Here is a 576,716-nt window from a genome sequence, read left to right on the forward strand (position 1 = left end):
TTTTTATTAATTAAATTCAATAAAAGGGCTGATAAATATATCAACATGGGAAATGGTAATAAAATGGTAATAAAATAAAATTAAAATTGCAATTAAAATGCAGTAAAATCAAAAAATGTGTAACAAGAAACTTGGGTTATTAGTGTATTAATGTTTTCCAAACTTTATTGAGTCAATTAGACTTACATTTTATGTAATAAAAATTCAAGGAACTCAACCTAACAAAAAAAGTCAAAAACGGTCGCAAGATGCGGGTCTTTTGGTGATTCCAAGAGCCAAAAAGAAGTCCACGGGTTCAAGAGCGCTTTTGATTCAGGCTCCAGTATGGAGGACCAAAACTGCCAAAATTCAAATGAAATAAATGACTAAATATATAACTATCCATCCATCCATTTTCTTTACCGCTTATTCCTCACAAGGGTCGCGGGGGTGCTGGCGCCTATCTCAACTGGCTCTGGGCAGTATAAATAAATAACAATAAAAGTGAAAATAAAAAAGGATCTAAAAACCATATATAATATAAAAAAAATATATATATATAAATTGTTTATTTAGTCATGTATTTATTTTTAATTTTGGCAGTTTTGGTCCTCCATAGTCCAGTGCTCTGGAATGCTCTACCTCAGAGGTAGAAACGTTTAAATCGTGTCTTAAGACTCATTTTTACTCTTGCATTTGGTTGAATGATGAGGGCCTGGTGACTGCCACTGCTTTCTTTCCCTCCCTTGCCCACGGCTTGGAGAGAGAGGTATTAATGAACAATTTGGATGCTGCTTTACGGGTTCTGCGCTGCTGGTTGGCCGGGATGAGATCCAGGGTGGACAATCACCTTGAAGTTGCCGCCATGGAGATAGCTTCCCTGCCCCGACCTACCGGGCTGGATTTGGATGAGGACCCACTTCCCTGACAACTTGCAGTGCTTCAAATTCCTAAATGGATTTTGACACTATTTTAGTTACGAATGTTTAGTGTCACAAACTATGTTGTTGCCCATTCGGCATCCATTGCAGCCTGGTCATCCTGGAAGGGGGATTACCACATATGTGGTCCCTTCTCAAGGTCATTTTTTCCCAGATGGGTTTTTTCAAGTTTTTCCTAGCCCTTTTGGGTTCGAACAGGTGATGTCGTTGATTTTTGTCAACTGTGGGCATCTGAAGCCCTTTGAGACTCTTGTGTGATTAAGGTCTATACAAATAAACTTGACTTTGTACGAACACCTTAATACTAAAAATAAAAATAATGATGTTGTGTTAATTTTCTCACAGTATTGAAATCCAGGCCTGCACCTTGGTGGTGAATTGTTACTTTATAAATTTGGGTAAGGCTACTATTTGGTGTGAGGATTACATTTTGGTTGAAATGTGGATAAACAAAAATTGATGTCTGACTAATATGTTATCCAAAAGCTCCTTGTTTGAGATTGGGGTTAGATTTAGCTGAGGGATGGGTTGGAGTTCAGTTGGTGGGTTCAGTTAAAGGTTGACAGAGTTGCCAACCATTACGGATTGTCCGTATTTTGTTATGGAAATCACTGACCGCCTCCCCATTCCGGCCATAATAATGAATATTAGTGTTGTAGCGAAACCATTTTTTGGCTCCCGATACTGATTCCGTTACCCAGTTTTTCTGTATCGGCCGATGCCGATACTATACCGATACGAGGCCGGTTGAAAAAAAAAAAAAAGGTTTTAATTTTAAACTACATACTCCCTTGTATGTGAAATCATCATGGCTTGTTCAGGAACTGCTAAAAAAACAAAAAACCTTTGTGAAACAGACAAATAAAAATAATACAAAATGAATCCAGTAGAACTTTTTTGTTGCCTACTTGGCATGCCTAATAGTGGCATCAGCATGTTCCTTGTTAGTACTTGCCGATGCCAATACCACTGTTTTAATGCCGTATCGGAGCCTTTCCCAATACAGGTATCGGAACAATGCTAATGAATATTACAGATATTAAAAAAAATAATAATAATCCAGTAACATCATGCATCACTGCTCAAGCACAGCAGTAAAAGATAGCGAATCCAGCCACCATTTGCTGAAAACTTACGTTTTGAGGCTAACCCTGGTGAATGTATGCTATTCATATCTGTCACGACGAGGAGAGGTAGGACCCAGACGCAGGATAAAGGTAGGCCACAAAGGCAACAGGTTTATTGCCGGTCAGCAGCTGTCTCCTCTCACACTGAGAGGAGAAAGGGGAATCAAAAAGTGGAGAACTAAAAACGCTCCACTGGGGAGGAAAAAACAGGCAAAAGGTATAGGGGACAACAAAAGGCGCTCCGCTAGGGAGGAAAAAGGCTCAAGGCAAAAGGGGTAACTAAAGGCGCTCCACTGGGGAGGACAAGGCACAAAAACAAGGCAAGACAACAAGGCACCGGGAACAAGGACTCGAGGACTGTGGGACGCTTCCATGCACTGACTGTGTGTGACACTTCGGCAAACTGAGGGAGAAGGCTGATGGCTTTTATTGCAGGGTTGATTGGAAGCAGATGGTGGTGATCATGGGCGTGGACCGGTAATTAGTGAGCTGCAGGAAGAGCAAGTGACCTGGGGTGAGAGGAGAGTTAGAACTTTCAAAATAAAATGGGAAACATGACTATGAAAATAAAAGCATGGGCCGTCACGCCGATGGCGGCGTGACAGTACCCCCCCCCCCCTCAATGGCCGGCTCCTGACGGCCATCCGACTCAAAGAGTCCAAAAACAAGGGCGGGCGGAAGGGGGCACGGAGGTGGGAACACGGCCCACCCCTCCGTCCCAGACCAAAGGCAGTTCAGGAGGGCGTCCATGACGCCCGACGAGAGGTGAAGGCAGCCGCAGGGCTTGCGGCGCCGGGACTTTGGGCGGCGCCTGGCGAGGTTCCGGGACTTTGGGCGGCGCCTGGCGAGGTTCCGGGACTTTGGGCGGCGCCTGGCGAGGTTCCGGGACTTTGGGCGGCGCCCGGCGAGGCTCCGGGACTTTGGGCGGCGCCCGGCGAGGCTCCGGGACTTTGGGCGGCGCCCGGCGAGGCTCCGGGACTTTGGGCGGCGCCCGGCGAGGCTCCCGGACTTTGGGCGGCGCCCGGCGAGGCTCAGGGTCTTTGGGCGGCGCCTGGCGAGGTTCAGGGTCTTTGGGCGGCGCCTGGCGAGGCTCAGGGTCTTTGGGCGGCGCCTGGCGAGGCTCAGGGTCTTTGGGCGGCGCCTGGCGAGGTTCAGGGGCGAGAGGCTGCAGCAGGCGAGGTTCAGGGGCGAGAGGCTGCAGCAGGCGAGGTTCAGGGGCGAGAGGCTGCAGCAGGCGAGGTTCAGGGGTGAGAGGCTGCAGCAGGCAAGGTTCAGGGGCGAGAGGCCGCAGCAGGCGAGGTTCAAGGGCGAGAGGCCGCAGCAGGCGAGGTTCAAGGGCGAGAGGCCGCAGCAGGCGAGGTTCAGGGGCTTGAGGCTGCAGCAGACAAGGCTCAGGGGCGAGAGGCTGCAGCAGGCGAGGTTCAGGGGCGAGAGGCTGCAGCAGGCGAGGTTCAGGGGCGAGAGGCTGCAGCAGGCGAGGTTCAGGGGCGAGAGGCTGCAGCAGGCGAGGTTCAGGGGCGAGAGGCTGCAGCAGGCGAGGTTCAGGGGCGAGAGGCTGCAGCAGGCGAGGTTCAGGGGCGAGAGGCTGCGCCCGGCGAGGTTCAGGGTCTTGGAGCTGCGCCCGGCGAGGCTCGGGGGCTTGAGGCGGTGCCCGGCGAGGCTCGGGGGCGAGAGGCTGCAGCGGACGAGGTTCAGGGTCCTGAGGCCAGTCCGACCCATCACTCCAGACGCCACGGACCAAAGCCAGTACTTCCTTTAGCTCGGCAATGGCTCGGGCGCCGGCTTCAAGCCCCTTCCTCTGCCAGGGCTCCAATTCGGACATTCCTGCTGGGTCCATGCTGGCCGAAGTGTACTGTCACGACGAGGAGAGGTAGGACCCAGACGCAGGATAAAGGTAGGCCACAAAGGCAACAGGTTTATTGCCGGTCAGCAGCTGTCTCCTCTCACACTGAGAGGAGAAAGGGGAATCAAAAAGTGGAGAACTAAAAACGCTCCACTGGGGAGGAAAAAACAGGCAAAAGGTATAGGGGACAACAAAAGGCGCTCCGCTAGGGAGGAAAAAGGCTCAAGGCAAAAGGGGTAACTAAAGGCGCTCCGCTGGGGAGGACAAGGCACAAAAACAAGGCAAGACAACAAGGCACCGGGAACAAGGACTCGAGGACTGTGGGACGCTTCCATGCACTGAGATGTGTGTGACACTTCGGCAAGCTGAGGGAGAAGGCTGATGGCTTTTATTGCAGGGTTGATTGGAAGCAGGTGGTGGTGATCATGGGCGTGGACCGGTAATTAGTGAGCTGCAGGAAGAGCAAGTGACCTGGGGTGAGAGGAGAGTTAGAACTTTCAAAATAAAACGGGAAACATGACTATGAAAATAAAAGCATGGGCCGTCACGCCGATGGCGGCGTGACAATATCAGCGGCAATGAATAATGGCAGGGACACAAAGTTTTAGTGGAATATTGGACAGTAATGATTTAGTGTGATAGATAAAATATATATGTATACTGCAAAGATGTACTGTGGTAATGGGGTCCCATGATAATGTTCTTGACAAAAGCTTTAAAATATGGAAATTCAGATGAATTGTTCCGAATTGTTTCAAAAGGTTGACAGCTCTGGGTTGAGTTTGGTGGATTCTTTTACAATTTTTTTGTTAATTAGTTATACGAACAGACTGCTTTTTGTTTGTTTGTTTGTTTGTTTGTTTGATTTGTTTAAGACAAACAAAAACAGATACAGTAACTACAAAACAACTTTGCCTAATAATAAACCGTATCATACAACTGAATTTTGACATATGTGACTCAATGTTGTCCCAGTGCTGAGCGTTAGCGTTAGCATGAGGTCAAGTTGTTATGGATGAATAAACTCAAAACAAAAACATTCAAACCAAAAGAAAAAAAAAATGCCATCTTTTTTTTTTCTGTAGATGCTCTCTCTCTCTCTCTCTCTCTCTGTCTCTCTCTCTCTCTCTCTCTCTCTCTCTCTCTCTCTCTCTCTCTCTCTCTCTCTCTCTCTCTCTCTCTCTCTCTCTCTCTCTCTCTCTCTCTCTCTCACACACACACACACACACATGCACACACGCACGCACACACACTGCTCAGCATGTCAACCTCCAGTAAAGGTGTCACTGCAACGTGCCGGCCTGTTGTTGCGCTGCTGGCTATCTCTGTTGTGACATCATTGATTAATGATGCCAGACCCGCCCCGCTTGCCCATTTCTCGCTAAACGCACACAAACCCACAAAAACACACACTAATGCATGTGCTAATGCACCAGAGTCCATCTTTCTGCAGGCTTTTTGTCCCATTTTGCAGAATTCAGCCTCATTTGCCACTTATTGCTGTTGCACTGCTAAACGAACCACATCCCTGGAGGACAGAGAAAGCCTCCATTATTGTTTTTCTGTCTCTCCTCATCTCCAACAGCATCCTGTCTTTTTTTCAGCCAATTAATTCATCAACTGTCTTGTGGATTTGGCTTGTTGGACACAACAACAAATAACAGTAGTGTTGCTATTGCTACGGAACATTGATGTACAAGTCTGGAGAACAAAACCCCTCAAAAATGTTTTGTCTTGAGTTTCAAGTGATGGGTACTTAGAAGTTAGGGGAAACCCTTATTTGAACTAATAACCCAAGATGAAACCTTGCTTTGAAACCCTATCATGGCTTATTTTGAAACCTAAAACCTGACTTGAAAACCTGCCCCTGTAATATATTCTTATTCTTATATTTTACTACTGTATATTGTTGTTGCAGGCAGATTTGAATTGTGCAAGCTGACCTCTCTCCATGACTTCACCGCCCACGCAGGAAGTGTGTGACGCGTGCACACTCACAATATAACAATCGTGACGACAAAACAGGAAGCGGCAGGCGGCAATAAAGACACGTGTCGTTTGACAGTTGAACAAAGATTTCTTTTAAACTAAAAATAGCATAAAAAAAAAACAAAATACAACACAAGGTTTATCATTGCAGGCTGAGCACATGTACACATAAGTTTTGCTTTTAGTTTCTCAATGCGTTCACATACATGCCTTGCTAACGTTTGTCCTCTCAAAAGTGTGAAAATAACGTCTCTCCTCCAATATCAGTAGAAATCTCACCATCAACGTTGCTGAGTATTGCTGAAAATGCTTTTATTTTCTGATGATTGAGTTGTTTTTTACAAGAGACACACTTTTCACACACACAAAAATGTGACACAGATCCAAATCTGCTTTGTTTCTGCTTATTTAGATTTACTCCACAAGGGTAGTGTCATGTCTGGGGTCACGCCAGGGTTAAGTTTGAGTTTATGACCTGTTAAGTTGGGTTCAAGACCGTGAGGTCAAGTGTCTGTTATGTACTGATGTAATAAGTGTCTGTTTTGAACTGATGTAACTAGCATCCAGTTTCAACTGGTTTTAGGCTATGTGATGTTATGTGACGTCAAGGGGTATGAGATGTCAAGAATCTTTAATCAGTCAGATAATTCCATGTCAGCCCTGTTACCCACATGTCTAGCCTCAACCAATCAGATCAATTCCTTGTCTATATAAGCCTCTTGAGAAGTAGTGTGTGTCTTTGTCAGATTATTACTTCTGTTACCACTGTCTCTCTGTGCAACTCTCTTTGTTTTTCGTCTAGTCAAGTTTGTTCTACGCCTCTCGATGTGAATAAATAGTTAAAATCTTATTTGTGGCTGCGTTTTTGGGATCGAACCTGCAGCACATGACAGTTAGGATTTTAGATTACACAGATTCAGGGACTAAACAGAAAGTCAAACAACAACAGCTTGCTTTGATCACAATTTATGTTCTTTATTACTGGTTGGGAGCATTTCTTTCCCCAATCGTAGAAAGGACAAGAAATTAATTGGGAGAAGGCCTTTGTATCAACTCATTTTTAATCATACTAAACCATATAAAAAATAAATAAATAAATAAATAAATAAAAATGTCGGGTTGTTGTACTAATCTACTGGCAGGCTAGCAAAAGCAGGGTTAATTACTTAAACTTAGACGATTGGGTTGAACACTCTAAAAAGCAAATTGTTGAACCAATTTAAGATTACAAATTGAATTGTTGACCAACTTAATAAAATTTCTTCAATTGGTCACACACGCAATTAAATTAAGTTAATCCAAAGGGAATATATGAAGTTTAATTATGAGTTCATTAAATTTAATTTATAGTCACTTTGGATTAATTTAGTTAAAGTCAATTTGGATTCATTTAATTATATCATTATCATTTTATAAGCAAATATATTATGCTTAACGAACTCCTAATTAATTAAACTTAATATCTGCACATTGATTAACGTAATTCAATTGTGTGTTACCAATTGAGGCAATTTTATTAAGTCAACAATTCAATTTGTAATCTTAAATTGATTCAACAATTCTGTTTTTATAGTGAAATCTTCACTATAAATTTTGGATTTGGAGTGGCTGAATAGTCGAAGCTGGTCACCATTTTGATGTGTAATGGAGTTGAAGTAAATGTGGTAATATTCTTAAAAGACTTTGCTGGTAGCACTGCTGACTTTGGGCACGGGGGTTGGAGTTCAAGTCCTGGTAATATAATAATATTAAATATTTGTTTTTTTGGTGCTCAGTGAACTTCATAAAAGCTGAAGTAGCCCATTAAAGGAGCAGGATTGATAATTGGCCATCACTGTGTGTGGTGCAGTTTTCACGGTTTGAATGTTGCAATAAAAATGCAGACTTGGAGCCAAGCAGCACACTAGCGGCGGTCTTCATAAACAACAAGCTGAGAATGTCTTTGATGAGAAACATGGGACTTATTTTAGCGAGCATCAGCCAGAGCAGATGAATAACATAAGCCAATAAAGGGATTCTTTTTTTTTGGAATATCAAGCAGCCAGGTCATTAGACTGAGTTATTACTTGGTGCCTCGTCTACTCGGTTTTCATTAACTCGGACAGAATTCCAATATCATACGCAAGAGTATTTTTTAAGGCAACTCAACAGTGATGATATAAATACATGCACACTACAAAGGTATGTGACTCATGATAAATTACAGCGCCAGACACATACAGTTTATTATCACATGGATGCAGTTGCCTGACATTTGCATCTAATAAACAGTGATTGGCTGAGACTCAATGTCTTGAACGAGTAACACATGTGACTTCCGACATTTCACACGCCCAATTATGTCAATATTTTGTCAACATGACTTTGTCACGAACATGCAGCAAGACTTTTCAGAAAGTAAAACAAAAAGTATTTCCCTGTAATCTGGCTTTTCTCATTCTGGCTCACATTGTTGTGGTTGTGCTCTCAAGGTGGTATGTTTTTGTATTTTTCCACTCGCCTCTGATTGAAGTGTGAGGCGTGTCCTCCTGCGCCGCACCTGTTTCCCATCCTCAATCAACCCTTGCCGACACTCGTCGGAGTATTGACCTTGCTACGCCTTTGAGTTTTATTCTGACCTGAACTACTTTAATCTCTAGCCTCGTCTCTTGTTTCTAGTTTGTTTCGTGAGTCGTTTTGATTCATAGTTTTGTGTTGTTTCCTCAGCTTTTAGTTTGAGTGTTTGATATCCACGTGTTTTTCTACTTCGCCTTTAGTTATCCGCTTTTTACAGCGTGTTTTGTATTTTGGTTTTGTTTATTCGCGTTGTGCAACCGCACAACGTAGCCCTCGGGTATATTTTTGTTACCACCGCTGCTTGCAGCTTTTGCAAGCGTCTTTTGTTAACTGTTTTTCTCCTGGCTTCATTCAGCGCTTTTGGTTCTAGAACTTGTACAATACATTTGTTAAATTATCTCTTTGTGTATCTGCGTTTGTGGGATCCGTATTCGGTTTACCCGGAACCCATAAAACACATTTGGGAGAGTAAAGCAAATAAGCTCATTTGTTAGCCCCAAAACAAATATATTGCACCAGAACAGTGATTCTCAAAGTGCATTTAAAAGTCCCTTTAGTTTTACAGTATGTGATTTTTTTTTTTTTTTAACTGCCTACACATACAGTTCAGTTGTATTTAACTTTCATATTAAACTGTATATTTTTTAACAGTTGTGCAGTATGTTTTCATTGAATCATTTTGAGCGGTTTACAAAAAATACTAAATATACTTTTGGGGCATAAAACTGCTCCATATTTTTTCGTGAACACATAAAACGTTCTGCGACACTCTACTTGAATGTGCATCATGAGTTGAATAGCTCAGTATTTATTTAGGTTGTGCTCGGTGCAATAAGGTGGAGAACCACACTGCACTTACATAATGTTAGCTATCATTACAGTATATTTGATTGTGTTGAATTAGAATGTTAAATTAAACTGTGGTGGTTTTGTGAAAATAGTCGCAAAAGTTGCCAACTCCGTCTCCAGTCTGCATGGTTACTATTTTTATTTTTTTTTTTTTTTAATCTGTGTGTTTGTGTTGATCGTCTTGAGATTTCTTTTCACCCAGCACAGGTTCAAGACACCCTGTGTCGGGATGAGCAAAGCAGCCCCAGGACATAACTGAGCCTGCTGTTTGTTGAAAGTTGTCTCTTTATTTTTTCCACAGCTATAAAAAGAAACATGAACAAATATTTAAAGCAAATCCGCGATACTTTGTTTCAGTTCAGCAAAAGTAATTGTAGTGTGAAAAACATTTTAGTTTACTACTGACACGCTCAATTTGTCAAGGAAACAAAAGAGACGCCCATGCGGATCAATATGTTGCAGCTGAAAAGAAGCTAATCAATTCCAGTCTGTTTCATCTGCAATCCAGGCAACCCCTCAAGCGGAGCAGTGAAAATGATTTGTGCATTTTTTTAAAATGATACCATTTACAAACACCTGACATCACATTTTGAATTCATACATTTAATAAAGTTGTTTTGCCATATGTAAATGTTCAATTAATTCTGCTTGACTGGGAGTAATTTCTTGTGATTCTTGTTATTAACATAAGTAGCTTAGCCTTCCAAAGGTCAGCAATTGGAAGAGGATGGCGGCCCCCATTCTGAGCCTCAACAACGTTTGAGAAACTCCATAAACAGGAAGCTGATATCTGCGCCTCACTATTAAAAGCATGCATATTCATGGTGGCGTGTGGAGATGGCTTGTATTATTACTGCTGTGCTCCACGGTAGCAACTGAATTATTCAAAGAAGGACACATCAATAATAAAATAAGGTAAATGCATATGTTGGGATTTTAAAAATCTAAAGGTTAGGGGCTAAAAGCTGGACAGCTTTCAACTTTCTGGACAGTGCCCACATGGGCAATGACAGTGAGACCTGGAAGGGTGTGATTGGTATACTATGAACCGAGATGGAGATCAACAGGTGGATCAGTGCAGCGTCTGCTGTGATGTGTACTATATGAGTCCATTGTGGTAAAGAAGGAGCTCAGCCGAAGGCAAAGCTCTTGATTTACTGGTCGATCAAAATCTCGATCTGTGGGTTGTGACCGAAAGGACAACCAGGTAAGCGCGGTAGAAAATGAATGGATGGATGGATGTAACAGACTCGTATTAGTTAAACTAAAATTTAAATAATCACAATGTTTAAAATACTTGATTAAACAGACTTGTTGGTTGTTGACAAGCCTGCTCTTGACATTTCACAGCCACCACCACCATCTTGGCAAAGGTGTGAGCTCCCTGCAGCTGAGCAGCAAAAGACAGACTGCCAGTGACAACAATGCAGCGCCCCCCCCCCCCCCCCCCCCCCCCTCCAAAAAAAAAGAAAAGAAAATGTCACAAAGACCTTTATGTCACTACAACTTGACATTCAAATCCATCATTTGCCATTTCTCCCAATGAAACCTCCTGTTTGTTGTGTTGTTCGTTTGCATTCTGTCCCTGGAGCAGACACAAGGGGCCCTGTTTTCATGCCCAGCATAATTCTTGCACTGTCTAACTGTGCGCATGGGTGGAGTTTTCTTTTATTTGGTATTTTTTAGGCCGAAGGCGCCGCTTGCTTTGTTGTGTGCCGTTGTCGGAGAGAACAACACAACCAACTAGAAACCCTCCCATCATACTCTGTCTTGTGTATCTCCCACATATATTTATTTTATTGTGGACACCGTCGGAGTATTTCTGTAACATTGTATCAATAATGTGTGCATATCACGTGCTGTTTTAGTAAAGTCTGATAAAGTACAGCGGTGCTTAAGACAAGTCACTATCTAAATAGGTTATGGTACACTGGTCCTTCGTATGGGGTCATCAACAGCTGGGGTGGGGGAGATCAGAAGATTCTGTCAGGGCCACAACGTGTTGGAAGGCTCTGTATGAAAAGTATCTCATGTAAATTTTATTCGATCGGGAACGTATGCAAGGAGTCATATGATTTGTGCATTCCCCAGCCACTTGAAGTTAAAAGTGACATTTTTTTCTCATTTCCGCCTTTGATGGTGGATTCAGTTCAGTAAACACCCTCGTTTACTCTCCTCTGTCTCCTGCCTAATGTGATTAGTGTGCACTCACAGAACCAGTTCCACTAGGGAAGAATCATCGTTTCCAAACTGGAGTACTGGAAAAATAAATGTTCGTACTCTCACTAGACCATTAGAATTGCACATGAGCCTGACCCCACGTGATACCTGTTCAAAAAAATTACTCACAAAATGTAGGCAATTGCTACTGTCACGAGATATTTATGAGATTCGCCACCTTGTACTATACAAATAAAACAGACCAAGTAGAAATGATTCATCGAATCAAAATTAAAGTCACGATCACAATCAGTCAAGCTTGGCACATGCCATCCACAATTTACAAAAACAATTTGAAATGGGCCCTCATCAGACCACAGAACACTTTTGCACTTTGCATCAGTCCATCTTAGATCAGCTCGGGCCCAGAGAAGATGGCCACGTTTGTGGGTGTTGTTGATAAAAGTTTTACAGATGTAGCACTGAACTATATTTACTGACATTGGTTTTCTGAAGTGTTCCTGAGCCCATGTGGTGACATCTTTTCCACATTGATGTCGGTTTTTGACGCAGTACCACCTGATGGTCACAAGCATTCAGTGTTGGTTTTCGGCCTTGCCGCCGACATGCAGTGATTTCTCCAGATTGTCTCAACCTTTTGATCATATCATAGACCCAAGAGGAAATCCCTAAATTCCTTGCAATTGTACAAGGAACGTAGTCCTGAATGATTCAGGGCATCTCCTTTTATACCCAAAAATTAGCCTGTTCATCTGTGGGATGTTCCAAACAAGTGATGATGAGCATTTCTCAAATTTCTTTTTTGCCATCTGCCCCAGCTGTTTTGGTTGCAGCCATAAAAAAAAAAGAAAAAGTTAATGATTATTTTCCAAAAAAAGAAAGTTTATCAGTTTGAACATCAAATATGTTGTCTTTGTAGTGTATTTAATTAAATATAGATCGAACATTATTTGCGAATCGTATTGAGTTTTTATTTATGTTTAGCACAGAGTCCCAACTTCAGTGGAATTGGGTTTGTTTCGAGAAAACCATGGAAAACATGGCAAGATGTCAGTTCTTAAATGAAGCTTTTATGATTTGGTTTTGTTGTCATCATTATTCATATCTTTAGTTTCATCATGCGTTATAAATTAACTAAACACTGAAGAAACAAGGGTGGTCTGACAATTTTTGTTTCATATGATCAATGCAATTCCTGCTCTCACCAGTTATTCATGAAAACCACCACCAGAAACAGACACAACGTCAAGTTGTGTTTTCAAAAAAGAAACTTGTGTAGATCAGAAAATGTGAGCTTGTCGAGAGGTACGGTTCCCTGCGATGGAACTAATTGGCTTCCTGTTATTGCTTTTCCTCAACGGGCACCAGCGGAATCTGGCGAATTCTGTGCCTCTTCTTCCAGGGTCGCTGTGTCTCTGCAGTTTTTAATTAAAATTCTCCATTCGCGCCACCTTTCCTACCGCCCGCCTGCCCCCCTCCCCCCTTCCCTGCTGCCTCAAATCAAAACACCAGTCAGTGCATTACCGCATGCTGCCTCTTCACAAGCATTTAATTACCCCTCAAATGTCATTGTACGAAATAGTCTCGTAAAAACCTTGACGAAATGTCAACAGGAGCTGAAACAACATCAGTGTGAAATGTAAACCATTCCATCCATCCATCCATCCATTTCTTGACCGCTTATTCCTCACAAGGGTCGCGGGGGGTGCTGGCGCCTATCTCAGCTGGCTCTGGGCAGTAGGCGGGGGACACCCTGGACTGGTTGCCAGCCAATCGCAGGGCACACAGAGACGAACAACCATCCACGCACACAAGCACACCTAGGGACAATTCGGAGCGCCCAATCAACCTGCCATGCATGTCTTTGGAATGTGGGAGGAGACCGGAGTACCCGGAGAAGACCCCACGCGGGCACGGGGAGAACATGCAAACTCCACCCAGGAAGGCCGGAGCCTGGACTCGAACCGGAGTCCTCAGAACTGGGAGGCGGACGTGCTAACCACTAGATCACCGTGCCGCCCTTTTAAAACCATTCCATTTGGAAAATATATTTCCAAAAGAAAATAACGGGGGCTGGACTGTGAGTGATTAGCATGTTGTTTCTGGTAATTTAGTAACCATGTATACCACACAACGCATTGTATTTGGTCTGGTTATGACAATGAGTATATGTGAAAAGATTAACCTTGATCAACTGAATAGTGTGCCTGTGTGGAATTTGTATAAGGGAACAAAAATTCCAAGCTAAATTTTATGACCATATATGACAAAAATGCTAACTGTCATATCAGGCATCTCTCTCTTTCAGTCTTGACAACAAACCTCTGTGATATACTGTGGAGCACATTTCAGTTTTCCAAGAATAGCAAGATAGCCCATTACAGCAGGACGAATAAATATGTGTGGCGTTCAAGAGCAACGGTGGCAGCAAGGAAAACACAGCGCTTCATGCCAGATATGTCGCTTTTCCTCCCACTTGCAGAGAGCGCTATCAATAGAGCCTGCTTTGGGAATCTCGTTGCGTCAGTTGGCCACGCCCCCTTTTTCAAAGACAACACGTTTCCCAAAATAGCCTTGGAATGAATGAATCACTTTCTTCTTCTGTGGGGTGTATAATTTAAACAAGACTGCTCCCTGCACAGTATTAAAGATTATGCTGACAATTACTGTTCCGGTAAAATGACATAGGTGGTCACTTCAGAATTTTGTGGTAGCAGTTTGTGGTACTGGTAGTGGCGTATTAGTAACAGAGGTGTGGTATATTATTATTAATTTTCTTTTTCAGCTGTGCCAGGCCCAGTCAGGCACATAAATATTGGGACGTTGACACAATTCTCATTGTTTTGACTCTAAACACTGCAATGGATTTGAAATGAAACAAGATGTTCTTTAACTGCCAACTTTCAAGCAATTCATCCTCAAATTCATCTAGGTCAGGTGGCCATTGCATAACATTCCACTTTTTTTTTGTCTTAAAAAAGTTTGGTTGCTTTCATCGTAAGCTTCAGGTGATTGTCCATCTGCATTGTGAAGTGATGTCTAATTAGTTCTGAGGCATTTGGGTGAATATAAACAAATAATATTGCCCGAAACACTTCAGAAGTCACATCATCATTGGCAGTACCACCACCATGCATAAATGATGAGGTAGAACTGCAACTGATAATGTAATGGTCCTATTTGACTTTCATGTATGCATCGTAAGTTCGGTTCTTACTTGGTGTGAATAGTCTGTCTCGATATGTGCCCTTTGATTTACTGACAGCCATTTCCGGATGTATTCCTCTGGGAAAGGCTCCAGCTTCTTGTCATGCTTTAACAATAGAAGTATCAATAGCAGTAGTTGAATAGTCATAGTAGCATTTAAATCTGATGGAAACCTTGGACAAGTATATAAAATTTCACTAATTGCCAACAACAACAAAAAAACAGATAGGAATTTTCACGGGCACAAATAAATAAAGCATCCGACCTTGGTGTGCCAGTGGCAACCTTCACTTCCTGTCATGCTTTATTCATATATTGTGTTTTGCGTTGTTGTCCTAGTCATGTGACCCACACAAAGGTCATGCCTCATGCAAATACAACATTGTCAAGGACTCTGAATTCCAGAAAGGAAAAAAAATAGAAAAATAAATTAAAAAAAAAAAAAAGTGTGAAAGTAAAGCCGTTCTTGCTCCTGTCTTGTGAGCGAGCTGCAAACAAGGTCTCTTCATTAGAATGCAGCAGAGAGCTCCAGCAGAGGAGAGGAATGATGAAATCGCAGCTAAAAATAGCCACCTCCCAGGATCCCCCTCATACGCCACTGTAAACACTCGCATCCACCTTCATGCTTATGTGTGTGCGTGTTGGGGAGGTTTGAGTCTTTCTATTCCTTGGATATAAGTGCTTGCTTTAGCTAGCATGTGTGTGCAATGAAAGCCATCTGTGGTGCTGCTGGGGCAGATTAAAAGCCTCTCTTTAAGACAGTAAAAGACATCAACCAGTCAAATTTAGGCAGTTGAACAAAAACAGTATAGCGTTAACAAGGTCCTTGGAGCTGAAGTCACACCCCCCATACACACCCCCACCAGTGATACAATACAAATATTCATATCTGCCAAATGTTAGGGATTGTACATATTTTGTTACAGAAATTACTGAACGGAAACTCCTTACGTCCATAACATTGACGATTTTGGATATTTAAAACATCCAGGTCACTACGACATTGTGTCGGGCCGGCAAAATGCTTCAGATTCTACCCAGTACAAATTTTATTAATAATTTGATGAGCTGAGAAATGAACACTATATTGTAAAAAAAAATTAAATTAAAAAAATAATAAAATAATAATAATAATAATAATAATAATAATAATAATAATAATAATAATAATAATAATAATAATAATAATAATAATAATAATAATAATAATAAACGGTTAGTCCACTATATAAATAAAGATGACATAACATTGAACAGTTGCCCATTTTGCGACTTCCTGTCTACTGAAAATGACATCGCAGTTGCTCAAGGCTCAGGTAACGACCAATCACAGCTCAGCTTCAGAAAACATGTAAGCCCTGATTGGTCATTACCTGAGCCTGCCCCCTGAGCAACTATGGTGTCATTTTCAGTCGACAGCAGGTGGCAAAATGGCCTCCCGCTGAGATTGATTTAAAAAAAAAAAAAAAGTTGTAGTTGGAGGAGGATTACTTGTAAGCTGTACTAGTCTTATATTACTTTTGGTACTAATAGTCTTAGATTCTAATAGTTTTTGAAGGGGAAGTATTTCTATCTACATATTGCCAGTGGTGTAAGTATTAGTAGTAGTATACAGTAGGCAAGAGTTGGCGTAGTTAGTTAGTAATTGGAGTAGTCAATACTGGTACTAATCATGATAATAGCATTATTGATCAGGACTGTATTGTGATGTTAATCGATGGTGGGTGACATCATGGGGATATTAGCATAAAATTGTGACTAACTGTGTGATTGCTTGGGAGCTGTATAGAGAACGTTTGAAGTGTGCAAACGCACACTCGCTGGGACTAAATGATGCAGCGTGAAGTTGAGGCCGTCAGGCGTTTCTCTTCCATGCAAATGAGACGGGCGAGGAGACGTCAGCACAGCAAAGCACATTGAGTTCACGCCAGCTTTAACAAATCCACGTGAGTCGAACACAAGGAATGCTAGCTAGTGGAAACAGCGACCACGGAGGACGAGAGAACAATACATCAGACATAAACAACACCAGAATGAATGGAACCTTTCAACGCTTTGATAAAGTTAAGAAATAGTCTTTTTTTTTTTTTTTTTTTTTTTTTTTTTTTAGGTGGGCCGTGCATTCTTGCCAGGATGAATGATGGACTACAGATAAGTGGAGCACACGTTGGTTTCCATGGCAATGCTGTTTCCAGTTGCTTGACGTCACAAAATCCTCACTTTAAACTACAAGCCCTTTTTTTGAAGAATACTCAGCGGGTGTGCGATGTTTAAATACATAATAATGTCATAATCAAAGAAAAGGTGCCATTCCTTGCGTTTGATGTTAATCCATTCTTTAAGTATACTTGAAATAGTTGGACTTGGACATCAAAGTTGACGTCATTCGATTTTAGGGTTGGCTGGTTCAGCGCGATCATTGTAATCAGAGCTATAGATAGTTTGGCCAACTCAACAGCTACTACACTGTGATTTGGTCAACTGCTGGTCACATGACATATGGACACCATATTGCTTCCCCTGCTGCTGGGATTTCTCAGTGTTTTGCAATACATGTTTCCACTTTCATGTTCCAATCATGCCTTGTTGCTCAGCATGGCGTTGCTCACAATGACCAGGCAGCGGTATTATGATGCATCGGTTCACTGGAGACCCACAGAGGAGGAAATTGGGGCAAATGAAAGTCAAATGAGAAAACAAATAACACTTTATCGTGTTGTAAATAAAAGTTGCTGTACATGCACCAATTGAAAGACATTGATAAAAAAAATTAAAAAATGACATTTGGTTGTTAGTGACACTGAAATCACGTTTAAATGTAAATTTAGGACAATATATTCATTATGATAAATAAATTACAGAGGAACCTGTTCGAATACATTCATTGGTACCATGAAAAATTGGCTTTATTATCAAGTATCTTGCTTGTTATATATCACGAGCCAAAGAGAGAGATAAAGCAAATAATAAATGTAATCAGATCTCTTGCTTGAACATATTGTGTGTTATGAATGAACACACTGATACATTTCCAGCATTCACAACGTTGAAAATCATAATCCATGTACAGTAAAAATATACCATACACTAGTAATGGCCTGTATCATACATGTTGTGATTCCTTATATTATCCAACCATCCATTTCCTTATTCCTCACAAGGGTTGCGGAGGGTGCTGGAGCCTATCTCAGCAGGCTTTGGGCAGTAGGCGGGGGACACACTGGACTGGTTACCAGCCAATCGCAGTCCTTATATTATCAGCTTGTCAAATAAATCAAAGGTTAAAAAAAATAAAAAAATAAAAATAAAAAATAAAAAAAGGGGGGGGGGGGTATATAAAAGAAACTGAACACCTAGTTTGTGAAAGAAAGTTATTTTGCGTGAAAAAACGATAGGCATGCTGTGCGCTACACCTTAAGCGCACGCTCACCTGTCACCGAGTTGTTGGCCAGACTTTCTCGATATACGACTCTGATTGTAATGCAGCAGTGCTGCTATCTAGTGGATATCAGTAGAACTACAGAGTCTGCACATTTAAAAAGCTCTGTAAAAACATCCCATCAGTCCTTTATTTTTGGAGTACTTTTAGGTTTTCTCTGTCCTTTTTGGGCATCACTCGGTTTATTATTATTATTATTATTATTATTATTATTATTATTATTATTATTATTATTATTATTATTATTATTATTATTATTATTATTATTATTATTAGCTATGCCACATTTTTATTTTATTTTATTTTATATCTATGACTCTTGAATATTCTGTTACTTTTTGAGTTCCTCTTTCCTTTTTAGGCATCACACTGCTTTTAAGGTGTCCCTCTAATTTTTGGAGCATCCCCTCACCTCTATCCACTGCTTCAGTATCACCAGGGTTGGGGGAATTAATTTTAAAAAGTATTCCAAATTCCAATACAGTTACGTTTAGCCTGAAAAAAAAAAAAACAGTAGTTATAACGTGATCTGTATGTTTTCCTCCTTACTGTAACGGAATACATATTTTTTTTAATTTTTGCTTGTGTTGGTATGAAAATAAAATTCCTTGAATCCTTGTTGAAGCCTCCCATCAGCTCCAGGGAGGTGGCAACCTGGGAAGCATCCCTCCTTTGTGTTTGTGGTTGCTCTCAGTGTTGTTCCAGTGAGCTTAGCATCAGCACTAGCAGCAGCATACCCCAGACTAGAAAAACTCACCGAGTCATCAGCTCTTAACACCAGCTGGCATGTATGTCCACGCTCTGACTGACAAATCCCGCTGAGTAATCGCGTCTGTGCTGAGCGCTCCACACAACTCGGCCTCATGAGCAGCCATGTTATCAGAGCAAGAAAAGAAAGTTGAATGTTACAGGAATAAGGTTGTTTGCATCCTCCGCCTGCATGCCAACATGCATGTCCAGTAAATGTTCATGGTTGTCATATGCACCCAGTGATTGGCTGGTGACCAATCCTGGGTGTACCCCTCCTCTACAGTTAGGGTAAGTGGTACAGAGAATGGATGGATGGATAAAAAGCAAGGTTATTATAGTTTTGGAATTTTCATTTCAGTTAGTTTTTATTTCGTTTTGAGTTTTGGTTTTTAAATTGAGTTTTAATTAGTTGTCAGGGTGGTTCTGTTAGTTTTTTAATTAGTTTTAGTTACTTAATAAATGTTTACTTTTAATTTAGTTTTAGTTAGTTTCAGTATTAGTTTTAGTTTTAAGTGTATTGTGCACAATATTTAAAAAATACACCATGGTAGCGACATCATCTGAAGCTGGTTTTCTATTGGCTGCTGCTAGATGACGTCACTTATTTGTGACACTTTCTTTTCATTTCGGTTAATATCAAAATAAATGTTCTTATAATCATGTTTAAAATCATCCCCAAAGGCTCATTCATCAAATTAATTATCAAAGACTAAAACTAAGGACATTTTTGCTATAATTATTGTTAGTTTTAGTTAGTTTTGTACACTTAAAATGTAGTTTCCGTTAGTTTTCTTTTTTTTAAAAAAGCATTTTCGGTTTTATTTTATTTCGTTAACGAATTTGTTTTTTTGAATTTTAGTTTTATCATTAGTTTTAGTTAACTAAATAACTTTGATGACAAAACCTTTTAATAATAATAACAATAATAATAAAATAATAATAATGAAAAGTCCAATCTACTCATTTAAACATTAGTTAAAACATGTTTATGCCTTTATTTTTCAGGAGAAAAAGGGAAAATTACATCAGTTTAACGCTGATGTAATGGCACAACTTTACTCTTGTGAAATTAGTTTTTTTGTGGCATTATTATGACTTTATTCTTGTAAAATTGTTGCTTATACCCTATAATGCAGGGGTGTCAAAGTCACTTGAGTTTTGTTTTGTTTATTTTTACACAATTGACAAATTTTAACGACATCCCCTGATCTAACCACAAGAGGGCAAGGAAAAACAACAACAACAAGGCTGCAATGGATGCATGTGGTGCTAAACAACTTTAACTAGAATCGTGCGAGAGTCCATTTGATAAGCTGAAGCACAGCACGAAGATGCCGTCAGGGAAGTGGGTCCTCATCCAAACCAGGCCTGGTTGGTCAGTGCAGAAATCTCCATGGCAACAACTCCAAGTCTAGTTAGGCGTTCCAGCTGGCAACTCCAGTACTTTTTGGTGACAAAAAGTACTCGATTTTAGACTCGCAAAAAGTAGGTCTAAATGGTGGCGTAGATGGTGTAATGAGTGGTGAAGGTTGTAATGAGTGGGGGGATATCGACACAACTCATGGGTGCAAGATGGTTTCAAATTGCCCACATCACATCATCAGCAAGGGGAGATATTGACATTTACCTGTCGATGCCACGCACGGACCCCAGCAATTCTTTATCTGTTTCGGCAATGTCAAGTCAGGCGTACTCGGGTTGACTCCAAGCTCTCCTCCCTCTGCAAATGAGGCCACTACGATTTGCCATGAAAACGCTTTGTTCCATCCCACACAATGGAGTAAACGCCCATTCAACCCAGATCTACCGGTGCAAAGTTTACAAAAATACCACAAGAACGAAAACTCCACCCATGTGCAGTTAGATCACACTTTTGCGCTCAACTTGCGCTGGGCCCATAGTGTTAACATTAAACAACAACAACTCATATTTCCTGATTTGTTGCATCCTATTTGCATTTATTTCCCAAAATAAAGTTGCATCTAAATGTCGCGGACACGCCGGAGGGATCCCACGGTGGGCTTCATGGCGGCCCACTCGCCGAATCGGCGGTACTGGCCCCTCTCCAGCAAGTACTGCTGTCCGCTGTAGTCGGGAAGCTCGTAGAAGATCCAGGCACCGTCCTGCACTTGGGCAGAGTGAACGTCTCCCGGGGACCAAACGTCTGTTAACTGATTGACATCTTGCGTGCATTCCAGCATCTGACCGCTGAAGTCAGGCTTCTCGAAAATGCAGATTCGGAACGTGCCAGAAAACTGGAAATTAAGCAAGGAATCAAATGTTATTTTTACTTAACATGTACTAGCGACAACATTTATCATAATTGAACCACACAAACATAAACAACATATAAGCGGTGTCAGTAACATTCCAGAACTGTTGTCAATAAAGTTATATTTCAAATCCATTATTTAAAAAAACATTATCCTAGATTGTAATGCACTTGTCTAGTCGTCTCTGCCACGACTTCATGCGCTCTTGGAAGGATTCTTGCAGAATTATCGGCAGCTTTGCCACCATCTTGATGTCAGCCCTGTCATGGTTCGGTTCTCAGCCCTGTTGTGCTTTTGTTTTTTCAGTGCCTGTAACGAGGGGGGCGTTCCCCAGCGCCGCACCTGCAACTTGTTCGCAATCAAGACTTTAAAAGGACTCCGACCAGCAACAGCCAGCTGTCGGATTATTATTTGCTCACCATTGTGTCCAAGTGTTCTCCGCGTTCTCCTGTTGGTAAAGTTGTTGAATCTGCTGTCGTCCTTAGTTTAGTCTGTATTCACGTGTTTATATCCGCGTCGTCTTTTGTTGGTATTTCCGCGTTGATTGATTCCGTGTGCATTTCGAGTAGTCCTTGCCGGTTGCAAGTGTTTTGAGTTTTTCTAGTCCTTGCCTTTTGCAAGTGTTTTTCGTTACGTTAGTTATCCTTGCCGTTTGCAAGTGTTTTGGTTATGTTATTCCTCCTTGCTGTCGCAAGTGTTTTTTGTTCCGTTCGCGTTCCTTGCCGTTTGCAAGTGTTTTGTGTTCTCTATTTCGTCCTTGCCTTTTGCAAGTGTTTTGTGTTACCTCCGTGTTCCTTGCCTGTGTGCAAGAGCACTTCTGTTAACCTCGTTGTCTTGCCTGCAAGCAAGCTTTGTTCCATCGGTTCGTCAAAAGGAATAAAACGAGATTGTTTTCCTCCTCTGAGCCTGCGTTTCTGGGATCTATTCTTTATCGACTCAATCGAGTCATCACAAGCCCCATCTTCAAAAATTCGACCCCTTAGGTCGCTCCCTCAGCCTCATATGTCTTGTCCAGGTTTCTCTCGTTCATCGTCAGTTTGTTTGTATTTATTTTCCTGCTTCCGTTCATTGTCTTTGTCACTTTTTTTTTTTTTTAGTTAGTGCACCTGCCTCGTTTCCTTGCTTCCCTGCATTTGGGTCCACATCCATACAAACAATAACAGTCTTGACAAATTAGGATTATTTTCTTATATCCGTTCCCATGAAATTTCTCATCTCAAGATCGCAAGACTGCAATATACTGTAAAATATTGGATCATATGAGTATAAAATTACTTATGACAGCTTTTTTTGTCATAAATTTACAATTTTTTTCCTTTGAATAGTACCGCTTTAGCTTAAAATTTGACATTTCCTCACAATATTAATTTATTTTGAAAAAATTCTAACATTGCTTTTTTAATTTTTTTTTTAATAAATTAGGACTATTTTCTCTTAATATTAAAATCTTCTCAAAATTGAAAAATTTCCCCCTATAGCATTACAATTTATATTAAGAATGTAGAAAATTAGAAAATTTGGATTATTGCAATTTTATTCTCATATTTTAAGCTTAATATTGCAATTTAATTCTTATAAAATTGCAATGTATTCTTGAAACGTTACAACTTTTTCCTCATAAATTTTCAACTTTCTCTTGTAAATTGGTTTTCTTGTATACTACAACACAGCTTATTTCCTCGTAATAGTTACAGCGATTCTTTCCCTGTAATAATACGATCCAACTATCGCATGCAACTTAATTTGCACAGATTGTAAAAAAAAAAAAGAAAGATAAAAAATCCTCATGTTTATTATTATAAAAATAAGACTATTCAGAATATTAAAAATGATATATGTCTGAGACTGGGGATTTGCCAAGATTGTGAGCATGTCTGACAGACAAACAGCAGGAATGAAGCTGCCTTTGAGAATGTTCTCTACGAAACGTACGTTGGGGATGACGTGGCAGGAACGGACGCTGTCAGTGTTGCCTTTCCAGTGGTGGTAATCCGGGTACTCGCCCCTGGTGAGGACGTATTGGCCACCCAAGTAGTTCGGCCTCTCGAACAGAACCCAGGCCCCGCTCTTGACGCGCACCGAGCTGCAGCGACTCAAGTGGCTACTGAGCTCGGGACAGTCGCTGCTGCACTCATAATAGTCGCCCTGGAAGTTTTGCTCCTGGTAAAAGATGATCTGGGCACCAAAAAATGAGGATGTTGTTAAATGTACACAGATCCACCCACAATAAAGCAAAAGCAAAACACATTTTAAACACAAAGTTAATTACTGCATGTATGTACAGTAAGGGGAAAAAAGGACTGCACAGTAAAATATAAATAAAAACACAATAAAACATTTAATTAAACAAATACATTTAACCACCTTTTGACGAGTCCTTTATGAAACAAAGCCACGAAAAGAAAAAAAGACTACTTTGCGTCATAAAGTACTGGTTGAAAATGCAGAAGCACTCGCCGAAAGGCTTAGCTGCTGTGGCTAACGTCAGCTAATGCTAGCTTCGTATTGCTCCCGCTGCTTTTTGCTAAAGCTGGATATGTGTTTCCTGTTGCTATGACCGTTATGCACTTCCATAATCGCATGCCATTATTAATGGCCATGTTTTGGAATGGCAATTGTGCCCGTGAATATGGTATGTTGTGGGGGCAAGTAGTTTTAGTAGGAAAGCCCAGACGTCCCTTTCCTGAGCACTTCTACCAGCTCTTCTGGAGGGATCCCGTGGCATAGACATTTCATTTCATTTTTTTTTTATATATGTATTGTGGAGACAGGTCAAGTCGTATTTTACCATTTAAAAAATGTGCAGAATTTCACAAGTTACTTCATGTTAAAATTTAGATAGCTCTTAATGTGAATAGAAGAATGCACTGAGCCGTGACCGTCTTACAAATGCAATCTAGTGGCAGAAAAACAACCTCAACACAAATCAATATCACACTCGTTTTTTTACTGTACAGTACATCTTTTGACTTTTAATTCAATTTTATTAATTATTATGAAATTACTGTATCAATGACTAAAAGATGCAGCCATAATTCTATTCAACATTGTTCCACTTTTATGTTAAGAGTGTGAAAACATTTTATTGTGCATTTAGAACTGATATAAAATTTGCAATTAATTGTGAGTTAACTATTGAAGTCATGCAATTGATTATGATTGAAAATTTTCATCGCCTGACACCCCTATTATTTATATTCTGTTTTATAACACATTATTATCCATCCATCCATTTTCTGAACCACTTGCTCCTCACAAGGGTTGCGGGGGGTGCTGGAGCCTATCCCAGCTGGCTATGGGAGTCCTCAATACTGGAAGACGGACGTGCTAACCACTCTTCCAACGTGCCGCCCCACATTATTATTATTATTATTATTATTATTATTATTAGTAGTAGTAGTAGTAGTAGTAGTAGTAGTAGTATATAAATTGTTATAGTATAATACTGTACAGGGCTATTTTTCTCATTTAAAAAATATGTGGAGGTTTTTTTTTTCTTTTTTTTTGGGGGGGGGGGGGGGGGGGAGTGGTCTTGTAGGGCTTAATGCCATTTTCATTAATTTCATTGGGGAAAGTTGATTTGAGAGCGCCTAATTAATTAAACTGTAAAATTAAGGTATGATGACTGTATATGAACAGATAAGAGGAAAATAAGTCATTGAAGTAAATAAAAACAATCAAAACAATCAGACATGTCATGGTGACAAGTTCTGACAAAATCTTCCTACCTTTCCCACTTGCTCCATGTTTGGGCTTCACACAACTTTTACCCCCAGTTTGTTAATCAGAATGTTCTCCACAGGCCCGTTGTGGATTTATACAGCGACTGTGCAGCGCACAGCAATGTCATGACAATGGCTGCAGGATTTAGTGCTGATCTCCACACTGGATAATCCAACAATAGGGTCATCAGAAACAGTTGTACGTCTCAACTCAAAGAAAAGTCTAAAAATAGAAGAACGCTGTTAGAGCCTTAATTTCTCTTGTACATTCTGCTACTAACAGGTACAACTGTACACTTCAGTGCATTAGGCACAGTACTTGAAGGGCAGGATGATGTTTGATACTAGATGGAATGGATCAGTGTTCTAGCATCATACAATGTTAACACCACACAATATGACCACATATTGATTAAGCAATGTCCTGTGCTTGTCATTTTAACACCTAAGTTGCAGCCCAAACTCGCACAACACTACCACGTAGAAACTAGGGGTGTGCCAAAAAAATCGATTCATAAAAGAATCGAGATTCTCATTTATCAATCGAATCGAATCGATATTAATATCCAAAAATCTATTTTATTTAAATTAGAAATGAAAAAGAAGGGGAAAAGGCAGTTGTAGCCCACATGCTGTTTTTGTGGAAAAAGGCACTTACAATACAAAAATAATAAATGTTTAAACAAAAACAAAAAAACACAAAAAAAAAACAAACACTTTAATGTCTCGATTTGTCATTTTATCTTGCAAAGCAGACTGGAGTAGATCATGACAATGTTGTGCATATCTGTAAATTGAAGCAGAAATCATTTGTCAATCAAATAATATTTAATCAAAAATCGTTAGAATCGAGAATCGATTCTGAATCGAATTGTAGACCCAAAAATCGTAATCGAATCGAATCATGAGACAGTCAAAGATTCCCAGCCCTAGTAGAAACGTATAAGAAAGAATGTTTAATTATCTAAGCATCTCAGCGTTTTCGCCACTCAGGTTACCATTTTTGCTAATTGTTAGCATGCCAAGTGTTAGCATGTTAGCATTTGAACAACTCCTTTGACAGCACAAGGTAAAATCCTTATCGCTCGGCTTTACCTCACCGCTTTTTGTTCTCATGTCTGATACAGTATATGGAATTTTAACAACTGTTAGCGTAGCGTTAATTCTCATTTATAGATAGTATAAAAGCATAGAGAATAAGGTCAAATACTCTATCTCAGTGCTTTTATCCAACTCGGAGCGTCCCAGTTCCACCCTCAAAGCGTCTGAGGCAAATGTAAACAACGATGGCTGATTCCGAGCAAATCTTTGTTGTTTTGGTTAGCGCAGTTCTGTTGTTTTGCAAGAGTACCACATGCTTGAGTGTCCACCCGCCTGCTGCCAAATCGCAAGCCCTTTGTCCCACCTTTTTGTCCGCTGATTCCGGCTTGCTCACTGCACAGTGATGCTGGTATTTGGCTGGAGAGTAGCAAAATACCACGGTCACTTCAGAAACCTCCATAATCTTTTCTAGCGGACTCACATTCCTGACCAAGCGACATGACTTGATGTTTGCAGTGTCCCGTCCACTTGTGGCGATTTGGGTAGTCGCCCGAGTTGGGAGCTTGAAGAGCAACCAGGAGGAGCTCAGGTCTAGGGTATCAGTGTTCCACTCGTACGTGCTTGGTAGTTTGTATCCTTGAAGAACACAATCTGGATGATAGCTGGCTATGTTCAGTCCATGTGCGGCAAGTTCAGTATTTTGCCCAAAAATGTGAACATCCTCGTTTCCAACTGTCCCCATTTTTCCTGATATTGCAGGGTTGGCCCATGCCTGTTGCACCGCCACTCTGGTTTATATCGAAATGCAGAATGTGCAGACGGGGAAAGCTATTATCATCTAAATTTGCATAAAAGCAAAATGGAATCAGGCACCCGGAGCTGACCAAGGATGTTTAGTTTTTCTCTGTGTATAACATCTTGTGCTCTCTGAAGACACTAAATAACTGTATGGTGACTGCTGAAAATAAAACAAAGGATGAATAAACATGATACAAAGACAAATCATTAGCATATTTTTAAACACTAATCAATTGCTTCTGTCAATCCAATAGGTGGCAGTGTGTTATAAATTGCAAGCTTAGACAATTGTAGTTTAGGTTAGCTGCTAACGTAAATAAAGTGACAATAATAGCATGGTGTAACCTCAAAGCAGGACCTGCAGTCATTTCCTAGCTCCGCCCCCTTTTGTATGCACCTCTGTGGTGGATGTCCAACATTAGGCTGGAGAAACCAAGGGGTATATTCACTAAGAATGCGCTGCGTCCGGTAATAGCGCGAAATATTGCACCACGACTGCACCCGCAGTCTGTGCCCAGTTACTCACCTAATCACTAAGGATATTGCTCTAATCATATACCGACGCAAAAACGGCCACAAAACTGTCAGCTTGGAGCAAATGTGCACCTGATTTACCAAATATGGCAATGGATTTGCGCCAAGAACATGGTTGTTATAGTAACAGTTGCGAGAAAGATGACATTATCAGAAAGCGAGGTTGGAACGAGAGTAAGCGTTAAAAGCGGCATTGTACAGAGCAGAGAGGACGACAATGTCGTTCATTCATTCAAGTACAAATTATTGGTGCAAACGTTATTTGCGTCACACAAACTCCGTTTTGCGCTGGCATTAGTGAATTAGACATTGTATATCAATGAGTCTCATTTGCATTGGGGTGGGCATATTTTGCGTCAAATTTATGCAAATTACCTAATTTACATACACGCAAATAACACCAGCGCACCGTGACGCAATCTTTTTTGGCAGAACACTTAGTGACGGATTTCTCCATCTGCGCGTTTTTAGTGAATTAGGCGCTCCCGGATTGCTCCATTTTTACCGGTTAGCGCCGTGGAAAGGTGACGCAAACCTTTAGTGAATATGCCCCCAAATCATTATTCGGTGTTCTGTATTGATAGGCTGCTTGAGCAATTCACCAAACCCATTACACATTGGACGTCATGTGGACGTGCAGATCATGTCCATATTATGTCGGTTGGTCGAAGACCAGTTCTGGACTACTAAGTGATGTGCAAATTAAGTCCATTATTTGGACGTCTAATCATGACCGCATTTGGACCCTGGACTCTGTGACTTTTTTGGACGTCGCAGATAATATCAATATTATTGTTATCAATATTATTTAATCAATTTAGTATTAATTTTGATGTTCTGTGATAAAACTAATGTATTACTTTAAAAAAAACACACACACAAGATTTTGTTATCTGTTTAATTATCTAATGCAGGTATTTTTTTGGCTGGAACATGACGAAGAAGTTGTTAAATTGAGGGCGACATATTTAGGTGCCTCCGGGTGGTGGAGTGGTCCGTCACTTGGCTTTGGTGCAGGTGGTGTGAGTTCACTTCCCAGCCTGGGAGACCATGTTTGTGTCACACACATAACCAGGCAATAAATGAGACTTTAAGAACAGTCTAAAATTATTTTAAATTTCATTTCATTTATTTATTTGATCTAATTTGGACTTGCATAAGCCCTCATTTGGATGTCCAGAAGACATTGAAAAAAAAGACGTCATCTGGGGTCACAGTCTGCACCTTCAGCGGACCGAGATTGGACGTACAAGAATTACCTTAAAAAGACGTCGTTTCAACATGTCTTTGCACAGTGGGAAGGTTCTCTGATTGGACCAAAATGCTGCTGCTCAGGTGCTGACTACAAGTGCAAGTTAGCAGAGATGCTAGTTCTAATGTAATAAAAGAGTTGTTTTGGCTCATGGTCTAACATATAGACAGTATATGGCTGTCAATAATTCACTATGTAGTACATGTGCTGTAAATATTAAACACAGAAGCTGAGAAGTGAAGCCAATGAAAGTAGGCAGCACAAGTTTACTTGCAAAGCAACATTCACACAAAAGGCAAACCCATCCTGCTTTACAGAGGCAAAGAAATAATGATTATTGATTGAAAACAAGATCAAATGAAAATATGATCAAAATAAAAACCCAACATAAGAGCTGGATAAATGAAAAGATTAAATAAAATGGTAAAATTTCACAACACTGAGATTATTATGTTAAAATCACAAAATTAAAGGAAGTCAAAGCAAGAACATTATTTTTGATTTCTAATGAAGCGGCACTGAAAAAAAGTTTTCAGATATCTAAAATGTTGCCGCATTGTTTGTTAGAAATGGGAATCAAGTTAATTCTGGCAATATTGATATTAACACCAAACACCAGATTGACATTCATTTATTGGATCTGTGATTTTGTAGACAATTCAATAACCTAAATGTAGCCAAGTGTTAGCGAAGTAGCACTTCAGGGTTTGTATCAATGGCCAGACCGATGCACGACCCAACAATCAAACGTGATGTCATCGCGGCAGATGTCTCTTGTTCCGCTAATGCTACGTTTACACTATGTTCCTAGTGATTATAGCAGCCCCGTTTCCCTCAATCTTTTGGCCATTTGTTCCACTGTATATTCAAGTCTTGATGTGCTGAGTCTTGGAATATCAAGTTGCACTACAGTTCGATGCACAGTTGACGACCTGGCTTGTCAAATTGTAATCAAGGTCTGACACGTGTTTTACGGTCTGGTCTGAATTAAAACAAATCAATTTTATTCATTGACAGTAGTAGCTTTAGTAGGGTTTTGTGCGCATGCGTATGGAGTTCTGGTCGCCAATAAAGAAACGTGTTAGAAAGACGAGAGCCTCTTTTGCCGTCTTTTACAAATGTCATTAACTGTTTTTGTTGATGCTTGTAGATGTGTTTTTTTCTTGTGTAAAGCACATGGTTGTCTCGTGTATGAAATGTGCTATAGAACTAATATTGCCTTTCTTTGCCTTCACCACCTGCGATTGGTGAATTTCCGCTTTGTCGGGGTTGACTTAACGCGGACACACTATTTTTGTGCTTTTCAAAGTGACTCAGCTGGGTGAGGCGGCATGCCTAGCGCCCTCTATTGACAAGCCGCCACTGAGCACAACGCCCCCCCCCCCCCCCCCTTTTTTTTTTCTCACATTTCCAAAAAGGAGATCTACTATTTTAAAGAATTGAAGAAAGTCCACAGGTGCAAAAAATAAAAATAAAATAAATGAAATCAGAACCCACACCAGTGAATTGTTAGACAAAGATAGTTTTTCACCCTGCAGACAAAGATATTTTTTCACCCTGCAACAAAGTGCTGGAGCCCACAGAGCGAACACAAAGAGGCCCAGCTGACACATCCTCACCCCATAGGAGAGGTGGCCACAATTGGCAGTGGACCAGATGCATACAGTCAGGAATAATAACTATTTGCAGAGCGATTGAACAAACATTACAGGCCTGTATGCTGCGCTGCTGAGTAAGACGTTCCAAACAAAGGCTCCATAGATCATTTGGCTATCATGTCCAGCTATAAAAGGTTTTCAACGGCTGGGTATAGTCAGCAGTACAATCACGGACAGGATTGGACATCAGCATGGGGAGAGTATGCATTTTTTTTTTTTACATGTATTAATTTTTTTTATAACATAGCTGTGGCGATTCTGATTTTTTATTTTTTATTTTTTTTATCTGTTTTTCCAGATCATCTTCTACGAGGACAGGAACTTCCAGGGTCGCTCCTATGAGACCAGCAGCGACTGCGCCGAGTTGACCTCCTTCCTGAGCCGCTGCAACTCCTGCCGTGTGGAGAGCGGTTGTTTCATGGTCTACGAGCGCCCCAATTTTATCGGCCACCAGATGTTGGTCCGCAGAGGAGAGTACCCCGACAACCAGCGCCTGATGGGAATCAGTATGAGCGACTGCATCCGTTCCTGCCGTTTGATCCCCATGGTAAGAACGTCAAAGTTGGAGTCTTGCTACTTTTCGGAAAGCTCGCAACTGGGATGTAAAATGTTTGGCCCGACCTAATCTGTGTCCCTCACTTGGCAGCACCGAGGTCCGTTCAGGATGAAGATCTTTGAGAGAGAGAACTTTGGAGGTCAGATGAACGAGCTGCTGGACGACTGCGACAACATCCTGGACACCCTGCGTATGTCCGACTGCCTGTCCGCCCAGGTGCTGGAGGGCCACTGGCTGCTGTATGAGCAGCCTCACTTCAGGGGCAGAATGCTTTACCTGAGGCCCGGGGAGTACAGGAGCCTGAGAGACATGGGGGCGGGTTCGGTTGACATGAGGATCGGGTCTATCAGACGCATCATGGAAACTTGTTAAGAGGCTCCTATTTGAAAATGTAACAATTCATATCAATAAATGGTTCATAACTTATAACATGACGATATGATTATTGTTGATTCAGACTGCTCCTGTATGTATATGTAATACAAATGGCCTGTGGTGGTTGCTGGTCTTTCAATGAAGATGACATATGATCTATTAAGAAGATGCTTTATTTGAAATATTAGTTGCGAGAACTTCCTTTTGTAGCTATACCAGGCTACAAATAAATCATATTCAATAATCAAACAACCGTTGTTGCTCTAATGATATTTTTACACATCACACGCATTTTACACATGGGTAGTCTCTTGCCAGTAGGGCTTTCCTCCCCTCTTGGCTGGCAGAGGTTGGGACCTCCGTCCCCACAGTAATTCCGGGTTACCTGTGATGATTATTGTGAATGCATGATAGCATCATTTCACTTAATGCGCCTGTAGAAACACATTCACGGCATTCACAAGTTTGAATTGACCTTATCGTAAACCACGCCCGCATGACCTAGTACACCAATCAAGACGCAAGGCATCATGTCTGCGACGGCATGTGCGAGTTTGCTGCGGACAAAGAAAAGCAATCCAGCTCCCGGTGGTGCATTATGTGGTTGTCCAAAGCCAAGAAAAAAAATCAATAAAGATGGTTAAACGCTGTAGTCACGGCTTGTATAAGAGTGATAGCCGCTATCCCGATCGACTGACCGGCGTCCTATTGTAGTCACACCTTGTGTAAGAGAGACACGAGAGAGACACTGTCCGGTTTATTCCCTTCCCTAAACCCTCAAACAACTATGAAACGCTTGATCAAACTTTGGGTAAGACCACACACACGACCAGTCGAATCCCTCCAAAATGACCAGAAACTACTACGTCTGCACTAAGGTAATATTCTCCATTGTTGTTTTTAGCCAAAGGCTAACGATAGCTAATTGTCCACGCATTCATTGACTTACTATTTACTATAAATGCCAACAAAACATTAAAACTATGAGGTAATACAAATTCATTCTTACCCTGCTTGACAGGAATAAATACTTCGGTTTTGCTGACAATCGGTCGAAATAAGTGAGGGGACTGACTGTCTTTTCCTGACTTCTGTAGCAGCAGACAGCGATGTGTATTTCCGTTGTTTGGGCAAAATCGCATTGTGAGGGAGTGAAGATACCCTTCACTAAAAAAAAATTAAAGCCCCCCTCTACTTGCTTGGAAGAGAAATACCGACATCTTTAAAATAGCTGACTGAGGATCTATATAAAGTGGCCCGAGCTGCGAGGGCCCTTAATAATAGCTGCTTGCAGCTGTGGTTTTTATTATTTCTATATCCCAAATTGGTTTGATTGATTGACTGCATTTATGAATAGGAGGCCAAAAGAGTAAATGATCAGTATCGAGATGATGTGCTATTCTAAACACTTATTAAAAATGAAAATATATTTCAACAGGGTCATCAAATGTCCATACTAGAACCAAATTTACTCATTTTCAGCCTGTGGGAGTCAGGAGTCCAGTTAACCTCACAATGCCTAAGCTAGTAGGCTAAGGTTTTGTTTATGTAGCATTAGCTCTTTGCTAGCGTTGACCAACTCACTGCACTGCAGTCATAGGACAAAGAGGAAAGAGTTGTAGTGGGAATGGGAGAAGCTCAGCCAACTCTTAGATGGTGGTAGCTATACACACTTCTTGTCCTTTTTTTCATGCTCTTGGGACTTTGCTTTGCTTTGATCAGATGAAAAGAAAGAGTCCCAATTATGAATATATGTGTACCAGGCTTTATTCAAATGGTTCAAAACAAGACAAGGACATGGGACATTAGGGCAGTCAATGAGTGGATTGGTTACAAAAGAATGAAAATTCGCCGGTTGATGTCCTGTCCCGCTCGATGTGTTCTGTGCTAGTTTGCCATTTGACGGATGCCGACGTATGCATCGTCCGGCAAAAATAGAAAATAGGTCTATCCGTGCGGCAGGCTCCAGCACAACGCAGCTGGTCTGCATACGCAGCCAGTGCAATTTGAACAAGCTGATAGAAAGGAAATGAATCGGCTGCGCCGCCGGAGCGGAGCGAAGACGCAACTCACATGCATACGTTGTAATCCTGAGGCCAGGTGGTGCGAGAATAACTTTAATGCAAATTTACCTATGAAAACCATGTATAGACCCTTCCAGTGTGACGTCACGGTGAAGTGCGCCCCTAGCGGTGGGGGGCAGGGCGTCAATGCGAGTGAATTAGAAAACAATCAGTGTGAGCTAGAAAATCGGTCAAACAGTTGATAAATCAGCGACCAATGCTATGGTGAATTTGTGCGCGGCCGACAGATGCTCTAAGAGCTCAAACAGATGAGATCATTCTTTCGGCTGCCGGCAGCGATTCTAAACCAGAGGGAAGACAGTGAGGAGTGAAAGACGAGCACGACGCAACTCATTTGCACCCACAGAAAGATATGCTGAGATCATTTCTTATCAGGTAGTTTTTCTCTTTTTCATATACAGCTGGTCATAACATTAACCTCTGATTGTAAAATCGAGGCAGACGTGATGAATGTGCCATATTATCTTAAGTGAAACAATCATTCATATTTTTTTTCATAAGTATTCAAGTCATTTTGAACAAAAAGTTAACGATTTAACACGATTGTTACAATTAACACTTTAAAGGCCCAGTCTGCCGGTTTCACTCAGGAAGAGGCACTTTTTAAATACAGGATTTAAACAAACAAACTACTTCTCAATTTACAGATCTGGGCTTCTCTTCATGTCTGGTGGTGATTTTGTCCTAAAACCCCCCAGCCTGTATTTTGCCATTTTGTGTTTGTTTTGTAAAAAGCGGGACGTTTCTGTGGAAAGACAGTTTACACCCCCAGCTTACATGTGTGAATGAGTGAGTGAAAAAAAAAATCCGTACGTGCTGTCAAATTGCCGCGGGAGTGACGTCACGCAGTCGACAAATTCGCCCGGCCCCATTTGCAACATGCCACCCCCCGCTCTGCGATAGGCTGGAGGGGTGTAAACACTTTCTTTCTACAGAAACGTCCTGCTGTTTACAAAACAAACACAAAATGGCAAAATACAGGCTGGTTTAGGACAAAATCGAACAAAAACGCTCACCGAAAATCAAGCCCTCTACATTCATTTGTTATGGGATGTTTGCCCCCCGGGAGGCGCAGCGGGAGCTAAGCGGTGACGTCAGCTAGAAGTAGTAACAGGCAGAACAATCAAATGCTCTTCAACGAATTGACGGGAGGTACATAATCCAACAAAAAGTGGTGAACTTTTTGTGAATCAATTTGCTAAGTGTGGTTTTTCTGATGTGAAATAGGCGCCTTGGTTCAATAAAAGTTGTGACACTCTAGAACAGTGTTTCTCAACCCTGATCTAGAGTTTTCTGTGTCTCCCGATTCCAACGCAGGTGAGGATTGTTATCAGAGCTTGCTTATGAGCTGTCAATGGAATCACCCGTGTTGGAAATATGGAGACATGGAAAATAGGCTGGATAGTGTGCCCCGAGGACCAGGGTTGACAAACGCTGCTCTAGAAAATGTGAACCTCTTATGATTAGAGGTGGGCTTTGTCATTGACTGGAATTGCTGATCGATGGAAGTGCCCACTTTTTCAGCGAATGCTTGATAATGCGACACACGGATTGAGACGAACCGTGTATTCTTGCGATCGACAGAAGTAATCCTGCTTCACTCAGTGTTCAATCTGTGGATTTTTTTCAAGGCTTCGCATTATCAACCATTCGCTGAAAGTGCTGAAGGACATGCCAAAAAGTCCAGATGATGTCCACCTCTGCTTATGATCCTGCGTACATCCAATGCTTCACATTTCAGTTGTTTGCTTTGTATACTAACTAATCATTATTTTATTTGACATAAAATTGCTGAAAAAAATGAATGCACGTCTCCTGTCAAAGGAAAATTCTGCGTGGACTTTATGACCCTGCGGCTATATGTGCAAGCAACTCAACACTCTATAGGCTTTTAAAGTCAGGTGCTTGCTCAGGACTTTAGACAATAGGGGGCACGCAGTCTTTGTCTCTTTTCAGGTATAAATGATGCATGTTCAGACAGAGTGGTATCAGTTCAAGCGCAGTTCTCTGAGTGATCCAGTAGACCACTATCAACATGGGTAAGGTAAGTAAACCACCGCCACTGGTGATTCCACTTGATTATGCCAGCAAATTAAAAAACATGTTTTTATTTCCCCAAGATTATCTTGTTTGAGGAGAAGAACTTCCAGGGTCGCTCTTACGAATGCATGAGCGACTGTGCCGACATGTCCTCCTACTTGAGCAGGTGCCAATCCTGCCGGGTGGAGAGCGGATGCTTCATGGTCTACGAGCGCACCAACTTCATGGGCAACCAGCACTTCATGAGAAGAGGCGAGTACTCCGACTATATGAGTCTCATCGGCCTGAGCAGCGGCATTAAGTCCTGCCGCATGATCTCCATGGTAGGTCGAAAACACAACAAATGTTCCACAGATTTCCCTGCTGTTTTCTCAAACTCCTAATTTTGCTGTCATCCAAACAAAGCACAGAGGTCAGTTCAGGATCAAGATCTTTGAGAGGGAGAACCTGAGCGGTCAGATGAACGAACTGCTGGACGACTGCGAAGACATTATGGAGCGCTTCGGCATGAACGAATGCATGTCCTGCCAGGTGCTGGAGGGCAACTGGCTGCTGTTCGAGCAGCCCAACCTCCGCGGCAAGATGCTCTTAGTGAGGCCCGGTGAGCACCGGAGCTTCAGGGAGATGGGCTTGAGCAACACTCGCGTCATGAGCATGAGGCGCATCACCGATTCATGCTAATTGTACATTGTTGCCCAAATAAATGATATGACTTTCTAAATGCTGGTTTTGTTGTACTGTTGTACTCATTCACCTACTGAGTTGATGACGCAGCAGCAGGAGCAGCTGGGGGGTTCAGTATCTTGCTCAAGGTCACTTTGACATGGTCACAAGGGCCGGGGATTGAATCCACAACCTCTAGATTGGGCGACAAGATCGTCATGCTATAAATTACACAGGCAACAAAAGTCATTTAATATTCAGTTAAAAAAAAATAAAAAATACCTACTCAACTTAAACTCAAGCTTTACAGTAGATTCATCAACGTTTTCACAGACATTTGTGGCCAGACAGAGTTCTTAAGGCTGAACCACATACTTTTGCAGAAACCTGGCACGTTTCGGAACTTTTAAAAAAAAATAAAGTTCCTGGTAATTTTTTGGGTACGAACTAGGGATGGGAATCTTTGACTGTCGATTGTGATTTTTGGGTCTGTGATTCGATTCAGAATCGATTTTCGATTCAAAATGATTTGATTGACAATAATTCCTGCTTCAGTTTATAGATGTGCAAAGAATTGGCATGATCTAGCAGTCTGACTTGCTAATGCTAATTAGCGCGCTACTCGTGGCACTTTTATCACTCAAAATAGTGACTATTCATACAAAACACTTCAGGAATGTATACAGAGAAGCATCTGAACATTACTCACTGGCATATGCTCTTCCTATGCTGCAAAAAATCTACTTTTATTGGAATAACTTGATCGTATGTATGTATGTAAAATGTATTTAAAATGACCAAACAGACAAATTTGCAACTTATCCAATATAAGATACTTCATAGAACATATATTACACAATATATGATGAAAAAAATGGGACTCTCTGACTCCGACATTTGTCTCCAGTGCTCACAAAACACTGCCGATACTTATCTTCATGCTTTATGGTCTTGTACTCCAGTGCTGCATTTCTGGACTAAAATCTTGGAAAAGCTCGCTGATATATTAAACTGTAGGCTTCCTTTATCTCCAAGACTGTGTTTACTAGGTGACTTAACAATAACTGAGCTACCATGTAAACAATCTCAATCTATACTTATAGCCCTTACTATTGCTAAAAAAATAATCCTTGTCAATTGGAAAAATAAACAATCTCTAAATATCGACCACTGGTTAAACTTACTAATAAATTATATCTCAATGGAAAAAATCTCTGCCTTAAATAAAAATCAAGTATCAAGATTTAAACAAATATGGTCTATGTACATAGAATATTTTAATCTCAATTTGGCAACTTAATCCTGCCAAGATTCTGCCTGTTAACGAGAGCCACCACATCGTTACAACTTCTGTTTTCGCTGCTCCTGTATTTGGTATTTTGTATCTGATTGTTTTTATTTTTATATAGTCAGGAACCTAGTTGCTGCTAGTGGGCTCGAGCATACCACACTATACGACACTATACTCAATAACTCCTTAAGATCTATTTCTAGTGGGCACTAAGCATCAACACTTGGTGTTACTGCATGCTAATTAGTCAATTTTCTTGACGCCGTCCCCTGTGGTCGGGCGGGGGTGGTTCTGCCCACCCCCCCCCCCCCGTTGTCTGCTCGGTGGCGGTTGCGTCTTGGCCGCTCCCTGGGCCCCCTGTGGGGTGCGGTGTTGGGGTGCTTCCCCTGGTGCCCGGGGCGGTGCCGTCCCGGCGCGGTCCGCTGCTCCGTGCCCGGCGGCGCGGTTCGGGGTGGGTGGGCCTCCGGTGTGCCCCGTGGTTCCCTCTCCCCTCCCCCTTCCTCCCCCCCGTCGCCTCTCCCTCCTCGCCTCCTCCCGCCCATCCTCCTCTGCCTCCCGGTCCCTTTTCCCTTGTCGCCCTCCCTCCTCCTCTCCCCCCCCGCCTCCTGCCCTGCAGCCGCCCTTTCGCCTTCTTGTCGTCTTCTCCCCGCTTCCCCCGCCCCCCCCCCCCTTCCCTGTCTGCCCTGCGGCCCCTCCCCCTCCCTCTCCCTGGGCCTGGGGCTCCCTCCCCGGCCCGGGCGTCGGGCTCCGGGGGCCGGGCGAGGGTTTGGGGCCTGCCCCACTCCGGTATAACTCCTGGCGCCCCGGGCGGGCTCCGGTGGCCGGTGGGCTGTCCGGTAGCCCTGCTGCGCTGGCTGTCCGCCCATTGTGGTGCCGGGTGGATGAGGTGGGGGGCGGCAGGGGGTGGGGGTGCTGGGGGGCGGGCGTGCCACCTACACCCGCCGGGTTGGGTGAGGCCCCGCTGGTCGCTCCTCTTACTCACTTCACTAGCTTGCACTATACACTTTGTAAATATACACATAGGGCACACAACACATTTCTTGGTGGGGTGGGGAAGGGTGGAAACACCGTCTTCACCCTTCAACTCCCCTCCAATTTTAATGCACCTCACGTCCAAGGGGAGGGGTGAGTTGGGGCGGGGAGCCATCAGAGGGGATGGACTGCAGTGCCTGGCAGCGCTGTGGTCCCCCCCATTTGTGTCCCTGCCCCACCACTTTGTCCCTCCATTCCCTTTTTTAATGCACCACACATATACATATTCATTTTTTGGGGGGGGATACGGGTGTGTCGGAGTAGGGGAAATTTTTTCCCTCTGCTCCGACTCACCTGCTCCCAATTTTAATGCACCACACGCACACACTTGTATATACACTGGGTGGGGCCACATTCACGGTGTAAGGGTAGAGCTCGCCAGTCGGCGAGCTGGCGGACTCAGTAACAGGGTTAGGTGTCACTTGTACTCTGGCGTGACGACCGGGGCCTCTCCCCACCGGGCTCGGTGTTCTGGTGTTCCGCCTTCTCCCCTGGTGCTTCCTCCTCTGCTTCCCCCCTCCCGCCGCTGTGCAAATCTCGCGCGGCTGGAGGTGGGGTGGGCACATCTTCCCTCTCTGCGCTGCTGCCCGGTGCCGGTTTCCGGGGGGGGGTGGGGGGTTCTCGCGGGGGGCCGGGTTCGCGGGGGGGGGTGGCGGCCGTCGGGGGGGGGCGGCTTGTTTGGGGGGGGGGTGGAGGTATGGGTGGGTGGGGGGTTGGGTGCTGGGGGTCGGGGTGTGTTCGGGGGTTTGGGGGTCGGGGGTGGTGGGGCCTGGGTCGTGGTGGATGGCGGGTTTGGGTGGGGTGCGGGGGGGTCGTGGGGGGATGGGGGCTGGGGACCGGTGGGGCGCTGTGGGGGCCCGCTGGGCCTCGTTCTGCGGCCTTGGGCTCGGGGGTGTGGGCCGGGGCTGGGGCGGGGGTGTTCCGGGTGTCTGGGTCGGCTCGCCGACCGGTGTCCGCTCGGGTGGCTTGGGGGTGGCCTTGGTGCTGCCGCGGCCTGGGGGGGGGGGGGGGGTGCTCGCTTTGCTGGACCGCGGTTGACGGCTTCTTTCTTTGGTGGTGGTCCTTATGCATGCCAGATCCGTCGCACCAGCATCTACTGAAACTCAACAGAAGTACCCTCTCCCTCCCACAGCCCCTTGAATCAGTTGGTGCTGGTGTCTGTGGTTCTCACTTTGCTTTATCTATCCTTCCCTCCTTCCTCTCTTTAGTTTTTCCTCTGGTCACTTGAGATCTTAATTTATTAGAAGTATGAGGTTTCTGGGGTTGGCATAAGACTCCGGTTTTGTAACCACGCAGGAGGGGTCTTGTTGGTGCTGGACTTCACTTTGATGGATTGGATGTACTGGCTTCTATTGATCTCACTCTGCCTTATCGATCCTTCCCTCCTTCCTCTCTTTAGTTTTTCCTCTGGGCTCTTGAGATCTCGCTAAATTTGCTGGAATTTAGAGGCTTCCGGGGTTGGCGTAAGACTTTGATTTTGTAATCATGGGGAAGGCAGGAAGTGTTTGGTCGGTGCTGGATGTCACTTTGATTTACCTTTCTTTTCTCTTTATTTCTTTTTTTTTTTTCTGACCTTTTCTCTGGTCTCCTGACCATTTAAATCTCACGACTCTGGCAAGATTCTGAAGTACCTGGTTAAGGCGAAGGGTAACGGGATATTTATAAGGTTTTAGGTGAATGAATGAGTATAAATTTATACGTATTTGCACGCACGCACACGCACGCACGCAAACGCACGCAAACGCACACACGCAAACGCACGCACGCACGCAAACGCACGCACGCAAACGCACGCAAACGCACGCACACATACACACACAAAAAAAAAAAAAAAAAAAAAAAAAAAAGAAAAGAGCAATGATGACAAGACGTTGAATCGGTAAGACTACCGAATGAACAATTCTGAGCTCTTAAAAAAAAAATAAAAATAAAAATAAAATAAAATAAAAAAAAAAAGGAATAACTTGATCGTGACTTCACAGTGTATCATAACATGCCAGAGCCGTATTCGGGGCTTTTCCACCGCAGGAACTTTTGGAGAACTTTTCAGTTTACCTTGGTAAAATTCAGTTTGTGTGTTTTTCCACCAACAACAATTACCAGGGTAATTAAATTTCCCAGGTACTATCTCAGCCGCAGGGTCTTGCTGAGCCAGGCAGGAACTTTGAGGGGGCGGGATGCAATGACCACGGCTGATTGGTCAAATTTGGGGGCATTGTTTTTACATTAGCTGGGCTTATCAAACTCATTTGAATTAATTATTGAGAACTCTAAGACGCCATGAAAATACAATTCTAAATTCCTTGCTGAACTTTTACAACCAAGAACTCCCTTTACCCAGAACTCAAAGATCCTGGGCTTGTTGGTGGAAAATATAGAGAGAGTCTGGCCAACTGAAAACACGGACTCCATGTTGTTACCCTCAGCCACAGGGCGATGCATGCGCTCAAGCGTGTGGCGCATGAGAACCGCCTCTTGTTTCGTACGCAAAACTTTCACAAATTAGGTGTACAGTTTCTTTTATATTTTCCCCTTGTTTTATTCTTTTAAGCTTTGATGTATTTGACAAGCCAATAATATAAGTAATACACTGCATGTATGATGCAGGCTATTAGTGGTATTTGGTGTATTTATTACTGTATGCCTACATGGATTTTAATTTTAAACGATGAGAAAGGTGGAAATGTATCAGTGTGTTCATATATAATACATATGTTCAAATTGTTATGGTCTGGGTTTTGATTTGGGTTCTTGGTCATGTTTTCCTTGTGTCTCCTTTTCTGTCAATGTCTCGTCAAGTCTTATCATGTCCACCTGTGCTCGTTTTCCCGTTCCCTTGTGTTATCCAATCAGCTCCCCAAGCCACTTGCGTCTTGTCCAGGTGTCCCTCGTTACTATGTGTATTTAGTTAGTATTTAGTTATTTAGTTAGTTCCCTGCTTTCGTTCAGTCTTTGTCACACCTTGTCACCCTGCTTCCTATGAGTCCTGCCCATTTTAGTTTAAAGCTAGTACGTTTATTCCCTACTTTGGTTTTGGTCTTGTGTTGTACTTTGTTTGTTTTACGTTTGAATTAAAGTATGCTCTTAAGAGCACACCTGCCACGCCACGCCTCGCCTTGCGCCTCCCTCCACTTGGGTCCTCAATCCCCATCAAACCATAACACAAATAAGAGGTCTGAATACATGTATTTGCTTTATCTCCTTTCTTTGGTTCCTGATATAACATGCAAGATACTACTTGATAATAAATACAATTTTTCATGGTACCAGTGAATGTATTATAACAGGTTCCTGTGTAATTTGTCATATCCCAATGATCCTAGGAGCTATGTTGTCTGGGGCTTTATGCCCCTGGCAGGGTCACCCATGACAAACGGTTCCTAGAGGGACCATACAAGACATGGCTCAATGTGCTTGTATTGGGGGGAAACAAACACTCATTGACATGCTCTGGTATGCATTGCAACTTGGAAGTGTGCTGAAGGATCTCGGACCTGGACGCGTCATTTGAGTGGGGAGGGGCTTTTGCAAAAGGTTAATATCCTTTGTGCAGTAAACTTGTCTCATCTTGTGTCTGTTTAAGTACTCAAGTCAATATCTTTATCGGGCGATTTCTGTTTGAATAATGTTACAGTGATACTTCACTTATTTAGCCCATTATAGCAATAAAAAGTGAATATTTTGTCTATAATTAATTTGATACTTTCATTATTTTTCACATACTATAGGCATTTTTCCACTGCATGAACTTTTGGAGAACTTTTCAGTTTACCTTGGTAAAATCCAGTTTGCGCGTTTTTCCACCAACAACAATTACCAGGGTAATTAAATTCCCCAGGGGCCATCCAAGTACTATCTCAGCAGCAAGGTCTTTCTGAGCCAGGCAGGAACTTTGTGGGAGCGGGCTGCAATGGCCACAGCTGATTGGTTAAATTTGGGGGCGTTGTTTTTACATCGGCTGGGCTCAATCAAACTCATTTGAATTAATTACCGAGAACTCTAAGGCCGTTTCTCAATATCAAGAACACAGAGTACATTCTTGTGACGCAACGAGCAGGGTCTTGGTAAGCCCGGTCTCAAGAACGTACTTCCCAAGCACGCACATCTCGCTGGCGTATTTCCGTAATTCATCGCAGTTATATCATGTGACTTGCTTTCAATGGATTTGTACTACTATTTGGATGTTTCAAAATGTGTTTGTGCAACATACATCGGTTAAAAACTTTACTTACATCCTTGTGATTTCGCGAGACGTCATCAATGGCGGCCCAAGTACTGTTCCAATCGAAAGTATGCATAAGCCAAGACCACACAGAATTCCTGGATGTCGTTCTTTATTGCTAGCTTAAACCAAGGATGCATCGGTTGTTGCTTGGTGAAGGCTTGGCTGTGAATATATCCCAAGATGCATTTCGTACTTCAAGGAACGAATGGGAGCGGAGGAGCTTCACGTTTTTTTCTTCTTTCTTCCCACACACCTGTTTTGTGTTGTGTTTTGTGTTGATTAGGCTGCCTTTGGCAGCTGAGTACACCAGTTTGTCGGACTAATCCTCTTGCTGATCCACCGACGTTGCCCAACTAGTCTCGACCTCACCCGTCTCTCTTTCTGTGGTTTTGATTCTTGCCTTTTGCAAGCTCTTTCCTTTCATTTGCAAGTGTACTATTGTATTTTTGCAGCTGTGTTTTGGAATAAATTTCATCAAACTTGATTTCCTTCCAATGTTTTTGGGATCTGCACACTTGAACATAAGATGCATCATCACAATTTCAGAAGAATCAGAACAAAACCAGCAACTCTCTCCAACTCTCACTCTCATCTTTCCAGAACCTTCCCCCTCTCAATATTATCGTAAATTGGATAAATCACATGTATAATTTAATTTCAAATGATATTTTAAAATAGTACTCGTAATTATATAACATCTAGTCACGTGGTACAGTTACGGCAATGCGTCACAAGCAGGAAGCTCGCAGTAAGAACAACATCCGGGTATTCCGTCCATTCAATGCTATTGCTTTTTGTGTACTTGCAATTGGAACAGTACTTGGGCCGCGACTGATGACGTATCAAGACATCACGAGGATGACACAAGAATGCGTTTTGAGAAACGGCCTCACTGCTGTGAAGCTGTGGAAACATAATTTGAAATTCCCTGCTGAACTTTTACAACCAAGAACTCCCTTTACCCAGAACTCAAAGTTCCTGGGCTTGTTGGAGGAAAAATGCCTAATTACTACCTTTAAAAACACATTTTGCAACTTACTGTCAACTGAAAATGACATCACAAGGGTTCAGGTAACCAATCAAAGCTCACCTGTTTTCTAGGTTTGGTCATGTGACATTCACAAGCTGAGCTGTGATTGGTTACCTGTGCCCTTGTGATGTCATTTTCAGTCGACAGCAAGTTGCAAAGTGTGTTTTTAAAGGTAGTAATTGTTTATGAAAAATAATGAAAGTATCAAATTACTTTTAGACAAAATATTAATGTTCGACTGCAAAAAATGGCTAAATAAGTAAAGTATCCCTTTAACTCATTCACTGCCTTTGACAAGTATACTTGTCAATTGTATTTTTTAGAGCGGTGCTAAATGGGGGCGAATCTGAGCATGCTCCACTGTAAATATCAAACTTGGAAACAACTTTACTGATGCCCAACCACCGGTAGATGACATCATTGCCCCATTTTATAGGAAATAAACACAGTTTCAGAGTCCATGGGAGAAATGGCTGTATTTTGGCAAACCTACATTTTTCTGCTGTCAATTATAAAAGAACGGGACGGGACAAAAAGTAGGGAGTCTATTCTGTTATTTGGTAGATTCGGTTTATATATAATTATTGAATGGAATATCACGTGAGTATTGGAAATGTAAAAATTTTCTATAATGACTGGCAGTGAATGATAAAATTTTCCTGCCTGCAAAAAATGTCTGCTTTCCTGCACTGGGTTACCTTGTTTGCCAATACTGCCTCCATCATATTGGAAAAATAATTGTATTCAAACAGAAATGTTATCAAGTTAGATGAACTCATATCCCTGTCACCCTGAAGAGGATTCTGAAAAAAAATTGGATGGATGGATATTCAGTTTCCCATCCCTCATGTCCCTCCCTACCTGGCCACTAGCTTCCAATATGCCACAGATTAGAAAAATCTTTGTCAGTAATTCAGACCCGTAGCCTTTTACAAAATGGTACAATGCCCATGGAAATAGCTCGAAGTTCAATCAGAATCCACTGGAGAATGCAAATGTATTCATCATACTCACTAATGAAAACTCCACATAAGCATTTTTATTCTGAGGTCCAAAGAGATTTTGGAGTTACTATCCACACGAGTTTGATGACATCACAGGTGACTCGCGTCAAACCTGATTAACAGGACAGATTAAAAGTCACAATGCTCGCCCATTTGCTTTACATATATCCATGCATACATACCCGCATGCCTCCACAAACCACCAGAAAAAAACACTTTTGTTTGTCGACCGCTGCTTTCTATACAGACGTGTCAGACTATTGTTGTCCGCGAACAAAAGGATGCTCATGCCTATAAATTGTCGGCTTACGGATCAGAGCGTCACGTAGCGTGTTTTGAGTAAATCAGACGGTAATGTCCTACTCACTGTTGGAAGCCTTGAGAAAATGCTCATTGTTCTGTTTTCCGTGCGGGAAAATGTGTTTGTAAAGTCTTCCCTAGGATGCAGTCAACGTGGAAATGTAACGAATGCCCCTCAGCACTCCATAGGGCCTCCATACCATGTTGCTGTGTCAGCGTTTCACACACAATGGTGGCCGCAGAGTCTTTGGGTTTGGTCAGGTATAAAAGACACGATGGCGTCGTCACCAAAGCAGCATAACAAGTCTCTGAGGAACCACCGCAGCAAACGCAACCATGGGCAGGGTAAGCGCACAAATCCATACTTTGAATCATCTGTTTTGGAATCATTTTTCAACTCGAGAATCCATTTCCCAGATCACCTTCTTTGAGGAGAGGAACTTCCAGGGCCGCTCCTATGAGTGTATGAGTGACTGCTCCGATATGTCCTCCTACCTGAGCAGGTGTCAGTCCTGCCGGGTTGAGAACGGATGTTTCATGGTTTATGAGCGCCCCAACTTCATGGGTAACCAGTACCTCATGAGGAGGGGAGAGTACGCCGACTCCGTGAGCCTGATGGGCATGAGGGACTGCATCAGGTCCTGCCGTGCTGTCCCCATGGTAAGCGAGATAACGTTCACAAAACATTTCCTCAATAACATGTGACAATGGATTTTAGAATGTGCAAACTGTCCCGAAGCAGCACAGAGGCCAGTTCAGGATGAAGATCTTCGAGAGGGAGAACTTCAACGGCCAGTCGCACGAGCTGCAGGAAGACTGCGACAACATCATGGACCGTTTCCGCATGAGCGACTGCATGTCCTGCCAGGTGATGGAGGGTCACTGGCTGATGTTTGAGCTCCCCCAGTTCCGGGGCAAGATGATGTACGTGAGGCCCGGCGAGTACCGTAGCTTCAGGGAGATGGGCCTGAGCAGCATGAGGGTCATGAGCATGAAGCGCATCATGGACATATGAAAGTCGTTCTGTGGAATGTTTCGCTGAAAAGAATGGAAATAAAAGTTCTCTCAAAAGCATGCTGTCTACTTGAGGAAGCGTTAGTACACATTGGTAGCATCATTTTCATAATAAGACAACTGGGAAATCCTGATTTGGTCATCATCATTATATTGTATGATTTGTCTCATGTAATCATGTAATGTCTTCATCAATAATCTCTTTTAAAAAACAACAGTTTTTAACTTTTTTTTTTTTTTTTTTTTTTTCTGAATGAATTTTTTTGTGGTATTTGGTGCTATATTTACTAATAGCCCAAAATATACCCAGAGGCGCTAAATTGCGTGTTCACTTTAACTTATTGCAACAGTTGTAAATGCAGCACAGACAACCATATTCAAAAGAAGGCTTTGCACTTTAGGGGTAATTTCAGTTTATATTAAACCCCAAAAAAGTCGAAATTAAGGGTTATTCATTACAATAAAGCCCCAAATAAAGGCTATTAATTAATTAAAATTATGTCTCAATTTAAGGCTATTAAAGTGTATAATAAAAGCTAAGTTCCACTGAAAATAACGTGGAAAATGTTAATTTGATACAGCATCCCAATAATAGAATGACAAATATGATTAACATGACCTGTTTTGATTTGTTTGCTTTATAAGATATAAAACAAAATGTAGAATAAAATCTAATTTCCACTGAAAGTATTTACAATTTTTTTTAAACACCTATCTTAAAAAGATTAACAGGCAGATTTGATAGAACTTCCTAAAATAGAATGACAAATATGCCCACAATAACTTGTTTTGATTTGTATTGACTTTCATATCAGATATTTAAAAAAAAAAAAAAAAAAACTTCTTTGGGGGGGGACCGGGCCTACCAGTGCAGGTCTTTGAGGCCCCTCGGCCTAATAAATGTGGGCGGTTCTTGTAAATCACTGATCGATGACGTCAACAGAAGGATTTGTCGATCAAATGAAATCCCAAAAGAAATGCAGAAATGTCGGCGGCAAAAACTTCATGTTTGAAAAATAAAAGGCGATGCTCGATTTTGTCTTCCTTATCGTTTAATTTGCTGTGAGCAAATCCACGTGATGTTTCTTTTCATGTATTTATTTAAATGATCTACAACCGTTTTCATGTGTTATTCAATTGAAATGAAGTATGAATTATGATCTGGGCTTTCAAATGCACACGTCTCAAACATGAACATGAAAACATTGTTTATTGCATTTGACACTTGATTTGAGCTGATGTGAAATTATACATTTGTTTTTAATAAGTACAAAATAGTCCGTTTTTAATGAGTAATTACTTTTTAAATATAAATAGATGAGAAAAAAAAAACAAGCTACACAAGAGTAAAACAAACTTTTGTTGTCTAGAATGTAAAAAGTCGAATTTGGAATGAATGCACATTTGGATCTTTTTTTTTTCCAAAAGGAGAATTGAAATGTGTTAGAAAACAATCGTTGACATTTTCGTTTTGATCATTTTGGCGATTTTCAGCTTGGAAATTTTTGTTTCATTTTTGTTTCATTTTTGCAGGCTTATCTGTTTTGAATCTTTTGTAAAAAGCAAAAATAATCACCCCCTGCATTTATTTGTCTTTTTGACGAATCAAATAATAATGAGTAATTGTCTTTGTCTCATTTACGAATTGGGTTTTAATTATGTGGAATTGTGAAGACAGAAAAAAAAAACCCATAGCAATGACTTGTCATCGTTTGATTGTAAGATTTGGCGTCATTAATCGTAAAAGCGGGTCAAGAATTCGCTTTTCACGAGAAACATTTTTTTCTTTTGAAATCCAACGTGACGTCACAACCTGACTTTGTTCTTTTATTTTTACTTATTTCTTTTTTTTTCTTTAATTTGATTTTATTTTTTTTTAACTCTTATTTTTTTTTTTTTCTATTTTGAAGTTCAACCAATTGTTATCCGGGAAGGAGCTCGCGTCTTACCCGACGATAAGGCGGAAAGCGAACACCCTCGCATAATATATATATATATATTTCAAAGTGGTTTTTGCTCCGTTTATATATATATATATATATATATATATATATATATATATATATATATATATATATATATATATATATATATATATATATATATATATATATATATATATATATATATATATATATATATATATATATATATATATATATACTCCCAGTCCGCATTTCCCGTCCAATTTAGAGCTTCAGGCGCCTTCACACTTTCCTCGATAGCTGACGTTATAACTCTATAGCACTCCTGGTCATTTTATGTTTTAATAAAACATACAAAATAAACGTGGGTCGCTGTAGCCTTCCTTTTATTTGACCAGCTTCTGCATGCTCGCTCAACCGCAACAACGCTTACTCTACTCTTTCAACGTAATCTTAGTAAAGACTGCCCCCTAGTGGTGTAGCTGTACTTATCTAAATGATAATGATCTCTAATCGCTACAGTTAAATAAAGCGCCCCCCCCAAAAAAAAAACCAGAAAAAAAACATGAACAAAGCACGACGTTGAGTGACGTCCAACCAAAATACGACGTGATAAGGCTTTAATGCCAGACAACGCTGCCATAATATGTTGCGCTTTTTGGTTTCAGTTAGCCACGGGGAATCTGAACTCCATAAAATACCGCTTTTGAATTCATCTTGCTCGACTTTTAGGAGACTTTCTTATGGGGAACTACTTTGGAAAACTGACAAGTTGGTGGTCGAGCCTGTTCAAGACCCAAGGGCCGAAAAAGTTATCGATACAGACCGACCCTGCCGTCAGCATCCCGGATCGGAAGTTGCCACTTCGCAGGTAAGTCGAGTTTGTTTCAATATGAACGAGTAATATTCTTGTCTCAAAGAAGAAAAGCAATCGCGTTCCATGTTTATGCTAGCCTCGGCTAGCTTGCTTTATTTCTCTAAATTGGGTGCAAAAAGTAACACATAGGCGACTCGTAACATGAGGCATGTACTAGTAATGTTACGCTCGAAGCAGGCGCTCGAGACAAGTGTCGAGCTTGTGGGTTGAGAGGAGGGGGCTTTTGCTCGAGTGTGATTGAGAACGAGGAAGGGTGCACGGAATGAGTAATATTTACTTGGAGAAAAATAAACTAGGAAAGTGTTATCGTTCCAAAATTAAGTGTTCCTATTACATTTTAGCAGTTTTTGTTTGTTTGTTTTCAAATGAAAAAAAAAACAGTGGTTTTTGCTCCGTTTAGTCACCAGAAATACTTTATCCTATAGTGGTAAACAGCAAGACTAAATGTCTGACATGATAAGAGTGTCTATCTACCAAGCTGAATGTCTTGAGTTCGCTCCTACGCTTTAGAAACTTTTTTTTTTTTTTTTAATAAATAAACTGGTAAATTATACCCAAAACCCTCCTTGTAAAATTTATAATATACTTTTTTCAAGTAAATATCGCTTCCCTTTATTTATTTTACAATAGAGGAGAAGTTAGATTATTACGCAATAGATTAATTCGCAATTGCACATATTGTAGGCATTCATTCACACACTATATATACTGATTTATAATATAAATCAAATCCCCAAAAAGATCTTTTCCAAAGCCGGAGAGGTCATATATAACCGACTGAAACCAAATGCTGCAAAAATTGTGTTTTTAATGAAACACCAAAATCCCCGTCCCAAGCATTTTATTCAAATACCATCATCAGTTTTCTGTTGCACAAGTATTTCACTTTTTCTTTTAAAACTGACACAACAGTATCTTATTTTTTTAAATGACGCTTTGCCTTTTTGCTGAATGTAAATAAATATATTTTTGTCCAGTAGATGTCATGTCACCACACTGAATTGTGTCAAATGCCTCGAAGCACTGAACCATTTCAACACAATTGCTTCAGTGGTACAGAAAGCAGTGGTGACAGTGTCGTGACTCACCACACTGATTCGTGGCAAATGCTTCATGACACTGAACCATTTTAACACACTGCTTCATATTGATTCACTGCTTCAGAAAGGTTCGGTTTCTCCATCACTAGCATGTACCCGTACATAAAATTACGTAACTGCATATAAATAATAGCTTTGCGAGCTGACCGTGGCGATTTCGAACCGATTTCTGTTTGTTGTTTTGATGTATCCGGACAAATAACGTGAAATGAGTTGTCTCCCGTTTTTTGTTATATAAATAATAAAAAAAAAAGAAAAAAAAGAAAAGAAAATGAAAAACGGGCCTCGAAATAGACACTAGGGGGCAGCATGCCGCCACCGCAGCAGCAGTCGTGACATCGCTGCAAAAGATGAACGGCTTCCGGGTCAAGGAGAAACCAGCTTGCGGGTTTCTCAATGTTTTTGTTGTTGTTGTTGTTGTTGTTTTTTTACTTTATTGTATAATTTTAAACAAGTTATACAAAGAACTTGAGAACACTTCACACACACTTTATTAATACAAAAAAAAACAAAAAAACAAAAACAAATACGCCAGGGGAATACTTAAATAAAAACATTTTTAAAAAAAGAGCATAAAGCCACAGTTCTCATTGCTTTCTTGTTTGTCGAGCTCAATATTGTATTAATGTATTGTTTGGTTTCCAATTTAAAAACTAAAAACAAAGGTCTTGAATGACTAACTTTGGATTTGTGTATATGAAATTTAGCCAAAATTATGAGCAAGTTAATCATAAACATTTTTTTTTTGTTTTATTCACTATCATCATTACAAAACCCAAACAGTACATTTTTCCAGAAAAAAACAGAAATTAGAGTCAATATAATCAATAATAAATCGAGACACCTCTTTCCAGAATCTTTTAGTATAAGGGCAATGCCAAAATAGATGGACCAGTGTTTCAGGGGACAATTCACAGAATGAGCAATCAACACAAATGTCTTTGTTGAATATAAGAAGATAATTTTTAACAGGATAATATCTATGTATTATTTTAAAATAAATTTGCCTTACTTTTTTTGTTAAAAAATATTTGTATAGCAGAGACCACATTTATTTATTTTTTTATTTTTTTTTTTTTACCAGATTTGCCTATTGCGGTTTCTCACAGTTTACGGCCATATTTCATTTCCCGATTTGTGCTAAATCAACACATAATAGAACATCAGATAAAGGGCCGTGGGCAGCCTACCTGATATCGTTTTTGTATAAATGTGGGTGGGTTCGCTTGGCCATAGGAATTATTTTCCAAAGCTATTATTTCCTTGCAGACAACGCGGGTCTGCGCTCTCTTTTCCGGTGTCGGTACTATTTGAACAGTTTGTGGAAAATTTCAGGTTCAAGTGTTCCTCCTCGCTCATGTCATATTTAGTCTGTCCACGTCCAGTCCAGTCCTGTTGATCAGTCTGCTCACATTCAGTCCAGTTACCTCACTGATTCCTGACTTTCGATATGTTCTCTTCTTGTCTTTTTTTAGTATGGTGTACCGGCGGTACGATCTGCCTGACTCCAGCCGGAGCATCCTCTCGATTTGGAGGGAGACCCGCAAGCAAAGGCTCGACGATGCAGACACGAGCTTAACTGCTGAGCCAAGAAGCCAGAGAAGGTAAAACAATTTTGACGCTAAAGAGATTAGGACCAAAATAATCCTAAATAGTTTTTACAAAGAGGACTCGGGTTGGAGTCCAGGCTCCGGGTGGAGTTTGTATGTTTCATCTCTTGCGAGATCAAACTTCCACAACGTTTAAAGGGTTCAAATCTCGGACGATGACCTTGCCTGCTATTGGAATTGACTTTCCACTGATATTTGAACAAATCCTGAAAATTTCATCTTGATATCTTTTTCCTAAAGTACCGGATGCTATGGACATTTGAAAGATGCAAGGAGCAAAACTTGAAAGCCCTTTTTCTTAAAACTCGCGATTTCAACCTTCCAACATTAAAACCGCTGTAACCTTGTCCATTTTTCAGCTTCATCCATGTATGATATATAATTTTAAAGGGAATTAATTGCACAATTCAAATATATCAATCTCTCAATTTAGATTTTTTTGGCACGTCATTTTAAGCACCCTTAAAGTATTCATAAAGAGGTAACTATCAATAAAGATGTTATAAATCCCAAATTATTGCTGCGTTTTGTGGGGATATTGTTTTTGTATTTTATGTCAGGCACCTTGTAGAAATTTCTCTTAAATCAACGGCAATTTATTTTTTAAAAAGACTTTTATTTATTTCTGTCTAAAGGCAGGTAAGTCACTCTGTTACATAGAATTTAAATGACAAATACATTTTTTACAAACATTAGAAATAAAGTATTTTCAGTCGAGTGGACAATTGTTTTCCTTCCTTTTCAGGGGGCCGTCAGGCACAAAGGGACACGTGACCAGCACCCCACCGCCACACGACTCCCTTCAGCAGCCGAGCACTTCCTGGATGGGAGGAGTCCTGCCTCCCGCCAGGTGGCCCAACTGCGGAAAAAAGGAGGTCATCCGGACGTGTCCGAAACAAAAAAGTGTCACTGTCAAGATTGCACGGCCCGACCACAATAGCTCAAGGTTTGATTCCACCTTATTTTGTCATGTTTCAGTTTTGTTTGGGTTTTGTTTTATTTTGGTGAGTGTGTTGTGTTGTGTTTGGTGTTCTTGTGTGTTTCCCCGGTCTCGATATGTCTGAGTTGGTCCGCCTGTGTGTCATTTCCCTTCCCAGTGTGTGTTGACCTTATTAGTGGCTGCTGCCTGCTGTGTTTCCCAGGTGTGTCTCGTTAGTGTCTCGTTAATGTTGTATTGAGGGCGTGGTGTTTGTTCACACGTTGAGGGAGCATTGTCTTGTCCTGCTGTGGTGCTTTGTTGCTGTTGGGTCAAGTTTCGCTATGTTCCGGTCAAGTATTCTCTCGTCCACGTTTACTCAAGTCTCCACGTCTACTCCTGTCACGCCATGCCAAGTCTAGTGTTCCTCTCTCATGTTATGCCCAGTCTGTTCACGTCCCGTCTAGTCCTGTCAGTCGGTCTGCTCACATTCAGTCCAGCCATTTACTTAGTCACTGTAAATAAAGTCATCCTACCTTGGAGCAGAAGCTGTTGTCATCGGTGCGGTTACCGGCGAATTGTCATCCAAAACAAACTGAGATATTAAAAGAATTAAAAGTTGTGACATGCACCAGTGCCTTGTATGCATTGTAGAATAATGTAATAATGTATCCTAAATACTAATCTAATGGTATGATTGCTTATCGATGTTGTGTATTTCATACGACGCCGGACAGCCGCTTCTCTTCTTTGCATAAAAAAAACTGCCAAATATATATATATATATATATATATATATATATATATATATATATATATATATATATATATATATATTTATAAAATTTTATGCTCCATGGTTGCTGTGTATGTGCGACTGCTTAACCGCATCTTGTATGCTACAATTCGTCCGTGCTGTGTGTCTTAACTAATTCAAACCAAAGTTTGCCACTCACTTGTAAACGTAACGAGTGGACTCAGGATTGCCAGCGATGTCAACGGCGTCATCCTGGATGGAGGTTTGGCGGCTCGTATTAAAGTGGCACGACGTGCCCACTTGGGCCAGCACTATCTAAAAGCAATGGACGACGATCGTGTCCACCTGTCACCTCCAACTTCGACTTGAGTTGTTAGTTGTGAGAGCAGAAGGTGGACACGATCGTCGTCCATTGCTGGAGTTTCTCCATTGCAAGCGGGCAGGCGAGACTTCCTTGTTCGCCGAGCTGTTCACTCAACCAATGACAGGCAGTTTGCAACGGGGCGGAGTCCAACCCAAGACACGCTTTGGACCGCCCCCTCATTTGAATAACATTTCCACTTGGCAGTACGGCCCAAAACTGCTAAAATTCCAAAATTAATAAATAACTAAATAAATGACTAAATAAATAAACAAATAACTAACTAAATACATAAACAAATAAATGACAAAATAAATAAATGACTAAATAAATAAATGACTAAATAAACAAATAAATCCATCCATCCATTTTCTTGACCACTTATTCCTCACAAGGGTCGCGGGGGGTGCTGGCGCCTATCTCAGCTGACTCTGGGCAGTAGGCAGGGGACACCCTGGACTGGTTGCCAGCCAATCACAGGGCACACAGAGACGAACAACCATCCACACTCACAATCACACCTCGGGACAATCCGGAGCGCCCAATTAACCTGCCATGCATGTCTTTGGAATGTGGGAGGAGACCGGATTACCCGGAGAAGACCCACGCGGGCACAGGGAGAACATGCAAACTCCACCCAGGAAGGCCAGAGCCTGGACTCGAACCGGAGTCCTCAGAACTGGGAGGCGGACGTGCTAACCACTCGTCCATCGTGCCGCCGTAAACAAAAAAAATGACTAAATAAATAAAATACTAAATAAACAAATAAAAGCCTAAACAAATAAATGACTAACTAAATAAATGACTAAATAAACAAATGACTAAATAAATAAACAAATGACCAAATAAATAAATAAATGACTAAATAAGCAAATAAATGACTAAATAAATAAATTACTAAATAAATAAAATAAATGACTAAATAAATAAATGGCTAAAAGTGATAATTAAAATGATTTATTTCCATTTATATTTATTTGTCTAGATCTAATTTTTGAATTATATTTGTTTAAATTCATTTTTAGCCATTTATTTATTTATTTATTTATTTATTCAGTCATTGATTTATTTCGAATTTTGGAAGTTTTGGTCCTCCATAAACATTGACCTGTCCATAGTAAAGTGTTTATTAAAAAAAAAAAAAAGAAAAGAAAAGAAACGAACTTTCCAAAGGACACTTTTGCATTCAGGGCAAGGGTGTCATCACCATTAGGGGTCTAAATGTGCACGCCAGTGAGCAGAGCAGTCACTCCGTTACACACAATTTAAATGACAAATACATTTTTTACATATATTAGAAATAAAGTATTTTCAGTGGAGTGGACAATTGTTTTCCTTTGTTTCAGGGAGCCTTCAGGCACAGACAGACACTTCACCATTACCCCACAGCGGCACTACCCTCTTCAGCAGCTGGGCACTTCCTCGACGGGAGTCGTGCTTCCTGTCAGGTTGGGCGGGTTCAATAAAAAGCCCATCTTCACGCCTCGGAACATAAGAAATTGCATCAGGATCCCACGACCCGACCACATTTCGGCAAGGTTTGAAATTCGACCTTATTTACAATGATGGTGACTGAAGAGCAACTATGCAAAATGGAGTTACGTTGCTGATTCCTGATATTTGGATATGTTCTCCTCCTGTCTTGTCTTTAGAATGGTGTACCAGAAGTATGCCGCGATGCCCAAGGCCCTCGAGGACCACTGCTCCAGAAAGAGGGCGTTCAAGAAGAGCCGCAAGCAAGAGGTCGATGACGCGGATGCGAGTGTCACTGCTGAGCAAAGAAGCAAGAGAAGGTGAACTCTTTGACTGCCTCACGTTATCCAAAAAAAAAAACAACCCTAGTAGAGTGCCAGCCGATTTCGAACATTTTTGACTCATCTTTCAAGGTAAACAGACTGTTGTGTGCTATGACTACATAAACACGGTGGATACCATATGAAATATTTGATTCTATTCTCTCATTAGAACAAAAAAGTACGATTCCATCTTATTCCGTTCTTGAGTAATCACCATTTGAAAATAGGCAGTTTGCATGACACCAAGAAAAAATAAGGAGAAAACAAGCTTTTTATAGATATTTTGTGCACAACAGTGACTTTGACACAAATATTATTTTTTTGTTTAGTGCCGCTCTGTGAATTGTATTTAACTCATTCATTCCCAGCCATTTTCAATGAAGCAAGCCCTTTCGCTCCCGACTGTTTTACTGGATTTTGACTGATTTTGCTAGGCCTACAAAATATTGTGTTCTATTGCTATCAAAACATGGAACCTACCAAAAGCAAGATTAGTCTCTTCGATAACTATATTTCTATCTGTTTCCGTTTTGCAGAAATTAGCATGAGAATATAGCTAAGTTTCATCATTATTCACAATTCTGCTTAGAATTGTGGGGAAACAGCTTGTTTTCACCATAGCCGTGGTTGATCTATTATACTCTGCTGCCACCTGCTGTCCGTTTTTGTAATTACAATTTTTTTTCCCACCCGTTCTCTGTAGTTGAGAGGCTGCATCAAAGCCTTCTGAATGCCCTAGCATAAAAACCAAAACATAAATAACGTATAAATACGTCTTTGGGACACTTAATACGTTTAAAATAGAAAGTATTTATATGTTTTTGGGAGCAAATGAGTTAATGGGGAAAACACTTTGATCAATCACGTCATCCTTGAAAACGTTTGATTTCATCAGATTCCGTCATATTTCATTGTAGTTTCATACACCGGTAGCCCATTGAAAAGAGATACAATGATGCCATCTGCTGGCCATAACTAGTAGGTGTTTTATTTATTTATTTATTTATTATTATTATTATTATTATTATATTTATTTATTTATTTATTTTATTTTTATTTTTTTTATGTCTCCGGTTCGAGTCCAGGCTCGGACCTTCCTGGGTGGAGTTTGCATGTTCTCCCCGTGCCCGCGTGGGTCTTCTCCGGGTACTCCGGTCTCCTCCCACATTCCAAAGACATGCATGGCAGGTTAATTGGGCGCTCCGAAATGTCCCGAGGTGTGCGTGTGAGTGTGGATGGTTGTTCGTCTCTGTGTGCCCTGTGATTGGTTGGCAACCAGTCCAGGGTGTCCCCCGCCTACTGCCCAGAGCCAGCTGAGATAGGCGCCAGCACCCCCCGCGACCCTTGTGAGGAATAAGCGGTCAAGAAAATGGATGGATGGATATTATTTTTATTTCTGCTCACTCATGAAAAACCAGAACTGCCTAAGATATTGCGCTGCCCATTTGAGGGGGGAAAAAAAAAAGCTAGTTGACGTCAATTAACATTAATGGAAGTCCTCGTTGGGATTTCCGTTAACGTCAATTAACGTTAATGGCAGGGAAAGAGCCAAAGAGAGCGCTATCACTGCCTGACCCTAAGTGAGTCTGAAACATCTTACTTTTACTTTTTGTTTGTCGCTTGCTTGTACTATTGCACTTGTGCTATAAAGTTTTGAAACTGAAAAAAAAAAATGTGTTGAAACTAGTGTTTAACCGATACCGATACTGGTATTGGCAGTGGCGCCGATACTGCATTAAAACAGTGGTATCGATATTGGTGAGTACTCAAGTAACATGCCGATACTATTAATTCCAAGGCTAATAAAGGATTTTGAATGCAGCATCTTGTGTCTTCCTCGTGCACGACTTTCACCGATATGTGACATGTTCACTGCATGCCGATCTAAGTTATCCTATTGGGCCTTGGATGAATGCTCTGAACCAATGGCAGGACAGCTTTTTAATGCCGAGGAAAAAAAAACAACTTAAGTATCGGTATGGTATCGGTATCGGCCGATACTGCAAGGCTGGGTATCGGAATCGGTATCGGGGGCCAAAAAAAAACGGTATCGGAACAACACTAGAAACCCTAAAAAAAAATCTGACCTCACTCTGAAAAGAAGAAAAAACATGCAAGTGAAAAAAAATAAGACCTCAAATGTCAAAATATAAAATGGAAGCAAAAAAAAAAAAAAGAAAAGAAAATAAATAATTATTTTATTCAAAGGAAAGGACCAAAGTGAATCAAAATGAATTTTGACCTGGAAAAAAACGTTTGACACGCTTATTTTTAATTTGAATACCTTTTTATATTTTGAAAAATTCAAGATCAACACAACAATTTTCAGTTTCAAGTTGTATTTTTTCCAAGTACAAAACTTTTGACACTAATTTAACTCCATAGAGCTGTGTTCATATGCAAAGTATTCATAAATAGGTGACTATCTCCGATGTAATAACCTTATTTATTGATTGATTGAATTTTTACTTCTTATTCTATATTATTATTATTATTATTATTATTATTATTAATTCATTCGCCGGTGTAATAGCCTTATTTATTGATTGAATTACTTTTTATTTTTTATTTTATTACCTGTTCCTGCTGGAAATGTAAATTTGCCAGAGGGAGTCATCCCAAATGGATCAATAAAGTCAAGTCTAAGTCTAAGTCTAAAGATGTTCTAAATCTCAAATTATTGCTGCGTTTTGTGCAGATATTGTTTTTGTATTTTATGTCAGGCACCTTGTAGGACAGCTAAGTAGTACTTTTGATACATTATATTTCTATTCAATCAACGGCAATTTATTTGAAACGAAATCACATCCATTTATTTCACTCTTTGAAATGAAATAAAAGAAATGAAAGGGGACCGAAAGATGTCAAACTGGTTTTGTCTGCAACACACACACAAAAAAAGAATCAACACAAAATGAATGACAGCGAGCGGTCAAGACGCTTTTGGTGTTACAATACTACCAAATAATTCAAAAATAATTCAACTGCATGTCCTTTTGCTATATATATATATATATATATATATTTGCAGTAAATATACATTTAAATAAAAATACAAATAGATTGAGAAGATTCTGTTTTACAATCCAAATTGTTCCATAGACTGACACCTTGAGTTGAAATATATTGTTCTGTATTTAGGTTTAGAAAAAAAATGTATGTTCAAACAATCTTTAGGCTAAGAGATTATCACCAAAATAATCATAAATTATTTTTTAATCACTGAGTGACTGTGCATGTTTTGAATCTGTTCCCCAGGCCTATCGAAAGCGAGGAAAGCTCTCACTCGGCCAACAGCGCCCCCATCAGCTCGACCAGTGGAGCCCGCGTCAACAGAGGGACAAACGCCATCGCAAGCTCCTACAGCTCGTCACGTGGCCTCAAGCAGGTAGACGGAACGCCAAACGTGTGTCTGCGTTCCATTTCGGATTGCGACAGTCGAAGATTTTTCAGAATTGATTGTTTTAAATCTGGACTGAAGCCTTTGTTATTTATTATTAGGAGTCTCGGGCGATTGCAATGTTTAATCGTAATTAATCGTCAATAATCAATCCATCCATCCATTTTCTTGACCGCTTATTCCTCACAAGGGTCGCGGGGGGTGCTGGCACCTATCTCAGCTGGCTCTGGGCAGTAGGCGGGGGACACCCTGGACTGGTTGCCAGCCAATCGCAGTCGTCAATATCCATTCATCCAATTTCAACAATTATCAAGCAAAGAAAATGATTTTTTTTCTCATTTTATTGAACATTAAAAAGGCTCCAAACAATAAACAAGCAACAAAATTAAAACTTCAACCAACAACAATCAAAATAACAATCAAATAACAAAAATAGTGAGTAGTAATTTAACTGCAACAGCAACAGCGAACAAAACAAACATTAGCTACTCACCCGGTCCAGGATAAAAGTCCTGGCTTTATTTTAAATTTGCATTAAAAAAATAAAAATAAAAATAAAAACAACAACAACTAAATATATCAACTTGGACGGGCTTCATCTGACTTTAACCAATTAAAATGTCTTCAAATGTTACTGCGTTTTCGGCTCATCTTGCACAAACCGCGTTTGTGTCGCCCTTTCCTCTCCTGTTTTCTCCTCCTGTCTCTCTCTCTCTGCCGCTTGCAGTACCATGCCCCCCCCCCCTTCTCTTCCCGTCTCCATCTCTGAGCGCAGCAGCTGAGCCACTGCGCTTCAGACACGTGAAAAAGAGAGATCGACAGAGAGAGAGAGAGAGAGAGAGAGGGAAAATGACGGAGCCGGCTCTCGAGAGATGCTCTGATCGTTCACTTCAAAGAGCCGTTCGTGACCGACACATCACTACGAATGACCTCTGATTTGAAGCCATCTCTAAAGCTTATGGTCATCAAAATGAATGAGAGAGTGGGACCAAGTAAGACGACAAAAACATCACGTTCATACGGAACGCCAGGTGGACTTTTTTTCCCCACAATGTCATTTTCGAAATGCGTTTGAAAATGCGTTCAAAATGCGTCTCTAGTGGCTATTTTATTAGTGCAATAGTGCAATTTCATTTTCATTAGGGATGTTTTGGCCTTCTATGTTTAAAATCGATGCTAATTGTCAGATGAAGTGGAACCTAATTTGCTTGTGAAGCGATCAATGTGTGCTTGCATTAGCAAGCAAGAGCCTCACTGTTGTTATTAGAGATTGTAGGTGCAAAGAGCTGAACTGTTAACCATACGTTTGATTTGTATAAGTTTCAGCTATATACACCGACGAGATCACTGCCCAGCCCGGCCCCGTCTCGCTCTCAGACAGCAGAGAAAACCACTGAGATTACGGTGCCATTGGAAAGGCCCACATCGGACAAAGGACCTTCAACAACCTCAATAAACTTCACAAACTCCTCCAGTAACAGCGGAGTGCAGAAACGGAAGATCCAACTGGTGCCCCTCCGAAATGTGCCAATCTCTCTGGTAAGCAAGCGCATGACGGTGTCACGGTAGTCGAGTGGTTAGCACGTCCGCTTCCCAGTTCTGAGGTCTCCGGTTCGAGTCCAGGCTCGGACCTTCCTGGGTGGAGTTTGCATGTTCTCCCCGTGCCCGCGTGGGTCTTCTCCGGGTACTCCGGTCTCCTCCCACATTCCAAAGACATGCATGGCAGGTTAATTGGGCGCTCCGAATTGTCCCTAGGTGTGCGTGTGCGTGTGAGTGTGGATGGTTGTTCGTCTCTGTGTGCCCTGCGATTGGTTGGCAACCAGTCCAGGGTGTCCCCCGCCTACTGCCCAGAGCCAGCTGAGATAGGCGCCAGCAGCCCCCGCGACCCTTGTGAGGAATAAGCGGTCAAGAAAATGGATGGATGGATGGATGGATATATATACACACACACACACACACACACACTGTGTCGTTGCAGTAAAGCACCGTCAGGTTGCGAAAGTGAAAGTACTCGTTCGCTTCAGAGGGGCATCACGGCACATCCGGGAACTTAACAAAATAAAAGCGACCAACGTCGTGAAAAGGAATAACTATAACAGGGGTGTCAAACTCATGTTAGCCCAGGGGCCGCATGGAGGAAAATATATTACCAAGTGGGCCGCATCGGTAAAATAACGGTTTATAACTTAAAAACGATTGCCGTCAATTATACGAGATTTTCGCTATTCGTGTGCCAGCCCTAAATTACGTAGCTCAACTGTCATCATATTGTTCCAAAATAATAATAAAAATGCAAATGGAACGTGGCAACACTGATTCCTGGATGTGTTAAATCGACCTGTTTTGCATATATATTGTTCCCAGAATGCATTGCGTGGTTCAGTTAATGACGTTATCTGGACGCTAATCTAGGGCTGGGACTCTTTGACTGTCTCACGATTCGATTCGATTACGATTTTTGGGTCTACGATTCGATTCAGAATTGATTTTCGATTCAAAATTATTTGATTGACAAATGATTTCTGTTTCAATTTACAGATATGCACAACATTGTCATGGTCTCCTCCAGTCTGCTTTGCAAGACAAAATGACAAATAGAGACATTAAAATGTCTTTTTTTTTTTTAACTAAACAAAAAAAACATTGATTATTTTTGTATTGTAAGTGCCTTTTCCACAAAAGCAGCATGTGGGCTACAACTGCCTTTTCCCCTTCTTCTTCATTTCTAATTTAAATAAAATCGATTTTTGGATATTAATATCAATTTGATTCAATTAATAAATGAGAATCTCGATTCTTTTATGAATCGATTTTTTGGCACACCCCTGCGCTAATCCTTGTCATATCTATTTGTGTTACCAGTAATTGAATTTGTGTCGTATTTAAACATGTTTGTCGGTCTATAATAATAATAATAATAATAATAATAATAATAATAATAATAATAATAATAATAAAACAAACTGTAACTTTAAGTTGTGTGTAATAAATGTCATCCAGGACGATTCCCCCATACAAGTTGCATTGCTCATCTGAGGACTACTTGTGAAGTTACAAATTTTATATATTTTGATTGCAGCCGACTGATTAATTAGTCCGACATTAAATTTTTTTTTTTTTACTTTATAAAATCATCTCGTGGGCCGCATTAAACCCCTTTGTGGGCCTGATCCGGCCCGCGGGCCGTATGTTTGACACCACTGCACTATAGCACAATTTAGCAGTAATAAAATGAAAAAATTATACTGCATATGAACTGGCGTCAATTTGCATTATACAATTTCAAAATGTGCAGAAGATTGCAAGTTACTTGTTTAAAATTAGGGAGCTCTTAATATGAAAAGTACATATCGATCGCTTCTGGTTCGTATGCAGTAAATAAACGTTATTTTACAGTGCGTATCCTATTGAACTTAACAAAATAAAAGCATTCAGCGTTCCGCAAAGGAATACACTAACACAATTTCGCAGTAATAAATTAAATAACAATGCATATATTTCTGGCGACTAGGTTGCATTTTACAGTTTTAAAAATGTGCATAATTTCACAAGTTACTTCATGTTAAAAATTAGTTAGCTCTTAATATGAAAAGAAAAATGCACTGAGCTGTCACCATTGTCTTACAAATGCAATTATGCCATGTTGTAGAGAAAGAAAAATGATCAACACAAATCAGTCACACTTTTTTTTTTTACGTACAATACATATTTTAAATGGTATTTTTTTTGTATTCAATTGTTATGAAATTACTGTATCAATGACTAAAAAATAAACCATATTTAAATTAGGGAAAAAAATGTACATTTTATTGAAAATTTTGATATAAATTGAAGTATAAAACATGTGATTAATGTACAATTAATCATCAGTTAATTATTGAAGTCATGCTGGGTCAGTCCGCCCCTGGCGTGGATCCTGATTTTTTTATTTATTTTTTCCTCTCTCACCCACCTATGTCTGTGTGTACGTAGCCTCCGGTACTTGAGCTGGGGTATACCATCACAGCTAAGGATCTGGATGAAGAGAAGGCTGCACGCTTCAGGAAGATCCAGGAGTTGCTGGGGTTTAGACCTGGTGAGTTGATCATCTCGATCAGATTTTGGAGACTTTGATGACACGCCCTCTTCTGATTGTGTCGTCACTGTTTTATTGACTTGCAGGATTGCATAAACGTAGGATCCAGCTGGTCAGCGAAGCTTTGCCACGCAAACTGGTAAGCAAATGACTGTCACAGTTCATGTCTTAAGGCAAGGCAAGTTTATTTGTATAGCACATTTCATACACAAGGCAACTCAATGTGCTTTACACAAGGAAGACAACACATAAGCATCAAGAAACACAATAGTTAACATTCAGAGGAAGAAGAGAAAATAAAAGTAGGTTACAAAATTTACTTTAAAAAACATACATTGTCAATATTTAAAACATTGAAAAAAAAAAAAAAACATTACTCAACAAACTTTAAAAACATTTAACATAAGAAAGTTTAAAATAATAATAAAAATAATAATTAAAAAGGAGAATTTTTTTTTTTTTATTAAAGCTGTTTAAAAGTCCCTAATCAAAGTTATGAGAAAAAAGCAAAGTTTTTAACCTGGATTTAAAAGCATTTACACTCGGGGCTGACTTCACTTCTGTTGGCAGCCTATTCCATCTGTGTGCAGCATAATAGCTAAATGCAGCTTCACCATGTTTGCTTCGAACTCTGGGTTCCACTAGTTGACCCAAGTCTGTAGATCTCAGAGCCCTGCTGGGTTTGTACTCAATCAGCATTTCTTGGATATATTCAGGACCCAAATCATTTAGTGATTTATAGACGAGTAGCAGAACTTTCAAATCGATTCTACAGCTGACTGGGAGCCAGTGTAAATCCTTAAGTGCTGGAGTAATATGTTCTGATCTTTTTGTTTTGGTCAGAACTCCAGCTGCAGCGTTCTGAATGAGCTGCAATTGTCTCATGTTCTTTTGAGAGAGTCCAGTCAGAATACCGTTACAGTAATAAAAGCATGGATAAGCTTCTCTTGGTCTGCTTGAAGCATGCAGTCCTTCAGTCTGGATATGTTTTTCAGCTGGTAAAAGGCTGTTTTAGTGATGAATTTAATATGATTGCTGAAGGTCAGGTCTGAGTCTATTAGTACCCCAAGATTTCGAACTTGGTCTTTAGTTTCTAAAGACAGTGACTCAAGCTGTTTTTTAACAGCAATCCTCTTTTCTTTATTGCCGAAAACAATGAGCTCCGTTTTGTTTTCGTTCAGCTGAAGGAAATTTTGGTTCATGCAGTTGTTAATTTGCTCTAGAGAATGACACAATACGTTAATAGAACTGCTGTCATTTGGGGACATTGATAAATACAGTTGTGTCATCTGCATAACTATGATAGTCAACATTGGCGTTCTGAAGCATTTGACCCAAAGGTAACATATACAGACTGAACAACAGGGGTCGAAGGACTGACCCTTGAGGAACCCCACATCTCATGGCCTTTCGATCAGATTCAAAATTTCCAATAGTCACAAAGTAACTCCTTTCCTCCAAATAGGACCTGAACCATTTAAGGACTGTTCCATTTAATCCCACCCAAGTTTCCAGCCTGTCTAACAGTATATCATGATCGATCGTGTCAAATGCTGCACTGAGGTCCAACAAGACGAGCACTGATACCTTCCCTGCATCAGTGCTCAATCTTTTTCGTTCAGTACTTTAATCAGAGCTGTTTCTGTACTGTGATGAGGTCGGAAACTTGACTGGAATTTATCCAAAAGTCCGTTTAAGCTCAAGAAATTGCTGAGTTGATTAAAAAACACTTTTTCAACTACAAAGGTTACGAAGGGAAGGTTTGCGATTGGTCTATAATTTGCTAGCAGGGAGACATCCATTGTTCTCTTTTTTAGAATGGGCTTGACAGCGGCTACTTTCAGAGATTTAGGAAGCTCACCTGATTGAAGTGAGCAATTAATTATTTGCTGTAAATCGATCTGAACAGATTTCACAATGGTTTTGAAAAAGCCAGATGGAATTGTGTCAAGACAGCTCGTGGAAGGTTTCAATTGCTGAACCAAGTCTACTACAGTATTTTGATCCACTGAGTCAAATTCTGTCATGGTAATTAAATTATTCCTAGGTGATTTTAAGTGCTGCATCATTTTGTTATTTTGCTGGTTTGTAACAATGTTTGACCTGATGGCTTGTACCTTTTCACTAAAGTAGCAGGCAAATTCATTGCATTTATCTGTTGAGAGGAGTTCTGGTGCTGTTTGATTTGGGGGATTTGTGAGTTTGTCAACCACTGCAAATAGAGTGCGTGTATTGTTGAGGTTCCTACTAATAATTTCAGAAAAGTGTTGTTGTCTAGCTATTACTAACTCTTGGTTAAAATGACAAAGACATTGTCTGTACAGGTCAAAATGAACTTGGAGTTTAGTTTTTCTCCCTTTTCGCTCTGCTTTTCTGCATTTAGATTTCAAAGTCATTATGTTGGTAGCACACCTCCAAGGTGTTTTAGTTCGGGATGAAATGGTCTTAGTTTTAATAGGAGCAACAGCATCCAGAACATTTGAGATTTTTGAGGTGAATTCATCCAGAAGTTCATCAACAGTCTCTGTATTTACAATTGACCTTTCGCAAACTCCGCCCCCCAAACGAGCAGTGACCAATCACACATTTAGCAACCGTTGCTATGTAAGCATAGTCCGTCACGCTTTACTCAGCTCTCGATGACGTCCATAGTCTGATTGATTTTATTTGATGGCTTACGAGACCGCTAACCACCATAAAACTTTACGGAATAAGAGTGACAACCATTAACAAGCTCCGGACCTCCAAAATAATGAAGCGGTGTGCCTACGGAGTATGTAAATTGGACTGTGCTAAGGTAAGACTATGCTAACTCTATCGGGCTAACTAGCTAGCTGTAGTGTAGTTTGCTTTCGGGGCAATAACAAAACGATATCAAAGAAAAGAACGTGTGCTACAGCCGTCCCACTATAAATGCAGGTTTTAGATGTTTCCATCCACTAGCACGCTTGATTCATATAATCAGCTCATTAGCATGCCTGATAACGTTTCTGATCTTTAGTATCAGGTGTGTTGGTAGGCAGAAACATCTAAAAACTGCAGGACTCCCGGCCTCGAGGACAGGAATTGGTGAACCCGCCGAGTCTGTGCTAATTGTTTGTTTCGATATGCAGCAGGTCTTTCGGAATGTTTATTTGTGTCACTTATATTCGTCGATGTGTTTTTTTTCCAATTGTGCTGCCAATCTTACCCCTTCAGAGCAAAAGGAAAAAAAATATCTGAATTTCGTCACTTGGAACAATCATCGTTAATGACCATTTTTAACCTTAGCCTGTTGCATTGTCCCTGTGTAGATTGTAATAGAGCCATCCTGGTACTGGCACCTGTACAAGACAATGGATGAAGTTTAAGCGCCACTGGATAGGGGAAGCTTTAAGGTATGTTGTTTTTGCTTGAAACAATATGTTAATCACTACTTTCATGGTGTAAAGTGTCATTCATGAAATGGTTTGTGCCTGGATATACTCGTCTTGCTGGAAGTCTTCGAGGTATCTTAGCTTGCTAGCTGCTAACAAACAGAACGCACGTTTACAACTCATTCCTCAGCAGAGATCAAGCCCGAGTTCAAGTGTGAATTGTGATAGTCGTGTTAAATGCGAACTAACTTTTGTTCTAACTTTTTATTCTAACGTGCTAACTTTTTGTTCAAAATGACTTGAAAAATGATTGTTTCACCAAAGATAATACGGCACATTCATCCCGAATTTACAATCAGTGGTTAATGTTATGACCAACTGTATATGAGAAAGAGAAAAAGTACCTGATATAAAATGATCTGAGCATATCCTCGTACTTTTTGTGGGTGCAAAGCAGTTGCGTCGTCGTCTCGCTCTAGCCACCGTGCTCGTCTTTCACTCCTCACTGTCTTCTGCCTGCTTTCTAATCGAATATTCATTTAAAGAATATTTATCTCAAAATTGAAAATAAATATGTATAGATTTTTTTGAGACATCCACGGGAAGCTCTCAAAAAAGTTAGCCTTGTCTCCATGTGTTAGCATGTAGCATGCTACCCTGTCCTGACGACGTTTGTTTGTGCACGCAGGTGAAGAACCAAACACAAGCGTCAGAAGCTGCATGCTTAGAAGTAAGGGTTCCAAAAGGGTTCTTCGTGAAGGGCAGAGGTTCTATCCAGAACTACGGGCTTCTGGGGAACCTTTTTTTTTTTTTTAAATAAATAAATACATCTTCAAGGGTTCTTTTGAGAATAAGGGTTCCTGTAGGAACCGTTTCAATACAGAGAACCCTTTTTGGAAGACAGGTTTCTTCAAGGGCTGTTGGAAACATGGATATTCGAAAATTCTTACCATCAAATTTTCAAATGTTTAGCCATGTTTCAGTATTCACTCAGAAATTCTAAGGAAATTCTACAACGAGAGTACTGAGCAAATTTTACCAGTTCAAAAAAAAAAAAAAGTTACGCAAACATTGAGGACTGAATTCAAGACCTTCAGCTTGGGATACAACTACTGTACCACCTGAGCTATGCCAGTCTTGTTTGTTGTCCCTGTACTGCATTGCTGGTGTGTTCAAAATGAGGCCAACTTGGAGTTAGGATTCCACTTGACATCAGCAATATACTAACACACAGCAGGAGCAGCATTGCCCATTTGGTACACTGGCTGTCCCTGAACCTGAAGGTAGTGGCTTTGTACCTCACCCTTTGAGTAGCCTTTGTGTTTTGTTTTGTTTTTTAATAAACTGGTATAATGTACTCAAAGCCCTCATTGAAACTTAGTAAAGTTTTTTTTCCACTCAGAAATTCTAAGTCCCCCCCCCCCCCCCCCCAAAACACACACTTTTTTTTTTCTCTCTAAAATTTGTGATGTACACTTAACCTATGAATACAGTACAAAATACTATTTTTGTTTCTGTCATTGTAACCCACCTTGGTGGGGGAACTCCGCCATTTAATTTTGAATATTGGGAAGTTGACATATTTTGTCTTAGGTGTGGATTGTGGTTGTGGCCTATGAGGTAGAGCTATTTGTTTAGTAACCAGAAGGTCTGCTGTTCAATTCCAACACTCTTTGAGGGTCAGTGCACTATGCGACTGAGCCTGGGATTTAAGAGGCATTTGCCTGCAGAAAAACTTTTTTTGCGTGAAAATTTCCAATTTGTGATGTACAACACTTAACCGAAGAATATAGCACAGATATATAATGTAGCAACACAATATACTCTGTGAGTCTGTATTTTAATTTAGTTTCTGCTAACCCCGGGTTTTCACCGGATGCGGTTGCGGTGCGGTTGCGGTGCGGTGCGTCTTGACTGCGTGCTCCGGACGGGTCAATTTTTTTGTCAATCCACACCGGCTCCGCACAGCTGCGGTCCGGCAGCTCCGTCGCCGCCCACTTCCCAACGTGTCTCGCGGGACCGCGCGCGCGCGATCATGTGGCATTTCACAACGACAAACATACAGAAAGTCTGTGCTCAACAGAGAAGCAGAAAGAGAGGTGGACTTCTTTTGATTTAACCTTTTCTTCTTCTTCTGCTATGAGATTCCATGCAGCATCCTTTTTTTGGTTGTCCTTGTAAAGTATATTAATAACGAGAGTCGGGTCAGTGCGGGTCCACTCTTTATTTCTGTCTTCCGCGTCCGGCTGCCGCTCAGTACGGCAAGCGAGACGGGCACAACAAGCAATCGCGAACATCAAACTCACAATACATTACAGTCCTTATAAAAAGGATGTGCCGTGTCATATATTATTTTGTGGTTTTCCACCTCCAATATAAACCTCTCCTCGTCCATGTTCGCTGGTGTCTAAACCGTGAATGAGCACATGGCCCGGCGACGCCCACGTCACGTTTTGCTGAAAAACTTGCGAAATAGGAGCTGGCGAGTGTTTTATTCTGAAAGGTAACCGGAAATTTATTTTGAAACTGCCTCGGTCTTCCTGTCCCGCTCGATGTGTTTTGTGCTAGCTTGCCATTTGCCGGAGGCCTACCGCTGCGGCGTCCGGCAAAAATAGAAAATAGGTCTATCCTTGCGGAAGGCTTGCGGCACGCCGCAGGCCTTCCGCAGTCGACACGCAACGCACCCGCAAGCGGTGCAAACTGCACCATTCGAATGAATGGAATCTAATTGCTTGCGTCGCCGGACCGCACCGCAACCGCACCGCAACCGGTGTAAACCCGGGGTAACCCTTTATTCGCTTTTGCAAATTGGGGAGTTGACTTACTTCTGGTTGTGGGTGAATGGTGGCTGTGGATCAGGGGGTAGAGATGTTTGTGTAGTAACCAGAAGGTCAGATGTTCAAATCCCACTCTCTCCAATTTGTGTTGTTAAGTCCGTGGGCAAGACATTTTACACACATTGCCTCCAGTGCCACTCACACTGGTGTACGGATGGTGCGAATGTTTGGTGGTGGTTGTGTTGCTCAGGGAAAAGCTGGATTTTAGTTTGTGTGACCTGGGAGCTGGCTGCCATAATGGTTGCCCTGGGAGTGTAATGCTGATTTTGCTCCAGATTGCACGCTCCGGCTCTTCAAAACATGTGTGACATATCATTATTCACTCACGTGATCACCTGTGTATGAATTTGTAAGACAAGCTGGATTGAAGTGAAACATCAAGTGATCGGAAACCTCAAATAGTCAAGATAAGTTAAATCTTATTTCAGCAAGTGTGACTGTAGGGCCCTTATGGAGAACGGTAGACTTTTTTATATTAACATTTGGTTTCTCTTTTGTAGACATGAGAGCGTTTGGACCAAAAAAAAAAAAAAGAAAAGTGTGCCACTGCCTTCAACAAGTGGATTAAGGGTGACTATTGAATCTCCTTTTCCAGTAATTTATTTTTACTGAAAAGTATTTCAACGTTTTTAAAAGTAATTATATTGAAAACCTTGTCGGGTTCCTTCACTTTCACCTGATTTTGTGCCAGTGGAGGCTCTTATTATAGGAGCCACACTTATTCAGTTTTATGAGGGGTCGAGTTGAAACCTTGCAATATGAGAGTTCTCAGTGGAACGTTCTGTGAAGGTTCTAGATGAAACCCTTGAAATATAAAATGGTTATCAGTAGAACTCGCTGTGAAGGTTCTGGATGAAACTCTTGGAACATAACAGGGTTCTCAGCGGAACTCCCTGTGTGAGATCTAGATTAAACCCTTAAAGGGTTCTTTGTTGAACCTCTCATACAGGGTTCTGGGTGGAACCTTTCACCGAAGGTTCTGGGTATAACTCATTATGTTCTCGGTAGAACCCTTTGGTAGGGTTCCAGGTTGAACCTTCATAAATAGTTCTAACAGGACAAGCTGGGGAACCTAAAAAGGTTCTAACAAACACTTTTACTTCTAAGAGTGTGGGCAAGTGAAATTATATTAATATAATAATATAATAATAATAGTATAATATATAATACATATATATATATATATATATATATATATATATATATATATATATATATATGGCGGCACGGTGGTCGAGTGGTTAGCACGTCGGCCTCCCAGTTCTGAGGACTCGGGTACATATACACACACACACACACACACATATATATATATATATATATATATATATATATATATATAATGTGTGTGTGTGTGTGTGTGTGTGTGTGTGTGTGTGTGTACATATATGTATATATTTGTGTATAAAGACTAAACACTGACCGCCTCTTCTGGTCTCTTGTGCTTGCATTCCTCCTCCGCGTTGTTAGTGGAACGCCACTCCACATGCATCGACAGAACCAAAGCTTGTTGTCTATGTATGTCATAATGTCTTAACTATACCACCAGAAACATATATATATATATATATATATATATATATATATATATATATATATATGTATTTTTTTTTAATGCTCAGTTTTCAACACCCTTTAAGTAGATTAGGTACACTGATTTAGATATTTAGGTACTGTGCTACCAGGTACGAAATTATTACCCTTAAATATAGAAACATTTAAATATACTAAAACAATGACTCAATTAAAATATATTGCACATTAAAATGTTGATTAAAAAGTTTGTTAAAGATGCAAATGTATTCAATTATAAATTAAATACTACTAAACTGTACTTGAAAATTAAAAATGTATGCATTCCAAGTAAAAAAATGCAAGTTGGTTGTTTTTCCTCATGTGTGGTGGTTTCACGCAAATTGGAGGCACAAGATGGCGACAGAAATGGCAGATATCTGCCCCCACCCTCCCGCTTTATTTTTTTCCCCCACAGTTTTAACAACGCAATTTATTAATTTTTTTTATTACAATTTTTTTTGCGTTTTGTTTGACTACAAGAATTATTTGTGGTGAATGTGTGGTACCAGCCAAAAGCACCAACATCTGCGTTTCAAAATTTCTCTATCTAATCAGAGAGCCACATCCATCCATCCATCCATCCATTCTTGACCGCTTATTCCTCACAAGGGTCGCGGGGGCTGCTGGCGCCTATCTCTGGCTCTGGGCAGTAGGCGGGGGACACCCTGGACTGGTTGCCAGCCAATCGCAGGGCACACAGAGACGAACAACCATCCACACTCACAAGCACACTGAGAGCCACATGTAATGTGTATTTATCACATTTTTCTAATATACATACGTTTTTTTGTTGTTCTTCTATTTTGTGGGCCAAGAAGATTGTTGCTCCACACAATAAAAACTATCATAAAATCATTAACAGCAAAAAAAAAAAAAAAAGAAGAAAAAAGACATTTTTGTACTGTTCAATTATTTAAAGAGGAAGTCAACCTGAATCGTTTCTTGACAATAATATATGTGACCTCACTAGTCTAAACATGGCATTCAGATTAATATTACATTTGTGAAATGAAATATGAGTCATGGGGCAGCCATTTTTATCCATCTCAGGGAGTGGCCATTTTGCCACTTACTGTCAACTTAAGATGACATCACAGTAGCCCAGGGCTCATGAGATAATAACCAATCACAGTTGACCTGTTTTCTGAAGCTGAGCTGTCATTAGTTTTTACCTGAGCAACTGTGATGTCATCTTCACTCGTCAAATGGCAAAATGGCCGTCTTCTGACTGCGGTATTTTGCTGCTTAGCTCATGTTCCACTAACACGATATTAACCAGAATTATTATTATTAACTATTTAGACTAGTGGGACTACCATTACATAGAACATATTGTCAATTTTCAGGGGGGTTGACTTCCCCTTTAAGTACACACATTTCAGTATCTGCACTTGATCCAGGTGCATTTACATTTTCTTTTAGTTGTTGTTGAAAATAACACAAGAATACAGTAACATCGAAAACATGTCGAGCATGCTGCACCCACTTCAGCAATCTCGGAAGAGACGTTATTGAGGTCCAGAGCGTAAATAACATCCGTGGCTGCCACAATCGGCACTCCCAAATCCTCCCGAACGAGCATGGTGGTGTAGTTGAAGATCCCATCTGCGCTAAAGTTTTTAAGATCACCTGAACATGCAAATATGTGTTAAAATTTTGTAGGACTTCTCTTTTCATAAAGCATTTTCACAGGCATCTGCACGAGTAATTTAGTGATGAATACTTAAAACACTCAAATCATCCTTCTTAAATTAAATAAATAATGCCATTAATTATTTATCATAATGCATTTACTATTTTTGTTTAAATAACTAAATAGAATTTCAATTCAATTGACATTGTGCTGCTGTGCCTTGGCCACCTAGGGGCAGTATATTACAACCATACAGTACTTCCAAAACAAGTCGTTACTCCTGTACTTCAAAGGCAAAAGACAAGTTATTGCTCTATGAGTTGTATCATATATCAGTCACAAAGTATACATACCTGTATTAATTCATTGTTCTGTCTATATGTATTGCCCCACCACTTGTGTCCAAATAACTGTTGCGAAAAATGTTTTGGACACTGCAACAATGCTGTTAACTTATCTAAGGTGATTCCAATTGTTTGTTAGCATTAAACTAAATTAGGCTTTCAGAGGCAAAGCTACGTGGTTGTTTTCAAAGCACAAGACATTTTTTAAAGACATATTTGCACAAGTGCTGCTTGTCGTGAGGTTTATTGCCACTATACAACACTTTTAACATATATTTTTGCTTGCAAGTCATCTCAGTCCAGCCAGTCGTTAATAACCTTCCTCGGGCGCCATCTCATGTCAAATGGGAACACGTGGCTTTGATAGTGTGTCGAGAGCAAGTTTGTCAAAGATGAAAACTATTGTTTCATCATAGTTATCAAAACTAGTATTGTACAACAATATATAAATGTATAAAAAAAATACTTTTACCTTGTACTATTGTTCTTATTAACTGCCATTGACAAATATGATGCTGCTCCAGTTAATTTCAAACTTGGTAAAACGGTATACTCAGGAACCATTGATCATTTTATCAACAAATAGGAGAGCCTTAACCTGAGACACATTCCCTTTTGTGTCTTTAATTTCTTTGTTCTTATTTCTTAGTATGCCAGACAATCAAAAAGTTGGCTTTAATGATGTCATGCGTAACTTATTCACTGCCAGCCATTTTAGAAAATTTCAAAATTTTCAATACCCACGCGATATTACGTTCAATTATTATTAGGGCTGTCAAAATTAAAGCGTTAACTCTGGAGATGAATTTTAATTCATTAAAGCGTTATTATTATTATTATTTTTTAACTCAGTCAACTCAGTGTGCAGCCAGACTTGGAAGAGTCTGTGATGAGAAGATGAATAAACATGGACTATACGTAGTTTTACTTTCTGATTTACTTGCTTGGTGCTTGTTGGAGAACTCTAAAGTGATTTAGTCACAGGTGCTTCTACTGACAGGTAAACGAGCTCATAGAAGCACCTGTGGCTAAAGTCAAACTGTTTCAGGGTTTGCTCTCTAAGGACCTGCATTCCCCAAAACTGCCTATTAGTTATATGCCTTTGGCGCATCTTCTCAGAGAAAAATCCCCTGCTCAAGTTACCTCTACGGGGCCACACCAATGCTCATGAACAGAACAGAAACCTGTAAGCGAGAAGTTTTGAGAATTGGTTGAGTCCATTTTTACTTTACTGAAGTAAATATCTGTTACATGCTTTGAAGGAAAAAGTAGTAGCAGAAGTAAGAATTAATTAATGACAGAAAAATGTGCGATTAATTCGTTAAAATATTTTAATCGTTTGACAGCACTAATTATTATATATACACCGAATCTACCAAATGACTGAATAGAATCCCTACGTTTTACCTCGTCCCGTTCTTTTATAATTGACAGTTAGAAAAACGTAGGTTTGCCAAAATACAGCCGTTTCTCCCATGGACTCTGAAAATGTGTTTATTTCGTATAAAATGAGGCAATGATGTCATCTACCGGTGGTTGGGCATCATTAAAGTTGTTTCCAAATTTGACATTTACAGTGGAGCATAATCAGATTCTCCCCCATCTATCCCCGCTCTAAAAAATGTAATTTGACAAGTATACTTGTCAAAAGCAGTGAATGAGTTAAAAGTAAAGCTTTGAAATGCTTACACAATGTATGCCAATCAACATTGAGCATTTGTGCAGAGGTGGGGTTCTCAAAAGACAGCTGTCAGTATTAGGACTATCTTGTCTGAAATACAGTTGAAAGTTTAAATCAATATAAAAAGTCTCATACTGAATACTTTTTTCTGTCTGACATAAAATCAAGCTAAACCTTTCGTGTATTAAGTCAGAATTGCCAAAATTATTTGTTAAATGCCAAAATAATGACAGAATGATAAGATTATTCTGCCTTTAAACAATTTTGGGATACCAAGATGATGGTGTAAAGTCTTTGGAAAATTCCGATTTGAGTAAAAAGTCAAAAGAAATTAGCTGAGACAAAGAACTGTGGTTTTGCACAAGTTTGGCTCATCCTTTGGTGTAACTTCCAGAAGCCCGAGGGTGCCACATTAATTTGTTCAAACAAGTATAAACACCACTGGAATGTCCAGCTGTCATTCTGCTCAGGACAGACACTGGACAGACCAGCTAGCACTATTTGAGTGTACACTCCATCTATCCATCCATCCATCCATCCATCCATCCATCCATCCATCCATCCATCCTCTACCGCAGGGGTGTCAAACTCATATTAGCTCAGGGGCCACATGGAGGAAAATATATTATCAAGTGGGCCACATTGGTAAAATAATGGGATATAACTTAAAAACAATTGCCGCCATTTATATGCAGATTTTCGTGGACCAGCCCTAAATTACAGAGCTCAACTGTGATCATATTGTTCCAAAAAAATAACACGAATACAAATGGAACGCGGCAACACTTTTGCGGTATACGTTGCGGATGTGTTAAATCGACCTGTTTTGCATGTATATTGTTCCCAGAATGCATTGCGTGGCATAGTTAATGATGTTATAAGGACGTTAATCCTTGTCATATCTATTTGTGTTACCATTAATTGAATTTGTGTCGTATTTAACATGTTTATGTCGGTGTATGGTTACAAAAAAAAAACAATAATTAAACAATCCATAGTTTAACTTGTGTGTAAAATAATGACTGCTTGTGAAATTACAAATTTATGTTTTGATTGTAGTCCGACATTACATTACATTACATAGATTAATTATTTTTTTTTACTTTACAAAATCATCTTGCGGGCCGGAATAAGGCCATTTGCGGGCCTGATCCGGCCCGCAGGCCGTATGTTTGACACCCCTGCTCTACCGCCTATCCGAGGTCAGGTCGCGGGGGCAGCAGCTTCAGGAGGGAAACCCAGACCTCCCTCTCCCCAGCCACTTCAACCAGCTCCACCGGCAGGATCCCAAGGTGTTCGTTCCCAGGCCAGCCGAGAGACATAGTCTATCCAGCGTGTCCTGGGTCGTCCCCGGGACATCCTGCCGGGGCCCCAGGGACGACCCAGGGAGGCGTCCAGGAGGCATCCGAACCAGATGCCCGAGCCACCTCAGCTGGCTCCTCCCAACACGGAGGAGCAGCAGCTCGACTCTGAGCCCCTCCCGGATGACCAAGCTTCTCACCTTATCTCTAAGGGAAACCCGGACACCCTGCGTAGGAAACTCATTTCGGCCGCTTGTATCCGGGATCTCGTTCTTTCGGTCACGACCCACAGCTCGTGACCATAGGTGAGGGTTGGAACGTCGATCGACCGGTAAATCGAGAGTGGGTGTACGCTATTATTGTTCTATTATTATTTTGATTTTTAATCTTGTTGAACCTGCTTGTATCACACCCATTTCTTATCCATTTTATTATATACTTACATTAATCATTTATTGTATTCTTTACCCTAAAGCTAATTTTCAGGTCAAGTGATTCGAGCTGCTGAGATTGAAGAATGATCCTGTTGGGAATATTATGTTACATATACAAGTTTGGGTTTGTGCAAAAATTATAGGTACTTGTCTATAGTTTTCTTCCACATCTAAATGGTAAATGGACTGCACTTCTATAGCGCTTTATCTACACTCAATGGTGACCAAAGCGCTTTACAAAGCCTCACATTCACCCACACACACACGCATTAATACACAAGTTGGGGGTACGATACGTATCACGATACAGGGGGCACGATTCGATACGTATCCCGATATTTCACATTCATTTACTTGCATTTTATAATAACAGTCATATGTATACCTAAAGGATATGTTTATTATGCTGGATGACAAAAATGTTTTTGTTAGTAGCTCTTCTGGTTTACCACCATGCGGCATGCCTGGTCTAAATATGTACGCACTGCAGAGAAAGGAGCAGTTTTCACAGACACACCCGGAAAATTTATTAATAGGCATGAGCCGATATGAGTAAAAATATCAAAGTATTAAAATGACAGCTCTAAAATTTGCTTATTTTGAAATATTTGGGAAAATAAAAACAGCATTTTTTTCTTCATGTAACACATTCTATTACGTTTTTTAAACAAAATATACAAAAATTGGTACATTAAGACACATGTGCAATGTTAAATTTATAAGTAAATAAATGTTGATATTCTTCCTCTGCTTTAATTTTTCTTAGCAAGACACAGTGTCCAATCACTGGTGAGCTATTTTTGCATTAATTGAAGGCAATTAACTTCAAAGACTGATGGTTTTTTATTTTTTAGGTACAATGCAAGCTGCAAAGGCAAACGTGAGCTGCCTATTTAAAGTTAACGAGCAATATCGATTCTGACGCCTGCGTATCGATATACGTGTATTGTAATGAGGTTGTAATCTGTTTCATGTTTGAACAGCATTAAAATAAAATATTAAGGCTTAATGTTCCGTTCATATAACATTCTTCCATGCTCAAGGTGCGAATCCTAACCCGAAGTCAGACGTTTTGTTGAATATTTTTCCATTAAAAATGGAAGTTTAAAAATCGATTCACACACACAATAAAAAAAAAAAAAGGCAATGATGATAAGACGTTGAATCGGTAAGACTACCGAATGAACAATTCTGAGCTCTTTAAAAAAATAAAATAAAAAATCGATTCAGCCGCCTATTGAATCGATTCGAGAATCGCGCGATGTAGTATCGCGATATATTGCCGAATCGATTTTTTTAACACCCCTAATATATATATATATATATATATATATATATATATATATATATATATATATATATATATATATATATATATATATATATATATATATTAGGGGTGTGAATTGCCTAGTACCTGACGATTCGATTCGTATCACGATTCACAGGTCACGATTCGATTCGATACCGATTAATCCCGATACGAATGGTCACGATTCGATACCGATTAATCCCGATACGAATTTATAAGTCGATTGTTGCGATTTTTTTTCATTCATATTTAGAAAATACTAATCAGTAAGCTTGTAGAGTGTAAGATTTATATGAAAATGTATTATTTATTTATCTGAAATTTCAGTCTTATAGAGGTTGTAATCTGTTTCATGTTTGAACAGCATTAAAATAAAAATATTAAGGCTTAATGTGCCGTTCATATAACATTCTTCCATGCTCAAGGTGTGAATCCTAAAAAAAAAAAAAAAAAAAAAAATCGATTCTGCCGATTATTGAATCGATTCGAGAATCGCGCGATGTAGTATCGCGATATATCGCCGAATCGATTTTTTTAACACCCCTAATATATATATATATATATATATATATATATATATATATATATATATATATATATATATATATATATATATATATATTAGGGGTGTCAAAATGAGTGCATTAATTTTAAGTTAATTTAAAGTTCCTTTCAGGACAATTTTTTTTAACTTTTAATGATTAATGACCGCTTCTTACTTCTAAAGCCTGTAGTAGGCAACGCAGCAGAGACATCCACGTCAAAATTTAGCAGTAATGAATTGAATAATAATCCATGTATGTATCGAGATTGGGGTGAAGTTATATTTTACAATTTTTTAAATATGCAGAAAACTTACTTCATGTTAAAGATTAGATAGAAAAATTATAGATAGATTATAGATAGATTAAAATTAGATTGAATTATATATATATATATATATATATATATATATATCAAATGTATTTTATTAAATTAATTTTACATTAATATATATTAAAATTATAGATAGGAAAATTCACTGAGCTGTCACCATCTTACAAATGCCATTATGCCATCTAGTGGCAGGAAAATGACCAACACAAATCAATATCACACTCGTTTTTTATAGAACAGTACATCATTTTAATTTTAACTTAATTTTATGATTTATTATGAAATTACTGTAATAACGAGGATGCAGACATTTTTCTAATTATTTTTTTCCACTTTTATGTTAACAAGAGTATGAAAACTTAAATATTTGATTGTACATTTTATTAGACATTTAGAGCAGATGTAAAATTTGCCATTAATCGTGAGTTAACCATTAAAGTCATGCGATTAATTACGACTAAAAAAATGCAATCGCCTGACACCTTATTTGACCAATGATAGAGCAGGACGGTAAGTTCACAGACTGTCCATACTTTTGCTTTCTGTGGCATTAATCCAGTCACTTCAGGGTTAGCCCGCCACTCACCTATCTGAGGTAGGCTGCAACACACCTGTGACCATGAGAATGAGCTTATTATTGATGGAAAAGCTTCTAAAAATAAAACGCATATGTTACTTGACTATTCAACTCTTAATTTTCCAGATAAAAAGCTAAACCATCAAAATTGTTAGGTAGCAACCAACTATCAAGCTAACAAGCTAAATAAGTAGCTCAGTAGTGCACTAGTTAAAATGAATCCAAATAAAGAAGACAGAAATAACCGCAGTCAAGTGTCTAACTACGCCAAAGTTTTAATTTTAATGTCAAATTCTTCGAAAAAATTAACATGAATAAACAATGGCTTGGCTACCAAACAACCACAGTGAATTGCTGAACCATGAATATGTTGGGCTTTTGAACACTTGTTTTCATTGTTGTTGAGCTTTCATTTTCAGGTTGGATCCCGTTGCTGTAAAGGGTTTGATTAAATGCAGCTTTCAATGAGAACGTACAGCAGATACAGTACTGCCGATATTCCTTTTCTTTGTTTTCATCAGCTCTAACGCCGCATACAGCACAATGAAACCAGCTATTTTGTTCATTTTAATTACAAAAGGCTTTGTGTTACCTGGTCTTCAAGGGCCTATAGACACGAGAGCACCATGTTAGACATGTGACATGGGCCCCTGCCGCACTCCATAGCATGTTGCTGGCTCAGGGCTTTACACAATGGGGCGCCGCTGACGGCGTGGGCTGCGCTCAGGTATAAAAGCGAGGGTTAAATGGAAGGACAGCAGCAGTTCAGTGCTAGCACCAGCAGCTCACCTGAGAACCATGACCACCACTGACATGAGCACGGGCAAGGTAAGCATTCCATATGCAATGGCGGACTGATATAATCGTGTGGTTTTTTTTTCACAAAACATAATGTTAGTTGAAGTGTCTCGACTCTGAAATTTGTCTTTTGAATGATGGGAAGGAGGAATCCTTAAAATGTCTGAAATTTGATTTTGTGTAATTCAAATTGTGTTCAAAGGCCATGGACACAATCATATTTTCCTCATATTTAAAAATAGTGGTTTTGGAGTGAGGGTAACCAATACACCATGTTACAACATTGCAGAATTTAGTAATGCTAATGTTCATATTTAGTGAAGGAAAGGTTTTACCACAGTGGCATTAATTCTAACATCCTGACTCAAAAACTAATTTTATCCCATTTGAATTTCTGTTGTAGTATTAGTATTCTGTCAAGCGCAAAGTGTATAATCTAACTGCATGGGTGGGGTTTTCTGTTTTGGTCATTTGCTTGACTAGCGCTGATAGAACAGGGCGGTCTGAGCCGCTGTAGTGGGATGGAATGCAGCTGACACCCAGCCTAATAGAAGCGGCTCCCCTCATTCCCATTAAAATCAGGACGGTGGAAGCGCAAACACGCTTGACAATGCAAAAGCAGAAATTGACTCTGGAGCCCGAGAGTTGAGATTGGTGCGCGCAAAGTGCATTTATACAGTTAAACTGCCAGATCTCCCCTTGCGGATGATGTAGTCAGCTGCGCATGTGAAGTGGGCAATTAGAGACCACCTTGCACCCACAAGCTCAGCCCCATAGCACTGATGAAAATTATTGGCCACATTCATCATTTAGGAAGTTGCCCATTCCTGGTCTGAATTCTGATAAACAAGTCATGGAATGTTATTGAATTCTAGTTTGCCTTCCCAGATCATCTTCTACGAGGAGAAAAACTTGCAGGGTCGCTCCTATGAGTGCATGAGTGACTGCTCCGACGTGTCCTCCTACCTGAGCAGGTGCCAGTCCTGCCGGGTGGAGAGCGGCTGCTTCATGATCTACGAGCGTCCCAACTTCATGGGCAACCAACACTTCATGAAGAGGGGCGAGCACGCCGACTCCATGAGCGTGATGGGCATGACCAGCGGCATCAAGTCCTGCCGCATTATCCCCATGGTGGGTAGGAAAGGCCGTGGGTTTTGTTTGCGTGCTTTCGCATTTAGTGCACTGGTGGGGAAACTGTTTTTACATTATCTAAATTTCTTTGATATTTATTGCATTAGTTTAGCTGTTTTTCCCTAGATTTCTTTTTTCATTCATGTACATCATAAAAAGAAAAAGGTTAATTAGTGGTAAATAAAATAAAACATCAGAAAGAAATTTCTATGAATACAAGTGCATAAATAATCCTAAATACTCATTAAACCCATTACGCTCGTCTTTGTACAAGCATAGCAACGGTAAAGTCACGAATTCATACGAATCTAACATTACATCGGTCAATAATTTTAATAAATATCACACTAACGTGGGGACTGAGCAGTAGTATCAATGTGTAAAAAAAAAAGTTGACCAAATTTAGACACAGGAGATTTTGCCCGTACACCAGCGACATTAGCGTTTCACTCTAAATGCGCAACATTAGCGATAGCATCGGCAGCTAGCAGGATGAAGCGGGATGTTTTTGATAGGTGAAACATCTGTGTCTAAGTGAAACATCTTTGAGTTTGTAGGGACTGAGCAGGAGTATCAATGTGTTAAAAAAATGTTAAGTTGACCAAATTTAGTCACAGGAAGTTTTGCCCAAACACCAGCGATATTAGCGTGCCACTCTAAATGCGCAACAACATTAGCAAAAGCATCGACAGCTAGGAGGATGAAGCGGGATGTTTTTGATGTGTCTAAGACAGTGAAACATTTTTGAGTTTGTGTGTTTGCAATTAGCATATGGTGTTAGCATACATGCTTAATGTTTGATTCTTTGTTTTATTTCCATCAGTGTAGATGGATCAGTGTTTAATTAGGCATCAGATTACCTGAAATGTTCCTGACGATGCCATTTGACTACCCAATGTCCAGTATTTCCTATATTAAAAAAGAATCGACTACTGTATATCTCACAATTTGTAGGCCAATTACCACTGACTGAGGCTCATTTTCCAAAAACCGATAAATTAGTAAGATTTTGTTGTTGCGTTTTGAAAATGTATGCAGGCTTCTTCTGACAGAATCACGACCAAAGTAGCGTTTAAGCCAAATACATTTGTATTTAAGAAAAGTTTTAAATAAGCACTGCCCAAGTACAAGTTAATTTAGTTAATAACTCGTCAACGACTAATAGTAATAATTTTAACTGAATCTTTATTTAATGAGGAAAATTTGGGCTTGCTTTTCTGCTATGTTAATCATAATGAAATACTTGGAAAGCGTTTGTTGTTGTTGTTGTTTTTAAGGTGTAAACACGATGTCTGATATTTGTAGGATCGAGAAAAAACATACATTGATGTGGGCGATAGGAAGAGAACAACATGAAAGACACACCTTAAGAAATCTCTGGAATGTTTCTTTTTTGTTTTTGTTTACTCTCCCCAAAACAGCACAGAGGCCAGTTCAGGATTAGGATCTTTGAGCGAGAGAACATGAGCGGTCAGTCCCAAGAGCTGCAGGAGGACTGCGACAACATCATGGAGCGCCTCCGCATGAACGACTGCATGTCCTGCCAGGTGATGGAGGGCCACTGGCTGCTATTCGAGCAGCCCAACTTCCGCGGCAAGATGGTGTACGTGAGGCCCGGCGAGCACCGCAGCCTCCGGGAGATGGGCCTGAGCGGCATCAGGATCATCAGCTTGAGGCGCATCACTGACATGTGCTAGATAGAACTCTGTAACCAGCTTGAATAAATAAAAACAAGGTCTTCTTCATAAGTACCTTTGCTTGTTTGGTGTGATTCAATCACTAGAATTTTCCTACAGACGGACAAACCCACATTATTCCACCGGTATACATCTATTTGTTCTAGATTCTGTTGATTTGTGTTATTGTCAAGAGGCTATTGTCATAAAGACTGAAAACGACATCACACACGGCTCAAATAACGAGCAGTCATGGTTCACCTGTTTTCTGAGTTTGGTCATGAAGAAGCACAAGCTGAGCCGCTTGGGATGGACAAAAACGGGTGCGTTTTGCTACTTCATTCATATTTTACTTTTATTGCAAATAATATTTTTTGCTTGACCTAAGGATGCAGAGATTAGGTGCAAAAAATATAGATTTTGCCCAAAGTAACAATGCAAAATCACTTCTCAGGGGAAAAACTCGAGAGAACAAAGTAGCAACAAAAAAATCACCTTAGTCAGAGAGATACTCATGTAAAGTAAACAAAACAGGGTCACAAAATTCAAAACTGGTTCTCCTGCCACGTGTTCCAGGAAGCAACATGACACTGTGTGCTTCACCAAGGAAATCTTTTGGTGTAGAACAAAGGGAGAACCTGGCTAAAGCGGTAGCAAGCTAATCAGGCTGATGTATCTCAGTTGAGTAGATGAGGCTTTGCCCACGAGTTCGCCCCGCCTCCTGCCACCAGTGTTGGGAATGTTACTTTTAAAAAAAGTAATTAGTTATAATTATTTATTACTTGTTTTAAAAAGTAACTGAGTTAGCAGTTGATTTACTTCATCATAAAAGTAACTCGTGACCAGGCAAAGTAACTATTTTCACAACTTTTTTTGAAAATGTTTTCTAAAAAATAATTTGGATTTATTATTATTATTATTATTATTCTCATTATTATTATTATTATTATTATTTATACAAGGAATTTAAATTACGTCCATGCTATGGAGGGTGTTTTCATTTATTTTTGTGAATATTTACGTCACACAAATGCCTCACTCCATAATGACATATAACAATACTCATAATAATGATAATAATTCATATAATTTGGAGTGGTTATGTATGTTCTACCACTGCCAATTACTACAGTCTACAGCAATCAGGATAATAATAAAAATAAACTAAATAAATACTGGATTTATGGTGATTTGTAGCACATATGTCATCTACATTTAATTTGTAGATCGTCCGATTTTTATGATTGTTGCGGGTTAAAATAATAATATAAAGAAATTGTCAATGCTATGAAATATACAACACTATCATGGCCAAAATCATTGCCATAACTACTACTACATTTCCTCCTCAAAATCATGAGCTTCCCTTGATCTCTCTGAAAAATGTATTTTTCAATTAAGAGAGTTTGGTGATATATCTTCAGTTTATAATTCTACACATTTTTTTTTTTTTAATCACTCATTCACACACAAGCTCACTTCATGTAAGCCACATGGGTCTGCCGGGCGGAAGAGGGAACCCACGCCAACTGGCACCAAAGGCAAGTGAGGGTTCCACTCCTCCACCTGGAGCCCTAAAGCCCATTTAAAGACATGTTTAATGATTGATTTACGTCACAAAACTGCCCAACTCTAGACTTAATTGCATCATTTGCATACAAATGTTATATAACTGCGGCCCGTTTCTCACTTTAATTCGTTCGGTGCTCACAACAGACCTCGACTCCATCGCCTCCGTGAGTGTGATTTGTCGAGACTGGATATTTGAACATTTTTCACGTGTTTAGCACTCGTGAAATAAGAGAAATACAATTGTTGGCTCTATTAATTACACTAGGCGAGCATGTTGCTATGATTTACCGGTATCTTTTCTTTTTCGCTGTTATGGTGCTTGTGGAGTCACAATGTTAATGGTGGAACAGAATTGTCAACAAATCGCTCCTCATGAGGGCCGTTTTTCAGGAAATCTCTGTTATTTTGATTAATGTCACTCTTGTCCAAACACTCAAACCCGAATGAGTTCCAGGTGAGGGATGTGGACTCCGCTCCAGAAGGAAGACACGTCTGTCATGTTCTTCCTAAGAATGTGATTCTCTTTGTAAATTGAAACAGCTAGGTACTTGTTACCCCTGATTGTGCAGACATACCACCGGTGGCAAAAATTCAAAATGTTATCTTCAACAACAACAAAAAAAACTATGTCCCAAATGGTTCAAGAACAGCTTCAAATTTACTTTAGGTGGACCATTTTTAGTCGTTTTCAGCAAAATTGCAGTAATGATAAGGGGTTTAACTTACCCCACTGATTCTGACGTATTCCGCGATAGCAGCCTGAAATGTATCTTGGGCTATTTTCGTAGCTCAGCATTCACAAGCAACAACTGATGCATCCTTGGTTTAAGTTAGCTAACAAGAACAAACATCCGGGTATTTCATGCGTTCTTGCTTTTATATGCGTACTTGAACAGTAGTTGGGCCATGACTGATGAAGTTTCACAAGATCACAAGGATGCTGCATTCGAGGAAGGTCGAAAGTCGGATTTATCCCCTTAGGATTCTCCCAGTTCCGACCTGGAAATGTTCGAGGCGAAAGTAAACAACCAAAATGGCGGATAGTGATAAATTATTTTTTGTTTTCATCCTCAAAACGCATACTTATTGTCCCCCAGTTCGGAGCCAGTATGTTGGGGTTCGCCCCGTAGACGAGAGGGTAGCCTCCCTCCGCCTTCGGGTGGGGGGACGGGTCCTGACTGTTGTTTGTGCATATGCACCAAACAGCAGTTCAGAGTACCCACCCTTTTTGGAGTCCTTGGAGGGTGTGCGGGAGAGCGCTCCCCCTGGGGGTTCCCTCGTCGTGCTTGGGGGACTTCAACGCTCACGTGGGCAATGACAGTGAGACCTGGAGGGGCATGATTGGGAGGAACGCCCCTCAACTGATCACTACCTGGTGGTGTGTTGGCTCCAATGGTGAGGGAAGATGCCAGTCCGACCTGGCAGACCCAAATGTATTGTGAGGGTTTGCTGGGAACTTCTGGCAGAATCCTCTGTCAGAAAGAGTTTCAAAGCCCATCTCCGGCAGGACTGAGGCGGGGGACATTGAGTCCGAGTTGGCCATGTTCCGCGCCTCCATTGTTGAGGTGGCCGATCAGAGCTGTGGCTCTGAAAAAAAGTATATTCTGACCTTGTTTTTTGGCAACAAGTCGCCATGACGATGCTTTTTCACGTCAAACTGATTACAAGGCACCTTTACTCCGGCAACCCTCGAACCCGCTGGTGGACACCAGCGGTAAGGGATGCCGTCAAGCTGAAGAAGGAGTCCTATCGGGCCTTTTTGGCCTGTGGGACTCCGGAAGCAGCTGACAGGTACCGGCTGGCCAAGCGAAATGCAGCTTCGGTTGTTTCTGAGGCAAAAACTCGGACATGGGAGGAGTTCAGTGAAGCCATGGAAAACGACTTCCGGACGGCTTCGAGGAAATTCTGATCCGCCATCCGATGTCTCAGGAGAGGAAAGCAGTGCACCATTAACACTGTGTATAGTGGCGATGGGGTGCTGCTGACCTCAACTCAGGATGCCGTGAATCGGTGGGGGGATTTGCGGGGGATTTTACGAAGACCTCAATTCCATCGACACTTTGAGGAAGCAGAGTCTGGGGACTCAGAGGTGGGCTCTCCTATCTTTGGGGTCGAAGTCGCTGAGGTGGTTGGAAAGCTGCTCAGTGGCAGGGGGTGGATGAGATCCGACCTGAGTTCATAAAGACTCTGGATGTTGTGGGGCTGTCGTGGTTGACACACCTCCACAGCATCGCGTGGACATCTGGGACAGTGCCTCTGGATTGGCAGACCGGGGTGGTGGTCCCCCTTTTTAAGAAGGAGGATCGGAGGGTGTGTTCCAACTACAGTGGGATCACAATCCTCTGCCTCCCTGGTAAGGTCTATTCAGGGGGTTGCCCTTTGTCACCAATTCTGTTCATAACTTTTATGGACAGAATTTCTAGGCGCAGCCGAGGCGTTGAGGGGGTCCGGTTTGGTGGCCTCAGCATTGCGTTTCTGCTTTTTGCGGATGATGTGGTGCTGTTGGATTCATCAAGCCGGGATCTCCAACTCTCACTGGAACGGTTCGCAGCTGAGTGTGAAGTGGTTGGGATGAAGATCAGCACCTCCAAATCCAAGACCATGGTCCCCAGTCGGAAAGGCGTGGCATGTCCTCTCTGGGTCGGGGATGAGATCCTGCCCCAAGTGGAGGAGTTCAAGTATCTTAGGGCCTTGTTCACGAGTGAGGGCAGGATGGAGCGGGAGATCGACAGGTGGATTGGTGCAGCGTCTGCAGTGATGCGGACTCTATCGGTCCATTGTGGTGAAGAAAGAGCTGAGCCAGAAGGCGAAGCTCTCGATTTACCGGTCGGCCAAAATGAGTTTCCTCCGCAGGGTTTCCGGGCTCTCCCTTGGAGATAGGGTGAGAAGCTCGGTCATCCGGGAGGGACTCAGCGTGGAGCCGCTGCTCCTCCGCATTGAGAGGAACCAGCTGAGGTGGCTCGGGGATCTGGTCCAGATGCCCCCTGGACGCCTCCCTGGAGATGCCCCCGGGGATGACCCAGGACACGCTGGAGAGACTATGTCTCTCGGCTGGCCTGGGAACACCTTAGGATCCCGCCGGTGGAGCTGGTTGAAGTGGCTGGGGAGAGGGAAGTCTGCGTTTCCCTCTTAAAGCTGCTCCCCCCGCGACCTGACCTCGGATAAGCGGTAGAAGATGGATGGATGGATGGATGGATGGATGGATGGATCCTCAAAACACATTTTGACCTCCAGCAAACTTGCCTTCTGACAATTTTGCTTCATTTCCGTATCATTTCATGCAGCAAGATAGTGGTATACTGTCACGTACGTTGGGTTACATGAAGTTACCATATATTATATTTTAACAAATGCGTGACGGTAGGCCTATGTGCTGCTTTGGAGACCCCCTTTTTCTTTTATCGCTAAGTTAATAATCGTATGCCGAGAAACGTTTTTTGGGAGTGGTAATATGAAGGCCTCACGGCTTCAAAAGTCTTGTTCTATTGGCTATCCAGTAATACATACAGATCAGTAGAAACAGCGAATGTCTGTATGAGTGCCAAGACTAGTCTGTCATTTACGATGGCGTATTAGGGCCGCATTTTTTTTTTTTGAGGTGAGTAATATTCAGAGGAAAAAAATTCACAAATTTACGAGAAATAAACTCGCAAATCTGCGACTTCATAGTGGCAAATTTGCCAGGAAAAAAAAAATCTTAAATTTATAACAATTACATGCACAGATTTGCTAGAAGAAAAAAAACTCAGTCACATGTTATAAAACTTCAGAATTCCATTGTTCCATTCCATTACAGTAACTAATTACTATCAGATGAGTACAATACATTCTATAATATATAATACAGTTTGGGAGAAGGTTGTATAACACTGCTCATGTCTATTAAAATGAGTTTGTATGCAACAGTTCAATTATTTCTATATGGGATTTGTTTGTTTGTTTTATAGAATGTGTTCTTATAATAATGTATTGATGGAGTGATACTTAGGAAGGTTTTGTTTGTGGAACACCTATTTTCTGCCTTTGAACAGTGTAGACAATAAAACGATGGGGCCTCTTCGCTACAATTGCTACCACCGCAAATCACGATGCGTTTGAAGGTCTCTTTGAATTGCGGCTGTGCACGCGATGGGGCCTCCGCTGCATGTTGCCCTGTCAGGACTTTGGACAATGGGGTCATATATGCTTCAGGCACGAGGTCAGGTATAAAAGCAGCCCGGTGACATGGAGAAAACTAAGCAGTCTGTTTGAGCTCTCACACATACCACCGCCGCCATGACCATGGGCAAGGTAAATCTCCTTTGGGGGAGTTAGCTTTATTTGAAAATCAATCAATCTAATGGGTTACGACTGTTTTGGTTTCAGATAATCTTCTACGAGGACAGGAACTTCCAGGGTCGTTCCTATGAGACCAGCAGTGACTGCGCTGACATGTCCTCTTACCTGAGCAGGTGCCTCTCTTGCCGGGTGGAGAGTGGCTGCTTCATGGTCTATGACCGCACAAACTACATGGGCAACCAGTTCTTTGTCAGGAGGGGCGACTACTCAGACTACCAGCGCATGGGCATGAGCGACTGCATCAGGTCTTGCCGCATGATCCCCATGGTACTGTATCACAAGCATCCAATGTCTACCACTTAATCTGTTGTTTAGGGTCATTCGTGAATTGGGCATCTACACCACTCTGGATTGGTCGGAAGTTAATCACTGAACATATCTAGGCAACAATCATTCACTGTCAGGAAAGGTGTGGCTTGTCTTAGGTGGAAGAGTGGTCGTTCCCAACCCAATGGTTTTACATTTACGCCTCAGTTCTTTGAACAGTATCCTTGAAGAAGGTACCACCTTGCCACATTTACTTTAAGACCAAGATACCTAGCATTCATGTTTTTAAAATGTGGTATGAAACCCGATTACCCAAGAAAAAGCCCATACAACCACGGAGAACATGCTAATATTCAAACCCAGAAGATTTGACTAGCTACATAGCCCACTGTACCAAATTATAAATCAACTTTCCACTGAGCAATCCATTTGAAATTGTGTGTGTTGCTGACTTTTGTCTCTTTTGTTTCAACCCACAGCACAGAGGCCAGTTCAAGATCAAGATCTTTGAGCGGGAGAACATGAGTGGCCAGTCCAACGAGCTGCAAGAGGACTGCGAAAACATCATAGACCGCCTTCGCATGAGTGAATGCTTGTCCTGCAGCGTGCTGGAAGGCCACTGGCTGCTCTTTGAGCAGCCCAACTTCAGGGGCAAGATGATTTACCTGAGGCCTGGCGAGTACAGGAGCTTCAGGGACATGGGCATGAGTGGCACTCGCTTCATGAGCATGAAGCGCATCATGGATTCCTGTTCTTAGAAGCAACTGTGTAGAAAAACAAGATTTTAAATAAAAATCACTTTAAATGTACTTGCTCGTGTCTTGTTCAATGCAACTCTTTTTGTATAACGGAACAACATCCAGATGATGGCAGTGCGGAAGTGAGGAAAATTGTCACTTGCAATGTCATATTGTTGATATTTTTGCCAGCTTTAATATCACCATGTGATTATGGGTTAATCCATCTTCAAACAGTCACATTTTCTTAGTGTCTGTACATGAAGTAAAAGTCTTCCTTTTACTATCAAGCAAAGTGTAGTTAGTGACTACGTTTACCGGGCTGCAGTCAATATATTACCAATATTTGGGTTTTGAAAGGCCATGTAAACACATGCAAAACCCCAAACACTTGTTCATATAAATGCAAATTGGAATACCTCCATTGAATAAAGCCCAATTCACACTAGCTGCGGAACGGACGCGGTGCATTTTCCGTACCGCGGCCGTACGGATGCCGCAAGGATAGAACGCATTCAAGTTTATGTGTCAATTCACACCAGCTGCGGTGCGGTACGTCTGCGGTGCGGAACGACTGCGGCGATGCAGAAGGTAAGCGTTCTATTTCTTCCGGACGCCGCATGCGGAATTTCATGAAGCTGAAGAAATTACATGAGCCGGACAGGAAGCTGGGTGTCTCGCATCAAGGTAAATCCGGTATATTTCAAAATAAAACCGTTTTTGAAGTCGTCTTTTTGGGAGGGAAGCTAGCTAGCTACATAGCATGACATCAGTCGGAAATTTAAGACAAAAAATTAGCTCAGAATAAATTAAACATGACAAAATGACTCTAGACACAAAACATACTCACCAATGGCATAACAGCCATGGCAAAAGTCCCATAAATAATGTCCAAAAAGCATATCGATGTGACAACAGAGAAGCGTAGCTATTGTTTACAAATAGGACTCCATGTACATGGTTGCTATTGGGTGAACTCAACGCTCCAGCGTGAACCCCACGATCTTATGATCTGTCGGAAGCAGATTTCCGGACACGCAACGCACACGGTGTGAATTGCAGTCCTAGCGGAAGCCGTACGGAAAACACACCCTGTCCTTTCCGCAGCCAGTGTGAATTGGGCTTAAGGCATTGGTTTATGTTCTGAGCATTCTCCATCCACAAGGAATCCTAGTCTTTTGAGTAAAGAAAATACTTGCACACACTTGACCCACCGGAACTACACAAGCAGATCAACAAAAATAGTTTAACATAGCGCAACAATAAACTTTTGGATCGATTTGAATTTTTTAATAGTGTGGTGAGTGATGTCTAGAAAATAAGAAGTGAAATAACCTGAATAAAGATACGGACATCATGTGACTATTTCGCTGCACACAGCCGCGTTAATGAACTACAAAGACGAGGCGGTATAAAATGTTTATCCATCAACTTTCCGAGCATTGACACTCCCTTTGATGAAAATTACATGATATAATTGCGTGAGGTGGACAGGTTAGATGATATTACCATTGTCAATGAAGTGTCAGGAGTGCGCTTCTTTTATATTTTTTTATTTATTTTTTATTTTTTTCCCCAACTCGGCTACGCTGCTACGTGGAATTAATTAACCCCCCCCAAACCCCCGCCCCAAACACTGGTGAGTGAGTGTAAATCTGATCATACGAAGTCTTTACAAGTCTGTACAATCAGATTTATTTCCCCTTTACGTGTAGTCAAAATGGAATTGAAGTTAGCAGTTTCACATACATCTTGGCAGTGTTATTTAGGTATGTTATCAACTTAGCATCTGCTGAATTAGCAGATGCTAAGTTTAACAGCTGACGCCATTTATGCCATAAAAAGTCTTTATGGTTTTGGTCAGTTATTAAATTCAACTGTATAATATCTATTAGAATGAAATGGATTATTTCCCCTACATTTTACAGGTGGAAACTTGCCTAGAGGCTGGCATCTGCATGTTAGCATCTGCTGATTCAGTCACCATGTACAAAGTGCCCGATTATCTTTCACCTTCATTTAATAGCGACAACCTGATTCAGTAATTGACTCACCTGATAGGAAGTGATCTCTACATAAGGAATGAGGAGGATTCCAAATCCTCCGTCTTGTTGTTCACCCATGGCTGCTGTGATCCATTAGTTACGCATTCCTCCTTCTTTTGGTAGCCTGGTGAATGCCTGATCCTTTTTTTTTTTTTTGCCTCTTCGCGTTGTGGTAGCTGGTCCACAACAGCTGTCAATCATTGTTAAAGTGTGGCGTTTGCCGTTTACTCACATTGACAGACACATTTTCTATTTTTCTATGCTGCCGAAATGGCTGCGCTAATGTCCATTTTGGGACGTGTGACGTCAACTTCCGGATTTATATTTGCTCATTGCGCTGTCCATGCGCGTTGCTGTTTAGACGGGGGTCGATCACATTACCAAGCATAAGGGTTTACTCTGTCTACTCACGCATGTAAATGGGTTTTGCTTAATCTTTGAGAAGCCGGAATTTTGACCTTAACCTGGAGCCTTTTCTGTCTGATGCGGTAGAAGGTCTAAACCACTCCGAGATGATTCCTGTTTATATACTCTCTCGGCCACCCCACACGGAGGAGCGGGTCTACTCAAAGCTTTAGTCTTGATATCTGTGCTCTTGACAATAACATAAGTTGGTATTGAGAACAATGTGAGAATGTGGCTTTTTTCCGTCTCTAGGGAGATTCTACCGACTGAATCAACATCAAACAAGCAAAAGTACTTATGAAGAAGGTATTGTTTTTATTTATTCATGCTGAGTACAGAGTTTTAGCACATGTCAGTGATACGCCTCAAGCTGATGATCCTGATGCCGCTCTGGCCCAACTCCTTGATGCTGCGGTGCTCACCGGGCTTCAAGTAGATCATCCTGCCACGGAAGTTGGGCTGTTCAAACAGCAGCCAGTGACCCTCCATCACCTGGCAGGAAAGGATGTCGCTCATGCGGAGACGCTCCATGATGTTGTCGCAGTCGTCCTGCAGTTCTTGGGACTGACCGCTCAGGTTCTCTCGCTCAAAGATCTTAATTCTGAATTGGCCTCTGTGCTGTAATTCAAATTCCAAACGTCAATACCAAATGTCTGGCATGTTAACACCCGTGATATTCAGGTTTGTTGCTTACCAAGGGGATCATTCTACAGGATCTGATGGAGTCCAGGGTCACTCCCATAGTCGTCATGCGCTGCAGGTCGTTGTACTCTCCTCTCTTGAGGAACAACTGGTTACCCAGGAAGTTGGAGCGCTCATAGATCATGAAGCAGCCACTCTCCACCCGGCAGGACTGACAGCGGCTCAGAACAGAGGTCAGCTCAGAGCAGTCGTTCAGGCACTCGTAGGAGCGGCCCTGGAAGTTCTTCTCCTCAAAAAGGATGATCTGAAAAATGAAACAGAGGCATTTTTTGCTTTGTCCATTAAAGAAGTGCGACCATTTTTAAGAAAATTTACCTTGCCCATGGTGATGGTTTAGGTAGTTCCCAGTGGAGGGTTCAACTTGCTCTGCCAAACCCATGATTCCAAGGCCTTTTTATACAAAATCCCGGGGGCCATGACGCGTTGTTATTCAAATGCGCAAAGCTGATGAATCGGCAGACTGACTTTTTGCTGAACAGGGCCTATAAATGCGTAACAATGCTTCTCCATCCATACATTTCTGGCTGCGAATCGCCTGCATTATGTGCACACACGGGCTTTGTGCGTGCTCGCTCAGTCAGAAGCTTCTGCACATATGGTGTGATCACGGCCACTGGGGAGAGCGCAGCGTTCAGCGCCTCTCGGATGAACTCATAGAACCGGAATCGGGGGAGTGTGGGTGGGTTCACCATTTACTTGAATGTATAATCATATAAATATAACTAAATACGCTTTGTCTTAAAACTTTTAACGAAAACTTCATTGTTCTATGCACCCATTTCAAAAACCCCAGTAGGATGGGCACACACAATGAATAAAGGTCCATTTGAATCCTGTGGGTACACTACCTTTTCTTATATTGCTAATTTTTCTGTTTAAAATTGTTAATAATATCTTTTTATTTTGTATGCAAAAACAAATCACACATAGAGTGGGAAGAAGGGTTAATGTAACAGATCCCAAACAGATCTCATGTCATAGATCCCCGCGTGCCACAGCGTTGGAAAGCCCATGTATATTCTTTGACTTCTACATTGTCATCCCTGTGCCCATTGGAACCACAAAATAAATATAGCAGGATAGCGATTAGCAATAATAACTTTCTATTTACGCGAATTGATACTGGGACAAAACAAATATTGACAACGGATTACCCTCAGTGTCCAACTGTAATGTTATATGGAAAACACGTTGCCTTTTTTTAAACTGACTTCTGTGTGTCCATTTTTGGTGATAATATTACAGATTAGATTTGATACCATGTTGGTTTTATTGTGACACTATTTTATTAATTTTCATTATTAAATAAAGGTAAATAAAGGTACAGTAAACAAATGTCTTTCCTCCCCACCAATATTTCAGTATTAAAATGTAGAAAGATTTATTTCCTTTATTAATTTAGATGGGACAGAGAATATTTCTTAGGAATAGAAATATAGTTCAATTAGCACACTGCTAAGTAGTAAAAGATTGACGAGATTTTAAAAAATAATATATTGTTTCATTAAGTCAAACTAAGCCATTTTTTATTATTAAATGGACTAAGAATGTGTTATTTTATGGTTCAAGTTCATTGATGTGAAAAAGACAAAACAACTGTCTGCAAAAGCCTAGTTATTATGATCACTGAAGGAATTTTATTTTTGGATTGCTAAATGAGCTGTGCCCTGCGATTGGCTGGCAACCAGTCCAGGGTGTCCCCCGCCTACTGCCCAGAGCCAGCTGAGATAGGCGCCAGCAGCCCCCGCGACCCTTGTGAGGAATAAGCGGTCAAGAAAATGGATGGATGGATAAATGAGCTGTAAAAATCTTACAGTATTGTAGGACAGGATGTATGGCTCAATAAATAATCAATGATAGAGCAATTGTAAGGCTGTATATCCACTGACTGTTAAAAAACAAACAAAACAAAATATATGTCAAGGAGAAAGCAATTACAAGGCCAGTTAAAAATCCGACATCTTTAATAAACAAAGCGTTTGATATTTACAGCAAGGCTTTCATTTGATGGCTAAAATTCGGTGACCCTCCTGAAGGAGCCGACGATGGCGCAGGTTGCGCACCAGTCGCGGTACCGCCGGTACTCGCCGGGCCTCAGGAAGTACTGGCGCCCTCGAAAGTTGGGGTACTCGTAGAAGATCCAGTAGCCATTCATGACGTTACAGGAGTAGATATGGCGGTGGTGGAAACGGTCGGACACACAGGCGCAGTCGTCCATGAACTCCATCATGTGACCGCTGAAGTCAGGCTTCTCATAGATACGCAATCTGTACGAGCCTCGGTACTGCGGGATCACATCAGAAGGCACAGTTGGGGTTTGCGAGGGCATCAGAATGACTGGTGTAATTTTAAGTAATATTAATGAAGGGCAGGATCATGGACATATAGGAAGAATGGAGAGTATATGAACGACACTAGAAAGTATAGACACAGTGTAGACACTCGTAATGGAATCACAGACACTGTAATCATAAACCAGAGGCAGAGTTACAGAAGTCAAAACAAATGGGCCATCTTTAAAAATGGGAACCCAATACAGAAATGCAGACATTGAAACTACCTGCCTGGCTTTAAGTAGAGAAACCCAATCACAGTCAGAAATCTGAAAGCTTTGTCTAAAGAACCGGTAGCTTTTAGGAGTAGAAACCAGAGGCCTAATCATGAACAGTAAAATGATTAGTCTAAACTTTAGGTACATAAACCAAAGGTTCAGTCGTAGACATCAGAACGACAGGTCCAACTTTTCAGAACAGAAACCAGAGACTGAATTTCAGACATCAGAAAGGATGGTTGATCTTCTAAGAATCGAAAACAGATGCAGAATCATAAACATCGCAATGGCCCATTTAGCTTTTATATATGGAAAGCAGAGGCCAAATCACGGGCACTGGAATGATTACTCTGAATTACGGAGGCAGTACAACACACACCAAATTGACTAGTCTAGTTTTCCAGCAGAATCAAGAACATCAGAACAACTGGTCTAGCTTTAAAAACTACAAGCATTCCGACCCTTACTGCGGGAATCATCCTGCACGAGCGGATGCAGCTGCTGAAACCCATCCATCTCTGGTAGTCGGGATAGTCTCCCCTCCTCATGAAGTATTGGTGGCCCATGAAGTTGGCTCGCTCGTAGATCATGAAGCAACCGCTCTCCACCCGGATGGAGTTGCAGCGGTTAAAGAAGGAGTGAAGATCCGTGCAGTCGTTGCTACACTCATAGCTGCGACCCTGGAAGTTCTTGTCCTCGTAGAAGATGATCTGTCGGGAGATGGGAGGTTGCGCTGACGACAAACAAAGAGCTAACATGTGGTTTGATGCGTGCGGAGCAGAGCCTACCTTGCCCATGGTGTCTATTGGAGAGATTTCTCATGTTTCCAGGGCTTTTTATAGCACCTCCTCACAAACAAAGCATTGTTATTCAAATGCTCTGCTAGTTATAAATGAACGCTACTGGCACATGTTCACCTTTTTGTTGGACCACGACATGGGGTGAGAAATATAGATTTGTATTTGACACAAAAAGAGAATAAATAATTAACCAGGTTTGACGCTGATGGACAAAGGAAAGGACTAGTATGGTATCCACACATCCTGTGGACAATAGAGGCAGAACAATATGGAAAAGCGCTGTTCACGCCTCATGTGTTGCATAACAGCGCACGGAGCCACTCGCTGTTCACACTGTAGGAACTTCATGCTAATACACAGGACGTCAAGAATTCTAGTTAGGATTGTATGAAGTTTAAGCTATCAAAATATACTGTAGGTTACGCTATGTCTGTAGTATAAAATTGTAACATCGAAATCTGAGCTAAATATACCCCAAAATAATGTACTGTAAATATTGGTTAATATAAAAATACAAAGAATCTTAGGCACCTTTAATTCAAACTTTATTCTGTTCTTTATTTAGGTCCATGAGAAAACAAACATATATAAAATGGCGACACGGTGGAGAATGATTATCACTTCCACTTCACAAAATCTGGGCTCCACCATGGCTGTGCGGAGTTTGCCTGTTCTCCCTACACTTCTTCTCACGTTTCCAAATGTGCATTTTGAAAAATAATTGACAATATGTGGTGCTACAGGGACATGGTGTAAATTTTTTTATGTTAATTTTTGATGTTGAGGACCCAATAACACGAAAGGAGGTGAAACCCAGACAAGGGTGTAGTCAAAAAGTTATTTAACAAAAAGGCAACAAGGTACTTGGGTATACAAAAATACAAAATAAACAAGTCTAAAGCAATAAGGGTCAAAGTACATACAAATACTGGGAAATAGTGACGTTCAATAAGACTTTTTTTTTTTTTCCTCCCTGACCAATACCAGTACAAATACTCAAGTCTTGAGTAGTCACAGATACCACTGATACTTTTATACATATACCAATACATAACATTTCCCAGAAAAATAATCAGTACTCGCCCATCCCTACCAGGAAATTAACTTGACTTAGCTGGAGACAGGAACAACAACTGACAAAGACTGAATGAAAGCAGGGAACTAAATGCAGTAAGACGGAAAACACCTGGACAAGACACTTTGGTGATGATGCTAGTTGGATGACACAAGCGACAGGGTTGACAAGCACAGGTGGACTTGAAAAGACTTGAGAGAGACGATGACAACAGGGACACAATGAACACATAACTAAAATTTAGCTAAAACCAAAATAACAAAACACAGATGACATGTAGTTTAGAATACAAAATGTTGTTTGTTGTTCTCCAAGGTCCGAAGTTGTCATTTCAGTCATGACCGCATCCAAATTTTGGGAGCTGCCACTTGACACGCTAACGGCTCTGTGCACTCACACAATACTCACAATATGTTTAAATTAACATATCACATATTATAGGTATTCTGAGGGTATTTCTTTTTAAATGTATTGTTCAAACAATACCTTTTTATTTATATTTTTAAGAGGGGGAAAAAAAAAAAAAAAAAAAACATGTTCCACATACTTATATTTCCAGTAATGAGCTCTATTAGGTTTCAGTAGACAATGGATTGCTTTGGTGTATCCTATCAGGATATATTTTGATAGATGATCAATTGATTATCTGACATATTTCATTTGGAGTTTATCAGCCAAAAAAGATTGCACCTTATTCAATTTCGATTCATTTTTTATTTTATTTTACTTCAAGGGGTTAAGTTAAACTGGCATGAGAACATCCTGAAAATGTTGTGGGATACATTTACAACCATGAATCCCTCATTTCAATATACAACGAATCAGTACATATTTGTAAATTGTGCTATTTGCCAATATTTTTTTGGGCGGGGGACTTTGTTGTTTTGCTCATGTCATAGAAAAACATCACAAAATGGAACTATGCTGAAGTGTGGGGAGGGGCTTCAATTCGTCAGGCCTTGTCAAATAGAACAAAGTGCTTTGCTGCCATCATGTGGTATCTAGCAATTACAAACTTTTTGGCTGAACATCCATTACCTAAATAGCAGGTTGCCCTATTTCCAAATCTTAATCTCATAATGACCAACGGTCCACTTTCCTCCTGACTAATGTAATGCTGGTTTCCTGAGAAACAGTCCTTTGTCAAGGGTGCTGACAGATCTAACATATAGATATACAGATGTAACCATAAACATGGCCACATTTTTATGTAACTACATTAGCAGCGTCCTCCTGAGATGCGCCAACATAACAAGGCCCCACAGAATAAATATAGCCCATGAATGTGTCACCGAAACGCTAAATCAAGAGCCACGCTGTATATTGTGCAGCGCCAGCCTTGTGCGTGGGTGTCACCTGTTGCTGTAAATCTACTATTCCATAGAAATCCCCGTAGAGTTCGTCATAACATGGAGAATCAGGTCACTTTTCAAAATAAAATATTTTTCAGCGTCGGTTAATAAATAAATTGGAAATAGAATATTTTAAGTCTTATTATTCTTTCAACTGTATGGCCTGCCGTCGCCTGGTCCAAAGTGGCCTGCAGACTGGTAGTTGGGGATCACTGCCTTAAGTGACAGCGTGCCATCTAGTGGTTAACTAAATGAATGCAACGAGCTCAGTTTGAAGTGCATGCACACAGCATTCACTCTACCGTACCTCAGAGAGATTCGTGAAGCTCTTCTCCTTCGGGTATCCATAGCAGAAAGATGGCGCCGAAACATGTCAGTCTTCTGTAAGGTGCAGCACAATCTATGCCATATAAATATCGATTACTAGACTTGCGATTATATATATTAAAAAAATGTATGTTGATGTGATTAAACATTATCTTTTCACATTATTGGAATTAATAGTGGGTTTTTCAAAAGAATTAACATTGAAAATTTGAAAAATTCTACACACTGACCCTTTAATTAAGATCAACAGATCGTTGGTGATAAAATACCACCAGATGGTGCTAAATTAACACAACACAAAGCAGACTGTGGATGCTGAAAACCGTGAAAGTAATTTGGGTTCGGCAGGACCTGGAAAAGATGACCAAAAAGGACAGAAAAGTTTACATCTTATACCCAATATTATTATTATTATTTTTTATTTAGATGTATTGTAATCCATTTTCATTTATTTGGGTTATCGTATTTTCTTTTTTTTTCCTTTTTTTTTTTTTATCGTTATTGTATTTTCCAGACTATACAATAAATCACTCCGGAGTGCAACTATAAGTCACACTAGGCCACAAATGTATAACTAGGTAGAAAAAAAAACAACATACGAGTCGCATTGGAGTATAAATCGCATTTTTTTGCGTATAATTTATAATTTATTTTTATTTACTAATTACTTGACCAAAAACAGACATTACGTCATCTTGGAAGGCAAGTTTTTAATAAAAGAACAGAGAAATAATAGGTGTAAGATATGCTATGCTAACACAATGAAGGTTCACTACTTGCAGCTTGTGATCTGCAGAATATGATTTTCTTTTTGGGGGAATTTGTGTTCAGTCGTTCTCAGTTCTTTTGCAATGTGTAGTGTAATAGTAGTGAACATTATTTAGAGCAGGCTTCCCCAATCCAATCCTGTTCTGTAGAATCAGGTGTGTTGGAGGATGGAAACATATGAAGGAAACATTGTTGCACACAGCTATCGGGTAAAACTACTTACTGTTTACTTTTGCATGAATATGTACAAAAAATAGCGCTTTTATACAAAGATAAATCTGAAATTATTATAAAACTTCACTAATGACAACATTTAGTCACCTTCCAGGTTGAAAAAACAAGATCAACAGCACTGCTCGGATGCATTATTTATTTGTTGGTAAAGGCAAAATTGACTGGTCCATAGACCAACAAAACAAAATAGTCAATGTTGAATGAATTACACAACTAAAATTTATGTAGTTGAATGGCACCATCTGGTGGTGAATTGCATTACGCTTCCAACATTTACCAATTGTGCATGAACTAATAGTTATTAATAAAATATGAAAAAAATTGTGTTGCCATCTTGGACTGTTATTTATTTTGGTGATGATGATTGTAATTATTTACTTTTTAAGATGGCTAAAAAATATAACAAAATTAATTTAATAAGTGTTTAACAATACTGTACCATATGTCATATCATATGATGGGTCCAATTAAATGAATAAAAATATATTCTATTTGGAATGCATTTTTTACAGCTCAAAGGTAACAGAAACAAAACAGTTATGATAAAGGATTGAAAAAAAATGAAAATAGATGATTGGAAAAACAAACGCCTACCTTACTTACCCATGCCGCAGAGTGCTGTGCAGGCAGACAGTGTTGTCTTCACAAAGAACAGGATCAGAGTATGGTTTAGTTTTATAGTGGCGCTTAAGGTAATCCTTTTTTTTTTTTTTTTTTTTTTTTTAAACCAGGTCCAACTTCAGCTGATTGTTCAGGGAATGCTAACATAGCTGCCAACTATCTCAATCCAGTCAGAAACAAAGAGTTTAATCATCACTGCAAAGAACCTAGCATGCAAATTACTGACAAGCATTTAGCCTTTTATTGATATATGATCAGCATTTCATGCACTCGTTAATACGACCTAGACATACTGCTTTACTATGCATTATTGTCATTTTCAATGCTATTAAAATGCTACAGTCACACAATTTATTTACATTACAAAATTGTAACATTCTTTTGCACAAGACTAGGCTGGGCATATTAGCCAAAAAAAATTAATCTTTTTTTTTTTTTTTTTTTTCAGTCATTCAGGACAATTGCGATTTTAATCAACCCAACAAACATTTAAAAAGCTTTCACTTATTAAAAAATAATCCCTGTGCAAACTCTTCAGACAACAATAATGTATTTATATACCGATTCTAAATTAGTTAACATTCATCGTTTGTGCTTGAATGTCACGGTTAAGTAGTTGGTAGCTATTATGCACGTATTGTAAACCACCCAGCCAACATTCTGCCACTTGAGGGCTGCAGTCCTGCATGTTTTTGAGGTTTCCCTCCTTAAACACAGCTGAATCAAATAATCAGGATAGTTATTAGGTTTCTACAAAGTTTGATGAGTCGGGTGTGTTTGAGGAGAGACCGCGAAAATATGCAGGACTGCGGCCCTCGGGGACCAGAGTTTGACTCCTATGACTAAAATTATCGATAGTATCTTCCTATAGGATCAATATGTAAGAGATTTTGACCTATGGTTTCAATTATTCAATATCACTGACAAAAATTAGTGGTCCCCTCCATTTTTAAGTTGCCCACCCCTGATCTATGGTATCTATGTATATAATAACAAGCCGTTGTCAGTCATGCAGAAACACGAGGGACACCTCTGCTCTTCTTGTCACCTTCACTTTCCACCTGAGGTCAAACCAGAGCAGAGATGAGGAGTGCTGGTGGTTGAAATCCACCAGGTGGCAATAGTGAGATTTGACAAATATCAGACACCCCTATGGAGTTAAATTGGGGCCAAAAGTTTTGTACTTGAAAAAATAAAACTTGAAACTGAAAATTATTGTGTTGATCTTGAATTTCACAAAATATAAAAAGGTATTCAAAATAAAAATAAGCATGTGAAAAGTTTTTTCGTGTCAAAATTCATTTTGATTCACTTCGGTCCTGCCTTTGAATAAATTATTTATTTTCATTTTTTTTTTTTCATATTTTCCATATATATTTTGACATTTGAGGTCTTATTTTTTTTAGTTGCATGCTTTTTTCTTTTCAGATTCAGATCTTATTTTTTTTGTATTTTTTCAGTTTCAAAACTTTTTTTTTCACTTTCAAATCGTTTTTCACTTTCAGATCTTTTTTTTTCAGTTTCAAGTCTTTTTTTTCACTTTCAGACTTTTGGCAAGAATGTTACGTGGGGGCGTGGTGACAACTGAGCGGGGCGTGGAATCATGAGTGACAGCTGCACAAAAGCGCTTTGGAAACACCCCCCAGTGACAGTGCCTTCTTCAGGGAACGTAGGAATTAAGAGAACTCTTAACTTAACATATATACCCCATATTCGTGTGATTGGCAGCATATGAATTAATGCCAGTGACAAAATTCCACTTCAAAGTCTGCTTTAGACAGTTCTGAGCACCAATTACGGTCTAGCAGCAATAGGTTGTGCCAGGTTTGCCGTACAACAGCGACGTTTAAGCGTCTAATATGTCCGATGTCGGCATTGTGAACGCATCGTATTCTCCCGCTGGCGTCCGGCCGGTTGCCGTCAGGACAACCGAATGCACGGGTGAGACATGCTAAACAAGTGTTGCAAAATCATAACAAACAGTAAGGGCCTGTTTTTGTGACAACATTTTTTGGCGTGACGCATTATAAATGGGGGACTTTGTCAAAGCTGAGCTAACGTTAGCATGAAGTATCGGCCACAAGCAAGCACTGCGTTGTTAACTACTGAGGTAAAGCTAGCCAACTTTTCTTTTTACGCGGTCAACTCCGCCGCACTTCATTTTTTTTCTTTTCGCCCTTTTGTAGGATTTACGTTTGTGTGTTGGAAGAGACGCCACAATAATTTTCAGTTTCAAGTTTTATTTTTTCAAGTACAAAACTTTTGGCCCCAATTTAACTCCATACACCCCCCACCCCCCACCGCTTCTAACTTAGAGTGACTTGATTGAATAAAGACTTGATTCGATGAGGTCATCTAATCAAGTCTGATCAGCCTGATAAGGAAAAACTGCTACTCACGCTGAAGAATGAGTGGGAGGAAGAGGAGAGGGATGACGAGGTTGGGGATCGCGCTGGGACTGGTCTGCTGGGAACATTGGCTTTTGTCTTCTCAGATAGCCATTTTTTCAACTTTTGATCTGCAGAAGGGACAAATTGTTTTGACTTTAGATTGAAGATACAATGGAGTAAAAAAAAAAAAAACAAATAAAAAAAGATCAGCTGCATAGTCATCTGTAGAATACTGTATATTTGAAAATTATTCTTCTGGTTGATAAATCACTGAATGGGCTTAGGTCCTGAATACATTCAAGAAATGCTGATGGAAGATAAACCCAGTAGGGTTCTGAGGTAAGCAGACTCTGGTCAATTAATTCTTTTACTGCCACACGTCCAAAAAACAAAAAACAAAAAAACAAACAAAAAAACAAACAAAAAAACCCCCAAACAAACAAACAAAAAAAAACAACACAACAGTGCCAGCCGATTGTGAGCATTTTAACTCTTTCAAGGCAAACAGAATATTGTGTTCTTTTGCTACATGTACGCGGGTACCACATGGAAGATCACATTCCATTCTTTTATTAGAAAAAAAAAATGTTTCTATTATTCCATTCTTTAGTAAGCGCCATTTGAAAATAGGTAATTTGAGTGACATTGAGCGAAAATTGAAAAGATAAGGAGAAAACAAGCTTTTTGTGAAAAGATATTTTCAGTGCCTTTGACACTAAGATTTTTTGTTTAATGACGCTCCGTGAATTGGGTTTAATAGGACAAAGGCTTTGATCATTCACGTCATCCGCGAAAACATATTTCATCAGATTCTGTCATGTTTCCTTGTAATGTAATACACTGGCAGCCCATTGAAAAGATAAAATGCTGCCATCTGCTGGCTATAGATAGTGGGTGTTTTTGGTTTCACAACTCATTGGCCCAGCAGCGCTGTACTTAGACGCTGCAAACGTAGTTGACGTCATTTAACGTTTATAGTGGTATACATCGTGATTTTATGGAACGTTATTAAACGTCTTTGGCGGTCAAAGAGTTAATGGAGTGCAGAGTCTAAAGCAAACATGGTGCATCAGTATTTAGCTGTGATGTTGCATGCAAATGGAATACGCTGCCAACAGAACGGAAGCTATCATCAAATGTAAGTGCTTTTAAAACCAGGTTAAAAATCTCTTATCTTTCTTTGTTGTCATATTAGGTAAGGTCTGTTTATGTATCATTTAGTAAAATGAACATAGGAACTATAATATTGATGGGTTAGTGATTCGCAGCCACTATAGGGGCATAATTAAATGGCATTTGGGGGTTATACACTAGTCTATCTTTTGTTTCAGTTCAGACATAATAATCCGTGTACGGCTGTACGCACTGTGCTTCCTGCAGTGTTGCACAGCCTTGTAGGAGCTCAGCATGGCCAGCGGGTGGTAAGAGAGCGTGAACGGACACACAATGGATGCCTGGGGATCATTTAACAGATGCAGTGAACTTGTCATTGTGGAAATATGTGTTTAATGTGTTATTGGTACCTTGGAGCGTGTGTCAGGGTAGGATGCAACAGGTTTACACCTGTAAAGAGCCACGATCTCCTCCACTGGTAGGCTGCTCTGAAGAGGGGTCAGGTTGTCACACACAGTGCTAATGTTACTATAATGAAAAAGCTTCCACGATGTTTCTATAACAGGGGTCACCAATTCCGGTCCTAGAATGTTTGGGATGTTTTCCTCTTCCAACACAACAGATTCATATTACCATCTCATCAGCAAGCTCTGCAGGAGCCCGATAACGATCCTGATTGTCTCAGTTTTGAAACATCCAAAACATGCTGGATAGGTGCCCTCGGGGACCAGAGTTGCTGAACCCTGTTGTATAGTTTTAATGGTCAGTCACAATTTGGCAAATGTCATATTTATTTATTTTTTTTTAAATCTGTACTATTAGTCTGTCCATAGCCACGTGGGTGTCATTTTTACAAATTGACCAATCTAAAGTGTTGAAAATGGCCTGCTCCATTTTATGATGCCATAGTAATACTTATTCACAAGTATCTCCATAAAACTTATAGAACAAATAAGCAGTGATCTTTTTTTTTTTTTTTCCTCATCATATTCAGTCAATATCAAATTAAAGTCCGGTCTCGGACTCAAATGCTTTTCAATGAGCTGAGAGCTTCCGTTCACCGAGTTGACTGCCATTTTGAATTGTGAGTCATGATGTAGGCTCAGAATTGTCAATACGAATACAGTTTTGATTGATTGATTTGCAGTTAATTTACTGGGTCTGATTAGGCAGTACATGTGCACCTGCAGTTGTGTCTATGGAGTGTGCTTAATATGCTGCTTACCATGATGATGCCTGCGAAGGACGACAAGATCATGGCCTCACGTGCCAAGCGATTACCATATATTCGGCAGTTTCTTGGGATTTGACGCCACCCACTGTGGCGAATGGAGGAAAAGTGGTGGTTGACCATAGATGTATATACAGTAATCCAGTGACAGTAATGGACTCACAATGCCGCCTACTTGCCGTAACGAGAAGTGAAGCCACCTGTGGCCATCTTACGTTGCCACTTGCTAAGCGTGCCTAATTTGAATAGTACATCGATTTCCCCACGGCAAAAATTCCACAGTATGGCAGAGGGTTGTACCACTACATCTGAGAGATGCATGCGCATTTCATATGTAAGAACGTGATTATACAATTTCTCATAAGGTACATTTCCGAGTTCTTCTCAGATTCAGTTGTATCATGTTGACAGAAACATGTACAATGAAATAAAAGCAATGCTCATCAAATCAAACCTCTTTAAATCATGATCATGATACTGAGAATAGGTAACTGTATACTCTGAATGGTTCTTGCAAGGAGTGAAGTACATTCGTTAAGAGGATCTCATTACTCCATACAGGAATTTTAGCGTAAAACATGCACTGATAACCGTATTTTCGGCAAAAACAGAAGTTGTCAGACAGTAACGTAAGATGGCTACCCTCCGAATTCAGCCTCAAGGGGCCAGTTGTTAGTCAATGATATATATATACACAAGTCCGTGGCTCTGGAGGAAGTCTCAGCAAACACCATAAGGTTGCAAGATTCATTGCTATTAGAAAAAACATTTGCTAGAGCATTACAACAAAGCGCGAGGGTGGCAACACTGAATAGACTTTGTCACAGGGCCTATAGCTCTACCTTCGGTTGTCACTGTAAATCAAAGTTGCACTGGCCATATTTGACAGAACCAACCGTATAAAATGGCATGATTTTGAACCAGTGTGAGATGTGTGCTGTAACGCTCTATCCTTTGTGTAATTTGACTAAATATTTCCAGAAAACATTTTATATAATTTAACCTGTTAACGGTTTTAAATTGTGAGGAGGGAAAAAAAAAAAAAAAAAAAACCTGAACATTGCAACAGTGGTGGCTGAGCTGACCAGAATCGAGGCAATATTGATTGAAAGCAATGGGCACAATGCAAGCCGATCTACTCTGGATGCCACAACATGTGTGAAAGCTGATCCGAGGTCAGCAAAGACGCGACTGGTGAACGAGAAAAAATGCGCTTGCCTTGGCTGCTCCCCTGGCGGGGTGGGCCTGCTGGTGGCGTCTGGGGACCGATTCACCAGTTCCAAATGACTGGGACTAGCCGCAATCTACACACGGATATTCAAGATGAACTGAGCGAGCAGTGTATGGGATAGTCTGGGATATAATGATATTAATTCATGTCTATTCTAAACAATGTATATGACTGATGCGTTTTAGTAATGGATCGATGGGGACGGGTCTCGAATAAGCCATCGGCTTCTACCCGTCAGCCCTTCTTTCGGATGTCAATGTTGCAAATTATATGTGATCGATGTAACCTGTAATGTGTCCGAAAGGAAAAAATAAACAAACCAAACCAAACTTCTCCTTTAAAGTTTAAAATAATACGAAAGATTAGACCACAGACCACAAGATGTCAGATGCCCTACATGAGATCTTTGTCCTGTCGTTTGGATCCATTGTCCTCCTCCAGCCACCAAACAGCAACACTGCTGGCAAGATCATAGTGAGCCTAAAATGTCAGACACAAAAAGTCTGGAAGAATGTGCCTGTGTTTAGTGTTTTTTTTTTTTAATCATTAATTTCATTCAATAAAGTGATTGAAAGAGCACCAGTGGCTGTTTCCATCTTTCCGCTATCCAATCCACCTGTTATCGATTACAATTAATTACAACTAACAGCAGTAGGCCATGATCACTTAATTTGAGACATGCATTTAAGTAAATTAAGCCGCAATGGTCATACTGCACTTTCATTTCTTTTATTTAAGTGAACGTAAATTTAGGTCAGCAAGTTGTTAAAGCACCCATTCCTTCTGGCTCACACAACAACAAAGTGTGGTTATATGCAGTTCACAATTCATCCAAATTAGGATTGTTTGGCCTTAGTGGTGATCAATACATAGGTGTGATTATAGGTTGTTGTTTTTTTGTTTGTTTGTTTGTTTGTTTGTTTTTACCAGGTCATCAAGCACTGTGGAGGCTCCTTTTCCTGCAGGGTCAAAAGAATTCTCTCGGACTTTCTGCCCAACGTATTCACCCCTGGAATCAGGAAAACAAACACTAAAATCCCCTTTTTCAACCTTCATCCTTTAAATGCATGTACTCACAAGAGAATTTCAACATTTCTTTTTAGCTGCTTTGACTCCATTTTGGCAGGGAGTCTTTGGTAAACAGGAAGCAGCTGCAATGGCCAGCTAGATACAGACTTAAAAAAAAGGAAAGACAAAACAAAAAACAAAGCTGGAGCCCAATAAAACCATAATCAATTCACGTTTTTGGAACTAATGTTGATAAACACAAAGAAAGTCAGCTCAACTCATACTTTTACAACTGCTGTAATTTAATAGTGCTTTAGAACGCACGACATAAAACATTAACAATATAATCATAATAAACAGTACAGTAACTTATGCAAAACTCATTGGCGCATTGGTACTCACCAAACAGCTGTACACAGCAATTACTTTACATGTTTCACAGTTTGTGTCCAGCAAGACCGGACTGAATGTGGTGACCTCCACATAGGAAACAAAAGGCGACGTCTCAGGTGAACAAGCAGATCTGAATCATTTATGAACAGCCTCCAACCAACACGTGTGCATTGCAAACAATGGGCAAGACAACTTTATTAAACTTACTAAAGGTGCATTTAAAAACAAAAATGAAAGTAAAACTCAAGTAAAGTAGTAAATATCAGTCTTTGTAGGTGGACTGGTTTGGCTTCTTCTTCTGGCAGCCTTTAAAAACATGGAGTCATTTGTCCACACGGCGCATTTTTCTGCTCAAAAGAAAGAAAAACAAACAATTTAAAAAATGAGTATTTGTTTCATCATATCACACAAATGGATTTCATGGTAAAGAGGCACTTACCTATTTAGGGATGGCTCCTTGTAACTGACCTTGCCCCTGCATCTCCTGCTTCTCCCTTGGTTATCTTTATCTGGGTTAGTAAAGGTGTTGGTCACTGATGTTAAGACCCTACCTGCTGCAACACACGACACCATTTTCTCACACACTCACAGCCACTACATGACTGCTTTATATCACGTTAAAACACAAAGTTTGTCGTGTTCTGTTTTACCGTTTATGAAATGGCCTACAAGAACACATCAGTCGAAATAAGACGGGGACAACATGAGTAGCCCATTGGTCTGTCCTAAAAATAGATTACCAGTAATGGGACATTGACTAGCTAAGAAGAATTAAAACAAAATAAAAATGTAGCATTTATTTAAGGGGAAGTCAAGCCTAAAAAAAATAAATAAATAAAAATCTTTACAATAGTATGTTCTATGCAGCCCCACTAGTCTTAATACGGTATTCTGGTTAATATTGCCTTAGTGGAATTGAGGAATTAGTTAAGCAGCAAAATCCAGCAGTTTTTATCTCTATCAGGAGGCGGCCATTTTGCCACTTACTGTCGAGTGAAAATATCACAGTTGCTCAGGTCTCAGGTAACAACCAATCACAGTTCAACTTCAAGAAACAGGTGAGCTGTGATTAGTCATTGTCTGAGCCTTGAGCAACCATGACATTTTGCCGCCCCCTTATGAGATGGATAACAACGGATGGATTTTGCTGCATAACTCATATTCCACAAATGTAATATTAATCAGAATGTCGTGTTTAAACTAGTGAAGTCACATATTATTGTCAAAAAATGTTTCAGGTTGACTTCCACATTTCTTAATGCACCAAATATTCTATATTTTGTTTAAAAATAAAAATAAATCGTGTTCAATGGAAAATAATGCCGTTATTTACCTAAAAATTTCAAAAAGGCACATTATAGAGCTGTATTAAGGCCCATGCCTAGCCACAGCCAATCAAAAAAAAAGAAGAAAAAAAAGAATAAAAAAAGAAAAGAAAAAAAAAAGAAGACGTTTTTGTTAGGGATGCAACGATATCCGAACTTCACGATATGATATTAGCACGATATGAAGCGCATGATACAATAATTACCACGATATTGTGGGGAGGATGGCGATAGGTCACAATATTGTTTAAAAAAAAACAACTTTTTTAAAAGCACAATATTGTGCTTTTGTACATAACAGCAATGCACATAAAACATCTACAACCTCTAATAATATTGGGGCGCTTACATGTTAATGCACGCAAACATTGAGCTCCTCCACATATTGACTCGGTTCACAGGAATATTACGTTCCCCTTCATCTGACAATCAGCGTAGACTTTAAACATAGAAGGGCCAAAACATCCCTAATGAAAATTAAATTGCACTACAAAACTACAACACTACACTACAACCAGAGGGTGCGAGAACTGCACAAATGGAAATAAACCTGACTTTTTTTTTTTTTTTTTTTTTTTTAACAGATGTGTTCCGTTTAAATATCGTGATCATGACGCCGACGATATTGTGGCAGTTTTAATATCACAATACTGCCCTTATCGTTACATCCCTAGTTTTTGTTGCCTAAACTTAATTGCCAACTTACCTGGAGAAGACACAGGGATGATCAAGGCGGTCTCATCCATCACTTGTTGCCCCTTTGAGGTGTGTTGATTAGGACTACAAGTTACAGAGCTTGGCTCCGTGTCTGCAATAGAGATGTTCAGCCATGGTGGCATCTCATCATTGAGCAGGTCACCCAAATGTTGACGAGGTGCTTCACCTTCTCCGTCACCTGCATCGTCTGCAGCCATCTCTTTGGACAATATTGTCGTGTTGTTCATAGTAGGCATTTCCAGCTCGGAAACGATAAATGTCCGTCTCAGATTTCTCTTACTGTTGCCTGGTGGAGGCAGTTTGGATGTCTTTCGATACCATTTAGAATTCCTATCCGCCCTGGAATTTGACTTTAATATGTCATTATCTTCACCGTGTAGGTCAGGATCAGCCAAGAATGCTACGTCATTACATAAAGGGGAGTCAGTGGGCTCTGGAAGATAAGCAATGTCCTTCTCAGGACAAACTCCATTGCCATGACATTGTTTGTTCTTCTTCTTGTCCTTTGCATGATCACTGGAGTCATTACTTTGCTGTGATTTCTTCCTTCTGGATCTACTTAAGACCTCCTTCCTAGCTTTTTTGGGCTTCTGAAATTCATCCCTTGCGACCAAGAATTCCTCTAGTGGCTGCATGTCATCTTGGCTTCTTGGCTCCTGAGTGGACACCCAAGGACGCTTGCAGGAGCTTGGCATGGCCACAACAGACTCTCCATCTCTGGTCGCATAACTTTCCAAGGATTCTTTTACATCCCTGGTGGAGTCCTTATTGTTTGACAGCAGTCCTGGTTCTTCTCTGATGTGTGCAATGTGATCCCCAGATACAATAAATGTCTCTCTGCACCTTGACTTGGGATGTCCTTGAGACTTGGAGGACTCAGTGTTTACATGTGCTTCATATCCACCTGTGGGATGGCTTTGTTCTTCTAACTCTGCACTTTGAAAATTGTTGGTTCCCACATTGTGGTCCACTGTTGACCCTCCATTCTCTTGGTCAAGAGGTGGTGGCAACATTGAAGTCATGCTGGTGGTCGAGGAGCCCCTTTTATTTTTCTTCCTGGATTTCCTGTATGTGATGTTGGACCTTGTTTGTTCTGAAAAATCTTTCTCTGTGGCTAACTTTTCGTACTCGTTGGGTTTAAAGGAAACAATGTCGTGACCCATGACATTATCAGCCAAGGCAGGACAGACAAAATCACCAGAATCCATCGCTGACTGTGTGATTTTAATCTTTTGATGGCTGCCAACTTTGGAATTCACCATTTTGGGAATACGCGAAGTTAACTTACTTGGAGACTTGGCTTTGGGATGCTTGTTAGAACTTTCCGGTGCTTGCTTGTCTGTGTGAGAGGTGGTATCACTAGGTTCCGGCTGTCCCTCTCCAACAGACTCTACCCCATTCATACCTTGTGAACTGTTTGTTGGATTTGGCGCAACAACGTTACTTTTTTTCTTCTTCTTGCATTTCAGTTTCTGTAATGCTTTTTCCTCTGCTGAATGATAAATGGCAATTTCTGCAGCGTTACTTTGAGACATTTCCATTGTTGTATTGAGGACCACTTTTTTCTCTGGCACAACTACGATAAAATCACAAGGAGCGTTGACTTCAGCAGAAGGAGCTGGTGTTTCAGCATTACTAATAGCTGAAGATGTTTCGCTGCTCAGTCGACATGGCAAAGATTTCATGTTGGAACCGGACTGAGAGCACATGGCTGACAGTCTAGTCATGTCCTCCCTTAAGCTATTGGACAGGTGGGCTGACTCCATCTGGAGTGCTTGCTGGTTTGAACGCCTTTTCTCATCATCTGTTTTTTCTGTGGGGTTGTGGAAAGTAACACAAATCAAGACTTTCAGTGACATAACAGAGCACCAACAAACACATGCTTATGTATAGACAAAAGTATTGGGACATACTAACCTACCAGGTACAGAAAATAAACATGTCCATTTTATTTCCAGGAAGGTTTAGTTTATGATACTTGTAGTCCTGGAACCAGAATTTTCTAAGTGGATATGTTCAGTATCCGTTTTGCAGACACTGACACGAGCAGGGTCTTCTTTTAGCCACCGGTAAATTACTCTTGACAAAAGAGTTCCTAGTTCCAGGGTAAAGTCATCTTGGTGAAAAATAGCCATGTGTGAACCACTATACTACAATCGATGTAGTTAAATGACCTTATCGTAAACCACGCCCACATGACCTAGTAAACAAATCAAGACACAAAACGTCAAAACACACGTCAAAACGTCTTCGACGGCACATGCGTTTTGCTGCAAACTAAAATAATCCAGCTCCTGGCGGTGCATTTCGTGGTGGTTATCCAAATCCATGAATAAATAAATGAATAAATCAATAAATAAAGGTTCAAAGTTCTGCGATTGGCTGGCGACCAGTTCGGGGTGTACCCCGCCTGCTGCCCATTAGCAGCTGAGATAGGCTCCAGCACCCCCTGCGACCCTTGTGAGGAGTAAGCAGTTCAGAAAATGGATGGATGGATGGTTCAAAGTTTTAGTCAAGGCTTGTATAAGAGTGATAGCCGTTATCCTGATCGACTACGGCGTCCTGCTGTAGTCACGGCTTGTGTAAAAGAGACATAGCCGTTATCCCGACCGACTGGAAGAAGGTGTCCGGTTTATTCCCTTCCCTAAACCCTCAAAGAACTACGAAAAATGTCTGCGCTGGATCACACACACAACCAGTCGAGTCCCTCCAAAATGACCATAAACTACTACGTCTGCACTAAGGTAATGTTCTCCATTGTTGTTTTTAGCCAAAGGGTAACGATAGCTCCGGGTAGCTAACCGCCCACACGTTTGTGAACTTACTATTTACTATATATGCCAACAAAACATTGAATCTATGAGGTAATACAAATTCATTTTTACCTTGCTTGACAGGACTAATGTCCAAAAACTTTGGTTTTGCCGACAATCGGTCAAAGTGAGTGAAGCGACTGTCTTTTCCTGACTTCTGCATCAGCAGACAGTGATGCGCATTTCCTTTTGTTTTGGAGCAAAATTGCATGGTGGAAGATACCCTTCACTAAAAAAAATTAAAGCCCCCTTTGCTTGCTTCGAAGAGAAATATCTGTGTCCTGAAACTACCTGATCGAGAAACCACAAGGAAGATTTGACAACTTTTCCATTACTGTGAATGCACTTCAACTCAGTGGTGAAGTCCAACTTCTGATGGTTTGAATAATTGATTAAGTGGTGTCCCAACACTTTTGCCTATACAAGCGTAGTCATGTCCCAACCATTGCTCATAGTCAACTTTCTGCTCAGGACGGGTAAGACATCAGACATGTTGTTTTCAAGATTGCCAACTTGAATTTCTGGATTAAGTTCCGTTGAATCCTTTGAAACTTCCAGAGGATCTGGTGTTACACTTGGAAGGCTGTCAAGACGATCAGTTAGAGTGAGATTAGATATCAGACGGGGTGACAATTGTAATGTAATATAAGCCTCACATTTCAACTGTAGGTTTGTCGGGGGCAGTTGGGAGGTCGATGTGCTCCTCAGATGGTTCAAAGAGTCCCTGTGGGGGGGTTTAATAAAGTCATTAATTTTAAACCACAGAACATAAAGAGTATCAAATCATACATAGTATTCTGTATTAGGTCCCATTAGTTGAGGGATGTGAAACTCGTTATATCTGATGCTTTGAATAATTGTTTGATGGGTGACCTCGCGAGTATGTGGGGTGGGTGAAGCTTGGTGGGGGAAATGGGGGTGTGATGAGGTCTATCACATTTGCATGAGGGTGGGCCACCCACTCAAAAGTAGCTATATCAGTAAGACAAAATAAAATAAAACCATACCATAGCCATGTCAATACGACACCTATGAACTGCATGCACCAACTTTTAAGCTTTGTACTAAAATCGCACCACTTCTGGGTGAGCGACAACAAACAAATGACATGACTACTACTCAAAAACACATCCATACAGTATTTGTTTAAAACCCTGGCTCCTAAACATCACAAATATCATCGCCACTTAAAGCTTAGACCCCAAGGGCCTCCCTAGTGAATGCACAAATATTAGGCAAGACGTCAAAACCTGACAGACTTGTCCCACACAAACACACCACAAAATATCAATCAACATAGACTATTAATAAATTTTCTACTTACGCTGTCAGGGAATAATTCAGCTACCATGTTCAAGTGGTGTTGGGTGCTGTGATAAAGGTTTTTCAAGATGAGGATCTGTGAAAGAAAAAAAAGGTTTGTTGTGAGCTTGTGGGCAGGTTTGCAACTCAAATTGAATGTCATAATAGGTGGCAGTTGCGTTCGCATATATATATATTATATATATATATACACATATATATTTATATATATATATATATATATATATATATATATATATATATATATTTATATATATATATATATATATATATATATATATATATATATATATATATATATATATATGACATGACAAGACTTCAGCTCAGTTTGTCTTTTGTAAAGTCACCATTGAAGAATACCTACGATGGTAGATAGAAAAGTGTAAGGATGAACTAAAAAAGCAGAAAATGCAACTCTGTCCTGAGTCTGTGACAGAGCTTAAATTCATACATTTGAGTTCATTTGCCAGGGCCATTTTTTTTATTTTATTATTGTCCCCCCACCCCCCACCCCCCAATTTATTGAATTTTCCAAAATTTTTATACAAACACAAACATTCAAAAGTATCAACATACATTCCACCAATATTTATTTATTTATTTTTTTAATTGCGGATTTAGCTCAATTTGCCTTCCCGCCGAAATGCCGTTTCTCGTTTAAAATTGGACATTGAAAAACAGAAATCAAGTCTTTATCTGAACGTCCTTTATGTGTTTATTTTACACAAGTCACAAAAAAATACAAACCTTAGTTGACTTGGTTTCCCTTTAAAAATCGATTATTGAATCGATTCGAGAATTGCACGCTGTAATATCGCTGACCCCTAGGTTCAGAACACTTTTTAAAATGACTCTAAATCCAGACATCCATGGGTTAAAAGTAAACAATCTCACCAGTTTCCTGTACTTGTGCTTGTTGGTAGCCAAGTCAAAGCATATGGACTCCTCTGCCTTTCTCAGGTGGCTGTTCTCCATCTTCAGCAGCATGCACTTCTGCTTCTCAGCCTGTAAGGCAAGAGCCAGGGCCTTGTTGTTGTTTTTCAATGAGATCTTGAAAAAGGAGGAGGTGTCTGGCAACAAGAGAAATGAGAGAGTAGAAAAACATGAAAATTTAGCTATTTTAATCGTGTAACTGTTGTGACATTCAAGAAATCCAGGAGACTCACTGAGCACTTTATTTTTAATCTTGGATGCTGTGGCAAAATCCTTGGAAGCCTTGACAGGCCTCATTGTTTTAAATTGCATCATAACTGGAGACAAGTCAACTTGCTTTACCCTGACAAATCCAGCCACCTTAAAGACAACATAATAATGATAATTATGCAGTTTGGCAATTTTTTCGATGTAGGTTGTGACGATTCTGAAGACAGGAAACATAATATTATAACAGGCCAATAATATCTCGCTCCGGCGATTGACCAATCAGAGCCGTTCACGGCAAAATAACGCTAGCAGGAGAGTTTCTATGTCATTCTTATTTGGTACACCAGGATATATTGTTAGCTAGATTCATTTAAAACGTCAACTTTACTGTTCGTTCATTGTTTCCATAAAACAGTAAAAGTTAAGACGTTAGGTAGGTACAAATCAAAGGTATAGTGAGCGACAGTGACCGTTTTACATTATCCGACATTACCGTTAGCATTTGCCATCAACATTTTTTTTTTTTAGTTAAAGCGATTCTGAACTATGTTTGACTCACGCAGAAGACAGAAGTCAGGCGAACTGTCGAGTAGATTTTCCGAAATGTCAGACAAGAATCGAACACAAAAGCTCCAGTGAAAACGTCTCTAAAACACAACTCACTCAATTTTTGAACACAAACTGCGCCGCGCTTCCGCTTAGCGTCCGTGAGGAACCAATCAGAAATGACTACAGTTCAATTCACTACTTCCCCGGATTTGTCTGTTTAGGCAGTTCACACAGGTTTTTTTTTTTTTAAATATTATTATTATTTAGTTTTTAGTTCGCACAGACGTACAGTAGTTATGTTATTTAAACTAATTGACTTCTGCGGATTCATGGCTGTAGAAAATACTGCACAAATACTCTGTAGTGTACATATTTAACAAATTAGTATTTCTGGTAAGCAGTGATATGAAAGCTAGCAGACGTGGCTTATCCAATTTACATTGTGGGCTAATTCACATTATAATTATGCCCAAACACTTATATACCAAAGAAACAAAAAAAAACACTATTTTATTTGTTTGCCGTAAATTAAAAACAACCACAGCTAATCGACCTCTCAATTTTGCTGGCTCGGCTTGTAATGTCTGGCCATTAACTTAGCTCTCATAATAGTTAAGTGGGGCGAAGGGTGTCTTAAAGCCGCCTTTCTGTCTGTGGGAGTCGGTTTAAATGTTCAATGAAATGGATTTTTTGGATACCTGGCTCGTCTGAGGTCTTCATCCAACGATGTCTAATCCCTAAGTAAATGGGTAGGTCGAAGGCAGGTTCAGAACGTGGCAGAAAAATGAGGATGTTTGTGGGCAACCGGCTAGTTAGCATCGGAGGCTAACACTAGCTAGTATGCACAGTACAAGTGACAAGTTTCTAGTTAGCTAACGTGACTTTTGCGCTCCGGGGGAATACATGATTACAAATATGAGCATTTTTGTGGGGTGGCAACTGCGCTGTCTCGTAGCATTAGTTGCATGGATTGCATGGATGGAAGTTTTTCAGCCATAGCGTCAGTGTCGCTAACAAGACGTAGGGGATTATTTGGTTGTATGTTAAATACTTGGACGAGTCTCAATATGTCAAACACACACACACAGTACTCCGTAACGTCAGTCACGCTACCTCCTGTTATGGTCACATGACAGGGCGGGTAACGTGATGCACTTCTGTAATTTTCTCGAGATTTGATGATCACAAATGTCATGACGTACTACAATGTTCGGACAGTTCTTCAAAGAGTAAGTCAATCACTTGTTTTATGGGTTATGACACCATTGTGCATGTATGTATGGGTATGTCATTTCTTTGTTGAAATGTAAAGCTTGCAATGCCGACCTAATCGATCGTCCCCTGTGAGGATAATTTTCCATGACTTTGCATTATCATCTAGTGATTGTGTATTTGGAGTGGTATTTGCCAATAAACTCATTTTGCGATTTTGTTGACGCCCTTTTCAGATGTCATGGTGAACGTAGCGTTTGTCACGAACGTGTGGATTTTGTTGCAGAAGTGTGTGTTTGTAGTAGTCAGGTACCCCCGCTGTACATCGCTTGTTATATGTATCTAAACACTTCATGTAATAAATGTTTGTATAGATCTGTAATAAGCTATTACAACTGTTAAACCACTCAGTAATTTAATCGAATAGACGATTAATTCAGTTTCCTTCCTGGAAAATTTGTATCGTAAAATAAATACTTAAAAGAAAAACAACTTGTGATTGAATACATAATTTCTGCATTAAACGCATGGCACTATATACAAACGTTCACACAATAACACAGGACAATTTACAACTTCAATAAACCTAACATACATGTTTTTGGAATATGGGAGGAAGTCAAAGTACTTGAAGAAAACCCACACAAGCACAAGGTGAACCACCAAACTTAGTCCATAGAAAGGCTGAATTCAGACTGTCAACCAGTTGAGATGGATGCTCTAACGGTTACAACAAAACTACGGCCCGGGGGCCATTTTTCAGTGGCCCGCGACATATGCTAAAAATGGCATTTGACTCAGTTCAAATAAAATAAACAAAACAAAAATGTTTGGAGATGGTCAAAGTAAGAAGGGAGGATATCGAAAAACAGGTGCCATTAAAGGTTATTGCAGTTAACTAAAACTAATGGAAAAAAAATAAATAAAAAAACAATATTGTTACTGAAATAAAATAAAAATGAAAATGCTTTTAAAAAAAACGAAAACTAACAAACTACATTTTATGTTTACAAAACTAACTAAAACTAACTACAATTATAGCAAACATGTCCTTCATTTTAGTCTTTGGTAATTAATTTAATTCATGACCCTTTGGGGATGATTTTAAATGTGATTTTTAGTAGATTTATTTTGATATAAACCAGAATAATGCTGTTTTGAAAGTATGTCACACAGAAGTCATGTCATCTAGCAGCAGCCAATAGAAAAGCACCTTCAGATGATGTTGCTCCCATGGTGTTTTTTAAATATTGTGCACAAGTAATACACATTTAAAAAAAAACACAACCTTACTAATACTGAAACTAACAAACTAAGCTAAAACTAAGCATTTTTTAAATAAGTAAACTAATAAAAACTAACAGAACCACCCTGAAAACTAATAAAAACTAAAATGAAAAATTCAAAAAATTATAATAACCCTACTGCCATATTATAAATAAATTGGTTTATTTATTGTTACTGTAGCATTTTTGCAAAAGCACAAATAAATTATTTGTAAATTTTTTAAGACTAAAGACAATTTCTCTTCATAACATTATGTGGCCCTTGCGTCTCTCTGATTTTCTGTATATGCCCCTCAAATTGAAAAAGTTTGGACACCCCTCAGTGGTTAGAGTCTAACCACTCAATTACCAGGCGTTGTTATAATATTAATGAACAATCTGTTAATCCTTTAAAGCACTTTAGCAAAATGAGGATAACTCAACTCAAGTTTATTTATATAAGCAGTTCAGATAATGAATGGATGGATGGTATTCTAGCATTGCTCATAATTCAATTATTCGTGTTGAAGTATGATGGCTCACATTCTCACGTCATGTGCCCTCTTGACTAGGAGACTGCAGGAGATGGCCGCCGGGGAAAAGTCAGTGTCGTCGTCCACATCAGACTGGAGCGTCGAGCCACCAGTCATCTCGACCACTAGCCCTTCCCATTTGACCCACTTCAAGCCACTCACGCCGGAGCAGGATGAGCCGCCGCTGCGGTCGGCATACAGCTCGTTTGTCAACCTGTTTCGCTTCAACAACAAAGGTCAGTGACTAGAGAGCAAACATTTGAGAACACCTGAAAATCGGGGTGAAATTCATATTTTTTCTTTTTTTCTTTTTTTTTTTTATTAGACTCAGTGTGTTCCACATTACTTTAAACCTCAATGAGGCTCATGCGTCTGAGTGTTATTAGAAACCTTGTGGAGCAGCTATCAGAGTCTTGTGAGGTCATGTGAGGGTAAAATGGTCTCCTGGTTGAGTGGCAGCATCTGGCTAGTCATGTGACATAACACCCCACACCCACCATCCATGTGCTGTATTATTGTATGTCACTGGTTCTCATTTAAAACTGTTAAATAGATGCTGAGATATATTTACAGTAGTTACTTTGGCACTTGTCAACTTTTTTTTTTTTTTTCCCCCCCGGAGGCTTTTAGCTAGGGCTGAACGATTAATTACATTTGTTTGACATCACGCGATTATGTAATCGTGACAAGGTGTGATTTAAATGCTCATTGAAACGGAGCGGAAGGAGGAAAAAAGGGAGAGCAGGAATGAAATGGTGATTACTCGTCATTAGTCATCATCATTTAGCTCCCGCCGCTGCCGCCTCAGCCTCTTTTAATGTACATGTATTGTAGCGTTGGTGAAATAATGAAGCCAAGCGGCGAACAAACGCCAACTTTCATTTCATTTTATTTTATTTGAAAGGGACAATGCACATTAATGAACAACACAAGTTGTAAATATCCCAGATTCTAGCAGCAATTGCTAATTTGCACCTGTAGTCCCCTATAAATACATTAAAATACACATCACATAGCAATAGAAAATCAAGATAAAACAAATAAGAGCATTACCATAAAACAATAGAATATCATAATAAAATGACTCGATAAAAACAAATCAATGTAAAAAGAGTTAATGTTCACACTTCTGATTGTCTTTTAGCCAACATTTAAGATTTGCTTTAAAAGATGAATATGACGGACATTCCCTATTTGTGGAAGGCAGACTGTTCCAAAAATTCCCTCCCACAACAGACAGCCCATTCCTCCCAAACGTGGTGCGCCTGTGGGGAATCTCGCAGTCCCCTCTGTCACTAGCCCTGGTGCTCATGCCTCTCACAGGTTGCTCGTGGCTTTTTAAATCAAATTGGAAAATGTTAGGTCATATAAGCAGGTCTAATTTTCTTTACCTACACTTTAGCATGTGAGTGTACTGACTGGAGATCGCCAAGTTGTATTTTTTAAATATGTATATTGAATGTATTTATTGATAAATGCAGTGTATAAAAAGTGCAGTGTTTCCTTGTCATGTTTCATGCAACATGAAAAGTTGGATATGTTGAAGTGGTAAATTGTAACTGTAATTGTCATAGAAAAAATCATATTAAGGCTTTTGATACTGCCAATATATTTGATACTGTTTATTATAATTAACTTTTTGTTGGGTAAAAAAATCATTGAAAAGGACCATGAAAAAAAATAATCGCATATGATATCGCAATTGCAATTTTTTGGGGGGGGGGGTCGCAATTAGATTATTTTTCATAACCGTGCAGCCCTATTTTTAACATAGAACTCATCTACCACTTCATTAGGTACACCTGCACAATCTAATGAGATCCAATATAAGAGCTGCATCCAAAATTCTGCCTCGACAAGGATCATAATACTGACGTTGTCAGAGGTATTTGTTTGTACATGACAGCATGCACCAAATTAAATTTTCCTGCAAGATACCAGTAAGGGGTTGCAGATAACTGAAGGAAAATGTTATTATGTGAGCATGTATTTGAAATCCCCACATTTTGACATATATGCTGTATATGTTTCAAATGATATATATACAACCCCTAGCAAAAAAGTATGGAATCACCTGTCTTGGACGAGCACTAACTCAGACATTTCATTCTGTGGATCAAACTCAGATAAAAAGCATGAAACAGTCGTAAGGTCATTCCAAAGTGCAACATCTTGGCTTTCAGAAACACTAAAAGAAATGAAGAAAAAACACTGTGCTTCGCCATGTACTGAATTTTAAAGGGAATGAGCTGGGAGCCTCTTGGATTGGCCGGAAGTCGGCTGAGTTCCTTCTCACAACGGCGCAGTGTCACAAATGTCCACTTTCATCTGCTGTAGTCTAGCAAAATACCAACATGAAGAAAACTCGACCCATGTTAGACTGCGCTTTGCACTAGACATGCGCTGGACACGAAAATAGGGCCCCACAAGTGTTTTTGGATATCATTATACATTATTTATCGTCTCACCTCTATTTGTGGCATGTTGTTGTACGTGTGTGATCATAGAGGATGGCCGACCTGCCACCGCGGTCGCTGATAAACTGGACGAGCCGCCCCCTTCCCCTCAGTCAGAGAGCCGGAGCTGGTCGTCCAGCCCCTCCCACTCCAGCTATGGCTCAAGGACGCAGCGGAAATCACACTCCGAACATCTCAGACGCACCTCCACCTCCTCTGGTAAAAACACACAAGGAAACGGGTCATTTTTGGAAGTTTTATTTCACTTTTTAAAAATTCCTGGCTTTCAGATGGGCTCGCTTGGAACAATTGTGATATCGCTTCATAATGAATAATCATAACTTCTTAACTTGTTGCAAATGTATGTACATAGGTACACTTGCTTTCTAACATTTGATACTCATCAGTTGCAGATTGTATCATCCGCCATGTGAAGTTTTTGTTTTAATGCAAATCAACTGATAACACAAATTAATGATATCAGTTTGCTCCAAAAGCTGTCAAATTTACCATTTATGATCAAAATGGTTCTTTTGGTGTGATGGATTTGTGTCCAAAATGAGTTATGGTTGTCTGAAAGGCTGTAACATGGGCTCTCGTGTCTTTTCTGATTCCAGTGGATTGGCCAGGTGAGGGCTGTTGTGCGCTTTGTGTTTGATTCTAATCATTCTTACACACACAGGGGGCTTTATTTGTACATGCGAGTGTGTGTGATGTCTGCATTTGTAAAACAAAGAGTTTGGTTTGTTCACTAACCTTCTACTCATGTTCAGGGTTGCTTAAATTTCTTGAAAATGCTTAATTTTTCAAGGTTTGCAACATGCTTAAAATTGTCAATGCAGAAAAAAGGAAAAAAAAAAAACATACGGTATTTCCTCACGTAATGGACCTCCAATGTGAAACATAATACGGTCCACTGGTTGACTTCCAATTTTTTTCCAAAATCAAAACAATTTTGAACTGAATTGTGGCATGCTCAAACTGTCAACAATAATAACATTTTAGTAATCACTCGAGGCATTTTAACTTTTCTATATAAATAATAAAACTAAAATAAAGTAAAACTAGTGACCCTTTGACAACACCTGACAGTGATAGTTTAGCATGTACTTGGTGAAAAGAGCAGGCAGACCCCTGGGGCCTGGCTCAGTGGTATGGTGGTCTCCCAACCCAGAGGTTGTGGGTTAGATCCCATGCCATTGTGGCCACGTCAAAGTATCCTTGAGCAAGATACTGAACCCCCAGTTGCTCCTGATGTTGCGTCATCAGTAGGTGAATGAGTAGTCGAATGTAAAGCGCTTTGAGGGCCTTGTAAGGTGGAAAAGCGCTATATAAATGAAGTACCATTTTCTGTGTTGCAATAAGTTTCGTTTCCGTTTCTGTGATTTTCAACACATTTCCTAGTTTCCGTATCTTCTGTGGTGACATCACAAAAACAAGTTGTTGTTGTTGTTGTTTTTTTTATATGTTTCCTATAAATCTTTGTTGAAAACAGTCTCAAATTGTACAGCTTTTCTGTTGTTCAACTTGGCTGCTTTCACTGTACTCAACAACCATTTAATGGGGGGAGGCCATGATTTGTAGAAAGTGCACCCAATAGGAAAAATTCGCAGTTACCACCTCCCGAAAAGGGGTTGGTATTGTGTTTTGATGCCACAGGATGGCAGCAAATCACTCAAAATGGAGCTACATAAAAGACTGTTCCGAAATTAAATTAATCAACACCACTTTCACATGAGGCTCAAAGATAGTATTAGCTAGCGTATTAGCCTAAAGAACCAGTTAGCACAAATTGATTTGACGCCACACATAGGCAAACAAATAAGCGCTCTGGCACTTTACATAAACTGGATTAAGTTTATGTAACTCACCTTTTGGCATTTAACATGGCAATAAATGCTAGTAGGAAATAAAGCCAAATTGTAACAACAAAATCGACGACCCCAGATTTTGTAGCTGCATTGGGAGATTACAGAGAGATTTACTTTTACTTTCGTTTTTGACTTTGCATGAGGTGCATTCATTGACCACTAACAAGACTGAGCAGCTAAAACGTAGATGTAAAACCTACTAATCAATGAATTAAACCTAACAACACCACCAAGATTCCACCAGATTGTACCAAAGTCCAATATGTATGCTTGGGCCTGAGCACAAAAACTGCGAATAGATGAAGTTTTCAGGGAATAAAGAAATACAGATTAACCCCCAAAAATCTGCAATAACGCAAATTTGCAAATGGCGAATATGTGAGTGTTAAGTGTAATATGATTTTCACTAACAAATGTACTTTTGTGATCATAATAATAAAAAACAAATTTAAATCATAATAAATAAGTACAGAGGCCACCAATTGCGGCAATATTGTATTTATTTATTTATTTTTACTATAGATAACTATGACTAGTATGTTGCATCTTTAGGATGCTAACAAAGCTTAGCATAGGTGTTAAACTTTTGTCCTCGAGGGCCGCAGTCCTGCATGTTTTAGAGGTTTCCCTCCTCCAACACACCTGAATCAAAGGATCAGCTATTCAGGGAGCCCTGCAGAAATCTGGGTCCTCTTCGGAAAGTCAGATCTCCTAACCGTTATGCCACCTTTCCTTAACCCTTGTTGGATGACGTCATCGTGTCAAGGAGAAATGAAAAGTTGCTTCCTTCCGAACATAGGAAAGGACAGTGGACTTTTACACAAAATCGTCTCCACTTTTCCGAATTGACGTCATCGAGCGACGGCGGGAATTGGTGACGCAAGTCTCTTGCTTGCAGAATATTCTTAAATTGGGAAAAAAAATAAAATGCAGCTACTGGGATCTATGATGGTTTTTGTTCATTGATTTTGGAATTGCACGTTCTCAAATAAATAATGGAAAGGTGTTTTTTAGTTTTGTTGACTATGCAATTGTGACAAAAAAAGGTTTGATTACTATTTTTATTCAATGAGTGAGTGTTTTGGGGGGTTTTTTTACCATTATTTTTAAAGTCTTGACCATGCAACTGAAGCATTGTTTGCTGTCAATTACCTTTGTGCTCTATTGTGTTTAAATCTTGCTGCCGTAAACAATTAAAGGTGGCATACAGGCACCTTTCCTCAACATTTGTAGAATTCGAATGCTCCTTCGCAACACGTCCTTCCGGGTCATCTCGCTCAGATGGAATAGCAAGAGAAATTTCCGAGGCAAACACACGAACCCGAAGAGGCCCCTGATAATGATCATTTGATTTGGATGTGTTGGAAGAGGGAAACCTCTAAAACGTGCAGGACTAGTTTAAGACCTATGGCTTAAAGCTTAGGAACCCTGAATATAGGAATGAATTATTTCTTGAAAAGCTAACATTTTGATTTTTTGCTTCAACATGCTGTTTTTTTTGTTTGTTTGTTTTAACTGATCACATCTTTAATACGCATTGCAGTTTTTCGTCACATTCCTGTCTTGTTTATGCACTCGGAAAGATTACTTATTTGCGAGCAAGTTTTCATACATTTCAAACACATTTGCTGTAATTATTTCCGTGTATGTGGTGTGTGTGTGCGTGGTAAACCTTTCAGATAGCAGCAGGAAGTCCGATACACCGCTGAGCAATCATGACCCTCGCACTGCTGTGCAACTTCGCACTGCACTGAAACGACTCAAGGAAATTATGGATGGAAAGAGTCAGGTATTTTTCATCCCCCACAAAATCTCATTACTACATTAATCTTGTCTACTACTGGCTATTTATTGGTTATTTACATGTATTTTCAAGTGATTTATATCCATGTTGCTGGGGTCACAGAACACATGAAGCAACCGGCATACGCATAATGCATGTAAAAAGCTAAACAAGTACCAGCATTAGGAAGTTAAAATAAATAAATAAATAAAACACCAGGTAAACAACACTAATTACAAATATTAAATATATTTATATATAATATTAATATATTATTATTCAATTACAAGATAGTTGAATATAATATAAATACTTATAATAATAATAATATAGACCCGGACAGGTGGTTTTTGAAGCAATTATGCTGTTTGAGACTAGTGATAATGAGTTCAGACAATGTGATGTTATTCCTGTCTGTTCCAATTCCAGCCAAGATCGATGTTCCTCTTTATGATGTAGCCAGTTGATGAGGTATTGTAAATGGTCAGCTAAATAATAGCATCAAAAGCATGGAGCATCTAGCCCCCTTCTGTTTAGTTTTCTTTGAGTAGAACTGTGTTAGGGCACAGTCTAAGGTTTGGAACCAGTTTGATGTGGGTGTAAACAATAATAAATGATGATAAATAGTTGATTAAAGGTAAGGTTTTCATTTTTACTTGTAGCTATGATTTCCAGAAGTGAGATGAATAGGTTATTCCGGCGTTTTAAATCGACAAAAATATTTTCCAGAAGTGATCAGGTGTGTTTTTTTTTGTGTTTTTTTTAAATAAACTACTTAGCTCTGTTAGTTTTGATGAAATGATACCTAAATACTTTTAATCTGGGATATGGACAGCATTATTCCATGAATTCACTGTTATTGGATTGATAAGTGTTCTGATAATTGTGAAAATGTCTAAATAAGATTGGAGATCTCTAGAAATAGAGCAGGATAACATCTGCGTGTAGGTTGATTTTGTGTTCTTCATCGGAGAGCGAATACCTTTGATGATAGCACTCTGACGTATTACATTAGCACCAGCAAGTGGTTCGATGAATGTCACAATTAGCAGTGGTGAAAGTGGGCAGTCTTTTCTGGTTCCCCTTTGTAGAGGAAGACTTTGTGACGTAATCCCATTCATAGTAAATGCTGCTTTTTGTGAGTTGTGTAAGACTGTTATCCAATGTATTAAAGAGTCTCCAAAGCCTAATTTGCATACTGCTTCACTGGGATAATTCTTATTCTAGTACCACGAATACCCTGTTTAGACTATTTGGGGAACATAGAACATATTATTGCAAAGAAAGTTTTTGACTTGACTTCCACTTTCATCCTGAAGTAAAGTATTTCCACAGCCAGCATAGGGACCTTCCACTTCCTGAAATCAAAATTGTGTTGGTTGTTCTTTTTTTTTTGAGTCTAGTAAACCATTAACAACTTATTTTAAAGGGCAAGGCAAGTTTATTTGTATAGCACATTTCATACACAAGGCAACTCAATGTGCTTTACACAAGGAAAGACAACACATAAGCATCAAGAAACACAATAGTTAACATTCAGAGGAAGAAGAGAAAATAAAAGGTTACAAAATTTACTAAGAACATACATTGACAATGTTAAAACATTATTCAGAAAACTTTAAAAACATTTAGCGCAAGGAATTTTAAAATAATGATCAAAATAATAATTAGAAAAAAAGTGGGGGGTTGGGGGGCATCATTACCGGTAATTAAAGCTGTTTAAAAGTCCTTAATCAAAGGTATGAGAAAAAGCTAACTTTTTAACCTGGATTTAAAAGCATTTACACTCGAGGCTGACTTCTCTTCTGTTGGCAGCTTATTCCATTTGTGTGCAGCATAACAGCTAAATGCAGCTTCACAATGTTTGCTTCGAACTCTGGGTTCTATTAGTTGGTCCAAGTCTGTAGATCTCAGAGCCCTGCTCGGTTTATACTCAATCAGAATTTTTTGGAACAAACGATTACTAAAAATTGCTCCCTTGTCTGAAAATTTTAGACAAATGGTTTAGTTAAATCCAATAAATATCGAGGAATTAAATTAGTTTTCATGAGTTTCAGTTGGCCAAACTAGAGCCAAAACTTTGGGACAATTTGATGTCAATGTTATTATAGATGTATTTAAAGTGCTAAATCACAGGTCTCAAACTCCAGTCCTTGAGGGCCGCAGTCCTACATGTTTTAGAGGTTTCTCTCAAATCAAATCAAACTTTATTTATATAGCACCTTTCATACATTCAAATGCAACTCAAAGTGCTGAACAATTAAAACATCCATAATACAACAAAAAGAAAAAGCCATCCTTCGCCCTCATATCCCCATGATCGTACACATGCAAACCACAACATGGCAGGGCACAGAAGAACCCTGTGAGGAAAGGCACCCAGGAGGAGTACACCCACACTGAGAGGGAGGAACCACAGCCATCCCAGAGACCGCCGGCCCACAGTGACCGCGGCCCGCTCCAAACAGATTGAAGCGAGCCACAGCTCCCTGGGGCCAAGGGGCCCCCGGGACCACCGCCCGCCCGCAGGAGAAGAACAGCCACCCCTCCCAGTGTGGAAGCTCCCCCATGAGAAAACACTGGCGCAAAAAACTTAGTAACTACCAAATAAAAACACAAAACAAACACAGCTGAATCATATAATGAGGATCATTATTAGGTTCCTGCACAGCTTGCTAATGAATCAGGTGTGTTTGAGGAGAGAAACCTCTAAAACATGCAGGACTGCGGCCCTCGAGGACTGGAGTTTGAGACCTGTGCACTAAATTGTATTAAAAAAAAAAAGCATACCTTTGCATTAGCACTGCTGGATTATTATTTTTTTTTTTTAAGAAGAAATAAAATGAGGTTGACTCCAAGTACCCATAGGTTAAACGTCACATACTTATCCTGGATTTGTGTATCATAAATCCAGTTTTGACAGCGTGTGTCGCCACTGTTATCACCCTCCAGGACAGCGACCTGAAGCAGTACTGGATGCCCGACAGCCAATGTAAGGAGTGCTACGATTGTAACGAGAAGTTTACCACATTCCGTCGGCGCCACCACTGCAGGCTATGCGGCCAGATTTTTTGCAGCCGCTGCTGCAACCAGGAGATCCCCGGAAAGTTCATGGGCTACACAGGTAAGCGGCACGGCAGATGAAGGGAAAAACCCCAAATACTCAAGCATAACATGGATGTGTTACTGCACCATTTCTCAGGAGACTTGCGAGCCTGTACGTACTGTCGAAAAATAGCGCTCAACTACGCCTACTCGGCAGAGTCGGGCTCCATCGGCGAAGACCTGAACGTCTTGTCTGACTCTTCCTGCTCTGTGTGTGTGTTGGAACCCAGCGAGCCGCGGACGCCCGTGGGCGGACGCAAGGCAAGCAGGAACATCTTCCTGGAGGAAGACCTCACGTGGCAGAGGTAAAACCATTATGAAGTCTTTCCTGGCGGGTTTTTTCCCCACGTTTTGGCATTCTTTTTTTTGCTGATTTATAATGAAAGTCAATGAGATGTTTCATCTGAGTAGGTAATCTCTTTTTCCAGTTCATTCTGCACTTATGTTTAACATCTGTTGCCATCACTTGAAGAAATCCAACATTAAAAACTTGTCTATTTTAGGTTAGTGGTGTATAAAATTACACCTTTTTCTACTCGCCTGTTGTGCTGGTGCTTACCCCGGAAAGCCTGGTGGGCCACCGGGCTAATAAAACTCTGGGGAAAAGCCTGTCTTTTAATTCATCTCGTGAAAAATGGAAGAGATCACGAAAGTGTTCCATTTATATAATTGGGGGTGTCAAAATGAGTGCGTTAATTGTGAGTCATATAAAGTCATCCTTTCACATGACCAATTTTTTTTACCACTTCAATTAAAACTCTTTAACTGCCAAAACATTCTCCTAAAAATAAATAAATAAATAATAACCCCAGCAGTGCCAGCCAATTTCAAGCATTTGCATTCATCTTTCAAGGCAAGCAAAATATTATTGTTATTGTTATAGTGCAATGACTACATAAACATGTTGGATACCATATGAAAGATTGGATTTTATTCTTTCATTAGAAAATATGATTCAACCTTATTCCATTCGTTAGTAGTCACCATTTGAAAATAGGTAATTTGAGTGACGTCAAGCAAAAATAGAAAGGAAAAAAAAAAACAGAGAAAACTAGCTTTTTGTCAAAAAACACATTTTCTGCAAGACAGTGACTCTGACACTATTTTTTGTTTTTGTGATGCTCTGTGAATTAGATTTAATGTGACAAACGCTTTGATCATTCACGGCATCCTTGAAAACGTATTTCCTAAGAACTGCCATGTTTTCATGTAATTTCATACACAGGTGCCCATTGAAAAGAGATACAATGCTGCCATCTGCTGGCCAAAGTTTGTGGTTCTTGTTTTTTGTTGTTGTTTTTTTAGACCCCATTCATAAAGCAGTACAAGCTATTCAAGACGTTGCACTGCCCATTGACAAAAGAAAAAAAACATAGTTGACATGATTTGACATTACTGGCGGTACTCGTTGGGCGTGTCCTTAACGGCAATTGACGATTTTGGCAGGAAAAGAGTTAACGACTGCTCCTTGCTTGGAAAGCCTATACTGCGGGAATTCCAGTCACAACGCAGCAGACACGTAACGCAAAGGTCATTGTTGAGTTGGCCAAAGGGTTAGCAAACTGCCCTGTTATTATTGAAATTAGAAAAGCCAAATGGTAGAGCTGATCACACCTGTGTTTGGATGTAAATCCAAAACTAACTAAGACACCGGGACTCCTAGTGTTGCGTTAATTTTCATAACATGTTCATTGTCAACATAATTAACTGGTCTAATTAATGCATTAAACTGACAGCCGTAATTTGAACTCAGTTTTATGAATTGTTATGAAATTACTGTATCAATGGCTAAAAGATGCAGCCATATTTCTATTAGTTTAACATTTTTTCCCACTTTCATGTTGAGAACTTGAGAGTATGAAAACCTAGAAAAAATATTCTATTGTACACCTCTGCATGCATGGGAGGGGACAGGGAGACTGCCTTCCCCTGCCTACCCTGACCGCACTTCCTGCTGCTGACTGGCTGTAATTACATTTGTAAAAGGAGGAAGAAGAGACTTGATAACTTCAATACGTCATCTTTTTATTAAATTGTGCACTTAATAACATTGTTGATTTCCAGAATTAAAGGTTTCAGTAGCCATGTACTGAACAAGGAAGACCTTGTCCTAGTCCAACAATGCATTCATTTTCTGTCGCCACACTTGTCATGCTTTGTTAGTATTGAGTTGCCGTACCGTACTTGCGGGTGCTTTTTTTTTCTCCTTCTTTTTCAACCTTCCTCAAAAAAATGTTTCTCTATCCCTATCTCTCTTTCTCTCTCTCCATCTCTTTCTCTTCTGGCCTAGAAAAACTCCCATTGGGATGAGAAAAACGTGAGTGCCGCTGTTTGTTTTTTTTTCCCCTTTTCATTTCAGCCCAGTGCTCTCTTTAGAGGTGAAAATTGTTGTTCATGCTCACGCTAAATGGCCATTAGCCAGCAGACAAAATGAAATAATAATGAAGTGTGTGTATGTGTGTGTTCACTAGCATGATGCATCAAGAAACACAGAAGAGCGGTCTCCCTTCCAGACTAGCTACACTGCAAGAGGATGTGGGTAAATCTCCCACAAGGAAGAGGTGGGTCAAGGATCTGTCGGCCTATAATTGGACAATTATGGTTTAAAACGGGAGTTGAATGACGGGCTGCAGCTGTTGAATATTTTCATATAGTATCCCATTGAAAATTGAATTCTGTCAAATTCTAGTGGTGTAAAGAATAAGACAATTTGAGAGGAATCCTATTTCCTTCATTTGACTTAAACAATACACTACTTTGTTTGGGTACATGACCCATTTTAGTCGTAAGTCCTCACTGGCCACCCTGCCATGTTTTTTTCCCACATGACTGAAAACATAATCACTTACAGTACTACACTGGCCATATGGCACATAGTGTCTAGTGCACTGAGGAAAATTTCCAAGCAACCTGTCTGATGTAATTATCTCTGTGGACATGTCAGTACTTGTCACCATGGTAATACTGTAAGACACGAATTTGTTAACAGAGATCTATCCCTCCACAGGGCTAATGTTATGTTAGTAGCATTAAGATTAATCTCAATGATTTAGGCTACGTTTATTTTACCTTGTTTCGTGACATACACACTTTCAAACTGGGCATCTTCAGTGGAGAACAAGGTCAATATTATGAAAATTATGCTGTGCTCCATACATTTCAGTCTGAAATCTTCCCTTAGTTTTCTTTTATATTCATTGTCACCATAGTCCCACTCCGTCAACCAAATAGCTTTGCTTCCGCCTCCTACTCCTCCGTGTAGGTGACAAACGCCTTGTGCCACATACTGTAAATGCCCGTTTGCAGTTTTGCTTTTCAGTGGGAGGAGCTGCAAAATGCTAAGTTTGACTCGCAAATTACGATGAGAATCCACCTACTTTGAATTTTGTACCTTTAGTGTCATTCAGAACAATATGAACATTAACTTTTAATTCTGAACTGTATGTGGCAATTGTTTAATGATGTCATGTGGCCCTAAACTTTTGTGGTACATGAATAGCATCATAATGATTTGAAGGAAGCCAGCTGGCGTATAGTGAGGTTGTCTACAAAAATGAATTTGAGTTTTAGCTTTAGCTTTCTTTGCTGATATACTTGAAGAACTTCATTATTGTGAAACTTCCATTTTGGCTGTTTGTTGTCTTAGGCTATTCCGCTGGCAGGAGCACTATTTCTAGTATCCAGTGATGCTAGAAATTAAAACAACAGCTACTAACATGACCTTACTCTGTGGGGGTTTACGTAGTGCTGGATCCTGCAGTATTGTACTCTATAATCTTCACTTGCTTTTACTGCTGGAGCACTCCATTTTATTTCTGGCTTCACTCTTCTCCCACATAAAATGTGTCTGCTGACGGTGGCCCACAGCTAACCTGGCAATAGCCAACATGAGTCAGTTTTGTATACTGTAAAAATACCAATTTACCAAAAAAAATGCCCCATGCCATTTTATTCATTTGGTGTGATTTTTTATTTTTTTTTGTTGGACTGTTCTCTACCAGGTCTGCCAGCGTCTCTAACCTGTCTCTGGACCGCTCTGGATCCATGGTGCCGTCATACGACAGCTCGGTCAGCCCGCCCACCACTCGAGCTTTGTCGGGCGCCAAGAGTGTCACCAAGCTGGACCATAGCGAGGAGGAGAGGAAGAACATTCTGGTGGCTACTTTCTTCTGATTGTTAAATGGTTTTGGATGCAGACGTCGCTGATATCCCTTGGGCCTGCCTGTCTTGCAGGACTCATCGCAACTTAAGGACCTGTGGAAGAAAATCTGCCACAACAACACAGGCATGGAGTTCCAGGACCACAGGTACTGGCTGAGGACCTACCCCAACTGTATTGTGGGAAAGGAGCTGGTGAATTGGCTGCTGAGGACCGGCACCATTTCCAACAGGTATCAAATCAAAGAAAAGGTCAAGTTACACAACTTTTCATGAGGCTGTTTTTAAGTCACTTCCTTCCTTCAAATATAGGAAAGCTCGAGCTATGTCTCCAAAAATAAATGTTTAAACAATATTAACACACTTTCTCTTAGACAGTTATGCAATGTGTCATGTAGAATTACACACAAGTTGCATATATATTTGGGGGCATGAAATGCTCCAACCTTTTGAATTTCATGTGTGCCCTATGATATTTTTGTTGTACTCCAGAAGTTACCTGTCTAAAAATCTGAAAACTGAACTACTGGGTCCACATTATGCTTGTATCTTGAGCCAAAATCACTTTCCACATTAACATTTAAGTCGTGTATTAGTTTTTATTTCAAGGCATTTGAATATGAATTGAATATGAAACTTTAATAGAATTAAGAGATGGTCCATAACATAAACGTTATCCAACTATATTTTCTCAAAATTCGATAGCCCATATTAAACCTGTATAAATTGTGCATTCATGAAGGGTTCAGATTTAGAATTCCTAAAATTATGTAGGTCAATCAAAAAATTAAAGTGTAGATGAAGTACAGTCCCAAAACTATGGAGCCCCAGACATGACATTGAAGAAAAAAAACTAGTTCGTGCGCACGAACTACTACTTCGTACACACGAACTACTACTTCGCACGCACGAACACCTATTTTGTGGGCACGAACACCTACTTAGTGCCCACGAATTACTATTTCGTGCGCACAAACTACTTCTTTGTGCGCACCATTTGTTACAACATGCACACTAAGTAGGTTGTTCATGCGCACAAAATAGTTAGAATGTAGCTGTGGCTTTGTATCAGTCAGATAGATACACAAATCGAACGCACCTTCTTTAAAAGTTGAAAGGTCAAGGGAAAGCGACACAATGCACAAGGATAGAATGATCAAAATTTATTTTAGGCTGAGTGTGGACATATTGAAAAGCCTGGCATTGCAAGGAATCATTATCACAGAGAGACATTTAAACATTGTGTCGCTTTCCCTTGACCTTTCAACTTTAAAAAAAAAAAAAAAAAGGTGCGTTCGATTTCTCTATCTGACCGGTACAAAGCCACAGCTACTAAGTGCGCACACTTTAACTATTTCGCGCGCATAAACAACCTACTTAGTGCGCACGTTGTAACGAATTTGTGCACACATAGCAGTAGTTCGTGGGCACGAAGTAGTAATTCGTGGACACGAAGTAGTAGTTCGTGGGCACTAAGTAGGTGTTTGTGCCCACAAAATAGGTGTTCGTGTGTACGAAGTAGTAGTTCGTGCGCACAAACTATTTTTTTTTTCCTTCAATGTCATGTCTGGGGCTCCGTACAAAACAAATGTATGTGGTTGTTTGCTAGTATTGAGTTACTTATTTTCGCTTTGCTTCAAACGGTTTGTTGATTGGTTAGGATAGTGGCTCTTTTATACTGTACATGCACTGAGAAATTGTGAAAAATTATATGTATATTAAAGATGGCATTTTTACAAGTATGCAATTTTTTGTGTCCATATATTTAGATTTTTTTGCAAACATCTGGTTACGAAGTGTGTGGTCCTATGTGGCCCCCCAGTAGCGTTGATGAAAAATGATGGCCTCCTCTGGCATTTAAGTTGCAGAATTTGTTGACTCTTCTTCTTGTGTTATCATGTGGCCTTTTCCCCTTACTGATAAAGCTCTCCAATTACATTCCAATGTTCTGTGATTTTATTTTTTATTCCCCTCCAGGGCGCAGGCAATCGCCATTGGCCAGGCCTTGGTTGACGGCCGCTGGCTGGACTGCATCACGCACAACGACCAGCTGTTCAGAGACGAGTACGCCCTTTATCGCCCCCTGCAAGTGAGTAAATCGCCGTGGTGGTTTTTCTCAGCCGGTGTGTCATACTGATGGTGTCCATCTGGTCTGCAGAGCACAGAGTTCTCAGAAACACCGTCTCCAGACAGCGACAGCGTCAACTCAGTAGAGGGCCATTCTGAGCCGTCCTGGTTTAAGGACATCAAGTTTGATGACAGTGACACGGAGCAGCTTGCAGATGAGTCAGACTACAACATATCAAGTATGTGCCACCTGTTCTTTCAGGCAAGCGGTAAATTGTTTTGTTGGTTCACTTTCATCAGGTTTGTGACTGTGTCTTTCCGTCCAGGTTCTGCAAACCATAGCAAGAGGACGTCCGTCAGCAGCTCCCAGTCCGTGGTGGACAGTGACTCAGCTGCCTCCATCAGCCTCAACATGGAGCACAACAACGTCAACTTCCATATTAAGAAGCAGTCCAAATATCCACATGTGCCTCCCACTGCTGAACAGAAAGGTATGTTCAACTTTCCATGCATGAGGACGTTAAATACTACATTAACTAAAAGTTAAGCATGACTGGATGAGACAAACCTGCATGAATGTTGTTCCCACCACTTACAAGCTTCTCTGCTTCTCAGCGGAATTTCTAATGTCAGGGGACGGAGAACAGAACATCTTGATCAGCGATGCTTTCATCAAAGGTAGAACCCTTCAATGCATGTCCAACTTGATCCAAACCTCAAAACCAGCAAAGCCAACCATTTCCTGTGTGACTTGATTTTTCATGTAGAGTCCTTGTTCAACCGGCGTGTGGAGGAGAAAGCTAAAGAGATGTTGTTCACGCCTCTGGGTTGGCACCACAGCTCCCTAGACCAGCTCCGAGAGGAGAACGGAGAGAAGAAGGCCATGGAGAGGCTTCTGTGAGTGGAGATGCAACAACAAAATCTACCTGGACAATCAAAGGCGATATTATATTCTTCTCAGTTGTAGCTACTTTAAAACAACTTTTGTACCCCTCTTTCTCAGCTCTGCCAATCACAGTCACATGATGGCACTGCTGCAGCAGCTCCTGTACAGCGAGTCACTGTCGCTGTCCTGGCGGGACATCATCGTGCCTGTTGTCCGCCAGGTGGTACAGACGGTGCGGCCGGATGTCCGTAACTGCGACGACGACATGGACATCAGGCAGTTAGTCCACATTAAGAAGGTGAAAGAGCATGTGGGCGACATAAGGCCATTTTGTACTTTTGTGTCCAAAGGTTGAACCTAATCTCTATTTTTGTGTTTAGATTCCTGGAGGGAGAAAATTTGATTCGACTGTGGTAAATGGCTTTGTATGCACCAAGAACATCGCCCACAAAAAGGTATGTCAGGTTTGTTTTGATTTATAATCCCATTTTGGACGCACATCTAAGATAATACGGGGGGAGGGTATTGGGTTTCGATCTTAACCTGAGGTTGTACCAAAGATGGAATGTGTGGACTACTAACTACTACTAGCCAATACTTATACAGCACACAGTGGGGATCGAAAGATTATGCACCCTCGGTAAAAATGTGCATAAATAAGCCAAGCAAAGATGGAAAAATCTCCAAAAAGCATTAAATTACAGATGAGAAATTCTTCTAACATGTCAAAAAGGTTTGATTTTATTTCCATAATTTACACATTCAAAATAACAGAAAAATAATTAATGGCATCAGAAAAAGTTTGGGCACCCTGCAGAGTTTTTAACATACACCGCCTCCTTTGGAAAGCTGAGACCTGACAGTGTTATGGATTGTTCACAATCATTGCCGGGAGAGACCAGGTGATCTCAAAGATTCTTTTGGAGATTTTTCCATCTTTGCTTGGCTTGTTGGTGCACAATAATCTAAATATATTCAAGAAAATCAATCCCAAGCCATGAATACAAAAATAGTAAGTATTGCAGTTAGTGTTGTTCCGATACCTATACTGGTATCGGCAGAGGTGCCGATACTGCATTAAAACAGTGGTATCGGTATCGGTTACTACTCACAAGTAACATGCCGATACCATTAATTCCAACGCTAATATAGGATTTTGGATGCAGTATTTTGTATCTTGCTGGTGCACGACATTCACTGATATGTGACATGTTCACTACATGCCGATCTAAGATATCCTATTGGCCCTTGAATGCCCTGAACCAATAGCAGGACAGCTTTTTCATGTTGAGGGAAAAAAACATTTAAGTATCGCTATGGTATCGGTATCGGCCGATACTGCAAAGATGGGTATCGGTATCGGGGGCAAAAAATGGTTTCGGAACAACACTAATTGCAGTAACTGAGCGTTTCCTCTTGTGCTCAGAGAAGACATTCTTGCGCCATTATGCAAACTAGTTCATAACTGCACGCCATTTGCTACCTCAGCACTGTCATAGAGGAGCCTCTTGGCAGCACTGTTTTTGGTTGTACAACAATTTCCTTACAGTCTATACTTAACCTATGTCACCTGTTGTTGTGTGTTTTTTGTTTTGTTTTTTCCTAGATGAATTCCTACATCAAGAACCCCAAAATCCTGCTGCTGAAGTGCTCCATCGAATATCTTTACAGGGAAGAAACTAAGTTTACCTGCATCGAGCCCATTGTGCTGCAGGTCAGCATTTGTTTGCTGCAACTTTTTGCCATAATTTCCTAGATTCTCGAAATTTATTTCTGTGTTTCAGGAGCGAGAGTTTTTGAAGAATTATGTTCAGCGTATAGTGGACGTCCGTCCAAACCTGGTGCTCGTCGAGAAGACGGTGTCTCGTATCGCTCAGGACATGCTGCTCGAGCATGGAATCACATTGGTGATCAACGTCAAACCGGTCAGTTACGCATCAGTCAGGTCATCCCGTTACCCCTCCGATTATTTGGGGAGTCAATTTTACCAGTCTTCCAAAAGCTTTAGGGTCCTACCCCAGCATAAACATGGCTGTCATAGGGCAACAACTTCTGATAGTACGACCACTTCTTAAACCATTTCTCCTTTCATTTGGTTTTTGCTCTCTTCTCTCTCAAAATGTGAAAATGACTTCTAAGGAAATGATTTCTGTCAAAGGGACATCTCTCACACTATGAAGGTGACAGAGGAGAATATGTCTGAGACAGAAAAATCAGACATTGTGAATCAACAAAATTATTCTAACTAACCAACCCATGAAACAGGCCTGGCAAAAATAATGATATGTCCTCAAACATTGGATATATTTAGACCTTAGCCCTAAAAGCTGCATGCCTGTACAATCACTACACTGCTCTCACCCTCTCCGCGCAAAATAAATGGATCTGGTGCATTTGGTTGACTGAGCGGGAAGAAAAATGCATTCAAAAAATAGAAGGGGAGCGGCATGTAGTGTATCATAGAGTTTAGAGGTTTCACTGTACTTCTTTTTCAATGTAGCAAGTGTTGGACCGAGTGAGTCGAATGACCCAAGGGGACTTAGTTATGTCCATGGATCAGCTGCTGACCAAGCCTCGTCTGGGCACCTGCCACAAATTTTTCATGCAGCCCTTCACCCTGGCCAACGGTGAGTGTTTACTTTCCCTCTTTCCTTCAAATGTCCCTCGTTCAGCCAACGTGAGACATTGGTGTGCCTGCTCACAGATGATGTCAAGACGCTGATGTTCTTCGAAGGCTGCGCTACTCACCTGGGCTGCTCCATCAAGCTGCGTGGCGCCTCAGAGTACGAGCTGGCCCGTGTGAAGGAGATCATCATGATGATGGTGTGCGTGGCCTACCACTCGCAGCTGGAGATCTCTTTCCTCATGGACGAGTTTGCCATGCCGCCCAGCTTGGCCCAGAGCGCCTCCTTCCCCTGCCTCCTGGATGGCGTGCCCCCCAAGGGCGAGGCCAATGCCGACCAGACGGACGAGGAGAGCCACGACACAACTGTGAGAACGTCTGATGATGATTGCGCAACGCTTGGACATCCAGAGGATGACGTATTTCCCCCTGGAATGGAAATCAGCCAGGACCGTCCAAGGTCATCGGCTTCGTCTGTCCACAGTGAAGAAGCTGGAATCAAAGAGACTATAACTTCTTCACCGTTTTCCGGCCCTCCTGCTCCTCCTCTGTCAGTATCTCCGCCGTTTCTCATGGAGGAAGATCAGCAGCTGGCAACAAACACATTCAGCAGGTCCCCTGATGATAACACATCAGAGCAAGGAAACCAGGAAAGGGAAGAGTTGGAAAGCACCGAGTATAAGGGATCAGAAATGTCGACACCCAGGTTGTTCCGAGACCCCCTGCAGGACGACACGGGCTTGTTTGTGGCAGAGCAGGTGACGTCAACCGATGACCGCCTGAAGTCCATCTCTGCTGTCTTCAAGCAAGAACTGAAGGACATCATCTTGTGTATCTCGCCCTTCATTACGTTTCGAGAACCTTTTCTCCTCACAGCTGCAGGCATGCACTGCCCCAGCAGGGATTACTTCCCTGAAAAGGTATCTTGGTTTGACATTCATCACAGTAATATAATTCATAAAAACACACAAAAAAACCATGTTGATAGATTTAACACCAGAAATGTCTTGAATTCTTAAACAGTAGACAAATAGTAGTGTTAATTTTATCAGACATTTTTAAATTTAGTTTCAATTTTGTCCAGTTTCGATCACGCTTGTCAGTTTTTATCATAGTCAGCCTCATCTTGTTTTTATTTACGTAGTTTTAGTCGACTATAAATGTAGCTTTTTCGACTTTATTTTAGTCCAAGAAGTGTTTAGTTTTTAGTAGGGGTGCATCGATCACAATTTTCCAGCCGATCACCGATCCCCGATCTTTTAAAAAGTCTGACCTGCCGATCCCGATTTCTGCCGATACCGATTTTTTTTTTTCATGACAAGCAGCTTATATTTTCAATGTTCCAGTCTCGTTTTATTGGAAAACAATGAACAATATTGGCGAAATAATACAAATGGGTTGTTTTAACTGCACATGAAGTAGTTCTCTCAAATAAAAATGCAAATCCTTTTAGTCATCTCAGCAGAAGAGGCTTTTTCAGACCTCTGAGGAGGGAGATGAGATTGGTGGAAAAGATCGGTTTATTTTTAAGGGATCGGCCGATCACCGATCTTCCAAAATTAAGGAAATCCGGGCCGATAAATCGGCTGGCCGATCGATCGGCGCACCCCTAGTTTTTAGTCAACAAAAACTGTTTACATTTTAGTGTAGTTTTAGTCAGGACAATTATTTTACCTCTGTATATTTTTTTTCAGCAGATAATTTTGAACATTTCGGATCTAAAACTATTTGATATAAAATTTTCTCTCATCTTTTTGATGAAAAACAACTTCACACACACCCATCCATTCATCTTCTACCGCTTATCTGGGGTCGAGTCATGGGCGCAGCACCTTTAGTAGTAAAACCCAGACTTCCCTCCCCCCAGTCACATCATCTAGGTCCTCTGGCAGGATCCCAAACACAAAATTACAGTACATATATCAACAAGTAGCTACTATGGCTCCAGGCTGTGAGCTAGTAAATTAGCCAGCATTAGTTAGCGGTCGGATTAACATTATTGTTGGAACGTTATAGCTGTTGGATTAATGTTACGTTATAACTATAATTTACTTCTTTCTTTAACCTTTCACATATGAATCCACCTCCTGTCTGTCCCATGTATATGCGTGGCATTCGCAGGCTGCATATTTGAAAGGGGATGTGTTGTCATATGACACAGTGACAGATTAGCAAACAACATTTTACAAAATCATGCCATTTTCACCTCGTCTTTGTTCACTTCATGAGCTAAAATATCCATAAATTTTAGTCGTTTTTGTTAAGTAAAGTACATTTTTGTCTTGTCTGCATTAGTCGACAAAAATGCATACTGATTTAGTCCCAGTTATTGTTTATTAATGAGGGTTTTAGTATAGTCTAGTTTTCGTCTGGTGAAGAATGTGTGTTGATGAAAATATTTATTTTTGTTTAGTTGTCAACGAAATGAACACTAGACAAAACAATTTAACAATGTGACAGCGATAAAATGGTTCCTGTGGTCATGCTCACACGTGCCTTCCATACTGCAGGTCTACCTGTCCCCCCTCCTCAACAAGGACTTCAAAGAACTGGATGGGCGTCGGAAACGGCAGCTCCTCAAAGACTCGGCATCCTCCTCACTAGTCGGCAGTCAGACCAACGGTGTCGCTCCAGTGAAACCCGTCGACGTCCTCCCGTGCCACGGCCTCACCAGCACCCGTATGGTCGAGCAACTGAGCAGCAGCCATGACCTCGCCAATATGCTGGCAGAATACAGGGCAAAGGGAGGGCGAATTCGGCAGAGGGAAGCCAGTGACCCCTTCAGTGCCGCCAGTGGGGTCGGTCTGGTGAATGGCCACAACAGGACTGAGGAGACGCCGTCGCCACCTATCAAGGGTCCGGTGAAGGCTGATAGTGAAGATGATAAACCAAGCAAGCAGAGCGAGATGAGCTTAGCCCCTAAGGTAATGAAGGATCCATGGTTTGGGGATTCTTCTACTTTTGTGTTATCCTGCCTGTAAGTTCTGATCATTTTCTTCTCAGATGGACTGTCTCACACCTGTCAATCATCAGCGACTGTGCGTGCTCTTCAGCAGCTCCTCAGCTCAGTCCAGCAATGCCCCAAACCCCTGCGTCAGCCCCTGGTAAACTCTTATACTGCATCATAACCACTACATGTACTAAAAGTTGGGTTTAATGAGTTTAGTAGTCATAAAATTTGTCGACAACAGGATTGTCACCATGGAGTTCTACGGAAAGAATGACCTCTCACTTGGTGTTTTCTTGGAGAGATACTGTTTCAGGTAAAATGATTGTAATGTGTTTCATTCATTCAGTGCCATTGACGGCTATAGACGTAAAAAATCCATTTGAATTGGGCTGCCAGTGAATGTGTTAAGTGTATAAAAACTGTATGTAGACCAAATCACATTTTGTTTCCCCATTTCTGCAGACGTACTTTAGTGCTAACTTACTAAATTAAAGTATAACAGGGTTGGCTAAAATTGAACTCACTGTGTTTTGTTTTTGTTTTCTTTTTGCTCTACGACAAAGGTGTCAAACTCCGGGCCTCGAGAGCCGGAATCCTACATGTTTTGGCTGTTTCCCTGCCCCAACACACCTGATTCAAATGAACCCGATTCAAATGACAGGATCATGATCATCTTCATCGTTATCGTTATGCTCCAGCAGAGCTTGTTGATGAGCTGATCATCTGAATCAGGTGTGCTGGAAGAGGGCAACATCTAAAACATGCAGGACTCCGGTCCTCGAAGATTGGGGTCATCCAGTGAACTTTCATAGATAAAACCTTTTTTTGTGTTGCTGTAGGTATCAGAAAAAAAAGCCCAAGAAAAAGTAACACATGTGTTTCCAACACAATGTTGTGTTTGACTTGACTACAGATCATCTTACCAGTGTCCCAGCATATTCTGTGAGACTCCCATGGTGCACCACATCCGCCGCTTTGTGCACGGCAATGGCTGTGTGCAGATTGTGCTGAAGGAGCTCGACTCCCCAGTTCCCGGTTATCAGCACACTATTCTCAACTACTCGTGGTGCCGCGTCTGCAAACAGGTTACTAATAATGATTTTTTTGGTTAACCTCGTTTTGTGTGTTCTAATCTGGCCTCCCATTTTCAGGTGACCCCTGTGGTGCCGCTATCCAATGACTCATGGTCAATGTCTTTTGCCAAGTACTTGGAGCTGCACTTCTATGGCCATCAGTACACCAGGCGGGCCAATGCAGAGCCCTGTGGGCACTCCATCCACAAAGATTACCACCAGTACTTCTCCTACAACCAGATGGTGGCATCCTTCAGGTAAATCATAAGCCCTCGCTTGGTCCAACTTTAAGCCGTCCATCCACTGCTTAAACTCAAAATGTCCACTTGATCTCCCTTCCAGCTACACTTCTGTGAGGCTGTTGGAGATTAGTCTTCCCCGTCCCAAAATTTTCATCAGGAATCTGGGGCCTTCCAAAGCCATCCTACAGCAGGACCTGAAAGACTTTTCCCAAAAGTAAATCAACCCTCCAGCCTTAAACATATTGTGGATGTCGGTCACAAAAATAGACTGGCATCACCAGTAACTTGATTCAGTGGTATCTCTGAAGCCTATCAGTAGTCAAAACAATGGAGTAACTAAATGTGCATTTAATTATTAACAGTGGGAAATGTATTTTTACACTTGTAGACACTTATGGATGTTCACCATTTGTCTTCAATGGGCAACTTGTTTTCACACAGTTAAGGATCTTGAACATACATGTATTTGAACTGTACAGCAGTTACTCCTTAGATATTTTATCATATTTATTTTTCAATTATTTCCAATTGGAGACATTGTAGTAAAAATCCAATCTGGTATCTGGAAATAGGCCGTCAGAGATGCCAAGTATTCTGTTCTGGCTGTGTTTTGTTACGGCTAATTCCCATTTTGTGGAGGTTGAAATTGTTCCAAAGATGACGACCTCCACGGTGACAGTTTGGAGTTTGTAAGAGTCTGTAAGTACCGTGGCTTGTGATTGGTTGACCTACAATTTGGCCTCTACCAACCAATTGTGATAAATTGTTTGTTGCGGTCATTGCATCTTCCCCATGTACAAAACTATGGAAGACCAAAACTGCCAAAATTCAAAATAAATAAATGACTAAATAAATAGATAAATAAATGACTCAATATATAGATAATTAAATGACTAAATAAATAGATAAATGACTAAATAAATAGATAAATGTCTAAATAAATAAATACATGACTAAATAAATAAATAAATTACTAAAAGTGAAAATAAAAACATTTATTATATTAATATTTATTTTTTTGGGATATAATTTACGAATTGTATTTTTTTTATATTCATTTTTATTTTCACTTGTAATCATTTATTTATTTAGTCATTTATTTATTTTGAATTTTGGCAGTTTTGGTCCTCCATACAAAACTAGTTAGTTCGCGGCGTGGCTAGCTGGCTAGCATGCAGGATTTAAAAAAAAATAAAAAATGCAGCTGCTCCTCTAAAAGTCCATAATCATTGCATCCTTGATGACAAATAAGCAACACTTCTGACAAGTATTGCTAACACGAAAAGAGGGCAAGTAATAATGCGAAGGCTAAACCGGCTTCAAGCCAAGATTGAGTATTAGTCAAGAAACACTATTCGTTACAGTGGAGCGTAACCAACTATAAACAGCACATTAAGAAATATAGAGAGAGAAAATAACTGTACCTAATGAGTACTCAACTATACCAAACAATTTGGATGCATTATCCAATAGTCTCGTTTCTTTGATCTCAGAGTAACGCAGGTCTACTTGGCCATTGACGACCGCCTCACCTCTCTGAAAACTGAGACCTTCAGTAAGACACGAGAGGAGAAGATGGAGGACCTCTTTGCCCAGAAAGATGTAGGTCTTTCCTCTCCATTCCTGCTTCTATTTTTCCTCTTCCTAGTGTTTTTTAATGTTGTCAGTGGGATTTACGTGTACAGATGGAGGAGGCGGAGCTGCGCAGCTGGATAGAGAAGCTCCAAGCGCGACTTCAGGCCTGCGGCCTGGATTCGCCTCAGCAGCTCCAGGCAGTGCTCGAGTCCCTCGTGGTGAAGAAGCAGAGCCTCTGCGAGATGCTGCAGTCGTGGAACAGCAGGTCATATTTGCGGCCAACGTTACATTTCTGAAATGTCATATCGCTGACTTCCTCCCCCTCATCCCCCTCCTCAGGCTGCAAGACTTGTTCCAGCAGGAGAAAGGCCGCAAGCGTCTGTCGGTGCCCCCGAGCCCTGGCCGCCACCGGCAGGCCGCCGCCGATGACAGCAAGGTCAGTGTGGCGCATTCAAGTACCGACAAAATATTGTCACGACTTGACGCGTTGTTTTGTTTTCATCACAGAGCACTGTGGACTCCTCACCACGTAATCCCTCGCCAGTGGTGCAGAATGGCGACAAAGGTAGGCCGTCGATCTGGTGTGAAATTCTGCTCAGCAAAGTAAACCTGAGGAATGTTATTTTGGACAGAGGACCGTCACCTCAACACACTGCCATCAACATCCTCATCCTCCACCGCGTTGCTGTCGCCTGCGGAATCTGCAGCCGAGCCCAACACGCCCGGCCCCTCCTCCACAGAGCCGGACTCTGTCAGCATCCCAGAAGGTAGACATACACAGTAAAACTAATTCTCATTCTGTTTCTAAAATCACCTTATAAATATATATTCTGCATTTTCGGGGTCACCAGATGTGTTTGACGGACACTTGCTGGGTTCCACTGATAGTCAGGTGAAGGAGAAGTCCACCATGAAGGCTATTCTAGCAAATTTCCTGCCGGGTAACAGCTACAACTCTATTCCCTTCCCATTGTGAGTATTGCAGTCACCACTAATTGCCGCCGCAAAAAAAACCCACATTTTATTTTTTTTTTAATTACATTGTAGTTTTAAGTAAAAGTGATTTATTTAGAAAAAATTTTATATTAACTAGCACCTATATCATAGACATTTATACATTTAAATAAATTATTTCAGTTTTCATTTAATTATGATGTAATAGTAACTGTATGATAAAATCGTACAAATACATGAACACGTATTTTTTTTTGTTTCTGTATTGTGTACCACTAAATATACCAACTACCAACTAGGGGGGTGGGAATCTATCTCACGATTCGATTCAATTCCAATTCAGAGGCCTGTGATTCGATTCGATTCTTCTGATACATCACTAGATTGGTTTACATTTTATAATCTAAAACATTTTTAAAACAATGGCAGAACTCAAGGAAGTGCAAGGATTTATATTTCACAAGGAAACCTGGTTTAAAAAAGTGTCAACACAAATTTGAAAAAGTGCTAATGGCAGCAACAAATACATACATTTACAAAAATATATTGAAACTTATCTGATTTAGCGTAACCTGTATTTTAATACATAAAAGTGCAATATGCAGCAGACAATAGTGGCTTTTGGTTTTGTATTTAAACTTTAAAAAATGATTTTTCATACCTCTGTATCAATTCAGAATCTTTTTAATACAAGGATTGATGCATTAAAAAAACAATTATTGGTCCCACCCCAGTGCCAATTTATCACTTCATAATGCAACAAAATTATTAATTGTGCCTTCAAACATTTGTGCATTGGAATGCATAAGTCAAGGTAAGAAAATTGCGGTTGTAGCTGACCTTGCATTTGTGATGTTAAATAAAATGAATGATACTTTTGCAAAATGTTGATAAAGTACTAGAGCAGTCCTGCCAATTTGTTTAGTTTTACTTGTAGAAATGAAATGAAAGAGATTTTCAGCTTTTATTTTAAGGTGCATTATATATCTTGATGTCTACAACGAAAAATTAAGTTATAATACTTTAGATTATTACAATAATAACTGGCAGTTTATTCTCCTAAATATGTATTTTTGTTTTTGTCATAGGAAGTTTGCGCAGTCCAAAATAGTGCAATACATGAATACATTACAGCTGTCTACAAGCATGCATAATTAGTGCAGAATTCTGATATTAATAACAGAAGCAAATACTGAGATGTGACATCACTTTCCATGTCACAGTGACCCAGACAAGCATTACCTGATGTACGAACATGAACGGGTGCCCATTGCCGTGTGTGAGAAGGAGCCGAGCTCAATCATCGCCTTTGCACTCAGGTCAACACTCTTACTTTAAAAAAATAAAAAATAAAAAATTGTAACATATATTTAAGTTAAATGAGTGTTTGTGTCCACAGCTGCAAGGAGTACAAAACCGCGCTGGATGATTTGTCGAAGGCGTCCAACACAGGAGCGGACGAGGTGTCACAGGCCAACAGGTTTGTCCCATCCACTATTCAAATGTCCCATTTCGAAAAGGGAATGTCAATCAACTTAATAACTTGCGTCAAGTAGCGGCGAGGGGCGAGTCAAGGGCAGCCCGGCCCGGCTCGGCGACTCATCCGCGCAGAGCCGCAGCAGTACAGACGGCGACCCGCTCAGTGAGTGTTGATGTCCGTTACACGTTTATGATCTGCCACTTGCTGATGATGTCATCTTTGCTCAACCTGTCGTTCCTCCAGAAGACGCTGATGTGGCCGATAAACAAAAGAAGCAGTCTCAGAATCCACATATCGAGCTGCGTACGTTTGGTTTGTTTTCATATTCCCACTTCAATCCACTCATTTAAAGCTGAAGTCATTCCCTCTCCTCCTTGTTTAGAATTCTCAGACGCCAACGCCAAGTTCTACTGTCGCATCTACTACGCCGACGAGTTCCACAGGATGCGGGAAGAGATCTTGGAGAGTGCCGAGGAGGATTTTGTGCGCTCTCTGTCTCACTGCGTCAATTGGCAGGCACGTGGCGGAAAGTCTGGAGCTGTCTTCTATGCCACCGAAGGTCAGGACACTGACTCAAAGTCATATTTCCTTCCATAGAAAGAATTGAATAAGACAGTGTTTCTCAACTACTGTGCCACAGTTCACTAATATGCCGCCGTGGGAAATTGTCCAATTCCACATGGTAACAATGTCCGCAAATAGTATGTTGTTGTCGAGTAACTAAAAAAAAAAATCGCACTTAACATTGTCCAAACACCACAACAACTACATTTTTAAAATTTACATTTCACTTCAATTTTGGGTTATTTCGCTTGAAATGGCTCCGCGGACGGTAGACGAAAGCCGTCACTCGAAACTGAACTCACGAAGAACAAAGCTACACGTCATCCTGTTTTAGACGCTAGCAAACATTGATATCTGTCCTCGTGAATGTGTTGACATTGACTGCAGAGAAAATGTGAACCGTTAACCATCTAAAAACGGGGACCTCATGAGGAGAAACGGTTTGGAAAATGGATGAATGGAATCATGGCAAATTAAATGACCGTGCAAACCAATATTCGGACTTTCTGCACAAAAACTATAAGTCATCCTTTGACAAGCGTTTCACGAGTGCTAAACACGTAAAAAAAATGTTGAAAGAAATGTGCAGTCTCTGCAAATCACACGGAGGTGATGGAGTCGAGGTCTGTCGGGAGCACCGAATGAATTAAGGTGAGAAACGGTGAGCCGTGATATAACATGTGAATGATTCATGTTAAGCCTTGAGTTGGGCAGTTTTCTGACGTAAATCAATCATTAAACATGTCTTTAAATGTGTAGAATTCTAAACGGAAGATATCACCATACTCTCTTAATTGAACATGTACAAAAGTATGTTTTTCAGAGAGATCACGTGCCAGTGCTGGAAATTGATGATTTTGAGAAGGAAATAGAGTAGTTACAGCAATGTTGTTGGCCATGATAGTATTAACACTCATTCACTGCCTTTGACAAATATACTTGTCAATTGTATTTTTTTAGAGCGGGGATAATGGGGGAGAATCTGATTATGCTCCACTGTAAATATCAAACTTGGAAACAACTTTACTGATGCCCAACCACTGGTAGATGACATCATTGCCCCATTTTATACGAAATAAACACAGTTTCAGAGTCCATGGGAGAAATGGCTGTATTTTGGCAAACCTACATTTTTCTACTGTCAATTATAAAAGAATGGGACGGGGCAAAAAGTAGGGAGTCTATTGTGTCATTTGTTAGATTCGGTTTATATGTGGTTTTTGAACATAATATCGCGTGGGTATTGAAAAATTTGAAATTTTCTAAAATGGCTGGCAGTGAATGAGAGCACTGCATATTTCTTAATTTGGCAAGTTCTTTTATATACTTTGATTATAATGTGCATAATGCACCTGTAGGAATATTTGCACTTTTCATTAAGAAATTATTTGCGCTTTTCCGAGTTGCAAATTAAACGCCATAGCCATATTAGTTTAGTTAGGGGTTTGTTTGTTTGTTTGTTTGTTTGTTTGTTTTGTACATTTTCTAAAAAATAAAAAAATAAAAAAATACTAAAAAATAAATTTAAAAAAACTTGGATGTTTGCATCCTTGAATTTTGACAAAAGGTGGTCTTTGAATCCTTGAAATATCAACTTTATAATATAACTTCATAGGACAATGACCAAATAAAAACAATAAGAAAGTGAAATAAGAATAGATTAAATACAGTAATAACTGAAAAAACAGTAAGAACAAATACTGACTGTTCCTGAACATTTTGGCCTCTTGGGGGCAGTGTGATGCCTTGCAGCCACGATGTACACACTTAAAGTGAGTACAGAAGAAAGTTGCGATTCTATTAAAATAGGTAGTTTTTCACACATTGGGAAGAATTTGGGCCTTTGCGTCGTGTTATCTCATCTGTGGGTATGTGTTCCCACAACATTTGTGTGTGGATATTCATTATTTGAAGGAAAAACACCCCCGAAGTCGACACAAACTTCCTGTTAACATTTAGTAACTTCCTGTTAGCACGAGACTAGTGATGCTTTAAAAATGAAGCATGTTTCATTTTTAAATATACAGTGGATTTAATTCTTAACGTTGTGTATTTAGTTTTACAGTTAACTCCAACTGTGGTGTCTTGAAACAGGGATAACAGAATAACCAGATTAACATACGCTACACACTTGCTAGTTGTTAACACAAGCAAAATGGTGCATTCGGGGTACTTTCACAGCGTCAGAAACTTCGGTTTTCCCTCTGCTCCGACTCACCTGCTCCCAATTTTAATGCACCACACGCACACACTTGTATATACACTGGGTGGGGCCACATTCACGGTGTAAGGGTAGAGCTCGCCAGTCGGCGAGCTGGCGGACTCAGTAACAGGGTTAGGTGTCACTAGTACTCTGGCGTGACGACCGGGGCCTCTCCCCACCGGGCTCGGTGTTCTGGTGTTCCGCCTTCTCCCCTGGTGCTTCCTCCTCTGCTTCCCCCCTCCCGCCGCTGTGCAAATCTCGCGCGGCTGGAGGTGGGGTGGGCACATCTTCCCTCTCTGCGCTGCTGCCCGGTGCCGGTTTCCGGGGGGGAATCTCGCGGGGGGCCGGGTTCGCGGGGGGGGTGGCGGCCGTCGGGGGGGGGGGCGGCTTGTTTGGGGGGGGGGGGTGGAGGTATGGGTGGGTGGGGGGTTGGGTGCTGGCGGTCGGGGTGTGTTCGGGGGTTTGGGGGTCGGGGGTGGTGGGGCCTGGGTCGTGGTGGATGGCGGGTTTGGGTGGGGTGCGGGGGGGTCGTGGGGGGATGGGGGCTGGGGACCGGTGGGGAGCTGTGGGGGCCCGCTGGGCCTCGTTCTGCGGCCTTGGGCTCGGGGGTGTGGGCCGGGGCTGGGGCGGGGGTGTTCCGGGTGTCTGGGTCGGCTCGCCGACCGGTGTCCGCTCGGGTGGCTTGGGGGTGGCCTTGGTGCTGCCGCGGCCTGGGGATTCCGGGGGGGGGGAGTGCTCGCTTTGCTGGACCGCGGTTGACGGCTTCTTTCTTTGGTGGTGGTCCTTATGCATGCCAGATCCGTCGCACCAGCATCTACTGAAACTCAACAGAAGTACCCTCTCCCTCCCACAGCCCCTTGAATCAGTTGGTGCTGGTGTCTGTGGTTCTCACTTTGCTTTATCTATCCTTCCCTCCTTCCTCTCTTTAGTTTTTCCTCTGGTCACTTGAGATCTTAATTTATTAGAAGTATGAGGTTTCTGGGGTTGGCATAAGACTCTGGTTTTGTAACCACGCAGGAGGGGTCTTGTTGGTGCTGGACTTCACTTTGATGGATTGGATGTACTGGCTTCTATGGATCTCACTCTGCCTTATCGATCCTTCCCTCCTTCCTCTCTTTAGTTTTTCCTCTGGGCTCTTGAGATCTCACTAAATTTGCTGGAATTTAGAGGCTTCCGGGGTTGGCGTAAGACTTTGATTTTGTAATCATGGGGAAGGCAGGAAGTGTTTGGTCGGTGCTGGATTTCACTTTGATTTACCTTTCTTTTCTCTTTATTTCTTTTTTTTTCTGACCTTTTCTCTGGTCTCCTGACCATTTAAACCTCACGACTCTGGCAAGATTCTGAAGTACCTGGTTAAGGCGAAGGGTAATGGGATATTTATAAGGTTTTAGGTGAATGAATGAGTATAAATTTATACGTATTTGCACGCACGCACACGCACGCACGCGAACGCACGCAAACGCACACACGCAAACGCACGCACGCAAACGCACGCACGCACGCAAACGCACGCACGCAAACGCACGCACACATACACACAAAAAAAAAAAAAAAAAAAAGAGCAATGATGACAAGACGTTGAATCGGTAAGACTACCGAATGAACAATTCTGAGCTCTTTAAAAAAAAAAAGAAAAAAAAAGAAAAAAAAAAAAAAAAAACTTCGGTTTTCTTTGATTAGGTTTACAGGGGGGTAAAGTAATCGGCCATTTGGCCCAATTGGCCGATGTTTGAAGGTCAATAATCGGCCCATTATAATCAGCAGCCAATTAATCGGTTGGGCCCTACTAGAGATAGACTGGTGTGGGATTTTTTTCAGGGCAGATACAGATTATTAGTAGTCAAGGACCCCAATAACCAATATTTGAAGCTGATATTCATTTTCACTAAATGGGTGGTGTGCCTTGAGATTATTTTCAATGCAAAAAGCTCTAAAAAGGTTGATAAACACTAGAATAAGAGACAGTTGAAACGAGATTGGGATTTGTTCTCTCCTTGAGATTAGAACGTCTTTCTTCTTCTCGATTCCAGATGACCGCTTCATCCTGAAGCAGATGCCCAGACTGGAAGTCCAGTCCTTCCTGGACTTTGCTCCTCACTACTTCACCTACATCACCGGAGCGGTGCAGCAGAAAGTGTGCATCACAAACGAGCAAATAGAGGTGGAGTCTCTGGATTGACCAAAAGGTTTGTTTCACAGAGGCCGACTGCCCTGGCGAAGATCCTCGGCGTTTACCGCATCGGTTACAAGAACTCTCAGAACAACACTGAGAAGAAACTGGATCTTCTTGTAATGGAAAATCTTTTCTATGGACGCAAGATGGCTCAGGTAAGGCGCATCTTGGGTTTAAGTCCTGGAAATGATATTTTGTGGGGCTGCCTGATGTGAAAACATTTAATAAGCATGATGGGACTCCCCAGAGAGTTGAAATAGTTCAACCCTCCATCCATCCATTTTCTTGACCGCTTATTCCTCACAAGGGTCACGGGGGGTGCTGGCTCCTATCTTAGTTGAACCCGGTTGTCATTTATATTTTAAAACTGTCTGACCTAACACTAAAATATTTAAATCATCTTTTATTTAAAAAAAAAAAATCTTTCCTCTTTACTCCCATCTTATGCCACTAATTAATTTTGTAAATTATTTTAAACATTATCACGGCACGGCAAATCGATCCAATCAGAGACTGTAGAGTCAAGAGGGTGTGGCCGAGTTGTATTGTCAAGCAGTTGCTCATGTCTACCACTGCAGGACATACACAGAGTCTCACAAAACTAATATTTGATTCTTGGCTGGATTAATCAATGCTGCTTGGCAACAAAAGTTAAAAAGAAAAAGAAAAAAAAAGGAATCATACAGCTTTCTACTTCCAATCAAGGGTAAACATATAATGGTGGTGTCCAAAACATGGACAGCTGCATAAAGGTCAAGTTGTAGTTGTAATTTTTTTTGCATTCCAAAACGTACCGCAACAAACCGATAACATTTCATGTTTGCCAATACTATACCCCATCATGAATAAATCATGCTAGCAATGTAGCTGCCGTGTATGCACAGCAGGGTTATTATAGTTTTGGAATTTTTCATTTTAGTTAGTTTTGATGTCGTTTTGAGTATTTTATTTAGTTATTTATTTATTTATTTTTAGTTAGTTGTAATTAATTGTCATGGTGGTTCTGTTGTTTTTTATTAGTTTTAGTTATTTAATAAATGCTTCATTTTAATTTAGTTAGTTTCGGTATTAGTTTTTGGTTTTTTTAAATATGTATTACATGTGCGCAATATTTAAAAAACACCATGCGAGCAACGTCATCTGATGAAGGTGCTTTTCTATTGGCTGCTGCTAGATGACATCACTTCTGTGTGACACACTTTCAAAAACCGGCTTTTTCTCCAGTTAATATCAAAATAAATCTACTTAAAATCACATTTAAAATCATCCCCAAAGGCTCATGCATTCAATTAATTACCACAGACTAAAACAAAGGGCATTTTTGCTATACTTATAGTTTTGTAAACATAAAATGTTGTTTCAGTTAGTTTTGTTTTTTATTTAAAAAGCATTTTCGTTTATATTTTATTTCATTAACTTTTTTTTATTTTATTCTAATTTCTTATTAATCATAATCTTTGTCATTTTTTTACCAAAATTGGCCAGGCGAGTGCTGACAAGATAAATTGTACAAGGCAATGTAACTAACCAATGTCAAGCTGATTCTGAGGTTTTTGTTTAGGCATTTAAATGTAATTTAAGCATAATAAACAATACAATAAGTCCTTGAAGTCAATGTCAGGAAAGAAGTTGTTTTGGTGCAGTTTAACTGACGTCCTCATTGCCCCCCCTGCAAGGTGTTCGACCTGAAGGGGTCGCTGCGAAACCGCAACGTGAAGACGGACTCAGGTAAGGAGAGCTGCGAGGTGGTGCTGCTGGACGAGAACCTGCTCAAGCTCATCTACGACAACCCGCTGTACATCCGCTCGCACTGCAAGTCGGTGCTGCGCGCCGCCATCCACAGCGACGCCTACTTCCTGTCCAGCCACCTCATCATCGACTACTCGCTGCTGGTGGGACGCGACGACGCCACCGATCAGCTGGTGGTCGGGATCATCGGTAAAGGAGAAGTCAAAGCGCGCGACTGTTTTTTTAGTCTCATAAGATGTCTCATGTCACAGATTACATCAGGACTTTCACTTGGGATAAAAGGCTGGAGATGGTCGTCAAATCCACTGGAATTCTGGGAGGTCAAGGTAGTGCGTCAAATGGACAACAAAGATGGATGGATGGATGGATTGCAATTTTTTTCTCTTGTCTGTAATTAAGCACCATGTTGCGTTTGTGCAGGAAAGATGCCGACGGTGGTGTCGCCCGAGTTGTACCGCGCCCGCTTCTGCGAGGCAATGGACAAGTACTTCCTCATGGTGCCCGACCATTGGACGGGGTTGGGGGTCAACTGCTGAGCGGGACTCGCCCCTTGAGTGCTATAAAACGAGGTCCAATGTTTCATGCACGCTGGGAGCAATTTTTTATTTTTTTTTTTTTTAATTGTAATTACCGACACACGAGCATGTCACCATTCCATACAACACAAGCATATTTTTTAATGAGTGTACTGTTGTGGAGAACCAGTTATTATTTTTATCATGTGGACCTTTAATGACGTTGTCATTATAGTTTGCTACTGTAATTTAAAGTTTGAATATGTACAGAGATTATGTAACTATTAAAACATTAATGTTGATCTTTAAATATGTCTTCTTTTTTTCATTCATATTTATATTTTAGCTTAGCTGAGGCTTTGCAAACTAAAAGGGAAGTCAAGTAAACTGTTCTTTACTAAAGATAGACAATTGTTTGTTTGTTTGTTTGTTTTTTCAGGGTTGATATGAATTATTAGTCGTCAAGGACGCCAATAACTGATATTTGATGCCGATATTCATTTTCACTAAAAGGGAAAATATTGGCATCAGATTTTTGAAAAAATACAAACTTCAGCACTTAGCAATAAAAAAGATTTTTAAGCATATGTTTATTGAACAATTTTTAGGGTTCATATTGAACAATTTTTAGGGTTCATAAAATATTGGAGGGAAAAAAGTCTTAGTCAATAGACATCTTTGTTTTAAAAATCTTAAAAAGTTCAGGGATCTCACAGGGGCAGTAGCATGCCTTCAAAAGTTAAATAAAAACTTTCCACAGTAAATAAATGTTTCCAAAATATCTTAGGTATTACAGTTTTACGTATCTTAGTTTCAATTTCAAACAAAAACCAAAGGTGCAGGGACTTTGCCAGGGTGAGCAGCATCTTTGAAAAAATAATTAGTTCCCTGTAGTTAAATTTAATTTTTCTTTAATAGATCTATTATTGGCCATATGATTCTTCAAAATGGCCGATTATATTCGTCAAAATGATGAATATTGGCGCCGATAATCGGTCTATCCCTATTCTTACAATACAGTAATGCGGACCCGTCACCATGGGTGGGCCTTGGGGGTCCGTGCCCGCCCTGTCAGTCAGCCGTGCCCGCCCTAGCAAGATGACTCACCAACTCTTCGTCCTATCAGTCACGTAAACTTGCGCCTTCTGTTTTAAGTCAAGCATGGCGTGCCAGCCAACCACATACCTCCTTTCAAGTTTGGCTGTGATTGACAACTAAGCGAGCCAATGACAATCAGGATCACGAGGGATGGGGTGGGGTGGGGGCAGACGCGCGCTCTGCAGACGTGCCTTAGCCAAATCTACTTCCGGGTAGATAGTGCGCATTTGCCGGCTGGCGCTGGGACAAAGACTGAGCAGTGAGCACGTCGTGCCGCTTTAATGGAAGCCACCAAATGCCAAACCTCGATCCAGGATGACACAGTTGACATCAATGGGAATCCTGAGTCCACTGGTTACGTTTACAAGTGAGTGTCAAACTTTTATTTTAATTAGTCGAGCCACACAGCACGGATGAATTGTAGCAATAGACAGTATGCTGTTAACAGACCCAAGCAGTCACACATACACAAGGAGCATAAAATTATTTATCACTAAAGCAGTTGCAGTACAATGTGAGTTGAATTCTCTTTTTTTATTGCCAAGTTTGTTCATGCTGATGACTGTCACTAAGTTCTAATTAAAAAAAAACAGCACTTTACACATCCTTTTGGATTGATATTCTGCTTAGTTTTTCACTGAACCCATATGTTGTTTCTGTATATCATCGACATAACTCAACCTTATTTCTAAATCACTTTAAAACAGCCATTGCTGCATACAAAGTGCTGTGCATGGAATAGAAATTAGTCTTTTAGTAGACACAAGTGAAATAAAATAACACAAAATAAAATTAATTAGAGTAAATATAAGTAGATAAGTATACACGCAAATAAAATACTAAAAAACAAAAAATCTGAACAAGTATAGAAATAAAATAACACAAAATACAGAAGGCACCATAAAAAAAAGTAAAATGATGTGAAGTCTCATGCTGAGTCAAAGATCAAAGAATAGAGATGTCTGGCAAAAATGAAAGGAAATTTTGTCCATATCGTACAGCCCTAATCCAACACGCAAATGAAGGCAACTGCTAGCCAATTCCAGATAGAAGGGGCTGGATCACAGAGTCTTTCATTCGGACATAGTTGTTTACAGAAGTGAAGAGTGGATTTGTTTCAAATGAACTTTTGAGTTGAATAAATGCAAAATGAACTACACATTTTTTTTTCAGTTTGTCTTTTAGATTTCGGAACGAACTGCCGCTTTTAAGTGACAGAAAATATTTCTGAACACTTTTGCAGTTGTCACAATGCCGCTGTTCAACCTGATGAACATTAGATTTAGGTTGATAAAGTGTGCCCCCCCAAAAAAAGGGAATGCCCCCCCTACAATTTCTTTCTGGTGACAGGTCTGCAGTCATGTGTTTTATGTGCTCCCACTAGTCTAAACACGGGATTCTGATTAATGTTGTGATTGTAGAATATAAATTAAGATGCAAAATCTACCTTCAGTACAATATTTTTATCCATCTCATTTTGCCACATGCTGTTGACTGAAAATACATCAGTTGCCTTCAGGCTGATTTTTTTTTTTTACTTTTCTTTTGGTTTCTCTGAAGGCTTGACTTCCAATTTAATGGAGTTATAGTAAAAAACAAATAAATAAATACTTGTGTTTTATGTACCCCATAAGAGCTGCTACTTATTTTTGGTATACAACTCTGGTGTAAACAACTTAAGAGTCTAAAAGTTAAAGGGATACTTCACTTATTTAGCCCATTATAGCAATAAAAAGTTAACATTTTGTATACAATTAATTTGATACTTTCATTATTTTTCACATACAATTAGTACCTTTAAAAACCAACTTTCTGTCGACTGAAAATGACGTCGCAAGGGCTCAGGTAACCAATCACAGCTCACCTCACCTGTTTTCTAGGTTTGGTCATGTGACATTCACAAGCTGAGCTGTGATTGGTTGCCTGAGCCCTTGTGATGTCATTTTCAGTCGACAACAAGCTGCAAAATGTGTTTTTAAAGGTACTAATTGTACATGACAAATAATGAAAATATCAAATTTATTATAGGCAAAATATTGTTTGACTGCCAAAAATGGCTAAATAAGTAAAGTATCCCTTTAAAGTTGCATTGAGGTATGAGACGTTTCAAGTGAGAAAGTAAGACAAAAGCAAAACTGCAGCACATTTATTTTTTGAAGTGAACAATTGCCATATAAAAACACTGAAATGTGGTAGTACTGCATCAGGAACTGCTTTGAAAGTCATCTAGAGTGCCGATTGTCACGACTCATGAAGCTCATCTTTGTATTAAAAGTACGCATTCATTAAACTTAATTCGCTTCAAAGAGGTTGTGTTCGAATGGTGAAGTTATACAAAGCATTATAAATCAACATGATAGAAAAAAAGCAGTACCAATGTCGGCAATCTCGCCTTTAACTTGCCACGAACGTTACAACCAACAAATATTTGCATCAGGTCATAGCCCAGAAAAAATGTACCTTAAACGGAAATATTGCCACTGTCAACTGAAAGTCGAGTACATTTAGATTTTTAAAATTCACATGAATATGAATTGGGGGGGCAACATTTGGGAGCTACTTCTAAAGTCATGACTGGACATGTTGTTACTGTTCAAATCTCCAATGAAGGAACATTTGGTTTATTCTAGTAGTTAAAAAGCTCCTTGGAAGTGTCACATTGCCTGCCACATCAACAACGACAACGAAATGTGCTTTTGGGGGTTTAAGTGACCTGTGAACTTTTATGTACTGTGTATATTTTTCCTCAAAACAAAAAGACGTCAAGGCACTGCACACATTTGCTGGCACATTGCTGGTAGGTAGTCACATGGAGGTTTGACATTGAAGTGCTGGCAGTTTTGTGGACCATCGTGGAAATACAAGAGTTATCAGTCAGGAGAACTTGGGAATGTTTTTCGGCAAAACACACATTTGTATCCTTAAAAGAGGCGAACCTCGACTACCCTGATTCACAAAAGGTCGGCATGCAAGCAGCGCACAGGAGAAGGAAAGTGTGCACACATTTTTGGGAATCTTTTCTACACAATGTTTGTGCTTCAAGTAACAATAAATAAAAGAAATGTACACTCGTTACAATATTTTTGTAAAACTATTTTCCTTGCATTATGACTATTCTTTTCAAATATGACTTTTCACCATAAAGTTTTGAATTTTTCTTGTACTACAGGTACGTTGTTGTGAAATTATGATAACTGTTTCTTTCTAATATAACAGCCTTATGCTAGTGAAATTGCAACTTTTTTAAAAAAATCACATTTTATGCCCATATTGTAAAACTATGGAAAACTACTTCATTCTCACTAGTGTGTGTATGTGTATTTTTTTATTTTTTTTTAACTCTTGTGATTGACTTTCTCATGGAACTGCAACTTTTTTTTGGAATGTGGACAATTCTGAGCTTATGTCACAATTGTGTCACAAGTCAAAAATTTAAATGGTGGACTTAACTTGGTGAAAACAAGCTCTCATTTAAAAGCACTAGACTTTGGTTCATTGTAATTTAATTTGTGAGGATTATTTTGACGTGAAGAAATGTCTGCAGAGGCAAAAGTGTGATACAAACAGAAATTGGTCATAACTGATTTTAGCATTAGATTCACGTCCTTAAAAACAGCCAAGAGGCACAAAATCGCACATGTATACAATTTGGTTATTAGGTCATCCAAATATTGTCCCTTTTGCTAATAATGTAAACAGTTTCATCGAAAATGTGCAACACGTAAGCTAAAACGTCAAAGACTAGCATATAGCATGTTAGCTAGCATGGAGCTGTGGTGGTTTGAGCTCGGGTTGAGTTATCCTGGCCAGCCAGTCTACACTATTTTAATATTCTATACTAAGAGTAGAAAATTTTCATCAATAATTTTAACAAATTGGACTATTTGAGCGATGGTTCACCTTTTTCTCTTCAGTACACACTTGTTTGTCCTCCAGTTGCTAAGAAAAACTGGAAGGAGGGCTTAATTCCAAATACAGTATAACGTAATGACGCACAGCCACTTTTAAAACCTGATTTTATGAGAGCTTCGTATGATCATCGCAGGCAATCCGTCGTCAGGTTTCACCGAGTAAGGGGTGTTGCATTGCGTAAATATAATATAATATAATATAATATAATATAATAGAAATGCGGCCCATAAGTTCAGAATTGTCCAGAATGATTTCATGTACTTTTTTTTTTTAATTGCAATTTGATTGCTGAAATCACAAAATTCGCACTATAATTATGTAAAATAAAGATTTTTTTTTTGTAGTAATACAAATTGAGTGAATTTCTAAATCACAATATAGTTTTTGTAAAATTTCATCGTTGCAATTTCGTTTTTGTAAAACAACCTCCCTAAATATATAAATAATTTTTTTTCTCATAATTTCATTACCTTGCAAAGTTTTAGACCACTTGGACTTTATTCTCGCATGTTTTTTTGACTTTGCTGTAATTTTGTCATAATACAACTTATATTGCAAATATTCTTCTAAAATGATGACCTTTTCTTGTAATATTACAACTTTGTTCTAGTGAAATTACATCTTTTAATAGTACCATTTTAAAATGACTTCTCTCCTCACAATATGAAGACTTTTTCTTGTAAAATTTTGATTTGCAAAGGTTGTTTTTCAATGAAATTGCAACTTTTTTTTTTTTTAATATTACAAGATTTTTGTTCAGGTAACAAGTCAACTATCATAATTGTCCTTTCGTAATAAACCTTAATTAATGGGACCCAGTGTGTACGCCACATCTTTCCAGTGAATGTTAAGTATCAATATTATTATTCTTGTGTAAAAGCTGCTTATTTAGTACATAAACTAAAACATCAATAAAAACTAAAATGTCATTGACCTTTTGTTTTTGTACAAAAAAAAATGTTAAAAATGGCTTCTTTTTCTTGCTTGTAAAGTCTTGGAGGTGAGTCGCAGCGCCACCCAGAGGCCAAGTACCGAGGTCAATTTGGATTTCAGCACCCATGTGACAAAACAAGAAGCGTTTCCATGCATCAACTTCTTCTTGGGAAGATGGCATCAAGCGGTCCGGCGACCGCAAAGGGTCAGAAAGTTTCCGAATCCTCAGAATCGTTCTCTGTGGTGCCCTCACTGGAGGGTCCCGAGGGGTTCCTGGCGGCGCGCGGGCCCCGGGGAACGGCGGCGGCGGGGTCTTTGTGCGCTTTGGGGGGCAGCAACCTCAGCAGGGCGCCAGGGGAGGGGGCGCCAGAGCTGCAAGGGGAGCAGAAAGGCATCATGGTAGCCAGAATGAGCGCCAGGCAGTCGGCCACCTCGCGGCTGGGCGCACAAGCCAGAGCGGGGGTCAGACCTGCGTCACAGAGACAGAAAGGGGCGGGGACGAAATGGACAGGAAGCGGAAGTGGCGAAGCGGGAGACAGAAGAGGGACGGAGCGGCATTCGTGTTAGCGTTTCAGCAGTGCACAAACATACAAAAGGGGGAGGGGCTGCACAGTTTACACATGCAGTAGATGGACAAAAGTATTCGGACTCAACTCTTAATCCACCATTTATCCCAAAAAATCTTTTGTCCATACAGTACACAACACTACACGTGCCGTCAACTCAAAACACAAACAAGCAGCTTCAACTAGACTGACATTGAAGATTTCACCAACAGCTCGTGATTCATTTCACATTCATTCATTATTTCAAAAGTAACACGAAAAACACCCATCAAATATTAGGCATGGGCCGATTACCAAGTTTGATGGTTTGCTGTGGTTTTAAAAAGTCGAGCTTTCAATAAATAATATAAATAAAATAATAATAATAATAATAATAATAATGATAATAATAATAATACAATTCTAAATAAATAGATTATATATATATATATATATATATATATATATAAATAATAAATAATCAATAATCAATAATGGCTGTCACCAGTAATGAACTCTTCTTTTCTTTTTTGAGGGGATGTCTAAGCAGGGCACAATATGATTGGCTGTTTCCAGAGTTGAGTAAAGAAAACAGTGCCTGTGTGTACTAGTTAGCCCCAAGGACAGCATGAGTAGCCCATGGGTCTGTTCTCAAAATAGCTCATCAGTGATCGGGCCCTGACTTACTAAGAAGAACTCACTAATGTTAACATTTATTGATATATTTACTTACTTAACATAGCACACATTTGTTAATGTATCACATATACTTTATTTTGTTTACCCGTAGGCAGTATTGTGACCCATTTTGAGCTTTTTGATGGTTATGACCAAGTCATTTCAAAATAAGATATGGCCTATGGGTTAAAAATAAAATAAATTACGGACAATGGGAAAAAAAAGTTTTTATTTGTCCAAATATTTTTAAAAAAGATCATTTTAGAGTTGTAGTTTTAATACTGTGGTTATCATATTGTCAGAATTGAATATTGGCCCATGCCTAAGTTACATGTTCCAATACTTTTGCTCACTTGAAAAGTGGGTGGCTTCAAACAAATCTTTTGATTTAAAAGACAAAAATCTTCAGTACATCCATTCATTTTCTTGACCGCTTATTGCTCACAAGGGTCGCGATGGTGCTGGAGCCTATCCTAACTGGGTTCGGGCAGTAGGCGGGGTACAGCCTGAACTGGTTGCCAGCCAATCCAGGATCTTCAGTACACAACAAGGAATTGACGTTGTCGTTCCAATACTTTTGGAGGGGACTGTACTTGAACATGATTTATTTTCGACTCATAGAATTAAAAAAAAACTTTCTCAAGAGCTGAGTGGGAAACCCAGTTAAAAAAAATAAATGCATAAAAGCTCAAGTGAACACGGATAGGAAACTGTCATGCACACATAGAAGCAGATGCATCCTGTCGGGCCAGCCAGGTCCATCCTACCGTTCTCGTCCAGCGTCTGAATGTTGGCCCCTCGGGACAGCAGCTGCTGGACTGCCTGTTTGAGTCCGCTGCGAGCTGCCAGGTGGAGCGGTCTGACGAGACACAAAGTCAATGTCAATGCGTGAGCGGCTGTTTTTCGGCGGCGTGAGAAACTCACGTTTGTAACGCAGCGTTTGTGGCGTTTATTTGCGCAGAGTCGGACAACTTCTCCAGGATGAGCAGAACACAGTCTTCTTTTCCCTGGATGGGATCAAATACAGGAATGAATTATGAATTATTAAGCATGTAACATGATCTATATTAGCAGTAGGTCTGTTTGGTTAACCAATTAAAATCAAATTCTCCTCACAGATACAAATATCAGCATTTTTCTGCCACCTGATTGGTTCATCCAGTACAGAAGCATGGAACTGCAAATGTGGAGTAAACATGTAGGCTAAATGATAAAATCTTTGTATTTTTTTTTTTCCTAGAATGCCACGTTTTGTTTTGTTTTTTGTTTTGTTTTATCATTTACCAATACGTTCCAAAATTATGTACTGTAAGTAAACTGTAAATTTGTTTATTTGTAATTTTTATTATTATTTATTATGTCTGCACTGCACAATTTCTGTTTTTTTCCCATAATTCCATGCACAGGTATGCACATGTGCAAGTCAGTACTCCATGGTATTAAAGGGAAAAAATGCTAAGCTTTAGCATTTAGCCTACAAGTACGTTCGAATGTACTTGCTGATATGTTTAAATGTAATTGCAAGTACAGTTGAACACATTTGCTAGTCAAAAAAGTTTACTCCACATTGACAGTTTCATGTTTCCATATTCCAGGTCAAACTTGTTACATCTGAATTCGACTAGCAAAAGAAGTTTGTACTGACAAAATGCTAGCAGTTGCTACACTTTCCTTTAGCAAAATGGCAATATGAGTAACAAAAAACACCAAAACAAATTTATAAGGTCATCGTCTCCTGTACTTGAGTGATTTTCTTAGTAAAGTTGACAAAATGCTAAAAGATAGCATCTCCTTAGCATTCACATATTCACATAATACAACAAAAGTAAACGCATGGTGCTGCTGATTAACACTTTTTGGTTTTCACTTGCTCTACTTTCTATTTAGAATGGGTGTACGATAGACCAATTGTGGATACTTACATTTTTACACGCTAGATGCAGGGCAGTGTTGTTGTCTTTGTCGGTGTAATGGAGGCAGCTGGTGGCGCTGTTTAGCAGAACCTCTGGACAGGACACAAACGCATAATCAACAAAAACGTGCTTTCGTCCACACATCAAACACGACGGGAAGTCAAAAGCGCGTACCGAGGGCTCCGACACGGCCTTTCTCGGCCGCCATCATCAGCGCCGTGCGACCCGATTGGTCCGTGGCGTCAACTGGCGCGTCGTGGGAAAGGAGCAGTCGGACGCAGTCGACGTGACCTGAGAAGGCCGCCGCATGGAGGGGGGTCCTGAAGGAGAAAGAGGAAGAGCCCGTTGAGGTGAATTGAAGTGCCACTCATTTGTTAAAAAAATAAATAAAAAAAAAATAAAAAATTCTGGACTGACACACACCTGTCTTTCGCATCCTTACAGCCGGTGATGTCTGATCCCATCGCCTCCAACAGCAATGATGCGCAGGCCTCGTGGTCATTCACCCTGTTAAAAATGGAAAAGTATGTAACATTATGGAATAATCGAAACTTTTTATTACTCATATACAGTGAATCCAACAGTTTAGCATTTGAAAAGTCATAATTTGCTGCAAAATACGCCCGTCTCGTACTTGCTGTTTTGTTCTCAGATCAAAGCAAGACGTATCTTGGAGTCAAAGAACTATATTGAAGTGAGTTGAATAGTTTAATTTTGGAGAAAAAAAAAGTGTTTTGCCATCATCTTGTGACATCTATAGAAATCAGAAAACCTTCAATTACTAGCACGTTTGCTATAAATTTTCAACAAAGCTCGGCCCCTGTCACCCACAACAGCCTATATGACAATGGAGTGCTGTTTACTCATTCACTGCCAGCCATTTATACAAAAATAAATAAATAAATAAAATAAATAAATAAAAAAATTTAAAAAATCACAATTTTCAATACAGTAGAAAAATCTAGGTTTCACAAAATGCAACCATTAGTCCAATGGACTCTCAAACTTTGTTTATTTAATATAAAATTGGGCAATTATGTCATCTACTGGTGGTTGTAAGTTTGAAATTTACAGTGGAGTATCATCAGATTCTCCCCTATCAAAAAAATATAATTGACAAGTCTACTTGTCTAAGGCAGGGAATGAGTTAAAGGGTTATCATTATGCAAGTATAATGTTGTAGTAGTAGTAGTAGTAATAATGATAATAATAATAATAATTATTATTATTATTATTATTGATGTGTGCAATTTATGGAGAAATTACGTGTGAATGCTTGAAAGCTGAATGCTAATGCAGGTGGGATATTTGCGGAATGCTTTATAATAATAATAATAATAATAATAATAATAATAATAGGGCGGCACGGTAGTCGAGTGGTTAGCACGTCCGCTTCCCAGTTCTGAGGTCTCCGATTCGAGTCCAGGCTCGGACCTTCCTGGGTGGAGTTTGCATGTTCTCCCCGTGCCCGCGTGGGTCTTCTCCGGGTACTCCGGTCTCCTCCCACATTCCAAAGACATGCATGGCAGGTTAATTGGGCGCTCCGAATTGTCCCTAGGTGTGCTTGTGAGTGTGGATGGTTGTTCGTCTCTGTGTGCCCTGCGATTGGTTGGCAATCAGTCCAGGGTGTCCCCCGCCTACTGCCCAGAGCCAGCTGAGATAGGCGCCAGCAGCCCCCGCGACCCTTGTGAGGAATAAGCGGTCAAGAAAATTGATGGATGGAGGGATAATAATAATAATAAATGACATTAAATATAATTGATATTAATTACTTTGACAAGACCCTTGTGAGGAATAAGTGGATGGATAGATGATTATTATATGTAACAGAATTTGGGCTAAAATGTGCTCCAAGCGAAAATCGAACCCAGATCCCCCACATGCTCGTCATGTGCTTTAACCACTGCACTAATATGAACATGGCAGTATATGTAACATTGCATGTAATTGTATTGAATAATGCAGTATAATCCTGAATGTTAAATGTTTTTTAATAATATAGCAAAAAAAAAAATTATAATGTGAAATGACATTTAATACAATGGATGTTAAGTAATTAGACAAGAGACTATTTGTGAAATTGAGGTTGGAATGAAATGTGTCCCAACCGGAATTTGAAACCACATGCTGACATGCCTCCACGGAGCCATGCATGTGCTGTACCTCGAGGCTAATTGACTTGATGAAAGTCATAGCACACACGTGGTATAATACTGAAAGCTTTCATTGCAGCTGAATGGGGATACATGCGTTTAATCATAATGCATTTCCTCATATGATAAGTCTGTTGGTATACATGCGTAATGGCCATGGATATATTTGCAATGTACAGTCGGAGGTGGGATTCAAACCCACAACCTCCTGGTTACTGGACAATGCACTTGACCAATTTCAGTATCAAGCACCTGGGAATGATGATCAATTGTCAGGGAGTTGCTAGTTGGAAAAAGTTGAACGTCATTGAAAATGAATGGTGTAAATTTGATGTTAAACATTAAATTGTGCGAAAAAATAAGTAAAATAAAGAATTATTTCAGCATTCACACGATGATGAAGAGCATACTTGATTTTCAGCATTCACACAAAACAGTGCAGTTTTATCATAATAGTGCCTGAATTTTTGCACACTTACACAGCACAGTGCAGTGGCGTGAAAGGATTCCCATCAATGCAGCGGCAACCTTTCTGCTCCAACAGAACCTCCACACAGCCCTCATGACCTACTCACACACACACACACACACACGCACGCACGCATTAAAAACACGACTCTACTCGGCCCGCCAACAGTCGTCCGAAGCCCCGCCCACCGTGGTAACAGGCCCAGTGCAGCGGCGTGTAGCCGTGGTGGTCTCTGAGCGGAGGCAGCGAGTCGAGTTCGGGGCAGGTCATGCCGAGCAGCTCGCTCAGCCAGGAGGCGTGGCCTCTTGCCGCCGCCAGGTGTATGGCGGTGCGACCCTGAGCGTCGCCCAACAAGATGGACGCCTCTTGCTCCAGCAGACACTGGACGCACTCCTCCTGGCCACACAGCAGCTGCAAAGATTTGGTTCAAGGGGAGGTCAATCCAAAAAAATATCTTGGCAATAATGGTCTATGCAGCACCACTACTCTAAATACAGAATATTATGTTAGTGGAATATGAGTTAAGCACTAAAACCCATCAGTTTTTATCAATATTTGAAGGCGGCCATTTTGCCACTTCCAGTAAACTGAAGATGACATCACAATTGCTCAGGTCTCAGGTAACAACCAATCACAGCTCAGATTGGTCGTTGCCTGAACTAGGCAACTGTGATGTCATATTCAGTCGACGGCAGACCTGAGATGGATAAAAACGGCTCGATTTTGCTTCATAACTCATATTCCACAAATGTAATATTAATCAGAATGTCATGCTTAGACTAGTGATGTCAAATATATTATTATCAAGAAATGTTTTTGGTTAACTTGCCCTTTAAGAAACAGCTTGACTGCTGAAGTTACTATACATCATCCAGCACTTTTGACAAGATTAGATTAACATGACAACGCATAAGCAAGCTTCTGTGAGGCTCACTCACCCCAAGGTGCAGCGCGGTCATGCCGTGCTTGTCGGCCATGTTGACGTCCACCTCCCGCTCGAGCAGCAGCGACACGGCATCGACGTGACCCCCCGCCACAGCTAGCATCAGAGGTGTCCTGTACACACAGAAAGGACTTGTGTTGTGTGCATGCACGTGTGTGTGTTTGCTTGTGTACTGGCAAAACACTCACTGTCCCTGACAGTCGGCGGCGTCAGCAAGATCCGCACTGTCCGATTCGTCCAGCAGGAGGCGCAAACATGTCGTGTGACCGTTCATCACTGCAGAGTGGCATGTAAACAAAATGAAATGTTAGCATACAGTTAGCTTGTAGCTTAGCTTCCTTTTTAATGGGTGCCACTTAACACAAACTTTCCCTATTAAGATTCTCTGCTTTAAATGACAAGTCCCTAGTATGACCTTATCAAAACATTTCATGAAGAAATATACAAGGTTAACTGCAACTACGGTGTCATTAAACATCTTAAAGGACGCTTAGGGATTGCAGAATAACATACGTTACACACTTGCTAGTTGCTAATGCTACGCAAGCAAAATGGTGCATTCAGGGTACTTCCACAGCGTCGGAAACTTCGGTTTTCTTCGATAACGTTTCAAGTGGAAAATAATCGTCCATTTAGCCCAATTGGCGGATGTTTGTATCACAATTATCGGCCGATTATAATCGTTGGCCCACCTGCCAGGTGTACGGGTGTGCGCCTGTGCCGGGTGTCGCAAGTGCGCGGCGACGCCCCCTGGCCGAGGAGGATGTGAACGCAGTCGGCGTGACCGCGCAGCGCCGCCATGGCCAAGGGAGTGCGGCCGGCTTCGTCCACCCGGTCCACCTCCCTCTCCCCCTGCAGCAGCACCTCAAGGGCTTGCGCGTGGCCGTGGTACGCCTGCAGACAGCCAAAACAACCATTTTCCAATGACTGACTCACTACAATGCAGTTTTCCCAGATCTCATTACATATTAATAAATTACTATGTCAGTCAAGTGAATAAGTAGACAGGAAGGCACTCTATGTATTTAGACTCACAGCGAGGTGAAGGGGGCTCCTGGCGTTGGGGGATTCAAGATCGTCATGGTAACCGTCGTGTCTCTCCAGTAGCTGCAAGGTCGCACGCTGTCATTGCATCCAACCCTGTGTCAAACTGCACAACGCGTGTTTATACTGACCAGTTCTAGGCAGTGTTTGTGTCCGTAGGCTGCAGCATAGTGAACAGGACTGAATCCTTGTTTGTCTTTGAGCGAGGCCGTCGCTCCGCTCTGAAGGAGGAACTCCAGACATCTGCAAAAGAGGGTGAAGGAACAATCAAAAATCTGAAGAAAGGCATAAAAAAATATTTCAAATAAGGTCATTGGATGGGGGAAAAACGTTTTTCCATGTCACCGGTCCTTGTAAGACCCCAGGATCTCAATCAATCAAGATCTCAACCACTGTTGACTTTATCTCCCTCTATTTACTCCTTTTTTAGGTCATGTTGAAGAAAAGTCGACTCACAGTGCGGCCTCTTTCTCCCTCTCTGCCTGGACTCCTTCACTCTCAGGCTCCAGAGCAACACGCCGCCTGCAAGGCATTAATTACACATTTATTACACTTACACATTTATTGCAACTATTTTTATGATTATCGTTAATGAGAATAATTTCAGAATAATCAAATAAATAATAATGATTGATATTATTTACTAGGGATGTCACAATAAGGGCAATATCATGATATTGTGATATTAAAACTGCCACAATATTGTCGTTGTCATGTTCACAATATTTAACAGGAACACATCTGTTAAAAAAAAAGTCAGGTTGATTTCCATTTGTGCAGTTCTAGCACCCTCTAGTGGCTAGTTTATTAGTGCAATTTAATTTTCATTAGGGATGTTTTGGCCTTCTATGTTTAAAATCTATGTTAATTGTCAGATAAAGGGGAACATAATTTGCTTGTGAATATGAAGCGATCAATGTGTGTGTGCAAGTAGGTGCCTCAATATTGTTAGGTGGTTTATATGCATTGCTGTTATGCGCAAAAGCACAGTATTGTGTTTTTTTTTAGTATGAGCTCTCTTTTTTTTTTATATTATTGTGATCTTTTTTAAATATCACCAACGCCCCCACAATATTATTTACTATTATTTACTATTACTATTTACTATTTACTATTATTTGCTATTATTTACTGCATCTATTGCAACAGGCAAGAATATGTGTATTGTCGTGGTTGTACTTTTATCACCATTTGTTAGCGAACAAACCACAAAAATAATAATGTGACATATAGTTCTGTCACTATCAAATATTTTTAAAATCCATTAATATATCAATTATTCCAATTCCAATTAATCGACTAATCGCCAATTAAAAAACAAACAAACAAACAAACAAACAAAAAGTTCACAAATTTTGTTGTTGTTAATCCACTAAAGTTGGACAGAAATTGAATTGAATGGATATCAGTACTCATAATTTCTTATCTTCTATACATATGCATTATTAAACACCAACAAAATTAGCCTATGCTAATTGGTTAGCAATCACAGTTAGCATTAGCACGCTAGCAATGACCACTTCAGGTAAACAATCACTAACCACCATTTAGTTCCCACATACATCATTATATATATTGTCTCGAATAACAACCCACTATGTACTTAAAGACTTTACTTGACTTGAGTTAAGGTGAACGGTTTTTAAGCCGACAAATAACATCCGCCATTCGACCACTAGATGGTGCACTAACAGAAAGATATGTCGACAGCCACCATTGCGAAACTGCGTGGTTCAATCAAAGAGCAAAATGTGCACGTTTGGGGTTCAAGGTCTAGTACACATTTTGTCATGTGATGAACTTTGGAGATGGCACATGAGTGCACAATAAAGCGTCCAGTTTTATTACCGTCTGTCCAGGTCTGAAGCAGCAGCGTAATGCAGAGCGGAGCGCCCCCACTTGTCGGTGGCATTGATTGCTGTCCCGCAAACCACCAGCGTCTCCAGACACTGATAGTGGCGACTGGCGGCCGCATAGTGCAGGGAAGTCCTGAGGAAGACACGTATGTGGAAAACACCGACATACACGCACGTGTCAACAGCTGTCGCTGAGATGTCGTTAAGCAGAGCGCAACTGTCAAATTCAAATCACTAACAAACAGCTCCGAATGTGTACATGTGCAGTTTACGTACAAGCCAAGGTTTAGGATTCTTAAATCAGTTTTAGCTTCTTTTTTTTTTTGCAGTTTTCAGTTGATTGTCACTTTTTCAGTCTTCAGTAACGTCATGGCAACCACGATGTATCCCACCTGCCGCAGTTGTCTCTCCTGTTGTGGTCACCGCCGCTCGTCAGGAGCAGTTTGACACAATCCACATTGCTGCACTCAAAAAAGAGGCAACAAAACATTTTGTTTAATATTTTTATACTTCAAGGGAAACTCAGGTCTTCTTTTTTTTTTTTTTTTTTTTGCAATATGTTCCATGTACCCCCACTAGTCTAAACACAGTATCCAGATGAATGTTGTGTGTTTGGAATAAGAACAAAGAAGATTTATCCAGAACCGTCAAATAATCAATGTTGAATCAAATTTTCTATTCAAGTCTAATATCAATTTTTAAAAAAAACATGATTGATTATTTTTATATCTTTTGCCTATAAATTTATAAGAAAAGAGAATTTTAAAGGCCATGGTTGTTTTTTTTTGTATTTTATTTTCTTGACAGTTACTGTTCAGATGAATTAAAAAGTATTTTATCATATTTATTAAACACCTGGTTTATTGTACTTTAAGACAATTCTGAATGTTTTTAATTTACATTTAAAATTATGAAATTATAATTATTATCGGATTGAAGTGAAGTGAATTGAATGGGGAAAAAAAATCAAAATCGAATAGAACTGAACTGTTGTGAATCGAAATCGTATCTATTGAGGAAATAAAAATTGATACCCAGCCCTTTTTCAAACGTTAGCAGAGAGCGGACATTTTGGTAACATGTCACTCACCCTCCGGCGGCAGCGGCGTGCAGGCAGGTCCTTCCCTGACAGTCGGGGGTGTCGATCTGAAAGCCTGCACACAGGACCGAGTCGTTACACATTATGCTAAACCTCCGGCCTGAAAGGGGCGGCCCAGGGAGACAGGAGTGAGGGGGGGCGGGGGGGCATACAGCAGCAGCCGAAGTGGTAGGGAGAGGGACAGGAAGGGGCGGGGCAAAGAGAGACAGACAAAAGAGAGACGAGCGTTAGTGAGAAAGATGGTGAGGAAACGGGTTAGGAGAGTGCATGACGCAAGAACATGTAAAGAAGCACAAACACTTAACTCATTTGCTCCCAAAAACGTATAAATACGTTTTATTTTAAATGTTTTAAGTCTCGCAAAGACATATTTATACGTTTTTTATGCTAGAGCATACAGAAGGTTTTGATGCAGCCTCTCTACTGCAGTGAATGGGTGAAAAAGTGGTAGTTATGACAAAAACGGCCAGCAGGTGGCAGCAGAGGAAGAGATCAACCAGATCAACCAGTTGAAAACAAGCCATTTTCCCACAATTCTAAACAGATTTGTGAATAATGATGAAACTTAGCTATATTCTAATGCTAACTGCTGCAAAACGGACACTGATAGAAATATACTTTTTTTTCCTGATGAAAGAAGAAACTCTAATTTTTCTTTTGGTAGGTTCCATATTTTATATCCATAAAACACTTGCAAAATCAGTTAAAATCCAGTAAAACAGCCAGGAGCATAATACACAGAAATATTTAACTGCATGAAATGGCATCGCCATTTCAAAAAAAAATAATAATAATTTAAAGAACAAAATTCAGGACATGCGAGCTACAGTGGCACTTTGACCAAGCTCATAACAAAATTCACTTTCTCCAATGAAATAAAGTGAAATGCTAATAATCTGTTCCCAATTAAATGTTAAACAAAATAGCACTGTATTGTAAAATAGTAATATAAAAACATGAAAGTAAATGTAAAAAACAAAACAAAACACTGTAACTGTATAAATAAGCCAAAAGTAGTGCTGAACAATTTTTAAAAATAACCAAATTTTTCAATTAGGATATTCGCCCACTGTTTGGCCACTTAAAACACCTCGTTCTAAGGGATTTCTTAGAACTAGGTCAAATCTTTTCTTTTTTACAGATAAATGATTCGCTTTGTGACTGAACTACTTTTGGGTCAAGTTGCCGTAATTGCAAAAGAAGCATTGTAAATAGTCCTATATGGAAGAAGGCAAAGTATAATACTGTATATTGGGAAAATTATCAAGTGAAACAAATCTATACCTGGTAGCATTAAATAATTAAAATTGTACATTTTTGGGAAACCAGCAAGTTCACCATAGGGCTGGGCGATATGGCCAAAAAATAAAATTTCTTTTTCTTTCTTTTTTTTTTCAGTCATTCAGGACGATTACGATTTTAATTGATTTTAATTTTAATAAAGCCAACAAACAGTTATATAAAGGCCTCATTTATTCAAAATAATTCCTGTGCAAAATCTTCAGACAACAATAATGTATACTGATTCTAAATCAGTTTTAACATACAACTTAGCATTCATAGTTAGCAAAAATTACAACTCACAATAACATCTGGATGTAACAGAACATAAGAACAACAGCTTTTAATAATCCAGAAGAGAAAATTTTATTTTACGATTTAGCAAATTTGAACAATTTGATTTTCAAAGTGACGTTTAATTGAATTAACTTGTTTTATTGCCCAGCCCTACTTCACCATAGCCATGTTTTGTTTAACTTGAACTAGAGCTGTCAACACTAATCAATTAATCGACAAGTAATGATTGTCAAATTAATTGACAACTATTTTAATAATTTAGTAATCGTTTGGAGCCTTTTGTTAATTAAAAAATGTTCAAATCCCCTGATTTCAGCCTATCAACAGTAATTGTTCACTGATACCTACATTTCAGACGGGGAACTTAAAAATAAAAAATCAGCCATTGTATTTCGTCATATGCTTGTTAAATCACACCGTTCATGATAAATTAGCTTACAATATTAGCATGTACTCCACATTTGTTGCAATCAATCAATTGTGGTTGTTTTTGATCATGCGTTTAGTAAATCAGACTCTTTGAAATGAAAACAATATCAAAAACAACGCCAGGACCCAACTAAAGCCGATGTTGCATCACAAGACATCAGGCATACTACCTGAGGACAGCAGCTTGCGGCAGCAGTCCGAGTGAGCGTTCAAGGCGGCCATGTGCAGAGGGAACATGCCGTGGACGCCTCGCCTTGCAGGAAGCGGACGCACGTCAGTGAGGGACATTTCACCTCGCCGCATACGTTTTGTTTTTAATTTTGGTCAGCAGGGACGATGCAATACCTGGTACAGTCGGCTCCGCTGGTGATGAGCGTGTTGATGAGCAGTTCGTGGCCATAGCGAGCGGCGACGTGCAGCGGCGTGTTGCCATCCTTGTCTACGCTGTCGATCTCACCGCCTGGAACACAACGCTTGACGTTAACCAAGATCCAAGTACAAACGAGCATATATAACGATGTCAAATGTCTGCTGATATTGAAGACGGGAAAAACACTTGTGGTCCATGTTGAGAAGTCAAGTAGTGTTCACAAATAAACACGGCAAATTGGAACTCAGTCATACCCAAAATACAGTGTTCCTTTGTTTATCGCTGGTGTTACATTCCAAAAACTACCCGCGATAACGGAAATCCACGCTAATTTAAAAAAAAATAATAATAATAAATAAATAAATAAATAAATAAATCTGGTTGATTATATACATTTTTTCGTTTATTATGTTTTTTCGTTTTAGTATTATTTTTACTTTATTTTAAATGCTTTTTCATTCTTCATTTGTTTTTTTCCATTTACAGTCATTTTTTCCCATCAAAAGTATGTTTTTTTTTATTTACTTATTATACAGCACAGTATATATTTTTTTTCATTTATTATATATTTTTTTGTTTTAGTCTGATTTTTAGTTTATTATGAATGCTTTTTCATTCATCATTTATGTTTTTTTTTTTCATTTACAGTCATTTTTCTATTAAGAGTATGTTTTTTTAATTTACTTATACAGCAAAGTATTTTTTTTGTTTCATTTATTATACATGATTTTTTAGTTTTGGTCTGATTTTTAGTTCATTATGAACGATTTTTCATTCATCATTCAGTTTTTTTTTTTTCATTTACAGTCATTTTTCTATTAAATGTATGTTTTTTCCATTTACTTATACAGCACAGTATTTTTTATATATGTTTATGAGTTTTGGTCTGATTTTTAGTTTATTATGAATGATTTTTCATTCATCATTTATGGGGTTTTTTTTCATTTAGTCATTTTTCTATTAAAAGTATGTTTTTTATTCATTTACTTGTTATACAGCACAGTATTTAGTTTCTATCTCCAGAATGCAATGTCGTTCCAATGTCGTGGAGCGACGGGACAGACATCGTTGGAAAGTTCTCGTTGAGACGAATCCGCGGATACCCATATGTCCCCGATTGGGCGTAGGGTTCAAGAGATACGGCCGCGCAAAGATTAAAAAAATAAAATAAAATAAAAAGCACGTTGTAAAAAATCCGCAAAAGATGACCCCACGATAAACGAGGGAACACCGTACAGTGTTCTGTGCAGAAAAAAAAAAACATCAGGCGGACGACTCACCGTTCTGGATGAGAGTCTGAGAGCGAGTAAAGCGACCATGCACCGCCGTCATGTGGAGAGGACTTTTCCCATCTCGACTCTGCAGGGAGGAAAAATAATGCAGTCATGAAATATGTCGGTAGGCCAAAAATAATCATGGTTTAAGGAAATCAAATAAAAATTACATCTATTTTGGCATGCACCTCTAAGAAAGCAGTGATATGAGTTGTTTTTGTTCCTGTTATACTCCACATTTTTTAATGAAATCAACTGAGTGAAATCCACATATCGGCATTGTACAGATTTAAATAAAATTGTCCCGAAATTCCCCATGATCTATTGAAAGAATTCAATTCAAAAGTTATGTAATGAAACACAGAAATCTAAAGAAAAAAATATTCGAACACAAATTCGAGTGAAATCCATAATCATGAAATATATATAGATATTTTTTAAACTATATTCATTTTAATAAATTAAATAAAATGTTAATTTGACTGGACTTGCCTGCTCAACACCAACAAATTTTAGTTTCATGAACAAATGTCGTAATGGCAAAAAAGGCGGTGGACTTGCTGCCATTTTTAAATCTCTATTTCAGTGTAAAGAAATTTCATTGGGAGGCTTTAATTCATTTGAATATCTTAGTCTTTTGGTAAAAGGTGAACCAAACATCGTCATTGTCATAATTTATAGACCTCCAAAACAAAAAGGCAGATTCATGGAGGAATTTGAAGAAATGCTGTCAGTAATTTGTACCGACTATGAATATCTGGTCTTAACTGGAGACTTCAACATTCATGTTGACAACAACTTGGATAAAAATACCAAAGAATTTTGTAATATACTTGATACTTTTGGTCTCTCACAACATGTAAAAGGTCCAACACACAATCAAGGTCACATTCTTGATCTCGTCATCTCTAAAGGTGTTGACATTTTATCTGTTGAGGTGAAAGATCTGGCTATTTCAGATCATTCCTGTGTGTTTTTTGAATTACAAACAATCCCAGAAGTTCAAACAACTACTGTCTCGATTAAAAAAAGGTACATAAATGAGAATACAAGCAATATGTTTATGGAATTAATGGCTGCATCACCAACTGTAAATGCAGAGACCGTTGATGAACTTCTGGATGAATTCACCTCAAAAATCTCAAATGTTTTGGATGCTGTTGCTCCTACTAAAACTAAGACCATTTCATCCCGAACTAAAACACCTTGGAGGTGTACTACCAACATAATGACTTAATGAAATCTAAATGCAGAAAAGCAGAGCGAAAGTGGAGAAAAACTAAACTCCAAGTTCATTTTGACCTGTACAGACAATGTCTTTGTCATTTTAACCAAGAGTTAGTAATAGCTAGACAACAACACTTTTCTGAAATTATTAGTAGGAACCTCAACAATACACGCACTCTATTTGCCGTGGTTGACAAACTCACAAATCCCCCAAATCAAACAGCACCAGAACTCCTCTCAACAGATAAATGCAATGAATTTGCCTGCTACTTTAGTGAAAAAGTACAAGCCATCAGGTCAAACATTGTTACAAACCAGCAAAATAACAAAATGATGCAGCACTTAAAATCACCTAGGAATAATTTAATTACCATGACAGAATTTGACTCAGTGGATCAAAATACTGTAGTAGACTTGGTTCAGCAATTGAAACCTTCCACCAGCTGTCTTGACTCAATACCATCTGGCTTTTTCAAAACCATTGTGAAATCTGTTCAGATTGATTTACAACAAATAATTAATTGCTCACTTCAATCAGGTGAGCTTCCTAAATCTCTGAAAGTAGCCGCTGTCAAGCCCATTCTAAAAAAAAGAGAACACTGGATGTCTCCCTGCGAGCAAATTATAGACCAATCGCAAACCTTCCCTTCATAACCAAAATAGTTGAAAAAAGTGTTTTTTAAATCAACTCAGCAAATTCTTGAGCTTAAACTGACTTTTGGATAAATTCCAGTCAGGTTTCCGACATCACAGTACAGAAACAGCTCTGATTAAAGTACTGAACGATGTAAGATTGAGCACTGATGCAGGGAAGGTATTAGTGCTCGTCTTGTTGGACCTCAGTGCAGCATTTGACACGATCGATCATGATATACTGTTAGACAGGCTGCAAACTTGGGTGGGATTAAATGGAACAGTCCTTAAATGGTTCAGGTCCTATTTGGAGGAAAGGAGTTACTTTGTGACCATTGGAAATTTTGAATCTGATCGAAAGGCCATGACATGTGGGGTCCCTCAAGGGTCAGTCCTTGGACCCCTGTTGTTCAGTCTGTATATGTTACCTTTGGGTCAAATGCTTCAGAACGCCGATGTTGACTATCATAGTTATGCAGATGACACACAACTGTATTTATCAATGTCCCCAAATGACAGCAGTTCTATTAACGTATTGTGTCATTCTCTAGAGCAAATTAACAACTGGATGAACCAAAATTTCCTTCAGCTGAACGAAAACAAAACGGAGCTCATTGTTTTCGGCAATAAAGAAAAGAGGATTGCTGTTAAAAAACAGCTTGAGTCACTGTCTTTAGAAACTAAAGACCAAGTTCGAAATCTTGGGGTACTAATAGACTCAGACCTGACCTTCAGCAATCATATTAAATTCATCACTAAAACAGCCTTTTACCAGCTGAAAAACATATCCAGACTGAAGGACTGCATGCTTCAAGCAGACCAAGAGAAGCTTATCCATGCTTTTATTACTCTAACGGTCTTCTGACTGGACTCTCTCAAAAGAACATGAGACAATTGCAGCTCATTCAGAACGCTGCAGCTGGAGTTCTGACCAAAACAAAGAGATCAGAACATATTACTCCAGTACTTAAGGATTTACACTGGCTCCCAGTCAGCTGTAGAATCGATTTTAAAGGTCTGCTACTCGTCTATAAATCACTAAATGATTTGGGTCCTGAATATTTTAAGTGTTTTTTATTATTTTAAACTTCCTTATGTTAAATGTTTTAAAGTTTGTTGAATAATGTTTTAAGATTGTTATTGTATGTTCTTTTTAGTAAATTTTGTAACCTATTTTCATTTATTTTTCTTCCTCTGAATGTTAACTATTGTGTTTCTTGATGCTTATGTGTTGTCTTTCCTTGTGTAAAGCACATTGAGTTGCCTTGTGTATGAAATGTGCTATACAAATAAACTTGCCTTGCCTTGCCTCTATATTTCATAACATATTGTCTGTAAAAAATAGGGATGTAACGATATGCAAACAACACGATACGATATTATCACGATATGAAGGTCACGATATGATAATTATCACGATATTGTGGAGAGGATGGCGATACAAAAAAAGGTCATTATATTGTAAAAAAAAAAAAAAAAAAGAGCTCATACTGTGTACTGTGCGTTTGTACATCAATTAAAAATATAAAAATATGATAAATATTATATATAAAAATATATAAATATATATTGAGGCACTTACTTGCTAATGCAAGCACACATTGATACTGACTCTGTTCACAAGCATATTACGTTCTCCTTCTTCTGACCATTAGCGTGGTTTTTAAACATAAGGCCCAAAACATGCCTTGTAAAAAATAAACTGCACTAAAAAACTAGCCACCAGATGGTGCTAGAACTGCGCAAATGGAAATCTATGCTGCTTTTAATATTGTGACACGATGACAACGATATATTGTGGCAGTTTTAATATCGCGATAATCACGATATTGCCGTTATCGTTACATCCCTAGTAAAAAAAACAAAAACTTAGTTATGTGAAAAAAATAAATAAATCTGCTATAAAGAAATCGCTAAAACCGGCTAATTTCACAACCGTCTAAATTTTCAAAAAACGAAGAAAACAGAAAAGAAAAACGAAGTTGCTCATCCATCGTACCTGCACGTTGACGTCGGCGCCGTTGTTGACCAGGAATTCCAGACAGAGCGCCCCGTGCGTGGAAGCGGCGGCAAAGTGCAGCGGTGTGAAGCCTTTGTTGTTGGGCTGACTGACGTTGGCGCCGTAGTCGATGAGCTCATTGACGACGGCGTCCTGGCCGTTAAAACACGCCACATGCAGCGGCGTGTTGCCGAAGGCGTTGGACTCGTCGATCTGCGTGCAACAAAAAAAAAAAAACGAGCGAACCTGATTTCGGTTGACCCGCTGACGACAAACGGCGAAGGAGCAGTCGGTACCTCTACGGCTAGGTTGAGCAGATGCTTGACCACTGCCATCTGTCCACTAGATGCTGCCGTATGCAGTGGCGTGTACCCCCGCTTGTCCTTACAGCAGAGCTCCGCCCCCTGATTCACCAGTAGCGACACCACATCCAAATGACCTGCAGGGGAGAACAACAGAGGACTGAAAATAGCTTACCTTCATAAAATATTTTGGCCTTCTCTGTGCTTCTCCATGTTTGCTTTGAACTAATTGACCCAATTCTGCAGACCTCGGAGCCCTTCTGGGTTTATAAGCCATTAGCATTTCCTTAATGTATTCAGCTGATTTAAATTGTAGACCTGTAGCAGAACTTTAAAATAGATTCTACAGCTGACTGGGAGTGAGTCTAAAGCCGACCAATAGGAATTCACTTGTTGAATTTCTCTGAATTGTTCAATTTTTCATTTTTTTTTACTTAGCTAGGACATTACAATGGGACTGTGCGTGGGACATTGTAGCGACAGAATGACCGAATCAACTCGAATGGGTTACTCAATGTAATTTTGCTGAAAAACACATCATAGTCCATCCAACAAATAGAAACTCCAATATGATCAAAATGGTGAATGAGTGCCCTTGTTTGGCACTTTAACTTGATCATAGGTTTAGAAAGCCAGATTCACTTATCTCATTCAAATGTATCAAAGTGTAGCATACATCGACCAGCGTATCAACACATGGAAAGATTAGCCTTTTTTAGTTTAAAGTACCTTACTTTATACTCCAGGATCCCGGTCATACCCTGGTTAATGGCAGAACAACGGATGTATTTCTCTTTAGTCCCATTTTAAATCTATCTACGTTGCTACGAGTTTGAAAACTACCTTTAATTTGTTAAGTTAACTTTTTTTGCCACTTGTCATTTCCATATCAAGAAATATTTTCAAGGACCAAAATAAAAATGAATTTTAAAAAATATCTTTCACCAGTCATGGCAGTATTTCAACAAGTAGGCTATTATGACAGTAACGAGAAGAGCAGTGTGGCATTTGCTATCCTATGATGAATATGTTGTTGTCGTTAGCAAACATTTGTGGCCTGCACATTATTGGACATAAGAATCTGGCAATGAAGCTTCACTTTGTGTCACTGCCCTTGTTCCTTGGCACTGATATGAACCGCAGCCATTGGGATGAGATGTTCGGTTTCGGCTAACGGGCTCCTCTGCTAGCTAGCTTTGACGCATTACGTCATCGGAGCCACCAGCAGAAGAACTGCACGAGTCTATAGCACACTATCAAACACATCGCAATTGTTTACCAGGTATTTTTGCTCATTTTCAATCTATTTGAACAATGTGACTCTTCTTTTTTTAAAAGCTGAAAACATTCAATGTTCAGTTATAGATAACACAATAGGTGGCAGCTCTGGAACTGGAGTAATACGCTCTAATCTTTTTCACCTGGTCAGAACCTGAAAAATATTACAGTCTATTAGCAGTGGGGCTGCTTCTATAACAAGCCAGATTTCATATTCACCTCACAGCTGGCTCACAATAACATCAGCATTCTTACATCCCCGAATTGGTTGGTCACAGCAATCTCGACAAGAAAATATTTAGCGGTTTGATCACATTAGGGGGGGCTTTCACGCCACACTTGTTTTGAGCGGCATTCAGCACAGCCTGGGGATGATGGTGGCCCGGCTAAAGCTTGCTATATGACTTGCTGTTTGCTAAAAATCCAAACAGGATGTGCCCCGGTGCCATTTGCCCTTGTTTGAACGTGAGGTAGGTTGCATCCCAGTAATAAACATTGTGCTACAGTATACAGTAGAAGTAGCTGTATATAGATGGGTTACATTTACGAAAAGCCCTGACTTTATGCAAGGTACAATGTATATGTAAACAAATAAACCCATCTATAATGTAGGCTGAACAAACATGAGATTCCCCTCCTTGCTAGCTAGCTAGCAGCATATAACAATTGCGCCGGATAACCGCAGAAATGGTGAAAAAAAGTACAACACTATCCACAATTTAGTATGACTAGTCATATTTTTTATTTTTTTTAGCAATTATCTCCAATAAGTATACTGTAATGAGAAACAACCTCTACTGGATCTTGAATGTTTTGAGCAGTGTAATGTCTTACCCATGAATGCAGCCCAGTGCAGCGCCCGCCCATCCTTCTTGTCAAAAGCGTTGATGTTGGCTCCTTTGGCAAGGAGGAGGTTCACCATCTGAAACACACATTATGATTACAGTAAAATAAAGTTACAAACTTCATTGATTCTGTGATCCCATTTGTAACCCGAGGCAATGTTTTCAATTGAAATGTAATTATTCCATTCCACCCCCAAAAGTTATACATACCTTTACTTTTTTTTTTAACAGTCCGTGGTTAAACATAAATATAATGCAATAAAGAAATAACTGAAATAACACTATTATAAAGAAATAAAACACTTAAAAATAATGCTAGCTATTTATTGCTCATTCAGTTTAGCTGAGGAGGAGAAAAGGGGGAGCGAGAACTACAGCTCACCCATTCAAAAATAGTCTCTTTTCCTAAGTCTTATACTCCCAAAAAAACGTATAAAAACCTTCTATTTTAAATATTGCTGTGGTCCCAAAAAACGTATACTTTTTTTTTTTTTTTAATGCTAGAGCATATAGAAGGCTTTGATGCAGCCTCTGACCTGATGAGGTTGTTAAAGCAATGGGATTTACTACAAACAATGGCCATCAGGTGGCAGCAGAGTATAAGACATCAACCAGGGCCATGTCGCAACAAGCTCTTTTCCCCAGTGTTTTAAACAGATTTGTGAATCATAAAACTGAAACTTAGCTATATTCTAATGCTAATATTTGCAAAACGGAAGCAGATAGAAATATAGTTTTTTTTCCTGATGAAAGAAGAGACACTAATCTTTCTTTTGGTAGGTTCCATGCTTTTATATATTATATATATTATATATTATTATATACACAATATTCTGTGGGTCTTTCAAAATCTGTCAAAATCCAGTAAAACAGCCGGGGACGAATTGGGTTGCTTCAGTGAAAATTTTTGGGAGTGAATGAGTTAAGAACATGGAGAAATTCAGATTTATTTATTTTTTATTTTTTATTATTATTATTACTATGTATGTTTGTATGTATGTAAACCATTCATACACTGAACATAGTACATAAATAGAGGTCATTTTTTCTCTGAAAATGTGTCTAAATCGAACTGTTCTAAAACAGAAACGTTCACTTGATAGCACACCTGCTCCCCTTTTCAAAGCAATACAAAAAGATTTGAGCAACACAGTGGCAATGCTCATCAACTCTATTGACAAGCACGGCATCAACAGGAGTGAGTGGTGCATATGAATGCCTAGAAGAACAAAAACAGATCAGGTGTGTGCCGTACCTCCGTGTGTCCATTGAGGGCAGCGTGGTGCAAAGCGGTGCGCCCGCCGCGATCCGACACGTTCACGCTGCTCAACAGCGGGATGATGATCTCGGCGCAGGTCAGCGCGTTGTTGGCGGCGGCCACGTGGAGCGGAGTCTGCCAGTTCTTGTCGCGGGCGTTGACGTCGGCCGAGTGGCGGATCAGCACACGCACGGCCTCCTGTAGGGAAAACACGAGAATGATAGTGTTTTGTTTTGGGGGGGGTTTCAGTGGAGTTTGGTCTGAGATTGTGTACGTCATTTAACATGTTTAAATATCTCTATCAGAACTCATCACTCTTATTATGTTTTGTCATTCGCTCACATTTCAAGAATGTAAGTCGTGGTGGAGGCCTGCGCTGTCTTTCCCAAATAAAATAGTTCTGTGTAAGGTCATGTTGGAGTCACGTTCACCTTGCTAGCACAGATAGTGTCTCTCACATCAGATAAGGTAACATCAGAATGCTTAGGGAAAAAAAGATTGAATGCTTGGTGGAGGTTGTCATTTCAACAAAGGTTGCCATGAAGATGAAATTGGGTAACCACCATGGGTGTCCAAACTTGTTCCTGCGAGGACCACTTATAGAAAAATAGCAGGATGCAAGAGCCATTTGGAGTTGTTGGTTTTTTTTGGTTTGTTTTTTTTTACTAAAAATTAATTTATTAGTGATGTGTCGGTCACGAACGAATCGAGTCTTTTGAACGGCTCTTCAATGTGAACGATGGGAACCGAGTCTTTATCGAGAGCCGTTCATCCCCCCATTTTCAAAAAATGCTAAAAAAAAAATATATATATAAAAGAGCCAGTCTTTTGAACAGCTCTTTTAGGTGAACGGCTCCCAAATGAGCGGCTCCCCTGAAAGAGCCAAAAGTCCCATCACTATAATTTATAAAACACAGCAAAATCATTCAATCAAGAAATTCCAAATTGTTTACATATTCATTTTTTTTTTTTTTGTTTTCTTTGTTTTTTTTTAATAACTGCTACCAGAACAGTTTTCTATCAGTCAAATAGTATAGGATTTTACAAGATTTCGGGATTGTCGAGAACCTCTGTATTGCCCCAGAGAATATCAATCCCATCTTGACATTCAGAAGCAAAAGAAGATCTATTGTAACGTCAGTTTTTAAAGCAGACCAGACTCAATTGGAGGTACCGAGGGCTAAGCGGAGGCTTAGAGGAGATCGAGCCTTTGCTGTTGCCGGTCCCTCCCTTTGGAACGACCTACCACTAAATATTAGGCAGTCCCCCTCGTTATCCTCTTTTAAAAGACGTCTTAAAACACATCTGTAATCTTTGGCTTTTGACGCAACATGAGACTTGTTCTTGGTGTTTTGTGGTGTGTATGAGCTTGATGTTTAGTCTACTTACTTATGTATTTATTTATCTCTTTATTCACTACTTCTTATTTCTTCACTGATGTATAATGTATTTACTTGTCAAAAAAACAAAAAAAAAACAAAAAAAAAAACCCTGTATTCACACTTCAAAATGTTTGCTTTGTTCTTGTTTACTGCATAACTGATGTTTATATACAGCACTTTGTATACAGCAACGCCTGTTCTTAAAGCGCTTTATAAAAAAAGTTGAGTTGAGTTGAGTTGAGTTTTAACTCATTCGCTCCCAGGTCATTTTCACAGAAGCAATCCCATTCGCTCCTAGCTGTTTTACTGTATTTTGACTCATTTTTGACTATAAAAGCATGGAACCTATCAAAAGAAAGATTAAAGTCTCTTCTTTCATCAGGAAAAAAAAGTATATATCTATCTGTTTCTGTTTTGCAGCAATTAGGATTAGAATATAGCTAAGTTTCATCAATTTTCACAAATCTATTTAGAATTGTAAGTAATTGAGCCTTTTTTCGACATGGCCCTGGCTGATCTCCTTTTCTCTGCTGCCACCTGCTGGCTGTTTTTTGTAATAACTACCATTTCTGCAAGCGTTGTTTGCAGTTTGGAGGCTGCATTAAAGCCTTCTCTATGCTCTGTCTAGCATAAAAAAAAAAAAAATTGTAAATCTTTGGGACATTTAAAAGTAACACTGAAGAAAAAAAAAAGCGTAGTTATACATTTTTGGGAGCAAATGAGTTAATATATCCCGCGGGCCACTTAAAAATGGATGGCGAGCCACAAATGGCCCCCAGCCTATAGTCTGGACACCACTGGGTTAGACTGTCAACAACAATATTTGTCACATTCCTTTCTGTCCCCGAGTCACATTGAAAAAACGATGGAGACCTGGAAACCTGCAGTTTTTATCATGTCCACAAGGGGGCGACGTAAGCGATTGTAATTTGAAACTGATCCCATTGTGACTAAAGAGTTGACATGATCAATGTTTATTCACTGCATCTTACAAAGACAGCTGTTTAAGAAATTTTGGTTATGTACTTTCATATGAATTCAATTGAACTGAATTGAATTACATAGTGAACATATCTGAACAAATGATAAATACATGTACACACAAATGCAATGGAAAATTAGAGTGAATTTTAAAAGTGTCTGAAATACTTATATTAGTCATGAAGAGTAATCGAAAGAGGCACTTGCCAATTCCAAGACTCAAACAAGTTGATGACACAATCTGAGCCGATCACTCATATATTTGAATAGGAAATATGCAAATTCAGCAACTTGGACGATGAGATCATGGACATTAGTGAGCTCAAGTTTGTCATTATTCTGTCATTGATCCAGACTTCCTGTTTAGATTCATGCTTTCATCACATCGACACTACACCATCAACTCCACCGCCCCGACTGGTTGCACCTGTTCCTCGCTTCACAGGTGCACGGCGGCGCTTACCTCGCTGCGTGACGCCACGGCGCGATGGAGGGGGGTGAGCCACATGTTGTCCTTGGCGTTGACGCGGGCGCCTGCACATATGGCGGGGAAAGGGTGAAACAAGATGGAGGCGAGGAGTGAAAGGGATAATGTTATCCTACCGGAGAGGATGAGGAGTTCGGTGATTTCGGCATCGCGAAGGAAGGCCGCCGCGTGGAGCGGAGTGCGCTTCTCGGTATCCTGAGGCAGGAAAAAAACAGCAGTCGGTATAATCGAAAAGGCTAGACATGACGTATGCTAACCAGATACTGGGCCCGTTGGTCAGAAAGTCCAACAACAACTTACTTGTGGAAGCACTGATAACCTGGAGGGGATGACTGTTAAATGCTTAACTGAAGTCAAGAAGACAAAATTTTGCTGCATGTGTCATTATTGTCCAGGTTTGAAAGGACAGAGTGCAGTGTTTTGGACACGGCATCTTTTTTTGCTCCAGTCATTGCAGTAACTAAATGGATAGAAGTCAGGAGGGAAGCCATCAGGACCTGCAGTTTTGTGTACTTTCATATTGCTCCACATTTGTTAGGAATTGGTGATCAACTGTCAGCTCTTCCCTGGTTCTAGTTTGTGGTTGTCCTTCTCAACTAGCATAAAGGTAATTAAGCTTGTTGAGGAAGGCAATCCTGCCCCAAGTGGAGGAATTAAAGTATCTTGGGGTCTTGTTCACGAGTGAGGGCAGGATGGAGAGGGAGATCGACAGGCGGATCGGTGCAGCGTCCGCAGTGATGTGGACTCTGTATCGGTCCGTCGTGGTGAAGAAAGAGCTGAGCCAAAAGGCAAAGCTCTCGATTTACCTGTCGATCTACGTTCCAACCCTCACCTATGGTCACGAGCTGTGAGTCGTGACCGAAAGAACGAGATCCCGGATACAAGCGGCCGAAATGAGTTTCCTCCGCAGGGTGTCCGGGCTCTCCCTTAGAGATAGGGTGAGAAGCTCGGTCATCCGGGAGGGACTCAGAGTCGAGCCGCTGCTCGTCCGCGTTGAGAGGAGTCGGCTGAGGTGGCTCGGGCATCTGGTTCGGATGCCTCCTGGACGCCTCCCTGGGGAGGTGTTCCGGGCATGTCCCACCGGCGGGAGGCCCCGGGGACGACCCAGGACACTCTGAAGAGACTAAGTCTCTCGGCTGGCCTGGGATCCCGCCGGTGGAGCTGGTTGAAGTGGCTGGGGAGAGGGAAGTCTGGGTTTCCCTCCTGAAGCTGCTGCCCCCGCGACCCGACCCCGGATAAGCGGAAGAAGATGGATGGATGGATGGATGGATGGATGGATGGATGGATGGATGGATGGATGGATGGATGGATGGATGGATGGAGGAAGGCAATGTTGGAGGAATAGGATGAGGGGTGGTGCATTTGTCACTGATGATCGATACAAAAATGTCCCAAAATCGATTTTATTTATTTATTCTATACTGTATTGCCCTTGTTTATGAGCGAGCTTGTAAGCAAACCTAGCTTGTAGCAAACGTGTGTAAAATCATCCATGTTGCGGTTATGTCTCTGATAAACTGCTGAAAGGAGACTGAGTCTGTCCTCTTTCATCTAGAACTGCTTCCAAGCATCAATATGTAGTCGGAATGGAAAAATGTTGAATTGTGATTGTATTGTATTGCTGTTAATGTTTTATGGTATGTTTGTTTTGTTGTGTTTCTGTAAAACGCTTTGTGACAGCTAAGGCTGTTTGAAAGCACTATATATAAATAAAGATGACTTGTTTGTATGTGTCTATATTGGGAGCATTGTTCATGTTGTATGCGATTTAGCCACTTTGGGGCAGTGTAGTTCCACGCGTTCAGATATACTCTAGTAGCCAGTAGCCACATTAAAGACTAGAAGAAAAAAAGTTATCCTTAAGTTATGTCACTACAATTTTCTTTTTGTATGCCTGTGAGTTATGAGGTTGTGAGCTTCTCTGTATACATTCCTGCATCATTTCGTATGAAAAGCTGGTTCTTTTTAGGGACAAAAGCACAGCAAGTCGTGCGCTAATAGCGTTAGCGAGCCAATGGCACTTTCCATTTTGCATTAGCCTTGAACTAGCTACATTCGGGAAACAAGCAAACCAAAGTGTGTGTGCATTTAAGTGTGCACTGTGTGTAAATCTATTTGTTTTCGTGTCTTTAGTTTTAGAGCTACCCTCAACTGGAGTGGAATAAACGGATTGAAACCAGCAACACTGGATTCCTTTTGTGGTCACTATTTTTAACATGTATGTAAAATAAATAAATAAATTAACAAGTGGACGGTATGTGCTGCTTTGAAGACACCCTTTTTATTTTATCGCTCAGTTCCTTAGACCCCAATATTAGCTGTGGCAAAGGCATCTTTTGTTGAATTACAGTTCTTTAATAAAAAATTATATATATATATATATATATATATATATATATATATATATATATATATATATATATATATATATATATATATATATATATACACAAGTTTCCTCTTGTCAACATCATTAAGCATATAATTTATACATGTATTTAAGGCAAGTTGTAAAATGTCTGAAGTCATCTTGTTTATGTTTAACAAATTTAAAACATCATAAATCGTGCTGTTTTTACTAAGTACTACTGTCGCAAATGTTCTCCAATTTCGATACTGTAAATGTATAGGATCGTATGCCGAGAAACGTTTCTTGGTAGGAGCAATATGGTGGCCTCGGACCTCAAAAGTCTTGGTCTATCGGCTATCCAGTCATATATTCAGATCAGTGTGTGGTCCACGCACTGTTTTTGAGGAAAAAGGCACTTTCCTTCTAATTCAAAACTTCATTAATCTAAGAAGAAGAAAAATAGAATGAGAAAAGGCACTTTAATGCCATTTGTTATTCTGCCTTGCCAATCAGACTGGAGTACAATATGCCGATTATTTGTGTATCTATAGATTGAAGCAGAAATCATTGTCAATCAAAACATTTTGAATCGAATCACAGAGCCAAGAATCAGAATCGAACCACGAGACAGTCAGTGCTGAGACATCAGCCCACTAATGGCAAGCGTCAATAACAGTGATGTCAACAGCCGTGTCTATTGTTCTCTTCTTCTTCTCATATACTTGAGCTAATGTCAACAACTTCCATTAATTGCAAATTCATTTCATTACTTTTTGTTTGTTTGTTTTTTAAGAAATGGCGTAAAACAGTACGTTGACCTCCACTTGAACCCAAAATGAACATAAGTATTGGGACACATACAGGTAGTGTGGGAATTTTTGCCAACAATGTGAAGTTACTAATGTTGGTCATGGAAAATTATTATTATTATTATTATTATTTTATTTTTTAGTAAATTTCGGTATTTTGGTGGCAAAAAAAATAACATGGGAATATTTTCTCCAAGTTGGGTATCTGTGGGAATGTTAGTCTATTTTCCAGGTTGCAAAGTTTGATTTCCTTCCACAATAAAATCATCTAAGCATGCCTGATGCTCTTAGCATTTTGGAGTTGATTTGTGGGAATTTTGAGGTCACTGATGTTGGTATTATAAAACTGAGATAACATAATGAAGTGGTCTAGTCCAACCTCTGATTGATTTGTTAAAAGATAAATGTATAGTCCCAAAACTTGTGTCTATGTCACTCTAAGGAGATTCATAGAATTCTCACCAGAGCGTTGATGTCTTCAGACTTGTATATGAGCATTCGGATCTCCTCAGGATCTCCGCTGAAGATGGCCTGGATGAGAGGAGGCTGCAGAGACGACAAACAATGGAGGCATGGTGACACACGCGTTCATGTGATTGACATTGTGTGTGAGAAAACACAAGCCGTGTTGTGTGGCCTTCAGGACGTTGAAAATGTCCTTCGCCGCTACAACAGCTAGTTTGTCACGTAGGGAATATTTGCAACGAGACACATTTTTGTCAATCAAGATTGTGCGCGTGTATGTGTGTGCCTGAAGCCCCTATTTTGGTTCCTGGATGCCAACGTGGAGTAAATACAGGTTGTTAGCATTGTGCCATTATCAGCTTGTTTTATTTTCAATTTCTTTAATAAAAAATCTGCAAAAATTGGACGATTTTTGTGTTGATTTTCGCTGATTTTTTTATTTATTTATTTTAACACATTACACTGTTAATTATGTATGATTGTGGGCCATATATGTCATTGTTGTTTTGGAAAGTTAATAAAATATGTTTGAAAGAAAAAAAAACAACACTAAGACAAAAATGTATTACAATAATACCAGCCCCCCCCCCCCCCAAAAAAAAAAAAATTATCTGCAACAGATGGGCCGATTTTTAATGATTTTTCTCACTGTTGTGCTGTCAAACAAATACTAAATGCCAAAGTATTGCAAAACAAATGTTCTGCAACTGCATATCTTTATTGTAAGTGTTAAGGGACCGAAAAAGAAGTACGTAAATGTATTCTTGGAATTTTAGATCAGAATCGGCATCATCAATATCAGTTGAACACTAAGTATTTACAATGATTGCCATAAAAGTACAGTACAGTACTAATATACTTATTAATTAAGACATTTACTACAGTAATAAGATTAAGTACTAGCAAAGGTAGGTAGGCTGCTAATAAAAGTAATTATTGCAAAGACTGGCCAATAAAGGATTATAGTTTTTGCAAACTGTTTTTTAAAAGGCTCATCATATTTCTGAATTTCCTTTTAAATTATTTTTAAAATCTATTTTGAGGAGAAAAAAAAATCCATATTTCTACATTCTACATTTCATAAATACTGAACAATAAACCTTATCTAGGGCTGTGCAATTAATCAAAATTCAATTATTACACTCCACAATTACAAAATCAACATAATTGTAAAAAAAATTTACAATTTATTTTAAATTTATACATTTGCACCTTTTTAAATTTTAAAATAACCAATTTAATAAATTTTGTTTCATCCAAAAGGAACTTGCATAATTATAGTGTTTAAAAAAAATGTATTTGTCTTAATATTTTTTGTTTTTTATATTTAAAAATTTTTGTGTTTTGTACCAAAAAAATAAATGATTGTGATACTGCACCATGCATATTATTATAAAAATATATTATTATGAATTATGTTGGGTCCAAAAGGAAATTACATAATTAGTAGGGCTGGGAATCTTTGACTGTCTCACGATTCAATTCGATTATGTTTTTTGGGTCTACGATTCGATTCAGAATTGATTTTCGATTCTCGATTCAAATGATTTTCGAGTCAAAATTATTTGATTGACAAATGATTTCTGCTTCAATTTTAAGATATGCACAACATTGTCATGATCTACTCCAGTCTGCTTTGCAAGACAAAATGACAAATAGACATTCAAGTGTCTTTTTTTTTTGTTTAAACATTTATTCATTTTGTATTGTAAGTGCCTTTTTCCACAAAAACAGCATGCAATAAGTGAGAATCTCGATTCTTTTATGAATTGATTTTTTGGCACACCCCTAATAATTAGTGTTTCTTTTTTTTTTTTTTATTGGTCTTCATATTTTTAAATGTGTAAACATTTTCTCGTTTTGTGTTAAAAAAGAAATGATCATCTTCCTGCACAGTGCACAAGCTGCACTCCAACTTCAAGTTTTTGCCAACAGCAATAAATAAATATATATTATTATAAATATATATTATTATAAATTCTGTTTCGTACAAAACAAAATGACATAATTGTTGTGTTTCTATTTTTTTTTAATTGGTCTAAACATGTTCTTGTTTTGTACCAAAAAATAAATAATTGTTTGAATAATCGTGATTTCAATTCTTGCCAAAATAATTGTGATTATTATGTTTTCCCATAATCGAGCAGCCCTAACCTTAACCTTATCAAATCTGTCAAATCTTTTAGTACTGCTATACAAGTAGCTAGTTGAATCCCTGCACATCAACCTAAGTGTTGACCCGGAATGGAGGCAGCAAATATTTTCTTGCAGTCAAACTTGACTTCCTGCCTAACTTCCTGTTCGCTCGTCCTGGCCTTCTGAGAAGCGAAAGAGAGGAAGCGCGGCGGTGCGTTTCACTTCTGCTTTCAAACGCACCAACAAACCGCTTCCTCTTCTTCTCACCTCGTTCTCCACGCCGTCGACTCGTCATCATCATGTGACGTTGCTTACGTTCACAGTGCTGACTTCCAAAGGTCCTAAAAGTCTTAAATGTAAACAGATTGGATTGTTGTGCAGCTGTCACAGCTTAGCCCATTTTGCTCCATACAACAAAGCGCATTCCTTCAAAGGCCTGAGGGACGGTCTAGCTGTCTCATAAACCCCGCCCCCTCGGGGTCAACAACACACTTGTGTTGGCCCACGTCTCTCCACTGCTCCTGAGCCAATGACTTCCTGAGCTTCCTGCTATATTCCCAATTATGGGAGCATGCTGGGAACAAACACTGACCTTGACTTTTTTTTTTTCCAATGTGGATCATCATATTGCAGTCAAAGGAATATTTCTGTCTTGCCACCAATAAAAGCACAGAAAAATCTCTTCAGTTGAGGAATCCCGTTATCAGACTTTGCAATGCTGTCTGCAAATAACAGGAAGTCCCACAGTTTGGTTACATAAAAGAAAAAAAAATACAAGTTATTCCTGCCCTACTGCACAAGGATGACGCTGCACCACGTCAGGAATTTCTGCTAAAATAAGATGATGTCCCACGGCCACTTCATTAGGTACATCTGCACAACAAGAGTCGCCTATTTATTCATCCGTAGGTCTAATTACTTTAGTCATAGGTCATTATTTATTTTTCATCATTTATATATTATATATATATATATATATATATTTTTTTTTAGCAGTATTATTTTTTTATCTGCCAATTCAAATACTTCAGCTCATATTTCGAGGCCATTGTTTATTTTATATAACTTATTAAAAATGTGCTTGTCCAATTATTTTTGCTTAAATTTACAGGCCATTGCTTAGTTTTTATTTAACTTTATGTTATCATTATTATTTATTATTTTTTTGCTTATTCAAATACTTTCAATTATGTCTTAGAGACCATTCTTTATTTTTATTTTTACTTATTAAAGTCACTTGTCCAAATACTTTTATTTTGCTAAAAGTTAAAGATTTTTGTTTATTTTTAATTTATCCATATTTTTTTTATCTGTCTGTCCATTTTTTTTATTAATTGTTTTATTAATGTCTTTTTTTATTATATATATATATATATATATATATATATATATATATATATATATATATAGTGAGATATTTATATTAATTCATATTTTATAAATTAAGTAATATAATTAATATCTAATAATAAATTATTAAACTGACAAATATGCTTGTACAATTACTTTTGCTCATCCTAATCTTGCTAATTTAAATTTAGATCATTGCTAATCCTTTTACATTTTAATGCTGTCGATTAATCGCTTAATTGTATTTATAATTAGATTACAAAAATATGATTATTATTATAATATTTTGGCTACAATACTTTAGGGGTTTTCAAAATGGAGCACTTTTTGTCCACTATCATGCTGCAAGCTATTTTTTGACGATCATCATCATAATCAGAGAGGCAAAATATTCCAAGCAACACTTGAAGGATGCAGAAATACTGGCTGCAAGTATGATAACCATACTGTTGTTGCTCTAGGAAGGTGCAGGTGTTGCTAATTAAGTAGGCATTGGGAATATACTTATTTATTATATATAAGTGGGAAGGGAAGAGAAGGCTGTGTGTTGCATAAGCAACTCGCCGGTTGTGGGTTGCGCATTTTTTCTTTTATGCCAGCAGATATACTCACTCGGTTTCCGGGACAAAACGGTGTCAGCAGATATTTAACGTATGTATAGGAGACTTGAAGAAGCCAGTTTGACCAAGACCATTCTCGAACCTGTTCTGCAATGTTTTAAGTCTCCAGCTTCTGTTCTGGAGTGCAAAACCATGTTTGAAACGTTCTCTTTGGTGAGGTCTTAAGTGCTTAAGTGCTTATGAGCGCTAAAGAGAATCATGTGATGACGTGAAAATAAACCTCACACTTGTCTCTCTATGTTTATTGGGCATATAATTGATTTACACTTACGCTATTGTTCATTGAGAATTGTATTTCCATGTTTTTAACATGATTTTTTTGGAGGGGTACAAAAAAAATTGTGTGTTTCAGAGCAAAAGAATTATGGCTGAATAATTAATCAATTTCAAATCAAAATCTTAATTAGATTATTTTTTAATTCCTTCCGCCCTAGAATGCCTCACAACATTTTTGCAAACTAAATACGGCTTAATTAATAAATCTGATCATTACAACAAAATCATTGCAAAAAATAAATAAATTCAGTATGCAGTATTTGTGCCACATTCAAGTTGTGGCAGTAAATAAATAAATAAAAAAACAACGTGATTTCACCAAAATACAACCTTTTTTCAACTGAAGCTGTTGACAGACATGTTGCAAATGATTGCAACTGACGTTTACTAAAGTAATCGTTAGTTGCAGCCCACTGCAGGAAACCGTTTTAGATATGTGTTCAGGTGCATCGTCCAAAAAACTATATTATTTCAATTACTCTCGGCTATTTTATATAATACATGGGATTTTTTTATTTGATATTTGAAAGTATCTTTAGTCTAATATAGTATACATTTTTATGTAAATATGCATTTTAAAATAGAAGCCTAAAAAAAAATAAACACTGTACTATGTGGCTAGAACAATAAAGTTTAAGATATTTTAAGAATTATGGGTCAAGACAGATAATATTTCAGGTCTCTTTTTCTGAATATTCTGCGCCATAATTTTACATGTGATGAGAAAAGGTCATTATGGAAGGCGTTTGTTTGCTTAAATTTAATTTGGAAAGTCCATGAACACATCAGGACATGAACGCCTCCACCTACTTCATATCAACCTCTTGCAATTCGGCTGCAGCGTTCTGCTTAAAATGTGACATTAGTGCTTATTTCCACCAAATCATTAGAAGCCGAATTGTGAGAAATACAAATGTGGTTATAAATGCGTTGCGGTTGCGTGTGAAAGTGAAGCTCGGAGCTCGCTAGATGCGGGCATGCTAAAGCTAGCTGCGGCTAGCGGCTCTACCTGGTCGGCCAGTTTGAGGACTGCCATCTCTGCCTCGGCTCCGGCGGCTCATCCACGCCCGCCGACAGCGCTGCAACCTTGGGGCGATGCCGGCTGCGAGGCCCGCTCCTCCTCCTCTTCCTCCGCCTCCACCTCCTCCTCCTCTGAGCGACCGAAGCGTCTCCCGGGTTGACGGTGATGGGGAAAGGCCGAGCCCGGTGCAAGCCACAGCCGAGGCCGCGGCGCCGGCTGCTGCCGCCGAAACGCTCGCTGGCTCCACCAGGCAGGAACCGCGAACAATCCACATGGAGCGCGGAGGGCTCGGGAGTCTGTACCCGGAGAGGCTCGCTCCTCCCCGGCGTGCAGGAGGCGCAAGGCGGGCAGGCGAGTCGAGCCGAGCCGGAGAAAGGATAAAACAGGAAGTTGGAGGTTGTCTCTTGCTTCCTCTGCGCTAGATGCACAAGAGGCTTCCTCAGCATCAACAAACCCAGCGCACGCGCGCACGCACAAACCTACACGCACACTTCTCGCTGCTGCCATCAACCGGCGGAAAAGGGAATCAAATACTGTACAGTAAACAGTACTGTCTACTTTTATTAGGTACAGTTGACCCCGCATACTAGCGGTTCATCTGCCCCCCAATTTCCCCTCCAATATTTTCAGATTTTTTTTTGGGTGGGGGCAATTTATTTTAATTATATTTAGCTATAATATTGTTTATAATGTGTGTGTGTGTGTGTGGGGGGGGGGGGTGTATATATATATATATATATATATATATATATATATATATATATATATATATATATATATATATATATATATATATATAGTGTAAATTGTGCATATTGGACATTTCTCTATTTTATTTTGGGGGGTTTATTTATTTCCAAGGCAGGAAGGCAATATACACAGATTTTCGCAATTCGCGGCCTGGTGCCTATCCACTGTAGACCCAGTTTTGATTTGACTTATCAACCTAAACATTACAAAGAGCCCTGATTCAAATGAAAACCCACAATTTAAAAAAAAATCATAGAGCTAAATTAATATATATAGATTTTTATTTTTAGTAATAATGGAGAAACTGGTCTATAGGCTAAGACCCAGGACTTATCCAAATTATAGATTTTTTCCCCCTGTAAATATGTATTTTTATTTTAATACCAATATCATAACTACTATTAACATAAGACTGGAAATAAAACTATATTCATATCGTAAGAATTGGGGATGGATGAGTTACCAAGGTATCAGTACTATTAACTTTTTTTTTGTTTTGTTTTAACATCAGGATTCAGGAATTAGAAATTAAGAGTAGAAAAATAACCATTAATTTTATGCAAATTCAAGGAAAATGCTATGTATTCTTTTGGGGGCAAATGTTATGCATCAAAAGTACTAGTGGTATTAGTAAGTTACTAAGTTGAGTTTGGGGGAAAAAAAGAACAGTAGTATCAGTCATTAGTCAGATTTTTGATATCACATTTGTGCCATACTAGCAGATGCTCTATGTAACTTGAGTATATTTTCCTTTTAGGGATGTAGTAACTAATGAAAAATATTTACACTGTGTATTATGTTTGTATGTAGGAGTGCTTTGGAAAGAGGCCCAGTGAGTGTAAATATGACTTTCCACATCTCTTCATGCTTTGCATCCATAATTGATCATTTTTATGCTTTGGCAATTTAACACTCAAAAACGATGCAATGTAGATAACCTTACATATGAAATACTTTTTAAGATATCGTGAATGTATTGAGGGAGAGCTGTTCCTATAATTTTGGTTATCACATTCAGCTATAAGAGACGGTGTCAATCAAAACAGAGCATTGTTATCTTTATAAAGGCTGGCATGTCAATGGATTGTGCAGCTGTACCTAATATTGTGGCCTGTGTGTCCGCGAGCATGCTTCTACTTGCTACGAGATAAATGAGCCTCAAAGCAAATCAAATGTTTCAAGCGTGTGATAACATGAAGTTGATGTAAGTGCACCATCTTCGCATTTTGTGCAGGGGCAGCGTGGAAAACAAGCACTCCACACTTGAACAGAATCAGATGGCGTGTGTGCTGCGGTAGGAATGTGGGTCACAGTAGAAGTGGGTGGGCATGGGGGGGAGGGTCTCTTTTTTTCCCCTTATGTAGTTTGTTAGTGTGATTGTTCATGCATGCATTTGCCAGTTTACACAGTGATATGACTCCAAGACAAATGCAGAGACAAAGATGGCAGTTTTTTAAAAAAACAAACACAAAAAAAACGTTGAAATGAAATTTCCTAAAGTTTGGGGAGTAATGATGACTTGGTTAATAAGGCTTTTGAAACTGTGGCTGCTGTGAATGAAGACATCATCCCCAAAGGTCGCCCGCAGAGCCCCCATTGCTCATCTTCAGTCATCTGCTTGTTGTGTCTGAGCAACATGAACTTGATGGTGTAAAGATGTCCCGTTTGGGAAGGAAATATTTAAGTCTTGTGATGGTTTGACAGTGGACCACATACTATTTAGTTATTTTTCCTTCATGAAGGACTATTTTTGAGGCACAATTGCAAACAAGTGTACAGAAACCTTTTATTTGGTTAAATAAAAACAACAATCTAATCGTAAGAACAGAGATGTGAAATGAAACCAGGTACAGAGAGGGATCAGTCAATCCCAATGTATCAATACATACGAGATGTTCAAATATTTAAAACAATTCCAAGGAACAACTGCTTTCATCCATTTTGGACACTAAAGGGGAAAAATTAGGGGCGGGGTTTTATTGGAGGAGTACGTACAGACTCTAAATGTTCTTTGCCAGATTTTATCTACTTGAACGCTCAGTTTCCACTGTGAGTGTAAGCCTCAAAGACAACAGAGTGGCTGATAAAGTTGGGGCAGCAAAAACAAAAAAACAAAAACAAAAAATAGCAGGGGGACGAGGGGCTATTTACAAGACATATTCCAGCTCGTAGCGGATGTACATGTTCTTCTCATCGTTGTCCACTTGAGGGTAGTGTGCGATGAGAGCATCCTGGGAGCCGATGTAGATGGAGTTGTAAATCTTCCAGTAGACGTCGCGCACCTTCCGTGCTGGGTGGAACAGACCCTGACAACACACGATAGGCTTGATTTTTCTTGTTGGGCAGTATATAACAATTAGCTGCTCATTAATAATACGAGGAATCTGATGAACAGTTAGTGTGGTTTATTTAGTAGGAGTGGCGATAAAACAATGTATTAGCTGGGTGCACAATTCATTTTGACCGGATTAGTTAGCAGTAGAAAAAAACAGGTAAACTTTACACACAGACATCCCACTACAGGTTGATTAAGCATTCGCCAGCGTGTACCTTTCACAAAGTTTTAATTATCTTTACTGCATTACTGATTTCTGTTCCACGTACAGCACTTTGTATAAAGCAATGAATGTTTTAAAGTGCTTTATAAACAAAGTTGAGTTAAATTGAAATTATTAGCTTGATGATTTAATTCGCCAATAACAGCTATTTTAAAATAGGCCGATTTTGATGCATTTTTTTTGTAACAAATTGCAACATAAGACACTGGTGACATTTGACACACTTAACACCCCCCCCCCCCCCCCCCCCAAAAAAAGAGGAAAAAGTTACATATTTCAGTCAAATGTGCGCGTAAGTATTGAGACAAAAAAAAAAAGAAAAAGTTATTTCATTCATTATATTGTTAATTAATTAGCAAATTTTTGATTATTACAAGTTTATTTTTTGATATTTTATAATTATGATTATATGACTGCCATATACACTATATACGGAAGTCTGAATTTCAGGTTGTGTGCCTTCAGTGTAGTACCACCTAGTGCCACAACATGCCAGGCAAGTCAAGTCAAGTCAAGTCAAGTCATCTTTATTACATGATGTCTATTGAAAGAGCTGTAGTTTAATAGCAAGGAGAGGCAGAGAATATCCCCAATTAAGATTAATTCTTGTTGTTCCCACAAATTTAATAGAACACATGCCTGTGAATATTATTTTCTGTGTTGCTGCTCTCTGAGTATTTTAAGTATTTGACTGAAGGATTAGTTACTATAAATCTATGCTAATTTACCCCATCTATATCTTTTTGCATTATGTGTTAGTATTCAGATAGCAGATGTCCTAATCTAAACATTATAGTGTTTAAATACACAATGTTTAATTTTCTTTTTTTCTAATGTGTCAGTCGAACAGTAAACTCAAGCAAGCACATTTTGCGTGATTGAATACATTTAAAATGATGCATTTAACGCATGTGGTGGGGGCCAAACTCTTCTTTTTGTTTTGTTTAATATGGTCTCTATATAGCACAGATTTTGACGCATCACACTCAAGTCTGAACCATATCGCCGGCACTAAACGGGGGTTAACTGTAATGTCAAGCAGTTTTACCTGTAAGCAATACTGCAGCATGCGGCAGGGCCCGATGGCGACCCTCAAGCCTTCCAGGGCGCCCATGACGGCTTGGATGACGTGAGGCGACGTCTCAAACACGTTGGGCCACACGTAGTTGAGCAAGTGGTTGAGGGAGTCCTCGCAACCAAAACCGTAAACGCCCAGAGACATGTGCTGGACCACGGCGCTTGCAGTTTGTCTGTGGACCAGATCTCTGCAGGAACACAACACACAGGTTCATCCTTACTAACTGTTCATTTCCAGGTGACTTCGCAATTCTCCACATGAACTCAACTTACCTGTCCATAAGCGCGTCCTCCAGGAGCGGCGTGACGGCATAGATGTAGTCCTTGCCCATCTCGCCGATGTACTCGAAGAGGAAGGACAGCGACTTGAGCACGCCGTTCTGCACGTTGAGCTCGGGCACGCGGTACTCGTTCATGAGTGCCGGCAGGACGGTGAAGGGCGAGCACGTTTCCGCCACGATGGCGATGGCCACCGTGGTGCACACGCGGTTCTGACGCTCCTGCACTTTCAAGTTGTTGAGCAAAGTGGCCAAGACGTCGTGAGGGCTGCGGGGATGGCAACATAATTAGTCAATTCAATCATTTGTCATTCAGTATCAGTCAAGCCATAAGAATTAGGGACCGAACAATGAATGGGCGGATTTTGATGTTTAAAACATCGACCAAAAATAATCGGCCAAATGATGATGTTTGACGACTGTTTTTACCTCTGTGTATGCCAACCATTTACAGCAGTTTAACACAACACTGGTCTCATTATTTATTAGACATAAATCTACACCATAACAATGTATCGTTCATACAACTAGTAGTTACATAAAGGAGTTGAAGAAAATAGTTACATCAATTAAATCTTGTTTTTCATGACTACCGCTGAGATGCTTGTCTCTGTAACTCCCCGCAGTCTTTTTGTACGAGTATCCGCTGTTTTGCTGGTCAATGTTGTTTTCCATCGTGCATTAGCCTTGAGCTACCTACGCTGTAGAAATAATACCTAACTAAAATCTAATTTATATTTGAGCGTACGCAATGTGTAACTGTCTTCGTTTTTATGTTTAGTTTTAAAGTGTACTTCAACTGGAGTGTAACAAACGGCTTGAAACCATTGGACTCTTTTTAAGGGACTGTTCACTATTTACCATAATGCACTCAGGGAGGGCAGAAAAAGCAAATGTAAGTTGTGAGGAATTGTCAAAGTGTAAAAAAAAAAAAAAAAAAAAAAAAAAAAAAAAACCAACAAAAATTAATGCCATTTTTAAAAATACATTGTTCAACACAATGCATTCTGGTAAGCAAAAAACAGTTATTTTTTTTAAACAGTATATTTACAGTTGACCACCACAATTTGCGAGGCATTGCGAGCAGGTAAATAGCAAAGATCCGCTTATAATTGAGGGAAAAATGCTTCGTGTAATGTGCTATAATTTTTTAATTAAATCGGCTGATTAACTGGTAATGAGTATTTTTTTTCTGCCAAAAATTGGCATTGGCATAAAAAAAAATAATAATAATTTAAAAAATTCTAAATCTGTTGGGCCCTTATAAGAATAGACAAAATGGATGAGAAGGTTAACTGAATATATGTATGGGTTTAAATATTCAATGACAATTTTTGAGATTCTGTGTTCTTTTGCATGGTTTATTTTAACTGTTAAGCTAGCTAATTACAGAAAATACTTGAATATCACGCATGTGTATTGGCAGTAGTTACTGTGTCATAAAAACAGAATGCTGGCAAACTTAACACAGATTCCTGATTTATGAGCAGGCTGACAAGGTATATTTTAACTTGATATACATTTTTGAAAGGACTTTTTAAAATTATTTGTAACATGTAAATAGTTTTGTATTTGTTATTTTGTTGATTAGAACTTTATATTCAAGTGTCAGTCCTAATTCCACCAACAGTTCTGTATTATTCCACGTTTACGATTTGTGTCCAATCAAAATATCACAGTTCACCTACCAGCATGTTGCAACATCACAATTTTGTTTTTGGAATGCATCTACACTGTACTACAACTCACATTAACCATCAGAAATCTACGGTTTACAGCGTGCGTTTTTATGAGTTTTTAACAGCTTGTACAGTACTCACCCAATAGCCTTTGCAATGTAGCCAAATGTGTTGACGGTGGCTCGGCGGATGGCCTTTTTGTGAGCCTTGAGCAGCTCCAGCAACTCAAAACAAATCCTCATCCACTCTCTGGCTGACACATACTCAGCACCCCTGGAATAAATTCACACAAGTAACCAGATGAGATGTGCCATCATGTAAGGGGTGGGGGATTACTTTTAGGGTACAGAAATGCTAACCTGTCGGCTATCCTGCCCACCAGGTCGATGCAATTCTCTTGCACTTTCTCATGTCTGTTCTTCAAGATGGGAGTCAAACGAGGGAGCAGGTCCTTGATGGGGGGAGTCATCTTGTGCATACCTACAAAGAAGGTGAATACGGTTGAGACATTTCTGTACATGGATTTAACAATTTATTTTATTTTTTTAAATAAATGGGAGCAACTGTGCTTAACGTGACGACATACCAATAACATTAACAATGGCCTTCAGTGCACCCAAGATGCTGCCCAGCACTTCAGGGTATTCTTCTCCTAGGTATTCGTACAGCACCACACCCAAGTGACCCATCAGCTTCTCCTGCAGATGCAGATATAAAAAACAGCATTTAACTTTTGCGACATCAAGGGGAATGCAAACGCACCTATGAAGCTTTTCAACATACCTCCTGGCACGTCTTCATGACCACGGCGGTACGTGAGATGAGGTCAGCGGCCTGCTGACGCACTTTGGCCGACTTGTTGTTGAGACGCCACAGCACTGTACCGCAGATCTGAGGCAGGTACGGCTTGACGCGCTTGCCGAGGGCGTTCACCACCGTGCCGAAGCCGTTCAGCATCACGGAATCCTGCCAAGGAAATTGGATTCCGTGAGTAGGTTTGTGTGTACGTGTCAGTAAATGTTAACGTCGCCGTTGTGCTCACCTCTGTGGTCTGCTCCTGGAAAGCGTACAGGATGCCGTCAATCAACTGTTCCTCCAGCTTGTGGTCGATGTCAGCGGCGCCCAGGTTGCCCATAATCTTCTCGATGGTCTCCATCACCATTTTACGGTACTGCTCTGCCTCGTCTTTCAGGTCATCAACGATGCGGGAAATGATTTCTGCGGCTCCCACCTTATTGGCCAGCTCGACTGTGGTGTCCACTAACTGCATTCAGTGCAAAACTTAGATTAGCTTTAGCATTAGACAGCTAATTGAGAGATAGTTTAGCCAAAAGGAAGCCTGGGTGAAAGTCTACATTAGTTGTTTTTTTTGCTCAGTCTGTGTTCTTGTTTTACTCCATTAAGGCCTTCTCACATTGCATTTACCGTCAAACTCAATGTATATGTGACCAGGGCCCAACCGATCTGATCGGCTGTATCAGTATCAAACGATATTTTGTGTTTTATGCCAAATCGTTGACGTTTATGTTGTTTATCAGCGTTTTTTGTGGGGTTTATTTTTTTATTTATTTCAATTGCTGTCAATCATACGTGGGGTTTCGCTACTTGTGGGCTGGACCAGCACCTAACTTCCACAAACTGCTGCGTGTCAACCATAGTGTAATGATTATTTATTTTTTTTTAAATATATATGTATTCCTCCAATCTGTGATCGGTTAATGTTTTTTTCCAAACTTGATCGGTGATCGGCTGAAAAATCTTGATCGTGTGTAAGCCTAGTTTGGCAATATGTTCTACTTGTGAGCAGCATCAACGGAGTAATGTCAGAGGACAATTTTAGCAGATTTATACTGTAAATGGCACTGGGAAATGAAGAAAGTAATGATGAATATGGTGTCACATTGTGTGGGATGTACCCATTCTCTTATGTTTTTTGTGCTGCTGCTCATCTCCTCCTCCTCAATGTAAGCAAATGCCATAAGGACAACTACATATTGTCAAGGTGCTTTTCGCATATTCCTGTTACTTCCTTGTAGGCTGCTGCAACAGCAATTCAAAATAGGGGAAGTTTGCACCGCGGCGCTGTCGCCCCTCGCGTGCTGCACCGCACTAACACCAAATGCAGTGTGAAAAGGCCTTCTATCATAGTCATGCCTTGGTGCAAACGTGGCTTTAGTACTACTAGGTTGTTACGTTTATGTGAGTGCTAACCTGTCTATAGTTGCGTCTGTCCAAAGCCATCCTGTGCTGCCAGAAGTGCTTGAAGAAGGGGGGCAGGATCTCAGTCTTAATGTAGTTGGCTTCCACACCATCAGTGCCACAGCATTGCTTCACCACCTACAAGAAGACAAAGAGGTGCGGATTAGAAAATTTGGGTAAGTTCAGCTTGTCCCCAACGGGTTGCAGGGTGAGAACAGAGAGGACACGTGTCGGCTCTGCTGCTTCTCATGTTAGGAGTTCCTCTAGCGACCTACAAGCCCTAATTCAACCACGCACAGGTAGAACAGGCGAGAATGAGTCGCATGGTAATCAGAATATTAGTTTTACGACTCGTGCTTCTTACCTTCAGCACAATCTTTTTCATCTCCTCATCAGGGGACTGGAACTCTCTGATGAGGATTAACATCACCTCTCGGGTGTAGTAGTTGGCGTACTCGGCGTCCATCAACGGGATCAGGTAGCCAATAGCTTTGAGGAAGGCAGCCAAACCCTGGCATCAAAAGTAGAAGACAACCATAATTCATTCAAATTTAACTTACTCGCTTATACTAGTTATTCAGTGGCATGTTGTCTAGTGTTGCCAGTGTAGCATTGGTGGCCATTATTCTGTCCTTCACTAATAGCAACAGCCCCAAAAAGATGCTAGCAAGCAAAAATTCACACTGCCGCCTCATTCAGCCTTCGTACTGATCTTGTAATTGTATCAAAAATAAAAACAGAATATGTAATGTTCAGTGCCCATTTGCTCACCTTTCCTCTGTGCTGTCTGATACCCTTCCAGAGAGGCTTGAGCACCGAGTCAAAGGATTCGATACCATAAGGTGTAGCGGCTTCAGCCAACGCGGCAATGGCCAGGGCGCTGATGGTCCTCACCTTCTGCTGCTCATCCACCAGACCTGCACCACCACAAACAAAGCATTTGTCAGAGAATAAGAACATCACTAATTTTGCTTTGCAATATCACTGACCGTGCTCAATGATCTCAACCAAGCTGCGCAGGTGAGGCAGAATGGCGCAGCCCATGAGGATGGCGATCTGCTGCACGATCTTGATACCCGTGTGCCGGGCCTGCCATGACTTCTTGCTTTTACACACGGCTTTGAGGAAGGGAAGCAGGGAGGGGATGCCGAGGGCGGACGCCACCACTGCAAAGGCCCTGGCAGTGGTGTTTCTCACGTACTCGTCCATGTTGTCGATGTCAGGACGCATGGTGGAGATCATGGTTGCCAAGCCAGCCGCCTGGAAATACATAGGAGGTTATGCAATCAGGAGGGAATCAGGATCTCAATCAAAAAGCACAATTGCCACAGACCCTTAACCGTAGGTCCTTTTTAGGTAAAAGGCAAAGACTGATATAGGGGTCTTCTGTCACGGCTCCCATGCGCCTATTTGGGAGGACTAAGGCTCAGATCCATAAACTGCAAACCAAAAGTGCTTTTAAAATACCTCTGCCAAAGATTAACCTTCAGTATACGAAAACTGATTTAGGCCCGTCAACATGTTGCCATTAGCAGGTAAACATGCATGTGTAAACTAGAAAGCTTGATTGTATCCAGCGGGTGCAGGGTGAGAACAGATGAGACATGAAAGTCAAGTCTGCTAGCTCTCATGCTGGTGTCAATCTAGCGAACGACTAGCCCTGATCAGACCACCTAACAGGTCGAACAGGCGAGAATGGTTCGCAGGAGACGCAGAAACGTTCAAAAATGTCTTCCACGTTACCTTTGCCAAGTTAGAGATGATCTCTCTGCCTTCTACTCTGGCGTAGTAGTCCTCATCAATGAGCAAGGGCTCAATCACCACCAGGATCTTGGCACAAAATGGACAGTTAATTACATTTGCATATCAAATTTACTGCGAAAGGTACTTGAGAGGTGCTCAGGTCTACCTTGTGTACGTAGGGTCGAACAAGGTCGTCAAGTTTGTAGAGTATACGGTCGATGACTTTCACGAGCAAGTGACGTTCTTGATCCTCAAGTGTCGGGGACATGAGGAGTGGTAGGATCTGGTTGAACAAAGGTCCTGCTCCGAACTCACGAGCTTTGTCTGTGATCTGACGCAGGGCCGCCTGGAAGAGAGGGAGATGGAACCAAATGACTATTTGTGTCAGGAGATGACAGCATGCTTTCTTTACAGATGACAAGATTATTATCTGCTGCTTCCAGCAGAACATGATAGTCCGCACACTGGGACTTCCACTGAAAGCAGCAGATTGATTTAGCAAAAACCCTTCACAAGGTCTTGCAATCATTTCCTTTACACTTTTACTTTTAGCAACATGCCCCTGATATTCAAGAGGTCAAAGTGAAAGGAAACAAGAGGACCAGGCAGCATTTGTAATAAGCAATCATTTGGAGTTCAAAAGGGGTCAACTGTTTGTGCGTTTTCCTGTGGAACATAATCTCAGCAATTTGGTGAAAAACTCACACATTAGTATTTTTGTACCTTTCTGCAATGCCCTAAGATACCCCAAGATGGTGCCAAACCCCTAGCTAACAGGAAAGTAGCAATTTTGTGAATGAAGCATGTTGAAGTGATACATCTTGACTGTTATAAAATATTTTTATGTTGGGAAAAAACTTGGAATGTTAGTGGAAGATGCTAGAGGGGTTATGGCAGCATGTGTGTGCTTTGCTCTTCTGGTTGGCTGTCAATAAAATCAAATCACCGATACGTAAAATTAGTTTTAAGGCTAATGTCAGACGGAAGTTTGGGATGATTGTTTTTGGCAGATTTATGGTTGAAACCATTTATACAGTGTGTTACTTTGACAGTTTCTCATTTTGAACTTGCAAGTCAACTGGAATCACAGAATGGTTCGTGATCATCTTTGTAGGTGACTATACAATAGAAGCAATTTTGAAATTGTACATTTCTATAGTTTGGGAGGGATGAAAGGGACCGGTACTCACCTTCCTCATGGGTGGAGTTCCGTTTTTAATCTTCAACAGCAGCTTCATTATTTTTCTTTCTTTCTGTTCTTCTGGGCTTAATGTGGACTCATCCACCTCAACCTAAAAGACACATTCACAAATGTTGAATTAAAATGCAGCCCAAATGCATGGATTATATTTTATTTGCATGTGATGCATTTCTCACCAGCAGTTTGTCAAAATATTGGATGTCATCAGGTTTGAGGAAGGGCAGGTTTCCAGAGGGTTGGTCATTCATCTGTTTGGTGGTGCGATCCTCCACTTGCATGTGGAAGCCTGTCATGCCACCAATGGGAGTAGGCGTTGCTGCGAGCTTGCGGGCCGGTGTGCGGATGGGCACATAGCCAGCTGGCGGCGGCAACACCTTCATGGAAGGACAAACGGTCAGCAATATGAATGTGTTTTGGGCCCCGGTTAAACTGACCCTGGTGCTAAATTATTAGAGACTGGAGTATCCATACGGTAAAGCACTAAGTTTGTGTTCAACTGAAATATGTAATCATGTTGTACACGGACCTTGTATCCTTCAGGAAACATGGCGTCAAGCTCGTCATCTGTGAGAGGCCGGTTTCTCTCGTCGATCTCTCGCTCCCACCTCCACGCCTGCAGTTGCTCTGGAGTCATGCTCATCAGGTGACCTGCAATGCCATGACAAGGTTGTGGAGTTTAAGACTCAATTCTCCTGCCCAATTGCGATGAATGCAATATTTTACATTTAACGCAAGACACTGACATCACCAAATCATCTCATTATGGAATACCATGGCACGGTCCAAAAGAATACACTAACACTGACTATGCTCTCGGTTTTGTATATAATGTGTAAAATTTTGTGGAAATATGTTACACCCAAAAAACTAGTGGAAGACAATAATAGACAATTAGAATTAAATGCTTTTTTTTTTTTTTTTTTTTTTTTTTTTTACCAGGTGTTGGAGTAGCCATGTTCATGGCAGGGGTTCCAATTGGGGTCTTTCCAGGGGTCAACAGTGGCGTTGAAGAGCCCATCTGACTCGCGGGTGTTTCATCCCAACGAGATTTCCTCTTGCTGGCTCCTGGAGTGGGCGTCTCCCCCACGGACTCATCCCCCCTGTCTGTTCGCGGGGTTTCAGCCCAGCCGCTCCCGTGTCCGGGGGTCTCCCTCTCCGTCTTTGGCGTTTCATCCCAGCGGTTCTTGCGGACGCTGCCCGTGGCTCCGCCGTGGCCGGGTGTAGCGTGACCTGGTGTGTCCCTGCCTGGCGTGGCCGCGCCAGCAGGCGTGTGGCTAGGTGTTGGGTCCCACATGCGTGAACTGGGCGTGGCCCCGGGGGTCTCGCTGCCCTTGGGCCGACCGGGGGTTTCGTCCCATCGGCTGTTTGAAGGTGTGTGTGCCGGCGTGTGTCCCGGAGTCTTTAAAGAAGATAAGACATTGATAACGTGACTTCCCATTGATCAATGTTTGTGTGGCAAAACGCACCTCAGCATTGGCGTCAGCCTGGTCCCAGCTGGACATCTTTTTGGGTGTAGAATTTGTAGGAGTTTGGTCAGCTGTCTGGTCCCAGCGGCGCTTGCGTTTAGCAGCAGCGGCAGCGGCGGCAGCAGCAGCAGCAGCTTGGCTGGTGGCGGACCCATTGACAGCTTTGAGGTCACCTGACTTGGCCTTCTCTACGAGCTGCAGACGAATCTCTCTCTGCACACGCAAAGACAAATCTTAGCAAAGACAACAATCGTGTCGGCAAACTGTGAATGTCTTTCCCATACCTCTTCCTTGGAAAGGTTCTGCTCTCTCATGACGTCCACGTAAGACCTGACCTGGAGCTTGGGGTCTGGCGTTTTGCCTCCTGCGCGAAAGAGCACCAACAAGAACAAAGGACACACATTAGAGCACGCTCTCGGGACCCATTTATGTTTCACACCAAGCACAAACACAGCCAGCTAACCCTGACTCTCGTTACAGATTATGCTCTTTTTAAAAACAGTTAAATCACACATAGCCTACTGATTTACACTGAAATATACATGTTTACCCTCTCTTACATAGACATAGCGTCATAAGAAAAAACAAGCAGATAACATGGCGAGCAGAGCTTAAGTTTGTGGTGCTTTCATTTAAGTGGATATAGCCATCACTGATGCAGAGGGGGTCCTGGGCTGTGCTCTTCAGAATACGTACACTTTCAGTGCCAAGGGTCCTTCTGCAGTCAGACTTCAACCAGCAGAAAAGCAGCCTAGAAAATTTCTCTTTACCATTAGTAACACTTTGGAAAAGGGTTTGAACTCACACACAACAGTATACCACCTGTTTTGCATTGATTTGTGACACTCAAAAGAAGAAGAAGAAAAAAAAAAGAAAATCAAAGTATCTTCTTGGGGGACAACAACAAAAAATTCTGAACTTAATAAAAATGTAGACTTGATTTTGAAGCTCATCTTAAATTTGCATTAAAAATTAGGTCAGCTGTCAGAGCCACGTTTGCTTGCTTGACATTTTTATACAACTAAAATTTTATCTTGACTTCCTTTTTGGTAAAAAGGTAGCAAGTGAAATCATGAATATCAAGACAAATAGTTTACTCAGTAGGCAGTAAAAAAAAATGTAAAGGGTCTTTAATAGAATCAAAAGAAGCTCCAGCTGGGTTCAAAGACCAGTTGCAAGTTGACCCTGACGAAAACTGACAAATGCACAGTTCTCTCTGTGTCCCCCATAACCTACACAGGATGAGTTGCTGCGCCCTTAACAGAGTGCAGTACAGGACTGGCAAAGCAGTACTGCTGTAGGAGAGAAATTAAGGACAGTTAGTATGGGCCTGTGGTATGGCGGCACACATTTTGCTTTGAGAACATATTTCTATTTTACAGAGAGCTTTGTAAAATAAAAATATATTTTTACAACAACAGTGTTTGTACACAGAGCTCTCTTTGCTCTCTCTACATGCAGGCTTCATAAGCCTCTCTTGGTAATGTTAACGCTATTAAATCAGTTCAACTCGTTTTGCCAATCATGTAACCGTCCGTGGTTGAAAAGCATTTGATTTTTGCTTGTATGTTGGTACTAGGGATGGGCTTAACCGAATACAATAATAAATGTATTTTTATGTATTGTGATTGTGTGCATTTGAGTCACAAAGGAGTGCATTGCATTGATGAAAACACAGCAGATTTAATTGAACTAGTCAGTTGTCAAATAACAGCTATCCCTCAAATTGTGACAGATCCACTTAAGACCAATATACAACTCCTGTAAATAAACACCTTTTCATCCTCAGGGGAAAAAAATGCATATTAAACTGTTAAGCCCAATTTGATTGTTGCACACCGAAACAGCAGCACCAGCCAAGGCATGTAAACGGTTCCAAATTAATTTAATATTTATTATAATAATATAATTGTCATGTGTAACAGCTGGCCACTCCACAAAGCTTTACCTACGCTTATGATCCTGGGAGCTATGTAGCAGTCCACCCTGCCACAATTATTAACATTTATGTATTTTGACATCTGACATAACCATTTTTGCATTTGCTAAAGACACTCACAGACACTATGGGTCGAAATGTGATAGTGTGCTGAAAAAGTCTTCCCTTAGTACTTGAGAAATTTTGGTTATCAAAAATTACCAATGTTAATAATAAAATATTGAAAATATTCTTTAATTTCCCTTTAGTTGATCAAGGAAAACTTGTCTAATGCCCACCCCTAGTAGCTACATACAGTGGAAGTGTCAATTCTGTTTCATAAACGTTAAGAATAACAACAATAACTATGTTCCCTATAACCTAGAATGCCATCAATGACAGTACAAACTATCCAAATTCAAGTCCGGTTGTGGCGCAAAAACAACCACGCCTATTTTCTATACAGACTGTTAAAACCTACAAAGTCTGTTCCCTCTTCATGAACAGGAGCCTCTCAGTTACTGTGCCCTGCATGGCTGAGCACTCGTCAGGCGTATTATGCTCTTGACTAAACTTCACGTCACTGCACTTTACGTAACGTACAATTTAGCCTGGCAGTCGGACAGGATTGTTAACCCTTCGACTCACACACACAACCCTTCTGCTACCCACGTTTGTTAGGCGAATAATCAGATTTTGGCATTCTAGCACCTAACCACCTCTCCCACTCAAAAGCATGGTAATCCTATTAGTTGTTTAGGATTTTTGCGACCCATCCTAACCTCTCCGCACCCAAAAAACAAACAATTGAGATAAGATGTCCAAAATGATTGCATTTTAGAAAAACAAAAGACAAACAACAAGGATTGACCACAGGGAAGGCATAGAGTCTGGGAGGCAAGCAACTGCATTGTGGTCGAAGGGTTGAACAGCTACCACACTTGGTGATAAACAGAAAAAACATAAAAAGGCGGGGGGATAATAAAAAGGACTGTGTCATCATAACGGGGATGGTAAAAAGCCAAAATTTACCATCTGCAAATGGGTCGAGACGCTCCGGCGAGATAATCATCTGCATGCGCCGAGCTTTGTACTCATCCTCCCGCTCCGCGATCTTCTGTGGACGATGCTCCGCGAACGGATCATACTGCAAAAATAAAATGCAGGAGGCATGACTATGTTTCATATTTGATAAACTAAAACAATTATATGTATTTGCTGATATGATCAGAAACGCTATAACAAGAGAATTACTTGAAGTATATTCATTTACTAGCAGTCAATATATATTTGCACAGAAAACACTTCTAGTTCTTCCAGTTTAAATATAAAACATTAAAATTAAGAACAGTAAGTACGACAGAGTACCTATTCATACACCGTTTTACAAAGTACATCCTCATTAGTTACCACATACTTGTTCATCTGACTGAGGAATGGCATTAAGAATGGCCACTGGAGCATGGTACCCTTGCTTTTTCTGACCCAACAAACTCGTCGCCGTTTCCTCTTCATCATCCTGGAGAAGGGGAAAAAAAGAAAAACACAAACAGCATCAGCATTAACAGAGTACCAAGACCACTAGCTTCAGCTTTCGAATCAACCATGCATCGAGCAAGTAAATAGAAACAAATTTGTGGATACGTATAATGAGAAGGTGGGGGTGTCTTACGTCTTCCTGTTCGTTGGCAGCGATCGAAGTGACATAGCCGGCAAAACGGCTGTCACTTCCTCCGTAGATTTCCTGGTCATAAAATCCAGTTGAAACAAGGCCGACTCCCTGCTCATCTCCTTCCTCCACTAGATTGGCCTTCATCCCCTGGATCTCCAGGATCTGGGCCTCGATATCTATACAAAATAAAGAAAATGCCGGATTTAAAAGTTATGCAGTAAACTATGTAACAAAATAGCAACTAAATTACATGCGCGGTATATGGATTCCAAACAACGTGTTGAGATAACTGCTCCGTTAGCCTCGATGCTAAAGTTAGCTTTGACCGCTTGAAACTCTTAATGATGTTTTGTTTTAAACTACTCGGACTGAGCGCAAGGTTTTGCTTCCCGAATGTCGACGGATCCACACCGTGAACAACAAACGCTAAATGACGTGGACGGTATGGATGCTAACAGGAGAGCAACCAGCGCCATTATCTAAATCTGACCGCGTTGCGTCGTATCCCGGCCCGTCGCTTTTCTCGTTTGAAACCAGGAAAACACGTATATTTAACTGCTACAATTGCATGTTTATTCGATACAGAACATTTGTCGCAATATAATGTCGTTGTTTATCGGAAACTACTGCGAACAGATTATTTTTAAAAAAATAATTTTTTACCGTCGTGTGTTTTGGCGACCTTCGCCATTTTGTTGGTGGTGGTTGTTCACGACTGAAACAGGAAATCAGTCAAAGTACCAGGAGAGAACCTTGACACTTCCGTTTATTGCTTATCGCCAAAATAAAACAATACAATACTTATCGTTCACTTCGATCAGTGGTTCTCAACATTTTGTCAATGATGTACCCAATGTAATGAGAAATATTTTTTCCAGCCAAGTGCTCCCTAGCTTGCGCAAAGCGTTTTTTCTTTCCCTTTAAAAAACAACAACAACAACAACAAAAAACACCAGTGCTGTGCCAACTGCCATCACCATAGGTATTTGATTTATTTAACTTTTCGGGCAGTAAGGGCATTAGAACTATTTGTAGGGAAATTATATTACTTTGAAAGAAAGAAAGAAAGAAAGAAAGAAAGAAAGAAAGAAAGAAAGCGAAAGAAAATGATTTAATTAATTACTTACAAATAAAGATTTGACCACATGAAAATAAGTAGCTCCTCTTTTGGGAACTATTCTCAAAAAACAATCAACTTAAAACAGAGGTTAACCCAAAAATTTCTTTACAATATGTTCTATGTTGCTCCACTAGTCTAAACATGGCGTTTGTGGAAAATGAGTTAGGCAACGAAATTCACCCGTTTTTATCCATCTCAGGTGAGCAGTCATTTTGCCACTTAATGTCGACTGAAAATGACATCACAGTTGCTCAGGTCTCAGGTAACCACCAATTACAGCTCAGCTTCAGAAAACAGGTGAGCCGTGATTGGTCGTTATCTGGGTCCTGAGCAACTGTGATGTCATTTTCAGCTGACATCAAGTAGCAAGAAGTCCCCCTTCTTCTTCTTCTTCTTTCGGCTTTTCCCCTCAGGGGTTGCCACAGCGAATCAGTTGCCTCCATCTAGCCCTGTCCTCTGCATCCTCTGTTCTCATACCAACTACCTTCATGTCCTCTTTAACTACAGCAAGAAGTCCCTCTGAGATGGATAAAAGAGAGTGGATTTTTCTGCTTTATTTATATTCTGCAAACACAATATTAATCAGAATTCTGTGTTTGCTGTTCGATTAGAGAAGTTTTAAGGAATTTTTGGGGCACCAATACCAACTGTCAACACTCCACTGAACTGAGTGTTTTTGCGTTGAGTGAGATATTTGCTTCACTGAGGATCTCTGCCATTCACGGTGGCAGGGGCGCAACTGCTGTGATCAAGCTGTTTTTTGCATTAATGCTACTTTTCAAATATATTTTGAAATCTCATGTACTGTTGTGCCTTTGCATATCTGCCATGCCATCCCCTCATTTGAGAACCGCTGACCTAGCTAGATCATAGGTCTCAAACTCAGGTCTTCAAGGGCCATAGTCCTGCATATTTTCCATGTATCAAACACCTGATTTAATGATCCAATTAAGATCTGCAAAAAAAAAAAAAAAAAATGATAATGCTGATCATTTGATTCAGGTGTGTCGGAGTTGGGAAACCTCTTTAACAGGGGTGTCAAACTCATATTAGCTCAGGGGCCGCATGGAGGAAAATAATAATGGTATATAACAAACGCAATTGCCGTCAATTATACGCAGATTTTCGCTGGGGCTCTAACTTACAGAGCTCAACTGTCATCATATTGTACCAAAAAATAACAAATTCAAATGGAACGCGGCAACACTGTATGAGTTCTGGACATGTTAAAAAAAAATGTTTTGGCTTTGCATATATATTGTTTCCAGAATGCATTGTGTGGCACAGTTATTGAAGTTATAAGTTAAGTCAAGTCATCTTTATTTATATAGCGCTTTCAAACATTGACATTAATCCTTGTCATATGTATTTGTGTTACCAGTTATTTAATTTGTGTCGTATTTAACACGTTTATGTTGGTCTATGATTAAAAATAAATAAATTCATTAAACAAACCGTAGCTTTAGGTTGTGTGTATATGAAATAATGACATCCAGGACGATTCTGTGTACAAGTTACATTGCTTATTTGAGGACTACTTATGAAATTACAAATGTATATGTTTTGATTGTGACTGGCTGATTAATTGGTCCAACATTCATTTTTTATTTTATTTTTTACTTTACAAAATTGTCTCGCGGGCCAGATTAAACCCCTTTGTGGGCCTAATCCAGCCCACAGGCCGTATGTTTGACACCACTGCTCTATAACATGCAGGAATGTGGCCTTTAAGGACCTGAGTTTGAGAGGTTTTCCTCCTACAACATACCTGAATAAAAAAATCAAGATCATTCTCAGGTTTCTGCAGAGCTTGCTGATGAGCTGATCCTTTGAATCAGGTGTGTTGCAGAAGGGATACAAACATGTTGGACTGTCTCTGTGTTCCTCTCAAGACCTTTTATCTAGATATTAAAAATTATATATACTATCATTTTATGAAATGTGAAAATATATTGGACACACATTTGTATAGTACTGTACTACAATTATAAGCATGCACAGGCCAATACATTTTTATTAAACAACGGATATCAGAATCAAAATGTTTAGTTCACTTAACTCAAGCATCACAACACTGCCAGTAAGATGTGGTATTGAAAAAAAAAAAAAAAAAATCTGTCTGGAGCCATAAAACATTTGACCATTGTGATGAAGGAAACTGTGCTCGTGAAAAATATGCAACATCCAGTAATTTAAAATTCATTTTCTTACCTTTATTATTATTATTATTATTATCCATCCATCCATTTTCTTGACCACTTATTCCTCACAAGGGTCGCGGGGGCTGCTGGCGCCTATCTCAGCTGGCTCTGGGCAGTAGGCGGGGGACACCCTGGACTGGTTGCCAACCAATCGCAGGGCACACAGAGACGAACAACCATCCACACTCACACGCACACCTGGGGACAATTCGGAACACCCAATTAACCTGCCATGCGTGTCTTTGGAATGTGGGAGGAGACCGGAGTACCCGGAGAAGATCCACGCGGGCACGGGGAGAACATGCAAACTCCACCCAGGAAGGTCCGAGCCTGGACTCGAACCGGAGACCTCAGAACTGGGAAGTGGACATGCTAACCACTCGTCTACCGTGCCGCCTATTGTTATTATTATTATTATTATTATTATTATTGTTATTATTTTTTATTTTTTATTTAATTTTTTTTTTTGATTTTCTGCCTTCCTGTCAAGTTTCTGATATTTTTGACAACTTTATGGACAATTTTCAAGGTTTCTTCTTTTGTTTTTAGACATTTTACAGATTTTTTTAAATGTTTTCATTTCTGCCTTTTTTTTTTTAATTCTCATGGACATTTTATGGTCACATTTTGGACATTTGTATATAATTTTTTTAAAACCTTTTCTTCTACTTTCGTCTCTTTTTCTAACAACTTAAAAATTTGGGCTCGTTGAACTTTTTGAACATTTAATTATTAATATTTTTTTAAAATCTAAATCATTAATACATTTTAAGAATATTTTATCTAATATATATATATATATATATATATATATATATATATATATATGTATATATATATATATATATATATATATATATATATATATATATATATATACATATATATATTTATTTATTATTTATTATTTTTTTATTACAGGGACTCACAAGAGAGGGACGTTAAAGAGCCACAAATGGCTCCAGAGATGCAGGTTGTAGTCCTCTGGTCTAGCTTCTCTTGCTCTAAATTAATTTGTAACAAAAGTTGCATTAATCCAAAAGTCTACTGTAACGAAACTATGCATCTTCATCGACGATGTGTCACAAATATGTCAAATATGACATATGTATCGAGTTATGTCATCGATGACATCAATGAAAAGGCTAAAAAGGTTAAAAGTGCAGTTCACTTGTGACTCATGTTCCAAGCTACAACACGAGCCAACATCTCGTGACAGTGCCGTGTATTAGTTTGTCTTCGATGACGTGCAACACAAGCAACCAATGATAATCTCTCAACCTGACTCAATTGACCAATAGGGAGTCGGAATTAGAGGACGGAGGCGCGGCCTGTTGTGAGTCTCTCCGCTTCGTGGCTCTCAGCTGGAGAAGAAGAAGCCTGCTTCGTGGGGAAGATGGCGAGAGGAGCTCGAAGTTTGCGAAAAATCGCCGCTTGTGTGAAACCGTTTCCGTCCGTGTCCAGTCGGGACGTTCGCTCCAGGAGCAATGTCAGGTAAACGTGTTCTTGGTAGTCGCGCAAACATAACTGGTTTAAACTGGCTGCAAGCGTATTTGAACGCGAGCAAAACTCAGACATTTGCCTTGTTTTTACCGTTTTTGACACTTGTAAAACAGCTTACTTCAACTTCGTTGAGGCTTTGTGCTCTTCCGCCCAACTCTTCGCATTATTTTGAGTGTTAACTTGATGAGATTACTAAGAGTTAAGTAATTACATAATGTGTGGACCGAGTCCAGAATTCACCGGATTTACATTTTGCCAACTGTAACTGTCTTTACGCCATTTCCAGAAAAGAGTCCAACTTCTTATCGGTTCAGTGATATTGGACAGTTTAATCAAAGTGGAGATCTTGCACAGAAAACAGGTTGTCATGATCTCAGAAAATCGTATAATTTATTGTAGCATGGGGTGGGCATATTTGCACAGTATCTTGTGGTTGCTGTACATGGTGATGTATTTTAATAGCATTCCAATTGCCAATTATAGTTACTTTAGCGTCATTTCATGTGCTTTATAATTTAATATAGTGCAACTGCAAGAGTATTTACTTAGTCCACGCAAGGATCATCTACAGGTGTCCCCAAACCCTGGGCTGCGGCCCGATGCTGGACTGAAGGCCATTTGGTCCCAGGCCATATAGAGAGAATAAACAAACATTATTTTCTTCTTCTTCTTCTTTTGTTTTTAAATTGGCTCTTGAGAAACTTAGATGGCCTTCTGCACAACCAAGTGGTTGAGTGCAGAGGGGCCGCCGACGAGGCAGTGGGCAATGTGGAAGGACAACTGGGTCAGATGGGACGTTTCAGTCTCACTGTGCCGAACCCGCAAGCAACACAGGCTGGATCCCTCCAATGGCAGACCATGCGTCTCTTGCAACAGAAGCTATTTTATTAGTCATTAGAGTGTGTTTACGTCTGTCAAAACACTCAACTTAAATTAGTATAAATGCATAAAAAAAAGCTAGGCTAGCAGTTAATAAATATAATGTATCAATCTTTTTTTTTTGCTTTGTTACATCTGTTTTTTTTGTTGTTGTTAAGGAGTCAAAACATGATAACTTTCCTGGCTTTTCCTATGTACAGTAGTATTCCTACTGTAAAAAGAGCCCCACAATAATTTATAGACCCTATGTCCAACAAATATGATTGTTGACACCATTACGTAACAGTCCTTGGAATGACTATCAGATGGAATTAACAGCTCTTATAAAGCCAATAAATACAATTGCTCTAATCTGCATGATATAAAGTAGAATCCAGATGGAATCAATCAATGCCTATTGAAAGCTAGTTTTCTTTTGTCAGCTGATCAGACAGTGGCGCGAATCACGCTACACCTAATGCAATGTCATGGTTAAATCTAGATGGCTTTGCGACATTTTATGATTTGTTTGCTGTACTTAAACCTACAAAATGGATACGTTTTGTTATGGTGTCTACAAGGACACCAACTAACTTCCTGTGACAAATTGTGAGTTTTAACGAGGGGGTCAACAACAAATCAACATCACATTGTGGTAGAGTGCAATTCTCAAATTGGGGTGAGCCTAAATTAACTTATATTTGCACATATCATTGCTTATATAGTGCTTATATATTTTATATAAGCGTTAAAAGAGCTTATTGATAGTGTTTAGACTGTTTTATTGTTATAATGGAACAGTGGTTGATTTGTTTCTACACTCTGGTGGGCTGTTAAAATGTTAGTAATGACATTAGAGCTACAGATGATTTTATGATAATATATTACTTCCATTGTTGTTAATATAAAAATTAGTTTTAAATTCCAAACAAATTGCAAGTTGTTGAAATGTAGTCACAAGGATATATGCAAATGTTAGTTTGCCATTGATTTCAAATGAATTCAGACTCGTAGGAAGAGTTTTCGTCTCGCCGGCTCACTGCGAGACAAGGCCAGGATGGAATGTGAAATAGCCTCGAGTGACGTATAATGAAAGGTGAGAAATTGTTTGGATTTATTACTCCAAATGTCAGTGAATGTATAGAGCCCCAAACAATTTCACACAGCGAAGGTGCACACACTGCCATGACGTTGATGCTATTACGTGTTAATTTCACGTTGGTGCGTGCAACGTGCTTTTTGTCCTACATTGATGGCCTTCTTCTATTCTGAGGTGTTGCACTTATATTGACCGTCAGAGTTGGTCACACGGCGACTGTATCAGATTTCAAGCAGTCAGGATCGGGCAGGAATGGGCCAGCGCCTCAATCCGACTGGCACAGAGCAGATTTGATGTTTGGCCTCAATGACAACAATGTTAACCTTAACATTGATGACATGTCCAGCCAGGTTTTATGACTTGTGGAAGGACATCTTTTTATTGTCACTTTAGTCAATTTAAAAACTACATACAGCATATACACCCCAGTACTGTATAGACCTGCACAGTGTAACAAGATCCATTATGTACCAGTGCAAGCAGCTCAAGGAGACGGCGATTTTGATTCAAGTCAAATAAGAGTATTTTTTTACTCAAGAATGATCATGAATGTTTTTTTTTGTTTTTTTTCAACAAGTGCCTTATACACTGAACTACAGAGTAATAATAGCCACAATGACATCGTTTTTAAACTTTGTACCTGTTTTTATTTAAAAACATTTCTGTGTAAAGTACAAACGCCCTCCATAAGAAAGACTGGACGGTTTGTTCTGGGACCGATTGTAATAGTCAAAATATCTTACATCACTATTGGAGAGTGAGTGTAAATAAGGTTCCCCAAGCCCATCAATATGTCTGCATTCCTTCAAAATATGCACGTGGCGAGCAATTTGCTGTGCTGTTGGATTGATATTTGTCACTGTAACACGCTCACGTGTTGTATTTCTCAACAATAATATCAATAGGCTACACATTGTTTCTTTGCCTTGATTTGTATATTTGACTCAAGGTTTAATTCTGATCTCCAGTTTTTGTTGCCTTTTGGCATTATTCTTTTCCGCCACAGTGATAATCCTTTCTTAGTCACATTTAAACAGAATAGCAACACAGGAAAAGCAATGTGAACAGGGTTTCTGAAGGTCATCAATAAACATTAAAAGTGGTTAAAAATGGATTTTGCTCAAATGAAGGCCTCAAATGGCATTCAAAAGCTTTAAATAAAGTTGAGTTGAGTTAAATATGATGTCCAGAGGCATTAAACTTTAAAGTCAATTGATGTGAAAACATTGTTGTTAATGCATTATTTTACACACAACCTTGTGTAAAGGAGTCACTGTAATGCAATTTACCAAAAAGAAATGTAATTAAAAAATATGTATTTGTAGTCACTGGTGACTACCGTAGTTATAATTTGCAATGAACAAATTGGCCTGGAGTCCACTAGTTGCATCATATTCCAAATACAAATTGCTCTGAATTTGAAAAGATAAATGTGCTGTTTCTTTCACCAACGTCCAACATGAAGCACTAATGCCACCTAGTAGTATACAATTACCTTGACACAAATCTATAAATCAATGTTTCATACTCCTTTTAACTGTTTAGTCTACCTTTTTAACGTCAAATAACTTGAATGAATGAATTACTATAAAATTAATGTATCAACAACCATGTACAACCACTTTTGTATTTGGTAACAATAAATGTCCACTTTTATGTTACTTAACGAGTATGAAAAACTGCATTGTACTGAAATGAAAAGTATTGTACAGTCTTCCCTTGCTATAACGCGGTTCACTTTTCGCGGTCTCGCTGTATCGCAGATTTTTTTTAAGTGCAATTTTGCATAATTTTTTTACAGTAATATACCCATTTTATAAAATTTATGATGGTGTGAACTAGGGGTGTTAAAAAAAATCGATTCGGCGATATATCGCGATACTACATCGCGCGATTCTCGAATCGATTCAATAATAGGCAAAATCGATTTTTTTTTTTTTTTTTTTTTTTTTTTTTTTTTTTTTTTAGGATTCACACCTTGAGCATGGAAGAATGTTATATGAACGGCACATTAAGCCTTAATATTTTTATTTTAATGCTGTTCAAACATGAAACAGATTACAACCTCTATAAGACTGAAATTTCAGATAAATAAATAATACATTTTCATATAAATCTTACACTCTACAAGCTTACTGATTAGTATTTTCTAAATATGAATGAAAAAAAATCGCAACAATCGACTTATAAATTCGTATCGGGATTAATCGGTATCGAATCGTGACCATTCGTATCGGGATTAATCGGTATCGAATCGAATCGTGACCTGTGAATCGTGATACGAATCGAATCGTCAGGTACTAGGCAATTCACACCCCTAGTGTGAACATTGTCAAAGTTTGAACAAGAGAGAAATGTGAGAACATGTAAATGCCTCAATGAGAAAAGTGTATAAATTGTGCGGTCGGGGATTTTAGAGCCTTAAAACATTTATAAGAATTGTAAAACATAAAGCTAACTACTTCGCGGATTTCATTTATTGCGGGTATTTTTTGGAACCTAACCCCAGCGGAAAACGAGGGAACACTGTACATTTAAAACAGACACAGCGTGCAATTTAATCACGAGTTAACTATTGACATAATGCGATTTAATTATGATTAAAAATTGGAATCGGCCGATAGCACTAAAATATAAACAGCATATGCAGATATGTATGTATGAGTGCGTGTGTATATAATATGCAGTACAACGTGGGCATTAAATTAGTTTTAAGTTGTATTAAAAACCACATTCAAAAGCATTACATTAGGTTTGCTGATACCTGCAGAAAGAAATCCTGTGTAAAATAGTATTTGTGCTTTCTAAAATGAACATTGAATCGTGACCATTAGTTTTTTTTTTTCATTCATTAACTCATTCAGAAGCAACCCCCTTCGCTCCCGGCTGTTTTACTGTTTTTTGACTGATTTTGCAAGGCCCACAGAATATTGTGTTCTATTGCTATAAAAACATGGACCCTACCAAAAGAAAGATTAGAGTCTCTTCTTCCATCAGGGAAAAACAAGTATATTTCTGTTTCCATTTTGTAGCAATTAGCATTAGAATATAGCTAAGTTTCATCATTATTCACAAATCTATTTAAAACTGGGGAAAACAGCTTGTTGCAACATGGCCCTGTTTGATCTCTTATACTCTGCTGTCACCTGCTGGACGTTTTTGTAATAACAAACCATTGCTTCAACCGTTCTCTTCAGTTGAGAGGCTGCATCAAAGCGTTCTGTATGCTCTAGCATAAAACCACGTATAAATACGTCTCTGGTACACTGGGAATATTTAAAATAGAACGTATTTATACGTTTTTTGGAGTAAATAAGTTAAGAAATTCCTCTACACGGGCATCCGTACAGGCATGTTAAGACTCCAAGGTGACTGTTTGCTGGTGTTATGTCAGCGCTTCAAGGTGACGGTCACACTTGCATATAAAAATGTCATTGTCTGTGTTGTGTGTCCCGCAGATGTCTACCATCATACGGCATCATGATGACGCGTCTGCCTCCCTTGCTGGGCGCCACCATGCCTGGCCGTAGTGTCGTCTTTCCCGTCCGCGGCTTCTTCAACATTGCCAATACTTTCTCCAAGAGAAGGGAATACGCTGAAAGACGCATCATCGGGTACAGGCTTATTTATTCATTCATTCATTTATTTGACACCTCCATCCTACTTTTTTTTTGTATGTATTATGTGTGTGTATAAATATTTGCGACACTACTTGATTGCTTGAATTTGTGTGCTTACAAAAAGTCTTTTGTGTCCTTTATCAAAAGCGTCCTGCTCTGCGTAACACTTGCCGTTATGTAACAATGACAAATATATATCTGAAGGGGGCGAGGTTGTGTCGCAGTCTTGCCTTTCCCAACCTGCAGTTCGAAGCTTGTGCGTGTCAGTGTGACTCTTACATAACTTGAGTGGAGGAAACACAAGGCAGTGCTGTGGCCAGCATTGTAGCAGAACACTCAAATTAGCGTTTCCATGAAACTTCAATTCCATTTGGAACTAGACTAAGTGCAATTTCTGGAGAAATTGCGTGAGAATGCTGAAAGCTGAATGCCAATAGCTGAATGCTTCTGAAGTAAATTGAAAGATAAATTATATGAAAATTACAAAGTTTTAATTGAAGTTCAAACGTAAATGAATAAAAAGAACTGAGCAGTATCACAGAGCTGGTCATGATGATCAGTTGTATGTATGGAAGTGGGCGTGGAAAGTGCGACTTCAATGTCAGTCCCATCGAAAATGAATGGGGTAAAAGTTGATATTTCACGTCAAATTATGCGAGTACTGTAAGTAACTTGGAGTCAGACAATATATACCCCGGAATACGTCAATTTATGAAGCAAGTTGAAATTTGAACGGTGTAAATCGGAAGTATTATGTGAGAGTTGTTTTTCAGCAAAAAAGTGAAGAGAATAAAAATCCGAAAATGTGGGATGCTTTCAGCATTCCCACAACTAGACTAAGTGCAATTTCTGGAGAAATTGCGTGGGAATGCTGAAAGCTGAATGCCAATAGCCCAAGTTGTCATAAAAAAAAAATTACTGTACACGTGAAGTCACGTTTAACAGGTGTTAATATGTGAAAAATGATAAAACATTGAAATGGTCTTACACTTTTACTCATTTGCCACTGCAGGTTTTTACGAGTGCTGTCAAACGATTAAAAGTTTTAATCTGATTAATCACACTTTTAAATTTTGATTAATCACGATTAATCAGCTAAGTTACTCGCATATTTGCGTAATATAAAGTAAATACAAAATACCGTAATATTTTGACATTAACAAATTTTATTATCTAAATGTCATTTGCAAACATTGATTAAATGCATGTACGCAATTGCATGCATGCGTGTGTTGCTCAAAACGTAACAGCATCATAACAATTGGGTGCAATTCAGCAATTATTAATTCAACGCAAATTACTTTTGTTTTATCTAAAGTCCCGTCGAGGTGTTTTTTAAAGCAAAATTTACCACCGAGCACACCAACTGGAACAACAGGCGTAGGAAATGCCGTGAATTGACCTCATCACTGACCTGCGCAGCCTTCAATGGAACCATCCGCGGTTACGTTCAAGGCTCAAGTGCGGTCCAAAAAAAATAGTGCGATTAATCTGCGTTAATATGTGATTAATGTGACAATTTTCTGTGATTAATTAATCTATTAACGCTTTAACTTTGACAGCCCTAGTTTTTACATTCGTCAATTGGAATGTAAACATTCACTACTAATTTTTCAAGGATGTTTTTACAACGGGTTGGCTTGGAAATGAGTTTTATATCTTATGAATATAAAGATTTGGGTGTCTTGTCGAATATGAGGGAGAAAAAAGCCAAGACAGGTTTATGTACCTGACGCCCACACAGAGTATGTATGATATAAACAGGGTGTGTGTCGTGGTAAGTGAAGTATTGTGATCGTGCCGTGCGGTGAGTCAGTGTCGCTGAGTCATGTGGTGTTTCTTAGTTATCTAGAAACAAATAAATTCTCTGCCTTGTATTTGTTGTTTTTACAAAATAAAAAACAAAAAAAAACATTAGCTTCAAACCCTCTGTGCTGCTTGACATGTTTCTTTTGATGACTGAGAAGAGGGGTCAGAAATGGCACACATCTTGTGTAAATACATTTCAATTTCCAAATTAATGTCATACTTTTAATATTAAGGAAGCATTTGTATATATATTTTTTTGTTGCGCAGGTATTCCATGCAACAGATGTACGAAGTGGTGGCCGGCGTGGAGGACTACCGCCACTTTGTTCCCTGGTGCAAGAAGTCCGACGTCATCTTTAAGCGGACGGGATACTGCAAGGCCAAACTCACTGTGGGCTTCCCACCAGTGACGGAAAACTACACCTCCCTTGTCACCACAGTGCGCCCCCACCTGGTCAAGGTAACCTTTAACAACTGTTTGTTTTTAAACTTTTGGGGAAGCGCCATTTCATTTGAACTTTTATGGACAACACGTTTTAATTCGATTATCATTTTAAGTGGAGGTTTATATATTTATTTGCATAAATATAACACTTAATTGAATATCAAAAATTACAAACCGATATTTTCAGACCACAACTTTTGAATCCAATGGCCTGGACACTCAGATCCAACGTCGACTCCCCCATTTTCAGAGGCCCTGAGCACGCTAGGCGCCTATGAGCTTTTGTTCACCAAGAATGGACGTCAAAATGGTTGTTTCAACAACTACCGTCAAACAATGTACTTTTAGCGCCGCCCTGGGTTTAGTGATTGGTATTTTCTATGCGGCATTAAAGTTGAATTCTCGCTGTATTTGTGAGTTCACAAACTGGAGAATATATCTTGTACTGCTCACCCTGATACGTTGGCTGCCAACCTTTTTTAGGTCGGACCAATCAGGCGTTGTTTAGGGCGGGACGAAACCAATAAGCGCCGATGGCGGTGGGAAACAAACTTAACAGACGGATGGACGTTGCAATTAATTTTATTATCGCAGAATTACTCACCGTTTCCTTATTGAATGTTGAACAGCGAGAGGCGCTTTGTGCATTTTGATCTGGTGAAGAAGTTCGTGTTCAAAGATGAGACAGAAGACGACATTTTCATCCGTTGCCTTGATTGGTCAAAACAAACGTGCAAAGATGCCGCATCGTCCAATCAGCTCGAAGTATTGTACAGCAAGTCCCTCCTTTCCCAGACGAATGAAGTCCCAGATTGATAATGTGAAGAACTCCCTTAAGTGTATCACGATTATCAATCTGGTTTGTGAGATTACCATTAAAGTGTTAAAATAAATAAATAGATGAATGTGACGCCATAAGACAGTGCTTCATTAAATCAGTTTCTTTTGTTGTTGTTGTTGTTGTTTTTTTTAATCAAACCATTTTATTTGTTTCAAAAAGGTGCTGAAAATCTGTGTGGGCGGAGTCAAATGTCTAGGTCCACCCCACAGTGAGCCACACCTCGATTTAAAACTAATATACAATGGATTTTTTTACAGCATGCTTTTTTTTATGTGCTTTTTGGTTTATTTTTTTTAGTCACATTGTATTCCGGAGATAGAAAATATTTACTGTGCTGTATAACAAATAAAAAAACAACATACTTTTAATGGGAAAAAAATGACTAATGAAAAAAAAAACATGAGTGACAAAGCATTCATAATAAACTAAAAATCTTAACAAAACGAAAAACATAATAATTAAGAGTTTTTTTATTTTTTATTTTTGTTTTTTTTTAATTGATGTGGATTTCCATTATCGTGGATAGTTTTTGGAATCTGCGATAAACGAGGGAACGCTGTACAGTACAAATAAATAGCGGCCACCATCTTCCTGTGACACAATTGTCGCCCGCCAGGCATCCTGCTCGGACGGTAAACTGTTCAACCACCTGGAGACGATTTGGCGCTTCAGTCCCGGCCTCCCTGGCTACCCTCGGACCTGCACCGTGGACTTCGACGTAAGTACATTTTGAAATGAACGTCATTAAGATGCATTTTTAAAATGTTTGTTTTTTCACCCTTGATTGCGTCTCCCGTTAAAAGATATCTTGTCCGTGTTCCTCAGATCTCCTTCGAGTTCCGCTCGCTCATCCACTCGCAGCTGGCGCACGTGTTCTTCGACGAGGTGGTGAAGCAGATGGTGTCGGCGTTCGAGCGCCGTGCCTCCGCCGTCCACGGCCCCGAGACGCCCATCCCGCGCGAGCTCATGTTCCACGAGGTGCACCACACGTAGCGGCGCTACAGCAGCGGAGTGGAAACAAAAAAAGAAAACGAAAGCAGCGAATTATGTTCTACCTGACAACGCCAGTGCCTTTAACTTTTTATTTATTTATTTTTTTATAATGTTATCAATGAAGTTGCCATAGATTTCAGTGCAGACTCCTCCCACTACAGGTCACATGTTAGTGCAACAATTGCTTTTGTTGGAAACAGGAAACCACCTGGATTATTTTTTTTAGTTTCATTTGTTTAGAACGACAACATGCAACAGGGGTGGGCAACCCTTTTCCTATCGGGGCCAGTATAATAAGATTATTATTATTTTTTTTTTTTTTTTAATAATAATTATTATGGTATAGTATGAGAATGTGTGGGTTAAATGTTCCGGTGATTTTGGTGACTGTTCTGAAGGTTTGTTTAGGGAGAAAACACTGAATTGTTTTTTTTTTTTTTTTTTTGGTCATAACAGTTTTTACGATTAAACTTGATCCAAACTGACCACATTTTGCATTCTGCAAACCCCAAAAGCTTTAGAAAATCCGCCAAAGCTAGTCACTCACTGACATGCAATTTAGTAATAGCAGTTCGGTATTGATTTTTATTTTTTTTCTCTCTTCTTCTTCAAAGCTATAATCTGGTTTTGGTAAATTAGGGATCTTACATTGAGGGAAAAAAAAAGGAGTGTTTTGCCGCCTTCTAGCAGCAACTCTGTGCTATGGAACTATGTTGAAGTGAGTTGAGGAGCCAAATTTAGACATTTTGCTTATGGAGGAATACCTCAGACCCTTAAAGAGATTTGTGCAAGCAGAAATGTAAACATAAAGTGCCTCCTCCAGATTCTCTTTAGGCTTTCAAGTTAGCTCCGTATACTGTACTTGCATGGAGTTCTCCATCTGGCACATCAGTCCACATTTCATTTGTTTGTATGAATTGCCTAGTGGGCGGGATCAAATGCTCTAATGGGCTGCAGGTTGCCCACCCACTATGTTGCAACAGCCATGTTTCGGATAGGCAGGAAATGTGGGAAGGGTGCTCAAGCGTTGCTGTTCTATCGCTGTTTTCGTTTGTTCACGCTGTTACGAGTAAAGCTAATTCCATGCTAGACTCAAGAGGTGCGTCATTGTACAGTATAGAGTATTTTATGTGCAATATCAAGAAGCCTTTATTTTATTTAATTGTATTTTTTTTAAGTAACATAGCCAAGTAAGCCAGTACGTATGCCCACTCGCATATTTATCATTCTTTTTGAAACCTGCTCATGTATTTATTGAAGTGTAAATATCACATCAGGTTGTTCTTAAAGAGGAAAATGTGTGTGTGTGTCGTTTGTTTGAATAAGGGAGTGATTTTGTTTCAAAAATATTTACAACTAAAATGTACCAATTGCATGATGTATAAAGATTTTTTTCTAAAAACGTTACTGTATGTTTTATTTTTTCCCCCCAATCATTGGTGTGGTAGGACCAAAATAGCCTCATCATGTGAGCGGTGAGAATAGACCCGCTTCTGTGGTATGAAGTTACGCTAGCTTCATGATGGACGCTAGATGTCCTCAAAGGAGACTTGAACCCTTTTTCACACGTCACTGAATTCCACACATTCTACATAAACTATGTACAGCTGTCTTACAGCACACGCCTTTATAGGCCAACAAATTGGTGATGGCAAAGAGGTAAAACGTGATAACCATAGGAGAGTAATTCATTGCAACAGAAGCATCAGGCTGGCAAGAATAATTTCAGCAAAATGTTATTAAAGTGTGGCTCTTACATTAGTAGATTGACCACAGAGGGGGAATCTGACTATCACCATTATCTATGATTCTACATGGTACAGAATTAAAAGTAATCAACTGTTAGTATGCTATTTTATTACATATAAAATGTATGAAGGTATTTTTTCATCATTTCTCAACAAATGTTCTTGTATCCTGTTACTCAATATTCACATATAACAAACGTAAACTCGCCTCGTGTTGTTGTAGGCACTCTGTATCTGGCAATAACAACGAAAACTAAATTTGAAAAATTGGTTTAATTAAATCAAATAAGCCTTCACCTGCTTCATCAGCCGGGCAAAAACCATGACATACATATGTAAAAAACAAAAAATTAAGTCATGATGAATACAAATGACAGCAACACATTCCTGGCTTCACATCACACTCTGCTTCATTTTTTTTTTTCTAACAGTGTAACTTTTTTTTTTTTTTTTTTTTTAATATATGAACTCTACAGGAAGTTGAGATTTCCACTGCAGGAAGTCAATGCAGAACCAAACAGTAGTGAACATTACTGATAGTTATCATTACCAAATGCTTACATCAAACTGAATGGTGATGTGGTCAACATTAAAGCGACCCATAGAGGGCGCCGCTCCTGTAAACTTGGCTGCACTAGCCGCTGCCTGTGCATAGTCGAGCATATTTTACAGCATGTTGTGGATTAAATGTGGAAAACAGGCCGATCTGCTCCTGGAAGCTGCCGCCACCAGGTACGTAAATGGCTAACCACCTGCAGTGCCAACTTCCTGTCGGTCGGGTTCCGGGAGTTCTGACTGCAGAGTCTCAGCGCCGCCATTTTGTTTAGTCTATACAGTTTATGGAAGGTCAAAGGAGGGATGAGGCAAGGCGGAGGTTGCCTTTTAGAAACCCATGCCGCCACCCATGCCGCCCATTCCACCCATGCCGCCCATTCCACCGGCCGGCATGTCCTTCTCCTCCTTGGGGATCTCCGTGACGACCGCCTCGGCGGTGGAGAGCAGAGAAGCTACGCCTGCCGCGTCCAGCAGCGCCGTCCGCACCACCTGCGGAAGGGAGAGGCCGCTTGGAGCTCTAAACTACAATGTCCTGTGGACTTTTTTTTTTTTTTTTTAAATACCTTGGTGGGGTCGATGATGCCCTTCTCCACCATGTTGACGTACTCGCCTAGCATGGCGTCGTAGCCCACCTCGGCGGGCCCCTGTAGGATCTTCTCCACTACCAACGATCCCTCCACGCCGGCGTTCTTGGCGATGGTCATAGCGGGGATGCGCAGCGCCCGCCTGATGATGTCCACACCTGACAGAGATGAACATAAAACACTTTGTTTCAGTTTTATTCCACGGTTTTTTTTATATTATTTGAAATCATCTACGAGTGAGCTGTTGATTAACTAATAGGATTAAATGCCAACGGCAATATCGCAATATTAACATTTCCACTGGATCATAACTAAATCATCTCAGTCCATTCATATTTATAAAAAAAACAAAAAAAACAAAAAAAAAACATAAAAACTCAATTAGTGGGAAAAAAAAAATATATAGCACAAGGCAATGCTCTTGCATCATTTTGTTTGTTACCAGAACAGCAACTTGACTGATTAATGTAATTTATTTTGTGTTATTAACTCATTCACTCCCAACCATTTTCACTTAAGTGTTTTCCTGGATTTTGACTGATTTTTCAAGGCCCGCGAAATATGTTCTATTGCTTTAAAAATGTGGAACATACCAAAAGAGAGATTAAAGTCTCTTCTTTTTTCAGGGAAAAAAAGAAAAAAAAAAAAGAAAAAAAAAAGTATATTCTTATCCGTTTCCGCTGTACAACAATTAGCAATATAACATGGCTAAGTTTCATCGTTTTTCACAATTCTGCTTAGAACTGTGGGGAAATCAACTTGTTTTAACATGGCCTGGTTGATCTCTTATACTCTGCTGCCACTTAACCATTTTCTGCAGTAGAGAGACTGCATCAAAGCCTTCTCTATGCTCTGGCATTAAGAACAACAACAACAAAAAACATAAGTACGTCTTTGGGACACTTAAAACATTTAAAATATGACGTATTTAGACGTTTTTGGGATCTAATGAGTTAATTTTTTATTTTATTTTACTTTATTTTCCTGATCAGGGGCAGATACCATAGGGTTGACTTCTTTTTGTCCCCTTTCATTTCTTTCTTTTTTTTTTAAAGAATGAAATAAAATTCTTGAATTGAATTTCCATATCTGCAGTTCTAGCACCCTTTGGTGGTTAGTTGTTTTTTTGTTTTTTTTAAAGTGCAGTGTAATTTTCACAAGGCAGGTTTTGGGCGTTTTTATGTTTAAAATCCACACTAATGGTCAATGAAGGGGAACATAATATGCTTTTCAACCAGTCAATATGTGGAGGAACTCAATATGTGCTTGTTTTAGCCTCAATATTAAGTGTTAGAGACTTTAATAATAATAATAATAATAATAATAATAATGCATCAGGTGTTTATATGCCTTGCTGTAATGTAGGGGTGGGACAAAAAACCGATTCGACCGAACCATCGGTCGTCAAGGGGAGCTAAACGACCGTATCGGTAGCAGACTTGTCAACCGATACAAAATCCGCCGGGAATCCTTAGATACATTGCTTGTAAAGCTGTGGACCGGATATCGCGTGGCTGTGAATCGGTTTCGAGTGAGGCTTTATGGTTTTCATAACAATAGCAAGAGTTCTGCGCCGTGCTCTTCTAGTTTTGTTTACATTTCAGTAGCATCACTATTCAAGCTACTTCCCTGTTTACAGAGAGCTAGCAAAGTAGCGCTCAGAGACGCTTCATTCCCCGGATGTTGTAAACATAATGCAAAGATGTTACGCACCTTGGGGAGGAGCCTACAGTCAACGCCGTGCTCGCGACACGGCGCGCGCGTGCACAACGAGTGACAACATGCAACAGTTAGCAGAAGCTAACCCATTGCTATCGAGTCCTCTCGGTGCACTTGTATGTCCCGGGCCGGCGTTGGTACTGCGCGCGAGCCAAAAAGAATAACTCCCGTGACGATCCAATGCATGGATTCAAACAAAACAGGTATGTCCCACAGCCAACACACCAGCTATGCTAAAAGCACACTGCAAGTATCTCATTTCTCAGTTTGTGGCTCCCTGTCAATGTATACAACTAGCATGAGCAATAGTTAGGCGAACTGAGACGTGCCCGTGATTATGTCATCAAACGCAAAATGAACGACAGCCCAAAAAAACAAAACATAAACAGTAGTGATTCTGTGGTCATCATCTTGTCTCAGATTAAAAAAAACAAAAAAACAAAAAGATGTCATACATTAACCAAAAATGAATATGATGGCAAAAGAAAAACAAATATTGTTAAAAACAAAAATTGTTGATAAAAAGGGAAGGGCACTTTTGGAAATATTTTTGGATATATTAAGTGGTTAAAATGTGTTTGATAGATTTATTGTTCCATAAGGTGGCTTCATATTTCTTTTGGCTGGACGGTAGGTTTATTTCATGTCTTAAATTTATGTTTCTGAAATACTTCACAATGTGCACATATTCTGTTTAATTGTGTTGGTGTCTTTTTAAAGGTTAAATATTTATATTTCAAATTGAATTATCAGCCTTTTTTTCCTGATCCTTATTTTGAATTTTTAAAAAAATAAAAAAATAAAAAACAATTATAACTCTCAATAACGACTAATAAATATTTAACCTGATACATTTTTCAGTCATATCGCCCAGCCCTTTGTTGCAGTCCATTTAAATAATTGATTCAATATATAAAAATATAGAAGACATTTTTGTTTTTTTTGTTTTTTAAAACACATTTGTAGATACTGTAAAAATTTGTGGTGTTTTAAGATTAATGTTTACAAGCAACAAATGTTACTATAAGTTTTGAATATTGAAATGAATCGTATCGAATTGAAAATCGTATCGTTCCCAAACTTAATCGAACCGTTCTGTTCTGAAAGATAATCTTTTTTCAATCGAATCGCAACCTGTGCATCGAGATACATATCGAATCGGCCTCATGTCAGAGATTCCCACCCCTACTGTAATGTACAAAGCACAATGGTTTTTTTTAGGATGAGCTCAGTTTTTTACAATATTGTGACTTTTTTTTTTTTTTTTTTTTTTTAAATATCGACAACCTCCCCCCAATAATTATTGTATCGTGACCTTCATATCGTATAATAATGCTTGGAACTCGTTACATCTCTACTAACCAATCTTCTGGTCAGCGTTGGCAGGTTTGATGGCATCCAGGGATGGAATGCAGCGCAGCAGCGCACAGCCGCCGCCGAGCACGATGCCTTCCTCCACAGCGGCCCGCGTGGCGTTCAAGGCGTCCGTCACGCGGTCCTTCTTCTCGTTCACCTCTACGTCACTGGTCCCTCCGATCTGCGCGACACACACTCTTGTGACCACGCCCTTCGTAATCATAAACATGCAGCCGATTGACACGCCCACCTTAAGCACGGCCACACCGTCCGAGAGCTTGGCCAGGCGCTCGTTGAGCTTCTCTTTCTCGTAGTCGCTGGTGGTGTTTTCCAGCTGCTCCACGATCTCAGCCGCCCGCTTCTCCACGTCGGCGGGTGCACCGGCGCCCTTCAGGAGCAGCGTGTCGTCTTTGGTGATCTGCACCTCGCCCACCTTGCCGAAGTCGTGCGCCTGGATGTCCTCCAGAGCCACGCCCACCGCGTCGTCACCGAACACCTGAGGAAGGCAACCATGTCAGAGTCAAGGCGCGAGACACCAGCAGATCATAGGAGAATTCAGACAGTGATTCAAAAGGTGTAAACACACAAGTGTTTGTTTTATTTTTAATTAGAACATATATGGTTGCATATCTACCTAACAGGCAGCTTACATTTTTTGCCCTCATTTGCAATATGGGACGGCATGATCACCTGATTTAGCATAATTCTCTAGGGCAGTATTCCCCAATCTTTTGCACCACAAACAATGGCGACATGAAGATATTTTGACAGGCTGTTGACAAGACCAAGATACTGTGAAGCTGTGTCTACTAGTAGGGGGCCCCTCTGCGTTTGGCCATCTCTGCTGCCCTGTGAGTATTTACGGGGGTCAAGCCAGCCGCCACAATTGTTCATATTATGGAATGACAGTTATCACGCTCCAAGGGCTACCTTCAAAATAAATGCCGAACAAATAACACCATGCATGGACATCAACGCCTTGTTTATGCTTTTATTTGGAATTTTCAACTAGAGGCTGGCCTGACCGCAATCAAGCTGACTCAGCTGCAATACGCTTGGTTCGCAAATGTGTAGAGACAAAAATCGAATGCGGTGCGCAAATTAATATTTTCACTACTTAGGTACACCACTGTTGAAAACATTTCCTGTTGGTCATAATTCAGTGTATTTTTTAGTTTTTTATATTGGAAAGTAACGCCCTTTGTAATATTTTGCGCTTGAAAGTTAAGATGCTTGAAAGTTAAGATTCCCCTTAAAATGTTTTTATGAGTGAAGAGTAGTTTCTCCAATGATTTGTTTTTCCTCTTTAGAATTGACTGCTGAATGGAGAAAACTGGACCTACAGTGCCCCCGGTGGCGATGGCCATATCCTTCAGCTGGTTCTTCCTGTTGTCTCCAAAGCCTGGAGCTTTGACTGCTACCACCTGAAGGCCAACCTTCAACCTGCACAGTGACAAACACATTAGTCTAAGTATATTTAAGAGCATATCCAATGAGTTTTTTGTAAACTGACCTGTTAAGGACCAGGGTGCTAAGGGCCTCTCCATCCACATCCTCAGCCACGATAACCAGAGGCTTGCGGTGCTGGTTGGCGATCTCCAGGGCGGGAACAATGCTCTGCACGCTGGAGATTTTCTTCTCACTGAGCAGCAGGTAAGCATCCTGGAACTCACATTTCTGACCTGCACAGTTGGAAAAGACCCTCAATATCATGTGTCCTTTTGGGCATTACATACACAGTAGGGTGTTTTGTCGTTAAGACGTTCAAAAAGCAGGCCTCTTACCTTTGGCTGTGTTGATGAAGTATGGGGAGATGTAACCACGGTCAAACTTCATACCCTCAATGACCTCTAGCTCATCATGAAGAGTTTTTCCATCCTGGAAGAACACAATGGAAACCATTTATATAAAGATGTCAAAATTAATCAACAAGTAATGGATTCGACAAACTATTTTAATAGTCGAGTAAACGTTTGGAGCCATTTTTTTTTTTATTCAAAATTGTCCAAATCCTCTGATTTCAGCATATCAAGAGTCATTGTTCACTGATTTCTGCAGTCCATCATGAAAGAAGACTGATTATCTTCTATGTTTAATTAAAATATGACATTTGTAAACATCTGGTTTTACTTTTACCTGTCTTTTCTTTTCTTTTTTTTAAATCACTATATGAATATAAAGTACGAAATAAACACCAATCACGGGTTAATAAACTGTAATTGGGGGGAAAAATGCTCTTGTAATACATTTTAATGCAAAATTAGAATGAATCTGATTAATCGACGGAATAATCGATAGATTAATCGATTCTAAAATGACAGTGACAGCACACCATTCATACAATACAAAATCTTCAATATCAAATCAATATCTGAAAAAAAATTGAAGCAGCAATTCTTGTCACATCCTCAAAATGATTATCAGACATTGACGCAAAATATATGGCTTCGGAAAAAAAAGCTTCACACATTAACAAAGCGATAACTATGGTAACTAAACTAAGGGCCAATGACTGAACTAGAACTTGCTAAAATTGACTTTATTGCTCACATATTCAGACAAAACATCTATATGATATATATATATATATATATATATATATATATATATATATATATATATATATATATATAAACTAGTGCTGTCAAACGATTACAATTTTTAATCTGATTAATCACACTTTTTAATTTTGATTAATCACGATTAATCAGCTAAATCACTTGCGTAATATAAAATACAAAATACCGTAATATTTTGACATTAATGCATTTTATTATCTGAATGTCATTTGCAAACATTGATTAAATGCATGTACGCAATTGCATGCATGCGTGTACTGCTCAAAAGATAACAGCATCATATCAAATGGGTGCAATTCAGCAATTATATTGCAAAGAACGTGCTAAATACTGATGAAAACTTGGTAACAGCATCATATCAACTGGGTGCAATTCAGCAATTATTAATTAAATGCAAATTACTTTGTTTTATCTAAAGTCCCGTCGGGGTGTTTTTTAAAGCGACGTTTACCATCGAGCAAATCAACTGGAGTCACCCCACTCATCTTGGAACAACAGGCGTAGGAAATGACGTGCATTGACCTAATCACGGACCTGCGCAGCCTTCAATGTAACCATCCGCGGTTACGTTCAAGGCTCAAGTGCGCTTGAAAAAAATAGTGCAATTAATCTGCGTTAATACGTGATTAATGCGACATTTTTCTGTGATTAATTAATCTATTAACGCTTTAACTTTGACAACCCTAATATAACCACAAAAAAGCCATAACATCTGATATAGTTATCTTTGGTACTCCGGGCATAAAACAAACAAACATTTTAAGTTTTTCACAAGTCGTAATTGTGTCTATTAAACTTGTGAAATTTTAGACACTTTCTGCCTAAATTGCTTTACAGGATATTGGATATAAATTGCATCCTACCTTCATACAGAAGGTCTTTGTTACTGCCTCACATACTCTTATACCCTTTGCTTGAGGATACTTCATGTTTTCAAAAGTTGCTGACCTTCACAGTGATGACACCTTTACGACCAACTTTCTTCATGGCATTGGAGATGACCTTCCCGATCTCTGTGTCTCCGTTGGCTGAGATTGTGGCGACCTAAAAAATACCACCAAAAAAATCACTTATTTAGTCAAGAGATGTCAAGAAACAGTTTGAGAATGATCTCACTCATTAATGTTCACCTGTGCAATCTCCTCAGGTGTGGTGACTGGCTTGGAGAGCCGCTTGAGCTCATTGATGACGGTCTCGACGGCCATCATGACGCCGCGGCGGATCTCCACGGGATTGGCGCCCTTGCTGATGGTGTCGAAGCCCTCCTTGGCGATGGCGCGTGCCAGCACGGTGGCGGTGGTGGTGCCGTCGCCGGCCTCCTCGTTGGTGTTGTTGGCAACGTCCTGCACCAGCTTGGCGCCGATGTTCTTGTACTTGTCCTTCAAGTCGATGCTCTTGGCCACCGTCACCCCGTCCTTGGTCACCTTCGGGCTGCCCCAGCTCTGCTCGATGATGACTGTGCGGCCCTACCACAGATACGATGATTATTTTTTGTGAATTATTACTATTTGTATACATTTATCTTTTACAAAAACTGAACTAATTGACCAAACAAACTGTATTTGACATTTGCTGTAATCTCATTGTACCTTCGGGCCCATGGTGACGGCGACGGTATCGGCCAACAGGTCAACACCTTGCAGCATGAGGGCGCGGGCATCTGCGCCAAATTTGACATCTTTGGCGTAGGCGCGTGTGAGGTGAGGCGCTAGCGTCCTGCACACTGGCCTCACCTGTTTCATGATTGTGGGGAGACGAAACATGTCTGTGGAAACAGAAGTTGCACGTTCACAACCGCCATCATAGGATAGAGATAGGCCAAAAGAAAATTTTAAAATGAGGTGATTGCTGAGTCATGATGAGAAGCAAAGTACAAATAAACAATCATTGTCCAAGTCCACTTGTCCACTCTACAACATGAACAAAAGAGCCCCTTGTGGCCATTGCTGGTACAGGAATCGAATGAATGAACTTACACTTGAAGATTTTGCAACTACAAAAAATAGATTGGTTTGTTAGTATTTTTTCCTCATCTTCCCATCTTTGAATTCAGATCCAATAAAATTGAATTCGCACCATTGTGCCAAAGTCATTGCAAATACTTACCCCGGGTTTTCACCGGATGCGGTTGCGGTGCGGTCCGGCGACGCAAGCAATTAGATTCCATTCATTCGAATGGTGCAGTTTACACCGCTTGCGGGTGCGTTGCGTGTCGACTGCGTCTCAGCTGCGGCGTGCCGCAGGCCTTCCGCAAGGATAGCCTATTTTCTATTTTTGCCGGACGCCGCAGCGGTAGGCCTACGGCAAATGGCAAGCTAGCACAAAACACATCGAGCGGGACAGGAAGACCGACGCAGTTTCAAAATAAATTTCCCGTTACCTTTCAGAATAAAACACTCGCCAGCTCCCATTTCGCAAGCTTTTCAGCAAAACGTGACGTGGGCGTCGCCGGGCCATGTGCTCATTCACGGTTTAGACACCAGCGAACATGGACGAGGAGAGGTTTATATTGGAGGTGGAAAACCACAAAATAATATATGACACGGCACATCCTTTTTAAAAGGACAACCAAAAAAAGGATGCTGCATGGAATCTCATAGCAGAAGAAGAAGAAAAGGTTAAAACAAAAGAAGTCCACCTTTCTTTCTGCTTCTCTGTTGAGCACAGACTTTATGTTTGTCGTTGTGAAATGCCACATGATCGCGCGCGCGCGGTCCCGCGAGACACGTTGGGAAGTGGGCGGCGACGGAGCTGCCGGACCGCAGCTGTGCGGATTGACAAAAAAATTGACCCGTCCGGAGCACGCAGTCAAGACGCACCGCACCGCAACCGCATCCGGTGAAAACCCGGGGTTAAGCTTCTTATTCATGGCTTACATTAACCCACTCATCCAAACCCAGCGCCTACTGTGTATATGATACAGTGGCTGAACCGGCTGATGAATGGGAGGCTAAACGTGACGTTGCTAACTCCCCAAACCACGTGTCTTCGTGCAGGGTCGTCCGTCACAAGGTCAAATAGTAAGAACGCATGCGCAATAAGTGCCTCTCCATCTCTCCCCGCCTGATGAACAACCACTAAAATACAACTACATTTTCTTCTGGAAAGCAATAATCAGTCACCAAATTAAAGTCGCGCTTCCTGCACATGATAACCACCACGTTAGGGACAAATTACATTATAGTTATTCGAGAACCCTCGGATGTGACATTATCTACGTTTAACAATATTTATTTAAGCATGAAACATGTTTAATTAAGTGTGTCCTTGCAGACAAGTGGTAAAATCTGTTAGCAAGTGAAGCTAGCTAGCTAGCTAGTCACATTTTTATCTTGTCGTCTATGCAAACTTATTGTTTCGTTACGAGCCAGTGTAGCTGCCTGCTAGCTGTAGGTGTTGGCATAAAGTCAATAAAATAATTTTAACACTTACTTGCGTGGTGTATGTTGTTAGAGCGGCAACGGAGGAGGCACGTCTGCCAGACGAGGTGATATAACGATTGGAGGTGAGGACTGACTGGATGGAAGTGCACATGGCCTATCATACATCCGGGTACTTCGCCGGCGAGCCCCGGACTCTGAATAACATCACCTGGCATACAAAGTCATTTTTAATCATCGTCTTTATGTAAATTAAGATAGAATTTAATCGTAATTATTACTTCATATTATTATCATTAACAACCTTAACACCATATAGCCCCATTACGTTAGGAAAGTGCAGTTTGAATAAGTCCATGCTCGTTGCAGGGCTGACTTTCCAGAAATTTCTCCTGCGTTTATTGGAGGAAAAAAACAGAGGTCAAAGTTGATATTGTGCAATATTGCTCAATGCGGAAATTGTTTAAAAAGCAAAAACAGTGGTCTATAATTGTATTCATCCTCAGAATTATTGTAATAATGGTCTATATTCGGTTGTAAAAGATTAAACTGTTTGTATTTAGCACGAAGCATTGTGGAATTCCCTTACTTTTGCAGCAAACGTTAAGGTCGCACGCAGGGCGCATGCGCATAAACCTTCTGGACTTTTCCTCACGTGGAGTGATTCCCCTTGATCAGGTTGTTACATCCACGCTCACGAGCACAACCACAAGTGGCATCCACACGTCGTCGATCTACAGACGTCACAAATTAAGTCATGGTAAGACTGCACACGACTGTTTATATTTAGAGATTACAAAAATATCACTGCTATAGTTCGTAAACCTCCTAGCTACCTTGCTAACAGTTTTACCGGCTAGCATCTTAGCAGCATGTAATGTTAGCCTTCCATAACCAGACATTGACAAGGTCATACAACTGAGGAAACAATTAACTCATAATATTTGTTAAACGTCGTAATAAACATGATAATCTGAAAATTATGAGACATAATGTGTAGGTACTGTATCCTGCGGATTAATGAATGAACACCATGTGTTAATTGGGGTGTGTTTAACTGTCATAAATAAGCTGCAAGCAACCACATGTTAAGGCTGTTATTTGTTTCCATAGTAAGTCATTGTAAACTACACATAAAATTATTGTGTGGGCTAGTTTTGTCTTTTCGTCGGCTGATTTTTGTGGGATTTTTTTTCTCCCCTCCATGATGGTGAAGATGGATGATAACCATAGACAGGAATTATTTGTGACATAAGAAACCATCTGGCTGCTCATTATAATATCAATGTGTCAGGTAGGTGTTTTCAACATGTGAGCAGTTTTACTGTATTCTTGTTTTGTTATACATAATATGGTAGGTTAATGTAATTGGGAATGTACATATGCACATAGGGAGAAATTACACCTGAAATGCAAACCATATGCCTAAAAATGGCCATGGAATATCTGCTGTGAAACAAATTCCTAACTTTCTTGTTTGAAGTTCAAATTAAGTTAGCCCTATAGCCTTCAACCAACTCCGCTACCCCACCAACAAACGACCTTGAGTCAATGTCACGTGAACATCTGCCGAGCCTAGCTGACCACTTGTACTGTTAGCTGATGTTCCTTCATTCAAACTGGCAACTAAATCCAAAATGAAGACAAGCTGACTTTAATTGGGCTTCACTAACTTTTGTCATGTGCCTCCCCTTCCACCCACTTCCACCCAACCGTCCCATCATGTTAATGATTCCTCGTGGCCCACTTTTACATTTTAACCACGCTGAGCTTGTGCAAATATGCCTACAACTTGGTCATTTAAATGTCATTAATTTGGCACAAAGTTCATGTTGCAGGTTGACAATAAAAGTTGAAGAAAAAGTGTCGTGTTTTGTTCTGCAGGCCTTCAGAAAATTCCTGCCACTGTTCGACCGTGTCCTGGTGGAGCGTTTCACGGCGGAGACGGTGACCAAGGGTGGCATCATGCTGCCTGAGAAGTCTCAAGGCAAAGTGCTGCAGGCCACAGTGTTGGCAGTCGGGCCCGGATCTATCAACCAGGTCAGAACATTTTAGGTCTGAGCCTAGTTTTGCTGTTGAGTGAAATAACAAACTCAATTGTTGATGTTTTTCGTGGCAGAAAGGACATTTACAGCCAGTCAGTGTGAAGGTCGGGGAGAAGGTCCTTCTACCAGAGTATGGTGGAACTAAAGTCACTTTAGACGATAAGGTATGTTGCCTCTTTTTTTTTTTTCTCAATCTTTTTATAGTTATTTTGCATTTAATACTTCATGGTCTTACTTTGCTATGTAGGAGTACTTCCTGTTCCGTGATGGAGATATCCTAGGAAAATATGTGGATTAAGCCAAGATGTGCTACGAAGAGAGAGAAGAAGAAATCATGTCTGTTTTTTTTTTATGTTATGCCAACTGTAAATAATTCTAATCACACTTTGTTACAATAATAAAAAAAATCAGCCATTGGCTTTTGTCCTCATGTACACTGTGTTTCATGATTACTTTTTGGTGTTATCTTCCCACACATTTAGGTAGTAACAAAACTACGTTGTAAAATAGTGTTGCACTGTTTTGTAATATGGGGCTGACATGGGGGGGAAATGGCTTAAAGAATGAAGAAATGTTTTATTATGAGCATTTTGGACTTTTTTTATTTTATTTTTTTTATTTTTCAAGTCGCATGTAATGGCAGCTTGTCAATAGAGGACTATGGTGCCAATCTACAGCCCAACTGAGTTGCAGAAGGGCCAAAAATTCAATTATGACAATTTTAAAAGGAAATGCAACAAAAATGCTTTAAGATATGTATATCTGTTTTTAGATGAGCGTGATAAAATCAGTTATTAGTCAAATTGATTCCTTTAGTTCTGCTGTCTCAAACGATGATGTACTTTTTAGGTTTGGGCTCACAGAACATGTTAAAACATCATTAAAATATATGCTCATTAGGTCATCGTGCTTGGGCACTGTAGGGCGCTGAATGATATCCAGCCAATAACGTTACTTAACTCATCTAGCAATTTTCAACAGAAGTTACCGGTAATTTGATAATTTCAATATTTTCACGTACAATTAATGATAATTTCATTATTTTTAATGTACAATTAATACCTTTTTTTAAAAAAAACAAACAAACTTAAAAACACATTTCGCCACTTGCTGTCGACTGAACATGACATCACGTGAGCTTGGGGCTTAGGTAACAACCAATCATGGCTCAGTTTGTAAACGTCACATGCCCAAACCCAGAAAAAAAGGAGAACTGTGATGTCATTTTCAGTCGACAGCATGTGACAAAATATGCCTTTAATGGTATTATTTAATTGTACATGAAGAATAATAATCAAATACTGTGGCTGTAAAGTGGTCGTTACCTATCGTGGCGGTAACCTGTTGGTGGACACCACACACCAGCAGTGAGGGGTGCGCCAAGCTGAAGTTAGGAGTCCCCATCGGGCCTTTTTGACATTGACGGACAGTCCTCGCCTTCAACGACGGCGTGAGGACTTACATACATTACCATCGCCGCTGTTGGATTGCAACTCAAATTCGTCGTAAACTGGGTACTCTTGGGTGTAACACACGTACAAGTACAAGTACGTAAATAAGTACATTATTACACTATTAGTACACTATTGCAATCATTATAAAAACTATTTCGACGTTGGTGTCGGTCATGTTGTCAAGTTGTGCTTCTGTCCGCTACTACAACCCAGCGGCTGGCCCACATCCGGGTATTCTGTCGAGATGGTCATGGCGGAGGGTACTGCAGTTCTCAGGAGGAATCGGCCTGGAACCAAGGCAAAGGTGCGTTCTCGCCCACCCGGAAGGGGCTAATTTCGCTTAAAATCAAACACCGACACGACGAGACCGGGCCCTCCCCGATTGGTGTGGTTTTACTGCCCGACTTGAATCGAAAATGTCGAAGGCTGACTTCAGTCGGAAGGGCTCGAGCTGGTGCTAGGCAGCTAGCTGACGTTAGCATTTTTTTTCCCCGTCTAGCTTCTGGATGAGTCCACATCATTCTCTCCCTACTTAACTCGATAGGTTTGACTGTGCAAACATTCTTATGTGCACAGTCAAAAAATGAATAAACAGCAGTGTCTCTCTTGTCAACATAAAACTTCTCCGAACGTCCAGCTTTGCAGGAAGCAGTCATAGCCCGCTTGACGTTTAGCTCGCCCCAAGCTAACTTTGTCGTCATGAGTCATAAGTGGACGTAAACACATTTATCAATGGACGTGTTTGTGTATTTATCGCGGCTTTTTGTAGCAACTGTATCTCGTGTCCGTATTGGTTTTATTTTTGAAACATTTGTTTTTGTCACCTAAACACGTCAACCCTCTTCCTTAGGATTTCTACAATTGGCCGGATGAGTCATTTGAGGAGATGGACAGCACGCTGGCTGTTCAACAGGTGTGTGAGCAGCTATCTATACATCCGTGTTTGTGCCATTCAGTAAGCATTCAATTCCCTTCCCCAAGACAAGTAAAACATGCCAAAAGTGTCTTTTTTTAATGGAACAAAATGACAGCAAAGCGTCCACTTCCAGAGAGAAACCATCATAACTATATTATTATGTATTGTAAGACCTTGGGAAGCATCAGTATGACATCCTAATTCATGACTTAAATTCCAACTAAAAAGAAAAAAAAAAAACAGTCATACTCATGATGCTGTTTCCTTAGCAACACTGGACAGTGTTTTTCTGCATCTCTGTGTTACAGTACATTCAGCAGAACATCCGCTCGGATTGCTCCAATATCGACAAAATCCTGGAGCCTCCCGAGGGTCAGGATGAGGGTGTGTGGAAATATGAGCATCTCAGGTATGAATATAATTGCTTTGATTACAGGAGCGTCATCGGTGTAAGAGGTATTCAACGTAGGAAGTTTCGAGGTTATGAATGATGTGTAATGAACTTGTTGGTGCAGTGATGTAAAAGAATATGTTGTCATGTGGCATAAGCACTAATTGTACTGTATGTCATTTTAATTACGTGACTGCTGCGGAGCAAGGCAGTAGCGGGCGCAACCGCTTGTGAAGCAAACCAGGCACATATTACTATCCTATAAAATGGCGTTTATTATTTTTCTTTATTTACCAGAATTTTTCAAACAAAATGTGGCCCGAACCGTTGAACGTACCGGCACAAATGAGGTATCAAAAGATGCGCGGTCGATCTGACTCGGCGGGGAATAATTTTTTTTTCCGGAATTCCAAGTTACCATGGCGATGCATTCCCCCCCCCCCAAAAAAAAAAAAAAAAAAAAAACGCCCAAAAGTCTCATAGGAATGAATGGAGAAGGGGGGGGGGTCCACAAATCAAGCACCTAGGGATTGACCTGATTTCAACAGGAAGTGACCTGGAAGTGGCCTAGAATCAACAGAAAGTTACCTGATTTCAACAGGAAGTGACCCAGAACTTCCCTGATTTAAACAGAAAGTGCCCTGATTTCAATAAGAAGTGACCAGGAAGTGGCTTAAAATCAACAGGAAATGACCTGATTTCAACCGGAAGTGACCAGGAAGTGATCTGATTTCAACAGGAAATGACTCGATTTCAACAGGAAGTGACCTGATTTCAACAGGAAGTGACCCAGAAGTGACCTGATTTCAACAGGAAGTGGCCCAGAACTGCCCTGGTTTCAACAGGAAGTGACCTGATTTCAACAGGAAGTGACCCAGAAGTGACCTGATTTCAACAGGAAGTGGCCCAGAACTGCCCTGGTTTCAACAGGAAGTGCCCTGGTTTCAACAGGAAGTGACCTGATTTCAACAGGATTTGGCCCAACTGTTCAGGGCATGCGGCGTTCCACCTTGCAAGAGTCATCACTCACATCCAAAATTTCCGCGGAAATTGTTCTAGTTGTTTCATCAGGATTCCCGCGAAACCATGAATTTAAAATACGACCTTAATTATATCAAGCTTTTGAAATTCTTAAAGTAAATATGTGAGAAGTGGGATTCCAAGGTTGTAAATATGAGGGTGCGACCAATGAATCGGCTGGCTGTTATAAACAGTTACTACCAATTTTTTACAATATTTTTTTAAATTTCATAAAAGGGAAGTCACATAACAGTTGTTCAGTGTCAGGGCCCAGGTTACAACCAATCATGGCTCACCTGTTTTCTGAAGTTGGTTGTGACATTCACAAGCTGACCTGTGATTGGTCGATACCTGGGCCCTGAGCAACTCTGATGTCATTTTCAGTCGACAAGTGGCAAAATGGCCACCCCCTGAGATGGATTTAAAAAAAAAAGAAAAAAAAAAGGTGGTTCTTAATTCATATTCCCCAAACGCAATACTAATCAACATACTGTGTTTAGTCAAGTGGAGTTGCATAGAAGCTATTGCAAATAATTTTTTCGACTTGACTTCCTCTTTAATACACATTTAACACATTATAACAGAAGTTAAAGGTAAAGACTTTCAAACATTTGTTGCCCCACCACCAATAAATTGGCCAATATTTGTGTAAGTATTTTAAATCAATCAAAGGGTCTTAAATTCAATTTCAAATGGAATATGAAAGTCTTGAAAGGTATTCAATGTAACTTGACGCAAGCTGTTGGAAACCTGTTTGTATTTGTTTGAACAAATATTTACTGTAGTTATGGTAAATCCTGCTGCATTAGTGATCCATGATGGTGTGCACTGTGCAGCATGTGGTTCCTTTGCAAGTAAAAGTCTTTGTGTGTGTTAACTGTAGGCAGTTCTGCTTGGAGCTCAACGGACTAGCAGTTAAACTGCAGGTAGGTGCCATTAATATTTATTTAGATGGGAGAAACAGCATTTACAGGTTCCACTATCATGTTTCATGACCAAAAGTGGAGCCATTTGTAGTTGCATGCGCTGTGGTGATGTCGCTGTTGGTTTTCAGAGCGAGTGCCATCCAGACACGTGCACGCAGATGACGGCCACCGAGCAGTGGATCTTTTTATGCGCTGCCCACAAGACCCCCAAAGAGGCGAGTGCCCACCCCCCTCCAAGTCCCCGTCCTCACTCACCATCTTGTTTTAACTGTTGCGTGTGTGTTTTAACACGTGTGCAGTGCCCCGCCATCGACTACACTAGGCACACGCTGGACGGAGCTGCCTGTCTTCTCAATAGCAACAAATACTTCCCCAGCAGGTGGCTTGCTTGTGCATATCCTATTTTCTTTGTTTTGTTTTGTTTTGTTTTGTTTGCAGAGCTGATCGGTGTGATTTGCATTTCCAGGGTGAGCATCAAGGAGTCGTCAGTGGCCAAGTTGGGTTCGGTGTGTCGCCGCATCTATAGGATATTCTCTCACGCCTACTTCCACCACCGCCAGATATTTGACAAATATGAGGTGCGTTTGCTTGGGAAATGACACTGCAGGCCTGTAGACATCCGTCAGATAGGAAAAAACAACTATACACTGGAGTTCAACGAGGAAATTTTATTTTCCACAATGATACAAGTGCATCTCAGTAAATGAGAACATTCATTTTGGAAGGTAAATTTCTACCTATTTCCTATAGTAAGTCATTTTACATGTTTTTTCTACGCTTGTTCTTGATGGTAAATTTGGGGATTTGGTTGGCAGGTTATTTAAAAAAAAAAAAAAAGAGAAGTCTGCAACAGTTGGTAGCGCTGCATTTCTCAATGCATGTTTTAAAGATCCACTATCTTAACAACAAAAAAGGGTTGGAAGTATTATTGTGCCTTTTTATACCACAAAAATCAACTCCCTCAAAAGTTTATTATTAAGGTAGTTTTTTTTGCTTATTCTAAAGCTGCAAAAAAATTAGTAGGTCTACTGTGTAGTAAAGGGTCGTAAAGACCTGCCGTATGTGAAAGTAGGCCATTTCTGCCATCTAGTGGTGAATGATGGTATTACAATTCAAAACTACAGTTGACCCTTGACATACTCGTGGTTTGTTGCCCCCCCCCCACATTATCAATTTTTTGGGGGTGTGTTTTTAATCAATATATTTGGGTGATTTTTATTTATTTATTTTTTTTATTTTTTAAATCCTCCTGTGATTGAACTCGTCACATGCAAACACCTGCCTTCTTTTAAAGTGCTTCCGATTCACCCAAAATAAAGTTCAGATGCTCTAGTAGGCTTCTCTTGAATGTTTTGCCTTCGACTGCGATTTTGAATTATTCCTAATGCCCTCCACTGGAGTTCCCCCGATTCAATCGTGATGGGAAATCAGGGCTGTAAAAATAATCTTCGACTGACCAAGATCAACTGAAAAATGTTTAGGTTGTTTTTTTTTTCTTAACTTTTGAAATGTCAAAGTGAAAAATAATACAAGAGTACGAAGAAATTGTCAAATGGAGCAAAATTAACTGGTAGTTTTATTTCGCATCCATGCATCACGACCAGGTTTTTGTTTTTTGTGCACCGACAGAACGAAACGTTCCTGTGTCACCGCTTCACGCGCTTCGTGATGAAGTACAACCTGATGTCCAAGGACAACCTGATTGTGCCCATCCTGGAGGAGGAGGTGCAGAACACCTCGTCGGCCGGCGAGAGCGAGGCCTGAGGGAGACGCGTGTGAACATGCGCTCACACATCCATCACACACTACTGTACAGCGTACTCAGACCTCCCGCTCGGCGCCTTGATGCTTGTTGTATCGTCACCTGCGTCAAGCGCAAAGGAAGCCTGCGGGACATTTTAGTTTTATTTTCTTGTTTGTCAAAAAGCACCACACTTCTCCTTTAGGGAACATTTTATCTTTTGAGCAACTGGATTTGCAAGAGAAAACAAAAAAAAACCCAACATATAATCACAGTGGTCTATCTGTATTGTTGACAAAGGCACACTATGACAGCCACCCCCAATGTAAATACTAGCCTGTTTGATCATGTTTCCCAACGGTGCTTCACTTATTTTTCTACGTCCGCTTCATTTTTTGCCCTTTGCTTTGTGTCGCTCGCCATTTTGTGCAGTAGAAAAAGGGGTGGAGGGTCAATCAGTAATTTAGCTTGAAGCCTTGAGGCTCTCAAAATAAAAGCTCAACTGTAGGCGTGACTTGTGCGTTAGTGAACAACAACGAACTTGTAGCTGTCCAAGTGTGTTCCCGATATTCTTGATGTTCCGAACGTGGCTGAAAAGTCAACATAATAGGCGTAAAGTCGGCCATGTTTACACACCGCCAAGCGCAACCTTCCTTTCTGTCACCCTCATTAAGTTATTTTGCTTAATCTAATCCACTTTTGTTTGTTTTTTAAATGAACTAAGGAGAAAAAAAAACTTTGTTACTGTTTGTGACATTTTCATGATGTCTATTAATAAAAGACTTATTATTCTGGAACTTGTGTGGAAATGGGAATAATCAAAAATGGAAAGTGATGTTTATTTGTTTCAATAAAACACTATCCGTACAAGGAAGCAAATGTACAACTCAAAAGCAAAATTGGAATCAATACTTTAGTATCCTTACATCAATTTTAAATGGCATTTTCATTATAATAGTAACATAAAAAGCAACATAATGGAAATTGGCTGGTTGAGATTCACAAATATGTCATAATACTGCTGTAGTCCTTTTAAACACAATTTATGATTTTAATACATATAAACTCTAAATTCAGTAGAGTACCATACATACTATTAATACTGTTAGAGATAAAAATGTCTAAAATGGCATCTTGCCAGACTGAGCCAACATGGCTGCCATCCAGAAGCATAGCACACTGTGGACATGTTAGTCGTTTTTCCACCGCTGGAACTTTTGGAGAACTTTTCAGTTTACCTTGGTAAAATTCAGTTCTCACGTTTTTCCACCAACAGCAATTACCAGGGTAATTAAATTACCCACGGAGCATCCAAGTACTATCTCAGCAGCTGCAATGGCCACGGCTGATTGGTCAAAGTTGGGGGCGTTGTTTTTACATCGGCCGGACTCAATTTAACTCATTTGAATTAATTACAGAGAACTGCAAGACGCAGTGGAAACACAAATTATAAATTCCCTGCTGAACTTTTACCACCAAGAACTCCCTTTGCCCAGAACTCAAAGTTCCTGGGCTTGTTGGTGGAAAAACGCCTAATATTGGGACACAGTCCACTTAGGGGAAAACAAAAGTGAAGAAAATGGATATCTGAGGAAACTCCACTCTACTGAAATCAAAATGGTAACAATACTGTTTCTTTTTGTCCATCCAGTGCAAATGTGTTCCATGAATGTGTCCTATCGTAAATCTCACAAGGAAAAAAATGAACACCGGAATGACTGACATTTTTGTGCATAAATCGTCTCAAACCAATAAATAAAAACCTGCGGCACAGCTACTTGCTCTCCTGATATATATATATATATATATATATATATATATATATATATATATATATATATATATATATATATATATATATAACAATTTACCTGCCTGCATGCAGTGGACCTCTGACCTAAAATTCTGCTCCATATTTTCTATGTAATATTTCTTTGGATTGCATATATCGTTTTAAAAATGTATCAGTGATAAGCGAAAAAGAAAAAATGAAGAAAAAAACAACAACTTGGTGGCAGAATTAGTACTTATCAGGTTCACTACACATTTATACAAAATGTATTTGAAACTGTAGCAAAATTGACTCTCTGCTAGACAACACCTGGAAAATGCAGACTGGCCAATCACAGTACAGCACAGATCAGACAGATGGTAAACGGTAATTATGGCAAAAAAAAAATTTTCTGTTTCCAACCCCAAGTGACCCATATAAAATGAGTCTCTGGGGTATTAAAGTCCACCAAAAGATGTTTTAGCATTAAATATCCAGCTTTAAGTCCGTGTAACTAGTAGGCTGTTTGTCCTACTTGTAGCTAGTCATTAGTAACATGTCGTTGACCTACTATAAAATTTGTCTTACTAGTGAGAATAAAGAATGTACTCTTGAATAAATGCTTTAACAGCTTTCCATATGTCTTCAATATGGCTTGGGTTCAAGACAAAAAAAAAGTGCAGAGTTAGTTTTCGGCGCGTGGCCACGGAAGAAGTGGATTTCCTCCCATCGGGGAATCTCCTGACGTCAGTCCGCTCACATGCAGGTCACCTCCGCCTTGCCCTCCTCCTGGTCGAAGCCGCCCTCCTCCAGGTGCGACAGGGAGCTGGGGAATCCTGCCCCGAACACCGGGAAGCCGCCGATGCCGCCGGCCGCTGGGGAGGGGTCCTGCCGAAGCGCGGCGCCGCTGACGGAGCGACTCACCGATCGGCCGGACGCATCGCTGTGCACCGACAGAACCTGCGCATGTCGCCACATAGTTTCAATTTCGATTATCAGGTGACCTCAAGACATTCAGTCATTTTCAATAGCGTTTACATTGTACCCATTAGGGTCTCTTTAGCGCAATAGTGCTCATTTTACCCATTTATATGTATTATTATGGTTATTCCAAATATTTTATTACTTTGCTTAGTTAAATAAGAGGTTAGAAGTACAGTAGTCAAAACAGCTCTCATAATGACATACACTTAGTGATCCAATTCGACCACCAGGGGGCAGTGTGGACAGATGTACATTTCTCACCTGGTTCCTGTGTTGTGCTGCCGCCTGACTCCTGACAGGCCGCTGAAGAAAAACGACTTGCTTGGTGGCCAGATTTCCATCGCTGACATGCACAAACAGAGGAAAAGAAGTACTGCGTATTGTATTTATATCTCACCAGCAAGGTTATTTTAATTCATGAAAACAAATGATAAAACTAAAATTCAAAAAACAATTTTGTTAACAAAACAAAATAAAAACAAAAAAATTTTTTTTAAAAACAAAAACTAACTGGAAATATATTTTATGTTTACAAAGCTAACTAAAAGTAATTTGTTTTAGTCTTTGGCAATAAATTTAAAACATGAGCCTTTGAGGATGATTTTAAATGTGATTTTAAGTATATTTATTTCACTGGAATAAGGATGTTTGAAAGGGTGTCACACTGAAGTGACATTATCTAACAGCAGCTATTAGAAGGTGTTTATTAAATATTGCGCACAAGTAATACACATTTAAAATAAAAAACTAAAACTAAACTAACATTAATCACTTTTTGAAAAATCCTACAACAGAACCACCCTGAAAACCAATTGAAGCAAAATAAATGTAAAAAACAAAACTCAAACTGAAATCAAAACTAACTAAAATTAAAATTCCAAAACTAACATGTTTTGCCTTTACCAAGATAATAATGCTCAGTATTGACATTCATTGAACCTTGGGTCATTGTGGAGGATACTCTGGATTACAAACCTTATAAAATAAACTTTTTTTTTTTTTTTTTAAACCATAACTGTTTTTATTCTTTTCATTTTCCCCCAAAAATACAAAAAATACAAATACAAGCCAGAATACCACCCAATGTTTACACAATAAACACAAAAAAACAAAACAAAAACAAAGTACACATAACAATAACTAGTGCCCATCTGTCAAGTGCTTTTCTGCCATCTTGTGGTACGAGTACAACATCCCTCCCACATGTATCATTATGGATTGAACACTGTATTCATGTGCACATTGTTACCTGTCATGTCGTATGATGGGAGTGGGCAGCACGCACGTCAGCAGCCACCCAAATTCCGCCAGAGTGTGAAGTAGCGGTCCGTAGTCTGTTTTCACACTGGATCCCTGTATAGACACAAAACGCAAGGAGTGCATACACTCACATAAAAAAAAGGATTATAAGCTTGATTGTATGTGTTCTCATCATGAGAAACTAATTTGCCAACCTCAATGACGGTCCACTGCTCCACCACAATAGTGTCGTTGGCGGGAGGGGCAGTGCTTTTCTCTTCGTAAACAAAAAGACCCTCCAGTGAGCGTGGCACGGGCTCGCCTGAAACCCAAACAATCATTTTCTCGTCATTTTGAATCCACAACAATTCTAGACTATTGTTGTTTTGTTTTTTAAATAATCCTTGTGTGAGAGGGATAGGAAGTGAGGTTGTTACGGCGACAGAGACGGTACTAAAAATAGACACGGCGGACAACAGGAGGCCGGGCCGGAGTCACAACAGGAAGTGGCGAATTTTATGCGTGAATCCCTCTTTTATGACTCTTGAACAAACAGCACAGTGGCTTCATGTGGCGATTGGAGGAGGGGGGCCCCACCTTTCGGGGTGTCCCAGTAGACGAAGGAGTCCACCAGTGACCAGCCTCTGCGGTAGTAGGCCGCCGTCAGCTCCAACCAGTCGGCCTCCAGGGCGCTCACCACCTGGCCCTTCCTGGAGACGCGCATGGACAGCGCCCCCTGGTGGTACTGGCACGACAATGAATCCAGAGGGGCGCAGCCCGAAGCCCAGGAGTGGAAGAAGACCAGAAGTCGCATGTCTAAGAAGAATTGACGACGATTAGTGCGAATCCTGGAGAACAATAATGAGAAGGAGCCCCCAGAGATGTCTCACCAGGACTGTACGTGTTCTCCTCCAGCTCCCGGTCTCCTGGGGGGGTGCGAGGGGGAGAGTGTGGGGGGGAGCGGCAGGCCCTCTTCGGACTGTGCAGTCGGCTGCCGTTGCTCAGGACGCTCACCTGCTGAAGGACCGAGCCGACGAAACGGACCCCCCCGCGGGCGCTGCTGTTCACCTTTAGGAGAAACAGCCAAACTGTATTGAGCCAGGTTAAAAACATTAAAAACCATCATCATCATCATCATCGTTGATCAAGGAAATTGAATGAATGAAAGTTGTTCTCGTCACCCTGTCAATGAGCGCTCGAACAATGTCGCCCGTCAGTGAGTCGCCGGGTAGTGGCCACTCCTCCACCCTCAGGACGGGTACGCTGTGACACATGGATGCCGTCTGTTGACTTAAAAAAAACACAAAAAAAACACAACTTAAGCAAGTTTCAATATACTTCTAAGTTATTTATCCATGAAGTCGTCCAGGTTCTGATGATCCACTAAATTACAATAGCCTATTTTCTACTGGACTAAAAGTCTTACATATAGATACAAAGGTGGCATTTTATTGATAGGTCATTCAGTACAATAACAATTTAAGTCCACTATATAAAATAAAATAAAATATTAAAGCATCTGTGAATTTAAAAATTTACACAATGAACACAAGTTGTACTCATCAACTAAACTAAACTTAATGGAACAATCTTGAATGAAATGAAAAGGCAGGATGAGGATTTCTAAACTTGACTTGTTACAACCGGCAAGCTACAGCAACACTTCCTGACTCCCTATCAGCTGACTAACACTAACCAATCAGAAGCTAGCAGACTAAGTAAATGCAAGTGAATGACTGAGAACAGCAGATTCAACACATCAATTGCGGATGCTTAAAGAGATTACACCACGATATTTTAACCCTTCCAAAAGTTAACTTTAGGCATATGATGATTAAATCTTACCTTTGACACCATGGCGATGTAATTTTTTTAAAATAAAATATTAGGTTTTGCTGGTTAGATATGTAATGCGGAAGTAAAACCCCCGCTTTAGTAAAACCCCGCCTCTCCCCGTGTGATTGACGCGCCGACTGCAGTCTGCTGTTGTAGCTCTGCCTTTGAGCAGTCCTCTGAGTACGCCACGCAACTTGACGCAAGCCAATTATTCAATAAAGATTTGAAACATAAAGGCTCCTTGCCGCAAGAAATCGTGGAGGAGAGAAAAGACCAGAGAGGAAAGGAGGAGGATAAAAAAACATGGCTGGTTTCGAACCAATGACTTGCTGCTTACAGAGCAAGCACATTAACCAATATACTATTTGTTCAGTTAGGCTCAAAACTGCTTAAGTTTTACTTGTAGTTTACACCAGTGTCAGCCAGAACCTTTGTGGGATTTTAAGATTTGTCATTGCACATGTGAAGGATAATTGATTGCTTTGAATTCATTTGGATAGAATGTTTACTGATAAAGGCTACTTTTGTCACTATCCCATGGAGGTCTCAGAGAAAGTGGGCGTGTGTTTAGTCCGCAGAGGCGATGCGGGGGTGGGTCCGCACTTTATGATGTCATAAAGTGAGCACTCACTTGTTTTCTCAGGTTGGGAGGGGCTGGTGCTTAGAGAGCAGAATGACCTAGAATTTCTCAGAGAGGGGCGAATAGAGGAAACACCACTTCCGTCATGTTTTTGGTGAGGAATTAGCATTTTAACATGGCTAAAAGCTCAGGAAAAAAAGACTTTTCATGTTGTTGTCCCTTTAATATAATATGGTTAACCTCTGCTAAAGCAATTACTATCTCCTTAATTGAAAACGTGACAAAAAAGTACTGGCACAAATATACAAGTACGGCAAGTCTATTTCTCGCTTGTTTCCGAGTTTTTTTTTCCTCGCAAATTTTCGAGTTTATTTCTCAGATTTTCGTGAGTTTTTTCTCTCGCAAATTTGCCACTCCATAATGTCACAAATCTGTGTTTATTTCTCGTAAACGTGTCATTTTTTTTCTTGCAAATTTGCCACTTTGTAATGTCGCAGATATACAAGTTTTAGTAAATGTGTTAGTTTTTCTTGGAATATTAACCCCTAATAAAAAATATAGATTTATATGTGCCAATTTTTAAAAATTAAAGATCTACACCGATTTAAAGCTGAATGAATATTCCCGTTGTTAATATATGCAGACCTGTGAAACCTCCTCTCACTATTGGCTGGTGGATGTTGTCAAGTGTCTTTCAGGCCAATAGAAATCACTGTTTCAGTCTGGGAAACCGGGACAAACATGAGACAAGCTCTTCTGGCTCGCCGGCGTGACCTTCTGGCGTAGCTTTGCATGAAATATGCAGCTGGCCCTATCAATCATTCATGGATTTACTCGACAGTTTGCTGCTGAGTGAGGCAGCACGCACGTGATTTTCATTTTAGAGTTGTTTTTTTTGTTGTTGTTGTTGTTGTTTTTTAAAGTAGAGTTTATAGCGTCGGCTTACCTCAGTCGAGGCCGGGCCAGGACGGCGCGATACAGTAGGCTGAAGGGCAGCGAGCGCGTGCGGCCCACGGATAGGATGATGGGGTGCAGGGCAGCCAGGACGTAACCCTGCGTGTAGTACGGCTGCAGGGCCTGAGGCAGCTCGACCAGCGACGACACATACTGCACGGTGGGACGGCTACCTGCACCAAGGAGGACAGGACCAGTTGGTTAACTCGTGTTATTAGAAACGATAAGAAACGTCAAAACATGAAGTCATTCGAGATTACGTTGAGAATACTGAGAGTATCTGCAGGTTTAAAGCCTGGTACAGTGCAGCCTCTGCTATATTGAGGTTATGATGAGTGCTCTTGCTATATTGTGGAATTTTGGGTGAAAGTTAGTGTAGGAATAATTGTAAATATAAGTTATCATGCATTTGCTTGCACTGAAGAATGCTTTTCTCTGCTCCACACTCACATTCACATAGCCTAGCTAGCTATATGTTATCTTAACAGAAGATGACTCAAGAAGCTCAAGAACCAGAACATCTAACACAGCAGAATGGTTAGAGCCAGTCTGCATTTGCATTATTATGGGTGGAACACCTATGTAACTAGGGGCGTGGAAACCAAATAAAAAGAGGGTGAGGAGGGGATTTTTTTTTCAGAGTGCAGTAGGGAATTGTATCAGTTAGTTCCTGGCCTCTCTCCTCGCGAGCCTTGAACTGAGTGTCTTCTCTCCTTTTTGTTGTGTTTAATAAATGTCAAACAGGTAAACCTTACAGTTAGCTGAAATGCAGTATTTATCGAGACATCTCCAAATTGATGTCAGTGGCAGCGACGACTCGACGAGGCACATAAAAAGTGGTCCTGGCCCCTTTGAGAGAATGCCCCTAAACTATTGAGGAGCCCACTACACAGCTGCGAGACCTCCAGAAACCCGCAGAAGTACACGGCTCTAGTTTACTGACATTCCTGCGGGACCAAACATCCATTCCAATCTCGATTACGGTGGCTACAAAACAACATTCCTTAGCTGCTACTTTTACGACTCGACTTCCATTTAAGTTAAACGTGGATCACTAAAGTCTTAAAGAGTCACTCTGGAAAAACAGGCAACAACGCTGTATTTAACACGTCCCTGGAGGATGAAATACATACACACACACACACACACACACACACACACACACACACACACATACTGTGTTTTCATTGGCAACAGCCCCTCCCATCCCACTGCCACTCGCCCTGTCACCAACACACTGAGGCCTCTGTTCACAGCAACAAAAAGTGAAAAGACAAAATAAAGGCTGGGCAGAATGGCAAAGAGGGTGAAAAGCTAAAAAGATAGGAGGTGGGGAAGTGGAGGGTGAAGAAGGGGGGGTTACTTAAGGGGTCTGACAAGAAGTGTCTTGTGAGGGGACTGGGGGGAAGGGGGTTATTTTGCAGAAAACAGTAGTTACAAGATGGAGTTTATGAGTCCATCAGGGAAGGCGTGAAGAGGAGAAATCTACCTGACAACAAGCAGCTCGGGAAACCAAAGTGACATATAGTGGACACTGGACAGAGGTAACGACGTTGAGCTCCACGCTAACACGCATATGTTTTATCCTCGATTCGACTCGAGTCCATTTTTTATGAGTTTGTTTCAACCTGCTAGGCCAAAACTTATGAAACACTCAACTTTGATTTGGCACTCATGAAACTCAACTTGAACTTGATTAAATTTCGAGTAATTGCCCGGCCATGGTCATTGAAAAAATACTTACGCATAGGGTTATGTGGCTTACACCTCTTTTAAAAACACAACGCTAATATTTCTCAACATTTCCAAGTTGTATACACTCTACTAGTAAAAGAATTATTATGGCTGTTTCAATCACTTGTTTTGTTTTGGGGGGTTTTCAGCTAGCTTCAGCCCCGCCCTTTGTCATTAGCCTGCTAGCACTAGCTTTAAAAAACAAGTTGATGAAATATTAACAATGTTGGCAAATTAGAAGTGGATCAGGAAACTTGCAAACAATTATTTCCATTTCTAATATGTCAAGATATATACAAGACAAACAGCTTTTCAGGATGACACATTAAATGTTCACCATGATGCTAGGAGATTGATCAATATAAAATAATTTGCTACATTATTTAAGTCTTATCAGAAGAATATCTCAATCCTTCGAGTTGTGAAGTGAATGTGACATAAAATAAACCCCTAAAGGCCTCAAAATAATGGGGGAGAAAAAACAAAACAGACTCAATGGACGCTAATGCTAATATGATCATTGAAGGCACTAAGCCCCACTAATGTTCCCATTTATATGATGACATGACATTATCTCCATATCAGACATTCAGCCAAGATGGAGAGCGGCTCCAAGAATGTCGATTAATGATGGCGGACATCTACACGCGCCCGCCGGCCTTCGAATCACCTCCAGATTATTAATCAAAATCCTGACTTTAATCGGATATAATCCGGCGAGGCCCGTTAGATGAGCAGATTAGACAGAGATTATAGAAAACCCGCACTCATCCCTAGAAACGATGACTGACACATAAATGTCCTTTTTCATAAATAGGACAGGGAACAATCTGCAGTATGCTCTCTATGGTGTATAGACGATGTTCATTTTAACATGTTATTAACATGCAAGTTGGTGGTCTTAAAAAAAAGGTGGATTTATTCTTCCCAATTTATATCACATCGCAGGTGAAATACGAATAAAGGTCGACAGAGTTGATTCCAACCTCTCGTAGTCATGTGCTAGGTCTTTGGAGAACTTTCTGTTTACTTTCCAAGACCGATATATATTTTTCCCTCTGTAAATCCATGTTTAGTCACCCCAATGGTCAAACTTGGATGTGTGCACTTCTCCCCCATTTATAGATGTTAGAATTGTGAAGCTGGCTAGATTAGGCCATGTGATTCTAACAGTTCATTTTGCAGATTACCGAATATGTCAGTCAGTCACATAGTCATTTGTTTCATTTTATGAACTGACACAATTTTTTCTTTAACATTGCAAAAGTAAATATATAAATAAATAAATAAATAAATAAATAAATAAATAAATAAATAAATAAATACAATTACTTAAATATTAAACCCAATTAAATCAATATTAATGAAATTGTGTGCTTCAAAAAGATGAAACATAAAATATGTATAAAAATTTATAAATTGAAGATCTAATATACATTTTTCATCAAAATGTATGCAACACGGAGTGTCACTTGCTGGACAGATAAACAAATAAAAGTAAACTCATGAGTCTTCTTCGCCTGAAGCCTTCCGTACATTCCCCCTAGCGGCCCGCCAAGTAATTGCTGAATAAGTAATGAACAACGTAGCCGTCCGTTATAGCGGCTGTATATTAATTTCAAAAGTCGGTAATTGCCATCGGCATATCGATAATCTAGCGAGAGACAAGGTATCACGATTTATGTATTATGTCTGTCTGTATAATACTTATTTGTCCTTAAAGTCAAATTAGATTTATTATGACCCAACAATTACAACAAAGAACACCAACTAATTAATTTTTAAAAAAAATCCACATTTAATGTCTTTCTAGTGATGAGCACTTGACCCACATGTGGACTCCATTTCCTCACTACTACCAAGCCTTTTTAGGACACACGTGATCCCAACTGTCAAACGCTTAACTCTCAACTTGAATGCGGAAAAGCAGCAATTAGCTCATCCTCACGTTCAGCCCATCCTCCCATAGCACCCAGTCAACTTGGCCCCATTATACACCCACCAACAGGAAACAGGGGCACATCAAACCAAATGCACCTCACAGCGAAAGTGTTTCCTTGTGTTCTTGTATTGGGACAAAACAAAACAAAACAAAAAAAACACTCCAGGAAAATGTGCATTTGTGAGGCATCTGTTAGCCAGGTGCACCTCAGCCATGATCACATCCAAAGTGGACATACTGGCATAATTTTTGGTTCTGTAGCAACCAAGCTTCCCTCAAAATAGACAAACCATTGCCAACATCCCTTTACTGTGAAGTTACTTCAGTCCGCCGAGCTTTCTATAGCATCAAAACAGCCTTTTCATTGTGGTTCCAAACTGGAATGGACTACTGCAGATACCGTGGCTTTAATCTAGCAGGCACATTTGGAGGCACAGATGGTGCGTTTGATGTAAGTTCTATTGGTTTTATATCGTTGTGACACGACGAGATAGCATAGAATTTGGACCTGGTCCACAGCATTCGTCCAAGTTTTTGCGAACTGCTCGTCAATGAAGTTGGAATACCCAAACGATGCTCTTTAACTTTTCAGAATAACTGTAAATACCTTACACATGTCGTGAAATTCATTGTTAATCCTAACCAACTACTACCATGCTGCACTAAGTGTTACTATGGTCAATGGAAATAGATTAAAACTACAACAAGAATAATGTTGGAGTATTAGACACAAAGCACTACTTTGATGGACTGGATGGACAGTCTACTCAACTTCTGCTTTCCTAAAATTCTAATAGTTGTTCAGGACAACAAACAGTCACCAGTTTTGAAGCTCTTGTCTGCTCATATTGTGTCTGCCTGCTTGTTGACATGATGGTCTCCCATTCTCTACTTAAACGCTGTTTCCTTCCAAATGGGTCACCAGAAAACCACATGAAGGGATTAGCCTCTGGGGAAAAAAAGCAACTAGATGAGCTTCCCGGATTATCACACATAACCAATATTAGATTCCATAATCAATGTAGGTGTCTTTTTACATTGTAATGCATAACCACCACAAGTGTGTGCGTGATTGCATATGCGAGTGTGTGTGCATGTGCGTGCAATACAAGTACTAGCCTCGGCAGGAAAAACCTTCCCTGACCTATTTCTACATCAGCTGAAAGAAGGAGCCTGTTGCTGGGAAGAAAACTGACAAGATGACATCTGAGCATACTTTTAAACAAGCTCTTGTCACCTTCTCGGTCTGCCATGGGCTAGGCGATTATTGGAAACCCCCCCAATAACTATTACTTTTATAAACAATGAAATCACGTTTAATAAGAACGATTACTTTGATTTCAAAACCTAGTATCTACTCAATTACCAAAACTCAACCACTCAAAACTACCACCATAGCTTCATGCCCATTCATCCCAGCACGTTGAACACTTTCTTCTTACACACTCTATTCTTTTTGTCAAGAACAATATGACCTTGTAAATATGTGAAATTCAAGCCTCTTGCATTTCATTCAGCTACAGCCACACCTTTGCTGCACTTCATCTTTAGATACATTCTTACTGTAATTAAGCATCTCCTTTATCTCGTGATATTTTATCGTATTTTTTCATTCAATTTTGATTTTCACAAGTCTTGAGATTTACGAGGGTAACTTGGGACCTCGGGTGTCCTATTTCGTGCCCCGTCATGTAAAAATGTGTGTTGGTGTGACAATAATAAGTTCCTTGAATCTTTGAGAACTCAACTTTAAATACAACTTTGAAGAACAACCAGGAAATACATTAGTGACAAAATATAGTAAGAATATACTAGAACGATAGCAAAAAAAACAAAACAAAAAACCCCCACAATGAATAAAAATAATTACACACTCTTCTTATTGTGCACACAGTGGCCCGAGAGGCAGTGGAGTGGCGTTCATGCAGAGTACTGTACTTACAATGAGATATGAAGGAGGTTTAATTGAGTATATTAAATAATATTAGGGCCCGAATGATGTGCATTTTTTTAGGCTGATGCCGATACCAATTTTTGGCAGGAAAAAAAAAGATTACCGATTAATCTGCCGATTATTTAGAAAAATATATATACACCGGTATATAATTTATGCAATTATTTTTCCCGTCATTCCTTTTCAATGGGTGTCACGTGCAAACTTCCGCTATTAAGATTTACTCTGCTTTGTCAAATCAAGTCTATAGTAAGGTACTACCAATACGAGAAATCGTATCTGTGCCGATTCCAGTGTCAATTTTAAGGTATCGGTACTCGCGGCATCGGCCACCACCCTGCGGCCGTTTTACGACCAAGAATTATAATTTAGAAATGATAGGAATACAAAAGTTGCCATTAATTTCTGTCTGCAGTGGAGAAACACCCCAGATCCCCATTTGCGTTATCATGCTAGTTTACATTACTTCACGGACCTTCTGAAGTGCATCAAAAGACACCGTTATGGAGAGAACCTTAACCATTATTTTAAAACAAATATAAAAGTGAATTTAACTTTTTAAATAAAAAATAAAAAAATTAATTAATTAATAAAATCACTACATGTTCAGCGTCTACCTTCCAAGCTGAAGTCGAGGAGGACATAATCGTAGACTGTCTGCGTCTTGGTCTCAACTTGAGGTCTCTTCAGCGTCGAGTAGATCTTCCCGGGGCTGCTGTCCTCGGGGTCCTCCAGCTTCCTCAAACCGCAGCCCATGGCCTCAGAGGCGGGTGGAGAGCAGCGGAGGAGCCGCTCAAAGTCTTCCCAAAGTCCGGCTGACCACTGCCTCTCTTTGGATGACTTTTGCAAATTGCACCCACACTAACTAACTAACTAACGGGCCGCAGTCATCCTCCGAGCTGTACGCGGTGGTGGTCTTCCGCGGGGGTTTCGTTGCAGCCGAAGCCGAACAAAGAGAGTCGAAGCCGGAGTTGAGGAGCAAACTGAATCCGGTACCTTGTCCCGCTGTCGAGTGGGTTGTGAAGCGTGGCGTGGGGAGACGGAGTGGAGTGGACTCTTCTCCCGAGAAAAACTTTCCCACGCAGTCAAGAGCGCGAAAATGAATCAATTTCCTCTTCGACTTTTCAAAATAATATCGTCTTCCTTCTTCTAATTTAATCGTCTAATTGTTAATAATAATAATAATAATAATAATAATAATAATAATAATAATCAACCTGTGCCTATGTTATTGTTCAGCCACTTCTTTGATGACAGGAAACGTTCTATAGTTTACACTTTTCATAGGTCGCTTGCACATGTCGTCACTTCCGCCTCGGATTTCTCGTCGTCGCCATGCTGGGTGGCCTCCATTTACGTAGCGATTCGGTCTAACACGTATCTATCACGTTTGTTTTCTGCGTTTAAAATGGTACATTGTTGCTGCATCGTTGGCTGTTCGAACAAAGCCAAGGGGGAAAATGGTCGGTCTTTTTTCCGAATTCCGAAAATAATTAGGAACCAGGGCCTGGAGACAGAGGAGTGCGGACTCCGGAGGGAAGTCGTTACTTTGGGCTCGTGTGTGCAGCGATCACTTTGTGAGCGGTAAGGATGTTTACCTTTATTTAATGCATGAGGATTAATAACGTTTCGACCGCCCATATATGGGCAAGTTGCTTATGTTTTGGATTCATGAGCAAGCAAGTTCGGTAGTACAAGCTGGCTAGCGGACGTTAGCCGAAAGCTAACATCGAACATTTTCACCCAAGTAGTGCCAGTGCAAAGTGTTTACTGCTGAAATTGGATTGATTAGTCTCGGGCTTTTAATGCCGATAACATGTTTTTTGGTGGCAAAATGTAAACTTGGAAAAAAAAGAGACAGAAGGGGCTGATGCAAGAAAACAGACCCCCGGGGGTGATGCAAGAAAACAGACCCCCGGTAGCCTACACATCATGCTAAAGAACTTATTCACGGCCACCCTACTGCGGTAAAATAACCAGTCTTTCCATATTTTATTTGTTTATATATTTGTTTATTTTAACAGGTCGCCCTGCGCCCGTTTTTCTGTCCAATCATCCCGACTGGGCTCCAACATTAAAGTTGGGTCCCAAGTTACAACATCTATGTCTCAGCCCAGTCGGTGCCAAGATATGAACGTGCACAGGAGAGACAAGCAAAGAAAAGACGACTCGAAGTGGCAGAGATTGTTGCAGTTATGCAGCCAGATGGCTCCAGTAACCTGTACCCTCAAGTACTGCTGACATCATTGACTCTGGTATGCCACTCAGAATTCATTACATGATATATTGTATGCATGAGTGAATGTATGTGTTTGTTTGTGTGTGTACACGCACCTTATATTTTAGAGACATTTGGAAGTGTTTATAGAAATAAGTATTTGCCTGTAGCAATGTTCATACATTAAAAAACGCAACAAAATGTGTACATTTCTTTTACACTGACAAAAAAACTATACTACTTTAATATATTAAACCTATTACTGGTACCGTATTTTTTTGTGATTTTTTTCTTTATTTTTTTCTTTAGGGATCTCATGCCACACCGACTTGATTGCCAATGACATGATGGAAACGAAGGCGAGCATCAAAGCATTGGAGGAGGACAACATGCGACTGTTTGTTTGGCGCTAATAAAGGCAGCGTTTATACAAATTCTATTGTTGGGTTTGTTTACAAAGCTATACATAATACAAATGACAGGATTTGACTCAATGTGCAATATGGTCCCTCTTAAAGTAATGGCATAAATCTCTATTATTTCTAAAAGCACAAAAAATGAAGTGAATAATGATTCGATGTAGTAATTTCAGGGATAAAATTGAACTGTTAATTAATGTAGTTTATTTTAGCACAGGTGCCTACCATCCTGAGATGACGGTATGATGTAATGTTGATGGGGTACGCAATGACTTTCATTATGCTATGTACAGAGGAAAAAGTTGCTCTCTTTTAAATTTGTTTAATGTAAGACAAGTACCAGTACTGTGTTACAGTTTTCCCAATAATCCTTGTTTCACACTTGTCACAAAACCACTGTCCTTTTGGCAGTCTAGATTGGCACACTTCAAGTGATATCATTTGATTTTACAATCTGCTGCAGCACAAAAAACTACTTTATTCCGCATCTTTGAAGTACATGAGCAAGTGGTAGGTGACAGCGGCTGAGCAGGAACACTGGAAGTCCACTGCTGATCTAGTAAATGCTCTCCCGAGCAGTTCAGGTAAGGAGGGGATTTTGAAAAAAAAAAAAACTCTGGCTTTTCCAACTGGCCAAAACGAGCGATCTGGGTGGACTCGCTCAATCACACTTTGTCCACACCACAAAGTCGCAGAAGTCCGTCCAGTTAAACTCATCTGTGCCTGAATCTGAAAATATTACAAACATTGTAATGAAAATATGAAACATAGAATTAAATAAGAAACTACAAAAAGTAAAGCCATACATACCTGGTAATACTATTGGTGTTGTCGTGACAAGTGATGGGAATTGTTGCCATCTGGCACCAGACAGAAATTGGGTGTTGTGACAGCCTCCTTAACCGTGAGATCATAAGAAAAGCTGTCAGTATGCTCAGTAGTTACCATGAACACGTTTTATTGTACTGGAAACTGAAACTAAAAATACGTCCTCTGAGAGTGGTTAACCTTAACCATTTAGAATAAGTTGATTAAGTAACATGTAACTAGTGAAAGGGTAGCATTAAATTTAATTAAGCCACGGGGAGGCTGTGCATAGTTACTTTTTATTCTTATACGCTCTGCCATATTTGCCTGTTATAAAATTGTTAGAAAAACCACATCAGGTAAACCTAGCTGTGCATGTAAACACAATGATAACAGGAAGCCTGAGAACAAATCAACATTTTTTTGTGCAGAATTACCAACACCATGTGGTTTACTTACGTGCAACAGCAACCGTTTCTTCTGATGCGATGTTAAAGTTTACACTCTGTATCCACCCGCTTACAAAATAATTGTAAGCCTCCAGGGATTTGTTGGCGTGTTATGGAGCATGTTGTCAACCCGAGGTAGGGAAAGATGTCCAGAGATGTCACATTTGGCCAGCAAGCTTTCTCCGTCAAAAAAAAAAATCACCCTTGGTCAGGACGTAATTAGGATCAATCCCGCCACACAGAGACACCTTCTGCCTGTATCGTTGTTTTTGATCTTCCGGTAAATCGTGAAAATACTGCGAAAATTACATCAGGTTGATAAGCTCTACCGTGTAACTCGCGAGTGTACCTTGTGAACCGGCGGACACCCAATATGGCGCCCGAAGGAAAAATTCCCATGATGCATTACGATGTGCAAGCGACCTATAGAGTGACCAAGGAATCTGGCGTACAAACTACAGTAATGCAAACAGCGATGGAACAAGTCAAAATCCACAACTTCTGTTCATTCAATTTGTGGTTTAGCACAAGGCAGTAGATTCCTTCGCGTTTACGTTTTACTGACATTTTTTTTTTTTACCCTTAACATATTATGTAAAAAAACAAAAAACAAACAAACAAAAATACATTATTATATATCTATGATGATTGAAGACCACATGTAAGTAAGTAAGTAAGTAAGTAAGTAACCATTTGTATAGCGCCTTTCACAGACAGGTCACAAATATAAGTATGAGTGTGCGTCAATGGTTGTTTACATATATGTGCCCCTGCAATTGGCTGGCAAGAAGTGTGCACACCGCTTTTGACCCAAGGTCAGCTGGAATAGGCTCCAGCTTTACCCAAAAGACAAGAGCTACAGAATGCATGACTGGAGCATAAATCACTTATATGCAAGAATTTTATCCAGATTTGACAAACAGCTGCTCTTCCTCTGCAAATGGCTAATCTCCACATATTTTTTTTTTCTTTTTTAAAACCTGGATCCCAGATCCTCCTTTGGGAAGAAGCAGCATCCTCTTCCCATATTGATATTTCCATGGTAATGATGGCTCAGCAGGTCCTGTCCCTGCTTGACACATCTGGACAGGAGGCCTCGTGACCATATTTGTATTTGTTATCAGCCTATTTTTAACTGGTCATCCTGTTTTTCCACGCACAAACACAATATTTCATGGAATATTTGTCAATTCTGAACGGACATCTACTTCCTGTTTGACTTCATGCAGGATGAGGGATCCTCCTCCTGCTTTGTCTGATTTGTTCTCAATATAAAAGTCACAATCCTGAAGGTATAGAGAACAAAAAATATAGTTAATTGCATACAGAAGGAAGATTTTTTTGATAAGATTTTTGTGCGTTGCACGAATGTGACTCACGTTTCTCAATGAAAAACAGTGAACTATTTGACTGATTCATTTGAATACTTTGCTGTCCGAAGAAGTACAACATGGCATCAGCTATGGAGAATTGAGCAACATCCATGCAAGGGAAAAACTCCTCTGGGCAACAGTTGTTTTGGAAATAGTGCAGACCATCCAGTAATTTCTAATTTTCCTCATAGTTGAGTGAGGAATTTGAGTCAGTCACCCTTTGCTTGTAGCAAAATCATTAACCAGGACTTTATAGAGTGACAAAAAACTTACAAAAACATTTTATTGAATTTATTTAAATTTCCAGAAAACTAATGAATATATTGACAATCAATCTTTTTTATGACATTCCGTCAGCACTTTCATATTCATATCATAAGGTAGCCTTGAGGAAACTTATTGATCAAGCAGCATTAAAGTGGTGTAGTAGAGCAGCTCATTGAAGTTAAGTGGTCCAGTCAGATGGGTCCATCGCACTCCATCCCCCTCACCTTCACTATTGCAGACCATCTGCCTCATTCTTATGAGCAGTAATTCAATCAGTGGCAGACGGTGAGGGTTGATCTTTGACTGACTGTGAACTAATCAGTCGCTTGCGACGGGGTGTGCAGTGGCCTCACAGCTTGACGCAACACCTCTAAGGCAGACGAGATTACAATCAGAGGGATACTGCAAAAATAATGAGTCAGAATGAAGTTAACCGAGTCTACATTATATTTAAAAACGTACACCCCAAATGCTTTTGTTTATCTTTTCTTATAGGTTCATAAAGGATGTTGTAAGATGACACTGTGACTCGGAATTGAACTAACACTTAACATAAGAGAAAATTCCTCTGACAAAAAAAGTAAATGGTATTTATTTAAGAAACTAACGAAGAAACAAAATAACTAATTAACACAAAAGCAAGTGAGCTAAAATGGTAATGAACCAGCTAAATAACTAACAAGCTAGCAAACAGAACAAGCGATGGAATAGCTATCAAACCGACCAACTCATCTACTAACCAACTGTAAACTAGCAAGCAAACCAACAAACGAATGACCTAACTAGCTACACAATCTACTAACTAACTAACTAACTAACTAACTAACTAACTAATAGGGATTGACTGATTATCGGCACAGATGTTCAGCATTTTGACAAATATCCGTATCAGCCTTTTTAAAGAATCTTATGGCCAATTTTATATTAATTTTAAACTGTGTTAACTCCAGTGAACTATTAATTTAAATTTTCAGTGAACTTTATAAAAGATGGTACTGATCCTGGTAACTCTCTGTACATTCTGCTTTTGTATGAACTTAAAACTAAGTTCAGTAAAAATTTAACATTTTAGATATTTTGAAATTTTTCTAAACCTTATTTACTGTAGAAAACAATAGGGAGCTATTTTTTTTAAGTGTTTATTGAACTTTTTAAGACATACTATTGACCCAGGAAGGTCGCTGAACCTTTTGTTAGAATTTTAAAATGAAGCGGTCTTAAAAAAAAAAAAAAAAAAAAAAAAAAAAACCCTCTTCAAATTATATCAGAATTTTCAAATCTTAAAAGTTGGTCAAAACGTATGCTAAAAAATGTCAACAGTTTTAAGATGGAGTTGGTATTGATTTATCCATCCATCCATCCATCCATCCATCCATCCATCCATCCATCCATCCATCCATCCTCTGAACTTTATTTTAAATTTTGTCCAAATATTGGTTATCGGTTACCTTGACTACTAATAAGCGGTATCTGAAAAAGCTGCAACAGCTCTGAAAACAACAAAAGCAAAGTATTAAATGACAAACTAAGGAACCAAATGAAATAACTTGCCAATGAAGCAATTGTTTAATGAAGTATATAATAATTGTCCTGGATGCTCATTTGGCACGGGGGGCGGCTCGGCACCATGTGTGGGTCCTACCACAGTCAATCTGGGCCAGGGGTCTCTGGGATGGCACCCCTCATTGTGGCCATGGATTCTCATCCCTCTCAGTGTTTCCTTACATGGTTTCTCTGTGCCCTGCCATGCATAGTTTTACATAGTTCTCAGGTTGTGTGTGTGTGTGTGTGGGGGGGGGGGGGGGGTATATGTGTGTGTGTGTGCGCACGCGCATGCTCATGGGGATGATGGGGGCAGGGGTGGGTTTTCTTTTTGATTTGATGCAATCGTTTTTGAGCAAGCTGACAACATCGATAGATTTAATTACAGTACACACAAAAGCCTCATTATGACAGTTGGGTGCTCACAAAAGGCCAACAACACTAACTGCATTTATTACGCACATGAAGTCATTGTGTCTGCAGTGTTCAGTTTTTTTGTGTGTGTGTGTGATTATTTGCAGAAATAAAATGGATGAAAGGAAGAAGGAAGCAGACTGGATGAGAGGTATTTAATAAGGTAGACTATAGGGACGATGGTAGGAGGAAACACTTAAAAAAATATTCACTGTGTGCATGTGTTTACTGTATATTTATATCTTAATGTGGCAGATGGTGTCTGTATTAAGCCAGCTGGCGGCCATTAACACCCACATTAACGATTAAAACATCAACAATAAAACACTAAAGACAATACCATGCATTTGAACTGACTACAGTTCACTGACGAATCAAATGCACTTTTTACTATCACTTACTGACAGGCTGGCGACTAATCCAGGACATTACCCGCCACCCCATCGAACCCCCCACACGCTCGTCCAGTCCGATGGTCCGATGGGAAAGGCTCAAAACCTCAACATCACTCGGGTCGGGACCTTATCACAATGGATAGGTGATTACGTAAAAGAATGGACGATAGCGAGCTGGAGTTGAAGGTTGTCTCCATGGTTGAATTTGTTTGTTTTTGGCTCCATCTGGTGTTGTAAAATCATAGCGCAATCCCAATTCCTAATGTAATAAAAATCACAAGTGTGTTAATTCATTCACTACTTAACAGGCAAAAAATATTTATTTGTGTTGCATCGGGTTAATGTCATAACTAGTGAAGGAAGGCCACAATCTATTTCTTCACAGCATGGAGCGTTGAAACAAAACCTGAGGAGATGCTGTCCAGTGTTTACCTGTTAATCCACCTTTTAATACCATTAATGATATATTGCAATCACAGAAACCTGCACGTTTATGTGCCAAATACTTCATCAGGAGCAGGTCAGTAGCAATATTTGTTTAATAACAAAAATAAAAATAAAAAATCTAATAAAAAACACCATACTAATAAAGTGCATTAATGGGTGCAGGTCGTGTTTTGCTAAATGAAGTTACAGCAAAATGTAACTGGCGGCACTTTTTACTCTGAGCAACCAATGAAGTACAGAAATAAACTTTAATAGTTGAATTTGCTAATAATGGTCTTTAAATATGTTCTAGGGCGTTCACTCACTGTCCTTACTCTAATGCAGTACAAGTGTTGTTTCTAAATTGTCCCAAAAGTACACCATCCATCCATCCATCCATCCATCCATCCATCCATCCATCCATCCATCCATCTATCCATCCATCCATCCATCCATCCATCCATCCATCCATCCATCCATCCATCCATTTATTTTCGTATCAAGTCTCCTAATCTTTCCTTAACCTTTATGGTCAGTACATATCAATGGGTCAAGGTGTGATGTAAATGTGCTTTCTTTTGACATAGGAACAGACAGCACTGTTTAAAATGAATTGTGATTCCAATTTCCCTAATCAGTTTACAGCATGACAGCAACTATTGCTGACCTGAGTCTCTCGCATGAAATTCCGATGATCCTGGTGATGACCTACAATCCTACTTGAAAGTGTGACGCTTGAAGACGTCAGTTCATTCAAGTACTTCGGCTCCTCACTCAGGGAGATCAGAAAAGGCGCCACAGAGATCGACCAGCGGGTCAATCTTGGTGCGATCTACCTTCGACTGATTTGAAAAATACCTTTTCTTCCTCTTAGATGAAAATTGATTCAAGGTCCTGAAGGGACCCCCAAGAGGAATGCACACAGAACACCATGCACACAGGCACACATACAAACACACCTCCAAAAGTAATTTAACTTTTTCACACCAAGGTGGCAGCATAGCACCAAGGCACGATTTTCAACAGTGGGCCACTTGACCATTGACCACTTTTTAACACTTGACAGGTCAGTCAGCATAGAAATCCTTCTATACTAATAGCGATTACAGTATTAGTAGCACAATACTGTAGTTTAACTCCAGTCATATAGCATTAACATATTTATAGTATTCAAAATGTGGAGATACAAAACAAAACATGCATTAGACAAATTTACAGGTTTTTACAGGAGTAAGTAAATTGTACCTTCATTTTGAATTGAATTGTTTTAAGTAATAAAATGATATTTGATGACATCATTCAATTGAATAAGGTATAACTGGTGACTAGCCCAGCTTGTACTCCACATCATAAGTCCAAAGTAAGCTGGGATAGGCTCCAGTTACTTGCAATGTACAAAAAAGTACTTAACCAATCTTATTTCTACTGAATGACCTTAAGTAGCGAACTAACAAAATAACAAACTAGGACGAAGCCAGCAATAAAAAATGCTGTAGCTAATGAACCAACCAATGAACTAACAAGGTAACAAACCAGCTAACAAATTAACTAACAAGCTAATGAATCCAGTGACACCAACTACCTATGACCTGCCTACAAACGACCCCAAAAACAGATGCATGAAGGAACAGACTAACAAACCATCAGCTTCACTAGCTAACAAATAAATTATATAACTATAATGTACCAACTAACAATTAACTACCTAATGAACAAACTAACAGACTAAGGCATCTAGTTAACCAACTAACATAAATGAAGCAACAAAATAACAATTGAAACAACAAACAGAGGCCTACTAAAGAAATAACATACTAGTACTCTCCTAGCTAAATAATCAACCAACTCACAAACCTTGATCAAAATAGCTAATAATAACAAACTGGATAATACCTAATGAACCATCTAATCAACAAGCTAATTTGCTAACGAACAAATATTGAGTTGTATTAGCCAATAGCCAACAATACAACTAGCAAACTAATGAACCAAGCAATAAAAAAACAACCCATGAGCAAGTGAACCAACTAAGATGTTTTTTTAGTTAATGGTCAAACAACAAGGCTATTGAAAATAAAATTCCTCTGTAGAGCAACTTTAACTCAAGTATCTTTGTGCGCTTTCTGTTGAAAAACATTAAAGAGTAGGTTTAACACTTTTTCTCATGTTAGTAGTAGTTAGCTAAAGTGCGGCGTTTGCTGGGATCTCAGCTGCGCGTAACGCAGGAGTGCGAGAGCTGAGCTTGGTACACTAATGGGCCTCACTGGCTGACCACATTCCACAGCTGTGTGGCTCAAGGACTGACACATATCTCCTCTGACTTGCAAGTATTCCAGAGGACCCCACCTTCCAAATGTTTTTTAAAATTTCGTTTTAAAGAACAGCAACAAAAACGAAAGGTTTTGTTGCTAGCTGAATGAACTATAAAAAGAAGAAGAAGCTCTGTTAAAAGCTCCCATTTTTGGGTTTCACCCAAAAAAGTCTCTGGTTGCCTCTTCTTTGATATATCCCACTTTTTTATGTCTTTGGTCTCTCCAGAGGATGAATCCTAAAAATGGACATCTTTGGACTGTTCACAGGCATTCAGGGGATCCTTTAACATGGAGGCTAGTAAATGGTCCCTCGAGGACAGGAATCCATGGGAACGATACTGTGACATTTTAGATGTGTAGATTGGAAATCATGGCTGTCAAATGAAAAGCACACATTTTGTATATTGACAATTTTTAATTATTATTAATGAGAAATTATTAAATTATTATATTGTTGTTGCATGATAAATATTTGTAGATATATATGTTTTAATACCAGAAGGGAATTTGTTACATATACATTTTTATTACTTATAATTAGTAATTAAAAAAATATAAGTTTCAGTTTGCAGTTTTCAAACTGCTAACAAATTTGAATATAGCCTAACTTAACTTCACCCTCGTGTCTCTGACCAAAGCCACACTTTTAATGCCAGGTTCAGACAAAACACAAAATATACACATGAAATATAAAACATTATTCAAACGGGTATGAGAAAAAAAATGGAGCACAATACTGCTATGATGTGAGCGCATACGACTACCTCTTGTAATGTTGCAAATGTAAGGACGGATTAAGTTGTGCATGTAGATGTGAAACTGTACCGCTCAAAAAGGTAACTAACTGTGCGGAAATGCCAGATTTACGCGGTCTGATAACATTGTCACAACTAATATTTAGTTCCCTGCGCAATATTGCGTCACCTTCATCAACAGGTTCATTGTCAAAATGACATGCCATGTTCGTGACAAAAGAGGACGTTACGTTATAGACTACAGGCGTATTTACGCGACAAACCGCCGCAGCGGACTGAATGAATAAGGAAATGAATTGTCGTGTGTGGCTGAAAGGAGGCGGGGACAGGGAAAAACTTGAGGTTCAGAGTGACAAACGTGCTACCGACCAGGTTAGGTTCATGGACCATGCTATGACGGTAACTGACCGAGTGCTTAAATGACCTCTTTTTGTGAAACAAGCAAGACTTCCCTCTTATCCTCTTGTTCCAGTTACTTCCCTTTTCTGAAACGGAAAACGCAGTTTCCCACTTTTTAGGGTTTCTTTACCCAGATTTCTCACTAAACCTGCTTTGTGAAATACACCCCTGGCTTCAAAAATATTTAATTTTTGTTTTTCCTCAATGGCGAGTTTATGTACTGCAACGCGTTGCTATCAGCTTATTGGAAGATCACAGCACTTCCAAAGCCTGTCATTCTCACCCCCCCCATTTTATGTATGTATGTATGTATGCATTGATAGATTGATTGAAGTTTATTTCAAACATGCAGTCACAAAAATTAGGACCGATCCACCCCAAACACAAAAAAACAACAATAACAAAAAAATAGAATAGAAATATCTCAATTGGAAACAAGACACTTGATATAATAAAACTAAATTAAATGGAATGTCTGTCAGAAATATTTTTCACAAAATTTGATATAGACTTCCAGCCAAAATGGTAATAATACTGAACAATAACAAACTATCTGAAAATGATTTGCCTTAGTACATCCAAATTGTCTCCAATGGCTAAAGAATCTGGCTTATCCAATAGAACTCTCTTCAGGTTCATTTAATTATTTTTAACGAAACAGGCCTACTCAAATGCATCTAATGTGATTATTTTCAATCAGTTTTGTGTAATATACATACAGATTTTCAATCTCGAGGCAAAAAATGCCGTGAGGCACTCACATAGTTGAGAAGAAAGCGCTATATAAATAAACTTGAGTTGAGTTGAGAAGCGGTTGACTTATACAACACTTCTCAAACTGTTGAATTGTACAAGAAAGTTAATAGCTTTGCTATCAGCTACGTTTAGATATTAAATTGACCATATTTGGAAATACAAGTTTTTTTTCCCCCTACAGAGTCAATATGTTAATATGAAGCATGTAAAAATATCATTCAAATCACCAGTAGTGGATTTTCACCTTTTCCACTTTAGATGCGGCACAGACTCAGTCAAGCAGAAGCAGCCTGCGCGTTATCACCGTCAACAAGTGTACAGGAATCCTCCCTGATCGGGATTGCGACCTTGGCATTTAATCCCTCCTTGCATGCTCAAGACAATGAAAGGTCTGTTGTACGGAATACACTCAGCATTAGAACCCAAACATACATCTGCTAAGTTTGACATCGTTATGCAAACATTTCTTTTTCTTTTACGAATTGATTTCAACGCTGGAAGTTTGGTTCAAAGGTCCAGGAAGGACCCACGAGTCAAAATGTACTGGGATTGTTTAAAGATGTGGAAGCAAGGATATTATCAGGTGTGGATGTAACGCAACAAATGCTGAGGTCAAAGGTGAGATGATTGGACACACGAAGCTCAAATGATGGTGCTCAAACTTGCAGGAGTATTTTTATTTATTTTTTACCACTGCCAAGAATTTTATGATATTTCAAACTGTTTGCAAGTCAGTTACTGTAGCGGAATCCTGTGAATCCAAGATTTATTTGTTCATTAATGTTTGCATTTTCCTTAACTATTGAAAAGCATGATTTAGACATCGTGAGGACGTGTATATTATGAAGCTGTATTGTTTTCAATTCAGGATTGTTTGACCTTGATGTCGGTCTACGCCCCACTGAATTTGAATCTAAATCAAAGGTCATGTTTATACACCTGCTCAACAAGTTACAATTTTAAATGGTTTGTTTTAAAATGTTAATTAGCAATAAAATAGTACAAAGCAATTTTTGATAGTGTATTGAATTGTGCAGATGTTCATAATTTGGAATTGTTTTTTTTTTCTTTTGAAGTGTACATTTCGAGGTATTGATGGGGAAACGGAACATTATTGTACACTTTGTTAAATAGCTGGTGTCATTTTTTTGTGTCTATTTGTGTATTTTCCAAATATTTTGGCTCATTAATTTTAATACTCATCGCCTTGTTTGGGGCGAATGTGACGTCACAACATTGACATGCCATCACTCTCACCTATTAGTTACCATTGAGTGAGACGACAGATCGCGACTGACTGGCGACCAGTCTAAGGTGTGCCCCGCCTCTTGCTCAAAAGCAAACTGGGTCAGTCTCCAGCTAATCCACGAACCAATGAGGACAACCAGTATAGAAAATATATTTTTGGATTATTAACACAAATTTGACCCCTCCTCACACGATTAGTCCATCAAGAAGACTAGCTTTCTACGTTATGCTGTCATCTGTGGAGCTTGAAAAAAAGTAAGTATAACCTCTTTTGACAAATTAACGAGTAGAAATGACAAATGTTTGAAATACAGGACTTAAAAACTGTTAGAAAAAGAAAAAAATCCAGTAAAGTACAAACACATGAAACATCTACTTTTTCAGCACATTCATTACTTGTCACCATTAGCCTACAGTAACGTGCAATTTTCTCATAGCACACCTGAGGCTCTCTCGCGGAACAGTGAATGGGAATCAGTGCTTTTAACCAATGAAGTAAGCAAGTTATTTGTGACTTTTTGGATCAATGATCCTTGTTTCTTCAGGACTCGCTCGATTTGGCTTACGCCCATTGGTCAAAACGCACGTCAATCACGATTGAGGTCACCGTCAGGGCGGGTCTTGAAGGAAGGAGGAGGCAGGCGCGTGTCAATTGTTATTCGGTTTCGCCGTCAAAAGTCGCTCGCTGGTGCCGTGAACAGTGCAGCCCAGTCGGTACCAGCAGCACCTTTTTGTTGTGGTGGGTGCGGTGGAATCTCGGCCATGCGCACAGAAGAGGTCGAATCGCTGCTTTTTCTACTTCTTTTAACTTGGCTTCCTTCGTGCACTTTGACATCGGAGAAGACGCGACCGAGCCAAGCGCCGGGTTCGGGACCTATTTGGATTGGGTCCACTTGCAAGTGCACCGTGACCGACGTGGGCGGGTTTTGACGCACGCTCGCGGACCCCCTCCTCCCCACGCCGAAGGGCTGGGAGGACTTGTTGCGCTCCACCAGGGGGGAGCGCACCAGTCTGGTTTGCTCCAAAAGAACCAAACACAGACACGGCCGGGTGCGTTCAAGGACCCAAACAGTGAAGGCAGCTCGTGGATGGATGCGGTCGTGATTCAAGACCACGCGCGCGCGCACTCCCACGTTTGATCGTTCTTCTTTATTTGAACATTTAAATGGCATTCAAGCACACCCGAGGCAAACTTTCCACAGGTTGATTCATTTCCTCTTGCAAATCACCGACTCGAGCCGCCTCAATATGTCCGAGCGCGAAGGACTGTGCAGCGACGGAGCGGCGGACTTTATCCCGGCCAGAGTGTCCCGCGGCCGGCGCAGCGGTGTGGTCCTGGCCGGCGGGGGCGGTCAGGACCCGGAGACCATGCTGCTGGAGTCCGTGAAGGCAGCACCACGCCGTAGCAGCATCATAAAGGTCAGAAAGATATACTGTACTTTTTTTTGGTGTCAATGTAAAGCGGCAAGGCTTTGTTTAAGTTTCAATTATAAATCAGATGTAGTCAAAGTCAAAAGTACTCATTATTATTATTAGGAATATCTCTGACTTATTTTAATGTAGTAGCAAAAAAAACGTACAATTTGTGTTTTTACACAAAAACGAAAAAAAAAAAATCAAACAAAATTTTGGAAATACAAATTTGCAAACAAATCTGGAGATACACTATATGCTTCTAGATTGACAGGCACTAAGACAACACACATTGTTGCTCTCTAATAAAAAGCACATTCAAGTTTTTAGTTATTAAACAAAAATAAAATCTGATTTTGTTTCAATTGAAATGGGCAAAAAATAAATGCATTTAATCAGACAATGACAGGCACAAAGCTAATATGTTGTGGTCTGATTAAAACCATATGTTCCTCCATATTTTGTGTTAGTTGATAGCATTTAATAATAATAAAAAGAAAAAATAATAATTTGTGTTTTGCTTATACTTTTTATTTCATAGTGATAACATAGTCACAGGTAGAGTGATTAAGATTCACACAAGTCCGTTGGCCACCTTAAAACCAATCTAAGCCCAAAAACACCGAAAATGTGGCGATACATGCTTTTTATTGAACAGTGACAGGCACTGACAGAGAGCGCACATGTGTATATACATGTATCTTCACTTTTATCAGAGATACCATTTTAAATGTTTGGGAAACAAAATAAAGTGACTTTCCAAAATAGGTGCAACAAATTTGGAGCATTCCTTTGATTAGGTTCTTTTGAATTTAAAATGATACTATGGGACTTAAAGATTGATGGCTGTACCTTATACGGGTCCCTAAGGTTTGACCTGGGGACCAATGTGCACCCTGGTAACAGATGAAAAACGTTGCAGAAAGGTCTCATTTTACCAACCCTTATCTTTGCTTGGTGTGCCATTGATGCTTTTTTGTTTTAAGGCTGTTAACGGTGGAACTGATCAAATGCTATTACTGGCTGCATTTGGCCCACGGGGGTGATAGGTTGCCCATCTTTGGTTCTGGTTATGTTCTGATGGTCCAGCTCCAGAGCTCTCACCTCTGTACAGTTGACCTCATGCTTTTCCATGTTCACCTGTGCTCAGGTTGCAGGTGAGTAAGAAGTAGGGTGAAGAAGTGAGGAGGAGGATCATGTTTGGCCATCATTACACTTCATGTCTCATTTGTCATCAAGTGTGTGCTTGGCTCATGTAGCTAAACTCAAACATGTGGCGCCATATTAAGGGCTCGTCGTTTGAAGAAACTTGCTTATTGTTTGTCAGCCATCCATTTTCATTATCTCTTATTTTCACTGGGATTGCGGTTAAGCTCTAGCATAAAAACTTAAATAATATATGAGAGTTGGATCTGAATCCAAAATCTGCCTTAGCGATTCGTTGACCATTTAACCAGCGAGTACCAAGTCTCAAATTCACATTTTGAATAACATATCGGAGTGCACACGATAGGTGAACACATCCACGTCAATCTATGGAAGTTTTTCTATATATACACCGGTATATATATATATATTTTTAATTAAAATAGTTTAACCCCGGGCGGCACGGTGGTTAAGTGGTTAGCACGTCCACCTCCCAGTTCTGAGGACTCTGGTTCAAGTCCAGGCTCCGGCCTTCCTGGGTGGAGTTTGCATGTTCTCCCCGTGCCTGCGTGGGTCTTCTCCGGGTACTCCGGTCTCCTCCCACATTCCAAAGACATGCATGGCAGGTTAATTGGGCGCTCCAAATTGTCCCGAGGTGTGCTTGTGAGTGTGGATGGTTGTTCGTCTCTGTGTGCCCTGCGATTGGCTGGCAACCAGTCCAGGGTGTCCCCTGCCTACTGCCCAGAGCCAGCTGAGATAGGCGCCAGCACCCCCGTGACCCTTGTGAGGTTAAGCGGTCAAGAAAATGGATGGATGGATGGTTTAACCCCCAGGATCCATCACTTTACACTGGCCAGCAGTAGAATCCACAGTGTTCTTTTGGACAAATTTTAAATCAATCCACTTGTGTCATACCAGCTGCTAGCTAGCACTAAGGTAACCTGGGTATTTTCTCTCATCCGGTGTCCATGTTAGCAAACTCTTGCTTGGACAGAGTGAGAGAACAACAGTGAGTAGGCTAAACAAATACATTTGTTACACTGCTTAGTTGTTGTTGTTGTTGTTGTTGTTTTTTTAATTTACTGCTGAACAGTTGAATTTAATATTCATTTGAATGCAGTGAGCTTTCATACATAGCGTGTGCTCTCCACATATAGTGTAGCAACCTTCACGAGAGAGGATGTTGGAGGGCGGGAAGAAAGGATAAATGACACTGCAAGTTACACACTGGTTAGCGTATTTGTTTTTTCTTTTTAATTTTTATCTATCTATCTATCTATCTATCTATCTATCTATCTATCTATCTATCTATCTATCTATCTATCTATCTATCTATCTATCTATTTCTTCTTCTGTTCTAATGTTAATACTATGAGTCCTGTATTATGTGCTGCCTCTCACAGGTCAGTCTTGGGACTACGGCTTGCTGAATGGCTCTGAAGTTGGGAATTTACCACATATACTTGATCTATTCTGTTACAGTCCCATTTATGCACAAAAGCCTTAGACAGAAAATTCTGGCTTTAACAGGCAGTGTAAAAGCCACTGCAGTACAAACTTACTGGGTCTGAATTAATTGTGCCCTCTGCTGGTTGCTGCCAAGGAGAGCACTCACTCCATTCTGCCTCCATAGCTTCAACATGTTTTGATTACAATTCCGCATGATTGGTAAAAATGTTGAAATCGATAAAGAAATCCATTTATGATGCCCGCACTTTTACTCCAGGTGTTCAAGACCGGCTCATTTCACTACGCAAAGCAAACATCCGTCTTTATATCTCCCATCAACGGTCCGTGACAGCAACCTGTCCATCTGCAAAAAGCCAGATGAACAGATCGCCCTGTCTCAGCACCGCTGACAGGAAGTGGCAGATGAGAAGCGCCATGTCAGTGATGGGCTCAGTCATCTGTGACAACGTTGCCCCGTCGGCACCCACTGAGAGGTGACACCGCATCATATCACTGTCAGTGGGAGAACTTGACCAGGTCACATTCCCAGCTTTCAGTAATTGGTATTTTTTGTATTGAATAAAAAAAAAAAGAGGTGATCAATCACTTGCGATATTAAATAAATAAATAATGCATCTATCTGATAAATCAGATTTATCTTTACTGTTTGTAACTGCAAAAAATTACTAACATTGCTAAAATAATTAAAAAATAATAATAATGACATTTAAGGTGGAAACCATATGTTTGGAAATGTATGGGAATTAACAAAAAAAATGTGACTTTACATGAATAAAATTGACTTATATGAATTTAAATTGTACTGTATGAGGAAACAAAACTTGCACAACAGTATTTATTTTAGTCATTTTAATTTTTTTAATTTTTTTTTATTATTTAGTATATACAGTAATCAATATGGGTCGACACAGTTATGTCAGAGGTTGGGTCAGTTTGACCAAACATTGGATTAAAACTGCCATCTGTTTGGTTAAGAGATGCCCCGCCCATAACAAGGCAATAATTTCATAACCCTCTATTGGCATAGTAGTCTTGGGTTTGAGTCTGATAAGCAAAATTGGGTTACATGTACAGGTACACCACTATTAGTTGGAAAAGAGTCACCTTCACAATTTCCTCATTTTTGTTTCTGATTCCAGCTGTTTCATTCACCTGGGATTGTGACCTGGTAACTGCCTGCTTTTTTTCCACAATGATGAGGTGGAGCAGTAATGCTGCATTCAATGGTGGTCGGAAGTCTGACTTTTCTGAATTCAGTGTGTACGGCAATGCCCCCTTGAACTCGGAAATGCCACTTGCAAAGTCTGGAAAAAAAAAAGTACCCTGACTTCATTGACGGACTACAATGTGACATCATTCTACAATGGCGACCCCTTTGGAAACACAGACCGTAAATGCACTTCCACTTTGGCTTTTATTTTGAAGCTAACTAACTAAAACTGTGCTACCTTCCGGTGACAGACTGACACTAGCTCGACCACTGCTACACGGAAAATGGTTGACTAATACACAGACTTGTGTTTGTTCATCTTTTAATACACAAACAGGAAATTAAAGGGCATCTTGTTTAGTTGCATGGATGTAGTGATTGAGCAAAAGAATGTGTAGGCAAGTCACATTCCTGATAATCGTCACTATGATCATCATCATGAACTTTAACAGCTTGTTCTGGTTATGTATAACCTGCAGCTGAGTCTTGTTTTGTTGTAATTCATGCTACTTAAATGCCTCAGCAAGTTGCTTTGAATGAAGTTTGTCTGAAGTAGTCACGACATCATCACTTCCCTGGCCAGCACTAGGAACCCCAATATCGCACGTCATTGCCGGCAAGGAAAACAAGAACGGAATATTAAGAAATCTCATAATTTTCGACAATCTTTGCAATCGTTTTTATTGGACATCAGTGCTCTAAACTTCTAAACTCTGACTCAGACTCTCCTGAATGTTTGAACACTATTATGAGTTTATGTAACTCAGATGAATTATGAACACCTTCTAGTATACAAGTTCATGCTGTTCCCATCTGTGTCACATGACCATCGCCACTAGAAACCGCTCAACATTTCCATCAAATGGTCCAATTCAATTCTCCATGATACAGGATGGCTGGGTGAGTTCTGATGCGGCTTGACGCAGTGCTAGCTGTGTACACAAATAGCATGACATCATGGTGTGGGAAAAGAACACAAATTCATTCACTACTTTTTTATAATGAAAAAAAAAAAAAACGGCTAAAATGTTATAGGAACAGACTAAATGTGTCTAAAGTCACTAGAAGACTTTAAATTTTCTTTGAGTTTATGAAAAATCAGGTTTGGCTCACTGATGACTGCAAATTGTATTTAATGTTTACAAAAATGTGTGTTATCTTCAGTGTTTGTGTATACAGCATATTGAAGACTAAACTGTTTTTGATTTTTCTCAAATGCTCTTTGGACTTGATTGTTTACTAAACCATATGTTTTTTGTTATGTTTCTTTAAGAATTACAATTTTCTTTGCTGTTTAGCAAACTACATATAAATACATGATCGTTAGCTTCAATGCAAACTGTTCATTTGATATTTAAAAGACTTAACTGTTTGATGATTTCAAAAACATCGGAGACATATTATACAGGGTTGAGGAATTCAAATCCAGAAAGTCAAAAGGTGCTTCTACTCACCTGGCAGGTAAACAAGCTCGTCGCCACCTGTTGAGCACCTGCTAAAGCCAACAGTTTCAGGGTTTTTAGTTTCTAGACCTGGAATCCCAACTCTTGTCAATATTTAATTTTTAGGGGTATAAAAATTAGTGTGTTAATTTTTAGTTAATATAATGTTCCTTTAATGCCACTAATTTTTTAAATGCGCGATTAATGTCAGCCCCATACTTGGAAAGCCTGTACTGGGGAAATTCTAGTTGCAACGCAGCAGACATGTCAAAATTTGGCAGTAATAAATTTAATAATAATGCATATATTTGTGGAAATATTAAAGATTAGATAGCTCTTTGCTCCCAAAAACGTATAAACACGTTTTAAATTTTTTTTGTCCCAAGTGTCCCAAAGAGGTATAAATACGTTTTTTTAAATGGTTTACGTGTCCCAAAGACGTATTTATACGTTTCTTTGTTTTTTTGCAGCCTCTCAACTGCAAAGATCAGTTGCAGAAATGGTAGTTATTACACAAACAGAAATGGTAGTTATTACACAAACAGAAATGGTAGTTATTACACAAACAGCCAGCAGGTGTGAGCAGAGCAAAGGAGATCAACCAGGACCATGTTGAAAAACAGCTCAATTACTCACAATTCTAAATAGATTTGTGAAAATTGATTAAACTTAGCTATATTCTAATGCTAATTGGTGCATAATGGAAACATAGAAATATACTATTTTTTTCCTGATGATTGAAGAGGCTTCAATCTTTCTTTTGATATAAGTTCCATTTCTTTTTATAGCAATTGAACACAATATTTTGCGGGCCTTGCAAAATCAGTCAAAATCCAGTAAAACAGGAACGGGATTGCTTCTGTGAAAATGGCTGGGAGCGAATGAGTTAATATAAAAAGAAAAATGCACTGAAATGTCACTAACCTCTTACAAATGCAATTATGCCATCTATTGGCAAAAAATGAACGACAAATGACAAATTAATATCACTCATTTTTTACAGTACAATACATCTTTTTAATTTTAACTCAATTTTATGATTGCTTCTGTGAAAATGGCTGGGAGCGAATGAGTTAATATAAAAAGAAAAATGCACTGAAATGTCACTAACCTCTTACAAATGCAATTATGCCATCTAGTGGCAGAAAAATGAACGACCAATGACAAATTAATATCACTCATTTTTTACAGTACAATACATCTTTTTAATTTTAACTCAATTTTATGATTGCTTCTGTGAAAATGGCTGGGAGCGAATGAGTTAATATAAAAAGAAAAATGCACTGAAATGTCACTAACCTCTTACAAATGCAATTATGCCATCTATTGGCAAAAAATGAACGACAAATGACAAATTAATATCACTCATTTTTTACAGTACAATACATCTTTTTAATTTTAACTCAATTTTATGATTGCTTCTGTGAAAATGGCTGGGAGCGAATGAGTTAATATAAAAAGAAAAATGCACTGAAATGTCACTAACCTCTTACAAATGCAATTATGCCATCTAGTGGCAGAAAAATGAACGACCAATGACAAATTAATATCACTCATTTTTTACAGTACAATACATCTTTTTAATTTTAACTCAATTTTATGAATTACTATGAATTACTGTATCAATGACTAAAAGATGCAGCCATAGACTTAGACTTAGACTTGACTTTATTGATCCCTTTGGGATGGCTCCCTCTGGGAAATTTACATGTTCAGCAGCAATGAGAACAGATAATAAAATAGAAAATAATTCAATCAATCAATAAATAAGGTTATTACACCATATTTTAGTTTAACATTATTTCCATGTTAAAAACTTAGAAAACATTATTGTGCATTTTATTGTACATTAAGAACAGTTATAAAATTTGCGATGAATCGTGAGTTAACTATTAAAGTCATGCGATTGATTCCGAATAAAAAAATGTAATAGCCTGACACCCTTAAATACATAAATAAATAAATAAATAATTTAAAATAAATACTTACGGCTTCCTCCCAGGGCGGCACGGTAGTCGAGTGGTTAGCACGTCCGCTTCCCAGTTCTGAGGTCTCCGGTTCGAGTCCAGGCTCGGACCTTCCTGGGTGGAGTTTGCATGTTCTCCCCGTGCCCGCGTGGGTCTTCTCCGGGTACTCCGGTCTCCTCCCACATTCCAAAGACATGCATGGCAGGTTAATTGGGCGCTCCAATTGTCCCTAGGTGTGCGTGTGAGTGTGGATGGTTGTTTGTCTCTGTGTGCCCTGCGATTGGTTGGCAACCAGTCCAGGGTGTCCCCCGCCTACTGCCCAGAGCCAGCTGAGATAGGCGCCAGCAGCCCCCGCGACCCTTGTGAGGAATAAGCGGTCAAGAAAATGGATGGATGGATGGGCTTCCTCCCACATGCCCAAAACATTTACATTAGTGACGTAGCATGGGGACGCTGTGAAGTCCCCTCCAAAAGTATTGGAACGGCCTTTGTTTTTTTGTTGCTCAGTATGCTGAAGACATTAGAGTTTCAGATCAAAAGATGAATGTAAGACAAATGTCCAGAATTCCAAATTTTATTTCATGGCATTTTTGTTTATCGGTGTTATTTTCAGGAAAGAGCATCTTTTGTTTGAAGTCACCCACTTTTTAAGTGAGCAGAAATAGTTGAACAGACATTATTAAATTAACTTAAAGTGAATAACAGTCAATATTTGGTGTCATAACCTGACTTGCAATATTTACATCAAGCCTGCGACGCATTGATTAAAAAAAAAAAAAAAAAAAAAAAAAAAAAAAAGCACGAACATCTTTACCAGATAAAAATGCACGAAGCGCCTCTTGCTTTTCAACATTCAACATGGAGAAGGTGATTAATTCTGCGAGAACAGAACTAATTGCAGCGTCCACTCATCTGTTAGGTTTGTTTGTTTCCCCTGGCGTCGGCGCTTCCTGGTTTCGTCACAGCTGCATGCCCCGCCCTAAACAACGCCTGATTGGTCCGACCTCAAAAAGGTAGATTGGGAACGTATCAGCAGGAGCAGTACAAGATGGATTCTCGTAGTATTTGTTCACAAATACCGCGAGAATTCAGCTTGCTGGCAAGTTTAGAGGAACTGACTTTGCCATTCCAATACTTTTGAACGTGACTTTATCTCGCATTGTGATACGATGTCTTACATACTGAACTGATTAATTAAAAAATAAGCATTGAAACTGACTCAATTGACTCTGACAACTGACACAATTGACTCTGTAATTTGTGCACAGCTGTGCCATGATGGAAATTCCGCCACATAGCCTCGTATAAATCACAGCATACTGTTAATTTCGATCAGGTTAAACACCTCAGATCAGCCTCAGGCTGTGAGATCAATGTGAGCCAGCATCATTCAATTAGCTCGCCATGTTAGCGTGTAAACTGCCAGCAGGCAATTGTGGTGATGGTTACTGATAGTGTGGGATTAACAAGGATTAGGTTAGCGCACAATACTGTGCGAGAGATATTCACGTATTATGCTGTCTGTCTATTACAGTAGTTGGAGAATGGTGTGTAGATATAGGAAAAATCTTATAAAAATAAACTCCAGACTGAACTAATAGCACTAGTGGTAATCCAATCAGTTTTTCACTGAGTCACTCGCAGATTCCTAGCAACTAAGTGTGTCTTGAAATCTGTGTGTGTTCAAATGTCACCGAATCATGCAAATAGGTGGGCAGTGTGATGTTAATGACATCATGCTGATGGGGGTGGGGGTATTGGGGGGTGTTATGGTCATCGAAACGTCGTTCATCGTGAAGCCATCTGGCGAGATGTGGCGTGGGCATATGACTTGCAGGCGGGTGACAATTATGGAAAAAAAAAATGAAACGAGCTGGAGGAACATTTGAAATGTCTCAGATATCAATCAAGTGGAGTATGATACAACACAGCATAGCATCAACAAGACATTTTTTCTTCACATTAATGAGAAGTTTTACAAAAATACATATGCTGTTTCATACAGTATATGGCGATGGGTAGAATCTCCCAAACTACCACTTTTCATGAAACAAAAAAAAAGAAGTGTGAGCAAAACATACAAAACTATGTGACTGGTTTAGGGCTGTAAAGGAAAAAGGAGATGATGTTATAGAAAATTGACTTAAAAACAAAACAAAAGTATGTATTGATGGGTCTCTGTATTGCCGAGCTCCAGATTCCATTTCTTTGCCAGTGCCATAGTTGTATTGCAGATCAAACAAACAAGCTTTGAGTGAGAGGCAACAAAAAAACATTTATCTTAATTGCTCTAATTGCTAGCTGCAAGTGACTCCTGACCGCTAACAAATTTTTGCAATGAAGGTCACACGCCACCGTAGGTTAAAAATTACGTGCTTTTTCCTTTTTCATTTTTTTTAAATACTTTTTCGTGGACTTGAGAGTGATAGACTGTAGTGCACACTAAGGTTACACAAAGTATTTAATAATCACACGTACCACTCAAAAAATGAAAAAAATCCCAAGGCCCCCCCCCAGTCGACTTGTAACCAGTATGCACCAAAATGTTCAACCAAATTCTAGTTTCATCTAACAAAAGTCTGCTAGGTTAAAGGGATCGTTCGGATTTTTTGACATGAATCTCTATTTCATCCTCAACTCCAGTGTGTGCGATCAGCACTGACTTACCCCTGAAAGCGTTCTGTGACACGAGTTCTGGTCCGGTGTTGGACGAGAGGAAAATAGTCCAGCAAGTTGTCTGGGGTCACCTAAATAAAGCGTTTTTCTTCAAAAAACAATTTGTGTTCAAAAGAGTGATACATTTGCATACAAAACTCCTTTCTGAAAAAAGTCAGACGCCATTACCGCCGGGCACTAGTTTTCTGTTCGTTCGTATCACTGTGCGGCGCCCCGCATGCAGCTGATAGACGGCAATAATGACTTTTTTCAGAAAGGAGTTAAGTGTGCAAATGTATCACTCGTTTGAACACAAATTGTTTTTAGAAGAAAAACGCTTCATTTCAGTGACCCTAGCCAGCTTACTGGACTATTTTCCTCTCGTCCAACACCGGACCAGAACTCGTGTCACAGAACGCTGTCACAGGGGTAACCCCGGGTTTTCACTGGATGCGGTTGCGGTGCGATTGCGGTGCGATTGCGGTGCGGTGCGTCTTGACTGCGTGCTCCGGACGGGTCAATTTTTTTGTCAATCCACACCGGCTCCGCACAGCTGCGGTCCGGCAGCTCCGTCGCCGCACACTTCCCAACGTGTCTCGCGGGACCGCGCGCGCGCGATCATGTGGCATTTCACAACGAGAGGTGGACTTCTTTTTATTTAACATTTTCTTCTTCTTCTGCTATGAGATTCCATGCAGCATCCTTTTTTTGGTTGTCCTTGTAAAGTATATTAATAACGAGAGTCGGGTCAGTGCGGGTCCACTCTTTATTTCTGTCTTCCGCGTCCGGCTGCCGCTCAGTACGGCAAGCGAGACGGGCACAACAAGCAATCGCGAACATCAAACTCACAATACATTACAGTCCTTATAAAAAGGATGTGCCGTGTCATATATTATTTTGTGGTTTTCCACCTCCAATATAAACCTCTCCTCGTCCATGTTCGCTGGTGTCTAAACCGTGAATGAGCACATGGCCCGGCGACGCCCACGTCACGTTTTGCTGAAAGCTTGCGAAATAGGAGCTGGCGAGTGTTTTATTCTGAAAGGTAACCGGAAATTTATTTTGAAACTGCCTCGGTCTTCCTGTCCCGCTCGATGTGTTTTGTGCTAGCTTGCCATTTGCCGGAGGCCTACCGCTGCGGCGTCCGGCAAAAATAGAAAATAGGTCTATCCTTGCGGAAGGCTTGCGGCACGCCGCAGGCCTTCCGCAGTCGACACGCAACGCACCCGCAAGCGGTGTAAACTGCACCATTCGAATGAATGGAATCTAATTGCTTGCGTCGCCGGACCGCACCGCAACCGCACCGCAACCGCAACCGGTGAAAACCCGGGGTTAGTCAGTCATGATATCACAATATTGCCCTTATCGTTACATCCCTATTGTATAACACTTCTTTTTTTGTCCTATTAATAATGCTTTTCTCTTCTTTTCGTAAACCTCTGTATTGCTAGTCAGCATGATGCAGCACAACGGTGTAGAGTGGAACCTTGATTTACAAACTTAATTGGTTCTTATATGAGGTTTGTAAATTGAAACGTTTGTGACTGGCAAAAATACAATTGGCTCCAGCTTGACAAAAATCACTATTTTAGTAAAGGTTTTGCTATTATCAGCTAGCTGTTAGCTTTTCAACTTGGTCCAGACTCCAGAACTTTCTCTAGGTTCTTTTGAAAATATTTCACTCTCTTGTTTTATGTTGGCAGCTGGAAAAATGTCTATTTCCCCCCACAATATTGGCGATTGTGCCATACTTGTGATCAAGTTCTGGAACATGCAGCGCCATTGATGGACTCCTCACAAATATATTTTTTTCTAAATTCTACAGTGAGTCCCAACGTAGCGTGTCGTGACAGACCACAACTAAGCACAATGAGTTGGCAGAGAGCAATCAGTCTCCCAAAAATGGCTGCGCTGCGGGGCTCCAGAGCCAATTTAATGACATGTTCACACACTGCAATAAGGTTCGATTTTAGTTTGGTCTGTCATTTCTAAATTGAATAGTTCTAACATTGAAGTGTTTGTAAACTGGGGTACGTTCCACGGTACTACGTGAAGGCACACATCTCTTAATTCTCACTTAATTGTCTGTATACTGCACAATCTCATGACAAAAGAATCGCTTAAAAGATCTGCATTGGCGTTGAGTAAAATTTGTTTTGGTTTGGGGTGGAGTGAGAGAAGTGGACCCAAATATGAGGAGACTGATGAGACCAAGACTTCGACTTGACTTGACTTGGCTTGGCTTGGCTTGGCTTGGCTTGGCTTGGCTTGGCTTGGCTTGGCTTGACTTGACTTGACTTGACTTGACTTGACAAAGCTGAACAGCCAAGACACCCAGCATGACCCACATAACACCAGCAATGCACCCACACCAACTGGACAAACACAACAGACTAAATACACCAACACTAATGACCTATGGAGACACACCTGGGGGTAAAAACAAGTGGCTGAGGGCACTGATTGGTCACACACTGAGAAGGGAAGACACATTCAGGTGGACGTGGTTAGACATAACGAGACAAGGAAATAAACAATGAATACATGACAAAAACACCAACCACAGACAAACACCCAAAAAACACCAAAAGAAAACAAAATCCCAACCCCACAGAACCAAAATTTGACAAAATTATGTTTGTAAGCTGTTAAGAAACAGTGGGGCTAATAAACGCTGACTTTGTAGCAAGACTGGTTTACGTACTTCAATGCGGTGGCTGCAGCCGTCCCATGTCAATGTTCAAATGTAAGACGTGCTACAGTGTTAGCATCTACTAGTTTTAGCTGTCAGTGATACAAACATTCGCTTCTAATACGATTGTTATAATAATGTTAATAAGGTTGCCAATGTGTTTGACAAGTCACGTGCGATCTCGCTAAGCTAATTGAGAAGTGTGTTTTGTTTTTCTATTTTTCCAGGGTGGCGTTGCAAATGAGAATCTGTTCTCAATTGCCTTTCCTGGATGAATAAAAGTTAAGTTCAAGAAATATTTTCATAGCCTGTTGATGATTCAATCGAATCTCTATATGGGCGCTTGTTTTAAATGTGTGTGGCTAAATTAGCCAGTGATGACTTTGCACATGCCACATGGTAAATAGCTCTATTGTACATTTAGTTTTCTGGGATTTACAGATTAAAGTTATAACAGCGTTCACCTCTGAAATGCGGCACCCTCTTGATGCCTGGGTGAAGTTGTTGGGCGGTCGGGTGTTTTGTGTTTGGTGACATCCATTCGCCAGTGACACTGATGTAGTAGCTGTTTAGGAGAATATGTATGTTCAATAAATGGAACGTCTAAATTTGGGTTCAATGTTTACCACAGCACATAGTATATTCGGTGGATTGCAGACTTTAAATTATCGCTAAAAGTCTTTTACTGCTCATTCTTAAACGAAACCTCTGATGTAGTCTCTTCAATGTTTACAAAAACTTGTTCCTTAAGTACTTTGAAGGCTGTTTTATCTTTGACGTTTCCAAAAATGTGTATCTGACTCTAAACATAAGTCCAAAGTGTTGCAGAATCTTTAGCTTTTATTACAGCACTCATTCTTTTGGGATAGGAGTCAATCGGTCTGGCACATCTTGATGTGGAAATGTTTGCCTATAGTGTTTGCATAAAAACGTTCAGATTACGAGGACATCTTTAGATCACTACGCAATTGTTCGATCAGATTAAGGTCTGGACTTTGATGATGACATTCCACTTTACCTTCATCTTGCTATCAGAAGCCTTCAGTGAAACACTGACTGGTATTTGGAACCGGTACGCTTCATAATTCCCTCCACCTTGACTCACGCCGCAGTTCCAGCTGAAGAAAAGCAGCCCCAAAGTATGATGCTTGCCGAACCGTAACACATTTTCCAACATACGTTTTTGTAAAATGTAGCCAAGCTTGAATATTTTTACTTCCCTCTTGCCACACTAGCCCATAGCTCAGATATATGAAGATGTTGGGGGGATTGTTTTCACATGTAATAAACAGCCAGTACTGGCAGAATTTCCTGCAGCTGCTCTGATGTGGCTGTCAGCCTCTTGGCAGCCTCCCTGACCAGTTTTCTTCTCGTGTTTTCATCAATTTTGGAGGGACATCCAGTTCTTGGTACTGTTGTGCCGTATTTTCTCCACTTGACCATGATGATGACTGCATTTCATAGTGTAGATGTAATGCCTTGGAAATGGTCTTGTACCCTTCTCCTGCCTTTGAACACAAGCCCCTCGGATTTTTTGGAAACTCTGTGGACCATGGACTGTGCTGTAAAATGTGATTATAAGGTAGTAGAACAACTTACTTTTAACAGGTGGCAGGTGTGTCTTGTTGCCCATTTAACGTGGGTTTGAATGTGATTGGTTAATGCTGAATAGAGCCACACCCCCAATTTCTTCACTAAAGACTAAATTGTGGAATTTATGGAAATACATCCACAGTATTTTCATTTTTCTGATGCCTTCAAATTGTCTTGTTTTTTTTTTTCTTCCTTTGTACATTTTAGATGATCCCATTTAATCCCAAATTTTCCCAGACATCTAAAAATCAAAATCAGTCATTGATAGCCCTTTAAATAATCAATTAAAAAATGGACACATAAGGTGAAAATGTACGTTTTATGTATGTTGGGACGAGTTGAGGAAGCCATCGTCTTCTCGAGGTGTAACCAGGAAGTAAACAGCTTTGGTCAGGTGATAATTTATTCCAAACATGTGCAAATGCATACATTTCATCCAAGCAATGTATTCTGACAATATATAGTGAAAATATTTTGAAAGATTACCCAGTAACATTTTTAGAGCCTGTGGGTTAAATCCATCATGGAGACTCTCTTTGATTTTTAGACTAATGTTAAATTTATTGTCGGGACATTTACACTAGTTTCAATTGTAGTCTAAATTTGAGTACTTTTTTTTTTGCCCAATTTTGCACACAATCATAAAAACATAACCTAACAACAAGCAATCAGAGTTGGAATTGCATGTAAAGTACACATGGGGAGTTTGGTTGAGTTGCTGAATTTTATTTTTGTCCATGTCTCACAGCGTGCGTGCTTCTGATCACTCCATCTAAAACTTGGCTTGTGTGTTTTATTTTGCTTTATTTCTTTTTTTGTTCCTGTTCATTTAAATGTTTACATTGCCTTATTTCCTTGTTCTCATTTTGTTGCATTCTGTCAGACTCTCATATCCTTTCCCGCAGTGCCAAGCCGAGAACAATCATTTGTTTACTCGTGGACACTGGTCAACAGTAATGACAGTGTGTGTGCGCGTGCATGCAAAGCGATGGCGGCCACTGAGGGCCCACTGTGAGGTGGTGTCATGCTGCTGCTGGTGCAGTCACATCAGCTCATCACAGCTGCTGACTATTGGGGACAAAGCGTCTTCTGTGCTGGATGAGGACATCACTTTACATAATCACAGGACGTAACATTAAGTACACCTGCATGCACTCGCTTCACATCGCGTACTGGTTAGCATGCAAATGTAACATGACAGTCCTACAACCCAACCAGCTCAATAATAAACATACTTTTGTTTTAATGATTATTAATGGGCTGCGATTGGTTGGCAACCAGTCCAGAGTGTCCCCTGCCTACTGCCCAGAGCCAGCTGAGATAGGCGCCAGCAGCCCCCGCCACCCTTGTGAGGAATAAGCGGTCAAGAAAATGGATGGATGGATGGATTATTAATGGGTTAAAGTTCTCACTTCCGAGCACATGTTCCAAAAGGTGAGTGATTATCCCTACCAAATGATTTTCTATAATTTTTAAAGCTTTGATTCGGCCATTTTTAAATTCTAATATATATATTTTTTGTCCTAATCTATTAAGTTCGTTACTTTAGTATAAGTAAAAATTCTCAGTTTTCATTTTAAAATGAGCTGTTACAGTGAATGGCCTTTTATTGCTGGGAAGGTGTGAATCTGTGATGTAGAAAGAACATATACCAAATCACGTTTTAAAAATGGTGTTACTGTTAGTATTTTTTAAAATAGTGTCATTCCTCCCGCATGCGTTAAAGGGATACTTCACTTATTTAGCCCATTATAGCAGTAAAAAGTTCATATTTTGTCTATAATTAATTTGATACTTTCATTATTTTTCACGTACAATCAGTACCTTTAAAAACACATTTTGCAACTTGCTGTCGACTGAAAATTACATCACAAGGGCTCAGGTAACCAATCACAGCTCAGCTTGTGAATGTCACATGACCAAACCGAGAAAACAGGTGAGCTGTGATTGGTTACCTGAGCCGTTGTGAATTTCAGTCATTTTCAGTCGACCGCAAGTTGCAAAATGTGTCTTTAATTTAAAGGTACTATTTGTACATGAAAAATAATGATAGTATCTAATTAATTATAGACAAAATATGAACTTTTTATTGCTATAATGGGTTAAATAAGTGAAGTACCCCTTTAAACACCAAATATCAACACACTTAGAAAAAAAAATCTTATAGGTCTACCTGTCATGCTCACATAGTTCTCCCGATAGCATGTTTGCTTTAAGATGTTTCTCACCTAGCTGATGCATATAATAATAATAATAATCATCATCATCATCATTATTATTATTATCATTATTATTATTATATCCATCCATCCATCCATCCATCCATCCATCCATTTTCATTATCGCTTGTCCTCACAAGGGTCGCGGGGGGTGCTGGAGCCTATCCCAACCGGCTTCGGGCTGTAGGCGGTGTACACCCTGAACTGGTTGCCAGCCAATTGCAGGGCAATTATTATCCATCCATTTTCTTGACCGCTTATTCCTCACAAGGGTCGCGGGGGGTGCTGGAGCCTATCTCAGCTGGCTTTGGGTAGTAGGCGGGGTACACCCCGAACTGGTTGCCAGCCAATCGCAGGGCACACAGAGACGAACAACCATCCACACTCACACGCACACCTAGGGACAATTCGGAGCGCCCAATTAACCTGCCATGCATGTCTTTGGAATGTGGGAGGAGACCGGAGTACCCGGAGAAGACCCACGCAGGCACGGGGAGAACATGCAAACTCCACCCAGGAAGGCCGGAGCCTGGACTCGAACCGGAGTCCTCAGAACTGGGAGGTGGGCGTGCTAACCACTTGGGCACCGTGCCGCCGCAATTATTATTATTATTATTATTATTATTATTATTATTATTATTATTATTATTATTATTATTATTATTATTATTATTATTATTATTATTTATCTATCTACATCTACATCATCTATTATTATTATTATTAATATTTAGTAATTGAAGTAGAGCTTTCAAACAATTACATTTTTAAAATCAGATTAATTGCATCTTAGAATTTCGATTAATCACTTAGTCAAAAAAGCTTTTTATCAACATTTTTTTGTTTACCAAAGATGAAGAACACCTGTTATATGTTAATTATTTCAATATTTAATGTTATGAGGACGTCTTCAACATTTTTTGATCCACTTCACACACTCCCCTTTTTCTAATCATAATTTAAAATGGAAAAAAAAGGACCCCAGTAGTTTGACATGAACAATAGTCTGAATGTCATCCGCAAACATTTATTAATGCATGTAGTTATGTTTACTGCTCAAACACAAGCTACCTTTAACATAACCATCCGCTATCAAACTAAGGATCATCTGCGGTCAAAATGAATAGTGTGATTAATCGGCATTAATACATGATTAATGCGATGATTTTTGTGATTAATCATTGAGGGAACATTTGAATGTTGACAGCAGTAATCAATCAATCAATCAATCAATCAATCAATCAATCAAGTCTGCTATCTTAATGCAGACAACTAATGTCAATTGGAACAGATGTATTGGATACATTGAATTTTTACAAAATAAAATCATTTGGCTCCAGATTCTTATTATTATATATATTTTTTAAGCAAACAATACCGCCATCTACATAAAGCACGTATCCAGATGATTTTATTGTGTGCAACCACTTGATGAAATAAAATTGAGTACATTCAACATTACCATTTTCTTTTCAGTGTAGTTGCAACGGTTTCTTGTTATTTTTCAACCTTCAAACATTTGCTACTTTAACCCAGAGAGCAGCAACACAAGCAAAAACCAAACAAGCAAACATCCATGGGAACTCTTACTGGACCTTTGTTGGGGACCTTCTCTGCCTCTTCCTCTTGCTTTTAATTAGATTTTTCTCTTTGATTTGCTTAACTTGCTTAATTGAGCATACGCTGAATCTCTTCAGGTAGACTTAAGGGCTGCTTGTAGGCTGTTTGCATTTTGGATACTGGCCATGCTGCTCATACCTGATTGTACTACTGTATTTTTGACGTTTTAATCTAATTACATTTCTGATACTGTGAGTTGCAGTAATGTGTAAATGGACAGTATCGAGTAGTATGGATGGGAAGAGTTGATAGGAGGTTATTTGTGTATTTTTGTTGTTGTTTATTTACATTGTGCAAATAAATAAGAACTTCTGCGATATACTGTGGAACTGTCGATTTTATTAGAAACGGAAATGTTATTGATGTTTATGAAAATGTAGTCATTCGATATATGATGTTTACAAACACAAGTATGTTAACTTGAATTAGGATTCAAATCTGTTTGATAGTTACAAAACCCGTTGATGGTATAGCTTCATTGAGGACGTTTCAAAAAATGTGTTGGACACTAAATTGTCCTTGATGTTGTGCAAAAACATGGCTGTGATTGTGACTCACGAACTTCATTTAATTACATTTAAGTCTATCTGCAGTGTGACAAACCCGTTTTAGCTGTTACTGATAGAAAAAAATGAAACATGAGGAATAAGCGGTTCAGAAACTAGATGGATGGATGCTGTGTTTGGCGTGTGGGCAGATAATATTTAATCATTTTTGCAGGAAAATGAGGTTGGGAATGAAAGAGTGTTTCTGTCTTCTATTAGGACGTTAATGCGAATTATGTCGGATTTATAAAGTTGACCTTCACTCCTCCCTCGCTCGCGACATGGAATTAAAACACCAAAGCATAAAAGAGGATTTGAAAATTGAAAAAGATTGACTGTCCCATCGCGAGATGCTGTGACTATCGCGTGACCGGTAGCGAGACTGGGAAAATCTAACATGGCGGCGCTCTGCTGCTAAAATAGAATTAGCTTTATATTTCTAATTAAACCCGAATTTAATGATTAGATAAATTCGATTTTTTTCTTTTCTAAGAAAGATCGGAAATATTATCCAGTGTGGACGACCTCGAACGTTTTATTGACGATCATTTTTATAGCTGCGCGATGGATGAGCCGGCGGCCAGTCGGGATAATCCTTCGAAAAAAAAAAGGAAAAATGACTCGTCAACAGACACGGACGATTTAGCAACCGCCGACGTATCGGTGAGTATGCTGGATTCCATAAATAAAAAACTTGACGTCCTCTGTCTTATCCGCGAGGACGTCAAAGAATTAAAGGCAAGTTTGGAATTCGTTAGCCAACAGGTAAGCGATCTCCAATGCGATAACTCCGAGCTACGCTCCTCTCTCGTCGCTGTCACAGCCGAGTTGGAGACGATTAAAAAGGAAAATAAAATGCTAAAGGAAACGGTCTTAGATGTTCAATCCCGTAGTATGCGGGAAAATCTAATATTCTCAGGTATATCCGAAAATTCTCCAGATAATCCAGAGGGTGAGATAAAAAAATTCATGACATCATCGCTAAAGATCCCACAGGAGACGGTAAATAATATCTCTTTTCACCGTGTACACCGGCTCGGAGCTCGTAAGGGCAATAAGCCCCGTCCTATTATTGCTAAGTTCGAACATTTTAAACATAAAGAATTGGTAAAAAGTAAAGGACGGGAGCTCAAAGGGACATCTTTCGGGATGAATGATCAATTCCCAAGAGAGATAAACGAGCGGCGAAAAGTACTGTTTCCTATCATGAAACAAAATAGACAGGAGGGTAAACGGACTTCGATGGTCGTTGATAAATTATATATCGACGGCCAGCTATTCCGAAACCCAACCTCGACCCCTTGGCTGTTCTAACTGACAATTGGTAGAGCCGAGCATTGTGTGATTATTTGACGTAGGTATATGTATATGTATGTGTATGTATATGTGTATATATGTATATATATGTATATGTATATGTATGTATATGTATGGATAATGGGTTACGAAATAGAATATGAATTTATATTATGCATAGGCTATATAGTAATAATAATAATAATAATAATAATATAGAAATATATTCTTAAAAAAATAAATTAATAATAATAATAATAATCTCGCTTAGGTCACCATTTACTGGTGTATTGTTATGTTGAATCCCCCACAGATTTCCTTCACACTCACTTCCCCCCACGTTTCTTCACTATTATACTTATCTACTTGCTATCTCTCTCTTTATATAAATTATATAAATTGCCTAATTACTCTTTTGCTATCCTACAATATGTTAATATTAATAAGCAGCTTATATAGATGTATACATAAGACTGAGTCTATATTGCTTGTATGCAGAAATTAGTTCTGGTCTCCTGGAATGTGTGTGGCGCTCGCTCCCAGGCAAAAAGAATAAAAATTTTAGACCATCTCTCAAAATTTAAGGCAGATATTTGTCTCCTACAAGAAACCCACTTACAAAAATCAGAAGAAAAATTATTTATAGATAAAAATTTTAGTCAAGTTTACTCTGCCTCCTATAATAGTAGACAAAGAGGTGTCTCTATACTTATACATAAGAATTTATTCTTTACTCTAAATAATATAGTAACAGATTTAGAGGGCCGATATATTATTATCCAGGTAACTATATTTAATAAAGTATATACAATTGGTAATTTATATGCCCCAAATAATGATGACCCTGATTTTTTCCATGAATTTTTCTCTCGGTTACTCGATTTAGCAACAAATTCTACTATTATTATTGGAGGTGATTTTAACACGGTCTTGAACCCGTTAATAGATCGTTCTAATAATACGATATATACAAGGCGATTACGATCCGCTAAAGTAATAGATGAATATATGGAGGATTTTGGCCTCAGCGATGGCTGGAGACTTCAAAACCCAACTAAGAAGGAATTTACTTTCTTCTCTGCTGTGCACCGATCATTCTCAAGAATTGATTTTTTCCTTACAAATAATTCTATTGTTGATAAAACTGCTATAAAAATACATTCTATAATTATAAGTGATCATGCACCAGTCTCCCTCACTCTACAAATTGACTCTACCTTTAAACCTCCCCCGATATGGCGTTTTAACATCTCATTACTGAAAGACGTAGAGTTTGATAAAATTATTAGAAGGGAGTGGGCAGATTTTTTGGAAATAAATGACTCTCCAAATATATCTCCATCTCTTCTCTGGGAAGCAGGGAAAGCGGTAATTAGAGGGAAAATTATATCATATTCAACTTATAAAAAGAAACAGGATCAAAAATTAGAAAAATACCTGGAAGATAAAATTAAACAACTAACGGATGAATATGTATTAAACCCAAATAATCAAATATGGATAGAACTACAGAATATAAAAATACAGTTAGATAACATGTTATCTAAAAAGACAGAGTTTATAATACAACAGTTGAGATATAATAATTTTGAACATAATAATAAATCAGGTAAATTCCTGGCAAATCAACTTCAACGGAATCGGGAAAAATCTCTTATAACGGCTATTAAAGATATAAATGGTGAATGCACACAATCACCAGAAGAAATTAACCATATTTTTTATAACTATTATCGAAATCTATACACAGAAATTAATAGACCTAACCCTGAATATATTGAGGAATTCCTAAACAGCTTAAATATACCTCAGTTATCTATTGAACATAAAGATATTCTCGATACCCCGCTTACTATAGATGAGTTGTATCGTGCTTTAGACAGTATGCCTAATGGCAGAGCACCTGGTCCAGACGGCTTTCCGGCTATATTTTTTAAACATTTCTGGTTAATGTTTGCTCCATTATTTCTAAGAGTAGTAACTGAAATTAAAAGTAAAGGTGATATACGTCAAGATATGAATATAGCAGCAATTAAACTTTTATTAAAGCCAGAAAAAGACCCTACCCTCCCGTCAAGTTACCGACCGATATCACTAATTAATACCGATATTAAAATTATCGCTAAGGCCTTGGCATCTCGATTAGAGACGGTAATCTCGACAATTATTCATAGTGATCAAACAGGTTTTATTAAAGGTCGTCATTCTACTAATAATATTAGGAGACTCTTTAACTTGATTAGTATGTCACAGCGGTATGATAAAAAGGCAGTTGTTATTTCGCTGGATGCAGAAAAAGCATTCGATAAAGTTAACTGGTCCTTCCTCTTTGCTGTCTTAAATAAATTCGGCTTCGGGGAGTCATTCATTCAATGGGTCTCAATATTATATGATTCTCCTAAAGCTACAGTTACTACTAATGGGATTACATCACAGAGTTTTACTTTACAAAGGGGAACAAGACAAGGGTGCCCAATTTCTCCTTTATTATTTGCTATATTTATTGAGCCGCTTGCATTAGCTATACGTCAGGATAGACGGATCCAAGGAATCCACTCCGGGACAATAGAACATAAAATTAATCTATATGCCGATGATATATTACTCTATTTAGAAGAACCTGCTATCTCGCTAGGGGAAGCATTTAAATTAATAACTAAATTCTCTCACTTATCAGATTACTCTATTAACTGGACAAAATCAACATTATTACCTATTACAGAAAATTCATGGAATCCTACAAGTCAGGATCCACACTACTCCTTTCCTACAGGTAATTTAAAATACTTAGGTGTTAAAATTTCACCTAAGTTAACTGAATTAACTTCTTTAAATTTTTCACCATTATTGGATAGTATCCGTAGTGACCTGGAACGCTGGAATAATCTTCCGATCTCTTTAATAGGACGGATAGCTACTATAAAAATGAAAGTTTTACCAAAGATTAATTATTTATTTTCAATGATTCCATTTAAACCTACGTCTAACTGGTTCCAATCGCTGGACTCTGCTATCATAAAATTCTATTGGAATAAAAAAAAAGCCAAAATTAGTCTATCTACTCTTCAGGAAAGTAAATCTAAAGGAGGTTTAGAGGCACCAAACTTTATGTACTATTATCTAGCTAATCAACTACAATATCTTGTGCTATGGACACAACCCAACAGAGATACTAACTGTTGGTTGGAATTGGAGCAGAAGGATTGTAATAATCTTAGACTGTCAGATTTACTCTTTATTACAAAATCAATAAGACGACATAATTGTTTTAAAAACCCAATGATAGCCGCCACCCTGACTGCCTGGTGGAAGGCATTAGAAATTACAAACTCCCAATTGGCGCCCTGTGGGCTCTCTCCCATTTGGCATAACCCCGACTTTCAACTTAATAATCAGTCGTTCCATTTAAGCCTATGGGAGCAGAAAGGAATTACACACCTTCATCATCTTTTCTCAGATAATAAGTTTATATCGTATACAAACTTGGTCCAGAAATATGAAATAAAAAAGGGAAATTTCTTACATTATCTGCAAGTTAAAAATATGGTTAAGAAACAAATCCCAACACTTCAAGATACGCTCCAACTGCCTGTCTTAGCTAAAGATATTATAAAGCTTTCTCCAACAACAATAAAGAAAATATCAAAAATATATAAGTTATTTTTATACACAAATAAAACGTATTTACCGACTTTAAAATGGGAAAAAGACTTGTCTATAGTTCCGGAACCAGACTTTTGGACCCAAATCTGTGAAAATGTATTTAAAATGACCAAACAGACAAATTTGCAACTTATCCAATATAAGATACTTCATAGAACATATATTACACAATATATGATGAAAAAAATGGGACTCTCTGACTCCGACATTTGTCTCCAGTGCTCACAAAACACTGCCGATACTTATCTTCATGCTTTATGGTCATGTACTCCAGTGCTGCATTTCTGGACTAAAATCTTGGAAAAGCTCGCTGATATATTAAACTGTAGGCTTCCTTTATCTCCAAGACTGTGTTTACTAGGTGACTTAACAATAACTGAGCGACCATGTAAACAATCTCAATCTATATTTATAGCCCTTACTATTGCTAAAAAAATAATCCTTGTCAATTGGAAAAATAAACAATCTCTAAATATCGACCACTGGTTAAACTTACTAATAAATTATATCTCAATGGAAAAAATCTCTGCCTTAAATAAAAATCAAGTATCAAGATTTAAACAAATATGGTCTATGTACATAGAATATTTTAATCTCAATTTGGCAACTTAATCCTGCCAAGATTCTGCCTGTTAACGAGAGCCACCACATCGTTACAACTTCTGTTTTCGCTGCTCCTGTATTTGGTATTTTGTATCTGATTGTTTTTATTTTTATATAGTCAGGAACCTAGTTGCTGCTAGTGGGCTCGAGCATACCACACTATACGACACTATACTCAATAACTCCTTAAGATCTATTTCTAGTGGGCACTAAGCATCAACACTTGGTGTTACTGCATGCTAATTAGTCAATTTTCTTGACGCCGTCCCCTGTGGTCGGGCGGGGGTGGTTCTGCCCCCCCCCCCCCCCCCCCCCGTTGTCTGCTCGGTGGCGGTTGCGTCTTGGCCGCTCCCTGGGCCCCCTGTGGGGTGCGGTGTTGGGGTGCTTCCCCTGGTGCCCGGGGCGGTGCCGTCCCGGCGCGGTCCGCTGCTCCGTGCCCGGCGGCGCGGTTCGGGGTGGGTGGGCCTCCGGTGTGCCCCGTGGTTCCCTCTCCCCTCCCCCTTCCTCCCCCCCGTCGCCTCTCCCTCCTCGCCTCCTCCCGCCCATCCTCCTCTGCCTCCCGGTCCCTTTTCCCTTGTCGCCCTCCCTCCTCCTCTCCCCCCCCGCCTCCTGCCCTGCAGCCGCCCTTTCGCCTTCTTGTCGTCTTCTCCCCGCTTCCCCCGCCCCCCCCCCCCCCTTCCCTGTCTGCCCTGCGGCCCCTCCCCCTCCCTCTCCCTGGGCCTGGGGCTCCCTCCCCGGCCCGGGCGTCGGGCTCCGGGGGCCGGGCGAGGGTTTGGGGCCTGCCCCGCTCCGGTATAACTCCTGGTGCCCCGGGCGGGCCCCGGTGGCTGGTGGGCTGTCCGGTAGCCCTGCTGCGCTGGCTGTCCGCCCATTGTGGTGCCGGGTGGATGAGGTGGGGGGCGGCAGGGGGTGGGGGTGCTGGGGGGCGGGCGTGCCACCTACACCCGCCGGGTTGGGTGAGGCCCCGCTGGTCGCTCCTCTTACTCACTTCACTAGCTTGCACTATACACTTTGTAAATATACACATAGGGCACACAACACATTTCTTGGTGGGGTGGGGAAGGGTGGAAACACCGTCTTCACCCTTCAACTCCCCTCCAATTTTAATGCACCTCACGTCCAAGGGGAGAGGTGAGTTGGGGCGGGGAGCCATCAGAGGGGATGGACTGCAGTGCCTGGCAGCGCTGTGGTCCCCCCCATTTGTGTCCCTGCCCCACCACTTTGTCCCTCCATTCCCTTTTTTAATGCACCACACATATACATATTCATTTTTTGGGGGGGGATACGGGTGTGTCGGAGTAGGGGAAATTTTTTCCCTCTGCTCCGACTCACCTGCTCCCAATTTTAATGCACCACACGCACACACTTGTATATACACTGGGTGGGGCCACATTCACGGTGTAAGGGTAGAGCTCGCCAGTCGGCGAGCTGGCGGACTCAGTAACAGGGTTAGGTGTCACTTGTACTCTGGCGTGACGACCGGGGCCTCTCCCCACCGGGCTCGGTGTTCTGGTGTCCCGCCTTCTCCCCTGGTGCTTCCTCCTCTGCTTCCCCCCTCCCGCCGCGGTGCAAATCTCGCGCGGCTGGAGGTGGGGTGGGCACATCTTCCCTCTCTGCGCTGCTGCCCGGTGCCGGTTTCCGGGGGGGGGGGGGGGTTCTCGCGGGGGGCCGGGTTCGCGGGGGGGGGGGGGTGGCGGCCGTCGGGGGGGGGGCGGCTTGTTTGGGGGGGGGGGTGGAGGTATGGGTGGGTGGGGGGTTGGGTGCTGGGGGTCGGGGTGTGTTCGGGGGTTTGGGGGTCGGGGGTGGTGGGGCCTGGGTCGTGGTGGATGGCGGGTTTGGGTGGGGTGCGGGGGGGTCGTGGGGGGGTGGGGGCTGGGGACCGGTGGGGCGCTGTGGGGGCCCGCTGGGCCTCGTTCTGCGGCCTTGGGCTCGGGGGTGTGGGCCGGGGCTGGGGCGGGGGTGTTCCGGGTGTCTGGGTCGGCTCGCTGACCGGTGTCCGCTCGGGTGGCTTGGGGGTGGCCTTGGTGCTGCCGCGGCCTGGGGATTCCGGGGGGGGGGGGGGGGGGGGGGGTGCTCGCTTTGCTGGACCGCGGTTGACGGCTTCTCTCTTTGGTGGTGGTCCTTATGCATGCCAGATCCGTCGCACCAGCATCTACTGAAACTCAACAGAAGTACCCTCTCCCTCCCACAGCCCCTTGAATCAGTTGGTGCTGGTGTCTGTGGTTCTCACTTTTCTTTATCTATCCTTCCCTCCTTCCTCTCTTTAGTTTTTCCTCTGGTTACTTGAGATCTTAATTTATTAGAAGTATGAGGTTTCTGGGGTTGGCATAAGACTCCGGTTTTGTAACCACGCAGGAGGGGTCTTGTTGGTGCTGGACTTCACTTTGATGGATTGGATGTACTGGCTTCTATTGATCTCACTCTGCCTTATCGATCCTTCCCTCCTTCCTCTCTTTAGTTTTTCCTCTGGGCTCTTGAGATCTCGCTAAATTTGCTGGAATTTAGAGGCTTCCGGGGTTGGCGTAAGACTTTGATTTTGTAATCATGGGGAAGGCAGGAAGTGTTTGGTCGGTGCTGGATGTCACTTTGATTTACCTTTCTTTTCTCTTTATTTCTTTTTTTTCTGACCTTTTCTCTGGTCTCCTGACCATTTAAATCTCACGACTCTGGCAAGATTCTGAAGTACCTGGTTAAGGCGAAGGGTAATGGGATATTTATAAGGTTTTAGGTGAATGAATGAGTATAAATTTATACGTATTTGCACGCACGCACACGCACGCACGCAAACGCACGCAAACGCACACACGCAAACGCACGCACGCACGCACGCAAACGCACGCACGCAAACGCACGCACACATACACACACACAAAAAAAAAAAAAAAAAAAAAAAAAAAAAAAAAAAAAAAAGGAAAAGAGCAATGATGACAAGACGTTGAATCGGTAAGACTACCGAATGAACAATTCTGAGCTCTTCAAAAAAAAAAAAAAAAAAAAAAAAAAAAAAAAAAAAAAAAAAAAAAAAAGGAAAATGAGGTTGGGAATGAAAGAGTGTTTCTGTCTTCTATTAGGACGTTAATGCGAATTATGTCGGATTTATAAAGTTGACCTTCACTCCTCCCTCGCTCGCGACATGGAATTAAAACACCAAAGCATAAAAGAGGATTTGAAAAAAAAAAAAGTTGAGGTTGGAGTGCGGCAAGGACAAGTGAGAGACGACAAGCTGTTTATCTACAAATCACTTCCTGTCCCGCCTACTTTGTGTGTGTAAACACATTTCACTGTGTCCTTGCTACCACCACCACCATCTCGCACACACTCTCCCTCGCTGTCCGTGTGAATCTGAAGGAGGAGAGAGGATGACAACCTGGCAGATGTGTGTGCGCGTGTGCGCGTGTGCGTGTTGCCCTCCAGGCTGGAGCTGGAAACGACAAAACAAGCCGACATGCAGTCTCTAGAGTTTCCCCCGATCTCTCCACCCCGAGGTTAATGCTACGCACAGCTGACGCACGTGCACGTGCAATCGCCCATGCACCCACACGAGATGATGTAACAGACTCTCGCGGTATAGTGGGTCAGACTGCTGCTCTGTCTCACCTGAAAAATTTCAGTAATTACAAAATTTGTTTGCAGATGGAACAGTTTTATCTAGAGATAGACCGATATGGTTTTTTCAGGGCTTATACCGATGCCGATTATTAGTAGTCAATGACGCCGATAACCGATATTTGGAGCCGATATTAATTTTCACTAAAAAGGGAAAATATTGGCATCAAAATTTGGAAAAAATACAAACTTCAGTTCTTTTTTTTTTATTTTAAAGTATATACTTATTGAGCAACTTTTAGGGTTAGTAAAATATTTGATTTTTTATTTATTTTTTTAAATCTTAGTCAATAGACATCTTTGTTTTTAAAATCTAACAAGTCCCAGGATCTCCCAGGTGCAGTGGCATGTTTTCAAAAGTTAAATAAAAACAAACAATTGTTTTTTACACTAAACAAAGTATTTCAATATATTTGAAGTATTTTATTTATTTTTTAAATTATCTTAGTTTTAATTTCAAACAAAAACAGATGGTGCTGAGAGTTCCCAGGGTCAGCAGCGTCTCTGAAAACTTAAATTGAAAAAAACAACAACAAACATTTAAATTAGTTCCTTGAAGTTAAGTTTTTTTTGTTTTTTTTGTTTTAAATGGATCTATTATCGGCCATATGATTCTTCAAAATGGCCGATGCCGATATTCGTCAAAATGCTTAATATCGGTGCCGATAATCGTCCCAGCCGATTATCGGTCTATCCCTAGTTTTATCCATAGGGCATGTAGGAAATAGTACGAATAATCCATTCTACTGTGTCACTATCGAATATTTTTAGAATCAATTAATCTATCAATTAGTCAATTGATTAATTGACTCATTCTATTCATTTAAATTTTGCATTAAAATTTATTCTATTATTTTATTACAGTATACAGAGGTACCTCTACTTACGAACATCTCTTCATATGAAATTTTCAAGTTACAAAACGCCTCAACGGGAAAATATTGCCTCTTGTTACGAAAGAAATTTCAAGATAGGAAAGGTAAAAATACAGTACCAAACGCAACTTACTTTCAGCTATGGCTATTACCTAGCATCTTTCATTGTCTAACCCCGAGTTTTCACCGGATGCGGTTGTGGTGCGGTTGTGGTGCGGTCCGGCGACGCAAGCAATTAGATTCCATTCATTCGAATGGTGCAGTTTACACCGCTTGCGGGTGCGTTGCGTGTCGACTGCGTCTCAGCTGCGGCGTGCCGCAGGCCTTCCGCAAGGATAGACCTATTTTCTATTTTTGCAGGACGCCGCAGCGGTAGGCAAAATGGCAAGCTAGCACAAAACACATCGAGCGGGACAGGAAGACCGACGCAGTTTCAAAATAAATTTCCGGTTACCTTTCAGAATAAAACACTCGCCAGCTCCTATTTCGCAAGCTTTTCAGCAAAACGTGACGTGGGCGTCGCCGGGCCATGTGCTCATTCACGGTTTAGACACCAGCGAACATGGACGAGGAGAGGTTTATATTGGAGGTGGAAAACCACAAAATAATATATGACACGGCACATCCTTTTTATAAGGACAACCAAAAAAAGGATGCTGCATGGAATCTCATAGCAGAAGAAGAAGAAAAGGTAAAATCAAAAGAAGTCCACCTCTCTTTCTGCTTCTCTGTTGAGCACAGACTTTCTGTATGTTTGTCGTTGTGAAATGCCACATGATCGCGTGTGCGCGGTCCCGCGAGACACGTTGGGAAGTGGGCGGCGACGGAGCTGCCGGACCGCAGCTGTGCGGAGCCGGTGTGGATTGACAAAAAAATTGACCCGTCCGGAGCACGCAGTCAAGACGCACCGCACCGCAACCGCACCGCAACCGCATCCGGTGAAAACCCGGGGTTAGAGGAACCTCTACCATAGGTATCTATGAGACTAGATAATAAATCGGTGTCTATACAGCGTCCTCATCATTCATCCCTCGGGCCATGAGGCGTTCCGGTTTTTCCAATTCCGTTTTTCGTAAATGTATTAATTAACGGCCGACGAATTTGTGCAAAAATTCGAACAATTGGTGATTGATGAAGGCACAGTAAGTTTTTAATTGCGACGAGACGGGCCTTTTTTGGAAAAAGATGCCTCGGCATACCTGAAGTTTCGGAATTTGTTTAAAAGAATCACCCAGAAAAAGTGTTCACCAGTCGGGCGATTGCTCACTAAAGCCTGGTTCACACGGCAAGATTTTAAAATTGTCGGCCGATTTCCAATCTTTGACAGACCCCACACGTGAAGAGAAAAAATCACGGGAGTTCCAGTTTTGAACGTACCGTGCGTGGTGTGCGGCCACACTGCACAATCAACACACTCCACACGAGCCGAGTTCATTCAAGAATGTGACGGGAAGTCTCGCAAAACCTCTCGAGATTAAACGTGGCTTCCGAGTCGTCAACATGAGTCCATCCTGGTTTTCAGCCGAAAAAGCAGCATAAAAAGAAAAGGTGTTGTTTAAAGGAGTGTAAATGGGCACTGGCGAGACATCGCTTGCCCTCGGCTCGGTGCTGGCGGCGGGTTGGCGTCCCACGCGGAGACCACATTTTATTTGTGGAGAACGTGTGTGCGTGTATAAAAAATAATAATAAAAAATAAATAATAATTAAAAAACTAAAAAAAGTGTAATAGCGCGAGCACGGACATTCTGCTGCGTCATGACTGTTTTGATTTTGGATTCCCCACCCGCTTCCTCGCTGGCTCGCTTTCTGATTGGCTGCAGGTCACTATCAATCTGCTGCGCGGAGCGAAATCGGGCCAAAAAATCCAACATGTTGGATATGCCCGATTTCAAGTCAGGCGTCCTTCCGAGCGCCGACATCGGGAGGCGCCGTGTGTGATGACAACACACATGGCAGGATTATCTGTGAAGATTATCGCTTGCATCTTGGCGCGTCCTTACGATTGTCACTTATGATAGAGAACATGAACCAAAGAGGGCAAAAAACGATGAGGACAGCAGTTGAAAAGGTAAAAATGACCATCGTTTTTATTCTTTACTCTATTCTTTGTCTTTTTACATTACACACAACTAGGGGTGTGAATTGCCTAGTACCTGACGATTCGATTCGTATCACGATTCACAGGTCACGATTCGATTCGATACCGATTAATCCCGATACGAATGGTCACGATTCGATACCGATTAATCCCGATACGAATTTATAAGTCGATTGTTGCGATTGTTTTCCATTCAAATTTAGAAAATACTATCAGTAAATTTGTACATGTACACTGTAAGATTTGTATGAATATATTTATCTAAAACTTGAGGCTTATAACCGTGAGCCACTGTACACAAACAGTTTGCAATCTGTTTCACATTTGAACAGCATTAAAATAAAAATATTAAGGCTTAATGTGCCGTTCATATAACATTCTTCCATGCTCAAGGTGTGAATCCTAAAAAAAAAAAAAAAAAAAAAAAAAAAAAAAAAAAAAAAAAAAAAAAATCTGAAAAAAATCGATTCTGCCGATTATTGAATCGATTCGAGAATCGCGCGATGTAGTATCGCGATATATCGCCGAATCGATTTTTTTTTTTTAACACCCCTACACACAACTCTCATTTTTTGTGCAATAATCTAATTGGAACATATATTTGTTACATGTTTTGATGCATTTTTATGCTTTATAAAACATTTATGTCTGAATTTTGGGAGGTTTAGAACGGATTAGGGCATTTACATGGAAAATGCGTCCCGACTTACAAAATTTTCTACTTAAGAACTTTCTTCCAGAACCAATTAATTTCGTAAGCAGAGGTACCACTGTAATATGTCACATTTATTGACAATATATGTTTATACACATACAAGTATTAAAAGATGTTAGCGTTGTGAATAATGAGGTATACGGTGACTCCCCTCTTCCCTCCACCCCTATTATAACAGCAAAAATCGCAAGTAATTAATGCCCCACGCCCCCTCCTAATCGATGTCATAAGATGGTTACAAAATTGCAAATCTACGTATAGGCTAATTTGTGAATGTTTAACCGCAAATATATGGGATTGACTGTTGCACATTATATGCTAGCATTAAAGGGAAGTCAACCCCCCATTTTTTTGATAATCAGCCCCACTAGTCTAAATACGTTATTTTGTTTAATATTGCATTAGTGGAATATGAGTTAAGCAGCAAAATCCAACCGTTTTTATCCATCTCAGGGGTGTCCATTTTGCCACTTGCTGTCGACTGAAGATGACATCATGGTTGCTCAGGTTTCAGGTCACAACCAATCACAGCACAGCTTCAAAAAACAAGTGAGCCAGTGATTCCGTTGTACTCATTCAGCAGCGGCGCGATGCAGCTCCTAAATCTGACCCGCCGCACTTTCGAGCCAGCAAAAAAAAAAAGAAAAATTGAAAGCGCCTTTTCCGTTGCTGAGTTCTGAAGACGTTATCCTTTCAACCAAGCACGGGGCAAATTATGCTTTGCCAATGCACATTTCTGATTGGTGGGCGGGTTTCATACTCGTTCCTGGTTGGCTGCTTCCTCGAGCCACTGTGAATGGTATGATGTGTGAGAGAGATAAAGAGAGATAAAATAAAACACCAGACTGCAGTGTGACCTCCTGTCTCCTGCAGTTCATTTTGTCTAACCCCGTAAACAGGGCATTCAAATTGAAGTTCTGAGCAGCGTTTATGTGCTGGATGAGAGATGGCGAACACACGTTCCCCAAACTGGGAGGCAATGTCGGGCGAGTACGCCATCGTATGTGAATAGATTGTGGACACCTGGGCTCGCGAAAGCCGGCATCATTGCTAAACAGCCGCACGGCAACGGGACTGACTCCGATAATGACGAGCGGGAACCTGACATGTTTGAAGGAGAAATTGCTCAGCTGTTCAATTCGGATACTGAAGATGAGGACTTTGATGGATTTGTGGATGACGATAATGCGAGTACATTGTTCAATTTTGGAATAAAGTAGAACCGAACCGAAAACCGAACGGTATTACGGGCTATGTGAACCAATTACTTCGTTTCAGAGCAGCAAGACACGCACATCTTCACTCATTATCAACGTAAACGTAACTTCCTGTGCACAGGTTGTACTTGTTTTGCGAGAAATTCTGTCATTAATCATTCAGCAACCAATAAACCAGCCCTAATGTCAGCAAATATTTGTATGTCACATCTGGGCCATGAATATAAAACAAATAAGCACAGCCTTAATTGAGTGTGTCGTTTGTTACAAAATATCTCCGCATGATTGGTGAAGTTCGGCATGGCCAAAATTTCCACGTGCTGTTTTTTTGTTTTTGTTTGTTTAGCTGGAGGTCATGTGAACATTAATGTTCTGACAGATCAGATTGGACGTTTCCTTCCCTGATGAACTAATGAAATTCCTGCATTCCTGCAATTCACCCCCCCCCCTCTGTATACACAAACAGCAACTGCTCCTTAGCAACCGTTTAGATTCAGTGGGAGAGGAAGAGCAGATATTTGCTCTGCCCTTTTCATTCACAATGAATGAAGCAGCACACTTCTATATGATGTACATCATATTTGGTACCATCTTGGTGCCAAGGGACTACAGCAGAGGTTGCCAAACTACGGCCCGGGGGCCATTTGCGGCCCGCCGTCCATTTTTCAGTGGCCCGCGACATATGCTAAAAATGGCATTTGACTCAGTTCAAATAAAACAAAACAAAACAAAAATGTTTGGAGATGGTCAAAGTAAGAAAGGGAGTGTATTGAAAAACAGGTGCCATTAAAGGTTATTTTAGTTAACTAAAACTAATGAAAAAACTAAAATACAAAAAAAAAAAATATATATATTGTTACCGAAATAAAATAAAAATGAAAATGTTTTTAAAAAAACAAAAATTAACTGAAAGTACATTTTATGTTTACAAAACTAACTAAAACTTAACTATAATTATAGCAAACATGTCCGTCGGTTTTGTCTTTGGTAATTAATTGAATGCATGAGCCTTTGGGGATGATTTGAAATGTGATTTTTAGTAGATTTAGTTGGATATAAACTGGTATAATGACGTTTGAAAGTATGTCACACAGAAGTGACGTCATCTAGCAGCAGCCAATAGAAAAGCACCGAAAGATGACTTTGCTCCCATGGATGTTTTTTTAAATATTGCACACAAAGTAATACACAAAATTCCAAAACTATAAATAATACTACTGCCATATTACAAATAAATTGGTTTATATACTGTAGCATTTTTCTAAATATGCAAAAGTACAAATACATTATTTGTACAATTTTTAGGACGAAACACAATTTCTCTTCATAACATTATGTGGTTCTGTTAGTTTTAATTAGTTTTGTTCTTTAAAACAATGCTTAGTTTTAGTTCAGTTTGTTAGTTTCAGTATTAGTATTAGTTAAAAACAAAACAAAACGTGTATTACTTTGTGTGCAATATTTAAAAAACATCCGTGGGAGCAAAGTCATCTTTCGGTGCTTTTCTATTGGCTGCTGCTAGATGACGTCACTTCTGTGACATACTTTCAAACGTCATTACTCCGCTTTATATCAAAATATGTGGCCCTTGCGTCCTTCTGAGTTCCTGTATGTGGCCCTCAAATCAAAAAGTTTGGACACCCCTGGACTACAGTATGTTGAAGTGAGCTGAAGAGTTTCATTTAGACAGAAGTGTTGCTTTGTCTCCATCTTGTGGCACTTATAAGGGGGGGTCATTAATTACCCTCATATATTTGCAGTTTGAGGCAGTGCAATGAAGTTTAACTGATGTTTTAATCACGGATGTGCATTCAGGGTAGGCAGGAAAGGCACAGCCTCCCTTGTCCCCTCCACTGCATGTAAACATAACAACCAACAACCAAAAAAAAAAATAAATTAATGATGAATACACTAAATTATTGTCAATTTTAGTTGTCTGGTCCATGCTTTAAGTGATTTTTTTTTTCAATCCAATAATGTCAATTATTTCATCATTAAAATAGCTGAATTTGTTCAATTCAAATGGGCGAGAATGGAACAGATGCTCTGCACTTACCTCCTGGGGCAATTGTTTAATTTTAGTGTACGCTATGTAAATGCATGAGTGGTTGTGTGCACTAACGAGCTGACTTGTCTGAAGAGGGCGGGGAAACTTCGGTTTGTGCGTATGTAAAAATTGCTCAATGACGTGGAATCAAGGATTGCGGGACACATGGGATGTGAACTGTAAAGGCACACATGCGCACACATATAAACAAACACGAGTGATGGGATTCTATTCATGTTTAATCAAGGCATAATTAAAATAATTTCCATGATTAGACCCCGCCCAGACAAACATCATTAGGACACTGAAATAGTTCTACCCATGAATCTTCTCTGGACTACTTTTCATGTCAACCATAACCAAAGATGGGAAATCCAGGTCCATAAAGTAAAAAGTTAAACCCTGCCACAGTTTGGCTTTAGTTACAGGTGCTTGTACTCAACCAGCAGGTAAACGAGGTCATTACGAGAAGCACCTGTGGTTAAAGCCAAACTGTGGCAGGGTTTTTACTTTTTTGACCTGGTTTTCCTGGCGTTCCTAAGCAACTTGGCACCCTAGGCAGGATTTATGGTAGTACCCCACGAGAGTGTGCACAACTTATTAAACCAACCACAAACATGACCCCGCACAACTTCTTAGTAGACCAACCACAAAATATTCATCATACTAGTAAACTCACACAGGGAACACGGTATCGTCATGTCGCTGGAATTTTAAAACCACAGTTGCAGTGCAAAATTAATAATGTAGTAATGTACTACAATAAATCCCTGTATGGGATCATGAGAACCTAACAAAGAACAAACCTAATTGTTTGCACCAACCATTCAGAGTATTATCTCAGTATCGTGAATCGGGACTTGCAGAAGTTAGGTTTACATTTCACAAGAATTGTTTTTCCTTGTGTGCTTTGCTTTGTGCATTGTTGATGGTTCTAATAATTGGTTCTGATGATGCAGACCAATATGAGTAGCACAAGGTACCTTATGAGATAACATTTATGTTCACACTCTTACTGATGAAATCTGCATTTAGAGCATCTCCCACACTTATTTTATACTTATTGGTACAACCGTACGTCACACAGTGGTATTTTTGCTATAGAGGAAGAAAATAACGTGGAAAGTATGCTACGGAAAAGTCAACTTACTGTCAGTGTGGCAGCGCAAGATGGCCGCTGCCGGCTTCACTTTTCGCCGCAGCATGAACAGCCCAGTTTATTTATTACGTCCGTGCTGTATGAACCTGCGCATCCACCTGAGAGTCTGACCGTGATCTTTTTTGAAGCTTTGAGCCAGGACAGCATAGTTGTCTTTTCATTTCAATAGCTATGGATGTAGAGGCGTGTGAGTCGGCTAGCATCGGGCTAGGTAGCATCACGTTTATAGCCGACGACTTGAATGACGTATGTGCGCTTCTCTCGCAAAGCACAGATTTATATGAATGACTGGATTATGCGTGGGCATGGTGATGTGACGAGCACAGGTCTTCCATACAATATGTAAATCCGTGAATCCGTGAATCCGGCAGGCTAGAACTCTGCTACCATCGATTCATGCGACAAATCTACGCTCCCTGCCCAACAAAATGGATGAGCTCCTCCTCATGAAGTCCAACAAAGACTTTCTTCTGCTCTCTGAAAATGATTTGGAAGATCAAAAAGGCTTCAGGGCCGGATGGAATGTCTCCACCCAGTGTCGCAGCTACCCCTTTAACTGCCCTAACCTTAAAAGTGTGATGTGCCCCCGAATTCTTTCTTTCTTTCTTTTTCTTTCTTTCTTTTTCTTTCTTTCTTTCTTTCTTTCTTTCTTTCTTTCTTTCTTTCTTTCTTTCTTTCTTTCTTTCTTTCTTTCTTTCTTTCTTTCTTTGCAGGGTGGGGTTCAATGATAATGATTTGTATTATATTCTATTTTGCTTTGGTCTGGTGGCTACTTAGTAGCGGCTAAACTGCTAATGGTACATCGGCAGTCTATGCAAACCCCTCTCGCATTGGCATTCTTTCCACATGTTGCTCCACTAGCTTGTTCTAATGATAGAACAGGATTGTGCTGGTTTTTATTTATTTTTTTTATCTGTATTTTTTTTTTTGAGTACTTACCTTGCACATTTACCCCGGGTTTTCACCGGATGCGGTTGCGGTGCGGTGCGTCTTGACTGCGTGCTCCGGACGGGTCAATTTTTTTGTCAATCCACACCGGCTCCGCACAGCTGCGGTCCGGCAGCTCCGTCGCCGCCCACTTCCCAACGTGTCTCGCGGGACCGCGCGCGCGCGATCATGTGGCATTTCACAACGAGAGGTGGACTTCTTTTGATTTAACCTTTTCTTCTTCTTCTGCTATGAGATTCCATGCAGCATCCTTTTTTTGGTTATCCTTGTAAAGTATATTAATAACGAGAGTCGGGTCAGTGCGGGTCCACTCTTTATTTCTGTCTTCCCCGTCCGGCTGCCGCTCAGTACGGCAAGCGAGACGGGCACAACAAGCAATCGCGAACATCAAACTCACAATACATTACAGTCCTTATAAAAAGGATGTGCCGTGTCATATATTATTTTGTGGTTTTCCACCTCCAATATAAACCTCTCCTCGTCCATGTTCGCTGGTGTCTAAACCGTGAATGAGCACATGGCCCGGCGACGCCCACGTCACGTTTTGCTGAAAAACTTGAGAAATAGGAGCTGGCGAGTGTTTTATTCTGAAAGGTAAACGGAAATTTATTTTGAAACTGCCTCGGTCTTCCTGTCCCGCTCGATGTGTTTTGTGCTAGCTTGCCATTTGCCGGAGGCCTACCGCTGCGGCGTCCGGCAAAAATAGAAAATAGGTCTATCCTTGCGGAAGGCTTGCGGCACGCCGCAGGCCTTCCGCAGTCGACACGCAACGCACCCGCAAGCGGTGTAAACTGCACCATTCGAATGAATGGAATCTAATTGCTTGCGTCGCCGGACCGCACCGCAACCGCACCGCAACCGCACCGCAACCGCAACCGGTGAAAACCCGGGGTTACTCCATGAGATACCGCCCCAAAAGCAACAAGGAAGAACGATCTTGTCGAAACTGTTTCATCTTCATCAGGTCTGCAGAGAATATTGATGGTTTTAAGAGGAGGCTTAAGACTTACTTTTTTAGTTTGGCAATTGATTGATCTTTTTTTTATTTTTTTCATTTTTAATTTTTTAATTTTTTATTTATATTTGTAGTTTTTTTTTATCCCCTTTTATTTATTTAACTATTTTAATCTATATTGTTTTGTAGCTTTGTTTTTATTTATTTATTTTTTCTATCATGTTTAACTGTTTTCTTTTAGTGTTTAAATGTTTTCATTTGGTAGTTATTAAATTTTTAGCTCCAGTGTTTTCTCATGGGGGATCCTCCACAGTGAGAGGGATGGCTGGTCTTCATCCATCTCACTGTGGATGAACTCCTCCTGGGTGCCTTTCCTTACAGGGTACTTCTGTGCCCCGCCATGTTGTGGTTTTCACATGTTTGTTGGGTTTTGGGTGTGTTTGTGGGTACGATCATGGGGATGTAGGGGGGTGGGGGGGCTTTTTCTTTTTTTTTATTGTATTATGGATGTCCAGCACTTTGAGTTGCATGTTGAATGTATGAAAGGTGCTATATAAATAAAGTTGATTGATTGATTGATTGATCTTGGGAAGATGATGGCTTGTTGAGCTGCGCGTTCGGTCATTGTTTGCATCTTGTTTCTTTTACTTTCTGTTTACGTCTTCAACTTGCAAACCACAGAAGAGAAGGAAAACCTGCACTCTGATTGGCTGGTGTCGCGCACATTTCCATCGCGTCTTATCACTCGCTTTATGAGAAATTTAGGTTGCCATGTGGCTGATTTTGGTGCGTCTATGACAGAGTTTTTGATCTGGGAAATAAATTGTAAAATGTTTCCACGTACGCCCTGCAATGTGCTCACGTGGTATTTATTTCTGTTTGACATATTGAATGATTTGTTTCTTTGTATATTTGAAATGTCCGACTGTGTGAGTGGTCATTGAATGCAGCATGAGTTTATTCCCAAACGCACATGACATACTTGATTTTCTTTTGCTTCTCTCCACGCCTTTCTTTATCGCACATTGTTTTGCAAAACCTTAAAACTGGGTTCTTCATGTATTTCAATGAAAGCCTAAAACGTAGTAATGTCGGTTTATGTCACAGTGTCGCACCCAATGCATGTGCGCTCCTGCTCCTGATGTCAAAACGCTTATTCGGTATTGGTGCAGCGTTAGAGCAGGTTTGGCGAACGGTGGCCCTCTCGCAACGGGCTAAGTTGTGCCTTACTTACCAAATGATGATTATTTTTGACCGGCTGCGTTTTTGTGAAAATATATACCTAGTAAAAAAATAGATACTACATCTCCTCAAACACAAATACAAAAAAAATGAAAATACTCACAAAGAGCATTGTAGTCCTTAACTTATGCCTTACTGATGTCACTCATTAGGCCACGCCCCTTAGAGGTAAACATACAACACACAAATACTATGAAAATTTAGATACAGTACTTACACTTTATACACCAGTTTTTCCTTTACATTTTATGGTTTTATATTTTTATTTTACACCACAACTGCTGTTCTTTATTAGAAACATAAAACCAAACATTTTTTTTTTTGTTGGGGGCTGTAACGTATTACTGACTGTTCGTATAGGGAAATTAATTTTATATACCAGTACATGAAAATTGAGTTACGAGCTTAGTCTCAGAATGACTACATACACACTCATAGGTCAAGTTAACACTGCAGCTTACTAAACTTTCCTGTGTCATTCAAATGATGCTGATACTCAAACTACAAAAATTGCAATCAGGAAAGGCTTGCTAACACCAATAAATAAATAAATAAATAAATGGACACCGGTAAATTCCTGTGGATAATTTTTCCTTATAGTCAGACCCATATGATATGGTGATACCATGCATGATGGTTCAATGTGTAGAAATCGTACACATTAAATGGTATATACTGTATTTCACTTAAGGTCATTGAACTTTTTATGACATCATTTATGTGAGAGCCTGTTTGGTGATGACAGAGAGCTTCGTCTGGATTTAATTACAGTCCTGTCGGTACAGTTAAGAAAAGAACACAACTAGTTTTGAACCACGCCTTCAAGTCATGTTGTGGTTATTTTTTTTCACTTTGGTGCCAACATATAGGGAAAAAAACAAAAAAAAAACAAAAAAAAAAACAAGAGTATTCTATAAACAGTATTTCCTAATTAGCCTGCCAGCATGCATTAAGTACAGACCCAGGTCAGGTACTGACTGTGTTTCCTGTCAGCAACCATTCTTGTAATAAACAGGATTATGAATGATCATTTCCTTGAATAGTGAGAGTCCCTCTCATAGCTGCCCAATTAGTTCTTGGGTGCGGCATCTAATGAGAAAAGAACACTTTTGAGCAATGGAGTCCTATCAGCAGTAAAGATGTAGTATGTGCAATTATATCAGTTCATATATGATCTTCTTTTATGTACTATGGCCACTGTGTTGTAGAGAAGACGAAGAGAAGTGTAATTGGTTTTGTCATGAATCCTTCTTGTAGACTTTCTTGCTAAGTTGGTCTCACTCAGACTAAAGCAAGAGTTCACCTCTTGCACTTTGACACTGGAGAGTCTTAAGCACTTTATTGATGACCTGTCATCGTATCGGCCAGATTATCAGACGACTCCTGACTGGATTATTGGTGACACAGTCGTATTTCCAAACTATGTGTTCATGTTTGCAGTTTTGTAAATGCTCATCTAAGGCTAATGCTTGTTATGTATGATGGAGGCCTTCCATGCAAAGTGTCCTGCGGTGCTCATGGGAACATTGGAGGTTAATTAGCATGAAGTCAAATGGTGGCCACATGCAAGGTTAGGAAGGTCACTGTACAGTACATAGACTCAAAGCAAGTCGCCCGTGTGTACAAATGCTCAGCCGCTTGCCTGCTTACGATGAATCATCGTCATCGTTGTCTTTCAGGAACATCTTACATCTTGCTTTTGATGAGATAACTCACTCTGAATTGCAAAAATGTAATGAAACCTCAGCCCAAGTTTCTCAATATACAGTCTACCTCAATAAAATGTCATGTTCTTATTTTTATTTAAATGTGAAAACATAAAAACAACAAAACACTACCGGCAGTCGTGACAAATTATGTAGGTGGAATGTGAAAGATAATTTTTGTTGTGAATCACCTTTTGCAGTCTTGTCGTTTCTTTGTCACATAAGTGAAAGAATGTAAAATATGAAAACAAGTCTTCCCTTCGTTTGGTAACAAGTCGGCGGAGCAATTCTATTGAAGCTAATCACTGAATCTATTAGGAGAAAGCATTGCTAGTGGCCAAAGAATCGCCTTAAATTCAATAAACAAACACTAACATTAGTATCAATAAAATGATGTATACATTATTGGTTTTATAGATGTTTGTTTGCTGCCCCTGCAGAAGCTTTTGTGTACGTAGAACACAGGTCAAAGTTTTAATTACAACATGGTTGTCTGTTTGTCTATGAGCTGGGATTTCAAGTTTTTTTTTTTTTTTTTGTGGTGAACTGTCCTATCTGTCTGCAGGATGTTATGTTCTTAAAAAAAGGAGGCAACGTATGGCAGCAATCTTGATTTGCATTTTGCGTGACAGTGCTTGAAATGTCAGCATGGGCTACTGTAGTCATATCCGCTTGACTATCAGGAAAAAAAAAATATTGTCCAATCATGTTTATTTTGATATTCCCCAATCTTTGTGAAGTAACTGGAACACTGTAAAAGAAATTTTTGAAAATAAAAGTAGTTTTTATTTTTAATCTATGATGTGTCCACTACAGAGGACATTTTTTAAAACTTAAATGCTAGGCTTAAATACAGTTAAAGTAATTCAAACAACACTTTAATGTGTTCTTAAGAGTCTTATAGAAAATATGCTAACAACATTTAAAGCCTAAATCTGTTAAATAAAAAGTGTTATACACTTCCTTTTCCTCTTCCCTAAAAAGTGCTTGCACTGAGGGAAGCCATTTTCTTTTATGATGAAATCAAAGGTAGGAAAGACCCACCCCTACACATTTGGTATCATTGGGAAGCTCTGAATTTCCTATATAGAGCACAAAAGGAGTTAATTCAATCTTATGCACTGGGTGGGAGATATTCAGGTTTGAAAAGGTCCACTACAGAGGACAAATTTGAATTGCTGGTCGCCAGGAGGATACGGTTTTTGTTTTTACCAAATTAGTTCACACAATTTTCCACCAAGCAGAGTGACTACCGGTAGGTTGAAATTATTTCCCATCCACTTCATCAGATAGCTTAGTGGATGTCTGTATTGTACTTTCCACTGAACAAAACCAATAATTTTCTTTTTTACTATAGTCCACCAACTTCACCTCTGTTCTCAAAATTATGTTGTCATCCATCTCTGCTCTTGCAAGAATGTTGTGACAAAAACTATTCAGAAGTGACAAACAGATTATTACAGGAGCTTCTATCTTCTGTTTTCACTTGTTTCACATGTTTTAAAGTCAACTCAGGTGTGGAATCTCCGACTTTCCGAGTAGGAAATCTGACATTGGTGGGTGTTCCAGTTGAAAAAGATGACAATAGGAACTCAGAAATTCCGACTTCTGAGTACAAAAGCAATGCATTTATATGTACATAACTGTCATGGTTTGGGTTGAGTTTAATTTGATTTTGTCGTAAAGTCTCTTTAGTTTGTCACGAACTGTGTTATGTTCTGTTTTCCTTGTGTGTCTCCCTTGTCTCGTCAAGCATTGTCCTGCCCACCTGTGTTTGCCTGCCCCTCCTCATTTGTCTACCAATCAGTGCCCTAAGCCACATGTGTCTCGCCCAGGTGTGTCTCGTTATGTCATTCGCATGTGCGTGTATTATAGTCTCTTGTCTCCCCTCTGTCTGCATCGATTCATTGTTGTTTCCCCCCGTCACGCTGCCTCTGTTTTGCCCTGTCGTTCCCCTTACGTCTCACTTCGCTTGCCTTCTTGGAGTTTGCTGTTGTTTTTGTTTCCAGCTAGAACCTCATTTGGCACCTTTTTTTGTTTGATTAAAATCCCTTTTTGACGTCACCTCTGCCTCCTCACCCTGCTTTCTCGCATTTGGGTCCTCAATCACACCTCAGACGTAACACATAATAATAATAATAATAATAATAATAATAATAATAATAATAATTTGGGATGGGCGAGTACCGATACCAGGTATCGGTATCGGGCCGATACCAGCCTTTTTTTCAAGTACTCGAGTACTCGTGACGCAGACGAGTACAAGCGACCGATGGCAGAAGGGGAAGATGTGAAGTGAGTCCTGCTTGCCTGTAACTTGCGCTAGCTTGCAGCAGTTTTTCACCAAAACTTCACCGGTTTGGAAATACTTCAAAATTGTGAATCTTAAACTAAAAGAGCATTTTTGTGTTTTATTTTGAGCGTTAAGACTATTGAAGAGTGACTGTGCTGTTTTTTTTGTCAAAATTAAAGGAAATATATTTGTTTAAAAATATATTTTAGTAATTTTTTTTATTTGTCAAAATATACTACTGGTATCGGCAGTTGGCCTCGGTATCGGTGAGTACTGAGGGTTTTGAGTATCGAAACGGTATCGGTCTGAAAAAAAGTGGTATCGAACATCCCTAATAATAATAATATTAATAATAATAATTATTATTATTATTACAAATAATAATAATAATAATAATAATAATAATAATGCAGTAATAAAAGTGAATATTTGCCCCACAATGCACTTTGCTTTGTTTACCCGAGCTCTTAGCATGTTCTGTGATCCTGTGACGGACAGTGGGGCTTTCCCCTCAACCCCTTTGCTCATCATGCCAACCTATTGTAAACATTTCACTCACAGTTCTTTGCATCCCCACTTGATTTATTGAGTGCCGCTGCCACATAAAGCTCTGCTCTCCATCTCTGACTCGGCCTGTCACCCCTGCGTCAAAAAGCCTACGTTTCCCATCCATCCTTGTTTGTTACCACGGCACCGCTACTCCTTGCTTAACTTCAAAGTCCTCTGAGGGCCATACTAAAATAATGGTGGAAATGTGATGCAATCATTATTTTATGTTTTACGAGAATTTGTGGTTTCAATATTGTTGAGCTTCCACTGAAATTTTATATTGAGAAGTTATTCTACTAAATTTAATAACTTATTTAAAAAAAATGACAACAGTTCTACAGTATTTTTGTCATTGTAATATTTTTGTATTAATCAGCTTCTAAAGGCTCACTTCATTTCTTTGTTTGGCATTATTATTTCATATAAATTGATCGCATGGTCAGTGTTTTGTCCATTGATTGATTAATATTTGCCTTCCTGCCTCATCCACCCTCCCCATGTTTCTAGCTTCAGGATGTCTTCGTCTAGACTTCTTATTAAAGTCGATAACATGGGGAGCCTGCGCGACCAGAGACGGCCCAAGGTGACATATCCTCCTCGTTAGCATGCTGCGTCTCCATGGTGGACGTGTTAATATTCGTTTATGAGCCAATATGTTAATATGGTATTAATCTTCAGCTGATGAGGGAGGTCCAGTCATATCCGAACACCTCATTTAAATGGCCACACAGGTACACGTGCACACACACTTATTGTGATAAATTGGCGTTGTTCCATGGCAACAATTTAGAGCCATCAAATTAGATTTTTTTTTTTTTAGGAGAAAGAAAAAACATCTCACTGCTTAGTATTTCATAAAACAAACCAAGATTTAGCATCAGAAGCGAAATATGTACCAAATGAACTTGAACACATAATTTTCTGAAGAATGATGTGTACATGTACACGTGTATGTTCTCCCCGTGCAAGAAGCTCAATGGCAGAATTCACAACAGGTTTTTAATCCAAATTTACTGGTTGAATTAGAATTGGGATTTTAAGAAATTCATCTTCACCATGATGTTTACATTATGATATTTTGACATGATGAGGCCAAGATGACACTTGATCAACGTTAACTTGCCATTATCAGGCTTCAAACAGGATGTTCTGAAAAGGAAGTGGCTACTGAGCTTGATTGAGGGTTTGATTGTGAATCCACTGACATTTTGGTGTAATGGCTCAAAACATAATTTCTATATTCCAAAGTTGCCTGCACTTAACACAAAGTAATGTCGAAGATAGACGAATAGGTGTCATGTTTTGGTTCCATGTGGTTAGGTTTTGTGTGGTTTTAGGTGTTTGTAGTGTTTTGTCCTGAGTTGTCCCCGTGTCTCGTTATCGTTAACCTTGTCCAACTGCATGCGTGTTCCCTTCCCAGTATGTGTGACCTATCAGTGCCCTCAGCCTATTGTGTTTCCCAGGTGTGTCTTGTTAGTGTCTCGTTAGTGTTGTATTTAGTCAGTCGTGTATGTTCACGAGTTGTGGTAAGTTTCTCCATGTTTGGTCAAGTTTCTCTCTCTCTCACATCCAAGCCTGTCTCCCCCCACGTTGCCAAGCCAAGTCCCCCCCCGTTGCCAAGCCAAGTCTTCCCCACATCTTCCAAGCCAAGTGCGTCTGTCCACGTCCTGCCAAGTCTGTCCACGTTCTGCCCTGCCATGTCTGTCCAAGTCTGACCTGCCAAGTCTGTCCACGTCCTGCCAAGTCTGTCCTGCCAAGTCTGTCCATGTCCTGCCAAGTCTGTCCACACCATGCAAAGTTTTTCCACATTCTGCCAAGTCTGTCCACGTCCTGCCAAGTTTGTCCAGGTCATGCCAAGTTTGTCCAGGTCATGCCAAGTTTGTCCACGTCATGCCAAGTTTGTCCACGTTCTGCCAAGTGTGTCCTGCCAAGTCTGTCCACGTCCTGCCAAGTCTGTCCTGCCAAGTCTGTCCACGTCCTGCCAAGTCTGTCCACACCATGCAAAGTTTTTCCACATTCTGCCAAGTCTGTCCACGTCCTGCCAAGTCTGTCCACGTCCTGCCAAGTTTGTCCAGGTCATGCCAAGTTTGTCCACATTCTGCCAAATCTGTCCTGCCAAGTCTGTCCACGTCCTGCCAAGTCTGTCCTGCCAAGTCTGTCCACGTCCTGCCAAGTCTGTCCTGTCAAGTCTGTCCACGTCCTGGCAAGTCTGTCCTGCCAAGTCTGTTCACGTCCTGCCAAGTCTGTCCTGCCAAGTCTGTTCACGTCCTGCCAAGTCTGTCCTGACAATTCTGTCCACGTCCTGACAAGTCTGTCCACGCCATGCAAAGTTTGTCCACATTCTGCCAAGTCTGTCCACGTCCTGCCTAGTCTGTCCACGTCATGCCAGGTTTGTCCACATTCTGCTAAGTCTGTCCTGCCAAGTCTGTCCACGTCCTGCCAAGTCTGTCCTGCCAAGTCTGTCCACGTCCTGCCAAGTCTGTCCTGCCAAGTCTGTCCACGTCCTGCCAAGTCTGTCCACGCCATGCAAAGTTTGTCTACGTTCTGCCAAGTCTGTCCACGTCCTGCCAAGTCTGTCCACGTCATGCCAAGTTTGTCCACGTTCTGCCAAGTCTGTCCATGTCATGCCAAGTCTGTCCACGTCATTCCAAGTCTTTCCACGTCATACGCAGTCTGTCCACGTTCAGTCCAGTCCAATAAAGTTCCTCACGTTGCAATTCCTGCTTTGTTTCTCCGTCTTTGCGCCCATCGCCCCTCATCCACTCGCTTCACACTTCATGACTATAGGACCCATTATGGAGTGTGTTCAGCGTTTTGGGCATGACATTTATCTTTGCCTCTTGATGGCCGTGGGGTGCTTTTTGTTTTATTTTTGTGCCTTAATGGGGAGCATTTTTGACATCTCAATTTCTATGTCAATTTCAAAGTCTATGATGAGGAGAGAGGAGCGTCAATGTGGAGTGTGAAGAGGAATTAGAGTTGGTGCATGGAAGTGAAGCAGATGGAAATGGGGCTGATGAATTGAACCATTCTGAATGTTACTCGCCAATGGATGCTACAGTTGCTTGTTAACTTTCAAATTTAACCTGTAGCAAACCTGATGTCATGCACGCTGCGATCTCTGATCCACTGTTGAATAGAGACTTCAAAGCGTTCTGCCTTCTATAACCTGTTACAGTATAATTGTGTTCTTGTTTCCAGTCATGCTTTTCAGCCCTTGAGAATGAAATTTCAATTGCGGATTCCCAATATAATTATATCAAAAGCATACAGGGTCTTCATCAGACGGCGATGACTTTCTTTTTTGTGTTTCCTGTTCACAAAACATCACTCATAGCAGTGTTATTGTACTAAACCATTCAAAGTAGTTTTATATTTTTCTATCTTGATCCCAGGGGTCATCTGACTTTACACTCACGCAAACATGCCCAGGCGCTGCTGAAAGCGCCGCCCGCAAGTTTTTCAAGGTCTCAGCTTCAAGGCTAAACGTTTTCAGTTCATTTTGCACCACTATTGAAAAAACCTCATTTCATTTACATTCCTCATCCATGGCTTGAAGGCATATTCTGGACATATTGAGAAGCTTTTCAAAGAGATGGCATAGTAATGGAATACAAAATTGTTGCCGCTCAAGTTAGTGTGAACTTTCTTGGTGGAGGTGAAGCATAAAGGGGAAGTCAATCTTAAGCATTTCTTGACAATAATATCGCATATGTGACCTCACTAGTCTCAAGATGACATTTTGATTAATATTACATTTGTGGAATAACAATCTAGCCGTTTTGATTCATCTCAGGGAGCGGCCATTTTGCCACTTGCTGTCAACTGAAGATGACATCACAGTTGCTCAGGTCTCTGGCAACGGCCAATCACAGCTCACCTGTTTTCTGAAGCTGAGCTGTGATTGTTACCCGCGACCTGAGCAACTGTTGTCATTTTCACTTGACAAGAAGTGGCAAAATGGCGGCCTTCTGATATTGATAAAAACTGCTGGATTTTGCTTTTTAACTCATATTCCACTAACACAGTATTATCCAGAATACCGTATATAGACTAGTGGCAACGGCATAGAACATATTATTGTCTAGAATTTCTTGGGGGGTTGACTTTTCCTTTAATGTTAAGCTTGTTTGTAGCTGACTTACAAAATACAGCAGAATTGTGGTTGGCATCTTTTGATATTTGATATCATTTGATGTTTTTATGTCTCAACTGGGCAATTATCGTGTTTGCTGTTTAATAATATTAGCAAACATTTCTGATGCTTGATAACTACTTTTCTCATTCACACTTCTTAATCCTCTTTTCTTTTCTTTTTTAAAGTTTGCCTCATTTTGTTGTACACTATGAATATTTTCAACAAGCCTGCTAGTGTGGCACCCAATTAGGGAGCGCTCCAAATCCTAATGTGCCATTGGAGTGTCTGTTTACAGTTGTGTTATTGATATGGAACAATGTCTGCCATGTCTCGGGGCCCACCTGCCACCGACAGTTAGTAGGGGCCCAACAGCAACATGTTGTTTGGGGGAAAAAATAAATAAAAATCTGATGTCGACCATCATCATGGAAATGTTGCTGTTTGACCTTAGACTTGTTGATGTTTTGACTTTCGGGTTGCCCAATCAGAGGTCACAGATTCCACTACAATTTCAAATGTGAAATACATTTTGATCCGAGACTGTATGATAATCTGTCAGCTGGTTGCACATTATTGCATCTTTCAGGTCACCGCTTTGGGATAGAGTGGTGATGGCATCAAAAATGGAAGTGCATTCTGTGTGCGAGGCGTTGAGAGTGCCACATCTGTGCATGGCGACGCTGTGGTGGCAGTCATTTCCATGGTTACAGTGATCCACCATGGCCTGTGAATGCATGCCTCCTGCAGACAATGCCGTGCACTCTCATTACTGCCCGCCATGCGCCCTACATCCAGCTGGGAATGCCGCGCAGCAGGAGGAGAGCGAAGCCGACAATGTGAATAATGGAGGGAGGCATGGAATGAAAAGAAAGCTTGAAAAGTGGAGCGTGGCATGAAATGTAGACGATAGTAGGTTGATGCTGAGATGTGGTGGAATCAAATAAAAGCAATAGGGGAGAGATTAGTTGGGTTGTAATAGACACTGTCTATACTGTACATTGACTTATTTTATTGCCTTTTCCTTTACTCAGGCGAAAGAAATATACAACAACTATACAATTTAGCACCATTTGGTGTCAAGAAGGAACTATGTTGAAGTGAGTTGAGGATTTTTTAAAAATGTCATTTTGTATCATCTATCTGCAGATTATTGGCGGATTTTTGCAATTCATGGAAGGGCTCTGTCCCTATCAACATACAATGGTTAACTCACGACAATTGTTATGCATCTACAAATGGCTAATTCATTTTTACTTTATTTATTATTTATTTTTAATTGAGTCTGATTATAAAATGTTTTGTTAATTTTAACTTTTGTATGATTTTGTATGACATGATGACACCCTTCACTAATGATAAAGCAAAGTGCTTATTAAGGAGTACTTTATTGCTGAACAAGTGTATGTGTGGGTCACATTTTCGTACACGGCACGTATGGGACTTCCTGTGGGAAATGATTGTCTATATATAGCCCATGTGTGTTTGTGTGTCTAATGGTGTGTGTGTGTGAGAAATAGCAGATGTCATGTGTGCATTGAAGAGATAGAAGAAGCGTACAAAAAAAGAGCAAATGAGTTCGCCGCTGATAAGGAGGTCGTAGCGATGACAAATAACGGCGCTTATGTAGGACACAGTCCTATAAGAATCTTCAATTATAGTTACAAAACACAGCCATCTTTCCCAACAAGCCCAACAAAACAACATTACATTTATATTAAATGCATTTTTATTTCAGTAAGACAAAAACAAAAATCATGCGAACTTAACAGCAGATTTTTGCCGTTGACAGCTAAAGCATGTCTAGTTGTGTTAGGTTTTAGTGTTTTAAAGAAAAATATATCAATAAAGGTATCAGTTATTAAATGGAGAGTGCAATTTTATTTATTTTATTGGAAAAACAAATCAAAGAAATTGTTAGCAGCCATGACAGCTAGCTTGTGTTGTGTCAGCCCACAGACCTGAATATATGACTGGATGGCTGATAACCCATTCACGCCTATGCAGGCCATTGAGGTCATCTTGTGACCCCGACCTCGCGAGCAGACTGTATTCTATAGGCACCGCATGTACAGATTAGATAAAGACGGCTCATCGGCTCTTAGTATTGGGACCCGGGGGGGTTGGTGGGTAGTGTGTGGGTGGGTGGATGGGGGTGGGCGGCACTAGGGGTGTGGTTATTATGTAGGGCAGTTTAATTAATCGAAACTCCATTGTTACACTTCACAATTACAAAATCAGCATAATTGAAAAAAGATAAATGAATAAAAGATTAACAAAAACAAGTTTTTGAGTCTAAATTGATAAAGTTAAACTTTTTTTATTTTTTTTATTTTTTTTTATTTTTGAAAGAACTAGTTTAGGGATAGAGGTCCACAAACTATTTTACATGATCAAAAACATAGTCCAATGCATGTATAGATGTCAATACGATGATAATTTCAAAATTCACAACAGATAAAAAGATTATCTTAATGTGGTATCGTCATTATGGTAAATACCACAGGTCGAGTAGAAAACTGCACATGAACGCCCCCTAATGTCGTATTTTGTACTGGACAATTGGGAATTTATTTTGATACAGAGTTTCTGAGTTGAGAGAACTTTTCAAGTTTCAACATGGTGAAGAGCGCCGAAGGATTTGTGAATGACAAGAAATGTTAACACAAAACTTAAGGGCGTTATTGTCCGCTAGCAGGTTGTTTTAGAATCTACACAATTACTTAGCATTTCCACAATTCAATGTCCTGTCCTTTACAACTCATTATTTGCCGTAATTGTTTGGTTTAACAAGCAAAGAGTACATCAGCTGCTCTGTGTAGTTTTTAGCTACAACAACAAAAGCACTTGAACAGAACTAATTTGGAGTTTCCGACAGTCTTGGTATAACCACAATCAACAATGTTGGAACAAATAATGTTTATTTCACCTCTTGACTTCATTTATCGATTTATTCTCACTTAATTCTAACTAGAGTCACAAAGCAGGCAATAATGTACTTGTCAAGAACTTTAGGAAGCTAGCAATCATTCGTCCAACACAAAATGCAATATGTGGGCAGATACAATGGCAAAAAAATATATGTATATATTACAATATAAATCTACTCTTTCCATTTCAATCATACTTACCGGTGAAATGTTTGTCCACAGCCATCGTACTGGTGATTTCCGCAGTGTACCGCTACACACGTCGGCATTTCCGTGGCATTTCCATACACAGCGGTTAGTTCCGAGAAAGGTTTCCTCGGAGCAGCAAGATGGCGGCCAAGTGACCTTGGCCTGTCGGGCATTCATATATAATTCAGGTCAGTGTGTCAAACTATTAGCTTAAAATTAAACCAATATCAAATCATACTGATTATTGGTTTGCAGTATCTCATCCTATTTGTTGTATGTTTTGTAGTTGTTAGATCATAAAACTAAACAGACAAAGCTCCCTATCTAGGTTGTTAACCGGAGTGATGACTGTTAGCGTGTTCATGTTAGCTTGATACTCAGACGCGGAGTGATGACAGTTAGCTTGTTCATGTTAGCTTAATACTCAGACGCGGACTGATGACTTTTAGCTTGTACATGTTAGCTTGATACTCAGAGGCGAGTGCAGCAGTGGACTGTGTTGACAGTATGATCCTGTGGGAGGTAGATACAACTTTCAAAAACCTTGTTTTGCAATGATCTCAGGCAGCTTGTTGCTGCTTGTGGCTAAACAGGCAGTGGCATGCTAACCACTGTTTGTCACTGCAGCTCACTCTCCATTTCATTGCATGCCTTAAGTTTATGCTCTTAAAATATTTCTGTTTTGTGCTCTTAAAATACTTCTATTTTGTCACGCAATGTTTGCGCGCAGGGGATTTAAGCGATTGCGATGTACAAAGTGCACACATCTGGTCATATGATTTTTCTTTGCTTTTTTTTTTACACTTGAGCTGCAAATTTTCAAAAGTTTATTCATACCGCTGCTTGTGTTTGTCTGTTCATCTGCATTACATGACCTTGTTTCCTGCATTTGTCTCCTGTGTGTGTGCATATGTATTGTTCTTACATAAGCAGATTATATTATGTAATATTTAGTTGTATTTTTGTCAACGAGGTCATCATTTGCTTGCATGTTTATGCATGTTCTGTGTACGTGTATGCGCGTGTGCGTGCACGTGTATGTGTATTACCCGAGTAGCACCCGCAGCAGCCGGGCGCCACCCGTGGGTATTTTTGGCCTCTGTGCACTCACACCTGCACTGGGAGCTCTCGTTATCTATCTATCTATCTATCTATCTATCTATCTATCTATCTATCTATCTATCTATCTATCTATCTATCTATCTATCTATCTATCTATCTATCTATCTATCTATCTATCTATCTATCTATCTATCTGTTTCTCATCCATCCATACATCTCCATCCATCCATCCATCCATCCATCCATACATCTCCATCCATCCATCTATCTATCTATCTATCTATCTATCTATCTATCTATCTATCTATCTATCTATCTATCTATCTATCTATCTATCTATCTATCTATCTATCTATCTATCTATCTATCTATCTATCTATCTATCTATCCATATGCACAATTCCCACAGTGCCAACATGCTTTTATTCAAGTGTCAATCCGCATTTAATTTCCTAAAGTTTCTCCTCAGAGAGCAAGAGCATGGAAAGGATAGGTCGAGTGTCTTTTGCTTTTTCTTGAGCTATTTTTTTTTTTTTTAAATCTCATCTCATACCAGTTAAGCTATCTGAAACACGACATTGCCACTGACATTTTCTAACCCATCTGACCTTCAATTTATATGCAGTGTATTAATCCAAAGGAAGCTCAGTACTGTGAATGCTACGTCACCTCTTGTTGAAGTCTTGTTCGTAGAAGCGTATGAAAACAACTAATACATCACAACTGTCTTTAGCAATCTGTAGCATGTAGACATTTTCGCTGTGTCTTCCCGTCTCGCTGTCACTAATTTTATTCAGGTAGTCCCAGAATGGCATTTATCATCATCTATTTCATGCCTGCTGCACGGCCGCCTCCTACTCTCGTCTCGCTTTGGCCACCCATCAAGTTCGTGGCCCACCTTCTTTTCTCATCATTTTAACACGCTTATCCCATCACTGTTGCATTCATCACGCCATATGTGCGTCATTTGAGTGGCCCGCTTATTAACAGAGAAGATGATTAACTCAAATCTGCTTGATTAGCTTTGCCTCTCCTTGATGACATTTTGGCGAGCACAAATAACACAGTTGCTCACACGCAACAGGGAAAGACCCACATAACAAAGAGTCAATTAAAACTTCCATTCATCCATTTTGTAAATCCTGGAATGTATCCCAGCTGATTTAGTGTGAATGGCTGCAGACTACAGTACACTCTGGACTGGTTGCCAATCAACCACAGAGCTCCGGTGAATGATACATAAGGCTGGAATTGATCCCACGCAAAGTCAGACGTGGTCGATGATTCTTCCCAGCTGACTGGTCGGCAGCCAATTCCAGGTTGTGAATGGGGCTTAGAGTGGGAAATAATACCTTGCCAATACCACTAAACTACCAATGGCTTTTTTAGCCTTTCTGCCTTACTGCAAAATGCTGATTACGCCATGGAGCGGTTGCCATTCACGGGCAGGCTACTCCAAATGTTGGTATGCAGGCACACGCGGCTTGGCCCGGTTAGAAACATGCGATTTGTGCAGTTGTGGGCGTGAGCGCTGCCGAGACTTGGTTCACAGCCAATCCAAGCGGCTCCTGTCATATCCATTCAAACTGGCGCACGAGAGGTACACGGTCCTTGATATGGTGGAAGCAGAAACTATTTTTCTAGAGTCCATGCGGGAGATGGAAGTGCGGTTATAAGAAAGTTAAGGAATTAGGAATGGGCTGATTCTAGATTCTGATGGTATTATATCTGTGAACAAAAAAATCGTTGTATCACGATATTAAAATAAAATAAATGACTGGCTCTAAAATGAACCATTTGAGTAAATATTATTTTTTTTTTGCAATCAACACAATCTATTTTATTTTTAAACAAAATATTGAATATTTAATACAAAAGAAACATCTATCATGTTAAGTTTAAATAAATTAATGTTTACTTTCTTAGTAAGTCATGGTGTCCCAATACGTTGCCTACTACAGTTCTTCATTTGTTTCTCAGGGCCCTGGTAATGTCTCCGTCTGTTAATGTTAGCTGCAGTGGCTTCAATACATCATTTGTCCATCTGTCGCACTTGGTTTTATTTTGCTTGTCATTTTAACGCCACAGGCCTCAGTTTTAATTCATGTCATTATGTAAAGGACAGAGAACAGCAGCAACGATCGCTCTTCTTCTTCTTCATGGGAAATGAGGTCAGAGTGCGGTGCTTTGTCTGATGGTTATCCTGCAGACCATTTTTACTTTGAGACGTTTGCTTCACAGTCTGCACAAAGGGCTTCGGGTTCAGTCTTTGCCTTGTTTTTCTTTTGCGCTCATTTCACGGAACAATCCAGTATTATATCATGTTTTCAGCATTGCCATTAGTGCTCAATGGAGGCTTGCCCTTCGAAAAAAAAAGGACAGGAAAACATTTGCCTTATGCAAGTGCCCCCCCAAACACCCTTAATTAATTTCACACTTGACTGACAGCAGCCTTCTAGCACTAGTTGTAAAAACAACAAATATAGATTTATGGAGATTGTTTTTTATGGGTTTTTACAGTATACATACAAGTCCGTAGTTAGATTTGCTCTACTGTACTGTAGAAAAAGCAGACAAGGTTTCCTCTGCTCATTTCTATTAGTCCGTCTATAGTTTCAAAAGTGTGTTTTTTAAAAAGTTTTTTAAAATGGTCTCTGTGTTTCTTAGCTATGGGAAATGGGAACCAAATTTCATAACAATGGCAGAAATCCATCCATCCATCCATCCATCCATCCATCCATCCATCCATCCACTTAACCAACAATGGTAGAAATCCATAGATGTATTATTCAAGAAACAACATTTGAAACAACTGAGATGTCCAAATAAATTTCAGTACTTGGTTGCAACCAGCTGAGGCACCGTTGCATCTGTTTCAACTCTAAAGAAGGTCAGCGAGACGGCAGCTATGGAAAGCTGAGTGACGTCTCAGCCGAGTATTATTTAATTAGTGTCCTTCACCTAAGTTTGCTAGGTAGCAGTTGCGATTCGTCGTGTGCAGAAGTGTAGTACAGTGTGGTGTGTGTGGGTGACTGTGACATGGCTCGGAAGAGTACTTTTTTTTTTTTTTTTTTTAGATGATTGCATAACTGCTGTCTGGGCTATTAATGGCGTCGTCTGACAGACTGGCTGTTTCATTATGCTGCGTAACACGGACATGGGCATGCGGCGGTGACATAGATGATTTTTTTTATTTGTATTATTACTTGTTGTTGCATCACTTCTGACAGTTGTGCTTGAATTGAATACATTGTTAGCAATTTTTTTTGTCTGACTGATAGTCTAGTCAGTATACCATGGCAAACATCACTGCAAGATGTAACTTCTAACATGAAGGCTGAAGGCTGAAGCGTAGCATGCTTTCTTCAAGGTGCTTATTATTCACTCCCAGTTGAAGTTTGCTGCAAAATTGACACAAAACGTAGGAGAATTTAATACTGTATATTTAAACGCCAAAGTGTACAACCAATTAACTTACTTTAATGATAAAATGCTAGCTTAATGCTAACCGATAATGTGAAATACTATATATGGGGCTTAGATGCACACAGCTGCTATTAACACATACGGAGCAGCAACACAAACAAAGTTACGAACAATATGAAAAATGAAAATGCATCTCTTCAAGTAGACATCAGCGCTCCTGTGGCAAATTGTAGTGCTACACTCTAAATTCAGTCTTCCCTGTGCTGTAAAATCCCATTAAAACAATCGCTTAAAACTTACTTTAATGATAAAATGCTAGCTTAATGCTAACCGATAATGTGAAATACTATATATGGGGCTTAGATGCACACAGCTGCTATTAACACATACGGAGCAGCAACACAAACAAAGTTACGAACAATATGAAAAATGAAAATGCATCTCTTCAAGTAGACATCAGCGCTCCTGTGGCAAATTGTAGTGCTACACTCTAAATTCAGTCTTCCCTGTGCTGTAAAATCCCATTAAAACAATCGCTTAAAACTCAGGGATATAGCTGACATGCTAACGGTAAACCTTGATATAGTTTGGCTTTTGAGAAGCATGCCTACCACATGTCACATTGATAATGAACAGAATAATAGCTAGGACGAATAAAAGCAGTTTCAAGAGGGGTTAATGATCGCAGGTAGAAAAGAGAATTGACTATGGGGAGGAAAATGGAATGGCTAATGATGAAAATATTAGCGTTTGTTTTTTTGGATTGTGGAAACTCAAGGAGAACCTTGATAATTCTGTGTGGTGATGTTTATGAACATCCAACCTTTATCTTGTCTGGAAAGTCTTATCCCTCAGTAAGAACCTTTCAAATTTTGTGAAAATGTCATCATCACAGTGCACACACTCAGTTTCAACACCTGCCATCTAATTACCTTACAGTCAATTATTTATCTTCCTCATCCTGCTTTTCGTTCTTCATCTTTTTTCTTTCTGCCTTCATCTGTGCCTCGTCTTGTGTGAAAGATTCATCAGGCCATTTAGCAAACATCTCCTTTTCTGAAACATACATGGCGCACATCCAACTCATCTCGCTGCGCTCTCCTTCCCACACACCCACACACGAACACACAGCGCTCCGATAGCAGTCTAAACTGTTGTTTTATTTTAGTTTTTCAAACTGATTAACTGTCCCTTATTTGACTCCATTGATGAAGCGATTGCCCTACAAGGCCTTCAAGCTCAGGAAGCTCTATAAGGGCTTCTCGACTCGGTAGGGCTGAAAAGTGGTTAGTTCAGGAAGCGTGGAAATCAGGAGTGTTAGCTGGAAAATACACGCTTATATATTGTCTTAGCCTCAATAGTTTATGAAATACTCACAGGTGTATGTTCTCTTTGCTCAGTGGGAGCAACCACTGGAGTTTAGTTGGGGTTCTTCTCTCTATATTTTTGGATGAATTCTGTCTTACATTTGACACAGGACGATGTAAAAGTTGAATTTGCAATATACATTTATCATTTGTCATTTTTCTCCATCAATCTGCTTCCTTTTTCCTTTTCATCACAATCCCATCTTTGATCTTCTCCCTCCATGCACCTTTTAGTTGCTGCACTCATTCTCGGCAACCACTCTTCTGACATCAATTTCCACGGAACTCTGAGAAGTAGTACCCTCATCACTGGCAAGGCTGAACATATCTGCACCTCTATCAGGATCCGCAGCAACATTTGGCCTGCATGCCACCCACATTTCAAGTCAGCAAAATGATTGGGACAGACATTACTCAATTCATTCTGGTGAATAACATTAAATATTTAACCTTTACTTGCAATAACTGCATCGAGCCTGCGACCGATTGACGGCATTTTTTCCATTCGAAACGCTTTTCGAGGCCTTTACTGCAACCTCTTTTAGTTCTAATTTGTTTCTGGGGATTTCTCCATTCAATCTCCTCTTCAGGAGGTGAAATGCATGCTCTATTGGGTTAAGGTCCTGTCATTGACCTGCTGTCTAAGACCTTCCACTTTCCACCCCAAATGAGTTGTGTTAGCATATGTTTTTGGTCCTTGTCTTGTTGCATGATGAAGCTTATCCTGATTAGTTTGGATGCATATTTCTGTAAATTGCCAGACAAAATGCTTCTGTAGACTTTAGAATTCATTCTGCTGATGCCATCATAGGTTGCATCATCAATAAAGACTAGTGACCCCGTTCCAGAAGCCATGACTTACCTCCATCATGCTTCACAGATGAGCTTGTGTGTTTTGGATCACAGCCAGATCGTTTCTTTCTCCATACCTTGCCTTTTTTTTCGTGAGACCACGATTCATTCGTTTTTTTTTCTCATTTCATTCTTTTGTTTCATTCATTTGTAAAAGAAAAAAAAAAGACAATATAAAACAATATTCTTCATTGTTGAATGTAAAAGAGCAGAGAAAGGACAATTAAGTCTTAGTAGAAATAAGATTTTTTTTAAAATTTTATTTTATTTTAGACTGATTATAGTGTTCCCTCACTTTTTGCGGGTGTTACATTTCACGATAGGTAAAGATCAGTGAAATAGTCCGTGAAAACAAAACCAAAAAAATGTGTTTTTTGTTTGTTTCTGGGGGCGAAATTGTGCAAGGCTGACACTTGCACCATTTTTGTGGCACAAATTGGCACGACTCGAGTCGTGCCAGTGCACGAACTAGTCGTGAAGTGGCGTGAAGTATGCGTAAACCCGTCGTGACTGCTTGCCAATTTTTGTTTCGACAAAATTTCGCGACCGGGTCATGAACTATGCGCAAACTGTTCGTGAACTCGTCGAGACGATGCGGGAAGGATACGCGCGAGTGCGTGGTAGTGCGCGCTGTGCTCATGCCACGATTGTCACGAAGTGCCACGAATAGTTCACCAACAGCTCACGTCGAGATATATCCCAGTTCATGCCCCAAATGGCATGACTTGCCACGACAAAATCGTGGCCAAAAGTCGTGCATGTGTCAGCCTTGCATTCCACTTCTACTGAGCCATAATGAAGCCGCCACACAGTTCCCACCCTTCTAAACACTTGTTAACTATGTAAATGAAATAGCAGCATAAATAAAGAATACAGTAAACCTTGGAGGGGTGGGGCGTGGTGCGGGGGGTGGGGGGTTGAAAAATCACTGAAAAATTTACAATATAGTGAAGTAAAACCCAAGATAAACCCCATAATATAGGAATTTCGGTCCCAAACACAAATCCGCGCGATAGTGAATCCGCGATAACTGAACTGCAAAGTAACGAGGGACCACTGTATTCCCTAATGGTCAATTTCTGAACACATTGTGTGAACACACTTGTAATTGCACCTTTAACTCCAAAATTGTGTCACAATCCTGCACTTTAGAACTGCTAGTTTATCATCTTGTTCTGCTCTTCTGTCACTCTCCCGCAATCTTGCCCCGCTTCCTCCCTCCTTTTCATCACCATTCATTCCAGCTTTAATCTTCTCCCTCCTAACGGCCCTCTGCCGCTCCACTCGTGTGTACACTTAGTAGAAATCAGTGGAGTCAGACGAGCTTGACGCTGTTACGTAACAAACGTCCTCTTGACTTGGAAGTGTGTCATCTCTTGGGATTTAGGCTCCCTCGGTGGCCACAATCCAAAAAAAGACCCTCCCCCAACCCCATCCCCCTTTTAGGGCCTCCCTGGAGAATGTTAATGCTTGGATGGTGTGATGGAGGAAGTAAAGGGCAAGGGAAGGAAAAGGATGAGACAATAACAAAGAGTTGATCTACAAGGACAGAGGGGAGGAGGGAGGCGGTTGTCGGGGGCGACCACCGTTCTTGAGCCGTAACGAGGAGAGAGGGAGGTAGATGAAGATAAATATTGTAGACATGAGGAAGAGCTGATGTCTCGTTCTTTGTGTGCCTTTACAAAGATAAATAATGCAAAATGTTATTGACACTGATAGAAATGTATTCATCTAACGTAAACAATCTTTTTATAATACTCCATGCTAAAGGGTAGAGCTCGCCAGTCGGCGAGCTGGCGGACTCAGTAACAGGGTTAGGTGTCACTAGTACTCTGGCGTGACGACCGGGGCCTCTCCCCACCGGGCTCGGTGTTCTGGTGTTCCGCCTTCTCCCCTGGTGCTTCCTCCTCTGCTTCCCCCCTCCCGCCGCTGTGCAAATCTCGCGCGGCTGGAGGTGGGGTGGGCACATCTTCCCTCTCTGCGCTGCTGCCCGGTGCCGGTTTCCGGGGGGGTTCTCGCGGGGGGCCGGGTTCGCGGGGGGGGGGGTGGCGGCCGTCGGGGGGGGGGGGGGCGGCTTGTTTGGGGGGGGGGTGGAGGTATGGGTGGGTGGGGGGTTGGGTGCTGGGGGTCGGGGTGTGTTCGGGGGTTTGGGGGTCGGGGGTGGTGGGGCCTGGGTCGTGGTGGATGGCGGGTTTGGGTGGGGTGCGGGGGGGTCGTGGGGGGATGGGGGCTGGGGACCGGTGGGGCGCTGTGGGGGCCCGCTGGGCCTCGTTCTGCGGCCTTGGGCTCGGGGGTGTGGGCCGGGGCTGGGGCGGGGGTGTTCCGGGTGTCTGGGTCGGCTCGCCGACCGGTGTCCGCTCGGGTGGCTTGGGGGTGGCCTTGGTGCTGCCGCGGCCTGGGGATTCCGGGGGGGGGGGGTGCTCGCTTTGCTGGACCGCGGTTGACGGCTTCTTTCTTTGGTGGTGGTCCTTATGCATGCCAGATCCGTCGCACCAGCATCTACTGAAACTCAACAGAAGTACCCTCTCCCTCCCACAGCCCCTTGAATCAGTTGGTGCTGGTGTCTGTGGTTCTCACTTTGCTTTATCTATCCTTCCCTCCTTCCTCTCTTTAGTTTTTCCTCTGGTCACTTGAGATCTTAATTTATTAGAAGTATGAGGTTTCTGGGGTTGGCATAAGACTCTGGGTTTGTAACCACGCAGGAGGGGTCTTGTTGGTGCTGGACTTCACTTTGATGGATTGGATGTACTGGCTTCTATTGATCTCACTCTGCCTTATCGATCCTTCCCTCCTTCCTCTCTTTAGTTTTTCCTCTGGGCTCTTGAGATCTCGCTAAATTTGCTGGAATTTAGAGGCTTCCGGGGTTGGCGTAAGACTTTGATTTTGTAACCATGGGGAAGGCAGGAAGTGTTTGGTCGGTGCTGGATTTCACTTTGATTTACCTTTCTTTTCTCTTTATTTCTTTTTTTTTTTCTGACCTTTTCTCTGGTCTCCTGACCATTTAAATCTCACGACTCTGGCAAGATTCTGAAGTACCTGGTTAAGGCGAAGGGTAATGGGATATTTATAAGGTTTTAGGTGAATGAATGAGTATAAATTTATACGTATTTGCACGCACGCACACGCACGCACGCAAACGCACGCAAACGCACACACGCAAACGCACGCACGCACGCAAACGCACGCACGCAAACGCACGCAAACGCACGCACACATACACACACAAAAAAAAAAAAAAAAAAAAAAAAAAAGAGCAATGATGACAAGACGTTGAATCGGTAAGACTACCGAATGAACAATTCTGAGCTCTTAGAAAAAAAAAATAAAAAAAAATAAAAAATACTCCATGCTGAGATCTGTTCCTAATATTTTGACCCAACAATGTAAGCAAATAACCAGCTGTCAATCAAAGCAGAATGTTATTTTTTCACACGCCTCACTGTGCTGCGCCGGTGGCATACAACGGTTGCACTGGATTAGCGTCCGCCTGTAGCGGTAATCTATTGAGTTAATCTGCCGCCAGTGTGACTGAGGATCATTAGCCGGATTTTTGGCATCAGATCATGAGATCCGATTGGGAGCAGAATTACGCAACGGCCAGGTGTTGGCAGGGGGCGTGTCTGTCATGTGTGTGATTTATGCACAAGGTTAACTAGTGGCTCAGTGAATGGAAATTGTGCCACAGCTGTAAATGGATTTTCACATGAATGTTCCATTGGCTCCCTCAGTTCATTTCAGTTGAGAGATTGTTGAAGGTTATCGCGACTCAGCACAAGGCCCGCTGTGTTGTTATTTTTTGTGTTTTTCCATTACATTTACCAAACGTTTATTTTCAAGTCAAAAATCCAAACAAACAGTTCAATGCAAAATATTTTTACAATCTGCTGACTTTTCTAGCAGCACGTTGACCTGTGTGGGTTTTTGCTGGGTACTTCCTCTCACATTCCAAAAACATGCATTAGTTGAAGACCGTCAATTAGATTAGATGTGACTGTGACTGGTTGTTTGTCTTTGGTGGAGATCACTCCAGGTCGTAAACCCTGAGGATGACTAAAATTCCAGAAAATTTATATATATATATATATATATATATATATTTTGTGCGGGACATTGATTCACTGAGTCACCACATTGCTTTAGGCTGGTGGCCAGTGCAGGATGTTAGCCAAAGTCAGCTGGGATAATGAGGAATTTGTGTTTAAGTGAGGGGGTAGCTTAACATGTGACCTGTCCGAGGCTCCTTCCAACTGGGCATACCACAGATGGCCTGGTGACAGACTCTCCCACTTCTGTCGCCAATTTGAAATGCCTTTTGTATGCACTTAGAGCTGCATTAATGAGTTTGAAACTTTTTTACACATGACCGCCACCTCTGGACCGACCCCAACTATCGAAACCTTCAGTGCATGTGCGAGAAATAATTCCTCTCCATAGCATCGGCAGCGGAAGTCATTGTTCTTAACACATTCACTGCCAGCCCAGCAAAAATGCATTATTTGACGTCTTTTTCCGTCAGTGGCAGTCAATGAGTTAAGATGAGATGTAACCAAAATTGACGGATTTTTAAGCAAAATTTGCCTTAAAAAAGGAAAAAAGGATGCTGCAATATAATCACAAAATATATTGGCACATTGTGTTTAACACATTCACTGCCAGCCCAGCAAAAATGCATTATTTGACGTCTTTTTCCGTCAATGGCAGTCAATGAGTTAAGATGAGATGTAACCAAAATTGACGGATTTTTAAGCAAAATTTGCCCTAAAAAAGGAAAAAAGGATGCTGCAATATAATCACAAAATATATCGGCACATTGTGTTTAACACATTCACTGCCAGTGCCACATGGCAGTCAATGAGTTAAAGGCAACCAGAAACCTCTTTACAGGTGTGGGATATAAAATAGTAAACAATGCATACCAGTTACTTTTTCTCTCATGTCCTCTCACGTGAATGAAACCTGTTATGTGTGGCGCGAGGATGTAGTGGATGGACCAAATGATGGAGAAATATGACAGGAAGAGGACTGAGCCTTATGTGGCCCACATGGTGGATGCCGGATGTGGGCCACCAAAGGACCGTAATTCATCACGGTATGTGGGCCAAGTGCAAGTGTGGGCCACACCAAATTTACTGACTGGGTAGCTATGAGTCCCTTATCCCTTGCAAGACGTGCGATGCGTACACTAAAAACTCGGACACCAGAATGCAGACAACAGAATGTGCAACACAGGAACACCCAACACGACTTCATTTTCATTACAATACTTATGTATCAGCCATAGGATAATGTCATCTAGATCACATTTACAACGCTCATAAGCAATACTAACTTTTGACCTTCATTTGTCGTCATTATTATTTATATCGTACTTTTACATACATATATTTGCGTTCTTATCTTACCTTGTCAATAGAAAGGAAGCCAACTGTGTGTCTTTGGTTATACCCAGAAATGTTCTCAGTATGTTCTACTGCTCAAAAGCTGCATCGATGTTTACACGTTTACTCTGTCTATGCCTATCAGACTCTATTTTTGGCTCGTTTTGTCGCACTTGTCTTCTTTTTTGGGAGGTCTGTGCCGGAGTTCCAGCTGTGCTCGAACACGTCCTTTTCTTACTCCCGACTTACTCAACAATGTAAAAGTTTGCAATCGTGTTGTTTATCCCAGGTTCTCAGCATGAGTGCTATGAAGTGGAAACTTTTATTTTTATTTTATTTCGCTCAATTAGATTATTTTTCAAAATCGTTCAACTCTAGTATGTACTCTTGCAAGGGTTCCTAATGAAGCATAATAACATTTAGCATTTAATGTGTTTTCCCCACTAGCCACTTGTAAAGTAATTTCCTCAAATAACGAGACACGTCTGTTTGAGTGCGTGCATGTCATGTGAACTCATTCATCCTGAGTGAAGAGCCAGCTGCTGTCCAGACTTGCTCCATGTACACAACAATGACCCATTCTCCTTTCTCTCTTTATTTTGACACCACCTCTTGCTTGTCTTCTGCCATCCTTGCATCTTTCATCTCCCTCATTCACTCTTCCTTAGGAGGACGCATTGTAAAATGTGGCGGTGCAATTGTTCATTCTTCATCATAATAATTGCACATGCAGTCTAATTAGGTCCAATTTATAATCTTTCTCGGCACCACGGTGGGTTAGTGGTTAGAACGTCTCCCTTAGAGGTCTGAGGTTCGAGGTTTCAATTTCCGGGAGTTTGTTCTTCCTTTAACATTCAAGTGTTTTTTCTCCAGGTTTTCTGGTTTCACGTTCCAAAAACATGTTAAATTTACGGAAGGCTGTAAACTACAAAGATGTGAATGTGATTATGAATATTGTTTGTGCATGCATAACTGGGTTAGTCTAAATTAGAACTAGAACGAATGGATGCACATATAACTGATCACCCACTTTCTGACACTATGTTTCCTTTTATTCCAAACCCGACTTTGAGTCTAGGTCTATTAGAATGTGTTTTACACTTAACATGCACACCACAGAGTCAAGTTCTTCGGCGCGGCAGTGAGATTTATGGAAGCGGCCGGTCACCTACCCAAGGGTCTTTCAAACAAGGCATGCCACAGATAGCTTCATGACAGACAACAAGTTTCAAAATTAATAGTGTGATTAATCTGTGGTAATACAATGATTAATGCGTTAATATTTTGTGATTAATTAATTGGTTAACGCTTTAACTTTGACAGCAGTAGTTATTTTATTTAAATTTTATACAACTAACTAATTGGAATTGAGGTTTGTAGAAGTTTAGTTTAGCTAGTCAACAAACCTTGCATACATTTAAGCATAATTAAACACGAATTGCATGAATTTAAACAAAATAACCCAGAATTGGTTACGATTCTCCAGTCGGCACAGAGTTGGGCCATGGTTCAGTTTTATACCTTCAACTCCATGCATTTGATCAAAAGACAAGCATGTGTATACTACATAGATGGGCCACGCGCAATTGCAAAGCATTTTTGTCTACGCCATCTAATGTGAGTGGAACATGGTCGCTAAATTTAATGATTGTTTTACGGATTCTGCATGAAAACGTGGTTTTGAGGGCCCATTAGTCGCTGCTTTAGCTTAATTTCACTAGTGTCTGCATCATCAAATTTTTTCCTCCCAGCCCCTACTTGTACCTACAACAAAATGTCTGCGCTTACTCTGCTTGTATGTAGGTGATATGTCGAGAAGCGCTTCACACAACAAGCTCAGGCAATTTGGGCTTTGGTCAGGCTCATGCTTTCTAACCTGCATGCCGATGACAATGAAACCGTGTTACCCCGTTCATCGTACCTACGACTGCTAGCTTTGGGTATGTTCAAACGATTGTTTTCTATGGGTTTTTAATATTACATAGACGTCCCAAATTAGAGTTGCAAATTTAAGTCTACTGAAAGAGATGCAACCTAATAGACGAAAACAAAAAGCAAGAAGCTTCTCAATTAAACTCCAAGGCTTAGTCGTCATGGTGTGTTGCGTCTGTTTGGTAAAATGACCGTTATTAGAAACTTAATGAGTTCTGTAAACTCTATGGAAATTCTCATTAACTCATCTATTGTATTTGGCATTTTATGTTAGTATTAAGATCAACTTACCCCGGGTTTTCACCGGATGCGGTTGCGGTGCGGTTGCGGTGCGGTTGCGGTGCGGTCCGGCGACGCAAGCAATTAGATTCCATTCATTCGAATGGTGCAGTTTACACCGCTTGCGGGTGCGTTGCGTGTCGACTGCGTCTCAGCTGCGGCGTGCCGCAGGCCTTCCGCAAGGATAGACCTATTTTCTATTTTTGCCGGACGCCGCAGCGGTAGGCCTCCGGCAAATGGCAAGCTAGCACAAAACACATCGAGCGGGACAGGAAGACCGAGGCAGTTTCAAAATAAATTTCCGGTTACCTTTCAGAATAAAACACTCGCCAGCTCCTATTTCGCAAGTTTTTCAGCAAAACGTGACGTGGGCGTCGCCGGGCCATGTGCTCATTCACGGTTTAGACACCAGCGAACATGGACGAGGAGAGGTTTATATTGGAGGTGGAAAACCATAGAGATAGACCGATATGCTTTTTTCAGGGCCGATACCGATTCCGATTATCGGTAGTCAAGGAGGCAGATAACCGATATTTGAAGCAGATATTCATTTGCAGTAAAAGTTAAAATGTTGGCACCAAATTTTGGAATAATGCAAACCCTAACCGTTCTTTACAATGGATTCTCACACTGCACTTTTCATTTTACATCCTTCTATCTGTAATAAGACGTTGGTGGCGGGGGGAGTTAAATGTGGGGGCCAATGTGACATTACCTTTTATAGCATTTGGGATACTTGTAGTTTTATTCTATAAATGTTGTATTTTTATATTTTGAAGTAATAGGAGGAACCCTGTCATTCAAAATGTGCATCAGCTGTGGCATTACTTATTACTACAGCAAAAAAAAAAAAAAAAAAAAAAATCCATGAGAAAAACTATTCATCCCTGAACACCATACAGTTCTTGTAGACCTTATTATAATTATTGTTATTGTTACCATATAGACAGTTTTGATAAGCTGAGGATCTTAAATCGAGAACAGCAATATCATGCTACTCCTCTCTACAAGAGAACAGTCAAAAGACACTTCATCATGTAGTTTACTGCCACTTAGGATGCCCCAATCAACGCAGAAAAAGGTAGAGTAAAATAACTTGGTTATAATAATAGTAAGAATAACTTGGTTAAACAGACATTGTTGCGGTGGACCGCTGCCACTTTCTGCTGTTTAATGTGTTTTACACTTATAGACACGTGTGTATATGGGCCCACTATTCTCTCACTACTGTACTGTACTGTATCACTTAATGGCACAGATGTACTTGTCTAAATAATAACTGGGCTGCAACATTGCTAATTCACATTAACAAGCACTGTCTTAGCTGTCCACATGAATAGTTACTAACACACGAGAAAGTTATACAACACACCAAACATGAGCTCATTATTCAAAGTATGATGCACGTAACGAAATTACATCACTGAACATTAATTGCAGCCGTGTACGGCCGTAGATGTTACATATTAGTGGCATCCATTGAGAGGATAATGTCCCAACTGACGGCAGACATGACGTGAAAAGAGAGACAAAACGAGCAAATAAGCACACTATACTTTAGTGCACTTCTCTACTAATGCCAAACATACGGAAGAGAACACGTTCGTGTAGTTAAACAGTGTTTGAGACACTTAATTTGTTACGGAGCGGACTTTAACGAGGTGCACAACGAGCTGTCAATCAAATCGACGTTGAAGCTTAAGGCACACAATGGCAAACCAGTGCGACAAATAAACACAATATAAAGTAACTAAACGCTATTTAGTGTCACTGTGGCATCTGACTGCATAATAACCGCTATGCAACAAGTAGTGGACGTGACCCAGAATGCAATGTGTGCGTCACGAGAGGTAAATATAATGACATTACTCTACTCTTAACATGGAACTAGACAATATAATAATGACAACTGTTAATATTTGGAACCTTTCTAACAAACATTATTTACTTAATTAAGTGAAAATGTGTGTGATTCCCTCCCCGAGTAGCGAATTAGCTACTGGGTGTTAGCCTACATGCTAAGCTAAACACACCACTGTTAGCTAGCGGGGATTCAATGCAAGGCAATGCAGCTCCATTCATATAGTGCATTTAATACACAACATAATTCAATGTGTTTAGCTTATCATGGTGAAAAGTTCGGCGGAGTCTCTTTTAACTTACCTTCGAAGCATGTGTCTCGCGTTGTGTCCGTGGGTGTGTGTGTGACCGGCAACTGTGATACACGGCATACACTACTGATTGGTTCTGGCTCTTGCACGGCTAACCAATCAAATGCTGCTATGGGTGTTACGTTGCTGGAGTTGGACTCCATAAAAGACAGAGACGCTCTGGGCTGCATTCCAAGCGAAAAGACGGAGTTTTAAATGGATCGCTCATATCGGCCGTCAGATGAATAAAACAGACCGATACCGATATGTACCAATATGTCAAATATCGGCCCCGATTATCGGCCCGGCCGATTATCGGTCTATCTCTACAAAATAATATATGACACGGCACATCCTTTTTATAAGGACTGTAATGTATTGTGAGTTTGATGTTCGCGATTGCTTGTTGTGCCCGTCTCGCTTGCCGTACTTAGCGGCAGCCGGACGGGGAAGACAGAAATAAAGAGTGGACCCGCACTGACCCGACTCTCGTTATTAATATACTTTACAAGGACAACCAAAAAAAGGATGCTGCATGGAATCTCATAGCAGAAGAAGAAGAAAAGGTTAAATCAAAAGAAGTCCACCTCTCTTTCTGCTTCTCTGTTGAGCCCAGACTTTCTGTATGTTTGTCGTTGTGAAATGCCACATGATCGCGCGCGCGCGGTCCCACGAGACACGTTGGGAAGTGGGCGGCGACGGAGCTGCCGGACCGCAGCTGTGCGGAGCCGGTGTGGATTGACAAAAAAATTGACCCGTCCGGAGCACGCAGTCAAGACGCACCGCACCGCAACCGCACCACAACCGCATCCGGTGAAAACCCGGGGTTACCCTTTGTTTGATTAAGTTATATTGTTTGGTTAACATTTTGGTGTTTAAAAAAAGCAGTATCTAATTCTGTTCTAATTTATTTGAAAGTTTTTCAGTAAACTTCAACAGGAATGACAAACAGTTCAAAGCAAGCATGCTTTGTCGCTTTGGAAATAGAGCTGTCAAATTAATTGACAACTATTTGGATAATCGCAAAATCATTTGGAGCCATTTTCTAATTTAAAATTGTCCAAATACTATGATTTCAGCATACCCAACAGTAAATGTTCACGGCTATCTGTAGTCCTTCAAGAAAGACGCCTGATTATCTTCTGTGTTTAATCAAGATAAGACATTTGCAAACATCTGTTTTTACTTTGGAAAACAATGACCAAACCGGTAGCATGATACCACATCAATCCCCACCCCCCTTTTTTAAATTACTGTACGAATAGGAAGTACAAAATAAACACTAATCACTGGTTAATAAACAGTAATCAGGGCAAAAATGCTTTTATAATACACTTTAAATGCAAGATGAAAATGAATCAGATTAGTCAATTAATTTATTGAGTTTAGGTTAATCGATTCTAAAAATATTCGATAGTGACAGCACTATTTGGAAAACTGCAAGCGACAGAGTGAGAAGGTCAGAAGAAATACTTTAATAAAATGTGTTTAAAGAGTGTTGTAGAGGTAAAACAAAAAAATAGCTCCCTGTATTGTGGATTTTTGCCTATTGCTGGCAGGTCTGGAACATGTCTGCCATGAGAAACGGAGCTTCACTGTATATCTGTCTCAATATCAGATGCTGGAGTATCATTATTGTTCCATGAGGGACAACATTACTTTCGTCCTCAAGCAACATGTCATTGCTTAGCATTCACTGTGCTCGCCTAAAGAATTCCTGAGCGTCTGTTATTGATCAGTGGCCTTGCAGAAAAAAGCAGCAAAGAAGCAACAACTTGCGGAACGGAAACAAAAATCTGACAATTATCGAGCGGGAAAGTTTCGTCGAGACCTTCACGCAGGCACGAATGATCGCAGCTTCACTTGTGAGGTAAACATCGTCATCAACTCCGATGCCGGTGACGCATATGTATGGATTTCCAATCCCGACGTTCCCTCGTCAATGAGCGCTGTTTGCCTTTGTTCACGTAAGCGTGCCAGAAAACATCTTTTCATTAAGTTGACCAGACGGGTCCGGACAGACGTGCTTAGCGAAAAGCAGGTCAGCGAGTATTTAGGTGCTCCGGGCATGAGCTGCGCTGGTGATGCTGAGGGCCTCGGACGTTTGGGTACATCGATGTTGTGGCTGATAATCCAGCGTGCATGTATGTGTGTCGAATATTTTTACATTGACATTCCCGTGCATGACAACAACGCCATCCAGGAAACTGTGTGAGCACGGTCTGGTAGTCTCTCTCTCATACAGCACTCGGCTCTTGTCCCAAGAGGACATCTATGGGTCGTAATCCACTGGCTGCCATTAAAGGAAGGCACCTTTAATTTTACATGTATGGCTCGATTGGCAGTAAATAGTTAGTTTAGCTACGAAACATGCATAAGAGCTGAAGAATACACCCCAATATTGATTTATTTAACTTTTTTCAACATAGAAGTACTTCCGTGTTGGAACGCCCTCAAGTGGTGACGTAACAAGTGTGTATACTCGCTTGGCGAACAGTAGTTCACGCAGACAGAACGGCGAGGAAGACACAAACGTCACTTATGCCTTACTGTATTGCAAAATTTTGCAAGGTGTCGTCAAGGAAAAACCCGCGAGGAGCACACTGGTATGTTATCCCCCCAAAAAAAAGACTATTTGCGTAGAAAATGGCTTGCTAAGTGCTGTCGACCTCCCGGCAAGGACAAGCAGGCGCGGACGTTATGTTTTATTAGCTCGTAAGTTGTTTATAGTTCACAAATTGACCATGTTCATAATCTTATTTTAACAAAAAATTTATTGAATGTGGATTAGTGTCATTATCATCGGCATGTGCGACGTACTACATTTGTGTTCTGTCCCGCTGTTCTCCCTGTGGTCCATTCCAGTTTCATTTGCATTTCTATTAATTTCGTTCGGATCCAAACTATTGATAACCAGCCTAGGTAACGGCGTCTCGCATTTCCTTACTTCATTTTGTCTATAAATAAACACGGTTAATACACAACCTTCTTGCAAGCTTTCGTTTACATCATCGGGACGCTACGCAAAAAAAGAAAAGAAAAAAAAACAGCTAGGGGAGGTTGGGCGCTGTAACGACGATACATATAATTTTACTATTTTTTTCTTTTTCCTGAAATAGTTTGTCAGTTCCACACGTTTTGCATTGCTCGTGCTGTGTGTCACTTTACCTGTTGGATATTGGCTCCTCCAAGACTTTTCTTCTTCACATCTTTCATCGCAACCAAAGCTATCCTGAGAATGTCTATTTAGTATTGCCATGTTGAATGTCTGATGTTCCAGGATGCAGTTGAGATTGTCCGCAAGGAACCGATCCTCGATTTCTTTTATTTCCAGACAGCACACATTCATTAGCGGATTGTCCATTCCTGCAGCTCCCGCACGAGCACCACTCACCCACCGCCTGATTCACTCGTTCATTAAAGTTTATTTTGTGCCCGAAAAGACCATCTGGCGCCACAACTTTCACATCCAAGGCAGACTTTCCTTCGGTAGGGTTATTTTGTCGTGTTGGCTCGAAGCGATAAGGTTTAATCCTTCCGGGTTTGACGCTAGATGCACGGCTGCGTTGCATAGCGCTTCGATCGTGTAGCGTTTACACACTAGTGACGTAAACATCCGGGTTATTTAGTCACGTGTAACAAACATGCCGGCGTTCGATTCATTTTAACATCGGTTTAAAAGTTATTAAATGTACATAAAAAAATAATCACGTCACCAAATTAATTATTGAAAAAGTAGCAACTTTTTGCTGCTAAAAATGGATCAATAAGTAAAGTGTCCCTTTAAGGTCCGCCCTCTACTCTCGCTCTCGCTCACTCTTTGGATTGTTCATCTACGATGTGATCGTTGGCTTAGTTGCTGCCCGGAGGAAAAGTCAAAGAGCAGATGGGAAGTGGAGCAAAGGCTGATGGCGGGCGACGGAATCAGGAAAATACAAATAAGAGGATGAAAAAATACACTTGGGATATTACATTAAGTACGCCTGTTCAATCTTATGCACATTTTTGTGCAATTCCAGATTAAATTGCAGATACAACTTAGTGGAATTAATATGTTCAAATAGTATTAGGAAACAATTCTGGAGCAGAAATTGAACTAAAGTAAATTGTGATGGCTCCTTGAATAAAGGGTGTAATTTGTTTAGTGACCACGTAAATAAATTTCAGGACATTCCAAATTGTTGCAATATTTGGCTTTGATTGATTTCCCCTCTTCTCTCAGCTTACATGGTTTGCTTTTCTCCCATAGACAGCTCTCTGGTCTGCATGTTTTCTTAACAGCAAATGCCGTTTTCTCAGGTGAAACTCAAAGCCAATAACAAGCACGATCTACTATTCAAGCAATCAGTCTAAAAGGCAACTCCTGAGCAACTATAAATAGCCATCAGTCACATGTTCCAATACTTTTGCTCACTTGAAAAGAGGGCGGGTACAAACAAAAGGTCTCTGCCCTGAGTTGTTTCGCACAGTGGTGCCCAACCTTTTGCAGTGATGTACCACCTGTGATTTTTTTTTCAGGCAATTAACCCCCAAAAAGTGCAAAGCATTTTTGGTTGGAAAAATAAACAAAACAAAAAATTCAACAACAAAACAGAGTACTGCGCCATCGATTGATCTATTACACTTGGGAACTTCATTTGTACAAAACATCCATCCATCCATCCATCCATCCATCCATCCATCCATCCATCCATTCATCCATTCATCCATCCATCCATCCATCCATCCACTTTCCTAACTGCTTGATCCTCACAAGGGTCTCGGGGGTGCTGGAGCCTATCCCAGCCGGCTTCGGCAGTAGGCGGGGTACATCCTGAACTGGTTGCCAACCAATTGCAGTGTACAAAATATATAACTTAAGCTTTCAAATGATGCCAAAGTGTAGGGGTGGGGCTTTGCGACCATTGATTGCATCGTAAAAGAAAATGGCTTCCCTCAGTTGAAGCACTTTTTAGGGAAGAGGAAAAGTAAGTGTATAACACTTTTTATTGAACAAATTTAGGCTTTAAATGTTGTTAGCATGTTTTCTAGAAGACTCTTAAGAACACATTAAAGTATTGTTTGAATTATTTTAACTGTATTTGAGCCTAGCATTTAAGTTAAAAAAAAATGTCCTCTGTAGTGGACAGTATTCCATTTAGTTTACAAAGATTGGGGAATATAAAAATAAACATGATTTGACAATATTTTTTTTCCTGGTAGTCAGGAGGGTATTTCCACCCGTTTTGTGGAATAACTTAAATGTCTTTGTTTATTATTTGTTTTTGGCACAATTGTTAAATTATGCTGTTTTTTTTATTGTCATTTTAAATGTTTGAAATAAAGTTGAAAAAAAAAAGGCATTTCTATTCATTTCAATGGGAATTTGATACACAGTCCCCTCCAAAAATACATTTGGCTTTCAGATCAAAAGATGAATGAGACAAAAATTCAGAATTCCAGCTTTTATTTCATGGTTATATTATGTATATTTCATTTAGTAATGCTAAATCAGTGGTTCTCAAATGGAGGTATGTTTGCACCTGGGGGTATGTGAAGGCACTCCCGGGAGTATGTGAGATTTAAAAATAAATTTAAAAAGTAGCATCCATGTAAAAATAATTTAAAAATAATTATTAAATTATGTAAATATCCATCCATCCATCCATTTTCTGAACCGCTTGTTCCTCACAAGGGTCGTGGGGAGTGCCGGAGCCTATCCCAGCTGGCTATGGGCACCAGGCGAGGTACACCCTGAACTGGTTGCCAGCCAATCACAGATTCTGACAATATTTCAGGAAAATATAAGTTCAAATGAATTCAGTAGGCTATTCAGTTTCATTGCCCTAAAAATAATCTTATGCCACCTAGCATCACCTGTCAATCATTTGATTTTTTTTTTTCAATTAAATTAATGATTTCTTATTGAGAACAGATCTTTACTATGATCCCTAAGGAGGAATTTATTTGGAATTACTTTAATTCTTTCGTTGTTTTTTTTGTGTTTTTTCTTTTAATGTCCTCTATAGAGCACAAAAGGAGTTAATTCAATCTTATGCACTGGGTGGGAGATATTCAGGTTTAAAAAGGTCCACTACAGAGGACAAATTTGAATTGCTAGTAGTTAGGAGGATATAACTGTTTTCAAGATGGAGGTTCGGCGTTTGGAAAAGAAGCAGTTTAGTTTTAAGTTTAAGATGGGACTAGAAAAATTGGACCTTTCATCTATAACTATGTTCAAACATCAAAACATCTGTAGTAGGAATGAAAAAAATGTTGGTTAAAGTTTTGTTATGCTCCTGTAAAGCGCATTGTGACAGTTAAGGCTGTTTGAATGCACAATATAAATGAAGATGACTTGACTTGACTTGGCAAGCCAACAACAGAGATGCACCAAAGCAGATTTTTCAGAGCTCAGGTTGCCCTCATTGGCTTCCCTTGCATTCCCTTACATTACATTATTAATGATGAGGATAATGTCAGGTTACCTTGGTATGTAGGTCTGTTTGTGACACGCCTCTTCACACACTCTGAAGATACAATCTAACGATTACACACAAATGCATAATTGATTCATTTTCAAGATAGGCCTGCACAGTTGCTTATATTGTGAAATAAGACAAATTAAGATAAGCTCTCAGTATGTTGCAGCTGAGTTGTATACCACTCCAAACTACCACCATAATATTACATCTTGCTCAATTGATTCCTCTCTGACAGCGTCAGGTATTGCATCATAGGCTTTGCTGACAATACAAGCCCAGACCTGCTTCGGCAGGAGCGCCACCGCTCATTATGCTATGTGAGCAGTTATTAGCGGGTCCCCTGGCTGACACCTCCTCACCGCATCGCTGATGAAGGTTGTCAAAGCACTGACGTTTGGCCGCCATGCTGCGATGGAGCTGTCAATCAACGTCTCGGTGGAGGGTGATCATAAGTGCAGGGAGCTGACATGTGAGCAGGATATGTTTAGAAATCTATTTTTAAATTCATGACCTAGTGCCATGGTCTTTCCTGACATTTCACACAGGCACAAACACGCGCAGCATTGCAAATACTAGAGCAACAAACGTTTTTCATTGGCGCCATCTTGTAGCATCTTGACGTCAAGGAACTTTGATCAAGTGAGTCGAGAAGTTTAATTTGTACGATAGCCTTGTCATGAAATAAAGGATCATTGTAAACAGTATTTCTTAAATTGGGAGTCAACATTAAGCATGTCTTTATAATAATATGTTATATGTGACCTCATCGGTCCAAACATGACATTATCATTAAGATTACATTTGTGGAAATGAGTTAGGAAGCAAAATACAGCCATTTTTTTTAGCCATCTCAGGGGGCAGCCATTTTGCCACTTGTTGATTGTTTTTTTTTTTTTTTCTTTTTTTAAAAGAGCTCAGAATTGTTCATTCGGTAGTCACTTGTTGATTGGTTGTTACCTGAGACCTGAGCAACATTGATGTCATCTTCAGTCGGAAGCAAGTGGCAAAATGGCCGCTCCCTGAGGTGGCTAAAAACGGCTGGATTTTGCTGCTTAACTCATATTCCACTAACACAATATCAACCAGAATACCATATTTAGACAAGTGGGGCTGCATAGAACATATTGTCCAAAAAAAATGGGGTTGACATCCCCTTTATAACCAAAAACGTATAAATACGTTCTATTTTAAATGTTTTAAGTGCCCCAAAGACGTATTTATATACGTTTTTGTTTTATGCTCGAGCATACAGAAGGCTTTAATGCAGCCTCTCAACTACAAAGAACGGTTGAAGAAATAGTAGTTATTACACAAACGGCCAGGAGGTGGCAGCAGAGCAAAGGAGGTCAACCAGGGCCATGTTGAAAAAAAGTTCAATTACTGTACTCACAATTGTAAATAGATTTGTAAATAATGATCACACTTAGCTATATTCTAATGCTAATTGCTGCAAAACGGAAACAGATAGAAATATACTTTTTTTTTTCCTAATGAAAGAAGAGACTTTAATCTTTCTTTTGGTAGGTATGTTATTATAGGAATAGAACACAATATTCTGTGGGTCTTGCAAAATCAGTCAAAATCCAGTAAAACAGCCGGGAGTAAAGGGGATTAATGAATTTTTTTGCCTGGCCAATCGCGAGTTATGCTAATTTTATTCTTCTCAGTTCTTTCACGTGCCTCCTTAAGAATTCCAATGAATTCCATCATTCATCATTTCATTCTAAACTGTTTCCTGAATGTCAGAACCATACTAATAATTAGCTTTTGCATTGAAAATGACTTTCCTATGTCATCTTCATTAACAATTAACCAATTATGTATGTAATTATTGCTTTCAACGGAGGTGAATAAAATATCCCGTCGTCAAATCTATTATTAGTTTGAGAAAAGCATCCAATCAGTGACTAAATAAGGATGTGCATGTGTAAAGAAGATGGAGGGAAAACAAACAAGTGAAAGCCAACACTAACACATACTTTATCAATCTTCATCACTTGGCAGTTGGCACATGTCTACTGTATGAATAGATGAAAAGAAAATTGTACATCCTGCCTGGTCAAAACAAAGCTCCGCCCAATCTTTGTGCATGTTCCACATAATGACTGTTATTTCTGATGTGAGACCTGTCTGTTTGTCATTATTGTGTGGCGCACGCTGAGCAGGACAGGGGATCAAGTGCTGTCTTGATGAAATAATGGAAATGTAAATAATCTGTCCCAGGGTGCAATCATAAAACCGGTTTTAACTGTACAGGTAAATCTAATTTTAGTGTCTTAACAATCATGATTTTTTGTTCTCTCTCATTTTTCTCTCCTCACCTTAAGGTACATCTTCCAAGCAAAAAAGAATCCGGCAATGTCCAAGTAATTTTTCTCAGGTTTTGTTAAAAGTAACAAACGTTAAATGTTTTGATGTTTCCTACTAGTAGTTCCCTAAAATACCCCCAAAAAAGGCAGAAAAAAAGTAAAGTAAAAGTAAAACTTCTGTTTTGGGATGGGCGTTTTCACCTAAGGGTGTACTCACTTTTGTTGCCAGCTATCAATGACTATTTGAAGTTATTTTGAGGAAACAATATATTTACACTGCTGTGTACTGCTAAACTGTACACAGACTACTTTTCATTATGTTCATGTATAGTTTCTTCAGTGTTGTTCCATGAAAAAACACAATTAAATATGTGCAGAAATGTGAGGGGCTGCACTCACTTTTGTGAGATCATGTAGACGATTGACTGTTAATGTTTATGTAGTTACCGGTCTTGTTGGTATGTTTCTCCTTCCTGCTTCTGTCCCTATTTCCCTTCTTGATTGGACTCTCGGCTCGAGCGGCTATTGTCCAGCTTTTTGTCAACAAATGATTTTGAATGTTCTGTGTTTGGCATTGTGCATTTTAGTCTCCAAATCTTGTTCTTGACAGTCTTAGTTATAAAAAGTTAACCATATAAACATTATTGTGATGCAATTAGCATATTGAACCAAACTGAAACTGTTCAGTGTAAAATGGGTGTTTATCTTGAAGGTGTTGTCATTCTTACACACATTTTGACCATCACACTTTTTGTTTTCCCAGGATCCTTCGGTGCAGAAGGTGGGCGGAGGCCGAAAGAAAACTGTGTCATTCAGCAGCATGCCCTCAGAGAAGAAGGTACATGTTTTACCATCTTTCATCACAACAAGCAGAGATCATGCGACATATTTATTAGGTGGAATATTTTAATTTCATGAAAACCTTGATGTTGAACAAGAATGTGGAATTTAAAACCAAGTTCAGCTTTTCATTCAGCTTCTTTGAGAATAACATCTACAACCACTGAAACTCTGCCATCCCCCAGAACACAGTCGCTTTTGACATATCCATCAAGACATAATGAAGTGCTTTACTATATTTGGGGTGGGGGTGTTGTCAACAGAGCCTTTTATACAGTAATTATATTTTAACATTACAAACAGAATTGGGTTTAAAGCACTTCTACAAACTGGAGTACTGTATATTAGCTATTACAGAAACCTAAACATATCTAGGCAATTACTCAATTACTACTGCTGTTGATTTGATTTAGGGCAGCTGTGGCATAAGCATTACCTTGAGTGCTGTACTTACCCTGCCTTCACGGGCTATGGGAAACATGGACGTTACCACCGGGAAACTCCTAATTACGACTGTTCATGTGATTTTGTTATAGCAAAATTGTGTATGCTACGTAATCTTGTAGATTCTAAAACAGCCTGCTGTGCTAGCGGACGTTAACGCCCTTTCAAGTGTTACTATTTCTTGCCATTCACAGATTGTTCTGCACTCTCTGCCATGTTGAAACTTGACATTTTTTTGGTAAAATCCTCTTTGATACCTTTAAAGCAAACCAGATTTCATGCAAGGAATTAGTAAAAATGCTTGAGAAGCTTGAGAGATTTTTATTTATTTATTTATTTTTTATTTTTTAGTGTGTATTTAACTCATTCACTCCCAGCCATTTTCACAGAAGCAGTCCCGTTTGCTCCCGGCTGTTTTACTGGATTTTGACTGATTTTGCAAGGCCCACAGAATATTGTGTTCTATTGCTATAAAAGCATGGAACCGATCAAAAGAAAGATTAAAGTCTCTTCTTTCATCAGGAAAAAAAAAAAGTATGCTTCTATCTGTTTCAGTTTTGAAGCAATTAGCATTAGAAGAGAGCTAAGTTTCATCAGTTTTCACAAATTTATTTAAAATTGTAAGTAATTGAGCTTTTTTTTTTTACATGGCCCTGGTTGATCTCCTTTGCTCTGCTGCCACCTGCTGGCCGTTTGTGTAATAACTTCCATTTCTGCAACCGTTCTTTGCAGTTGAGAGGCTGCATCGAAGCCTTCTGTATGCTCTAGCATAAAAAAACAAACAAAAAAAAACAACGTATAAATACGTCTTTGGGACACTTAGAACATAAAAAACCCCCCATATTTATATACTATTGGGAGTAAATGAGTTAAAGAGACATTTTTGGAGGGAGAGCAGTTCTGTTCATTTATGGAACACTGTGAATGGGACTTAATATTTTTCAATGAGGGAGGGTTTGCGTTTCTTTTTTGTTCTTGAATTGTTGGGTTAGCGCACATGTGTCAAGATCTGGTCCTCGATGGCCAGAGTCCTACATGTTGTTGAGGTTTCTCTACTCCAACACACCTGATTCAATGATCAGGATAATTATCAGGCTCCTGCAGAGCTTGCTGCTGAGCTTAAATATGATTCAGCTATGTTAAAAGTGGGAAACCTCTAAAACGTGCAGGACTGTGGCTCTCGAGGGCTTCAGTTTGACACCTATGGGTTAGGGCAGGGGTGGGCAAACTCGGTCCTCGAGGGCCGGAGTCCTTCAGGTTTTGGAGGTCTCCCCTTTTCCAACACAAACTGATTCTAATCAACAGGATCGTTATCAGTCTTATGCAGAGCTTGCTGATGAGCTGATCATATATCAGCTGTGTTGGAGAAGGGAGACCTACAAAAACTGCAGGACTCTGGCCCTCGAGGACCGAGTTTGCCCACCCCTGGGTTAGGGATGAGTCGTAAAACAACGGTCTTGTTTTTGTTTTTCAATGAAATAAGTGTTGAGCAAATGTTTATATTTATGCGTGAGCGTGGTAGTTTTCCAATAATTTAGCCTCAATACCCAGCTCAATCCCATGAATTACTTTATTATTATATAGCAGTTTGGAATAGTTACAAAATTTCCCATCTTCATTTCCCATTTAAATTTATCAGAAACTTTCCAGAAATTTGCTGGAAGTTTTCCAACCTTTTTCAACGAACTAAAAAATTTGGTAAGGAATGGGGGCATTTCCCATCTGTGAGGTTGTGGGTTCAATCCTCACCCCTGGTGACCATGTCGAAGTGTCCTTGATCAAGACACTGAACCATGATTTCCAGTGGACCTGGCAGCATTTCAACACCATATGTTGTAGTTAAAATAAATACATTTACGTAATGATGTGTTAAAACTAGTGCTGTCAAAGTTAAAGCGTTAACTAATTAATTAATCACAAAAAATTATCGCATTAATCATTGTATTACCACAGATTAATCACACTATTAATTTTGACCGCAGATGATCCTTTTTGGCCGACAGAGGATGGTAACGTTAAAGGTAGCTGTTCGAGTTTGAGCAATAAACATAACTACATGCATTAAAGTAAAGCATTTAATAAATGTTTACATATGCCATAGGTAATTTTTTTCCCATTTTAAATGCAAATAATTGATTAGAAAAAGCAGGATGAGCGTGGGCAGCGGATATAAATTTTTGAAGACGTCCTCATAACTAGGGTTGTGCTCAAAAAATCGATACGGCAATATATCGTTACGGGCCTCATGACAATACACGTATCGATACGCAGGCGTCAGAATCGATATTGCTCGTTAACTTTAAATAGACAGTTAACGTTTGCCTTTGCAGCTTGCATTGTACCTAAAAAATAAAAAGCAGTAGCGTCTTTGAAGTTAATTGCCTTAAATTAATGCAAAAATAGCTCACCGGTGATTGGACACTGTGTCTTGGCGAAGAAAAATGAAAGCAGAGGAAGAATACCAACATTTATTTACTTATAAAGTTAACATGGCACGTGTCTTAATGTACCAATTTTCCTATATTTTGTTTAAAAAACGAAATAGAATGTGTTACATGAAAAAAAAATGCTCTTTTTATTTCCCCAAATATTTCAAATAAGCACATTTTAGAGTAATTTTAATACTTTGGTATTTTTGCTCATATGGGCTCATGCCTATTAGTAAATTTTCCCGGTGTGTTTGTGAAAACTGATCCTTGCTCTGCAGTGCATGCACATTTAGACCAGGCATGCCGCTTGCTGGTAAACCAGAAGAGATACGAACAAAAAGATTTTTGTCATCCAGCATAATAAACATGTCCTTTAGGTATACATATGACTTTTATTATAAAATGCAAGTAAATTAATGTAAAATATCAGGATACGTATCGCCTTTAAGATCAGGTATTGGGATACATTTGTATCACGATACGTATCGTATCGTGACCCCTGTATCGTGATATGTGTCGTATCGTGAGGTTGGCGGCAATACCCAGCCCTACTCATAACATTAAATGTTGAAAAAATTAACACATAACAGGTGCGCTTCAAATTTAGCAGGCAAAATATGTTGGGGAAAAAAAGCTTTTTTAAGTCAGTGATTAATCATGATTAATCAAAATTCTAAGATGTGATTAATCTGATTAAAAAATGTAATCGTTTGACAGCTCTAGTTAAAACATTATTTAACACATTGTTTTTCCTCAACAGGTAAACAGCGCGGCCGACTGCCTGGCCTTCATGCAGGGCGGATGTGAGCTGAAGAAGGTGCGCCCCAACTCCAGAGTCTACTGTCGCTTCTACACACTGGAGGCCGACCTGAGCTGCTTGCGCTGGGAGCCGTCCAAGAAGGACGGGGATCGGGCCCGCCTGGACGTCTCCAGCATCCGAGAGGTGCGAACCGGAAAGAGCACCGAGACCTTCCTGCATAACGGGCCCATCTCTGAACAATTGGCTGAGGAAGCTGCGTTCTCCATCATTCATGGGGAGGACTACCAGGTAAGACAAATTATTTTAAATATATTGGATGTTATGGGGATAGTACAGTGAGAAATGTGTTCAAACTTCAAGTTACATTGTATTTCATTGATCGTTAAACGTTTTTTTTTAACCTAAACAATTTCCTCCCTACAGTCTCTCGATTTGGTGGCACTCTCAGCAGACGTCGCCAATATCTGGGTGACGGGCCTCCGCTACCTGTTGGCGCACCCCTCGGTTGTTGGGGGGGGACTCGGAGGAGGTGGCAGTCTGGGCAGCAAGATGAGGAGCGAGTGGCTGGCGAGCGAGTTTGCACGAGTGGACGAAGATGGTTACGGCATCGTGTCCGAGGACGTGGCGGTCACAACTATTGTGAAACTTTGTCCTGGTATCAAGGAGGCCAAGGTGTGACTACTACATTTGCTATCACATAACACCAGGGAAGCTATTTAATTGTCTTTTAAATTAATTGACTCCTATAATATTGGTTAATACGTCACAACAAATCATCACAATCACGATATACAATCAACACATTTTCATCATGGGGGATACGTTCCAGACCCACCTTTAGTAGGTAAAATTTCATGATATATGGAACATAAAAAAAAAAAAATCTGAAAAGTAAAACTGTGTTATGACTTATGGAATGAGGATGTGGTGGATGGGCCCAATGGCAGAGAAACACGGCGGGTAGACATAGGAAGGGAAATGTAAGAAACTTTATTTACAGTGACTAAGTAAATGACTGGACTGAATGTGAGTAGACTGATCGAGAGGACTGGATGGGACGTGGACAGACTTGGCATAATGTGAGAGAGGAACACTTGACTTGGCATAATGTGAGAGAGGAACACTTGACTTGGCATAATATGAGAGAGGAACACTTGACTTGGCATAATGTGAGAGAGGAACACTTGACTTGGCATGATGTGAGAGAGTAACACTTGACTTGGCATGGGGCGAGAGAGGAACACTTGACTTGGCATGACGTGAGAGAGGAACACTTGGCATGGCGTGAGACAGGAACACTTGACTTGGCATGGTGTGAGAGAAGAACACTTGACTTGGCATGGTGTGAGAGAAGAACACTTGACTTTGCATGGCGTTAGAGAGGAACACTTGACTTGGCATGGTGTGAGAGAAGAACACTTGACTTTGCATGGCGTTAGAGAGGAACACTTGACTTGGCATGATGTGAGAGAGGAACACTTGACTTGGCATGTCGTTAGAGGGGAACACTTGACTTGGCATAATGTGAGAGAAGAACACTTGACTTGGCATGATGTGAGAGAGGAACACTTGACTTGGCATGGTGTGAGAGAAGAAGACTTGACTTGGCATGGTGTGAGATAGGAACACTTGACTTGGCATGGTTTGAGAGAGGAACACTTGACTTTGCATGGTTTGAGAGAGGAGTAAACGGGGAGACTCGAGTAAACGTGGACGAGAGAATACTTGAGAGAACACTTGGTGTGGACAAGAGAACACTTGACCAGAACGCAGAGGAACTTGACCCAACAGCACCAAAGGACCAGGACCAGCACTAGAGGACCAGGACCAGGACCAGGACCAGGACCAGGACCAGGACCAGGACCAGGACCAGGACCAGGACCAGGACCAGGACCAGGACCAGGACCAGGACCAGGACCAGGACCAGGACCAGGACCAGGACCAGGACCAGGACCACACAAGACAATGCTCCCACAACACATGAACAAACACCACTCCCTAAATACAACACTAACGAGCCACTAACAATACACAGCTGGGAAACACAGCAGGCAGAGGGCACCAATTAGCAACACACAGGGGGAGGGGAGAGCACACGGAGGTGGACGAGGTTAACCATGACGAGACCAGCGGAGACAAAACCGGACAAAAGAAGACATAAACACCCCAAACTAACCCTAAACCCCAAAACCGAAACATGACAATTTGCTGTCAAACTGACACGTAAAACAAACGACACTGGATATAAATGTTCATAAAACAATTTAATTATGTCTAATGGAAGTACACTCGTATAACGCTAGCATATGAAGCAAAACACATATGCAGGCTAAAGGAAAGTAGCATTTTATTTACGGTAATTGTAAAATGGATCAGCATCATGCCCAAAGAGAACATATAGAACAATACGGGCAAATATTTTCTGTCTCTTTCTTGTTCTTAATTCCGCTGTATTTCTCCCAACGGACCACAGCGCTGGCAGCATGTAGAGGCAAAGTGAGGTACTACACTGAAAATTTGCAACTCTATATTTGGACATTCTTGTATACTGGAGAAACCTAACATGTCTATTAAAAGACAAACAGACAAAAAGATTGCTTTAATTCTGTGATTTCACTCAAGGTAAGTACTTTGATCTTCCACAGATGCCATGTACTTGTTTCTCCGTCGATGCGCTTAATGAGCTCACCATTGATCTTTTAGCACAGTGTATTTTTTTGTACGGATTCTCAAATGAGCTGCACTTTTTGTTTTTTTTTGGTCGAGTTTTTATTTTTCAGATATTATCAAATATTGATATCAATGGCGCAGTGTTGTATTATTGTAGATAAAATAAAATGGTTATGTGAAACAGTTATGCAATCTCCTGCTTCATGAGATTATATATAAATGGCAGAGGTTACCTTTTTTTTATGTGTCAACTTTGCAGGATCGCTATGTGAAAGAGGCTATTTTACATTTAAGTATTGAATGTCACACCAGACACTGACACTGATGTTTAACTATCTGATCGTGTTATGCCGTGACAATGTACCATTTTTGCTGTGTCACGACTGTAATGAAGAGAATTTGCAGGATCACAAACAGCCTATCGTCACTGTCCTACAATCATTATTTATGAAGTGTATCAAAAAAGTCCCGGCATAGAAAGAAGATAGATTTCAAATCCAAACTGCCAAGTTTCAAAGTAATCCCCCAATAGTCTGGCACACTTTCCCAACAACCACAAGTTGTCCTACCATGGTTTTCACCCGCTGGTTGATTACTTAAAATCACATTTTCCTAGTTTCTGTGTAAAATGTGCAAGTAATTGTATTGTGTAATGGATCTTTCAAAGCTCAGATGTGTCACTTTTGTGACTCTGTGTGAAATAAGTTGGACCATTCCCTTCTATGAAATCAAACAAGGTCAATGAACCTGCTTTGTTTGCAAATATTAGGTCATTTCCTCAGAGATGCTAATCCGACTCTGCCACAAATTTGCCTTGTGAAAAAAAAAAAAAAAGGTTTTCCATTGGTCTTTGCTTCAATTTATTGGTTTTCATTATTGGCAGTGACTCTCTGGCTGCTTCATCCATTTGTGTCCTCTCCTGTCAGAAAGGCAGACATGATTCCCCCCCCCCCCCCCCCCCCCACGAGGAGCACATAACGAGAAAGAATGTTAAAAAGAAAAACGAGATTAAAGAGTGAGCGCGAGTAGGACAAAGGATGAGTAATAGGGATGACATTATTACGCCGCCGCCACCATGTATCTGGGTCATTTCCATTTCCTCGGCGAAACAAAATAACCAACGTTTAATCAGATCGACCAACTTCATGGAGCGAATGAGGCAAGAGTTTAGGAAAGTTTGTTAACATTCATCTCACTGATGGGACTCTTGTCATCTTTCGATTTATCCTCACAGGTCCGTCTGCGTTTCAAGGAGATCCAGCGCAGCAAGGAGAAGCTGACCTCCCACGTGACACGCGAGGAGTTCCAGGAGGCCTACTGCGAGCTGTGCACCCGGCCGGACGTCTACTTCCTGATGGTACAGCTGGCCAAGGACCGCGAATGTCTGGACCCTCAGGACCTGCGCCTCTTCCTGGAGACGGAGCAGGGTTTGTCTTTGGCCACCGCCGAGGGCTGCCTGGAGCTCCTGAGACGCTACGAGCCCTCGGCACAGGGCAAGGAGAGGGGGCTGCTGGGGCTAGACGGCTTCGCTCGCTATCTGCAGTCTCATGAGTGCCAGCTGCTGGACCCCGAGCACGAGGGGGTGTGCCAGGACATGAACATGCCCCTGTCACACTACTATATTAGGTACTCGCTCCGTCAAAGATCTTAAGTAACATTTGAATATTTATAATTCATTTGCTTGCAAAAACGTATAAATAGGCTCTATTTTAAATTTTTTGAGCGTCTCAAAGACACATTTATACGTTTTTTTTTTTTTAAATGTTTTTTTTTTTTTATGCTAGAGCATACAAAAGGCTTTGATGCAGCCTCTAAACTGCAGATAAGTTGAAGCAATCGTAGTTTTTACAAAAACGGCCAGCGGGTGGCAGCAGAGTATAAGAGATCAACCAGGGCCATGTTGCAAACAAGCTGATTTAACCACAATTTTAAACAGATTTGTGAATAATGTTGACAGCTATATTCTAATGCTAATTGCAGCAAAACGGAAACACTGTGAAACATAAAACCAACATCAAACCTCACTGTACTTGCAATGTATATGTAGCAATTTAACATGAATAATGTTCATTCAAGTGTCAAAATATGTGAACTATTGGTAATATTAAAATGTAAGAAGAAAATATCCTGACCTTTAGGGATGAAGGCCCAATGGGAAATATATATATATAAAACCTAATCAACAAAATATCCTAGGTGGATTTGCAAATGCCATTCCATCAACACAGTATACCGGATTTCACTTGACACACTCCACGTCTATCCAAAAAGCCCAGAAAACAAACAAAAATAACCCTAAATCCATTGCTATCCGGTTAACTTGTTTGGTGGTAAACTTAGTTCTAGCATGAAATGCTGTTATTGCAGAAAAGCAATTGCAGGGAGACAGACAGGAAGGGCAATGTGAGGAACTTTATTTACACAAAACAAGTAACAGACTGGATGGGACGTGATAGGACTGGTCGCCAAGACCAGACTGGGCAATAGGAAGCTGGTTGACATAATGTGACGGAACGAGAGAGGACTGGTCGCCAAGACCAAACCGGGCAAGGGGAAGCTGGCTGACATGACAGGAGGGAACATGAGATGACTGGTTGCCACGACCAGATGGGACATGGGGAAGCAGGTCGCCGTGATGGGGCGGGTCGAGAAAGGACTGGTCGCCATGACTGGACTGAACGTGGGGCGACTTGGCAAGACGAGGGTCAACTTGGCAAGATGAGGGGCAACTTGGCAAGACGAGGGGCAACTTGATAGGACGTGGGCAACTCATAGCAGCTAGAGGGAGACGTGGACGACTGGACGTGAAGAAGACGAGGAGACTGGAGGGTGACGTGGACGACTGGACGTGAAGAAGACGACAAGCCTTGAGGGAAACGTGAACGACTGGACGTGACGAAGACGAGGGGGGACCTGATGGAGGCAAGCAAGACTTGGTGACATGGATGACTGACAAAAGGGGACTTGACAGAAACCAAGAACGCAGTTCTTCCAACACTTGACAATCGCAACGACGAGACAGGACAACACGACAATGCTCCCACACCGCGTGAACAAACACCACTGACTACATACACCAACACTAACGAGACATACCTGGGAAACACAATAGGCTGAGGGCACTGATTGGTTACACATACTGGGAAGGGAAGACGCATGCAGGTGGAGAAACAATAACGAGAAACGGGGAGAATTCAGGACAAAACACCCCAACAAACACCTAAAACTAAACCACCCGGAACCAAAACATGACACTACTACTTTCTACTTCAATTGTACTGTAATAATGTGGAAAGTGATTGACTAATTCTGCCAATTGTTTCCTCAGCACCTCGTACCGGTCCTACCTCCTGGACGATCAGGTCCACGGCAGAGCAGACCTCGGTGGACTCATCAAAGCTCTTCAGTCTGGCTGCCGGTGCCTGGAGCTGGGAGTAACCGATGGCCCAGAGGGGGAGCCTCTACTCGGGGTTGACCATGGTCCTGACATCCCTTGCCACCATCATCAGCATTACCCCCACCACGCCCCCGTCACCATCCGCTCCGCTTTGGAGGTGGTTAACAAGTACGCCTTCCTGACCTCCCGGTATCCGCTCTTGGTGTACTTGTGCCAACGCTGCTCGCCTGCCCAGCAGCGTACGATGGCACAGCACCTGAAGAAAGTACTCGGCTCCCGGCTTTACACTCCGGAGTCCCTACCAGTCAGCCTTGGGGGTCGAGCCACCACTTTACCCTCCCCTGAGCAGCTGATGGGGCGTGTCCTAATAGTGGGCAAGAAGCTCCCTCCAGATCATGAAGGATCTGATGGGGAAGTGTCTGAGGAGGAAGAAGAGATTGGAGGAGGGGGTCCTCTGGCTGGGCGGCGGATGACCATCCCGGGTGAGGAGGATCTGGGTGTGGTCTTGGTGGTGCCTCCGCCCTCTCAACCGAGAAAGCTCCGCCTACACAAAGAACTCTCGGACCTGGTGGCCATCGCTCGGACGGACAGCCGCCACTTTTACGCCCAACGAGCCGTTCACAAGCAACACTCTCCGCCCAACAGTCCCGGATCTCCCGGCACTCCCTTGGTGAACGAGACCCCCTATTGGACGCTGTGCTCCCTGGGCGAGGGGGAGGCCGGGCGGTTGACCACAGAGAGCCCGGAAGACCTTGTCATGTTCACCAAGCGCACTTTAACCAGGGTGCGGCCCAGCTCGGTGCGTCTGGACTCCAGTAACCCCAACCCGCAGGGATACTGGAAAGGGGGCGTGCAGCTCGTGGCCTTAAACCAGCAGACCCCCGGAGCCATGCTGGACCTTCACAAGGGTCGCTTCTCACAAAATGGAGGGTGTGGCTACGTCTTGCGACCGGCCGTCATGAGGGACGAAGTGTCGTATTTCAGCGCCCACACGCATGGCTGCGTGCCTGGTGTACCACCGCAAACTCTTCGCATTAAGGTTTCTTTCCATTTTATATTTGTGAAAACTTGATTTTCAGATTTACTCATTTAGTGGCAGATAACTATGGAGGATCAAAAATGCCAACATAAAAAAAAAAAAAAAAAAAAAAAAAAAAGTAAATAAATAAATGACAAAAAAAAAAAAAAGATTACTTAATAAAAAAAAAAAAAGTCAAGTCTGTTCTAAAAATAGTTCACCAGTGATTGGACACTGTGTCTTGCTAAGAAAAATTAAAACAGATGAAGACTATCAACATTTATTTAATTAAACTTAACATAGTACATGTTTCTTAATGTACCAATTTTCCTGTATTTTGTTTAAAAACTAAATAGAATGTGTGAAATGAAAAAAATGCTGTGTTTATTTCCCCAAATATTTCTAATAAGCACATTTTCGAGCTGTAATTTTAGTACTTTGATATTTTTACATATTGTCCCACGCCTAATTGTAAGTTTCCCGGTGTGTCTGTGAAAGTGGCACCTTGCTCTGCAATGCACACGCATTTAGACCAAGAATGCCACTTGGTGGTAAACCAGAAGAGTTGCTAACAAAAACATTTTGCCATCCAGCATAATACATAACACATCATATAGATATACATATGGCCATTATAATAAGAATGAAACTAGTGTAAAACTTATGTAAAATATCGGGATACGTATCGCGTTGAAGACCATGTATTGGATACATATGTATCATGATACATATCGTATCGTGACCCCTGTATCGTGATATACATCGTATCACGAGGTTGTTGGCAATACCCAAATAAATAAAGTAAAAAAATAAAAAAATAAAAAACGAGATTCATAAATAAATAAATATGGAAATAAATACAAAAGTAAATATATAAATAGAATTAAATATCAATCAATAAAAACATTCTGCTCTCATATTTATTTATTTCATGCTGCAGACGTTTATTTATATTTATTTATGTATATATTGTTTTATTTCCATTTATATTTATTTTTTGTATTTGATTTTTTAATTATATTTTTATATCTGTTTTTATTTTCACATTTATTTATTTTTAACGCCATTTTCACAGAAACAATCCTGTTCGCTCCCGGCTGTTTTACTGGATTTTGACTGATTTTGCAAGGCCCACAGAATATTGTGTTCAATTGCTACAAAAGCATGGAACCTACCAAAAGAAAGATTAAAGTCTCTTCTTTCACCAGGAAAAAAAAAAAGTATGTTTCTATCTGTTTCCGTTTTGTAGCAATTAGCATTAGAAGAGAGCTAAGTTTCATCAGTTTTCACAAATCTATTTAAAATTGTAAGTAATTGAGCATTTTTTCAAGATGGCCCTGGTTGATCTCCTTTGCTCTGCTGCCACTTGCTGGCCGTTTGTGTAATATCTTTCATTTCTGCAACTGTTCTTTGCAGTTGAGGCTGTATCAAAGCCTTCTGTATGTTCTAACATAAAAAAACAAAAAACAAAAAAAACGTATAGATGCGTCTTTGGGACACTTAAAACATAAAAAACAAAACAAAAACGTATTTACACATTATTGGGAGCAAATGAGTTAATTTTGGCATTTTTGGTCCTACATAGGTAACGTTCCTTTATTTACTCAACTTGGGATGGCTGGATTGTTCTTGTGAAATAAAGAGGGAGGCATCTATTTGTTGGCATTTGTTTAATGTCTTAAGTGTCAAATTGTGGCAATTTGTTCTCCCTGATGTCATGTTCTGCCACACAGGTTATCAGTGCACACAACCTACCTAAACCTCAGGGATCAGGCGCCAAGGGAGAGGTCATTGACCCCTACGTGGTCCTGGAACTACACGGGGTACCTGCTGACTGTGCAGAACAGCGCACACGCACTGCGCTGCAGAACCAGGATGACCCCCTCTTTGACGAGACCTTTGAATTCCAAGTATGACTTTGTCATAATTGCTATAGAATGTGCTGTTCTGCATCTGAATACATTTTACAAATATAATAAAAAGCAGGAAATGGGCTTGATAAAAGCTGACAGAGCAGGGATATTCAGTGATTAAAGTTAGAGTGTTGCCAGTATAACTTCAGCTCTCTGGCTGTGAGGTTATAACTCCTAGTTATGCTGTTAATAACGCAGGACATACATTACTGTATAACTTTTAGTTTGACAAAAGATGCAAGCCCCATATTCCATTTGTAGAGAGATGTGAAGAGGGTTTGGAATATTTCGTTATGTTACTCTTCATGTCTTGTACGTCAGAGAAAATGACCAGCAATCACATTTTGCTATAATTTGAAGTGTTTCCATAGTTACCGCTTGATATTTTTTCAAGACGACAACCTCAAATGGCTTTCCTGAATGTTTCCCAATCATTCCAACTTAAACAGGCATTTCTGCTTGTACTTACTTTTTGAAACACGGAGATGAAAGCACAATTATTCATAAACAACCTGCGCAGTCAATAGCTCATCCGTCTTTCCATCCATCCATTTCCTAAACTGCTTATCCTCATTAGGGTTGCAGGTGTGCTGGAGCCGCACACCGCAACCAGATGTACAATGTTCCCTCGTTTATCGCGGGTTCATCTTCCGCGGCCTCGCTGTTTCACTGATTTTTTTACAGCGTGCTTTTTGGTTTGTTTATTTTTTTTTGTCTTTGCGCAGCCATATCTCTCAAGCATTATGTCCGACCGGGGACATACAGGCATCGGCGGATTCGTCTCGACGAGACCTTTCTAACGATGTCTGTCCCATCACTCCACGACATTGTATTCTGCTTTCTGGAGATTCTGGAGATAGAAAATGTATATACTGTGCTGTATTATTAAAACAAAACAAAACATACTTTTAATGACTGAAAAAATGACTGCAAATGCAAAATTGCAAAATGCAAAAAAAAAAACTCATAAATGAATGAAAAAGCATTCATAATAATCTAAAAATAATACCAAAACGAAAAAACATAATAAATGAAAATATATATATATATTGTGCTGTATACAGTAATAAGTACATAAAAAAACAACAATTAAAAAACATACTGTTAATGGAAAAATGAATGTAAATGAAAAAATAACATGATGAATGAAAAAGCATTTGTAATAAAGTAAAAATCATACCAAAATGAAAAGAAAAACATATATAATAAACATTGATAGGATTTCTTTTTTTTTAATTAACCCGGATTTCCATGATCGCGGGTAGTTTTGGAACCTAACACCCGCGATAAGCGAGGGAACACTGTATTGCAAAAATGACATTTTAAATAAAGACAAAATGTCACTTTTTTATTGAACCCTGGTACATAAGAGTATCTTACTATATTTTAATTCTCAAATTCATATCAAAATATTGTGTGACATCTTGACCCTGATTGGCTGTCGCAATGTGGCCAGTTTAATTTTTTACCAACTTAAGCAAATGTGCTTGCCCTTGCACTCACAACCCATCAAACTCCTCAATCGTGCCACCTGGCACAGATTTGCATCTATTTGCGCGAAGTGCATTCACTTTATATGTAATCATGTCTCAAGAATAGCTCAAGTGGCATTTGGTCTGATGGCAGCATTAATTATTGGCTATCGCTTGCTCGAATAAAGATTGTCCTCAAGCGGGATGAATTGCCACTGACCATTTCCTGTGCGACTCAACATTGCCACATCATTGAATTAAATGTCACAGAGCTATTCTATTCAGCCATCGGCTCCACAACTGAAAACACGCACGCATACATGCACACACCATCACGCATGCGTACACACACCCACACACACACACACTAAAATAGACTTTAGAAATCATTAGTGAATGAAAAATGTTACAGCACATCAAACATGTTTGATGCGTATGGTCAGTAAACTGAGCCATGATTGGTCGTCACCTACTTCCTCAGCACAGGTGACGTCATCAGTCGACAGCAACTAGAAAAATTACTTTTTAGAGGTATCAATTGTACATGAAAAATAATGAAGTTATCAAATTCATTCTGGACAAAATGTGAACTTTTCACTGCTGAAAATTGTTCAATGAGTCAAGTATCTCTTTAATTAAGCATAGAAAAAGAAATGGAAAAGTTATTGCAGCCGAGGAAGTTGTCTGGGTTTTCATTACAACATGAGTAACATATTGATTAATTCAAAACTTAATTCAATCAGATGCTAAGGTAACCAGTGTTGTTCAAGTTACTTTTCTCAACTCAACTCAAGTTTATTTATATACAGCCTGAGCTGTCACAAAGTGCTTTACAGAAACACAAAAAACAAACATAACATAAACATTAACACCAATGCAATACAATCACAAAATTCAATTACTTGAAAAGTAAAGGGTTTTAGTTATAGTTAGTTTTCTGACAAAAAGTAACTAATTTTTTTACTAGTTATTCAATAATGAAAGTAAAAACTTTAAATTACTTTACTTAAAAAAAACTAATATGAAAACGATTTAAAAAGAGTAATGAAACTATAAAACATGCAGAGATTTTGACAGGCATCTTTATTTTTATCAGCTTGCCTTTGAAACAAAAATTGATGTGCAATCCCAGATAGCAAAATGTGGTTGAATCAACGTTGAAATATAGTTCGGCTTAAGTGTTGAATCTACGTTGAGATCTAACGTTTAAATTATACAGAAAGCGCAAGGTTGATAAAATGTTGAGTCAACGTTTGCTTTCCAACCATATATCACTCAATATCAATGTCGTTTCAACCATAATCTAAATGAGAATCTACATGTATCTTTGGTTGATTTTACATTGAATTCTAACATTTAAATTATACAGAAAGTGCAAGGTTGATAAAATGTTGAGTCAACGTTTGCTTTTCAACCATAAATCACACAATATCAATGTCGTTTCAACCATAATCTAAATGAGAATCTACATGCATCTTTGGTTGATTTTACATTGAATTCTAACGTTTAAATTAAACAGAAAGCGCAGGGTTGATAAAATGTTGAGTCAACGTTTGCTTTTCAACCATAAATCACACAATATCAATGTCGTTTCAACCATCATCTAAATCAGAATCTCCATGTATCTTTGGTTGATTTTACATTGAATTCTAACATTTAAATTATACAGAAAGTGCAAGGTTGATAAAATGTTGAGTCAACGTTTGCTTTGTAACCATATATCACACAATATCAATGTCGTTTCAACTATCATCTAAATCAGAACCTACATGCATTTTTAGAGTGAATTAATGTGAGGAATAAATGTTTTAAGTTAATCATCATTTACATTGGAATTTACATCTAAATGTACATTATTATTATTACTATTATGCACATTAATATAGAACTACTTTTTTAAACTAACAAAAAATATTGGGTTAGTCCACTAGAAAAAAAAAAGTTACCGTATGTTTTTCACCTAGTGTTTCTGCAGATGTCTTACAACTTACTTGGATGTATTATTAGCTTGTTGATTTCCTTAACCATACTTCCCCATATGTATGAAAATCTTAGGACAGAAAATATGTTTAATATTCAAACATTTATTAGAAATCAAAACAGTACTTTGTAACTGAATTCTGGGGAGAATGGAGGCAAAGAAAATAACACCCGTTTGGTTTCTGCCTCAAATAATGTTTGTTTTTATTGTATTATTCTTTTTCTTGACAAAGGAATGAAATCAACATGAAATGACCTGTAGGAACATCAGTGTATAAAGCGGTAACCATTTCACTTTGACTGTACGTCAGTCCATAAAAAGACACACTAAATTTGACTTGCGTTCGCAGTTGCGTCCAAGGCACTAGCATTGCTTGGGATGCCACCGTTACGCTCATGAGCAAAACGCAGCCAATGCTTGACAGTAACACCAAAGTCCTGCTGAGTCAGTGTACGGTCAAGCTGTCGAGCAGCAACTGAAAGACAAGATTACAAAAGAGAAGAGAGTTAGTATCCAATACAATTTATTGTTTTAGAAAAAAAGCTGTTCTGTTGTTACAGTAACTATCAGTAAGTATTAAGTACCACTTTTTTGTTGAATTTGACAATGTTGGTAAATACATGCGATGTCAATATAAAAACCACTGTAGATTTATTTTAGTTAATTAGGACAATTACAGAATGTTGAATGTGCAATGTAACTAGCTACTAGCATGAAAGTGTGTCGTGTATAGTTAGGTACATTGTTTATTTTATTTTCTATTTTTACGACGACTTAAAGAGGCTAATGGTCAGAGGCCATTGTTCAAATTAATAGCACAAAAGGAAAATGAAGTCTGGTTATTTGGAACGTCGTTAACTCGCTGTCTAGCTGGTGAAATTTAGAAGCTTCGGAGCGAGGACAGCATAAAGATGAAAAGGTAAGGGGAGTAGCGGTGAAGAAAAAAAAAATACTGATTTTTACTGAGCTAAAGAAAATAATGTTGACATAATTTATTAGAAATTATTGACTTGTTTTGATAGCCACTGCTGTTGCAGGCAAACCTTGTGTTCCAATAAAATATTTTGCAAATATATCGAGTTGCGTATGCCTAAGCCAGGTCATGCTGCACCTCCACAAATAATGGTGCGACTAAATCCTGTGCTGTGCGAGCAACCAAAAATGTTACTCGCACCAGTGCTAGTAGTGGAAAAGTTAGTGTAGAGCCCTGGCCTGATGGAGTCCATCTTGACTGCAATATATTAATGAAAAGACAAAGATACATATACTAATTGCTGTTTTTGTGAAGTATCAATGATGTTTTGTTTTTGTTTTTTTCCATTGATTTCGAAATTGACCATTCTCTAATTAATAGATAAATAATGTCTATGTGGAGCCGCACTTTTAAAATGTGTCTTTTCTTAGTGTTTTTTTTTTTAAAGCTTTTTCTGGGAATTTTCAGTCATTCAAAAATATTTTTGGACAATTCAAAACAATTTTTCAGTTATACAAAAATGTTTTCGGAGAGTCAAACCCTTATTACGAGGTTTCGGGTATTGGAAGGATTCTGACTCCATACCCCAGGTGGAGTGATTTTACACAACAAAAGAAAGCAGCTCAGAACATTCTGCTCAAAAACAACTCTGTGTTGTAATAAGTAGTTTACATAGGCGATAACTCACCAAACATACAGTCTTGCATCACTGTCTCCTTGAATGCCTTCTTGCCAATGCAACACTTGTCTTGCTTCCCTGCCCAGTTGTATTCATTTAACAGCCCAGGGCATTTGTCATCACAGTTGCCATCATCCGTCTGATTAGGTTGTCCGAATTGGTGCCTTCAACGACAGCCAGGTGATTAATCTATGAGAGACGACATTATTATTATTATTAATTTAATTTTTGCACTCAACTTTTGTTGATAGAATTCTCCCGATGCCTGAAGATTTTACTTTTAAGTAAATTACATAACCTTTACTAAATTTTGCAATATTCATATACATCACCCCCTCTCCACCCCCCAGATGACTAACTAAATAACTAAATGACTAAAACTGAAAATCAAAATAATACATTTGTATTTCATTTTTGAATTGTATATTTTTCATCCGTTTTTACTTTCACTTTTAGTAATTTACTTATTTATTTAGTCATTTATTTATTTAGGCATTTATTTATTTTGAATTTTGGCAGTTTTGGTCCTCCATAATTATGCCTTACAAATTGGTAAAAAAATAAAAATAAAATAAAAAAAAGTGTGCTAAGATTTATGATGATTTGGTTCTACAACAGTGGCCTTTGAAAAACTTACCAACCACGAATACATACAGTATTTCCCTTTCTTCCGGTTGGTCCCCAAGCACCGCAAAAAGGGTTGCCTGAAACAAACAGAAGACCCTGTTCAACATTTTTTTTCACAATGTGATTGTGTTCTTTCATAATCATAGTAGTTATTATTACTCACAAGTTAAATTAACAATGGGTCTAGGTACCTGTTGTAGAGCTGTAATTGTGTTTGTAGTCTTGAAAAAGTGAGTTGTGCACCTAAACAATATCAACAACACAGCATGTAAGTTTCAAACTTACTGTACAAGTCAGCAATGTGTTACCGCAATAATATCATCACAATCATGTAGTACAGTGCGCAGAATCATTTACCTGTCTTGTGCTACTCCTCAGAATGGATTTTGTGGACAGAACATTTTGAAGAAACACTCAGAGCCTGAAACCTGAGCACAACCGATATTCTATTAATTATTATGTTATCTTATATTATGAATTCTGAAAACATACCAACATTACCTTAAAAAAATTTGCACTTTGCCCTCTTCCTCCTTATAGGTAAGACAGACCTCTGCATGTTCTCCTTCCCCATTAAACATGTGCCAAGTTATATTCTCTGTCACTAATTTCAACATTTGGATGTGGTGAAAGGTAGTTCACCTAAGCTTTCTTCAGATTCTTAGAAATGAATATTTTGAGTGTTTGTTCACTTGTTTACTTACCTAAGAGGTTCACCAAGCTCTGGCCAAGGTACAACATGCCGTCTTAGTTTGAATAAGTAGTAAATTACTAATTAGCCATCTGGGTTCGAAGACGCTGGCACCACCTGTACGCCATGTGACTCGTCAAAACAGCACAAGTTACCTGTACATCAACAGACAACAAATGATATTAAAAGCAACAAAGTACAACATTTACACCTTTGTTTTATTACAGTGTGAAAAAAATTTGTTCATTATAGGCTCAATAATTAGTAATTACTAAAAAATACTTTTACTTCCCTCAACAAATAAATATCCTGAAGCATAATTTCGACTAGATTTCGTGATGAATTAAGTTATATACAGAAGTTAAACAAATTACAGATAAACCTTACATTACTATACAAGTGGACTTAATTTACTTTAAAAACTAAACCTAAAAGAAAACGCTATTCAATGTTCTATCTTCAACTGTTAAACCAGCCTGTTAAAAACGACTGAAAAAAAGATACATTCTTCATGTAAACGCTCCTGTAGCGCTTCAGTGCAGTTCGTTAGCTTACTAGCATATCAGCAACATAGCACACAGATAGGCTTGTAGTAACTCTCATTGTTAAGAGGCCGTCGGAATTAGCAACTTAGCTTCAACGTTTAGGATCATTCGAAACAATTTCTTCACTAAAACCACCTCTAAAGACCAATATGCTTAGCGACCCAACTGACAATGGACATGGTGATACATATTTGTTTTATTTAATGTAACTTTTACCGACCTGAAACACAGAACGTCGACGTTTGGATTCCCGCTCTTAGCACGGCTGTCGGCAATTTGAAATTCTTCTTCTTCTACGCTGTGTATGACTGTGTGTGTCAGTCTGGTTAGTAGCATGTCCCGCCATCTAGTGGCGTACTGTGGAACAGCGATCCAATAACGTTAGAAAGTACAGTAGATATTTAAATCAACTCGATGAAATTAAAATTGTATGAGATATATAATAGATTTTTAAAACATAACCTGGGAAATGTGTGTAACGTATAAGTCATTCCTCTTTTGTATTTTTTTTAATATAATATTATGCACACAATGTACATATCACACAGCACTATAAAAAATACATAATTCAAGCTCTGCATATTTTACAATACAAGCTGAATATTATCCCAGAACAATGTAATATTTGGTGCTAGTGATAATTTGGTACCTTTTTATATGATTATACTCGCAGTGTTGCGTCTCAATAAAATAGCTTCATTACAATATTGCCCCCTAAAAGCTTTACCTCTGAATCAGATTTCCACTAAATGTAAATAATTATCTCTTTCATATGAATATTCATAGTTGTTTTTATTTTAGAATTGTTAGACTTAAAGTTTATGCGTTGCAGGTTGAAACAAAACTGGTCAGATAAAATGAGATTTTCTCTGATCAGCCAGTGAGTGCACCTAACTAAATATTATGGCATTGAAACTATTAACGGGAAAATTTAGATAACCACACACGCACGCACGCACACACCAATGTCTGTGAAGTCAATTCAGTAGTTGTGTCAATATGAAGCCATAAAATATCAAATGTAAAACATAGGAAAATTAAATACTTACCCTTGAATCGCTACAAAGAAATGGTGAACGCACGTTCGAAGAACTTCTCTCTGGAAGCTTCATGAAAGTTCGTTCACAGAATTCACACACAAACTTTGATTGTTTGACCAGAAACATATTGAAATGTCTGTGTGATGATGTATTAAAATTCTTCTTAACATCTGTTATGCAAATAAGTATGTGTAAAAAATGTGTGTAGAAAAAAATAATAATCTGAAACTGCATTTAAGAGTGGGAAAAGACTGGCTATACATATGTGGCCCAGAGTTGTAAATTGATAGCTGGGCCAGATGCGTCACACAGCAACTGGCCCACATCCTGTTTGCCAGAGTCAAGCCAGTGCCACCTTTGCTGCTCCTGGGCCATGTTCGGCCCACATGCCTTATGCCAGTGTCGACTGAATGCCACCTGTGCCGGACTTATGCCGGATGTGGGCACATATTTTTGATGACTGGGCTGAAATGCACAAACTAGAAACTCTAACATGTACAGTTTATTTGGTGGAAATGCCAGGTGTTTCGAGTACATTCAAATAATTTACAAGTTTTGCAAATACAGTGTTCCCTCGTTTTCCGCTGGGGTTAGGTACCAAAAAATACCCGCAATAAATGAAATCCGCAAAGTAGTTAGCTTTATGTTTTATATTTATTATAAATGTTTAAAGACTCTAACACCCCCCACCCACCAACCTGTCCCCAAAATACTTCCCCTCCCCCTCTCCTAGTCAATTTCTCAGCTGAAGGGAAAAAAAAAAACGAGAAGGGCAAACATAGATTCAACGTTAATTAAACATTGACCTTTCAAACGTTTTAATTCAACCAAAATACAACGTTGATTCAATGTTATCTTTTAAACACAAACTTCAATGTTAACATAATGCTGTTGAATCAATGTTGATTGACCAATCAATCTTCAACCGTAACCAAAAATCATCCATTTTAACCCTAATTCAACGTTGAATAAACATCTTTTGCTATCTGGGATATGAAATCAATAAAAAACAGACATGCTAGCTGACAACACACATCCTACTTTTACTGCAGTACTCCAAATGTATTTATTATTTTACTTTTGGTTTTACAGCGATTAACTACTTTTCACATTTGATGACATTTAAGAATGTTAAAAAAATGCCTTTACATTGGAGGGCAGGGGTGGCCAAGTCCGGTCTTCAAGAGCCCCTATCCAGCCTGTTTTCCATGTCTCCGTCCTTCAGCGCAGCTGAATCTAATGATCAGCTAATCAGCAAGCTTTGCAGAAGCCTGATAACGATCCTGATAATGAATCAGGTGTGTTAGTGGAGAGAAACATGGAAAACAAGCTGGATATGGGCTCTCGAGGACCGAACTTGGCCACCCCTGTTGTAGGGGATACAATGCAGACCCACTTGCAAGTAAGTAAAACATATACAAATATTGTATTTCTTAGCAATCTGTGACTTCCAAGAAATACAAGACAATTGTGTAACATCATTTTGAGGAATCGAAAAAGACTTTCTTACCGGCACTGTTTTCAAGTAAGAGCACGTCGTGCTTGCTTCAAGCCGTTTATTTGTAATGCTTTATTGTAAAACTCACACATAAAACAAAAGCGAATTAAGCATTGTATTAAAAACAAAAAACAAAAAAAAACAACACCAAAATGTTGACCCAATCCAGACAGTTTAATTGAACGGAAGTCTGCTTTATGCTAATGTATAATATTAGCACTAGCACTACTAGAATTCTTAAACAACTAGATCTCCCACAGCAGTCATTTTGACGGCTTGCACTCCCGCCTAATAATAATAATAGTAATCGCCGAATATGTTCATTATTTACTGTTTTGAGTAGCTAATAAAGCCCCTCTCTTGCTTTTCTGTGGAAAATGGGTGTATTAATTTTGATTATCAGGCTTGTATTGCCAAAAACGTCATGACTCCATCACAGCTAGGAGCGCATTTTTTCCTATAAGCTTTTACTCTACCTTGAGCTGCGTCACCAATTCCAGTGAAGCGATACAGTACATGGCTCCTTTTAGAGTGGGTGGGCTGTTTTTGTTTGGACTTGCTGTCTGAAACTGCTGAGCGATCCAGAAGCCACTCATTGTGATTCGTCAGACCCTTTGTCAGCTTCTCAGAATGTACTGGTGTAGTCTCCTCGAGTATAGTTTTATTTATTTTTTATTTTTTTCTTTCTTTTTCCAAACATGGTAAACTAGCTTATATCCAAAGCCAAATGACTCCGTGTTGAATGGTAGTTGCTACGGAATCCCAGCGGCGCCAGTTTTGGAAGCCCAACGCAAAAGATGTACATTGAAATGAATAGAGCAGTCAAATTGACGGGTGTGGAGGTAAAGTAGTATATACTTCTAAATATTTTTCTATTTTTAATACAATAAAATGGCAGTGCAGTAATGATATATATGAAGAAAGAGGAAAAGTCAAAAGACCCGGACCATTGTTGATCTATATAAACAGAGTAACAACAAAACCAATTTTGAGAACAAGTCAAAATGACGGCTCTGGGAGATCTATTAAATGCTATAGACAGGCTAACGGAAATTCACATCTATTTTAAGTAGGGTGGCCACTTCCACAAGGTCAAAAAGAAGGACATATTTTAAAAAAATAATAAGTGTTCCCTCACTATAACACAATTCATTTTTCATGGCCTTGCTGTTTCGCGGATTTTTTTTTTTGTGCAATTTTGTATGCATCTTTTTTTTTTTTTTAGTAATATATCGATTTTCTAAAATTTATGGAGGTTTGGACATTGAGAATGTTTAAACAAGAGACAAATGTAAGAAAATGTAAATGCCTCGATGAGAAAAGCGTATAAAATGTGAAGTGAGGGGTTTTACAGCCTTAAAACATTTATAATAAATGTAAAACATAAAGCTTACTACTTCACGCATTTCATTTATTGCGGGTATTTTTTGCAACCGGAAAACGAGGGAACATTGTACATCAGACTTGCGGTGTATTTTCCATCAAAAATAAAGTTTTACATGGTTTATAGATCATGTTTGTGTAACTAAATGGTAAAAATATCAGTAAAAAAAAATCGTAACTTTTTTTTTGACAATTTATTTAATTTACGGTACCATGTTTTTAAACCTCTGTGTGCCCTGCGATTGGCTGGCAACCAGTCCAGGGTGTCCCCCGCATACTGCCCAAAGCCAGCTGAGATAGGCGCCAGCACCCCCCGCGACCCTTGTGAGGAATAAGCGGTCAAGAAAATGGATGGATGTTTTTAAACCACTAAGCAGTGACATGCTTTTGTAACTGTCACAAAACATACATTATTTTGAAAAGCAAATAACAAGGAAAAAGGGATGACGCACCGGCTACTCGCCTCTTGCTTTTATGCTTGTCTGTCCCCGCATGACATTCTATGGCTGCTATGCCCTGACCACGTCCACATCACACCGGCAAACCATGCAGACACCGTGGAACAAGTCTTGACTGCTTTTGGCCAGGAAATTGTGCTCTTTCGTCCATTCAATATTAAAAGATGTCCGGCGTTTTGGCATTTTTGCTAGCGCTGCCTTTATGCTGCCTTTTGGCTGCTGTCAAAGAAGACGGCGAGGATATGACAGTCAGATATCCACACATGGAGCTTTGTTTACATTTATTGAACCGATGATATACGAGATTTTTATTCTGAAGCCACTCTTGGCCAATAACAGACCAGTTGTGACAAACGTGGGGTGGGGCTGATGTTAGGTCACATAAACTCAACCGCGGCTCATTCTTTAAAAACGAGGACAAACCAGCTTCCAGTAGAGCCTCAGTGCTGCCCAGCATGTTACGGCACAATATGGTACTACACTACACTGCAAGTGTACAGCTCTAGATTTGGATTTCCCTGTTTACTGTAAAATCCATAAAAAATGTTTGAGTAAAAAATCCTTAATATAGCTGGGGCTAACCACAATCTGCGATATAGCAGAAGTTCCCTATGTCTACTTTGGGAAAAATTGTTTTGAAACTAGAACAACTTTGAATTCAACTAAAATCATGGAAATTCATACATTATATAGCATTACAGTATGTATAGTTAGTACATACACAACTCTAGGTTGCTTTAAAATGAATGACTTGTGTTTGGGCCATTAAACCTAATTGACAGACGAGCATTGCTTACTCTTCTTCATCCACACAAAGCAATAATGGAGTCACGCTGCCGGCATGCTCGCTCTTCTGCGACTTTTCCGCCGCTTCTCCCGCCGCCTTATTAGCGCGAAGGCTTCTTTGGAAATGTGTGAAATTTAATATTGCAAGCCCCTGTGCGGCGCGTTGGGCCGTGCCTTTTATTGTAGCGTGTAATTAAAGTGGATGCTGCGCCTCGATGGCTCGGCAAGTGACACCTCATAACAGGGAACTCTGTTTGAGCCTCTGCACAGTTTTGTGACGACAGGAACGCACTGTCAACACGCAATGAAGCTTTTCTTTCTTTTTCATGTTCTTCTCACTCTCAAAGCTAAACGCAGAGATGCAAAATAGACAACCGTATTGTGACACACCACATACGCAGTTTTAAAACTGTCAACACTCAGTACTTGGGAAAGGCACTTTTTTCTGTTCCCTGTGCACAATGCAAGGCACTCAAAGGCATGCTTGGATGACTTTGATGTGGAAGAACAAGTCAGGGTTATTATAGTTTTGGAAATTTCATTCTACTTAGTTTTTATTTGGTTTGAGTAATGTTTTTAAATTTAGTTTTAATTAGCTTTTTGTCTCTGTTAGTTTTTATTAGTTTTAGTTATTTAAAAAAAGCTTAATTTTAGTTAGCTTTAGTATTAGTTTTTGTTTTAAAAATATGTATTACTTGTGTGCAATAATAAATGCCATGGTAAAATGAAAAAAATAACGCACTTCTTACCTAGCATTGCGGTTTAACGGGATTAAATGAAAAAGCAGGTAGGGCGAGCCATTGGAGCCAAAAATCAAACGTGCAAATTGTTAGCTAGGAGCGACATCATCTGAAGGTGTTTTTTTATTGGCTGCTGCTATATGACATCACTTCCATGCGACAAACGTCCTTATTCCTGTTAATATCGGAATAAATCACATTTTATCAACCCCAAAGGCTCATGTATTAAATTAATTTCCAAAGATGAAAACTAAGCTTCACTTTGTTTTAGTTTTTTAAAAAGCATATTTTATTTTTATTTTTCACGAAAATGTTTTTTGAATTATAGTTTAAGTTATTTTGTTAGTTTTAGTTCACTAAAATAACCTTGGAACAAGTGCATGACAATTCCCACTGACATCCTGCATCTTCTAGGAAGGCTTCCAAAAATCTTAAATCTGTTAAAAATATGATTTTCTGTAGGTGTCCCAATATGTACCTCAAATAAGAGAAGATGCAATAACGTAAGAAAACATAAGATAATCTTTCTCTAATCCCCAGAGGGGAATTTTGCATGATGACAAATCAACTTTTATCCAAAGTAATGATCAATCAGATGCAATTTTGAGTGGAATTCCTCAGGGAAATCTTCCAGGTCCATTTGTTTTCTATAAAGGTTGAACCTTTTCAAGTAAAAATATACATTACGAATAATCTTCCTGGAAGTGTGGTAGCTGTCACAGGTCTTAAGTGCTGATTGTGTCCTAGCACGGTCCATATAGTTCCTCAGGGACATGATTTAGGTCCATTCATTTTTCGTCATGTTTTCTCACTTTTCACTTCCTGTAGGTGGATGTGTCTCAATATTTTGGTCCATATGTGACTTTGCAATGCCATACCTTTTCTTCTCCATAATTGTATCTAATATATGTCATGTTTAAGATTTTGCACAACACTCATCCAAAGTAATGATGAGCCAGACACAATTTTGAGCGGCGATCCTTGGAGGAATGTTAGCAGCCCATTCATTAATCAAATGAATTAAAGCACAAAGCAAATCTGTGTTCTATTAACCTCCAATCTGTTCCAATTCTTTTGTGTATATAAAAAAATTCCTGGCATTCATTTGTTTATTGGTCACAATTTGCAGTTGCAGTATGCATATATGATCACATAAAAACATCTTTCGTCACTTTTTCCTCAATCTCCAGGTGAACATGCCCGAGCTAGCCCTTCTCCGCTTCGTTGTGCTGGACGACGACTACATCGGAGACGATTTCATCGGCCAGTTCAGCGTGGCGTTCGAGTGCCTTCAGTCCGGCTACCGCAACGTGCCCCTGCTGGGCCTGATGGGGGAGCCCTTACCCCACGCCAGCCTCTTTCTCCACGTGGCCGTCACCAACCGGCGAGGGGGCGGCAAGGCCCACCGCAGGGGTCTGTCGGTGAGGCGGGTGGGCCGACGCGGGCGCGAGTATGTTACGTTGAGGAACACGGGTATCAAGGCAGTGGATGAGACCTTCAAACTGGCCAGCGCACCCCTGAAAGAAGTGATGGACCTGCGGGAAGAAGCTCAGGTAAAGTTACTGTCATTGTTATGCTTCAATGGGTGCAAGTGCACCCGAAGAAGGCCCAATGCTGGTACATAAACTCTATTAATGTTTCTGCCTTGAACCCACAACCTCTGAATTGTGAGGCACATGTGCTAACGAGTCACCCACTGTCCTGCCAAGTTGAATACAACTGATCTGCTTAACAAATTTCCTGGTTTAAAAACTAAGTTTAATGCTATTAACATTTATTTCAGTTATTGACTTATTTAGCACCATGCAGAGGAATTTAACTACCCTTTGTATTGACTTTTCTTTCTTAACTCAATCACTGCCCAGCGAAAATGGAACGTTGACGTCTATAACCGTCAATGGCAGTGAATGTGTTAAAGAGACATTGTGTAGAATTTATTGCCATCTCGTGGTGAACTAATAGAATGCAATGACATTTTGAAGCACGCACAGAGCGGTGCCTCAGAGAGCCCTTATTTTACAAGCGTATCACAAATTACTACGTTTAATGCTATTAACATTAACAAGTTTAATGCTATTAACATTTATTTCAGTTATTGACTTATTTAGCACCATGCAGAGGAATTTAACTACCCTTTGTATTGACTTTTCTTTCTTAACTCATTCACTGCCCAGCGAAAATGGAACGTTGACGTCTATAACCGTCAATGGCAGTGAATGTGTTAAAGAGACATTGTGTAGAATTTATTGCCATCTCGTGGTGAACTAATAGAATGCAATGACATTTTGAAGCACGCACACAGCGGTGCCTCAGAGAGCCCTTATTTTACAAGCGTATCACAAATTACTACGTTTAATGCTATTAACATTAACAAGTTTAATGCTATTAACATTTATTTCAGTTATTGACTTATTTAGCACCATGCAGAGGAATTTAACTACCCTTTGTATTGACTTTTCTTTCTTAACTCATTCACTGCCCAGCGAAAATGGAACGTTGACGTCTATAACCGTCAATGGCAGTGAATGTGTTAAAGAGACATTGTGTAGAATTTATTGCCATCTCGTGGTGAACTAATAGAATGCAATGACATTTTGAAGCACGCACACAGCGGTGCCTCAGAGAGCCCTTATTTTACAAGCGTATCACAAATTACTACGTTTGAAAAGTTCTCCTTCTTCGAGGCGCGACTCGTGAAACACTGAGAGATGACTAGACCTACAATTATATTTAAAAAAAAAGCATGTTGTTGATGTGGTAGCACATTATTTTTTTGCATATTCTAAAAAATAATAGTAGGTGTTTAAAATGAATTATTAGGTCACCACTAGATGGCGATGCACTCTACACACTGTCACTTTAAAGTACTCCTCTCATCTTGCAAAAAACCCCCCAAACACTTAATTGATTAATAACTTTTTGGTTGGGCAGAGGTAAAAAATGAACACAATCCATTTTGATGCAGATCAATAATTATTATTTTTTTTTTATATTTATTTATTTATTTATTACTTTTTTTTGTTTAGTTTGGGGATATTGCTATTTTTCAACATTTACACTTTAATTTCTTTATGACAAAAATCACAAATTTTATTGGCAAAATCAATTTGCTATCATTATTGCTACCGCTATCATTATCCTTATTCTTATCCTATCTTTTTTGTTATATTATTAAGGAAAACATACAATAAGGGTATTGTTTTATTTTTATTTTCTACTAATTTTTACTTTATTTTCACTCTGGCTCATACTAGGTAACTTTATTTGACAGAAACAAGATGCCACATAAAAGGTGTTCTATATCACTTAAAATTGGTAACAGGTTGGCTTGAACAAAGTAATTTGGGATCATCAACTATTTCTAGTATTCATATTTGTTTTATTGATTTATGTTTGTTGTTCTTTACCAGGTTTAGAGGAAAGGAAAAGTTGAAATATGTTCTTGAAATGAAAGTTGTCTGGGAAAAATAGCATAAAAAAACTAAAGATTACATAATGACGCAAAATGTCAGCAGTGAAAAACATTCTTAAGAAAAATGAGTGATGGAGGATTATTAAACATTTATTAATAGAAGCAACATTAGAAACTTCCACCTTTCTGCCATTCACCCACTTGTTATAACACGCGTGCACACGCACTGTGGGCTCATCTGCTCGTCCATCATTCATCACGCCTCCGTTGCTGCAAATCACACACATGCTCACACTCGCACACAGGTGGCATTCGTCTAGCCCGTCTAGCCTGCTCGGTCTAGCCGCAACTATTTATTTATTTATTTATTTATTTTTTTGTTACTTATAATTTGCTGTTGTTTTCAGGGCACCATCGCCAGTTTCAAGGAGCAGTGTGGGCTCCCCACGGTGGCCAAACTCAAGCAGTGCATCCAGAGCCTGGCCACCAGGCTGCAGAGCCCAGAGGGCACCATGGGGGCCAGCATGGTGCTCAAGGAGGGCTACCCGTGTCTGGAGGCCCTCGTCGGTGTGTCCGAGCCCACTCGCAAGCTGCTCTCAGCATATGACACGGTCAGTCCAAAAGTCTTCTCCTCATGTGTTTGAATTTGCTTGAATTTCTTTTCTTGAAAAACATGATCTTATCTTACCTTGCGTGTGCATTGGCCTTTAAAGTGTGAGAAAAAAGAATACTTTTCTCTCGCAAGCTTTTACTAGCTTCTCCCGCTAACCGCTCTTGTTAGTCACTCCAGCTTATGGCTACGGGTAACTCCCGCTTGCCACTTTTGTTAGTTGCTCCGGCTAACTCGCTCGGTTTTTCATTGTCGCTCGCCGGTGTTCACGGCAGCCTGCCAAGTCGCCGTCGCTCGCCAAGATGCTCGCTGTCTCACACCAAATAAAAATTGGTGGCAGGTTTGTAAAGTTTGGTCTCTCTGAGTCACCGTAGGGTGCGTGCTTCAAAATCCACATGTTATATAGCGACATCCAATGGGGAATTTTTACACACTGTACCTTTACAGTAATGGTGCAACTTTTTTCTCACACAAAAGCATCTGTGAGCTAATTTTTTTTATAGGAATGAGTTTATATTGATAAGAACAACTTATTACTACTAGAAATTATGTAAAGCTCTCCAAGGATACTGAAGATTTTTTTCCCCAATGCAATCACACAAAAGCATCTGTGAGCTAATTTTTTTTATAGGAATGAGTTTATATTGATAAGAACAACTTATTACTACTAGAAATTATGTAAAGCTCTCCAAGGATACTGAAGATTTTTTTCCCCAATGCAATCATTAAAATTTTTCATGTTTTTGCTGCTAGGCTCTACGATTCTTCTTCTTCTTCTTTTTTTTTTTTTTTTTTTTTTTTTTTTTTAAGTTTTATTGCCTTTTAAGCCAGTGTGGTAAAACAATGACCAGTGCTAAACATGCATTTGTGAAGCTGTAGTTTGTAACACATGATCATGATGGTGTCTGTTAAATGAACATGCTAAACAGTCACAGATTTGGTCTAGATCCTAATAAAATGTTGCTACAAAACAGTGACACAACTGCCTCTGATACTATAAATGAGACCTGACAGGTGTCCTGGCTGGTTCACTGATATTATTTACCCTTTAAAATTGGTGATCCGTGGTTACCATGGCAATAGCAGAAAGAACACTCATAAAACAAGCCAGTGTAACAGCAACATGAGGTTGAAGTTATTTTATTACTTTGAGGAAAAACTCTAATGTTAGCATGCTACGACTCTTGGAATATGAATTTCGAGCCTGTTTGCTGTGTTGCTGTTCTGTATAAAAGGCATTGACACACAATGCTGGGATGAAGTAGAACATTTTTGACCTTCAAAGGTAGTATCAGAGCCATAACAGAGGCCTGTTTTTGTGAGGAAAATTTTTCAGCTGCTATCCATGGTGGGAACAAACCTGTGAGTTGCCCCTCTCAAACAGTAATAATTACCGATAGATGCCACAAGATGGCAATTAACAGTGGTGTAGTCCAGCATATACGTGGATATACCCACTTCTTTTTCAGTCAGTTTTGCGTCTACCTATTTCTAAATCCTTAATTTTGCGTCTACCCACTTCTGAATCCTTCTTGATGCGTACCATTCTGGCATGACCCACCCTGGTCTGCCTCTAACTGGCTGGCCTGCACTCGCTGCCTTATTGGTTAATTAAAGGCATGAGGGCTGATGTGCCAGTCAGAGAATGAAGAGTATGGTGCAAACTGCTAACAATGCCACTCCAGTTGGTTAACAGGTCACTCTGTCGTCTGAGCAATGATCGTAAATGTGAGCAAGGCGAAAATAAATAAACGTCTTTCCAGTGAGTGACGGCATGTATCCAAAGAACATACTGTACATTCGATGAAAACATTCACAGGTAAGTTTTAAATTGGTTTCCAAATTATTTTAAACCACTGGCAGCAATATGACTGAGTGTACAGAGGAGGATTTTGTCGCTAATACATATAGTTAAACTGTGCATTTTGGCTAGGCTAACGTTAGCAACTTAGCCCTAAACTAGTTAGATTGGGATCATTTAGCAAACCAGCGTAATTGTTTCAGTAAATTAACCCATTTTGTTAAGACTTTTATGCCAGACTGTAATGTTAGATGAGTGAAACTGTAATAAATACCCAGACCAGAGATTATCTCAGTGTCTATGAAGCGTTTTTTTTCCTTATTTTTAGGTCTAAATAACATTAGCCAAATTATTGTGTACTTAAAAGTATTATAATACTTAGCCCTCACTAACTTACGTGATGTAATTTTGTAATTTTATTGTTGTCTGCTTCATAATAAATAGGCTACATTTTACATTACAAACTGCTCCCAATTCATTCATGATAATTTTATTATCATGTTTATTTACAAATGACGGCCTTTTCCTTACATGTTACCGTTTCTAAACAGGGTGTTTTTCTACAAAAAAAAAGTACAATTGAGAGTATACCCACTTCTCCAGGGACCACTACACCACTGGCAGTAAAGTACTACTTTTGCCTATATTACTTTTATACACAAAGGCAGCAAAAAGCGAGATTTTCAGTGAATTGCAGAGGTTAAAATAAACTAACATGAAAATGTGATTTTGTGACTGTTGAACTGCGGATACTCCACGACCCTTGTGTGGACTAAGTGGTCATGAAAATGGATGAACTGCGGATATACGGGGGCTCACTGACTTCCAGGATGCGATGCGAACACGGCAGCATTTTATGCAGTACATCATCTCATTATCTGATTGCAAGATGAGGTATTATTCTATGAGCACACAGCTGCCGCAATATCTCCTTGAGTGAACGAGGGTTCACTTTTTGTCAATTCAAGGACGCATCTGTTGAGGAAGGACGCATCTGTACTTGCTCCTGCACTCGCTCGTGAATCTAACTACTTGTTGATTTTTGCATTGGGATTTTTAACTACATTGTTGCAGAATGCCTGGCGGAAAAAGAGCTGACGAGAATGAGGAGATAAAATCTACTCTTAAAAACTCAGTGGAATGGTTGCCGAATTACTTGAAATGAAGAAGAGTATTGAGCCACTTCTTCAGGAAATACAGCAATTGAAGAAAGAGACACAGGAAAAAGATCGACGCATTGTTGCCTTGGAACAAAAAGTGGATGATTTGGAACAAAATCTTCATATCAACGATGTGATAGTCACAGGTATCAAGATCAAGCCGCGCCGTGGCCCTTTGAGAGCTGCGGCTAGCACGAGCACGGAAGATTCTGACCAATATTCAGGGAACGAGACTGTGGAACAGCAAGTGACACTTCAACTCAGAGATTTGGGATTAACTGTTGATCCTGCGCACATTCAGATGTGCTTTTCGCTTCCAACTGGAGGGACACGACCACCGGCAGTTCTGATCAGGTTTGTTGACAGAAAGAAAAAGATTGCTCTTCTGAGAGACCGTCACAAGCTTCGTGGGAAACATGTCTACATCAACGAAAACCTCACCAAACGAAATGCTGACATCGCCAAAAAGGCTCGACAAATGAGAAAGAATGGACTTATCGAAAGCACGTGGACAAAAGACTGCCAAATTTTTATTCAAACTAAAGAAAACTCTGGTCAACTAAAAACACGAATCGTGAAAGGAGCTGAGGAATTAGCAGCACTTGAGAGACAACAGTAATTCACAATATCACAACAACAACATCACTAATTACCCAAAGCTGGAGTTGTATATGATTACTTGCTGACTTTGCCAAGGCTAACTCTTGTTTATACACCTGCATTGATAACATGTATTGCTGTTCCCGTTTGAATGTAAATATTGTCTGGCTCGAATTCCGTTTGGACATTTGTTGTAACAGTCAAGGCTACATGATAAGGCTGTATTGTGGCTACAATGAAACTGCTGTCAATACGCAAAATGGGGTTGGTGGTCTGGTTCCTGGAATGCGGCTGGCGTGGGCCGCTCTGCTGGGTGAGCTAGGCTGGGCAGCGCACAGGAGTCATCAGATCGACAACGTGCTAGCAACCAGTGGTGCTACCTGACCAGAATCGAGGGAAAATTGCTTGAATCGCAATGGGCAGAATGCAAGCCGATCTACTCTTCTGGAAAGCACAACATGTGTGAAAGCTGATCCGAGGTCAGCGAAGACCCTACTGGTGAAAGAGAAGAATTGCGCTTGCCTTGGCTGCTCGCCTGGCGGGGTGGGCCTGCTGGTGGCGTCTGGGGACCGACTCACCAGTTCCAAATGACTGGGACTAGCCACAATCTACACACGGACATTCAAGATGAACTGAGCGAGCAGTGTCTGGGATAGTATGGGATGGATAACGATAAAAATGATTGACTATTCTAAATAATGTATATGATTGATGCGTTATAGTAATGGGTCGATGGGGACGGGTCTCTAATAAGCTTCGGCTTCTACCCGTCAGCCCTTCTTTCGGATGTCAATGTTGCAATGTTGTGATGTGATTGATGTAAGCTGTAATGTGTCCGAAAGGAAAAAATGAATAAACTAAACTAAACTAAACTTTTTGAAACCATGATGAAAATTTCATCTCATTAGTTCACACATTTGCTAATTAATACAAAACACAATTCCACTTCAGTACAATGTGTGATTAAAATCCATCCAGCATTATTGAAGCAAAAAAAAAAAAAGTGCAACACTACAACACCTCCCCCAGGATGACACTCTATAATGGTACAACGTCAAATTTCAGTGCCTACAAGCGCACGCACACACGCACTGGTGTGGCATTGAGTATGCAGAGAGACACTTGATGACACGCGTGAAGCAGTCACCCACGCCTCGTCAAGCTCACACATCCCAGGCGTCCAGCTGCTTCATCTCCATCTCGGGATGCCTCCCTCCCACCTGTGTCACCGCTCGGCTGTCACACCTACACGCATTGTCATACGTGGCGGATTAATATTTCTCCTTACCATAGCTAATTATACTTAGATAGAAAAGTCACCATTAGTAATTCTTCATCAAAACAAGTTGCAAGTACAGTTCAGTTCAAATCAAACTGCCCTCATGCTCGCATTGCGAACGTCACCGCTCATTTCACCCTCCTTGGTTTAGTCGTCTGTATTGAGATGTAAATTCTCAAAACCATTCTCGTCTTTGTTGCAAGAACATCAAGTTAAACTGTTGGGAATGATTACTTCACTTTGTGAAGGTGAAACAGCCAACTGTCCCAATACTTTAGTCTTTTTGTGGTTTCAGATGATTGCGGCCCAGAAACAGCTGATTGAGAATGCCGATAGCGTCCAGGAGAGGATTGCACAGGTGCAGAAAGAAGGTAAACGATAAAATATCCTTACTTTAGATCAGGGATGTCCAAACTTTTCCATTTGAGGGCCACATACAGAAAATCAGAAGGACACAAGGGCCACATAATGTTATGAAGAGAAATTGTGTTTAGTTCTAAAAATTGTACAAATAATTTAATTGTTCTTTTGCATATTTAGAAAAATGCTACAGTATACAAACCAATTTATTTGTAATATGGCAGTAGGGTTATTAGTTTGGGAATTTTTCATTTTAGTTAGTTTTTATTAGTTTTCTGGGTGGTTATGTTAGCTTTTATTAGTTTACTTCTTTAAAAAATGCTTAGTTTTAGTTTAGTTTTTTAGTTTCAGTATTAGTATTAGGGTGTTATTATTATTATTATTTTTAAGTGTATTACTTGTGCGCAATATTTAAAAAACACCATGGGAGCAACGTCATCTTTTGGTGCTTTTCTATTGGCTGCTGCTAGATGACGTCACTTCTGTGTGACATACTTTCAAACGTCATTATTCCGGTTGATATCAAAATAAATCTACTAAAAATCACATTTCAAATCATCCCCAAAGGCTCATGCATTCAATTAATTACCAAAGACTAAAATGAAGGACGTTTGCTATAATTATAGTTTTGAAAACATAAAATTTGTAGTTTCAGTTAGTTTTAGTTTTTTAAAAAGCATTTTCGTTTTTATTTTATGTCGTTAACAATATTGTTTGTGGAATTTTTGTTTTTTTCATTAGTTTTAGTTAACTAAAATAACCTTTTGATGGCACCTGTTTTTCGATACCCTCCCTTTCTTACTTTGACCATCTCCAAACATTTTTTGTTTTGTTTATTGTATTTGAACTGAGTCAAATGCCATTTTTAGCATATGTCGCGGGCCACTGAAAAATGGACGGTGGGCTGCAAATGGCCCCCGGGCCGTAGTTTGGACACCAGCTTGGCTTTAGATGAACACTGAGAAGTTTTCATTTCACAATATGTTTATTGTTGCATTTGTAGTTTGACGCCTACAACTGCAGTGTACTAATACCTCATTTCAACTTGCTGAAGTCACTGAACAGAAAACCAAAATGTGTTTTCATTTTGTAGGCATGGAATTCCACGAAGATCTGTCTCGGTTGGCGGAGAAGGAAGGAATGAAAGGATGTAAACTGAGCAAAGCTGTTGAAAGTTTCACTTGGAACGTCACTGTGCTCAAGGTACAGCAAATATACAGAAAATACATATAGTACTTTTTTGGTTCTGATTTGACATTATAACATTTGTTTTTATAATAATAAGCATGTTTCAACTCAGATCCTATATTTGGCTTAGAAGTCCTCTTTCCCTCTTAATTAAAACAATGTATCTAATGTGAAGGCATGAGAGTTGGTCTTTTACCATATCCACTCACCAGTCGCTTTATTAGGTACATCTTGTCAGTTTCATTCGATGCCTTTACAAGTAATGCTAATTTTGCACCGTCACAGCAGCATTTTTGTGTTTTCGGTGCATCAAAGAATATTTTTGTTGTAAGCTGCATGAGAGGCTCAAGTCAAGTCAGCTCTATTTTTATAGTCAAAATATTAGAAACGACTGTATATACACTATAACAGAATAATCAAATACACTATATATTTTTTTGCAAATCTATAATAAACACAAGATTACACTTAGATGACATTTTTTTCCTCTCAGTTCAGCTAATCAAGAGTATTTAGATTTAACTGCTGCTTTTTTTGTTTTTCCAGAATCAGAATACTTTTTGATCCTTGAGGGAAATATGAAGCTTTATTATTACAATTAAGTAAAATATTATTAATTTAGCTTGTGTCACAGTTCTGACTGAGTTTGGGGGTTTGAATCCAGAAATTTTTAACTTTAGAGAGGGCAGAGTTGCAGAGCCTTGCGGAAAATATTAGCTTAGTGCAGCCAAATAACTCCAGAAGTTTTCTGATGATTTCTGAATGATCCAATGTTGACGAGGGATGTAATGATACCGGCAATATCGTGATATCGCAATATTAAAACTGCCACAATATATCGTCATTGTCTTCTCACGATATTAAAAGCAGCACATATGTTAAAAAAAAGTCATTCCATTTGTGCACTTCTAGCATCTTCTCGTGGCTATTTTTTTTTAGTGCAGTTTAATTTTCACAAGGCATGTTTTGGCCCTTCTATGTTTAAAATCGACGCTAATGGTCATATAAAGGGGAACGTAATTTGCTTGTGAACCAAGTCAATGTGTGTGGGAACTCAGTGTGTATGCATTAGCAAGTAAGTGCCTCAATATATTATATTTTAATATTTTTTATTGCAGTAATTCACAAAAGCACAATATTGCGTGTTTTTTTTTTTTTTTTTTCAGTATTAGCTTTTACAATATTGTGACCTTTTTTGTATCGCCAACCTCCCTACAATATCGTGATAATTATCGTATCGTGATCTTCATATCATGATAATATCGTGATGTTTGGATCTTGTTACATCCCTAATGTTGACATAAATGACTGATGGTGATAAATGGAGTTCAGTCCTTTGTGTAATCTAGTCTCAGTAATGATCTCTGTTAAAAAAAAAAAAAATGCAGCAAAAAAAAATAAAATAGCATCATGAAGGCCAAGGAACCCACCAGGAGAAAACGGTAAAAAGGAAAAAAAAAAAAAAGTGTTTTTGCTAACCATGTAGAAGTCATTGATCTCCCGTTCTGCTGCTGCAGGGTCAGAGCGACCTGCTCCGCGGCGCCAAGATGGATTCCCTGGATGCCCTGAGGCAGGTGGCGCTGGCCTGCGAAGCCTCCGGACTCACCTCGCCTTCCTCCAACTCCTCCTCCGCCACTTTCTCCACCGCCGAGCTGCACTATAGCTCTCATAACTTTAGCGGGCGCCGAAGCAGCACGCACAGCAACGGGCGCGTCTGACGCGGTTTCTTGCTGAGCGGGGCATGTCGCTTCATCCGGTGCACTAAGAGTCTTAACGAGAGGCCTTTCCTGAATGGCGCAAAATTCTTGCTTTATTTCCTGACACAACATTCAGGCTCAGTCTAACTCAAGCCCAATTTTACACATTACGCTGAATTAAGGAGGCAGCATTTGAAGTTGACGTTTGAATTAGTTTTAGAACGGTAGTCAGTTTAACTTACAGAAAAAAAAACTTGGTTACATGTGTGCTGCTTTATAAACTGAGGAACCATATTTGGTTCCATAACTATGGGGTTCAAGAGAAATAATATTTTTTCCTGCCAGCTGGCAAAAAAAACAACATTTTTTTTTACAATTAAATTTTTATTAAATACTTATATTTAATATAAAGGTTTTAATTAAATTAATACATTAATTTAAAGAGCATTGAAATTGATTTTAATTAATTAATTTATTAAATTATAGGTGGTCCTGAAAAAGTGTTTCTCGACCCCAAAATGAATCTTGTCTTGCTGTTTTTACATTTGGAACCCATGTAAATTATGACAACAAAAAGAACCCAAGTATTTTCTGTGATTGATTTGAAAAATTTAATTTATGGTTTCTATGTTCGTATGCAGCTTAGTCTAATTGGATTTTTTTGTTTCCGTACGCCGGATATTCCCAGATTTTAATTTCATGGTAAATTGAAGTTGTTTTCAATTACATCGTGTCAGAACCGCTGTCATTTCACAGATGATCATGTTACGTAAACAAAACGTACACACAGTATTCATAAGCAGCCCAATCAGGTTGCAGGTTGTTCGGTGGCCTTTGGTTCTCGTCATGTTAACTGTGAGAGGTTGAAATGTGAGGATGGGTAATTGGAGAGGTCATTTGCCGGAAGACGTACGTGTGTGGATCACATGACCCCATTTCCTGCGACATGATGTAAATCAGTACAACACTGTATGTGATGGATGTAGCAATAACAACAATAGAGACGTGGGTAAAAAAACAAAACAAAAAAAATGACAGATTATTGTGTTGTGTCTTTCTAATGAAACACGTTGACTCTTTGAATGTGTGAAAACATCAACTGCTTGTTGATGATGGTTGTTAGCTTTGGCCTTTTGAGTGTAAATGTGTGTTTTTTTTGTATTACGTCAGCTTTTAACCCAAACTTCTTGAGTCTTGTTATGTGTATTTTTTCATCCTACAGTTTGTTTATTGTTAGAATATGCTAAATCCACAAAGGACGTCCCAGATTTGAACGTAGAACTTTAGAAATGTGAGGCACATGTGCAAAACTCTTGGCCGTCATATTATTTGTTGTAAATTGGGGTGTCAAAATTAGTGCGTTAATTTAAAGTTCCGTTAATGCCACTAATTTTTTCATGCACAATTAATGACCGCCCCTTACTGAGAAAGCCTGTAGGGGAATTCCAGTTGCAACACAGCAGATACATCAACGTCAAAATTTAGCAGGAATGAATTGAATAATTATGCATATATTTGTGGAAACTGGGGTCAAGTTTTAAAATGTGGAGAATTTCACAAGTTACTTTGTTAAAGGGATATTTGACTCATTGAGTCATTTTCAGCAGTAAAAAGTAAATATTTTGTCCAGAATTAATTTGATAACTTGATTATTTTTCATGTGTGATTAATACCTTTAAAAACATTTTTTTCCCACTTGCTGTCAACTGAAGATGACATCACCTGTGCTGAGGAGGTAGGTAACGACCAATCATGGCTCAGTTTGCTGACCAAACTCGGAAAACAGGTGAGCCTTGATTGGTCGTTAGCTACTTCCTCAACACAGGTGAGGTCATCTTCAGTTGACAGTAATTAGTAAAAATGTGTTTTAAAGGTATTAATTGTACATGAAAATAATGAAGGTATCAAATTAATTCTGGACAAAATATTAACTTTTGACTGCTGAAAATGTGTCCATGAGTCAAGTATCCCTTTAACCTATTCACTGCCAGCCATTTTAGAAAATTTCAACATTTTCAATACCCACGCGATATTACGTTCAATAATTATATATAAACCGAATCTACCAAATGACAGCATAGACGCCCTACTTTTTGCCCCGTCCCGTTCTTTTATAATTGACAGTAGAAAAATGTTTGCCAAAATACAGCCATTTCTCCCATGGACTCTGAAACTGTGTTTATTTCGTATAAAATGGGCCAATGATGTCATCTACCGGTGGTTGGGCATCAGTCAAGTTGTTTCCAAGTTTGACATTTACAGTGGAGCATAATCAGATTCTCCCCCATCTATCCCCGCTCTAAAAAATACAATTGACAAGTATACTTGTCAAAGGCAGTGATTAGATCGCTATTAATATGAAAAGAAAGATGCACTGAGCTGTCACCAACATCTTACAAATGCAATTATGCCATCTAGTGGCAGAAAAAATACCTCAACACAAATCAATATCACACTCGGTTTTTTTTTTATAGTACAGTACATCTTTTGAATTTTAACTCAATTTTATGAATTATGAAATTACTGTCGCAATGGCTAAACGATGAAGCCATATTTCTATTGAACATTTTTTTCTACTTTTATGTTAGTAAGAGTATGAAAACTTGGAAAAACATTTTTTATTGTACATTTAGAAGCGATTAATCACGAGTTAACTATTGAAGTCATGCAAATTCCCTTTTAAAAATTTAATAGCCTGACACCCCTAGTAGTAAATAAATACTTTTCTGACTCAGAAATGAAATAATTTTCCACGACACAGTTTGAGACTCCCTGAATTTTTCGACTGAAAACACAAGGGGCCCCCTGTCACTTCGTTGTGATGTCAAGCTATTTACGTCATGCTTAAACTCATTCACTGCCTTTGACAAGTATAATTGTCAATTGTATTTTTTAGAGCGGTGCTAAATGGGGGCGAATCTGATTATGCTCCACTGTAAATGTCAAACTTGGAAACAACTTTACTGATGCCCAACCACCGGTAGATGACATCATTGTCCCATTTTATACGAAATAAACACAGTTTCAGAGTCCATGGGAGAAATGGCTGTATTTTGGCAAACCTACATTTTTCTACTGTCAATTATAAAAGAACGGGACGGGGCAAAAAGTAGGGAGTCTATTCTGTTATTTGGTAGATTCGGTTTATATATAATTATTGAATGTAATATCACGTGAGTATTGAAAATTTTAAACTTTTCTAAAATGAATGGCAGTGAATGAGTTAAACAGGTTTGCGTTGATATCTTGTTATGTTGCTGCAGGGTCAGAGCAACTTGCTCCGTGGAGCCATGATGGATTCCTTGGATGCTAGACAGGCTGCCAAATAGCGAGAATGTAGTGTGACACCATTTGCTACTTGGCAACAACCACCAGAATTCAAAATAGTTCAAACCCAACTAACCTGCAACTTAGACAGCCTGCCATAGAAATCCAAACAAAGTAAATGGCAAGACTATGTTGTGAAACTAGCAACAGTTTAGCTGCGGTTTCAAAAAGCTAACATCCTAAAAAGTTGTTTGCATCTCATTCTGGTGATCTTCTTACCTTGCGGATCAACCTTGACATGAATGATGCATTCGCTCCCGTAAAACAAACCGCAGTATTAGCTTTCCCGGTCCGCTTCACTAATGCCGCTGACATATGGACAGGCTCATACAGGCTATATGCTATATCATGCGAGGACATGGCAAAATGAGCCTTTTTGACAGGTTGCGGCGACATTAGGTTTAAAATAAGGTCATCAGAATGGTAGCGAATGGAGAGTGTAAATCAAATTTAAATATATGATGATAGTCTTATTTGCATTTTTTTGAGATCTCAAAAGCAGCATTGAGCATTTGATGTCCCTGCTCTGATGATCACATGCCATTAGGCTTAGTGGGCACATTTGCAAGGTGTCTGTCAATTAGAAAATTGGGGACAAATGAATTTATTTCAGTAGTTCAATTTAAAAAGTGGCATACCCTGAGTGAAATATTTAATTATTTAAAAACAATTTGGATATTATAGCTTACAGCTGACAAACCACAAATTCATCAATTCAAGAAATTTTATACGAAAAAATCAAAGCAAATATTTAATATAGAAATTAGGTACTCTTTGGTATTTTACTGTTCTATTAAAGGCACCGTCTTCCGTTTTCACTCAGGAGAGCAGGGGATGGCGGGGGGCGCGTCGCAGGCGGGGCCGTGACGTCACTCCCGCGGCAACTTGACAGCACGCAGGTATTTTTTTTCACTCACTCACTCACTCACTCACTCACTCACTTACACAAGCTTACATGTGTGAGTGAGTCAAAAAAAAAAATAATCTGTGCTTGCTGTCATGTTGCCGCGGGAGTGACGTCATGCAGCCGACAAATTCACCCAGCCCCGTCTGCGACGCCCCCCCGCCACCCCCCGCATTGTGATTGGCTGGAGGGGTAAACAACTGTCTGCCCACAAAAATGTCCCGCTGTTGACAAAACAAACACAAAATGGCAAAATACAGGCCGGGGGGGGGTTAGGAAAAAAAATCACCACCACACATTAACAGGAGCCAAGAGGTGTAGACTGAGAAGGAGTTCATGTGTGTACATCCTGTATTTATATCGTGCATTTTCCTGAGTGAAAACGGAAGACCGTGCCTTTAAATCTATAGAAGGTGTTTCCCTGCTCTTCGCAAGGGATAGGAACAAAAAATCTGAAGGTAAATTGACATCTTTCCCAAAAAGGCTTGACTTTAGTCTAAATGGAACTCCTGATCTCACTTCAACATGCTAGAAGATAGTAGCAAAGTACGACTCACATCTAAATGAAGCTCCTGAATTGACTTCAACATTTCAACATTAGTTCATTGGCACCAAGTTGCCACAAGATGGCAGCAAAGTAATACTTTTTTTTTTTTTTTTTGCTTTGACTTGATCACAAAACAGAAAACAGGTGAGTTTTTCAGCAATGAAGACATGAGTGTTTTTTTTTTTAAAGTCCAATCCACATATATGTGAATTTGTGAATGCATAAATATGAATGTGCAGGGTTCACTTTTTGAGTTTATGAATATCTTCTCTGCAGTCGTGAGATTTATCGAGTTGCTCCGCTATGTATAATGTAGAGTTGCCCATTTTAAGTGTGTTTACAGAATAAATTTACATTGGCTTATACAAGCAACTCTAATGCCTTATATTAAGATGTGTCAACAGTTATGTCAGGTCTCTGCTGGTTAATACAAACCCCAATTCAAATGACATTGGAATGTTGTGTAAAAAGTAAATAAAAACAGAATACAATGATTTGCAACTCCTTTTCGACCTTCAATTGAATACACTTTCAATTACTAACTTTTTTGAGCAAGTAATGAGTAACTAGAACTAATTATTTTCATAAAGTGATGTTCCCAACATGCTTTTGTAACACGTGGCTTGCTGAAATAAGCAGGGACGTCATGTTGTTCCAGAACCTGAATGTACCTTTCAGCATCAATGGTGCCACACATGTGCAAGTGAAGTTACCCATGCCATCACAGATGGTTGCTTTTGAGCTGTGTGCTGATAATAATCCAAATGATCATTTTCCTTTTTGAAAGCCATCATTTCCAAAAATCAATTTAAAATGTGGACTCGTCAGACCACAAGAAACAATAGCTTTGACACAATGATGCTTGGTTTTTAATGGTGCCTGGGGTTTGAAAGGTCACCGGTAACCAATGCTGGTTTTCGTCCTTGCCGCTTACGTGCAGAGATTTCCCCTTAAATTCTTTGCAATTGTACATTGAGAAACATTTTCTTAAACTGCTGGACTCATTGCTCACAAAATGTTCACGAAATGGTGAACCTCATCCCATCCTTACTTTCGTGACACTCACGTGTTTCTAATGAACTTGTTCATGTGTGGAACTTTTATTTTGTATTTTATTTTATTTTTTCAACCAATCTTTGGTGACTCCTGTCCCAGATTTTTTTGCAGTGTTGCAGGCATCAATCATTCATCAATTTGAACATTAAATATTTTGTCTTTGAGTTTAAGTTGGAAAGGATTTTCAAATCATTGTATTATGTTTTATACAATGTCCCAACTTCATTGGAATTGTATGACGGCGTATTAGGGCCACGTAGAAATATATATATATATATTTTTAGAGGGCGGGGTTTCTCGTCATATTGCCCCGCCCTCTACAAAAAAAATAATAATAATTCTACGTGGCCCTAATACGCCGTCATAGAATTGCGATTTGTAGATTTAAAAAAAAAAAAAAGTAGTCTTGTGAATGTTTGAATGTTTAAATTCCGTGTTTAGGGCGTTTCTTAGCTTCTTCTAAGTTTCTGTGCTTGAACAGGCTCCTGATTAAGTTTCCAGTATTTAAAACCAGCGTGTTGACTTCTGCTAAGAGCACTTAAGCAGATGAATAGTCACTGCGCCGCCTCGATACCCTGCACAACCTCAGCAGAGAACCGCTAAAGCTTTGACTCTAACTGTTAATTAATTTTGAGTTGTCCGCATTTCCCGTGTGTCTTAAACCTTTCGAACGTCTCTGTGTGCGATGCTACCTATCTGCAGGCGTGTGCTCCAATAGCGCTTTGCGTCTTTACATTTGTGTTTTTGCGCGTGCGTAAATATACGTAAAGTTTACTTGTACCCGTCATTGTGATATTACAATACCACATATGTGACATCTACAATTGACTCTGATGGCTCTGACATTTGACCCAATATTGGTCCTGCAAATGTTCGAACATTCACTGAATGGTGTTTTTTGATTTTGTAAGATAGATTGAAGACTAAAAGAGATGAAATATTTATTGATGTGTATTTTAAAAGCTATAAATAAATATCATTAATACCTAAATGGACATTGCTTTTATTTTGAAAAGCTACTTTGTTTTCTATCTGACAGGAATTCTAATGTAACAGACATGTGTTCCAGGCTTAATAAAGTGATCTTTTCATGATGAAAGATTTTGATTGAATATGCCTTCCTTCCTTCCTTCCTTCCTTCCTTCCTTCCTTCCTTCCTCAGTCTCGCTTTTTAGTCACATCCTTGGTTGAAACCTACTTTTTATCCTTCTTCCATTTCTCTCTGCCATTTCATCACAACTGTCCATTATTAATCTATCTTTAAACATCAGCCTTTCTGTACTACAGTACTTACTTATTATACCTCCCTGTCCACTTCCCTTTACTTCAGATTTCAGACTGGATTTTTGTCTTCTTATACCGACTGCCTTCCTTTCTTTCGTACCTTAGAAAAATACTGCTTAATCATCTACTTTCTTTGTTCTTGACTTTATGAACGGTACTCATCTCCTAAGCAATACATTTAATAATTTGAGCGGTATTTGGCAGGTCGAATAGTATTGCAGGTTTGGAATTCTGACATGGGGGAAGTTGTGAGCCATCCAGCAACTGATGTCAGAGGCAATCTTTGAGAGCAGCTAGGGTCAATAATTAATATAATAATAATTTGGCCAAGCAGCAGAATATAAACGGAAAAATAAAATTGGTCCTAAAACCAAACCATTCGGTATAAGAGAAGAAGTTGCTGAGCAGTATAGTTGCCTATGGTGAACACAGATGTTCACTCTAAAAAGATATGAGTAACTTATCTCTGATTCCCACTCAGTGTTGAAGCCGATCAATTCAAATAGTGTGGTCAATTGTATTGAAGGCAGCATTGAGATCCAACAAAATGTGTACCCTGCCCTCCCCTTTATCAGCTGTCATTTGTTACCCTAATGGAGGGCAATTTCTCAAATGGGTTTTTAAGACATACAATTCAAAAGCTGTTCAGAAACCACCTTTTCTAAAACTTTGTGTAAAAATAGAAATTTTTATATTGGTTCATAATTATTAAAATCAGAAGGATCACGGTTAGGTTTCTTTAAAAGCAGGTGGATTACAGTGTGTTCAAAAGCAGAGTTGAATTCCATGCACTCTGAATTAGTGAGCTGTTACTAATAGATAAAATGGTGGCACCCAGAGTATTGAAAACCTCTGACAAATTTCGGGGGGTTAGATTGTAGGCAACATGAAGTTCATATATGAAGCAACGACTGATGAAAAACACATAAGGGGGACACTGACTCAAAACTGCCAAAATGACTCTGGATATCCCTGCCCGTTTGTTGTAATAATAATAATAATAATAAACACTAAATGAAAAGAACAACAACAAAACCAATAATAATAACAATAGTAATAATAATAATAATAACAATAATAATAATAATAATAATAATAATAATAATAGTTATTATTATTATTACGTTTTTTTATTTTATTTTGTTGTAGGCCTATTTTTTTCCACTTTTTTTTTTGTTTAAGAAGGATGAGTGTACGCAATGTACGTTAGCTGTCTAACTTTCTAGTTTGAAGAAGTTAGAAACTTCCTAAAACGTTTTTGTTTTCATTTTATAATTAAGTTGACAGGAAAACAAACGAAACAAGCAAACAGATAGTTAAGAACACGGACTGGGACATATCCGGACATAAACCACTTTTGGTTTGAACAGCCGTCGAATGCAACACGGACATAGTAAGTAAGCTAGTTTGGGTGCCATTAGTGGCTCAATGTTACATTGTATTTCAGTGATAAACGTAAACCTTTTTTTCTTGATATATAACAAACCTTTCTTCAACACCATTAGCAATGAATTCATATAAACTGCCGACTCATTTAGAAATCGAGTTTGCAACTTCATGAATAACTTGCACTTGATTGTATGCTGTAGTTCACACAATAGCGATATCTTAACCGAAAGTATCTAAAGTATTTAAACGGAAAGCGTTCCAATACATGTAATCCACACATACTCGGAACGTATCTCTTGATTTGGATCTGATTTTTTCCTCCTTCAATTTTTGAGTGGCTCTCAGAGGTCTTTCCTCAGTCAATCCAGCAGGGGGAGCCAAACATCAACAAGTGAGTTTCAGAGAGGCGGTCAAATACCCGTACATCCAATCTATGGGCAGGTAACTTTGGACCTTGACTCTAATTTATCACATAATTTTAGTTTCCATATTATTTAATGTCAATAGAATTTTTGTGAAGAGTTTTTAAACAGTTGGCAAGTATGCCTCACAGTTTTGAGGATGAGTTTTTGAATTTGGAGCACTTATCATCCTCCAGGTAATACATGCTTATTGGTTAATTTAAAAAAAATAAAAAAAAATAAAAAAGAAGTTTAAATTACCTTCAGGTGTGAATGATTATTTTTTCTGTATTATGTGCCCTGCGATTGCCTGCCGTCTAGTACCCAGTCCGGGGTATATCCCATCTCTTACCCAAAGTCACCTGGCAGCGGTTCCAACTGACCTTTGGCACGTAAGCACCAAGTAATATAGAAAACACTGTATGCATATCTGCAATGGAGATTAATGTGCACTTTAAACAAATTAGTTGCTTTATCCTCTGGATGTTGACTTTTTGCTTTAATGTGCAAAGTACTTGTATAGCGTCTGTGTTGCATTATAGAACACATGTAGGGAACATCTGTCAATAATGTATGTGAACACTTAACTTATATGGTGCAGTGGTCATACCATTAAATGAGAGCTTTCCCAGCACACATGTGTTAATGTGCTGAAGTATTGTCTCTTATGCGGTTGACGGGCGGTCAGATCCCCCCAGGAGGTGTTGGGCAGCAGATGGGACGTGATGGAACTGTGTGGTTAGCGTAGGTGGCGACATGACAGCCTGTCGGGTCCTAATGCAGGCGAACATCTGGAGGTTGCCGGGCCACGTTGCTTCTTGGCCCTGCGGCAGGGTCCTCAAGCCCCGGGCCAGACGCCACCACGAGTGAAGTACATCCACAGTTGAACTCGGCCCCTCGAGAAAAGATGCGGTAGCTGATTACTTCGGTGAAAGTTAAAGTCAAAACTTGTGTTGCTATATGACATGGGATAGCAAAGAAGTCATTAAGTCATTCGAGCCAATAAAAAGCAGCATGAACACTTTCGCTAATATCATAAGTAGCTAAAGCCTGCAAAATGTTGACATTTTATGTAAAAAGGGGTGTGGCCACCTTCCTTTGAACCATTAAATGCTGGGTTAATATTTATAAAACAGGTATTTTCGGTAAGGGAATTCAACAAGGATTCCAAATATGCAATCATTTAGAAGATTGGTGCATATTTTAATAACCTTTTGACCTTTTTTTTTTAGTTGACCATGAAATTTATCTTGTGGATCACGTGACTGTAAATTTTTTTTTTTCATGGCATTTAATCGCTCACATTTTCTGTATAACATATAAAAAATGAAATGTCCAAACTTCAGCTGTCCTATCATTAAAGACTGAAAGCCAAACATACATACGTAAATAAATAAATACATACATAAATAAATACATAAATAAAAAATGGTTTAGCAGCAGCATGGTGGTCGAATGGTTATCACGTCCGCCTCCCAGTTCTGAGGACTCCGGTTCTAATCCAGGCTCCGGCCTTCCTGGGTGGAGTTTGCATGTTCTCCCCATGTCTGCGTGGGTCTTCTGCGGGTACTCCGGTCTCCTCCCACATTCCAAAGACATGCACGGCAGGTTAATTGTGAATTGTCCCTAGGTTTGAGTGTGAGTGTGGATGGTTGTTCATCACTGTGTGCAGTGCGATTGGCTGGCAACCAGTCGATGGTGTACCCCGCCTACTGCCCAAAGCCAGCTGAGATAGGCTCCAGCAGCCCCCACGACCCTTGTGAGGAATAAGCGGTCAAGAAAATGGATGGATATTGCGCAGCAATCAGGACTTAGAGTATCCATACCCTCAAATATGTATTAAATATTAATTGCAAGTTGAATATTTTTTCATGACTAGTCATTGAAATTATAATTTTATCTGAATATCCCATCATTCAGGCGGCACGGTAGTCGAGTGGTTAGCACGTCCGCTTCCCAGTTCTGAGGTCTCCGGTTCGAGTCCAGGCTCGGACCTTCCTGGGTGGAGTTTGCATGTTCTCCCCGTGCCCGCGTGGGTCTTCTCCGGGTACTCCGGTCTCCTCCCACATTCCAAAGACATGCATGGCAGGTTAATTGGGCGCTCCGAATTGTCCCTAGTTGTGCGTGTGAGTGTGGATGGTTGTTCGTCTCTGTGTGCCCTGCGATTGGTTGGCAACCAGTCCAGGGTGTCCCCCGCCTACTGCCCAGAGCCAGCTGAGATAGGCGCCAGCAGCCCCCGCGACCCTTGTGAGGAATAAGCGGTCAAGAAAATGGATGGATGGATGGATCCCATCATTCATCACCAATATTGATGGAATGCCCATCTCTGCTCATTTGTATTTTTTTTTTCTCACAAAAATCAACTCATTCAAAATTTTAACGTTATTCAGGTAATATTTTTGTATTGCATGACATTGCAATCCCGCCCCTGCCCCACATCAGAAATAAAAAAAACAAAAAAACAAAATAAAACATTGCATCTGGGCCACTCCCAATTGCTCCCCGCTCTAAACTGTCTGTAGGTGTGAATGTTTGTCTATTTGTGTCCTGTGATTGGCTGGCAGTCAGTTCAAGGGTCTACCCCGCTTCTTGCCCAGTCAGTTGGGATCTGCGTCGGCCCACCTGCAACCGTGGTGAGGATAAGCGGGACAGAGAATAGATGAATAGCTGTACAGGCAGCAACAGTCATGAGTTTAAAAAAAATAAGCATTTCAGACAGTCTTGGTAACATAAAAACAAGAAAAAAAACCCTCACATCTCAGTCTTAACTTTGCTGATGAACGCGTAATGTGAAGATTAGTTGTGTCGCGTAACGGGTTCATTTTCATACAATACTTTCAAAAAGAAAGTTAACTACTGCTAAACAAGGGAACAGTGAAGTTGAATAAATGATGATGTGTTAAGTCTGATTGCTTACTGCCAAGGATTTTGACCCGCCCAATATCTTATTATTGATATTTTTTCATTTTTATTTTCTTTTTTCTGATCAGGGGCAGATACCACGAGTTTTACTTCTTTCTGTCCCCTTTCATTTTTTTGTTTTAAGAATGAAGTAAAATTATTGAAGTGAATTTCCATTTGTGCAGTCCTAGTAACCTCTGGTGGCCAGTTTTTTTTTTTTTTTTAAAGTGCAGTTTAATTTTCACAAGGCGTATTTTGGCCCTTTTTATGTTTAAAATCCACGCTAATGGTCAGCTCAAGTGGAACACAATATGTTTGTCAACTGAGTCAATATGTAGAGGAACTTAATATGTGATTGTATTAGCCTCAATATTAAGTGGTATTAGAGATTTTAATAATAATAATAATAATAATAATAATAATAATAATAATCATGATGCTGCTGATGATGATAACAATAACAAATCAGATTAGGTGTTTATATGCATTGCTGTAATGTACAACGCACAATATTTTATTTTTTTATTTTATTATTTTATTTTTTTAATTTATTTTTATTTTTTTACAATATCATGACCTTAGTTTTGTATCGCCAACCTCCCCACAATATTGTGATAATTATTGTATTGCGACCTTCATATCGTGACAATATCGTATCGTGATGTTTGGATATCGTTGCATCCATAGTAGTGAGGTGGTGAAGTTTTTGTCACTTTAGAAGCTCATTTTTCCCGTAAATGTTTGTTCAATTGTATGATGTCAGAGGCATTTGACTTTAGTTAGCTTGCACTGTATATGGATTAGATGCCATTTTTGTTAAATTCCCATTTTAGTAGTAATGAAGTATGGGCCTTCTGGTTTGTTTCAATCTACTTGCTTGGGGAAAAAAAATGGTCGCCACGCATGCACACGCACGCTCGCAAATATATGGCAGCTCTATCGGGGCTCTTCACATTGTCCAGACGGCCCAGTGTCAGGCAGCTAAATGAATGGCTGTTTATATTAGCAGGCCGCTTTAATGAATTAGAGCCACAGCTCGGCTGTGTCACAACAGGCAGGCTCATACACACCAGACCTGCTCCACTCCTCACCCTCCATTCAAGGTAAGAGGTGCGGCGGGGACGGGGGCTCGGGGGTCCTGATTGCGTCCGTCGGGACCAGGTGAGCCAGGCGGCCCGACGGCGCCCCTCCAAGGGCTCTCTGCTTATTTACAAAGGGCATCTGGCGAAAAGGGCGCACATAATTTCGCCGCTCGTGTTGCCATCTCGGCGGTTTCGACGGGCGACGGCCTACTACCTGTTTGTATACACGTGCGGCAGGGCGGGCAGCATTACGGAAGCAACGCACACACAATTGAACAAATATGTATACAAGCTGAGGTTTGCCACCCAGCTGCACGCACACAAAGGCGACAGGCCTCCGGTGAGATCGCCTCTGGTTCTGCTCACTCTGGGCCGCATATGTCAAACTCAAGGCCCCGGGCCAAATCCGAAAATTCTTTTAAAATACACATTTATGTGGCTGTAAAGAAAACAAAGGCCGTAAACTAGAAGTCCCGCAACGCATCTAGATTTGATATCCAACTCACAATCACTTGCACATTTTACACTTTCCATGAAAGCTACCATTTTCTCGGTTCGCTGGTTTGTGTGTGAGGTACCGATGTGAATTGTGGGGGTTGAAGCTAACCCAGTCAATTTAAGAGAGTCCGACTTGATATCGGAATAAGCCACATCAACTTATTACCCTTGGAGCAATTGTCGATGTGTACTGTGAAGCCCTGAATATTCACGGTTTGGCATTTCATTGACATATTAGCCAAATTTTAGAAGGAATCTTTCCTCTATGTGTTGAAAAAGGCATTTGCTCACTGTTTTTGCCCAGTCTGCTATTCTAAAGTCCCGAGTTTTCCTTCCACAGTATCTATGTGCGGCTAAATACAACTAAACCAAACACTGTACATAGTTCCGGTCTGCCCACTATCCTAGAGTATGTTTGAAACAAAAATCTATCTTTTTATTTTAAAGATGAAGTCAACCCCCCATAAATTAAAAAATAATATGTTATAGGCCCCTATGTGACTCACTAGTCTAAACATGACATTCTGATTAATATTACATTTGTTAAGCAGCAAAATCCAGCCATTTTTACCCATCTCAGGGGACGGCCATTTTGCCACTTAGCGTCGACTGACGATGACATCAATGTTGCTCAGTCTCAGGTAACAACCAATCACAGCTCAGCTTCAGAAAACATTTGACAGTAAGTGGCTAAATGGCTGCCCGCTGAGATGGATAAAAACGGCTGGAATTTTGTATTTTCATATTCCACAAATTTAATATTAATCCAAATGTCATTTTTAGACTAGTGGGGTCACATATAACATATTATTGTCAAGAAATGTTTATGGTTGACTTCCACTTTAAAGTGCGCACATCACAACACTATGTTGATTCATGGTGCAGAGTTTTTCAGTGAACCACACAGTAGAGATATACGGTATATGTATACAGTACAACAAAGACGCACTAAAGAAAGTAGAATAGTATGGTCAAAGGCAACCACAATGTATCGGACCTGGATTTAACATCTTCCAATTGTTTATGGGCTTCTTGGTGTAAACATTAATTGACTCCTAAAGATTGGATATGATCATCTTTGGTAGCTCTTAAAGACATAACAAATGACATTGTAAATGTTTATTCATCCAGGTGTTTCGACCCGGTCTTCTGCTGCAATGCTCTGCCAGTAACCTAAACCGGAAGCACCAGTAAGCCCTGATTTTTTTTCACCTTTATATTATTATTATTATTATTATTATTATTATTATTATTATTATTATTATTATTATTATTAATTTATTACTATTTTGTTTAGCAATTAATTAATCAATCAATTAATTAATTAATTGCTAAACTAAATAATACTACTACTACTACTACTACTACTACTACTACTAATAATAATAATACATAAATAAATTATTTAATTGCTAAACTAAATAATTAATAATGGAATTAATTGTCCTATAAATGGCACAGATATGAAATGGGTGGACCAAGTCATTGCACCAATATTCTGTCAACTTAGTATCAGACTGTGCAAATGTTTAATTCCAAAATTGAAGACCTATCGTAACATTAACCACCCTGTTGAGTTGAAAGCAAAGCTGGATCTGGTGGTGCACTTGCCTCATTTGCCTCCAAATACATGATCACCGCCTGCCACATATTTGTTTATTTGATAGCATGTAAATGTGTTTACGTCAGTCTATAACCATTTTTAAATAATTAATTGTGTATCAGTTGGACACTTCTGTGTCTGCTGCACATAATTTACCCTTACTTTCAATGTAGAATATTCATCTAGTAGTGTATTAATGTGTAGCTCATGTCACTAATATTTCCTATATACTGCATTAGCTATATTTATCTATCATTGAGTAAATAATGGGATTCTATTTTCATTGATAGCTGCATGTGCGCTGGGTGTAAAAACTGGTGCATCTCCATTTTGGTGCTGGATCAACTCTAGTTGACCATGTTTGGAAATGTGGCTGGCTGCCACGCTGGGTGTTCTGGCGGACCGAGGGTATTTTCTTTTACATGCCCCCGGGCACCTGACAATTTGGTGACAGTAAGTAGGTGCTTAGCTAAAAGCAGGTCTAATTTGTGGCGCAGGTGGGATAATGTAGTTTTAGTGGATTTGATCAATGTGACATCATCTGCAAGTGGAGCTCTGCTTGCAGTTCCTTGTAAACATACTTTGCATGCTTTGATCCTCTGCGTGGACTCCAGTAGGTGTTTCTGCTTCTACAACATCCAAAAGGTGCGTTTCCATTACCCCCAGTTTTGTGCTAAAGCAAGCTGGTAATGGAAACACATGATTTTCGAAAAAACTCAAGTATCGCAAAAAAAGTTATTACGCTATCATGTGGTGGTTTTTGGGACGTGTCGAAATAGAAGTATTTCGCAAAAGTGTAATGGAAACACTTTTGCTCCATATCGTCGCATGAGAAATAGCAGTTCGGCAACGAGCTATCGAGCAACATACGCCGCACGTCACTGGTTGAAATCCGTTCTGCACCATAACACGAGTTATAAGCACGCACACACAGCACCAACACCAAATGCCCGATCCCGCCTGATGAGGTGAGAGAAATGTTTTTAAAGCGCCTATCTTCCGTAAACATTATGAGCACCTCCTACAGAACTATGAGATCTCGTGAGACGGGACATTACGAGAATTGTGCATCTGAAGCGAAACGCTCTTCGATGGAAACACCTCCAAGTCGAAATTGTACTTTATCGAAATAGTACAAAATCGCTTTCATTTTTGCAAAAACTGTCATGGAAACACAGCTAAAGACCATATGTGTGCCCCTCCAATGCTGAATATAAAGCAGGGGTGTCCAAACTTTTCCATTTGAGGGCCACATACAGAAACTCAGAAGGATGCAAGGGCCACATCATGTTATGAAGAGAAATTGTGTTTAGTCCTAAAAATTGTACAAATAATTTATTTGTGCTTTTGCATATTTATAAAAACGCTACAGTATCCATCCATCCATCCATTTTCTTGACCGCTTATTCCTCACAAGGGTCGCGGGGGGTGCTGGCGCCCATCTCAGCTGGCTTTGGGCAGTAGGCGGGGGACACCCTTAACTGGTTGCCAGCCAATCGGGCACACAGAGACAAACAACCATCCACGCACACAAGCACACCGAAGAACAATTCGGAGCGCCCAATTAATCTGCCATGCATGTCTTTGGATGTGGGAGGAAACCGGAGTACCCGGAAAAGACCCATTCAGGCACGGGGAGAACATGCAAACATGCTACAGTATATAAAGCAATTTATTTGTAATATGGCAGTAGGGTTATTATAGTTTTGGAATTTTTCATTTTAGTTAGTTTTTATTAGTTTTCAGGGTGGTTCTGTTTTTATTAGTTTAGTTTTTATTAGTTTAGTTCTTTAAAAAAAAAAAGCTTAGTTTTAGGTTAGTTTGTTAGTTTCAGTATTATTATTATTATTATTATTATTATTATTATTATTATTATTATTATTATTATTATTATTATTATTATTATTATTGTTATTATTATTATTATTTTCATGTGTATTACTTGTGTGCAATATTTAAAAAACACCATGGGAGCAACGTCATCTTTTGGTGCTTTTCTATTGGCTGCTGCTAGATGACGTCACTTCTGTGTGACATACTTTCAAATGTCATTTCAAATGTCCAGTTTATATCAAAATAAATCGACTAAAAAATCATATTTAAAATCATCCCCAAAGGCTCATGCATTAAATTAATTACCAAAGACTAAAACAAAGGACATGTTTGCTATAATTATAGTTAGTTTTAGTTAGTTTTGAAAACATAATATGTAGTTTCAGTTAGTGTTCGTTTTTTAAAAAGCATTTTCGTTTTTATTTTATTTATTTACAGAGAAGTTGCGAGTTTTAAAGCCTCTCTTGCATATATTTGAGTAAACGTGGCCATGACTCCTCTTCTCCTTCTTCACTTTATAGGTCGGCAATTATTTCCTGTGCTCATCTCCCCTCATTTTCCGTCGTCGCCTCCCTCTCTTTTGAAATTAGCCAGCATCCTGCAGCATGCGGTAGCTCCTCAAATTGCTTTTGTCCTTTTAGTGCTGCGTGGATGGTGAGGATGCACGTGGCGCGTATTCGCAGCGGCTAACAGCAGGGTGGAGGGTTAAGATTGCTGTAATCATAGAGGGGTACCTGTTCATTAAAAGGCCTGGCGGGGGATGGGGAGTGCTATTTACAGCATTTAAGAACCAATTAAAGTGGCACAAGCTATTAACATGTACAACATTAGCTTGGAGATAGAAAACTGCGAGACAAAACAATCCACGGTTGAGCTTTTTTATTTATTTATTTGTGAGCAGTCGCTTCTCTACTGAAAGTGACTAAAGTTTTGACTTGGTGCAGACTAACTGTTGGATAGAAAGACTGAAAAAGATCATTTGAACTTGTGAATGGCTGTAATTATCGTATAATGTGTCTGAAGATGGCGTGTGATTGCTCATGTAGGGGGTCAGGACGCGAAGAGTTTGGCGAGGTGAAGCAGACACTCTCGTTAGTGTAATTGCCAGGACACGCCACTATTCACAATAGGCTGTGATTTCATGCACATAAGTTGAACAAGATTGCTTCTTAAAAGAAAAAGAAAATGATGAGATTGTGATGCGATTTGTTTTTAGTTTTTTTTTTTTTTTTCAACATGTTTGAATGGACATTCACATTTTGTCATCCCTGTAAATAACATTACTGGACAAAAACAAAACTTTTATCAGCTGACAACTTCCACTCTTAACTTTCCAAATGATTTTTGCATGGCTAGCACTGGGCCCAGGGCTGTTTCTAGCTTCATGGGGGCCCTAGGCAAGATTCTGTACGGGGGCCCCTAGTTTTCCAAACTACAATGAAGCGATTCCTATCCCTTTAGATGGTCTTCTAAGATACCACAATCTATTACACTTTAACTCTTTGACTGTCAGGCGTTATAAAAACAAAACAAAAAAATCCACAGTGCCAGCCGCTTTTGAGCATTTTAACTCATCTTTCAAGGCAAAAAGAATATTGTTTGCCTTTACAACATATACAATGTGGCTACGAAATGAAAGATCGCATTCCATTCATTGGAATTTTACTAATCATCATGAAACGTCTTTGGCAGTCAAAGAGATAATTATGAGCAAAATGAACATCTTAAGTTGACAGTCCTCTTTATAAATAAATACAATAAAATAAAATGTAGTTTCACCTCCAACTATCCATCACCAACAAGTCCCTTACCTTTCTCCTTTGACCGTTTTTCATCTTCAGTTGTCTTTGTCTTCCGTTTTCCCGCGCCGCTTTTTGATGACATTCATGACATTACGGTGTCTGTTTTATTTAGTAGTACTCTCGCTAACGGGAAAGGTAGATGGGTAGCTGTCAATCATTTTCACACAGTGGGTCACAAACTGATACAAAAACACCATCATTTATGTCCTCTTTAATCAAAATGGGATATAATAAACAAATATTAGACAGCATAAAGACAAGGACAAGGACATTTTAATCATTATCAGGTAAGACTACACATAGCTTGGGGCCCCCCTGGTGGCTTGGGGGCCCTAGGCAGCCGCCTTCTTCGCCGATAGCCACAAACAGCTTTGACTGGGCCTAAAATCCTTCCCTGAGGACTTTTTTTTTCCTGATTATTTTTTTCTTTGGATGGACATTAGAAAGCTGTCATGCAAAAGTAAGGCATGTGATATGTACAAAGAGATGAAGTGGTTTATCTGTAAACTGTAATACAATTTTGGCTTCTCCCTAGCAGTGCTTACTACAACAGCAAACAGAGAAAGACGACAGTGTTGTAGACACAGAGGAGCAGACTGTAAGTCTAAGATGGGTGACTAGGTGACGGCGATATTTTTTCACTATTAAGACAATTAGAGCAGAAGTGTGCATGTACAAAGTGGAGCTGGTAAATTAATTCAGGATAATCACACTATTTTAGGGCTGGGTCTAAAAATATCGATATCGAATCAATATTCCTTTTCATAGCCCAATATCGATTCATAAAACCATGAATCGATACTTTTAATACGGCTTTTGTTTTTGATCAGGTCATGTTCAATAAAACATACATGATACAGGATTGGTGTAACAGTATTGTATTCAATTATAAATGTCAATATTCATATTTTTACTAATGCACCAAGTAAGAGAAAGGATTTTCTACTATTTTGCAGCATTGGTACTTCTGGGAATGTCTTCCATATAAAAGTAAAATTGATACTGCATGAAATCCTTAACTGACTCGAAAACCAATGTGAATCGTGAATCGAATCGAGCACTTTTGAATCTAATCGATTTTGGAACTCTGAATGGATACCCAGTCCTACTGTTTTTTTTCCCCCACAGTGATTAATTCCACAGTGATTCTCAACCAGTGTGCCGTGCCAATCCCTCTGAATCATTGTAGAATTCAATACATTGAACGGGTTATTTATTATCATCATCTTAAAAATATTTTTAATAACACCCCTTTGATTGTGTGGCGTAAATATGAGTGGTGGGCCTTGTCAAACACAGACATGATGGGAGGCGGAAGGCATCACTAAGTGGCCCTCCACTGAATTTAAAGGGAACGAGGGGAGCCGCTTTGACTGGCCAGGAGTCGGCTACGTTCCCTCTAACAATGGCGCTAAACGCCCACTTCTGTGTGATTCGGTGTGCTCATAGTGAGTCCTTCAATTGTAAACGTTAACATGCTGTTGTGTTCTGCAGTTGGATCCCAAAAACGCAGACACAAATAAGATTTTAACCCTTTATTTACATATCATTGAATGGCATTGAACAAACTTTATAGACGAGAAACAATGAGAATGTATTGAGAATTACGAGACGCTAAGCTAACTTGAGGTGTGGAGGTGCACAGAGGAAGAGAGGTAATAATCTGTTTGTTTTGTTTGTAGTTTTTCGTTGCCCTTCTGTGGCTTGATCAGGGGACGTCGCTATTTGTCACCTGTGGGCATGTGAAGCCCTTTGAGACTTTTGTGTGATTAAGGGCTATATAAATAAGCTTGACTTGACTTGACAAAAACACACACTTCACAGACAGGCTTATATAGACAGCGAATCGATCTGATTGGTTGTGGCTAGACATGTGGGTAACAGGTCTGACATGGAATTACCGTATTTTCCGCACTATAAGGCGCACCTAAAAGCCTTCAATTTTTTCAAAAGCTGACCATGCGCCTTATAATCCAGTGCGCCTTACATATGGATCAATATTGTGCCACAATAGGTCTCGCTATCGGTGACCCTGCACGATTGGTGACGCGCATGCGCAGAAGATCCCGCCATCTTGGATCGCTAGCTAATACTAATACTTTACCTGAGAGAAAATAGTAAAACAGCTGTTTATTCATTTTGGGAGTGAATGGAGTTGTCAGAAAGCTGGTTTGTAATCTATTAATAAAGTTTGACTGACCTATCTGACTGTTTTGTTGACATTCCCTTTAGCGCAGCGCCATCTAATGGATGCATAACGTAACCCCAGCCTCTACTGTAGTGCCATATATATGAAAAAAGTTTTAAAATATGTCATTCATTGAAGGTGCGCCTTATAATGCGGTGCGCCTTATAGTGCGGAAAATACGGTATCTGATTGGCTGTTGACCAGAGAAAGAGTTTAAAGATTCCTGACATCACATAGCTTCTGACATCACATAGTGTCTTACCAGTTGAAACTAGATGCTGGTTACAACAGTTCAAATCAGACACTTGACCTCACGGTCATGACCCAAACATAACACTTACATGTCCCAAGCATAACCCTTGCATGACCCTAGTCATGACAGTAAACATAACCCTTACATGACCCTACTCGTCACGACACATGCAAGTAACTCCAAGAGTGTGAGTTGGAAGTCATCCCTGTATAAGGTCCTCTATGGATCCGGTTGTCATTAAAGGCTATTTGCACAAAAAGACCAATTTTCATCAAACAGGTAAATTGCTAGATTAAAAAAAAAAAAAAAAAAAAAAAAAGATCCTGCCATCAGCTGGATGCCTCATTTAATACACATCTAAGAGAAGAGCAGATGATTCATCCAGCATAGAAAACATGTGGCGCCATTGTGCCACAATCTTTTGTTAGTTATTTAAAAGGGTGATAAGGAAGATGGAATTCAGACTCTTTTAAAAAGGCGTCTGTAATGGCGGTGAAATTACTTCTGGGCGAGGGCTGTCATTAAAACAGGACAGGCGCTGGCTTCTTGGACGCTGAAAGGCTAATAGCACAGAGACGCCACACCGACAACGGTTTGAACCAACCCCGCTGAGCGACCTTGTCCAACTGTGGACTGACTGTCAGTGTCTAATTAGACTTGGACAAAGTTGGAACTTTGTTAAATACGCTGAGGAAGACTTTGTTCTGTCTCTCTTGGCTTTTTGTTGGTCTTATTTTGTGACACTTATTCCAAAAGAAGGAGCATCATGAATTTAAAGGGAACGTAGTAAGTAGTTAGGGTAGTTTTATTACCTTTACGTTATACAGTGAAGGTTTTTTTTTCTTTTTTTTTTTTTCTTTTTTTCCACACGTATGAATGAGGTTTTATGCTGATGGCAGTTCTGCTCTTGAGCTGATTATTTCTATCGCCATTATCCCCCTTCCCAAAAAAACCTTTGTTTTGTTGACCCAGTATCCCAGAACGGCTTGTATTGGACCTTGGATTGTTGTGAGACAGCAATGTTTAGACAAGAAGGAAAAAAAAAAGGCATTGGAACTGCCACACTTTTGATTTGTTGCTGTCTTGCATAAACTGATATGACTGCATATATGTGTATATTTTTAAAAATCAGCAGCCATGGGCCGACTCATAAAAATACTACAAGTGGAAGCTTGTTTCCAAGTTTGCCATTTTTTGCTCACAACAGTCTCACCGCAGAGCAGACCGAGATCAAAACAGAGCTAGACTGTTATTGTGTATTGGGGAAAGCAAAATGAAGACTGATGGCAGACACAAAAGCACTGTCTGCAAGTTCAGATTTAATACTTAATTTCACCATAGTAGACAGACGAGCGATGGAGTAAAATAGCACTACATTCAAAATTTGACTTGTTGACAAACAGTGAAGATAGCATCGCATTGCAGATAGATGTTAAAACTATCCTTTTGTGTACATAAAAACAAAGTGCCAAGAATAAAGAGTTATTTTTCATCACGGTTCCATCCACACAAAAAAAAAAAGCATGCATACAAATCCGAATCGGTGAAGACCCCCTCCAGTGCAAACACTCAGCTCCATTTCTTCCTTTGTGCTTTTACCTCTAAACTGTCTCCCTTTGTTAAAAGACAACCCAACACTTAAAAGAATCACCTTATGCAGTCACTTGACTTGACGAGAAACAATGAGAATGCATCGAAAATCACGAAACGCCAATTCCCCTTTGTCTGTGGAGATGCACAGAGGAACAGATGTAATAATCCAACAAAACACACATTTCTCAGACAGCTTCTATAAACAGTGAATCGATCTGATTGGTGGTGGCTAGACATGTGGGTAACAGGGCTGACATGGAATCATCTGATTGGCTGTTGACCAAGTAAAAGGATTAAAGATTCTTGCCATCACATAGCTCCTGACAACACATAGCTTAAAACCAGTTAAAACTAGATGCCGATTACATCAGTTCAAAACAGACACTTGACCTCATGGTCATGACCCAAACTTAACCCTGGCGTGACCCAGTCATGGCAGAGAGAGAGAGAGAGAGAGTTTCTATAATTTGCCATGTTTAGATGCTTAACATAAATTATAATGCACGTTGTATATAATTACATTATTTATGTACACAAACCACTCATATATTAGTGTGCTTTTAAAAACGTAATTATTATTGAATTATTTTTCCTGCTTAATGCCATCCAGAAAACATAGAACTTTGACTTGTGTATTATTCAGTCCCCAACTTATATAGTGTCTTGCTTAACACTTAAGTAAACATTTAACATGTGTAATTTGTCATTTCAATTTGTTTTCAACAAAGACTGAAACTTCAAGTTTTCATGTTACTACAAATGTTACTTAATTCTGTTGAGTGTGATATGCTTGATATGGAGTAGTAGATTTACTTAATTGGAGTGAGTGCAAATACTTGCAAGATTTTATTTTTTTTTTAAAGTAAGACTTACGAGTTGTTGTTTTTTTGTTTTTTTTTAGTGTGTGTAATACCAAATTGTGGAAGAACAGTATTTTTTTCTGATTTTTTTTTTTTTTTTTTTTTTGCTGTGGCTTTGCCATCTCTTTAGCATGAGTTGCCACTCCCCCACCTAATGGGGATAGGCTGAAAAGTTCAAAGGCTGATTAAGAAGGGGATTTTTATGCTACATTAATGAAACATGGTATTCATGAAGTTCAACATGCTAAATGCATATTTTCCTTCTGGATAAACCCACATCGAGGATACAGAAATAAGGTCTTGGAAATGTGTTATAAAATACATTTTGTGAAAACTAATCAAATTAAGCACTGTGCTGTTATCAGAATGAGTTAATTCCATTTGCAAGTTGAAGTTGATATTGTTCAAACTGTACAGTACAACCCAAGCTGGGCATTTCCAACATTCATCTACGATGAGAAGAAGAATACGGTACTCAGTCAGTCTGGGTCCTGAGTACATAAAACAAAAATGCTGATAGGGCGTGAAGATCTAGAGTTCCAAGTAAACATGGTGAAGCTGTATTATTTAGCTGTTATGCTGCACATGAATGGAATAATCCGCCAACAGTAGTGAAGTCAACTCTGAGTCTAAAAGCTTTTAAAACCAGGTTAAAAAAAACAAAAAACTTTTTTCCTATACCTTTGATTAAATTTTAAAATAATTTTTTCTTTTAACTATTTTAGAAAACGACTCTTATTCCTTTACTTTACTCTTTAAAGGGATACTTGACTCATTTAGCTATTTTCAGATACAGGATGACATCGTGCGTGCTAACAGGTAACGATCAATCATGGGAGAGTCACATGACCAAATCCAGAAAACAGGTGAGCCGTGATTGGTCGTTACCTGTTTCCTGAGCACGCGCGATGTCATTTTCATTTGACAGCAAGTGGCAAAATGTGTTTTGAATGGAATTCTTTCATCTAAATAACAAAAATGACGAGAAGTCGTGGGCAACTGACCAGCAGGTTGATGCACCCACTGACTCTCAATGTGGAATGTTGGCTTTCATTGGATTGCAACTGCACAACCATGCGGGCACGCACGCACACGCACGCACACACAGAGCAAGGAATCTGTGACCACTAATTGTGTCTGGCCTGTCCCGTCGCTCGCAGGCCGGGTCATGGGAGTGCTGCGGTGCAGGACAGGGTAGCCATTGTGGTAGCCTCAAACATAGCTTAGGCTCAAGCCTGTTATTACCCTGAGAAACTATCATCGCTTCTTTCTTTCTTTTCTTTTCTTTTTTTTTTTTTTTTTAAATATTACTCCACCCTCATCCTACACAGTGTATTTAATAAAGCTGCGAAAAATGTATGCTCATTGCCTTAACCTGATGGGAGAACTGCAGCAGTTTTCTCATGATTTTATTTTTGTTAGTATCCTACAACAAAGTAGCTTAACCACATTTTCACGAAACCTTTTCTATTCACGTTTCCCTTTAAGGACAATGGTAAGGTCCACTCATAATCTTTATTCATAGGGTTCCGATGTCATTAAAATGTAGCAGATGTAGCTTGCTAACTTTAACGAAAAAGAATCATTTTTATTGTCATTCGTTCACGCAGATATTGTACATATATACAGGTCATTTTTTTTTTTTTTTTTACTAAAAAACTCATTTCATGTTTTGTTTTTTTTGTTTTGGTTTTTTTTTTTACAGGAAAATGAAGCTGGAATTCATATCAATGGGTTTTGGGGCAATCTGTAAGTAATTAATTGCCCCAGGATCTTTCATCAGCAAAATTGATACACCATCTTCACAAAAATGTATATGGACATCTATATTTATGCCCCTGCGATTGGCTGGCAACTAGTTCAGGGTGTACTCCGCCTGCTGCCCATAGCCAGCTGAGATAGGCTCCAGCACCCCCCGCTACTTCTTGTGAGGAACAAGCGGTTCAGAAAATGGATGGATATATTTATGCCCACTTCAAACTCTGAAAATATGATATGATAACATTCTCCGTAGGCACACATTATAAAATAACGAAGAAACAATACGTGCCTCATTTTAAGTTACGGGTGTCATGGAGCCTATCCCAGCTGCCATTGGGAAAGAAGCGGTTTACACCCTGAAATGGTCGACAGCCAATTGCAGGGCTAATTTAAATTCACGCTTCTAATTTAAGAAAAAAAAAAAAAAATCTTTTTTTTTTTTTTTTTTTGCCGTAATGGAGTGTTTCACGCTAACCAATGCAACCATGGTATATTTGAGTTTATTTATTTATTTATTTAAATTAATTATATGGCTAGGTTTATTGACCACTTAGCATAGCAGCTAAGATAGCTAGCATGTTTGAGTAGAAACTCTCACATGATCTTTACTAAAATAAAATTAGTATTCAATTAAAATGTAACTTTCTTTTGTCACAATTTGAATTTGTCTTGATTGAGTTTTAGTTTTATTATGTTTTCCCTGTGTCCATTCTCATGTCTCATTAGCCTCATTAGGTTTTTCTGTCTACCTGTTCACATTAGCCCGGTCCCTCGTGTCGACCAATCAGTTCCCTCAGCCACTTGTGTCTTTTCCAGTTTAGTTTCGTTCCCTGCTTTCTTTTAGTCTTTGTTGGATCATTGTCACTTGTCCAGTCATTTTTCTTGTATTTTTTTTTTTATTTTTATTTTTTTTTAATTTGAAGCAGATGCCGAATGACAGTCGCCGAATCCTGATGTACTGTAGTGTATACCCATTTTTTTTCTCCATTAGCTAACATCTGGTACAAATACTTTTTACTTCTACTCGTCAAGTAGGGGAGACCAGGGCCAGTTGTATCACTTTATACTTTGATATATATTTTGGAATCAATGCATCATATATAAACAAAACGTGTACCAGATGAAAGACCAAAGTCTTGGGTATATTTTTCCTATTCATGTAATTTTCGTACTTTGTATCGGTGCAGAGTTATAAGCCATCAAATAGAGGGAGTGAACATGTGACATGTTGCCCCACCAATGGGTAGGTGGTGACACTATACGGGGTAAGATGTCACGTTGGATTTTGCAACTAATAAAAAAAAAAGGACACATTTATCCTTATTCTCCTGTTTTGTTTTGTTTGTTTGGTTTTACAGCCAGAGAAATTGTTTAATCATTGATCTTGACAATTTACTATAGTCATTGAGCAAACTTTAACAATAACATATTATGAAATACATTAAAGTCCTTAGAAACTGCCGGCATGGAGGTCATAGCGCTCAGCCTCAAATGTATGTTTTGCTTCCCTTAAACTGGAAATTTGAGATTAAATACAATTTAAAAAATTAAAGAATTTCAGTTAATACGTAAACAGAGTTGCCAGAGGTGCATTTTTCATTGGCCCATTCTTTGCAAATGTGACAACAAACCCCAAAATGACTAAGAGAAGTGGCTCCAAATGATCATGTTGGCTAAAACTTGCTTTAGTTCAAAGTGATCTTAAAACAGAGCAGTGACTGAGGCATGACAAGATGCTTGAATCTCTCCTCTAACGAGTCCGTGTGATTTGCTGCTAGAATTTGTCTATGTACGACGTCTTTTTACGTCTTTTTTAAATTTATGAAGGTGAAAAATTTTACTTTGGGTTGTGCAAAACAGATAACTGGCACTCATCTCCGCTCACAATGTGCTATTCTCTTCTCAGACAGTACACAACCCTTGACCATTTATATGAAGAAAACTAGTATTCCACTTTTTCGTTGCACCCTCTGGTGGAGAAGAAAATTGCAATGTGACAACTTACCCGTGATGCAACTAGCCCCATACATTTCAGAGACTGTAGGCTACTTTTTATTTTTATTTATTTTTTTTACTTTTGCTTGAGTAATTATTTGAGTGAGTACTTTTATTTTTACCATTTTTTTTCCTAACACAAATGATTGTACTTTTACTCAAGAAGAGAAATGTAATTACTTTTCCCATCTCTGGTTATATATTAGACCACTAGATTCCCTTGTCCGGTTGTCCTGTTGGACTCAATTTCCTGTCTGTCTTTCAGGTATATGGTACCAGTTGTTTCGAAAATGTCGACAGGCTAGCTTTTAACTTCCCTTTTCAAGGACTCTCCCTCAACTGTTGACTTGAATTAGCCTCTCTCTGCCTTTATTAGCAGCAGCGGTGGAATCAGAGAAGGCCGTCTACGTGGAGGAAGGAAGGGGATGGTGGGGGGTAGCGCGGGGATGTTTGGGGGGGGGGGGGGGGGGTCTCGACCGCTAAGTGCTTGACTTGTGATCTCCGATGGCGGTCACGGGGTCGCCGCTCAGCCTCAGCCTGATGACTTGTGACACGGCGTGAGCAACCGAAACCACTTGTGAGAGTGCGCTCGCTCTTCACATTCAGCCACATCCTCCACGTTATTAAGTAGAACGCTCGTGCACATGCGCCGCACAAACATCTACAAGACGCGACCCTTGTGTCCTTTCTTCGTCTTCTGATGCTCCCATGGTCAGCTTGGTGCCAGAATATGAAGTGATAAGCTATTTTGGAAGCAGCATGCAATTAATGGGTCAGAATCAGACCTCGGGTTTGTGTTTACGGGACGCCCGCTCTCTAATCATATCACCAAATTAGATGTAATTTGAGGTTTTAAAGGGGACTGTTCTCCTTTTACCCACCAGTTTCGTCTAAATGTACCGGCGTCAGACATGTTGTAATTAAAAATGAAATGTAATCATGTACAACACATACTTGAACCATGACGGCAGACTTTGGGAAACGTGTGAGGCTCGCTGGGAAAATGTATGGCAAAAGCGCCAGCTGCAGTGGGCCAGTGCCAAGATAGAGCATAGACTGCTCATCGCTGTGAAGAAGTTGAACTCTGTTTTCGAGCCTGCCCGGTCATAAAGTGTAGCACTGCCTGCAGATAATTCATTATAGTTTATTGTTTTTATTTTTGAAAATTTTCAACGTTAGGTTGGATTTCCCCACCCACAAAAAAGTCTGATAAAAACAAAAAATCTGAAAAAAACAAAATATTTTGTGCCCTCTAGTACACCTCTGATGAGGAGCTAATACTTCTTGGACACTGACAATGAAAGTGCCACTGCCACCTACTGTAATGGATGTGCAATTTCATCTTTTCAATTCAATTAAAAACATTTATTTCATTATTTAAAAGAAAAAAGAAATGAAAGGGGACAGAAGGAAGTAAAACTTGTGATATCTGCCCTTCAAAAGATCAACACAAAATAAATAACAGCAAACAGTCAAGATACTTTCAAAGTAACAATTAAACAAAATAAATACATATATTTTCCCAGTAATTGTGCTTTTATACCATTTTTTTAAAAATACAAATAGAGTGAGATGATTTGGTTTGACAATCCAGATTGTTCCATAACTGACACCTTGAGATGAAATACATTGTTCTTTTTGTTTTGTTCTGTATTCAGGTTGGTAAAAATATATCTGTTCCTCTTAATTTGTACTCACTTTCCCTTTTTTTAAAATTTGATTTGCATGTTAATTGGCTGCAATTGGCTGGCAACTGGCGGCACGGTGGATGACTGGTTAGCACGTCGCCTCCCAGTTCTGAGGACTCCGGTTCGATTCCGGGCTTCGGCCATTCCTGGGTGGAGTTTGCATGTTCTCCCCGTGCCTGCGTGGGTCTTCTCCGGGTGCTCCGGTCTCCTCCCACATTCCAAAGACATGCATGGCAGGTTAATTGGGCGCTCCGAATTGTCCCGAGGTGTGCTTGTGAGTGTGGATGGTTGTTTGTCTCTGTGTGCCCTGCGATTGGTTGGCAACCAGTCCAGGGTGTCCCCCGCCTACTGCCCAGAGCCAGCTGAGATAGGCGCCAACACCCCCTGCGACCCTTGTGAGGAGTAAGCGGTCAAGAAAATGGATGGATGGCTGGCAACTAGTTCCAAAGCCAGCTGGGATAGGCTCCAGCACCCCCGCTACCCTTGTGAGGAATAAGCAGTTAAGAAAATGGATGGATGGATGGTAATTGGTAAAATTTCATGATGGGCTTTATACATTATTTTAAGGCGGTAAACTCCATCAATTCATTAAATTTTAAAGTTTTTAGTTGTATACATTTAATTCTTGCAAGGCGAAAAAGGCTCAGCTTGTGAATGTCATATGACCAAACTCGGAACACAGGTGAACCGTGTTTGGTCATTCAGCAAGTGTGATGTCATTTCCAGTCGGAAATAAGTGGAAAAAAAGGCTACACCACAGAAAAGGATAAAAGCAGGCGGATTTTGCTGCTTAATTCATATTCCACTAACAGAATATTAATCAGAATACTGTTTTTAGACTAGTGGGGGCACATACAATGTCAGGAACATTTTTGGGTTAACTCTCCCCTTGATTCAACTTTTTGCTTAATTGACAGCATATTGGAAGACGTTTGAAATCAATTATTTAAAAAACCTACGAAATCAATATGACATTTTGTATCTTGTGCTGTTGTTTCAATTGCTAATATTTCAATTGCTAATATTATGACATGACAACACAAGGATTACGAAGGTGTGTTTTGCATACATTTAGCAGCAAGGATTAAAATAGTCTAATGGGAATAAGTGGCCAATTATGTTCAACTCTTTTAATCCACTTTAAGCATTCCCGTCTCACTTCATCGTGGAACAAAGCACAGATCAAATCTTTTTCCTCTCTCTTCCCACCTTTCACAAGCCCGCTCCTTCCCTCCCCCTCCTCCTCCATCTCCATCCTCATGCGCCCAGACTGTCTCCTGTGTGTTTATCTTCTCATCAGGCCTCTTTATTGGTAAATAAGGCTCGCCTGGCCCCCCTTCCTTCTCTCTTTTTTCACTCCTTACGCTCATATCCAACCCAGTCTCAGCGCTACTTTGTGTGTAACTAGAGGGCAGTGTTTAGGCTATTAGAGCCGTCTATTTACAATCTGGAGTTTCCTATTGATTATGTCTGCCTTCTCTGTGTGTTTACATGGGAAAATAAATAACATATGTGGCTCACTCTGACTCAACATGGTCTTTCCATTTTTTTTCTTGTTCTTAGATTAGAATACGCTCATGCCGTTGTCTCAAAACTATAGTTAGTGGCGAGAAACTCAAATACATACTTCAGTGCGTAGAGACACAAAGAAGCATACACACACACACACACACACACACACACACACACACACATATATATATAAATAATATGAAATTTAGGAAAATTGTCTTTTTGTGTTTTGTGGAAAATCAAAAAGTCTGATTCATTTGTTTCTACATGTTATTAATATCTGACTGGGAGTATGTGGTTTAGTAAAAATGGGTAGTGTTTAAAAAAAAAAAATGATACCCTACAAAGCACAATTGTGCCTGAGAACTTGTGTACTTGGGCTTTTTTTTTTTTTTTTTTTTTTTTTTGTGCTGTCTGTCTTGTGCACTTCACCATCACCACAGTCTGAAAGAGGAGGAGATGAATGCAAAGTCAGCGGCATGTTTGCTTGAAAGTTGTGGCGGGGAGCAACCGAGTTAGATGGCGTTTAATTTGGAATCCTACACTGAAAAAAACAAAAAAAAAGAACAAAAACAAAAAAAAACAAAAAAAACCTTCCAGACTGTAGGAATATAGCTGCGAGAGGAGATGTTTTCTTTGTGACCATCAGAGGGCAGTATAGTTCTGATAAAACCAATGGGCCTTTCTCACATCTAGACTTGGTACCTATTGCTCATTTGGTCTGCCCAAGGAGGCGCCAATCAGGAAGAGTCAATTGTCATGAACGTCCTTCAGTTTTGTGTGATTTTTCAGCTTTTTGCTCTTTGCTGTTGTTTTGCTGCATCGCTCTGTGGCCTTGCGGCAGCTGCAGACATGCCTCCAGATGACAGTCTAATCAGAATGCATGTCCATGTGAAACGCCACCAGTCATTACTTTACTAAGTATAGGACGGCCGCTGCCCTCTGCCAAATGTTTTATGATAGCCACGCTGTGTTCAAATATGTGAGAACTTCTCTGCAGAGAGTTGAGCGCAAGGAGATGTCATGATGGCTTGGCACGCAGGCCTTTTTAAGAGAAGAAAATCGCCATCATTCCAACATCATACTATACTGTAGGGTGGCACTCTGCTCAACTTCTCCAAGGCTGAAAAATAATGGCTAATACATGGTAGATAGATTCCTCCCTCCTAGCTTTAGCGGCTAACGAGAGGAGACGATGGCCAAGGGGAAAAAACAAAATCAACCAAGAGACTTGTAAAACTTGTAAGTTGAGGTTATACCACTGTATGACAATACAACAAAGGCTCCGTAGGTGCCACTAATCATTATTATAAGATGTTTGACAACTACAAAATAAGTGGAAAAGACAATCCCACTGTAGTCATATGAAATATCGCTATTTGAAAATGATGACAACTAATGAGGATCCAAATCAAATAAACAATTTGGATATTTCACATCATCAGACAGTCCTCTCACAAGTGAACATTGTTAGATATCAACAGTGTTGCTGTCTTACCACAATGCAAATGACCAGGAAACTGACAGAGAGCTAGCTGGCAAGTTTTGAGGTGTAGTATCTTCTATATTGATTTTCGTGAACTTGTATACACATTATTTGCAGTATAGCATCTGTAAAACTAACCATTGGCATTTATTTATATAGTCGGACAGGTTTGAGCTAGTCCTGCTTTTAACTGCCTGCAGCAGTGGTGTTGAAACTTTTTCATCTGAGATCCGCATACAGAAGATTGCAAGGGCCACTTTGAAATTGTTTAATTTATTAAACACACTACAATCAAGCAAGCAAACAATTATGTACAGTTTATATTTTCTCATTATTTTCTAAAACTGCTACATAACTGCATTCTGTTTAAGGTGCTGAGGTAAATAGTTTTTTGGGGTGGCCGATGGCCTGAATATACCCACTAGACTAGATCCACGCCTGCATTGAATCTCCACATTAACAACCAAAACGAGCATTTTTTAAATTTTTTTTGTATTGTTATTTTTTTTATTTTTTTTATTTTTTATTTTTTAACTTAACTTCAGTGAGGATCATTAATGTTCATAAATTGGACCTGGTCACAGAGTACAAAGTGGATATTTTATTTTATTTTTTAATATTGAATTATCTTTTTATTCCCCACAGTGTTTTAAAGAAAAATTATTTTATTCATATATAGTTTATTTGTATCTCTGCATATTTGAAAATTGTTTCGAACGTGCAGTCATAAAAACTGACAAAAAAAAAAAAAAAAACAGAAACAAAACAAAAATCCATATAAATATTCCAAGTGAAAACACAAACTGCTAGTCGAACTGCTAGGAGTAGGAAGAAGTCATGCTTACCAGCTCAACCTGAGGAGGTGAGACCATCTTAGCAAGGGCTACTGTGTAGAACCCAATTTAAATTACAAGTAGTGGCATATTTGTTTTCAACACACTCCCTTCTCACTCTGACCACCTCCACCTTTGCTTTTTGTTGTTGTTTGTTTTAAACAAGCCTTGTTGTTCATGTCAAGTGTCATTTTTAGTGTGTACTGTGGGTAACTGAAAAATGGATCGTAGTTTGGACACCTCTGCTCAACAGTATTCGCTCATATTCATTTTGGTGCATCACAATTGTGGTTTAGTTAACTCATTCAAACCCAAAAATGTATAAATATGTTTTTAATACTTTGTCTTGCACTCCCCATTTTTTTTTATGTTTTTTTTTTTTTTTTTTAAATGCTAGTGCATACAGAAGGCTTCGATGCAGTTTCTGATATGAAGAGGTCGCTTAAAGCAATGGTAGTTATTATAAAAAAAAAAAAAAAAAAAAAACGGTCAGCAAGTGACAGCAGAGTATAAGAGATCACCAGGACCATGTTACAACAGGCTCTTTTCCCCAGTGTTTTCAACAGGTTTGTGAATAATGATGAAACATTGCTACGTTCTAATGCTAATTGCTGCAAAACGGGAAGAGATACAAATATACTTTTTTTTTCTTGACGAAAGGAGAGACTCTAATCTTTCTTTTGGTAGGTTCTATGTTTTTATAGGAGTAGAACAGAATATCCTGTAGACCTTGCAAAATCAGTCAAAATCCAGTTAAACAGCCGGGAGCGAAGGGGGTTACGTCAGTGAAAATGGCTGGGAGTGAATGAGTTAACTTTTTTTGAAGCTTTATTGTTCCACATTGTTTTCACTCAATCAAAATTGATCCCACTCCAGTCATGACTTGTGTCAATCCAGCAGGTTTTTATGACACAAGGTCGCACCATGTCCTGCGGCGAAGGCCATGCTGGCCTGGGTACAGCTTTGAGGCTTTTGGTCAGGAACCCGAGCTGACCCACAGAGGCGCCTTCACTCGAGCCAACAGAGGACTTTTTCTTTGGTGTTGACTAAATGCTAAATGCTGCTGGGATTCTGCTCAAAGCTCAGACACACATAGAGGGATAGAAACAAAATCATGCTGTGACTGGCAAGAAAAAAAAAAGAATAAAAAACATTTGTAAAAATTCAACCATTAACTATCTGGCAAAGAATCATCATGCCTTTGTATTTATACTTTTTACAGTTTTTTTTTAACTTCCTTTACATAAAATTAAATAAACACAATAAAATTCAATTATCATTTGACAAATTTTTAAACTGTGCGTCCATTTCTTAAAGGTTGTATCAGGTCACCACTAGCGTGAGAATCAGCCCCCATATATGTCCACCCACCCGATTTTTTTTTTTTTTTTTTTTTTTTTTATAATGCGGATCCCTCATAAAATGTCTATAAAATATCTCATGTCTATCATTACCCATTGCCTGAAAACAATAACGCTTGTAAAACACTTTTTATTTTTAGTGTAGTTGTAAAAAACTACCTGCTCAACATCTATTTCATTTTAATGGAAACGTTGCTTTTATGGCGGCCGGTCATATGAGCGCCATCAATAAGGACGAGGCGAGAGTTCACTTAATGCATGTGCAAATAGACTCCACGGCTCAACAGGTCCGCTTTGCCTTGTGTGGCTACTTAACCTGCAGCAATTAGCATACAGGAAAGGGTCTGCTCACTGGAAATGCAATCAGGGAATTAGCCGCGCGCTAACCTGGCACACGTCTATTAAGTCCACGTTATGGACGTAGCATTTGTTCACATCAGAGCCCAAGATGGCAGATAATTGGGCGACGCTAATCTGGTAATGCTTACAAATGGTCAATTTACAACCAGCAGCGCTGATTAAGGCGCCAGGTCGGACATTACGGCGATCCACGTGGCTCGTACATGCTAACACAAGTTAGCGCCTGCGTGCCTGTAGGTTGGGTCGCTCGTAAAAAACAGCGCTGCCATTAAGTACGGCGTCGTTAACTAGCACATCACACACAGCTGCCATAAAAAAAATATGCCACAGCTGCTTATTATGCACTTTACACCTTGACCCTCCTATAAACTATGAAATTACTAAACGATGATTCTGCAAATAGTTTATGAGGAATTTTTCGTGCAATGTTCACTAATAAAATTGACAAGCTGTCCTCCTGTGTGAACCTACTTCAAATATGACAATCATATTGTCTTTATTGTTGCATATACATCCTTTGTATGACTGCACACACGTGGATTTGATAATATGAAAAGGCTTCATCAAAATGTTCTCTGCAGCACAGCAATCTAATCAAACATACCGTTTAATTTACGAGCAACTATGAAATGTTGCATGCACATGACCTCATGGCTACCTATTTAACCTAATAGAACCAATATGAGCCCCATATATCACTTATTACTGATATGCAATCGATATGAATTCAATTAGCTAATGATACCGAATGCGACTTCCTGGATTCATTCAGACAACAAAGCTTTTATTGGGGGAAGCACCTTTGTTTTAATAAATTAGATTTGTTTGCCTTTATTTTAGTCTTCCCTTACATGGTTGACTCTCTTGGCTCTTCATGAACACTTTACCTGAAAGGAGGACGTCATTGCGATTAGAGTCCATCTCATTATTCCTCAACCGAAAAAAAATAAAAAATAAAAGGATATTTCTGGCAGGGAATTAGGAAAGTTAAAACGGCCATCCTCCACTCCTTTTGGGTGGCCTGTAAATCAGTGTTAGTTGCACATGACACGAAACAAGAACAAATCTTGCTTGGAAATCCTCCCAACCCACTCAGCACACTTAGTGCACCAGAAACAAAAAACAAACTACAACAGGACTTGATTGGCTTTTGTGAGGCATGCTCAGCAGTGCAAGGGCATTTGCCACAAAAGATCAAGGACCTTCGTGATTTTTGCCCTGCCTGCTTAGCAGCTTTAGTGCATCTTCTACAAAATAGACTAAGCTCTTTTCACACTATTGATTACCTTAATTTGGGGGGATCTGTGATAGGCCAATCCCTTAAAACAAACCGATCTTTTCTACCAATCTCTTCCTTCTCAGAGGCCTGAAAATGTCATCCACTGTCCTCTTCTCCATTTCATTTTTATTTCAAAGAACTACAATTGAACAAAAACAATATTCTTCAATGCAGGGCTGGACTGGCCATCTGGCATACAGGGCAGATGCCCGGTGGGCCGACCTCTTTTGGGTCTGATCCAGTGATTTTCAATGTTTATTTTCCTATATTTTACCCTAAGAGACTTGCCCACAATTTAGAGGGACCAGTCCATTAATCCATTTTGAACATAGATAGCAAACTGTAACGTCATCAATAAACATCAGTGGTAGGCAAGTCGAGTTGGGCCGGCGAGCCTGTCAAAATGCCAGGGATGATTTTTTTGTGCCAGTCCAGTCCTGCTTCAATGTTTAAAACAATATTGGAACATTGAAGGTGTATGCTGCTCGTTATGAAAAAAATCTGAATCATCAGGTTAGATTTTTTAAAACAGGGATCGGTGATTGGCCGGAAAATTGTTCTATTTGATAGTGGCGTTGGTGTTACATCAGTCAACACCTCAAATTGGAGAGGAGCTGGAAGAATGACTTAGTGTTATTTTGATGGACTTACAAGTAACGGCATTATTAAACTATCCAAGTTCCTGCCGAGCCATTAGTTTTCATCTTACTCGTGTCCTCCTCCTCTCTCTTAAAGTCACGTTTTCACTCAGGAAAATGCACTATATAAATACAGGATTTATACCCATGAACTTCTCGTCAATCGACACCTCTGGGCTTCTGTTAAAGTGTGATGGTGATTTTTTTCCAAAACCCCCACCCCCTCAGCCTGTATTTTTGCATTTTGTGTTTGTTTTGTCAACAGCGGGATGTTTCTGTGGACAGACAGTTGTCAGTTGTTTACCCCTCCAGCCAATCGCAGAGCAGGGGGTGGCGAGGGGCGTGTCGCAGACGGGGCCGGGTGAATTTGATGGCTGCATGACGTCACTCCCGCGGCAACATGACAGTATGCACGGATTTTTATTTTTTTTTTTCACTTACTCACTCACTCACTCACTCACTCACTCACTCACTCACTCATGTAACCTTGTGTGAGTGAGTGAGCGACATGCCCCCTTGCCACCCCGATTTGCTGGAGGGGTTAACAACAGTCTGTCCACAGAAGCGTCCCGGTGTTGGAAAAAAAAATAAATAATAAAAAAAATAAAAAAATAAAAATTTAAAAAAATAAATAAATAAACACAAAATGGCAAAATACAAGCTCACCACCACATTTTAAAAGAAGCTCAGAGGTGTAGATTGAGAAGGAGTTCATGGGTATACATCGTGTATTTATATAGTGCATTTTCCCGAGTGAAAACGGAAGACCGTGCGTTTAAAATGAGAAACGTCAAGGTTTTTTTTTTTTTTTTTTTTTCGACAATATACATCTTGTCAAGGTGAGGTCTAACCAGTGCATAATGGCCATTCTTACTTCCTGGTAGGCTGTTACAGCTGCACTTCCAAATATGGGCACGTTGGAAACAGGTAATAGTGCGTTGCCACACGACTTCTTCACACTGAGCGAGTGCAGTGTGAAAAGAGATTTACTTGGATGTCCGTACTGCCTTCTCAGCAGCATTAGTGCACAAACCACAGAACAGGAACAGTGTTTCATTTTGGTGACCGTTACATTATTGAGGCGGTTTAGCACACGCAGCTCGATCGCAAGAGGTCCACTTGGCCTTTTGCACTGTTCAGACATGAGCCTTAAAGGCGGCAGCTGGAAGGTTTTCATTTGATTTTGGCCAAAAGTCTGGAAATCATCAGGTGGCCTACATGTTCTGTAAACAGAGTGAGCATTCAATACATTAGTGGATGCATTGATTTCAACCTTTCCTCCCGTAAACCATGTTGCTACTTCTGCTGTTCTCATTTTTTTCTCTCTCTCTTCTTTTTTACTCCCAATGTCAATCATTTCTTCTCTTTTCAGTCCTCCATTTATGTTCTTTATAAATTATGTTGTATTTTTATTACCACTTATGTGCTAAACATATCGGTACTTTGAAAGACTGCCTTCCACGAAATTCTGTGAAGACTTTTTACAAGGGCTTGAAATGTGTCTGTGGGAACTTTTGTGCGTTCATCCAGAAGAATATTTTTCAGGTCACTGACACTGATGCTGGACTCGTTCGTTTAGTTGCTATGAGGAGAAGGAGGCTTTAACCTTAAACAAAATGGACTGCAAACATTTTGCTTGAGGAATTCCACTCATGGTCAAGCCTGTTATTTCAGATGGATGTTGGTGAGTCTTATTGTGCAACATATGTGACATACTGTACATAAATTCTCTGTTCAAGGTCACCTTGAAGTTACTCCTCAAGGAAATGGTATAGAAAATATGTGACTCCCTCGTCTTTTTTGCTGTTGCTGTTCAATAGTCTAGTTACCAGAAAATAATTTTCCAAATTTAAGACCTTATGTAACAAATGGCATGCAATACAATACTTAAATCTGCCGTTTAAATATTTAAAAATGCTACGTAATTGTCCAATTGTGTCAAAGAGAAATCAATATGTTCATTCATGTTTATTTTTATTGAGACCAATGTGTAACAATGATTGACCTCGTCCCAGCCACTTTAAAAAAATTTTTTTTTATTCTACCATTGGGATGTCTATCCCTTTCCTTTTGAGTTGATTTAACCTCCTGCTAGCCGAGACAATTGGATTCTGAGTTCTTTTGATCCCAAAGAACTCCAAACCCCATGAGTATTACACCTCAACATATGGCAGAACACTATCTCAACATCATGCTGATTTCAAAACTCCCAAAAGCAGACCAACCGGAGTTTGTAATTTCTTATCAGTAGCCCAGACCAGCCTTATCCATCCAGAATATCACCACAAATGTTAATTTTATGCTGTTTTAAGTGGGATGAAATTACAATCAAATGAGCTATAAAATATAACATTTGAAGATGGAAAAAGGAACGCGATGGTCGTACCAAAGCGACCTGCCCTAAAATGCACGCAGAGCATATCTGGAGTAACTTGTGCTCCTTTGTATTACAATGAGGGGGGGAAAAACAGTAAAAAAATAAAATAAAATAACTATAAAAAAAAAAGTCATTTTCTTTATGTGACAACAACATCCATAGACTTGTCACAGACCACACCAAACAGCAGAATAATCTTTTCAATTGACACCCATCCATCCATCCATCCATTTTCTTGACCGCTTATTCCTCACAAGGGTCGCGGGGGGTGCTGGCGCCTATCTCAGCTGGCTCTGGGCAGTAGGCAGGGGACACCCTGGACTGGTTGCCAGCCAATCACAGGGCACACAGAGACAAACAACCATCCACGCTCACAAACACACCTAGGGACAATTTGGAGCGCCCAATTAACCTGCCATGCGTGTCTTTGGAATGTGGGAGGAGACCGGAGTACCCGGAGAAGACCCACGCAGGCACGGGGAGAACATGCAAACTCCATCCAGGAATGGCCGAAGCCCGGACTCGAACCGGAGTCTTCAGAACTGGGAGGCGACGTGCTAACCAGTCATCCACCGTGCCGCCTCAATTGACACCAAATTATTTAAATCAAATTTCCCACTGTGGTAATCGGACCTCGTAATCTCCTGCCTACCAGCAATTCAAATTTGTCCTCTGTAGTGGACCTTTTTAAACCTGAATATCTCCCACCCAGTGCATACGATTGAATTAACTCTATAGAGGACATTCAGAGCTTTCCAATGATACCAAATGTGTAGAGGTGGGGCTTCCCTCAGTGCAAGCACTTTTTAGGAAAGAGGAATAGTAAGTGTATAACACTTTTTATTGAACAAATTTAGGCTTTAACTGTTGTTAGCATGTGTTCTATAAGAACACATTAAAGTATTGTTTGAATTATTTTAACTATATTTGAGCCTAGCATTTAAGTTTTAAAAATTTCCTCTGTGGTAGACACATCATAGCTTAAAAATAACAACTTTTTTTAAATTATATTTTATTTTTTTTATTTGCTTTTGCAGTATTCCAGTTACTTCACAAAGATTGGGGAATATCAAAATAAACATGATTGGATAATATTTTTTTTCCTTGTAGTCAGGAGGTTAAGCAAGAAAACACCACAAGGAGCAACAATAAAATAACCAAACTTTGGCTGATGCCTCAGAAGAGGGTTTGTAAGATGAATGTGATCTTCAAAGTTGAGGCTGATTTCATCTCGAGAGGTCAAACTTCCGAAACTTTTAAAGGGTTCAAGTCTCAGATGATGTCCTTATCTGCTATTGGAACTGACTTCCCATTGATATTTTAACAGTCCCTGAAAATTACAGGTTAATATCTTTTCCCGAAGGTAATGGTTGTTATGGACATTTGAAAGATGCAAGTACCAAAACTTTAAAGCCCTTTTTCACAAAACTAGGGATGTCAACAAGCCAACATTAAAATTACTGCAACATTGTCAATTTTTGAGGTACGTCCGTGTATTATATGTAATTTTAAAGGAAATTAAGTGTAGAATTTGAATATATTGACATCTCAATTTTGATTTTTTTGGCACAGCCCTTTTGCCAGAGGTCACATATGGTTAGCAATGAAACATCCCCTAATGCCAAATTCCTTTCTTGTTACTTGACATTCCACTTTGCAACCAATGTGCGCATTTCTTTGTGAACCTTCCCAGTTCCACCCAACTCTTACCTTTGGAAAGAGCCATGTAAGTTCAAACAAGGACTATGACAGACTGCATGTGTGTTTATTTATTCATGTATTACTTTCAAGCCATGTATATTTGTTGTTTGTGTGTGTCATTTATCTGCACATGAGGCACGTTTCAGCTTATGTGACAATTTAAGTGCCCACATCCTCATGCGCTCACCAATAGACGATTGTGTGCACGGGCAGCAGTATCGGAGAAGGGGCGGGGCAGGGAGGGTCCGGTGGTTGTCCTGTCGCCTTGGCTCTGGTCTGATCAGTATCAGCAGACCCTGCGAGCGCTGAGCTGAGAGTGCAAAAGCATGTCAAGCAGTACACAGCTGTTTACACACCAGGCCACAAACACCCCGCATCGACACGCCTCGCCTCCTGATAAATAATACACACACGTACCCGACAGACGGCCATATTGCTGCCTGCATCAATGTGTGTTCGTCATGGCAGCCTCGACAGCAAATAGGAACTACTAGACATCATGCTTTATTTATCACTTGCTCTATTTATCATGTATTTGTGGGAATGTGCGATCTTGTATATGGAATTTGATGTCGTTTAAAAGTATTGAGATACAGCGGAGTAAAACAAAAGTATTGTGTAATTTTATTTTATTTTTTTTAAGCCACCAAAACTTCACATTTCCAGCAAACACTGTCAGCGTAAGGGTCGCAAAGTATATAACCGGTACCATAGTACCGGGGAAAATGGGACAGTTCAAAACTCGACTTGTTTGAAAAGTGTTTTTCATAAAAGGGATTGTGCATAACAAATCATAGTTGAGAGAAGAAATTCATCAAAATATTTCCCCAAATCTAATAAAATATTCAGAACAAAAATGTATCTGCACCTTCCATCCAGAACATTTATTGAAATATTACTCTCTATACACTTACCTTTTACTTACGAGTGCCACAAGTTATGATTTTTATTTTATTTTTTGTAACGAGTTACAAGCTATTGGTTGGTTGAATTATTGCTATGTGTAGTGAGCCAAATTTCAAATTGCGGACCATCTTAACTGTTTGACCGCCAAAAACGTTTAATGACGTATGCTAAAATCCTAATGAATGCCGCCATAAATGTTATTTAACGTCAACTACGTTTCTTTCTTTCTTTTCTTTCTTCTTCTTTTTTTTTTTTTTTTTTAAATCAATGAGTGGTGCAACGTCATGTGGAGTGCTGCCTGGTCAATGGAGTTGTGAAATCAAAAACACCCAAGAACTATGGCCAGTAGATGGCAGCATTGTATCTATTTTCAATGGGCTCAAGGTGTATCAAATTACAATGAAACATGACAAATCTGATGAAATAGAACATTTTCAAGGATGATGTAAATGATCAAAGCCTTTGTCACATTAAATCTAATTCACAGAGCGTCACTAAACAAAAATATTTAGTGTCAAAGTCACTGTTGTGCAGAAAATGTATCTTTTCACAAAAAGCTTGTTTATCTTTTCTTTTGTTTATCTTTAGCTTTTTTATTATCTTTTTCTATTTTCGCTCATGTCATTTAAATTACCTATTGTCAAATGGTGATTACTAAAGAAGGAACAAGTTAGAAATTTACTTTTTTTTCCGAATGAAAGAATCGAATCCAATATTTCATATGGTATCTAACATGTTTATGTAGTCATAGTGCACAATATTCTGTTTGCCTTGAAGTGAAAATGCTCAAAATCGGATGCCACTGTTGGGGTTGTTTTTTTGGATAACGTTTGGAAGTCAGAGTTAAGATACCTCACCGCTACGGGGGAATGAAAAAGAAGCAGCCAAAGTGACCTCACTTTAGGGTCCACTGCACCAAGATGAGTTGGACCAGAGCAAACAGGGACCGTGCCAGGTTTTGCAGCTCTGTATTTTGTCCTGCATATCACTTTTATTAAAGCATAACACACAGGGAGATGATCAAGCATTTGCATTATAATCACACTGTTTGTATGCATTGTTTAGATAAATGCACTTATTGTTTGGAGTAAATTCAAATTTGATCTGAGAAATGTACCAAAGTGCCAAAAAAAAAGAAAAAGAAAAAAAGAAGAAGCTCTCTTGCCATCATTCAGTGTTCCTGGCACGCTACGTAATTAGCTCATGTGCATTTTGGTGACATGGTGAAAGTGACATTATAAATATACCTGACTCATTGAGCCATTTTCAACAGTAATGTCATGACTCGGGTCATGCAGGGGTAATGTTTGGGTCTTGACTCATTCTGGGGTCACGCGAAGGTTAAGTTTGAGTTCATGACCGTGAGGTCAAGTGTCTGTTTTGAACTGTAACCATCATCCGGTTTCAACTGGAAAAACGCTATGTGATGTTATGTGACGTCAGGACCTATGTGATGTCGATCTTTAATCATTTAGGTGATGTCTGGACCTATGTGATGTCGATCTTTAGTCCTTTAGTTAGTGACAACCAATGAAATCGATTCACTGTCTGTAGTAGCGTTCTGAGAAGTGTTTGTGTTGGCCGGATTATTGCTTTCTGTTCCTCTGTGCATCTCTCTTTGTTTCTCATCTAGTCAAGTTTGTGCCACGCCTCTCGATGTGAATAAATAGTTAAAATCTTATTTGTGTCTGCGCTTTGGGATCCAACCCTCAGCACATAAGTAAGAAGATATTATTTTGTCTATATTATGTGATAACTTAAAAAATTTTCATGAACAATTAATACCTTTAAAAACTAATCGTTCCACTTGCTGTCGACTGAAGATAACATCATCTGCACTGAGGAAATCGGTAACGACCAATCACAGTTCACCTTTTTTCTGGGTTTGGCCACCAAACTGAGCCAGGAGGAGCAAACTCGAATTCTGAATTTAATCCATACCTTGAGTCAATTCAGCAGTGTTTGCCATCGAAGGATTGCACATGGAATTAATCCAATTGAAACAAATGTATGTTTAACTTTTCTTTGTCGGCATGTAGTTAAAGCTAAACATAGTACAATATAAAACATAAAATCTAATGATATATAGAAATGAGTGGAAATTCATTATTTTACGAAAATACTTTTTTGTTCAGTGTCAGCTTCAATGTTTGAAAACAATAGGTATTAAAAAGAAAACAACAAATGATGTTCTCCTCGGTCATACATGAGTCGGGTGGGCCACCCAGACAAGGAAGGTCTTAAATACACTGAAGGGAAAAGAGGAGGGAGGGGAAAAGGGGGAAACATCTCTGATCTCCTTTATTGAGTTTAATTAAATTTTCAGCTCTAATTGCAATTAAGGCACTTAGTATGTATAATAATGTTTGCATCACAGAGCAGCACAGATGCAGTCCATCAAAGCAATTAAATATTAAAATGGTTGGTGCTTGTATTAATAGCAATGCAGCTTGCCCGCCAGTGTGTGTGCGTGTGTAAACACAAGCATCCACTGCAGAGAGTGGGGTCTCCCTTGGTATTGGTGCCATTGCCAGGAGACTTTACAACGCCATCCTTCGCGCCCAGTGCTGATATGACCTATTTTCACCGCAGCACTTAAACACACCAAGGTAGAGAGAAGAGGGGCGGAAAAAAAATCCCCACGAGTGTTTGAATATCCTTCTTGCGCCTACCGAATCACTGTACTGCAAGTCTAATGCAGAATTAGTGTTTTGCTGCAAAATAATTCATGAGTGCCCATAATGAGTGCATTTTTAAGTCAAAATGATGATTTGCTTGATTCACCTCTGCTCTCGCGCCTCCCTTCTAGACGTCTTTTCTTTTTCATGTGATACCTTCCATTTGCCACACATATTTGCAAATGTGGGAATGCGCACACAGGCCTATAAGGACATAATGTACAATTCAACATCTGAGATCTAAAACAAACATATTTATGAATACATAATTTTGATTTACATTATTAGACAGTTATACATTCTAAATCTTAATTTTCTTGCTGACTTATTACTACTAGTCCTACTACTGCTGCTACTGTTAAAATTACTACTATACAGAATAGTATACACAAAAATATGAAATAACAGTGAAAGTGGTCTTTTATCGATTCTGTTGTTTTGTTGCCTTTCACAGTTGAGTAATGTGGCACCATTTTGACAGATATGCAATTCAACCTGATTTTATAATTCCTAAAAGCAAGCAGCATAACATGTACTCGTCATCAATGTTTCAGTGTACTGTAGTACTGCAAATATCCATTCATCTTGGTTGCCAGGATCTTCCGTCCTCATGTTTCTAGTGCAATTTAGAAACTGTATCATCTTCTTTTACTGTTACATTCACTGCTTGCTGCAATTTGATCACAAAATGTCATATTTTTGGCATTTTCTGGGGAAAAGAAACACAAAGGGTTCTATTTTCGTAGAGAGGCACCCGCGCACACGGGGCAAGTCTAGTTTAGCGTGTGTGGGAATTTGGTAGAGCGCACTATGCCTTGATAGGCTTTTTTGGTGTATTTAGTGACCAAAACCAAAAGTAGAATAGATTTTAGACTAACAAAAACCAGGTCTAACTTGCGGTGCAAGTGGTAAACACGATTTTGGTGTATTAAACAAGGTGCAGGCAGACAGATTCAGATGCCTCCACGTTCGACCTGTTCATGTAAATTGTGAGACTTTGCCATCATTTTGCACATCTGTCGTGCCTGTATTACTATATTCATCACCATTCCTAGTAGGGCTGGGTATTGATTCTAATCTCCTCAATTGATTCAATTTTGATTCACAAGAGTTCAGTTGGATTCAATTTAGATTTTTTTTTCTGGTTCGAATCACTTCAATTTGATCTGTTATCGATTAATTACGGCACATCAATTCTTCTTAAATGTCAAAGACATGATAGAAACTTCACAAATATTAAATTCCAAAGTAAATTTTTGGTCAAATGATTTGTAACTGGTCAAATGAATTCATTCTCCAAACTTGACCCATCCCCTGAGGGAGCAGCAGGGGCCACGCTCATTAATCATTTGGTGATCTAATATATTGGAAAAAGAGATAAAAATAATAGATTCATGTTATTACGGGCTTGAAAAGGAAAACTGATTCAATATCGATTATTCGATTTTTTTTTAAACCAAGGCCGAATCCCTAGTAGTAAGATGGTACTGTGACTATTCCAGCGTAACACTACATACTTTCATCTTCTTTCACTTTTGTTGTGACTGTCAGAACCTACCAAAGTTCGATCACAGCCTCAAGTTAGCGAGTTGTCCTCAGTTTTTGGCATATTTTGGGTTCAAATAAATCTGAATAATGGATTTTTGGCAGTGTCAAATTACAGAAGCTTCAATTCTACATTTACATAGCCATTCTTAACAGTTTTACAAGTTGAACAATACCAGGTTTTAACCAAAGAATTGCTTGACTTATACAAAATTGTGCAAATAGAATGAGATCCGCTAATGTGGGGACATTAGTGTCGGTCGTCAAGATGGCTGGAATGTGTGGCGGGTGGGGGGGTTGGGGTGGTGGTTGTAGACATCGGCAGTAAAGCTAAGGGACGTCCGGCCTCAGTTAGGCATGCATGGTCAAATATAGCCGCCGCTGAGACTGTCTAAGTACAAGGCTCCACTGAGCTCTAATGGATGGGTGTCGCTAACCTGTGGTGCAATCACACCAGATTCCACATAGACATTTCTGCACAGTGGCAAACAAACAAAGCAAAAAAACAAAAGCACGGCGAGGGCCACGCTAATCACGAGGCACGGCGGGCCGTCTGTGGCCTCGGTGGCGGACATGTTGTGCGCGTCTGTGTATGCGCCGCAGCGCACCAGTGATTGTGAGAACCACCGTTGGCCCGTTTTGACCGTGGGACCTTTTCAATAATAGAACATAAAAGAAATCAGACAGTCAGTATGATTACTTGGCTGGAACTCGACTTTTCAACAGATTCAAATCACACAGCTACGAACCCTGTAAAAGTGGAACAGACCTATAGTGTTCAAATGTGTAATTCAGCCAAACTTTTTGAACTTGGGAGTTATGGGATCAAACCATCTTTCTTATGACTGGGTCATGCCAGGGTTATGTTTGGGTCATGCAAGGGGCATGACATGGTTATGTTTGGGTCATGCAAGGGTTATGCTTACTGTTATGACTAGGGTCATGCAAGGGTTATGCTTACTGTTATGACTAGGGTCATGCAAGGGTTATGCTTACTGTTATGACTAGGGTTATGCATACAGTTATGACTAGGGTCATGCAAGGGTTATGCTTACTTTTATGACTAGGGTCATGTAAGGGTTATGTTTACTGTCATGCAAGGGTTATGTTTGGGTCATGACAGTGAGGTCAAGTGTCTGCTTTGAACTGATGTAATCGGCATCTAGTTTCAACTGGTAATACCCTATGTGATGTCAGAAACTATGTGATGTCAGGAATCTTTAATCTACTTATCTAGTCAATAGCCAATCAGATAATTCCATGTCAGGGTTAGGGTTATTTTTATACACATACAGTTTTGACATATCAATATGTATAATATATCAATATTTAATCATCACGTCAGCAGTGTGCATCTTTTTATTATACAGTGACGACTAATTCATTCTGTGACTAAACTCGTAACTCAAATTACTCTTTCCTCAAATCATCTTTTCCTATAAGATGAATTAAAATGCCGTTAATCCAGTCAATCCTCCCCCAAAACAACAAAACATTAATTCTATAACATTTGACTTGATAAAAATTAGTAATGATATAATTAAATGAGTTAACGGCTTTGTCAAACTTTGCAAAAAATTGAATAGCCATATATTTATATTATTATTATTATTATTGTATAATTATTATTACCGGTATTTGGAATCCATTTTGTCCCTGGAAGTGTTGCATGAATTTCAAAGTAGCCATGTGTGAAGTAATTATTACTATCATAAGCAGCCTGTTAGTGTTTGCGTAGCAATAAGGATGTTTTGTTTATACCACATGGGATTGTGTTATACAGCTTATTGTTGTATCATATACTTGTATTGTGTCAATCTTAAAATAATTGCCTAAGTCATTTTATTGCAAAAAATATTTTCTTTGCCTAAATCGTCTCCTCATGATGCAAATGGTTAATTTTTTTTCGGGTTTTCTGAAAAATCTGAAAAAATGTCAGAGGCGATAATGGGGTCGATATATAATGACTCAGATTTAAATGAAATCTGGGTCAACTCATTAGCAAATTCTCCATTTCAATTATTATCATTAAAATTAGATAACACTGGCCAATATTTTTTTTTCATTTTCTATTGCATGACTACATGTCACTTTGTCCCTATTGCTGATCTCCTTTGTCTGCAGTTGTCTAAAAGTTCTTATTCTTGTGATAATCCGAATTATTTGGCTACATATTGTTACTTTTCAACTACTATTTTAAGTGGAAGCTATAAACTATGTTGTTAAAAATATCGCTCCGCAAAAATGTTGCATTGCAGCAAATAAAAAAAACCTTAAAGAAAAGAAAACCCCCCCACTAAGATCAGATTTGAATTCAGCCTCCCAATATAATATAAGAACATGTGCAGCTTTTTTTGTTTTTTTAAATCAGTGTAATCAATTTCATAAATGACCAGATGTGGGCATTCTGATGGATGCCTGTTTTTCTGACGAATAACGAGAAACTTGAAAAAAAAAAAAAAAAAAAAAAAGACAGATGAAGCACTGACAAGAAGAAGGTTTCCGTCAGTAAAATCATTACTAACTGACTCAAGTACCGATGGACAGCCCGTTCGAACTGATGGAATGGTTGCCTCTTTCAAAATACACTTGTGCTTAATGCCCATAAAATCCAAACTAGTATGGTACTAATTTGTGCATCAGTCGCGTCTCAAGGCACCACTGTAATTTTTTTTAAATATGCTGTCTTTAAATATGCTACTTTGTATTAGCCGTTCCTAGTTGGGACTCCCAAATCATTATCGGTCTAAACACACCTCTTCCGTCCACCATATAAGAAATAAGAATGCTGTTAGCATAAACATAAACAAAAGTAGTTGCTTGAGAAGCGAAATAGAAGTCGCTAAGGTGATGACACTAATTAGACACAATACGTTTCTCTTGCTTGTGTATACTGTATACAAGCACATCAAAATGAAAGCACTACTTGCAAAATTAAAGCTCTGTGTATTTTGTTTTAGTTTGACTTGACAAAGACTTCGCGAGGGCCAGTCAGAGACAGCCGGGAATGTGGCCCACGAGCCATACTTTGCTCAGACCTGAAAGGATTCTAAATACATCTTGCTTGGTCCTTGTCTTGTCTTTTTTTCATAATTTTCTAGAGAACTCGGAAGTTTGAAATTGCAGACCATGTAAATATGAATTGGAAGTCAAAATTTCCAACAGTCTGAAAATGCAGCATAAGCAGCTAAAACAGGACATAAAGACAGCAAGCGCATAATTCTGGTTTTGTTCATTTTTCGTTTTCAAATCACCTACAGTTTATCTAATATATAATATATCTAATATCTACCTAAAATGATCAATTATTGTGATGATTCCCAAATTCTTGAAAGATGGAAAATTCTGATCTTCAACCAGCAAATGTGCGTTGAAACGCAGCTCAATTTCAGTATTCCTATTTGTGATCCCTGATTTACCGAGATGGAGAAATTTGACGTTACACAACAATGCCAGCACCCTTTGTGAATGTCAACTAATTGATTATATCAAGTGTTTATTGGTTATCCTAGATTAAAATGATCCATTAAGTCCAATTCAGATTGTTTTGTTCCTTTTTTTTTTTAAATTATATAACATATTATTACTTAGAGCGGCATCTCTGTTCGCTTCGACTAAATTATGGTGAATCTAACGTACTGTGTGTGTTGGGGTGCGAGCGTGTGTGTAGTTCATGGATACATTACGATTTATGAGCCAGGATTGTTGTGAGGACACTTGGCGAGTCCAAAGGTGGCTTGACTTTTTCTACTGCTGCCCATCATTAACCAGCATTTAACTACAGCCTTGTGAGTACAATTTAACAACCCCTGTATAGAAGTCACACAGCGCACACACGCATACGGACACTCACACAGATACAACACACCCCGTACTGTCATCTCCCTCCAATATCCGGACTGTTACAGCTCTATTTATTAACCAATGAAAAGGTCCTGTGATACTTGAAGTGCACTTGGTCACCTTTGTCCAAGTGTCCCTTCAATCTGTATTCATCTGTAAACACATGAACCCGTACACACCAATTCCAATATAAACTTGCTGTACACATTCAAGCTCATAAAATTGGGAGCACAACCAATAACTAATCTTTCTTTTTTCTTTCTATCTATCTATCTATCTATCTATCTATCTATCTATCTATCTATCTATCTATCTATCTATCTATCTATCTATCTATCTATCTATCTATCTATCTATCTATCTATCTATCTATCTATCTATCTATCGCCAGCACAATGTGAAACTTCATGACTGTTTATATTTCCCTCTCATGAGAAATTGTGCCCATAAAATGCCCATTAAAAGTCAAAGGTCCATTTCTCACTTTATATCTCTGTATCTATCTTTTGATCTGTCAGTCCCTCCCATTTCCATGCCAATGGGGTATATGCCACGGAAGAGGCGGGACGTGATTTTGCACAAAAGTTTGTTTCTGGTCCGGGTTGCGAACACGCAACCGAGGGGCACAATGTCGGAAGCACAAGTATTTTTGATGCAGCCCACACGTCACAAACCGAACTGGAAACAAACTGATGTGCAAAAACAGTCCCGCCTCTTCCATGGCATATACCCCATAACTATGCCCATCCATCATTCCATTTCATACATATTTGTGTTTTATGACATTCACTTTTTTTTTGTTTGTTTACTAAAGAGGCACAGGTTTGTCAGTCATTTGGAATCAGTTCAGCTTTGCAACTTCAGACGAGGATGTTGAAAACAAATCGAGTAGCAAGACCAAATTAAATCAGTGAGGTGACAGGTCGATCATCTCATTGGGATATAGAAAGGAAAAGAAAGCTCAAAGGGGGAGAAAAAAAGGTAAAACTATGAACATGGGACAATCTTCCTTAGGGAAAATTATATCAGTTTTAGTCTTCCTACTTCCTTTGGGCTACAAATTATCTTCACTTGCTATGAGCTGTTTCAGTAAACAAGGTGATCATTGGTTGATCTAATGCTTCACACATTTCCCTTCATTAGAAAAAGACAAGATTTGCTTAAAAAATAAAATGGAAATGTACAGAAATATGCTTGCCATATTATTATTATAATAGATGAACAAAGGATTTGGAGAAATAGATTGGCTTATGCAGGCAATCCATAATGTTATGAATTGTTTGGAAAAATACACCTTCTGTTTTGCAAATTTCGAGGATGATGTGAGTTATTTGCCAAAGTGACTGAGAAAAAAAAAATGTAATACAGAGCAATGGTTCATTAGGATGGGTCTGACAGGGTCTGTTGTCATTTTTTCTTCATTACATCAATGAAAAACATAGTCTTCAACAACACTAATATGCATACACATTTGTAATCTGAGCCATGTCGATGAATTTAGTTTATATTTGTTTCATTGTTCTTTGTTATACAACAAATGAATACTCATATGTTAAAACCTTGCCAGCACAGTTAATAATGGGTTTTACGACGATGACAGTTTGACCCTTCGCTTTATAGAATTATTTTCTGTTGTTTTTTTGTTCCACATTGAAGGCTTCACTGTACTGTAGTTTTCCTGGTATGCAGCCTGCTTTTAAGTGGTTGGTGTGCCACCAATTAAAATAACATAAAATAAAAAAGGCCTGTGACTCTATGTGGAATTTGTCACGACAGGTTTAATTTCAATTGAACAAAGCAGAGGTCACCGGCAGGACACACGAAGGCCACACAAGCTGACTGCTGCGTGGTAGAAAAACAAAGAAGGGACAATGTCAGTAACAATAAGTTTGAGAAAACAAAGATGCTTTTCATAAGAGACGCGCGGCTTCAAGTTGGAATGCGGCCACGGGCGCATATGACGGCAAAAAAGAAGAAAACCCAAATGACTTAAGCACGTTTGCCGCACTGCTAACATTTCTTGGGAGGAGGCCTTTTCCCACAGTGGACATTTTTGTCACAGCTGCAAAACCACAGGTGTAAGCCATAAAGTGGACAGTGGCTGCATTCCATTTTGCTTTATTCTCTTTCAGGGTGCCGCTCGCGCCTTCCCTCTGTCCCGGCATGAACCGCGGCGGGCTAACGAGGACGCGACCAGAATGGCTGCGCGGTGACAAATTAGTCACATAGAAAGAATTCAACTTTAATATCGACTTTTGCAACACATAATTTCTGTATAAATATAGAGAAGAAACCCTGTTTACACCGTTCAATCACAACATTGAAAACCACTGGTCATTTTCACAGTCCTATATTAGAAGCACCACCATTTTGTCCAACAACAATACCGTGCACAAAATACAGTGGAACCTCAAAACTTGATTGCATCTGTGGGCGTACAATTTACTGCGATTTTTGGGAAAGATTGAAACTAGAATGGTGACCTTTGAAGAGGAAATGGAACTCATTGCGGCTTAGCTTTAGCATAATGACAAATGTGCAACAGGCGTCGCTTATGTGGCTGTTCAGTGACAATAAGTCAGCATTGAACACAAAGAGGGGAACATTCACCGCAAATTCAGCCGTGTTCATTCTCTGGCAAGAGAATAACAGCAACTCACATCTCCCAGGCACACATGGCAATCGACTAGCATCCTGGAACAAATTTTTAAGGGTGCATCTTATCAGCAACGCCAAGTAGCCTACTGTTTAGCACAAACAACTTAAAAAGAGCTAATTGCCATTGTTCTACTTTATACTGTAGATTCTCAGCTGACAGATGATAATTTCTACACACCTCAACGACCTTTAAACGCTATAATTCCTTCTTCAGCAATAAATGTCTCGTAAAAGCTAAGTGATAAATGTAAATATACAGTACATACACCCCACTCGTTTAATGATATCAGCTTGTCCTTCTTTCTTCATCTTCTTTGACTTTTAAAGTGGAAGTCAACCGTAAACATTTCTGGACAATGATATGTTATATGTGACCTCACTAGTCTAAACATGACATTCTGATTTATATTACTTTTGTGGAATATGAGTTATGACACAAAATCCAGCCATTTTTATCCATCTCAGGGGCGGCTGTTTTGCCACTTGAGGTCGACTGAACATGATTCCACAAAAGGTCAGGGTTCAGGTAATGACCAATCACAGCTCACCTGTTTTCTGAAGCTGCACTGTGATTGGTTGTTACCTAAGACCTGAGCAACACTTATGTCATCTTCAGTCGACAGCAAGTGGCAAAATGGATAAAAACGGCTGGATTTTGCTGCTTAACTCATATTTCACTAACGCAATATTAAACAGAAGGCCATATTTAGACAATTGGGGCTGCATTCGGGTTGCCAACTGTCCCGTGTTAGCCGGGAAGCCACATACGGGACCTCAAAAGTCCCGTAAAATAATTCTCAATTCTTACACGAAATGCAGCAAACGGCATCTTTGCCATTTTTGGACCACGGCTGCTCCCGTAGGTTGACAAGTGACAAGGAAGTTGCTCGTAGCCAATAAAATGAGTTGCTGGGTGTGACGTTATGTGGAGATCTTGCAAGGTAAGAGAGGCAACTAGAGAGAGAGAGAGAGAGAGAGAGAGAGGCACTTCCTGGTTTCGTCACAGCTTCATGTTGCCTACACTAAACGCCGATCTTAATACGTCGGCTGCGAACGTATCAGCGGGAGCAATACAAGATGTATTCTCGTGCTATTTATGAACAAATACTGCGAGAATTTAGCTTGCTGGCAAGTTTCGCAATCATAGCTTAACACAGCAGACTGCACTATACAGGTCCTAGATCAGCTAAAACGGCAATGTCACGAAGCACGGCACCTGTCAGCCAATCACAGGCATCAGCCATTGTCACGTGCATTTGTTGTAGCGGCTTATACTGCACAAGTGGCTAGAAAATAATAATAATAATTATAACAATAATAATAATAATAATAATAATAATAATAATAATAATAATAATAATAGTAATAGTAATAATAATAATAATAATAATAATGTCTAGTGTTGCCCGGTCGGTTAGGAAGAGAGAATGGATAAACCTGTAAGAAAGAAAATAAAGAAAAGTTTCCATTGAAAAAGTAAATTTGTTGAGTCACGCTCTTCTTTTGCATTTCTTTTTTTTTTTTGCACCTGTTTTTTTTTTTTTTTTTTTAGGTAAAGAGGCAAATTGTGGTTTCTTTGAGGTTTTGTATGGGGTTACATAATGATGGTCTGCAGTAAGGATTAAAGGGAATGTACAAACTTTGTGCATTCCGAATCTAATCAAAATATACACTGATTTCACACATCATGCTCACACCGTGCCGTGCACCTGTCCCTTATTTTGGGATGAGAAAGTTGGCAACCCGAGGCTGCATAGAACATATTGTCAAAAAAATTTGTGGGTTTGACTTCCCCTTTAAAGTACTTTTCCCCAAATGGTACCACCCTCAGTTTGTTCCTTTTTTTTCTCTTGGTGTCTGTCCTTCACATCTGTCTAATCCATCTCCCCACAGTTCTCGTCTATTCCCTTGTTTCTTGATGATGAGAGAGGGACCAGATGCCAAGCCAAGGCAGCCACAAATTCCCCCATGCCGCACACAGACGGTAACATATTGGTACATAATTAATGACACTAGCTGCCTTAGGAGTCTGTCTGTGGCTGAGTGTCAAGCGACGCATAGGTGGCTTGAGCAAATAGGAGGCCAGATTGGAAGGACACAAATGATTAAGAGGAGTGGCGGTAACGAGCTGGGAGAGTTGACAGGAAACGTCCATGTGTGGCACCATTGTAAAGAATTATTTTTTTTATGAGCCATAAATCAGAAAATAGGACAGTGTAGCCTTTAGCACCTTTACATTATCCTTGACTTGAAAGATCTTCTTCTTCTGTTGTACAAATAGGAGTGTTAAAATAGAGAATTTGCTGGTTTCTGTCTAAAAAGAAGGGAGATATATCTTGTTAAACCTATTTGTCGGGTTTCTGTGTAAACTATGGGCGTGTTTGCGGTCAGTTAATTACAAGTCCTGATAAGTCCCAATCATTGACAAGCAATTGTGTGTGGTCTCACCAGAGAAAGCAGGGTTGCCAGATATTGCATTAACCCTCCATTAGAGTGGACACTGCTTGCACACCCCCAGAGGAGGCTTTGTTTTGACAGTTGATGCTTGACCATCCCAAATTGGAACTCGGCCGAAGACTTCCAGTTAGCTTGATATTTACTTTTCAGAACTTTTTGTAAACTAGGAAGGCGATTAGATCTTTAATTGTCATTAATTCCCTTTTTAAACGGATGTATATTTACGTCAACTACTGTGGTAGCGCTCCTCTGGGAGACTTCGGTTAGCCTGCATGCTTCCTGTCCCACCCTGCTGGACATCAGAACACATATCAAATGTAGTTTATACATGGCGAGTAAACCGTATTCATTCTTGAGGTATTTATCAACCACAGCTTCCGTAATGGAACTGATTAATGACCCTTAATTTACTACAGCCGCGGGCCGGGCTTGCCGTCATTTTAGCGTGCCATAGTCGATATATAATTGCCCATTTTAGAAGAGCCTGTGATTATGTGCCATTAGGCGGCACGCAATGTCGGGCTACGGACGACTTCAATAGCGACAAACATAAACGCAAGCATGTCCCCAGGGTTCCCCCTCCCACATCGCTCAGCCTGACTCTGTCTGTCCGAAGGCCTGCTGGTAAACTACAAGGATGCGGATTCTCAAGGGAGCCAGATTTATCTGTCTTGTTAAAAAAAAAAAAAAAAAAAAATATCATCCTATCTTGTCAGGATGGGAAGTCCACTGGGAAAGCAGGCCGCCACTAATGTGAATTAATGTGCGTTTGTGTGCAGTATGATATGTACATGTTGATGTGAGGGAACTGCAACACCAGACCCCCAGTGTCTGCAATTAACAGCTAACATGCTAATCTCCAATGTGCTAATGTCTTATACTTAGCTAACTCAATTTAGTTGAAGTAAAAACAGGCTAGGTAACCAAGATAAAAGAAACTCAACCAAATTAGCCTAATTCTGTTAAACTGGACATGAACTTTACGGTCATAGAAGTGTTTATGATAGAAATGGACTCAACAAGACCACTTGAATACAACAACATTCTCGTAGTAGTTTGAGCATGTTTCCAATTGTTAACTGTCAACACAAATAAAGAAGAAGTCATTTTACTTTGGACTTGGAATGTTGTGTAAATGCTGACAATTGTTATAGACCCTTCTAGTGTGACATCACGTTTAAGTGCGCCCCTTGCGGTGGAGGGCAGGGCGTCAATGAGAGTGAATTAGAAAACAATCAGTGTGATAAATCAGCGACCAATGCTATGGTGAACACGTGCGCAGCCGACGGATACTCTAATGGCTCAAAGAGAGATGAGATCATTCTTTCGGCTACCGGCAACGATTCTAAACCAGACGGAAGACAGTGAGGAGTGAAAGACGAGCACTGTGGCTAGCGCGACTGCGAGCGAAACTACGACGCAACTGCTTTGCACCCATGCTGAGATCATTTTCTATCAGGTAGTTTTTCCCCTTGTCATATACAGTTGGTCATAACATTAACCTCTGATTGTAAATTCGAGGCAGGCGTGATGAATGTGCCATATTATCTTTAGTGACACAATCATTTATACTTTTTTTGCAGTATTCAAGTAATTCTAAACACAAAGTTAACGATTTAGCACGATTATCACAATTAACACTTTAACTCGGGCTTGATCTCTGTTGAGGAATGTGTTGTAAACGTGCGGTGTTTGTTAGCAGCTAGCAAGCTAAGATAGCTCGAAGACTTCGATATATAGCAAGACGACGTATATCCTGACACAAACGATTTAATAAGTGACCATTTACACCATGAAAGTCATGATCGATGTACTGTCTCAACCAAAAACAACATACCTTAGGCTTCCACTTCCACTTTGTCCCCCAACAAATTAATTTTTTTTGTAGCTAGCGGCTCCAAACGACTGGTTTCAATGATTCACATTAATGTAGTGTCCTACTCGGGACGTTTTTTGTGACACTTCACATATTTCCCACCTTTTAACGAAAACGCTCGCCAAAAATCAAGCTCTCTACATTCATTTGTTATGGGATGTTTACCCTCCGGGAGGCGCAGTGGGAGCTAAGCGGTGACGTCAGCTGGAAGGGTCTATTTTCATTAGAAAAATGTGAGCTGTACATTTAGCAAGGTAGTCGAAAGGCTAAATATGTATCTCACACACACTCATTAAATATATTAGACAGACACTTGAATTTCAGTATATGTAGGACATATGCAAAGATAGGTAAAGTACTGACATTACTTGAGTAAGATTAAAATTAACCGTTGTCGGAAAAAAACCCCAACTTTGGTAAAAGGAGTCACTCAATTAATTACTCAAGTAAAAAAAAAAAAAAAAAATACAGGCTCTGAAATGTAGTAGAAGTAAAAGTAAATTTTTCCTCCTATGTCTAGTAGAGCAAAAAATGGGTAATACATCAGCCAGTTAACTCTCTGACTTGCCCTACGTCAAGTCGCCAGTGTTGAGTATCACTCGCTCATGTTGCTGGTCCACTCCTCGCTGGCATAATTGAACCCTCTTTCATATTGTTTACTGACAATCTGCAGCATTCTTCTTATCAAGTTCAAATTATCCTCTTTAGCGGCGGCGCACATTGCCCTCATATTTGTGGGCTCTAATCTAGCCAATAGCACGTCATGCAATAGCGTGTTGTAGAGCCATTCACAAACTGGGACGTAGGGTACTGTGTGTAACGCTTCATTTGATTTGTGGAGCCAGGAGACATTGATGGCTGCTTTTTCTTCCAGGACACATATTTGAATCGTTTTCATGCATTTAAAAATAAGTTAAGTTTTAAAAGTAACGTTCTTGTTTTAAAATACTACAGAAAGTACAAAGTACTGAAACATACTCAAATACTGTAATGAAGTATTTGTACTTCGTTATAGGTGATAAAAACAGATGTGGTGGCATTATAAAGACAAACATAATGTGTGAGGGCTTCTGCCAACCACATCTGCTTGAGTCAGCAATTAGTGTGCAGAGAAGCACTAAAAGTCCTTCTCGCCATGTATTTCAATAGGGAATACACAAATTCAGTATCGTAATTTTAATGATGAAATCATTTAGATTATTGGATTGAAAAAGAAAGCCAATGTAAAACACTTAGCAGATTTTTTTTTTTAACTCATTGACTGCCATTGACGGAAAAAGACGTCAAATAATGCATTTTTGCTGGGCTGGCAGTGAATGTGTTAAACACAATGTGCCAATATATTTTGTGATTATAATGCAGCATCCTTTTTTCCTTTTTTTTTTTTTAAGGCAAATGTTTAAAAATCCATCAATTTTGATTACATCTCATCTTAAGTCATTGACTGCCATTGACGGAAAAAAACGTCAAATAATGCATTTTTGCTGGGCTGGCAGTGAATGTGTTAACATTTATGTTAGGTTTACACACCAAAACATGTAAGAATTACAACACAAGGATGAGAAGACGACTTATTCGTTTTTACTCGCAGCGGCAGAGTTGCCAGGTACAAGCTGTCAAAGATGCACTGGCAATTCTCTTGCGTCGTCTCTTTTGATTGGGGATTATTTCCTATCTGGTTACAAAAAATAGCGTTGCACTACTAAGGGGTGGGGAAAGCGCAATAGTGCAAACCTGCATTATCTAAAAATAACATATGTCTGCTTGGATGCAAGTTTGTTGCAAATAAGCATGTGATTATCCATTAGCAATGAAAGTTCTCGTTTCTGCTTCTGCCCCAGATGGTGTGACTCATTTAAACACAGTAACACTGTCTGGTACAGTTCATCTTAAAAAAAAATTAAAAAAAATAAATAAAAAAAAATAAATAAAAAAAAAGCAGTTCACTTCAAGTTCATATGAGTGTGAAGCATTTTAGAAAATATATAATAACTTCGATACACTTTAAACGAAACAAGTTCACATGCAGGGAAGGGGCAGGGGTGGCACTGCCTCCCGTGCCTCCCTAGACCACAAGTCCTTGCTTGAATGTCCCCATTAATGCCAAAACTCTATATTCATTTCAAAACTTTCAATGGTATCTTCCTAATCCGACTGATATGATGAAAGCGAGGCCTTAAAATGCAACTCTACCGTAAATTTAGTGAATGTTTGAGTGCATGCATTCTTCCAGTGTTTGCTTCTCAGTCCATTTGTCTTCCTCACCAGAAAGACTGTTCATCCTCTGTGTTTGCACTGCCCATAATCTCCCTCCCTCCTACCCTATCCCGCCCTCCATCTCTCCTCAGGCCCTGATGTTCTCGGCGGCTCCTCTGGGGACGGCAGTAATAATTATTATGTAAATAAATACGCCTGCTGTAATCACATTCGTGCCACTGATCCAATTAGAAAGCTGATAGCAGCCGGCTGATTGCGCGGCCTGGCGGCTGGTGGTCAGGGCCCGCGTGTTGAGTGAGTGCGTGCGTGAGCACGTGTGTGTGTGTTGTGTGACTGGCCAGCCCAGCTCAGCCGCATTAGCGGGCTGCTGTAATGAGAGCCGTTTGGTGCCACGCTGCATGCAGTCATGCACTGGAAATAATGCTCTTTGACCGGGATCCTGCATGTCTGCCAGCCCTTGTGGTCTGTCTCTCTGGCTGCTCTGTCACTCAAGCGCACACTGAGCGAGTGTATGTGTTGGTGTATGCGTGTGTTTGTGCTATCATGATCCCTGGCTCTGGATCACTTTCACCGTGCGTCGTCTTATCGCCAATTACGGCCTTGTTGTGATTCCCATCAGCTTTAATGATGCTCCACCGAGACCATCAGAGTCAGGAGTCCCTCTTCCATCCATGCTGACCTCATTCTGCTCTTCTCTTCAGTTGCGTTTAACCATCTCTTCTTGACTTGCGTGGCTTTATTATGCTGGTAATGTTTGTTAGGGTTGCATTTTAATTGCTTTTAAAAGCAGTTGTGTCCACTTTAGTGACTTTATTCTTTGCAGGCTGCATTTGAAGGCAGATTTGGTCTGGTGACGCATCCTTCAACTTCAGCATTCTTTCTCTGTGGTACATCACTACCCTCCTTCATCACCAACCATATACAATGATACCTTGACTTACAAGTTTAATTTTTGCCAGTTATCCACCAAAATACCACAATTTTATGACCCTGTTTTTAATAACGACAAATAGAACTGTAATGCTAAATATAAATATAATAATGTAATGACAAGGATGTAAAGAAGGAAACTGGTTTTATGAAATGTAATTAATATGAAAGTCACACGCACAACTGGAATATGTTCACGTGAACCTTGAGGGAAGGGGCGTGGCCTGATGACTGCTAACAGGATTCAACCTGGATTCAGTCCTGCTGGCTATTACCTTGTGCTTAGTGATCCAGCAGATGATTAAGTTGAAGGTTATAAGATACATCACTTACCATGTTTGTTTGTTTGTTTGTTTATTGAATAACATTGTGATAGAAATGTAAAACGATTTAAAAGAAAACAAAGCACATAACGCACATCATTAACTATTCAAAGTATTTATTCCCTCTGCCATTAAGCTTCTAAATGCAGACTATGCTCACTTTAAATCTGGGGTGTCCAAACTTTTTCATTTGAGGGCCACATACAGAAATTCAGAAGAACGCAAGGGCCACATAATGTTAAGAAGAGAAAAAATTCAGTCCTAAAAGTTGTACAAATTGTTTATTTGTGCTTTTTCATATTTAGTAAATTGCTACAGTATATAAACCAATTTATTTGTAATATGGCAGTAGGGTTATTATAGTTTTAGAATTTTTCATTTTAGTTAGTTTTTTTAGTTTTCAGGGTGGTTCTGTTAGTTTTTATTAGTTCTTTAAAAAATGCTTAGTTTTAGTCTAGTTTGTTAGTTTCAGTATTAGTATTAGTTTTTTTGTAAAAAAATATGTGTATGACTTGTGCGCAATATTTAAAAAGACATCATGGGAGCAACGTCATCTTTTGGTGCTTTTCTATTGGCTGCTGCTAGATGACGTCACTTCTGTGTGACATACTTTCAAACGTCATTATTCCGGTTTATAGCAAAATAAATCTACTAAAAATGACATTTCAAATCATTCCCAAAGGCTCATGCATTAAATTCATTACCAAAGACTAAAAGGAAGGACACGTTTTCTATAATTATAGTTAGTTTTATTAGTTTTGTAAACATAAAATGTAGTTTCAGTTAGTTTTCATTTTTTAAAAAGCATTTTCGTTTTTATTTTATTTCGGTAACAATATTGTTTTTTTTATTTTAGTTTTAGTTTTTTCATTAGTTTTAGTTAACTAAAATAACCTTTAATGGCACCTGTTTTTCGATACCCTCCCTTTCTTACTTTGACCATCTCCAAACATTTTTGTTTTATTTATTTTATTTGAACTGAGTCAAATGCCATTTTTAGCATATGTCGCGGGCCACTGAAAAATGGACGGCGGGCCGCAAATGGCCCCCGGGCCGTAGTTTGGACACCACTGCAGTTTAAATGATTGTCATTTTATATTTTAGAGGAGTAATTTACTTCAATTATTTCTTTAGCTGTTTTATTGTTCTTTATACCGTCTTGTGTTTACCTTATTTATTTATTTATTTATTTATTTATTTATTCATTCATTCATTCATTCATTCTTATTTAGATTATTGTATCTTGTTTGTCTGCTAACTATAGTCTTTTTAGGTGTTTCAGAAGGTTCACAATTGGTGCTGGTCCAAAATCCAAATCAGGTTTGTTTAGCTTTGGCAAAGACCCCCACTACCGTTAGTCGTTAGATAGTTTTTGCATTTGTGCATTATGGCAAAAGGTTTTGAAGGCGCTAACAGCAAACGAAATGTTATTTTTCTTGCTGTTTCATCCTTTGGTGTGGGGTGATTCACTTGTAACCTCAACGTTTGCCCGTGGGGGCCGCTCTCTGCGAATGCCATGTGTCGCCTGAGCAGACGCCCTCTTAATGTTGGGAAGTAATGTATGGGTCCCAGCGCTAACTCCCTGCCTTTTACATCTCAATCAGGTCACTCTAGTTTATTTATATATTGTCAGGAGGACGTGGGTGGAGGTGTGGGAGGGGGGTTCCAAGAGATGAATGTGGCAGTTTCCCCCCCCCCATCTCTCTCTATTTAGTTAGCAAAAAGCTTTTATAATGAATTTGAAAGGCGGCGCAGATCCAAGCTTTTGAAATTCCCAGAGCACCGCTAAGTGAAATGAGGAGGAAGGGAGGGAGTAAGGGGGGTTGGAAGTTGAGTCCAAAAACTGAAAGCATTAACTAACAAAATGTGGGGTGGATATTTATAAAAAATAATAATAATAATAAAAAAATCGAAATGTTTTTTTCCCCCTATGATTTCAACAAACTAGCCTTTCTGATTGTGTCCTGCTTTACATGCTGCCGTGTGCCACACGCTGGCATGCTACATTAAACGAGCACTCCTAATATTTTGAGCTGGCTGGCAGTTTGAATTTCATCTCGCCGACGCATCTTGTTTCTCTCAAGCCTTGACTGTTTTGACATGCGGCCCGATTAAATTATAAACAAGCAGGCCTCCTGATGGTGATGCTGGAGCCACTAATTTCCCTAATTGTTTGCAGTTGTCTGGGAGGCCCGGGCCTGAGACCCCCGCCCTCCCTCTGACTGGCACGGCCTTCATTGAAGGGAAGAGGCGGGAGGGAAGCGGGCAGTTACAGGGGATGTATGAAGCCATGCAGACAAACAGCAGGTCAAGTCCAATTTTTGACCGGATATTTTCATTATTTGAAATAACAACTCCCCAAAGTCGTAAAATATAAAATATAGAATATTTATTTTTATTTTTTTATTTTTTTATTCATTTTTTTTTTAACTCTGGCTGAAAAAGTTACACACAAACAGTTAGGAAAGTAACTAAAGTATCTAGTAGCTAAAAGTAATATATTTTTTTCTCCCAGTAATGAGTAGTGTAACAAATGACTTCCAATTATTTGAGTGACAATTAGTGCCATTAAGTTAAAGCGTTAAATCATTGATTAATCTAAAAAAATATCACATTAAACAAGTATTAATGCAGATTAAACGCACTATTAATTTTGACCGCAGATGATCTTTTAGCATGACAGTGGATTATGTTATGTTCAAGACTGCACAGGTTGTGTTTGAGCAAAAATAAAACTGCATGCTTTAAAGTAAAGTCAATCATTTAATACATTTTGCATATGACATTTAGAATATTTGTTCATGTCAAACTACTGGGGTATTTTTTATTTATTTATTTATTTATTTATTTCATTTTAAATTATACAAGTAATTAACTGATTTGAAAAAGACGAGGATGTACAGAACAGGATGTACAGTGTTTCGAAAAATGTTGAAGACATCCTCATAACATTAAATGTCGAAAAGAATAACATATCACAGGTGCTCTTCAAATTTGGCAAGCAAAATAGTTTGATAGAAAGCCTTTTTAAGTGATTAATCATGATTAATCAAAATCTAACATGTGATTAGTCTGATTAGTACACTTTTTGGAGGTAAATCAACAATGAGAATGAGAATTTAAAATGTAGACAAGAAAAGACGAGAAAAATAAACAACTGCTTATGTTGAACATTCAAAGTAAGACTTGTGGGAAGAAAGGATGCAGTAATTGAGGGCGGAAAGTAAAAAAGTTACTTAAAGTGATAAGTAACCTGTTACTTTTGGCAGGGAGTAATAACTAAAGTAAGTACTTTTTTTAAGCAAGTAACTAGTAATAAGTAATATATTACCGATCTTGAGTAACTTGCCCAATACTGCGCACAAATTAGGAGAAGTGGGAGTTCTAGCTTGAATGGCATCCTATGCAAACCCCCATTTGGTGCCCCCTCCCAATACAAACACACTGTTGCTTTTCTAATAAATGTCATTTTATTTCAACTAGAAAAAAAAATATGTAAGAAAAACAAGTATCTAAAACAATCAGTCATCTTGCAAGGGGCTAAAAAAAGAGACATTACACTACAATCAATCAATCAATCAATCAATCAATCAATCAATCAATCAATCATAGCACTTTTCATACTTTTGTGTTTCACAAAACAAATGGTAAAAGACACAAAAACATACCACCCAACCACTGTCTCTGAACCGCTAAACAACTGTGATGTCATCTTCAGTCGACAGGAAGTGGCAAAATGGCTGCCCCCCTGAGATGGATAACAATGGCTGGGTTTTGCTGCATAACTCATTTTTCACAAATGTAATATTAATCAGAATGCCATGTATTGACTAGTGAGGTCACATATAACATATTATTGTCAAGAAGTGTTTGAGGTTAACTCCCCTTTTAAATTATTTTACCTTTAAATGTTGCATTTGTTATTTTGTAACTATGTGAAGTACATTGAGTTACCTTGTGTATAAAATGTGCTATATAATAAGTAATTTTAAAAATTTGGAATTAAACTGGCAAGTCATGATACAACAGTATTTGATATTTCTCTATATTTGCCATAAGCCCTGTGATTTTTGATTTTACTTTTGCATCCTGCCAGTGTAGTGCGAGGGGAGTGGTTGAAAATGGAGCTGTGAATGTTATCCACGGTGGCATCAACAGACGGACGGGGGCAGTCGTATCGCTGTTGTTATCGCTTCTAGCGTGTCTGTGTGTGTATGTGTTTGTGTGCGTGCTCATTGAAGGCTAATTTAGCGTGACACTGCAGATTGTAAGGGAGCAGGTGAGCTAATACACCTTTCTTAGGCCGAGTCCAGACCTGACCTGCAACACGTATACACAAGTCTTCCACATCCCAATGTAGCAACAAGCATCGTGAATATGTGCGGAATATATGTACTGTAGGCAATAATTATTATATTCCAATTTTGCATTATGTGAGACAATAAAAGGTTCTTTTGCAACCTAATTGTCGTCCTCAAATTGTGCCTGTCTCATCCAAATAGTATTAAAGATGATGTTACTTTATGTGGAGATGGCATCTTTGTGATGATTGCAGTTTCCGTTGCTCGCTCCACAATGTGTCAGGTCATATACTGTACTTACTTGTGTGGTCCAATCCAATAGTCCTTTTTATTTAGTTTGTGTCCGTTATGTATGGTGAATATTCTATTTGGTTTTATTTTATTTTATCAACACTCTTTATTGCATCATATTTCTCTTGGCTTCAGTACTTCGGGTACATGGACAGTTGTTGTTGTTATTTTGTCCAATCACATATCAGCTGTTGTGACATAGTAGGCTAGTGTTTATTTCATCAATGAAAACACAGTTTCCACCAGACTAAAACTACACTAGACTAGAGTAATACCCTCATAAATAAATAACTGGGACAAAATCAGTATGCTATTTCATCGACTAATGAAGACAAGATGAAAATGTACTTCACTTGATAAAAACTGGACTAAAATCTATGGACAATTTAGTTCATGAACAAAAACGAGACAATTTTTATTTTTTATTTTGTAATCTGTCACAGTGACACTCATGTGACACACAGTGACACACCCTCTTTCAAATCTGCAGTTAGCGAGTGCAGCATGTACAACACATGGGACAGACAGGAGGTGGATTCACATTGAACGGTTAAAAAAATTATACTTATCATGTAACATTAATCCAATGGTTAGAATGTTCCAACAATAGGTGTTTTTCCACCAACAAGCCCAGGAACTTTGAGTTCTGGGTAAAGGGAGTTCTTGGTTGTAAATCATCAGGGATTTAGAATTGTGTTTCCACAGCATCTTCGAGTTCTCGGTAATTAATTCAAATGAGTCCAGCCGATGTAAAAACAACGCCCCCAAATTTGACCAATCAGCCGTGGCCATTGCAGCCCTCCCGCCCCCTCAAAGTTCCTGCCTGGCTCAGCAAGACCCTGCTGCCGAGATAGTACTTGGATGTCCCCTGGGGAATTTAATTACCCTGGTCATTGTTGTTGGTGGAAAAACGCCAAAACTGAATTTTATCAAGGTAAACTGAAAAGTTCTCCAAAAGACAAGACTAAAACAACAGTTTTTGTTGACTAAAACTAGACCAATAAAATTATGTTTTCTTGGACTAAAATAAAGACTAAAATGCTAAATTTATGTATGACTAAAAATGGACTAAATGGAAACAGGATGAAGTTAACTAACTGTGATAAAAGATAGCAAGCAGGATTCGTGGCAATTTGAAAGCACGCACGGATTATTTAAAAAAAAATCGATTATTTTTAACCCCTTATCATATGAGCAATTTTGCCGAAAATGCTTTAAAAAAAAGTTGCATTCAAAGTAAGTTTGAAGCTGTTCCTGAACCATTTAGAGTATCGGCATAGTTTATATATTTTTTTTAAGAATGTTTGCCCGCCACAGACCATCCGAATTTTAAGTTTTTTTTTTTTAAAAGATCCATAAATTATTTTTAATTATTTTCAAATTGCTGCAGAAGTGCCGTCACACAGCCGACAAATTCGCCCGGCCCCGTTTGCGAAACGCCACCCCCCGCTCTGCGATTGGCTGGAGGGGTGTAAACACTGTCTTTCCACAGAAACGTCCCGCTGTTTACAAAACAAACACAAAATGGCAAAATCCAGGCTGGGGGGTGGGGGTAGGACAAAATCACCACCACACGTTAAGAGAAGCCCAGATCTGTAAATTGAGAAGTAGTTTGTTTGTTTAAATCCTGTATTTAAAAAGTGCATTTTCCTGAGTGAAACCGGCAGACTGGGCCTTTAAAAAAAGGCGGATAAAATTAACACTATCACATACAGTAGCTGTAAAGTGGCTGTTCTAATTAATGTAGTGGTGTGTGTAAACGGCTAATTGGAATAGATTGTGTCACATGTAAACAGCATTCTCATTCCTTTGGAAATCTGGTTTCATTCTAATCGGAATACAAGGCTCAATGTAAACCATAAGTAATATGAAGATTAAGTATGAGCGTGATCTCAGAGTTTCATTGGTCCACCTTGATGTGTTTGGCAATTTCATTGGTTAAATGTGAGGAGATTATTGGCTAATAAATGTATTGGACACATGAAGTCGTCTCACAAGTAAAGTCACAGGGTGAAAAAATAGTAGCGGCTTGTAGTCCAGAAATTACGGTAGATTTGGTTGCTCCATACCAAAGTTGTTTATAATGAGTGAAATGGAACCAAAGAGGATAAAATAAGCTTTTGAAGGCAACATTTACAGTTAGCAGTAGTAGCCTAACTCATGAGCCCCCGTCATACTCACATGCTTCCACACACACTGTAATTATGGTCCCATAATGATGACAGTATGTGACGTCAACCGCGAAAAAACGAGGTGACAAATTTTGCAGTTTTTATTGTTAATATGTTATTTAAATAGTAAATCTGTGGGTGATTTATGATGGGACGCTTACTAGCAAGCTAGCTCCACCCTACCGGTCCGTCCAGATGACTCTGATATATTGAGCTAACTCTTTGCAAATGTTATTAAAGATACTTCAGTCCTTCAGTGAGTACATTCCAAAAGGTGAATAATTGGAGGAGACAATATATAATGGAAGTTAAGTCCTGATTACGATACGGAATTACAGGTATACTCCCCAAGCCTGGGCTTCTGTATTGATTCAATCGAACACGTCTGGAAGCTAGCAAAAAAAATTGTAACTGCGAACTTTTTCAATCTCATTTCCTCTATTTTTGAGAAATTGTTGATCGACCACTTCTGAAGCCATTTTGGTTGTTGTGCCTTTCGGGAACCACTGGCTGGTGCAAAGTGCTCTAGAAGGATCTTGTTGGAAATATTAGCACAAATTGTCCTAAGATAGATGACTCGATTATGTGTAATGTCTTCTTACCTTTTGCAATGAACGTGCGTGTCACTTGTGCACTGTCAGCTGTTTAACTATTTCAGCGGAGGGAGCCCATTATGTGACAGCTTGTGCTGATGAATATTGAATATACTGCGCGCTAAGGGTGTCACGATTTCGATTTTTTATCGAAATCGATCGAAATTACGTCACGATTTCGAGCATCGAAATAGAAGAGAGGACACACGATTCGATGCCCCCCCCCCCGCGCCCGCCGCCACCGCCGCCACCGCCACCTCCCAGGAAAGCAAATGAGACGCAGCCATTCAGCTACTAGCTAACGGCACTTGTTAGCTGACTTCTCCTGCAGTCATGATGGCAAGCGCGGACAGACACAGCAATGGTGCTTCAAGCCGCTCCCGCTTCTCTCGTCACCAGTTTGGAAACATTTTGCGTTCCCGGTGAGTTATGTCGACAACGTTCACGTTGTCGATAAAAAGACCACAGTTGCAAGATATGCTATGTGCGCGTACTGTACTCGGCCACGGTGTTACGCCCGGCTCGTCAAGGGGAAGGGAAGTAACACAATAACAGAAAATATAGAGTAGATAAACACGGGTCGACTTTAACATCTGAGTAGTTTTAATTGAAATTTCAGGCAGGGGTTTGACAAGGGAGTGAAAGTGGAAGGTGAACAAATAATAACCGCATTTGACAGAACTGACAGAACGGAGGAGAAACAACAGTAACCAATAGGGGTATAATACACGGATACACAATAGCGTCGCGCTGGCACAGTCGTCCAATCGGAGTGTCGCGCTGGCACAGTCGTCCAATCGGAGTGTCGCGCTGGCACAGTCCTCCAATCAGAGTGTCGCGCTGGCGCATTCAAACTGAAGTACCATTATACGGGCACCAGCCGACACAAACACAGACATACATACTAGGGGAGCGGAGCCGGCGGCGAAAACAAGTGGGAAAACAACGGTCCAACCAACTATTTCATCCTCATTTACAGTGAAACTTCCACACACTTCAGCTCGCGCGAAACGCCAGATCCATAGGTCTATTTATAGCAGCAGACCTGCAGCCTTGGAAAACGCTGGATTCAAACATTTAATTAGTGTACTTGAACCACGCTACAGTATGCCCAGCAACTGTAAATGTTGGGATATAGTTTGTTCAGGCTGTATTTGTTCCATGACTTTGGATACAATATATGTTTTGTTTTTGTTGCACATTGCACATTATTTTAAGAGGAACGCACAGCACACTGTTGTAACCAAAAACAGTCAATAGATGGCAGGCACCCACTGTGACTTTTTGTTTTTGTTTTTTTATTTTTTATTTTACACTTCAGTAAGAACAAGACGGTTAACTTTATATTGTAAATAAATTCTTTGAATTTGATCATTCCTGCCTAATGTCAATTATCATATATTACATAAATTTACACAAAAATAATATGGAAATTGCATCACCTATATGTAGCCGATCTTTTGAAATAAGATTTACTGTACAATGAATAGAACCAATGATCATAGACTAGCCTTAGCCTACAGAAGCATATGCCTCTGTGTTATAAAGTGGGGGAGCGGAAAAAAAAAAAAAAAAAAAAAAATCGAAAAAAAAATCGAATCGTGACCCCAAAATCGAAATTTAAATCGAATCGTGGAGTTGGCGAATCGTGACACCCCTACTGCGCGCCCATGTTAATGTGTGTTGGATCTGCACAACATACGATAATGTCTGAATAATGACAATTTCCTCTCAGAGAGAAATGCATGCATTGTAGCTTCATCTTGGTTTTAGTCGATTAACAAACACGAACACAAATGATGGGGGCTTATATGGACATGGGACACAGTGGCCCGTGCTCATTACTTATTTTCATGGTAGTAAATATTTGAATCAGTCTTGTTTGTCTTTGCCCTGAATGAATGGCTTAGGAGACGGAGGCAGCGCAAGGCTGATGTCCTGCCGATCTGCGGAATGATCGTTTGGATGTATTAAGATAAACACACGCAGGACAATAAGTGACCGGTGGCCATTCAAGCGGCACGCCCGACTCAATAGGCTCCTGATGTGGTTAATGCCTGATGAGATTTCATCGCAACATTCGTAAATGCTAGTTACTCATCCACCGCTTGTCTTCTTTTGAGGCTTTTAATATAAGGTCATGGGCAGCACAGTGAAGTTGTGGATAGTATGTCTCGCTCGCCTCCGAGACGGGTTATATCTCGTATGGCTGGGTTTAAAAAAACAAATAACCAATGTCAAATTGATTTTCAAAGTGAATCGAATCATGAATTTTTTTTAAATCGAATCGAACTGAACTCTTGCGAATCAATTGAGGAAGTTCCAATCGATACCCCGCCCTAGTATTATCTCGGTTTAGTCCCACCTGTGTAGAGTTTGCTAATACTACTCATGAAACTTCCATTTTCAGTTCAATGGCTGACATCACATGTTCTCTTTGTCAGCTATCACTGGTACCCCTTTGTGGTGGAGGCATCACAAAAACATTCCAAAGGTCTATTTTTTTTCTAGGGATGTTCGATACCACTTTTTTTTCAGACCGAGACCGATACTCAGACCCTCAGTACTCACCGATACCGATACCAACTGCAGATACCAGTAGTACATTTTGACAGATAAAAAAAATTACTAAAAGATATTTTTAAACAAATATATTTCCTTTAATTTTGACCAAAAAAAACAGCACAGTCACTCTTCAATAGTCTTAACGCTCAAAATAAAACACAAACATGCTCTTTTAGTATAAGATTCACAATTTTGAAGTATTTCCAAACCGGTGAAGTTTTGGTGAAAAACTGCTGCAAGCTAGCGCCAATTTCAGGCAAGGAGGACTCACTTAACGTCTCCCCCCTCTGCCATCGGTCGCTTGTACTCGTCTGCGTCACGAGTACTCGAGTACTTGAAAAAAGGCTGGTATCGGCCCGATACCAATGCGTGGTATCGGTACTCGCCCATCCCTACTTTTTTCCCCTTTGCACGGCGCTAACCGGTAAAAATGGAGCAATCCGGGAGCGCCTAATTCACTAAACACGCGCAGATGGGGAAATCAGTCACTAAGTGCGCGCCCAACCAGATTGCACCACGGTGCGCCGCTGTTATTTGCGCGTATGTAAATTAGGTAATTTGCATAAATTTGACGCAAAATATGCCCACCCCAATGCAAATGAGACTCATTGATATACAGCGTCTAATTCACTAACGCCAGCGCAAATAGCCACACAGAGTTTGCGTGACGCAAAGAACGTTTTTGGAAAGCATGTATTAACCTGACGCAACCTTGATCCCGGGATCATGACAGCAGTGCATGGCACGGTGCACCGTCACTCTCTGGCTGTTCACGCAGAGAGGAAAGTGAGAGAGAGAGAGAGAGAGAGAGAGAGAGAGAGAGAGAGAGGGAGGGGGAAAAATTCTATGTTTGTTTTAGGACACATAACGTAACCCGGGCTGATCGGCAATGGCGGGGAGGCATTTTACGATCATTTTTACGTGCCAGATGCATATTGTACGCCCACGTCAACCTCTGAAAATATATTTTTTTTAAATGACCGCACCACCAATTTGTGCTTTATGAATGAATGACGTCGTTGTCGTCCTCTCTGCTCTGTACAGCTTAATGGTGCTCTAAACGCTTACTCTCGGTCCATCCTCGCTTTCTGATAATGTCATCTTTCTCACAACTGTTACTATAACAACCATGTTCTTGGCACAAATCAATTGCCATGTGTGGTAAATCAGGTGCAAATTTGCTCCAAGCTTTCAGTTTTGTGGGCATGTTTGCGCCGGTATATCATAAGAGGAATATCCTTAGTGAATAGGTGGGTAACTGGGCACAGACTGCGGGTGCAGTTGTGGTGCAATATTTCGCGCTATTACCAGACTCAGCGCATTCTTGGTGAATATGCCCCTTTGACTGACTTCAAGGTTCATCTCACTGTTTTCGTTGTTCTAGTTCAGGGGTGTCAAACTCATATTAGCTCAGGGGCCACATGGAGAAAAATATATTCGCAAGTGGGCCGGATCGGTAAAATTGTACATAATTTTTAAAACATTGCCGTCAATTACATGCAGAGTTTTGCTATTTGTGGGCCAGCCCTAAATTGTGGGGCGCATCTGTACAAATATTGTCCCAAATTTTTTTTGCATAAACCTGTATATTGTTCACTGATTGTGTGCCGGGTGCCGTTAATGAAGTTATAAGGACGTTAATCCTTATCTAATGTGTAGTTGAATGTGTGTCTTATTCAGCATGTTAGTGTTTGATTCATGTTTTTATTTTTTAAACAAACTAACTTTAAATTGTGCTTAAAATAACGACATTCAGAGCAATTCCATGTTTAAGTTGCATTGCTCAACTGAGACTTACTTGTGTAATTATGAATTTCTAAGCTTTGATTGTGGCCGGCTGATTAATTGGGCCGACATTACTTATTTTTTTATTTTTTTTTTAACTTTACAAAACCATCTCGCGGGCCGGATTAAACCCCATTACGGGCCTGATCCGGCCCCCGGGCCTTATGTTTGACACCCCTGTTCTAGTTGTACTGTCGCTCTGCCCTAGTCGTGTTGTCCAAGCAGCAAGCAGCTTGTCTGTCACGAAGCATCAGTGCAGAATTAGGTGGAGGCTGTCACCGAGGGACGGCTCGAGGCGGCAACAGCGGCCTGCGCACACCTGCCGCCTGCTCGCCTGAGGGAAACTTGCCCGAGCCTCCGGCACCTGCATGGGCTTAAGATGCTATCAGTCTATTAAATCAACAGCTTTTATTGCTAATATTCTATATGTTGAGAAAATACGTGGGAAAAAAAGCCACAAGCTTGAATACATCATAATAATTGGCCGTGGCTTTGGATTGAGTAATGAAGCCAATGAATTATGTAAACACGTATACTGTACAAACTTGTTTTCATTAATTAGCTCATATTTGACTATTTAACTTCTCTACTATATAGGTTACCGTGAAGGCTTGCTTATGCTCTCAAATCATATGAATGATACATGAATGATGATTTTTCTTTGCTATGTATCACTCTGGAATAATTCACATCCAATCTCCACACCGTAAACTTCAAGTAATTGGACAGAAATATGCTTAAATGATGGATATGATGGGCTGCCAGTGAAGTGTGATTTAACTAGCATCAAATGTAACTTGTGATTTGTTTGTATTCATGCCAGTTATGACCCAGGTGAGTCTTTAAACTCATTTGATCTCCATTGTTGCCGTCTGTACTTTTATCATTGTTTGCACAGTGCAGCCTTCTTGGTTTAATCTTTTGATAGGGGCAATCATTACATTTTCCCTCATGCATCTTTCATGTCCCAGTCCAGATTAGTTATTCCAGGGTTTAGAGAAATGCTGAGTGTGATTTATTTTTAATCACAGCAGCTGTTTGCCTTCTCGGATTGAAGATCTAGGCTGACAAAGAGCCAGATTGGAGGAGACGCTTGTGACCTGCTGCAACACGGGACATTGTTTATTCACACCGCATTCAACTTTTTACATGTAAAATTGTTTGTTTTCTTTCTTTCAGTAGAGGGCAGAACTTCTATCAAAAAAAATAAGTTCTTCTATACCCAATCCAAAGCAAATGACTAGTATTCTTAAGTGTGCGTCACATTTCTTAGGTTGGGGGTTCAAATCAAGTATTTTATCGATGCAATGTCTCAATAAAATGCTTGTTGCCGTCTGGGAAGAAATAAATGACAATGGGTAGAATACAAAATGAATGAATTAAGATGGCATCTATCACACGTGCCCACAGAGCTCAGAATATGTTTGCCTGCACCACGATCTAATCCAGCAATTCGCATTACATCACTTGTGCCAAAACTTAGACCTGTTTTTAGATGGTCAAATGTTTAGTCTACTTTCTGGCCTCAAATTGTCAGGTGCGCCATGGGTGAACGTGTAAAAGAAAATGCACCTGGTCCGCCAGTACAACCTAGCATGGTGGTGCAGCGCGATCTGCCAAACTCCCAAACACGCCAAAGGAAGCTCACACCGGCACAAAAATCAAGATGCACCAGTTTTTACACTGGACCCTTTGTACTGTGTCTTCAGAGAAAGAGCTTAAGGCTCCACAATACTGCTAACGTGCCTCCCTCGAGTTCAAATAGTGCCACACGTATCTATTCTTTTTAATGTTGATGAGGGAATGACATGCCAATTTGAGGGAGGCATTTATTTATGGGTAAGATTAGCACCAGGTCCACACAACTGAAATGCTTAACACGACTGAAACATCCTCAGACACACTGAAAGATAATAAAATAATAATAAAAATAATAATATAACTAAAAATAATTAAAAAAATAATAATGCTCTCATAAACACTACTGAAACTGTGATACACACTACTGAAAAATCCTCAGACACACTAAAAGATAATAAAAATAATATAATTAAAATTATAAAAAATTGTTAGGGTCTGGGTTTTGATTTTGGTAATGTTTTCCTTGTGTCTCTTGTGTCAATGTCTTATGTCCACCTGTGCTCGTTTTCCCGTTCCCTTGTGTTATCCAATCAGCTCCCCAAGCCACTTGTGTCCTGTCCAGGTGTCTCTTGTTGTCTCGTTACTATGTGTATTTAGTTCCCTGCTTTCGTTCAGTCCTTGTCGAGTCTTTGTTGTCCTGTCGTCTTCACACCTTGTTTCCCTGCGCCTCTGAGTCCTGCACGTTTAGTTTACAACTAGTAAGTTTATTCCCAGCCTTATTTTGTGTTGCACTTTGTTTACGGTAAAATTAAAAACATGTTTAAGAGCACCCCTGCCACGCCTTTCTTTTCCTCCCTTCACTTGGGTCCTCAATCCACCACGAACCTTAAGAGGCAGGGTGGATGACTGGTTAGCACATCCTCCTTCCAGTACTGAGGACTCAAGTCGAGTCCAGGCTCCGGCCTTCCTGGGTGGAGCTTGCATGTTCTCCCCGTGCCTGCGTGGGTCTTCTCCGGGTACTCCGGTCTCCTCCCACATTCCAAAGACATGCGTGGCAGGTTAATTGGGCGCTCCAAATTGTCCCTAGGTGTGCTTGTGTGTGTGGTTGGTTATTTTGTCTCTGTGTGCCCTGCGATTGGCTGGCGAACAGTTCAGGGTGTACCCCGCCCTACTGCCCATAGCCAGCCGAGAGGCTCCAGCACACCCCGCGACCCTTGTGAGGAGTAAGCGGTCAAGAAAATGGATGGATGGATAATAAAATTTATGCTATCATAAACACGACTGAAATTGTGATACACTACTGAAACATCCTCAGACACAAAAAAAGATAATAAAATCACAATACAAAATAATATAAATAAAATAATAAAAAAATGCTCTCATAAACACTACTGAAACTATACACACTACTGAAACATCCTCAGACACAATGAAAGATAATAAAATCACAATATAATAAATAAAATAATAAAAAATGCTCTCCTAAACACTACTGAAACTGTGATACACACTACTGAAATATCTTCAGACACAATGAAAAAAATAATATAAATAAAATAGTAACAAATATGATGCTCTCATAAACACTGAAACACTATAATACACACTACTGAAACATCCTCATACACAATAAAAAATATATAAATAATATGAATAAATTAATAATCAAATAATGCTCTCAAACACTACTGAAACACTAATACACACTACTGAAATATCCTCAGACATAATTAAAGTAATATAAATACATTAATAATAAAATCATGCTCTCAAACACTACTGAAACACCGATACACACTACTGAAACACTTACTTCATTACATATTCATTCATTACATATATGAGTGACTTGCTAGTATAGTATATTTTCTGAGCATATTTCAGTTATGTAAGAGGATTTCAGTGTGACAGTGTTTCATTTGTGAGTGTAGGGATAAAAAAAAATCCAATAATCTGTGTGAGAACATTTTAGCAGTGTGTGAAAGCATTTTAGTAGTGAATATATATCATGGCATCCATCTGTATTTGCGTAACTCAGCTTTACCTTGATGAAGCAGAAGTGCACGCTTACGTCTCCTGTGGTCACAGCAGGAGACCACAGGTGTGTGAGCAGCCTCCGTATCGGGTCTACCCTCTGGTGCTGCATTGTGGGTAATAATAGCAACAGCAGATGTGCCTCCTACCCACCCCCTCTTATTCACCCCTAATGTTCTCTAATCATCCTGCTTTCAGGCCTAATAGTCTACAGTGGTGCCCTCACAGCTGCCTTAGGAGCCCTGGGTATCCGCACACCTGTCAATCTCGCGTTCACAAAAAAAAGACGTATAAAGTAGCTAATTGGAAGTGACTTTGAACATCAGTGTCACTTGTCCTTTGTGTTGATCCAACCTGGTGGTAGCAGCCATTGCCCCACTGCTCGTGCTTATTATTTATTTATTTATTTATTTATTTATTTATTTATTTACTTTAGCAAAGAAAAATGTGTCACACATATTCCTTACAGGTAATTTCATTTGGTACCTTTCATAATCTTTGCCAGTGGAAATCCAAATAATTGTGTGCTTGTGTAAAATGAAGTGCCATATTTGGGTCGTTTTGAATTTGCCTTTGATCCGCTGACCTCCATCATCACAACCGGGAAGCGCAGAGGATGTGATCACTTGAGCCTTAAAGCCTTAATGTGCCTCCTCTCAACGCGAGGTCAAATTCATTCCCCTTAGAGACTTCCCAGAAGGCTTCAGCGGGGCAGATGCTGCACACACATCAGCACGCTGACGACCGCAAACAGCCTGTGGGTGGTCTTGCGGTGTGACAGTGCTGTCTGTCTTTCTATCTGTCGAAGCCCACTCCCATCAAACCTGCTGTTTAACACTGAGAGCCTGATATGTGTTTAACTGCTGCGACACCCTGCTGGCCGCACCCACTTATTCACAGTGTGTGTCTTCGTGTGCGCGCAGGCGGTCGCAGATTCAGTCTGCTAATGACTACCAGCTTGTACAGGACCTGAGGCAGGAGAAGGAGGGGTTTGAAGCCCACCAATTGAGCGAATAATAACTTGAATCGGGAGATTTAGGGATGAGGTGGAAGGAGGAGGAGAAGAAGGGTTGGTTTGGAGCGGAATGAAAACCAGAGGTGCTTGTTGTCACCGCCGCAGTGGGCCCGGGGATTCGAGTCTAATGACGGAGGCTGCGGTGTGAACACAGCGCAAAACATGCCGATTTCCCGGAATGTTCTTACAAGCACATTTCCACTACTGTTGTTTTCAAGATGTGACGGCTGTCATTTTGACAGACAGTAAATACAACTCTTACTCCCTGTGGAATACTGTAAAAATTAAGTGTTGTTTTCGTACAAATATTTGGTAGGATATACACTATTTCAAAAACAAAACACCGTGCAGTAATTAGCAATAAAAACCGTGGTCCTCTCTCTGACCTGAATTGCCACGATTTCTATACCGCCTAATATCTTTTGTCATCCAAAAATACAAAATACCGTGTTTAACAAATATCATCAAGTGTAAGATGCAAAAATATCGTTATTATTATTATCCTTGAAGTTCCAAATGTATTATATTGTATTATATTAAGATTATATTATAATTATTTACTTGTATTCCTGAACAGAAATATATATTTCATTGGTTGAATGTTTTTTTTTTCTTTCTGACTACAGTGTCATTCGCATCCCCACTATATTGTGGCTTTAATGCAATTACAGGAAATTCCAAATCTTTGTCTATTTTTTCAACTTAAACTGGTAGTGACAAACAGCCTAAAGCAAGCACGCTTTTATTTTGAGAACTGTGCTAGCAGTATAGTGAGAACCAAGATGAGTCATTGCAGTTAACAAAAACAAATGAAATACCTACAACTGGGAAAAACATTTAATTAAAAACTAATGGAAACAACAGTATTACCGTACACAAACTACCTTTACTTTTACAAAACTATCTCAAACTAACTAATTATAGTGAAAATTTCCTTTATTTCCGTCTTTGTCAATTCATTTTGTACGCGAGCATTTGGGGTTGGTTTCAAATTGATTTTAATTTTACGTCATTTTACATCAGGCAACACTGTACGTTGGCTTATGAACAGTTTCTCTCTCTCTCTCTCTCTCTCTCTCTCTCTCTCTCTCTCTCTCTCTCTATCTCTCTCTATCTCTCTCTCTCTCTCTCTATCTGTCTATCTATCTATCTATCTATCTATCTATCTATCTATCTATCTATCTATCTATCTATCTATCTATCTATCTAGCGAGCTAGCTAGCTAGCTAGCTAGCTCGCTACCTTAACTTAACATAAAATCAAAGGCGATACAGCCCGTCTAATGAATGTTTTTACTTTATGTTGTGATACATCTAATCTAACTTCAAGCCAGTATTATGTACTTTATGTACAGTAGTACCTGTAATTGACTTGTGGATTGTTGCTCATCTGCTTGTTATCTTTAGCTGAGTTTTTATTACATTACATTTTCAATTTTTGCACACAGGAAATATCCCGTATTCAATAAAGTAAATCATTTTCTTAACCGCTTACTCCTCACAAGGGTCGCGGGAGTGCTGCAGCCTATCCCAGCCAGCTTCGGGCAGTAGGCGGGGTACACCCTGAACTGGTTACCAGCCAATTGCAGAAGTAAAATACCAATGACACTAAAAAAAAAACAAAAAAACTAAATGACACATTTAAAAAAAAAAAAAAAAACTTATAAAAACTACTACACATGCTCTAAAAACTGAATAATAAAAAATAATTATCCTGAAAAATTATTGTATCAGTATAACCCTCGCCATTTTCTTTTGTGCTTGTTCTTTCGGTTTTGGGTGAGCTGGAGCCTGTCTCAGCTGACATTAGGCGAGAGGCGGGTCGCCTGTCAGGCCACATATAGACAAACTATCGTTCACACTCAAATGTACACCTACAGACAATTTAGCCTCCAATGAACCTAAAAGGCATTTTTGGGAATGTGGGGGGAAATATTTGGGGTTAACTTGCACCCATCATACAGAAAAGCAAGACCAAAATTCGAACCACAAAGACACACTAACCGCTACTCCACCATTCTGCCCGATTTTATTTTAGTGAAAAAGATGGTTTGCATTGGAGCGGCTCTGCATTCATTACAGTCATAAGAAGTACCCTAGACAATAGTGACATTTCCATTTCAAATGTCATCACTTTCCGTGCTATTTTACATAATATTTATGACTGGTTGGCGTTTTATGCTGTATGCTGATGGGAAAATAAGGAGTGCGACTGTTTTGATGAAGTTTGCTATTTAATTTCCTGAAGCATTGACAGAGAGGCCATGTGGTAATTCGCTTTTGTTTTTCAGAACAAAAGAGAGCGTGCAAAACATTTGCAGTTATAGTGGGGTTTTGGCCACTTATTAGCCTTTTCTTGCATAATGTCGTCCCTTTCAAGTGGATTAGTTTCAGTATTTCAAATAACTGGAGAGCATTGTGATTTTATGCTGGCCAGATTGTACCTTTGCAGTCATGTGTAGCTCTGGAACATCTATTGAGTTAAGACACGTGCTTTTTTTAGTCTATAAACACAAGAAGCTGCATTGTCATCTACAATTTCCAGTAAATTTAGCCAAAAAAACATCTTGGGGTGTATTTTTCATTTCTGGTTTGCTCTGATTGCATACATGTACAAATGAAGCAACATTTGGTTCCTGCGGCCGCGGCGTTGTCTCACTCACTCGTTTTCCTCGCTCGTCTCCGGTTTGCTCCACGATGCACATTATTGTTCATGACACAAAACGGGTAAACATGCTCTGTTAGTCATAATATTTTATACAGAAAGGAAACAAATTGATGACAGGTTTCCCGAACTAATAAAAATACCAATGGTGCTAGTGAAAATAAAAAGTTGTTAATGTATCATACTCTGGAAGTACTTTAGAAAATCAAGTTTCCACAAAAATTCCCGAGTCGACAAATTTGGGGAAAGGTAGTCAATAGACAAAAATCTCTCACCTCGTTACAATTATTTCTTTATTACTTACAGGCAGCCATACAAATCACACAAATGCAAAATGTCAGCTCAGCAAGGCTTCATTCTGGCATTCTGTTTTGCTTTTTCAAAAAGATTCAACAAGACCTCCGTTCAGCCAGCATCAAGGTGCTGTGCATTTTGCTTTTTCTTTGACTTTTCTTCAACCCAAAAGGAGAAAGGGTGGCAGTATCTCATTTGGAAGGAATTGGACTTGGGAACTGGAGAATTTGAAATGTTAAAATGCCAAGAGAGATGCTCGTCTTTCTCAAATGACTCAAAAAATAAACTGTAAAATACAAGCAAGAGGAACAATCAAAAACATTCTTCTTTTTCAAAATTGATTGTGTATTATGACTTGATGGGTTGTACACTGTACATTGTTCCTAAAATGACCACTTCCCGTAAGAATAATCTTTTTTTTTTTTTTTTTTTTTTTTTTTTTTTGTCTATCTTGGTATATTTTCACTGGAGTGGGAAAAGGTGCTGTAATTTTATCGAAGCTATGCAGGGGGTCTGTCGAGACAGATCATTTTCTTGGGGGGACGGGTCTGTGCAATGATATATGGCACTTCTCTGCAGGTGTAAATCATCCCATTGTGTCAAAATCGCAGCATGGGCTGATTGTCTTCCCTCTTGATGTGTGAAGATCATCAGCAACACTTAGGGGCTATTGTTTGCAACTTCAAAGATTGTCCTTCCCCGTCGTGCTGAAACTCATCTGAGGAGGCATTTAGATGATTTCTCACAACAAAAGTCAACTTTTTATGTCTGCCAAATGGCCCATGATTGACACATCCAACTGGGATACACTCTGTCTGTCCAACAGTGCGAACCACAACCCATCTTGAGTCAGTTTAGCTAAGGTAGTTTCGCCCAATTCAGAGAAACCTCCGTGACCCATCAATTTTCAACCACAAAGCCACAGACTCCTCTTGGAGCCAAATTGACTCTGTCTTGACGACGCGAGAGAGGCAATAACTTGGTTGGAAAGTTCAAATGATGCCTGTTTAGCCTCGATATTATTCACTAAACTGCCACTGTTAAATAAGGAACATGTTGAAAAGTACGAACCAGCAGGAGTTAACTCTCTGTTCTGTCTTTCTTTTTTCATGGTTCATCTTTCATTTCATTCACATATCACACTAATTAAAAAAAAACTACAAGATACCCAGTGCCCCCCATCACCAACCGGGCCGCCACCCGCCGGGCTGGCCAAGCAAACCTCTTAGCATGGAGGCTCCCATGTGAAACTTAAAAAGACTACAGGGCAATAAAGCAGAATTTATTTATGCTGGCGTTTAACACAAGCTGACTTGGACACTTGCGTTTTATTACTTTCCATGTCTATTTTTTTCCTCCTTTTTTTATTGTTTTATTTTAGTACTATTTTTTAATTTCTAGCTTTTAATAGTTTTTGTTGCATTTTAAATTTATGCTAGCTGAGCTGGATGTGTCCTCTTTATTGTTTAAATTTGTATTCTTTTCCTCCATATTGTTTTGATTGTTTTGATTCATAATGTTTTTAATATGTTCTATATAAATGAACCTTGACCTTGATAAAAACTGAAGGAATGTACAGGACTGTCTCTGAAAATTAGAATATTGTGATAAAGTTATTTATTTTCTGTAATACAATTAAAAAAACAAAAATGTCATACATTCTGGATTCATTACAAATCAACTGAAATTTTGCAAGCATTTTATTATTTTAATATTGCTGATTATGGCTTACAGCTTAAGAAAACTCAAGTATCCTATCTCAAAACATTAGAATATTTCCTCAGACCAAGTAAAACAAAATACCATAATCAGCAATATTAAAACAATAAAAGGCTTGCAATATTTCAGTTGATTTGTAATGAATCCAGAATGTATGGAATTTTTGCCTATTTAATTGCATTACAGAAAATAAAGGACTTTATCACAATTTTCTAATTTTCTGAGACAGTCCTGCAGGCTATCCAATAAAATAGTGTAGAAAAAAGAAACGTGAATATGAGTAGGTAAATAAATGTCTAAATAATAAAGAAATAATTTAAAAGCTAAATGAATGAATAAATAAATAAAAATACATAAATAAATATAAATAAATACATAAATAAATACATAAATAAATACATAAATAAATAAATAAATAAATAAATAAATAAATAAATAAATAAATAAATAAACAAACATACTCAACCAAACAGGCGAGTCATGAGCCTCTGTTAAAAGCATCAACTGTCTGCCTCTGGCAGGCTGTTCCAGGAATTGTGGCTGAATGCAGATTCGCTGTATGTTTTTATTGCAGGCCTAGGAAAATTAAAGCGAGGACATCGGGACCCATCAGGGTTGGTATCACAAAAGCGTATCAAATAGTGTTCCCACCTTCTGGTCTTCGAGGAGCTGAGTTCTGAAGTACTTGCAGATTGGATGTTCTTTTGGGGAAGACCATAGAACAGAGCATTGCAATAATCTAAACACCAGTAAATAAAAGCATGAATTATCACCTCCGTGTTATCCTGAAAGAAATTGGTTATATTCACTGGCTATATTCTTAAAATATATATATATAAAAAAAAAAAAACTTACTTAGTTTAATGTGTGGGACAAAAATTAGTTCAGAGTACAAAAAAAAAAAAAAAAAGAAAAAAGCCGCCCAGGTCTTTACACATTGTGTGAGGTTAAAATGTATTTTTGGAAACAGTTTCTCTATTTTCTTTTCCTGACCAATAACTAAATCTTCTGTTACTGCCATCCATGATTTAATATCTAAAATACAGATCAAGGGTATCAGTTGGCCCTGTGCCATTAGGAGTCTTGTGAAAGCTGATGCCATGTCAGCTGATGTCCCAGATGGAAAGGATGTCCATCCATCCATTTTCTTGACCGCTTATTCCTCACAAGGGTCGCGGGGGGTGCTGGAGCCTATCTCAGCCGGCTTTGGGCAGTAGGCGGGGGACACCCTGGACTGGTTGCCAGCCAATCGCAGGGCACACAGAAACGGACAACCATTCACACTCACAAGCACACCTAGGGACAATTTGGAGCGCCCAATTAACCTGCCATGCATGTCTTTGGAATGTGGGAGGAGACTGGAGTACCCGGAGAAGACCCACGCAGGCACGGGGAGAATAGAGCCACCTTTTAACTTTTAATAAAACCAGGCAAAATAATATTGCTGCAACTCAGAGTGCCTTCAACTGACATGGCAACCCCGCAATCAGAAATGTTGATGGAGGACAGGCGTTGACATGGAAAAACACAACAGGGCAGATAATGTGAGTGTTAAACTTCACAGCAATTGGATCTGGCATTGTGGAGCTCCCTTGCATGTCTTTATAATGGCGATGATACTACTTCCTGAAAAAAACTGCAAAATTCTGTGTCAATGCTGTGAAAGAGGAATTGTGAACTTCCCAGTAAATAGTAAAACTCCATATGGAAATTTTGTTCACAACATTGACAGCATTGTCTCTTTTTTACATTTTTGTGACATATTCTACTCTGGTATTCAAACCAAATTCCATGTGTGGATAGTATGCATGTTTCATTCTTATTTGCAATAAGAGGCTATGAGTATTTTGTTTCAACAATAAAGGCAGCAACTCAGACTTTTTGTCTGTTCTTGAAATCCCACTATTTGCATTATAAAATTCCCCTTGAGATTACTCTGTTGGGTTGTGTTTGATTATGCTTTTTAGAGGTTTAAAAAACAATTTACGTACTGCCAAGTGAGACTGACTAATATTCAGTACCATGAATATGTTTGGACAAGAACAAGTTAAAATAATTAGATGACTGTTTTCAATGTTTAGAAAGGAATAATAACACAATCTTTGGTTTGTTTTTCTTTTGTGATTATTCATTTGAACAGTTTTGTCCCGTTTCAGTTATACTCTTAAAGACCTTCATTGAAAATTATGAATTTTGCAGTCTTCTATTCATTCTTCTGGTTTGCCCAAACCAAAGCATTTCACTATCAAATGGAATGGAATAAATAAGGGTTCCCAACAGAAAAGACACTTCTTTTGAATTCACACATTTTATTCACTTCAACACTGAATGAACATTTTGAAATGAACTATCTCATCGGAACTGTTTTGAACCCTGATTCCTGTCTTACAGAAAAGCACAACAATATCTGATCGGTTGTGACATGATAATTTGAAGGCAGATTGTTGGAGTGTACGGTCATGAGAAACGATTCATTCTCATAATGTTTTGAACATATGTGTACACCACTGCACCAGACGTTAAACACTAAACACTTTTCACGTCTTCTTAAATACTCTTTTAAAAAAAACAAAAACAAAAAAAACAAAACAAGATCGGATTTGGCTGGCACAATGCAACAAACTGATTTCACTGAGTTGACACAATAAATGAGAAAAAAAAACTCTCCCCTGCCGCTCCATACTGGCTCAAATTTTTAAAAGTTGCTCTGAAAATGAAAAACAGACATACACTGATAACAATTTATCCCACTTTGGGCATTTACAGACATTACAGAATAGAAATAGATTTGCCACATTTCTGTCATGGCTCAAAAAAGTAGATTGTCATCAACTGCAGCAAAGTAAAGCACAATTTCCCCCTTTTTTTTTTTTTTTAAGTTTCTTTTCTGAACGTCGTCGCCGCAACAAATAAAATAACACAACATGACAGGGATTTCTTTTCCAGCAAATATCACTCAGTAACTGCTTCTTTTTAAAACCATCCCTCCATTTTCCATCCTTCGTGCGTCTTGTTATCAAAATAACCGCCCTTGTTTAAAGCCAGGGACATAAAAAAAAATAAAAAATAGAAATAGCAATCCTAACCATAATAACAATAATAATAACAATAATGATAATAATAATAATCATAGTTAAAGATAGCAATAAATAGGGTTGGTGAGGTTTAAGTGCGGGGAGGTGTGGTTAGACACAAGACCTTGGGCACCAATTAGAGAGGGGGAAAAGGGGGGCAGAGGGTGCGATGGAAGGGATAGACTACCGCTTGTAAAGTGACTGATTGCTTGGCTGTTGAATCTTCGCACAAGTACCTCAGTTTTTTTTTTTTTTTTTTGGCTTTTTCTTGCCACACATGTGGATGACGCCGGGAAAGGTTGAGGTTGACTTTGGTGCCTTTGCAAAACAGTCCATCTTGTGGTTTCTTTATTAAGCTCACAGTTTGGTGAGATTTGACAGCATATGGTAAAGTGTGTTTGAAGGTGAGGTTAGGCAAGGCAAGGTTACATCACATCCACAAAATATTCATAAGTGCTAGATAGGACCGGTAGTGATTTTCAAGGGCTATGTGGAATGATTGGTTGGTCTTCTCAGGCAAGGAACAGCAATAGCAACACAAGTGTGCGTCCTGAGGTTTGACGAGAGGTCTCAAGGCCCAAGTCTGTGAGAGTCGCGCCTCGGCTCCGAGGGTCCAGCTTGACTGTGCTGCTCGGACTCAAGAGATGAATGTCTTTGGCTCGAGCTGATCCTACCCTGCCAACCCATTTCTAGGAGCTCTTGAGTTTCGCTTTTCTAACCACATGAGCAGCTTTACTTGAGCTATTGAGATGTTCACATTTACACAGGGCCCACTAATCGCTTCTCAGGGCCAAAGTAAAAAGCTAGTCCAAGATTGTCATCATGAAATGTTTCTGGCCAGTGGTTTATGATTCCCATGCCTACTTAAGCTGTACATTTATACCATACTCCATTGATCAATACATTAATCAGTTTCATTGTCTTTTCCTACTCTTGTCCCTTTGACGTTTCTTTGTTTTGTTGGCCCATCTCTACCTCTGGTAGTCGGGCTGCTCTCTGGGACTAGATGAGGAGCTTCCTGGAGCCAAGGGACCACCTGGCCGGGGGTGACTCTTGTCCTTGCCCTCCTCCTGGGCCAAGCTGTTCCCGGAAGACCCCTGGCTAGAGTTGGAGGATGCTTGAGGCTGGTTCAGTCCTCCCGTGCTTCCACCACCACTCGCCTCAGACTGGTAGATTTCCTCCGCCCCGTCCTCACTGGACTCGGGATCCTCTGAGCCCGAAAGCAATTCCTCCTCACGATATTCGCTGACATCCACGCCTCCGCTGGCGGTAGCCCCCTCGCTAAGTTCCTTGAGGCGGCCGTGATGCTTGACGTGGTAGCGCTGGTTCTGGAAAAATTTAATGATGGTGTGCTTGGGCAGGTCCAGCTGTGCCGACAAGGTGTGGATGGCCTCTTGGTCTGGATAGAGTCCGACGTCCTGGATGAAGCTCTGCAGAATGCCTAACGCCTCCAAAGAGATCTAAAATGCATGGATTGGGAGAGAACGTTTAGCTTACACTTGACACAGAAAGATACCTTTTTGGCACTACAGGGTCATTCCGTGCCAAATCAGCCAGTGAGTTTAACCAAGCAGATTTTGATTGGAATGAAACTTGGTGTGTTGGTTGATACTGATGGGAGAACATTAAATCTCAAATTTCAGGTCAATCGGAACAGTGGTTTGGGAGCTACGGCCCGTCCAATTTTGACATTGTCGGTTAATCTTCACAAAATTGGTATGTTCAATGGTAATTCAACAAGGATTCCAAATCTGCAATCATTTTAGAAGATTGGTGAAAATTTTAGTAACCTTTTGTTTTAATTGAACTTGAAATTTATCTTATTGATCATGTGACTTTAACAACATTTTTCATGATATGTAATCGCAAGTGCTGTCTAAAACACCGTTTCTCAGCTCCGGTCCTCGAATACCCCTATCCAGCCTGTTTTCCATGTCTCTCTCAGCCAACACACCTGAGGATCGTTATCAGGCTTCATGCAAACTTGCTGATTAGCTAATCATTTAAAACACCTGTGTTTCTGTGGGAGACATGGAAAACACGCTGGATAGGGATGCTTGGGATACTTGAGGACCACAGTTTAGACCACCGGTCTAAAACACAAAAGTTTCAAAGGTAAAATGTTTTGTTTAGCAGCAATTAGGAGCCAAACCAACCCCTTCGAAAGTAGGATGTTAAGTTTGCATGAACATGATGCTTTTCTTGGATTTTTTGCTTTAGGTGTAGGAAGTTGGCAAAGTATGTGGTTTAGCAAGACTATACCTTCACACTATACTGATAGAACTATATACAGCGTTGGTTTGTTGGTCAGAGGGGGTATACCAAATCAGTCAGGGTGTATGTGAGAAAGGATCGATATAGATCGTAGATTTTTTAACTGAGGTGCGAAAGTGCCCTTCGGGGGTGCACAGGATCCAAAGCTTAAAGATGGTCTGTCATAATAATTACACTTTGACCTTGTTTTTCTCCTACCAAGTGTTTTAAAGTACCTTTGTGCGCAATCTTGGTTTCTTGCTGCTGCCGGAGCTGCCAGTGGTGCTCTGTGCACCTCCAGGGGCCGTCACCACAGTCTGTGCGCCCTCCTCGTTAACAGGGGCTGATAACAGCTCCTCTCGCATGGGAGACGAACGGTGCTCCTTCATCTGCGTTGGGGGCGGTCTGTGGAGCGCCTGCCGAGAAAGGCAAAAGAGCTAATTAATGGGGCGCAATGACCCCTGATCAAGACTACAGCCTGGAGAAAAAATGCAGAAATGAGACCCATAAGAATGTTTTTTTTGTTTTTTTTTGTTTTTTTTTTTTGTTTTTTAAACACCAGACCGTATTGTTAGCATGTTGTATGAGCACACAGTAGCTCTCAGGGTGAACGAGGGCGTTCACAGTCCACGGCATGTCACGCACTATTAACCCGCTTGACGAATGGACAGTCTAACTACCATGTATCCATTATACCTTTGACCTAATGTGATGAAGAGTGGCAGTTCAAGTGAAACACCAACTTGACACGTCTCTCAGTTATTAATTTTTTTTTTCAACTCATTCAAAGTGACAGGGTGTATCTTCCACTGATGATTACTGATGACATTCATAAAAAAAAAAAAAAATAAATAAATCTGAGAGAAGAATTGGATGGATTTGTTGGTAATTCGGTACATTCGAAATTATTAAGAGAGAAGAGTGTTATGACATTTTTTCCACATGGATACACAGGCACTTTGTTTTTGTTATTGGAACAACTTCGTCATAGTTACTAAAGGATGCCCGGCGGGATGTACTGTGGTCATGTAAAACTTTTAATTACTAATTATATTCATTTTTAGTACATCAAGTGAGTGGTGTTCCTCATGTTCTTTTTTCCCCCAAGGGTACTTTGCAGGATGACTATTTGGCACAAGAAGTCAAATGCTCGATCCTTGAGGTACTTCACTTTTCAGTTTTGATCGTAAAAGGACTCCTGGTGGTAGCTTTAAAATAGAAACTATATTTGAACAATTCATTTCCAAAAAAGTTTTTTTTTTTTTTTCTTTTGTACCGAACCAATGAATTGTCTTAACAGATTGTTTACCATTGCATGTCATTTTTCTCACAATGATCAAAATGGATTCAGAGCCATTTGCAAAATAGCTCTTCCATTGTATCATCCAAAAATTTACCACGGACGTTATGTGAAATGGTCCGCTCCAACCATGATAATTAGGGGTGTTAAAAAAAATAGATTCGGCAATATATCGCGATACTACAGCACGCAATTCTCGAATCGATTCAATAGGCAGCCGAATCGATTTTTTTAACATCCATTTTTGATGGAAAAATATTCAACAAAACGTCCAACTTTCACACCTTAAGCATGGAAGAATGTTATATTAATGGAAAATTTAGCCTTAATATTTTATTTCAATGCTGTTCAAACATGAAAAATGTTGTTAAACCTGTTTGTTACATACAGTGGCTCACAGTTATAAGCTAATAATACTGAATGGTATTTTCTAAATTTGAGTAAAAATATCGCAACAATCAACTTGTAAAATCGTATAGGCATTAATCGGTATCGAATCGAATCGTGACCTATGAATCGTGATACGGATCGAATCGTCAGGTACGAGGCAATTCACACCCCTAATGATAATCATGACATCGCCAACTATCCATCGACGGGGAGAGGGTGACGTACTGACAGAAAGTCAATATCATACAATTTGCTATGCTGAAAAATGTTTTTTGATCTTTCAAATGAGTTGATCACATGGTCCTATATTGTACCATAAGTTCATCCAGTGAGGTCCGAGGGTTATGGGAAAAAATGAGCACCAAACAACACCCTCTGGTTGTCTCGTTCTTTGGACTACGAAATGTGAAGATTCCAAAACCAAAGATGGCATCTTTACTGCCCCACCACAAAAACAGGCCAAAACGTTTCTGTATTGTGGATAAATATACTTTAAATAGTTTTGTTTTCACCCTGTGAGCGTTGCGTGTAAACGAGTGGCAATGTGAACGCGTTTGCCACCGACAGCTCCGGGATCAAGTGTTGCGAGACTTGGCTTGTTTGTCAGAAGGTGGCGGCGTGTTGTGGTCATGTCACTTTAAGAGCAGGGCGGGGCCCTCCACCACTGGAATGTCCAGCTATAAATCTGCGGCGCATTAAAATTAAAGGAGTCACGTAAAGATAATAGTCATTCTCTCTTCAATAATGACAGGGTATTACTTCAATAATGTCGAGGGCAGGCTCCAGTTTCAATCGTGGAGGGGCAGTGGGGTGCGTGAATGGTCAACTTACAGGAATTTGGTATGTTTATATATTCCCTCCCTGGCCCATGCTCGCCTTCTTTAACAGAAAGTGACATATTTAGAAGTTGAGAAATTCCTTTAAAAACTTCCATCCTGCCCCCTCCATCTCCGTTCCCATCTAATGCATCATGAATGATTAGTTGAAGAAGGTCTCTGTCAAGCTCAGCCAACTCAAGCTGGATGATGCCAAGGAACTCTGCATTACCGCCTCCTCCGACTTTACTCCCACTTTTTACACCTCTAGTTGCCAAAATAAGAACAAAATCTAGAAATTCATAAATCAGGTTGTCAGAAGTAAAGTTTGTCTTCATACCGGATTGGATTTTTGATCAGTATATTCTTACATGCATGTTTTTAATATACATATATATAAACATCACAAAATATAAGGTAAAATACTGATTATAATGCCTTCCAAAGATGGGCATGGTAGCAGCCATTTTTGCTAGCGTTCAAAGCGTTGTGCTCTAATGACATATAGTGTTGTTACTTTGCTTAATGGACATGAAATAAATTTGAAATGTTTGTAGCAATACCACGTCAGGTGAAACAATTCAATTAGACATCTTTAAACGGAGACATTATCTTTTCCTTAAAGATAATGGCAAATAAGCAAACAGAAATCACCATGTGCACTCCTAAATGCCACACCTGTCGCAGTGCAAAGCAATACAACCATGAATGAACTAGCTTGAAACACGAAAACCGTTTTGTTTTTTCTTTTTTTTGTTTTTTGGTTTTGTTTTTTTGTTATAGAAATCCATAGCAGCTCTTCTCATAGCGTGATACTCTCGTAGTATTTATTTCCTGAACTCTATTTTCCCGCCCTACTGGGCCTGCTCTTTTCTTTAAATGCACAGCTGTAAAAATCAGGTTTCCTGTATATTGAGGCAAATTACAGCACAGAACAATAAAAGAATTATAAAACATCAAATATTCATCCTCTCTTTAATCAGCCCTCGTCTTGTGAGGAGGGGGCTGGGAGGTGCACACGTGTGACCACCAGAGACACCATTAACACAGCGATAAATTTGTAATGAAGAAGAGAAAAATCACTTTTCTGTTAGTTTTGTGCTTGACTTAAGACATCCTGTTATCAGTGAGCATGTTTTTTTCGTTTGTTTGTTCACTTGTGTATGTTTGTGTGTGTGTGTGAGGAATGGGTGAGTCACAGAACTTTCCTCTATTATTGTGAAATGATTCTTTAGATGAAAAGAGGAGCCGAGTGCATGTGCTCTCTCTTTTGCTTTAATTCAAAGCGTTTGTCTGTGTGTGCGTATGGTATTCATTCGATTTATCTGCAATTAAATGGTTGCGTTAATTGTGGCTTGCCGCCCCCCCAAAAACCAAGCTCCACCCTGCTGCAGGCACCAAGAGGCCACCAGGAAGTTGTAATCAACTTGTTTAATGTCCGTATTTAGCTTTAAACTTTGTGGGGGAAAATAATTCATCTTGTTGTCATTGTCCATTAAATCACAACACAACTGTAATTTGTTTGTGCATTTGTTTCCCAGGGTTGACATTTGGAATCCTCATGTTTGTTTATTTTATTTTATCGTATATTGCACATCGAAAGCTAGCTAGCTAAAGTTTTATTAGCATTCAGCTTTCAGCATTCCCATGCAATTTCTGCAGAAATTGCACTTTGTCTAGTTTACTTTAAGCAGTAGTGTCATCCTCGGTTGTCTCCTATGAAGTCCATTTTGGCAATGACAGATGGTGCGATCTGACACTGACGTAGCTTGACCTTGTAGTTCACCTTTAATTTCTTTGGAGCTTATTCTCGACTCTTTCGTTACCATTCGTATGATCCGGCTCTTCAATTTACCATCAATTTTCCTCCTGCGGCCACATCCATGGAGGTTGGCTACAGTCCCATGGATCTAAAATATCTGAATAGTGTAAAACTGCAGTTACAGGAACATCAAGCTGCTCGGTCTTGTAGCGTTTACAGTGCTTTTCTATAATTTTATTTCTAATCTCCTGAGATAACTCTCACCTTTGTGACGCCAATGAGAGGACACTCTTTCGTTGAGCATATCCCCATGGTCAAATAATTTTTTCAAGGGGTAACATCATTTTTGTCCAGGCCTGATTGTTTCATGAGTTGCTTTTTAAAAAAAATATATATATATATATATTTCTTTTTTTTTTTATTGTTAATAATAATTCTGTTGAATCGCAATTCAAAAGTAAAGTATTATTATTATTACGTTTGTGTAATCCACCTTTTCAAACTGATTTATCAATTCTTAATTGCAGAACTCATCATATTGTACAAAAACACAATATAATATTGCACAACTGTGCCACATTCATCATCTGGAGCAGAATCAGTATTTATCTAATAACATGCCAAAAACAAAAAGAGGGAGTGGGTGAATGAGAGAAAGGCCAATTTGACATCTTTTCTATTAAAGTCAGACACACAGAAGGGACCATGTGCCCGGGAATTGTCTCTTCTTGTTCTAGTCTTAGACTCCTGGGGTCCGAGCAGCCTCTATACACACGCATACACACGCAATCACGCACACACAAAGTCGTGCAGCAGAAATCAATTTAGCAAAAACAATAAAGAAATTATTTATAAGGGCAAGCTGTGCCAAATTAGCTGTGGGACGCACTTAACTGCAAACACCATATGAATAAAAGCTGTACAGCGAGCACGAGGCTGTGTCACTCATGAAGAAATGTGAGGCTGCTGTAGATCGGCACTCACAAACACACACACGACAAACACTTACAGACAAACTCACCTGCCCACCTAATAGACACTCAATCCCAATGCCCCCCAGGTATGAAGCAAAAAGCGCACACGACTGTAAAAACATGTAGGCCTATGTATGTGTGTCTCCACTGTACATCCATTTTTAATTTTGCATTGTTTGCTCACTACCCCCATTGTCCGAAGACAAAGGAGCACACACAAATATCTGTGTGTGTGCGACACATGGGACACATGTGTGGCGGGTTTCTGGTCACCTCCCATGAAGACATACTTACACGTCCTATATATATTTAGATGTATTAAATATACACTGGCACACACCTCGTTTGCCATTAATAAGTCGGCAGCCCTTCACCACATGTGGCCAGGGGTGGGGAGAATTAGGGGGCTCTAAAAGGGCCACCAGTATTTTAAGAGGGCGAGAGGAGCGGAGGAATGTCATCATGGTGCCACCGCAGCTTCCTTCCTGTCCCGCCATTAGTCTTTAATAGAAAGCTCGCCATTTGCACGCTGACATGTGGTATACTGTGGGGGCCAAACAATTTTACTCAGGCAATGTGAGGGCAACCACTACCAGCCTTTTGGAGGATTAACACCAGTGGGAGAATAACAAAGTAAAGTAGCCTACAAATACTTTGTTCCTATTAAATACTAATCTCACAATTGATTAATTTTGCTTCCTACATTCTAAACAAACAACCTATAGTTTCTACTCTTTGTCAAAATAGGCCAATGTTTTTCTTACTGAGTTCATAACGTTAGCAGTTAGGGGAACATTGTTTTGAAGGGTTGAGCTAGCTAGCGCTTAACACTAGTTAGCTCTTTAACAAGGCTAGCTAGCTCTTAAACAACGCTAGCTAGCTCTTAAATAACAGCATGTAACAATTTTTTTTCTCGTTATGAGCACTGTGTTGACAGACAAGGTCATCCATTTTGTCATCATTTGCAGGTGAGCTGGAGCCTATCATGGCTGACTTTGGAAGAGAGGCAGGGTTCACCCAGGTTGCCAGTCAAAAAATCATTCACACTCGTATTCACACCTGTCGACAATGTAAGTCTTCGATGAACCTAGCATGCATGTTTTGGGAATGTTAGTGGAAGTATCCGGTAAATCCCTCTCCAGCACAGGTTGACCATGCTAACTCCAGGACACAATGCTGCCCCATACAACTAATTATTCATCGTAGGTTTACTGTTTTATTTAAAAGATACAACGGAGTCTCCAGTTAAATTCCTAGACATTAGCTTTATTTTGACTTTGTGATTCAGGGTCAAGCTGTCCCCATAATAAAACCTTTATTTACTCTTCGGGCAATGTTTTGAGTAACATTTAACAGCATTCTAGTTAACAGCTGTTAATATTAAAACGCGCAAACAACAAAAGTCTTAACTTTACCCCTTCACCATTAATGTGGTGAGTTGCCTCAAGCAGCTCCTTTTTTTCAATATTCAACAGTCACCTACACTAAGTATAAAAGTAAATTAAACATTGCTAAGTGTTTCACATTAAAACATTGTAAATGTTGATAACGTAACATGACACTTAAGGTGATGTTAGGCTTCTGCAAATTCCTGTCTTTTCTTCGCAGCTTGTTGAAGCTTGAGCATCTTTTGGAATAAGCGTCACAAAAAACAAAATGCAAATAAGTTAATTCTTTGCAGCTCGGTGAACTGAGTGGTCAAATTCCAAATTTTACAACCTGAAGGGCGTTTGACTTAAAAGGTTCCACTGTAATTTATTTCTTAAATGAGGGAAAGCCACTTTAATCTTCTATATAATTAACTGCTTGCTTTCTTATTGTTTGGTTTTCTCTCTTTTTTTAGTGCGCATTGATTTATTCATTGACATTCTTCTATTTGGCAGAACATATTTATTAATTAAAAACAAAACAAAAAACAGTTAATCCATAAAGCTAATTGTCGCCTTGAGTTTAATTTCCCTAAAAAGCATTTGTAAAAAAAAAAGTTAGAGCCAAGGGTTACAATTAAATTAGTTAAGAGGTTCTAAAAAGCTCTCCATGTTCTTTAATTTGCTACTAACTAGTCGTGGTGTTTGAAGTCACAAATGAAGAGTAAACACGTACACATTCTCTCCCTCTTTAAGCCGCCCTCCTCAAAATCTAATGTGGCATTTCCTGTTGTGCCACCCAGCAACCATGTTTACGCTTCACTCTGCTGGGACAAAAACTAATTAGAAAGTAACAATAGCCACATTTCCACCCAAAGTTACATTTTGTGATTTCGCAGTAGCTGCTGGAACTACAAGAATCCAATCAGATGTGTCCAACACGACAAACCCTGCCCCAAAGCGTTCTGTACCTCTCGAATGTTTTGGCTCCTGATAATGTAAGTTTTGAGGACACATTTGAATGCAGTGTGTGTCTTTGCACATGTGTGTCCTTTGCCCATGTTAAGTGCCGGGACAAAAGATAATGAGCATCTTGCATGTGCTCCACAATGTTGAAACAATTGCACCAAAATCAGATGACAACACATTTGAAGGAAGCTTTTGTCCACGTGTGTTTGGAGCAATGTTTACTGCTGGGACGATAGATAATGACTAGTGGGAGAATAACAAAGTAGCCTACAAATACTTTGTTACTGTTAAATACTAATCTCATAACTTATCGCTATTGTTTCTTATGTTCTAAACAAACAAACTATAGTTTCTACTCTTTACTTTGTCAAAATAGGCTTATGTTTTTCTTACGGAGTTCATAACGTTAGCAGTTATGGGAACACATTGTTTTGAAGGGTTGAGCTAGCTAGCACTTAATACTATCTAGCTCTTTTACAAGGCTAGCTAGCTCTTAAGCAACGCTAGCTAGCTCTTTGCAAACTTGGCAAACCAAAATGACAAATTTGTGGGTAGCATCTGGCTTTGTACTTTGTACTGGGATGGGGTTTATTGTAATGCGTAATAAGAAAGAGTGAAAAGTCTCAAAGATGTTGATGTTATTGATGACTGCACAGACCTCAAATGAACATGAAATTTGAAGGCAGTGTTCACTGCTTGAACACAAACAAATGAGCAATTAAGCATTCCATAAGGACTTGTTGAAGTCATTGCGCCGCAGGCAAATGTATTTTTTCTTAAGACAGTTTTTATACCTGTGTGTCCTGCGGCAGGTGGAGGACAGTGTGTAGCCTCTCGCTGTGATGGTGCCGCGACTCCTCCTCGTATGCCAAATCCCTGTCGCTCTGTGGAAGCGCAAGGAACCTCCGGATGGTGCACAGGTTCTCCCACAGGGTACGGTTCTCTGGGCTGGGGTTTTCCTTCCAGCGGAGCAGCTCGCATAGCCAACCCTGTGGTGACAGACACAGGTGGACCGGATGTAAGGTTAGTTCCAAACAAAGGAACAGTCATGCCAAAGAAACAAGTCATAGAACAAAAATGGCCAACGTGAGAGCTGCACTTGAGGACGTATATAGCTTCAGGCTAGCAAATCTATTTCATTTCCAAGCTTTTCAAATGTAGGGAGTAAAAGAAAAGTCATCAGAAACATGATGAACGCTCAAATGGAATACAGAAAAATCGACTTCCCGTCATATAGAATAAAATTCAAAAAGCAAATCAAAGACAGAAGAATTAGGCTTCAAAGTGTGTAAGCTAGGTGTACATCCAGAAGTGGAGATGGAGAAGATTCAATTATGTCTGCTAGACTGGCTCTGTTTGTGACACCAGCTGTTGTGTTCAAGCCGCCACCTCAGGCAGCGTGCGACGCTAATAGCCTGATCATCTCTTGCTGCTACTCGCGCTGTCCTGGTGGCCAGCTGCAGCAGATGGGTGCACTGAACTGTGACCCCCCTCTCCACCTCCACACCCACCAACTCCCACCCCAACCCGGGGGACCTCGCTAACCATGCACACAAACACACACAAGCACACGCATGCAAGTTCTGTATAGAAAGTGCGTCTCAGACCTTCACGGTCTGATAGCGGCTACTGTTCTACTGGTTGAATAGCTGAATTCCTTAGGTGCAAAAAAATGTTGAGTTAGGCCTGAAATCTCATAAAAAATGTGGGACATAGGACTATATGATGAGCGCACGTCACTTAACCTCGCTTGTCAGCAAAGACAATTTCGCTCATTAAAGCATTGACCAGCAAAAATATTGATTTGCTAGCGACTAGTCCAGGGCAAAGCCAGCTAGCTAACAACAGCTATCAGCTATATGCTTATCACATGTGAGCATTTTTTTTTTATTTTATTTTTTTTTTTTTTTTTTTTTTTTTTTTAGGGGGCGGCGGTGTTCTGTGTTCCCTCACCTGACTCTTGTTGGCAGCCACCTTGGCAAAGAGCGCTTGGGACACCTTGGCTCGCTTCATCTCCTGCTGGATTTCGTCATAGATTCCCGACGTGATGTTGACCAGCGATTCCAGCTTGATTGGTAGGTCAGGCACCGGACCTGTTGGCTTTGGCTAGACAGGGGACGTGTAACGGTAACACAGTGAGTGGAGGTTGAACCGTTGAAGGTCATTTGAATTGCTAATACGAGATAGCATAGCCTAATCACAATCGTTGTATTCCACTTGAAAAGTGTAGTTGTTTGTGTACACAACATAGATCACAGTTTTTTTGTTTTTTCCCCTGATAATCTTCAAATGTACTTAAGGTGTCAACCAGGGCAAAAAAAAAGGTAGCCTAAACAGTAAATTCCGTAGAGTAAATTTTACTCTTAAAAATAAAAAAGACAGTCCCAGTCTAAATTGAGTAAACTTACATTTAGAAGAGAGTAGCATATTTATTAATGAATACATAAATAAATAAATAACTAAATAAATAAATAAATAAATAAATAACTCAAAGTTTGAGGAACAATCGTAGACCCTTAGATTGGGAGACAGCCAATCTACCCGCTGAACCATGCCGCTCCTAACTCCGACTGTGTGTCAGCATATATCACTTATGTCAGGTAAAATCCTCGAACCACACCAGCATTATATTAACACAATCACTGCCATTGACGGTTATAGACGTCAAAGTTCCATTTTAACTGGGCTGGCAGTGAATGAGTTAACAAACAGCAGGCATGGCATAGCCCAAGTGGTAGAGTGGCCACCTCCCACGCTGAACGTTGAGTGATGTTCTTTTTTTAAATATAATATTTTACTCTCTTCCAAGTGCAAAGTTTACTCGGTTTCGACTGGGACTGAATATAGTTTATTTTAAAGTTTACTCTCTGAAATTTACCGGGTTCAGTTTTGACAAAATTATGACACAGACAGTCATGAATGTTGCTTGCTTCGTTGAGCAACCTAAATAAAAAATAGTAAAATGTACAAATGAACAATATTGTACAATTAACTATAAAATAAGTTTTTCCCCCTACGCAAAGTATCATGCAGATTGATCTAATCACTAATTTAATAAATACAATTTAAAAAATTAATTTCAAATACATTAAACTGAAAAATAGCATTTTTTTTTTGTTTGCCTCAATGTCTCACACTTCCTAACATTAGACTTTTACTTAAAATGTAATTTAAATCCTTTCGAAATGTAATTTTTTTTAACATATTTGTGTTACTGCTTTTCCCAACTACACTAAGTTAATTTTCTTTGACATTACAATCTTTAAAAAAAATAATAATAATAAAAAAAAAAATAATAATAATAATAATAATAATAATAATAATAATAAATACCACCACTTGATATTGTAGATCTGTGCAGGACATGTTAGAGGCCAAAAGGAGATCTTGAGTTCAAAAGCTTGTACAGTAAAAAACCTCATGTTGTTTTGAAATGTTTCAATGTATGTGCTACGTTAACTGTACATGAGATCTCAATAATCTTCAATTATGACAGCTATGAGTGTTTTTCCTTTTATATTGGATGTCTAAAGAGCAGTTAGATTGTTTCATTCATTGATTGACTGTTTTTAAACAACTTTTACATACACAAACCACATGAAACATCCCACCATGTCAACAGTTTACATATCAAACTCATTTAGATTTTGCTCTCGTGTTATGCCGTTGCCGTTTGCTTGCTTCCGAGTGCATCGAGTACTCAGGCCGCTCGCCTTGTTTTGAAGTCATCTACAAAGACGTGCACAGACGAGGCTAGCTTACATTCCAGATACTGAGATAATTTGACATAGACATAATAAATAATAGCCCACACGGCATCAGAGTTAAAAGGTCTTATCGCTGAAAATGTTCTATTACATCCTTTATGTTTACAATAAGCTCCTATGATATCTTTGAAGTTGTTGTTCCATTATACGTGGAATTTGTTTTAAAGTAGATATTATTCACATTATTTACACGATATGCAAGATTACAGCGAACTCACAGAGTTGGTTATCTTATTCTTGTTCTTCCAAATGGAGGCCCAGGTATCAGGCGTTATCTGCTCATCCAAGCTCCTCTCCCACACTTTCTAAGCACACAAACACACAGGACACAAAATGTAAAAATGGAGTGTATGGCGCCATAAAATCCTCATTCAGCCTATGAGTCTACGCGTCTTGTACCTGCGAGAGGCGTGGAGCGCCGGGGTTGGACGAGTTGGAGGCCGGAAGGCCCACCGTGGGGTTCATGGTGCGCTCCCGCTCCTCCTGGTAGATGCGGTCGCGCTCGCTCTCGGGCAGGTTGAGGAAGTTCTGCATGGCCTTCAGGTTGACCAGCAGCGACTGCGAGGCCGTGCGAGGGTCCTCCTCCTTCCTCAGGATCTCCGACAGCAGACCCTGAGTTGACGAGAGTGATTTGTTACTGTGGTGTAGCTGTAGACTGGCCGGTGCTGGCGGCTTGGCTTGCAGTTCCCACTCAGTAATAGTGCGATTTATGTATTTAGGGAATAAAAGCAAAAAGTCATCATTAAATAATACTCATGTAAAGTGCACACACAAGAAAAATCAAAACAGTATTTATAAGTCAGTACCCAGTTGGCTCATGGGAAAAAAGACCCCAGCTAAGTGGACCGCAATAATTGGTCGACACACAAATGTCTACCTCGGAACTATAATTTATCATTTTAAACCCATATTTGTGATGTTGACTGCATGGACATTTGCCGCAGACTTGGAGACTTACCTGGAGTAATACATGAAGATGCCCAAGGACAAAAACAAAGTTTTATGTAAAAGCTGTCAAAATTAATCGATTAATTGGCAAGTAATGGGTTATCAAATTAATTGGCAACTATTTTAATAATCGAGTAATTATAGAAGAAGGCAGTGATGTGTATTTCCTTTGTTTTGGGGCAAAATTGCATGGTGAGGGAGTGAAGATACCCTTCCTAAAAAATGTAAAGCCCTTCTATTTGCTTCAAAGAGAAATATCAGCATCCTGAAAATAACTGATTGAGAAATCACAAGGAAGATCTGACAACGTTGCCATTACTGTGGATGCACTTACGCTCATCTTGACTGGTAAATGTTTGAGGGTGCTGCCCGTCTCATTTTGTGGGCGGGGAGGGGTGTGCCACGCTAAGGTCAATTGTTTGTGCCTTGAAAGTACCGTACATACTTTTTCTTGAGTAAATTATATGAGCTATCATTGCATTGATCTAGTGGGGCGTACTGTGAAATGTTTAGCGTAGCCTTGGATGCATCAGGTGCTCGTGCCCCTGTGGTGGAAAAAAAGGGGTAATGAGCCGGCAAGATACCCTTGCCATGCTTCTGCTATTACTGCTGAAAATACCTCCAAAGTGGGTGTCCGCAAATGTGGCCCACAATGCGTGAAGAAATAGAGTGGGTCTTGAAGTATACATTTATCCCTTCTCACTGTGATCTTTGGTCTGATCGGAATCAATGACGACAATATTCAGTTTCCCACCCTTCTCCTAAAGGCCTAGATACACCAATTCGACGGCGGGAGTTGGACAGCGCTGGACCGACAGCATGCGCCATATGATCAGCGTATCGATGAATGTCGTAAAATCGGATCAAGTTGGAATACGTCGAGAGGCGTTTCCAGCAAATTCCACATGTTGAATCAGCGTTGGGGCATTTGATCACTGCGATTGGCTGTTAGCTAGCGAATCAAGTAGAGGAAGTGACGAACGTGGATAAACAGGACTGATGGAACCCCGGGACCATTTTTATTCCCGCTCATATTGCGCATCGTCACTGTGCTGTACCCTCCGCATTGGAACGTACAATGTCTGTCTGGACAGAAGATTGGGAAGATGATTTTGTCTCTTTTCAAGAGAAACTGGCATTATATAATATTACCGTTAAAAGGTTTGCCGACAAAGGTATGAAAGCCAAACTATGGCACGATATGGGGAAGTGACTGAATAGAGCAGGTAGGATTTACTTTTATATATGATACTGTGCAAAAAGCCAGAGTGTTTCATTCACGTGAGAGAAAAAGTAACCGGTATGCATTGTTTAGGTTTTTATATCCCGCCCCCGTAAAGAGGTTTCCGGTTGCCTTTAGGAATAATGACAACTGCCGCCGATGGTATGGAGGGGAATTACTTCTCCCGCATGTGCTGAAGGTACCGTAATAGTCGGGGGTCGGTGCGGTGTGTACCGTAATTTCCGGACTATAAGCCACAACTGATTAGAAGCCGCACCCAGCACATTTCTAAAGGAAGAAGCATTTTGTACATACATAAGCCGCACCTGACTATGTGCCCACATTGAAACATGAGATATTTACAAAGAAAGACGGTACACAGAAAGTGTTTTCAAATGTTTAGTAATATACCTTAGCTTTTCTTTCTAAACAGTGCCTGTGACGCGGCAGAACCAGAGCAGCAATATGGTAGCAACACAGCACTAACAGGGCTGGTTAAAAATCACATACCGGTAAAAGTCACTGAGACTGAGACTTCTTGAATTTTCCATGATGAGGGTCTGTTCATGCTAATTTTATTCATGCACAAAGCGGCAAGTTACATTAAAGTTGCGTTTTCCTCGACACATGTATTCCACCTGTCTCACTCTTACCTTTTTTGCTCGAGAGCCGCATCATTGTATAAGCCGCAGGGTTGAAAGCGTGTGACAAAAATCACAGCTTATAGTCCGGAAATTACGGTATTTACGTCATTTTTCTACCCTACGTACAAGCGTCCGACTGGTGTAGCTAGGTCTAAGGCTTCCTGTTTCCTTACCTGTGTGCGGTTGAAGGCCACCCGGGCAAACACAGCCTGGGAGACGCTGGCTCTTTTCAGCTCGTCTCGAACCTGCTGGTAGATTTCAGAGGAAACCTCCGAGGCCGAGGGGTTGCTTCCCGGATGGTCACCACCGACTTTGGAGGAACCCCGCGGGATGGGCGGATGGTTGAGGAACTGCTGGTTGATGGCCTGCGGGTGCTGGTGGGCCAGCAGCCGACTGACGGCTATCTGCTGGTTGATGAGGTGGGCCATGGCGAGCTGCTGGCGCACCAGCTGCGGCGAGAGTTGAGGCGAGAGCAGCCCACCTGGGCCCAGCAGTGGCTGGAGGGCGCCGGGAGGGTGGGGTGGCGGCGGTGCGGGCACCTGGCCCGTGTGGAGAGGGGGGCTGTGGTGCAGGGGGCCGTGCGGGGAGGGCTGTTGCTGCTGGAGAGGAGGCTGCTGGGGAGGCTGCGACGGTGCCTGCTGATCTCCGGAGCCCGCCTTGAGGTGGGGGCCGCCACCCAGGTGACCGAGCTGCGCCAGGCCAGCCAAGTGAGGAGGTGGTCGTTGGCCCAGCATGCAGAAGTCGGCCATGTTGTCTCGCTCAACTGTAGAGCAGACCAAACTGTCAGTTGCTTACGCAAACATTTTCTTGGCTGTCAGAGAGAAGATTGCTTACTTTTGATGTCAGCAGGATCTCGGCCTGACCACATCTTCTCCAAATAATCCACTGCTCAAAGCAAACACAAATGAAGAAGAAATATAAGGCTTCATTTCATGGACATATGTTGGTAAGGTAACCAATCTGCAGCTATATCTATTCCATCCATCCATCCATCCATCCATCCATCCATCCATCCATCCATCCATCCATCCATCCATCCATCCATCCATCCATCCATCCCTCTGTCCGTCCGGCCATCCGTCCGTCCGTTATCTGGACCATGCATTCAAAAATAGACCTAAAATATCATGGAAGACTCTACAGTAGTCTCCCTCTAATTCTACATGCATCATTTTTGCATTTTCTGTGATTTTAAGGTATGCAGTTTTTTTTTGTTTTTTTTTTAATCGGAAAGTATGAATGATTACAAATTATGAATTTCACACTTGCAATGCAATCTTAAGGCTTTGTTAGGCTTGTTAATCAACAAAAGCTGATCTGTCCAAATAACTTCGGGAAAAGAAGACATTCACCAATCACCAATACATATTCTAATTAATTAATTAATTAATTAATTAATTAATTAATTAATTAATTAATTAATCATATAAAATTGCACAATAGTTCAACTCTTCATCTTCTATATAAAAATTGCATAATAGTTACTTTTTTGTATCAATTTTAGCTGTACTGCTTTGCTGATTAATTATTTTTTTTTCATAGATCTTACATATCTCTCATACTATAGGAGTTCCCTTATTTCAGTTGTTTATGGGATCATATTGTCAGATTTTACTTAACTTGTCCTTGCAAAATAATAGTAAGGCTCACATATTACTTAAAACTGCTATAAGTCATCCATAACTCCTTATTAAGGCTTTATAAAGTATTTATAACATGAATTGTAATTATTTGTGAACCCATATCAATAGGGCCAATGTTGTAAGGTGATCTTTTTTTTGTGACGCTTGACGGTATATAATACTGTATTCATACAGTGCGGTGTAAGGCACACTTTAAAGTACAACTTTTTTTCGCACGTAAATGACAACTAACTAAAAAAAAAAAAAAAAACTGCCAGTAAAATGGATTAATTCTATATACATTAATTCTGAAAGGAAACATTTAAAAAACAAATTGACCAACATTGAAGGTCAAACTGATTATGTTCCACTGACTTCATTGCCAGTCAAATTCACATGACGGCTGTCGAGCATACCTTTGATTTTCTTGTACTTCTTGTACCAGCGACCAAACTCTTGGCATTTAGCAGTGGAGACGTTGGCATAGTAGGAGCTGTTCACGATGGACGAAATCATACTCTGAAAAAGCCAAAAGACACGGACAGAGATAATTAATAGCCGGCGCGATCCCAAATGTTTACAGTCACGCAAAAAAAAGGCCATGTGACACACACACAATTGAAACAGACAGCCAGTAATCATGACTGGAAGCCACCCGTGGAAACTTGAGCTTGTAGAGAGCAGTGAGAGAATCTCAAGCACACACACACACACACATATGCTTGCAATTGATCCGCTCGCTGCCATCAACACCCCCCCCCCCCCCCCCCCCCGACCCACCAGAGCTCCATTTAAGCCTGTAAATCTCCCGCAGCAGCCATTATGATGCGGCGAGAGCGCTAAACATGCAGCTGGGGAGTTAAAACACGCCAGAGTTTGATTAAAATGTAGCAATAGTTATTCATCATTTTTATTTTCTAGCTTTCTAATTGTGTGTGACAACTTGTCACGACTGATATTTTCTTGCTTCTTTTCTAACCTGCGACAGAGGACACTCTTTGGCCAGAGTGCTTTGGTTCATTTCCTTGAGGAGCTCCTTGAGAGCGTTCCGGACGGTCGCGTGGTTCCATTGTTCGCAGGGAAGGTCCTCAAGCTTGGAAAAACTACAACCAAAAAAATACTCAAGTAAAGGACAGATGCTTGAAAGGTTTCAGCAAATAATATACTACACAGACAGTGACTACTGCATTCAACACACGAGCGTCAGGAGAGAGTGTCAGGTGTCAATCTGAAAGGATTGTAGTACTTTCCAGCAATTTGCTGATGTAATAACGGCTGAAAATACAACAAAATCTGCACTTGATCAAACCCAATAATGTAATGATTTCACCACTAATGTAATAAAACATTCTGACTAATATTTGAATAATATATTTACCGATAATGTAATATCGTGCCCTGCGATTGGCTGGCGACCAGTTCAGGGTGTACCACGCCTACTGCCCGAAGCCAGCTGGGATAGGCTCCAGCACCCCCCGCGATCCTTGTGAGGAGTAAGTGGTCAAGAAAATGGATGGCTGGGTGGATAATGTAATATCTTATATCATATCCCAGAAGTCTTTGCGGAAGAGCAGTTAGTTGGGTGGATTTAACTCTCTGCAGAGTTAGTTTAACACTAAAACAAATCAACTCTGTAAAATGACTCCAACATTGACCTGCATTTAAATGAGACAGTGTTAATAATACACTTTGGGGGTTGAAATCAACTCTGAAACATTTAATACCATTTTTTTTGTGTGAATGTTTGGAACAGTAAGATTCTCAAAACACAAAATGTCGTATTTATGCTACATTATCAAGTTTTACATTATCAGCTTTGAGGCGGGGAAAAGATGCAATGTAATAAATCTCCAGTAATGTAATTAGGTATTACATTTTTATTTTATTGTATTACATTTTTGGCGACATAATTGTTTTTGTTGAATTTATTTTATTTTTGATTGAGTTAAGTGCTAATTGTATTACAATTTCAGGATTATTACATTTTCAGGTCGGCTTCTGTCATTTGACTATATTTAAAATTACACCATTTACTATATTATTAAATATAAGACTGAGAAATTTAATATTAATAATATTTTCCTTTTTTTATTTTGCTTTTATGACAGTTAAACCATTTCCTGCCATACTTTAACCTCAAATAAATTAAACCAGCACCATGCGCCCAGTTCTGCCATCGTTACGGATACGCGCATCAACATGTCAACAAATCCCGGCTGGTATGCGCCAAGACAATACCAACAAAAACGCCTCTCATCTGTACTTTATCTACTTTTATCTGTCCATCAGGGCCCTGGCTCCACTCTTTTCCCAGGAGTCTGATGATAGATAATCATTGCTAATCAATTTTTGATGTGCAATCAGCTGCAGTGACATCATCGCTGGAGTGTGACCTTAAAAGTTAACTTAAAAAAAAAAAGAAAGAAAAAAAGTCTAACCTTTGTAGTTGGATACGTAGAGTGACCATGTGGTAAACCTCCATGAGCATGTCGGCTACAGTCGCCTCTGGAGCATCTGTCAGGAAGTGGATGGGCAGAGGGTTCCACCTCCCCACCTTGATTATACCTGGACCAACCAAAGTATATTTGGATTTCATATGAATAGACTTTAATGACTCAACTCCAAATGTTATTTGGAGAAGTGGAGAAATATAGAGAAACAGTAGAACTGCAAATTTGGTGGATCAATCCCAGTATTTAATATTTTGCATCAAACGTATTTACAACATGCAAGAAGCTGCTTCCATGTGTCAGTTGGTGCTGCTTATTTGGCTAGCAAAAAAAGTTTTATGTCTGCATCTTCATCATTTAGACTGCGGTCAGGTTTGACTTTTGGATGAATGAGTTGTTTCTTGTCTCTGGGGTTGTGACATGATGTCAATATGAACCTCTTGATTCAAACAACATGCTCAACGTCTGAATTAGGATTCTAAAAATCATGCGCGTGCATGAGAGAATACGTACAAATGCATATATAGACACGTGTGTACACACACACTAAGTCACTCACACACGCTGGCTGGAGCTGTAAAAACTAAACAAAGCTAATCACATTACTGTCCTCTAAATGAGATCCAGGCCAGTCTGAGAAAAATGTCTTTCTCTTCCCCAACCCCCTCCACATGCCCCTCTAATTCTCATTTCTTCGGATTTGTTTCTTCCCGTTAATCCCTCACTGGTCCTCTCGCTGTGTTATGGTCAAAACATTAGGTATGTTTGCACAAACTACAGCCAACACATCGACCTGATAAGCGGTATAGAAGATGGATGGATGGACATGGCTTCAAGAGGTGCCACCAAGAATTTTCAAAGAAAGCAAAAAAAACAACAACAAAACTTTCATTTAGGGCCCCTCTATTATCTATTCTTTGAAACCTCTAACCGGTCAGTCACTTATGGTGCCCTTGCACGAGACCACCAAGACAACATCCATGTGGAACACTTAACTTAATTATGAAGATGTAAGTTGTAGATTATCAAGCCAACATAAATGTTAATTTATGCACTTTAATTTTTATGATTATACTACCCAGCTAATGAAAAACATGTAACTCTCAAAAATGTTTTTTGAAAAAAAAATATGCTATTGTAAAAGGAAAGGAGTTTTTTAGACAATGTCAATATGAAATTTTAAGGAATTGTGCTAAAAAAAAAATATACTAAAAATTTTGTGGATTTTTTTAACTGAAAACAACCAAATGTTTTTCTTTGTGTAACCAACAACATTAATTGTGTGTGTAATTGTGAGTTTGAGGATAAGTGGATGGATGGATGGATGGATGGATGGATGGATGGATGGATGGATGGATGGATGGATGGATGCATGAATGATGGATGGATGGATGAGTCAATAGGCGGATGGATGGATGAATAGATGGATGGGTGAGTCTATAGAAGGATGGATGGATGGATAGATGATGAATGGATGGATAGATGGATGGATGAATGATTCAATAGGCGGATGGATGGGTGAGTCGATAGGAGGGGTGGATGGATGGATGGATGGATGGATGGATGGATGGATGGATGGATGGATGGATGGATGGATGGATGGATGGATGACTGTTTTCTGTTTTTTTTTTTAAACTAACTCAAATGTTCAGTTTTTAAAATGTATTATTTGTTATTATAGCTATAAATGTATGTTTTTTAATGGACCACAATATATATACTATTTGTCAGACATGACACATTTCTTATAAAAAACAACAACATGTAAACAATGATTTAAACACAAAATGCAGAATTGGATCCTTAAAGGGGAAATAACTAATATGACCAACCAAGCCCATCCATCCATCCATTTTCTTGACCGCTTATTCCTCACAAGGGTCGCGGGGGCTGCTGGCGCCTATCTCAGCTGGCTCTGGGCAGTAGGCGGGGGACACCCTGGACTGGTTGCCAACCAATCGCAGGGCACACAGAGACGAACAACCATCCACACTCACACGCACACGCACACCTCGGGACAATTCGGAGCGCCCAATTAACCTGCCATGCATGTCTTTGGAATGTGTGAGGAGACCGGAGTACCCGGAGAAGACCCACGCGGGCACGGGGAGAACATGCAAACTCCACCCAGGAAGGGCCGAGCCTGGACTCGAACCGGAGACCTCAGAACTGGGAAGCGGACGTGCTAACCACTCGACTACCGTGCCGCACCAACCAAGCCAATAATACAAAATGTAATATATATTCTTATGTTATGACATTTCTATGGAAAGCACATTGGATGTAATGTAAATTTCCCACAAAACAAAAACTCGGGCCCATCTCTGAATCCATCTGTCTGTATCACTTTGTTGTCGTCTGCGCTCAGCACGGCTGCTAATCGGCCGTCGGAATCAAACGCGCGAATAAGCAGACAAACACAAAAACTCACTGTGGACGTGTCCATGCAGCCTCTGGCATGCAACCACGCACACGCACAAAACACACATGCATACTGCCAGTGTGATGGCAAGTGCGTTAATAATTGATTGATCATTTCTGGTCAGCATGGAGGCTCTCTGCTTGTTGTCCACATTTCAAAGCTGAAATTCTTGTTTCCCCCATGAAACATTCCAAGTGCCATCTGTGCTCCAGCATGGATGCCCACGTGCACGCGCCCAATCCTGGTGTACTCGTGTCACAAGTCATTAGTGAAGGGCCTTTTAGCTAGACTGCTCACTTTCAAGTTAGCATAACTCATGAGGCCACTATTGCTTGACTCACTTTGGTTAAAATATTTTAAAGCACACTGTAACTCTACGTACTGTATCACTTTCCACTAAGTGTCACCAGTAGTAGTAGTTATTCTGTTCTATGCAGCCTAAATACGGTATTCTGGTTAATATTGTGTTAGTGGAATATGAGTTAAGCGGCAAAATACAGAAGTTTTTATCTACATCAGAAGGCAACCATTGTGCCATTTGCAGTAAACTGAAGATGACATCACAGTTGCTCAGGTCTCAGGTAACAACCAATCATGGCTCAGCTTCAGAAAAGAGATGGATGGATGGATGGATGGATGGATGGATGGATGGATGGATGGATGGATGGATGGATGGATGGATGGATGGATGGATGGATGGATGGATGGATGGATGGATGCATGAATGATGGCTGGATGGATGAGTTGTGATTGTTCGTTGCCTAAGCCCTGCGCAACTGTGATGTCATCTTCAGTCAACAGCAAGTGGTAAAATAGCTGCCCCTGACATGGATAAAAATGGCTGGATTTTGCTGCATAACTCATATTCCACAACTGTAATATTAATCAGAATGTCATGTCAAGAATAGTGAGGTCACATATTTGTCAAGAAATGTTTAAGGTTGACTTCCACTTTAAACAATGCAATTGTTGTAGTGTGACATCTGCTCACTATAACAATTCTGTGCAGTACATTAACTCATTTGCTCCCAAAAACATCTAAAAACATTCTATTTTAAATATTGTCATGCTCCCAAAGACGTATTTATACGTTTTTTATGTTTTTCTATGCTAGCGCATACAGAAGGCTTTGATGCAATCTTTGAACTGAAGAGAATGTTTGAAGCAATGGTAGTCACTATAGAAACGGCCAGCAGGTGGCAGCAGAGTATAAGAGATCAACCAGGGCCATGTTGCAACTGGCTCTTTTCCCCACTTGTATAAACAGATTTTTGAATAATGATGAAACTTAGCTATATTCTAATGCTAATTGCTGCAAAACGGAAACCGGTAGAAATATACTTTTTTTGTCCTGATGAAAGAAGAGACTCTAATCTTTCTTTTGGTAGGTTCCATGTTTTTATAGCAATAGAACACAATATTCTGTGAGCTTTGCAATATTCAGTTAAAATAGCTGGGAGTGAATGAGTTAAACACTCTCTAAAAATGTAGTGTCTGAAGTGTTTAGGAGTGTGTACTTGTCTGATTTCCAATATGCCACATGCAATGTAACTGAATTCACAAATGTTTGATGCACTTGGTTAAAATATCAACGAGTAATAACTAGTTACACAGTAAAGTGTGTCTTGATAATCTATAATAAAGCAGTAGCCAAAAGAGTAAAGAGCGCAACTCCTAAAAAACAAAACAAAAAAAAAACGTTCCGAAGAGTCGAATGTCCAGCGCGTTGGTGCCGCACGGACCCGTCAGACGTGGCACTGCAACAATGCTGACCACTGTTCACTGTTCACCGACGTCAAGCCCTAAAGTACACGTCTGCGACCATCCATGCTATAAAAGCCTTCAGCCCCTTATAATTGAAATAAACAATATCTCCCACTTAATTACCGGCCTGGGCTAATTAAAGAATGGCCGTGGTCCTCGGCCGGGCCTTTAAATACACCAGTGGGACGCAAGAATGCAGGACACAATTCAAACAGGCAGAAAATAGCCGGGACTCTGTGTAATTTTGGTCGTGCACCGCAGAGGGAAAAATGTATAATTTAAGCCAGAAATTATTCAGTTAACATAAATGGTTGTTTTAAAAAACAAAAAGTATTCATTAGAGAGAAGCCGGAGGGAGGCGCGTCTATTTTGTCGGCGACTCGAGGCTGCATGACTACACACTCTTGCATTCACCGTGTATGCGTGTGTGTTTTTGAAGGCATCTCTGCCTAGGTTAAATCAAGTTGACGTCTGTGTATTTGTGTGTGCGTTGATACGCACTGGCAAGTGCTGCACTCACATTGTTTTTCTATTCTGTGTGTGGCGTGTGATGCCCACAAACATTTGGGCAAAGTGGAACAGTACACCATCATATACAGTAGGTTTCATTTTAATTTTTTTGGGGGGGGATACATGACAGCCTTACATTAATAGTGTTATTTAACTATCTCTTCCTGTCCTTTCTCCACCTTTTCTGCCTAGCAACCAAAACTGGATGGGAACACGCTAGATTTACTCCATTGCATTTACTTAAAAACTTTGCAGATGAATTGTACTTGTCTGATTAAATTGAATGCAACACTTTTTACTTTTGCATTTTTTTTCTATTTTTCCTGCACAATCCTTCTTTTTTTTTCTTTTTTTTTGGCTCGACAGAAAGACTTCTGCCTTAGGAACGGTCACATGACCCTGTTTCTTTCACCAATCCAATGAAAGCACTAGTGATTTTTGACTCCATTCCTCCAAAAAAAAAAAAAAAGTCAGGCAGTCACATGACCACACACACAGTCTCCACAGCACCACAGAGAAACAAAGTTTTTAAAGTGGCTAATTAGCGTGGCATGGCAGAAACAACAGATGAAGCAATGGCGTGCCACTCATAGTCAGAAGGTTTCAAACGTATACAGACTATGCCAGGCTTTCTCAAATGTCGGGATGGGCCTTCCTGGGGGGGCATGCTGCGATGACCCGCGGGGCATGTGCGGCCCCAAGGAACATGTTTTTTTGTTTTCGTTTTTTTGGGTGTACTACATCCATCCATCCATTTTCTTGACCGCTTATTCCTCACAAGGGTCGCGGGGGCTGCTGGCGCCTATCTCAGCTGGCTCTGGGCAGTAGGCAGGGGACACCCTGGACTGGTTGCCAACCAATCGCAGGGCACACAGAGACGAACAACCATCCACACTCACACGCACACCTAGAGACAATTCGGAGCACTCAATTAACCTGCCATGCATGTCTTTGGAATGTGGGAGGAGACCGGAGTACCCGGAGAAGACCCACGCAGGCACGGGGAGAACATGCAAACTCCACCCAGGAAGGTCCGAGCCTGGACTCGAACCGGAGACCTCAGAACTGGGAAGCGGACGTGCTAACCACTCGACTACCGTGCCGCCCCGGGTGTACTACATTAAGGTGTAATTGCACTTCCACTGCTGTAGGTGGCAATAGCACTGTATTTGTCAGAGAGTGCGCAGAGTATTAGCTCCTCTGCAGAGGTGAATCTACAAAAATTCTAAAGACGAATGACACTTTTAGAGAGTTGGGTGGCGGTGGGGGGTTGTGGGCTGAAAACTTCTTGGGGGGGTGCAAGAAAAAAAAAAAGGGCTATGAAAAAGAATCACTATGTCATGCAATTTTATCTATGTCTGGCTAATAATGTCCACATTTCAGACTACTTAGTGGTATTTTATTATATATTTTATATTATATATTTATTATATTTTACATTTGTATTTTATCTTATATTTTATTTTGGTCTGTTCAAGCTCTAATTAAAAATAATAAATAATAAATATATAATAATAATAATAGTCGATTAAGATTTTTAATCATAGTTAATCTCATGACTTCAACAATCAAACTCACGATTAATCGCAAATTAATCTCACGTTTTATATCTGAATATATATTTAAATTTATAATAAAATGTAAAAAAAAAATTCATACTCTTGTTAACATAAAACTGTGAAGAAATGTTAACCTAATAGAAATATGGTTACATTTTTTAGTTATGGTTTCATGTAACTTCGTAACAATTCATACATTTCTTAAAAATAGGTACTGTACTGTAAAAAAAAAATGAGGGTGAAATTGATTTGTATTAGTCATTTTTCACTACATGGCATAATTGGGTTTGTAAGATAATGGTGACAGCTCAGTGCATTTTTCTTTTCATATTAACAGCTGACTAATTTTTAACATGAAGTAACTTGTGAAATTCTGCACATTTTAAAAACTGTAAAATACAACTTGACTTGACCCCAGTCCCCACAAATATATGCATTGTTATTTAGTTTATTACTGCTAAATTGTGTTACAGTGACTCTTTTGCACAACATTGAATGCTTTTAACTTGTTAAGTTCAATACGAATGCACACTGTAAAATGATGCAACTTTACTGGAAATTATTTTAATATTATAATTATAAAAATAATGAATAATAAATTATTTTTAATTAAAGAAATATTTTATTATATATTTTATCTTATATATTTATTATATTGTATATTTATTTGATATCATTTTTGTATTTTTGTGTATTCATGCTCAAATAAAATAAATACATCAGACATTATCTAGCAGTTACTCATTTATTGAGTATTTTTCCCCTCACTAAAAAAAACAAATATTATTTGGAGGATTCCTTTTTACTTTTTCTTGTGTCATAATATTCTAAAGTTACCATATTCTTACTTGAGTAAAATTTTAGGCTACGTTAGCCACCTCTCTTCTAGCAAACAAGTGGCCATGCAAAATGCAAATGTGACCAGGAAAACGAATGAGCACTTATCTATGTTGCTTGCTAGCGCGAACATTTTTTGTGATTTTGTTTTTGTTTTTTAATCACCTCTTTTTTTTTTCTTTTTTTTTTCCACTGCCGACAGAATAGTTACATAGCCTATCTACAACATTTGGTGTCAAAATGCAACTCATTGGAGGGTTCAAAGTGACTGTTTACCTGTACATGGAGATCGAACAGGAATTTTTTTTTTCCACAATATTTTTAAACCTTTCTACTACTACTGATGAAAATTTTTTCACAGACCACCACATTAAAAAATAGTAGAGGATCGCTCTGATCTAAAGGTACCTTAATTTAAAACGAAAAGTGGTTAGTCACTTGTAAGCTGCATCCAGTGCATGTTAGCGTTCACAAGGCTTTGCCAGGTGAGTTGCAGGACTGATAAGAAGCACTGGCCTTGAGGCCGTAAACGAGGATTTGATTTATCTTCACCAGTGTGTTTACGAGTCAGGGAGAAAACGACAAACCCGATCACATTGAAGCGGCATGTTCATGTGTATTTACGCATCCTCTAAATTGAACCGGACTGATGACACATGAAAACAGTTCAGTTAAGATTTTGAACAGATGGAAGTGTCTTGGCAATAACTGTGTCCCTTGTTTTTTCATATCAGTGCAGATGCAGGAGGACAGGAGTGAGTGTCACTGTCCTTTTGCAGATGACTTCCAAATGTGCAACACTTGACAGCTTTGCTGTTCTAATTCATGGATTCTTTACACAAACACATTCACATCCAACATTTTGTTGTTAACTCTGTCTTGTGTTAGCGAAACAAAGTAGTGCCACTGTAACATTGACTGGTAAAACGTTTCAAATACAGTGATTGATAACTTTAACAAAATGTCCGATCACTGTCAAAAGACAGTGTTCGTCTTAATTAAACACATAAGTAGTACAGTATCTGCTAACAATTCTCATCTGCTGTAAACTCACTAGCAGTTCAGTGTCTACCTTGAAGACAATACAACCGTTCAGTATCTCTGTAAAACACTATGACTCGATGTAAACGCAACAGTACAGTGCTCATCCTCATGCTAACAGTACTGTTTTGTGCGTTTGTAAAAAATCTGAAACACGTGTAACAACAAAATGGCGGGTCCAAACTTAGTCACAGTATAGGTCAGCTTTCTCTAATGGTACAGTGCATGAGCTCAACTTTTAGCTAACAAAAGTCAGCAAAAGCTAGCAATATGCTTTTGGTGGTAGGCTATGTCAAGCTCAGGTGAAACTGTTTGAAAATGAAACATACTGTACATGTATTTTTAGGATACATTTTAAACAGAGTACACACAATTTAGTACAGTGTTGTTGCTTTTACTATGCACTATATTTGTTTACGGAATTGCTAGTGACTATAGGCACAAGTGCGTAACTTGTTACTTAATCCCTTACCCAATATTGGATCTTCTTGTGGAAATTTGGTACGTTTGAAATAATTTGAATGCAAATACATGTAATTTATTTATTTATTTATTTTTACTATAATGCAAAATTGGTCACTGGTTTAGAGTGCAGTTCTCACTATTACAATACAGCTTCTACTATAAACACTTACATTAGAGCATGTGTACTCACTAGAAAAAATCCGTTTTTACTGTAAACACTGTCAGTCTAGTGTGAGCTCACTGTCGCAATGCAGTGTATATTGTAAACAACGTAGTGGTGGTACCCCATGCTCAATGTAATACAATGTGCCATGAGGAGATTTTTAAACGATTGTTTTTCAGAAGATGTCACTGCCTTGCTGTAAGTACCACATGGTAGGGTTTTGACTAGGGGTGTAAAAAAAAAAAAATCGATTCGGCGATATATCGCGATACTACATCGCGCGATTCTCGAATCGATTCAATAATCGGCAGAATCGATTTTTTTTATTTATTTTTTTTTATTTTTATTTTTTTTTTTAGGATTCACACCTTGAGCATGGAAGAATGTTATATGAATGGAACATTAAGCCTTAATATTTTATTTTAATGCTGTTCAAACATGAAACAGATTACAACCTCTATAAGACTGAAATTTCAGATAAATAAATAATACATTTTCATATAAATCTTACACTCTACAAGCTTACTGATTAGTATTTTCTAAATTTGAATGAAAAAAATCGCAACAATCGACTTATAAATTCGTATCGGGATTAATCGGTATCGAATCGATCGTGACCTGTGAATCGTGATACGAATCGAATCGTCAGGTACTAGGCAATTCACACCCCTAGTTTTGACAATAACGGCAATATCGTGATATTGCGATATTAAAACTGCCACAATATATCAACGTCATCATGTCACAATATGAAAAGCAGCACATCTGTTAAAAATGTCAGGTTAATTTCCATTTCTGCAGTTCTCGCACCATCTGGTGGCTGATTTTTTAGTGTAGTTTAATTTTCACGAGGCATATTTTGGCCCTTTTTTGTTTAAAATCCATGATAATGGTTAGATGAAGGGGAACGGAATATTGTAGGTTGTTTATATAAATTGCTATAAAGTACAAAAGCACAATATTGTGTGTGTGTGTTTTTTTTAAATATGAGCTCTTTTTTTTTTTTTTTTTTTTTTTACAATATTGTGACCTTTTTTGTATCGCCAACCTCCCCACAATATTGTGATAATTATCGTATAGTGACCTTCATATCGTGATAATATCGTATCTTGATGTTTGGATATGGTTACATCCCTACCACATGGTGCCACAATATGCTCTGTCGCACTCGGGTCTACTAGAAGAGATGCAGCCGAGTTAAGTGCAAGGAGAATTGATATAGTCACTGTAACTGTACAGTGTTTGTAAAGCTCTTTTCATCCAAACAATGACTCCCATCTGCTTCTGTGAGATGCGTTTAAGCCAAAACACTTAACGGACACCGAAGCGCAATGACAAAGCAAGCAGATTGAAGAGCTTTCAAGGACAATTGTGGATTTTCGTAGGTGGAAAAAAAAAGGTGAATGCACTCAGTCTAGGTCTTTGTTTGACAACCACTTCCAACTGCTTCTCATCCAGTCTTTACTCACAATTCCGCTTATACAGTATTGTAAAAGTCATATAATAGGTGTATGACACTGACCGTGGGCTTGCGCAGCCGAGCTGTGCGAGTAGCCGAGGGCCAGCAGTGCCGTCTCCACCAGCTGGGAGAAGAGAATGTCCTTCCGCACCAGAACGAACTCCGCGTGCTCCTCCCTTCCGTCACAGCCGTCGGCCTGGAGCCCTCCGTCCGTCTGCTCCACCACGCAGAAGACGGGAATCATCAGGCCTAGAGGAGGAAGAAGAAAAAACATCTATTAGACTTTTATTGTCTTTCCAGTGGAATTGGAAACAGTCACAAATGTCACATGAAAGAGGATGTAAGGGATGCATCAACTGAGATGGCATTGCAAAATATTCAGAGTTTATGGACTTATGGACCACATTCTGCTGAGATTCTGTGATGTGAATTTGTTTTTGCAAAGGACTGGAATTTCTTGGCATTTGTGAAGAAAAAAAACATCTGGGTGTTAAAGTGATAATTAGAATATTGAATATTGTGATAGTCATTTATTTTCTGTAATGCAATTAAATAAGCAAAAATGCCATACATCCTGGATTCATTACAAATCAACTGAAATATTTTAAGCCTTTTATTATTTTAATATTGCTGATTATGGCTTACAGCTTAATTAAGAAAACTCAAGTATCCTATCTCAAAATATTAGAATATTTCCTCAGACCAAGTAAAAAAAGATACCACAATCAGCAATATTAAAACAATATGAGGCTTACAATATTTCAGTTGATTTGTAATGAATCCAGGATGTATGGCATTTTTGCTTATTTAATTGCATTACAGAAAATAAATGACTCTATCACAATATTCTAATTTTCTATGACGGTCCTGTATGACCCATTGAGCCATTTTCAGCAGTAAAAAGTTACTGCTGGCAAGTGGAAAAATGTGTTTGTTGTACATGAAAAATATCCAGGTTCTCAAATGAATTCTGGATAAAATATGAACTTTTTACTGCTGAAAATGGCTCAATGAGACAAGTATCCCTTTACCTTGCTTATTTGGGTACTGATTTTTATTTTATTTCTTATTACTTTTTAAACCTTAGACTGTCCAGTTCACTGATGTGGTATAACTCAGATCAACAATCCTTGATATGTCACATCTGGGGTCACGCCAGGGTTAAGTTTGAGGTCATAACCTGTTAAGTTGGGTTCACGACCGTGAGGTCAAGTGTCTGTTTTGTACTGATATAACAAGTGTCTGTTTTGAACTGATGTAACCATCATATAAGCATCATCTAGTTTCAACTAGTTTTAGGTTATGTTATGTCAATCTTTAATCCTTTAGGTGCCTGGACCTATGTGATGTTGTTCTTTAGTCCTTTACTTGCTACAACCAATCAGATTGATTTACTGTCTGTAGGTGCAGTCTGAGAATTGTGTGTGTTTTGCTGGATTATTACTTCCTGTCCATCTGTGCAACTCTCTTTGTTTCTCGTCTAGTCAAGTTTGTTCTACGCCTCTCCATGTGAATAAATAGTTAAAACCTTATTTGTGTCTGCGCTTTGGGATCCAACCTTCAGCACATGACATGAAAAGGTTTACATTTTGACTGGCCAGTTTGAGAAAATGAACAACTCATGTCAAGTGGAAAGTGAAGGTGAACACTTCTCTGGCAGAGTGTCTAGCTCCGCCCTCCAAAAAGCATCCCACAATTCCCACTGCATCCTGTACTCACATCATGAAAAAGTGCACCATTTGGCACTTTCTCGAATGGAAACAAAATACGTAACGAAACTGAAAGGGCTCACCAAGAAAATGAACTTGTTCTCGCCTGCTTCTGTAAACGTCTTTCAGAACGTCTACCATGATTAACTTTTTTTTTTTTCTATACATGAAAGCCTTTTGTTGTGGAGCCACCTGTCAGCTGGCACTCGATGAAAGCTGTGTGTGTGGACGTGATGGACTTGAGCGCGTTAGGCAGCGTCCCAGCACTAATAATGCACCCTAGCATTAGCCTCCCCCACAATCCCCCCACCAACACTTCAGCTCCATCCAGCTCATTGTTTTAATCAGTCAATTCCGATATTTCTATTTCCTCCTCATTAATCACTCCGTTCGCGGGCCCTCTAGGCGCTCATGGAGTGAATTACACACCGGCGTGCTGTGCCAATTGGAGTAAGTGAATTTTTCCCCAACAGGGAAATATAACTGTCATCTCTCTCTCTCTCTCTCTCTCTCGCCTCTGGATGCTCTGGTTTGGATGATGCGACGTGGCCTCAAACCTCTAATCCCTCTAATATGTATGAGGGGGGTTTAAAATAAGACGTGTGTGTGTGTGAATTTGCTGCGGCTGCGTGGTTTTGGCCAAGACACGTCGAGTTTCCTGTCTTCAAGGAAAACGCTGTCATTATTCCAGCATCAGGAAACCCCTTCCTCCTTCATCGTCACCTTTTTCCTCCTCCTCCTCGCCGTCCCATCTCAGCTCCTCCTTGCTTTGATAACCTCTTCAACTCCGTGCTGAAAACCGCTCCGTCTCCGCAAAACCGCTCAATTTTATGTTTGTCATTCCAGCAAAAGAACCCCAAGAATGTTACATGATAAATATTGGGGAGGAGCGCCCAAATGTATAAATGTCCTTCTAATTTTAGTGCGCATGAAAGTGAAAAGGACTCTTTGGGAGGAAACTTGGGGCAAACATATGGCAGCAGCATGCACATGTGCAAAAATAAGAATAACGCTGTGCATGTGAACATTGGATCAATAATCCACAGTGGTCAGTGTAAATCTTGTTTATGTTGCAATCTTTCTTTGCTCAGCCCCTTCCTACTCGCCTTGTCGTGTTAAAGCGACACTTGCTCTCTGCCTTCTAACAGAGGAGCTTGAGTTCACAGGTCAAATACAGTTCATGGTACAGCGGAACCTCAAAGGCAGGAACACGATCTCATCTCAAAGGAAAAAGTCTAAATAATCTGAGAAACTCTTTATTGACTACTTTTCACATCATAGTAATTGAAATACTGATGTTGTACGACTGAAGAGGCATTATTTTCTGAATTCTGAATTTCATGGCCTTGGTGGTATTTCACTTGTGATTCTACTCTACAACCTTTGAAAGGGTAAAGAGTGAATTATTATGTCACTGTCTCAACAAGGCAGGGAAGGGCAACTGGTGGCGGCCCGCAACCACTCTCTGAATGGCCGCGCGATGAAGAAAAGAAAGAAAAATATATGTGAAGGGGAGGATCTTAAACATGTTTCCTCCACCCCCAAATATATGTGGCTTCGCAACCACAAATTCACATCTTTTTCCCCCCACATTTTTTCCATATCTTATTCATTTATTTATTTATTTATTTATTTATTTATTTTGGGGGTGGGATGTTGTGGAAAATATACATTGTAAATTATTTAATTCTTATTTAATTTATTTATTTATTTATTTATTAAATAAGAATTAAATAATTTATTAAATTAATTAAAAAACAAAATTGAGGGCCAGTCTTATCCCAATCAGTGTTAATTTTGACAAGAAATTTTAATTTATTATTAGTTATAGTCTTTTGATTAAAATTAATTTGTTTTATTCATAATTTAGTCATCTGATGGTATTTTAGTTTAAATCCAATTTTAGTCAACGAGAATAAAGAGCAATTTTAGTCGACGAAAAAAAGCAATTTTAGTCGACTAAATTGACAGTTCAGTCGATATTTTCCTTCAGCATACATTTCAACTTTAATCCTGAAAATTATAAAACACCTATTTGTAATTGTAGTTTAACATGCAAGACACATTTAATACAATGGTGTCTTTATTAACTGTTTCAATGAAACAGGTTGAACTGACAATAATATAACTTAGTTTTCACCTAATTTAAAAAGTGCATAATTGCTTGAGATTAATCTTATAGCTGCACAATGAATGTAAGCATGTTTGAACATTAAATGTGCAGTGAACACTGAACAGTTTCAAAGTGGTTCTACTCGGCAACCCGCGTTTCGGTCCGTCTGATTGGATTGTGTGAATTTTCGTCACTGTGTTGTTTTCATTTTCTTTTTAGTCATTGACAAAATGACAAGTCAATTGTAGTTATTGTTATAGTCTCAATGAATGGCTTCTATTTTAGTTTTCGTTTAATTTTCGGCGGAAAAAAAATTAATTACGAAAATTATGGCGAAAATTTTTTGTCGATGAAATTATCACTGGTCCCAATTGCCCACTGATAGCCTGCTTCCATTATAGTTTTAAGTTGTAATATCAACATCCGCCACTAGATGGCAGACATTGCATAGTGACACTTACACTGGGTCTTGTAATAGTTTGTTTTACGGATTTGGAATGACATGCAGGACAGACATAGTACCTCAATAATATTAAAATATTGAGTGAATTGATTTTTTTGAAAAAAAAAATACACAAAATGAGTTCTTGGACTTAATCTTGATTTGCTGTTCAGTGGTTTTGTGCTGTCCTTGAATGGACATTTTTCTCAACTGAACACAATAGAGCTTTCACAACATCTATAGCTGTGACAAAGCGCTTTACAGAATTTTTATGCAGAGAGCTCTTTCCACTAGAAAAAAAAAAAACACTCGCAGTTACAATCACACCAAGGGACAATACCTCCAAGTGGTCTGAGAGGTGCTCCGTTTTGCCGTAGGCGGGGCCCCGTGGGGCTGCCGTTGAGTTCCATGCGGCCCTTCTTGCCTGGTGGGGGCAGACTGCCGAGGTCCGGGCTGCCCCCTCTGCGCTCTGGACTGTCCTGCGTAACGGGACTCTCCCCTCCTCTCTCCATCCTCTTCCAGACCCCCAGTGGAGCTCCAGCCAGAGAGAAAGAGGCTAGGGACAAACACAAAGTTGCATATGTCATATTGCAGTATATCATTTTCACAGCATCACAAGCAACAAATATTACTATGTCCAAGTAATTTATGACAAAGATTAACCGAATTTGGTAATCTTAGTATCTAAAAGACCCATAAAAACATGTTTCATAATGTTCTGCCTTAATCCATTCAAACATTAGAAAACATTTAATGTACATCATACTGGGAGATTTGGGGGAGTATGTATTCTAATTTATTTTCATATGCAAAGGATTTTTAAGGATTTTCTTGTTTTGCTAAATGTTTTCAATATAATGTTGATTTTTTTTTTTTTTTATCTGTTGTAGATGGTCTCACAATTGTCATAGTATTGGCAAAAAAAAAAATCGCAACATTCTATTGCAAGTTACACTTGACAAAATCAAACCTAATATACACATTATTTCTCAATATACAAGCATCAAATATATATCTATATATATTTTTTTATGGGTGTCTGACAAGTTTTCACTTAGAATCTAAACATTGTAATCATGCTAAAATATAAAACATTGCATCATTGCATGTACATACTGTGATGGAAAAAAAAAATTCTGGTACTGCCTGAATCTATCCAATAACTATCGTTTGTGTCTTGTAGGCAAAAAACATATTCTCAGTTTCCTTCCAAATATATCGATTATTGCGGTCAGGTCCACTTGACAGACTTTTTTTTTTTTTTAATGCTTATTATCTATTTTTTTGTAGATCACTGAACAATTGCTTTTTTCAAATCCCCGTTTTATCAGCTGGGTTATTTTCCTCCAACATGGCGTAATTAATTATCGATTGGCTACAATATTGTTCGAGCTAGAAGCTATAGCCCCACCTGTTGCTTTGGCGTGCTGTTTTTTTTGTGTTTGTTTTTATTTTGTTTTTTTGACAGCCCGCAAATGTGTATCTATTTCAGACCAAGGTTACTTTAGTTAACTAAAACTAACGAAAAAACTAAAACTAAAACTCAAAAAACAATTTCGTTAACGCAATAAAATAAAAACGAAAATGCGTTTTAAAAAATGAAAACTAACTGAAACTACATTTTTTAATTAGAGCAAAAATGTCCTTTGTTTTCATCTTTGGTAATTAATTTAATGCATGAGCCTTTGGGGATGATTTTAAATGTGTTTTTAAGTAGATTTATTTGTATATTAACCGGACGATTAAAAATGTGTCACACAGAAGGATGTCATCTAGCAGCAGCCAATAGAAAAGCACCTTCAGATGACGTCGCTCGCATGGTGTTTTTTAAAAAGTGCACACAAGTAATACACATTTAAAAAAAAAATAATAGAACTAATACTGAAACTAACTAAAACCAAACTAAAACTAAGCATTTATTAAATAACTAAAACTAATTTTAAAAAGTAACAAAACAACATTGAAAATAAATTAAAACTAACTAAATTAAAAAATAAATAAATAAAAATAAAAAATTCAAAATGGAATAAAAACTAACTAAAATGAAAAATTCCAAAACTATAATAAACCTGTTTCAGAAGGATGTTCATTTTAACACTATGAGGATAGGCAAAGATTTTTTGCCTCCATTTCAATAATTTTATACGTTTTGTTTGTGTGGACATAGTCATAGAAATGTTACAATTGAGGCAGAGACTTCAACAGAACAGCAGTAGAAATAAACAGTCGTGCTTGTGTGTGTGTGTGCGTGTGTCTAATACAGGCTAATGCATTAGAAGCTGTGCCAGATCCAACGCAGCTTGCTTAGGGCCAAATGGACGTCTTTTATTTTCACTGGTGGCCCCTGGACAATATCTGCTGGCATGTGTGGTTAAGGAGAAGGGGCGAGCAAGACTAGAAGCCAGCAGTGAGCAGAGAGAGAGAGAGAGAGAGAGAGAGCATGGGCTAATATTTTTCTATTAGAGGGTGGAAATGGAGATTTGAGAGGGTGACAACACAGCAGGCGTCTGTGCTGACAGACTTTTTCCATCGATTCGTCAGAGCAAATGAGAATGCATGCTTATTGTTTGAACTGACGTTCATGAACGTTTGATGAGAAAGTGCTCCACTCACACTTTTTAGTCCCTCTGCACTTTTTCATGCACCAGCTGTCCAAACCCTGCATGGAAAAACAATTGGCTCAGCCAATTTTAATCAGCCAATTTGTTTAATTAAAATTTTTCCATTTATAAATATATTTAATATATAATAAGGTTTATAAATATTCATTTCTTCTGATTAACTGATGGGGGGTCTGATTCCACATTGCGACAAATATACCAATTTATTTTAGCCCCAAACTGTCAAAATAGCCACAAACACAAACTCTGCACGTATGCTAATTAGCTGAGCTTGTACTTTGAATTGTAAATCTATCAGCAACATATTTAAAATAATAATAATAATAATAATAATAATAATAATAATAATAATAATAATAATAATAATAATAATGCGAATAAACATCGATCAATGTTCACATATTTGTTTTTGTATTAAATGTTATTGAAATGGCATTTCATGTTAAGGTTTGTTTGAAAAGTGTGCTAGCTAGACAAAGCTAACAGCTAACATAATCAATTCCCACAGAAAGCTATAGCATTCAGGCTACCTGAATGCTATCTTAATCTGATGAAACAAAATCAAAGATAGATACATTATTTTATATACAATATTGATTTTGTGTGCTGAAGACCGGCTCGCTCGCTAGCAGGCTAATCTCATTGTTCACAAGAACAAGCAAAGCAGTTATTGCTGATGCATTGCAAAAGCTCAGCTCATTCATATAACTGCACATGCTATAAATGTGTTTGTATTTGACATTTTGGGGCTAACTTTACACAGAATTTATAGATTTATTACATTGCTTATTTTCTGTCCTCAAGATGGGATAGCTCACTTCATGCTAGCCAAAAATAACTTCCAGAGGTTGTTTATATTCTTTTGAGTCAATTTGTGACCTTTTCAGCACATTCTTATAATGTTTACTTAATTTTTAAAGAAAACTGTGGAAGTGAATGAATGCCAAATATAAGCATACTATGTTTATCTTTGTTGTTATTCTACAATATTTATAAATGTGGGTTTGCATTTGCACCATATAAAATTAGCCTTTACAACTTGTTAATTATAGATAAAGTTGTCAAAATGAGATGATAACAACCAGAATGGATTCTCCCTGCCAGTGTGAAGTGAGACTTGTTATTCCAAAAGTAATAACTTGAAGATTGCATCTCTGTCATCTGTAACGGGCCCTGACCTGTTGGAGAATCGTGGCGATGCCTATCAAGAGCTAGCTAGCTAGCTGTTGCCGACATCTCACCATCTAACCTGTACACAACATCATCATCAACATCCAGCATCGGGGTCGCTAATCTCCCAACAATGACATCACCCTGGCTTTTGCTGTTTGACCCAGCAGATAAAGACTGTTGTGATTTCAAAAGAAAGTCTGTTCAGTCCATTTCTCTTGCTTGTTTGCTAGCAAAAAAAAAAAAAAAAAAAAAGCTATAGTGTTGTTGTTATGATACCAAAACAAGCACCACGGAGGCCCTTTTGCAAAAACATCCAAGATAGCTGTGGCAGCCTACATCAAATAATTAGCTTTAGAATTAATTTAACTGAATTCCAGAAAACTTTGAAGATTCTGACTCAAAGGCAGCCGAAGCAGAATTGCCTACATGGTAGAGATAAACATTTCTAGTCTTTGCTGCGTTGTTATTCTGTAAAATTAGTTACCACGCAAAACTTTGCTACAATTTTTCAAAACTAGCCATAAAAATTAAAATTACCAAATTCAAAAGCAATTATGACGGGGCAATTATCAAACTCGCACAGTGGACTTATTTAAGTAAATGACCATGACGTGTAACTGACAATGATGATAAGTAAATTTGACACAGGGTTAGCATTACCCTGCCGATTAGCAAATGCCCGTGAAAGATGATCCTGATTGACTAGCTAGTGGTGTTGTGTACGTTAACTGTTCTTTTTCGTGCCCAGTTTTCTCGGGAAATGGTTGAGCCGAGAACTGTAATAAACAGTCAGTCATTCAGTACAGTTAACTGACAAGCAAAAGAGTTTGCAACCACAAAAACATTAAAAAAAATAAAATAAAATACATTGGATTTGATTGGCACAATGTAACACAGGCTAAGCTAACAGTTAGCCGAGTTTTTTCTTCTTTTTTAATTTTCAGACAGTCTGGATGCCTTATGGCACCATGCTGCCCCTCACAGGTCGGTACTGGTACTACTCCAGACATCAGGTTTTGTGTTGGTCATCTTGACTCCACTGAAAATTAAATTACAAGAGCAGTATGCACACGCTTATGATTATTTGTTTTACTTGAGTGAACTGAGACTTTTTGAATGAACAATACATTTTATTGGGAATGCCCTCAAACCGCATAATTAGCATGACAACAATGGTTGCATTTGGTCCAAATTAGATGTTGACACATTAAGCGCCATTATCCCCTTAAAATTGTCGAGTCACCGTGGACGCCCGCCCGTGCCGAGATGTTGCGACATGGCCTGTTTCGATGGAAATAATAATAATGTTAATTTATCTGCGCGATATTACCCAAACATCCAACGACTGATAAAAGCAGTGATCTGTACTTTATGTACCGTGTTGAGTAACTCCTTTCGTACTGTCTTTTTACGACTTGATAAGCGAAAAATGGCGTGTACGGTGCATCAACGAGGAAATCAAGCAACCTTTTCACAGTGTTATCGCCCCCCGGACGCATCCACGAACCAGTCACCAAATAGGGCATGTGATCGTTAAAGCTGTTAATAAAGCAGCGATAAGAGTCACTCTTACGTATCTGCTGTGAGACATATAATGTCTTTTTGATAAGCATGAGTTCAAGACATATTTTCCACTTTATTGCTGCAAGGGTAATGCTCAGCTTCTTTTTCCTAAAAAAAAAACCTTCTTCTTCACAGTAAGAGCTAACTGACACAATATTGTTTTGATGCTAAATAGCTATCAAAGGATACAATGATCAAACAAATGTTTATTATTGTATCTAATGAGTAATTGTGGGTTGAAAGCTTTTCATTACAATTCCTCTGAGGCTTTATTATGGGCCGAGCATGTGGTGCAAAGCTTTGTCTCTTCAGTTATGGTTATAATTTGTACGCCAAATAAATCACCATTTTGCGGGCTTTTCTATACTCAAACGCTCAACAAATTTTGCTGATGCATTCATCCTGCTTAAACCTCACAAAATGAGTCAACGCACAAGAATAGATCTCGAGAACTTGTGTGAAAAGTCCGACACTTTAAGGTCATTTGGAACTTTTCCAATGGTCCTTCAGAAACTTCTCCTGCTCATCCAAATCTGAACTTCGTATAGGAGACGGATGTCAAGTCGTGATCATTTTGAGTCATGTTGCCCATCCCGTGTTGTAGACATAACAGATTGTTGACACGCCTGACAGCAATAACAACACACGTATATTGTTCAACGCCGGTCTAAACTTTATGATTGGTTGCTACCATCCAATGCTTCAAGACGTATCATCCGTCTCACTTTAAAACTCATGTCAAGTCTAGATTAGAAATATTGCTTACTGTTTACATTAAAGTAAACAAACACTAATACTAGTAACTGGAGTAAAAAGTTACATAATAGGACAAAAGCTGGCTCCGAAGATATTAAACAAGTAGGCTACAGAGTTGCCTCATCTCATTCTACGTAAGCGGCAATTGAAGCTTATCAATTATTAGCACAGATAACCGAGATAAAAGCAGCGAGATGCACTTTTATCGCATTATGGAGCTATTGGTTAATGCTTGTCTCTGCTGATAAAATGAGGTGGGACGACACAGGAAGAGGACGTATGAAGAGACGGACGGACACAAAATGTGCTGTGAAGCACCTCAGGAGGAAGAAAAATACAAACAAAACAAAGAAAAAGTTGCAATTGCACACATAGGTCACATTAATGGCTATGGGTGTGCTTGTTGACGGAATGTTTAATTATTATTGCTAATATGCTTATGTAGTCTATTTTGAGCATTTGTGGGTGAAATGTTTATTTGCAGTTCCTCTGAGGTGTTACAGTATTTGTAGTTATTGGTCAATTATCTATTTCCATTCAATTCAATTCAAAATGTTTATTTCATTCTTTAAAAAAATGAAATGTTCACATTTGGTTTGGCCACCAATGTCATCGACACGCACACATTTGTCAAGGACCACACACAACGTCAGTGGCACACATATGTGGACATACATGCACACATACTGTAGTACTGTAAGTAATACAACTTGTGAATAATGAGATGTGTGACTTTACAAAAGTCTTAATGTTCAGTTTGCAAGTAACTGAGCAAGTTGTTCATTCTTGTGCTTGCCGTTTGCAGTGGTGTACATTTATCTCCTCTTTGAGATCTATTGACAAAATATTAGGAACAACTTTCATGCTCACTTGTGCGAACTACAAGCATAAATAGGCGTAATATTACAAGAATACCTCCCTCGATGACACTGTTAAGAAGGGAGCATTTTTATTTTTGTAAAGGCAGATTGTAGCAATGAATGTAATGAATCGTCCAAAATATAAGTAACGTTTATATCTGGTGACACCGTCGCAGACTGCTGTATTAATGTGCAATAATGACATTAACTATGAGGCTGGTGGGTCCTCAAAGCGAAACTTCATGTAATTTACAGTACACGATGGGAAATAAATGTTATGTTAGGCTGGTTATTATATTGTTGTTTGTTAAGCGTCTCACAAACTTACTCTGGAGAACAATAAAAATGGAATTTTCTCTTTTTGTTTTCCACAGAAAAAAAAAACCGTCATCTTTTGAAATCATGTTTTAAAACTATTAAATGCAATTTATTTTTGATAGTTTGGTTGTGCTTGACAAAAATAACTACGATATCATCAATATTTATTATTATTATTATTATTATTATTATTATAATTATAATTATTATTATTATTATTATTATTATTATTATTAATAATAATAATAATAATAATAATAATAATAATAATAATAATGCATATAATGTGACAAAAAGGCTTGATTTTACGGGTTTACATTTTGTTTTTTAAGAGGAGGAATGTGAAACTGTTCCGAAAAATAGAAACAATCATTCATGTGAAACCGAAGTGTCCGTTTTACGTCAAGATTTATGTACACGTTTTGCTGCTCTTATTACACGTTGAAAAATCCTCTTTGAAAAGTTTGTTATATGAACTGGATATTGATCAACTGTTGTTCTTTATTTTTGCTTGCACGATTTAATTTGCAGGTTAAAATCCCACATGGAGGCCTTTTGCGGTCATCTCTCAATTAGCGTGGTGTGAAACTGTTCAATTTAACCATACCCTTGAAGTCGGAATATAATATTTATTTTCTATGATAAATATTATTGAAGGCATGTTACGACGTTTTTGCGCAAAATTTAAATACAAACGCTGTGCGTAAAAGTTAAAAGTTGCGTGTTATAACGCAATGTGATTAACAGGAAATGCACTTTAATATTAACTGGATTATACACTAATAGGCCTAATTGTATGTATATCTATTGTGCATGAAATATAAAATTGAAACACTATTTAGGTTACGCAATGTTACAGTTCGAACGCTTTCATTTTTATTTGAACAAATGCAAATTAAATGTAATAATGACAACTATTGTAACGATGATTTCAATACTGATGTTAATAATAATAATAATAACGGCTATTTAATTAAAAAACAACTATTTGATATTTTTCATGGTTGACTTTTGAAGGCGCACCAGACAAAATCCTGAGTTGTTGTCATGTGTGTCACCAATTGGTTCCCCTTTTGGGTTTGCGCGGTGCAGGTGGTCGTGCACGCCGGCTGCAGAGCATGCGGCTATCCGCCTCCATACTCACGGTTCACGGCGTGTGTGTAGCGCTGCTGGCCGCCGAGGAGGTTCTGTCCATTGATCAGCAGTAGTGAATCCAGGGCTGGGCTTGGTTCGGTTTGGCGCCCGGAGGGATCACACTCTGGTCTGGGATCCAAAAAGTTGCACTTGCAAGGTGAGGATGCGCGTCTTTTCTTCTTCCCGAACCGGAAACGAACGACTTTCTTCTTCGCAATATTATTATTTTTTGTTTGTTTGTTTTGTTTTTCCTTCTTCTTTTTGAGGAGTTCAAAGTTGCGCAACGGAGCTCGGGATGCGAGCTCGGACACGAAGCGGAGCGCGGAAACGCTTTGGATCAGCTTTGTAATCAGAGTCACTTTGAATGAGTGCCTGCATGCGCGCACTCACTCGCTGAGTGAATGACGGAAGGAGGGAGGGAGGGAGGAGAGAAACAAAGAGGGAGGGAGGGAGATGTGGAAGGGGCGTCCATTAAAGCGGTGAGTGGGCTGGATCTCATTTCTTTCTTTCTATTTTTTTTTTCTGTCCCCAAAACACATTTTGCGCATACATCTCTGCACATGAAATGAAAATGAAAATGATTTCCCCAGTTATCAAGTTCTTAACACCCCCCCCCCCCCCTATTGAGTTCAGTTCTTCTCATTCTTCTCAACTTTTCTGCACTCTTTAGGATTTATTTTTTTTCACTTCTAAAATTGCCCCTCTCATAAGTTAATAAATTTTCTAATAACACTTTGGACTCTTCTGTACATTTTTCTGCTCACTTTATATTTCCTACGCACTCATTCTCACTCACTGTGTGTATGTTTTGCGTTGTGTGCTATACTCAAGATGCACACTGATTATCCATGTTAATAATAATAATAATAATAATAATAATAATAATAATAATAATAATAATAATAATAATAATAATAATAATGATAATAATAACTATTCTTATTCTTATTATTATGATTACAATAATAATAATAACAATAATTATCATCATCGTCATTATTATTATTATTATTATTATTATTATTATTATTACGCTTTCAGGTTCCTTTGGTGTGTCATCAAGCAGGCCACGCCCACTAATAACGAAGCTACTCTATTTGATGGACAGGTGTCAGCGCACAGGATGTCTGTGGTCTTATTTTGAAAGGGCTGGAAATGGGAACCACTTTGCACATTTAATGATGGATTCTAATTCTTTCATGTCTCACTAATGCATGTGGAAGATGATGACGATGGATTGTCGTGATGAAGGACAACTAGAACATCGTTGTTGTTGTTGTTGTTGTTGTTTTATTATTATTACATGTGTCCCCCTCGATGCTACATTGCGTTTACCAATCTATAACTCTCGATGCCCGCCATAGTTTGAAGTAGCTTTTTTTTTTTTTTTAACAACTATTCTAACTTTTTTTTCCTCACTGGCTGCATCGACCTCTGTTCTGAAGTGTTGCACCTCGATCATAAATTATTTTTTCCCCAAGTTCATTGTGGTTTGCCATTTTGTTCCCATGCAGGCACTGTTTTCATGTTCCTTTTCACCCTGCTCTAATTTCCACCACCGTTGTACACTTCTTGTTCCCTCACTTCTAAAGTTTAGTCTACTTTGAAAGTAAATTAAAGTCGTTTTAACGTAAAATACTTTTAAAGTATTTCTGATTGTTTTGTTGCCCCCCTCCTTTAAAGCATTCTTTCGACTAACAATAAATTTCAGTCTCGAGGCCCTATAAAAGTCATGAAAGGAGATCATGATCATGGAGTAGTTCAGAACCGGAATTGTCTACTCCTCACTGACAGTAGCTAGTCTGCAACTTTTATTACCAAGGGGATTTCGCCGTCAACGCTTTTTGTTCACAGCTTTTTCATGAAACTTCATAATGTTGCGGCGAAAATATGGAGTTGCAGGTGGTCTATTGTGACTGGCAGTGAAAATAAGGTTAGCCATGGCCTTCAACATAATGCAAATGAGTTGACATTACATTTCTAAAAAGCAACCTCACTAAACATTTATTTACATCTTTGACTTGTCACGTTTTATGTGAAGTTGCAATACAAATTGCTTTGAGATAACATCTCACTCGAGTACTTATTTTTCACATATAGAAAAAAGACTGCCTTTTTTTGTAGAAGCGTTTTATCATCTATTGCAATAACTTGAATGTGCATTGGTTATGTTGAGTTCGGAGCATGTCTTTTGTTTAAAAAAAAAAAAAAACAAAACATTTAATTCTGCGCCTCTGAATAATTAAAAGCCACCTGCACGGGGATGTTTCTTCTCGTTATAGTTTGCACTTCTTGGGGATGAGGAGCGACTCCACGTAGGCGCGCAAACTAGCGTGAAGAATAAAATATTGATCTAAAAAAAATAACCCGCGTGGACTGCATGGGATAATTAATTATGTATAATTCACGTCGCCGTGGGTGGCCTCCATGCGCGCGTGTATCATAAACAAAAGAAAATAAATACTGTAATGTCTTAACAAATATATTGGAAAAAATTGATTCGAAGCAAGACGTGACGTTAAAAGTTAAGCTGAAAAATGAAAAAGGGAATTTTTCAGCTCTTAAACAAGAATTATGGATAAACATTTGCAGTATAGCCTGTATTGTATTACTCCAACCGTTCTCACACATAACAGCATATTAATAAATGGAGCCCTCTTTAAAAGTATGCGTCTTTTCTGTTTTGTTTTTACACAACACGCATTTTGCTGTGTTCGTGTTCCATCGGCAATAAAACAGACGGAACTTTCGCGCCAAATTGAGCAAACGCAGAATTAAAGCGAGGCTGAATAAGCTGATGATGATGATGACGATCGAGCCTCCTTGCTTGTGAATGAACAACATGGCCCACCGTTGCGTTGCATCTCTTATTCATACGCATATCAATTCGCTGGAGGCACGCGCACACACGCACGCGCGCGCGCTTATTTGCATCGTGATGCCCTCTAAACAAAATAATTAATAATACATGCAAAAAAAATGTGTTATGATTTGAATAGTTTAAACATTAAACGAGGTACCAAATCTTACATTATGCAGAATTATTTATTGTTTTGTAATAATAATAATAATAATAATAATAATAATAATAATAATAATAATAATAATAATAATAATAATAATAATAATAATAATAATAATAATAAAAAGAATAAGAATTGCATGGGTGGCACCTATGCGACTGTTTTTGTTTGCATTTTTTTTCTTTGCACACTTGAACGCGTCATGTTTCCAATCAGCTTTAATTAAAAACGAAAGTAACGAAAAACAGACACGCAACAGACAATTACAGACCAAAAAAAATGAGCACAAGTAGGCTAAACGAACATTTTTGCATGGCACCAGAAACATGTTCTTGTATTTTTCGTTCTTACACTATAGTGGGAATTAGGGCAAACTATGTAAAAAAAAAAATGTAAACATGTTTACATTAACTCGTTATAATTCATTTTTATTATTGTTAACGATTACTAAAATGCAGTACGGATTTGTCAGTCAAATTAAAGGGTCAAAGCATAAGTAAACGGCTAAAGGACTGTCTCGTTTCTTTCAACCATTAATTTGTCTTTATGTTCGTTTTTATTATTATTATTTTAATCAGCATTGCTTCCATGCTTGCAAAGGTCACATCTCCATTAATGTTCTTTTCTTTCCATCTCTCAGACGTTTTCATTTAAATGTACGGTTTAAACTAAAATCCCTCTTGTGGAAGCATACCGTCAATAATAATAATAATAATAATAATAATAAAAATAATAATAATAATAATAATAATAGGGTAAGTCCTTTGAACCCTAAATATCCATCACTTAAAAAGAAAACAAAAAAAATATTGAATGGCTGTCAGTCATCCTTTGACCACATGAAGAGAAGCTTCAAAACATTTAAAATGAAATTAAACCATTATATATGACACCACTAACATCACTTTTAAATTAAAGCCAATTAAACATTACAACTTACGTTCTACAAATGCAATAAAAACTAATGTATTACGTTCTGTGATCATTTGAATTTTAATCATTCATTTTCCAGTGAGGAAAATAATAAAATCATTTGATTTATTTTTATCCTTTTCAATGTGAATGTGGAAAATGTACAGTGACTTAAAAAAAAATCAAATTTTAAATAATAATTTGATATATTTCCTTGGGCCCCAAATGGGAACTGAAAGTAAAAAAAAAAAAAAAAAACTTGACTATGACAAGTTGACCTTGAGGGTCTCCAAAGTAATTCTCACGAGTCTTATTTTCGGGGGCGAATTGCCTCTCTCGTGTGTCTCTTTGGAGCTCAGGCGATTATTTTCCTCCTTCTTCTGCTAAATGGCTCCCTTGCAACCCTGCAGCAGCCGCCCACCACCCCCCCTTCCCAATATGACTCCCTACCTGAAATGAAATCAGGCCCCCACTAACGAGGAGCTTGTGAATGTCGGCACTCTGCACTTTGTCACGGGGCCGCAACTATTTGACAGTTGGAATTATCTGTAAATACTTCATTTCAAGTAAGAGTTCCACCCAATGTTCCCTCTCGTGCTACCCGGCCCTCTCATTGCACTCTTTACACATGATAACATAAACACTGACAAAAAAAATCTCATTGGTAACAGCTTTGTGGGAAGTCTGAACTTGCCAATAATACAACAAAGTCGAAATCTTTCGGTGTCTCGATATTAAGTGCGCTGCGACACATTTTGGGCCCATGATCCGCAGTTTGCGAACCCCCAACAAAACAGCCTAATGAGGCTTTGGAACGTGTGCAGTGTTTTTCTGCCAGCTTGCTACGTTATTAACTCAAAATGTGGAAAATAATACGCCACTCAGGTTCAGGCCCTCGAAACTTGGCCCCTAATAGTGGGCCTTAATCAAATTAAAGCAGAATCCTTTCCCTTCTTGTTAGATATGTTTATACCATTAAGTCTTTCCTTGATGACGTCCTGTTCAGGCTTTTGAAAGAAAACATCAAATTCACTGGAGGGCGCGGAGCATTTTAAGCACAATAAAGTCACAACATGTCCATCCTAATAAGTGCTAAAGCGGGCTCTCGTTAGCTCTCAAGGCTCAAGTTTGGACGGGATGGAAAATGATACAGGGGAGTGTGTTATTAAAGAGGAAGGAAGGTAAAGCAGGGGCAGGGTGAGGCGCTGTTCCCAGATCAGCTGAAAACACCGCACTTGATTTTCATCCTACCATTAAGCAGTTCGGCCTTCCAGGGCTCTGCGTGGAGAAGTGGAACCGTCACTTGCCTTCGGCGCCGGTTTGGCGTGGGTTCGCTTTCCCCAGACCACGTTTGTTTGTGTGCGTGATTGTGTGAGTGAGTGTCAAAAAAATAAAAAATAAATGTTCGGCCTTCCAGCAAGTCGTCCTCGCTTGGCGAAATATCCCAAAGCCTTCTGGGTAAAGAAAGGTGTCGGCTGACTTTGCAGGACAGGGGGCGGGACCGATGAGAGAGCTGTCAATCATTTACTGTCAGACACCAATGAGGAAGCTCTTTTCCGCTCTGTGATTTGTCTAAAAAGAGTCAATGATTGAAAACATGCACAGAGGCGGACGCCTATTAGCCATTCACGGTGTGGTTAAATGTGTGTGTGTGATAGTGATCTGGCGGGCTGCGCCGATGGCGCGGGGGTCAGAGGTCAACCCGCCGCTGTGATCCTGTGTTTGTTATTGCTATGCTGCCCTTGGACGGGTTAACATAGCACACGAGTGCGTCAGCTGGCATGTGAACTTCCTCTGACACACGCACGCACACGCAAGGGGTCACTTCCATGTGTGCTGATGGGCCCTGAGTGACTTTATCTAAACTGTCAAAAAGTGTTATGTTTGCCAATTTAAGTGGGTGGTGAAAACTGACTACCACACACCTACCTTTTGGTATCATAATTACTCAACTAAAGATTTTATTTATTTTTTATAATTATTAAAAGTGTTTCAACTGGTGGTGTATGAAAAGTATGAAAAGGCTCAAGTATAGTACTTTTCATTTTCTTGAGTCTGGCAAAAGCGCCCTCAGTCATATTATGCAAGACATGACTAAAAATTACTATTTCTCTTGCAAATAATAGTCAACATTCATATTTGATTAAAATTTGACATAGAACAATAATTCCTTAAAAGAGGAGTTTGCAATTAAAAAAAACAAAACAAAAAAACTGTCAGCTTGGACCGACAGTAGTACCTTAGTAAAATTATCTGATTATCTGTGTTGAGGGGAAAAAAAAAAAAAAAAGAACTCTGTGGGCCCATCTTTTACCTCTAATTTGATTTTTAAGAAACAAGAATGCAGAACAAATAAAAGTCTTGCATGTATTGTTTTTTCTTGTATACATTTTAGTTATAAGCTACAATATATGACTTGTTGTTGTTGTTTCTTTTCTTTTTAAGGTCCAAGGGTTCGGTTTGGATTGGGTCAGATGTTTATATGTTAACTTGTTGTGATGTCTGTTTAGTGTTAACTATTCTTTGTTGTCATTGTATATCTCACTTTTGGTATTGTTTATAAAAAGAAAATACAAATAAAATATTTGATCACACACACAAAAAAAAAAGAAACAAGCATGCCCAAGGAAAAACAACCAATCAGAGACAGAAGGCATGACTGATGAGGTGTCAATCTATGTTGTGTACTATCAGTACATTTAATACTGCTGGGTAAAAAAATAAATAAAATAAAATAAATAAAAAATAAAAAATAAAAAAAAGTTGTCAGACAATTTAATTATTTTAGAATTTTGATTAATCATGATGGGCGGCACGGTGGACGAGTGGTTAGCACGTCCGCCTCCCAGTTCTGAGGACTCGGGTTCGAGTCCAGGCTCCGCCCTTCCTGGGTGGAGTTTGCATGTTCTCCCTGTGCTCACGTGGGTCTTGTCTGGCAACCAGTCCAGGGTGTCCCCTGCCTACTGCCCAGAGCCAGCTGAGATAGGCGCCAGCACCCCCCGCAACCCTCGTGAGGAATAAGTGGTCAAGAAAATAGATGGATGGATGATTAATCACTTAAGGCTTTTTATCAAAAAATTTTGCCCGCCAAATTTTAAGAGCACCTGTTATGTGTTAATTCTTTTAACATGTAATGTTATGAGGAGACTTTCAATATTTTTTGATCCACTGCGCACTCTCATCCTTTAATCAGTTAATTACTTGCATAATTTAAAATGGGCGATAGTTTGACATGAAGAAATATTCTGAATGTCATACGCTTTACTTTCGTGCATGTAGCTATGTTTATTGCTCAAACACAACCCGTGCTACCATTAACGTAACCATCCGCTGTCAAGCTAAAGGATCATCTGAGGTCAAAATTATTAGTGCGATCAATCTGTGATTAATCAATGAGGGAATGCTTAAACTTTGACAGTGCTAGTAAAAAAAAAAAAATAAAAAAAATAAAAAAAGAAAAACAACAATTTTGGTTAACAATTGGTCAATTTGGTTGTCCATCTCTGTGTGCCCTGCGATTGGCTGGCAACCAGTTAAGGGTGTACAACGCCTACTGCCCATAGCCAGCTGGAATAGGCTCCAGCACCCCCCACGACCTTTGTGAGGAGCAAGAGGTTCAGAAAATGGATGGATGGAATTGGTCAGGTTGACCCACACTTTTGGTTGCTTGTATCAAATTTGTGCAAAACAACCCAGAAAGTTGGGTCACATCGACCCAAGTAGGAGGTTAAATTTTTGACCAAAATTGGGTTATTTTTTAAGAGTGGGCACACTCGACCTGTTATAGGCTTCAGGAGCTCTGCTGAAACTATGGTGGAATATCCATCAAAATGCCCATTATTTCAGCTCAACTATCACATTCTTTTGGTTTTTATTTGATTTGATTTTCCCCCAAATATAAAACAAACCCCACCTAAGGAAATATTTTAATATTATAATATCATAATAAGTGTGATGCTCTCTGGCAAGCGGGTCGATGTGTCGCAGAGATTAGTACTATTGCAGTAGTCAAGTCTTGGGGTGATGAAGGCATGAATGCTTATCTCAGCTGTGGTCTGGGTGAGGATGGGATGGAAGCGTGCAATGTTACAGAGGTGTGAAAAGGATGTTTTGAGGATTGTTTGGTATGGGAGGGTGGAGTTGATAGAGATGCAGGGTAAGGGTGTGACATTGTGAACATTCGGGAAAGCTGATGAGGCGGGAAAGCTCTGTTGTAGAAATACTTCCACCCTCTTGTATGCCATATTAGTGAGGTTAATTTACTCTAACATTGAAAATTTTACACTGGCATCGTATAATAATAATAAACCCTGATGTTTAAAGGTGGTAAGTGAGTAACAGCAGCCTCCATTTTTCAGAGATTCTGAATGAACAGTAGCAATCCTCAAAGTTAGCATATAATTTTTCTCATGTTGTTGCAGTATTTGGCTACATTCAATGTTCCTCATGCATCTTAGCCAGTGTGTTTTAGATTGTCTAAGTCTCTTAGCACCAAGATGCAGGGATAGAATGTGAGCGCTGCATTGGAGCTCATCCAGCTGAGGTATGCTAATAGAGTTAGAGGATAGTTTTTTGTGCGTCACACGTGTGGACCACCCTCCTCCTCCACTTTCATCCTTCAAACATGGCGCACACACATACACTAATTGGGAACATATTGGACTCAGGGAAAGAGCAGAGTTCGGAGTGAAGAATAACCTCCTAATCGTTATTGTCCCGTCACTGGAGGTTTAGAATCAACTTGGGACTTTGTAACCTCTCTTCAAATAAGCACAACATGGCACGTCCATCCAAGATTACGCTTTATAAAGACAAAATGACCTTTAATCACTTACAGTATGTATGGTGTGGAAGAGCAAGCCCATGAATCTTCTTTGTGGAATAACAACTTTGCAAAACTACGCTCCAACATCCATCAAAAGTAATGATCATTCACACACAATTTTGAGTTCCTCAGGGAAATGTTTGCGGGCCATTCATTTTTGTTAACATAACAGGAAGACTAACTCAATATTTGGCTCACTTTTTCCATTTTCCGTATTTTGATTATATGTCTCAATAATTTCACCCATTTATAAGTGTATGTCACATTGTGACGCAATTATGCTTAAGTATCAAACGGTGTCACTGATGGAGCAGTGGTACATTTGCCTGACTTTGGTGCAGACAGCATGGATTCAGTTCCTACACAGTGATGGTGTAAATATGGTTGTCCATATGTGCCCTGCCGCTGATTAGTGACAAATTCAGGGTGTAGTCCGCCGTTTCCCCAAAGTCAACAGGGATAGGCTGCAGCAGCCCACAACCCTGAACAGGATAAATGGCATTGAAAATGGATGGATGGATGGATGGATGGATGGATGGATGGATGGATGGATGGATGGATGGATGGAGTAACAATCAATCATTCACAATTGTGATTGGAGTTCCTCAGGGAAGTGGTTGCAGTCCATTCATTTTTACATAAAGATAAATGAATGATTTGCAAAAAGGGAAAATAACTGGTTTCTTTGTTTATGCAGTGCACATCACATGCTGTACATGATTTTGCACAATGACCCACAACTTGAGTGGAGTTCCTCAGGGAAATGTTTGTGATCCTATCATTTTGTATAAAGATGACCGTATCATTTTTGAAAAAGAAGAATGACTCCACATACACTTTTCTTTTCAGTTCCTGTTAGTTGAAAGTGCCCCAATACTTTTTTGTCCATGTAATAGGGTTTTTTTTTTCAGAGTAGTTGACTAATTGATTTGTCAACTTTAATATTCCACAATGAGTCAATTATCACATTTTTTTCCCCCACTAATCACAGGAGGCGGAGCCGTTTGCAGCAACAGATGAGTGCCTTGAATGAAATTTGTCCATCACATTTATTGATTTAAATTTGCTTCTATTTCTCTATGCACCAATGTGGTGCATAGAGAAAACAGCCAGGCACAAGATTATTTATTTATTTATTTATCCATCCATCCATTTTCTTGACCGCTTACAAGGGTCGCGGGGGCTGCTGGCGCCTTTCTCAGCTGGCTCTGGGTAGTAGGCGGGGGACACCCTGGACCGGTTGCCAACCAATCGCAGGGTACACAGAGACGAACAACCATCCACACTCACACGCACACCTAGGGACAATTCGGAGCGCCCAATTAACCTGCCATGCATGTCTTTGGAATGTGGGAGGAGACCGGAGTACCCAGAGAAGACCCACGCGGGCACGGGGAGAACATGCAAACTCCACCCAGGAAGGTCCGAGCCTGGACTCGAACCGGAGACCTCAGAACTGGGAAGCGGACGTGCTAACCACTCGACTACCGTGCCGTCCCTTATTTATTTATTTATTTATTTATTTATTTATTTATTGAAGTCATTATTCCATGATTATTTGAAAACACTGTAAATGCCCACCATGTTGAAGCAGCTGCCCTGGTGGGCCCAGAACGAGGAAAGTTTTCCCTGTCAGGCCAAGTTGTGCAAACATTACCTGGCTCTCCCAGTGGCAAGCACAACATATTTTCTTCTCTAGCCTACAACAATCATTCGCACACAATTTTGGCTGGAGTTCTTCAGACAAACGTTTTAGATCCATTCATTTTCTATGAAGAAACTGAGACATTACTACTTTGCAAAAGGATGAAAAACTTCACATTCTCTTTACTTTTGGCTTTCAGTTGGTCAAATTTGTCCCATAACTTTTGCCCATGTAGTATATATCACAAACGGAACATGATTTTGCACAATGATGAGCACAGTAACAATCAGTCAAAGCGTGGAGTCAAAGTTGGGTTTTTTTTTTGTGAGGGTTAACAATACACAAAATGATTTTTCCCTTCCTTTAGGGGGAATGTATGCCAAACCATTTAACCATATAGTTATTGTGTTTTTACATATTTTATATTTTCACTGTAACAAACCACTTTCCACACCAAACGATCAGTCCAATTTGGAGAGGTGTTCCTCAGGGAAATGACTGAGGTCTACTCTATTTCTGAAAAGCGCAACAAACATCGTAAGATTTACGGTAATTTATACAACACTTCCCCAATACTTTTTGTCTGTGTGTTAATGCGCGGTGCACGTGCGTGTTGTGTATGAAATAATGCAATAACACGCTAGCACATGCTGGTGGAAACGATGAGTGATGGGAGCTAACGGAGGCATTAGCGTGCATGCAGACGGCTCTGCTTAGGCTGTTTATGTAAGTGGTGCTAATAGAAGAATGGCAGATGACATTGCCAGAACCCGCCATGTGTCACTGATTAACCTACCAGAGTTGCAGTGATTTCGTTGACAAAGCATCTGCATTAGCAACCCCGTGTGTATGCATGTGTGTGTGTAGATTAATGACCCAGTGAAAGGCCACATTAGTGTTGACACAGTCTACGATGCCAGACTGATATCGCAGACCTTGTTTTATTTCTCACGACTCCTTCGTTTTATAATTACTTTTACGTTATTGGCAATGACGCCAGAAGTACCCCAGACCCACTGTGAAGCATGGTGGTGGTGAAATCATGCTTGAGACTGCAAGTGGAGCTTTAATGAAGCACCTTTTCTACTGTACAATGCTATACTGTGCAGTGTAATTGTACAGTAGTATAGTCAGACCCGTCCTACCCACATGCTCAACTTGAGGCACAAATCACTGATCATTTTTTTTTTTTTTTTTGACTAGTCAATGTTGACTAGCAAGAGTCCCGCATATTGTTTTTGTGTCACATTGTGTAATGTGGCATAACATGTCTGTAAAATATGGACATATGTGTAAATAATGAGAGCTGAGGACACTGTGTTAGACTGGCACATGGGACAGTCTAATAAAACGCAACATAAGCATTAAAAAGCGTCATTTATGTTATGTGTTAGAATACTGCAATCACTCATCACCAAAATTTACTGTATGTTTACTGCCCGAAACCAGCTGAGATAGGCTCCCCCCCGCGCGCGCGACCCTTGTGAGGAATAAGCGGTCAAGAAAATGGATGGATGGATGGTTTACATATCTACTTACGCCCACATAAATCTCTATAAATATCAACAATCTTAACAACATTTATTTTTTTATGTGCAAAATGTTTTTCTTATTAACTCATTCACTCCCAGCCATTTTCACAGAAGCAATCCTGTTCGCTGCCGGCTGTTTTACTGGATTTTGACTGCTTTTGCAAGGCCCACAGAATATTGTGTTCTATTGCTATAAAAGCATGGAACCTATCAAAAGAAAGATTAATGTCTCTTCTTTCATCAGGAAAAAAAAAGTATGTTTCTATCTGTTTCTGTTTTTGCAGCATTTAGCATTAGAAGAGAGCTAAGTTTCATCAGCTTTCAAAAATCTATTTAAAATTGTAAGTAATTTAGCTTTTTTTCTACATGGCCCTGGTTGATTTCCTTTGCTCTGATGCCACCTGCTGGCCGTTTGTGTAATAACTATCATTTCTGCAACCGTTCTTTGCTCTTGAAAGGCTGCATCAAAGCCTTCTGTATGCTCTAACATAAAACAAACACACAAACAAACAAAAAAACGTATAAATACGTCTTTGGACCACTTAAAACATAAAAAAAAACATATTTACAAGTTATTGGGAGCAAATGAGTTAAGCAACATAAGCTTCAATGGAGAGGAAACGCTACAGCCATAAAACAGGTCTTTAAAAAAAAAAAAAAAACTTTTTTTAACCAGCTAAACATGTTTGAGAACTAATTCTCATGCACAAACATGACCTGGACAATAATATTATATCGTAATAATGGGGTGATTGTTGTAATATTTTCAGAGGTAAATGTGGTATTAGTACAGATGTCAACATACATTTTGCTGATGAGTGATTACAGTTTTGGGACATTAGGTGACGTTTAGTTTTTGAATGTTACGTGCTTAAACTGTCCCTGGCGCAATCACAGTATGGTAAGTGAGGAGGGACATACTGTATTACATTGGGGTAGCCAACTAAAGAGCCATTTATTTATATAAAATGAAAGTTGTGTCATGGTGTTTTCGTTTGGGTTATTAATCATGTTTTCCTTGTGTGCCTCCCTTTGTCTTGTCAGGTTTTGTAATGGCCGCATGTGCTTGTCATATTGGTCCCTGGTGTTACCCAATCAGCTCCCCAAGCCACCTGTCTTGTCCGGGTGTCTCTCGTTATCTCGTTACTATGTGTGTTTATGCTGCATCAGAGGATGGTCGGACCTGAAAGCGAAAGTAAACAACCAAAATGGCGCGGAGTGGTAAATTGTTTTTTTATTTTGGTTCTTAAAACTCATTTTTTATATCCAGCAAACTTAACTTCTCATACTCTTGCTTCATTTATTGTTTTTATCTTATTTTGTAAGCATTCCATACAGTTTAGTAGTTCACCGTTCATGCATGGAGATAGCGGCATAGTGCGTACGTTGCGTTATGTGAAGTTATGTTGAATATTTATGAATGAATAAAGCTATTTAGTTTTATACTCAAGTAAATTGTGTTTTACCATTCACGCTCTGTGTTTCCAAAGGGGAAACCATTGTAGAGAGACGTCCCTTGTAGTCCGTCGGTGAAGTCGGGGGTCCTTCTTTTCCAACTTTGCAATTGGAATTTCAGAGTTCTAGTACACACTTCCTGGTTTGAACTCAGAAAAGTCCGACTTCCGACCATCCTGGAATGCAGCATTAGTTCCATGCTTTCTTTCAGTCCTTGTCGAGTCATTAGTCAGGTTTCCATCCAATTGTTTCGAATTATTGAAGCAAATTTACTGAAAATGCGCACAACAGAAATGCAACTTATGCCCGTTTCCATCTGTTCTTATTTTACGAATATTGAAAGGGACTCTGGCCTTGTAGGTGGCGGTATATACCATCGAGATGTGCTTCCCACCAGTAATTTAAAAGAAGAAGAAGAGGAAGTGATTGTGCCGTGCGATGTCGTATGAATTTGAGTTTGTAATTTTTGATAAACCATAGAATTTTTTTGCTGTTTTCCATCTAAAATTGCCCACTTCTTTAATCAATTCCAAAAAGATTTCTGTTTTGTCGTTAGACCAAACATATACCTTACTTTATTGTCCGCCATTGCTTTGTGACTACAAACGTACGTATGACGTAATATCTGGTGAAAACACGAGACATGTATCCGGTCTTGTCAGCATTTCCATAGCTAAAATTCACATTTTCCTTTTTTCGATACCCTTCAAAATCCACCCCCTCCAAGCGTAAAAACATTTTTGCGAATTTTGGGCCCTTTTTCAAATTTCTAGCGTTTCCATTCAGTTTTATTTTCGCATTTCTTGAAAATGTGAATAAAAATGGGTGGATGGAAACCTGACTATTGTCTTTGTCACACCAGTTTTCCTGCTTCTGTGTGTCTTACCTGTTTTAGTTTGGTACTAGTGAGTTTATTCACAGTTTTGGTTTGTACTTTGTTTTGTAAACCTTTATATATAATGCATATTTCTGTATTCACTGTATAGGATGGACCTTCATTAAGCACATGATGTCTGTTGATGTATCAGGGTAGCATGATACAGGCCGGGTGGGCACTGATACTGGTGTGGTGGAACAGCCAACGCTAAGTTCTTATGGCCAGGAACTGTCGCTACCAGGAACTAAAGGTTCTTGGGCTTTTTGGCGTGAAAGCCCCTACTTTGGTTTATCTGAGGCCAGAGCTGTTTTATCTCAGTATAGAGTAGCTAGGGAATACCAAGAGGTCTTTGCAGGGACAAGGCCAGGCTCACTATTGTGTGGCTTGGAAGATGCGGGGGGTAAGATGAGGCTGCCGATGACCTGTGTGTGGGGGGGCTGTTGTCTGTCTGCCTCTGTCTGCATGCTGAGGAAGGCTAACTGATTCCTGCTATAATTTGAGGTGTTGGCCCCCCTTTTTTTCACCCGCCACCCATGGGAGGCTGGCCTGGGTGCAATAAGAGCTTCACACACACGCACACACACGCACACATGCTTATGAAATGATGGATAAGCAGTGGTTGGGGATTGAGAACAGGAAGTAATGATTTAAACAGACGGCGTGTAGACATAGAGACTTTCAGTTAGTTGACCTCAACGTACTGGTGGGCTCCACTTCATGTTACCAACGCCGTGCACTCGTTTACTTGACACACAAGCCTGCATCAACATGCCAATGCATTGCGACTTACTGTATGTGCAAGTCTCATACAGTGGCTAACAAGATAAGAGATTTTCGAGATAGGTTGATATATATATATATATATATATATATATATATATATATATATATATATATATATATATATTAGGGATAGACCGATAATCGGCCGGGCCGATTATCGGCGCCGATATTTGGCATTTTGACAAATATCGGCATCGGCCATTTTTTTAATCTGAAGGCCGATAAAGGTCACTGAGCAGGGAATACTTGCGAACGTAGCGAATTTGGGGTTTTCATCAGGATTTGTAAGATGTTCGCAGTCAGTTTTTATTTGTCGAATACACATTTGGAACATATTCACACAATTTTTCACCGCGAAAATCTTTTTGAAACGTTTTTACGAACCCTAACAAAAACCCCAAATGAGCTACATTCACATGAATTTGTTACTCAGTGAGAAATTATATATAGTTTGAAAGAATTCCCCCCCATTTTACTGCAAATGAATATCGGCTTGAAATATCGGTTATCGGCCGACTTGTCTACAAATAATCTGTATCGGTATCGGCCTTGAAAAAACCATATCGGTCTATCACTAATATATATATATATATATATATATATATATATATATATATATACACACACACACACATACATAGAGTTATCCTCTTAAAATAATGGAATAAGTCATATTTTGACAAAAAAAAAAAAAAAAAAAAAAAAAAATATATATATATATATATATATATATATATATATATATATATATATATATATGATCTTTGTCTCCTCAGGATACCGACCACCTTTGCTAAATTGGCTGCATACTTAGTTAACCAGATCATTCAATTTTAACCCTGAAATTATTAATACATATAATGTAACCAATATTTGGCTCAGTTTTTATGTTTTCTAAGAAGAAGAAAAAACTAAAGAAGAAAAAGATTTAGGAGGGTGATGATAATATGATATGTTTACAAATTATGAAGCAAGCAATTTACTGACTTAACATACCAAGAGTACAAACCAAACATGGTGACATTTTTAATAAGCTGAATATTTACAGTATCTCATTTACAATTAAGCTTAGATTTTCCTATTATTATTTATATTGAAATGCACTGTATGATTTCTACCTTTTGATCATCGAGTTATATTACGTTTCCCTAGCTTTTAATCACATCTATAATAATTTTTGTTGACTTTTTTTGTCCTTGTCATGAATAGTACAGTTTTTCAAGATCCATAAAATCATACATGATTATAGTATAACTCTCATTGTAACCATACTAACTAAAACCAATGCTTCATTAAAAAAAAAAAAAAAAAAAAAAATGGAATTATAAAATAAACTATCCAAATCTTTATAAGTGGTCAATTGTGTCTGCTAGTGTGAATTGTCTTTGTGTATAAAGTTGGCTTTGTGTACAAATAGATTTGCCTTGCTTAAATAGTAAATGTTAGATGTTACTTGTAATTTATTCAAGCGTCAAAACATGACATGAAAAAGTATAGAGTTCTGCCAACATTTGCCTTTGCTTGTATGCAAATGTTCAATGGGATCATATCATGTATACATCTGTAAATGACATTGTTTGTTTTGTATTTGTTTTATTTTATACTTGTTCAGATAAAGTCCTAACACATTTAAAAAAATGTTTAAAAATGCAAAAGTTTACATTAAATATCCGCATACGTAGCTATAATAAGCCTTATAAAGCACTACTTCATACAGTATGTCATGTATGCCTTGTGTACAACCTAAGGTACTGACTTTTAAATTTATGACAGTATTCATAGTAGCATTTTGGACGTTTGCTTGACTTATTTTGTTGACCACTCTATTTCACAGTAAGGGCAGGAGAATAGGAGATCTATGTTTTACATGATATGAAAGCCGCCAAAGAATTCCAGCAAGAAAGAGGTACTTTTTTGGTGGAGCTACTACATGCTAACGTAGCTGCGTGGCTAATTGTTTCCTTGAAGCAACCAACAGTGATAACACCTTGCAGCTAGCAGCGTGTATTAATAACATGTGGCTCCCTGCAAATGACATAAAAGCTGATGTTTATCCAGCCAACACAGCTCGCCACTAAAACACAGGCCTGCTTTGTCAACCCAAATATAGCCCCCTCCTCGTCCTCCCCGCGTTGTTTGGCCATTGCCATGACGCCGCGCGGGTTTCCACTGTCAACAAGCGCTCGGCAATCTCCCATTAGATCAGACGCTATTAGGGAAGCGAGGAGTCGCTGAGCAAACAGCGTGGCCGGCTTTAAAGGCGGGTTATCTAATCTAGATGACAGGGATGAGCTGGACTTTGGAGTTCACTGACAGACGCAGAGCAAGAGTTGTTTGGCGTGGGCATAAAACGCACTCGAAGGTCAGACGCAGTCGCCATTGGTCCCGCTCCCCCCTTTTCCCGGGAACTTCATTAGGAGTATTAGTTTTATGAGTGCAGATAAGAGCCTCTTTGTTGAAGGTTAGCACCAATCGGGACATCAGACCGAGCTTTGCTGTCTGACTGCATGTATGTTTGCCCCTAGCAGATCTATTTGAAGTTAGTACTCTCAACTCTTTGACAATAGCATTTGATAGATCGCTTTGGCCTTTTTACAGATTTGCATAAAGATAACATTTGGAAGTTCAAAATTAACACTACAATTAAGATTAAAGTCAAACATTCAATAAATTCTCACCAGGAACTATTTAAAACAATGTCATCACTATAGCCAGTCTGGTGACCAGTGGTTGTTTTATTGCATTAGCTGAGTGTTGATTCAAATTTCCTCAATCGATTTGATTTTGAATCACAAGAGTTCTGTTCACTTTGATTTCGTTTTTTCCCGATTCCATTTGGTTCACTTTTATTCAATCCGATATTGATTAATTATGGAACAGCAATTCTTCTATCAAGGACATGATAAAAACGCCACAAACATTAAACTCCAAATTACATTTTGCAGAGGCAGTAACTGGTTAAATGGTTTCGTTTATTCATGAAAATATCACGTTATAATCACTTAAAGGTATTAGAGAGGATTTTACTCTAAATTAAGTTGTCTGATAAACTTAAAAATCGCTTTATCAACCTGTAACAGACTAATACTTGCGGTTAACAAAAAATATATATATTCATAAACTGTGGACATGGCGGGAAATTTTAGGTTCTAGCCAATCAATAACGAAGATGCTTCGTTACTGATTGGCTCCTGGCTTGTCAATCACATTTCTTGCGGATGTGCCCCACCTACGTATCTTGCGTCGGCCATTATATAACAGACAGTGTTTACAAGCACCAAGACCTTCCTACTGTAGCTAGTTTGCGTGTGTGTTCAAAGTTAACCAACAATGGCGGAGAAGGATACAGGACCAGAAAAACTGTTTTAGAGGTTGCTGAACGGCGGAGACAAGGACTGAAAGAGTGAAGCAAAACAAAAGTCATTTTGGGCGAGCCTTTTCATCAACGGCGTCCGATGGCATGTGCTAAAGCAGCAGAGAGGTCTGCGGATGCTTTGGCTGCTAAGTTTCTGCTGGACAGGTGACTTCAGTTTACTTTTTGAGTAAGAACTATAGTTTATGAAGCTTGTTAAATGTGCAAAGTTGTATAATGACACCAGCGTCAATGCAGCTCAACGGTTTGTTTATTGTCGCTATGTTTCTTGTGTAAAAAGCAGGGAAGAGGGGGGTGTTTTTACTCATGTGCCCTCCTAATGTGGGCTAAAGCGTGCTTAGAACACGACATGTAGCTGGCCTGGCAGAGTAAAAGTCACCTGGATGTTTACCGTCCAGGTTTGGGACCGTCCACAACTTACATTTCCAGAGTGAACAATGTCAATGGTGACTTGACTGGTAATTTGAACCTCTGTAACACGCAACTTGTAGACGCTTCCCAACTTGGACTCGGCCTGTCCTCCTTATCGCCCTGTTTCATCACCGTTTTCGGCTGGACACAAATCTTTAGCGAGTCCTCCGTGGCTCTACTGCTTTTAAAGAAGTGCATATTTGCTATAGGGCATAATTCTACCTTTGATGTCCGCCGTGGGACGCAATAATTCCTCATGAGTCTCTTTGGTGTCACTGTCAGCATGTCATTCAATGTGTATTTTACACACACCATACGTCACGATGATCACGTGACTGTCCAAAATGGCCGATACTGTACTCAATGAATAAATATTCATAAAAAGTGTTCTAAAATCACAATTGCTCAACATAAATTGACGTGTGTTTTTTTTTTCCAGGGAATGTCTTTTATAAATGTAAGAAAATACTTTTACATTCATGTCAACGGTAAATTTCAAGAAAACTAAAATAAATTTGGCCTTAAAATTCTATTTTGTTATGAATATATGGGAAAAAGAGATATTAAAATAATCGATTCATGGTTTTATGAATCGATATCAGGCTCAAAATTGGAAATCAATTCTATCGACTATTCTTTTTTTTTTTTTTTTTTAAACCCAGCCCTACTATCTTGGGTGAGAGTTCAACAGTGCTAAACGAGTCGACACACTCTTTTTTTTTTTTTTTTTCTTGGTCCCAGCAGCTGTTGGAAGATGGTTGTGCCATTTGCCTCGGCCTCGTTGCCGCAGTGCTGGGCTCGTTGGACTACATTGTAGTCCAACAGTGAAACAGAAAGTAGTTATAATTCCGGTATGACGCCTGTTAGCAATTTGCCGAATGAATCGCTATGACAACTGTACAACATACACATGGCCAAAACAATTGGCTTGCTGACTAGACAAAATCAAACAAACAAACAAACAAACAAACAAACAAACAAACAAACAAACAAACAGAACGGCAGGACAAGACCTGGGTAAAAATGGGACAAAATACTGAGGCTGGCGAAATTGCGACAATCTTATTTCTGGTCACCTTATCCAATTTGTTTCCAGTGATTGGTTGGCGACAAGTCCAGGGTGTCAGTCGGGATACACTTAATGAGAGTAAGTAAATTAATGGATGGATGTAGTGCTAAAACTTAATACCCCTTTTCCTGAATCCACCTTTCAAAAAATGACTTTCTTCAGGGTTCTGAGTGGCTGAAATTGACTTTCAGTTAGGAGTTGTAGTGCCACCTGTTGCATCGGCATATGGCTGACTACTGTATAGTAAATGCATTTTTTGAGGGTGATACAGGTACGTTAGCTTCTTAAAAAATACATGCCAATGTATGAACATATTTTCACTGCACGTACTTGACAGTGTTGACGTAACGGTTCTACTACTTTTACTTGCATAAACACTTCCAGCAACGCTGCTATTTACCTCCCATCAGGCCGCCCACAGACTGTTCAAAGCATCTATAGCTTGAGTGTTTTTCTGTTTGTTTTGTCTTATGTTCATCTCCATCCTTTCAAGCTTCTTTATCAGCCTCTTGCCCCTGATTGCTGGGTCCGTGCTCGGGGGCCAGAGGCGGCGGTCTATGCCGACCCGGCGTGGGCCCCGCCTGCCCAGCGTCACCCTTAAGTGCCTCTGACAGCCCGGTGCTGTGTTATTAACTATGATCAGCCACCAGCGGGGGAGCCTCCACCGCAGGAGACACAAAGCCGGCTTTCACCTCGCGTCGCCCCCTCTTGACCCCCAACCTCGCCTAATACATATTTACATGTCTTCATACAGTGCGTGTACAGTTTTTGTAATATAGAGCCATTCATAGGTGGCTCCTCTGGACCGCATCCCAGGCCTCCAGGCTGATGAGTAGAATTTTATTTCTTTTTTGAAGATCAACTTGGAAGGTAGTCGCTATGAGGGATTAGCGCCACACGTAAACAGAGCGCTGTATCGTGTACAGGCTTTCATCCGTATAGGTGGTCCATGCCGCTTTTTTGTCCTCCCAGCCAGGATGTGGGAGAGCCATCAGCCACTTGAAGCAACAACACTGCACGGCTCATTAGATGACAAAATTGGGGCAGAAATAAATAAATGTGAACAGTGAAGAAGAAGTGTAATGACAGTTGACTATGTTTAGCCTGCAGAAAAGCGTCGGGATAAACAGCAGCAGAAGAACCCCCAAAAGCCACTTTTTCCCTCCCACGCGGGTTGTAATGAGAGCCCCGCCATTCAATTGTTGAATAGTTGAGGCTTTTTGCCTTTGAGCTGACTGGCTTTAATATAGCAGCAGCGCACAGACAGCGGGCCCGCGGACCATGTCCTCCCCAGGAGCGTTCAAAGCTGCGGCGTGCTCGCGACACGGCTGACATGCATTATTCCTCACAAGTTCTGCCCTTTTGTTTGCTTTCCGTTCGCATCCCTCAAATTGTAGGCTTTGTCTCTCAACGCTCCTTAGTTCAGCAAGAAGCAGACCCACCCCCCTTTTTTTGTTTTGTTTTTGCTGTCCTACTCTTGCCCTCGCCAGCCTTTGCGCTGTGACAACCCACACACAACACTTAATAGGCCCTATTTTGTAGACAGTGCGCTCGACGTAAAAACGGGCGCATCTCCATTTTCGTCCCGAGGCTACTCTAGTTTTGTGAATTTGCTAGACCATCCTACTCCGGCAGAGGGGGCTTACACGCCCCTAGCGTAATTTGGTGACAAAATGTAGACTAGATTTTAGACATGCAAAGAGCAGGTCTAAGTGGTGGAGCGGGTGCTTTAATAGGGTTTATCTTAAATTATGTCATGTCTTCTTCATTAATATGCAAGAGTCGGACAGAATAACAGAGTAGGACACACGCGTACACATTATTTTGGAAGAGAACGATGTCCCAGGCGTGAAATTTCAACATGGTTCAATCGACAAACACACTTTGGAAAAGCTTAAACGGTGGTTCAAAGTGGGCGGAAAGATAGCAGTTTCCGTACATTTTCGTACTCTAATTTTCACGAAAACAAAAAACATTGAAGTCCCGATTTTCATTTGAAGATTTTTAGCCTCCCTTTGGGCTGTTACTTCTGTCTAGTTACTTTGTTAAAATGGCGGGGTGACCGCTCACATCTCAGTGAGCAGTATGTAAACTCGAGGTATTTTTGGTGTATTTACAATTCACCACGATGTATGGTAGCTAGCATGTTATAGCAGGCGGCTAGCAAAGCTAACGCTGAGAAAGCAGACGATAAACATACCTGAACTCGCTCATTTTTGGGTCTGGACTTTCTGCTGCTGGCCCATTTCCAACAACGAAATGTAGAGAGCACATGTCTTCTGTGACATTTTTCACGTAAATCGCTGCCGTTTAAATGTAGGTACATGCTTGAATCCAGCGTAGACGTTCCTCTGGAAACTCCCTTCATTCGATCCCGGTCACAACATTTCCAGTTACATAGCAGCAGACACCATAGCAGCAGAGGTTTGTTGTAGCCGTAATACGTCTGTTCAGGATAGTTATGGTGAAATAGTGAGTCAGTTCACAAGTTTTGCCTCATACAAATACACTCCCTCAGTCACCTGCCTGTGTTTCTTGTCTGAAAATCAACTGGCCACGCCCATGCGCTGTTCTAAAAATAGTAGTTTGAGCATAATTGTAAACTGTTCTATTGGTGGATTTCATCGAGGCACTAGCTTCAGCGCGTCACAGTCATTTCATTCATAAATATGGCAATAGAGTGGGACAATTCCTCTGAATTGTTGTAGAAATTAATTTGTTGAATCGGAAAACTACGTGATCATACATATCAATAATCCAGGGTCGTGTAGATGGTGGGACCATCCACAGAATGATTGATACTTCAGTCATTTCAGGCACTGTAGTTCCTATATTGTCCCAAAAAGAAAAGCGGAACAGACTTACACAAGGAGCACACAAGGTATGTAGTGGTTTATCCGTGGAGCAGAAGTAAGTGAATGCAACAATTACATATTGACAGGTATTGTCAAAATTCGTTTGTAGTGGCCCGCCACAGGTAAATGTATGATGTTGGAAACATTGCGGCTGTAATGTCATATTTCGCAGAGTTGATCCATGACGTCTCAATGTCAATATTGGCTGATCCAAAATAGTGGAAAGTCAAACCATACCTACACTATGGCTTGTAATAAAAAATAATGATGACAGGGCTGATAGAGTGGCATTTTCAGTGCCATTTTCATCTGTTGCCACGATTGGTCAAAACAAACGTAAACAAGATACCGCATTGCCCAATCATCTTGAAGTATTGTACAGCATGCCCCCCCCCCTTCCCGAGCAAATCACCGTGGAGCAGTCCCCGATTGATAATGTGAAGAACTCACTTGTGAATCACAACAATCAATCTCGCTATTGCCAGGGGCATATAACTGGCCATATGTTTGTTCTTGGGGTCAGCCTTAATAGTACTGCAAACTCTTTCCAACTTTGGTTTCCTCTTTTTTTCATCTCTCAGAGAGGCTTGAAATATTCAAAACAGTACTATCAGATGTATACAATTATATAAAACGACTTAGTATTTAGGGCGGCATGGTGGATGACTGGTTAGCACGTCCACCTCCCAGTTCTGAGGACTCGGGTTCTAGTCCAGGCTTCGGCCTGTCTGGGTGGAGTTTACATGTTCTCCCCGTGCCCGCGTGGATCTTCTCCGGGTGCTCCGGTCTCCTCCCTCATTCCAAAGACACATGCATGGCAGGTTAATTAGGTGCTCTGAATTGTCCCGAGGTGTGCTTGTGAGTGTGAATGGTTGTTTGTCTCTGTGTGTCCTGCGAATGGCTGGCAACCAGTCCAGGGTGTACCCCGCCTACTGCCCAAAGCCAGCTGAGATAGGCTCCAGCACCCCCCGCGACCCTTGTGAGGAGTAAGCGGTCAAGAAAATGGTTGGATGGATGGACTTAGTTATTAGTTTTTATATTATGTTGTGTTGTGAGACAATGTCATTTGGGGATTTTTGTTCTCCGTGTGAGCGCCGGGCACTATTGGAGCTGGTGCAAACACCCGTTGGCACTGCAATACACACACACAGACATACACATACACACATGCACTCTCTCACGGAGTGCCCACTTAGCTGTCCATTTGCTTGTGCCTGCAGCTACGCTTAGCAGTTATTACACTCAGGGTCAAGTGTGATCCTGCTACTTATCTGCATTAACAACTGGAAAGTGCACGCACACACACACATGCGCGCGCGCACACACGCTGAGTGACTAATAATGAAGTGATTTAGGTAGGAGATGTGAGTGCGATTCTGCCCTCGTGTGCCCCACAATTAGTAATTAGAAGTGGTTTGGACATGTTATTGATAATAATTAAGACCATGCACATCCCATAAAGAAGCCCATAAACACGCATACCACACACACACTGTTCCTTCCTTATGGCAGGCACAACATTGGCTACGTTTTCATGGACATGTTTGTTCGGATTAAAAGCCTGATCCTAGTAAAAATGTTTCATGTGCACTCACCATTTGGAATATTCTGAACTGATCAAGCTCATTCCGATCAAGATTTTATTCCGAACGAACGGGCTGGTTTATGTCGGTTGATAATCCGATCAACACACATGAAAACAGTTTAATCGTAATGGCGTGGCTGCGTCCAGTATGCGTATGTGCTGTCTTGACGTAGATGCCTCTTGACAATAGTTCGTCTGCGAGGAGAGACTTGTTTTTGTTGTTATCTTGGTCTGGTGCGTTTGGTTTTGGTTGGATTTTTGTTGTCATGTTTTTTCTGTTGTTTTTTGTCAGGTTTATGTCTTTCATAATCACGTCAGTTGTGTTTTCTTTGTGTTTCTTGTCATTGTCTGTCTCGTTTAGTATAATCATGTACACCTGTGCTTGCTTGTCAGCCCACACTTCCTGGGGAAACTGGAAAAGAAAAAACTGAAAAAAAGTGTATTCAGTTATCTTAAAATGACCTCTACACATATTAGCATTGAACCTTAACCAAATGTGCTATAAGTCCTTTAAGTTTCTCAATAATGAGGCTGAGAGGTAAAGTGTTAACTCCTGCTAACTCAGGGGTAAAAAATGAGCACCAAACAGCAATCTCTGGTGCTCATTCGAGAACCATGCCAACATTTTTATGTGCACCCCTATTTTTTAACATAGGCTGTATTTTGAAATTAATGGAAGGGGAGTGCGCACAATTTATCTAGTCTAAACGCTGACAAAATCTGAGATTGGTGCTAGCGCTTCAGAGTAAATTTCTGTTAGCCAAGAGGAGCCTCGGTTAGCTCATGAGCTAGCTGGTGCCGGGCACTTGAGTAGTCGCCTTGGGATATAGTCCAACATGTTCCAGATGATTAAAGCTGCTCAATGTAGAAATGTTACCCAAAAATATCTTTACAATAGCCTTTTTATTTGACCATTTATGACTCAATGAGCTTTAGCTGTTCACACTGGGTACTCCTGCTGTACGGCCGCACTTGTCAGTCGCGATTCGAAATTCAATATTCTGCATTGAGTGGATATATTTCCGCACCTTAACCATGTTGGGGTGATTTGATTAACAATTGACAGTTGAATGGTTTCAGTGCATTTAGCGTACCACACCCTCAGTGTTCCAGAGAAGGGCCTGATGTCTCTTGATTTTGAAGCTTTTTTTCTTTTCTTTTCTTTTTTTTTTTCTTTTTTTTTTTTTTAAATAGGGATGGGTAGATAAAGGCCGACACCCAGCGTTATTTCAAGGTATTGGTACTCGCGATGGCTACCAATACCAGTATTCAGTGGCTGCTAATGCCCTCTTGTGGCCATTTTACTATGAGGAGTTAGAAATTCTATGGAAATACTGTAGAAAATTTCCATTCATTTCACGCAATGTTAAGCAAAAATGCTACGTATTGGGATAAAGTGTTCCCTCGTCTTCCGCTGGGGTAAGGTTCCAAAAAATGCCCGCAATAAATGAAATCTGTGAAGGGGTTAGCTTTATGTTTTACATTTATTATACATGTTTTAAGGCTCTAAAACTCACCACCAAACAGTTTATACACTTTTCTCAATGAGGCGTTTACATTTTCTCACATTTCTCTAATTTAAAGATTATCAATGTTCAAACCTTCATAAATTTTATAAAATTGGTACATTACTGTAAAAAAAAAAAAAAAAAATGCATGGAAAATTGCACAAAAAAAATCTGCAAAACAGCGAGGCCACGAAAAGTGAATAGCGAGGGAATGTCATAACAAGGGAACACTCTAAAAGAAACTTTATGTATCAAAAGTACAGGTGGTACCAGTAGTCTGGAAAAAAAAGTGGTGTCAAACATCCATAGTTTTTTTTGTTTTTGTTTTTGTTTTTTTAATCAGGGTTATTATGTTACGCTGTTAATGACATTCTCCTCTGTGGTGTGTCAAATGTACACAACAAAATTTTCACTTCACAATGACTTCAAATGTTCTAAAATCGGCATCAGTTTGTACAAAATTCTACAATTAAATTGACATTTTTGTGTTTTAGTTTCTTTTGTTTTATTTTGTTCTTAGGTGATAATTTGTACTTTGTATCTGTATGGGGAAAATGTTTAGTGTTCTTTTTGTTCTGTAAATATTTCTTATTATAAAACATATATTCAACTATACTTTAGCCAAACTTTGCCATACTTTGAGTTTTAAATATTGAATAAAAATCCAAAGGAACAAAACGCTTGCAAGTTCATGAAAATTCATTAATTGGCAATTTGATGATGCAGCCACTTTTACTATCAAAAAGTATTAGGGCAATATTTCCATCCTACGTCTATCTTGTAGTATCACTAGCTGTTACTGTAAACATGCTTGCATACAAAATGTATGGATAACTACCTCTTATATGATTATGAAGAGAATAACAAGTGCATCCTGTAATTTGAGCAAAAATGCAAGTTTATTGAGGGAATAAATCAGCGGTCTTGCTCTGGCTTGCACTGAAAAGTAAAGTTGGAGCATTCTCTCTTATTCTTTATTTGACCCTACTGTAAGTCTACTAATAACACATTAGACCAAAGTACAGTGTGAGGAAGGATGACAAAAAGTTTATGGGATGCTTGAAGAGACAACTCCCTGCACCGCAGCCCTGTTATCTCCGTGGGAGTTCATTACCCAAATACGCACACGCAGACACACAAATGGCCGGCCACACACACATACATGTAGAAGTCAAAACAGATAGTCATTCATTAGCATTGTGTTGCATGCAGATGTGCACATCAGTGGCCAGGCTATAAATTATGACAACGGGGTTGGTGTGGCCCGCCCAGGCAGACAGACCCCCAACAATCGTGGGTGTGTGTGCATGGTGGGCTACAGATAAAGAACCGCTGATCTCTGTGACAATAAATTTTGTACATGGGGGGTTCACACATGACAGTACAACTGCTGTTAGTCATTATAACATTTTGTCACCGTATGGGCGATGTTCTAAGCGACATTGAACATTTCTAACTGCCACAACTTGATGTGAGCGGATGGGGCGAAAAAAAAAATACTTTTAATATTTGTTTGTTTGAATATTGTTATTAATTTTTCTTTGGTGCAGTCAAAGCTGGGCTTTCCGGATACTGTGAGTGAGTGCCCTTGAGATGAGAGCTCCTAACAGAGATACACCTTGCACCACACCAAAGTTACGCTGGTCATGAAAACAGAGCCCATAGTGCTCCAGAACATTTGGGCTGAATTTCAGATTGTTAAATTTTGAGGTTGCACTATATCCGTATTTTGGATGATAAAGAACCTGCAATTGGCTGGCGACCAGTTCAGGGTGTACCCCGCCTACTGCCTGAAGCCAGCTGGGATAGGCTCCAGCACCCCCACGACCCTTGTGAGGAGTAAGCGGTCAAGAAAAGATGGACTGACGGACAGGCGGACGGACGGACGGACGGATGGATGGATGGATGGATGGATGGATGGATGGATGGATGGATGGATGGATGGATGGATGGATGGATGGATGGATGGATGGAGAAAACGAAAACAGAAATCCAGTGGCTCCAGACTTCCCGTGTGGAATCTGCATGTTCTCTTTGTGTCTGTGTGGTTTTCTCCGAGTACTCAGGATTCCTCCCACATTCCCAACACATGCATGCAGGTTCATTGAAGACTCTAAATCAAAGGTGTCAAACTCATTTTCACTGAAGGACACATCTGCACATGGCTGCCCTCAGAGGGCCAGATGTTCCTCTAAGACTGTATAAATAACTACTATAACGAAATGTAATAGAAACTTTATATAACTTCTCATTTTAAATAAACTGACTTTATTACATAGTGAAGTTACAAAGATTCCATATTGCTGGTGTTGGGAAGAATCCTCATCATACCTCTAAAATTGTCATTTTTCAGGAGACCCAAAAATGGTTTGTTTGTTCAACTATGTATCGTCAAAGACAGCAATCCATTTTCAATAATACATTGGTCAATAATTTGTAAACGTAAAACCCACACACATGTTGACTGACCAACAATATAGATTTGTGGAAAAAAGATTACATTTACCAAATTTACTGAAACCAACGATAGCTGATATAGATGTAAAAAAAAATAACGTTTGCTCTGTGCTCTGTTATTATTACTTAAATCATTTCAATTTGTCAGGTTAAGAAACATTTTGCATCGGATCCTTATTGGTATTTCTCAATTCCACTTGTTGGGAAAATCACATTGATGTGACTACATACAGTTGTGCTTGAACGTTTATTTACATTTTTTTAGTTGATGAACATAAGTATAAATGTACAAAAGCTAAACATCGCTTAATGACACAAAAATGCTCTGAAATGTCACAATTCACATACACATCTCTACTCATGTCATCTTCAACCTCTGAAAGGAAAAAAATAAATAAATAAATATATATATATATATATATGTAGAGAGAGAGAGAGAGAGAGAGTGGTTGAGTGGTTAGCAGGCTCCGGCCTTCCTGGGTGGAGTTTGCATGTTCTCCCCGTGCCCGCGTGGGTCCTCTCCGGGTACTCCGGTCTCCTCCCACATTCCAAAGACATGCTTAATTGGGCGCTCCGAATTGTCCCTAGGTGTGCGTGTGAGTGTGGATGGTTGTTCGTCTCTGTGTGCCCTGCGATTGGCTGGCAACCAGTCCAGTGACTGGTTAGCACGTCTGCCTCCCAGTACTACTGAAGGACGCAAGATCGAGTCAAGGCTCTGGCCTTCCTGGGTGGAGTTTGCATGTTCTCCACGTGCCTGCGTGGGTCTTCTCCGAATACTCTGGACTCCCACATTCCAAAGACGTGAATGGCAGGTCAATTGGGCGCTCCGAATTGTCCATAGGTGTGCTTATATGTGTGTGTGGTTGTTCGTCTCTGTGCCCTGCGATTGGCTGGCAACCAGTCCAGTGTGTCCCCCGCCTACTGCCCGAAGCCAGCTGGGATAGGCTCCAGCACCCCGCGACCCTTGTGAGGAGTAAGCGTTTAAGAAAATGGATGGATGGACGTTACAATAACCATAAATGGCCAATCTATTCGTTTTTTTACGATTTCATAAACACTAAAAACAAAAATAATTACATAATTATCAATACCATACACTGAAGGAGCAAAACATTGGACTAGATTTTCACCACTATAAACACAAAGTAAGCCTCACACTTTTTTCAGAACAACAAACAATGATTTGCGAAACGATGAACACACTTTTATACATTAGACACGGAGCTCTGTCATAATGTCACTTCCTTGCAATCCAAAGCACTGGCTGACAAATCACCACACGCGTGAGCCAGGTGATTAACACACCATGGAGGACGAGCAGGAAGTAGAGGTGGAGGAAGAAGTGAAGTAGTAGAACGTCCTCAAAGAAAAGAGGAACAAATTTGTCAAATAAAATGTGTGCAACTCTATTTGATAATGTCATCAACCATGGACTGATGCTGAAGAAGGCCTTCCAACAAGACACTTGGTTACGATGTTGAGTCTTGAGTGTTTCAGATGTCTCCCTCCTCCAGCACAGGTGATTCAAATGATCAGCTCATCGTGTTGGGACACGTTTTGTTGTGATTGTCTATCTTGACTGATTTTGGTTATATGAAGACAAATAAAGCTTATTTCCAATAGTGTGTAGCATTGATCTAGTGTTTGATTCATTTACCACATTGCGCATTTGTATTTTTCTTTGCATAAGCCTACTTCGCTTATAGTGACTGCTAAAGGTTATTAAGTTAAACATTGCAGTGTGTCACTGTTTCAGAGTTAAACCTTATGACACGTGTCATATGGTAACATAAGATTTGGACAAGAGGGATTCCTTTTGCACAGGATGCGAGATGTTCTACATCTCGTGTGATTGGTTGTGCTAATTGCGTGGTTTTTAAAATTCGAGCCGTTTTCTATTTCGTGCTTAAGCAATCGTTAAAAAAATAATTGCAGACGAACCCCGTTTTCCATTATTTTTTAGAATACTGTACGTACAGCATAAGTCTGTAACCAGCCTTTTCTAATACTGTATGTTTATGTGGTATTTTATTTATAATGCAATTAATATACTGGGTAGGTATACAAGTGAATTGAAGTGGAAGTGCTTCCTGAAAAACTGATTCATCTTATCAGCTTGCATGAAGAAGAACTCTACCGCAATCTACTGGTGAACTCAGGTAATTGCATTCGCATGACAACCGGTAGAAATCTTTATTCATAGTCCAAAAAATAAAAAATAAAAAAAAATAAAAATTAATCTGTTTACCCCACTCATATTTAAAACCAAAATGAAAACAAAAGACTAGTTAATTCACAGTTGGAGTCAGCGTTGCACTTTTGTAAAGCACAAAAGAAAAACACTTTAATATTAAACCATGATGAAAAATGTGTAGCATTTGTAAAGTTTCTCCAGTCAAGAAGAGGAAATTTGTTGTTCAAATAAAAACCATATGAAGTGCAAAACACTTAAACTAAGTATTATTTTACAGTTTTCCACTGTATATTTCCTATGTTGTTCACATGTCAGTATGCTGGTTCTTCAGCAGTGAGCAATATTGTGATTGGAACAAATAAAGACCAAGTAATAGAAGAGGACGGAGCCGTTGAGGCCTTAAGTGGAAACCAATTAAACCCTCTGCTAGCTGCAAACACGCTGCCAATTTTGTATTGTCTCTGAGCAGATGTCCCTGGACTTGTTTGATTTATTGCAAAACCAAATTGACCCCAGTGCCCGCTTCTTTTATACAGCCTATAACCCTAAATTAACCTGACATTGAGGTTTGAATTAAAAAAAAAGAAAAAAAAAGAAAAGAAAAAAAAAAGGAGGTTATGAAAAATAATGTTGAAAAGTAAAAACAAATTTGAGACATCCTGAGTTGGGAAAACAAAAACATAAATAATAAATGTAGCCAGAAGAGTAGTGCAGGTCACATTCGTCCTGCAGCTGCTGCAGTTTTTGTGTTGTCATGTACGCCAGTCCTAGCAGCATGAAGCAGCACATGCTAGTAGCCTTGTAGTCCATTGTACACCTTCTGTATGGAGCCTTGCTTCAACAAGTTGCGAACACCTGCGGAAGGATCGACATCGTTTATAGTGGTCATTCAAACGTCTTTTCAATTTCAAAAGACCAAATCCAATCCCCGCTCACCATTTTTCTGCTTTTCATCCAGTTGCGTCTGAGGGAACTCCACATCAAAGGTGACGATGAGGGACCCGCGAATGTTGATATTGTCGAAGTTGGGCAGGCCCTCGCCTTTCTTCCATATCCTGGCGCCAGGCTTGGTTACTTTGTCCCGCACGATGTGCACCTGACGGACAGCAAGAACACTCGTGCAGTGCTTCGGCAGCAACTTAAGTCTTTGACCGCCAAAAACGTTTAATAACGATTAGTAAGATCAAGATGTATGCTGCCATAAACGTTAAATGGCGTCAACTACGTTTTTTGTTTTTTTTTGTTTTTTGTTTTTAAATTAATTACAGCGCTTCCTGGTCAATGGGTTGTGGAATCAAAAACATCAACTAACTATGGCCAGCAGATGGCAGCATTGTATCTCTTTTTCAATGGGCTGCCAGTGTATGGAATTACAGTGATAAATGACGGAATCTGATGAAATTGAACGTTTTCAATGATGACGAGAATGATCAAAGCCTTTGTATCATTAAATCTAATTCACAGAGCATCACTAAAAAAAAATAGTGTCAAAGTCACTGTTGTGGAGAAAATGTATCTTTTCCACACAAAGCTTGTTTTCTCCTTATCGTTTCAATTTTCGCTTAATGTCACTCAAATGACCTATTTTCAAGTGGTGATTACTAAAGAACGGAATAAGGTAGAAACTTACTTTGTTTTTCCAATGAAAGAATGGAATGTGATCTTTCATTTGGTTGTATATGTAGTAAAAGCACACAATATTATGTTTGCCTTGAAAGATGAGTTAAAATGTTCAAAATCAGCTGCCACTGTGGTTGTTTTTTTTTTTTTTTTGGGGGATAACGTGTGGCAGTAAAAGAGTTAAAAAGATGTCGATAGAAGACGGAGTACCTTGTGTCCGTCCAAATGAACGATGTCCATCTCAAAGCCAACCAGCGCCTCCACCAGGGAGATGGTGACGTTAGTGTACAGGTCATCTCCCCTGCGCTCGAACATGCGATGTCTACAAAAGGAAAACGTTTCCGTAATGTCATATTCTTCAGCATCCTTTTCACCAAAATGTTAACTTTTGTTATATACTGTATTTGGCTCATACTTTAACACTTTGATGCGGAAACGCAGATCTCCGGGTTCTCCGTCGATGTGAGGCTCCCCTGAGTAAAATGTGGATTTTTAATTAAACAAAGAAATTGTCACAACTCCCTCACATGTTCAACCATTTTTGGAGAGGCATGCTTTTCATTGACTGTATCATAAGGTGACAACAGTACGATACTGGTGGCCTTGAAGCTTACCTTCTCCAATGAAGGGGTACTCCATTTCATCTCTCACCCCTTGTTCAATCTCCACCTCGAGTGTTCTCTCCTCATTTACCAGTCTAATGCAATCAAGCAAATGACAGAAGAAGCCTCAGCTGAGAGCACGTCGAAGGGTCGCGACAAATAAAAGCTGAAGAGAGAAAATCGGGACTCACTTGACGTTGGGACATTCATCGCACACCATCTCTTGCGTCATCTGGAAGCGGCCGGGGCCGAGCTGCGTGGTCCTCATCTCCGGTCGACAGTTGCACTTCCTCTTCCCGGGCGCCTCTTTGGCTACGGGCTTGTTACGCACAACCTGGCCGCAAAAGTAAAGACTTTTTTTTTTAGTAAGAAGGGAAAGCCTATTACAGATCATTTTTTTTTAATCATCTTCATGATTTTCAGCATTTTCAACAGTAGTGTCTTCCTTGGTCTTCTCCCTTGAAGTCAAGTTGGGCTCAAAATGTGCAATCTGACACTTATGTACCTTGACTACCACAGTAGTCATCGGAACAGCAAGCTGATTGGAGATGGACTTATAGCCTTTACCTTTAACGTGGCTTGTTTAAAAAAAAATTGTAATCTCCTCAGACAAAACTCTCCTTTGCTTCCTGTGGTCCATGTTTAGTGTGGTACGCACCATGTCACCAAACAGCACAGCACTACTTACCATCCTTTAATTGGCCAGCTGACTGCTTGCAACTTTGAAGACAATTGTGATGCTAATTTGAGGTCACACCGTCAACACCTTATTTTTATTTTTTTAATAACTCTGTTCAACCATAATTCAAAAGCAATGTCAGATTTTCACTGGTTAATTTTCAGAAAATGAATTATGTATTATTACTTTTGCCAGATTCAGGTTATTTCAGTGACTTTTTGCAGTCTGTACGAGGTTCCATGTCCGTCTAATCAGTACTGTTGGCCAATCGGACCATCAATCAGATTTCAAATTCATCCTCGCAAGAGCCTTGGCTGTAAGATTTTTTTTCTCCTCTGATTGGTTGACAGGGCCAACTTTGATTTGTAAAACATTTTCACAACTTGCACACAATACGTTTAATAATAAGCATCTCTGGTGTGTACGATGTGTTGTATTTAGATGTGTACATGTTTTGTCCTGGTATTATAGTGATTCTGAACCGCTCCAGATGATTTGTGTGGCACAGCTGTGTAGTGCGTATTGGGCGTTTTTGTTTAGATTCGAAGAATCCTATAATTGCGATGCAATTGTGGTGGAATGTACAAATGCACTGCCCAACAGAAAACCAACCATTCAACATTCAGGGATGAATTATTGTCTTCAATGAACCAAACATGCATACTGTACATGTCAAGATAGGGGGAAGCTACTCACCTCTACAAAGTTCCCAGAGTAGACCTCTTCAAGCGTGACCTCCAAGTCAAGTATGATGTCATTTCCTCTGGGGATGTTTCGGTCTTGCTGCTGTCGTTGGCCTCCAAACATGAAACCAAAGTCGCCAAAGAAACTATACAGAGAGAACAATTGTCAAAAGTCAACACCCTAATATCACCAGTTAGTCAATTTGTAATTTGACCACGTTTTAGCGAAAATAGGTCATACGGGAAGTGGCTTTTCTTGTTATTTTTGACAGGGATCTGCAAGTTTTTTTTTTTTTTAATTATTATGATAACTAGGGATGGGCGAGTACCGATACCAGGTATTGGTATCGGGCCGATACCAGCGTTTTTTCAAGTACCCGAGTACTCGTGATGCAGACGAGTACAAGCGACCAATGGCAGAGGGGGAAGACGTTAAGTGAGTCCTCCTTGCCTGTAACTTGCGCTAGCTTGCAGCAGTTTTTTACCAAAACTTCACCGGTTTGGAAATACTTCAAAATTGTGAATCTTAAACTAAAAGAGCATTGTTGTGTTTTATTTTGAGCGTTAAGACTTTTGAAGAGTGACTGTGCTGTTTTTGTTTGTTTGTTTTTTTCAAAATCAAAGGAAATATATTTGTTTAAAAATATCTTTTAGTGTTTTTCTTTTTTTAATTTGTCAAAATGTACTACTGTTATCGGCAGTTAGTATCGGTATCGGTGAGTACTGAGGCCAGGGTCTGAGTATCGGTATCGGTCTGAAAAAAAAAAAAAGTGGTATCCAACATCCTTAATGATAACCATAGAACCCGAAAGTCAAACGTTCGAACAGTTAAATGTTCAAAATGTTAATATTTTAGGGATACTATGAGCTCACACAAAGGGCATTTCTTTTTCTTTTTCTATGTGGTTTTCATCATATAACCAGAGAAGGGTACCTGACATAAAGAGAAAATGTGTGATTAAAAAAATAATGTTTTGACAATCCCTGGACAGATTATTTTGTTCATTATTTCCTACGGGAGCATAGTGTTGCAACTCAAGTCAAACACCGTTGAACAGATCATGTTCGAAATTAAGCATGGTAAACACGTACCGATGATCAGACCAAATTTGAGCACTCTACACCCTTCTAATCAAAATGAGCTAACAATTGATTGATGTCTCTGAAAGATTATCTTGTTGGTCATCTCAAGATCACGTTTAAAAATGTTAAGATGCTTAAAATCACTGTAGGTTCCACGGTTACCGTAATCAAGAATCCAATCCGCAAGAATCCAATCCGCGGCGCGGTTCGGGGTGGGTGGGCCTCCGGTGTGCCCCGTGGTTCCCTCTCCCCTCCCCCTTCCTCCCCCCCGTCGCCTCTCCCTCCTCGCCTCCTCCCGCCCATCCTCCTCTGCCTCCCGGTCCCTTTTCCCTTGTCGCCCTCCCTCCTCCTCTCCCCCCCCGCCTCCTGCCCTGCAGCCGCCCTTTCGCCTTCTTGTCGTCTTCTCCCCGCTTCCCCCGCCCCCCCCCCTTCCCTGTCTGCCCTGCGGCCCCTCCCCCTCCCTCTCCCTGGGCCTGGGGCTCCCTCCCCGGCCCGGGCGTCGGGCTCCGGGGGCCGGGCGAGGGTTTGGGGCCTGCCCCACTCCGGTATAACTCCTGGCGCCCCGGGCGGGCTCCGGTGGCCGGTGGGCTGTCCGGTAGCCCTGCTGCGCTGGCTGTCCGCCCATTGTGGTGGGGGGCGGCGGGGGGTGGGGGTGCTGGGGGGCGGGCGTGCCACCTACACCCGCCGGGTTGGGTGAGGCCCCGCTGGTCGCTCCTCTTACTCACTTCACTAGCTTGCACTATACACTTTGTAAATATACACATAGGGCACACAACACATTTCTTGGTGGGGTGGGGAAGGGTGGAAACACCGTCTTCACCCTTCAACTCCCCTCCAATTTTAATGCACCTCACGTCCAAGGGGAGGGGTGAGTTGGGGCGGGGAGCCATCAGAGGGGATGGACTGCAGTGCCTGGCAGCGCTGTGGTCCCCCCCATTTGTGTCCCTGCCCCACCACTTTGTCCCTCCATTCCCTTTTTTAATGCACCACACATATACATATTCATTTTTTGGGGGGGGATACGGGTGTGTCGGAGTAGGGGAAATTTTTTCCCTCTGCTCCGACTCACCTGCTCCCAATTTTAATGCACCACACGCACACACTTGTATATACACTGGGTGGGGCCACATTCACGGTGTAAGGGTAGAGCTCGCCAGTCGGCGAGCTGGCGGACTCAGTAACAGGGTTAGGTGTCACTTGTACTCTGGCGTGACGACCGGGGCCTCTCCCCACCGGGCTCGGTGTTCTGGTGTCCCGCCTTCTCCCCTGGTGCTTCCTCCTCTGCTTCCCCCCTCCCGCCGCTGTGCAAATCTCGCGCGGCTGGAGGTGGGGTGGGCACATCTTCCCTCTCTGCGCTGCTGCCCGGTGCCGGTTTCCGGGGGGGGGTGGGGGGTTCTCGCGGGGGGCCGGGTTCGCGGGGGGGGGGTGGCGGCCGTCGGGGGGGGGGCGGCTTGTTTGGGGGGGGGTGGAGGTATGGGTGGGTGGGGGGTTGGGTGCTGGGGGTCGGGGTGTGTTCGGGGGTTTGGGGGTCGGGGGTGGTGGGGCCTGGGTCGTGGTGGATGGCGGGTTTGGGTGGGGTGCGGGGGGGTCGTGGGGGGATGGGGGCTGGGGACCGGTGGGGCGCTGTGGGGGCCCGCTGGGCCTCGTTCTGCGGCCTTGGGCTCGGGGGTGTGGGCCGGGGCTGGGGCGGGGGTGTTCCGGGTGTCTGGGTCGGCTCGCCGACCGGTGTCCGCTCGGGTGGCTTGGGGGTGGCCTTGGTGCTGCCGCGGCCTGGGGATTCCGGGGGGGGGGGGGGGTGCTCGCTTTGCTGGACCGCGGTTGACGGCTTCTTTCTTTGGTGGTGGTCCTTATGCATGCCAGATCCGTCGCACCAGCATCTACTGAAACTCAACAGAAGTACCCTCTCCCTCCCACAGCCCCTTGAATCAGTTGGTGCTGGTGTCTGTGGTTCTCACTTTGCTTTATCTATCCTTCCCTCCTTCCTCTCTTTAGTTTTTCCTCTGGTCACTTGAGATCTTAATTTATTAGAAGTATGAGGTTTCTGGGGTTGGCATAAGACTCCGGTTTTGTAACCACGCAGGAGGGGTCTTGTTGGTGCTGGACTTCACTTTGATGGATTGGATGTACTGGCTTCTATTGATCTCACTCTGCCTTATCGATCCTTCCCTCCTTCCTCTCTTTAGTTTTTCCTCTGGGCTCTTGAGATCTCGCTAAATTTGCTGGAATTTAGAGGCTTCCGGGGTTGGCGTAAGACTTTGATTTTGTAATCATGGGGAAGGCAGGAAGTGTTTGGTCGGTGCTGGATGTCACTTTGATTTACCTTTCTTTTCTCTTTATTTCTTTTTTTTTCTGACCTTTTCTCTGGTCTCCTGACCATTTAAATCTCACGACTCTGGCAAGATTCTGAAGTACCTGGTTAAGGCGAAGGGTAATGGGATATTTATAAGGTTTTAGGTGAATGAATGAGTATAAATTTATACGTATTTGCACGCACGCACACGCACGCACGCAAACGCACGCAAACGCACACACGCAAACGCACGCACGTAAACGCACGCAAACGCACGCACACATACACACACACAAAAAAAAAAAAAAAAAAAAAAAAAAAAAAAAAAAAAAAAAAAAAAAAAAAAAAAAAAAAGAGCAATGATGACAAGACGTTGAATCGGTAAGACCACCGAATGAACAATTCTGAGCTCTTCAAAAAAAAAAAAAAAAAGTATCCAATTAATCAATGCTGTCTTCATTAAAACACGACCAACCTGGAGAAGATATCATTGTGTGAACTGTGGTGGCCTTCTTTAAGTCCATCTTCTCCATATGCATCATACTGTTTCCTTTTCTCTTCATCTGACAGAACCTAGAAATGAAAAGAATACCAGTCATACCGCTGCAAGACAAAGCCACAACTATAAAGACATTGTTGAATGAATACACGTCGGGCAGTGGGCGTCATTACACCATAACACGGGTGCAAGTGTACCTAATGTTGTTGCTGGAATCGAAGTGGGGTGAAATTCGTTGGTAATGTTAGAAAATCTTTAAAAACTCAAAATCACTTTTGAGGCATTGAAATACGAATCTATATGTTAACAAGGAAGCACCTGCATTTTAAGCCAACTACCTTTTATTTTGTGACATAATGTCAGCCAATCAGATGCAGCCACACAGAAGAGTTGACCAATCACAGTGAGCCGAGTGTTTCCAACGGCAACCGACCAGCAAAGCGCACAAAAGCCGACTCTTCCGGCTGACATTTCACGCCAAAAATATTCACGCATTGTATGTATGATCACTAATGAAACTTATTTGAATAATAATTTAAAGTGTCTCTTACCTCGTAGGCTGCGCCGAGGTCAGCGAATTTATCCTGAGCTTTGGGGTCGTCTTGGTTCCTGTCGGGGTGTAACTGGAGAGCTAGCTTCCTGTAGGCTTTCTTGATGTCCCTGATTGATGCAGTCTTGCTCACCCCTAGGATCTTGTAAAAATCTCGCCTGCGGGAGAAAATCACAGCCTTCAAAACAATCACAAACGTGCATACTACATTCATCACAATAATCATGTTTGCATAAATGGGCGAGTAAACAGCCTAGTTTGACAGACAAAAGCGTGATTTTTCACATTTACATAAGTAGTTTGCTCCATTGAATGACACAATTACATCAACACGGAACAAAAATGTAAAAACAAGGAGTAGTTCAGCTCCTTGTTCGCTCCACTGATTGAACCAATCACAGTGAAACATGTGTACCAGCTGGCGATGCTGCGTGAGCGACCGTTCCAGCGTACGTACCCGGCAAACACTGTAGTGATAATCCAGAGAATCAAATAGCACACAGTGCACAAGTTCATCCCTTTGGTCGCCATATATAAACCCCTAAATATATATATTTAACGAAATCCTGGAAAGAAGAGCCAGCTTCCTTTGAAGGTTGGATCCAGCTGCCAGTTACAAGAAAGCCTTCTTCCGGCTTGTCACGGAAGTCCCACCTACCGGCAACCGGGTTGAAATCCCGCCCACATTTAAAGAGATATAAGGAAACAATCGCTTATTTGAATTGTGGATTAAAAAATAGTCATGTCGGGAGAGAGGAATTGATGGATACAGCGTGTCCCGGGAGTGGGGTTCATGACTGTGTGACCGTCCCATACAGCGGCACTGATGAAATGAGATTCCATCAATTATTTGGGGCGAATTCCTCCCTGAAGCAAAATCATCTGGAACTAGTGGTAAGAGATTGTTTGGAGACATACATATTTTTGCTCTTCCAAATATCAAATAATATAATAAACATGTTGTCTATTTTGATACAAATCTTGTGAATGGTTCCATATTAATTAACATGACAAATGAAATGGCAACTGAATTGACCGGTTAACGCATGCGCAGCAGGGTACTCAGCCGAGTACCGTGTAGACGGTGGAAGAGGGCGCCAAATAGGAAGTTGAGCAAAAATGTTCAGCTCGGCTTCATTTCTCAACAAAGCTTCGAACAAACTGTTGGACATTTAACACATGAATGATTCGGGCCTGTCGACGAGGTGCTCTCCCCCCGAGATGGAACAAGCCAACGTTTGGCCATCAGCGGCGGGTGAAGGTAATAAGAGTCGCGTTTGTTAGCCTCGCTGCTAACTCCTCACTTTAGGCTAAGTTGGCGGCGAAGAGACAAATGTCCGGTTTGAGAGTTAAACGCTTCCCGCGTCTCGTCAGACAAGGCAATCGGTTTTGACGACGAATTGAAACGTTTGTTTGGCGGGGATTATGCTACAACGACGAACGTGATGAGGCAGGTGAATGTGGCAGCAGGCTGGTTGTCATGGCAGCATAAAAATGTCATCGCTTTATGTCGATTAAATGGGGTTTTAATTAAACAATCAAGTGAATCTAAAAATAAGGCATTAAAATATTTTAAATCAGTCTTTCAAAAGTCGTAAAAATGTTAACACATGATAAGTATAATTGTAAATACAATAGTCTGAAATCTCAAAATAAGTTTACATTCTTAAAAAAAAAAATCCGAATGACTCGTTTGCCAATAAAGATGATTTCTGATACTGTAGTTCAGTTTTATTAGTTGTTTACTTTTCTTGACACTTTTACAACAGTTCTCACGTTCATTAAAATCTTGCAAGTGAATCTTACACATTTTGCACCATTTAGTCAGCTTGAGACCACAATAATTATAAGTACATTGCTAAAGTGTATACCTGTGTTTCCTCAGACATAGATCCAGACAAGGTGAGCATATGGCCACGTATGGAGCCCTTCCTCCTGGGTTCCCTTCAGGTATGCGTACACCATCAAACGCATTGTCCGGTATACAGTAACAAAATACCTCAGGAGTGATTCTTCATCTTAGGTGCCCCCCACCTCCAAGCTCGGCCTGCACTACCTTCGCAAGATGGCCACCTACGTGCGCAGCCGTGATGGCTGCTTCCCCTGCTTGACCTGGGCAATGTGGAGGCACATTGCATGTGGGAAGCTGCAGCTAGCAGAAGACCTGGCGTGGCTCTACTTTGAGACATTTGACCTCTTTACTGGCCATTCGCCCGGGGACAGACTGGAATGGGCAGAGTGTCTTTCGCAGTGTTCAAGCAAAAGTGAGCTTGACCAGCAGAGGAATGAGGTAACAAGAAAAAAAAAAGGTTTTAGTATAATTTCAAAATCTATAATTGTTTTATAGTAATCCTGTGCTACATCGTGGTTCAGGCTTTGTGCCCCTATGATTTCTAAATAGAACAAATCTATTTTTAGTCACTGATTCCCCAGCTATATCGCCGCATCCACAGCTGATCGTGTATTGTTTTTATTGATTTTTTTTCTGAAGAGCAGTAAATGCTCTACTTTTCTTTGCACTATAAGGGAAATGCAGCAGGATGCAAAACTCCAACACATCCCTCCGTTTATTATTTATTTACTTACAATTTTTATGCCTTGAAAAATGGTAGCAAAAAAGGGAAACGTTTCTTCTTAAGCTATATGAAACCACTTTTATTGAGGGGGGGGGGGTGATTGGTTTCTGGCGTCCAGTGTAAAAGACTGTATTGTAATTAAAATAATACTGTATAATCGTAAATAATTGCCACAGTGAGTGAAACAAAAAAAAAAAGATTTATGTAACTCTAATGCATTTGAGCAAGGAGAACCACATGAAAAACACATGGGACAAACAAACACATGTACATAAAAGGCACACACCATACTGTACACAGGTCTGCATGGCAGTATTAGGAACTTCACATTCATATAGTTGTTCCTTTGCTCCCTAGAGGTCCGTGGACACGCTACAGTTCCTCCTCTTCCTCCACATTCAACAGCTGAACCGCGTGTCTCTGCGAAAATCGCTCATTGGTGAGGAGTGGCCCAGCCATCGCACACGCTCGCCGGCTCCATCGGAACGCGAGGCCAAGACCAGCTCCCAGAACAAGGTCCACCTCATGTACTTAACACACTCGCTTAGAATATTGAACAATACCTAATACAAGACCTGTAGCCGCAATTTAGCCTTTACCAAAATAGCTACACTAGAACATTAACTCATTCACTCCCAGACATTTTTCAATGAAGCAACACCCTTCGCTCCCAGCTGTTTGACTGGATTTTGACCGATTTTGTAAGGCCTACAGAATATTGTGTTCTATTGCCATTAAAAAAAATAATAATAAAATAAATAAAAAGAAAAAAAGAAAAATGGAACATACCCAAAGAAAGATTAGTCTCTTCTTACATCAGGAAAAGTGATATTTGAAAAAAAAAAAAGGCAGGGGGAATATATATATATATATATATATATATATATATATATATATATATATATATATATATATATATATATATATATATATATATATATATATATAATTTATTTATTTATTTGTATCCATTTACGTTTTGCAGCAATTAGTATGAGAATATAGCTAAGTTTCATCATTATTCACAAACCTGTTGAAAACATTGGGGAAAAGAGCTTGTTGCATCATGGCCCTGGTTGATCTCTTATATTCTGCTGCCACCTGCTGGCCGTTTTTTGAAAATAACTACCATTGCTTTAAGCGACCTCTTCAGGTCAGAAGCTGCATCAAAGCATTCTGTATGCTCTGTATACATTATTAAAGAAGCACACCACCTGTTAAAGTAAATAAGTCTCGTATTGCTGTTATTGCAATTGAGGGGTTTTGGGAGAGCAAGGGCTTCTGATCAGGTGCACAATATGAACAAAAGTGGTCAAAATAGAATGGATTATTTATTAATTTATTTATTTGGGGGTTGTTCAGTAGAACTGGGACGACCAGGCCCACCTGTCCTTTATGCAGAGCCACCTTGAGGAGCTTCTGGAGCTGCTTGTGGAGCCGAACCAACTGTCAGAGTCTGGTATGGTCCCGCGTGACTGTCAGGTGTGTGGACTCACTGGACCACCTGCTCGTGATAGCTCACAGCAAGTTAGCGACGACTGACACTTGCCTCGTCCGTTCCCAGATCTCCCTGGATGCCGTGCACAGCCTGGGCCTGCTCCTTGAGGGCTGGGTGCACCCGTGCAGGACTGTCCAACCCGTTCATAAGTTGCTGAGTAAAGGTCCGCTCCAGATGCAGGCGGGCTACTCTGCGCTCAGCCATTCCTTCCCTCGGCAGCAGCTCATCGCCTGTCTTCAACATAACCTCACGCTCAATCCTTTTGGGATAACTGCCTGCCTGCGCTCCAAAAAGAAGCTAGCCTGGGCCCAACAAGGTATCTTCTTAAACAATCCCCAAATCTCCTCCTTTGAAGCTTTGTCCTAACTTTTTACCTTACCTTTCTTGTTGTATCTAGTAGAGGGGGCTCTGAAGCCTGCCATGATTGTCCGAAACACTCACATGGCCCCAGCAGGTAGCAAGATGGTGCTCATGTCTAAGGTCTGTAAGCAGACCCTGGCCAAGACCTCTGACAAGATGACGGGAGCCAACATTAAGATCCACCGATGCTCTGAAGCCTTCATCTACCTCCTCTCACCTCTCAGGTGAACTAATATCCATTCGCAACACCCAGGACACAAGTCAGATGCTTGAAAGGCTGGAAAATGAAAAGGAAAATGAATGAATAAAATACTATTTCTTTCACAATAGATTTCATATTGCTCTTTTTGTTTGTAAATTGAGAAAAAAAAATTATATATACATGTACATAAACATGGATGATAATGTATAAAATAGTTACACAACACAGTAATGTAGTCAGTGGATAAAATGTTTTGTTTTCTTTTAATAATTTTTAATCAAATGGGGTATTATATACAGCCAATCTATATAATTTGTTGTCGGGCGGGAATCCTCGTACTTCCAAAATCATCACTTTTCAAGAGCCCACAAAAACCGTTAATGTTTTTTTGTCAAAGACAGCTAACCATTTTCAATGCTTTAGTTACTCTTATTCTGTAAGAGCTGTCAATTTTAGTCCCCATACAGTCAGAAAATGTAACATCAAATCATATTCAATCTGGATCTGAGCCAGATTTCATGTAAAATTCTAATTAAATTAAAGGTAGTTCTACCCAAACATTTTCTTTACAATATGTTGTATGTGCCCCTACTAGTCATGACACATGACACTCTGACCTGGAATAGGAATTGAGCAACAAAATCCACCTGCTTGTATCAACCTCAGGAGGCGGCCATTTTATTGCTTGCTGTTCTGCCGAAAATGACATCACAGTTGGTCTGGGCTCAGGTAACAACCAATTACAACTCATCTTCAGAAAACAGGTGAGTCATGATTGGTCATTATCTGAGAGCCTTGAGCAATGTCATATTTTCAGTCGATAGCATGTGGCAAAATGGCCATCCCCTGAGATGTATGAGAACGGGTGGATTTTGCTGCTTTACTCATATTCCACAAATGCAATATTAATCAGAATACTGCATTATGACTAGTGGGTGTGCATAGAACGTAAAGGGTTGACTTCCCCTTTAAGCCATGCACATTTTCTCATACAAATCTCATTCAATCTGAGTTGAACCTTTTTTATGTCTCCGCGATAATCCGGACCTGATCCGGATTTTATACAGTATATGGCAGCAATTTCTTGTACTGTACTTATTACTCTTAAATCTTATTCCGTGTGAGTAAAAATGTGTTTGTTTCCGCACCGTCAAAAGATACAATGTTGACTTTAATCCAGACCTGATTCCTATTTACCATTTTGGTCTTTTCCCCAGGTCGGTCAGTTTGGACAAGTGCAGAGATTGCACAGTGGTCTTGGGTCCCGTGGAGACCAGTGTGCATGTGCACTGCTGCCAGAACGTGCGTGTGGTGTGCGCGGCGGGCAGGATGGTCATCGGGGCCTCGTCTCGCTGCACGCTCCACGCCATGACGCCCACACGCCCTCTTCTCCTGCCTGGCAACGTTGACATCACCCTGGGCCCCTTCCACACCTTCTACCCCTCCTTGGAGGACCACATGGCCAGCGTGGGGCTGGCGGTGGTCCCCAACTTGTGGGACCAGCCCCTGTTGCTGGGGACCGACCCTGTAAAGCCTTCTGCTAACCCGGACCTGGCTTGCTACCGCCTCCTGCCCCCAGAGGAGTTCCATATGCTGGTGGTGCCTTTCCACATGAAGGGGGACACGTGTGAGGTGCCGGGGGGGTTGGCGCCCTGCTATCAAATGGCACTCGATGCCAAGCATGAGAGGATCCAAAGATGGCAGAAGACTGTCATGGACGCCCAGCTGAACAAGTGAGTGGCAGATATAAATGGGCTTCTAGATCATTATCATTAACCAAAAATATATATATATTTTATTTACTTTTTTTTTTAATCTGCCCTTGGCTGACAAGCGGCGTCTATCATGCCTCTTGCCTGAAGCTGCCAAATGCAGAGTTGTAACTGCTCTAACATGTACATTAAATTCCAAACAAAGTCGTTAGCATACACCGACTGTGTGGTAGCTAGCTGCATTTTTCCATTGCATGACTGCAGTGTTTGGATGGACAATTGAAGCCATCAGTCAATAACAAGGTTAGCTAATGCGAATGGTAACAGTAGTTTGTCACTATTGCTCGAGGGACTCTGAACTCACCATGACCCTGACTGGACAGAGTAACAATACAATGTTTGACTTATATACACAACTACACTGGCCACAACCTACACTTCTCCACTTCAACTAAAGTTGTTTTTACATGAGATATTTGCATGCACTTTGAAAATGAAAACAAATGTGGCGGTAACTGAGTGTGTCTTTATGTGTTGCATGACAATGTAAATTCGTAAATTTGTTGTAAATTTGAGAGTGAACTGTCATATGTCGAAACAGTCATGAACCCTGGACGCCCATTTAAATAAAACTTGATGGAGAGCATCAATTGACTCCTCCCACTCGTTTTGGCGCTATCTGCAAAGAAAAGTGATCCGCAAAAAAAAAGACAAAAGGTCGACTTTTAAAGGCATTTGTGTTTCCACTCCAGTCCTGTAGGTGGCAATGGGTGTAAACTCCCAACACTTATTTTCTGCATTTAGTAGGGCCAAAGAAAATCCTGATGTTGACGTCATGTGTCCCAAAATGACTGCTAAGCGAAGCCATTTTGGCATGATAAACGCATATGCCACTGTGAGTAAACGGCAAACGCCACGCTTGAACAATGATTGACAGCTGTTGTGTACCAGCTGCCACAAGAAGATCGGTAGCCCTTATTGGCCTATTTAGCAGCTGCTAAGTGGCTACAATACCGGTACCTCAAAAAAAACCCAAAAAACTGCCAAGTCCGATGGCATTTTGAGCACACAAAGCATACTAAATCCGGATTGTACATGTAAAACCTTTGTATGATCAGATTTGCACGCACACACCAGCAACAGAGGAGGTAATTCCACATAGCAACATCGCCAAGTTGGGGAAAAAAAAAAGCCCTCCTGACATTACATCGGCAATCTAATGTGTCCACCTTGCACATGTATATCATGTGCTTTTCATCAAAGTGACTGTCAATGTTCTTGGACGGAAAGTTGACAGATAAATGCAAGTTTTTGCCCTCCACTACATTGGAGCCCATTAACGCTGCACCAATAATTTCAGGGGCGTGTTCAAAGAAAGTCATGTGATGACAGGCCCTCTATGCAAGCCCGTTTAACGTAAAAAAAAGTGCAAAAAAAATACTCAGCTAAATAAGAAAAAGTGTTTGGTCTCTATAGTTTGGATTTTCAACTATTGCGTGTGAGTCGGGAACAAATGTGTAACTAACTTTTTTTGGTTCACTTCTAAAATGTGTTGTGTGTTCTTTTTGTAGGGAGCAGAGTTCCAAGTTCCAGGAACTGGTGGAGACGAAGTTCCACGAGTGGCTCATGGAGACGGGACACAGGAAGGAACTGGACAGCCTGATCCCGCCCCCTATGCCCTCTTTGCAGGTCTCCAACGGCGAGCCAGTAAAAAACGACATGTATATAAAAACAGGAGGAGCGGTGGGACAGTCGCCTATGGCTTGTTGAGTTGTTTTCGTCACACCTTACTGGTATTTATTTAAATGACGTCATCAGAGACATTTGTGACCAATATGTAGCTAAAAGCTATTAATGGGATAGTTCGGATTTTTTAACATGAATCTCAGTTTCATCCTCACCTCCAGTGTGTGCGATCAGCACTGACTTAGCTCTGACAGCGTTCTGTGACACGAGTTCTGGTCCGGTGTTGGACGAGAGGAAAATAGTCCAGCAAGTTGGCTGGGGTCACAGAAATAAAGCGTTTTTCTTCTAAAAACAATTTGTGTTCAAAAGAGTGATACATTTGCACACTAAACTCCTTTCTGAAAAAAGTCAGACGCCATTACCGCTGGCACTACTTTTCTATTCGTTCGTATTACTGCGCGGCGCCCTGCATGCAGCTGATAGACGCGCACTAATCTACAAGTTGTTTGTCTTTTCGAAGGCGGAAGGTGTGTGGATCAGCTGTCTGCAGTGCGTCGATCAGCTGTCTACAGGTCGCCGCGCAGTGATACGAACGAACAGAAAAATAGTGCCCGGCGGTAATGGCGTCTGACTTTTTTCAGAAAGGAGTTTAGTGTGCAAATGTATCACTCTTGAACACAAATTGTTTTTAGAAGAAAAATGCTTTATTTCCAAGACCCCAGCCAACTTGCTGGACTATTTTTCTCTCATCCAACACCGGATCAGAACTCGTGTCACAGAATGCTGTCAGGGGTAAGTCAGTGCTGATCGCACACACTGGAGGTGAGGATAAAATTGAGATTCATGTCAAAAAATCCAAACTCTCTCTTTAAACTTGAATCCAAGGCGCCATTGTTGTTTGAATTTGTTTATGACTGGTCACTTTCAAAAATTTTAAATTTAGTATAGCCTTCAGGTTCAGGGGACTTTTATAAAGCTAAAATGGCTGATAGGAAAACAGTTTACTACCTTTTGCATGTCTGAATTTTATCATTAAGATTAAAGGTTCCAGGTCGGGATGGCCTACTTTTCACTCAAACTCTCATGTTTAGTTTTTTAATCAGGAAAATATGAGCATGCATTTTCAATATCAATTCATTTAGAAGAAATCTGTAATTAACTGTAACTAAAGTCCCCCCCAATATAGTCAGAATTTTCCAAACAGCATCCACCCATACATTTTCTGCACTGCGTATCCACGCTGTTGTCCCATGTGGGTGTGCTTGATTTTTGAAGTCCAACTTTGAGAGGGTAACCTCCACGGGGTTGTCGTGTAGTTCGCTATCCGGCCACAGGGTGAAGCACTTCTGGCCGGACAGAAGCAAGCGTTTGCCCCGGTAGCTGGAATTGATGATTGATGGAAGTGCCCACGTTTTGCCGTTGCTTCAGCACTTTCAGCGAATGCTTGATAATGTGAAGCCTCACAAAAATACACAGATTGCGAACGACCGTGCGTACCGCGATTAACAGAAGTAATACTGCTTGTTCATTTTTCAAAGCTTCGCATTATCTGCACATGCCAAAAGGTGGGCACTTCCGTCAATTCCAGTCAATGACGATGCCCACCTCTGGCCGCCACTGCGGATGCATGAACGCAATAAAACAAGCCACGAAATATATTACAATTTACAATGCTTGCCTCCTGTTAATGATGTTGGCCACGTGCAAAAAGTGGGCGGGACAAACTGTGTAAAATGTAGTCATTTAAAATGCATTAAATTACGACTGAGTTTTTCAGGGGGGTTAATTTTAATGCTGACATCATTTTTACATACAAGACCTATTATATGTGTCACTGTTCATCCCAACCAAGTGTACCTTTAAACATTACTTTGCAGATCCTAATATTGACTTTGTGAATATGAAAGTGTTGATTCACTTTCACTCATGTGCCAAGCAACCACTTCAAAGTATATTTTTCTAATAGTCGATAGAATTACCATGTATATTATTTGTGTATTTTTATTCACCCATGTCATGTTAGTTTCTTGTGTACATAGTTTACCATTATAAAACTTGTCATGTTATTGCACTGTAGATGATTGCTGTGAAAGAATGAATGAATGCTGCTGTCGCACTCTTCTATGAGGCTTTTAAACAGCTATTATGTTTGCTCATTAAAAAAAAAATAAAGATGATGGTGTCACCGGGCAGTGTCTGGATGCATCCACAAGGCAGAAATAAGTCCTGAGTTGGCAGCTCCTCCCTCGCCAGATGGGGGCAACCCGGCGTAGCTGGCACGTGCGAGCGATATGGTGAGGGGAGGGCGGGCGCTGGACGCAGCCAGTGCACAAGTGGGGTCATTGGACGCTTACCATGCCCGGGCATTCATTATGCCGTAATCCTTCCTCGCTTTTCTGGAAAAACTGAATAGCGCTAGAATCACTGACTCAATTTTTGGATCTCCTTTTCATGACAAAGTGATTGTTCCCCTGTTTGCCTCCCACTGTTGGCGCTCCCCAACGTGGCGAGGCAGGGCTATAAAAGGGAGCGCTTGAGGTCTCAGTGCAACATCGAGACCTCAGGGCAAACACCGAACACCGCCGACACCTTCGCATCACAGAGGCTGCGCCGCAACATTCGATCCAAGATGGGCAGGGTGAGTTGAGGCAAAGCGACACAAAAACTTTGCCGTTTACATCTGCATTCCCCACTGGGCCTTGAGATTAAAAGAACTCAATTGGCACCATTTTCCAATTTGATTGTAGGAAAAGTTAACATTTTCTCATCCCGCAGATCGTCTTCTACGAGGACAAGAACTTCCAGGGTCGCCGGTACGAGTGCGACAGCGACTGTTCCGACTTCCACACCTACTTGAGTCGCTGCAACTCCATCCGCGTGGAGAGCGGCGCCTGGGTGGTGTACGAGCGGCCCAACTACCTGGGATACCAATACGTCCTGACCCGGGGCGAGTACCCGGAGTACCAACGCTGGATGGGCCTCAACGACCGCCTCAGCTCCTGCAAGATGATCCACTTTGTGAGTGCCAATACAATTCTTGTACCTGCTTTCACATGTAGGAATTGAAAGAGGATATTATTGTGTTAAAGCAGTGGTAGTTTACAGTTACAATTAACTGTATCTCAATTTATGTACAGCTAGTGAATACTTTTGTCCAGCTAACCTAACGCCTGCAGCTACATTCAGGGTCACCACCAGTCAAACAGGTCAAAAATCAATCAACTTTGACAAGGCCCACCATATACGAATGATTGCCTCCCTTTCCCGCCGTCATTCCAGACCAGCGGGGGCCTCTACAAGATGCAGCTGTACGAGAAGGCCGACTTTGGGGGCAAGGCTTTCGAGGCCACGGAGGACTGCCCCTCTCTCCTGGAGAAGTTCCGCTGGAGGGAGGTGAACTCGTGCAAGGTCTTTGACGGCTGGTGGGTGTTCTATGAGCACCCCAACTACCGCGGCCGCCAGTACTTCCTGGAGAAGGGAGAGTACCGAAAGCCCGGTGACTGGGGCGCGGCCAGTGCTGCGGTCCAATCCTTCAGGCGCTTCACTGAATGAGTCGTCCTCCCGTCGCTGCTCAACCCCTCCCTACCCACCCCACGCAATCAACAACCATGCTGCGCTATGAACCATGACAGGAAATAAGATTTTGAACTGAGGTCAACAAAATAAAAGCCTGTCTAGAAAGCAGAAAAAGTTGTCCTGGATTTTTAAGTTTGTCTGTGTAGTTTGCAAACAGTCAACAGTTTGGTTCATGTACTTATATTCAAAGTGAATGGAAACCAGTCCAACCCTGGCTTTATTAAACCCCAGTTTGAACCTGAAATCTTAATCCTGGATTGAAACCATAACCTTAACCCTAAATTAAAACCCTGACTTTTAACTTGAAACCTTACTTTAAAATACTTAACCCTGTCTTGAAACCCTAACCATGGTTTGAAACTACTAATTAAGTGAAATGCTAAACTAACCCCTTGCTTGATACCATATAACTAAAGCTTAAAACCTCAATTTGAAACCCTACTTTAAAACATAAATCTGTCTTGAAATACCAATTTAAACTCTGATTTAAATAAGTAACTTTGGCTTGAAAGTGTTTTTTAAAATCCTCATTTGAAACCCTAACACTGGTTTGAGACCTCAACCGTTTTTTAAATCTTAACTGTCATTTGAAACCTCTAAAACAGTAATCCAGCCTTAAACTTATATTGACATGCCAATTTGAAGCCCTAATTTGAAACCTTAACTGTAGCGTGAAACCCCACTTAATTAAAACCCTAACTCAAAACTCTAATCCAGCCTTAAAACCATTAACCTTAGCTTGAAATGGCAAGTGGAAATGTCTGACTTGAAACCCAAATCCTATTGTGAACCCTACTTTGAAAACCTAACCTTTGTTGAAAACCCTAATCCTGGCTTGATAAATTTTCGATCCAAAGCAGACCCAGAAAGCAGAACGGGATATATCTGCCTGTCTGTGTATTTTTTGTAAACATTCAAATTAGATAAACTCTTGCTTGGTCAAACCAGAGCACCTTGACGTTTGATCAGTTCCTATCAGTGCCGGGCCGAGGTCCACGATGACAAGTTGAGGGTTGAAATGAGTCCCAAAGGAGAAACAGTTCCCTCCTCCGCCAATCAGAATCAGCTGTGCTTCCTTTTGGATCAGCTCAGAGCAGAAGGAATGCAACATCAGAGGCCACGGCACTGACGTCTGAAGGCAGGACAAGCAACAGTGAGATTCCCGACAAGTCCAGGATGTGAAATCAGGTTTGAAGCACTTTGAACTGACCGTGACCAGACTGATCTCGACGCTGCAGCGCCTGGAAAGGTTGATTATGGCCACTCCCGGCACGGCCTCTGAATGCAGCCAAACTCCGCCCACCACAATCAGGTGATCGCCAATCACATGGGCACCATGCGAATATCTACAGGACAGTTCAGTTAGCTCAGAATGTTTCATTAATCGGTTTTCTCCAATCATCCTCATTAGAGTTGCAGGTGAGCTGGAGCTTATCCCAGCCGACTTGACTGCTTGGCCAATATTATGATGTATGACTTTCCCTCCTTGTTATCAAACTAAACTTGAAAGACTCATTTGAAACACTCATTAAAAATAAACAAATAAATTCAAGCCTTTTCCATTTGATCACTTCTTAAAATTATTCTTATAATCTTTGCAAGATATTTGGGTTAGAAAAGAGCAGCATGCCATATTTCCAGGCTATTGTCTTATTAATACTCCAATCCGACTGTCTTGGAAACATTTTTTGCTCTGATTGGTTAGTTCTCGATATATGGACGTCGTGTGTCCACCATGTTCTCTTCATGGTGTTTGTTGGCTCTTTTGAAATTTAGCCATCCGTCAGAGGTTGTGTTCCTGGTGACAGTACACCCTGAGGTGGTCACCAGGGCGACGTCTCAGTCCCCCTGGAGAAATAATTTTTCACCTCCATGGTGATTGGTGGCCACCTATTCATTTCAATTAAGGGGTAAAATTGAATGATATGTTTAACTAGGATGTAGTGAAGTGACCCTCATCCTGAGAAGATGTTTACGCCAAAAAGAACAAACAAATTTTGTCAAAATATGACCTAGGCCAGGTGTCTGCAACTTACCGCTCTGGAGCCACATTTGGTTCTTTAGTCCCATCGGAGAGAATTATTTTATTTAAAAAAAAAAAATACAAATTAAGCTCCACAGGGAGCCACCCTGTGGAGCTTTATTTTTATTTTATTTTAAATGTAGATTTTTTTAAAAACATATACTTTATCTACATTTAAATATACAGTACATAAAATATTATTTAAATGAATTGATTTTATTTAAGAAAAAAAAAAAAAAGCCCAAATTTGTAAGTTGTCAGAAAAAGAGGTGAAAGGTGCATGAAAGTTAAAAAAAAAAAAAAAAAAAAAAAAAACAACTAAATGACCAAAAAGGAAAAGCAGAAATTACTATGAAATGTCCATGAAATTGCCAAAAATTATAGAGAATTTAATTAAAAAGGCATAAAAAAAAGAACATTCGAAAGGTCCAAAAGCAAAAGAATGTACACAAACATTTCCCCCCCAAAAAAAGTCAGAAAATTTATATTAAAAAGGCAGAAAATGTCCAAAAAAGTAGCTACAAAATGTCCAAAAAAGTAAATCATAAAAATTGCCATTAAATGCCCAAAAAAAGTCAGAAAATTGATATTTGAAAAAAAAAAAGGCAGGAAAAAAAAGAAATATATATATATATATATGTATATATATATATATATAGCCATAAAATGTCCAAAAAAAGGAACAAGAGGCAGAAAATAAAATCTCAGAAATTTTACAGCAAGGCAGAATATTCTCAAAATGTATGTATGAAAACAAAGTCTGAAAAACAATAAAAAAAAATAAAAATGCAAAAACAGAAGACGAAAGGTAGAAGAAAATGAATCTCAAAATACCACACTAACACACTGTTTTGTTTCATTTATCACAATGTTCAAATGTTTTGTGGTTCCAGACAGATATTTGGTAATTTATTTGCTCTTTTGATTTTAAAGTTCTGCTACTCGTCTATAAATCACTAAATGGTTTGGGTCCTGAATATATCCAAGAAATGCTGATTGAGTACAAGCCCAGCAGGGCTCTGAGATCTACAGACTTGGGCCAACTAGTGGAACCCAGAGTTCGAAGCAAACATGGTGAAGCTGCATTTAGCTATTATGCTCCACACAGATGGAATAGGCTGCCAACAGAAGTGAAGTCAGCCCCGAGTGTAAATGCTTTCAAATCCAGGTTAAAAACTTTGCTTTTTTCTTATACCTTTGATTAGGGACTTTTAAACAGCTTTAATTAAGTGTTTTTTTAATTATTATTTTTATTTTTATCATTATCATTTTAAACTTCCTTATGTTAAATTTTGTAAAGTTTGTTGAATAATGTTTTAAGACTGTTAGTTTGTAACCTATTTTCATTTATTTTTCTTCCTCTGAATGTTAACTACTGTTTCTTGATGCTTATGTGTTGTCTTTCCTCGTGTAAAGCACATTGAGTTGCCTTGTGTATGAAATGTGCTATACAAATAAACTTGCCTTGCCTTGCCTTGCCTAAAGCTCGACACGTGTCCTAGGCCATTATTTTTAGAGGATGACAATATGCAACTGTAAGGAACCCACCTTGGACAAGGAGGGGGCTGAACATCTACGCTCTCCCAGTAGAAGCCTCTCTCATTTGGCTTCATCACCATAATGTCGCCCAGCGGCTCCCCTCGTCTTCCGTGCCCTCCGAACAGCACCAGCCCTCCCTGGTATGAACAGGCTGAATGGGAATGGCGGGCTTCTGGTGCAGCACCCTCTACTGCCACCTTAAAGAATTGCATTGCATATTGGAAATGGAAATATTTTAATTATATTTTAACAATGTATTAAAAATCTGAAATCTTACAAGCCAAATGGAGTGATAGAGCATGACAAGTTGTTTCTCGTAGAACGTACTGCATATCAAGATCGCATTTGCAAGGTCAATAGTAATTGCATTGCCGCCATGATGACTATTTACAGTAACTTGGAACTAGCAGTTCCAAAATAACCTTGAATGTTTAGTCATACATTCTGTTTTACCACACATTATGTGATCACATGTACTCCAGTAAATCTTTATGACAATTATGTTTAATAACTAATATAAAACAATCACAACCTCAGTCCAGTGTTGCTGATCCAGATCCAGGAAACAGCCATCGCCCAAAACGGTTTCAGACTCATTTTTTCCACCAAAGACAAACAAGAAGTCTTTCCCTATAAAAACAAACAAGTTTGCTTTTGGTATCATTTAGAAAAGGAAAAAAAAAACAGCTCAGACTTTACCTTTATGACAGACCAGAGTGGCAGAATGTCTCCATCTGAGTGGTGGATGAGCACCTGTACATTCCATCTGCTCTTCACGAAGTTCAACTACATCTTCAGGACCAGGTGAACCTTCAAGATGGAGGGTGACTTTCAAAAGGCCTCTGATCGGGTTGACCGGAGACGAGCGTCCTCCGTATATCACAGCGGCTCCCCCAGAAATAGAAGTAACACTGTGGTAAAGGCGAACACCTGGAGGAAAGCAACGGTTTTAGTTTAGCCAACGAATCTTAACTCATTCAAACCCAAAAACGTGTAAACACGTTTATTAATACTTTGTCCTTCAATCCCAAAAACGTAGTTACACGGTTTTTTTCTTTGTTTTATGCAAGAATATACGGAAGGCTTTGATGCAGCATCTGACATGAAGACGTGGGTTAAAGCAATGGTACTAAAAAAAAATAAAATAAAGAAAAAAAGCGACCAGCAGGTGGCAGCAGAGTATAAGAGATCAGCCAGGGCTATGGTGCAACAAGCTCTTTTTGTCAGTGTTTTCACCAGGAATGTGAATAATGATTAAACTTAAAAACAGAACAGAAACAGATACAAATATACTTTTTTTTTTCCTGATGAAAGAAGAGACTGATTTTTCTTTTGGTAGGTTCCATGTTTTTATCGCAATAGAACACAATAAGCTGTGGGCCTTGCAAAATCCATCACAGTAAAAGAGCTGGGAGCGAAGGAGGTTGCTTCAACTGAAACTGGCTGGGAGTGATTTAGATAATGAGCCAAAACTTGTGATGAACTTACTGGAATGGGCTGAGGGTTTGGCATGGACGGATCTCCAGCCTTCAAGGCCTTGATACAGTACTCGACTCGGAGCCCCTCGGCCAGTCCTGCAGGAGCCTCCGGTAAGCAGGACGTGTCCTCCGTCCAACAATGTGGAGGCCATCCCGAAGCCCTCCACACAAACCGGCTCTGTTTTCACAACGAGGCTGGTGGGGCCCCAAGATGGGCACTGGAGTGGCACTGAAGGGTAGACCAAAAGCACTACTGCAGTAACAGATTTCAGAAATAAAAAAAAACAGGTAAAAGGATAAAGTATAAAACACCTTCAGGATGAACAAGCAGAGCTTGCGCTGTGAGAGAACCTTGAGATGCTGTGAGAATGAAGTAGTGTGAGCATTTCTGGTGCCACTCCTGACAAATAGAAGAGATATCACTATAAGTCAAAGTGTTTTGTAAATTAAACTCTCATGTTAATCCAGGGTTCATTTCCCTTTAATTTAGGAGCTTGGAAAAAATGATTGCATATTAAATCTCAATAATAGTATTGAGGAAAAATTGCGATAAGATTATTTTCAAAAATGTTCTGTCAATGTTTTTTTTTTTTTTTTTTTTTTTTTTTTTTAAATTTCAGAACTAAAACTGACCTCATACTCATCAAAAGGCTCCAAACATTCCACTCGGCATCTCTCGTCATCAGGAATCAACCTGAGGAAGAATTCGTTCATATCCAAACACGCACACTGCTCCCATCCCTGAATACAACAAAAACAGCAGGAACGCACACTCGTTAAATCAACTTAATAAATATAATAGGGGTGTCAGGCGACTAAAATTTTTAATTATAATGAATCACATTACTTCAATAGTTAACTCACGATTAATCGCAAATTTTAATAATAAATCTGTTCTAAGTTTTCATACTCTTGTTAACATAAAAGTGAAAAAAAAAAAAACGTTAAACTAATAGAAATATGGCTGCATCTTTTAGTCACAGAAACAGTAATTTCACAATAAATAATAAAATTGAGATAAAATTAAAAAGATTTATTGTACTGTAAAAAAAATTGTACAATACTGATTTGTGTTGAGGTCCTTTTTCTGCCACCAGATGGCATAATTGCATTTGTAAGACGGTGACAGCTGGGTGCATTTTTCTTTTCATATTAAGAGCTATCTAATCTTTAACATGACGTAACTAAATTGTAAAATACAACTTGACCCCAATCTCCATAATTATATTATGCATTATTATTAAATTTATTATGAATAAATTTTAACATGGACGTGTCTTCTGCGTTGCGACTGGAATTCCCCCTGTACAGACTTTCCAACTAAGGGCCAATCATTAATCGTGTGTTTAAAAAAAAAAATAGTGGCGTTACAGGAACTTTAAATTAACTCAAAATGAATGCACTAATTTTGACGCCCCTTAAAATATAATTTTATTTCCCCAAATAGTGTTTTAAACTCCAACCGCAGAACCCAATTAAGGCGTCTCATTCAACAGTAACAATAACCACAGTATCTGTTAGCAAAACACATTCATAAAAGAATTAACTCATCATTTCAACTCTATTGCTAACCAATGCAGCAGCACCGAGCAAAGCATGTGTTTCCAACAGTTCCCTGGTGCAGTATTATATATCATCTTGAACGAATTAATAATCTAATGCATTTTTTTTTCAAGGAAATATGGCAACTACTACAGTAATTTTGCAAATACTGGCCTTGTCAAGGAATCTCTGCCTTTGTGCGTGAGTGTCGGGATATTGTCGGAGTGCGTGCAGAGTGGAATTCAGTTTCAGGAAATGCTCCTGCATGATGTGACCAAACGGATCTTGAGGATGGAACTGCTCGTACATCACAAAGAGAGACTGGTGCAAGAGCCTCGCTGCCCAGCTAATGATGTCATCTGACCTGGAGGAAAATAATGTTCATGAATTATGATTGTGATCGTTACAATTGGATTTATAATAAGAATGAGACCCGAGCTCAAACATCACTGATCTTTAACCCGACTGGGACTTTTTAGTTTTAGGAACAAAAAACAAATATTTCCTGCAACTTCGGTTGGAAATGCAGCTCTCCAAAAGTTCCTATTCTGGGTTAAAGTCCTCAAAATCCAAATGCACTGTTTTGTTACTGTTGTGTTTCCATGTAGGTGAGCACCACTTCGGAAAGAATCAGAGTGGGGGCATTTGGATCCAGTCCCGCCTTTAGTAGAGCTTCTTCTACATGAGAACCATGTCGCAGATCCGCCCCTAGCAGGAAGTACTGACTGCTCGACACGTACGCAGGCCCTACAGACACACATGATAGGCTATGTAGCAAACCCTGTAAATGCCACTGGATCAATGGAGTATTTCACCTGTTGAAGAAAGTACATGCTGAGAGTCCAGCATTCCCGACAACGACACATTGGATTGGATCAGAGCCGCCTTACGCCGAGTCACGTCTGGGAAATCGACTTCAAACACGACGGCCTTGTTGAGTGCTGCGTCTCCGTACAGGCGGAAATACAGTGAGTCGAACCCGGCACCAAGAGACAGAATCTAGAAAAGATAGGTAAATATAAGTCATGTGGCTGTAAAACAATGTGATTGATTTAAGTCACTGTTAACTTGCTTGTCGCTTGGCACAATGCTGTGTGACTTGCAGGAAGGTCCGCACACAGTACTCCACTGCTCTCCAGCGAACATAGTAGCCCCTACATAGTAGTTAACATAACATTTTATGATTTACTAAAAGGTGCATACATGTTATTAATAATAATGCCAATAATAATAATAAAAAACAACAATAAATACTATTACATAACTAAGTGATTAAAGGTGAAGTCCATTAGTCCCACTAGTCTAAACACGACATTCTGAGTGATTAATATTGCGTTTGAGATACATGAATTAAGTCCACCAGTTTTTATACATCACATGAATGGCTACAGGTGATACAGGCAATAATTTGCACCTAACTAGTCAAAGAACATTTAATTATTAATTCTTCTAATTGTCAATATTTTTCGCTGGTACATAGATTGACAAAGATACATTATTTGCAGTGAATAAATCATAATTTTCATGAAGATGAAATAGTGGTTACCGATATTCCAGTGCACAGTTGGAGGGAAAAACAAGCCCACATTGTAGGCAGGGCTAGTGGCGCAATGGATAACGCGTCTGACTACGGATCAGAAGATTCTAGGTTCGACTCCTGGCTAGCTCGATCACCTTTTTAATCTAAATTTACTGCACTCAACTGTAAGTGCGCATCGGAATCATTACACAATGCGCTATCAAGCAACCTATTGTAAAACTCTAAAGTACCTTACTGTTCATATTTCGCATACTTGATACTATTCCAAGCATGTGACGTGGCCATCACATCACTGCAAGCAGGACACGTTCATTTGTTACAGCAGTCGTGTCCGCGCATACATGAATGTGTTGTGTGTTTACCGACAAGAAGGGCAGCTTTGTTAACCTGTTAATGAGTGGCGATCTCCTCGCGACTTTGCACACGAAGTGCTGCAGGAAGCAATCTTGGAAGTAGCCATGAGCTGCAGCAGACACTTTACTCACCACACTGCTGTCATTGGTCCCTTGCACCTGAAGAAACCAAGTAGAACTTGAAGGCATCACAAGCCTGCATTCATGTCTGTTAGCGTAAAGAACCTCACCGCGGTGTCCGAACCCTTCTGCTTCTTTCTGTTAGTCATGTCTCCTGTTAGGTCTCACGTTACTGTAAAATACTACGACCTACACATTTTAGTGTGTTGTAACTTGTTTAATTTCTCCATGGCATGGATGTGGAAACAGTTCAAATACTTGTCACTCGGCCTCGCCGTTGACAGCTTCTGTTGCCATCAGCGCCTCCGCGAGGCCTGGAGGACCTCCTCAAGCGGCGTTGCCGCATGAATAATAAACTGGTCATTAATTAATTACTGCTTGGTCATGAGTTCATTAGATTTGGATTCCCCCTCCAGCTCAGTTTGCCCTAAAAAAGGCCCTGCTGTTTGACAATTAATCATTTATTTGTTGTGACCGTAAATGCATCATTTCGTCATGCATCTCGGGCTTGCTTGACAATGCTGCAGACAGGCCGTGCGCATGCGCGTTTTCCCCAACAGGAAGCGTTTGGCTTCAACCAGCTGATGTTGCTACATTGAAGTCAACAGACAGGGGAAGCGACACTATTTAGGGTAAGTGTCTTTGTGTCCTCTCACAGTCTTGATCGTAATATTCAAGGAGGAAAGCTGTCATTGTGTTATGAAATCGAGTGTCGAATAGTTGAGCCTTTTAGCATTGTAACCTCTTTCTGACGTCCAAGCTGAAGTGGACATACGTAGCGGTATCATGCTAGCGACCAAAGAAACGATAACATCTGATGGCGTCATCACAGGAATAAACAAGGAAGCTCATGAAACGTTGGCCAAGGCCGTGTATTGTTCTATGTGACAAGGCTGCGGTGAGATGTGCTCGGCATTGTTCGCTAAGACAGAAGAAACCGCATCTCTAATATCTATTCGTATTGTGTTGTAATGTCAGGTTGTTAAATGGTAATTTATTTGCAGACGCCAGTCAAATAAACTACACCCACAAAGTTAAGCAATTATATTTGCATTATAAAGGTGTCATGTTGTTATGTAGCAAAGAATGGGCTTCAGTCATGATGCAATTTATTGCATATTTTTCAGACAATCCAGAGATAAATGCTACTGAAAGAAATGCATTTACGTTTTATAATAATACATTTACATTAGGGGTGTGAATTGCCTAGTACCTGACGATTCGATTCGTATCACGATTCACAGGTCACGATTCGATTCGATACCGATTAATCCCGATACGAATTTATAAGTCGATTGTTGCGATTTTTTTCATTCAAATTTAGAAAATGCTAATCAGTGAACTTGTAGAGTGTAAGATTTGTATGAAAATGTATTATTTATTTATCTGAAACTTCAGTCTTATAGAGGTTGTAATCTGTTTGATGCTTGAACAGCATTAAAATAAAATATTAAGGCTTAATGTTACGTTCATAAAACATTCTTCCATGCTTAAGGTGTGAACCCTAACCCAAAGTAAGATGTTTTGTTGAATATTTTTCCATTAAAAATGGAAGTTTAAAAATCGATTCAGCCGCCTATTGAATCGATTAGAGAATTGAGCGATGTAGTATCGCGATATATTGCCGAATCGATTTTTTTTTAACACCCCTAATTTACATAAATGCAGCTGAAAAAGAGAAGGTTAGATTTTTTTTGGGGGGGGGGGGCAAATCTGCTTTCAGGTTTTACAAGGTTAGCTAGCTGTCAGAGTAAGTTCCCACTGCAGTCCCAGGTACCTATTAGGTACTACCTAATACATGGCCTAACATTATAACATCACAATATCAATATTTTTCACACAGCCTATAGTTCTAAGTCAGAATAAACTGATTGGAAGTCCGAATAAATGGATTGTTGTCATTAATTCACGTCTTCTGCCATCTTTGGCATTCATTTATGTCCAGTATAATACAACTAAATAGAATACACTTTTTTTTTTTTTTTTTTCTTTTTTTTTTTTTTTAAGTCCCGCAATGGGGCGCTACAGCTCAGATCATGCCTGCCTCACAGTTCTGAGGATATGTGTTTGAATCTCATCTCTGGCCTTCCTGGAGTTTGCATGTTTTATTTGTGTGCAATTTAACAAAGTTATTTTTCAAGGTCTCTTCCCATACATGTTTCTAACAAACAAGCAATAAACATACCTGTATTACAATAACAGATCTATTATACATAAATGTTTTGATCTTATGGATTGAGCTTATGCTAAAATAAAGGCAAATGGACCTTGAAAGCAGTCCTTTAAGCGTTCACGATAAGAAGTTCACAAAATTCTACCAAACAAGTGTCATAAACATCAGTCAGTAAATCATAAGTACGATTACAACAACAATGCTGTCAAGTCAGTGGCTTTATTGTATAGAAAATGGATCCATGGATGTTCTGCAAACGTGAAATTGAGGTTTTACAGCAGCAAAGTGAACAACTGCAGGACATGGGATTGATAATATGAAAGTTAGTATGATGAAATATCCATAAACTGTCTATGTACATACTTACACAATGAGACTGAGAAGACCCTCATCCAATCTGTCAAAGAGAAGTCAGGACATCATCAGCGAGGCTCGAGCACACAGGTTGGAGGCAGAGCGACAAGCGAGCTTCCCCCGACGGCACCCTCACACGGGTCGCTATGAGCTCCAGAGGGAGTGGCGGCCGCTCCAACGGCGCGCTGACGCAGACCAAGATCTGCCAGTTCAAGCTGGTGCTGCTGGGCGACATGGCGGTGGGCAAGTCCAGCCTGGTGCTGCGCTTCGTCAAGGGACAGTTTGACGAGTTTCAGGAGACCACCATAGGAGGTGAGCGCTGCGAGGAACGGCATGAAAATCTGTCTGTTGTGGCATTCACATTTGAAAAAATGAATATTTTTATTTCGCAGCTGCGTTCCTGGCCCAGTCAGTGTGTTTAGATGACACCACTGTCAAGTTTGAGATCTGGGACACGGCAGGACAGGAGCGTTACCACAGCCTGGCACCCATGTACTACCGAGGAGCTCAGGCTGCCATTGTGGTTTTTGACATCACCAAGCCGGTATGCAACACACATAGATTCCATTGATACAGGAACATAAAGGGTCAATAATAAATGAGTCTTTTACAGGATCAAACATTCAAGTCAAGTTTATTTATATAGCCATTAACTCATTTGCTCCCAAAAACATATAAATATGTTCTATTTTAAATGTATTAAGTGTCAGAAAGACGTATTTATACGTTTTTTGGTTTTTTTTTTGGTTTTGTTTTTTTATGCTAGAGCATATAGAAGGCTTTGATGCAGCCTCTCAGCTGCACAGAACGGGTGAAAAAAAATGGTTGGAATTACAAAAACGGCCAGCAGGTGGCATCAGAGTATAAGAGATCAACCAGGATCATGAGAAGGGACCGTAGATGTGGTAATCAGCTTTAAACCTTTATTCAAAATAGTTTAACATTCCATAACTTTCAGACAGGTATAAAAAAACAAACAAACTGACTGATAAAGAGTGAAACAATCACCATTAGCAACGAATAATAAAGGTGTAACACGAAAGTCATTTTCCTTCATTGTCCTACAAGTGCAGAGAGTCCAAGTGTTGTAGTTTGGCCGTTCTGAGTCACAAGATAAAGCACAAAGTAATGCCTACTCACATTATTGCTGTTTTGGCTACAAGAGTAGAGGTGTACCTAATAAAGTGGTTGATGAGTGGCACTGTGCTGTGTCATCATCCAGCGTGTGTGTGTGTTTTGTTGGCGTGCGCAGGAAACCTTTGAGAGGGCCAAGGCCTGGGTGAAGGAGCTGCAGAGGCAGGCCAGTCCCAACATTGTCATTGCTTTGGCGGGCAACAAGGCAGACCTGGCAGAGAAGAGACTAGTAGAGTATGAGGTAAGCAAAAATAAATACCTAAATATTGATACAGTCCTTGTATTGAATTTCATTGACTGTAGTTGAATATCCTGCTACAGATTTGGACCAGTAGGAGGCACTGTAGTCTGTAATACCATTCAAACTAATATTACTTCAGTAACTATATTCTAACTGTAACTTGTGACAGTGGCAAAAAATAAATATATAAAACCCTGTCAATATCTGCATTGAAATTTACAGTGGAACCTCAAAAGTGGAACATGCATTCCTTGATTCCTAAAATGTTCTAATTTCAAAACGATATTCACCATAAGAAATAATAT

General features: G+C 39.8%; 26 protein-coding genes, 3 long non-coding RNA genes and 1 other non-coding gene across 51 annotated transcripts in view; 16 read left to right on the forward strand and 14 right to left on the reverse strand.

Annotated features, from left to right (window-relative positions):
• Positions 1 to 20,798: 20,798 nt before the first annotated feature.
• On the reverse strand, positions 20,799 to 26,681 carry crygs3 (crystallin, gamma S3). Of its 2 annotated transcripts, none has more exons than XM_077536463.1 (3): positions 26,262 to 26,681; positions 23,067 to 23,309; positions 20,799 to 21,116 (listed from the first exon to the last, which is right to left on the reverse strand). In XM_077536463.1, exons 1-3 carry the CDS (start codon positions 26,637 to 26,639, stop codon positions 20,844 to 20,846), a joined length of 894 nt encoding a protein of 297 aa, XP_077392589.1. In that variant the 5' UTR covers positions 26,640 to 26,681; the 3' UTR covers positions 20,799 to 20,843. The 2 variants fall into 2 exon arrangements, with proteins under 2 accessions (XP_077392589.1, XP_077392590.1); XM_077536464.1 differs by lacking the exon at positions 26,262 to 26,681 and adding an exon at positions 24,863 to 24,911.
• A 3,569-nt stretch (positions 26,682 to 30,250) lies between these two features.
• Positions 30,251 to 31,124, forward strand: LOC144030299 (gamma-crystallin M3-like). The gene is made up of 3 exons (XM_077536471.1): positions 30,251 to 30,339; positions 30,438 to 30,686; positions 30,786 to 31,124. Exons 1-3 carry the CDS (start codon positions 30,331 to 30,333, stop codon positions 31,065 to 31,067), a joined length of 540 nt encoding a protein of 179 aa, XP_077392597.1. The 5' UTR covers positions 30,251 to 30,330; the 3' UTR covers positions 31,068 to 31,124.
• Positions 31,125 to 34,697: 3,573 nt separating this feature from the next.
• On the forward strand, positions 34,698 to 35,906 carry LOC144030302 (gamma-crystallin M3-like). Of its 2 annotated transcripts, none has more exons than XM_077536475.1 (3): positions 34,698 to 35,193; positions 35,275 to 35,517; positions 35,600 to 35,906. In XM_077536475.1, exons 2-3 carry the CDS (start codon positions 35,323 to 35,325, stop codon positions 35,873 to 35,875), a joined length of 471 nt encoding a protein of 156 aa, XP_077392601.1. In that variant the 5' UTR covers positions 34,698 to 35,193; positions 35,275 to 35,322; the 3' UTR covers positions 35,876 to 35,906. The 2 variants fall into 2 exon arrangements, with proteins under 2 accessions (XP_077392601.1, XP_077392600.1); XM_077536474.1 differs by having other exon boundaries at positions 34,699 to 35,198.
• Positions 35,907 to 44,721: 8,815 nt separating this feature from the next.
• On the forward strand, positions 44,722 to 45,839 carry LOC144030297 (gamma-crystallin M2-like). Of its 2 annotated transcripts, none has more exons than XM_077536469.1 (4): positions 44,722 to 44,790; positions 44,881 to 45,084; positions 45,157 to 45,399; positions 45,479 to 45,839. In XM_077536469.1, exons 2-4 carry the CDS (start codon positions 45,076 to 45,078, stop codon positions 45,752 to 45,754), a joined length of 528 nt encoding a protein of 175 aa, XP_077392595.1. In that variant the 5' UTR covers positions 44,722 to 44,790; positions 44,881 to 45,075; the 3' UTR covers positions 45,755 to 45,839. The 2 variants fall into 2 exon arrangements, with proteins under 2 accessions (XP_077392595.1, XP_077392596.1); XM_077536470.1 differs by having other exon boundaries at positions 45,482 to 45,839.
• A 2,445-nt stretch (positions 45,840 to 48,284) lies between these two features.
• LOC144030292 (nuclear envelope pore membrane protein POM 121-like) lies at positions 48,285 to 67,296 on the forward strand. The gene is made up of 11 exons (XM_077536461.1): positions 48,285 to 48,549; positions 51,131 to 51,259; positions 52,011 to 52,211; positions 54,646 to 54,837; positions 54,952 to 55,092; positions 58,354 to 58,483; positions 59,816 to 60,034; positions 62,468 to 62,570; positions 62,657 to 62,709; positions 65,864 to 65,947; positions 66,615 to 67,296. The coding sequence occupies exons 1-10, from the start codon at positions 48,422 to 48,424 to the stop codon at positions 65,918 to 65,920; spliced, it is 1,353 nt and encodes a 450-aa protein (XP_077392587.1). The 5' UTR covers positions 48,285 to 48,421; the 3' UTR covers positions 65,921 to 65,947; positions 66,615 to 67,296.
• Positions 67,297 to 78,093: 10,797 nt separating this feature from the next.
• LOC144030296 (gamma-crystallin M3-like) lies at positions 78,094 to 82,176 on the forward strand. Its single transcript, XM_077536468.1, has 3 exons — positions 78,094 to 79,324; positions 80,183 to 80,425; positions 81,847 to 82,176. Exons 1-3 carry the CDS (start codon positions 79,295 to 79,297, stop codon positions 82,120 to 82,122), a joined length of 549 nt encoding a protein of 182 aa, XP_077392594.1. The 5' UTR covers positions 78,094 to 79,294; the 3' UTR covers positions 82,123 to 82,176.
• Positions 82,177 to 87,713: 5,537 nt separating this feature from the next.
• On the forward strand, positions 87,714 to 89,087 carry LOC144030301 (gamma-crystallin M3-like). Its single transcript, XM_077536473.1, has 3 exons — positions 87,714 to 87,963; positions 88,039 to 88,278; positions 88,758 to 89,087. The coding sequence occupies exons 1-3, from the start codon at positions 87,949 to 87,951 to the stop codon at positions 89,034 to 89,036; spliced, it is 534 nt and encodes a 177-aa protein (XP_077392599.1). The 5' UTR covers positions 87,714 to 87,948; the 3' UTR covers positions 89,037 to 89,087.
• A 2,670-nt stretch (positions 89,088 to 91,757) lies between these two features.
• On the reverse strand, positions 91,758 to 92,622 carry LOC144030300 (gamma-crystallin M1-like). Its single transcript, XM_077536472.1, has 3 exons — positions 92,483 to 92,622; positions 92,160 to 92,411; positions 91,758 to 92,083 (listed from the first exon to the last, which is right to left on the reverse strand). Exons 1-3 carry the CDS (start codon positions 92,489 to 92,491, stop codon positions 91,808 to 91,810), a joined length of 537 nt encoding a protein of 178 aa, XP_077392598.1. The 5' UTR covers positions 92,492 to 92,622; the 3' UTR covers positions 91,758 to 91,807.
• A 1,491-nt stretch (positions 92,623 to 94,113) lies between these two features.
• Positions 94,114 to 95,649, reverse strand: LOC144030305 (gamma-crystallin M2). Its single transcript, XM_077536477.1, has 3 exons — positions 95,507 to 95,649; positions 95,186 to 95,428; positions 94,114 to 94,451 (listed from the first exon to the last, which is right to left on the reverse strand). Exons 1-3 carry the CDS (start codon positions 95,513 to 95,515, stop codon positions 94,179 to 94,181), a joined length of 525 nt encoding a protein of 174 aa, XP_077392603.1. The 5' UTR covers positions 95,516 to 95,649; the 3' UTR covers positions 94,114 to 94,178.
• Positions 95,650 to 100,562: 4,913 nt separating this feature from the next.
• c9h2orf80 (chromosome 9 C2orf80 homolog) lies at positions 100,563 to 106,978 on the reverse strand. Its single transcript, XM_077537561.1, has 8 exons — positions 106,938 to 106,978; positions 106,788 to 106,869; positions 106,258 to 106,340; positions 104,624 to 104,717; positions 103,809 to 103,886; positions 103,652 to 103,739; positions 102,295 to 102,413; positions 100,563 to 100,956 (listed from the first exon to the last, which is right to left on the reverse strand). Exons 1-8 carry the CDS (start codon positions 106,976 to 106,978, stop codon positions 100,903 to 100,905), a joined length of 639 nt encoding a protein of 212 aa, XP_077393687.1. The 3' UTR covers positions 100,563 to 100,902.
• Positions 106,979 to 107,149: 171 nt separating this feature from the next.
• On the reverse strand, positions 107,150 to 115,227 carry sgo2 (shugoshin 2). The gene is made up of 9 exons (XM_077536318.1): positions 115,145 to 115,227; positions 114,609 to 114,735; positions 114,337 to 114,512; positions 113,441 to 113,515; positions 112,773 to 112,840; positions 112,560 to 112,699; positions 109,293 to 111,116; positions 107,701 to 107,815; positions 107,150 to 107,608 (listed from the first exon to the last, which is right to left on the reverse strand). Exons 2-9 carry the CDS (start codon positions 114,688 to 114,690, stop codon positions 107,584 to 107,586), a joined length of 2,505 nt encoding a protein of 834 aa, XP_077392444.1. The 5' UTR covers positions 114,691 to 114,735; positions 115,145 to 115,227; the 3' UTR covers positions 107,150 to 107,583.
• Positions 115,228 to 115,730: 503 nt separating this feature from the next.
• On the forward strand, positions 115,731 to 152,881 carry pikfyve (phosphoinositide kinase, FYVE finger containing). 6 transcript variants are annotated; one of them, XM_077536312.1, is made up of 43 exons: positions 115,731 to 115,883; positions 118,184 to 118,380; positions 120,652 to 120,819; positions 124,151 to 124,260; positions 127,207 to 127,378; positions 127,457 to 127,664; positions 129,650 to 129,676; positions 129,831 to 129,920; positions 131,361 to 131,514; positions 131,593 to 131,750; positions 133,495 to 133,606; positions 133,676 to 133,823; positions 133,911 to 134,075; positions 134,200 to 134,262; positions 134,352 to 134,481; positions 134,588 to 134,768; positions 134,851 to 134,925; positions 136,077 to 136,184; positions 136,255 to 136,395; positions 136,971 to 137,097; positions 137,175 to 138,013; positions 139,604 to 140,017; positions 140,097 to 140,197; positions 140,285 to 140,356; positions 140,957 to 141,128; positions 141,195 to 141,373; positions 141,459 to 141,572; positions 142,852 to 142,960; positions 143,044 to 143,198; positions 143,273 to 143,369; positions 143,441 to 143,498; positions 143,566 to 143,700; positions 143,785 to 143,905; positions 145,111 to 145,206; positions 145,287 to 145,367; positions 145,441 to 145,529; positions 145,611 to 145,670; positions 145,750 to 145,926; positions 150,165 to 150,268; positions 150,334 to 150,462; positions 151,984 to 152,245; positions 152,308 to 152,382; positions 152,477 to 152,881. In XM_077536312.1, exons 2-43 carry the CDS (start codon positions 118,197 to 118,199, stop codon positions 152,590 to 152,592), a joined length of 6,276 nt encoding a protein of 2,091 aa, XP_077392438.1. In that variant the 5' UTR covers positions 115,731 to 115,883; positions 118,184 to 118,196; the 3' UTR covers positions 152,593 to 152,881. The 6 variants fall into 6 exon arrangements, with proteins under 6 accessions (XP_077392438.1, XP_077392440.1, XP_077392439.1 ...); XM_077536314.1 differs by having other exon boundaries at positions 145,614 to 145,670; XM_077536313.1 differs by having other exon boundaries at positions 145,444 to 145,529.
• A 2,919-nt stretch (positions 152,882 to 155,800) lies between these two features.
• On the reverse strand, positions 155,801 to 192,433 carry ankrd44 (ankyrin repeat domain 44). 4 transcript variants are annotated; one of them, XM_077536587.1, is made up of 28 exons: positions 192,273 to 192,433; positions 186,879 to 186,962; positions 183,374 to 183,452; positions 183,234 to 183,304; positions 180,405 to 180,605; positions 179,139 to 179,226; positions 177,021 to 177,163; positions 176,725 to 176,937; positions 172,872 to 172,950; positions 171,567 to 171,681; positions 171,392 to 171,474; positions 169,206 to 169,269; positions 168,508 to 168,576; positions 168,108 to 168,248; positions 166,716 to 166,781; positions 166,391 to 166,502; positions 166,251 to 166,322; positions 165,908 to 166,109; positions 165,404 to 165,491; positions 165,211 to 165,328; positions 164,461 to 164,683; positions 164,283 to 164,370; positions 162,074 to 162,157; positions 161,825 to 161,970; positions 161,660 to 161,742; positions 160,662 to 160,744; positions 160,505 to 160,596; positions 155,801 to 158,983 (listed from the first exon to the last, which is right to left on the reverse strand). In XM_077536587.1, the coding sequence occupies exons 1-28, from the start codon at positions 192,297 to 192,299 to the stop codon at positions 158,721 to 158,723; spliced, it is 3,177 nt and encodes a 1,058-aa protein (XP_077392713.1). In that variant the 5' UTR covers positions 192,300 to 192,433; the 3' UTR covers positions 155,801 to 158,720. The 4 variants fall into 4 exon arrangements, with proteins under 4 accessions (XP_077392713.1, XP_077392712.1, XP_077392714.1 ...); XM_077536586.1 differs by having other exon boundaries at positions 169,206 to 169,314; XM_077536588.1 differs by lacking the exon at positions 192,273 to 192,433 and adding an exon at positions 189,285 to 189,415 and having other exon boundaries at positions 169,206 to 169,314.
• Positions 192,434 to 194,806: 2,373 nt separating this feature from the next.
• sf3b1 (splicing factor 3b, subunit 1) lies at positions 194,807 to 209,624 on the reverse strand. Of its 3 annotated transcripts, XM_077536022.1 has the most exons (24): positions 209,489 to 209,623; positions 208,826 to 209,001; positions 208,571 to 208,672; positions 208,186 to 208,300; positions 205,520 to 205,599; positions 205,236 to 205,448; positions 204,706 to 205,168; positions 204,296 to 204,417; positions 203,946 to 204,143; positions 203,759 to 203,860; positions 202,735 to 202,914; positions 202,569 to 202,655; positions 201,815 to 202,085; positions 201,597 to 201,742; positions 201,190 to 201,336; positions 200,838 to 200,963; positions 199,669 to 199,890; positions 199,410 to 199,592; positions 199,213 to 199,324; positions 198,986 to 199,106; positions 198,768 to 198,899; positions 196,943 to 197,215; positions 196,641 to 196,857; positions 194,807 to 195,340 (listed from the first exon to the last, which is right to left on the reverse strand). In XM_077536022.1, exons 1-24 carry the CDS (start codon positions 209,514 to 209,516, stop codon positions 195,182 to 195,184), a joined length of 3,975 nt encoding a protein of 1,324 aa, XP_077392148.1. In that variant the 5' UTR covers positions 209,517 to 209,623; the 3' UTR covers positions 194,807 to 195,181. The 3 variants fall into 3 exon arrangements, with proteins under 3 accessions (XP_077392148.1, XP_077392149.1, XP_077392150.1); XM_077536023.1 differs by lacking the exons at positions 208,186 to 208,300; positions 208,571 to 208,672; positions 208,826 to 209,001; positions 209,489 to 209,623 and adding an exon at positions 205,932 to 207,897; XM_077536024.1 differs by lacking the exons at positions 194,807 to 195,340; positions 196,641 to 196,857; positions 196,943 to 197,215; ... (14 more) ...; positions 204,706 to 205,168; positions 205,236 to 205,448 and having other exon boundaries at positions 205,547 to 206,530; positions 209,489 to 209,624.
• Positions 209,625 to 213,472: 3,848 nt separating this feature from the next.
• Positions 213,473 to 224,710, forward strand: coq10b (coenzyme Q10B). Its single transcript, XM_077537537.1, has 5 exons — positions 213,473 to 213,640; positions 219,065 to 219,220; positions 221,303 to 221,495; positions 222,938 to 223,039; positions 223,147 to 224,710. Exons 1-5 carry the CDS (start codon positions 213,543 to 213,545, stop codon positions 223,312 to 223,314), a joined length of 717 nt encoding a protein of 238 aa, XP_077393663.1. The 5' UTR covers positions 213,473 to 213,542; the 3' UTR covers positions 223,315 to 224,710.
• A 606-nt stretch (positions 224,711 to 225,316) lies between these two features.
• Positions 225,317 to 235,889, reverse strand: hspd1 (heat shock 60 protein 1). Of its 2 annotated transcripts, XM_077536012.1 has the most exons (13): positions 235,825 to 235,889; positions 235,540 to 235,627; positions 235,288 to 235,446; positions 233,445 to 233,620; positions 232,986 to 233,321; positions 232,804 to 232,899; positions 231,061 to 231,154; positions 230,790 to 230,958; positions 230,620 to 230,719; positions 229,527 to 229,772; positions 229,283 to 229,457; positions 226,181 to 226,359; positions 225,317 to 226,106 (listed from the first exon to the last, which is right to left on the reverse strand). In XM_077536012.1, the coding sequence occupies exons 3-13, from the start codon at positions 235,397 to 235,399 to the stop codon at positions 225,945 to 225,947; spliced, it is 1,845 nt and encodes a 614-aa protein (XP_077392138.1). In that variant the 5' UTR covers positions 235,400 to 235,446; positions 235,540 to 235,627; positions 235,825 to 235,889; the 3' UTR covers positions 225,317 to 225,944. The 2 variants fall into 2 exon arrangements, with proteins under 2 accessions (XP_077392138.1, XP_077392137.1); XM_077536011.1 differs by lacking the exon at positions 235,825 to 235,889 and having other exon boundaries at positions 235,288 to 235,579.
• Positions 235,833 to 237,714, forward strand: hspe1 (heat shock 10 protein 1). The gene is made up of 4 exons (XM_077536015.1): positions 235,833 to 235,995; positions 237,120 to 237,275; positions 237,355 to 237,444; positions 237,528 to 237,714. Exons 1-4 carry the CDS (start codon positions 235,993 to 235,995, stop codon positions 237,576 to 237,578), a joined length of 300 nt encoding a protein of 99 aa, XP_077392141.1. The 5' UTR covers positions 235,833 to 235,992; the 3' UTR covers positions 237,579 to 237,714.
• Positions 237,715 to 238,515: 801 nt separating this feature from the next.
• On the forward strand, positions 238,516 to 244,525 carry mob4 (MOB family member 4, phocein). Its single transcript, XM_077536013.1, has 9 exons — positions 238,516 to 238,827; positions 238,948 to 239,038; positions 239,585 to 239,647; positions 239,959 to 240,059; positions 241,945 to 241,987; positions 242,116 to 242,202; positions 242,287 to 242,366; positions 242,454 to 242,565; positions 243,617 to 244,525. The coding sequence occupies exons 2-9, from the start codon at positions 238,979 to 238,981 to the stop codon at positions 243,749 to 243,751; spliced, it is 681 nt and encodes a 226-aa protein (XP_077392139.1). The 5' UTR covers positions 238,516 to 238,827; positions 238,948 to 238,978; the 3' UTR covers positions 243,752 to 244,525.
• A 1,070-nt stretch (positions 244,526 to 245,595) lies between these two features.
• Positions 245,596 to 257,810, reverse strand: rftn2 (raftlin family member 2). The gene is made up of 9 exons (XM_077537696.1): positions 257,340 to 257,810; positions 251,085 to 251,265; positions 248,904 to 249,012; positions 248,613 to 248,790; positions 248,320 to 248,538; positions 247,938 to 248,044; positions 247,733 to 247,836; positions 246,745 to 246,826; positions 245,596 to 246,459 (listed from the first exon to the last, which is right to left on the reverse strand). Exons 1-9 carry the CDS (start codon positions 257,476 to 257,478, stop codon positions 246,256 to 246,258), a joined length of 1,323 nt encoding a protein of 440 aa, XP_077393822.1. The 5' UTR covers positions 257,479 to 257,810; the 3' UTR covers positions 245,596 to 246,255.
• A 210-nt stretch (positions 257,811 to 258,020) lies between these two features.
• On the forward strand, positions 258,021 to 260,024 carry LOC144030627 (uncharacterized). The gene is made up of 3 exons (XR_013287306.1): positions 258,021 to 258,306; positions 258,747 to 258,977; positions 259,250 to 260,024. It is a non-coding gene; the product is annotated as an uncharacterized LOC144030627 (long non-coding RNA).
• Positions 258,311 to 260,989, reverse strand: LOC144030628 (uncharacterized). The gene is made up of 3 exons (XR_013287307.1): positions 260,626 to 260,989; positions 260,170 to 260,256; positions 258,311 to 260,088 (listed from the first exon to the last, which is right to left on the reverse strand). It is a non-coding gene; the product is annotated as an uncharacterized LOC144030628 (long non-coding RNA).
• Positions 260,990 to 271,152: 10,163 nt separating this feature from the next.
• plcl1 (phospholipase C like 1) lies at positions 271,153 to 387,553 on the forward strand. Of its 2 annotated transcripts, none has more exons than XM_077536450.1 (12): positions 271,153 to 271,921; positions 348,683 to 348,757; positions 352,393 to 352,680; positions 352,816 to 353,064; positions 356,297 to 356,688; positions 358,391 to 359,498; positions 361,211 to 361,387; positions 375,454 to 375,816; positions 378,083 to 378,286; positions 383,421 to 383,496; positions 384,579 to 384,688; positions 386,191 to 387,553. In XM_077536450.1, the coding sequence occupies exons 1-12, from the start codon at positions 271,751 to 271,753 to the stop codon at positions 386,389 to 386,391; spliced, it is 3,414 nt and encodes a 1,137-aa protein (XP_077392576.1). In that variant the 5' UTR covers positions 271,153 to 271,750; the 3' UTR covers positions 386,392 to 387,553. The 2 variants fall into 2 exon arrangements, with proteins under 2 accessions (XP_077392576.1, XP_077392577.1); XM_077536451.1 differs by lacking the exon at positions 271,153 to 271,921 and adding an exon at positions 290,849 to 291,137.
• Positions 367,136 to 368,833, reverse strand: LOC144031042 (uncharacterized). Its single transcript, XR_013287416.1, has 5 exons — positions 368,369 to 368,833; positions 367,827 to 367,968; positions 367,480 to 367,550; positions 367,314 to 367,365; positions 367,136 to 367,199 (listed from the first exon to the last, which is right to left on the reverse strand). It is a non-coding gene; the product is annotated as an uncharacterized LOC144031042 (long non-coding RNA).
• An 82,070-nt stretch (positions 387,554 to 469,623) lies between the features above and the next one.
• On the reverse strand, positions 469,624 to 513,945 carry satb2 (SATB homeobox 2). Of its 2 annotated transcripts, XM_077537320.1 has the most exons (15): positions 513,805 to 513,945; positions 505,710 to 505,925; positions 501,169 to 501,354; positions 490,874 to 491,000; positions 489,814 to 489,918; positions 489,415 to 489,538; positions 488,852 to 488,954; positions 487,648 to 487,698; positions 486,987 to 487,576; positions 484,399 to 484,611; positions 484,218 to 484,304; positions 482,186 to 482,338; positions 481,027 to 481,221; positions 472,892 to 473,071; positions 469,624 to 471,862 (listed from the first exon to the last, which is right to left on the reverse strand). In XM_077537320.1, exons 2-15 carry the CDS (start codon positions 505,879 to 505,881, stop codon positions 471,374 to 471,376), a joined length of 2,775 nt encoding a protein of 924 aa, XP_077393446.1. In that variant the 5' UTR covers positions 505,882 to 505,925; positions 513,805 to 513,945; the 3' UTR covers positions 469,624 to 471,373. The 2 variants fall into 2 exon arrangements, with proteins under 2 accessions (XP_077393446.1, XP_077393447.1); XM_077537321.1 differs by lacking the exon at positions 489,814 to 489,918 and having other exon boundaries at positions 472,892 to 473,092.
• Positions 513,946 to 544,272: 30,327 nt separating this feature from the next.
• On the reverse strand, positions 544,273 to 553,025 carry dnajb11 (DnaJ heat shock protein family (Hsp40) member B11). The gene is made up of 10 exons (XM_077536462.1): positions 552,762 to 553,025; positions 552,306 to 552,462; positions 551,731 to 551,828; positions 547,896 to 548,028; positions 546,712 to 546,854; positions 546,533 to 546,615; positions 546,334 to 546,391; positions 546,129 to 546,240; positions 545,235 to 545,394; positions 544,273 to 545,153 (listed from the first exon to the last, which is right to left on the reverse strand). Exons 1-10 carry the CDS (start codon positions 552,833 to 552,835, stop codon positions 545,089 to 545,091), a joined length of 1,083 nt encoding a protein of 360 aa, XP_077392588.1. The 5' UTR covers positions 552,836 to 553,025; the 3' UTR covers positions 544,273 to 545,088.
• On the forward strand, positions 552,668 to 560,578 carry tbccd1 (TBCC domain containing 1). 3 transcript variants are annotated; one of them, XM_077536458.1, is made up of 9 exons: positions 552,668 to 553,198; positions 554,190 to 554,254; positions 554,328 to 554,594; positions 555,238 to 555,396; positions 556,246 to 556,362; positions 556,445 to 556,694; positions 556,776 to 556,962; positions 558,158 to 558,673; positions 560,224 to 560,578. In XM_077536458.1, the coding sequence occupies exons 2-9, from the start codon at positions 554,225 to 554,227 to the stop codon at positions 560,420 to 560,422; spliced, it is 1,725 nt and encodes a 574-aa protein (XP_077392584.1). In that variant the 5' UTR covers positions 552,668 to 553,198; positions 554,190 to 554,224; the 3' UTR covers positions 560,423 to 560,578. The 3 variants fall into 3 exon arrangements, with proteins under 3 accessions (XP_077392584.1, XP_077392582.1, XP_077392581.1); XM_077536456.1 differs by lacking the exon at positions 552,668 to 553,198 and adding an exon at positions 553,336 to 553,565 and having other exon boundaries at positions 556,779 to 556,962; XM_077536455.1 differs by lacking the exon at positions 552,668 to 553,198 and adding an exon at positions 553,337 to 553,565.
• lcmt2 (leucine carboxyl methyltransferase 2) lies at positions 556,199 to 573,218 on the reverse strand. Of its 2 annotated transcripts, XM_077536453.1 has the most exons (15): positions 572,620 to 573,218; positions 572,424 to 572,548; positions 571,569 to 571,650; positions 571,312 to 571,495; positions 571,087 to 571,243; positions 570,671 to 570,860; positions 569,588 to 569,695; positions 569,267 to 569,354; positions 568,965 to 569,183; positions 568,176 to 568,406; positions 568,009 to 568,106; positions 567,486 to 567,673; positions 565,125 to 565,260; positions 564,868 to 565,046; positions 556,199 to 557,015 (listed from the first exon to the last, which is right to left on the reverse strand). In XM_077536453.1, exons 1-15 carry the CDS (start codon positions 572,656 to 572,658, stop codon positions 557,000 to 557,002), a joined length of 2,040 nt encoding a protein of 679 aa, XP_077392579.1. In that variant the 5' UTR covers positions 572,659 to 573,218; the 3' UTR covers positions 556,199 to 556,999. The 2 variants fall into 2 exon arrangements, with proteins under 2 accessions (XP_077392579.1, XP_077392578.1); XM_077536452.1 differs by lacking the exon at positions 556,199 to 557,015 and having other exon boundaries at positions 564,795 to 565,046.
• On the forward strand, positions 562,821 to 564,028 carry crygs2 (crystallin, gamma S2). The gene is made up of 3 exons (XM_077536476.1): positions 562,821 to 562,976; positions 563,114 to 563,356; positions 563,618 to 564,028. Exons 1-3 carry the CDS (start codon positions 562,968 to 562,970, stop codon positions 563,888 to 563,890), a joined length of 525 nt encoding a protein of 174 aa, XP_077392602.1. The 5' UTR covers positions 562,821 to 562,967; the 3' UTR covers positions 563,891 to 564,028.
• On the forward strand, positions 572,093 to 572,165 carry trnar-acg (transfer RNA arginine (anticodon ACG)). Its single transcript has one exon. It is a non-coding gene; the product is annotated as a tRNA-Arg (tRNA).
• Positions 572,973 to 576,716, forward strand: part of rab5b (RAB5B, member RAS oncogene family) — a 6,161-nt gene continuing 2,417 nt past the window's right edge. The window contains exons 1-4 of one of the 3 annotated variants that reach the window (XM_077536465.1): positions 572,973 to 573,141; positions 575,089 to 575,348; positions 575,429 to 575,580; positions 576,289 to 576,411. In XM_077536465.1, coding sequence (XP_077392591.1) covers positions 575,183 to 575,348; positions 575,429 to 575,580; positions 576,289 to 576,411 — 441 coding nt within the window. In that variant the 5' untranslated portion in view covers positions 572,973 to 573,141; positions 575,089 to 575,182. Of the gene's footprint in view, positions 573,142 to 575,057; positions 575,349 to 575,428; positions 575,581 to 576,288; positions 576,412 to 576,716 lie in introns of all 3 variants that reach the window. The other 2 variants (XM_077536467.1, XM_077536466.1) reach the window with 2 other exon arrangements.

This window comes from Festucalex cinctus, chromosome 11 (assembly GCF_051991245.1).
Source record: "Festucalex cinctus isolate MCC-2025b chromosome 11, RoL_Fcin_1.0, whole genome shotgun sequence".
Classification (NCBI taxonomy): domain Eukaryota; kingdom Metazoa; phylum Chordata; class Actinopteri; order Syngnathiformes; family Syngnathidae; genus Festucalex; species Festucalex cinctus.

Excerpts from the sequence above, each read along its gene's own strand:
- crygs3 (XM_077536463.1), bottom strand. The coding sequence starts at position 26,639 with ATGGGGACAGTTGGAAACGAGGATGTTCACATTTTTGGGCAAAATACT. Across the intron at positions 23,310-26,261 it reads CGGAATCAGCGGACAAAAAG|ATCATCTTTTACCAGGAGCA; the intron begins GTGGGACAAAGG and ends TTTGGTGCCCAG. Across the intron at positions 21,117-23,066 it reads CCTGCCACGTCATCCCCAAC|TTTTCTGGCACGTTCCGAAT; the intron begins GTACGTTTCGTA and ends CTTAATTTCCAG.
- LOC144030299 (XM_077536471.1), top strand. Across the intron at positions 30,687-30,785 it reads CCTGCCGTTTGATCCCCATG|CACCGAGGTCCGTTCAGGAT; the intron begins GTAAGAACGTCA and ends CTCACTTGGCAG.
- LOC144030302 (XM_077536474.1), top strand. Across the intron at positions 35,518-35,599 it reads CCTGCCGCATGATCTCCATG|CACAGAGGTCAGTTCAGGAT; the intron begins GTAGGTCGAAAA and ends ATCCAAACAAAG.
- LOC144030297 (XM_077536469.1), top strand. Across the intron at positions 45,400-45,478 it reads CCTGCCGTGCTGTCCCCATG|CAGCACAGAGGCCAGTTCAG; the intron begins GTAAGCGAGATA and ends ACTGTCCCGAAG.
- LOC144030292 (XM_077536461.1), top strand. The coding sequence starts at position 48,422 with ATGGGGAACTACTTTGGAAAACTGACAAGTTGGTGGTCGAGCCTGTTC. Across the intron at positions 52,212-54,645 it reads CCCGACCACAATAGCTCAAG|GGAGCCTTCAGGCACAGACA; the intron begins GTTTGATTCCAC and ends CCTTTGTTTCAG. Across the intron at positions 55,093-58,353 it reads GAGCAAAGAAGCAAGAGAAG|GCCTATCGAAAGCGAGGAAA; the intron begins GTGAACTCTTTG and ends TCTGTTCCCCAG.
- LOC144030296 (XM_077536468.1), top strand. The coding sequence starts at position 79,295 with ATGACCACCACTGACATGAGCACGGGCAAG. Across the intron at positions 79,325-80,182 it reads CTGACATGAGCACGGGCAAG|ATCATCTTCTACGAGGAGAA; the intron begins GTAAGCATTCCA and ends TTGCCTTCCCAG. Across the intron at positions 80,426-81,846 it reads CCTGCCGCATTATCCCCATG|CACAGAGGCCAGTTCAGGAT; the intron begins GTGGGTAGGAAA and ends TCCCCAAAACAG.
- LOC144030301 (XM_077536473.1), top strand. Across the intron at positions 88,279-88,757 it reads CTTGCCGCATGATCCCCATG|CACAGAGGCCAGTTCAAGAT; the intron begins GTACTGTATCAC and ends TTCAACCCACAG.
- LOC144030300 (XM_077536472.1), bottom strand. Across the intron at positions 92,084-92,159 it reads CCTGTAGAATGATCCCCTTG|CACAGAGGCCAATTCAGAAT; the intron begins GTAAGCAACAAA and ends TTTGAATTACAG.
- LOC144030305 (XM_077536477.1), bottom strand. Across the intron at positions 94,452-95,185 it reads CGTGCAGGATGATTCCCGCA|TACCGAGGCTCGTACAGATT; the intron begins GTAAGGGTCGGA and ends GTGATCCCGCAG.
- c9h2orf80 (XM_077537561.1), bottom strand. The coding sequence starts at position 106,978 with ATGGAGTCAAAGCAGCTAAAAAGAAATGTTGAAATTCTCTT. Across the intron at positions 106,341-106,787 it reads CCACAGTGCTTGATGACCTG|GCTCACTATGATCTTGCCAG; the intron begins GTAAAAACAAAC and ends CTGACATTTTAG. Across the intron at positions 103,740-103,808 it reads ACCCTGACACACGCTCCAAG|GCATCCATTGTGTGTCCGTT; the intron begins GTACCAATAACA and ends AATGATCCCCAG.
- sgo2 (XM_077536318.1), bottom strand. The coding sequence starts at position 114,690 with ATGATGCAATTTAAAACAATGAGGCCTGTCAAGGCTTCCAAGGATTTT. Across the intron at positions 107,816-109,292 it reads CATCCCTGTGTCTTCTCCAG|CAGGTAGGGTCTTAACATCA; the intron begins GTAAGTTGGCAA and ends CGTGTGTTGCAG. Across the intron at positions 107,609-107,700 it reads AAGGAGCCATCCCTAAATAG|AAAAATGCGCCGTGTGGACA; the intron begins GTAAGTGCCTCT and ends TCTTTTGAGCAG.
- pikfyve (XM_077536312.1), top strand. The coding sequence starts at position 118,197 with ATGGCCGCCGGGGAAAAGTCAGTGTCGTCGTCCACATCAGACTGGAGC. Across the intron at positions 134,482-134,587 it reads AAGGCCATGGAGAGGCTTCT|CTCTGCCAATCACAGTCACA; the intron begins GTGAGTGGAGAT and ends CCTCTTTCTCAG. Across the intron at positions 143,906-145,110 it reads AACTCTATTCCCTTCCCATT|TGACCCAGACAAGCATTACC; the intron begins GTGAGTATTGCA and ends TCCATGTCACAG.
- ankrd44 (XM_077536586.1), bottom strand. The coding sequence starts at position 192,299 with ATGGCAGTCCTCAAACTGGCCGACCAG. Across the intron at positions 183,305-183,373 it reads CGAACTCCTCATCCTCTCCG|GCGCCCGCGTCAACGCCAAG; the intron begins GTAGGATAACAT and ends CCATATGTGCAG. Across the intron at positions 166,323-166,390 it reads ACAAACACTGCCTAGAACTG|CTACTGGAGAGACACGACGG; the intron begins GTCAGTATAAAC and ends GCGACCTTGCAG.
- sf3b1 (XM_077536022.1), bottom strand. The coding sequence starts at position 209,516 with ATGGCGAAGGTCGCCAAAACACACGACG. Across the intron at positions 201,337-201,596 it reads TCAGACAGCACAGAGGAAAG|GGTTTGGCTGCCTTCCTCAA; the intron begins GTGAGCAAATGG and ends TTTTGATGCCAG. Across the intron at positions 199,325-199,409 it reads TCATGAAGACGTGCCAGGAG|GAGAAGCTGATGGGTCACTT; the intron begins GTATGTTGAAAA and ends CTGCATCTGCAG.
- coq10b (XM_077537537.1), top strand. The coding sequence starts at position 213,543 with ATGGCGAGAGGAGCTCGAAGTTTGCGAAAAATCGCCGCTTGTGTGAAA. Across the intron at positions 213,641-219,064 it reads CGCTCCAGGAGCAATGTCAG|ATGTCTACCATCATACGGCA; the intron begins GTAAACGTGTTC and ends TGTGTCCCGCAG. Across the intron at positions 219,221-221,302 it reads GCTGAAAGACGCATCATCGG|GTATTCCATGCAACAGATGT; the intron begins GTACAGGCTTAT and ends TTTGTTGCGCAG.
- hspd1 (XM_077536011.1), bottom strand. The coding sequence starts at position 235,453 with ATGCCAGGTGATGTTATTCAGAGTCCGGGGCTCGCCGGCGAAGTACCC. Across the intron at positions 231,155-232,803 it reads AAGGTGTCATCACTGTGAAG|GATGGAAAAACTCTTCATGA; the intron begins GTCAGCAACTTT and ends GTGTTCTTCCAG. Across the intron at positions 226,107-226,180 it reads GCATCATCGACCCCACCAAG|GTGGTGCGGACGGCGCTGCT; the intron begins GTATTTAAAAAA and ends TCCCTTCCGCAG.
- hspe1 (XM_077536015.1), top strand. Across the intron at positions 237,276-237,354 it reads GGCCCGGATCTATCAACCAG|AAAGGACATTTACAGCCAGT; the intron begins GTCAGAACATTT and ends TTTTCGTGGCAG. Across the intron at positions 237,445-237,527 it reads AAGTCACTTTAGACGATAAG|GAGTACTTCCTGTTCCGTGA; the intron begins GTATGTTGCCTC and ends TTTGCTATGTAG.
- mob4 (XM_077536013.1), top strand. The coding sequence starts at position 238,979 with ATGGTCATGGCGGAGGGTACTGCAGTTCTCAGGAGGAATCGGCCTGGA. Across the intron at positions 239,039-239,584 it reads GGCCTGGAACCAAGGCAAAG|GATTTCTACAATTGGCCGGA; the intron begins GTGCGTTCTCGC and ends CCTCTTCCTTAG. Across the intron at positions 242,566-243,616 it reads AGATATTTGACAAATATGAG|AACGAAACGTTCCTGTGTCA; the intron begins GTGCGTTTGCTT and ends GTGCACCGACAG.
- rftn2 (XM_077537696.1), bottom strand. The coding sequence starts at position 257,478 with ATGGGCTGCGGTTTGAGGAAGCTGGAGGACCCCGAGGACAGCAGCCCC. Across the intron at positions 251,266-257,339 it reads CCTCGACTTCAGCTTGGAAG|GTAGCCGTCCCACCGTGCAG; the intron begins GTAGACGCTGAA and ends TCCTTGGTGCAG. Across the intron at positions 247,837-247,937 it reads AGCAGTGGACCGTCATTGAG|GGATCCAGTGTGAAAACAGA; the intron begins GTTGGCAAATTA and ends GTGTCTATACAG.
- plcl1 (XM_077536450.1), top strand. The coding sequence starts at position 271,751 with ATGTCCGAGCGCGAAGGACTGTGCAGCGACGGAGCGGCGGACTTTATC. Across the intron at positions 359,499-361,210 it reads CGCAAACTCTTCGCATTAAG|GTTATCAGTGCACACAACCT; the intron begins GTTTCTTTCCAT and ends TCTGCCACACAG. Across the intron at positions 384,689-386,190 it reads GGAACGTCACTGTGCTCAAG|GGTCAGAGCGACCTGCTCCG; the intron begins GTACAGCAAATA and ends CTGCTGCTGCAG.
- satb2 (XM_077537320.1), bottom strand. The coding sequence starts at position 505,881 with ATGGAGAGAGGAGGGGAGAGTCCCGTTACGCAGGACAGTCCAGAGCGC. Across the intron at positions 501,355-505,709 it reads ACCTCTCAGACCACTTGGAG|GCCTGATGATTCCCGTCTTC; the intron begins GTATTGTCCCTT and ends TTCCTCCTCTAG. Across the intron at positions 484,612-486,986 it reads TGGCCTTCAACCGCACACAG|GGTCTGCTGTCGGAGATCCT; the intron begins GTAAGGAAACAG and ends TCGTCAACTCAG.
- dnajb11 (XM_077536462.1), bottom strand. The coding sequence starts at position 552,835 with ATGGCGACCAAAGGGATGAACTTGTGCACTGTGTGCTATTTGATTCTC. Across the intron at positions 552,463-552,761 it reads ATCACTACAGTGTTTGCCGG|GCGAGATTTTTACAAGATCC; the intron begins GTACGTACGCTG and ends TTTCTCCCGCAG. Across the intron at positions 545,154-545,234 it reads GGATGAAAAGCAGAAAAATG|GTGTTCGCAACTTGTTGAAG; the intron begins GTGAGCGGGGAT and ends ATCCTTCCGCAG.
- tbccd1 (XM_077536455.1), top strand. The coding sequence starts at position 553,484 with ATGAATGATTCGGGCCTGTCGACGAGGTGCTCTCCCCCCGAGATGGAA. Across the intron at positions 556,363-556,444 it reads TGGTCCCGCGTGACTGTCAG|ATCTCCCTGGATGCCGTGCA; the intron begins GTGTGTGGACTC and ends GTCCGTTCCCAG. Across the intron at positions 558,674-560,223 it reads ATGGACGCCCAGCTGAACAA|GGAGCAGAGTTCCAAGTTCC; the intron begins GTGAGTGGCAGA and ends TTCTTTTTGTAG.
- crygs2 (XM_077536476.1), top strand. Across the intron at positions 563,357-563,617 it reads CCTGCAAGATGATCCACTTT|ACCAGCGGGGGCCTCTACAA; the intron begins GTGAGTGCCAAT and ends CCGTCATTCCAG.
- lcmt2 (XM_077536452.1), bottom strand. The coding sequence starts at position 572,658 with ATGACTAACAGAAAGAAGCAGAAGGGTTCGGACACCGCG. Across the intron at positions 569,355-569,587 it reads AGCCTTTTGATGAGTATGAG|GAGTGGCACCAGAAATGCTC; the intron begins GTCAGTTTTAGT and ends TCTATTTGTCAG. Across the intron at positions 565,261-567,485 it reads CAGCCCCCTCCTTGTCCAAG|ATATTCGCATGGTGCCCATG; the intron begins GTGGGTTCCTTA and ends ACTGTCCTGTAG.